The sequence below is a fragment of the Somniosus microcephalus genome, chromosome 11 (genome assembly GCF_052327205.1).
Source record: "Somniosus microcephalus isolate GS21.2 chromosome 11, FLI_Smic_1.0, whole genome shotgun sequence".
Lineage (NCBI taxonomy): Eukaryota > Metazoa > Chordata > Chondrichthyes > Squaliformes > Somniosidae > Somniosus > Somniosus microcephalus.
The window spans coordinates 214,795,155-215,371,870 of NC_140997.1; the positions used below are offsets into that span (position 1 = coordinate 214,795,155).

Here is a 576,716-nt window from a genome sequence, read left to right on the forward strand (position 1 = left end):
GAAACAGGCAGGCGCTTTGGACACCCGGCGGCAGGCCCCTTTCAAAAATGGAGCCAGCCGCATCGCCAATACTAACGGGGCGATAAGACTACTGACCCCATAATGAGGCTGTCACCGCCCCATTAACACCAGGCGAGGGAAATCAAAATCAACCCCACCAAGGTTTCTAATGTCACTTTTGACTGAGATTGGAAGCACCTGCCCAAAATGGGTGGATGTATTTAACTGAGATGGCCATGACACAATGACATTATGCATCCCATTTTCTGTCATTATCACCGGATATTAATTATGCTCCTATGAAACAAGTGTCCAGCGCTGACGAAAGGCAGGAATTCATTTAAATGGGTACTTTTAAAATAAAAAGGGCATAGAATATTCTTATTAGTAAAATAAGCTCACTGCTCCTTCAACAGATTAGTTTCTGTTCCTTCTGCCTGTATATCATTAACAGTGATACGGTATCTGTGAGACACAACCTTAACCACACACACAGGTAATGAGAAACTGCAGAGCCTGGGCACTGATTCCCATTATATCCAGTAGGTGGCACCAAGACTCTGCAGAGGTTCCTGTCCCTCATCTAAATGCAAAGAAAAAGATGAGCACACGAGGGAGAGAGAGAGCAAGACTACAAGCAAGATATAAAAGGAAGTGCAGACTTTAATCCAGCACAAGCCAAGAAAGAGTAAGTACACTTTACTGAAGCGCCCACAGCTAGAGAAACTAAGTGCCCAAGAGCAGAAACTAAGAGACTGAGGCCTCGATTGGTATTATTTATGCAAGAATGGATATTGGTAAGTTTTAGAGATTGAGAATGGGGGTGAGTTGCTTGCAGTCAAATTTCAACGGTTAGCTCATTAGTAAAGTTGCAAGTGAAAATCTGGGTAGGTCTCAGGAACACACTAGTGGTGGAAGCAGAGAATTGTGTGTAAGCCAGATTTAAAGGGTCAGGGGCCATTAAAGAGGAGAATCACAACAAGGGGATAAACATTCTGAAAGACTTTGGAGAGCCTCAAAGGGTATCTGAACCCATTAGCAGTCATTGCCAAAGCTGAAGAAGAAGCTGACTAAGAAGTGACAGGCCAAAAGGAAAGGAAAGGAAACCCACGGTGTAGTCATGTGTCTGCAGGCATTCCTCGCATTGGGTCAGCACTGCAGCATGACTGCAAGAAGGTGCGGCCAAGTCTTCAGGCCGCAGCTGACCGTTACTATCCCAGGTATGTCAGCCCTTTGCTGCATGGTCTGTGCAGGTGTCCTTCCGGCGGATATCGCTGCACTGCATCTGCCTGTCTGCTGATCCCAGATCCTGAGAGGACAATTTGCTGCCACGTAAGAGTGCCAGGGAACTGTAGAAATAGTTGGTGGCTTCTTGGCGGTTCATCAAATCAGACAATGCTGGCTCTAGATCAACCCTGGCAGGCCTTCTTTCACACAGTGCCACTGAACATTCTGTAATTGGGGTGCTTCCAAGCAAGCATCTGACATTTCACTTTGCCAGGGATTCTCATATTGTAGAGGTGCCATCAGGAGTCTGCTGTCCCAGCTTCCCTTTGGAAGAGGAACCTCCACCATCCTGAATCGTCTGCCAAAGTAAGGTCATTTCACCTTGTTTTGCAGTTGCGAATGTGTGGGTACCGGCAGATGGGCACAATGCATTTTCTTCGTCAGCACCTCTCAAACCCGCGACCTCTTCCACCTAGAAGGACAAGGGCAGCAGGCGCATGGGAACACCACCACCTCCAAGATCCCCTCCTCACACACCATCCTGACTTGGAAATATATCGGCCGTTCCTTCGTCGTTGCTGGGTCAAATTCCTGGAACTGCCTCCCTAACAGCACTGTGGGAGTACCTTCAACACACGGACTGCAGCGGTTCAAGAAGGTGGCTCACCACCGCCTTCTCGAGGGCAACTAGGGATGGGCAATAAATGCTGACCTTACCAGCGACGCCCACATCCCAGGAACAAATAGTCGAAGGGTGTTTTTGTGACTGGAAAGCTGTTTCCAGTGGGGTTCCACAGGGCTCAGTACTGGGTCCTTTGCTTTTTGTGGTATATATCAATGATTTGGACTTGAATGTAGGAAGTATGATTAAAAGTTTGCAGATGATACAAAAATTGGCCGTGTAGTGGTTGATAATGAAGAAGAAAGCTGCAGACTGCAGGAAGATATCAATGGACTGGTCAGGTGGGCAGAACAGTGGCAAATGGAATTCAATCCAGAGAAGTGTGAGGTAATGCATTTGGGGAGGGCTAACAGGCAAGGGAATGCACAATAAATGGTAGGACACTGAGAGGTGCAGAGGATCAGAGGGAAATTGGAGGGCATGTCCACAGATCCCTGAAGGTAGCTGGACAGGTAGATAAGGTGGTTAAGAATGCATAAGGAATACTTGCCTTTATTAGCCACGGCATAGAATGTAAGAGCAGGGAGGTTATGCTTGAACTGTATAAAACACTAGTTAGGCCGCAGCTAGAATACTGCGTGCAGTTCTGGTCACCACATTACAGGACGGGTGTGATTGCACTAGAGAGGGTACAGAGGAGATTTACAAGGATGTTGCCTGTGCTGGGGAATTTTAGCTGTGAGAAAAGATTGGATAGGCTGGGGTTGTTTTCTTGGGAACAGAGGAGGTTGAGGAGAGACCTAATTGAGGTGTATGAAATTATGAGGGGCCTGGATAGAGTGGATAGGAAGGACCTATTTCCCTTAGCAGAGGGGTTGATAACCAGGGGGCTTAGATTTAAAGTAATTGGTAGAAGGATTAGAGGGGATTTGAGGAGAACTATTTTCACCCAGAGGGTGGTGGGGGTCTGGAGCTCACTGCCTGAAAGGGTGGTAGAGGCAGGAACCCTCATCACATTTAAAAAGTACTTGGATATGCACTTGAAGTGCCGTAACCTACAAGACTACGGACCAAGTGCTGGAAAGTGGGATTAGGCTGGATAGCTTTTTGTCGGCCGGCACGGAGAAGATGGGCCGAATGGCCTCCTTCTGTGCTGTAAATTTCTATGATTCTATGAAATTTAAAAAAAGTCTTGTGCAGCCTAACCTGCCTCCTTTCCTTCCAAACATCTCAGATAAGGGATTCCCATCGGGAAACCCACTGATGGCAGTAATGGTATGGGGAGGAGGGTGGGGAAATCGAAATAATTTACTGCAATTGCCACAAAGGCTTAAGCTCCAACAAGGAAAAACAAAAAAATTGCATACAAACAGTTAAGATACATGCGTCCTTCATCTTATTGTGTCCTTTGCACAACCTCCAAGATACTTAGAAAATAACAACAGAAAATGCTGGAAACACTCAGCAGCTCAGGCAGCATGACCCTTCGTCAGAACTGGCAGGATTCTTATTGTTGCCTAGCAACCCTGGATGTCCATTTAAAATGGACGTTCTTTATATTAGGCATCCTGCATGCCAAAACAGTTGGAAATGGCCGACAATGCAACCACCCTCCAATTAACATCAAAATGAAGTGCCCACCCTTTTAAAGTGGGCCTTTCCACACAGCCGGTCCTGTCCACTGGAAATTGCGTTGGGTGCAAAATTGGTGCCTTTCCAATGGGGCGGGACCTCCGCCCATTTTCCAATATCACCTACCCAATTGGCGGGTGATCGCCATGTCAAAATCCAAGCTTTGAGTGAGAAACAGGCAGATATTGAGTAACAGAAGGTGAGGTAAGCAAAAAACAAAGAGAGACAGACTATGACACTGAGTTCAGTAGCAACCTCGCAGCTGAGCAGTGACTAACGCCCTAATCCCCAGTGACTCGCTCTTCCCGGTACAGATATATCTGTTCAGTGACCACGGCAGATGTTTTGTTATATTTTTTTGTTTCACAAACAGTGACACCCACCTCTCTGCCCCCTATGGAACTCTTGCAGGTAAATTAGCAGGAAATGTCTGAGACTGGACTACCTCCGGCATTTAGCTCCTGGTGCAGCTGCACCATCAGTATCAACAACAAAAGGTTGAGGTTAGTAACAAAATCAACACAAATGGCTATTAAGCCACTCGTAGTGTTACAGACGAGCAAATACACTTTAATTATTCAACAGTCTCTCGATTGCATAATTTATTTGGATGCCGGAACCGGGACTAGTTACTGAGCCCTCACAGTTCTAGAACAGCTTCACTTTATTAATAGAAAATTCAAACTTCTATCGTTCTGCTTGTTAGATATTGTAAACAGAAATACTATATCTTTAAAAATGGTCAAGCCCAAGGACAGCTGAGACAGGGAGGGAGCGTGTCTCTAACTGATGGTTCATAGAAGATAGGAGCAGGAGTAGGCCATTCGGCCCCTCGAGCCTGCGCCGCCATTCAATGAGATCATGGCTGATCATCCAAATTCAGTACCCTGTCCCTGCCTTCTCCCCATATCCCTTGATCCCTTTAGCCTTAAGAAATATATCTAACTCCTTCTTGAATATATTTAATGAATTGGCCTCAACTGCCTTCTGTGGTAGAGAATTCCACAGGTTCACCACTCTCTGGGTGAAGAAATTCCTCCTCACCCCTTATCCTTAGACTGTGATCCCTGGTTCTGGACTCCCCCGCCATCGGGAACATCCTTCCTGCATCTGGTCTGTCTAGTCCTGTTAGAATTTTATAAGTTTCAATGAGATCCCCTCTCATTCTTCTAAACTCCAGCGAGTACAAGCTCAATCGACCCAATCTCTCCTCATACGTCATTCCTGCCATCCCAGGTATCAGTCTGGTGAATCTTCGCTGCACTCCCTCCATGTCAAGAACATCCTTCCTCAGATAAGGCGACCAAAACTGCACACAATACTCAAGGTGTGGTCTCACCAAGGTCCTGTACAACTGCAGCAAGACATCCTTGTTCCTGTACTCGAATCCTCTCGCTACGAAGGCCAACATACCATTTGCCTTCTTAACCGTGCCAAGGCTGCGTTCCATCAATGATAACATTTACTTATATTTTTGTTAAGCATCGAGTACCAAATATATTTTTTAATGTATTTATCTGTTTATTTGTTTTGGTCCTGTTTTTCTCTCTTCCTCTTGCACCTCAGACTCAACTGTGAGCCTGGGTTTTTCTGAGTTATTTTCGTCCTTTTGCCCTTTCTTAAGTCACCTAGTGCCAGGCACCATCCTTGACCATAAAGCCCTGGCCTGTACCGAAACTGATTGCAAGGAGATATGTATGAAAGGACTGAGATTTATCTCTTCCCCAGTGAGGTTATTCACTGTAGTAGGAAGAATAGAAAAACAGAATATTTTTTAAATGATGAGAAACTATTAAATGTTGGTGTTCAGAGAGATTTAGGTGTCCTCGTCCAGGAAACACGGAAAGTTAGCATGCAGGTACAGCAAGCAATTAGGAATGCAAATGACGTGTTGGCCTTTATTGCTACAGGGTTGGAGTACTAGAGTAAGGAAGTCTTACTACAATTGTACAAGGCTTTGGTGAGACCATACTTGGAGTTCTGTGTATAGTTTTGGTCTCCTTGTCTGAGAAAGGACATATATGCCTTAGAGGTGGTGCAACAAAGGTTCCCGAGATTGATCCCTGGGATGAGAGGGTTGTCCTATGAGGAGAGATTGAGCCTGTACTCTCCAGAGTTTAGAAGAATGAGAGGTGATCTCATTGAAGCATATAAGATTCTGAGGGGGATTGACAGGGTAGATGCTGAGAGGTTGTTTCCCCTGGGTGGAGTGTCTAGAACTAGGGGGCAAAGTCTCAGGATAAGGGGTCGGCCATTTAAGACTGAGATGAGGAGAAATTTCATCACTTAGAGAGTTGTGAATCTTTGGAATTCTCTATCCAAAAGGAAGCTGTGGAAGCTCAGTCGATGAGTATATTCAAGGATGAGGTAGTTAGATTTTTGGACTCTAGGGGAATCAAGGGATATGGGCGGGAAAGTGGAGTTGTTGTCGAAGATCAGCCATGATCTTATTGAATGGCGAAGCAGGCTCGAAGGACCATATGGCCTACTCCTGCTCCTAATTCTTATGCTCTTATGTGTCTCCTCAGTAGCCACCCCACTCCACTTTATTGCCAAACTGCTTTGTTCCAACATTGCGTTCTCTGCCTCTATCTCTCCCCGCCCACCACCACATTTTCATCACCTCAAGGCTTAACTTTTATAACACCCTCCGAGCTGGGCCTCCTGGCATTAATCCTCCACGAGCTTCAACTTAACCAAAACACCACAGTGTTTCCCGTTGATAGTCTCCCTTTAGATTTCCTGTCCTGAAGGCACTGACTCATGCTGCGGTACAGTTTTAGGGGCACCCCTGACCTGCCAATACTTTGCCGAAGTAGCCGCTTTTCCTATCTGAGCCTGGAGGTGGTGTTGCTGTGCTATTAAACCATGTGGGCATCACAGCTAAGCCCAACCTTACCCTCGCCCACCTGCTCCCATTAGGGGGGACCCTGGATAGTGATCTGGAGAATCCAGGCTTTCTTTTCCCTTTCCTAGCACTGGGCAGCCGAGGGCAATGGTAGGGACCATCGCCACTGCCCTGGCTGAGATTGGGGACAAACCAAGAATCAAACGGGGACTTTCCAGGTCTGCACTCAGTACTACACCATGTGGTACATTTATCCACTGAGACATTGGGTAAACTAACTGGCCATCATTTCTTCCTTGCTAATGGGATTTTGAAGCTGTTGGAAGGGACTGAAAGGAACTGTACATAAAGGATGTATTATAGCCTGAGTGCCAGTCCTTCACATGGTTAACCTGTTCCTTCACGGTTAACAGCCTCAGCTGATGCAAATTTCAACTCCCGCTGAAGTGCACCTCCTGTTAAAAGGTCAGGGTAATCCTTTACCAGCCCAGGTTGCTGTCAGCTGACACTCTGGCACTAAACAAAGTTACATAATTCATCTTTGATGCTTAATTTCCATGGTAACCATCTTATGCAACGTCTACTGGCAAGACAGATGGTGCTTTTTTTCCCCCTCCCCCTCCCCCCCCCACCTTGTCTGGTGAGAGGCCGCGAACACATCACAAGGCTGGAATTTGTGCCCCGGAATCTTTACAGCGTTGGTAGGCAGCGCAACCTTTCCTTCAACTCGCAACCTGTCTCAGACCAAGCCGCGACGCATTCATACTTTTAAAAAAAACACCAGGCCCCGTTACCATGGTAATAGGCTAACAGCCACTGGTAAAGCGCAGTAGAAGGCTTAAGTTCCAGCTTCAGACTGCTGCTGTTGTGTTGGGATTGCAGGCTCGTAAGGTGCTTTTGTAAGACAGAGAACTGCACCATCAGCTGGATTTGTTGGCCACCAATTTTAAGTCGAAACAAATACATTTTTGATTGGAATCCTAGCAGATCATGGTGCAACACACACAGCATCTGGTGCAGTATGTTGACTTCCTACCGAGTTGCATGGAGTTTTTAAGAGAGGGCTGCTACTGACTACCACGGTAACGATAAGCCTACAACTTTCCAGACCTTAGCAAGAACTACTAGTAAGGTGCAAGTGGAAAGAAGAGAGGGCATTGGGCATCATAATCCCTTAGCACACTGGTTTTGCAGCTCTGGCATATGGGTTTGAATTAAAATTTCCTCCCGGGATAACCCATTGAGTCAGTGAGTAAATATACCACCTGCTGTGCTGTTGAACCATACAGCCAAGGAAGGCCCTAGGTCTGTACTAAGTTAACTGATCTCAACTGGGGCAGTTGTGAGGGTACCACAGTAGGCTTCAGTACCTCCTGTGCTAAACAGAGGGGAGAAAATCAGCCAGGGTTTCTGCTCCAGACCACTGTCCAGGAACTCCTGCTAGAAAGTGCGCATGTCGTAATGTTAGGTGAGGACAGGATTGGGTTTGACTGTGGTGCCCGCCCACCTAATTGTCAGAATTGCTTGTTGATAATCATTACCTTGGCTCACTCAGTTGGCTGAGGTACTAGAAAGTGACCAGTGATTGCAGAACTGTAGCCCAGTATACTCAAAAATAAAAAAAAAGACTTGCATTTATATAGCGCCTATCGCAACCTCAGGTCACGTACAGCGGGGATTAGGTTTTTGATCTCAAAGCGCTTTACAGCCAATGAAGTACTTTTTGAAGTGTAGTCACTGTTGTAATGTAGGAAACACAGCAGCCAATTTGCGCACAGCAAGCTCCCACAAGCAGTAATGTGATAAAGACCAGATAATCTGTTTTAGTGATGTTGATTGAGGGATAAATATTGGCCAGGACACCAGGGATAACTCCCCTGCTCTTCTTCAAAATAGTGCCATGGGATCTTTTACATCCACTTGACAGGGCAGATGGGGCCTCGATTTAATGTCTCATCTGAAAAACCACACCTCCGGATGTCGTGTATTGATTGCGAGTTTGACACCAGTCAATACGGTAATGTAATGTGTGAGTTTAACACCAGTTAATACGGTAATGTAATGTGCATTGCATTATGGGAATTACCCAGGCAAGCAGCAGTCAGCCATTTTAGAGAATAAAGAGAACATCGTAGTTAGAAGCCTGTCTGCCTGATTCGATGCTTGAATGCGTTCATACAACATTGGCGATGAGGATATCGAATGGAATCATTTTAAATAGGTAGTTGCCCAAGTTTAGTTAGCTAGGATGGAGAAGACTGGCATTCAAAATTTTGCATGCTTCGCCGAGCCAGCCACGTTGGGTCCAAGATGGACGAGGTGGTTAACGTCTTTTGAGCTTTATGCTGACGGCAAAGGACTCATTATCGACGATACCTCTACAGCTGCCACAAAGCAGAGGAGAAGAGCTCTACTTCTACACCTAGCAGGACCAGATGTCCAGGATATCTTTTCGACTCTACCGGACACAGGAAAGCCAGCAGACTACATGGCAGCAGTTAGTGCTTTGAATCACTACTTCGTGCCCCAGGTCAATGCAGCATTTGCTAGACAGACTTTTCATAAGTTGTCCCAAAAGACAGGTGAGACTGTGCAACAATTTGCTACTCGCTTGCGGCAGGCTGCTAAAGACTGTGCTTTTGGGGGGGATGCGGATAATCAAATAAGAGACGCTATCCTGAGTAGGTGCACATCAGCTTATGTGCGGAGGAAATTGCTAGAGGAAGGGCATGGTCTAACGCTCGCCCACACGTTACAATTGGCCTCACAATGTGAAAACGTTGAGGAGCAGATGTCAGCCATGTCATGTACAGAGAAGGCAGAGACAGATACTGTTCGTCGTGTTATACAGAAAAGAGGGTATTATGCGAAAAGCTCGACAGAGAAACTAAAGGGAAATGGCGATAGGAACGAAAGGAAATGTTACAGATGTGGACACACAGGCCACATGGGCAGAGATCCGAAATGCCCAGCACGCAGACAAACATGTCATAAGTGCAAGGGAAAGGATCATTTCTCCAAAGTATGCCACACAAAGGGTACAAAGAAACACAGTGTGAACAATGTAGAGGAACAAAATGACTTCGCATTTGCTGTTACTGGAAATAATGGGACAGAGAGACTTACCTTTTGTGTGGGGGGAGTAAACCTGAGAATGTTAATTGATTCGGGTGCAACTAATAATGTGATAGATGAGAATACATGGGAAGGATTAAAGTCAGAACACATTAAGTGTCAGTCACATGTCCCTAAGACAGAGAGAAAGTTATTCTCTTATGCTTCTAGCCGACCACTGCCAGTTAAAGGTGTATTCACATGTGGGATTACAATAGGTAAGAGAACTGAGCAGGCGGAGTTCATTGTGGTTAAAGGCCATGGAGAGCCGTTGCTAGGAAGGGAGACAGCCATGAAACTGGGAGTTTTAAAAATAGGCGCAGATGTCTCAGCTGTGCTAGATGTAAGACAGCCACTAGAACAGCGGTATCCAAAGGTGTTCCAGGGAGTAGGAAGGTTGAACACAAAACAGATCAGTTTGTATATTGACCCACAAGTGAAGCCTGTGGCCCAGCCACTCAGGCGTATACCATTCAACTTAAGGGGGGCAGTAGAGGCCAAAATAAAACAATTGAGGGACGTGGACATTATCGAACCTGTAACTGGTCCCACCCCATGGGTAAATCCTGTGGTTATTGTACCAAAAGTGGATAAGGATGTAAGGTTATGCCTAGACATGAGACGAGCAAACCAGGCAATAGTGAGGGAAAGATATCCAATCCCCACCGTTGATGAGATACTCCAAGGTATGAATGGCTCGACGGTGTTTAGTAAGCTAGACCTGAAATGGGGTTATCACCAGCTAGAACTGACCCCTGAGTCACGAGAAATCACAACGTTTGCAGTGCATAACGGAGTATACAGGTACAAGAGGCTGATATTCGGTGTATCTTCAGCTAGTGAGCAATATCAGCACGAGATAGCTAATGCCTTAGCTGGAATAGAGGGTGTTGAAAACATCTCAGACGACATTATAGTGCATGCACATGATGAGGAAACGCACGACAGACGCCTGCACGCTGTCATGACCAGACTAATGGAAAGTGGACTGACACTAAACTCAGAGAAGTGCCAATTCAACATGGACCGATTGATTTTCATGGGAATCCTGTTGTCTGAAAAGGGCATCGGACCAACAGCAGAGTGCAAGCGGTGGCAGAAGCTCGGGAACCAGAGAATGCTACAGAGGTGAGGAGTTTCTTGGGACTCGTTGGGTACAGTAGCAGATTCATCCTGCAGTTTGCAACGCTATCAGAGCCACTGCGACGCCTGACGAGAAAAGACACACCATTTAAATTTGGATCACAACAGAGACAGTCATTCAGTGCACTCAAGGAAGAGTTGGCCAGAGCCGGCACTTTAGCATATTTTGATAAGGACGCACCAACCAAGGTGATAGCAGATGCCAGTCCTGTAGGTTTAGGCGCAGTACTAGTTCAGGACCAACAGGGACAAGAGGTGCCAATATGCTATGTAAGTCGTAGTTTAACAGACTGTGCAGCACTCCCTCAGCACTGCACTAGAGTGTCAGCCTAGAATTTTGTGCTCAAGTCCCTGGAGTGGGACTTGAACCCACAACCTTTTAACTCAGAGGCAAGAATGCTGTCCACTGAGCCACCGCTGACACTTCTCCACCATATTAATTTAAGGAAATCTCTTGTGAGGAAAACATTTATTATGAGTCTTGCGCTGCACCTCTAGATTTTTGTGCTCAAGTCTCTGGAGTGGACTTAGAACCCACAACCTTCTGACTCAGAGGCATGAGTGCTGCCAACTGAGCCACAGCTGACACTCAGGAAAGGAAGAGAGAAAAAGGAGAAGGAAACCCTCTCTGTGCCAGGTACAAGTGTCATCATGAATTGAGTTTCGGCAGTCTCAGCTCAGTTTCTAGCAGATGAAAATATGTAGTACAAAATGATCATAATTTGGTGCAGATGACAATAAATTGCCAGTCCTGTTCAGCAAGGTTACAAAGGTGACTGGTATGGAAAATGAATATCAGTACTCTGGTACAGTAGGAGTGTGCATCCAGGGTTAAGACATTGTTGTGGCAGATTGGAGGAGCTTTAACTAAATCTAATCCCCGCTGTACGTGACCTGGGAGTGTTTTCCCACTGATTCTCTCCTTTTAAGTCTCTTCAAGAAGGTGACTAGTTACAGTCTCATGTGTGACTGTAGTTCTCTCGAACTTTGTCCGAGTGACCATTTCTTAGGTGTGTCCCGAGATAGTGAATGTCATTTCATCGCAGCCAACCTTAACTTGTTTCCATTTTGAGTCCACAATCACACAAATCCATAAGGGGGTCACTGGATCAGAGATAAAAAGAAAGACTTGCAATTATATAGCACCTTTCCCGACCGGACGTCCCAAAGCGCTTTACAGCCAATGAAGTAATTTTGAAGTGCAGTCACTGTTGTGATGTAGGAAACGCAGCAGCCAATTTGCGCTCATAGAAACACGGAAGATAGGAGCAGGAGTAGGCCATTCGGCCCTTCGAGCCTGCTCCGTCATTCAATGAGATCATGGCTGATCATCCAAATTCAGTACCCTGTCCCTGCCTTTTCCCCATATCCCTTGATCCCTTTAGCCTCAAGAAATATATCCAACTCTTTCTTGAATATATTTAATGAACTAGCCTCCACCGCCCTCTGTGGCAGAGAATTCCACAGGTTCACCACTCTCTGGGTGAAGAAATTCCTCCTCATTTCAGTCCTAAATAGCTTACCCCTTATCCTTAGACTATGACCCCTGGTTCTGGACTCCCCGGCCATCAGAAACATCCTTCCTGCATCTAGTCTGTCCAGACCTGACAGAATTTTATAGGTTTCGATGAGATCCCCTCTCAATCTTCTAAACTCCAGTGAGTATAAGCCCAATCGACACAATCTTTCCTCATCGACACAATCTCCTCCTCAGCAAGCTCCCACAAACATCAATGTGATAATGACCAGATAATCTGTTTTTGTTATGTTAATTGAGGGATAAATATTGGCCAGGACACCGGGGATAACCCCCCTGCTCGTTTTCGAAATAGTGCCGGGGGATCTTTTATGTCCACCTGAGAGAGCAGACAGGGCCTTGGTTTAACGTCTCATCCGAAAGACGGCACCTCCAACAGTGCAGCACTCCATCAGTACTGGAGTGTCAGCTCAGATTTTTGTGTTCAAGTCTCTGGAGTGGGACTTGAACCCACAACCTTCTGACTCAGAGGCGAGAAACATAGAAAAATAGGAGGAGTAGGCCATTCGGCCCTTCGAGCCTGCTCCGCCATTCAACACGATCATGGCTGATCCTCTATCTCAATACCATATTCTTGCTCTCTCCCCATACCCCTTGATGCCTTTTGTGTCTAGAAATCTATCCAACTCCTTCTTAAATATATTTAGTGACTTAGCCTCCACAGCCTTCTGTGGTAGAGAATTCCACAGGTTCACCACTCTCTGAGTGAAGAAATTTCTCCTAATCTCAGTCCTAAATGTCCTACCCCGTATCCTGAGACTGTGACCCCTCATTCTAAACCCCCCAGCCAGGGGAAACATCCTCCCTGCATCCAGTCTGACTAGCCCTGTCAGAATTTTATACGTTTCAATGAGATCCCCTCTCATTCTTCTAAACTCTAGTGAATACAGACCTAGTCGACCCAATCTCTCCTCATACGACAGTCCTGCCATCCCAGGAATCAGTCTGGTGAACCTTCGCTGCACTCCCTCTATGGCAAGTATATCCTTTCTTAGGTAAGGAGACCAAAACTGCACACAGTACTCCAGGTGTGGTCTCACCAAGGCCCTATATGACTGGTGTACAAGGACACCCAGGTCCCTTTGTACATCAACATTTCCCAATCTATCACCCTTTAAATAATACTCTACCTTTCTGTTTTTCCTACCAAAGTGGATAACTTCACATTTATCCACGTTATACTGCATCTGCCATGTATTTGCCCACTCACTCAACTTGTCTAATTCGCCTAGAAGTCTCTTTGCATCCTCCTCACAACTTACAATCCCACCTAGTTTCGTGTCGTCAGCAAATTTGGAAATATTACATATGGTTCCCTCATTCAAATCATTGATATATATTGTGAATAGCTGGGGCCCAAGCACTGATCCCTGCGGTACCCCACTAGTCACCGCCTGCCACCCCAAAAAAGACCCATTTATTCCTACTCTCTCTTTCCTGTCTGTTAACCAATTTTCAATCCATGCCAGTATATTACCCCCAATCCCATGTGCTTTAATTTTGCACACTAACCTCTTATGTGGGACTTTATCAAAGGCCTTCTGAAAATCCAAATACACCACATCCACTGGTTCTCCCTTTTCTATTCTACCAGTTACATCCTCAAAAAACTCCAGTCGGTTTGTCAAACTGAGACTACCAACTGAGCCACTGGCTGACTGAAGAATCCTAGATGATTATTTTTCCTTCTCTCACAGGATTGTTGAGGACAAGAAGAGTCTTCAGCCATCATACCTTGGCAATCTGGAATTCTCTTCCTAAACCCCTCCATCCCTCCTTCATCTCTCCCCACCTTCAAAAACCTTCTCAAATCCCACCTCTTCGGCCAAGACTGCGATCACCTCCCCTGACTCTGCTTCTTAGTCTTTGCTCGGGGTCTGTTACCTTCCCCTTCCTCGTGAGGAACATTGGGATATTTTACTACATTGAAGGCACGACATAAGCGCAATAGAGGAAACAAACCTGGCACCTGCACAGCTCAGTGACAAATCTGAGTCTCCAGGGGAGTTGAAGATACGCTTAGCCCAGAGACTGCATCAGTTTAATGATCCCTTAATTCATGTGACTGTTTGATTAATCATTCTTGGTCATCAATTTAATGTCCAATTACAGGAATAATTGTCCCAGCGAGTGTGATTTACTGCTGGCACACGAGGATCAGTGTCATGGGTCAGCACAAGGAAAGGCCAATCAACATATGGGGCACATCTGTCTTGATGTTTATATCTTGATTAAAATGAGATCTTCGTGACATTTTAACACTGGACGGCTGTCGAGAGAGAGAAGCCGCTGCAATACTCCAGGGATTAACTGCAGTCACATGATCCCTGTACAAACCATAGTGTATTGATGGAGATTACTGCATTATAATAATCAGGCCTAGTTTTAGTGGTAATATGGGCCAACTAGGTTTATAACTTCTCCTGTCTTCAAAAAAGCTCCTTCCCCCCAGAGTATAGGAGGAAAGTGAGATAGTTAGTAGGGGTTTAGGATGATAAACAATGGGATATAGAAGATCCACACTGTGGGCAGTGGGATAAAGAAGAACCAGACTGTGGGACACTGTTATAGAGAGGATTCGCACTGTGGGACAATGTTATAGAGAGGATTCGCACTGTGGGACAATGTTATCGAGAGGATTCGCACTGTGGGACACTGTTTTAGAGAGGATTCACACTGTGGGACACTGTTATAGAGAGGATTCACACTGTGGGACACTGTTTTAGAGAGGAGGATTCGCACTGTGGGACAATCACAGAATCACAGAAACCCCACGGTGCAGATAGAGGCCATTTCGGCCCATCGAGCCTGCACCGACACATATCCCACCCGATCCCCGTAACCCCTACACATATCCCACCCTATCCCCGTAACCCCATGTATTTAATCCCCCTAACACTAAGGGTGTCATAGCCAATCAACCTAACCCGCACATCTTTAGACTGTGGGAGGAAACCGGAGCACCCGGAGGAAACCCACGCAAACACGGGGAGAATGTGCAAACTCCACACAGACAGTTACCCGAGGCTGGATTTGAACCCGGGTCCCTGGCGCTGTGAGGCAACAGTGCTAACCACTATGCCACCGTGCCACAATGTTATAGAGAGGATTCACACAGTGGGACACTGTTATAGGGACGATTCACACTGTGGGACAATGTAATAGGGATGATTCACACTGTGGGACAATGTTATAGGGATGATTCACACTGTGGGACAATGTTATAGAGAGGATTCACACTGTGGGACAATGTTATAGAGAGGATTCGCACTGTGGGACAATGTTATAGAGAGGATTCACACTGTGGGACACTGTTTTAGAGAGGATTCACACTGTGGGACACTGGTGTAGAGAGGGTCAATTTTAACTTGGGGGCAGGAATCTGCGTGCACCACTGACCTGCAGCTGGCACTGGCCTACCAACCTCACCATTGCTGACAGTCTTCCCCAGAGTGCTTTCCCAGTAGCTCTTTGTCTGATCTTCATATTGGGTGAGGTCCTTTATGCCCTTCCCAGACATTGTGCATCAGATTTTCCTGGAATGAGATTAACAGCATTCATTGAAAGTAAGCATTTGAAGCATATCTGCCAGGTTCCAGCAGACAGCTGATGCAACAGAGAGGATGTGCTAGAAGCTCCCTTTTTTTTTTATTCGTTCCTGGGATGTGGGCATCGCTGGCAAGGCCAGCATTTATTGCCCATCCCTAATTGCCCATGAGAAGGTGGTGGTGAGCCGTCTTCTTGAACCGCTGCAGTCCGTGTGGTGAAGGTACTCCCATAGTGGTGTAAGGGAGGGAGTTCCAGGATTTTGACCCAGTGACTATGAAGGAATGGAGATATATTTCCAAGTCACGATGATGTGTATCTTGGAGGGGAACTTGGAGATGATGATGTTCCCATGCACCTGCTGCTCTTGTCCTTCTAGGTGTTCGAGGTCGTGGGTTTGGGAGGTGCTGCCGAAGAAGCCTTGGCGAGTTGCTGCAGTACATCTTGTAGATGGTACACATTGCAGACAAAGTGCGCTGGTGGTGGAGGGAGTGAATGTTTAAGGTGGTGGATGGAGTGCCAATCAAGTGGGCTGCTTTGTCCTGGATGGTGTCGAGCTTCTTGAGTGTTGTTGGAGCTGCACTCTTCCAGGCAAGTGGAGAGTAGTCCATCACACTCCTTACTTGTGCCTTGTAGATGTTGGAAAGGCTTTGGGGAGTCAGGAGGTGAGACGCACACCACAGAATACCTAGCCTCTGACCTGCTTTTGTTGCCACAGTATTTATATGGTTGGTCCAGTTAAGTTTCTGGTCAATGGTGACCCCCAGGATGTTGATGGTGGGGGATTCGGTGATGGTAATGCCGTTGAATGTTAAGGGGCGGTGGTTAGACACTGTCTTGTTGGAGATAGTCATTGCCTGGTAATTGTGTGGCGCGAATGTTACTAGCCACTTATCAGCCCAAGCCTGAATGTCGTCCACGTCTTGCTGCATGTAGGCATAGACTGCTTCATTATCTGAGGAGTTGTTAATGGAACTGAACACTGTTCAATCATCAGCAAACGTCCCCACTTCTGACTTTATGATGGAGGAAAGGTCATTGACGAAGCAGCTGAAGATGGTTGGGCCTAGGACACTGCCCTGAGGAACTCCTGCAGCGATGTCCTGGGGCTGAGATGATTGGCCTCCAACAAGCACAACACAACTTTGTGCTAGGTATGACTCCAGCTAGTGGAGAGTTTTTCCCCTGATTCACATTGACTTCAATTTTACCCGGACTCCTTGATCCCACATTCAGTCAAATGCTGCCTTGATGACAATGGCAGTTACTCTCACCTCACCTCTGGAATTCAGCTCTATTGTCCATGTTTGGACCAAGGCTGTAATGAGGTCTGGCACCAAGCCATCCTGTCACATGAGTTGTAAGGGGCAGCAGGCAAGACAGGCTAGTGAGGAATGTTCCCAACACAGGTTCCAGGTGGAAGAATTAGAGAGCCATTGAACCACAGTGCACTGTGCATGATGACTTCTTGTTCCATTTAGGATGTTAGGATGATCAGTCGGGGGTGGGGGGAGGGTGGTCCAATGGTGCCAAAGTCAAAAGGGGGAAATGGCAGTGCTCTTACCTTGGCTGTCTTCGTCAGGTCATTGGATTTTTTTTCCAGCGCTGCTCTGCTGTTCTAAAGGTGAGTTAGGTGCCACTCAGCGCCACTGCCACCTTCCGCCATGTGACTCGGGCTAATCTGTTCAGTGGTTTTTCCCCACGCGAGTCCAGCAACTTAACTGCGCCTCATCCTCATTTGTTCCATGAGCACCTTCAGGTCCGATGTGGAAAAAAATTTCTGCTCTATGTTTCAGTCTTCTTGGTTGCAGGGAATTAACTGGAGCTGCTTGTGATGAAATATTTCCATTCATCACTGCCTGTGACTGAGATCGGTTTCAGTGTCATTTCCCTTCCCCCAGACCTATTGTGTACTGGAATGTGCTGTATTGTATACTGGAATGTGCTGGAATGTGCTGTGTGTAGGGCTCCGCCCATACCTGGCCCCGTTTGTAAGCTAGCTCAGTCTGGCCTCAGTCTGGCCTCAGTCTCCAGAAGGAAGACATCTCTCTCTCTTACGTGTTACTTTCTAAGTTAATAAAAGCCTTATTTTGTTCTGCTAACTTCGAGTCTCGGAATTATTGAGGCACATCAATTTTATTAACTTATTTTTCAACACTATGGATCAACTCCTGAAACCCGAACGTTTGGATTTGGATCAACATGCTCCGGACGCATCAGCACGCTTCGGACACTGGTTTGAGTGTATGGAATTCTTCCTGGACAATTCCGCAGCCGTCAAAGACGCTACGGACGCTGCGAGGATGAGACTCGGAATTCTGCGGAATTGGGTAAGCCACCGGGTTTACCCCCTCATCCAAGACGCCGAGACGTACCTGGCCGCCTGCGACATCTTAAAGGCGCATTACCAGCAGCCTACGAATGAGGTGTATGCTAGGCACCTGCTCGCTACCCGCGCACAGCGACCTGGGGAATCGGTGGAGGAGTTCCTAAGCACCCTGAAAATGCTTGGCAAAGACTGCAAGTGCCGAGATGTCAAAGCCGCAGTGTACACTGACGAGCTTGTTCGCGATGCCTTCATCACAGGCCTCAGCTCCACTTACATCCGGCAAAGACTGCTGGAAAAAACGGGGTTGGACCTGAAACAGGCTGCGGACACCGCGCGATCCCTGGATGTGGCCCAGAGAAACTCGGACGCCTACTCTTCAGCCCGCGCCGTCCACGCCGCCACGTGTGCACCGAGGGCGCCGCCATCTTGGAAGGCATCTTCCCCGCCCGACAGCCCGACACCGGCTGGGCCCCGCTCTCCCCCCAGAAGCCCTACGACAGCCGCGACGCGTCAGGGACCCAACTGCTACTTCTGCGGGCAGCCAAAGCACACCAGAAACCTGTGCCCGGCGAAAGGCACCACCTGCTTTAAGTGCAGTAAGAAGGGGCACTTCGGGAAGGTGTGCAGAGGGAACCCCGCCGGAAAACCAACCGCCGGAAAACCCGCCACCGCCGCGTGTGCGCCGTGGAAGCGGCCATCTTGGACGCCATCTTGCCCGACCTCGTGGGGTCCGCCATCTTGTGAGCAGACAGCGTGGACGCCATCTTGTATCGATCAGGGCCCTACAGTGGCATCGGTCACAGTGGACCAGACCAGGCCGCACCCGCTATCCAGATCAATGGTGGACATCGAGGTAAACGGGTGCCGGGTTAAATGCTTAATTGACAGTGGAAGCACGGAGAGCTTTATCCACCCAGAACTGGCACAACAACTCTCCCTAAAGGTGGTCCCTACTCAGGGTACCACCTCTATGGCTGACAAAACCCAGACATCGACCATTCTGGGTTACTGCACGGTACAATTGTGCGTTAACGGAACTGTATATGATAATTTTAAAGTATTAATCATGAAGAACATATGTGCGAGCGTGATCTTGGGCCTGGATTTCCAGTGCAACCACCAAAGCATCACGCTCAAGTACGGTGGGTCCCAGCCGCCCCTCACAGTGTGTGGTCTGGCTACCCTGAAGGTAAAGCCGCCTTCGCTATTCGCGAACCTTACCCCTAACTGCCGGCCAATAGCGACCAAAAGCAGGAGGTACAGCTGGGAGGACAGGCGGTTTATCGCGACCGAGGTAGACAGGCTTCTGAAAGAGCGCATTATTGAACGCAGCAACAGCCCGTGGCGCGCCCAAGTGGTAGTGGTAAGGGGTAGCGAGAAGAAACGGATGGTGATCGACTATAGTCAAATGATCAACAGGTACACCCAACTAGACGCCTACCCGCTACCCCGCATATCAGAAATGGTGAACCAAATCGCCCAATACTGGGTGTTCTCCACCATCGACCTCAAGTCAGCGTACCACCAGCTCCCTATCAGACCAGAGGACCGCCCGTACACCGCCTTCGAGGCGAACGGACGCCTCTACCAATTCCTCAGAGTCCCCTTTGGGGTGACGAATGGGGTCTCGGTCTCCCAGAGGGAGATGGACCGCATGGTCGATGACCACCACTTGCAGGCAACCTTCCCCTACCTCGACAACGTCACCATCTGCGGTCACAACCAGCAGGATCACGACTCGAACCTCGAGAGGTTCCTGAAAACCGCACAAAAACTCAACCTCACCTACAACGAGGACAAGTGCGTTTACAACACCACGCGCCTCTGCATACTAGGCAGCGTGGTGGAGAATGGGGAAATCGGACCAGACCCCGACCGATTGCGCCCCCTACGGGAGCTGCCCCTGCCCAACACCCCCAAAGCCCTGAAAAGGTGCCTGGGGTTATTTTCTTATTATTCCCAATGGGTCCCCAACTACTCCGACAAAGCCCGCCCCCTCTTGAAAGCATCCTCTTTCCCGCTCTCTGCTGAAGCCCACGCCGCCTTCAAAAGCATTAAGCAGGATATTGAGTGGGCCACGCTACAGGCAGTGGACGAGAACACTCCATTTCAAGTGGAAAGTGATGCGTCTGACTTCGCCTTGGCGGCCACCCTCAACCAGGCGGGGCGGCCCGTAGCTTTCTTCTCGAGGACCCTCCAAGGGCCCGAGATCAGACACTCCTCCGTGGAAAAGGAGGCCCAAGCCATCGTGGAGGCAGTGCGCCACTGGCGCCACTACCTAGCCGGCAAACGCTTCACCCTACTTACCGACCAGCGGTCGGTAGCGTTTATGTTCAATAATAAACAGAGGGGGAAGATTAAAAATGATAAGATTCTTAGGTGGCGGATCGAGCTCTCCACCTTCGAGTACGACATCATTTACCGGCCAGGGGCCCTTAACGAATCCCCTGACGCCCTCTCACGAGGGATGTGTGCCAGTGCCACCGGGGATCGGCTACAGACCCTCCACAACGACCTCTGCCACCCAGGGGTCACGCGGCTGTTCCACTTCATAAAGTCCCGCAACTTACCCTACTTGATTGAGGAAGTTCGGTCCCTGACCAGGAACTGCCGCACTTGCGCTGAGTGCAAGCCTCGGTTCTACCGCCCAGATAGAGCCCACTTAATCAAAGCTACACGGCCCTTTGAGCGGCTCAGCTTAGACTTCAAGGGCCCCCTCCCGTCCGTCGACCGCAATGTTTACTTCCTGAACATTGTGGACGAATACTCCCGGTCCCCATTCGCCTTCCCCTGCCCAGACATGACCAGCGCCACGGTCATTAAATGCCTCAACAGCCTGTTCTGCCTGTTCGGTATGCCGAGCTACATCCATACGGATAGGGGGGCGTCCTTCATGAGTGAAGAGCTACGCCAGTACATGCTGTCCAGGGGGATCGCCACGAGCCACACCACCAGCTACAACCCCCGGGGTAACGGCCAAGTGGAGCGAGAGAACGGGACAGTATGGAAAGCAGTCACTCTAGCTCTAAGGACCAAGGGCCTCCCTATCTCCCGCTGGCAGGAAGTCCTCTCGGATGTGCTCCATTCGATACAATCGCTATTGTGTACGGCCACTAATACCACGCCTCATGAACGAATTTTTGTCTTTCCCCGGAAATCCACCTCAGGCGTATCCATGCCGTCATGGCTCTCCACCCCAGGTCCGGTACTCATGCGAAGGCATGTGAGGGGCCACAAGACGGACCCTCTCGTGGAGCCAGTACACCTACTCCACGCCAACCCCCAATACGCATATGTCCGGCACGCCGACGGAAGGGAGGACACCGTGTCCATAAAAGACGTCGCCCCAGCCGGCATCGACAACAACCACGGCAATAGCGGCAACGACGATCACAGCAACTCTTACCCACCCATTACTCTTTCATCACCCCCGGAAGAACACCAACCAACGGCACCCCCACCAACTACCCCTTCAACAACCCTGGCGGCACCCCCGGCAGAGACCCAGGAGGCTACCGGGGACACCCAGCCGACACCCGCGGCACCGCAACAGCCACGTCGGTCGCAGAGGACTATCAAACCCCCGAACAGACTAAATCTATAGAAGGGGTGAATGTGATGAAATATTTCCATTCATCACTGCCTGTGACTGAGATCGGTTTCAGTGTCATTTCCCTTCCCCCAGACCTCATTGTATTGTGTACTGGAATGTGCTGTATTGTATACTGGAATGTGCTGTGTGTAGGGCTCCGCCCATACCTGGCCCCGTTTGTAAGCTAGCTCAGTCTGGCCTCAGTCTCCAGAAGGAAGACATCTCTCTCTCTTACGTGTTACGTTCTAAGTTAATAAAAGCCTTGTTTTGTTCTGCTAACTTCGAGTCTCGGAATTATTGAGGCACATCACTGCTGTGCCACGAATGGATGTGGGTGCCAAAACTCTTATGCCTGGCCCGGCAGTAATTTTGAAAACAACACAGGTACAACCGTGGTACAAATTCAACGGAGCTTAACATGCTGACTGACTGACCTCGCCGTCATTTGTGGGATCAGTTCATTTAGATAATGTGTGGAGGCTCAGGACCGCAGATCCCATATTAAATAGGAGCGAAGCACCCGGGGTGGGGTGGCTGAGCAGTTGGTATGGGGGCGGGGGGAAGGGAAGGATTTAAAAGCCTGCAGCAACTTAAGGTGGCAGCAGCTTCCTGGCGGACCACCAGGTGAAGTGTTTTCTCCTCCAGTTTTTGTCAGCATGTTAAGCTCCGTTGAATTTGTACCAAGGTATTTCTGTGTTGTTTTCAAAATTACTGCCGGGCCAGGCATGAGAGTTTTCAAGCCCAGAATTTGGCACCCACATCCATTGGTGGCACAGCAGCTCTAGTTAATTCCCTACACCCAAGAAGACTGAAACATAGAGCGGCAATTTTTCTCCAAGTCGGACCTGGAGGTGCTCGTAGAATAAATGCGGATGAGGCGAAGATAAGTTGCTGGACTCGCGTGGGGAAAAGCCACTGAACACAAATCCCGACTGGCCAGTATATCTACATCCTAAAAGGCTCCAAGGATTTTTTGGGGCTGTGTCTGGGGAAAAGTCTGACCATGATCTGGGAACGCTTGAAAAATGAGAGTGCCAATTGCAGAGAGTTGCAGCATCTCCATGCTGTGTTATTCACAAGAGTGCATTCATCTCATTTGTGTAGTGGTTGCTGCAGGGTTACCAGGGAGCGTCTTGTGGGGTAGATTAGAAGGAAAATTATAGACTGCTAATCCCATTGAAGTTGCAGAATGTAATCCCCGAATCATATGGATAAATAAATAACTAGAATTCCTACATTATCACTGCTATTGAAAAGACTGAACAATATGGATATTACTCAGCGTCTGGTAAGTTTGGGAATGATCGTTCTCCTGGATTTCAGTCTGGAATGTGCTCCCAAAGCTGCTGTTTGTCAGTGAGCCACAGTTGGAGGTGGAACAAAGCAGTGGAGTGTTAGGAGCGCAGTGCACGAAATTTAAAAACACAAGATCAGTACACTGTGCTCTGCAAGATGAAAACATCACCCCTGTGCACGGCCACCTACATTGCCTGCTGGTCCTCGGCGACCTCCATCGGTTCCTGGTCCAGCAACACCATGATTTTAAAATTCTCATCCTAGTTTTCTAATTCTTCCATGGCCTCGCCCCTCCCTATCTCTGTAATCACCTCCAGCCCAACAACACGACGATATCTCGGCGCTCCTCTAATTTTGGCCTCTTGCACATCCCCGGTTTTAATCACACCACCATTGGCGGCCGACCCTTCGATATCTGGAAATCACTCCCGAAGCCTCTTTGCCACACTATCTCTCTCTCCTCCATTAACACACCCCTTAAAATCTACCTCTTCACCTGTCCTAATAGCTCTTTATGTGGCTGGTGTCAGATTTTGTTTGATAATGCTCCCGTGAAGCACCTTGGGATGTTTTATTACATTAAAGCCGCATTTCAAATGCAAGCTGATGTTGTTAAGATCAGTGTAATATGCTCTGTAACACGATGAGACTGGGACACTGTGCTCTGTAACACGATGAGACTGGGACACTGTGCTCTGTAACACGATGAGACTGGGACACTGTGCTCTGTAACACGATGAGACTGGGACACTGTGCTCTGTAACACGATGAGACTGGGACTCTGTGCTCTGTAACACGATGAGACTGGGACACTGTGCTCTGTAACATGATGAGACTGGGACACTGTGCTCTGTAACATGATGAGACTGGGACACTGTGCTCTGTAACACGATGAGACTGGGACACTGTGCTCTGTAACATGATGAGACTGGGACACTGTGCTCTGTAACACGATGAGACTGGGACACTGTGCTCTGTAACACGATGAGACTGGGGCACTGTGCTCTGTAACACGATGAGACTGGGACACTGTGCTCTGTAACACGATGAGACTGGGACTCTGTGCTCTGTAACACGATGAGACTGGGACACTGTGCTCTGTAACATGATGAGACTGGGACACTGTGCTCTGTAACATGATGAGACTGGGACACTGTGCTCTGTAACACGATGAGACTGGGACACTGTGCTCTGTAACATGATGAGACTGGGAAACTGTGCTCTGTAACATGGTGAGACTGGGACACTGTGCTCTGTAACATGATCAGACTGGGACACTGTGCTCTGTAACACGATGAGACTGGGACACTGTGCTCTGTAACATGATGAGACTGGGACACTGTGCTCTGTAACACGATGAGACTGGGACACTGTGCTCTGTAACATGATGAGACGGGGACACTGTGCTCTGTAACATGATGAGACTGGGACACTGTGCTCTGTAACATGATGAGACTGGGACACTGTGCTCTGTCACATGATCAGACTGGGACACTGTGCTCTGTAACATGATCAGACTGGGACACTGTGCTCTGTAACATGATGAGACTGGGACACTGTGCTCTGTAACATGATGAGACTGGGACTCTGCTCTGTAACATGATCAGACTGGAGCACTGTGCTCTGTAACACGATGAGACTGGGACACTGCTCTGTAACATGATGAGACTGGGACACTGTGCTCTGTAACACGATGAAACTGGGACACTGTGCTCTGTAACACGATGAGACGGGGACACTGTGCTCTGTAACATGATGAGACTGGGACACTGTGCTCTGTCACATGATCAGACTGGGACACTGTGCTCTGTAACATGATCAGACTGGGACACTGTGCTCTGTAACATGATGAGACTGGGACACTGCTCTGTAACATGATGAGACTGGGGCACTGTGCTCTGTAACATGATGAGACTGGGACACTGTGCTCTGTCACATGATCAGACTGGGACACTGCTCTGTAACATGATGAGACTGGGACACTGTGCTCTGTAACATGATGAGACTGGGACACTGTGCTCTGTAACATGATCAGACTGGGACACTGTGCTCTGTAACAGGATGAGACTGGGACACTGTGCTCTGTAACATGATGAGACTGGGGCACTGTGCTCTGTAACATGATGAGACTAGGACACTGTGCTCTGTAACATGATGAGACTGGGACACTGTGCTCTGTAACACGATGAGACTGGGACACTGCTCTTTAACACGATGAGACTGGGACACTGTGCCCTGTAACATGATCAGACTGGCACACTGTGCTCTGTAACACGATGAGGCTGGGACACTGTGCTCTGTAACACGATGAGACTGGGACACTGTGCTCTGTAACATGATGAGACTGGGGCACTGTGCTCTGTAACACGATGAGACTGGGACACTGTGCTCTGTAACATGATGAGACTGGGGCACTGTGCTCTGTAACACGATGAGACTGGGACACTGTGCTCTGCAACATGATGAGATCGGGACACTGTGCTCTGTAACATGATGAGACTGGGACACTGTGCTCTGTAACACGATGAGACTGGGACACTGTGCTCTGTAACATGATCAGACTGGGACACTGTGCTCTGTAACACGATGAGACTGGGACACTGTGCTCTGTAACATGATCAGACTGGGACACTGTGCTCTGTAACATGATGGGACTGCGACACTGTGCTCTGTAACACGATGAGACTGGGACACTGTGCTCTGTAACATGATGAGACTGGGACACTGTGCTCTGTAACATGATGAGACTGGGACACTGTGCTCTGTAACATGATGAGACTGGGACACTGTGCTCTGTAACATGATGGGACTGGGACACTGTGCTCTGTAACATGATGAGACTGGGACACTGTGCTCTGTAACATGATGAGACTGGGACACTGTGCTCTGTAACATGATGAGACTGGGACACTGTGCTCTGTAACACGATGAGACTGGGACACTGTGCTCTGTAACATGATCAGACTGGGACACTGTGCTCTGTAACATGATGGGATCGGGACACTGCTCTGTAACATGATGAGACTGGGACACTGTGCTCTGTAACATGATGGGACTCGGACACTGTGCTCTGTAACATGATGGGATCGGGACACTGTGCTCTGTAACATGATGAGACTGGGACACTGTGCTCTGTAACATGATGAGACTGGGACACTGTGCTCTGTAACATGATGGGACTGGGACACTGTGCTCTGTAACATGATGAGACTGGGACACTGTGCTCTGTAACATGATGAGACTGGGACACTGTGCTCTGTAACATGATGAGACTGGGACACTGTGCTCTGTAACACGATGAGACTGGGACACTGTGCTCTGTAACATGATGAGACTGGGACACTGTTCTCTGTAACATGATCAGACTGGGACACTGTGCTCTGTAACATGATGGGATCGGGACACTGCTCTGTAACACGATGAGACTGGGACACTGTGCTCTGTAACACGATGAGACTGGGACACTGTGCTCCGTAACACGATGAGACTGGGGCACTGTGCTCTGTAACATGATGAGACTGGGGCACTGTGCTCTGTAACATGATGAGACTGGGGCACTGTGCTCTGTAACACGATGAGCCTGCGACACTGTGCTCTGTAACATGATGAGACTGGGGCACTGTGCTCTGTAACACGATGAGACTGGGACACTGTGCTCTGTAACACGATGAGACTGGGACACTGTGCTCTGTAACATGATGAGATTGGGACACTGTGCTCTGTAACATGATGAGACTGGGGCACTGTGCTCTGTAACATGATGAGACTGGGGCACTGTGCTCTGTAACATGATGAGACTGGGGCACTGTGCTCTGTAACATGATGAGACTGGGGCACTGTGCTCTGTAACACGATGAGCCTGCGACACTGTGCTCTGTAACATGATGAGACTGGGGCACTGTGCTCTGTAACACGATGAGACTGGGACACTGTGCTCTGTAACACGATGAGACTGGGACACTGTGCTCTGTAACATGATGAGATTGGGACACTGTGCTCTGTAACATGATGAGATCGGGACACTGTGCTCTGTAACATGATGAGACTGGGACACTGTGCTCTGTAACATGATCAGACTGGGACACTGTGCTCTGTAACATGATGAGACTGGGACACTGCTCTGTAACATGATGAGACTGGGTCACTGTGCTCTGTAACATGATGAGACTGGGACACTGTGCTCTGTATCATGATGAGACTGGGACACTGTGCTCTGTAACACGATGAGACTGGGACACTGTGCTCTGTAACACGATGAGACTGGGACACTGTGCTCTGTAACATGATGAGACTGGGACACTGTGCTCTGTAACATGATGAGACTGGGACACTGTGCTCTGTAACACGATGAGACTGGGACACTGTGCTCTGTAACATGATGAGACTGGGACACTGTGCTCTGTAACATGATGAGACTGGGACACTGTGCTCTGTAACATGATGAGACTGGGACACTGTGCTCTGTAACATGATGAGACTGGGACACTGTGCTCTGTAACATGATGAGACTGGGACACTGTGCTCTGTAACATGATGAGACTGGGACACTGTGCTCTGTAACATGATCAGACTGGGACACTGTGCTCTGTAACATGATGAGACTGGGACACTGCTCTGTAACATGATGAGACTGGGTCACTGTGCTCTGTAACATGATGAGACTGGGGCACTGTGCTCTGTAACATGATGAGACTGGGACACTGTGCTCTGTAACATGATGAGACTGGGATACTGTGCTCTGTAACATGATGAGACTGGGACACTGTGCTCTGTAACATGATGAGACTGGGACACTGTGCTCTGTAACTTGATGAGACTGGGACACTGTGCTCTGTAACATGATGAGACTGGGACACTGTGCTCTGTAACATAATGAGACTGGGACACTGTGCTCTGTAACATGATGAGACTGGGACACTGTGCTCTGTAACATGATGAGACTGGGACACTGTGCTCTGTAACACGATGAGACTGGGACACTGTGCTCTGTAACACGATGAGACTGGGACACTGTGCTCTGTAATATGATGAGACTGGGGCACTGTGCTCTGTAATATGATGAGACTGGGGCACTGTGCTCTGTAACATGATGAGACTGGGACACTGTGCTCTGCAACATGATGAGACTGGGACACTGCTCTGTAACATGATGAGACTGGGGCACTGTGCTCTGTAACATGATGAGACTGGGACACTGTGCTCTGTAAAACGATGAGACTGGGACACTGTGCTCTGTAACACGATCAGACTGGGACACTGTGCTCTGTAACATGATGAGACTGGGACCCTGTGCTCTGTAACATGATGAGACTGGGACACTGTGCTCTGTAACACGATGAGACTGGGACACTGTGCTCTGTAACACGATGAGACTGGGACACTGTGCTCTGTAACATGATCAGACTGGGACACTGTGCTCTGTAACATGATGAGACTGGGACACTGTGCTCTGTAACACGATGAGACTGGGACACTGTGCTCTGTAACATGATGAGACTGGGACACTGTGCTCTGTAACATGATCAGACTGGGACACTGTGCTCTGTAACACGATGAGACTGGGACACTGTGCTCTGTAACATGATCAGACTGGGACACTGCTCTGTAACATGATGAGACTGGGACACTGTGCTCTGTAACATGATCAGACTGGGGCACTGTGCTCTGTAACATGTTGAGACTGGGACACTGTGCTCTGTAACATGATCAGACTGGGACACTGTGCTCTGTAACATGATCAGACTGGGACACTGTGCTCTGTAACACGATGAGACTGGGACACTGTGCTCTGTAACATGATCAGACTGGGGCACTGTGCTCTGTAACATGATCAGACTGGGACACTGTGCTCTGTAACATGATCAGACTGGGGCACTGTGCTCTGTAACATGTTGAGACTGGGACACTGTGCTCTGTAACATGTTGAGACTGGGACACTGTGCTCTGTAACATGATCAGACTGGGACACTGTGCTCTGTAACATGTTGAGACTGGGGCACTGTGCTCTGTAACATGTTGAGACTGGGGCACTGTGCTCTGTAACATGTTGAGACTGGGGCACTGTGCTCTGTAACATGATCAGACTGGGACTCTGTGCTCTGTAACATGATGAGACTGGGGCACTGTGCTCTGTAACATGATCAGACTGGGACACTGTGCTCTGTAACATGATCAGACTGGGACACTGTGCTCTGTAACATGATCAGACTGGGGCACTGTGCTCTGTAACATGATCAGACTGGGACACTGTGCTCTGTAACACGATGAGACTGGGACACTGTGCTCTGTAACATGATGAGACTGGGACACTGTGCTCTGTAACATGTTGAGACTGGGACACTGTGCTCTGTAACATGATCAGACTGGGACACTGTGCTCTGTAACATGATCAGACTGGGACACTGTGCTCTGTAACACGATCAGACTGGGACACTGTGTCCTGTATGATGATCAGACTGGGACACTGTGCTCTGTAACATGATCAGACTGGGACACTGTGCTCTGTAACACGATCAGACTGGGGCACTGTGTCCTGTATGATGATGAGATTGGGGCACTGTGCTCTGTAACACAATCAGACTGGGACACTGTGTCCTGTATGATGATCAGACTGGGACACTGTGCTCTGTAACATGATCAGACTGGGACACTGTGCTCTGTAACACGATCAGACTGGGGCACTGTGTCCTGTATGATGATGAGATTGGGGCACTGTGCTCTGTAACACGATCAGACTGGGACACTGTGTCCTGTATGATGATCAGACTGGGACACTGTGCTCTGTAACATGATCAGACTGGGACACTGTGCTCTGTAACATGATCAGACTGGGACACTGTGCTCTGTAACACGATGAGACTGGGACACTGTGCTCTGTAACATGATCAGACTGGGGCACTGTGCTCTGTAACATGATCAGACTGGGACACTGTGCTCTGTAACATGATCAGACTGGGGCACTGTGCTCTGTAACATGATCAGACTGGGGCACTGTGCTCTGTATGATGATCAGACTGGGGCACTGTGTCCTGTATGATGATGAGATTGGGACACTGTGCTCTGTAACATGATCAGACTGGGGCACTGTGTCCTGTATGATGATCAGACTGGGACACTGTGTCCTGTATGATGATCAGACTGGGGCACTGTGTCCTGTATGATGATCAGACTGGGGCACTGTGTCCTGTATGATGATCAGACTGGGGCACTGTGTCCTGTATGATGATCAGACTGGGACACTGTGTCCTGTATGATGATCAGACTGGGGCACTGTGTCCTGTATGATGATCAGACTGGGGCACTGTGTCCTGTATGATGATCAGACTGGGGCACTGTGTCCTGTATGATGATCAGACTGGGGCACTGTGTCCTGTATGATGATCAGACTGGGGCACTGTGTCCTGTATGATGATCAGACTGGGGCACTGTGTCCTGTATGATGATGAGATTGGGGCAGGCATTAGGCTGAGCCTGCCCAAACTCATTTTGTGCAGGACCCTGAAAACAGATGACAGAAGAAACTGTCATCCCATCAACCTGAGCTAGACTTGAACACAGGCCCCAGGGGTGAAAGACTTATCCGCTCTATCACCTAACACATATCGTAGATATTGTAGAGGGTGGATTTGGCATGAATAGCCCTTCCTCATTGATTCCAGTGATGGGCTTGGATTTGGACTTTAGTGCGTCCAGGAGTAAAAGAGAGTTCTTTTGTCTGAGGCCTGATAAACAGGGCTACATTTCATCACCCGATTATTATAAACAGGGACTGAACTTTTTGATGAAGTGCCAGGTCTGTGCCTGGAAGAGCAGCCAAAGAGATTCCATTTGCCCCACAGAAAGCCATTATGTCAGATTGAGGCAGGGCCAGTGTGGGCCTTGTGGCAGGGGAGGTATTGGGGGGCAGCTTCCAGCTCCCGAGTGCCTGTGATCTAGACACCAGAAAGATACCCGATCTCATCCTCATGCCAGATTGTTGGGGCAGCGTAGAAGTTTACCGTGCATCTAACCATGCTATACGTGATCTGAATACTTGATGCTGACACTAGGTGTCTGAAATGTGTGATGCTGCAGCCTGCCAGTTCTCAACTAGATCATGACCAGAGCAGGACCTCAAGAGTTTCTAGCACTTGAACAAGACTGCTGTGTTACTGCTGGGAGCACAAGAGCTGCTGTCATTTCAAAAAGACCTGCATCGAATATCAGCAGCAAAGCTTCGCATACCACTTGTGCTGCCTCCCGAACAGTGTTGTTTCCTGAAACGCTGTCTATTGTCTTCAAAAGTTCAAATGCAGAGCGATCCATCACTTGTTCAATCAGGATTGCTGAGCATTCATTAGGCTTCAGGAAGTCTGTCATCTGTCCTGTACAACCCAGTACAGTTTCTCAATTATTTTCGGTGCTCTTAGCAACCACCCGGGTTGGTTTTGTGAGACATCAATCAATCAATCAAATCAAATCAAATCAAATCAACTTTTATTGTCATTGTTACTGCACAAGTGCAGTACAACGAAATGTAGGCTTGCGGCTCCCGAGAGTGTACAATTTGGATTAGGACACTTAAACATTTCAACATACATTTGTACATATATATTAGCATAAATATGACCATAATAAAGTGCATCGGCAGATGTGCAGGCTTTAGTGTTTATTTGTGGAGTTCAGTAGGATGACAGCCCTGGGAAAGAAGCTGTTCCTAAATCTGGTCGTATGGGTGCGAATGCATCTGTAGCGTCTCCCAGATGGCAGGAGGGCGAACAGACTGTGGCTGGGTGGGTAGGGTCTTTGATGATGGTCCGTGCCCTCCGTAGGCAGCGTTTCTGATATATATGTTCTATGGTCGGTAGCCGGGTGCCGGTAATGCGTTGGGCAGTTTTGACTACCCGCTGCAGGGCTTTCCGGTCATGGGAGCTACAGCCGCCGTACCATACTGTGATACAGTTTGTCAGGATGCTCTCTATAGTGCAGCGGTAGAAGTTAGAGAGGATCGGGGGTGACAGATTACATCCCTTCAGCCTCCTCAAGAAATATCGGCGCTGCTTCATTGCAGGAGTCCCAGTTGGACGGCAAGGCTAGGAGACTGTGGGGATGATTTTCCACAGGGGGGCCTTTCCCGCTTGTCCCCTGTAACTTTGGCGGTTTTCATCGTTTTTCCAAGGTTCCTGCGATGCTTCCGCTGAAGTTGTAAAGGAGCGCTGTAAAATTGTAAGTCGTAAGCAGGGCAAAAGTTGGCGAAATGTGAGTCTGGGTTAGGCTTTCGTGGTCAGCCGTGGCTCAGTTAGTCGCACTCTCTCCTCTGAGTTGGAAGGTTGTTTGGCTCATGTCCCACTCCAGAAACTTGAGCACATACTCCAGGCTGACACTTCAGTACAGTACTGAGGGATTGCAGCACTGTCGGAGGTGCTGTCTTTCGGATGGAAACATTGAATTTAGGTCCCTTGTGCCCTCTCGGGTGGACATAAAAGATCCCATGGCACTATTTCGAAAAAGAGCAGTGTCCTGACCAATATTTCTCCCTCAACCAACATCACTAAAGCAGATTATTTGATCATTGTCATCGTGCTGTTTGTGGGAGCTTGCTGTGCAGTAATTGGTTGCCGCGTTTCCTACATTACAACAGTGAATACAATCAAAAAATGCTTCAATGGCTGTAAAGCGCTTTGGGACATCCTGAGGTTGTTAAAGGCGCTATTTAAATGCAAGTACTTCTTTTGTTTCTTTCTCTGAATCCCTTGTGTTCAGACCTGTAAATACACTCCTAGTCATCTTTGATCCTGTGTATATTACTGACTTGGACAGGTAGGCAGGTCATCACTGCAAGACACTGCATTGCATTCCTCTGTGCTTCGTGCCCTGAATATTGAACTGTTGCTTCATTTGGAAGGTGCACAGGCAGGTGACCTGACATTGCTCCTTTAATCCCCCTGTGTATTTGTATCTTTTGGCCACTTCTGCTTTCATTTTACTAACTCCGTGTCAGGCCATAACCAAGATGCCCCACCTCAGCACATTTTTCTGTTAAGATGGTTAGGAACAGGGTAAGGATTGATGTTTGTAAGTCGGCGGGGGTGGTGGGGGATGGGGGGCGGTGGTTTTGAAGTACCGAGCCTCTGTGATTTAGTGCAGCCAGTTTTTCTTGACTGTTTGTAAAGCTCTCCCATCTCCCTGTGCCGCCCCTGACCCTGAGCTTCACCTAGCACTATCTGCACATTGCACTCCACCCATCATTTTTCGCCAGTTTAATAGCTTATCTACTCCAACACAGAAATATTCAGCGTAAGTGTAATGATTTACAATGGTAATACTTTACAGCTATTCTCCCCCTCCGCCCCAGTTTTCTTCCCTTCCTTCTTGAAGGCAGTGACTTATGCTGAGATACAGTGCCACAGATGCTGCCAGTGCATTGGTACCATTCTAAGGTGACCTTTCTTCATGTGTGACCCGAGACTGTGAGTGTTGGCAGGCCCTTCAATTGTTGGGGGGGGCATCACAGCTATCTACTGATGTCCATCGATATATTACTGAGCATTCAGGTGGGCGACGGGGGGTGGGGGGGGGGTGGGATTTGCCTGAAATGCCTTAGCAAATACAAAAAAATTAAGAAAATAGTCTGGTGACTGAGTGTTACTGAGTCATACAGACCTAAAAGCTACATGAAGAAAAACATCTGTAAATGTTGCAAATCTGAAATAAATGCAAGAAAGATATAACATGTCCACCAGCATATGTAAAGTGAAAAGAAGGTCACTATTTCATGAAGATCTCCCTTCATTAGAATCATTCTGACAAAGGGCCTCTACCTAACATGTTAAGCTAGATTTTCTCTTAGATGCTGATGGAACTGTTGTGGCACTCTTGGGTGTCAAGCCATGGCTCTCTCAGTGGGCAGCACTCTCGCCTCTGAGTCAGAAGGTTATATGGTTCTAAATCCCACTCCAGAGACTTGAGCACAAAATCTAGGCTGACACTCCCAGGGCAGTACTGAGGGAGTGCTGCACTGTCAAAGATGTTGGATGAGATGTTAAACTGAGGCCCCATCTGCCCTCTCAGGTGCATGTAGAAGAGTTCTCCCCAGTGTCCTGGCCTATATTTATCCCTCAACTAACATCACTTAAAAAAAAAACAGATTATCTGGCCATTATCTCATTGCTGTTAGTGGGAGCTTGCTGTGCGCAAATTGGCTGCTGTGTTTCCTACATTATAACAGTGACTACACTTCAAAAGTACTTTATTGGCTGCAAAGTGCTTTGGAACATCTTGAGGTGGGAAAAAGGGGCTATATAAATGCAAGTTTTTTCTTTCTTTGGTCCCAAGTTTGATCCCTAATCTGAGTAAACTGACAGCAGTAGGGGCAACTATAACCGGGAGAGGAAAAAGTGTGGTAGGGTTCCCAGTCCTGATTGCTATCCAGCACCCCCTTCTGGAGGTGCACTTTTGACTATAGCTCTGGCTCATTCGTGAGAGTCCCAATGGTTCATTAGCTGTTATAAGTGAGCACTGGGGGCTAATACTCAAAGAATAACACTCCTGGTGAAACAGTGACACAGTAGGAATTCCCACCTTTAAGAGGGAAGAAAATAAAAACTTACAAAATAAACCTACTGCTATCTGTTGCCTGGAATGCCACATTGGTGCGTTATCCTCCTGTGCTTAGGTGCCACCATTGTACCATTAGCTCATTAGTGCCACATTACTCATGTATTTGTTTTGTGTTTTCCCCATTTTCCAATAATGCAGGGCACTCAGCACCATCCATCCATCTCCAGTAAGGAAAGAGGTACAATTATGGATGAAGACTTTTTGAGCAATCACACTCAGGGATTTAACAGTAGGAAGTGCAATTTGTACAGGGTCAGTGTCTCCTTACATTTAGTGCTCCATCTGAGAACTGACAAAATGCATCCATTTCAAAGAGTGATGGACAGCCCTCAGATTTGAACCCTGCTCAGCAGGCGAGCTTTCTTAATACATTTTCTCCGTTCTGTCCATCTGTGGGTAAAGCCACAGAATAACATGTTGATAATTCACAGGAATTGCTTCTATCTGGGTTAAAGGGCTCGAGCGTTTTCGGTGTGCAGTCTCCTTTAAATAGGACTGTTGGGATGCAGACTCCCAAGTTCAGTTCTTGCATGAATGAGTTAGTGTTCAGTAATGAATGTGGCGTGCCATGAATGACAGACTCAGAGCCCTGGCTATTCACAGAGAGGCAGCTTTGTACTGCTGGAGCATAAAACACACACACACACAAACACACACAGCCGATTGGAGACTGCAGCCATTTAGCCTTTTATTCTCCTTTTAGAAAACAACCTGATTTCACTAATAACGCAGCCAGGGAACAGGCTATTGTGTGAGAGGCTGCAAGTACAGCCTGGCAAAGGGGACTTGTTGAAATAGCTGAGTGAATATGGAACTGCTTAGGAATTCGACATAAAACTAACAATGCGAAGGACTCAGAAGCTCTGTGGAATAATTTACAGAGTGTCAAACAAACCCTGTGAAGGAAAGCAAATGGCTGTGCTCTCAGATACTGTAATATGCATCTTCTGGAAGATCCTTATTCTATTTTATTGAGCTTATGAGTTAATTGGATGTTTCTAATCCAATAACTACCTCTGCTCATTCTTCTTCGCTCCTTTTTCAATTCCGCTTTATTTGTTCCGTTTCCAGGTCTCCATTCGCCTCCCCCCACATCGCACATCATTCCCTGTCCAAAAGAGCAGCCAAGTGACCTGTTCCCAGGCCTCCACCAATGCTGCAGTGCCACCGACTGCCAGGAGGTGCGTGAGACTTAACCTCCTAGGTAGACTCACTCATCCGATTTCCCTCCTTTTCTGTAGGGAAGAACCTTGAAACTGCACAATAACCCAGCTCAGATTGAGAGTCTGTTGTTTGAGTAAACGTAGCTTAGGTCACCCCTCACTGCTTTAAAAAAATAAATAATAGTATTTTATTTATTTTCTTCCTTTGCCCTCTCCTAGTCTTTTCAAACCATATTCGATCCCTTACTGAGAGGGCTCACAATCTCCTACAAGGTCTTTGCTGCAGTACAACAGTGACTACTCTTCAAAAGTGCTTCATTGGCTGAAAAGCGCTTTGGGATATCCTGAGGTCCTGAAAGGCATGATATAAAAATGCAAGCGCTTTCTTTCTTTCCCACCCCATCTCCTCTCAGGCACATAGAAACATAGAAGATAGGAGCAGGAGTAGGCCACTCGGCCCTGCTCCGCCATTCAACGAGATCATGGCTGATCATCCAAACCCTAGCACCCAGTCCCTACACCGACAGCCATCCCACCCAAGCCCTATCCCCGTAACCCTGTAATCCCACGTATTTAATCCCCCCTAACACTACGGGCCAATTTTTTTATCATAGCCAATCAACCTAACCCGCACATCTTTGGACTGTGGGAGGAAACCGGTGCACCCAGAGGAAACCCACGCAAACACGGGGAGAATGTGCAAACTCCACACAGACAGTCACCCGAGGCCAGATTTGAACCCGGGTCCCTGGCGCTGTGAGGCAACAGTGCTAACCACTATGCCACCGTGCTGCCCACATGTCCTCATTCATGCTCTCCTTCTCTTCTCGGGGCCTACTCCTCTTAGGCCCCTTTTCCTCCTCCTTTCAAGCCCTCGTCCTGCCCTAACGGCCTCCTCTTTCTAGGCTTGTGCCAATGGTGCGGTATAATGAGGTACACAAGAGCAAATGACTCACCTCCTAATTTTCCCTCTTTTCTTCTGCAACCTGGCCTTATCACGGCACCTTTCCACAATAACCCAGCTGAGACAGGCCACACCTTCGCTTGCACTTTTTGCTGTTTCTTTGTTTCTATCGCTTTATCTTTTCTCTGTCTCCTCTGTCTTTCCTTCCCTTCTTTTGCATTTGAACAGACCTCCTTTCCAAACTTTGTTTTTCGTCAGATGCGGGTGAACTAATTGGAATATCTTGATATATCTGGTGCTGGGAATATCCTGAAAAGGACCTTTTGAACTTTTCATTCACCAAAAGTTTAAAAATTATGTTTAATGCTCGGACATGCTAGATCAGCTTGCAATACTGAACACAAGATATTCGCATTGCAACATTCAATTGCAATTAAAACGGAAACCACAGATATCCAGGCAACAATGAGCCGCAATATAAATTGAGACCATGGATGTTTACGCTGCATTGAATCAACACAACTTGCATTTATGTAGCGCCTTTAATGTAGAAAATGAACTCCAAACCAAAGAAGGGGATATTAGGAGGGGTTGGCCAAAATCTTGGACAGAGAAAGAAAGACTTGCATTTATATGGCGCTTTTCATGACCACTGGACGTCTCAAAGTGCTTTACAGCCAATTAAGTATTTTTTGAAGTGGAATCACTGTTGTAATGTGGGAAATGCGACAGCCAAGCTCCCACAAACTGCAATGTGATAATAGAAACATAGAAACATAGAAGATAGGAGCAGGAGTAGGCCATTTGGCCCCTCGAGCCTGCTCCGCCATTCAATGAGATCATGGCTGATCATCCAAATTCAGTACCCTGTTCCTGCCTACTCTCCATATCCCTTGATCCCTTTAGCCTTAAGAAATATATCCAACTCCTTCTTGAATATATTTAATGAATTGGCCTCTACTGTCTTCTTTGGTAGAGAATTCCACAGGTTCACCACTCTCTGGGTGAAGTAATTCCTCCCCATCTCTGTCCTAAATGGCTTACCCCTTATCCTTAGACTGTGACCCCTGGTTCTGGACTCCCCGACCGTCGGGAACATCCTTCCAGCACCTAGTCTGTCTAGTCCTGTTAGAATTTTATAAGTTTCGATGAGATCCCCTCTCATTCTTCTAAACTCCAGCGAGTACAAGCCCAATCGACCCAATCTCTCCTCGTACGTCATTCCTGCCATCCCAGGTATCAGCCTGGTGAATCTTCGCTGCACTCCTTCCATGGCAAGAACATCCTTCCTCAGGTAAGGCGACCAAAACTGCACACACAATAATGACCAGATAATCTGTTTTTGTTATGTTGGTTGAGGGATAAATATTCGCCAGGACACTGGGGATAACTCCCCTGCTCTTCTTTGAAATAGTGCCATGGGATCTTTTACATCCACCTGAGAGAGCAGACGGGGCCTCGGTTTAACGTCTCATCCGAAAGACGGCAACTCTGACAGTGCAGCACTCCCTCAGCACTGCACTGGAGTGTCAGCCTAGCTTTATGTGCTCAAGTCCCTGGAATGGGACTATGAACCCACGACCTTCTGACTCAGAGGCGAGTGTGCTGCCAACTGAGCCACAGCTGACACAGGTGTGTTTTAAAGAAGGAAGCGAGGGAGATGGAGAGGTGGAGGGGTTCAGAAAGGGAATTCTAGAGCGCAGAACCAAAGCGGCTGAAGGCGTAGCCACCAATGGTAGGGCAAAGGGAGGGAATCGGAATATGAATGGCGATCACGGATATTCATGCTGCATTCAAATGCAACCTAAACAGAGACCATGGATGTTCACACTGCATTGAACTGCAACATAAACTAAGACCACGGATATTTACATTACCAAATCGTGCATCATACTGCAACATGAAACCAAAAAGTCATGGATGTTTACAATGGCAAGCTATACCAAACCTCAATATTAAACCAATGCGACATAAATTTTTCTTTTAAATACGTAAAAGAAGGTAAACCAGAGAGAAAGAGAGAGTGCAAGATATAGAAAATAGTAGACACTAGTTTGTGAGGCACTAACAGAGATAGAATAACAGGGCTGACAAAGAGGGAACTGCAGCAGAGAAAGAATACTGCAGTAGGAGGGAGCTACCCATCTCTGTAAAATTTGAGGTTGAGGTCCAATATAAACATAGAACATTTAATTTTAAAATATCTTTGTCAATGAATCTGAATCTAGCCTCACTCCATGCTGCGTCTGAATCTTGTAGGTCGTGCTGCTTGGCTACTAGGAGCAGACGGCAAGAGCACAGGAATGTGGAGGCACAATGTTGGCAGTTAGTGGTTTTCCAAGATGGTGGGTCTGGTTAAGACTCAAGCAACTGTAACATTTTAAGCAGTTTCTGATAAGTGATGGGTATCTATTATAAAGTCATGAATTTACAGTTTAACATTGCTTACTTTTAAATTGCAGTATTAATGATTTTACTGGCAATGTAGAAGAATGAGAGGGGATCTCATTGAAACTTATAAAATTCTAACAGGACTGGACAGACTAGATGCAGGAAGGATGTTCCCGATGGCGGGGAGTCCAGAACCAGGGGTCACAGTCTAAGGATAAGGGGTAAGCCATTTAGGTCAGAGGTGAGGAGGAATTACTTCACCCAGAGGGTGGTGAACCTGTGGAATTCTCTACCACAGAAGGCAGTGGAGGCCAATTCATTAAATATATTCAAGAAGGAGTTAGATATATTTCTTAAGGCTAAAGGGATCAAGGGATATGGGGAGAAGGCAGGGACAGGGTACTGAATTTGGATGATCAGCCATGATCTCATTGAATGGCAGAGCAGGCTCGAGGGGCCGAATGGCCTACTCCTGCTCCTATCTTCTATGTTTCTATGTAATGTAATTCCTTCCCTAAACCCCTCCGCAGCATAATGAAGTGCACAGCCTCTTTAAGTGCCAGTGCTCCTGAGTGATAACAGACCCTTAATAGCGACAATGGCAAGAACTTGCAGAATTTCTGTTACAAATAGTTATTTATACCCAGTTAAGTGGTGGTCAATCTAATTTTGCCAGTTAGAGGAAGGAACCTTCACTTCAAAGCACTTTATACAGCACAAGGCAATAGCCAAGGTTGTGGCATATGACGACACAGGTTTAATGTTGGTAGGGGACAAAGTTTATTCAAGTAGAAAACAAAATGAAGCGCTTTCACCAGTGTGATGGCCTGTTATACTGACAGATCCACACTATAGCTTTGGCAAGTAGCATAGACTTCCCAGGATGGTGCATCATTTGAAAAGTCATGCCAAACTTTCCCACCCCTTGCCACGCCTCTGTGAAGCACCCTGGGCAGTTTCTGGATGTTAAAGGTACTATATAAATGCAAGTTGCTGTTGTTGTTGAATCAAATCTTAAGATGCAATACTTTGCTGGGTATCTATATTTCCTTGTTATGTTTTAACGACACTGATGCACATTCTCCCTTCTTCAGGTCTCCCAACACTGTGCACATTCCACTCCCAAAAGGACGAGCAAGAGAATGCCCCTAGCTCTCAGTAACCAGCTATGAGAAAAACGGTGCTGATTCACCTTCCCTGCTTTCCCTCTTTGGCAGGAGGTGAGCAGCCTCTATCGCTTGCCTCTTCCTGATGCCCTGACTGACATTGAGAAAGCTTGGCTATGAAACCACGACCTATGGCTTTGTAGTCCATTGTACAAGAACATTTTGATAGGGTCCAGTAGGCTAATACAGGAAATTCTCATTTAAACGGCATCTAAATACCCAGAATTCCATAATAACCGGCAAAATTCTCACTCCGAAAACTACAGTACTGTATACAGTCGTTTATAAGTTTTGTTTTATCACAATCACAGAAATCACAGAAACCTCACAGTACAGATAGAGGCCATTTCAGCCCATCGAGCCTGCACCGACACATATCCCACCCGATCCCCGTAACCCCTACACATATCCCACCCTATCCCCGTAACCCCACGTATTTAATCCCCCTAACACTAAGGGTCAATTTTTATCATAGCCAATCAACCTAACCCCGCACATCTTTGGACTGTGGGAGGAAACCGGAGCACCCGGAGAAAACCCACGCAAACACGGGGAGAATGTGCAAACTCCACACAGACAGTCACCCGAGGCCGGATTCGAACCCGGGTCCCTGGCGCTGTGAGGCAACAGTGCTAACCACTATGCCACCGTGCTGCCCTGTTAAGTAATTAAAGAGTTATGGATTACCCTCAACTGGCATTACTGTACTTAATCAAGCATCTTCCACCATCCATTTAACACAACATTCTGTAGGTGAGTACCCAATTATACTGCACACTTCTTGATTTTTTTATTTTTGTTTGTTAAAAATAGCCTCGGTAGATATACCTCTCCGTTATCCGGAATTTTAAATCAACCGGCACCATCCCGGTCCCGTCGGTGCCGGATACGAAAGAGTTTCCTGTAGAGAGTCCAATGCCTTACAGCACTGCCGCTGGAGACAGGAATCACCACCTCACAAGAAGGTTTGGCCTCTTGCCTCCAGAGACAAAATGTTGCCAGTGGTTGCGCTCTCGGCTTACCCATACCCATTGGTGTCGCTGCCCTGCGTGGACCTTCCTTGTCAACACATGTACGGTTCTGGTGTGTGCTCCCAATATAAACAGGACAACTGCAAGAGGGTCACGTGGCCAAACTACTTTCAACTGAATTGGGGTACCAGAGATTTTGGAGGTCAACAACCGTTCTATGTTACTGTATGCTGGCAGCATCAGTTAAAGAGTTCCGAAACACAGAGGCTCCAAAATTCCTTGTACTTACCAGCAGAATCAGGCTGCACTAAGGGTGGGCAGCGAGTTTCATCGGCAGATATTGTGGTCGGGGGGTGGCTGGGGAAAGCCACTTACACCAGAGATCTCGGCCCCATTGGAAATTGCCCTGGATTTTTCTGTGGGAGCTGGCGGCTGTTGCATACATCCCCTTTGCAGCAAGATACAGGCCATTTGTGCAACAGGAGTGATGCCCACCAGTGCTCCAGGCCAGGTCCACGGCCTGGAATGCTCTGGAGAAGATCTTTTCAATGAGGTCAGCAGGCTTTCCTGAAAAGGGGTCGATTTCTTCCATTTATTTACTTCTTCAGTCAGGACTGTTGACTTTGTCAATAGCGGCTGCCCAGTGCTGCATCTCATTGGAGCGCCTCTCCCCCATCTATCAGTGCCTATACTGGCACAGGCACCCGTCAAGATTATTCAATCTGCCTGGCGCTGGAAATTCGGATGGGTTTGGGCATTTGGCTCAGAACTCCCACTCTGCTACAGTTGTGGCGACGCAGCAGGACATCGGATTTTCAGACCAAGGGTGCTGAGTGTAGTGATGGAAATGGCCCGTGACATTTCCTCAGTTTGTGTAAGTTAAGGAGAACGTGCTATTCAGGAATGACGTATGAGGAGAGATTGTGTCGATTGGGCTTATACTCACTGGAGTTTAGAAGATTGAGAGGGGATCTCATCGAAACCTATAAAATTCTGTCAGGCCTGGACAGACTAGATGCTGGAAGGATATTCCCGATGGTCGGGGAGTCCAGAACCAGGGGTCATAGTCTAAGGATAAGGGGTAGGACATTTAGGACTGAAATGAGGAGGAATTTCTTCACCCAAAGAGTGGTGAACCTGTGGAATTCTCTGCCACAGAGGGCGGTGGAGGCCAGTTCATTAAATATATTCAAGAAAGAGTTAGATATATTTCTTAAGGCTAAAGGGATCAAGGGATATGGGGAGAAGGCAGGGACCCGGTACTGAATTTGAATGATCAGCCATGATCTCATTGAATGGCGGAGCAGGCTCGAAGGGCCGAATGGCCGACTCCTGCTCCTATCTTCTATGTTTCTAAATGGAGGTCTGATAGTAACCTCTGCAAAGGTTTGTGTTTATATAGTGCCTTACACACCTTCAGGACACCCTAAAGTACTTCACCGTATTTTCTTTGAAGTGCGTTTCTAAGTTGGGAAATGCAGCAGCCAATTTTTACACAGCAAGGAGCCACAAATGAGCTGATAATCTGTTTTAGTGGTGTCGTTTGAAGGATGAATGGTGTCCAGCAGGCCTGGATTGGACCCAGGCCCATCTATTATGCAGCACTAGTATCAGGTTCTCAAGAGTAATCACATTCAGTGTACTCCATCAGTCAGACCCCGCGACCATGAACCTGCCCTGTTAAAGACTCTCTGCTAGTTCGTAAAGTCAAGCTGCCAGCATTCATAATTCTGTTCAGAGTTTATTGATTTTGCTCCATTGTTTTAATGTGTATGATTACGGGAATAAAGGGGAAAGATAAAGTGAGAGAGAGACACACACAGTTTTTTCGCCCCCTTCCCTTTAATCCCACTATGTAGCACACATTAAAACAATATTGCAAAAATCAATAAATTGTTAAGTTAATTTGGCGAGCTGTTGCCATGGTAAAGCGCTTTCAGTGAGGCTTGAAAGTCTTTCTGCATTGAGTATGTGCTGTTTAATGTTGTGATCATTGATAAAATGAATGTTGATAGCAACTGACTCCACGGATATAATGGCATGGATTTGCAGTAACAATAACTATCGACGCTCACCGTTATTAAAGAGTAAATCGGGCAGCAACTTCCGGCAACTGCAGAGGTGCAGTTAACCGCGGAAATCAGGAAGTTGCTGCCTGGGTTGCCTTGCTCGTCCAGAAGCTGCGCTATAACCGGTATCTCGCTGAGAGACTCAGCACTGAAACACATGGAAGGGCGTGAGGTTGCTGTACTTACATGATAGATACCCACTAAAAATGCCAGAAAAGGCCATTGCAGTGTAAGTAATTTTTTAATGGTGTGAAACGTCTTAATTACTGCCAAACAACCTCTCTGGCACTTAAAATTAACTTTTACAATTGTGGAAAAAGAACATAAGAACATAAAAAATAGAAGCAGGAATAGGCCACTTGGCCCCTCGAGCCTGCTCCGCCATTCAATAAGATCATGGCTGATCTTGGGCTCAAAGCCTGCTCCCCATAACCCTTCACTCCCTTATCTTGCAAAAACCTGTCTATCTCCACCTTAAATGTATTTAATGACCCAGCCTCCACAGCTCTCTGGGGCAGAGAATTCCACAAATTTACGACCCTCTGAGAGAAGAAATTCCTCTTCATCTCGGTTCTAAAAGGGCGACCCTTTATTCTGAGACTGTGCCCCCGAGTTCTAGATTTCCCCACGAGGGGAAACATCCTCTCTGCATCTACCTTGTCGAGCCCCCTCAGTATCTTATATGTTTCAATAAGATCCCCTCTCACTCTTCTAAATTCCAATGAGTATAGGCCCAACCTACTCAACCTTTCCTCATAAGTCAAACCCCTCATCTCAGGAATCAACCGTGTGAATCGTCTCTGAACTGCCTCCAATCCAAGTATATCCTTCCTTAAATAAGGAGACCAAAACTGTATGCAGTACTCAAGGTGTGGCCTTACCAATACCCTGTACAATTGTAGCAGGACTTCCATGCTTTTATACTCCAACCCCCTTGCAATAAAGGCCAACATTCAAAATCTCATTCCTTCAGATTTTAATTATTGTTGGAGATTTTTTTTTAAAAGCAAATAATTTTTTAAACTTTTTGTTTCTGTCTCTTTTATCTCTCTCCCTTAATCCCATCGTTCTTTCCCTCTCTTTATTTTGTTTTCTGTGCATGATTTGGTGTTGAATTACCAACTCTTACACTTCCTGGTTCAGACTCTGCGTGCCTCATTAAGAATTCTTCAATCTGATTGGTTAAGGAGATACACAGTTGCTTGCCCTGTGCACACAGGTCCAAGATACCCTATAGAGGGCGCCGCGCTGAAATTGATTTCTAATCACAGCAAGTTCCAGAGCAAAAGCCCATAGAAAGTTTGTGAGCAAGTGTAAGTGTAATCAAAGTACTGTCAAAACTCCATACCTACTAGGGGAAGAGAGAAATTGTGTAACACTAGCGGCACACTATGTTACAGCTTGCCATAAACAGAGGGACAACCACTAAATATAAGAAAAGAGTATATATAAATTATATGAAAGTATATTTATACACTCAGGGATATATCTGTTTATACACTGTATGGATAGATCTGTATTTTTGTGAACAAACATGAATGTTTTTCGATGCTTTGGCAACACAAGATGTAACTTGTCATGCCAATAAAGCGATTTGAATTGAATTGAATTGAATTGAATTGACTGCAAGATCCATGCCATTATTTTAAATCTTTGGGGAGTACTTTAACTGGGAGCAGGTTGTGGACATGGAAATAAGGCCCTATGATGTCATTAAGAGATAATGGGCTGGATTTTCATTCAGGAGTCGGGTTGGAGCCGGGACTACAACTTTCGGGGTTGTAGTCCCGCCTCCATCGAGATGCGGCCAATCCACACGATTTTCACTTGATTGACCTTGTTGAGCCCGCCCAGCGGGCTCAGCAGGCCAATGAAGGGCCACCCGGCAACAGGTGATGTCACAGACTGAAATTTCATCTGTCAAGATGTGTTGACAGATGAAATATCAGCGCTTCACAGCTGTTTGAAGCTGTCAAACACTGATAGTCTTACTTCTAACCTGAGTCCTTCTACACAGACTCAGTTAGAAATCTCGCCGGCACTGAAAGCTGAAGGCTGTCACTTTTGACAGATTGCAGCCATTCTGCTTTCTGTGCCGGCTGAATGATGGACTCCCGAAGCCTAGAGGAAGGAAGGCTGTAAAGGTAAGTACAGGTAATTTAAACTTCTTTACACACTTTAGACACACCAAACACACTTACCTTTGCACTCATGCACCCATCACTCACCTGAACACCGATATCTTGACCCCTCCAAGTCCTTCAACCCGACGGCCCGACTCCTCTAACCTGGTGTGGTTTGGAGCCGTTGGGAATCCCACATGACAACCTTCAAAATAGGGATTAGGCTAAAAACTGCCTCCTTTGAAACTTACATGGAGGCGGGTTTTGGGCGGGATGGTGTCGGGACCCCCGAATTCGGGATTTTAGCCCCCCGCATGCTTAAAAGCCCGCCTCACGGCACACTGAAAATCGACCCCTATGCCTTATGTTGCCTCTGGTGTGGTGCTCTGAAGGGGAAGGTCAGAAGCCTGGCATGAGCTGCTAGCCTGAGGTATGGCAGCCTAAGGCAAGTCTTTTCCAGCCATGGCCATTCCACTGGGCCCTGGACCTGTGTTCCTATTGATCAGCGGGCTGGCTGGTGTAATGGCAGCTATCAGATCCTGAAAGCTCTGAAAAACAGTGCCCTGAACCGTGGCCACCAGCGTTGGGAGCCGGTATGCAGGGTGCTGTCTATTCTGTCCCTACCAGAGCTGCAGTCTGCGCTTCTGTGGAGGAGGAAGCGACTGGTCCCTGGCCATCTTTTAGGTGGAGTCTGCCACAGATTCCAGTTAACCTGCCACAGTTATGTCTGCAATGAAGAAAAGGCTTCCCTGATTTTGCTACAAATGATGATGGTAGATTCCAGAGTCACAGCTGTCAGTTGCTGCACATTCTTGGAGACTGACTTCAGTTCCTGCACATAGATGCAAAGTTCCTCAAATATTTTTCTATTCAGCTAAGTCCCCATGAGTTCTGTGTGCCACAACTCTGCAGCCATGGGTAGCCCTCTCCTCAGCCTCCACTGGGAAGTTGGCACATCCTTATTCCCTACCCCTCGGTTCCCCTGTCTTCTGCGAATCACTCAACATCACATCCTCATTAGCATCAAAGTTCCCTCAAGTGAGGGTATCTGAGCTGGTTCATGGGAGCGAGAAAGCAAATGACAGAAAGGGTAAGATCAAAGGGTTTGTGGCTGAGGAACGTGGGGTAGGATGATGGTCCAGGGACTCATGGACAAGCTTGAGCATGACTTCCTCTCCCTTTCCATCATCATGCTCCTCACCTTTGTCATCCACATAGTCTCTTTTCCTCCTCCTCCTCATCATCATCTTCCTCCTTTTCCTCATGCTCTGCCTCTTACAGCTGTGGTGGATAATAATAATAATTCAACTTTATTGTCATTGTACAATGCACAAGTACATGAACAACGAAATGTGATCTTGCAAGCTCCCATGAGTCCAGTACAAATAACATTAACATTAAACGTAAATAGCACCGTCCTGGGAGAAGCAAAGCCGCTGCGTCTGTGCGCGCCGCCATTCCATTTTCCACCATTCCTCCTGTCCGACAATCTTCAGCCCAACGCCCGGGCCTGCTCACCAGCCGCCCCTCCCGGGGCTCCTTCCGTGACCTTCTCACCAACCGCCCCTCCTCGGGGCTCCTTCCGTGACCTTCTGCACCTGGTCTTCCCCGATGCAGGGAAGGTGGATATAAACTAAGAATGGGTGAGCATAACCCTCTTGGGATTAAGGAGGCAGAGAACGATGTGAAAGGTTGTGGCTATGTGCTTCTTCACAGGGATACTGTGTCGGTGTGCAGCCACTAACCTGGCACTGGCACTGTGTCCCTGACCTGAGAGTGCCTCCCGATCAGCTCCATGGCTTGCCCCTTCTAGGGGGTGAGCTCCTTGATGTCAGGGATGCCCCATCTGGTAGCCTGCCTCTTGTGGGCATTCTGCTCAAGTTTCCCATGAAACAAGGTTGAGTGAATTAGATGAAGCGTAACAATTGAAGACCGTCTCCCAGGTGGTATTGGACAGCTGATGTAAGAGATCTGGAGGTATCGCCTTGTTAAAGTGGCGGAAGGGGTTTTAAGGTTGTGCATGCAAGAAAGTACTGTTAGGGGAGATGGTGGCTCATACTGTAAGATACCAAGTTAGTGTCCCCTTTAAACCAGAGTGCAGCATCAAGGATTACTTGTGTAGCTCTTCATTTTAGAGGGTCTTCTTCTTATCGTGTCTACACACTGTTCCCTTTGGGGAACAGTATGAAGTAGTGGAAGGATTTCTGGCCACGTTAAACGCTCCTTCCGTGACCGTAACCATCTTCATACCAGCCATTAGGGTGGTTAGTCCTATGGCGGGAGGGTTTTACGGGCTCCCACAACCCATACGAGGGGGGGTGCCACCCACACCCACGGACGCAAGTATCCCGCTGGATGTCAACCCAGAATTTAGAGCCGGAGCTCCGACTCTACTTGCTGGGACTGTCTGGAGCGGGGTTCGAAACCCGACACCTTCTGGCCCAGCGGCGGGGATGCTTACCGCTACGCCAAAGGCCCACTCCATTTTAGAGGGTGAAGAGTGTGTTGTGCCTAGGGTGCCCAAATAAGAAAGTGGCCGATGTGTTGCCTTGTCTGCCCTGGTCAGGTCATTGAACTTCTTGCGGCAGTGGTGAAAGAGTTGGCGCTCAGTGACACTGCCACCTTCCTTCACATGGCAGGAGAGGCATTTTCTGAAGCTTTCCTCTCATGCAAACCCAGTAGTCGGTTATTTCCTGTGTTCAGGCTCCTCGAATTGTGAAATTGTGAGCTCTTTTGTTATTCCTTGCAATGCCCTTGTCCCTTCTTTGGCTGAATAAGATGCTGCAGTGAAAGACATTCTGAAAAGTGGGACAAAATGACACAAACGTGTACCTAACAGTGAACTCAGTGATCCAAACACTTTCCTATCTACCTGCTAATGATCCCCCTGCCTACTGCTGCAATTTTCAGCCGGATTCAGCCTTTTTAAAGGCTGCACTCTCATTTTCAAGCACCACCCAGCGCATTATTTCTGTTTTACGTGGGATTTGTGCTGGAGATCCTCCAGTGGATATGCAAATGAGCTGAGCCATGAAATTCTGCCAAATCCAACTCTATAGAGAATCGACGGGGGCAATTCCTGACTCGGTGCAAATCCAGTGCACTTTACCACGTGGAATTTGGGGGCCTGTATCTAAAGCATGACTGACTGTACAATTACCAACTGTATGTATAACAAGACAGACTGTACTATTACTGACTCTCTATAACAGGACTGACTATACCATTTCTGACTATGTATAACAAGAAAGACTGTGCTGTGACAGACTATATCTATAAAGCGCTGGTTAGGCCACAACTGGAGTATTGCGTCCGGTTCTGGTCACCACACTTTAGGAAGGATGTGAATGCCCTTGAGAGGGTGCAGAGGAGATTTACCAGAATGGTTCCGGGGAGGGGGGATCTTAGCTACAAGGACAGGTTCCTCTTTTGGTAACTACAAGGACAGGTTGGAGAAGCTGGATTTGTTTTCATTAGAGCAAAGGAGGTTGAGGGGTGATTTGATAGAGGTGTACAAGATTATGACAGGTTTGGATAGGCTAGACGGGGAAAGGCTGTTCCCACTAGTTGATGGTACAAGGACTAGGGGACACAGATTTAAGATTTGGGGCAAGAGATACGGGGGGGATGTGAGGAAAATCTTTTTTACGCAGCGAGTGGTGAGGACCTGGAACTCGCTGCCGACGGAAGTGGTGGAAGCGGAGACACTCAATGTTTCCAAGGGGAGACTGGATAGGCACTTGAGGGAAATAAACTTGCAGGGCTACGGGGATAGAGCGGGGGAATGGGACTGACTGGATTGTTATACAGAGAGCCGGTAAGGACTCGATGGGCCGAATGGCCTCCTTCTCTGCCATATGACTGTACCATTACTGACCCTGTTCGTATCAGCACTGACTGTCATAGTACCGATTGTGTCTGTATCATGATTCATTGATTAACTCTATAACGGGATTCATTGCCTATCTGTAACAGAACAAATTGAATCATTACGTGCCGGTATCATTTTTAACAGCTGGTATCTATTGGAAGTTTCACAACGCGCTGTGTGCTTGTGACTTGTTTGAATAAGATCAGTGAGCAAGAACTGGGGACACACAAGGTTGTATCAGTTGATCGTTGCCCTTTTAAGTCTCTGCCCAATAGACGGCAGGGTGTGTGTGTGTTGCAAGAGTGATGTCATCTGTTGGGCAGGTCTTATTCTTTTCCGAACCTGGGTGTGTTTAGAGCAGAGTACATGTGATCTCCCAGTGCGCTGATTACTATGTAAAAGAGATTCGTGAAGTGCTTGTGAACTGGGAGCGAAGAGTCTGCAACCAGCGAGGGTTTGCTCGCAGCCGCACAGGAGAGCTTTCTTCTGATATACCGAGCCTACCAACTGAACAGAGGGAAAGGAAACAAATAAATAAACTTCATCCGACGAAGCAGGGTCCTTTTTTTTCCACAGTGCAGAAAGTCCTGGGAATTACAACTTGCTGATATGCCAAGCAGAATCCTGAGCGGTGGGAGAGTGGATTAAGTGCTGATCAGCTCTGGAACTGCTGTTAAACCCGTGTGAAAAACAGAAGCAAAGCCTGAGGTTTTTTTTTAAAAAAGGAAACTTTTCAAGGTAAGGAGACAAACAGATTACTGTTAGTTTATCAGGGGAGTGATAGTAATTGTGCATTTTTAATCTCATTCTTCCTCCTCCTGTGGAACTTTTTTTTTCTGGAGGGGGAGCGGGGGCAGCATGTTCTGCTGAATACTTTTAAACAGAAAAAAAGTTCAGTCCCTTTTGTCCTTATTGTTTTATTTGAGGTGAATGAATAGTTGCAGAAAGGGGGAGGGGGTGGATGGGGCAGACGAGGGGGGGAGACAATTCATTGCTGTCATTCACCGGCAGCTGTTCTTTTCTTTCTCGTTGTGGGTCTTCTCCTTTGGGTCACTGGAGAGCTCACATATTCAAAAGGGGGCAAAACTTTTTTTGGGGCGGGTGGGTGGGATTTAACCACAGCTCTCGGGAGAATGGACCTGAAATCTTGGTGAACAAACTGTTAGTTCTGTGAGAGAGGTTGTATGTTGGAAGTGACAGTAAGGTGAGGTGCTTCACACAGGAGCTGCATTCTTCTCTGGGGTCTCCTCAGCAATTGTGGAAGAACTGCCTGAAATTCCAACAAACTCCAAACATTGTTTTATTTTTTCGAAACGTTGACTCTATTTTCTCTCCACGGATGTTGCCTGGCCTGCTGAGTTTTTCCAGCATTTTCTGTTGTTATATTGGTTTTTTTTTTTGTTGGAATTACAAAGCAAGTAAAGGTAGGACATTTTCCTGGGCAACGTTGTTGATTCATCCACCAACATTTATAGACTCCTGGCTCTGGTGTAATGGGGGCGATGCACAGAATTGAGGCCCACGATATGACAGTAGACAGGGATTGTATGGCACTGTACCTGTTTTAAACGGCTTCTTACAGCTGCAATGCATCTTGTCTTTCTCGGGCAGTAGGTGGTGTAGCCACTCTTTAAACAAAACTTTTCATTTAAATGTTCACTTTTCCTGGCTGTGGTGCTGTACTGAGGGGTGGGGAGATGTGCTATTATAATGATTCACTGATGGTGCAGTCACTCCCTGCCCCCCCAGGTATTGTTAGTTCAGAGCTTCCCCCTTGGAACATTGCTAGCTTTGGATTTATTTTAAATGATATGGGCCCACCTTGTTTTCGTAACAACAGATTGGAAGACATAGTTGGCCCATCTGTACCCTATGCTACTCTCTCATTGATTTGTGTTCACTGCCAAACATCTATCCTGTTCTCTTTTTTTTTGAATTTGCCAACATTGTTCTCCACTGCCTCCCTGAACATCTGTTCTATTTATTCACCACCCTCTGTGTGAAGTAGTTAGATCTAAGCTATGTGGGTTCCCTCTTCTGGTCTCAAGTTTGTGTTTTTTTTTTGTAGATGTGAACTGTTTATTGTGGTGGAGCCGTATGTCTATTGCTGCGGTTCAGATACTGAGTTTTTTTTTAAAGTATACTGTAGCCATGATTTTATTGATCAGCCATGATCTTATTGAATGGTGGAGCAGGCTTGAAGGGCCGTATGGCCTACTCCTGCTCTTATTTCTTATGTTCTATACCACAGGAGCAACTTTTTCCTCATTTTCTCTTCTCCCAGCTTTTCCCTGAACAACATGGTTTCTGTGGCCAGGGGGTGGGGTGGGGGGGGGATTGGTCCCCTCCTCCCAGGCCACTACGATTACAGCTCCCATTAATTCAACAACAACTTCAGATCCCCCATCTCCTCACTCCAGTCTCCCTATATCCATTTTGGATCCCTGTTTAAATTTTTCTCCCCTTTTTCCCATGCTTGACCTATCCCCAGGCAGATTAGGAACTCGGCGGATTGGGAGATTGAACTGGGAAATGTGCCATTTTCACTCAACACCACTCCCAAATTATCCAACTGAGATTGCAACTGACTGCACGGATAATTTGGAAAAGGGGGAGTAGAAGAGAAAGGGGATGAATCCATGTTGGGTTGTACTTTTTCCATCCAATTTTCTTCCTCCCCCCCCTCCCCACCTGATGGCATGGATTTCCTTTTTGGGGTATGGTTCCATGGGTGGCGATCACTCTCTCCGGTATCGCACCTAAATGGCTATTATTCATGTCACCCTTGTTTGAGAGTTTTGGCAGGCTACCCAACTATATGTAGGACAACACAGCCAAGCCAAATCCTGTCCACATTTGACATCCAGAAGCAGGCACTTCTAGTAGGGGACTGTTGCTGTAAAATGATCAACCGTAGGAACCCTAGCAGGTTCCTCCTCCATCTAGGGGGTCCGTGACCAACTGGAGTGCCCGTATTGCTGCTCCAGTTGTGATCAGCTAACCGCGCAGGAATTGAGCTCGGTCTCTACGGCCCAGGGGTGGTGACTTTAACTGTGAGCCATTAGGGGAGCCCAGGTCATACTTTCTACACCACCTACTTTGAAGAATCCATCCTTGCTGTGGGACAGTAAAAATATCTAGTGTGCAGCGTATACATGTATATACAATAATAATAACTGGTGGTGGTTGATAGCTGTGAGGAGTTTTAATACTTTTATGCACCCATCCTTCTCGGCATTCCCAGGTTAAATGCCCACGTTTGATTATCTGCCATTCGATCACTCCTTTGATTAGCTTGCCATGGTGTTGTCTTGATCATGTGCACAGGCAGGGTTCGTGGCTGCTAGTAGTAGAATATTATTACCTTTTTTATATCAAAAATGAAACCGGATCTCGGCCATGGTGAAAGTAAGGGGGCGCTACATTTAGGGACGGGAAGATCAGCAAGGGTTCCCACCCTTCCTTATAAAGTGACCCTGGCTGGAAGTACACATTGTGGGTGGGATGTCGGACGACGACAGGTTCCTGCTCGGGTGTGGCATCCGCCAGGGTTGGATAGACACTGTCGAGGCTTACACCAAGAATGGCCTCTTGGGTGAGGAGCCCGTGGAACTGTACCCTAATGAGAGAGTCAGATTCCTCCTCGATGGTGTGCGCTGGCGACTTATTTCTTCTGCCAGCTGCACGGCCTCAACTACGACACGCAGCTCCTGTTTGTGGAATTGGGCCGTACATCATGCCTGCCTGCGGGAGCTGCCTGTCTTCTACCAGGAACTGCAACGGGTCTGGAACAGCGTCGCCTCCAGCCGGAGTACTCCCCCGTCGGGAATGGCGACTGTCCTTCGGGAGCCGCTGTTCAGGAATCCGCACCTCCGTGACCACTGGTCCGGGCGCCTGATGGAGGGGAGGGCTGTGCGTGGTAGGGTGACTAGAATCGGGGACCTGCTCGATGGCAGAGGAGTGGGTTGGATGGCGCCAGAGGAGCTGGCGCAGCGCCTGTGCTGGCCCAACGTCTGGTTTGCGACCAAAACCATCGAGGCACTGAAAGTGGCACAGGGCCTTCATTCCACTAGGTGTATCGAGGAGGCTCAAGCACGTGGGGCGATCCCGTCCGAACTGACCCCCGTTCGGACGGAATTCCTCATCGGCGCGCAGCCCTGAATCCCCTCTCGGGAACCGGTGCCTCACAACTTGAGCCGTCTCGGGGAAATAGCCCCCATGCCTTTTAGCTCTGCACGGAGGGGTTTCCTGTACGGGCTGCTCCTGCACACTTTCCACTTTGCCATCTTCGTCTGCCGTCCGGACACGCCTTGGCATGCCATCTTGCCGTCAGGCGGAGGTCCCCAATGGAGGGCTCTCTTTATCTATTGGGGACTTGGCCCGGAGGGTGTTGCACGGAGCAGTCCCGTGCAATAAGATTTTAAGCAGGTTCACGGACTCCCAGACCGCTTGCCATTTCTGCGGCCTAGAGGAGTCCGTGTTCCACATTTACACTGAATGTGAGAGGTTGCAGGCCCTCTTTTCAATATTTGAAGGGGCTGCTCCTTGATTTTTGGTTGCACGTCAGTCCCACACTCCTGATCTTTGGTCACCCGGTGCGGAGGGGAGCGGGCAGATCGGATGACCTCCTCGTGGGATTGGGCCTGGCGAAGACGGCCATAAACGGGTCCAGGCAGCGGGCGGTCGAGGGGGTCGTTCGGCCCGATTGCCTGCCTCTCTTCCGCGGCTATGTTCGCGCCCGGGTGGCCCTGGAGATGGAACACGTGGTGTCTGCCAGCACACTTGAGGCCTTCTGCGACTGGTGGGGACTGGAGTGCGTCATCACCCCGAGCAATATGATCTTAATTTGAATTGTTAAGTTTTATTTGAAGTTTTGCTAAGTTGCAGTTAAATTGTTTCAACCAAATTGAGCAATGAGTGAGTCAGTGCCCTAAGGAGAGGAAGACGGGAGAAAACTTGAATTAAACAAAGCTGAATCTGATCACCCTGCAAGTTTTTGATGTTTATCTCAGTTTGAGAGTGATAAATACTGCAGGCCTCTTAAAAATGCCTTGCGGCTGCTCTGTAATAAGCAGGAGTTATGCCACATTTGGACTGAATCTATGGGGAAAATAGTATTGTGACTTGCTAGATCTTAACTTGACTGTCTAACTGCTAAACAGTCAGTGTTCTATGATTGCTGTGATGTAAGATAATTCAAGTTATCAGATGCAGATTTTGAGATGAGGTTTATATTTTAGTCTGTGGTTGACTGCTGGTTGTAGTTCTGTTACTGCCTTTTAAGTAGCATAAGTAAGCTGTCCCTACCTGTTAATTCATTTCCCTGATCTCCAAGATTGTGTCATTGGAGTCTGCTTGTTTTTACTAACGCATAGTTTTTTTTTCAAATCTAGAAGTTGTAAATTTGTTGTCATTTAAAGATATTTCAGATTATTGTGGAGTGATCTCATTTAAGTGCAGGATGCAAGCGCTGTGATTGTGAGCAGGTGTGCGATGTAACCGGAGAATCACAGGCTTTTCAATGACATACTGGGTAATTCGCTAAAGTACCTTGCGTTTTAAGGTGGTTTTAATCGGTTAAGATTGTGCAGCTGTGTCACAGGGTCCAGAGCTGGACTGCAGTGATGATGAATTTCCACAGTAATCAGTCCTGGCTCCATGTTGGTTATTAATACCCTTGGCATAATGTTGTGGTTTGCCGATGAAGCTCGACTAACATTGGCAAGTACAATGTCCCTGCCCTTGCACATCAAAGCTCCTCGTAAAGAAGAGTTATAAATGCTGTTTAATATCAATAAATGTAAGGCAGTCCGCCTAGGAGCTCAAATAGGGAAACAGGAAAGAAAACTCTGGTCAGTTGTATCATCTGCCTCTTCCTTCTCTTTTTCCCTTCCATGAAAATGTGTTTTGTAATGTGAGATGGAGATTGGCATGATGTACAACCAGCTGTACAGAGAATAAGGGCAACCAATTAATATTAAAACACCTAAGAGCCCGACTGAAACCATAATGTGAGGATTGTAATAGGGTTGGTCACTATATGGGCTAAAGGATGCCAAGAATACTAAGAAAGGCAACTGGAATGCTTGCGATCTCAATCTTTTGAGCTACATCATTGACTCGGAAGGTCTGTTTTTCTTCCGTTTGCCATGTGCCCGAGAAATGGCTGCAATGCAGAGAAAAAAGAGGCACTTGTAGGAATGGCTAGATTCCTAACTAAAGGACTGAGGTCGAGTCAGTCTATCAAACAAACGATGTTTAATACTAATCATCAGAGTTTAAAACGAAAAGAGAGGAGAACTACATTACAGGTTTGTACTCTTTGCTGGCTCCACGAGGACTGGCTAGGGCGGCTCCCCAGCATGACGTCATGACGTTTTCCTGCCGCTGGAGGATCACGTGATCAATGTGATGACATCATCGCGTTTGGTCTCATTCTTAAAGGGACCGCGCTATGTACATGCAATGATATGAACAAAGATACAGATTCATTCTGTAGCTAATAATTTGTTAAAGATAATTATGTACATTAGATCAGAGTCCCCCTGGTGGCTCTGCCACACACTAATCCTTTGCTCCCATTTAGCTCCTGAATAGCACTGTACCCAAAATCTTTCTTGTGGCTTTTCTGCTGTCTGCACCTGAAGAGGGCACAATAATGCAAATGAAAGTCAGTGGGCTTTGCATCCAGATTAGTGCTGGGTATAGTTCATGGCCAAACTGCCCCCACACAGACTTGGCACGACTGGAAAATAATGTCCAAAAACAAGCCAACTGAACATATACACAGGTGAACATTTGTTAATTCTTCAAAGTTTCAATTGGCTTCCTGCTCTCCAGTGCGTGGATTGAACTTGGCAGCCTGTTTCATTTTGTGAGACTTGACGAAGTTTGAGCACTGCGGTTGTGCAGTGCACTTCTGATGTGATGTGCTCACATTCCTCTTGGCACTGAGAGGAAGATTAGCCTTGGGGAGGTCAACCTGTGCTTGCTGCACTGAGTAGGATATCATTTTTGTATGTGTAAATTTTGAGGGGTCCATCCCATGTCACTGTCATACGTGCAAACTTAAGTGTTACGCTTGAGCATTTTAAAGAGAACAAAATGCTGAGAAACTTTTCCCTTGGCAGAAAATACCTTCTAATTGACTTGAGGGGTCAGACCTTAAATAAAGCCAGTCTGACCTCTAATTGACCTGGCCATCTTCCTCAGAACAATTAGCCTTTACTTGACCCAGGAAGGTACAGCGATTACACCTTGGGTTTTAAGTGGACCCACTAAATTGTACACCGATGCCCTTCAGCAGCAGAATAATACACGGCGTGCATCGTGTGATATAATGTTCCCGTGGTTATAACCCAGCAGATCAACCTGACGTACTGTGAGCAGGGCCATGGGAGATCCATTAGTATTTTCAAGCAACGAAAGGAATAGTCAAGGTGGAAGTTGAGAAGTGCTTTGTGTGGCTCAGGACCAAAGACGTAGGGATCACAATTATAAAGGGAGGGGGGGGGAAAAAAGTGCATAAAATGCAAGGTGGCCGGCACTTACTTTGTCATGAATTGAATTGTGAGGATATGTGGCTTCGAAACGATCGATTATTTTTTTGAGGGTCCAACTTTATGAGCAGTTCATTAACTATGAAGAAAAACAGACATTTTCACACTTGTCGTTAATAGATCATTTCATCCTCTTAAAGTGGTTGGGCTTTTCTCGTTCGTGTTCTGTTCCAAGTTGTAAAGATTCTTCTAATGCTCGAGGCATTCTGCTCAACCCATACTTCCAGTAAACGGGGAAACTTTTTCCTTTTTGAAACTTGTTTTTGCTGTGCAGATGGAATGATTAAACCATGAATTAGTGCTGGGAATTAGACACTGGAGGAGTGTTGTGTATACAGAGAGATTGTTTGGAGCCCTGGAATTTCCATTTAATTCTGGTGCACTTGGCCTGACTCCGGAGTGGGGGGATCATGATTAATTGCAAGCACTCCAGAGCTACAAGGACACTGGTACTGTACAGAATGCCTCGGGCGTCCCCTTTCGAAGTGGCACAAGACCTAACAAAGGGTTACAGAGTTCTTAAATAAACAGACACGATGCATTTTTATACAAATTCTCAAGGAAGGTGAAGACTGGAGACACTTTGTGCTCTCTAGAATACCTTCAACGGCTGCTATGTGGATCACAGAAATTTATGGCACAGAAGGAGGCCATTCGGCCCATCGTGTCTGTGCCGGCCAAAAAAGAGCTCTCCAGCCTAATCCCACTTTCCAACTCTTGGTCCGTAGCCCTGTAGGTTACGGCACTTCAAGTGCATATCCAAGTACTTTTTAAATGTGATGAGGGTTTCTGCCTCGACCAGCCTTTCAGGCAGTGAGTTCCAGACCCCCCACCACCCTCTGGGTGGAAAAATTTGTCCTCCACTCCTTCTACCAATTACTTTAAAGCTATGCCCCCTGGTTATCGATCCCTCTGCTAAGGGATATAAGTCTGGGGCGGGGGGGGGGGGGAGGGAGACTGGGGCGGGGGGGGGGGGAGGGAGACTGGGGCGGGGGGGGGGAGGGAGACTGGGGCGGGGGGGGGAGGGAGACTGGGGCGGGGGGGGGGAGGGAGACTGGGGCGGGGGGGGGGAGGGAGACTGGGGCGGGGGGGGGGAGGGAGACTGGGGCGGGGGGGGGGAGGGAGACTGGGGCGGGGGGGGGAGGGAGGCGGGGGGGGAGGGAGACTGGGGGGGAGGGAGACTGGGGCGGGGGGGGGGAGGGAGACTGGGGCGGGGGGGGGGAGGGAGACTGGGGCGGGGGGGGGGAGGGAGACTGGGGCGGGGGGGGGAGGGAGGCGGGGGGGGAGGGAGACTGGGGGGGAGGGAGACTGGGGCGGGGGGGGAGGGAGGGAGACTGGGGCGGGGGGGGAGGGAGGGAGACTGGGGCGGGGGGGGCGGGAGGGAGACTGGGGGGGGAGGGAGAGAGAGGGGGACGGGAGGGAGACTGGGGCGGGGGCGGGGGGGGAGGGAGAGAGAGGGAGACTGGGGGGACGAGGGAGACACGGGGGGGCGGGGGCGGGAGGGAGACTGGGGCGGGGGGGGAGAGAGAGGGAGACTGGGGGGACGGGGGCGGGGGGGAGGGAGAGAGGGAGACGGGGGGGGGACGGGAGGGAGACTGGGGCGGGGGGGGAGGGAGGGAGACGTGGAGAGAGGGAGAAGGGGGGTGGGGGTGGAGAGAGGGAGACTGGGGCTCTGGCTGGGGTGACTGTGGAATGGGGGCTCGGGGAGGGAGGGAGACTGGGGCGGGGGGGGGGCGGGAGGGAGACTGGGGGGGGAGGGAGAGAGAGGGGGACGGGAGGGAGACTGGGGCGGGGGCGGGGGGGGAGGGAGAGAGAGGGAGACTGGGGGGACGAGGGAGACGACGGGGGCGGGGGGGAGGGGGGGCGGGGGCGGGAGGGAGACTGGGGCGGGGGGGGAGAGAGGGAGACTGGGGGGACGGGGGCGGGGGGGAGGGAGAGAGGGAGACGGGGGGGGGACGGGAGGGAGACTGGGGCGGGGGGGGGAGGGAGGGAGACGTGGAGAGAGGGAGAAGGGGGGTGGGGGTGGAGAGAGGGAGACTGGGGCTCTGGCTGGGGTGACTGTGGAATGGGGGCTCGGGTGGGGTGGAGGGAGGCTGGGGGTTTGGGAGGTGGGGATGAGAGGTTGACTGGAGCTTGGGGAGGTGGCGAGGGAGACAGGATCGGGGGAGACTGGGGAATGGGGGCTCGGGGTGGGTGAGAGGGGAAGACTGGGGGAAAAGGGGGGGAGAGGGAGAATGGGGTGGGTGTGGGCCCCAGCTTTTCCCACAGTCTGGAGCAGTCGCTGCAAGGTGGTGAGTGAGAGTGACACTTAAATTGGAGCAGCCAGTGAAGGGGTGAGTGAAAACTGGGAACCTTACTGTGGGTAAATGGGGAAAGATTATTTCCACTGGTGGGATCCCAGGGATTCTAACTGGAAGAAATAAGGGGGAAGGGAAGTGAAAGGTTCTTGAATTGAGCGACTATTAGACCGTGGGCTCCTTTACCACGTGGCTATTAAGTTAGATACTAAAACTTCACTTTAAAGGGAATGTGATAAATATTTGATTCTGTTTAGATGTCACGTGGTCAGGCATCACCGCGTCAGATGTCATGTGATCAGAATGTCAGGAGTGCCTTCAACCAGAGTTGACAACTGTGTGTGTGGACCTTGCACTGGCAACAACATGTGCAAATATACACAAGACATTTGCATTTTCATGATGCGTCATCTAATAACCTTGTCTGGCCTGCTAAGGGCATTGTGACTGTTTAATGCATCAACATGTTGGAGTTGTGTTGCGAAATGGCGGCATGGTTATGAGCACGCTGATGCACAGAAGCGGCTCAGTATCGTCCTCTGGCCCACCCATTGCCTCACCGATGAAAGTTTCCCAGGCCTGTTACCTGGGCCAGGCTTTCATTGATACTGAAGCTAAATGATGCTATAAATGAGTGACATGTAGAGGTTGCTTGGGTGTCGCTCACTTTATACTTTATACTCACTTTACTATGTAACGGATCTACGGCCAACCGCAGTTTGGGCTTTGGTATCGGCACTGTGATGTGAACACGGTAGTGCTGGTGTGTGGGTCAGCTTCCCCTCTGACTTCTGAGCGGTTCGAATCGCTCCCATTCCCTTGATTCTAGACCTTGGGCTTATTTGGGGGTTGTGACAAAAGTGCAGCAGACAACTGGTTTTGGTGCAAGAAACTTTGATCTTTATTCAAGAAAGAAAATATAACACAGCAATCTTCTACTCTAATAAAAATGGGGAACACTTCGATACATACGAGGAAAAATACCTCGCCCCTCCCAATCTCACTTCCTAGCTAAGTTGGACTCTAGAGGACCAGGGATAATGCTCACCAAAACGAATCCTTGACAGTTGAGCTGGTTCACGGTTTCGGGGTTCGCTGGATGTGTTGGTCTGCCGTACCCCGTACGCGGTAGAGGACTTCGACTATCTGCTGGTCAGTCTTTGCGAGTCCGCTGATGCGGTAGGGTGCGTTTTGGATCTATGGGGTGAGTACCCACTTTTCGCCAGTAGAGATAGGGTTTAGAGTTCCTTTTTAAGTAAAAAATCTTACCCGGGGTAAGTCAGGAATAGATTGTGGAGTGGAAACTTTCGAATCTTCAGTTTTTCTCTGGAGTTGTTTTTCTTTGGTCGCGGTGGCTCAATATTACCGAATTGGTTGGTGGTAATATTTTGTTGGTAGTTTCGTAAGGCTCTTGTTGCCATGGGGTGTCCGATGGTGTCCTGGGTCACTGAAGCTGTTGAACTTGGGTGTACAGTAGAAAGCTGTCTCGTTTCGATGCTTCGGTTTCTCTTGTGTGTTGCTTCTGGGGCGAGCTTTCTGAGCGAGAACTTCTTGAGTTGTCTCGAACTTCTGGAGAGTTTACCTTCTTTAGAAAACAGGCCTTTAATTATACTAATTGGGGCCTCCTAATCTGCACGCCAAATCAGTCCCGGTTTATTGTTTGATTTGGGCGGGCTCGTTAAGGTAAGTTGATTAAGAAAATGTGAAAAATGGTTTCGGGATGTTGTACTGTTTAGTCAATGAGTTGTTGATCGCCTAGTTCATTGTCATAGTTATATTGAGGTTTCGAGTATCCTGTCTGAGCCTGAGATTTCTATGTAGGGTGGCGAGGTGATTTGCATTATGCATGTTTTGGATGGGTCCTGTGTTTTGGGTGGGGACTGATCCTTCGTGGATCGATTGTTAGGATGAATTGAGGTTACACAGTTCCCCAGACAATTTGATTTACGCCAATATCCAAACTGTCTTTACAGAGGTTGATCCTGTTTCCTGTTGCAGCCTTTTCTCCCTGTACAGGTCCAAACATGCCTCTTATTTTATCATCCTGAAACTTGTTTAGAAAGAGTCCAAAGTCATTTTCCTTAGGGTTTTCTTCTAGCTTTGGGGGATCTGTGAATTTTGAGAATCTTACAGGTGCCTCCAGAGGCACAAAATATCCTCTGCAGGCCAACTTACCTGGCTGCGGGTGGCGTCTTTGAAATGAGGTGGTCACAGAGCACCAGATTAGGGGCAGTTTTGGGCTGTGGCCTCACGCCCACTAACAGATCAGTGTCAGTCGTGGCTCAGTTGGTAGCACCCTCCGGTTACTCCAGAGCTGCAGCGCAAGACTCCTAATAAGAGATTTCCTTAAATTAATACGGTGGAGAAGTGTCAGCCGTGGCTCAGTGGATAGCATTCTCAACACTGAGTCAGAAGGTTGTGGGTTCAAGTCCCACTCCAGGGACTTGAGCACAAAATTCTAGGCTGACACTCCCAGTGCAGTGCTGAGGGAGTGCTGCACTGTCGCAGGTGCCGTCTTTTGGATGAGACATTAAACCGAGGCCCCGTCTGCTCAGGTGGATGTAAAAGATCCCATGGCCACTATTTTGAAGAAGAGCAGGGGAGTTATCCCAGGTGTCCTGGCCAATATTTATCCCTCACTCAACATAACAAAAACAGATGATCTGGTCAGTATCACATTGCTGTTTGTGGGAGCTTGCTGTGCGCAAATTGACTGCCGCATTTCCTACGTTACAACAGTGACTACACTCCAAAAAAATAGTACTTCATTGGCTGTAAAATGTTTTGGGATGTCCGGTGGTCATGAAAGGTACTATATAAATGCAAGTCTGTCTTTCTTTCTGTCCAAACTCAAGTTGCAGTCAATAGATGGGAAGAGACTTTCATCACAGTAGTCTAGGCTGTCCTTGAATCCTTATTCCAGAGGTGAAAGGCCAGTATCCAATGCACTGTACCACCCAGTCCCCAGTTTTTAGTTCTCGCAGGTAACAGTGAGGACATCTGTAACATTAAGCAGCAATTGCGGGCAGCAATGCACACGGATGATCATTATTGGTTCACTTTTGTGCACAGACATTGTTTGTGTGTGTCTGTTCCCCATGCGCACCCACACCAATAACATGAGTGTGCATTGACATCAGAACAGGCTTACACGCTGACTTTGAGACTACTGTCAACTTTTATAATAAAGTTTGGAGGAAGAGCAATTTTTTAAAAAAAGGCATGTGTTTATTATTAGATTTCACTGGTGGGTCACAATCCAATTTACCGTTCCAAGTGTTCTAGGTATCGGGGATGGTGCGATGGGCAAGCTGATTGCCTGAGTCAATACTCCACAGAATGGTAGGATGTAGGCTCTACGCCACGATTCCCTGCATAGTGAATTTCCAATCCCAGCTGGCCCTGTAAGCGGAGGCCTAGAGCACTGCCCTACAGCGAGGGAAAATCCAAGAGTGGGTTCCCCTGGGGGGCTCCCTCCTCCCAGCAGTTACCTCGAGTGACATTGACTGAGTTCTCTGGACCAGTTTCTCTTTTGTAGTAAGATGTATGGTGAGGAGTGACCCAAAGAGAGGCAAAAAAATCAACATGGGAAATGGTGACAGATATTCAAGTGTGCTGTATTGACATTTATTTTAAGATTCTGTGCAAATCCTTCGAGAGAAGGATCCACGCTTAGAAATGATAAATATTACAGATGCAAACCTGTCTCTGGCTGAATTTTTAATTCATTGAAGGTCTCGCACTCACACTAACAGGCTCTATACCCGGGGGGGTGGGGGGGTGAATCTCCAGATAGTCCTTGTGAAAGGGTAGTGGTCCCCATGGTGCAGACCTTGTGCACAGACACTGTGAAGTAATAAAAAATCTCCCAGGCGAAAGAAAGAGCTCATTGGTGACCGGTGACTTCATCACGAAGGATCTTATCTATTGTGTAATGTGACATTTAATCTGTACTGATTCATGCACCCATGGTATTTCTGGACCAGGATAAGATGCACTGACTTCGTGAAGCCATGACCTATTTGTACCAGGATAAAATGTACGGAGTAAAGCAGCTGGCTGTATAATCGGAGAGCGGTACGGTTGATGGAATCTACCCATTTTTTTTGTTTCCAGTTTTTTTTTTTTTTTTTTTTTTTTTCCCCCCCCATCTTTTTTGAAGGCATCACCTCCTTGCTGAGATCATGGAATGATACAGCATAAAAGGCGACCATTCGGCCCATCATGCCTGTGCCAGATAGTGTCCTATGAATGCCAGCTGAAACATAGAAGATAGGAGCAGGAGTAGGCCATTCGGCCCCTCGAGCCTGCTCCGCCATTCAATGCAATCATGGCTGATCATCCAAACTCAGTACCCTGTCCCTACCTTCTCCCCATATCCCTTGATCCCTTTAGCCTTAAGAAATATATCCAACTCTTTCTTGAATATGTTCTCCGATACTTCTCCCAAGTGGCCATCCTTCATATGGGAGCATCAGGAGATTAATCAACCGCCTAGAGCATCACGGCCAAGCCCAATCCACATGAGCATCAGTGATGTGGAGCAACAACCATGACTGATTTTCCCCCTCCCTCACTCCATCTAACGCATCTCTTTTTGACGTAGGTTGCAGAGTACCTATAGTAGATATTGGCCACTTTAACTTGGACTAGGAGTGGAACCCAGGACCTTCTGGTCTGCACGAATGCAGCATTGTTGCTATTTATGATGCACACTCAATCCCGATGATGTGTGGAAGTTTTATTTTAAACGCCCGCGGCTCAGGATGAACAAACAATGGGCAGTTGTCCTCCTCATCTTCAATTCAGGTTAATGCCACGACTGTCTGAGAAATGAGCGGATTTACTTATTGGGAAAGGCTGAACAGGCTGAGGCTCTCTTCTCTCAAAGAGAAGGCTGAGGGGTGACGACATAATTGTAGAGAAGATGTTTCCACTTGTGGGCGAGACCAGAACGAGGGGCCACCAATATAAGATAGTCACCAATAAATCCAATAGGGAATTCGGGAGAAATTTCTTTACCCAGAGAGTGGTAAGACTGTGGAACTCGCTACCACAGGGAGTGGTTGAAGCGACTCTCGTAGATGTCTTTAAGGGGAAGCTAGATAAACATGTGAGGGAGAAAAGAATATAAGGATATGTAGATAGGTTTAGATGAAGTAGGGTGGGATGAGGCTCGTGTGGAGCATAAACACTGGCACAGAGCAGTTGAGCCGAATGGCCTGTTTCTGTGCTGTAGCCTCTATCAATGTTCCCTTTAAGCTGTGTGGCCGCGCAGTGTTCTGCAGTTTCCGTGCAGCCGGCTCAAATAGGAAAAACCGCGCATGAGCGGCATTTTTAACGGGCCGCGCACCCCCCAAAAAAAAAAAAAAATTCAAGAGAACATTGGACTCTATGGAATTCTATTGTACCGAAATTGTAAACACCGCTTCCCACACGTACATTTTCTGCAAGAATGGCAAGTATGCAAATACTTGTGCGCATCGCAAGTGTTGACAATGCTGTGCGAGCCGCACGTGGAGGCAGAGCTAATGCACTTGCTCCCTGGGCAATGGGCTGGCCTCTGGGAATTCAGCCATCCTCTCGAAGGCGAGTGACATCAGCCTTGGTGATGTACGGTGAGCTTAACTAAACAGTTAAGAGTATTTAGTTAAGCTCCCCGTACATGAGATAATGCCTCGCCTACCCACAACAGCAAAGCCAAGATTGGGAATTTTCTCTCCTAGGGGGGATGGTAAAACTTGAGTATAGTTGGTAAAGGATTCACCTCCATGTAAGATGCTTGGGTATGTTGTGCTACTAGACTTTAGCCTATCCTCTATCAGCAATGCCATGCGAGATCTACTAGTATTCATGTATTTTTTTTCTATTGGCCCTTCCTTGTCTGAAGGCACTGATGCATGCTGGGATGTGGTTAATGGGTGCCTGCAGCCCTTTAGTAACTCGTCCAAATGCCAATTTTTCAGGCGAGTCTGGACATTTGAACATTTGAGTTTCTATGTGACTGTAGAGGGTAACTTGCCCAAGTCTCATCCCATCCTCACTCAATCTCCACACTCAGCCACTATCCAGCACAAGTCACCAGTCTTCCCTCTGATTTTTTTTTTTGCGCGCGGTCACTTTAGATTGGCTGCAGTGGCCTGCGCGGGACCTCTGGATTGATGCATTGCTGCGCGCCCGCCCCCCTCGGGAAACGTTACAGGTCACTGGCTAGTGAGTTTTAAAAAAAAAGACTTGCATTTATATAGTGCCTTTCATAACCTCAAAGGATGTCTCAAAGCACTTCACAGCCAATCAAGTACTTTTGAAGTGTAGTCACTGTTGTAATGTGGAGAAACGGCAGCCAATTAGCCCACAGCAAGAAAGAGAAGGAAACTGGGCTGATTTCTCACTCCTTTCCCTCCCGCACTGCCCCACCCACATCCCTTCTTGCCCAGGATGGCTGAGAGCAGCTAACTCCGCACAGATCAGAGACATTTCTGTCAGTGAAATGTTTTCTGGATCAATTAATTGCCCTGAAGTGATTAAATTGCCCCAGCGGGCATAATTTAAAATCCCTGCAAGAGACTGAGCACTGAAAGGGTTAAGGTCGAGCTGTGTGAATCGCTGAGGGCAATCACTTTGTTGGATGATTTTAGATGCAGCAAGCCTTGCCGGGGGGGGTGGAAATGTTGTACTTTACAGCTTTTCTCTGCGGTAAGCTGTACCAAGAGCTTGGAATATTCGGAATGCTTTGTTGAAAAATGAGCACAAACGTTCCATGTCAGGAACAGGTGCAGCCTGCTAATTATTTTGAACATTTTTGACCGTGTGAGTGCTTCGGGAGTTTGCCACCGCACTCGCAAGAACAGGGGGGATGCTGCTGTCTAGCCGGGGGTGAGGGGGGCACTGCCATTAGTTGGGGGGCGGAGGGGGGGGTGGCGCCGCGGTCTAGTCGGGGGGGGGGTGGGGTGACGCCGCGGTCTAGTCGGGGGGTGGGGTGACGCCGCGGTCTAGTCGGGGGGTGGGGTGACGCCGCGGTCTAGTCGGGGGGTGGGGTGACGCCGCGGTCTAGTCGGGGGGTGGGGTGACGCCGCGGTCTAGTCGGGGGGTGGGGTGACGCCGCGGTCTAGTCGGGGGGTGGGGTGACGCCGCGGTCTAGTCGGGGGGTGGGGTGACGCCGCGGTCTAGTCGGGGGGTGGGGTGACGCCGCGGTCTAGTCGGGGGGTGGGGTGACGCCGCGGTCTAGTCGGGGGGTGGGGTGACGCCGCGGTCTAGTCGGGGGGTGGGGTGACGCCGCTGAAAAACCGAGTGGATTTCTTTTCAAGGCTTCCATTATTTTAACTGGGCGAAGGTCCCAGTATTTGTGTGTGAGGATGATCTGTAGTTCTCTGTACTGATTGGATTCGGGGGTGGTAATAATTATTGCTATTTGCAGATTTCCTCCCCATCATGGATAGCCCTCAATAAATCTGCTGCCCTTTGTTTCTGGGCCAGCAGCCACGGTCTATCGCACTCTGGGATGGTGCAGAGGTTGGGATATATCGTAGAATCTTGCAGCACAGAAGGAGGCCGTTCGGCCCATCGTACCTGTGCCGGCTCTTTGAAAGCGCGATCCAATTAGTCCCACTCCCCCGTTCTCTTCCCATAACTTTGCAAAATGTTTCTTTTTGTATAAAGTAGAGAGATTGGAATTGGTTTTTCGCAAGAGGCTCGATGCAAGTGGTCATACTCTGAGCAAATCCCCTCTGCTGAATAGGCTGGGGCAGGGACGATGTGTCTGTGTGCATGATTGGACTGGAGGATAGATACGAGCAGTACATGTGTGTGTGCGTTGCTGGACTCCCATTGACGTGCGCGTGAGTATGTGGTTGTTATCAGTAGCGCCTCTGCACTGCATTGCTGGTCTCCATGCATCTGCTGCCTATGTTACATTTCAAATGTGTAAAAGTTGCAAATTGGACCTTTATCACAAAGCAGTTTCTAAGTAGCTTGCTGGCAAGCTCCTGTCACCGGTCCAGAATGTGAAATATGAGAGTCCTGGACATTCGTGTGACATTACATCTGCTTTGATCATTAGCAGCCATGTGGGATTGCTAATGGTTTCTCACTGTTCTGCTCTTTGTGCCATTGAATGTGGTGAAAGGGAACTTTTCAATTTTCTCACTACTTAAAGGTGCTGACTCATGCTGGGCTATTATTTTTCCGGTATTGGGCATCCTCCAGTACTTTACCGAACTGATCATTCTTCTTGTGTTGAGCCTAGGACAGTGAATGTTGGCTAGCCATTCAACTACTGGGGGGATATCCTGTCTTCAGGAAATGTCCACACACACACATGGACCTTCCACCATTGGTCAATGACTAATGATCAGGAGTGTGAACTTTGGCTGATTTTTCCATCATCTGCCCTCCCCACCCGCTTCTCCCTGCCAGTGTCTTTACCCACTGAAGTGATTGTTGAATGTTAACACACGTGAAGAATGGATTGATGCATTCCCAAGCTGCATGGTGCCTGTTAAAGAGCCAGCACCGTCTGGGAACTTTACTGGCAAGACACTTCATCAGTGTCTTGCAAATAGAGGAAAGCAGAAAAAAGATTTGCATTTATATTGCATTTTATTTATGCTATTTTTTAAATGTAGGCAAACGCAGCAGTCTGCAGCAAGATCCCACAAGTTCGGGAACAGTGGTATAGTGGTTATATTACTGGACTAGTAATCCAGAGGCCTGGACTAATGATCCAGAGACGTGAGTTCAAATCCCACCATGTTAGCTGTGGAATTTAAATTCAGTTAATTAAATAAATCTGGAATAAAAAGCTAGTATCAATAATGGTGACCATGGTTGTCATAAAAACCCATCTGATTCACTAATGTCCTTTTAGGGAAGGAAATCTGCCGTCCTCACCTGGTCTGGCCGATATGTGACTCCAGACCCACCGCAATGTGGTTGACTTTTAACTGCCCTCTGAAATGGCTTAACAAGCCACTCAAAGGCAATAAATGCTGGCCTAGCCAGCGATGCCCACATCCCGTGAACGAATAAAGTATAAAATTTTTTTTTTTTAAAAGTACTGAAGTGAATGACCAGTGAATTTGTTTTTGATGGTATTTGTTGCGGGAGGAGTGTTAGTCAGGAGACCCCCCTCTTTTCCCCCTTTCCCCCCCCCCCCGGCTCTCCTTCCTAAAATGGTGTGGGATTTTTAATATTCACTTGAACCAGCAGCACAAGCTGACAGGATCTCAGTTCGGTATCCGGTGGGAAGGAAGGCACCTCCACCAACGTAGCACTCCCTCGGTGCTACGCTGGAGGGCCAGATTAGGTGTGAACTCAAATTCTGGTGTGGGCCTCGGATCTATAATCATTGGGCCAAGAGGTGGGGAATGCCACCAACTGAGGCAAGGTGACAGTATAGGGCGACTACATGTTGGAGTGTAAAGTGGCCAGTGTGGCGGCACTGAAGCAAAACTTTTAATCCCTAGTGTCAGAGAACCGAGTTATAAAGGAAGGGCTAGACAAACGTGGTCTCTTCAGCTTTGAGGGGAAATCTTATTGAGGAACGAAAGGTACTAGGTGGAATGGAAGGGATTAGTCCCGAGTACTATTTCAAGTTAACTCATGACTGCAAGACATGGGTATAAAACAAGTTTAGGACTGATATCAGGAAACACTTCTTCACACAAGTGATTAATACCTGGAGTGACCTTCCTAATGGGGAGTAGAGGCAAAAGCTCTGTGGAGTCATTCAAGAGGTAGCTAGATGCTGCGATTGGGTGGGGAAGGAGGGAGTGGAGTTGTTGCTTTTTATGGAAGGATGGGCCTTTTGCTCCTGGTAATGCAATCGCTGTCTAATTATTAACTGTTATTGTTTACAATACTTTTGTTCAAATAAGCTTTGTAAAGTTGTGCTTACTTTACGCATAGGTCACAGATAAAGGTGGTGGTAGCTTTCTAATCAAATAGGAATGCGCGAGGGGTGGAACAAAGTGTTTGGAAGCTAATTGAAAGAACAAAGATCTCCCTGTGGCTCAGCAGTGAAGACGCTGGCCAATGTGGATCTGAGCTATGCAGACCGTGGTTTAACGTCTCATCCGAAGACGGCACCTCCGACAGTGCAGCACTCCCTCCGCCTTGCATTGGAGTGGCGTGGGATTTGAACCACAACCTTCTGACTCAGAGGCGAGGGTGCTACCCACTGAGACACAGCTGACACTTCCCCACCGTATTAATTTAAAGAAATCTCTTGTGAGGAAAAACATTTATTATGAGTCTTGCGCCGCTGCAGCTCTGGAGTGAGCTGAGGGAAGATTTTCAGTGGCAGTGATAATCGAACGGTTTCTCTAGAGGGCAGCCGAGCCAGTGTAGGCCCAGGTGGCAAGTTGAAAATCTTTTGTCGGTCAGAGGCTCAGATTCCTGCTCCGTTGCCTTCCGTGAGGATCTGAGCAAGTGACTGATCCGGAGGGGAGGTGGGTGGGGTGGAGATTGCGACAGGAGTGTTAGCCAGGAAACCACCCGGCCTCGCTCTTCTTCATATAATGATGTGGGTTTTTTTTAACATCCACTTGAAGCAGCAGCACAAACATCAAGATAAAACTCCGAGCCTGTAGAGCTATTTCGCAACACCTTTTTTTCTACAAGATTATGTGAAGGAGTTTAGCCAGCAGCAGTCTGAGGCATTCACTTGCGTGTGTGAGCGCATATTGAGCAGCGTTTGGTTATCTGCCTATGCTGTCCACTTGCCCCAGGCACACAGGTTGTGGTTAATGTGCAGTGTAAATAAAGAGATCAAATCAAAACTGCTTTGGATTCCTCCATGGAAACTAGGTGAGAGTTATCACTGCTGTCCAATTTATGTCGTTGTTACAATGATTATGCGCATGCATTGCCGTTGTGCTTGTACATGTTCTGTGCATCATGCACACCAGTCTAATTCTTTAAGATGTCTAATTCTGATGGGTATAACTGGTCCTGGGCCACTGTTAGAAATTTCTGATCTGTACTAGATGTTCTTGGGCTAAGCGTCAAAGTCTGTCCTGTAGCTGAACACTGTCCCTTACTATCAGGTGTGTGCCTTTACTGTCCAGTATCTAGTCAAACGATAGCGTGATCCATGGGGGTTGGGGGGGCGTCATAATAATGAAACTTGTGTGGACTGGATACTGTAATTCCCATGTGCGTCTCCTACCTTTCAAAAGGAGGTCTCATGAACACTTTGAGAGGAGGCCAATTGTAACTCAACAGGCTGATTTATTTTCAAAATAATATGAGACCAAACACATTAACGTTTTCAGTCAATTTTAATCTGTTCTGTAACCCTTCTCGTAACATAGAAAATAATAAAGTATGCCACCGAACAGCCCTGTTAGCACTTTTCCAACTTACCATTTCTCTGAAACTAGACAGCACTAAACTTGCTCTGTGTCTGCCTTCCTTTCTAGATTCCTGCAGAATGTCTAACCTTTCTCAGATGACGGGTAACCAAAGGCTTAAACTTCAACTTGGCTTGCTCGCGGCTCCGAGTCCAGGGATTGGCCAGTTGCGTTGCCGATCAAACTGACCACCACCACCACCTTTGGTGAGGGCTTCCCTCGCAGCAACACCGCCACCACACCCCCCCCCCCCCCCCCCCCCCCAAACCCCTTGAACTCGGGTGCATGAAGCCACTCAAACCTTACACATGAGCATTTGCTAGAACACCTTAACAAGCTTTCATTTTCTCCATCTGATGTGGTTTGGAGGAAGCCCCACTGCCCATACTGTGCATTGCCAGAAACTTTGTGTTGTGGATTAAACTTTTGTGAGCTGCAGTTATCTTAACAGCATCATCCGAATATGAATTGATCTCGAAATCCCTTTCAGGCCAAATAGTCTAAAATCCTGACTTGTGAGTCACCAATATCCCATGTAACCTTCGGTAAAGCAGTGTTCCACATTAGAAAAAAATTCAGATTTCAACCAAAACTGACTTCAGGGAGGCTCAAAGTATAATTTGTTATTAGGTAACACTAACTAGAGTGCATTTCCCCACACAATATGGTCATGGTTGAAGGTCCCATGATGCACTGCTGTAAACTAGCTGATTATTTTGTTCCTTGCACCTCAGAATTTCTACCATGTTAATTTTCTCCCTTTTCCTATCCTGAAGGTGTTGCCTCTTGTTTGGGTACTGTTCCATGAGCGATAGTGCTGCCTATAACATTATCTAAGGGTCCATTCTTCATGTCTGAGCTTAGATGATGAGGGGCAACAGGCTATTTGACTACCACCAAGCCTGATTCTGTCCTTTCCCCCAACTTCTACTCTGCCGTCGATAGAAATCGTTGGCTCGTGATCAGAAATGGAAATCCTGCTTTTACTCCCCACCCCCCCTCACTTTACCTCAAGAGCTGAGGCCAATTGTATTGGTCCTATTTCCGCCCTGGCTGAGATCTGTTAGCTCGGGGTAGACTGGGGAGACAGCCCGAGACCATCTGGACTCTGTTCCGCGCTGGACAATGCACTTGCTAACTAGGGCCAGCGGGGAAAGCTTCATTTCTGCCATTTTTGGCAAAGGTCTTCACGCATTCTTCTACCATAACAAATCGCACTTTGAGCCTCCCTGAAGTCAGATTTGGCTGAAATCTGGATGGAATGAATGGGTGGGCAGGTGGCTGAATGAACTTGTGAGCCTCTCCAAACACTACTGTGTGCTGGGCGGACAGGCGGTGTGAAGATTGATTTGGAGGGTGGTGGGAGTGGGGGCCTGGTGTTTGTTGACAGCAGTGGGACAATAAACGTCCAGAGCAGATGGTGCACTGTGGCCTGTGTGCATCTCGCTTACAGTTTGTTTGAAGGATGCCATGCTCCTTTAGCATGCTTGGTATTTTTTTCTCTCCATAGTGCAGTTCTATTTTAAGTTAAGGTTATTTTTATCTGCTATCCACTTGTTCCTTTTTAGCCCCAGACTAGCTCCCTTTTCTTTTTTAGCTAGTTCATTCTGCACACCGAGTGCACACTTCTGTGCGTGGTCCCAAGGGGCTATGTCCTGACACAGAGATTGCGACTGTGTATGTATGCAATATTGCCAAGCCGCACACCTTGAGTTTGCAGCCCTCGTCAATGGCTGAGGCGTTGATAATGCGAGGGCACAGATTGAAGGTGACTTGAGGAAAAACTTTTTTTTTATGCAACGAGTGGTTAGGATTTGGAACGCACTGCCTGATAGGGTGGTGGATACAAATTCAATAGTAGCCTTCGAAAGGGAATTGGATTAAGACTTGAAGCAGAAAAAATTGCAGAGATATGGGGAAAGAGTGGGGCGGGGGACTAACTGGATTGCTCTTCGAAAAAGCCGGCGCAGACTCGATGGGCCAAATGGCCTCCTGTGCTGTACTATTCGATGATTCATTTACAATCATGCTCTGTCTTGGCAGTGATCAGTGCTAGGTTCATTCCTTGCAAAGTCAGTACATCCTCTAGTTGACCAGTGTTTCTGCATGTAAACCAATAATGAAACAAGGTTAAATCCATTCCGAGAATACTTTACATTGAGTTACTTCCCTTTTCTTTAAGTGGACGTAAAAGATTCCATGGCACTATTTCGGAGAAGAGCAGGGGAGTTATCCCCGGTGCCCTGGCCAATAGTTATCCCTCGATCAACATAACAAAAACAGATTATCTGGTCATTATCACATTGCTGATTGTGGGAGCTTGCTGTGCGCAAATTGGTTGCCGCGTTTCCTACATTACAACAGTGACTGCACTTCAAAAGGTCTTCATTGGCTGTAAAGTGCTTTGGGACGGCCAGTGGTCGTGAAAGGCGCTATATAAATGCAAGTCTTTTCCTTCCTTCCTTTTCTTTCCTTCTCTCACCATCGCAATGCTTTTGACAGTATGGCAGTATAGTGGTTGTGTTACTGGACTAGAAATTCAGAGGCCTGGACTAATGATCCGCAGACATGAATTCAAATCCCGCGGCGGCTGGGGAATTGAAATTCAATTGAATAAATCTGGAATAAAAAGCTAGTATCAGTAATGGTGACCATGAAACTACCGGATTGTCGCAAAAACCCATCTGGTTCACTAATGTCCTTCAGGGAAGGAAATCTACCGTCCTTACCTGGTCTGGCCTATGTGACTCCAAACTCAGCGATGTGACTCTGAAATGGCCTAGCTAGCCCCACTTGGTTGTATTCAAGAGGCGGCTCACCGCCACCTTCTCTAGGATAATTAGGGATGGGGCAATAAATGCTGGCCTTGCCGGCAACGTCCACATCGCATGAATGAATATTTAAAAAAAAGTCTGCAGGCGTCGAATACCCCGGTAATAAAGTGTTTATAATGGCAGTAAACTGATCCACCCGTCATCTTGATTTGTGGAGTTGGGCGCCTTCCGATGTTTCCCAGGGGTTGCAGTGTCCAGGCTCGATGAGTAATGGTTTTCCCTATTACTTTGTATTACCGCCACCTGGGGCTACACTGACAGCCAGTAACACAATATCACTCGTGACCTGGAAGCGGATGGGGGTCACAGAAAACCATGTTTCTCTTTCGTCGGCTGAAGTTGGAAAACCATCGACCTCGTGCTCCTTTTGGGATTTCCAGACAGTTCAGATATTACTGGCCAGTTACCTCAGGGGAGTTAATATATTAACTCTTAAATTCATTGCAACACTGAGTAGGAACATTTTTCTTGTCATCACATTCTCTGAATGGATCATTGTTTTTGTGTTTTTAATATTCCCCTTTCCTCCTTCAAGATAATTTTGAGTGACTGGCCTTGGCTATGTCTATCTCATTTACACAAGACCCCAGGAGGGACCAGGGTGATGGGAGGCTTCTCCGGGAGGATGATTGTCCAGGAGATTGAGGTTACTGCTTATTCCTTACAATTGGTGCTTGTGGGATCTTTATTATCTGAACAATGAACAGATGGGCCTCAGTTGATATCTCATTTGATGGATGGAATCTGACAGCACAGGCCTGTCCGTGTTGTCACTGGACTTATTTAGAGCATTGGTACCACCGTGCTGTAGAAAAATTATGCTTAGTGCAATACACTTTTGTGTATGATAGCTTGCCCTTCAGCACCTTAGATAGCTCTCCGCCCCTGCCCCCCACCACCCTGACGCCCACCATGAGGGGCATGTAACAACTAGCCTCACTCCAGGACTTGAGCCAATGCCTGTTCAAGTGGTTCCGGTGGCCGTTAAAGATCCCATGGCACTAGCAGAAGAGCTGAGAGTTCTGCTCCTACCCTGGCTAATATTCATCCTCCAACCATCACCAGCAAAGATAGATGAACTGGCCGTTCATCTCGTTACTCTTTGTGGAATGTTGCCGTGCACAAAATGGCTTCAGTACACTACATAAGAGTGACTGCAATTCCTTGTATGTGAAGCACTTTGGGATGAGCCAAGAGACATTGTACGGCACTGTATGAAGACGGTGGGTGAAATTCAACTCTGGAGGAGTCATATAACGGGCAGCAGTGGTTTGGCTGCTTGTAACACACCCGCCTGATTGTCCTTCCCATTGAAGTTAATACAAAGTAAAATCAGTGGGTGTGTATAACGGGCGACCGAACCACTACTGCCCGTTTAGTACCCAACCTACATTGAATTTCACCCCTACATTCATTCTCTCGCTCTCTCTTTCGCCCTAGTATTATACAACTCAAAACGCCCTCTATTATGGAAAGGACAACACCTATCACTTGAGCTGCTTGGAGTTTTTCAAATTCAAATGGATGCAGTTCAAAAATTTCACACGCCCACTATTATGGTTCAATGTAAGTGTCTGCAGGAAAATTTCCACTGTTATACTTTCACTGAATCCTAGTGACTGCAGCAGAGCAGCCCTGTAACTCCATGCTGGGGGTGACCTCAACTAGAGGGGTAGTACTGGACCGATATTGGCAGAGGCCTTGGGGCCTGGTTACCAGGGTGTCCCACTCCCAGGATATTGTGTGCGACACAGAGGCGAAAATGGAGGGTGGGGGAATCGTCTGTGCGTGAATTATTCAGCGGCTGGACCACTGCTGTGGAATTAAAAGGTTCTTTGAGATTCCAGGTATTATTTCAGTACAATAAACCGAATGCAGGGCTGCGACCACTGCTATCCCTTGGGGGAGTTAGTCGTGCTGTGGGGGCGGAGTTTAAAGTAATGTGGTCGGAGGAGAGAAAGATTTAGAGGCAATGAGGCAAGCAAAAGGGGCAAAGGTTGTTGTAGAAGTAAGAGATCAGGAGGAAGAGGAATTAAAAAGGAATTGCCAAACAGACACTTGAATTGTACATAAATGCACAAATTATTGAGTAAAATTGATGATCAAGAACCACCAATTGGTATCGGGATATGATCTAACCTCAACAGAGATGTGGCTTAGGTATGGGACACGAGTGAGAGAGCTAAATATTCCTGGTGACAAAATATTCAGGAAGGAGTGTCGAATTATAGAATGATTACAGCACGGAAGAAGGCCATTTGGCCCGTCACGCCTATGCCGACTCTCTGCAAGAGCATTTAAGCTAGTTCCACTCCCCTGCCCTTTCCCCGTAGCCCTGCAAATATTTTTCCTTCAGGTACTTATTCAACTCCCTTTTGGAAGCCACGATTGAGTCTGCCTCCACCACCCTCGGGCAGTGCATTCCAGATCCTAACCACTCGCTGAGGAAAAAAGCTTTTCCTTGTGTCGCCTTTGGTTCTTCTGCCAATCACCTTAAATCTGTGTCCTCTGGTTCTCGACCCTTCTGCCAATGGGGACAGTTTCTCGCTATCTACTCTGTCCCGACCCCTCATGATTTTGAACACCTCTATCAAATCTCATCTCTTCTCAATCTTCTCTGCTCTAAGGAGAACAACCCCAGCCTTTTCAGTCTATCCACGTAACTGAAGTCCCTCATCCCTGGAATCATTCTCATAAATCTTTTCTGCAGTAGCGGGGAGAAAAGGAGTACCAGTATCACTGAAATATTCCATTACAGTGCTGCAGCATAAAGAAGATACAGTTGATGGTGCAAAAGCTGAATTTATTTGGTTAAAGAATAGGAAAGGAACAGTTGCTCCATTGGGAGTTTATTAGAGGTTATCCAACAGTGAAAATGAGATGGAGGAAGAGCTGTGTAGACTAATTGGAGAAATATGCAGAAATAATAGGCTTCCTTTAATTATTCAGTGATAGACTGGAGTAAATGTAATGTAAATAGCAAAGAAAGGGGTGGATTTCTACAATGTCTTAAGACTGTTTTCTAAATCCGTGTGTTTTGGAGTCCCAGCAAGGAAGGAGGCAATGGTGAAATCTAGTTTCTAATGAAAAGAGCAGGTAATGTAAAGGGAGAGGAAGACCTAGGAAGCAGTGACTGATGTAAAAAGACTACTAAACACTTGGTTTGAGTATAAAACAAGGCTTTAATCAACTGTTTCACAACCATGAGATTCTAGTTCCATCACTAGTTCCTGGTTACAAAAATGTCCTGAGCAAGCTGGGCCCACGCCCGAGTATTTATACTCCTTGGACGTCGCCACCAGCTGGCCGCCCAGTGTTACTTCATGAGTCATTTTTTCATGAATGATACGATTCATGACACTGACCATAGCTTAAAGAAGTCCAATATAAAATTCCAAAAGAGGTACTTTGACTGGGGGCAGGGGGTGGGGAAAGCACATTTCAGTTAGGGTACCAGCCCCAAAATAAAATGGAAAGAACAACTGGCGGTTTTGATAGTGGACAAACAATGGGAAATTTTCAAACAAGAGATGATTAGGATACAAACCAGACATATTTCCACAAATGGTAAGCTGTGCAGCAAAAAGCTGCTGTTCCTTGGATGAGTAGAGATATTAAAAGAGAGGCATATAGCAAATCAAAGGCTAATAATACAAAGGAAAATGAAACCAGTATAAAGTATAGTGAGGAAACGCGAAAGATTAGAAAGGCTAAGAGGGCACGATACAACTGGGAGGTGACATGATTGGAAATAGTATGAACACTAAGGGCAAAAACACAGTGACTGAATAGGTAGGGTTGGTTAGACACAAAAAAGGAACTCTTCTTGTGGATTATGAAGGAATGGCAGAGATATTGGCCCGTATTTTCTGATCCCTACAGTTGTGTACGAGGTGTGTAACACAATTTTTCACTCACTTTAAAAAAAAAAAAAGTATTTTTAAATTATAAATAAGATTTTTAGCCCTGTAAGTAAAACCATAATTTTTTCAAAAAATTAAATTTTTGTTTAAAATATTTAATTTAATGTAATTTTAACTCCTTTTTAAATATGTGATGGTTTAAAAAAAAATTATTTAATGTTTTGATGTGTTTTTGGGGTGATTTCCATTCATACTTTTGACTGGTCTATCTGTCAAAAGTATGAAGGGAGATTCCCTTCTTTGATTGGTTCCCCATGGCCCACGTGATCCCAGGGACACTTGCGAACCACATGCACCCCTGGGATACTTGGGCCCTGCGCATTTCATTGTGGAGAGGCCCAGGATTGGAAATGGCTGGACCTCGGGAACCCTCAAGTAAGGGCGTAGATTTTTTCCCGATAGGAGGCCTCCGCACGCAGGAAGCCTCCGATCAGAAATTACAGGCCTTCGAATGAAAGAGGGAAAAAAAGACTTGCATTTATACAGCACCTTTCACTACCACTGGGTGTCCCAAAGCACTTTACTGCCAATGAAGCACTTCTGAAGTGGAGTCACTGCTATAATGTAATGTTGTGAATACTTCGCTTTGGTTTTCACCCAAGACTGTAATGGTGGGAATGAAGGAGCAGATAAATATAATAACTATAGGTAAAATGTAGTAGTGGAAAAAGTTGATGGAAAGGTCAAACTGGGAAAGTCTCCAGGTCATGATGGCATGTATCCTGGTGTACTGAGGGAAGCCGGAGCAGGAATAGCAGAGGCTCTGAGCACAGTCGTGCAAACATCCTTCGAAATGGAAGTTTGTGCCAGAGGACTGGAGGATTGTGAGTGGAACACCTCTATTCAAGAAAGGAGAATAGTTAAACCCAGGTAATTGTAGACCAATTGGACCAACGTCAATAGTGGGTAAGCTTCTAGAAGTCATAATTCAAAATAAGATTAATACTTACTTAGGCAGATGCAAATTTGTAAGAGACAATTCACGTCTGCAAAATTAAACTGAGGTTTTTGATGAAATAACAATATTTATAAAAGGAAATGCAGTGGATGGTTGTAGTACAAATTTTCAAAAGGTGTTTTTGTAATACATAACATTGGAAGCTTACTGATAGAATTAAGACGTATGGTATTAGAGGGAACGTGGCAGCAGGGATAGATAATTGGCTACAAAAAAAATGGGGAATAATGGTTAATGGATAAAAATTAATATTTTTTCAACTGCAGGTATGTAAACAGTGGTGTCCTCCAGGGTCAGTTTTAGGACCATTCTTCTTCTCCGTACATACAAGTAATCTGGATTCGGTCAGAAAATATAAATTTGCAGACATCACAAAAATAGGGACCTTTTTAACTAAAGAGACTTACTTCAGATTAATAGAGTGGGCACATAGAAATCTAATATGCAGTTTTGGTCTCCTTACCCAAGAAAGGATATACTTGCCATAGAGGGAGTGCAGTGAAGGTTCACCAGACTGATTCCTGGGATGGCAGGACTGTCATATGAGGAGAGATTGGGTCGACTAGGCCTGTATTCACTAGAGTTTAGAAGAATGAGACGGGATCTCATTGAAACGTATAAAATTCTGACTGGGCTAGACAGACTGGATGCAGGGAGGATGTTTCCCCTGGCTGGGGGGGGGGGGGTCTAGAACGAGGGGTCACAGTCTCAGGATACGGCGTAGGACATTTAGGACTGAGATGAGGAGAAATTTCTTCACTCAGTGGGTGGTGAACCTGTGGAATTCTCTACCACAGAAGGCTGTGGAGGCCCAGTCACTGAGTATATTTAAGGATATAGATAGATTTCTAGACACAAGGCATCAAGGGGTATGGGGAGAGAGTGGGAATATGGTACAGGAAACTCTCGTTTAAACGGCACCTAAATATCTGGAATTCTCTATTAACTGGCAAAATTCATACTCCGAAAACAACACCTCAATAACTGGAAATGTTGCCGAGTCCGAGTCTCCCGCGGTGGCCGAGTTAGTCAGTGGGGGTAGTTCTCCAAACTGCCACTACTCGGCTTCTTAGCGCTGTCGAAAGTCCGAACACCTCAATAACAGGAGTCTGACTCTGTTTGTTAAAAATAGCCTCGGTAGATAACCCTCTCTGTCATCCGGAATTTTTAATCAGCCGGCACCATCCCGGTCCCGTCGGTGCTGGATACCAGAGTTTCCTGTATTGAGAGAGAGGATCAGCCATGATCATATTGAATGGCGGCGAAGGGCCTACTCCTGCTCCTAATTTTTCCATGTTTCTATGAGCTAATGCATTTTGGAGGAAGAATGATTACTGTCTTGGTCGCGCTGCTTCTCCCCTGTCCTGGCTGCACCAGGACACACAAGAGGGCGTATCTGTACGTCAAGAGGCATCTCTTTTTTTTAAGATCGGGCTTCCCCAATATTGGTAAACACCCTACGTGATGTGGTGCCGAGCCATTAATACCAGGGACGGTTCCAGAATGGTTCTGTGCTGAGCTTGCTGGAGCCAAACATTGCACACGTGGCTCTTGACAAAAAGTGAGCAGCCACAAAATGGTAATTCACTTGTGCAATTGGCAATCCACGACAGTAGTGAAGCAGATCGTGTAATTGTCTTCAGGAGGCCACTGCTGTGTTTCTGACAAGACTAAGGCCTGAGGGATGAAGTGAAATCTGTCTGTTTTTATATAAAAAAAATAAAAAATAAAAAAAAAATAAAAAAAAATTCTATGCTCACATGAAAACTGGCTTCTTGAGTGAGGTACTGAAGGAGTATGGAACCGTATCCTTTGGAAGAAAAAAATTGTAGAGAAAAATAAATAAAATCAGAGATACTTCGAATCTTGCACAAGAAAAATTTAGTTGCACCAGCCCATCCACCTGATCTAGACTTTGCAGACACAAATTCTGATTAAAAAAAATAATCCCTTGACCTGTAATGGAATGTGCCTTTACAAAGTATCCTGTGCGGAACGTATCTGGTAGACGAGAATGAGGACATGATAAGGGGATGGAACAGAATGTAATCCCTGACCATCCATGGTCTGTCGGAACTTGGCTTTGGAGAATGAGGCTAGCAGTTGGGAGCGCCGTGCCCGCTCCCCACGCCATGCCCGCCCCCCGCCTTTTATCAGCCTTGCACCAATTTCACACTACTTGGCAAATGACAATAAAACAGCCTAAATTGGTTTGTTGAGTGAATTCTCTGCCTAACACAAGGGGTTTCAGCTTCAGCTGTCACTGGGACGGTGGTGAGGGAGGTGGAGCGAAGGAGAGGGAATAGGGGAAGCACATAGAGCAGCTGTAGCAACAGACATTAGTATCGGAATCGGCACCTGGAGACTCGTTGGTAGCAGTGTGTGGAGCAGAGGGGAGGGGACAACTCTATTATCTATGCAGCTCCACTCCAGCAGAAAAAGCGCTCGAGGACAAGAGTACGGTAGCATTCCAATTTGAGTTGTGCAGGCCCATCGTCCTTCAGTTTGAGTTGTATGGACACTTGGATATACTGAGCCACAAGGGTAAAACATGCTTGAGAAGTAGTCGCTCAGCTGTACTATCCTATTTTATTTCCAGGTCAGTGTTGTATCTCTATATAGAAAAATTTTGAATTGAGTGCATGTTTTTTGCATTTCAAAGTGTTAAAAGCTATTGAGAGACGGACAGTCATTTCCTGCTGGTTTTTCTTGATCACCTCACTTTATCCCATAAAAATAACAAATAGGAAAGTGCCTGATCAGAGGTTTGTTCACATGGTCACAGGTTGAAGGCTTTGGTGAGCCAATTCATATATTAGACTCTTGGCCACCTCTCAATGTACTGAAACCTCTCTGTGTAGTGCCTTGTATTCTGAATTCCTTGACCTGTTGAGGTGCTTTTACATTTGATTTGGCTTCAGCTCTGGGTCTCGGGACGGTGACGCTCATGACATGGTTTTATGCTTGTGCACTGAACCAGGCCAGCCTGTTTTATTGACCTGACCAGAGAGCTCCAAGAACTGGTAGCAAACTGGGTATTCACTGTTACTGGTTTTACAGAAATGGTTGGGTTTATTTTAGATAATGCTGCAGATTGAGTGGGACCCACATGTCGGAACTCGATAGGATCACTGCACCTTTACTGCCCTTAGAACATGTCATAGTTATGCACGTATTATATCTGAGCTGCCATGCATTACTCCTTGTATGTACATAGATATAAGATTAAATATTAGGTTTACGATAGAGAGCAGGACAAACATTCTTAGTGCGATTCACATCCTCTCAACCCACTGTCGGAGTTTGCTATTGAGCAACAACAACAACTTGTATTTATATAGTACCTTTTAACGTAGTAAAACATCCCAAGGCGCATCAACGTTCTCGCTCAAGCCAACATCCCCAGCATCGAAGCTTTGACCATGCTCGATCAGCTCCAATGGACGGGTCACATCATCCGCATGCCCAAAACGAGACTCCCAAAACAAGCACTCTACTCTGAGCTCCAACACGGCAAGAGAGCCCCAGGTGGGCAGAGGAAACGCTTCAAGGACACCCTCAAAGCCTCCTTGAAAGTGCAACATCCCCACCGACACCTGGGAATCCCTGGCCCAAGACCGCACAAAGTGGAAGAGAAGCATCCAGGAAGGCGCCGAACACCTCGAGTCTCTTCGCCGGGAGCAATCGGAAGCCAAGCGGAAGGAGCGCACGTCAACCCAAGCACCCCGCCCCTTCAACCACCGTCTGCCCCACCTGTGACAGACTGTAGATCCCGCATTGGATCAGTCACCTGAGAACTCATTTTTAGTGTGGAAGCAAGTCATCCTCAGTTCCGAGGGACTGCCGAAGAAGAACAAAACGCCCCAAGGCGCTTCACTGGAGCGTTGTCAAACAAAATTTGACACTGAGCCACATAAGGGGATATTAGGGCAAATGAAAGAGGTCAGTTTTGAGGAATGTCTCCAAGGAGGAGCGAGCGGTAGAGAGGCAGAGCAGTTTAGGCAGGGAATTCCAGACCTTGGGCCTTGGCAGTTGAAGCCATGGCCACCAATTTTGGGGCGATTTTAAAATCGGGGATGTGCAAGAGGTCAGAATTTGAGGAGGGCAGAGATCTCGGAGGGTTGTCGGGCTGGAGGAGGTTACAGAGATGGGGAGGAGCGAAGCCATGGAGGGATTTGAAGACAAGGATGCAAATTTTTATCGTGAAACGTTGCTTAACCGGGAGCCAATGTAGGTCAGCGAGCACAGGGGTGATGGGGGAAACGGGACTTGGTGCAAGTTGGGATACGGGAAGCAGAGTTTTGGATGAGTTTGAGTTTATGGAGTAAAACCAGAAAATGCTGGAAACACTCAGCAGGTCAGGCAGCATCTGTGGAGAGAAAGAGTCAACGTTTCAGATCCTGAAATGTTAACTTTTTTTTTTCTCTCTCTTTCCTCTCTCCTTTCTGTCTGTCTGTCTTTCTGTCTGTCTTTCTGTCTCTAGATGCTGCTTGACCTGAGTGTTTCCAACATTTTCTGGCTTTTATTTCAGATTTCCAGCATCTGCAGTATTTTGCTTTTGCATTTGAGTTTATGGAGGGTGGAAGATGGGAGGCCATTGAAGCAGAAACCATGGCAACATACAAGAATAGGCTAGTTTGATGGTTGATGGACTGGAGCACAAAAATCTAGGCTGACACTCCTACTGAGGGAGTGCTGCACTGTCCCAGGTGCCGTCTTTCACATGAGACGTTAAACCGAGGCCCCGTCTGCGCTCTCGGGTGGATGTAAAAGATCCCATTGCCACTATTTTGAAGAAGAGTAGGGGAGTTATACCTGGTGCCCTGCCCAATATTCCCTCCACCAACATCACTTTTCAAAAAAAAACAGATGATCTGGTCATTATCACATTGCTGTTTGTGGGAGTTTGCTGTGCGCAATTTGGCTGCCGCGTTTCCCACATTACAACAGTGACTGCACTTTAGAAGTATTGGCTGTAAAGCGCTTTGGGACGGTCTGTGGTAGTGAAAGGTGCTATACAAATGCAAGGTTTTTTTTTCTTTTACATCATGGTGTAACTCGTGACAAAGCTGGCTGGCGGAGGAGACTGGCTCTGCAGGCGTGCATCAGTGTATTGACCGTGTGTCTGCACTTGGAACCTCGTGGCTCGGTGTGACCCACAGGTCAAAGCTCGTCATACTACAAGGCCCCTTTTTAAAGAGAGCAATGAATTTGTCATGTCACTATGAACAAACATTCTCTGGAACGCTCTGCGCTGTTTCACCTCCTATCTCCTACCCTGCTTATTCCTGCAAATCAGACAGTTATTGACCTGTCAGCTCTCTAATACGTGGTTGCAAAGATTTGTTAGTCTTTATATGTAAAGCCTGCAATAAACAGGATCTCTACGTTGAAGAGCGCAGGAACCGGTGCAATGAATTGAGTGCCCAGTTTAACAACTCTGGGGGTCATTTTGAACTCCTCATTGGTGTGTAAAATGGAATGGAAAATCAGGTGGTTTCTATAACAGGAGCCTGAACTGCAAACATCAGTTTCACGCTTCAGCAATGTTGAAAATTCCCCCCCCCCCCCCCCCCCCCCCGTCTACCATATGTTTCTCCCCAAGACCAGCTTGTGACCAACCACATTAGACACCTCAACGGCAGCATTGCCCCTTTCTCATTGCCATATGTTCTGAAAGCAGAAGCGAGATGGAGATCTCTGTGTGGAGGAGTCCACAGTAGGATGAGGTGTAATAATGAATACACTGCCAGATGTTGCAGCTGGGTCACTGCGCTGAGACACTAAACCAGGAGTGGCACTTCCATGGTTTGAACCAGAGACCCCCACTGTCTCTGGCTGAGGAGATGATTTCTCCTGAAAGGTGGTTGGGCTCGGGTCCCTGTTGTACCTGGGGCCGTGCTGGGCTCTAGACCCTGTTGTACCCTGGGCCGTGCTGGGCTCGGGACCCTGTTGTACTCGGGGCCGTGCTGGGCTCGGGACCCTGTTGTACTCGGGGTTGTGCTGAGCTCGGGACCCTGTTGTACCCGGGGCCTTGCTGGGCTCTGGACCCTGTTGTACTCGGGGCCGTGCTGGGCTCAGGTCCCTGTTGTACCCGGGGCCTTGCTGGGCTCGGGACCCTGTTGTACTCGGGGCCGTGCTGGGCTCGGGACCCTGTTGTACCCGGGGCCGTGCTGGGCTCGGGACCCTGTTGTACTCGGGGCCGTGCTGGGCTCGGGACCCTGTTGTACTCGGGGCCGTGCTGGGCTCGGGACCCTGTTGTACCCGGGGCCGTGCTGGGCTCGGGACCCTGTTGTACTCGGGGCCGTGCTGGGCTCGGGACCCTGTTGTACTCGGGGCCGTGCTGGGCTCGGGACCCTGTTGTACTCGGGGCCGTGCTGGGCTCTGTCCCTGTTTTACTCGGGACCGTGCTGGGCTCGGGTCCCTGTTGTACTCTGGGCTGGGCTCGGCTCCCTGTTGTACCCGGGGATGTGCTGGACTCGGGACCCTGTTGTAGTTTAGGCTGTGCTGGGCTCGGCTCCCTGTTGTACTCTGGGCTGGGCTCGGGACCCTGTTGTACCCGGGGCTGTGCTGGGCTCGGTCCCTGTTGTACTCGGGGCTGTGCTGGGCTCGGTCCCTGTTGTACTCGGGACCGTGCTGGGCTCGGATCCCTGTTGTACTCTGGGCTGGGCTCGGGTCCCTGTTGTACTCGGGGATGTGCTGGACTCGGGACCCTGTTGTAGTCTAGGCTGTGCTGGGCTCGGGTCCCTGTTGTACCCGGGGATGTGCTGGACTCGGGACCCTGTTGTAGTCTAGGCTGTGCTGGGCTCGGGTCCCTGTTGTACCCGGGGATGTGCTGGACTCGGGACCCTGTTGTAGTCTAGGCTGTGCTGGGCTCGGCTCCCTGTTGTACCCGGGGATGTGCTGGACTCGGGACCCTGTTGTAGTCTAGGCTGTGCTGGGCTCGGCTCCCTGTTGTACCCGGGGATGTGCTGGACTCGGGACCCTGTTGTAGTCTAGGCTGTGCTGGGCTCGGCTCCCTGTTGTACCCGGGGATGTGCTGGACTCGGGACCCTGTTGTAGTCTAGGCTGTGCTGGGCTCGGCTCCCTGTTGTACCCGGGGATGTGCTGGACTCGGGACCCTGTTGTAGTCTCGGCTGTGCTGGGCTCGGCTCCCTGTTGTACCCGGGGATGTGCTGGACTCGGGACCCTGTTGTAGTCTAGGCTGTGCTGGCTACAGAGCAGGATCTGAAAAGCAGTCCGTTTGTTGCCTTATGAGAGCGGTGTCTGACACAGAAATTAATACATTATTTGTTCCCTTGAGAAAAAAGGAATCCTCTTTGCAACAACAAGCAGTGGGTACCACGAGATTCCAGCAGCACCAATCTGAGGGTACACTGGGGAAAGTCCCAGGTACCATCCGTGTGACGAGTTAATCAATCTCTGTGGGTTCACCACTGTTTCCCTGTTTCTTCTCCTTAGTGCAGAAGATACAATCTCTACATTTGCTAGAAACAGCTTCTGTGTGGACATTGAGTGAGGACTGGATCAGACATGGCCTTGCTGCCCCTCACACGGTCGAATAGGCTGCCAACCTGCACTGTCCAGGTTCACGTTAAGAATACTTGTTTGGTTGAGGTACTGGAAGGACTGTGCCGAGCACAAGCTGGGAGAAAGGGGGAAGGCAGAAATGACACTGGCCACCCAGGGACTCGCTGTTCCACCCTGCACATTCACTGCAGTTAACTGATGCATGTCCTCTGAACACGGGTTTTTCTCTCTCTTGCCCCCCGCCCCCTGCCACACACACACACCCACTTTGTTTCTTTTCTTGCAGTTTGTCGATCAGTACGTTCTGCCCCCAGGGACACGCCTCCACGCACTGTGAATAATTTAGTGTGTGGTGTGAGGAGGCTTTGCATCTTTCCAGCCTGCAGCAGCTGCTGTGAGAGTAAGGTTTGTATTAGCAACTGAAGGGGCCACTGGGGGGGTGCTGAGCTTCAATGGGTCTGGAATGCCAGCTCCCACGCTGCCCGCATGCCTGTGGCTGCCAAATGCTGCTCCCTCTGATTGCATTGGAAGGCAAGGCAGCCTCTGTGAAGTTGGAACGAGGTGTCTGCACAGCTCATCAACTAAGCTCAGTTTGGATAACACTGCAGCTTCTGCCTCCTGTAGTTGGCTGAGATAGTTGTATGTATAGGAGGGTGAGGGGCCAGTACTGTGGCTTGTTTATTTCCCCTCTCTTATCAATATTCTCCATCAACCCCCCATCTAACTTGGAGGTTGAGTGAGCATCCGCTGATATCTCGCCCAATTGTCCATTATTCATGTGTGAACCTTTGTCAGTAAGTGTCGACGGGCTAGTCAACTGTGGTGACGTTACAGCTGAGTGCAATCCTGTCCTTGCACAGCAACCAGATGTGCCCCCACAGAGGTTGCTGAATAGTGGGATCCTGGCTGATTTCCCGACCGCCCCCGCCCCCCCCCCCCCCCCCCCACCGTATTCTTCCCCTGCTGCAGTGAGAGATCGGGCCTGAGTGTCAGCCGTGGCTCGGTGGGTAGCATTCTCGCATCCAAGTCCGAAAGTTCTGGGTTCAAGTTCCACTCCAGAGACTTGAGCACAAAAATCTAGGCTGACACTCCAGTGCAATGCTGAGGGAGTGCTGCACTGCCTGAGGTGCCATCATTCGGATGAGACATTAAACCGAGGCCCCGTCTGCCCTTTCAGGTAGATGGAAAAGATCCCGTGGCACTATTTCAAAGAAGAGTAGGGGCGTTATCCCCGGTGTCCTGGCCAATATTTTTCCCTCGATCAACATTATTAATAAAAAATTATCTAGTCGGGCCTGTAGCTGGTGGCTGTACACAAAGCTGCAGTGTGAGATCCGGCCTGTAGCTAGAGGCTGTACACAAAGCTGCAGTGTGAGATCGGGCCTGTAGCTGGTGGCTGTAGACAGAGCAGCAGTGAGAGATCGGGCCTACAGCTGGAGGCTTTACACAGTGCTGCAGTGTGAGATTGGGCCTGTAGCTGGTGGCTGTAGACAGAGCAGCAGTGAGAGATCGGGCCTATAGCTGGAGGCTTTACACAGTGCTGCAGTGTGAGATCGGGCCTGTAGCTGGTGGCTGTAGACAGAGCAGCAGTGAGAGATCGGGCCTGTAGCTGTAGGCTATGAATCGAACTTCAGTGAAGGACCAAGCGTCTCGATCACTTCTTCCTGAGCTAGAAACTGTATTGTAAATTGGAACAGAAACCAGCCAATTGTATTGATACATTCCATGTTGCATGAAACTGTTTTCCATTAATTGTGGACATCAGACCACAATCTCCTGCTCAAAGTACTGACTATGACCTTCTGATGACAATTGGTACCCATGTTGGAAAGTGGTTAGAGCTTTCTGAAAAATTATATTTTACTATGTTTATTCCTGTGTTCAATTTTTTTTTTAAAAATGGTCAAATTCACAAAGGCCTGGGGCTGAGGATCCTTGGGCCTTTGATCCCAGTGTAAATAGTTTCTCTGTATCTACCCTATCAAATCTTTTTGAAATGCTTCAATTAGATCACCCCTCAACCTTCTAAACTCAAGAATACAAACCAAGTTGATGCAACATGACCTCACAATTCAACCCTTTTAGTCCTGGCATCTTTCTGGTAGCACAAACTGGTTGGGCGAAATGGCCTGTTTCTGTGTTGTATATTCTCCGTAAATCTGCGCTGTACCCTCCAAGGCCAGTGTGTCTTTCCTGAGATGGAGTTCCCAGAACTGAACGCAGTACTCCAGACCACAGCTCTGTACAACTGAAGCATCACTTCCTCACCTTTTTTGTATTCCAACACCCTGGCGATAAAGACCAGCATTCCATTAGCCTTTTTGATTACTTTTTCTACCTTTGCACTAGCTTTTAGTGATTTGTACATCTGGGCACCCAAATAGCTTTCCTTTTCCACTTCCTAGTTTCTCGCCATCAGGAAAATATTCCTGTTTGTCTTTTTTGGATCCAAGATGGCTGACCTTAAACTTCCCCACATTGAACTCCATCTGCCACAGTTTTGCACACTCATTTAATCTATGTGTGTCTTTTTCCAACTTCCTGCTTCCATCTACGCAAATTACTGTGCCTCCTGTCGTAGTAACATCTGCAAACTCATTCCAAGTCATTGATATATATGGTGAAAAGCTGAGGCCCGAGTACAGATTCCTGGGGAACACCACTTGTCTCATTCTGCCAATCAGAGTACATTCCCTTTATCTGTCTCCTAAGGACGTGGTAACAGGGCAGTTAGAAAATAATAATAGGATTGGGCAGAGTCAGCACAGATTTATGAAAGGGAAATCATGTTTGATAAATCTGTTAGAATTTTTTGAGGTTGTAACTAGCAGAATAGATAAGGGGGAACAAGTGGATGTGGTGTATTTGGATTTTCAGAAGGCAATCGATAAGGTGCCACACAAGAGGTTATGAAACAAAATTAGGGCTCATGGGAAACAGAGAGTGGAAATAAATGGGTCATTTTTGGGTTGGCAGGCTGTAACTAGTGGTGTACTGCAAGGATCAGTGCTTGGGCCTCAGCTATTCACAATCTACATCAATGATTTGGATGAGGGGACCAAATGTAATGTATCCAAGTTTGCTGATGATATAAAGCAAAGTGGGAATGTAAGTTGTGAGGAGGATGCAAAGAGGCTTCAAGGGGATATAGGCAGGCTAAGTGAGTGGACAAGAACATGGCAAATGGAATATAATGTGGAGAAATGTGAAGTTATCCACTTCGATAGGAAAAATAGAAAAGCAGAGTATTTGTTTAAATTGTGAGAGATTGGGAAATGTTGGTGTTCAGAGGGACCTGGGTGTCCTTGTACATGAATCACTGAAAGCTAACATGCAGGTACAGCAAGCAATTAGAGAAGCAAATGGTATGTTGGCCTTTTATTACAAGAGGATTTGAGTATAAGAGTAAAGATGTCTTAATGCAATTATATAGGGCCCTGGTGAGACCACACCTGGAGTATTGTGTACAGTTTTGGTCTCCTTGCTGAAGGAAAGATATACTTGCCATAGAGGGAGTACAACAAAGGTTCACCATATGAGACGAGATTGAGTAGACTAGGCCTATATTCTTTAGAGTTTAGAAGAATGAGAGGTGATCTCATTGAAACATACAAAATTCTTACAGGGCTTGACAGGGTAGATGCAGGGAGGATGTTTCCCCTGGCTGGGGAGTCTAGAACCAGGGATCACAGTCTCAGAATAAGGGGTCGGCCATTTAGGACTGAGGTGAGGAGGAATTTCTTCACTCAGAGGGTGGTGAATCTTTGGAATTCTCTACCCCAGAGGGCTGTGGAGGCTCAGTCGTTGAGTATATTCAAGACAGAGATTGATAGCTTTTTGTATATTAAGGGAATCAAAGGATATGGGGATAGTGCAGGAAAGTGGAGTTGAGGTAGAAGATCAGCCATGATCTTATTGAATGGCAGTACAGGCTTGAGGGGCTGAATGGCCTACTCCTGCTCCTATTTCTTATTGGAGTGGGCGTGGAGGGTGGAGGGGAGAGCTGATCTGCAGGGGGAGAGGGGATTGAGAGGGAGAGGTGACCTGCAAGGGGAGGAGGGGTGGCAGGGAGAGCTGATCTGGGCTGGAGTTGTCTGACCTGTAATGGGGAGGGGCTGGGGAGGGGGGGATGTCTGACCTGTAATGGGGAGGGGCTGGGGGGGGGGGGGATGTCTGACCTGTAATGGGGAGGGGCTGGGGGGGATGTCTGACTTGTAATTGGGGTGGGGGGGGGTGGTGTCTGACCTGTAATGGGGGGGGCGGTGTCTGACCTGTAATGGGCGAGTGCTCCGAGTCATGTCCTGTGAAGAAGTTTAACTTTGTTTCGAAGGTAATTTCTCATGAGGCTCCACTCTAATTGCCAGTAATTGTGTTCACCCACTGCCAGCTCCCACAGCTTGTTTTGCATTCAATCAGTCCTGTAGTCAGACCACTTCCCCCCTGTAGTCAGACCACTTCCCCCGTGTGGTCTTTTCCCAGCTGGGAGCCATTCCATCATCTTCAGCGGGTGCTGACTTCCAGCCATATGGCACACATCCCCTGTCTATTGCAAACTTCCAGTGAATGTTCTGGTGCGTGGTTAAGATAAACCTTATTATCGAATCGTGCAGAGTCGGGGACGGTGAGAGGCACAGAGAGACATTGCCCCAGCACAGTGACCGTACTGGATCCTGAAACACGAGGATGTCTGCACCCCAGCCAAGCCTGACTCTGCTATATTGGGATTGTTCTTGTACATGATCTAATAGTCATGTATCCCAAGTAGGAAACAACAGGGACCGCTGTAGTGAGCTTTGCTGAAGCAAATCCAGTAATTAACCCAAGTTTTTTAAAAATAAAATACTAGTTTTTCTTAAGGAGAACAAGTTGCAGTAAATAGCAGTCCTTGTGTAAAAGAACATCACAGAACACCTCACAGGGCAGATGTGCAGGAAAATAATACATAGTCCATTAAAGAGCTCCCCAAGCACTTCATGCAATGTGTTACTTTTAGAAGTGAAGTGACTGCTATGTCGGTAAACGTGGCAGCCTTTCTGTGCACAGTAAGATCCCACAAACATTGTGACTGTAACCTTTCTTTTGGCCGTATTGGCTGAGGGAGAATGTTGGCTGAAACCTGTGGAGGGCCCTTTCTTTTGAATTTAACATCCGCTTGAGCCAACAGAACAGATTAGCCGGGCCTCTGTTTAATCCATTATCCGAAGGAAAAGACCTCTTAACAACGCTTTAAAAATCGACTTCCTTTTTCTCTCTGCTGCTTTTAGTGTGATTTTGCAACGCTAGCCTTTGTTTTTACTGACTCCTTGATGTCAGTAAAGTTAATTAATTGTGAAGGAAGCTGTGATGTGTCGAGGTAATGGTGGGTGTTGATTGGGTTATGCCGAACCCCATCTGCCCCACTGCTTTCATTACTGCACACAGAACGAAAGGGCCCTGCCCTGAGGATAGAGGAAGGATTCATTGCCTCCTGCTGCAACCAATTGGCTGAATAATTCCGTCTGGAAATCATGCTAATGGACTCTGATCACTTGCGTCCGAAATGGACTCGTTTAAAGGGGACTGTGTCGCCGTTCTGGGGGCCGGCTCAATCTCGAACAGTTGCTTCATGTCAGATTGGCTGCAGCTTAAACTTCTCCTGGGGTGTTTTTACGGAAAAAAATTTCAGTCATTTCAACATTCATTGTGCCTGAAGAGTGAAGACCTCATCGGGCCAGCTCCCATATTGACAATGGTCAGATGAATGGAGGTCACCACTCCCTATCCATGCGGCTTACAGGAGTGTTTGGACCTGCAGCTATTTAAAGGGGTGGTTACCTGTTGGTAGTCTGGGCCTCCTCTGGCATCGCGGCCATGTTTAAACCTATCGCCATCTGCACTCTCGGGAGACAGGGTGGGAGGATCACTGGAGCAGGAGGAGCCCTGGCTAGTTTTTGCCCTCTTTTTTTAGTCTAGGAGCACTGAGGCAGTTGTAACTCTCTAGCTATCATTCCAGCTGAAATCAGCTAACGGCATTGAACCTAGGGCCCTTCCTAGCTCAGTGCCATACCAGGCAGTATGTGCGCCCATTGGACCATCAAGGGTGAGCTCTACATTACAACAGCGACTACACTTCAAAAAGTACTTCTTTGGTTGTAAAGTATTTTGGGACGCCCGGTGATTGTGAAAGGCGCTATATAAATTCAAGTCTTTCTTTTTCTTTCTCTCTGACTAATTTTCAAGATATTGTTGATTGAGGGGCAGAAATGGCAGATGACCAGAGGAAAGATTGAGCAGTAGATTTAGTGTGAGGAAGTGGAACGAAAAAGTGGAACCCTGTACCCGGCTCAGTACTTCTGTTTAGTGTTTTGGGAATTTGCATGCCTTTCATTTGCTGTGCATCCACTAATTATGTAGGTGTGTACTGCAAGTATATTTATTATAGTAATCAAGCATGTGACTCTGAGCTAAGCATCAAGTTTGGGCAGGGTTTTTTTGATGGTTCCATCACATAATTTGTGAATCTGCTAACAGCTTGTTATGCTGATGGTACCAAATCTAATTCAGGTAAACGGTCGTTGCCAGGAACATTCAATTTCCCCTCTCGTCTCATTCAAGTCAGTACTAGTACGTGGAACTGTGTGCAGATTTATTTCCCCTCTTTCACTCTCGCGCTCTCTCTCAACCACTTCTTGCTCATGGAGAACTGACAATGTATTCCCATTCCACTGCCATTGTTGCCTGTTCTATGAGATACATGGCAGTAGATGTACATTGACTGGCATCCTGATTTATTTTTTTCCACTGCCCTCCACTTGATGGGGATAAAGTTGGTCTTCAGCTGTAGCTCAAAATGGGTGATACTGAATTGGGAACCCCACCGATTATCTTTTCCAATGGGGCAAAAAAGAAAGACTTGCATTTATATAGCGCCTTTCATGACCATGGGACGTCCCAAAAAGCTTTACAGCCAATGAAGTACTTTTTGAAGTGTAGTCACTGTTGTAATGTAGGAAATGCAGCAGCCAATTTGTGCACAGCAAGCTCCCACAAACAACAATGTGATAATGACCAAAAAATCTGTTTTAGTGATGTTGGTTGAGGGATAAATATTGGCCAGGACACCGAGGTGAACTCCCCTGCTACTCTTCGAAATAGTGCCATGGGATCTTTTGCGTCCACCTGAGAGCAGACTGGGCCTCGGTTTAACGTCTCATCCGAAAGACAGCACCTCCAACAGTGCAGCACTCCCTCAGTACCGCACTGGAGTACCAGCCTAGATTTTTGTGCTCAAGTCTCTGGAGTGGGACTGGAACCCACAACCTTCTGACTCCGAGGCGAGGGTGCTGCCCACTGAGCCACTGGCTGATGGCCTGATTGAGCTCAAGAACTCCAGCCCCATTTGTCCACGATACACCACTGCATCACCAGATAGCTTGGTGTATATATCATTGTCGTGTCCATTTTTATTTGCGATGCGCAGTGAATAGTGAGGACACAAACCTGTTTAATAACCAATTATGACAATCCCCTGGGTGATGAAGGGGATTTGCAGGATCCCTTTAGTGTCAAAGTGGCTACAAGGTTCACCCCTGGGGATGAAGTTTGGGATTAGATCAACCCTCTGTGGCAGACTCGACACCCGAGCCAGGCAGGTCCACAATACTCCACGGCACTGTTAATAATTGGCTCACTAATGGAGCCTGGAGGAGTAGGCCTTTCACCTGAGGACTGTGATTCTGCCAACTCCACTCCAGATAATCCTGAAAGTCAGTGCCCTAATGGGTAGCTGAACAAGCAGCAGGAAACTTGCCAGTGCTTTGTAGTGGCAAGCTGTGTGGCATTAGTAGGTTAAACTAGCACCACCCTGTGCACACTTGGGATCTTAACCTTGGATCTGCCAACCTGCACCCAAGCTCTCTGGACCTGGATAAGTGGGAAGTGTCCCTTTGTGCTCCATAATTGGGCAAACAGAAATTCTACTGATGTAGCTTTGTCGGTAGCATGGTTCACAGATTCTTAACCATGGTGACGGGTTTCTGTGCGTGCGATATATTACTGAAGGTCCCTTGTTTAGTCCCCCATCTGTGCTCTGTTAACTACCCATAGCGGGCTGCTCTAGATGCCCTCAGCACTCCAGACTACGGAGAGACAAATCAACCACTGGTTTCTACTGGAAAGTCCGTGTGTGGATTTTAAGTGAGGGCAGGATCGGGCTGGCTTGACGTCATCTCTCTCAAGCTGAATAGACATTCACTATCTAGATTCACGCATGACGTACGGCCATCTGGGTGAGTTGGAGGCCTGGCAGTGCCCATGAAACTGTACGTTAGCGAGAGTCATAACCTTCAGGAGAGAAGGGGATAACAACAACAACTGCTTGTATTTATATAGCGCCTTGAACATAATAAAACGTCCCAAGGTGCTTCACAGGAGTGTTATAAAACAAAGTTTGGCACCGAGCCACATAAGGAGATATTAGGGCAGATGAGAGGTAGGTTTTAAGGAGTGTCTTAAAGGAAGAAAGAGAGGTGGAGAGGTTTAGGGAGGGAGTTCCAGAGCTTGGGGCCCAGGCAGCTGACGGCACGGCCACCAATGGTGGAGCGATTAAAATCGGGGATGCTGAAGAGGCCTGAATTGGAGGAGCGCAGGGATCTCGGAGGGTTGAAGGGCTGGAAGAGATGACAGAGATGGGGAGGGGCGGGGCCATGGAGGGATTTGAAAACAAAGATGAGAGTTTTAAAATCAAGGCGTTGCTTAACTGGGAGTCAATGTAGGTCAACGAGCACAGGGGTGATAGGTGAAGGGAACTTGGTGCGAGTTAGGATACGGGCAGCAGAGTTTAGGATGACCAAGTTTACGGAGGGTAGAAAGTGGGAGGCCAGCCAGGAGTGCATTGGAACAGTCAAGTCTAGAGGTAACAAAGGCATGGATGAGGGTTTCAACAGCAGATGAGCTGAACCATGATTGTCACATCAGTGCTGTCATGGTTAATACTCACACATTATGTGGTAAATACAGCTGGTCCATGGCAATGGCTAATTCTACAGCCGCAAAGTGATTTGAGAGAGGGTTTGGGAAGCAAAGAATCGGCTATTCTCAGAATAATTAATTAAAAAAGAATTTCACATTTTGTTTTGAAGTCTATACTAAAGTTAAATTCTAGCTAAGAGCTGAGAGAAAGGAATGGATTGCACAGTGGCACAATCCGACCCTAGATACTAAGTAAATGGTGTGCACAATGGACATGTGCACTTGATTAGTTAGAAGCGATGCAAGAACACGGACTCCAACTGCGTGCAGCTACTGGGACATCCAGCAGCCACTTATCTCTGTCCAATTAACAGTTGCAAAGCCATCAGACAAATCAAATCAAATCAGCTTTTATTGTCATTGTTAGTGCACAAGTGCAGTACAACGAAATGTAGGCTTGCGGCTCCCGAGAGTGTACATTTAGATTAAGACATTTAAACATTCAACATACATTTGGCTTGTAATACATTAACATAAACATAACCATAATAAAGTGCATTGGCAGATGTGCAGGCTTTAGAGTTTATTTGTGGAGTTCAGTAGGATGACAGCCCTGGGAAAGAAGCTGTTCCTAAATCTGGTCGTACGGGTGCGAATGCATCTGTAGCGTCTCCCAGATGGCAGGAGGGCGAACTGACTGTGGCTGGGGTGGGTAGGGTCTTTGATGATGGACCGTGACCTCCGTAAACAGCGTTTCTGGTATATGTGCTCTATGGTCGGTAGCCGGGTGCCGGTAATGCGTTGGGCAGTGTTGACTACCCACTGCAGGGCTTTCCGGTCATAGTAGCTACAGCTGCCATACCATACTGTGATACAGTTCGTCAGGATGCTCTCTATTGTGCAGCGGTAAAAGTTAGAGAGGATCAGGGGTGACAGGTTACATCCCTTCAGCCTCCTTAGGAAATATAGGCGCTGCTGGGCCTTCTTCACCAGAGAGGAGGTATTGAGGGACCAGGAGAGGTCTTCCGTGATGTGGACTCCGAGGAACTTAAAGCTGTCCACCCTTTCCACCACAGCCCCATTGATGTGGATGGGGGTGTGACTTCCGCCTTTAGACTTCCTGAAGTCCACAATGATTTCTTTGGTTTTCTTGATGTTAAGGGCCAGGTTGTTACCGGCGCACCATTGTTGTTATTGGTGCTGTATTCCCGGAATGCTGCAATGTTGCACATTTAACTTATGCAGTATTGAGCATACATGAGTTGAGGTATTTTGTTTGTTTCTAGAGTTGGACTATTTTTTGAATTGATAATTTTTTGTGCTGTTGAGGTTCTTTTGCTTACAAAACCCGTGTCTACAAAAATCACCAAGTAGCAACGCAGGTTATTAAGGCCATAGAAAAAGTAAACCAAGTACGGGGGTTAATTTCTTGAGGGATAGAATTGAAAAACTGAGAAGTTATGTTAAACTTGTGCAGAACTTGTGCACAGTTGTGGTCTCCGTGTTATAAAAAGGGTATAGAGGCATTGGAGAAGGTGCAAAAAAGATATACCAGAACTGAGAGGTTATACCTATTGTGAAAGATTGAACAGGCTGGGGCTCTTTTTCTCCAAAAAAAGAGAAGGTTGAGTGGTGACCTGAAAGATGGATAAGATTATGTTTGATCGGGTAGACATAGAGAGGTTATAAATATGAAATAGTCACTAATAAATCCAATTGGGCATTCAGGAGAGACTTCTTTACCCAGAGAGTGGTTAGATTGTGAATCTCGCTACCACAAAGAGGCGACTAGCATAGATGCATTTAAGGGGAAGCTAGATAAGCACATGAGGGAGAAACGAATAGGATGTTATGCAGATACAGTTAGATGAAGCCGGGTGGGAAGAGGCTTGTGTAGAGCATAAACGCTGGCATGGACCAGTTGGGCCGAATGGCCTGTTTCTGTGCTGTTAATTCTATGTAGAACCAATGTTTGGCTACCAAATGCTGCCAGTATCGAGTCTGGGCTACCCTGTGTGAAGGAAGACCCTCCAAATACCGATTGAGAAGTGCTCATTGTGGAGTTGCATAAAAGGTGTCCTCGCCTTGCTTTTTTTTTGTTATTTGCAAACATGCACCGACTGACGTTTAAAACTTTCCACCCCAAAGCTATAGCCTGTGATATTTTATTGTGTTCTCTCAATTCAGTGACTGGCTGGGAGGAAAAAAGTCAGTTTGTTTGCATCAGCTGCTGTTTATACCAACTGATTCCTGATGCCCAGTGTAGTTGGTCGAACCCGTCCCTCTGAGTCACAAAGCTGTGGATTCTTGCCTTGCTGTGGGCTCGAGCACCTAATCAGGGCTGACACTTCAGTGCAGTACTGAGGGAGTGCTCGGGTGCACGGTTTGAGGCGCTGTCTCTCGGAAGAGGTGTTAAACCAAAGGTTCAACTGCCTGCTCAGCTGGCCGTAAAAGATCCCATGGTGTTCAGGGAAGAGCCGAGAGTTCTCCCGGTGTCCTGGCCAGCATTCCTCCCTCAGCCAGTCATTGGTTCATTTGTCGTGCATGGATTGGCTGCCCACGTAACAATAGTGATTTGTATTTTAAATGTAAATCCGGTTTTTAAGTGTTTTGGAACGTTTGAGGTGTCGGCGCTGGCTCAGTGGGAGCACTCCTATCCCCGAGTCAAGTGGTTGTGGGTTCAAGCCCCACTGTAGGACTTGAGCACATAATCTAGACTGACACTTCAGCGCAGTGCTGAGTGAAAATGTTCAACCGAAGCCCCGTCTGCCCCCAACAGGTCCATGCCGGCGTTTATGCTCTACACGAGCCTCTTCCCACCCTGCTTCATCTAACCTTATCAGCATAACATCCTATTCCTTTCTCCCTCATGTGCTTATCTAGCTTCCCCTTAAATGCATCTATGCTAGTCGCCTCTTTGTGGTAGCGAGATTCACAATCTAACCACTCTCTGGGTAAAGAAGTCTCTCCTGAATGCCCTATTGGATTTATTAGTGACGATTTCATATTTATAACCTCTCTGTCTACCCTGTCAAACATAATCTTAAAGATGTCTATCAGGTTTTGGAGAAAAAGAGCCCCAGCCTGTTCAATCTTTCTCAATAGGTATAACTTCTCAGTTCTGGTATCATCTTTTGTAAATCTTTTTTGCACCTTCTCCAGTGCCTCTATATCCTTTTTATAACACAGACTGTGTGCACAGGTTCTGCACAAGTTTAACATAACTTCTCGGCTTTTCAATTCTATCCCTCGAGAAATTAACCCCCGTACTTGGTTTGCTTTTTCTATGGCCTTAATAACCTGCGTCGCTACTTTTAGTGATTTTTGTAGACACGGGTTTTATAAGCAAAAGGACCTCAACATCCCATGGCACTATTCAAAGATGCAGGGAGTTCTCCTGGTGTCCTGGCCAATATTTATCTCGCAAATCATCACTAAAAACAGATTTTCTGGTCATTTATCTGATTGCTGTTTGTGGGACCTTGCTGTATGCAAATTAGCTGCCCCATTTCCTACATTGCAACACTGAACAGTGACTACTCTTCAAAAGCTAGCTGTGAAGTGCTTTGAGATGTCCTGAGGCTGTTCAAGGTGTTCTCAAGTTCGTTCTTGTATTTGCTTGATAGCCCATTATGATTCCTGGGTTTTAACATGCGTGCAATCAGTAACCGTATGCAGCAAGTCTCACATCTTGCCTGAAGAAAAACATTTAAATTCCTTGTAGCAAAATTCCCCAATAGTTCGGTGGGTATATTATGCACCAAGTGATGTGGTACTGAATGGTACAGTACCAGGATGGTCCCACTTTTTGAATTTCTGGTCTGTGCTAAACTGTCTCTCTCTTGGTGGTGACTTGTATACAGTGTAGTTCCAAGGGAGCTGTCAGCTATCTGATCTCTCGCTCACGTGAACAGCCAGTCTATATCGGTACTAACGACATAGGTAGAAAGAGGGATGAGGTCCTGCAGACAGATTTCAAGGAGTTAGGAAAGAGATTAAAAAGCAGGACCTCAAAGATAGTACTCCCGGTGCCACGAGCTAGTGAGTATAGAAATAGGAGGATAGAGCAGATGAATGTGTGGCTGGAGAGATGGTGCAGGAGGAAGGGCTTCAGATTCCTGGGACATGGGACTGGTTCTGGAGGGAAGTGGGACATGTACAGGCCGGACGGGTTGCACCTCAACAGGGCTGGAACCAATATCCTCGCGGGGAGGTTTGCTAGTGCTTTTGGGGAGAGTTTAATCTAATTTGGCAGGGGGATAGGCAGGATGTAACATTAGAAAGGGGAAATGAAGTGCTCAAAGGATTGGGAGAGGCAGAGAGCACTATAAAGTAAGAAATAGTAAGGTATTAGGTGGGGTCCAACTATGACAGAACACAGGATGGTCTAAGAAGGGTTTACAGTGTATGTGTGTGAACGCACGAAGCGTAGTAAACAAGGTAAGTGAGCTGCAGGCACAAATAGCCACATGGGAATATGATGTTGCGGCAATAACTGAGACCTGGCTCAAAAAAGGGCTGGATTGGGTAGTAAATAAATATTCCTGGTTATAAAGTGTTTAGGAATGATAGGGAAGGAAAGATCGGAGGTGGTGTGGCAGTATTGGTCAAGGAGAATGTTCGTGCTGGAGAAGGAGGATGTCCTGGAGGGGTCAAGGACAGAATCTATATGACTAGAGTTAAATAATAGAGGTGCCATTACACTACTAGGTGTATTCTACAGACCACCAAATAGTGGGAACGATGTGGAGGAGCAAATTTGCAGAGAACTTAGAGAGGTGCAAGAACGATAGAGTAGTAATAATGGGGGACTTCAGCTATCCTAATATAGACTGGGATCGTAATAGTGTAAAGGGCAGAGAAGGGGAAGAATTTCTGAAGTGTGTTCAGGAGAACTTTCTTGATCAGTATGTTTCTGGCCCGACGAGGGAGGAGGCATTGCTGGATCTGGTTCTGGGGAATGACGTAGGTCAAGTGCAGCAACTGTCAGGTGAACATTTAGGGAACAGTGATCATAGTATCATAAGGTTTAGATTAGCTATGGAAAAGGACAGGAGCAATCTAGAGTAAGAATGTTTAACTGGAGGAAGGCCAATTTCAGTGGGATGAGAACAGACCTGGCCCGGGTAAACTGGAATCAAAGATTGGCAGGCAAAACTGTAATGGAAAAATGGGCTGCCTTTAAAGAGGAAATAGTTCCGGTACAGTTGAGGTACATTCCCACGAGGGGTGGGGGGGAAAGACAGGGCAACTGAAGTCAGGGCTCCCTGGATGACGAGAGAGATAGAGAATATGAAGAAGCAGAAAAAGAGCATGTATGACAGATGTCAGGTCGAGAATACATCTGAGAATCAGGCTATATATAGAAAGTGAAAGAAAACAAGAGGGGTAAAGAGAGGGTATGAGAATGGAATGGCTGCCAACATAAAAGGTAATCCAAAAGTCTTCTATAGGCATATAAATAGTAAAAGGGTAGTAAGAGGAGGGGTGTGGCCGATTAGGGACCAAAAAGGAGACCTATGCATGGAGGCAGAGGGTATGGCTAAGGTACTAAATGAGTACTTTGCATCTGTCGTCTTCAAGGAAGAGGATGCTGCCATAGACATAGTAAAGGAGGAGGTAGTGGAGATACTTGATGGGATAAAACTTGATAGAGGAGGTATTAGAAAGGCTGGCTGTACTTAAAGTAGATAAATCACCAGGAGCAGATGGGATGCCTCCTAGGATGCTGAGGGAATTGAGGGCGGGAATTGCGGAGGTACTGGCCATAATATACCAATGCTCCTTAGATACGGGGGTGGTGCCAGAGGACTGGAGAATTGCAAATGTTACGCCATTGTTCAAAAAAGGGTGTAAAGATAAACCCAGCAACTACAGGCCAGTCAGTTTGACCTCGGTAGTGGGGAAGCTTTTAGAAACAGTAATGAGGGACAAAATTAACAGTCACTTGGACAAGTTTGGATTAATTAAGGAAAGCCAGCATGGATTTGTTAAAGGCAAATCGTGTTTAACTAACTTAATTGAGTTATTTGATGAGGTAACAGAGAGGGTTGATGAGGATAATGCAGTTGACATAGTGTACATGGATTTCCAAAAGGCATTCGATTTAAATGCCACATAATAGGCTAGCCAGCAAAGTTGAAGCCCATGGAATAAAAGGGACTGTGGCAGCATGGATACGGAATTGGCTAAGTGACAGGAAACAGAGTAGTGGTGAACCGTTGGTTTTTCGGACTGGAGGAAGGTATACAGTGGTGTTCTCCAGGGGTCGGTACTAGGACCACTGCTTTTCTTGATATATATTAATGACTTGGACGTGGGTGTACAGGGCACAATCTCAATTTGCAGATGACACAAAACTTGGAAGTATAGTGAACAGCGAGGAGAGTGATAGACTTCAGGAAGACATAGACAGCTGGTGAAATGGGTGGACACGTGGCAGATGAAATTTAGCGCAAGAAAGTGTGAAGTGATGCATTTTGATGGAAAGAATGAGGAGAGGACATATAAACTAAATGGTACAATTCTGAAGGGGGTGCATGAACAGAGACACCTGGGGGTATATGTGCACAAATCATTGAAGGTGGCAGGGCAGGTTGAGAAAGCAGTTGAAGCATACGGGATCCTGGGCTTCATAAATAGAGGTATAGAGTACGAAAATGTGGAAATTATGATGAACCCGTATAAAACATTGGTTCGGCCTCAACTTGAGTATTGTGTCCAATTCTGGGCCCCGCACTTTAGGAAGGATGTGAAGGCCTTCGAGACGGTGCAGAAAAGATTTACGAGAATGATTCCAGGAATGAGGGACTTCAGTTATGTGGATAGACTGGAGTAGCTGGGGTTGTTTTCCTTAGAGCAGAGAAGATTAGGATGAGATTTGATAGAGGTGCTCAAAATCATGAGGGGTCTGGACAGAGTAGATAGAGAGAAACTGTTCCCATTGGCAGAAGGGTCGAGAACCAGAGGACACAGATTTAAGGTGATTGGCAGAAGAACATAAGAAATAGGAGCAGGAGTAAGCTATTCAGTAAGATCATGGCTGATCTTCTACCTCGACTCCACTTCCTGCACTATCCCCATATCCCTTGATTCCCTTAATTTCCAAAAATCTATTGATCTCTATCTGGCATATACTCAACGACTGAGCCTCCACAGCCCTCTGGGGTAGAGAATTCCAAAGATTCACAACCCTTTGAGTGAAGAAATTGCTGCACATCTCAGTCCTAAATGGCCGACCCCTTATTCTGAGACTGTGACCCCTGGTTCTAGACTCCCCAGTCAGGGGAACCATCCTCCCTGCACCTACCCTGTCAAGCCCTGTAAGAATTTTGTATGTTTCAATGAGATCACCTCTCATTCTTCTAAACTACAGAGTTTATAGGCCCAGTCTACTCAATCTCTCCTCATAGGACAATCCCCCCATCCCAGGAATCAGTCTGGTGAACCTTTGTTGTACTCCCTCTATGGCAAGTATATCCTTCCTTGGGTAAGGAGACCAAAACTGTACACAATACTCCAGGTGTGGTCTCACCAGGGCCCTATATAATTGCAGTAAGATGTCTTTACTCTTATACTCAAATCCTTTTGTAATAAAGGCCAACATACCATTTGCTTTCCTAATTGCTTGCTGTACCTGCATGTTAACTTTCAGCGATTCGTGTACAAGGACACCCTGGTCCCTCTGAACACCAACATTTCCCAATCTCTCACCATTTAAAAAAATACTCTGCTTTTCTATTTTCCCCACCACAGTGGATAACTTCACATTTCTCCACATTATATTCCATTTGCCATGTTCTGGCCCACTGACTTAGCCTGTCTATATTCCCTTGAAGCCTCCTTGCATCCTCCTCACAACTTACATTCCCACCCAGCTTTGTATCAGCAGCAAACTTGGAGATATTACAATTGGTCATCATTGATATAGAGGAGACATGAGGAAAAACATTTTTACTCGGTGAGTGGTTATGACCTGGAATGCACTGCCTGAAAGGCTGGTTGAGGCAGACTCGATCACGCCTTTCAAAAAGTAATTGGGTAAGTACCTGAAGGAAAAAAAATTGCAGGGCCACGGGGAAAGGGTGGGAGAGTGGGACTAGCTGAAGTGTTCTTGCAGCAAGCCAGCACAGGCTCGATGGGCTGAATGGCTGCCTTCTGTGCTGTAACCATTCTATGATTCAGTGTCGAAGTGGCTTTTGCTACAAAAGCAAAATACTGCGGATGCTGGAAATCTGAAATAAAAACAGAAAATGCTGGAAACACTCAGCAGGCCAGGCAGCATCTGTGGAGAGAGAGAAACAAGAGTTAACATTTCAGGTCGATGACCCTTTGTCAGAACTGGAAAAAGTTGGCGATGTAACAGATTTTTAAGCAAGGAGGTGGGGAGGAAAGAACAAAAGGGAAGGTCTGTGATCAGATGGAAGGCAGGAGAGATTAAAAGATGAGCTGTGTCCAGCTGCACCCCAAAATGAAATCCTCTTGAGCACAAACATTGTGAGCAGTCTTTGCAAGCTTTGGTGGATATGTTTAGAGGCAAATTTGATTAAAGCAGCACTCTGTAGTGGAGCTGAAAGAGATTAACAGATGATGAATGGCCAAGAGAATGATAGTTGACTGGATACACTGTCTCGATAAGTTTATTTAATATAATTCATACCCATGTATTTTCTCAGGACGCGAGTCATTTCAGCCTATTTCCTGCTCAATTCATTAGATGAATGACATTCTTAAATTAATCACTTCCCTCTCGGCCCTCACCCTACACATTCCGGGGCAGTTGGGGTGCCGGTGGTCACATTAGGAAGGTAGCTGGGGAATTGACTGCACTTTATTCAAATATAGAACATCTTGCTGACAGCAGCCTGCTGGTGTGTTCAATCTCATTCCTTCGTTCAGCAGCAGCTCCACATATTGTTGCCCTGGGCTGAGCGCTCTTCCTTTAGCAGACACATTTCTGCAATATTCAAAATTCATATTTTCAATTCAGCAAAAGGAAGAATAGTCAACAGAAGTGCCTTGCAGTAGAAGCGGAGCATTTAAAAAGAGTGAAGCTGTTTAAGACTCTCAGAATTTGCAATATCGGACTAATTTCCACAGTCTGTATTTTCGGGGTGTTGAGGCGTTCCTGTTTGTTGTATTTGTTTGCTGCTCCTGTGTTTCTGTGGGTGGAGGAACTGCCTCCAAGCCCAAGAAAGTAAGTGATTAGAGCTCAATACTCATTGAAACCATATGGAACTGGGGAAACTTATTCAACCTGAGATTGTGCACTTGCTGTGTGGGGAATCATGAGCTTGATTTCATGGCCTGCGACTCTGGAACCGTATATTAATATCCCGCTGTTGAAAAATATACCTGGATGTAAGTGCTTTTGTACTTGCCCTGAGCATCACCATGGGCCTGACTCTGCTGCCCTGGGATGTCCTCTGGTCTTACCTGTGCTGCCCTGGGCCTGTCTCGGCTCTGCCAGTGCTGCTCCGGGCCCTGCCTGTACTGCTCTGGATGTCACTGGGCCCTGAGCATCACCATGGCCCTGGCTCCACTGCCCTGGGATGTCCTCCGGTCTTGCCTATGCTACCCTGGGCCTGTCTCGGCTCTGCCAGTGCTGCTCCGGGCCCTGCCTGCACTGCTCTGGATGTCACTGGGCCCTGAGCATCACCATGGCCCTGGCTCCACTGCCCTGGGATGTCCTCCGGTCTTGTCTATGCTGCCCTGGGCCTGTCTCGGCTCTGCCAGTGCTGCTCCGGGCCCTGCCTGTACTGCTCTGGACGTCACTGGGCCCTGGGCATCACCAGGGTGTCCCCGCAAGTCCTGTCTGTGCTATCCTGGGCATTGCCGAGCCCTGCCTGCACTGCCCTGGGGTTTGGGTGTCGCTAAACGTTGGCTATGCTGCCCTTTGGCATCATGTGGGGCTGTGGGTGTTGCTGTTTGTTCGGCATGTGCTGCTCTTGGGCACTGCCTCTGCTTTCCTTGGGCGTTTAAGGGCCCCATGGTCCCCCAACTGTGCTGCTGTGGTCATGGCTGTCAGCATGGCCTATGCTGCACCTCTAACTAGGCCCTGCCTGTGTTGCACTGGGTATCGCCAGACTTGGCCTGTGCTGCTTTGACCAAGCTTTTGGTCACCTGTCCTAGTGTCTCCTTCTTTGGTTCAGTGTCGATGTATGTCTGAATACGCTTCTGTGAAGCGCCTTGAGACGTTAAAGGTGCAATATGAATGCAACTTGTGGCTGTTGCTCTGGTCAAAACTGTGGCCCTACCTCTGCCAGTGAAGACACCACGGTGGGCTGCCCTGAACATCACCGAGTCTTGCCTGCACCATTCCCATTTATAGAAGATACCTATTGCTGCTGTCAAGTTGTTTCACACTGCGATTGACACAAGTTCTCGATTCGGCTTTATCACTGGTAAATTAATTTTTTTTCAAATGTCAAGTGGATCATCGACCAGTAGAAATGGCCTGTGCACGATTCAGAGCGAGTGTTCACAATGCTATCCTTTCACTTGTGCTGGGCGAGGAGGATCCGGAGTCTCTGCGATTGCTCTTTGCCTACAGAAATATGTTTTTGAAAAGGGAGGGAGCTGCAGCCGATTGCCAGAAGGGTTGCACCTAGTTTCTGCACGCAGTAAGTAAAAGGACCTCATTCAGATTAAACCACAGCATAAGCAAACAGGCCTGTCAGTGCAGACAGTCGCTCAGTGTGACCCAGTGCAGGGTGCACCCCCCTTTTCCTCGAGACGGGTTATTCTTGTTCTCCCTTTGACTGGGAGGGCTGTTTGTGCAACCGTGAAATGTTTTAAAAGAGAAATAAACCCACAGGAGCTTTGACGAACCTTATCCTTCCGCCAGGATATGTGGCTCTGTCCATCAAAAATGTTCAGCGCCCGAGCAACCTGCCGGTTACAATCTCCCGAGGATACTGAAGCTCACACCTGGGCTTTGTGGGTGGGAAGGGGTGCCAACTGTCGGAGGCTGCTATAGATGGGCTGATTATGTCTATCAAGTCACTGCTCTGCCTCTGCCTCTGCGTCCTCGTGGATTGGCAATCTATATCTGTGGAAGACTATCTCTTCCTTTTGGGGTAAACATAAGGATGGGTACAAGGGTAGGGGGAATTTATATATAAATAAACCTGACGATGAAGTATTATGAATGAGTGAAGATTTCAATTGGAACATGTATTAAAATGCTATTGATCTTCTGTGGCGTTGCCTATGGGGCGGGTCACGATCAACTATAATCTTCAGATGAAGGTGACATTTTGAAGTACTACATTCTGTCCTAATTTTTATGAAACTTTTTGTAGTAGTTATGTAGTTAAATAACATCATTTGGCTTTGAGTATATTCAAGGCTGAGATAGGTAGATTTATGGACTCTAGGGGAATCGAGGGATATGGAGATCGGGTGGGAAAGTGGTGTTGATCAGCCATGATCTTATTGAATGGCAGAGCAGGCTCGAGGGGCCGTATGGCCCACTCCTCTTATGTTCTTAAGAAAGCAGAGTATTAGAGTTGTTTGGAGCTTGGGAATTTCTCTGCAGTAGAGGCTGAGGAGCTGGTTGATGCAACACTTGAGGTGCTACAGCGCCAACAAGCTGGGAGGCTGGAATTACAGCGTGACAAGTTTACATAAGCAGTTTCCTTTTTATAAAGGTGGACATAGTGAGTTAAAATGGAAACGTTAGCAGCAAGTGTACACAGACATATGATTTTTCTAATGCCCATCTTTCTAGCCATCTTTATCTTCTATCCGCCTTTTGGATGAGACATTAAACCGAGGCCCTGTCTGCTCTTTCAGGTGGACGTGAAAGATCCCATGACACTATTTTGAAGTAGAGCAGGGGAGTTATCCCTGGTGTCCTGGCCAATATTTCTCGCTCTCGCTCTCGCTTTCTCTTTCCTTTTTTCTCTCTCTCTCGCGCGATTTCTCGCTCTTTCTCTCTTGCTCGCTCACTCTTGCCCTCGCTTGCTTTCGCGTTCGCACGCTCTCATTCACGCTTGCTCTTGCTTTTGCTCTCGCTTGCTCTTTCTTTCTATTTTTTCGTTCGTATTGACAGAAATTATAAAGTTGAGTGTGAGCATATTCTACAAAAAGACTAAACTGATTCAAGACAACAAATTTAGGCGACAGTAACCAATTCATGCAAGTGGTGTTGGTGTGTGGGTGGCTGAGCTGTTCACTAACAGGAGCGGGCTGTTTGTGGTAATAATGAGGCAGATTCCCAAAAGGAAAATAGCAGCCACTTGGATCCAGGGAGCCTATCAAGTCTCCTTATTTAAATGCTAATGTTGTAATGTAATTAAATTAAATTACAAACAGACAAACAGTAACACAACATCCTTTCTCTTGCTGCTCAGTTTGTGTTCATCTCTTTGGGAGATGCCAACAAATCTTCGTAATTAATATTTGGGTCTAACCCCCCACCCCTCCCTCCCCTGTATTCGGCTTCATCAGAAGCAACATCTGGTTTTCATTTAACATCTGCAAACAAAAATTAATATTTGTGTCTAATGTGGAATATTCAAAAGCAGAATTCTTCTTGGGCAGTCCCTCGGAACCGAGGATGACTTGCTTCCACATTAAAAATGAGTTCTCAGGTGACTGATGAGTCCAATGCGGGACCTACAGTCTCTGTCACAGGTGGGGCAGACGGTGGTTGAAGGGGCAGGTGGGTGGGGTGCTTGGGTTGACGTGCGCTCCTTGCGCTGCCTGCGCTTGGCTTCCGCTTGCTCCCGGCGAAGAGACTCGGTGTTCGGCGCCTTCCTGGATGCTTCTCCTTCACTTTGTGCAGTCTTGGGCCAGGGATTCCCAGGTGTCGGTGGAGATGTTACACTTTTTCAAGGAGGCTTTGAGGGTGTCCTTGAAGCATTTCATCTGCCCACCTGGGGCTCTCTCGCCGTGTCGGAGTTCAGAGTCGAGCGCTTGTTTTGGGAGTCTCGTATCGGGCACGCGGACAATGTGACCCATCCATCGGAGCTGATTTGAGCGTGGTCAAAGCTTTGATGCTGGGGATGTTGGCCTGAGCAAGAACACTGACGTCGGTGCGCCTATCCTGCCAATGGATTTGCAGGATCTTGCGGAGGCAGCGTTGGTGGTACCTCTCCAGTACTTTAAGGTGCCTGCTGTACATGGTCCATGCCTCTGAGGCATACAGCAGGGCGGGTATCACTGCTGCTCTATAGACCATGAGCTTAGTGCCGGGTTTGAGGTCCTGGTCTTCAAACATTCTCTTTTTCAGGCGACCGAAGACTGCACTGGCACACTGAAGACGGTGTTGGACTTCGTCGTCGACGTCTGCCCTTGTTGACAGTAGGCTCCTGAGGTATGGAAAGTGGTCCATGTTGTCCAAGGCCTTGTTGTGGATTTTGATAATGGGTGGGGGGGGCGGCAGTACTGTGTGGTGGGAGCAGGTTGGTAGAGGACCTTTGTCTTAGGGATGTTTAGTGTAAGGCCCATGCGCTCATACGCTTCGGTGAAGGTGTTGACGATGGTTTGGCGTTCGACCTCCGAGTGAGCGCAGACACAAGCGTCGTCTGCATACTGTAATTTGACGACAGAGGATGGGACGACCTTGGATCTGGACTGGAGGCGACGGAGGTTGAACAGTTTCCCGTTTGTTCTGTAAATTACCTCCACTCCAGCGGGGAGCTTACTGAGGGCAAGATGGAGCATTGCAGCAAGCAAGATCGAGAAGAGCGTTGGTGCGATGACACAGCCTTGCTTGACCCCGGTTCATATGTAAATTGGGTCTGTGGTGGAACCGTTGGTCAGGATCACGGCTTGCATGTCCTCGTGAAGCAGGCGGAGGATGGTGACAAAATTTTGAGGGCAGCCGAATTTGAGGAGGACACTCCATAATCCCTCATGGTTGACAGTGTCGAAGGCCTTTGTGAGATCAAAGAAGGCCATGTACAGTGGTTGGTGCTGTTCCCTGCATTTCTCTTGTCATTGACGTGCGGTGAAGACCATGTCCATTGTGCCCCTTAGTGGGCGGAATCCACATTGCGATTCTGGGAGGAGCTCTTCGGCCACTGGGAGAAGGCGATTGAGGAGGATTCTTGCAATGACTTTCCCTGTGGCAGACAGCAGGGAACCTCCTCTGTAATTACCGCAATCGGACTTTTCACTTTTCTTGAAGATGGTCACAATTACGGCGTCTCTGAGATCCCCTGGGATGTTCTCCTCCTTCTAGATAAGAGAAATGAGTTCATGAATTCATGCCAGTAATGCTTCTCCACCATGCTTTAGTACCTCGGCAGGGATTCCATCTGCTCCTGAGGCCTTGTTGTTCTTCAGTTGTCGGATGGCCTTTTCAACCTCGTGCTGGGCTGGGGTTGTGCTGAGATGCTGGTGGGTAGCATGCTGTGGGATGGAGTTGAGGACACTTGTGTCGAAAACAGAGTCGTGGTTAAGGAGATCTTCGAAGTGCTCCTTCCAGCGGGCACTGACTGCCTCTCTGTCCTTGATGAGTACCTCTCCGTTCTTGGCCCGCAGTGGGGTAGGGCCTTGGGTGCTTGGGCCATAAATGGTCTTGACTGCGCTAAAGAATCCACGCACGTCGTGGTTGTCGGCTAGCTACTGGATCTCCTGCGCTTTCTCCACGCACCATCTGTTCTTTAGGTCGCGAGTTTTTTGTTGGACCTCGGCCTTCAGGCTTCTGTAGAGCTGCTTTCTTGCTCTCGAGTTCTGTTGTCAGCCCACTAGGTGATGAGAATTAGGCAAATCCTGACAGCCCAGATCATGTTTGCCTCCCTCCGGCAGTCACTGAAATAACTTTCAAATGTTTTAAACTTGTATTTTAAAAAAAAATCATTGTAAAGTCTGACTACAAATCATTTTTGGTTCTTAAGAATTAAGTGGTCAAATAAGGCACATCTAGAAAAAAGAACACCAATCTTTCCTGGGCAAGATTTTTAATTTTATATTTTTTTCCAATTTACTCCCCTGAAGGCACTAACTTTTGTTCTACATGTGCCAGAGTGGGAACCCTAGCTGATTTCCCACCACCACTTCTCTGACTGAGGGATCTGTGTAGCTACCCAGATTGGGGATGGGACCAAGGACCTTCCTGGTCTGTTGGACTCGGTACCGCACCATGTTGTACATGCATTCATTAAGCCATCCGAGGGGATCTCGAGTGAAAGACTTATTTATTTTTGCTCTCGCTGTGAAGTTTCCAAACATAGTCAGCCCACTAGGTGATGAGGAAAAACTCCAAGTGAAGATGAGTTGCACCTCCAGCGGGAGTTTTTTTTTAATTGAGAAATGCAAGAGAGCATTCACTGGGTTTCATGCAGTGGCTGTACGGAGGGCTGGGATCAACAACAACTTGGATTTATATAGCGACTTTAATGCAGCAAAACGTCCCAAGGCAGTTCGCGAGAACGTTATCAGACGAAAAATTGGACACCGAGCAGGTGAAAGTGTTGGCCATCTTTTGATTGGGGAATGGTGCAAAAAGAAAGATAAGGTGTGAGAAAATAATTACAAGTGGAGGGAAAATGGGAATTGTTTGGTTCTGTAATGTGAAGCGTCATGAATGAAATCTTTACATGCTTTTTTGAACAACTTATTCTGAAAGGTTGCGAAATGGTCTTTGGTACTGAAAGGGTTATTGAGGTCGATGGTGGGGGGGCGGGGTGATGTTGCCTGTTCTGCTCAATGTGAGTGAGTTAATTGGGTCGGTTTTCTTTCCGTGCTCTGATCTGTTGCTGAAGCCCAGCAGAGGAGCAGCCTGATTAGGAATGTTGTCTCCCGGACAACAATCTTATTATCGCTCTAGAGCTGACTTTGGGAGATTCAGCAACTTGCCCTTAAGAGTGGGGGGAGCTGGCAAGCAGTGAGCTGATTTACAGCGGTGTTTGTCATACAGAGAGAAAGAGGAGGGAAAAAGAAAATCTAATTTTAGTTTGGAAATTCCCCCATGGCTTGCAACCCAAATGTTACGACTGTTATAAAAATATTTTATTAACCTGAATGCCCTGTTTTATATCTTTTGAGGGGGCCCTAGAGGCCAGCAACAGAGGTTACAAAGTATTCAAACGAGCAGGTCACTCAGCTTTATATGGCTGAACAATTCCCCCTAATGAAACCAGATGGCTGTTATGGATAGACAAAGGCTGGTTCCTAAAACAATAAAGACATTCTGACTGGATCCTCTGCACCACTGCTACAGTTACATACCAAGCCAGTCAAAATTGAGCTGCTGAATTTTTCCCTTGAATCAGCATCAGAGGTCGGTGGATGGCAGCAGTGGTGTATTCCGTGTTTGGGGTGTCGTCCGGTGCTCAGAGGTCAGCTGTGCTGCTTACAAGTGTCTTAACATTTGAACATTAGCACCTCTAATAAGAACTTAAGGGAGCAGGAGTAGGCCATACGGCTCTTCGAGCCTGCTCTGCTATTCAATAAGATCAAGGCTGATCATCCACCTCAACTCCACTTTCCTGCCCTATCCCCATATCACTTGATTTCCCTAGTTCCCCAAAATCTATTGATCTCAGTCTTGAATATACTCCATGAATGAGCATCCACAGCCCTCCAAAGATTCACAACCCTCTGAGTGAAGAAATTCCTCCTCATCTCAGTTCTAAATGGCCAACCCTTTATCCTGAGACTATGCACCCTAGTTCTAGACACTCCAGCCAGGGGAAACAACCTCTCGGCATCTATCCTCTCAATTCCTCTAAGAATTTTATACGTTTCAATGCGATCACCTCTCATTCTTCTAAACTGCAGAGAATATAGGCCCATTCTACTCGATCTAAAATTCTACTCACTAAAATTCACATGACTGATTGCATTTTTGAACTTAAAAAAAAAAATCACATTGAGGCATGAGTGGTGCAGTTGGTTAGAGGAGAGGCCGTTCACCTCTGAACCAGGTTTAAATTCAACTCTTGACAAATGAGGTGGAAGTTTTCTTGCTCTGCCTACTGTAATGGTCCCAGGGGAAGTCATTTTGATTAGTGTCAACCCAGATCTAATGGGCAGAAGATTACTTCTAATTCATAAAAAATTGTCAATCTCGCTAAGTTTCATGGAATTTACAGCACAGTAGCAAGCCATGCAAGCCACCTGGTCCATGCCGGTGTTTATGCTCCACATGACCTTTTCCCACCCTCCTTCATCTCACCCTATCAGCATGCCCTTCTATTCCTTTCGCCATCATGTGTTTATCTAGCTTCCCCTTAAATGTAACCACAGGAGACTTTGGTTTATGTGGAGGTTGTATGTCCAGAAACCTCGATCTACCGGCAGAAATCCGGAGCCGTTTTTAGGTTTTTTTCTTCTCGTGGCTTTTTTTTCAACAGTCAGGCTCTGGAAAGTCTCTCTGAAGCTGTTGCTAAGCTACAGAGATGCTTCCAAGGTACAGGCCGACTGTTTGAAGCTGTTGCTAAGCAACAGTGTTTGTTGTCAGATACGGAGATGAAAACCTCCGTATGCTTCAACATTAACACTGGTATGTCCGGCAGTTTTGATAGATCGGCAACAACTCGGTCCCGTCGGTGCCGGATATCACAAAGTTTCCTGTATGCTAGTCACCTCAACCACTCCCTGTGGAAGCGGGTTCCACATTCTAACCGCTCTCTGGGTAAAGACGTTTCTCCTGAATTCCCTATTGGATTTATTAGTGACTAACTTGCATTTAAAACTCTAGTTCTGGACACCCCCACAAGTGGAAACATCTTCTCTGCAACTACCCTATCAAACCCCTTCATAATTTTAAAGACCTCTATTAAGTCAGTCCCCAGCCTTCTCTTTCCTAGAGAAAAGAGACCCAGCCTGTTCAGTCTTTCCTGATGGTAAGTAAAGGAAATACAGCACTGGTTCTGTGGTGGGTGTATCTTCAGAGTTTGGGTTAAGCTGCATTTATTGAGCAGAGTAGGGAGAGCTTTACTCCTAATCTGACTTGACCTAGGAGTGCTTGATGGACCAGAGCAGAAAACGAGTTCCTCTACCTGCCAAAGCATTCTATTCCTGACCTAGAAATATCTAGGGAGAGAGAAAACCGGGAACTGCAGGCCAGTTCGCCTGACGTCAGTCGTCGGGAAAATGCTGGAATCCATTATTAAGGCAGTGGTAACAGGGCACTTAGAAAAACATCATATGAGTAGGCAGAGTCATCATGGTTTTATAAAAGGGAAGTCGTGGTTAACAAATTTATTTGTTTTTTGAGGATGTAACTAGCAGGATAGATAAAGGGGAACCAGTCGATGTAGTATATGAGGATGTAGTATACTTGGATTTCCAAAAGGCATTTGATAAGGTGCCACATAAAAGGTTACGATGCAAGATAAGGGCTCATGGGGTTGGAGGTAATATATTAACTTGGATAGAGGATTGGTTAATGGACAGAAAACAGAGTGTAGGGATAAACTGGTCATTTTCCAGTTGGCAGGCTGTAACTAGTGGGGTGCCCCAAGGATCAGTGCTTGGGCCTCAGCTATTTACAGTCGATATTAATAACTTGGGTACATTGCACTCGGTCCCTGCTGATGATACAAAGTTAGGTGGGAAAGTAAGCTGTGAGGAGGACACAAAAAGTCTGCAAAGGGATATAAACAGGTTACGGGAGTGGGCAAAAAGGTGGCAGATGGAGTATAATGTGAGTAAATGTGAGGCTATTCACTTTGGTAGGAAGAATAGAAAAACAGAATATTTTTTCAATGGTGCGAAACTATTAAATGTTGGTGTTCAGAGAGATGTCGGTGTCCTCTTACAGAAAACACAGAAAGCTAGCATGCAGGTACAGCAAGCAATTAGGAAGGCAAATTGCATGTTGGCCTTTATTGCAAGGGGGTTGGAGTACTAGAGTAAGGAAGTCTTACTACAATTGTACATAGCTTTGGTGAGACCACACCTGGAGTACTGTGCACAATTTTGGTCTCCTTGTCTGAGAAAGGACATACAAGCCTTAGGGGCAGTGCAACAAAGATTCACTGGATTGATCCCTGGGATGCGAGGGTTGTCCTATGAGGAGAGGTTGAGTAGATTGAGCCTATGCTCTCTGGAGTTTAGAAGAATGAGAGGTGATCTCGTTGAAACATAAGCTTCTGAGGGGGATTGACGGGGTAAATGCTGAGAGGTTGTTTCCCCTGGGTGGAGTGTCTAGAACTAGGGGTCATAGTCTCAGGATAAGGGGTCATCCATTTAAGACCGAGATGAGGAGGAATTTCTTCAGAGGGTTGTCGATCTTTGGAATTCTCTACCCCAGAGGGCTGTGGATGCTGAGTCTTTGAGGATATTCAAGGCTGAGATTGATAGATTTTTGGAATCGAGGGATATGGGGATCGGGCGGGAAAGTGGTGGTGTCGAAGATCAGCCATGATCTTATTGAATGGCGGAGCAGACTCGAGGGGCTGTACGGCCTACTCCTGCTAACTCTTATGTTCTTCTCTGGGTGGTGCAGAGCAGAGGGAGCTTTCCTCTTCATTAAGCTGTGCCTGGCCTGGAAGTACTGGCAGCTGAAACTTGCTGGTAACGTGAGAAAGCGTTCCATTCTGCAGCACTGGTGTCTTTCACCTCACCGAGCACAAAAATTCAACCAAATAATGAGCAATGGCTAAAGAGGAAGAAAACCGACGCCCGTAAAATGCTGAATAAATGATGGCACTGCTGCCATCTCCCTCGGGCAGTTCATGTTGGAGGTGATGTGTAAGCTGCCTCTTACTACTACAACAACAACTTATATTTATATAACGTAGTAAAATGTCCCAAGGTGCATTGGGTGCGTTATAAAACAAGATTTGACACCGAGCTACACAAGGAGATATTAGGGCATCTGACCAAAAGCTTGGTCAAAGAGGTAGTTCTTCTTCACCATTTGCTTTACTTGTTATGTGGTGTTATTCAGCAATTTCGAACCAGTGCTGAGCCCCAGGCTGTAGCTATGTAGACCTTGCTCTGTAAACTTGTTTTGCAAAGCAAAGGGGAAAATAATTTTTTTATTATGAACATATTTTTCCAGATTGCTACCAATAAAACTGGAAATGTACCACAGTTAATCATAGCCTGTGCCTCGGGGGCTTTCAAAAGCCATTAAATCCACTCCCAAAGGTGTAACAGTTCAGCATTCGCTTATGCACAGCATGTCCACTGGCTTAAAAGGCCTTTTGTTTTCCAGTTTCTCACCCCTTCTCTTCTGAAGGTGCTGAATTATACTGGGGTACAGTCCCATGGGTCATGACTGCCCTCTGGTACCTCAACAGAATGGCCATTCTTCATGTGTGAGCCCAGATAGTGAGCGCCAAGGGGTTATTTGCGTATCAATAATTGGCCTGCTTCCCTCTCCTGATGTCCATGCACCTGCACTGTCCAGCAATGGTGATTGGATGGTGAGCAGGAATGACAACCATGATCCTGAAGCTGTCTTTAAAAAAGCAACTGGTTCACTGCTGTCCTTCAGGGAAAGAAACCTGCTGTCCTTACCCAGTCTGGCCTATACATGACTCCAGTCCCACATCAACGGGCTTGACCGTTAGCTGCCCTCTGAATTGGCCTAACAAACCGTTCAGTTGTATCGAACCGCTACAGAATTGTTGGAGTGCCTTTTACTATATGGACTGCAGTGGCTCAAGGAGGTGGCCCACCACCACCATCTCGGGGGCAACTAGGGAGGGACAATAAATGCCAGCCTAACCAGCGGCGCCCACAATCCCGCAAGTGAATTCAAAATAATCCCTCCCTTAGCCCAGGGGAGCTGAGGCTAATTGCACCACGCCTGACCCATTTCAGCGACTGGCCCCTCTGCCAGCGTATTGTTTTATCGGCCCTCTGTAGACGAGGATGACCAACTGGTGACCTCAGTGTACTCGTGCTGATTGGGGAAAAATAGGATTGTCAGCAAACCGCGAAAACCTGATCAAACCGTCAGCATGGCCTGGCCTTTCCAACAGCTTTCTGCCCCTCCTCCACTGCTTCAAGGTGAACTGGATTAAAGAACAATTGTCAACTCGGATACAAATAACCTGTTGCAGATTCCAACCTTATCTGGTTCTAATAAGAAAAGATTAGAATAATATATTTAAAAAAAACATTAATCAGGATAAAATACCTTTTAACCCGCCCAGTGATATCACCTGCCATACTCTGTATAGTGACATTCCCCACACCCCCTAGTGCCGTGTAACATACCCCACTGTCACATCTGACATGCCCCACACACCCCCACTGTCATATCTGACATGCCTCTCTCCTCTTAGGCAGTCCCTCGGAACTGAGGATGACTTGCTTCCACATTAAAAATGAGTTCTCGGGTGACTGATGAGTCCATTGCGGGACCTACAGTCTCTGTCACAGGTGGGGCAGACGGTGGTTGAAGGGGCGGGTGGGTGGGGTGCTTGGGTTGATGTGCGCTCCTTCCGCTTGCTCCCGGCGAAGAGACTCTGTGTTCGGCGCCTTCCCGGATGCTTCTCCTCCACTTTGTGCGGTCCTGGGCCAGGGATTCCCAGGTGTCGGTGGGGATGTTACACTTTTTCAAGGAGGCTTTGAGGGTCTCCTTGAAGCGTTTCCTCTGCCCACCTGGGGCTCTCTCTTGCCATGCCGGAGCTCCGAGTAGAGCGCTTGTTTTGGGAGTTTCGTATCGGGCATGCGGACAATGTGACCCGTCCAACGGAGCTGATTGAGCGTGGTCAAAGCGTCGATGCTGGGGATGTTGGCCTGAGCGAGAACACTGACATTGGTGCGCCTACCCTGCCAATGGATTTGCAGGATCTTGCGGAGGCAGCGTTGGTGGTACCTCTCCAGTACTTTAAGGTGCCTGCTGTACATGGTCCATGCCTCTGAGGCATACAGCAGGGCGGGTATCACTGCTACTCTGTAGACCATGAGCTTAGTGCCGGGTTTGCGTTCCTGGTCTTCAAACACACTCTTCCTCAGGCAACCGAAGGCTGCACTGGTACACTGTAGGCGGTGTTGGACTTCGTCGTCGACGTCTGCCCTTGTTGACAGTAGGCTCCTGAGGTATGGAAAGTGGTTCACGTTGTCCAAGGCCTTGTCGTGGATTTTGATAATTGGGGGGCAGTACTGTGTGGTGGGGGCAGGTTGGTAGAGGACCTTTGTCTTACGGGTGATTAGTGTAAGGCCCATGCTCTTGTACGCTTCAGTGAAGGTGTTGACGATGGTTTGGAGTTCGACCTCCGAGTGAGCATAGACGCAAGCATCGTCTGCATACTGTAATTCGACGACAGAGGATGGGACGACCTTGGATCTGGACTGGAGACGACGGAGGTTGAACAGTTTCCCGTTTGTTCTGTAAATTACCTCCACTCCAGCAGGGAGCTTACTGAGGGCGAGATGGAGCATTGCAGCAAGGAAGATGGAGAAGAGCGTTGGTGCGATGACACAGCCTTGCTTGACCCCGGTTCGTAGGTGAATTGGGTCTGTGGTGGAACCGTTGGTCAGGATCACGGCTTGCATGTCATCGTGAAGCAGGCAGAGGATGGTGACAAACGTTTGAGAGCAGCCGAATTTGAGGAGGACACTCCATAATCCCTCACGGTTGATAGTGTCGAAGTCCTCTCTCACGTACTCTCTGTCACCCTCTCTTACATAATGTGCAATTGTTTCTGACTCTTGGTTAAGGAGAAATACTGTAATCCATTCTTGTTTACTGCCCAAAGACTCAATTATACTGAGGCTCTGATATAATCAAATAAAAATAGAAAGCCACAGTCCTTCGTTGTTAACCCTTTGAATGCAGGCTTGTGTTGCATGTTCACAGTTGCACAGGAATGAAGCGGAGAAGTGTTCAGTGTTTAAGTGCATTTGCTTAGTTCTCAAGGTTTACGGTTCAAACTTCAGTAATGAGCTCATTCTGAAACCACGAGGTTTATGGGCACATGGCACAAAATGGGCCTCCCTAATTGGTACTCTGAGACGTCACAGGCCAGCTAGTTTAGGGAATGGACAAGTATCTCACTGATGCCGTAAATGTTAAATCTGGATATCTTTAGGTAGTGTGTCCTTCAAATAATCGACAGAGGCTGCAGAGAACAATCAACAGGTGTTATGATAGCAAAATACTGCGGATGTTGGAAATCCGAAATAACCACAGAAAATGCTGGAAAAACTCAGCAGGTCAGGCAACATCTGTGGACAGAAATTTGAGTTGACGTTTCGGGTCGAACCCTTCTTCAAAACCGGTGTTTACTGGATGAGGGTTGCTCTAAAACTAAAGCAGTACAGATCCCTACTCGGGGTTATATACAGGTGTGGTCACTGCCGGTACTACAGTATACAGGAGCTGTAATAAGTAGTTCCCCCCTTAAAGGTACATACACTACAGTAAAGAGGGCTTTTCTGAGGTTGGAGCCGAGCAAAGGGAGCTTCACTCCATGTCCAACCTGTGCTGGGCCCGAGCTGGGACGACTTTCAGCTGATTTGGGATGCCCGAAGTGAAAACTGCCCCCATTTCCCAGCACTAACCTTCCTCCTCATGTTGAGCACAGAATTCACCTTCGAAACCTAATTGTTGCTGTGCGGTAGAGTGGTAGGACGCAGGCTTACAACTGTGTTTCCTCATAAAACGAGTTCCCTATCTCAGCCTGTCATGGCTGAGGCCTCAAGTAAAGGCCCTACTCTTTCCTACAGGGTGGAACGGGCAATTGCAGACAAATTGGCTTAGACACTCTCCGTAGTGACTATTTACAAAGTGGCATTGGTCTAGAAATGGCATGTGCATGGAGGGATTGGGGGGAATGGCGTCGCGGGGCGGGGGACAAAAGGGGGAGGAAAAAGCTAACTGGCAGAAGAACCAGGGGCGACGGGAGGAAAAAATCTTTTAGGCGGCGAGTTGTTGTGATCTGGAATGCACTGCCTGAAAAGGTGATGGAAGCAGATTCAATAGTTACATTCAAAAGAGAATTGGATAAATATGTGAAAAGGAAAAATTTACAGGGCTATGGTGAAAGAGCAGGGGAGTGGGAGTAATTGGATAGTTCTACCAAAGAGCCGGCACAGGCATGAAGGGCTGAACGGCCTCCTGTGCTGTATGATTTTAATGGTAGCCAATATGAAAATGCAATCTTGTTTCAAATCCTGCAAGAAATCCACCAGTAAGATTCTTTTGATGGCTCAGCGCAGGTATCCAGCAAGAAGCGGAGTAATCCAGATCAGATGGGCCCGGGGTTTGAGCCCCATTCTGTGCTGAGTTGGTGGACTTCAGCCAGGGGTGTATTACGGCTGCTACAGTTTTCTCGTTGCCTGTGGGTTCAGGAGGAGGCCAGAATATCCCCTCCTGATCACCATCCAGCCATCCTACTGGGAGTGCGTAATGTGTGGAGAGAGCAGGATCACGCTCAGCTGTGATGCTTCTGCTGGTGGAAAAGCTTGCCAGTGCTTACCATCAAGGCACGCGCGAATAACGACCCCTTGCAACCACACCCCAATAAAGAGGCCGTGCTCCCAACAACAGCAATAACAACTTGCATTTATATAGTGCCTTTTTAATGTAGTAAAACCTCCCAAGGTGCTTGGGGATCTCCACAACACAGCAACAATGAAGTGGTTTTTTTTTTAACGTGTATTCTGTGCTCATCCAGAGGCGGAATGTTCGTGCTGGGGAATGGACAGTTTTCACTTCAGACCCAGCACAGGTTAGACACTTTGAGTAAAGCTCCCTTTGCTCTGCTCCAACCTCCCGGGAAAGGTGGGTCAAACACCGCCAAGGAAAAAGAGGGAATCGGCCCATAAATGTGGGCTGGAGGTTTACAGCAGTGTTAGCCCCCCTCGCCCCTTTTGTTGTGTGATAGTCGTGTAATGAGCTGCAGGCTGTTGGTGCAGTGTTGGATGTGTGCTGTAAAGTGAAGGGAGCTTAAGCACCTGAACAAACACACCGCTGACTGGTTAATAGCAAACACAGACACTTGCTGCACCCACGGGCAAAGCTGTCTCGTTGGCTTTAATCGGAGAAACTGCCAAACTCAATTGCATTGGGGGCGGGGGCGTAGGAATATTTTAGGAACAGGAAACAGCCATTAGGTCCGAACACAAGCCCAGTGCCTTACATGGAAATGTCTGCTGCTTTGAAAGCTGCGTGGCCCGGCTACTGCTCTGTGGAGATCAGTGAGGTTACTGTAACAATGTACTACACAGCTGTCTGGGCATTCATTGCTGGGAATGGTTCAACACAGGTGCTTTGGTGCTGGGACTTTCTGCTCTGGGTATTGACCTGGGATTAGCTGCCACCAGTGCTGATTTTCGGAATGGCTGGTGTGCAGGCAGTGGAGCTGGCTGGCTGGGGCCAGGATGATCAAACCGCCTTTACATTATGGGGTACGGCAGTATCATGGTTATGTTACTGGACTAATGATCCGGACACACAAGTTCAAATCCCACCACGGCAGCTGGGGAATTTACATTCAAATAAGTTTTAAAAACTGGAATTAAAAAGCTGGCATCAGTAATGGTGACGATGAAACTGCTGGTTTATGGTAAAAACCCATCTGGTTCACTAATGTCTTTTTTAGGGAAGGAAATCTGCTGTCCTTGCCTGGTCTGGCCGATATGTGACAGCAATGTGGTTAACTCTTAACTGCCCTCTGAAATGGCCAAACAAGCCACGCCGTTGTATTCAAGAAGGTGGCTCACCACCACCTTCTCGAGGACAAAATTAGGGATGGGCAATAAATGCTGGCCTGGCTGGCGACGCCCACGTGAATAAATCCAGTTCGTCGGGTGTGACTGTCGGGGATCCCTTGGTTGGTAGATGCACTACTGTATTGTACTGCTGAGGCTTATCGACCAGGGGAATTCCAAGGTCCGGGCTGAGTTAGCTGCACATCGGTGCCGCTGGGCTCGTGAGCAGTACAAAAATCAAGTAGCATGTTCCTGTCATTGACTGCGTCATAGGAATGTAGGAACAGAAGTATGCTGTTCAGCCACTCGAGCCTGTTCCTGTACTCATTGAGATCACGGCTGATCACCATGTCCTGTCCCGGGCTGTGATGGCACCATGAGCCTCTGCTCTAATAACCTTAGTACCTTCACAGTCAAATAGCCTGCCCACGTTCACGCGGCCACTCGGATGAGGTAGGGTAAGGCCTGCCAGCCTTTGGAACCATAGTCAAACGTGAGCCAGTGCTTTCAGAAGAGGAGATAATGGGAGGAAACTGTCTTCCTTTAAAACTACAGCATTCTGGTTTGTTTATTTATTCATTGATGGGATGTGGGCGTCGCTGGCTGGCTAGGCCTGCATTTAGTGCCCATCCCTAATTGCCCTTGAGAAGATGGTGGTGAGCCGCCTTCTTGAACCGCTGCAGTCCATATGGTGTAGGTATACCCACAATGCTGTTGGGAAGGGAGTTCCAGGATTTTGGCCCAGCGACAGTGAAGGAACGGCGATACAGGTCCAAGTCAGGATGGTGTGTGGTTTGGAGGGGAACTTGTAGGTGGTGATGTTCCCATGCGTCTGCTGCCCTTGTCCTTCTAAGTGGTAGAGGTCGCGGGTTTGGAAGGTGCTGTTGAAGGAGCTTTGGCGAGTTGCTGCAGTGCATCTTGTAGATGGTACACACTGCAGCCACAGTGCGCCTGACACACTGAGCAGTGGAGTCACGTGAGAATGGAGTCACGTAGTAAATGGACTCCCCTTCTCCCTCCCCCGTACCCACAAAATGGCTGGATTTCATTTAAATGTCATAGGCTGGTTATGTTGTCAGAAAGAAATTTCTGTATATACTTGTGGATAACACATGAAATTTCAGTCACTGATTAGGGGTTTGAGAGTTTGGCGTGGCCATCTTGTACACAAGTCAGTGGAGAACTCGATGTGGGGGCAGCATATGCACCTGCCACTGCCCTGCTGGCTCCCGGCCTACTCCTGCCCTGCACCTCGCCCCTTGGGGGGCTCCTGGCCTACTCCTGCCCTGCACCCCATTCCTCGGGGGCTCCCGGACTACCCCTGCCCTGCACCCCATTCCTCGGGGGGGCTCCTGGCCTACTCCTGCCCTGCACCCCATTCCTCGGGGGGGGCTCCTGGCCTACTCCTGCCCTGCACCCCATTCCTCGGGGGGGGGGGCTCCTGGCCTACTCCTGCCCTGCACCCCATTCCTCGGGGGGGGCTCCTGGCCTACTCCTGCCCTGCACCTCACTCCTTGGGGGGGGGGGCCTGCCCTGCATCCCCACTCAAGGTCTCCTGGCCTACTGCCACCCTATCGCAGAGTGTCTCCATTTGTCTCTGGCTCCCAAGCTTGGCTCAATAGTCTGTTGGCTGTAAAGCGCTTTGGGAAGTCCTGAGCTTTCTTTAATGGTCGCCCTCTCACTTCTCAGTCAGTCGGTTGGTTGTGGGTCCAAGCCCCACTCCAGGACTTGAGCACGTAATCTCGACTGATACTTCAGTATGCCGCAGGAGTTGGTGCTGCATTGCCATGGGTAAGTTCTTTCCGGTCGGTAACCAGAGGGGACAGATTTAAACTAATTGGCAGAAGAACCAGAGGCGACGTGAGGAAACGTTTTTTTTACTCAGCGAGTTGTTGTGATCTGGAATGCGCTGCCTGAAAGGCTGGTGGAAGCAGATTCAGCGGTAACTTTCAAGAGAATTGAATAAATACTTGAAATGGAAAAAAATGACAGGGCTATGGAGAAAGAGCAGGGCGAGTCAGATTCATTGGTTAACTCTACCAAGGGGCCGGTACAGGCACGATGGGCCGAATGCCTCCTTTTGTGCTGTGTCATGCTGTGATTCCTTAAATTGAGGCCTTGTCTGCCCAGTCAGGTAGATATAAAAGCTCCCATGGTCCTATTTGAAGAGGAGCAGAGAGTTCTCCCAGTGTCTCTTTGCTTCAGCTTCCATTATTTTCCTTAAGCCTCTACGAAGGGGCTTGGAATTTTTTTTTTTTTTTTTAAACGTTAAAGGGCACGGTATAAACGCAAGTTGCTGTCGTTGTCCCAGCCAGCATTCCCTTTTCAACCGACACCAGAGAACAACAGATTCACTGGCCATTCATTTTATTTGCTGTTGGTGAGTCCTTGCTGTGGGCAAATTGGCTGCAGCATTTGCTGCGATAACTACAGTGACCACACTTCAAAAGTAATTCTTTGGCTGTGAAGGGCTTTGAGCTATCCTGTAGTTGTGTAAAGCGCTTCATAAAAGCAAGTTCTTTCTCCTTCTCTCCCACCTCCCTCCCTTCGGCTTCGAGTCTCCCATTGATTCTGTCAGCATGTACGTAAAAATCAAATTTCCCATGCCCCAGGGAGCCAAGGTGACTCCACAGAGCAGGAGATTTGATTTTATTGCCTGCGCTGATTGTTCCATGTGCTTTGCACCAACACAATGGAGTAGGGGACTGATAATCAGAGAGAAAAGGGAACTTAATACTGCAGTGAAGCTTCTTAAGAATCATAACTGAAACATGATCCGCTTCTATTATTTGCTGTCTGAAGGATTTTTTCTTCTGCAAAGAAAGGGGAATGTTGGTTGGCAGGGTGGGGGTGGGGGCTGGTGGGGAGATCTGGAATTTCAAGGGCTGTGACTCTGACATTGTGTCAGGATTGCGCCCAGCACTGACCCCTGCTGGAGTTTGAGAGGTCAGTGGGAGGGTATCACGTATACCATTGGCCGGTGGGTGAAGGTGTGACTTGGGACGCTTCTTTGGCACCTATTTGCTCCACACACCAGGAAATTGGACAGCTACCCACCCATGGGGTGAGGGTAACATTGCCCAGGCCTACTAGACCCTGACTAGGGCTCAAATTGGATCCCGAGCAAGGAGGCCGGTCCAGGAAGTAATGTCCTCTTTGAGGAAGGTTTAGGCCGCTTGCCATGCCTGGACTCTTATCAGTGGCATCCAAAATGTGCTCTTGTGGACACTTGCACAACAACAACAACTTGCATTTATATAGCACCTTTAACATAGTAAAATATCCCAAGGTGCTTCACAGGAATGTAATCGGACAAAAATTAACATGGAGCCAATGACTGACCAAGCTTTTGGTCACCTGTTCTAATAATCTCAGAGGTAGGTTTTAAGGAGGGTCTTAAAGGAGGAGAGAGAGGCAGATAGGTTTAGGGAGGGAATTCCAGAGCTTAAAAGAAAGACTTGCATTTATACAGCGCCTTTCACGACCACTGGATGTCTCAAAGTGCTTTACAGCCAATGAAGAACTTTTGAAGTGGAGTCGCTGTTGGAATTGTAGGGGCTAAACAGCTGACTGCGCAGCCACCAATGGTGGTGTGAAGGAATGAGGGGGGTTGGGGGGGATGTACAAGAGGCCAGAGATGGAGGAATGCAGAATTCTCTGAGGGTTGTAGGGCTGGAGGAGGCTACAGAGATAGGGAGGGGTGAAGCCATAGAGGGAACTGAACATGAGGATGCGAGTTTTCGAGGATATCTCCTCTCTCTCTCTCTCTCTCTCTCTCAATATACCAGCTGCTACTGAAACGCCGGGTCCATACTGAGTCTCCGAAGCGGGAGCTCTAGCTTGGGGAATCCCCAGCCACACACCCACCCTTGTAAAGGGTGGATAGAATTTTCACCCTGTGATGAAATAACTGTGTTCTGATATTTGTACTTGCACTTGTAATGTCTGGAATGTTCCACCAGGGGGAACCACTAATGCTCCTCCCTGGCCCCGCCCCTCTTCTGGTATGTTCTACCAAGGGCTCGGTCGATGATGGACTCTGTTAACTCTGCCATGATTCTTATTTAATAGGCTTCAGTCTTAAGCTTTAACTTCGGATTCGGGCAGTTATTTGGCACATCACACCCCTTACCAGGCAACGCAGAAATGGCAGTGACCCAACGTAACTGGCTCTCTCCCGCTTCCTTGGGTGTTCCACTGGAATTCTGCCGACATAAACAGTGGTATCTGGCAGAACCTCCGTGGAATTCCAGGGCCACGTTGTCCTATAGCTGAGTATATACAAGAACACAATCAAACCTCCTTGTGTCCCAAAGTGAAAAAAGGATACAATCCACAGCTTCAGCTAATTTATTCCTGTGCGAGGGACCAAAAATAATAATAGTCCTCGGGACCGAGCTCTGGAGGCCGAAGTTTGATCCGAACACCAGCATGATGTTCAAAGATGCACTATTATTTTAGTCTGCGTTCACTCTAAGGAACTGGAGAGTCCCTGAGGTGCACTGGCCAGTGATTTTTACGTGAGCAGAGTGTAAACTTCGACCTATTGTGTGATCAAGTGTGGCTGCTTTTTTTGTTTCTTCATTCCTTTACGTTAGAAGTAGCAATCGCTTGGACAGACCCGATTTCTGCCAAGGCCTCAAAACGCCAATTTCAGGTTGCATTCATGTTATGCAAATACAGCATTGGACCAGAAAAAAAAATCCTTTTTCTGTAAGCAGGGAATGGGACTTAAAATGGGAAAGCAAATGCACGCCTGGCAGGACAGGGGTTAGCAGCATAAACATAAAATGAATTTTGAGCCCCGAAGGTCTGGGGTAGAAGTGATCTGGAGACATGTCCGCAAACACCTTGTGACCGTGAATGAGCAAAAAAAAAAAAGCACAAAATACCGCAGATGCTTGAAAAAATGAAATAAATGCAGCTGGAGACACTCTGGGTCAGGCAGAACCTGTCGAGAGAGCGCTAATCAGTTGGCGCTTCAGGTACAAACCCTTCCTCAGAACTGAAAGATATTACAGATCAATAGCACGGTGTGGTGGTTGTTGTGTTTTCCCCCCCTCCCCCTCTCGTTCCCTATTTCCCTTGTGTTCCTTTTTAAAACGCTGTTCATCTCTTCACAATGCAGCCTTCACTCAGCACTGCACTGGGGTTGTCGGGCTAGATTATGTGCTCAAGTCCTTCCTACTCTGAAGCGAGGACGCTGCTGGTGGAGACGAGTTTACTCTCGAGTCCGTGACCGAACGACAAGATGTGTGTCTGGGTCGGGGGGGGGCGGTGGGAAATGATGGCCCAGAAATTCGGGTGGGGGCTTCCCGCGGGTGCAAGCCCCCGACCTGCACTTACCTTGCGCGCCGGCCGTTGAGCTGTAGGACCCCGTGGAATTCCAATCCGGGGCCTGGTCCAGCTGCCGGCGCGCAGTGCTTGCGTATCCCAGGGGCGCAGTTCGTTCGATGTGTCCTCTGGGATCAAGTGGGCCACAGGGAGCCAATCGGAGCAGGGAATGCTTCATTCATAAGTGTGACAGGAAGAGCTGTCAAGACTTATAAATATATGGCCCCAAAATAGCACTAAATCTTCAAATAAATTTTAAAAAAACATCACATTTTTTAAATAAACTATAAATTAAATAAAATAACTATTTTAAACAATTTAAATTTTTGAAAAAAATAATTTTATTTTCTAACGGGGCTAAAAATAAACTTACCTTGCTTTAAAGTATTTAAAAATAATCAACCTGTGGAAAAAATGTTTTAATTTTAATTAATTCACCACTTACCTTGTAAAAAGCAGGCCTTACGCCTGCTTTTTATATTTCTAAATTCTGCAGGCTTACCCTCGTGGGAAAACCTGTTTTTAAAAAAAAACGTAAGTTTGATGCGCACGCGCAGCCTCCTCCACGCACACGTTTGACCTCTGAACCCCTGCTTTCAGGGGAACGGAAGTGCCGGTTTCCCGTGCATGCGCAGTGCATGCAGGAAACCGGCACTTCCATCGGGCCTATGGGTGAGTACCCCATGCGTACTCACCCGTGGAGACCCGAATTTCTGGGCCGATGTTTTCACAGAATCACAGAAACCCCACAGTGCAGATAGAGGCCATTTCGGCCCATCGAGCCTGCACCGACACATATCCCACCCGATCCCCGTAACCCCTACACCAACACATATCCCACCCGATCCCTGTAACCCCACGTATTTAATCCCCCTAACACTATTTTTCTCAGTAAGGAATTGTTTTTCCAAAGTTTATTAAAATTTAAGTGGCAGATCATGCAGCGGTTAGCCTCAACCAACCAGAAAAGTACTTTTTAATGAATATTTTGCAAAAGACTTCACTTTGTTTATAAGCTGAGAATCCGTGAATTGTCCAGTGATGCGAAAATAGTAAACGGGCATAGAAAAACGGGTCGACTGCGACTTGTGACTAGGCACATTTCAACTTGCTCCTGTGAAACACCTTGGGACCTTTTACTACTTTTAAAGGCGCTATATAAATCCAAGTTGTTGTTGCTCGCGTGTGTTCTTTCTGATCGACGGCCCTTTTGTCACCTTTTTCTGCATCAAAGTTTACAATTTTCTTTTTCTCTTCCTGTGGTGCCTTTGCAGTGGTCAGTAATGGCTTGTGTGTCACATTTGACGCGGTTCTGCCTCCCAGTGATGGTGTGACGACAAGTCGGAATCTGGTGTCGGCCTCATCTGGCGTGGGAAGAATGCAAATCCCTGGAGGAGGGCCTTCACGCTCAATTTACACTCCCAAGTTTAGCGTGGGTGCAAGGTGGCTTTCGCTTAGCGTTCACTCAAAGGGTGGGCCTATATCGGGTGCATTCTAATCTCAACACATTGTTGCCACAGGCTTTTCCCAGTACTTTAAAGGGGAGGTTCATTGATACTGCAGCACCTCATTCTCGGCATTGCTGGCTGTGCAGCTGCCTCAGCAAGGGGAAACACACCAAGGAGGAGTCGTCGAAGGACTGAAGCAGGTGTGCCCAGGGCAGATCCACCTCAGTCAGGTGGTCAGGGTGAGTGAAGGCTTCAACAAATGCTACATACCACCATCTGTACCACAAGCTTCACACACTGCCCAAAGCACCACACCCCCAGCACTCTCCCACCAACAATCTCTCTCAACACGCACACCCACATCTCATGCCTTGCACACAATGACAGCAATTCAACTATGGCAGGCACAAGAGTTATTAGTTATTAGAATGAATGTGATATGTTTATGCATAAATTTATTAATGGGAAAAAAACACTGAATTTTTGCAGTGTCTGTGCGCCGTTGGAAGTGGGGGGGGGGGGGGTTGGAAATGCACATGCTTTTGAATGGGCCGCATAGCCTGGGAGAAAATTACTGGGAACATTGCATCGCAACTGTGTGGGACAGACTGGCTGAACCAGTAGGTCTGTCATTTTTGTACGTTTAAAAACGCCAAATGGCAGCAATGCACACAGCATTGATCAGCAGCTGAAGTTGAGAGTAAGGTTAATGATTCAGGTATGGCCTGTCATCAAAACTCATGAACCTGAAACATTAACCTGTCTTTCTCTCAAGTGCTGGCCACCTGTGTTTCGCCAGCGTTTGCAGTTTAGCTTTCATCTGGAGATTTGTTTTACTGACTTGGGTGGGAAACCTTGAGGCTGCAAGAAACGACAGTAAATTTTCCCTGATCTAGTGCCTCCTCGCAGAGAAGAACAGGAGAGGGGAAGGATTTGGAGCAGTGGGGAGAAACGGGAATGAATGGCTTTTTGAACGAAGGGTTGAGGGTAGGCGAGCGGAATTGGTTTCTGGGACATAGCCAACTGCTATCAATGGTGGATCAGAGAGACGGCGGGGTGAGCAGTTATCCAGAGTTGATGGAGTGTAGAATGCCTGCTGAACATATAGTTGGAGAATTGCTCAAATATAATGGGGTGATGTATAATATCGCCTCACTTCATTTGAGTAAACCTCTAACTATATGCCCCAGCCCACAGCCTCCAATCCTCCCAACTCTCTCGCACTCTTTCTATTACATAGGATATACAGCACAGAAACAGGCCATTCGGCCCAACCAGTCCATGCTGATGTTTATGCTCCACTCACGCCTCCTCCAGTCTTTCCTCATTTAACTTTATCAGCATAACCCTCTATTCCCTTCTCCCTCATATGCTTCTCTAACCGCCCCTTAAACACACCTATACTATTTGCTTCAACCACTCCCTGTGGTAGCGAGTTCCACATTCTCGCCACTCTCTGGGTAAAGAGGTTTCTTCTGAATTCCCTATTGGATTTCTTGGTGACTACCTTATATTGATGGCCTCTAGTTTTGCTCTTCCCCACAAGTGGAAACATTCTCTCTGTATCCACTCGATCAAAACCATTCATAATTTTAAAGACCTCTATTAGGTCACCCCTCAGCCTTTGCTTTTCAAGAGAAAAGAGACCCAGCCTGTTAATCATCCTGTCCTTATATGCATACCCTCACATTTCTGGTATCATCCATGTAAATCTTCTCTGCACCCTCTCCAGTGCCTCTATATCCTTTTCATAATATGGCGACCAGAATTGCACACAGTACTCCAAGTGTGGGCTAACAAAGGTTCGATACAGGTTTAGCATAACTTCCCTACTTTTCAATTCTATCCCTCTAGAAATAAACCCTAGTGCTTGGTTTGCTTTTTTTATGGCCTTGTTAGCCTGTGTCGCTACTTTTAGTGATTTGTGTATTTGAACTCCGAGATCCCTTTGTTCTTCTACCCTATTTGGATTCTTATTTTTCAAGCAATATGTGACCTCCTTATTTTTCTTACCAAAATGTAATACCTCATGTTTATCTGTGTTGAATTTCATTTGCCAATTATATGCCCATTCTGCAAGTTTATTAATGTCATCTTGTAATTTGTTGCAGTCCTCCTCAGTATTGACTATTCCCCCCACCCCCCAATTTGGTGTCATCCGCAAATTTAGAAATTGTGTTTTTGATTCCGAAGTCTAAATCGTTAATATAAATTGTGAACAACAGTGGTCCCAGCACTGATCTTTGTGGAACACCACTTCCCACCTTCTGCCACTCTCAATAGCTACCCTTTACCCCACTCTGCTTTCTGTCTTGAAGCCAGCTAGCTACCCATTCTGATGCTTGTCCCCTGACTCCACATTCCCTGACTGTATTCATTAGACTATTATATGGTACCTTATCGAAGGCCTTTTGAAAATCTAGATAAATTACATCATCTGCATTACCCTTATCTACTCTCTCTGTTACCTCTTCAAAAAATTCAATTAGGTTAGTCAAGCAAGACTTTCCTTTTTGAAATCCATGCTGACTATTTATATCTGAAGCAAAGTAATTATTTAATATCTCTGCCATCTCTCTATCGCTGCCTGTGGTATTCATCTCTTAGTGGCCCTATTCCCATTCCGACCTTTTTATTTACGTGCCTTTAAAATATTTTACTATTTTGTTTTATGTTCCTTGATAATTTAATTTCATAGTTCCTCTTTGCTTTCCTAATTGTTTCTTTGACTTCTCTCCTAATCTCTTCGTATTCTCCCTTCTCATGCTCTTCCCCTGTTGTCCATTTTTAAAAATTTGTTTATGGGATGTGGGCATTGCTGGCAAGGCCAGCATTTATTGCCCATCCCAATTGCCCTTGAGAAGGTGGTGGTGAGCCACCTTCTTGAACCGCTGCAGTCTGCGTGGTGAAGGTACTCCCACAGTGCTGTTAGGAAGGGAGTTCCAGGATTTTGACCCAGCGACGATGAAGGATTAGCGATATATTTCCAAGTCCGGATGGTGTGTGACTTGGGAGGGGAACTTGGAGGTGGTGGTGTTCCCATGCGCCTGCTGCCCTTGTCCTTCTAGGTGGAAGAGGTCGCGGGTTTGGGAGGTGCTGCCGAAGAAGCCTTGGTGAGTTGCTGCAGTGCATCTTGTAGATGATACACACTGCAGCCACGGAGTGCCGGTGGTGGAGGGAGTGAATGTTTAAGGTGGTGGATGTGGTGCCAATCAAGCGGGCTGCTTTGTCGAGCTTCTTGAGTGTTGTTGGAGCTGCACTCATCCAGGCTAGTGGAGAGTATTCCATCACACTCCTTACTTGTGCCTTGTAGATGCTGGAAAGGCTTTGGGGAGTTAGGAGGTGAGACACTCACTGCAGAATACCCAGCCTCTGACCTGCTGTTGTTGCCACAGTATTTATGTGGCTGGTCCAGTTAAGTTTCTGGTCAATGGTGACCCCCAGGATATTGATGGTGGGGGATTCGGCAATGGTAATACCATTGAATGTCAAGGAGATGGTTAGACGCTCACTTGTTGGAGATAATCATTGCCTGGCACTTGTGTGGCGCGAGTGTTACCTGCTACTTATCAGCCCAAGCCTGAATGTCATCCAGGTCTTGTTGCATGCAGGCATGGACTGCTTCATTATCTGAGGAGTTGTGAATGGCGCTGAACACTGTGCAATCATCAGCGAACATCTCCATTCCTGACCTTATGTTGGAGGGAAGGTCATTGATGAAGCAGCTGAAGATGGTTTGGCCTAGGACACTGCCCTGAGGAACTCCTGCAGCGATGTCCTGGGGCTGTGATGATTGACCTTCAACCACCACAACCATCTTCCTTTGTGCTAGGTATGACTCCAGCCAGTGGAGTGTTTTCCCCCCGATTCCCATTGACTTCAGTTTTACTAGGGCTCCTTGATGCCACACTCGGTCAAATGCTGCTTTGAAGTCCGGGGCATTTACTCTCGCCTCACCTCTGGAATTCAGCTCCTTTGTCCATGTTTGGACCAAGCCTGTAATGAGATCGCGAGCGGAGTGGTCTTGGTAGAACCCAAACTGAGCATCCATGAGCAGGTTATTGGTGAGTAAGTGCCGCTTGATAGCACTGTCGATGACACCTTCCCTCACTTTGCTGATGTACTTAATGTATGCCTCTTTTTGTACCCTCAATTTTTCCCTTATGGCTTTATTCATCCATGGTGTCTAATTAGTGTTTAGCTTGTTCTTGTGTTTTTTAGCAGATTTTTTTTTTCCTTTGCTCTTTTGAACACTGTTTTAAATGTTTCCCAGTGCTGTTCCATGTCACTGTTTGCCAATATTGTTGTCCATTTTATTTTCCCAAGTTCTATTCTCGGCCGCTCAAAATCAGCTTTTCTCCAATCTATTACCCTGGTCTTTGTCATGTTTGTCTGTCTTAATTATTATCTTAAAGCGTATTATATTATGATCACTATTTCCTAGATGTTCCCCTACTTTTACTTCTCTTATCTGCTCTGGTTCATTTCCCATTACTAGATCCAATAGCGAATCCTCCCTTGTTGGGCTTTTTACATATTGGGTTAGAAAGGAGTCCTGTACATATTACAGGAACTCCATTCCCTTATCCCTTTTACCTACTTCTTCTGTCTAATTAATATCAGGGTAGCTGAAATCTCCCTTGATTATGATTCTATGATTTTACTAATTTCCCTAATTTGTCTGCATATTTCTTCCTCCACCTCCCTTCCACTATTAGGTGGTCTGTAGACTACCCCTATTAGTGTGTTAGATCCTTTGTTATCTTTATCTCTATCCACATGGATTCTACTTCTGTTTTGCTGATAGCTGCATCACTTTTTCTACTGCCATTGTTATCCCTAATAAGTACAGCTACTCCACCTCCCTTTTGTCCCTCTATCTTTTCTAAATATGTTATACCCTGCAAAGTTTAATTCCCAGTCCTGATTTTTGTATAGCCATGTCTCAGTAGTCCCTACTACGTCTGGTTCCTCACAATGCATGATTGCCTCCAGCTCCCCTGTTTTATTACGGACACTGCTGTACAGACAGATTAACTCTTTTTAATAGCAGTTCCTCTCACTTTATTTTTAACAATCTTTTTAAACGCCTGTTCTATAACTCTATTTATTCTTCTATCTATTCTTGCTGTAATATTTATGCTAAAAACTTACGTCAGTGTACATTTCCTGTCAACTTTTTCTTCTATAAATTCCTATGCCCACATCTATAATGGGAACTGCCTATGTAAACTTGTCATGCTGTAATTACACCCTCCCACCAGTGGAAGCTCTGCAGCACCTCTACTGGTTGGAAGGTGTAATTATTATAACATGACAAGTTTACATGAGCAGTTTTGTGACTGCAAGATGGTGACTGAATTGTATCAGCATGACCCGCTCTAATTTTTTCCCATCGTCTAACCCTGCTTCACCGAACAACGACTTGGTCTCGACTCCCCTTGAGCATGGGAGATTGACTACTTGTGTGTGTTTGTGTGCAATATATCTTTCCAAGGGGGTAATTTTCTGTCCTTGTGCTCCAGACAAGGAGTCTCATCCACCAAAGTCAGAAAATTACCCCGTAATATAAATGAATTGAAAAACATTTGTGGTCCAACATCTGCCACAATGAGATCAAACCGTAACCAGTAAAGTAATTGAAGTAGGCGACTCCGGGGATTGAACCTGCCCCTTTCATCCTTAAGTGCAGCGTTATCACTGGGATTGGCTTCCATTTACTTTCGGTTCCCTGTCATGGCCGCACGCATTGTACCAGCTGAGCTGTGCTGCTCTGTAATCGGATGTTAAGACCGCTTTACTTTTGATTTAAGACTAATAAAACTCCCTCCCCATAGAGAAGTGCTTCCAGTTTTAGTCACTGCTTCCCTGAGAGTTGCTGCCTTTTGCCGAATTCCAAATCCGAACAGGGGGCGGGGTGGGGGAATTGGATCTTGTTTGGTGTTGGCTTTGCTGATTCATTGAAAATCTTAACAACTGATCTCTCCAAACAGTAGAGATAAGAAGTGGGAAAACAAATTTATTTCAACAAAGAATTTTGACATCCGGTTTAGATTTCAGAAATTTCTGGACAATCCACTCTCAAACTGGACGACCTGGTCCAGTGCTGGATGGTTGGCACCCCTAATGCTCTGCCCCGCCCCCTGCTGCCGAGTCTCGAGTATCTTCAGAGAAGGTGCTGAGCACTAAGCGAGTACAGACTGCAAATATGCACTGCAATGTAAATTGTGTGTTTTTGTACATTCCTGTTTAACAACCTGTTCCCAAAACCCGTTGTTAACTTCAGGTTGATAAACTAAATGGACCCTGCGTGCAGGCAGCCATCTTGTGTTTGTTTTTGTTACTTTGCTTGTTTCTTTTTGTGTGTAATTCCTTGTTATTCACAGGCACACAATGTACTTACTGAACTGGGAATGTTAATGAGGGAGGAGGGAGCTCGTGGTATACAGCCTGGCACTGTCGGTTCTCAGTCACTTACAGCAGTGGGCTGTAGCTGAAGCACCTCTGGGAGCAGTGGGCAGTGACTGACTCTCCATGCTGACAGTCTGGGTCAGTGTCTATTTCTGCTTCAAACAACTGTGACATTCTGTGGCAATCATGACTGAAAATGAATTATAGTCTTCGGGTGTGATTTTTACTTTGTCATACACCTAAAATGTTTAAAAAAAATTATTAGACATGTCCGTCCATGAGAGGTGGTGATTGGTATAAAACTATCTATAAATTTCCCAACGTGCTTGCTGTATCTATCCCATTATAGGGTTCCCCATACCCAGTGCTTATTCATAGTAGAGAGGGTAGCTTGGTCACTTGGTGCCAGGTTTCTGCCAATGTCAACCATCATTCACATACTTCCCATCATCGGATCCTCCACAAAATGTGATCATCTGGTGACGCTTCTGCCTCCACCTCCACTCGCCAATAATGCAGGGTAGTCATTACAACAGTCTTCCTGTTTATATGACCCTGCGTGAGATCAGGTTACATGCTGACAAGCTGAGCTTACAGTTGGCAAAGAATATACAGAATATTAATAAATGGAAATCAATCATTTTCACTAGCATGCAACTGCTCTTTAATGAAGCACTCTTGGACATCACTCTCTACACGAGGAGAGCTGAACAACTTATGTAAGTTCTGTTTTATATCTGTCTCTGATGGAACCCACATGGCCTATTACACCCGTCTCTGATAGGACCCACTCGGTATATCTAATACCTGTCTCTGATAGGACCCACTCGGTATATCTAATACCTGTCTCTGATAGGACCCACTCGGTATATCTAATACCCGTCTCTGATAGGACCCACTCGGTATATCTAATACCTGTCTCTGATAGGACCCACTCGGTATATCTAATATCTGTCTCTGATAGGACCCACTCGGTATATCTAATACCTGTCTCTGATAGGACCCACTCGGTATATCTAATATCTGTCTCTGATAGGACCCACTCGGTATATCTAATACCCGTCTCTGATAGGACCCACTCGGTATATCTAATACCTGTCTCTGATAGGACCCACTTGGTATATCTAATATCTGTCTCTGATAGGACCCACTCGGTATATCTAATACCTGTCTCTGATAGGACCCACTCGGTATATCTAATACCTGTCTCTGATAGGACCCACTTGGTATATCTAATATCTGTCTCTGATAGGACCCACTCGGTATATCTAATACCTGTCTCTGATAGGACCCACTCGGTATATCTAATACCTGTCTCTGATAGGACCCACTCGGTATATCTAATACCCGTCTCTGATAGGACCCACTCGGTATATCTAATACCTGTCTCTGATAGGACCCACTCGGTATATCTAATACCCGTCTCTGATAGGACCCACTCGGTATATCTAATACCCGTCTCTGATAGGACCCACTCGGTATATCTAATACCTGTCTCTGATAGGACCCACTTGGTATATCTAATATCTGTCTCTGATCGGACCCACTCGGTATATCTAATACCTGTCTCTGATAGGACCCACTCGGTATATCTAATACCTGTCTCTGATAGGACCCACTCGGTATATCTAATACCCGTCTCTGATAGGACCCACTCGGTATATCTAATACCTGTCTCTGATAGGACCCACTCGGTATATCTAATATCTGTCTCTGATAGGACCCACTCGGTATATCTAATACCTGTCTCTGATAGGACCCACTCGGTATATCTAATATCTGTCTCTGATAGGACCCACTCGGTATATCTAATACCTGTCTCTGATAGGACCCACTCGGTATATCTAATACCCGTCTCTGATCGGACCCACTCGGTATATCTAATATCTGTCTCTGATAGGACCCACTTGGTATATCTAATATCTGTCTCTGATCGGACCCACTCGGTATATCTAATACCTGTCTCTGATAGGACCCACTCGGTATATCTAATATCTGTCTCTGATCGGACCCACTCGGTATATCTAATATCTGTCTCTGATAGGACCCACTTGGTATATCTAATATCTGTCTCTGATCGGACCCACTCGGTATATCTAATACCTGTCTCTGATAGGACCCACTCGGTATATCTAATATCTGTCTCTGATAGGACCCACTCGGTATATCTAATACCCGTCTCTGATAGGACCCACTCGGTATATCTAATACCCGTCTCTGATAGGACCCACTCGGTATATCTAATACCTGTCTCTGATAGGACCCACTCGGTATATCTAATACCTGTCTCTGATAGGACCCACTCAGTATATCTAATACCTGTCTCTGATAGGACCCACTCGGTATATCTAATATCTGTCTCTGATAGGACCCACTCGGTATATCTAATACCCGTCTCTGATAGGACCCACTCAGTATATCTAATACTTGTCTCTGACAGAGGTCACTCAGTGGCCCCGATTTTTAACTCCAGTTGGATTGCCCGCTCAGGCCTGAGTTAAAATTACACTCGGGTCTCAATGATGTCATCGGGCCGCAACATGCATATGTAGCGAAGGACCCTGTTGGTTCCGGGCACATGTCCTTGCCGCCTGTTCTGGAGAACAGGTTAAAATTGCAGATGTTGCGACCGTGGCGGCTTTCGGACAGGTAAGAGCCCGGGCGAATTTAACTGCTCTCCTGCCAGGTTTCTGCTGAGCGAGAAGGGTTAAAATCGGCCCCCAGTATATCTAATAACTGTCGCTGTCAGATCCTACATGCTGCAATGTATATTTGTCTCTGATTAGGGCTCACGTTTTCTCTGATGGCTATCTCAGATGGAGTTCTTGCAATTCATTATCTTTATTCACCTGGAGGTGGCTGCAGAATTTGATCACATTCATGAATGTGGTCTTAAAACCAGCAAACGGTGGTCGACCAGCACCTGATGGAGGAAGAAACCTGACCATTTTGGCCTGGGACTCCGACCGTTCTCTGGGTAACCTCTCTTTTCCCTTCAGAAGGTGCTTGACCGGCTGTGTGTTTCCAGCATTTTCTGCTCTTCGTTCGGATTTTTTTTAACATTTACAAATCTTTCATTTTTTATCTCTACTTCATGGTTCTTCAAAAGTTGGTGTGGGTGTGTGTGTTGGGGGTACAGGTGAGGTTGGGGAATCTGAGCATTACCAGTTCTTCACACCGCTTGTGTCGACTGTGTTAATTCTTTGGATAAATAACGTTGCAGTTTCGAAGCTTTAGGTACAAGTGGGTTGTGTTCTTTTATAACAACAGAAAATGCTGGAAGCACTCAGCAGGATTTCCAGCATCCGTGGACGGATGCTGCCTGGCTTGCTGAGTACTTCCAGCATTTTCTGTTGTTACTGCAGATTTCCAGCATCTGCAGTATTTTGCAATTGTGTTGTATTCTTTTAAACTGACACATGGTTTGGTTTCTTTGAACAGTTTGAGGGACTTGTTTGACGCAGAACTTGTGTATCCTTTGAAAACGTGGGGGGGGGGGGAAGGGAAACGACTTGTTGCTAGATAATGAGGAGCACTGTTTAGCAACACACTGTCCCTTTTGAAATGTATCCACACACAGCAGACCTATGCATCGCATCAATCCCTCTTGCATTAGCAGGCCCACTCTGCACTCCCTCTGTCAATCCAGCGCTGGCTAACCATACGAAGCTTGCCCAGAGTAGAACAAAGGCTTTGAACGCTGTATATAGCTCCATTTAAAGAACAGGGCTCTGCCTCTGTGCTGAGCATTATAAGCCTACATGGTAATGCTCTCCGTCTGCAAGTGACACACAGGGCTGGTTCCCGATTCCCACAAGTAGTGGTGGGGGGCTGCCTTGAACACTGACCGTGCGAGCCAGTGTGCCAGCATGAGTTGGGGTCGGTTTTTAAAGGTTAGCGAGTTGCCTGGACCGTGGCTGTGCGACACAGGGCGTTGGAAATACTTGAAAGGGAGCAGCCCCCAGCTCACTGCAAACGCCGACTAGCCAGTCTCTTCTATTTAGAGAAGGGGGGAAATGATGCACACAGTATTGGGCATGGTCTGCAGAAGCTGGCAGTGAAAGTTCCCCTTTTTTAGCGGGGCCGTGAAGCAGCTGTGGGCGAGTGAGTGACGGTCAATCTATTTACAGTCGAGGATTACACGGTTGTGAAAATGCAACACATCTGTTGTTCGAGCTGCCTCAGTTGGCAGCAAAGGAAGTCGGTGGCAGGCTGAGAAAACGTCAGTGGGTGGACCATGCCACGAGGTGCGATAAGGATTAATGGGTCTCGTTATTCCTGGTCCCTTTTATAATGAGCTCGCCATTGCCACCGCGCAGTCAGAAGCTTTGTGTTTCAAAGTTTGTTTTGAGTGCCTCAGCTTGGCTTGCTCCATCCCCCCCCTCTTTTTTTTGTTGAGAAATAATAACGCAAAGGTTTGGGTCAGTCGACGCTGAGAGAGATCCGAGGCAAACCGTGACAAAAACGATGCCCAGGGTCCCTTGTCCAGCTCTCTCCACCCGCGAGTGAAGACCACACGTTGTAAGCCAGGAATCTTGCTGTTCATTGTCCAATTTCATTGATTTTTAAAAAATATATTTGGAGAAAAAAATATATTGTGGAGGTTGAGATTATTGATTTCAGAAGCTGTCAGCAGGGCAGCCCTTCTGGCTTCTGTTTTCCTTTTTATCTCCGGCTTGTGGAAGATACTGAGTCACGCTCACTTTTTTCTAAATCTCTCACAAGCAAACTGCTCCACTCCTACCCAGCCGGCCCACTTACAAATTAGCTGGGAAGGAGGCAGTTCCAAAGCAGTAACGGATTGACAGGTTCCAGTTTACATTGAAAGTGAAAGCAAACGTTGCCAAGTTCCTATGGAGTGCAAGTGCTGGGATTGATGTGGCCTTGAACAGTTTCCTCCCCGACTCCTCGCATTGATGTTGCCTTCCAACTCCAGCGCACCTACACTATCAGTTTTCAGATGCTTCATATTGTTGTGGTCCTGACTCCTGCTGGTAGATGTTGCTGGTGCATGCAAGCACAGCAGTGGAGGACTGTAGTTACATCCCCAGCATATTGTAATGATGACACAGCTGTTTCAAATCAAATCAAAATCAACTTTTATTGTCATTGTTAGTGCACAAGTGCAGTACAACGAAATGTAGGCTTGCGACTCCCAAGAGTGTACATTTAGATGAAGACATTTAAACATTCAACATACATTTGGCTTGTAATACATTAACATAAACATAACCATAATAAAGTGCATTGGCAGATGTGCAGGCTTTAGTTTATTTGTGGAGTTCAGTAGGATGACAGCCCTGGGAAAGAAGCTGTTCCTAAATCTGGTCGTACGGGTGCGAATGCATCTGTAGCGTCTCCCAGATGGCAGGAGGGCGAACAGACTGTGGCTGGGGTGGGTAGGGTCTTTGATGATGGACCGTGACCTCCGTAGACAGCGTTTCTGGTATATGCTCTATGGTCGGGTGCCGGTAATGCGTTGGGCAGTTTTGACTACCTGCTGCAGGGCTTTCCGGTCATAGTAGCTACAGCTGCCATACCATACTGTGATACAGTTTGTCAAGATGCTCTCTATTGTGCAGCGGTAAAAGTTAGAGAGGATCAGGGGTGACAGGTTACATCCCTTCAGCCTCCTTAGGAAATATAGGCGCTGCTGGGCCTTCTTCACCAGAGAGGAGGTATTGAGGGACCAGGAGAGGTCTTCTGTGATGTGGACTCCGAGGAACTTAAAGCTGTCCACCCTTTCCACCACAGCCCCATTGATGTGGATGGGGGTGTGACTTCTGCCTTTAGACTTTCTGAAGTCCACAATGATTTCTTTGGTTTTCTTGATGTTAAGGGCCAGGTTGTTATCGGCGCACCACTTCACGAGATGCTGGACCTCCTCCCTGTAGGCTGACTCATCATTGTTGGTGATTTGGCCTACTACCGTGGTATCATCCGCAAACTTGATGATGGCGTTGGAACCATGAACAGCCACACAGTCGTGGGTGAAGAGGGAGTAGAGGAGGGGGCTCAGCACACATCCTTGTGGGGCCCCAGTGTTCAGGGTCGGGGGGGGGGCGGCGGAGGTGTGGTTACCTAATTTGACAGACTGGGGTCTGTTTGTAAGGAAGTCCAGGGTCCAGTTGCAGAGGGAAGTGTTCAGGCCAAGAGTTTGGAGTTTGGTGGCCAGCTTGTTGGGGACAATAGTGTTGAATGCTGAGCTGTAGTTTATGAACAGCATTCTGATGTAGGTCTCCTTACCATCTAAGTGATTCAGTGCCGAGTGTAGAGCAGTTGTGATTGCATCCTCCGTTGAGCTGTTTGCACGATAGGCAAACTGGTGTTGGTCAAGAGAGGCGGGAACACTGGCTTTGATGGGAGCCAGGACCAGTCTCTCTCAACACTTCATTATGATGGGTGTGAGTGCGACAGGTCGATAGTCGTTCCGGCACGTCACAGCCGTTTGTTTTGGCACAGGAATAATGGTAGCGGTCTTGAAGCATGTAGGGACTACTGCCTGGGCCAATGACAGATTGAAGATGGCGGTGAAGACATCAGCCAGCTAATCACATTCCTTGAGTACCCGTCCAGGGATGCTATCCGGTCCAGCAGCCTTTCGTGTGTTCACTCCGCGTAGAACACCCCTTACGTCGGAGGTCAACAGAGTGAGCACCTGGTCTTCCGGGGGTGGCAAGGCTTTGATAGCCGGCTCCCTGTTGTCCCTGTTTGAGGCCAGCTGCAAACCCATCAACAGATCAGTTACTTTATGAAACAACCTTTTTCCTCTTTAATTTATTCTCTCTTTTGGGGTATGTTTCCACGAGCACCAGTTGTCATCTGCTACTTCTCCCGGGTGAGGATCCTCCATGTGTTAGCCAAGACAGTGCGTGCTTGCAGGCTATTTGATCGGAGGGGAGGGGGGTGGCGCAGGGAGGTCACGGCCAATCCAGTTGTGTTGACATCTAATTGGATGCCCACATTTGTATCCGCCGAGGCTCAGTGGGTAGCACCCTTGCCTGAGTCAGAAGGTTGTGGGTTCAAGTTCCACTCCAGAGACTTGAGCACAAAAATCTAGGCTGACACTCCAGTGCAGTGCTGAGGGAGTGCTGCACTGTCGGAGGTGCCGTCTTTCAGATGAGACCTCTCGGGTGGCCGTGAAAGATCCAATGGCACTATTTCGTAGAAGATCAGGGGAGTTGACCCCGGTGTCCTGGCCAATATTTATCCCTCAAACAATGTAACAAAAACAGATTATCTGGTCATTATCACAATGCTGCTTGTGGGAGCTTGCTGTGCACAGATTTTGGCTGCCGCGTTTCCTACATTACAACAGCGACTCCGTCTCAAAAGTACTTTATTGGCTGTAAAGCGCTTTGGGACATCCTGAGGTTGTGAAAAGCGCTATATAAATGCAAGTCTTTTTAACGTGTTCACTCACTCACTCAACTTTCACCCGTTTTTTCCCCCCCCCCCCCCTAAATCCTGGGTTGCGGTGGCTCATTTTTTTCCTCTATCCCTGCCCTAACTCAGGTTATCTAACTCGATGCAGACAAGAGATTGAACCGGGGATCTGCTAGTTTGTATATGGCTCATAAATGATGTTGGCCGTCAGCTGCAGTGAGGTGGAGACAAGTTTGATTTAAAAAAACTTTTTTTCCTTGCTTAAATAAAGGGAATTCCCTTACAAATAGATTTGGTTCACAGGCTACAACCTGACACAACTTGATCCAAGTAGCCAGACCCTGTTAGATCCTTGGACCCTACCTTTCCACCCAACTTTTACATAGAAACATAGGAGATAGGAGCAGGAGTAGGCCATTCGGCCCCTCGAGCCTGTTCTGCCATTCAATGAAATCATGGCTGATCATCCAAACTCAGTACCCTGTCCCTGCTTTCTCCCCATATCCCTTGATCCCCTTAGCCTTAAGAAATATATCCAACTCCTTCTGGAATATATTTAATGAATTGGCCTCAACTGCCTTCTGTGGTAGAGAATTCCACAGGTTCACCACTCTCTGGGTGAAGAAATTCTTCCTCATCTCAGTCCTAAATGGCTTACCCCTTATCCTTAGACTGTGACCCCTGGTTCTGGACTCCCCTGCCATCGGGAACAGCCTTCCTGCATCTAGTCTGTCTAGTCCTGTTAGAATTTTATAAGTTTCAATGAGATCCCCTCTCATTCTTCTAAATTCTAGCGAATATAAGCCTAATCGACCCAATCTCTCTTCATAAGTCATTCCTGCCATCCCAGGTATCAGTCTGGTGAATCTTCGCTGCACTCCCTCCATGGCAAGAACATCCTTCCTCAGATAAGGTGAACAAAACTGCACACAATACTCAAGGTGTGGTCTCACCAAGGCCCTGTACAACTGCAGCAAGACATCCTTGTTCCTGTACTCGAATCCTCTCGCTATGAAGGCCAGCATACCATTTGCCTTCTTAGCCGCCTGCTGCACCTGCATGCTTACCTTCAGCGACTGGTGCACAAGGACACCCAGGTCTCGTTGCACTTCCTCTTTTCCCAATCTATTGCCGTTCAGATAATCTGCCTTCCTGTTTTTGCCACCGAAGTGGATAACCTCGCATTTATCCACATATGGCAGATGCAGTATAATCGCCCAACCTGTCCAAATCGTACTGGAGTTTCTCTGCATCCTCCTCACAGCACACACACCCACCTAGCTTTTCCACCTCTAATACTGAGATTTTTAACATGTTCCATGCTGCTTCTTCTGCCACTTGCCAGTTTCTGGGTGTTCTTCATAGGGGGGGCTGCTGAAAATCAACAGCTTCCTTCACAGTTGATCAGCACAACCAGGTAAACCCCCCTATGCTGAGCATAGTTTGGATTGGGATCAGCAGGGTTAGACTTACTTGCCACGTATCTGTATCGCTCCTTATTTATTCAGCAGGGTAAGGTTTACTAACTATAATTATTTTAAAAAATCTCTGTTAGTCGAGCAATGATTTACAACTAAGGGTAGAAACCTCCCTGTTTATTTAGCAAGTTAAGGATTACCAAACACGTAAGTAGGAACTCCCTCCTATGGATTACTAACCTGTAACGGTAGGAACTCCTTGTTAATTTAGCTGGGTAAGGGTTGCTCAGTCTGTAATGATGTGGAGTTCTTGTTTATTCAGCAGGGACGAGATAAAATCTGTCTACTGTATTTATAATCACTATCATTATGAGCTGTAAACCATACGCTGCACGGGGTGCTGCGATGCTAAAAACTGCTGTTGCAATCTGCTCAAAAAAAAAAGTGACTTTTCATCTGAGCACTGACTGTATTCTCTTTTTTTATGTTTGAACATTTTTTTAATAATTTAAAGTGACTCTCCACTCGAAACAGACTGTTGTTGGATTATATTGGTGAACGTTGGGCACTTTTGGCTATTTTTAAAGATGTATTGTTGCCTGCGGACTTGCCTGGTTGCTTTCCTTGCCAGTTCAATTTTTAGAAATAATTGTTTCAGTTTTTTAAAAAAACATCGAAGAGGAGCATATCTCAAAACCTTGCAGCGTAATGGGCAAGAGGACCTGTTGTGGTGCAGACTTTTACCCCAGGGCTGATGTTGGGCATTTGTTGTATGTGCCCTTCCCCAGTTGCTCCAGTAACTGAATCTGACTGAAGCGTCCTCATTCAGTGATGCTGGCCCTTTCAAGTCTGAGCGTTGGGCTCTGAAGAGGGGGGAAAACATTAAACACAATCAATTTTGCGCCAAGGTGACGTAATGTTTCAGGTCAGAGGTGCAGAACACAGGATGTCAAGTTAATTTACTGCCCTCCTTGTCACTGTGTGACAGATTAATTGGCAGCCATCTTGAGACTTTCAATGAATCCTCTTAAACCCAATTAAAGTAATGACAGAGGGTGTTTATTACCCCAGCAAGATTTCCCTTATGATCATATCCAAGATACATAAAAATGATTTAGTCCCCTAATTTCACATGGGTTTATATCAAATCAATCTAGGTTCATCTTTTGTGATTTTTTTTTAAAATCACATATTGAGCGACTGCAGGTGAGGTTGCCCCGGAGAGACGGTAAAGGGCATCAAACGGAATACACTGACCTTGTAAACAATAGACTGACCTACGACCTGTGCTACTTCATGTGACGCTACACTAGGAAATGTCACCTGAATTGAGAAAACATTTGCTGCGGAATCTTGAATGCAAAGATTACCCTTGATTGCTGCAATAACGCCCTGTAGAATTGTTGCTGAGTACCATTTCTGTGACTGCGGCACTAATTTCTAATGATAAAGACTTCAGGCAGCCTCCGAAAAATGTTTTCGACTGTTTTCTGTTATTCCAATGAGATGGACTCCAATTGATTTTACAGAACTGACAGCGAATTTGGGAAGAAGTGAGTCCAACAATCAATATTACTGAGGATTTCGGCCCACTTAAAGAGGCAGCTTCGCCATCGGAAACTCTGCTTAAAAATTTAGGATTAGGATTAACTTGTTTTTTGACAGAAATACAGAGTATTAAACCGGTGAGCTTTAACTGGATGGGTGCAGTACAAAGTTCTCACAACAATTGGCGTTAGTGATTGCTGTACCCTGTAGATTATTGACACTATCTCTACCGATGATGATTCGAACACCTCCTGCTCGGCGTTCCCCACCCCCGTGATTCACAATATATATTAATGATCTGGACAAGGGAACTAGATGTAATATCTCCAAATTTACAGACGAGACAAAGCTGGGTGGGTGTGTGTGCTGTGAGGGGGATGCCGAGAAACTCCAGGATGATTTGGACAGGTTGGGTGATTGGGGAAAAGCATAGCAGATGCAATATAATGTGGATAAATGTGAGGTTATCCACTTTGGTGGCAAAAACAGGAAGGCAGATTATTATCTGAATGACAATAGATTGGGAGAAGGGGAAGTGCAACGAGACCTGGGTGTCCTTGTGCACCAGTCGCTGAAGGTAAGCATGCAGGTGCAGCAGGCGGTTAAGAAGGGAAATGGTATGTTGGCCTTCGTAGCGAGAGGGTTTGAGTACAGGAACAAGGATGTCTTGCTGCAGTTGTACAGGGCCTTGGTGAGACCACATCTTGAGTATTGTGTGCAGTTTTGGTCGCCTTATCTGAGGAAGGATGTTCTTGCCATGGAAGGAGTTCAGCGAAGGTTCATCAGGCTGATACCGAGGATGGCAGGAATGACGTATGAGGAGAGATTGGGTCGATTGGGCTTGTACTCGTTGAAGTTTAGAAGAATGAGAGGGGATCTCATTGAAACTTAAAATTCTGACAGGACTGGACAGACTAGATGCAGGAAGGATGTTCCCGATGGTCGGGGAGTCCAGAACCAGGGGTCACAGTCTAAGGATAAGGGGTAGGCCATTTAGGACAGAGATGAGGAGGAATTTCTTCACCCAGAGAGTGGTGAACCTGTGGAACTCTCTACCACAGAAGGCGGTGGAGGCCAGTTCATTAAATATATTCGAGAAGGAGTTGGATATATTTCTTAAGGCTAAAGGGATCAAGGGGTATGGGGAGAAAGCAGGGACCGGGTACTGAATTTGGATGATCAGCCATGATCTCATTGAATGGCGGAGCAGGCTCGAGGGGCCGAATGGCCTACTCCTGCTCCTATCTTCTATGTTTCTATGTGATGTCACTGGCACGCTCGGTATAAACAAAAATACTCGCCAAGTTCAAAAGAAAATAAACAGGCGGATCGCTCTTTGTATCTATTTAATTCTAAAGCAGACCGTCAACAGATTCAGTTAGCTGTACCTTTAGTGTTGATGTAAGCCCCCAAAGTGCGGACCAAGTGATATACATGGTCGACGACACCGGCTTGTTGTAAGAAAGACAGACCCAATAATTGAAGTCAAAACGGTTTATTCAGGCCTGGGGCGATAATGCTCTTGCGTCCCCACACAAGGCTCCAACTCCACCGAACCTCTTGAGGTTCACAGTTATACACATTTTCCGAGACCTCCTACTCCAGCGGTCCAATCGATTTAAAAGTCTATACATTAATCACTAACTAGGTGTGTCTAACTTATACAAGGTAGCCTATAACATAAGTTTCACTTTTCACTGCAGGGGCCTGTGGACCCCCTGATTTCTTGGAAATGAGTCATCAGGACATGTGATTTCTGAGAAATTAGTCATTCGCTCTTTTGACCACGACTAAGTTTCGTTTTTCCAGAAAAGGGTTAGGTCAGTGTCTCTTTTTGTAAGTTTCATCTTTCTAAACTGGTATGGTCATTTCTGCAATTAAACAGAATAATTAGTACATTTCATCTTTACACATTTTGCTGCCGCAATTGCGTTCTACTAAACGTGCCCTGTTACGCTCATTTTTAAATCTTACTTCAGTGTGGTCAGCCGTTTCAAAGAGTGGGGATCTGATGCATCAGCTGCAAAGGATTGGCTGAAGTGGGGAGCAGAGGAGGAGTGGAGATGAAGCACTGAGACGGAGAGAAATAGACAGGTGTTTCTTGTAAAACCAGCGAGAGGCTATAAAAACAGAAAATGCTGGTAATACTCAGCAGGTCAGGCAGCATCTGTGGAGGGAGAACAAAGTTAATGTTTCAGGTCGATGACCTTTTGTCAGAACTGGAACAAGTTAGAGATCAAGACAGTTTTTAAGCAGGTACAGAGGCAGAGAAAGGTGGGAGGGGAGGAAAGTACAAAAGGGAAGGTCTGTGGAAAGCAGGAGAGATTAAGTGACAAAAGGGATGAGGGTGCAAGGAAAAGGGGATGGTAATGGGACAAGTAAAGAAACAAAAGATGGGTCTAGAGGAGGTGTAAATGGGAAGAGCAGAATCATAGAAACATAGGAGCAGGAGTAGGCCATTCGGCCCTTCGAGCCTGCTCCGCCATTTGTTGGAATTTAAAAAAAAGCATGTCTTTCTATAATTGCTGAGTAAACAGCTTTGGAAGTTAGTGTAAACAAAAGTCATTGTCCTGTGGTCAAACTGAAACCGCAGTCTCAAGTGGTTAATCCTTTGTGTAAACATAGTAGCAGTTTCTGTCGATTGTCTCTGCAGGGAGGGGAACTCTCTGTAGTGCCTTTGATTGGCAGTTTAGTCAGCCATCTTTGATCTTCCCTTTTCATATGTCCACCGTCTGTGTCCTGACACGAGGTCGGGCAGCCATCTTTGATTACCCCTTTTTCACAGACACACAAGCTGCCTTTTCAATGTCTTTTGTCTTCTGCCACGAGGTCTGACGGCCATTTTGATCCCTGGATTTTAAAGGTATATTACCCAGGTATTCTTTAATCAAAATTCAATCTTCGGAACTGTAGGAAATTTTTAAATTATTGCGAAATCCTTACACATTCAATATGATCATGGCTGATCCCGCTCTCTCCCCATACCCCTTGATGCCTTCATTACCAACAGCTGCTGTCTGGAAAAAATGGGGGCAGAGGTTATGATCTGAAACAGTTGAGCTCAATGCTGAAGGCTGTAAAGTGTCAAATCAAAAGGTGAGGTGCTGTTCCTCGAGCTTGCGCTGAGCTTCATTGGAACAGTGCAGGAGGCCAAGGGCGGAGTGGGAGTGGGGCAGAGAATTAAAATGACAGGCGAGCGGAAGCTCGTGGGTCATGCCTGCAGACTGAACGGAGGTGTTCTGCAAAGCGCAATCCCAAGCTTTCGGGTCGCCTGTCATTTTAATTCTCCGCGAATTACAGGAGGGTGCCCAGCGTCTGTGAAGCTGTACCTCGGCGAGGATTAGAGCCTTCGAGAGAGACGAGGAGAAAACTTGGCGGTGGGGTGGGGGGGGGCAGGTTTTTGAACTTTGGGAATAAAGCTCCCAGAATAAACTGTGGTGAAAATGAATTATGGGCAGGATTTCCTGTTTCGGCGCTCACAAAGCCCACGGTTTGCAACCATTTCATTTTAACAGGGCAGAAAAGTCATGATCTGGCAAGCGAACGAAGTGGAAAATCCCGATCTATGTATGTGCACAAAATCTATAAGTAGAAAAATGAGTGCAACTCGCTGTCTCTAATTTGAGATTCCGGAGCGGGCCTTTGGTTTAGCGGTAGCATGCCCACCTCTGTGTTGGAAGGTTCAGGGTTGCACCCCGCTCCAGACAGTCCCAGCAAGTGACTCCGGCTCAGAATCTTGGTTTGACATCCAGCAGGATACCCGTGTCCGATGGGTGTGGGTGCCCCCCCCCCCCCCTAATATGGCATGGTTCCCTATAATTTTTGGGGGGCCGCGTGGCCCCTTCACAATTCCACGCATCCGCGTTTTAAAAAAATTTAAAATCTGCCTCACCGGCTGCGCGGGACCCCTGAAGTGCCGCGCGGCTTAACGTGAACATTGATGGGTTGTGGAAGCCTATTTAAACCCTCCCGTCGCATATAACTAGCCACTCTTATCGGCTGGCGTAAAGATGGTTACAGTCGTGGAAGGCGTGTTCACGTCACGGCCTGTCGGGCGATTTATCTGCCTGCGAAACCTTCCACCACTATAGGTTATTCACCGAGGGAAGATTTAAGAAGATACGAAAACAACATTTGAGTTTCTATTGCTGCCATTGAGGCGACTTAATCTTCGAACTGCTTGCTGCATAAAAATGTTCATGCCATTCTCCTGATTTGTATAATCTCTTAACACTTGTTCCAGAAAATTCCATTCGTGTTAGTAGCTGGAATTCCCTCTTGTTTGGTGTAGAATGTGACCTTGGGTTTATATTGCGAGCAGTTGATAGTCTTTGAAACGCCTGTAACAGTGTGGGAACAGCTACATGTTTATTTTCAGCCTGTTTTTTTCTCTCTCCTCGGCGGAGGGATAACTGCTATAATTAACGTCGCAAATTGCAGATGAGCTTGAACCATGAGGAGCAGTATTCTCCATGATTGCAGTCCCGGCTGTGTAATTGTAGGACTTTGCTTGGTTTGGATCGGGAGATCGGTCGGAATCATTTGCGGAGGTGATTATTCTTGCAAGTTAACCTCCCCCAGCTCCTTGGGCTTCACTGCTGGTGGAGCTGGCAGTGCCAGCCCTATTGCATCACCCCAGATGGCATGGGAGCAGCAGGCTCTGATTGTAATTGCGAGCCATAAGCTGCTGTCTCGTATAACAGAAGGTTTAGGTACCAAGGGCTATAAATCGATGGGGAAACGCAGGCCGGGCATTTGGACAACGTGAGCTTATGTTGTAAAAATAAAGTCAGACGGGCAAAATAAATGGTTTCAGAACTGTTCAAATTGTCGCATTTTTGGAGGTCATGCGTAGGTCCCTGGTGTTCTTAATTACAGTAAGATCAAGCAAGCCTCATCTATGGGAGAACACTGAGGTATCTATGTTAGTGGAACGGTAGCATAGTGGTTATGTTACTGGACTAGTAATTCTGAGGCTTGGACTCATGATCTGGCAACATGAGTTCAAATCCCACCATGACAGGGAATTTAAATTCAATTAATTAAATTAATCTGGAATAAAAAGCTAGTATCCGTAATGGTGACCATGATTATCATAAAAACTTCCCAATTGCCATAATGGTTCACTAATGTTCTTTAGGGAAGGAAATCTGCTGTCCTTACCCGGTCTGGCCTATATGTGACTCCAGACTCCACCAGCAATGTGGTTGACTCTTAACTGCCCTCTGAAATGGCCGAGCAAGCCATTCAGTTGTACCAAACCCTGACTAAGAACAGCGTTTCGAGAAGGCGGCTCACCACCACCTTCTCGAGGGCAACTAGGGACGGGCAATAAATACTGGCCTTGCTGGCGACGCCCACATCCCAGGAACGAATAAAAAAAATCAGTTCCCCCATTCTCCCGAAACCCCACCATTCAACCCCTCCAAGCTGCAGGATCTTACCCCATCATTCTATAACATCCATCTTTAGGCAGGGGGGAAAAAAATCTGCATTTCTTGTATGGGCCTGACTTGCAATTTACAAAATAACAAATTGAATGAATTATTTTCTGATGCCAGCTATTTATTCTGCACGCGCAAAGTAATGTAAGTGCATTACTGAGTATTATAAGGATTTTCGAGGAGGCCGAAGTGAATGTTTCAAACCAGAAGAAAAGGATTTTTGTACTGGTATAGCACCACCTCATGTTCTCTGGGTGTTCCAATGTGCTTTACAACCAACAGAATACTTTTTGGAAGTGTAGTCACTGTAATGTTGTTAGCTTACAACAACAACTTGCATTTATATAGTACCTTTTAACGTAGTCAAACGTCCCAAGGCACTTCACAGGAGTATTGGCAAACAAAATTTGACACCGAGCCATATAAAAAAAAAAGGACCTGTATTTATATAGCGCCTTTCATGACCTCAGGACATCCCAAAGCGCTTTACAGCCAATGAAGTACGCTTCAAGTGCAGTCACCGTTGTAATGTGGGAAACACGGCTGCCAATTTACGCACAGCAAGCTGCCACAAACAGCAATGTGATAATGGCCAGATAATTTGTTTCTGTGATGTTGATTGAGGGATAAATATTGGCCAGGTTACCGGGGATGACTCCCCTGTTCTTCTTCAAAATAGTGCCGTGGGATATTTTACGTCCACCTGAGAGCAGACGGGGCCTCAGTTTAACATTTCATTTGAAAGATGGCACCTCTGACAGTGCAGCACTCCCTCAGCACTGCACTGGAGTGTCAGCCGAGACTTTTGTGCTCAAGTCTCTGCAATGTGACTTGAACCCACAACCTATTAGGGCAGATGGCCAAAAGCTTGGTCAAAGAGGTAGATTTTAAGGAGCATCTTAAAGGAGGAAAGGGAGAGGGTTAGGGAGGGAATTCCAGAGCTTGGGGCCTATGCAGCTGAAGGCACGGTTGCCAACGGTGGAGCGATTAAAATTGGGGCTGTGCAAGAGGCCAGAATTGGAGGAGCGCAGAGATCTCGGAGGGTTGTGGAGCTGGAAGAGGTTGCAGAGATTGGGAGGGGCGAGGCCATGGAGGGATTTAAAAAGAAGGATGAGAATTTTAAAATGTAGCCTACAACCTATTCGCACACAGCAAAGCCCCACTAACGGCAAATGATTGAATGACCAGAAAATCTGTGTTTGGTGGTCTTGTAGACCAAGGACAGTAGTGACATTATTTTTCTTTGATCATTTTCTCCCAAGGCCAGGTTACATTGTTCCATAGCCATGAGCACAGGCAGGCAACCTGCTCCTGGGAATACCACTCTTCAGCTGTCCCACTCTCGGATGTTTGAGAGCAGGCTGGGGGAGGGGAGGTGGGGGGTAATGAGGGAGCTTGCTGCTATTCTCCATCTTTGAGCAGCTTCTCCCTCCTGGCTGTGCTGGGATTGGGATTTTGTTGTATGGGGGCTTACGGGTGTGAATGTGCTTCCTGCTGCTCTGTGGTTCTTTTCCCCCTGTTCAGTCAGGGATCTTGGTAGACATTTTATGGCACCAGAATGTGTCTTTTTAAAGTTTTTTTTTTAGTTTCTCTACATTAAAGGCTGGAGTTCTATTCCGGGAACTTGCCCAGGATTACAGTCCACTGGTAAAGGCATTCAATGGGATTGATTTGCAAATCCTTTCATTTTTTAATCCCAGTGAGGGACGGTGCTTGTGCGACACGTGTTTTTCCCCCCCCCCCCCCCTTTCCGTGCTGTGCAATACTGATGCAAATTCATCCTCTCCACAATTAAAAGGGTCTTGCCATTTTAAAAATCTGTCCGTACGCAAACTCTGAAGGTAATGGGTCAATCAAGCTACGCTGTAATCCATGCCTTTGTTACCTCGAGACCAATGCTTTCCCGGCCGGCTTTCCATCTTCCGCCCTCCATAAATTTGAACTCATCCAAAACTCTGCTGCCCGACTCCGAACTCGCACCCGGTCCCGTTCACCCATCACCCACCCCTGTGCTCGCTGACCTACATTGGCTACTGGTCCGGCAACGCCTCCATTTTAAAATTCTATTCCTTGTTTTCAAATCCCTCCACGATCTCGCCCCCTCCCTATCTCTGTAACCTCCTCCAGCTCCACAACGCCCCTGAGATATCTGCGCTCCTCCAATTCTGGCTTCTTGCGCATCCCCTTTTTAAATCACACCATCATTGGTGGTCCTGCTATCAGCTGCCTAGGCCCTAAACTCTGGAATTCCCCCAGCCAAACCTCTTTGCCTCTATATCGCTCTCGCCTCCTTTAAAACACTCCTTAAAATGTACCTCTTTGAGCAAACTTTTGGTCACCTGCCCTAATATCTCCTCATGTGGCTCGGTGTCAAATTTTGTTTGATAACGCTCCAGTGAAGTGCCTTGGGACATTTTACTAAAGGCGCTATATAAATACAAGTTGCTATAATCTTATACGTTCGCAGTTTGTGTCTTTGACCGTTCTAAACATCTAAAACTTGCATCGGGTTTAGAATCTTTCAATGCATGTGGGCTGGTATGCCAAAAATTCATGACTCCATTTTAAGAACTTCTTGGTTGTATCAGGGTCGTAGTAAACGTTGTTTGGAGAGTTCACTGAATTTTTTACAGTATCGGGGTAAGCAGGTTGATGGCAAAGCTGGGTTTTTCCACTTGCCAGCCTGTGATTTTCCTGCTCATTAAAATGAACGGTGGTGGGGGGGTGGGTAGGGGCGGGGGTGATGGGAGGTATCATGGGCGAGTGAGTTCACAAGAAAGAATGTGCGTGCATTTATTTAGTGTCTTTCATGACCTCCATGTCCCAAACCACTTACTTTTGAAGTGTAGTCACTGTTGTAATGTAGCAAAACCGGCAGCCAATTTGTGCACAGCAAGCTCCCACAAACAGCAATGAGCTAAATGGCCAGATTTATTGGATGGAATATTAATAAAATAGATGCAAAACCTTCACTATATAGCGAGTTTCTGTAGTGATTTGAGAATTTTCATAGCAACATAAAAATAGAACAAGATTAAAGTTTCATTTTGCTATTAGAGATTTAATAAAATATTGAATTGTTTTGCATTTTTCTCTATCTTACATAAATGCTACTGAAATACTGTACAGGGAATCATTGTAGAGGTTACATACAATTTAAGTTTTTGTAGTTTAATACTCCATGTTGGCAAAGGAGTTGATGAGTGAAGGAGTAATCTCCTCCAGACACACTCTGTCTCTTGTTATTTGCTTTTTTTTTAAGCAAACCAGTTGCAAAATGGATATTAATGTAAAAGTAGCATATGTTCAGTACCTACTGCTGAGTTTTCATATTGCCAATTTTAGTCAAGTTTGGCTGCTGTCTGCCTTATTTTTACAGTTTTTTTAATCCTTTATTTTAATATGCAATTAAATGCATTTCAGGAATGCACTGCCTGAAAAGGGTTGTGGAAGGAGATTCAGCAGTAACTTTCAAAAGGGAATTGGATAAATATTTGAAAAGAAAAAATTGGCAGGGTTATGGGAAAAGAACAGGGGAGTGGAACTAATTGGATAGCTCCTGTCAAAGAGCCGGCACAAGCATGATGGGCTGAATGGCCTCCTTCGGTGCTGTAAGAGTCTGTGATTCTATAATCTGTTTTTGGTGATGATGGTTGGTTGGCCAGGACACTTGGAGAACTCTCCTGCTCTTCGAATAGTGCCATGGGATCTGTTATGCCCACCTGAGAGGGCAGATGGAACCTCTGGTTAAAGTCCCATCCAAAAGGCGGCACTTCTGACTGTGCAGCACTCCTTCAGTACTGCACTGAAACATCAGCCTGGATTGGAAGTCTCCGTGGAGTGGGCGTCAAACCCACGACCTTCTGACTGAGTGCTACCACTGAGCCAAGGCTGACATCTGTGAAGCAGAAAACCTTCTAATGCGAGTTGTGACATGAATCAGTCATTCATGAAAGAAAGACTTATGAAATAATACTGAGCGGCCTACGGGTGGCGCTGTCCAGGGAAGAGTATAAATACTTGGGCACGGGCCCAGCTTGCGCAGGACATTCTTAACCGGAACTAGTGAAGGACACAACTAGACCTCTATGTTGTAAAACAGTTGGTTAAAGCTTTGTTTAACGCTTAGACCAAGTGCCTAGTAGTTTTCTTACGTCCAGTTGGTATACCAACAATCTCACCGTGGATTAGTAGCACGAAGGTTCGTTCATTCTCAGGACAAAGGGTGCACTGCTAGTTCTGGTTTCGGGTGGGTGGGGGGTGGGGGTGGGGTGGGGGCGCGACGGACATGTGCCAATTGGAGCTCCGGTGCTTGGGGAGATAACCGCCCTGGACTGCTGCCAGTCGATTACCCGCCTGTTAATGTACAGCTTTGGGGGAGGTTGTGTCACAGTTAGGGAATGATATATGATGCAGGGACATGCCTAAGCAAGACAAGCAGAGGGTGAGTAATAATTGCATTTGCATATATTAGGAAAAAAATGGAGGCTGCCCAATTTAATTCCCCGAACACTGCGATGCGGTAAAATCCCTAAATGGACTTTCTTAATCTAGGATTAAAATACTGTATTTCAATCTTTGCTTGAAATGTAAAATGTAATTCTTATCAATGCACCCAGCATTATAAGCAAATCAGTGCTTGGTTTCTGTCGAGCAACAGATTTGGGATGTGTACCGTCTCATGTTTCGTTAACGCTTCCCCAAGGGCCTCTGAAAACACACTTCAAAAAGTTTGAGGGGTTTACCTGCATTAAACATTCTTAAGAAATATATATTAATTATTGCTGTAGCCTCGGCAATGCAAGAACTGCACTGAACTTAAAATAAATGACCAAGAAATAGAAAAAAATACAAAAATAGAGAGTTATTTTTGTGAGAGGAAACAGCTACTTAAAACTGTGTAAAAAAAAAAGCAGCTATCTGGATGTTTGCGATGAGCGTGTTCAATGCTCAAGATAACGTACGGGCAAGAATTAAACACTAAATATTTCCCGACAGTGCTCTTAAAATTAAAAATATGCTGCTGAGAAAAAGCTGCATACGCAAGGAGTTCAGGAAGTAATGGATATATGGATGGATTATTTTAAGGATAACTTTGAAGAAGTTCAAACGAAGGGCTGATGAATCCTCTTGAGCCCTGGTGATGCGGTTTGACTGTATTCATTGGATATCGTCGAGGAGAAACGCATTGGCCGATTTATGGTGGAAACTGTTTTTCAATGACCCGTAATGTCTTTGTGCTTCAATGTTGGAGTGGAAACGGGGCAAATACGTGGTCTTCCTGCAGTCGGCCACATTTGTAAATATTGGGCCCAAATGCCCACGATCGCACTCTGCCGCCGTAGCGGACCGGGAATCACGGTGTGCCGACGGACTGAGTGCCTGATCCCCGCTGGAGCTTCTGGGGTCAGGCCGGGGTCAATGTGAAGAAAACGGGTGGGTCTCCACACCGGCATTGATGCATCTTGGGTGCCCAGTAAGGGAGAGCGGAAGAGTTAAATGCAACTCTGGAAAACCAGATCAGAGCACCAATTTTAAGTGTCCGAGGCTCCATCATCCTGGCCTGGAACACTCGACTTCTGCCATTCCACCGTAATGGATGCCAGTTTCTTGCTGATGCCCAGTACGATTGAGAGTCAGCAGGTGGGAGCAGTGGGAAACCTTTTAAAACAAAGGACAAAATACTGCTGATGCTGGAAATCTGAAATAAAAGCTGAAAATGCCAGTAACAGTCAGCAGATCGGGCAGTGTCGTTCGGATGAGACGTTAAACCGAGGCCCCATCTGCCCTCAGGTGGGCATAAGATCCCATGGCACTATTTTGAAGAAGAGCAGGGGAGTTACCCCCGGTGTCCTGGCCAGTATTTATCCCTCAATCAACATCACTAAAACAGATTATCTGGCCATTATCACGAGTTGACAGAGTCCAGCTCGACTGCATATGTTGACTCAATTGAGACAAGACCAGCATTTGTGGAGTGATGGAGGTAGGGTTAACATTTCTGGTCAATGATCCTCGAAAGACCTGAAATATTAACCCTACCATCCTCTCTCCACAGATGCTGCCTGACCTGCAGCTGGTGACCTGGTAGGTGATGCCATCCTGTTAGCTCCATCTTCTGATTGCCAGGCCTCCAAGGGGCACACCGCCCCTGCCCCACAGGAAACTTGTGCTGCGTGCTCTTTGGGCAGAGGCCCGGTCTTACTGGGTCCTGCTTCTGCCTTGTCCAGACCACAGGACTCCTGCCTCCTGCCTCAGTTGTGGTGCTGGCCTTCAGAAAATCTGGGTTCTGCTGTCAGTTTCAGACCCAGCTGAGTCTTGTGAACTCCCACCGGAGTCGCTGGCTGGGCCTCTGCTTCACCAAATATTCAAAATAGTTCAGTGCGCCCGACAGCAAGACAGCCACGGTGCCAAAGCAACCCAATATGTTACTCCGATTGAATGGGGAACCCATCATTGCACTGAACATACGTGAAGGGAACAGTTCTCCCTGGTGCCAATCCCCATCCGATGGAGAGTGGCACCAGGTGAGATCAAATAAACGGGCAAGAGGAGTGCTCGGAGATTCTCGGAAATCTGCCTTTTTCTGTTAGCAATGTAAAAGTGCCTGTAGTAAAGGGTAGTGCGAAGCACCCTCGTCTCTGAGTCAGAATGTTGTGGGTTCCAGTCCCACTCCAGAGACTTGAGCACAAAAATCTAGGCTGGTACTCCAGTGCAGTGCTGAGGGAGTGCTGCACTGTCTGAGGTGCCGCCTTTCGGATGAGACGTTAAACCGAGGCCCCATCTGCTCTCTCAGGTGGACGTAAAAGATCCCGTAGCACTATTTCGAAGAAGAGCAGGGGAGTTCTGGCCAATGTTTATCCCTCAATCAACATCACTGAAACAGATTATCTGGTCATATCACATTGCTGTTTGTGGGAGCTTGCTGTGCGCAAATTGGCTGCTGTGTTTCCCACATTACAACAGTGACTGCACTTCAAAAGTACTTCATTGGTTGTAAAGCTTTGGGACATTCTGAGGTCGTGAAAGGCGCAATAGAAATGCAAGTCTTTTTTATTACTCTTGGACTAGAGTGGGAGGAGCAGGGGGAGATGTAAACCTTATGTATCACCCCCAAAGCCTCTCATTAAAGGTATCGGAGCTCAGTGAGAGCTGCCATGATCGGAAATGAAACTCTGCTACAGCGCTTTCCCTCATTGATCTCTGCTGATGTTTCTGTTCAGCTTGGATTAGTTTGAGGGAGCCTTGCAATGTTTGATCGCCCTCAGTTTAATGACTGGGGTTAATGCCTACCTTCTGATCACGAGCAGTGTTATTTGAGAAGGTTCATGTGACTGCTTTAATTCTCACCAGGGCTTGGCCCAGGCAGAACACGGGGGAGGAAGAATGACCTTCCCCCGAGGCTAATGCTGCCCATTGAAAATTCTAGAAGTAGAAAATCCATTCTGTAGCTCATCTGAAGTGAGTAATTATTCCCTTACACATTCTCCAAATCCTGGCTGTTTTAAGATTGAGACTGCAGTTAACACAGCACGGATGCCAGTGTGACTTTGACACACTTGCCCTGGTATCGTGTGATCTCCGAGAGGAAATCGAGAGGTGTTGGCTGGCATTTTTACAGGGTGTCAACACCGGAGCGACTCCATCGACCTGCTATGCCAAGCGCAGTGCCTAACCGCAGCATTTAATCAAAGCATACTATCTGAACCATGTTTTGTATCTAGGTAAATGGAGGCGTTGCCAGCATTTAAAGGGTTAACGCTAACCTGTCACACAGACTGAAGTATTTCATACACTTGATATTTTCATACAGCGTGACAGTACACATAACCGCGTTTTTGAAAGGATAAATGACATTTTTGTCAATAATCCACAGAATATCCTTTTCATATCCAGAGACTGTCAGCAATGGGAATGTGGACCCAGGGGAATGAAGCTTTAATCTGAGCCCTGTGGAAAATGAAAGGAGATCCTCTTGCGTTTTAGTGTGGTTTACACATTCCGGATATCCTGCCCTGGCCCTCTGACTGGTGATACAGCTGTGCATCACAGCCTGAGTACATGAAGTGTGCCTGTTAATCGATGAATTCATTTTAGATTGCTGTGATTGACAGGGCAGTTGAACTCTCTAATGTGTCCTGGTCGTCACTAAATTTCTATTACACACAGCTGAGACCACATTTTTTATTAATCGTTTGCATCCTTGTATTTCACTCATTAGGTGTCTGTACATCTGATGTCTTAAATGCAACTTATATCTTAGAGGTAACTGAGGTAGTTCTTTTTAGCCTAATATATTAACATCCTACCAGTTAAATGACTACTTGAACTTTAACTGGAGGAAATTAATCAGAAAAGGAGAATAAAATGGACCTTGAGCTGTGGAGGAGCTTGTCAGAGATAGATGGGAACCCCAGGTTATAAAGAATCAGATGAAACAGGATTGGAGGTGAGGGAATCAACATCACACACAGGTATATCTGCATATTAAGGGTTTCTTGGTACACAGGATGAATCGGGTTTTATCTTCTTCCTAAATTCAGTGTTGTGTGTTAATTCTTCCAGAAAATTTCAACACTCTGCACTCAGTTTCACTCATCAGTTAAACTATGTGGGGTTTCAGGTAGCTATCTATCTAAAGGTTTCCCACTACACGCCAGCATTGGAGATTGATGAAGTGTTCATTCTGATTGTTGTACATGTACTGTAGGTACTGATGTTGGCTACTGGTAATGGGAATTAATTTTCTCAAGTTCTCTGAGGGTATCAATGTCTGTGCCGCCTGGATCTGTACTTGCCAACGGGTTGGCTGCTGATTGTTCTTTTGTACAGGACCTCTTCACACTTCTATTAGTAGCTGTCACCCTATTGTTGCCATTCGTTTTCTCAGACTTTCATCTGATTCCAACTCTCCACTGACTGGAGTCATACCTAGCACAAAGGAAGATGGTTGTGGTTGTTGGTCAATCATAGAAACATAGAAGATAGGAGCAGGAGTAGGCCATTCGGCCCTTCGAGCCTGCTCCGCCATTCAACGAGATCATGGCTGATCATCAAACCCTAGCACCTGGTCCCTACACCGACAGCCATCCCACACAAGCCCTATCCCCGTAACCCCACGTATTTAATCCCCCCCCCCCTAACACTAAGGGCCAATTTTTGTTATGGCCAATCAACCTAACCCGCACATCTTTGGACCCCCAGGACATCGCTGCAGGAATTCCTCAGAGCAGTGTCCTAGGCCCAACCATCTTCAGCTGCTTCATCAATGACATCCCTCCATCAGAGGTAGGGATGTTTGCTGATGACTGCACGGTGTTCAGTTCCATTCGCAACTACTCAGATAGTGAAGCAGTCCATGCCTGCATGCAACAAGACCTGGATGACGTTCAGGCTTGGGCTGATGAGTGGCAGGTAACATTCGCTCTACACAAGTGCCAGGCAATGACCATCTCCAACAGGCAAGAGTCCAACCACCGCCCCTTGACATTCACGGTATTCCCATTGCCGAATCCCCATCATCAATATCCTGGGGTCATCACTGACCAGAAACTTACCTGGACTGTCCTGAGGCCAATTAGGGATGGGCAATAAATGCTGGCCTTGCCAATGATGCCCACATCCCATGAAAGAATTTTTTAAAAATCTCCAACAAGCGAGAGTCTAACCACCTCCCCTTAATATTCAACGGCATTACCATTGCTGAATCCTCCACCATCAACATCCTGGGGGTCACTATTGACCAGAAACTTAACTGGACCAGCCACATAAATACTGTGGCAACAAGAGCAGGTCAGAGGCTGGGTATTCTGTGGCGAGTGTCTCACCTCCTGACTCCCCAAAGCCTTTCCACCATCTACAAGGCACAAGTAAGGAGTGTGATGGAATACTCTCCACTTGCCTGGATGAGTGCAGCTCCAACAACACTCAAGAAGCTCGACACCATCCAGGACAAAGCAGCCCACGTGATTGGCACCCCATCCACCACCTTAAACATTCACTCCCTCCACCACTGGCGTACCGTGGCTGCAGTGTGTACCATCTACAAGATGCACTGCAGCAACTCACCAAGGCTTCTTCGGCAGCACCTCCCAAACCCACGACCTCTACCACCTAGAAGGGCAAGGGCAGCAGGCGCATGGGAACACCACCACCTGCAAATTCCCCTCCAAGTCACACACCATCCTGACTTGGAAATATATCGCCGATCCTTCATTGTCCCTGGGTCAAAATCCTGGAACTCCCTCCCCAACAGCACTGTAGGAGTACCTTCACCACAGACTGCAGTGGTTCAAGAAGGCGGCTCACTACCACCTTCTCGAGGTCAATTAGGGATGGGCAATAAATGCTGGCCTTGCCAGTGACGCCCACATCCCGGAACGAATATTAAAAAAGTAAAAAATATTCGCTACCATTTAATCCAGAGGCACCAGTCCTGATAGTCAATATAAAACCCCCCACACACATACACAGATGCACTCTCATGCAGCCATATACGCTCACCCCAAGGTATACGTGCAGTCTTGCAATGAGATACGATCATACTCTCTTTGTATTTGATGTATTGTTTTTGTGTATTTTGTGTCTGTAGCCTTTAATTATTAAAATTTACATGCACCACACACACACACACCAATTTTGAAAGTTGTCAAACCTTATATATGCAATCAGTTTCCAAGAACATTCGGTATTCCTGATCAGTTGATTCAATGTTAATGCTGCCCTAATCAGTTACTCTCCCAGTCCAGCTTCCAAGAACCATAAGGTCAGGGCAGTTCCCACGTTGCTGCCAAAACTCAATCAAGAAAAAAAAACCTCTCCCTTGCCTGGCATTAATAAACTGTCTCAAAGCTTTGGGTTAGCAGGATGTTGAAGGCGAGGTGCTGTGTTACTGGTTCTGAAATTGGTGGAGGGAAAAGGTGCTTGTAGCTTCTGGCCACACAACTTGAAATAATCGTGATGACTTTCTGAGAGCCTCGTGGGTGTGTACAATTGCTCCTTTAGCTGCCTAGGCCCCAAGCACTGGAATTCCTTCCCTAAACCTCTCTGCGTCTCCTCCTTTAAGACGCTCTTTAAAGTCTTCCTCTTTGACCAAGCCCATCCTAATGTCTCCTTATGTGGCTCGGTCTCAAATTTTGTTTCATAGCGCACCTGTGAAGCGCCTTAGGACGTTTTACTGCATTAAAGGCGCTATATAAATGCAAGTTGGTGTGTGTCTTGGGCATAAGCAAATTCATACTGTGTTTTTCCCCCAATTGCTCCCCATTCCTTCTCAAGACATTGATTCATTCTGGGGTGTGGTTCTGCTGCTGATTCAAGGGGACCATTCTTTATTTGTGAGCCCAGACATTGAGCATCGACCGGCAATTTCAATATGGGGAGTGTGTCAGTCGATTCTGATCCTCTCCTCACCCAATGCCCGTGTGTCTACACTTCCCAGTAGAGAGTACTGGATAGCAGTCGAGGGTGGGAAACTTGGATGATTTATTTCCCCCCCCCCCCCCCCCCTTTCCGTGCCCAAGGATGCCGAGACTAATTGTCTAGCTCCCAGTGCGACTCTGGCTGAGATCTTCTAGCTGAGGTCAAGGATTAAACCTGAGATCCTCCTGGTTTGTATGGTTTTGTACACAATTTTCAGAACATTTGCCCACTGAAACAAAGGTTAAGTTTGCCATATTAGCATGTACAGTTGCAATCAACCTGGTTTAAAATGCTGCATCTGCTGAATAACTGTTTCTTGGTTGGTGTTGCTGATTTGCATTAAAACCAAGTTGTTTAGGTAATTGTAACCCATCCTAAATTAAAGGATTCAATTTTTTTTAATTCATTTATGGGATGCAGGCCAGCATTTATTGCCCATCCCAAATTGCCCTTGGGAAGGTGGTGGTGAGCCGCCACCTTGAACTGCTACAGTCCGTGAGGTGAAAACACTCCCACAGTGCTGTTAGGGCTTATTGTTTTTCCTGGCGGTTTGATACAACTGAGTGGCTTGCTCAGCCATTTCAGAGGGGCTCGTTGCTGTGTGCCTGGAGTCACATATAGGCCAGGCCGGATTAGGGCGGCAGATTTCCTTCCTGTAAGGACATTAGTGAACCAGATGGATTTTTACGATGATCCGATAGTTTCATGGTGACGACTACTGACACTAGCTTTTTCTTTTAAATTCCAGATTTTTATTTAATTAACTGAATTTAAATTCCACATAATATCTCAATCAGTGGTCCATGATAGTATGATACAGTGGTCATCACAATGAGCTAGAGTGGAGGCACAAGCCCCAGAATTATTTAAGAGGTAGTTGAATGCTATGGTGGGGGGACTGTAGGCTCTTTCTGGATGGATGAACTAAGGTAGATCCTTGTCTGTGCCTATCTTGTAGTAGGTAAGTATGAGTGCACAAAGGTGCGCAGTCGTGCATGTAAATACAGGCAGCTCTGTGGAACATGGGAGTATGAGTAGGCCATTCAGGCCCTCGAGCCTCTTCCATCATTCAATTAGATCATGGCTCATCTGTATCTTAACTCCATTTACCCATCTTGGTTCCATATCCTTTAACCTTGCCTAACAAAATCTATCAATCTCCGTTTTGAAATTTTCAATTGACCCCCAGCCTCAACAGCTTTTTACGGGGGAGAGAGTTCTAGATTTCCATTACCCTTTGTGTGAAGAAGTGCTTCCTGACAGCACCCCTGAATGGCCTAGCTCTCATTTTAAGGTTATACTCCCTTGTTCTGGATTCCTCCAACAGAAGAAATAGTTTCTCTATATCTACCCTATCAACTCCTTTGATCATAAAAACCACAATTAGATCACCCCTTCATCTTTCTTCAAGGGAATTGCTCTTTTCCTGATGCCACTGTAATGTTAATGTGGAAGGGGTAGAGAGAGTTTGGGATTTCCCACCATTTGAACTTGGTCACTGCAGCTGGACATGTCATCAGGCAGGTCACTATGTGCAACTGCACAGTAGCAGAGAGGGGAGGAAAGCAACCTGACTACATGTGTCTGGGGGAGAACCTGACCAGGACCATCTCTCCCGTACTATATTTCCGAATATCCAGTCCCAAAGTGATGGCAGTGATTTGTCTGGAGAATCTCACACTCAGCCTGCCTGAACGGAGGGTGTGTGATTGATGGTTAAGAGTGTATAAAGTGAGCAAAACATGTTTAATTTCTAAAGCTTCTCCCAATCTGTTCAGATGACAAAGTGATCAATTGTAGGTGATCCCTGAGTGAGAGGCAACATGAAAGTGGTGAAGACAAGTCATCCCTCCCACATGAACATTTCATGTGGAACTGGCCTGCATTACAGCAACATTTGGGCAGATTGTCCAAAGTGTTCCTTAAGTTTAACTCGCACAATTGATTCATTGATGGAATTATGTTTTAGAAATAGTTCACGATGTTCCATAGTGCTAAAGTAAACAGAAACTGGAACATTAATCCTGCCAGAGATTTCTGTATAAGAGAGTCTATTGAAACTTTCTTTTTTACAGTTCATACACAGTAAGACTTTAGACCTACAGTCCTCCCTATAGAATGGATTAATACACAGTGTGGTATGGGCCTGCAGCCACCGTCCTCATAAGGTTCATTCATATTTTGTTTGCTCACAATGTTTTCTCCACCTGTTATGTCCCGAAGCTCTCGATTTCTTGTGGGTCTAAGCTTCCATGGATGCCAATTGCCTTCTGGTACCTCGCCCAAGTTACCAAGGTTTATGTGGGAGCCTCAGCAGTGAGCTGTTTGACCGCAATGTGCAGCCAGGCCCAGTCGCCCACAAGAGTCACTGGCTAGCGATCAGAATGAGGACCCTTGGCTGTTTGGTATTATTATCCCCTTCCCTAACTCGGGCGCTGAGGCCAGTTACAGCAGCCTGCTGCTGCCTTGGCTGAGATCAGTTACTTGGCACATACTGGGGTTAGAACCTGGGATCTTCATGGTCTCTTTCACTCAGCTGCTTACTGGGTAAACTCACTGAGCCATGAGAAAACCCAGGAGATCATTTACATCGGGCGTATAGTGCGGGCCTACAATCATTTCCTTGTAGGATTTATACATAATTTAGTGCAGGCCTGATGAAGATCCACTTTGGTTAAGATGTAATACTTTTTTTCTTACACACATGTTCTGAAGGGCACCATTCCTTTATGCATTTACACATACTTTTATTTTTGTTCTTCCCCCACTGGCCTGTACATTAGGGTTGGCAACTTTTGTTGGATCTCTTTTGTGGTTGAACCATTTAACTGTAACTTAAAGGAACTTTAAGTAAAACTTATCAAACGAAATTACATTGGCCAGGGTGATGATGCACTCCAGTCCCCGCGGCGCCCACCGGTCTCGGAAGGCCTCAAGCGTGGCCGGCGGACACCGCGTGCTCCCATCTCCAGGGCCACCCGGGCACGAACATAGCTGCAGAAGAGGCAGGCAATCGGGCCGGACGACCCCCTCGACCGCCCGCTGCTTGGACCTGTTAATGGCCACTTTGGCCAGGCCCAGGAGCAGTCCTACGAGGAGGCCCTCCGCACCGGGTGACTGTGGATCAGGAGCGTGGGACTGAAGTGCAACCAAAAATCGAGGAGCAGCCCCTTTAGGTAGTGGAACAGGGGCTGCAACCTCTCACGCTCCATATAAACATGGAACACGAACTCCTCAAGGCCGCAGAAAAGGCAGGCGGCCCGGGAGTCCGTAAACCTACTTAAAAACTTATTGCACGGGACAGCTCCATACAACACCCACCAGGTCAAGTCCCCAATAGAAAAGGGGAGGACTCCCGCATGGAGAGCCCTCCATTGGGGTCCTCTGCCTCTGCCGGACGGCAAAATGGCATGCCAAGGCGTGTCCGGACGGTAGGCGAAGATGGCAAAGTGGAGAGTGTGCAGGAGCAGCCCGTGCAACTTTTGTTGGAGGCATTCCTGGAGGTTTGATCACATGACCACCTGACCTCTGACCATGTGATGCCTTATTGCGTGTCAGCTGATCACATGACTTCTACAAATGTTAATTGCATTAACTGTATAAAGGTTGGGTACCCTGTAGTTGAGTATTTTTGCTCGTGGCTTCGGCCATTCCCTTTGAAATTATGATTTAGTCTCCAGCTCCGTAGCCACATGTGGTGAAGTATCCCATGGTCTAATCACCCTTAATTTAAGATCCTTCCCCCTTGGTTCTTCCAGTCAGAATCCTTGACCTCAGTTCCCTTGTTCTCCATTCGGCCCACCAGTGGAAATAATCTTTCACTATTTACCCACAGTAAGGTCCCCAGTTTACAGTCACCCCTTTCCTGACTACTCCCCTCTCGGTGCCGCTCCCACTCACCACGTGCTGCTGCTCTGACTCTTAAGGAAATGCTGTTCTCCACTCTATTTCCACCGCCCCCCCCCCCAACCTGCTTGAGCCCCAATCCCCTGAACCCTGTCCTGTTCTGTCCCCCCCGCCCCATTCCCCAGACCCTCTCTCCCTGACGCCACCCTCCGCCACTTCCTGATTCCCCATCCTCAGCCTCTCTCTTTCTCTCCAACCCCACCCCCCCCCCCAGGATTGCAGATGCTCCCCCGATTCCCAACTCTCCAGCCCTCTCCCGACTACAATCCACATGGTCCCGGTTTTCTGCCGGTGACAGAAGAGTCTCCGGCAGCCGGGGACGTTGCGGAGTGTTCTGGGAGGAACCCCTGATTCCAGGCCGCTCCTGGTCATTCTGGGAAGGTTGGGAACCCGAATGTACATGTATGTCTGACACATGTGCCTGTTTTTTCACTGTTGTCAGGTGAGTGCTATGCTCTAGAGCTGGAGATACAACAATGGCCTTTTTTTTAAAAATTGGATATTTAGTTATTTGCTGGGGGAGGAAATGGGGCACCTTGACAGTAGCAATAATTATTCTTCCTAGTAGTACGATTGGGGGAGGTGGTTGAGCAGCCAATGGAGTTACACACGTGGACAGGACTGGAAGGTTGGGATTTTGCTTGGCAGGTACCTGAATTCTCATTGGCCACTAAGGGATGACTGGGAAGAACCTGAGTGGTTGTCCCTTATGTATTGTTTTCTACGTGGGTTCAATGACGACACATTGATAAAAGAGTATGTCTTTTAATCTAAAGTGTGTTCAAGTAAGTTAACTGCTTTACAGGAGACACCATCTTAGAGATCCATCCAAAACGAAACTACTCTGCCTCTCTCACATGCCCTCTGCTGGTAAGGCATAAATAATCAAACAGGCAAATACCATCACTATTTGCTGATATCATTACACCTTACAGTGTGAATGTCCATAGACCAATGGCAAGAAGATGATGACTGACGGATATCAGCAAATGAAAAGATTTGAAATTGTCCCGTCAAAGCCCAATAGGCCTCCATTGAAAAGCATTGAGCCTTGAAAATGGGGGTAGCGGAGTAAGAGCCCCTACTTGACTTTGTGGGCTGCACTGTGTGAAATAGCAGTCACCTCTGCCAATCCGCCCCCAGGGCCTTAGCAGAATCTCTAGTGAGCTCCCCCTCCACTTCATTGGCACAACGACAGAGCCTCCCAGGAGGTTTTCCTTTTTATATTGTGAGCGGCAGGAGGAAAATTCCCACGTGTTAATACTTGCCTTGTTCACCGTGATAGATATCGCACTAAATCGTAGAACAGATTGTAAACCGCCACATGCGCGGGTTTGTTCGGGACTTTTGAACTTTCCATTCTGCCTTTTTCATGTGAACAGTTCGCACACAGAAGGTAGGATAGTCGGTATTTTTTAATTGAGTTTAGTCGTGTAGAACTGAGTTTCGTGCTAATCGGTCAGTGGGATAGAGGTGCTACCGTCTGGAACAGCGTTGAATTGCTTTCCAATCCAACTCCAGTTCTGTCTACAGCTGCTGCTGTAGCTGGTTTGAATGGTTGGGATGTTGGACAGATGTTGACCGACACTCGGAGGATCAAAGGCGTGTGAGTAGCAGGGAGACTTTCTGACCATATTGTGATCGCAGCTAAAAGGGCGACAGATCAACCTGTCTACCTCAGGGACTAATAAAACAAATATTCCCTGATGCTTTCTAGAGGAATAAAGGTAGCAAAAAGTAAAGGAGCTGCAGGACCAGAGCTTGGCAATGCATAGCCCCACACTGCTCCTAGTGCATTATCAATGAGGACAAATTGCACCCATTATCTGGAGAACTAAGAGTCCCTCCTTTTTAAAGCGGAGGATTCAGACAGAAGCATTTATCCATCACCAGGAAGTCTGGGGCACAGTTGGAACAGAATGATTTTAATGGCGAGTGTGACCCCTGCATGAAACATCTGTCAGAGAGTCGATGCCTTCGGGAAAAGGCACAGAAATTTCCAACGATCATAGAAACATAGAAGATAGGGGAGTAGGCCATCGGCCCTTTGAGCCTGCTCCGCCATTCAACGAGATCATGGCTGATCATCCAAACCCTAGCACCCGGTCCCTACACCGACAGCCATCCCACCCAAGCCCTATCCCAGTAACCCCGCGTATTTAATCCCCCCTAACACTAAGGGCCAATTTTTTATCATGGCCAATCAACCTAACCCACACATCTTTGGACTGTGGGAGGAAACCGGAGCAAACCCACGCAAACACTGGGAGAATGTGCAAACTCCACACAGACAGTCACCCGAGGCCGGATTTGAACCCGGGTCCCTGGCGCTGTGAGGCAACAGTGCTAACCACTATGCCACCGATCAGCTTGCCATCAGGACACCATTAATAAATTACATTGGTGAAAATTATGGTTTAACTTAAACATTGCTTGCTCGCGGAGAGAAGGACAGACTTGCATTTCTATAGCACCTTTCACGACCGCCGGATGCTCCCAAAGCGCTTTACAGCCAATGAAGTACTTTTTGAAGTGTAGTCACTGTTGTAATGTAGGAAACACAGCAGTCAATTTGCATACGGCAAGCTCCCACAAACAGCAATGTGCTAATGATCAGATAATCTGCTTTAGCGATGTTGATTTAGGGATAAATATTGGCCACGACACCGGGGATAACTCCCCTGCTCCTCTTCGAAATAGTGCCATGGGATCTGTTACACCCACCTGAGAGAGCAGACGGGGCCTTGATTTAACGTCTCATCCGAAAGACGGCACTTGGGACAGTGCAGCACTCCCTCAGCACTGCACTGGAGTGGCAGCCTAGATTTTTGTGCTCAAGTCTCTGGAGTGGGACTTGAACCCACAACCTTCTGACTCAGAGGCGAGGGTGCTACCCACTGAGCTACTGGCTGACACGAATCCTATAAAGTTCCTGAATATTTATTTGGTTTCAAACAGTGGGTACTGACGGAAACATCTGGGAACTGTTGGGAGTAGTTCCGAGTCCATTACGTTAAAGGCGCTATATAAATGCAAGTTGTTTTTGTTGTCCGTCACCTGAGAGGGGTTGAACCCCAGTCATTAGACCTAGAGTGCTTCATTGATCCTCTTGTTTTAACTGTGTAGCTCTGTATCGCTCTCGTGCTCAGTTAGCACTCCACGCTGCCTCTCGGCTGATGTCACCAGCACTCAATGATTAATCCAAAATCTCAGCAGAATTGGAGAAAACAGAAAGGATCGAGACCGTCCAGGGACAGGCTCCTTGACTGTGCCACATGCATGTTGCAGATGCTGTATTACTACAGCAATTATACAATGGTCTCTTTTATCTCCAATTTAAAGTTTGGTGGCAGTACATGCCCTGAGCATCATTGGGAGAGCTGCAGTTTATAAATGAGAGAAAATCTATTTTTTCAGTCTCTTGTGTATTCCCCACGGAGTGGAAAATTCCAGTTCTGCCAGAAAGTGATTCTTGGAGCCAGTTTTCACCCTGTACTTATTTGGCCATTAAAGGTTTTCTGTGCAGGGGTAAAATGGCCAGTTTAGGGTTGTAGTTTCCTCTTTCCCCGAGTAAAGGTTTATTGCCCTCTTAATGACCTTAAATCAGGTGGGTGCCATTCCCTGGCACTTGGGTCTCAGTGTTGGGCCTCATCACAGAATATGAATGCAACATGATCTGAAGAAACATGGAATTTAAAAAGCTACTTGCACTTAAATAAGGAAATAAATGAGCTCATGGTACCTTGGCATGCAGTTAGTGCCATCTGGTTTTTTTTTGTTTCATGATGTGTTTAGCGAGTGCTGTCACATTTCCTAATTTCAAACTTTGTTCAACTTCCTCTGTCAACTCAAGTCTGTCTTCAGGCCCCAGCACGTACAAGTGCTCTCTAAACGAGGCTGATTGTACGAGGGCTGGAAGCATTTCTTGAATACAATACCTGAAAAATTTCAAGAAAGGTGTGGTTATTAACTGAAACTGGCATATATGTAAATGTTTCTAAAAGAATTTCCCAGCATTGCACCATGGGGCTAGAGTCGGTTTGAATGGGAGATGTGAGAACAAAACGGAGGGGGCGGTAACTGATGTAAACTCACATGCAAGCAGCGATACTATTTGAAAATTGTACATCATGTTATCTTATTAAATCAATTTTGTATCTGTGTTGCTAATAATGTGATGAAAACATCATTATTGCATTCACAATGCTGCAGAGAAACTCGAACACTGTCTTGCCTTCAGATAACTTACTCACACAGCTAATTGGGTGTCGTTGGCTTATTTCAAAAGGGAATTGGATCTCTAATTAAAAAGGAAAAATTTGTAGGGCTCTGGGGAAGAGGGGTATGGGATTAATTGGTATTTCTTTCAGAGAGCCGGCACAGGCAGGATGGGCTGAATGGCCTCCTTCTGTGCTGTATGATTCTGTGAATTTTTTTTTTTGCTTCCATCTCACCAAGAATAATTCTGTATATAAGCTGTAAATGTTCCATATCTCTCTCTTTGGGGGGGGAAAGGGCTAATTTTCACTTTTGAGTGGGGGAGTAACAGGCAGCGTTCTTTTGCCATCAGCTTCAGCTGCTTCATCAGTGACTTCCCTCCATCATAAGGTCAGGAGTGGGGCTGCATTCAGAACTCCTATGATAATCTGGCAGCACGTGCCAGCCTACAGAAGGACTTGGATAACATCCAGGCCTTGGGCTGATAAGTGGCAGGTAACATTCACACCATGTAAGTGGCAAGCAGTGACCATCTCCAACAAGAAAAGGCGCAACTACCTCCGCTCCCCCCCGCCCCCAAGCTACATCACTACTGCCCAGAAGTTTAACGACACCAGCAACATCAACACCTTGGCTTCTAAGGGCAGTACTGAGGCTGGAAACTCTGACTCAGCTCCTGACCCCGCACCATCACTCCACCACCTACAAGGCTAAGGTCAAGAGTGTGATGACATACTCACCACTCACCTGGATGGGTTCAGTTGCAACAATACTCAAGCAGCTCAACACCATCCAAGACACAACAATCCACCTGATCAGCATCCCTGCCACTGGATATCCACCCCATCCGCACCCAGTGCACTGTACTATGTGCAGGATGCACCTCAGCAACTCACCAAGCTTACGTTGACAGCACCTTCCATTCCCAGAAACTCTACCATTGAGAAGGACAAGAGCAGCACAATCATGGCAACACTAGCACCTTCAAGTTCCCCTCCAAGATACACAGCATATCCCTTTGTCATAGCTAGGTCAAAATTGTGGAGTTTCCTACCTAACTCTGTTGCTGGAGTAACATCAGCACAAGGACTGCAGCAATTCAGGAAGGCAGCCCACTACCACCTTTTTCAGAGCAAGTAGGGATGGGCAATAAATGTGACCTTGCCAGCATTACCCATATTCCATGAAGAAATATATATTTTAAAATATCCACTGTAACTGCAGGCTTCTGCTAGGTGTGGAATTAAGGCTGAATTATATCGGGTTTACAAATCATCTGGAAAGTTTCAATCTCCTTTTCTTCCTATGTTGTAATATAATTTTTGAGTCGAGTAGCTGCAGCCCGCCCTCCTTTCTCTGGAGGAATACCAGAAGCAATGGGTCCAACTGTAGACCGGGGGTGAATCAGAAGAAATCCTGGTAAAAGGATAAATTATCTTGGAGTTTCAGAGGAGCATTTTGTGAAGGGGTTTAGTATAGTTTAACAAGAAGGTCTGATCTCTGAGATGTGCAATTTAACTGGTGAAGGTTTTAGATTGGGTTTCAGTGAATCCTACAGCGGTTCCCATGGTTCTGGAAGTTACAGTAGCCATATTTTTTTAACCATTGGGTCCTCTCAAACTTCTGAGGCATGTTATAAAGGCATTTCATGGAACACAATGTTTAAATTATATACAACAGATTTTTGAAGTAAAAATTGTGCGTTCTTCATGCTTCACAATTTTTTTTCATAAGCAACTGAATAAACAATTGTCAAGGCAGCAGGAATTGTACACCTAGCTGGATTTTCGAAAGTGTCTCGGTCGGGTGCACACCCTGAAATGCAGCATCTCTCTGCCCCGAAATGGCAATGCTTGTACAATAATCAGAAGGGATAATTCAAGTAATTTATTTTGCATAGGACATTATGATGCTGATTCTGGTTAAATTTCCTCATTCCGCATACAGTTCATAGAGTCATAGAGTTATACAGCACAGAAAGAGGCCCTTCGGCCCATTGTGTCCACGCCGACCATCAAGCCCTGTCTATTCTAATCCCATTTTCCAGCACTTGGTCCGTAGCCTTGTATGCTATGCCGTTTCAAGTGCTCATCTAAATGCTTCTTGAATGTTGTGAGGGTTCCTGCCTCTACCACCCTTTCAGGCAGTGAGTTCCAGATTCCAACCACCGTCTGGGTGAAAAAGTTTTTCCTCAAATCGCCTCTAAACCTCCTGCCCCTTACCTTGAAACTATGCCCCCTGGTTATTGACCCCTCTACTAAGGGGGAAAAGTTCCTTTCTATCTACCCTATCTATGCCCCTCATAATTTTGTACACCTCAATCAGGCCCCCCCTCAGCCTTCTCTGCTCTAAGGAAAACAACCCCAGCCTGTCCAACCCCAGCGCTCCAGCCCAGGTAACATCCTGGTGAATCTCCTCTGCACCCTCTCCAATGCAATCACATCCCTCCGATAGTGTGGCGACCAGAACTGCACACAGTATTTCAGCTGTAGCCTAACTAATGTGTTGTACAGCTCCATCACAACCTCCCTGCTCTTGCCTTCTTTAGCCGAGGCATAGAATATATGTATCCCATATGCCTTTTTAACTACGTTATCTACCTGTCCTGCTGCCTTCAGGGATCTATTTACATGCACACCAAGGTCCCTCTGATCCTCTGTCCTTCCTAGGATCTTACCATTCATTGTGTATTCCCTTGCCTTGTTAGTCCTCCCAAAATGCATCACCGCACACTTTTCAGGGTTAAATTCCATTTGCCACTGTTCTGTCCATCTAATCATCCTGTCTATATCGTCCTGTAGCCTGAGACTTCCCTCCTCACTATTTACCACTCCACCAATTTTCGTGTCCTTTGCAAACTTATTGATCATGCCTCCTACATTCATATCTAAATCATTAATGTACACTACAAACAGCAAAGGACCCAGCACCGATCCCTGCAGTACACCACCGGACACAGGCTTCCAGTCACAAATACAATCTTCGACCATCACCCTCTGCCTCCTGCCACTAAGCCAATTTTGGATCCAATGTGCCGAATTGCCCTGGATTCCATGGGCTCTTGCCTTCTTGACCAGTCTCCCATGTGGGACTTTGTCAAAAGCCTACTGAAGTCCATGTAGACTACATCAACTGCACTACCCTCATCCACACACCTAGTCACCCCCTCAAAATTCAATCAAATTGGACAGACATGATCTCCCCCTGATAAAGCCATGCTGACTATCCCTGATTAATCCCTGCCTTGAAGGGATAATTACTAGTCCTAGCCATTTTCGGGCTACCCCGGATCAGGCGTATTCCCCAGACGTTCACCTGCAACTAAAGTTAGAGATAGCCAAATTCTATTAGATGCTTAATTGGGTCTAAAGGAAAGGAACAACTTGAAGATGTGACCATCCTCCAGATAGCACTTTTAATAAGTTTAACTAGACTGTAACCTTCCGGATATTATGAGGATCCGGAACACTCCCCCAGAATTCTGCAACTCCTCACCAAAGAGTGTACAGAGATTGAGTTCACGAGTTTGATACAGAAGTACTATGTGAGACAATTCTAAAAATATATAGATTTATTAAAGAACCGACATGCAGTTAACAGCTGGTGATTCAATCGCAACATTAACAGTTCAAAATAAAAATAGCTTACAATTCTTACTCTCAGAGATCCTTATTCTCAAATCTTAACTTCATTACATTTTTACATTTCTTACTGATTTCTAATCCAGGATATCCACCAAAATCAAAAAAGTACCTTATTGATCCCTGAGTCTCAGAGTTAAAAACTTAGAGCCTGCCTCTGAAGAGTGAGAATTGCTTTGCCCTTTTAGCAACTTCTGACTTCCTATTTGAAAGTTCCATATTTTATACCCTTTTTTCAGTGGTATATCCTTTGAAGTTTTCTGCTGATGTAAGCTAATTATCTCTAGTCATCTTTCTGTTGACATCTTTCTATTCTTACTGTCAATTCAGCTGTTTAGCTTGCAGAATTCTGTCTGCTGTGTAGGTGTTCAAAACTTATCATAAAAAGTGGTTATAACAGATGTATCTATTTGATGCCATTTTTACGAAGGACTTCAATTCAATTCTTAAATCACCTTAGCTGGTTGTAAGCAGACTTCGCGTCTCCTATGTGTTCCAAGTTCAATACAAAAACCATGTGATTGCTTGGTGCATCTATTGATATATTTAGAACATAACATAAGAAGTAGGCCATATGGCCCCTTGGGCCTGCTCCGCCATTCAATAGGATCATGGCTGATCCGAACTTAGACTCACGTCCACTTCCCTGCCCTCTCCCCGTAATCCCTTATCGGCTAGGAAACTATCTATCTCCGTTTTAAATTTATTTAATGTCGCAGCTTCCACAACTCTGAGGTAGTAAATTCCGTAGATTTACTGCCCTCTGAGTGAAGAAGTTTCTCCTCATCTCAGTTTTGAAAGGGCAGCCCCTTATTCTAAGATTATGCCCCCTAGTTCTAGTCTCGCCCATCAGTGGAAACATCCTCACCGCATCCACCCACCCTCACAATCTTATATGTTTCGATAACATAGAAACATAGAGCAGGCGTAGGCCATTCGGCCCTTCGAGCCTGCTCCGCCATTCAACGAGATCATGGCTGATCATCCAAACCCTAGCGCCCAGTCCTTACACTGACAGCCATCCCACCCAAGCCCTATCCCCATAACCCCACATATTTAATCCCCCCTAACACTAAGGGCCAATTTTTATCATGGCCAATCAACCTAACCCGCACATCTTTGGACTGTGGGAGGAAACCGGAGCGCCCGGAGGAAACCCACGCAAACACGGGGAGAATGTGCAAACTCCACACACAGTCACCTGAGGCCGGATTTGAACCCGGGTCTCTGGCGCTGTGAGGCAACAGTGCTAACCACTATGCCACCGTGCTCATTCTTCTGAATTCCAATGAGTAGAGGCCCAACCTACTCAACCTTTCCTCATAAGTCAACCCCCTCATCTCCGGAATCAACCGAGTGAACCTTCTCTGAACTGCCTCGAGAGCAAGTATATCTTTTCTTAAATATGGAAACCAAAACTGTACGCAGTATTCCAGGTGTGGCCTCACCAGTACCCTGTATAACTGCAGCAAGACTTCCCTGCTTTTATACTCCATCCCCCTTGCAATAAAAACCAAGATTCCATTGGCCTTCCTGATCACCTGCTGTACCTGCATACTAACCTGTGTTTCATGCACCAGAACCCCCAGATCCCTTTGTACTGTAACACTTTGCAATTTCTCTCCATTTAGATAATAACTTGCTCTTTGATTTTTTCTGCCAAAGTGCATAACCTCACACTTTCCAACATTATATTCCATCTGCCAAATTTCTGCCCACTCACTTAGCCTGTCTATGTCCTTTTGCAGGTTTTTTATGTCGTCCTCACTCACTGCTTTCCCTCCTATCTTTGTATCGTCGGCAAACTTGGATACGTTGCACTCGGTCCCTTCCTCCAAATCGTTAATATAGATTGTAAAGAGTTGGGGTCCCAGCACTGACCCCTGCGGAACACCACTAGTTACTGATTGCCAACCAGAGAATGAACCATTTATCCCAACTCTGTTTTCTGTTAGATAGCCAATCTTCCACCCATGCCAGTATATTGCCCCCAATCCTGTGATTTTTGATCTTGTGCAGTAATCTTTTGTGTGGCACCTTGTCAAATGCCTTTTGGAAGTCCAAATACACCACATCCACTGGTTCCCCTTTATCCACCCTGTTTGTTACGTCCTCAAAGAATTCGAGCAAATTTGTCAAACACGACTTCCCTTTCGTAAAACCATGCTGACTCTGTCCGATTAAATTATGCTTATCCAAATGTCCTGTTACTGCTTCCTTAATAATGGACTCCAACATTTTACCAACCCCAGATGTTAGGCTAACTGGTCTATAGTTTCCAGCCTTTTGTCTGCCTCCCTTTTTTAAATAAGGGCATTACATTAGCAGTTTTCCAATCTGCTGGGACCTTTCCTGAAACCAGGGAGTTTTGGAAAATTACCACCAATGCATCCACAATCCCTACCGCTACTTCTCTCAAGACCCTAGGATGTAAGCCATTGGGTCCAGGGCATTTATCTGCCTTCAGTCCCATTATCTTTCCGAGTACCACCTCCTTAGTGATTTTAATCGTGTTTAGCTCCTCCCCCCCCCCATAGGCCCCTGTTTGTCCAGTGTTGGGATATTTTTAGTGTCCTCTACTGTAAAGACTGATACAAAATATTTGTTCAGCGTTTCTGCCATCTCCATGTTCCCCACCACCCGGTCTCGTCCTCTAAGGGACCAACATTCACTTTAGCCACCCTCTTTCTTTTTATATAACTGTAGAAACTCTTGCTATCTGTTTTTATATTTTTTGCTAGTTTACTTTCATAATCTATCTTCCCTTTCTTAATTAATCTTTTAGTTATTCTTTGCTGGCTTGTAAATGCTTCCCAACCTTCTATCCTCCCACTAGATTTGGCTACTTTATATGCCCTTGTTTTCAGTCGGATACTATCTTTTATTACTTTACTTAGCCACGGATGGCTGTCTTTTCTTTTACGCCCCTTTTTCCTCACTGGAATATATTTTTCTTGAAAGGTGTGAAATATCTCCTTGAATATACACCCCTGCTCATGTACCATCTTACACTTTAATCTATTTTCCCAGTCCACTTTAGTCAACTCTGCTCTCATACCTTCATAGTCTCCTTTATTTAAGCTTAGTACGTTGGTTTGAGATCCAACTCTCTCACCCTCCAACGGAATTTGGAATTCAACCATGTTATGGTCACTCATTCCAAGGGGATCCTTTACTAGGACATTTTTTATTAATCCTGTCTCATTACACAGGACCAGATCTAAGATTGCCTGCCCCCCTGGTTGGTTCAGTTACATACTGCTCAAGGAACCCATCCCTAATGCACTCTATGAACTCTTCCTCAAGGCTGTCCTACCCAATTTGATTTGTCCAGTCAATATGAAAGTTAAAATCCCCTATGATTATAGCGCTTCCCTTATTACAAGCCCCAACTATTTCCTGATTTATACTCCGACCAACAGAGTTGCAACTGTTAGGAGGCCTATAGACTACACCCACTAGTGACTTTATCCCCTTATTACTTCTTATCTCCACCCAAACTGTTTCACTATCCTGATCCTTTGACCCAATATCATTTCTCACTATTGCAGTCATCGTCGTACGTGTCTTCATACTGTTCCCTTTGGGGAACTGTATGAAGTGGTGGAAGGATTTCTGGCCGCGATTAACGCTCCTTCCGTGATCGTAACCATCTTCGTACCAGCCATTAGGGTGGTTAGTCCTATGGCGGGAGGGTTTTACGGGCTCCCACAACCCATACGAGGAGGGGGGGGCACCCACACCCACACCCACGGACGCAAGTATCCCGCTGGATGTCAACCCAGAATTTAGAGCCGGAGCTCTGACTCCACTTGCTGGGGCTGTCTGGAGCGGGGTTCGAAACCCTACGCCTTCTGGCCCAGCGGCGGGGATGCTACCGCTACGCCAAAGGCCCACTCCCACTATTGCAGTGATTCCATCCTTTATTAACATAGCCACCCCACCTCCCTTTCCTTCCTGTCTGTCCTTCCTAATTGTCAAATACCCCTGGATGTTTAGTTCCCAGTCATGGTCACCTTGCAGCCATGTTTCTGTAATGGCCACCAGATCATACTCGTGTAGTTATTTGTACCGTCAACTCGTCTATTTTGTTACGAATGCTGCGTGCATTCAGATAAAGAACTTTTAAATATGTTTTGTGACAATTTATTCCTGCTTTTACCCCCTTTACTACTCTACCTTTTATCTTTATACATTCTGTCCCTTCCTGACACGCTCTGGTTTTTAATTCCCCCACTGCTTCCTTGCTCTATTGCCTTCTCCGCTGACATTTTTACTTTTCGCTCTCTTGAAACCTCCCCCCCCACTAAATAGTTTAAAGCCCTCTCTACAGCCCTAGTTATTCAATTCGCCAGGATTCTAGTCCCAGCACTGGCCAAGTGAAGTCCGTCCCAACAGAACAGCTCTCTCCCGTCCCAGTACTGGTGCCAGTGTCCCAAGAAGCAAAACCCATTTTTCCCACACCAGTCTTTGAGCCACGCATTTAACTCTCTGATTTTATTTACCCTAGCCAAATTTGCTCGTGGCTCAGGTAGTAATCCAGAAATTATTACCCTTGTGGTTCTGCTTTTTAATTTGGCCCCTAGCTGCTCATACTCCCTTAGCAGAACCTCTTTCCTTGTCCTATCTATGTCGTTGGTACCAACATGGACCACGACAACTGGATCCTCCCCCTCCCACTCCAAGTTTCTCTCCAGCCCAGAGGAGATGTCCTTAACCCTGGCACTGGGCAGGCAACACAGCCTTCGGGACTCTCGCTCTCGGCTGCAAAGAACCCTATCTATCCCCCTAATGATACTATCCCCTACCACTACAACATTTCTTTTTACTCCCCCCCACTTGAATGGCCCCTCGTTCCACGGTGCTGTGGCCAGGTTGCTCATCCTCCCTGCAGTCCCTGTCCCCGTCCTCACGGAGTAAGAGCCTCGAACCTGTTGGATAAGAGCAAGGGCTGCGGCTCCTCCAACACTACCTCCTGGATCCCCGTACCTGCCTCACTCATAGTCACACCCTCCTGTCCTTGACCACGGACTACATCTGAATTAGTTAATCTAATTGGTGTGACTACTTCCTGGAACACAGAGTCCAGGTAACTCTCCCCCTCCCTGATGTGTCGCAGTGTTTGAAGCTCGGACTCCAGCTCATCAACACAGAGCCGGAGTTCCTCGAGCAGCCAACACTTACTGCAAATGTGATCACTGTGAACATCAATGGTGTCCACCAGCTCCCACATATTGCAGCAGTAACACATCACCTGCTCTCCCATTCTATGTAATTAAATTTATTATTATTTTTAAATACCCTCTGCCCCGTCTTCTGTTTGTATCTTTTACAACATGTAAATTAAAAACACTTCAACCGAGTACTTGATTGTCGTCCTAGCTACCTCAATTGGTTGTATTACAGACTTATGTCTCTTGTTTTTCATTTGATGTCATATTTATGAAGGCATATGGTTCTTTAATGTTCTGTGTTTCTGTTTCCCTGAGTGTTGGTTTATGACACCTTAACATTATACCATTGTGCTCTTTCATGTGCCTGTTTACCAAGTGTTGGTTTAAAACAATTTAACTGGGTTATGGTATTAGTTCTTCCCAAAGCTCAGACTTTCTGGAAGCTCCAACCCTTTGCTTCAATAGGGCCATTGTTTCAGTGTCAACAACCAATTCCCATTTCAAAAGCCTGTATTCTGTTTACAACTTTGTGTTAACAACTCATCTTATCTCAGAAGTCTGTATTTACAGCTTTGTGTCATTGAGGCTTTTAGATTTTTAAACCCAGTTAGTCATGTTTTAATAAAGTCAGAATTCTGTTCATAGGATGGTGTACTTTTCTGAATAAGTATGGCTCATTCCTTTACAGCCTCCAAGTGGAGACTAATTCTGTGCCTCAGAAATTTTTCCAATAATTTCCCTACCACTGATGTTAGGCTCACTGGCCTGTAATTAATTCCCTGGTTTATCCCTACTACCTTTCTTGAACAATGGTACTACATTAGCTGTTTTCCAGTCCTCTGGCACCTCCCCTGTGGCCAGAGAGGTTCTGAAAATTTGTGTTAGAGCCCCTGCAATTTCCTCCCTTGCCTCACACAGCAGCCTGGGATACATCCCGTCAGGGCCTGGGGATTTATCCACTTTTAAGCCCGCTAAAACCGCTAGTACCTCCTCTCACTCAATCCCCCTGCCTGATTTCTATGCCTACATCACCCTTCTCCATAGTGAACACAGATGCAAAATATTCATTTAAAACCTCACCTACATCTTTCGGCTCTACACACAGATTGCCACTTTAATGGGTCTTACTCTTTCCCTGGTTATCCTCTTGCCCTTAATATACTTATAAAACACCTTGGGATTTTCCTTTATTTTGCCCGCCAGTGTTTTTCATGCCCCCTCTTCACTCTCCTAATTTCTCTTTTAAGTACCCCCCTGCACTTTCTATACTCCTCTAGGGCTTCCACTGTTTTTAGTCCTTTGTATCTGCCAAAAGCCTCCCTTTTTTTCCTAATCCATTCTTGTTATATCCTTCGACATCCAGGGTTCTCTGGGCTTGTTGGTCCCATCCTTGACCTTTACGGGAACATGTTGGTGTTGTACTCTCTCTATTTCCTTTCTGAAAGACTCCCATTGCTCTGATGTGGATTTTCCTACAAGTAGCTGATCCCAGTCCACTTTGGCCAGATCCTGTCTTATCATGTTAAAATTGGCCTTCCCCCAATTTAGAACCTTTATTTCCAGTCCATTTTTGTCCTTTTCCATGACTACCTTAAATCTCACCGAATTATGGTCACTGTCACCAAAATGCTCTCCTACTGACACTTCTACCACTTGCCCGGCTACATTCCCTAGAATTAGGTCCAGTACTGCCCTCTCTCTTGTAGGGCTTTCTACATGCTGGCTCAAAAAGCTCTCCTGGATGCACTTTAAGAATTCCGCACCCTCTAAGCCTTTCACACTCTGACTATCCCAGTTAATATTGGGGAAGTTGAAATTCCCCACTATTATTACCCCATTATTTCTACACTTCTGAGATTTGCCTACATATCTGTTCCTCGATCTCCCCCTGACAGTGTTCTTTCACTCTTAATAATTCAATGAGTCAACTTTCTGATTGCTGGGAAATTGATGGGAATAGCCTGATTGCTAGGGAGATGGCTTATTGTACAATACAATGTTAGCTGGTTCTGCAGTTTGCTGTATAATTTTTGCATATATGGGGAACTGAAACTATGTGTGCTGTAGAGACGGAGCAGCTGACATTACTAGGAGTTGGGCAACCAACACATTGAAAACCATTGTCAGATCAACGCTCTTTTTATACGTCATGCACTGTTGCTTGGTATTGCACTCCTATATAAACATGATGATCACAATGTCCAATTAGCCAGTGCTTCCCCTTATAACCCTATAACTTCTCAATAATTATGCTCTAATGCAGGATTGAGTCCCTGACTCAACGCCTGTCAAATAGCACCAGTGTGGAAGGAGATGCAACAGGTGGATGTTCATTTTGTGGGCTGTGGATAACTCATCTGTGCATCAGGACAAGGGATGAATGGAGCCACCTGCATGGATAGTGCGATGTTGCCTTTGTGCGCCTCTCTGGATCAAATGCGATAACTATCCTTCACCAGAGACAATTCTTTGGATTAAGCTCGGGGATGTGAATGGTTCCTATTGAAATTCTTTTATTGTTCATCAGCTGTTCCTACCGCTGCTGTTCACTGGTAAAGGCAAGTACCTGGATGGCTGGTCAGAGATCAGGATTACCTGCTGCGGTAATGACCCACGACTCCGTTTCATTTCCCTCATACAATGAGGCTTATGGTGCCATGCAGTTAGTGATCGAGCAGACCATAGGCATTGTAAAGGTACACTGCAGGTGCCTTGACAGACCCAGGAGAGCTGTGCAGGGATGTCCAGCCACGCTATGTCGATTTAATTGTAGTTTGTTGCACGTTCTGCAGTTTCGCTCTTCAAGAACCCCTGAGGCATGCCCAGGCAGAGGAAGGCAAAGAGGACAGCAGGACAGGCAGACAGACGAGGCCCCCCTTCGGGAAGAGGTTGTACAGGAGAGCCCTTGCCAGCTGCCACAAGTAAGGAAAAGGCTCATAAGGCACACCTTCACTTGAGTAAGGCTTGGGCCTGCTGCAGAATCAGTCCTTCCATCATGGTCCTCCCCCTTTGGCAACTACATCAACTCATTCATTTGCTGCCGTGTTGCTGTCCTCCATTAGAGATGGATTGAGCTGCTTGTATTGATAACATGATGATGTTTACTTCACATACCTCTTCGATATAGTGCCTGAACTAGTATTCAAATCTTTGGTTATGAGCTCTATTGACCTGCCTCTGATGTTGTGTCGTGGCTTCCACGTGATCAAGAAGCCATCAACTGACTCCAATGACCCCGAGCCTGTCATTTTAATTCACCACCCCATTCCCACTCAGACCTCACTGTACTCGGGCTCTTGCATTGTTCCATGGAAGCTCAGCGTAAGCTCGAGGAACATCACTTCATCTTCCGATTAGGCACTTTACAGCCTTCCGGACTCGATATCGAGTTCAACAATTTCAGATCATAACCTCGGCCCCTATTACATTTTTACTTTTTTATCGACACCTTTGTTTTGGCCCTTCCCCACCCCCCATTTTTTTTCTGTCCCACGTGGCAGCTGTCTCCCATTCTGCCAGCGCATTTCACACCTAATCTAGAGCCGTCTTTTGTCTCACCATCCTATCACCATCTCGTCTCGTTTTGAATACCTCTTAATGTCTCTACTTCTCTTTTGTTCTCTCCCTGCCTGGCCTTTTAATCTATTTCATTTCCTGTGCTTTTTCAGTCTTGACAAAGGGTTTGACCCGAAACGTTGACTCTATTTCTCTCTCCACGGATGTTGCCTGGCCTGCTGAGTTTTTCCAGCATTTTCTGTTGTTATTTTGAATACCATTCTTAATCTCTGACCAACCTTTCCTTGTTGATGATTGCTATCCTGCACTGCTGTCAATGAGCCCTTCCCTCACACCCGATTCCATGCCTCACATGGGAGCCACTATGGTCCATGATTTATCCCCCATTGGGAATTGCAGTGCAGGCATTCTGGAGTTATCACCACATGCAGATTAAAGAGGGACGCTTCGTGGTCCTCCCTCTCTTCGATCCCTGGGATGTTTGAAGTGTTCCCCTGCCTGGTGAATAGCCACCATGCACGAATACTCTTGGCCTTGAAGGCTGCTGGGCAACACCTGTATCCTGTGCTTCCTGCTGTGCTGCCCGTAACCTGTTCGATTTGCCGCCTTCAGCAGGTCCTCTGTCGGTCACATGCTTGCGCTGAGGAGGCTGAACCAGTGTTTGCTCAGAAGGTGAAATAGCCTTGGTGCTTGTGATTCTGTTCCTGAAGTAGATGGTGCTGGTACATGCACTTTTTGACCATGCTTTTGGTCACCTATCCTAATGTCTCTTTCTTTGGCTTGGTGTCAGTTTCTGGCTGATTACACTCCGGTGATGCGCCTTGGGATGTTTTGCTATGTTAAAGGCGCTATATAAATGCAAGTTGTGGTAATGCAAGAAAGTCTTGGTGATCTGCGGAGAGAAGAAAATAATGAAATTACAACGCTATCACTTCACCATGGCAACCATATAGATAAATACTGTTGTACATCAGTAAACAATAGCTCTCACTTTATCGATAGCAAAATACTGCGGATGCTGGAAATCCGAAATAACAACGTTAACTCTGTTTCTCTCTCCACCGATGCTGCCTGGCCTGCTGAGTTTTTCCAGCGTTTTCTGTTGTTAGCTCTCACTTTATATTATGTGACATAGCTTTTGTATGCTGCATTAATTCTGTTCTGCAGTATCATTACACATTTCAAAAATAATGAAAATCTTACTGGTGCCTATGGGAACATTCCTGAGCTGAACATGCCCTCCGCTTTGTGCTTTAATCTCTTCCAGTTCCATTTGATTGAATTTTTTGGGCAATTATTTTGCTAACCACTTTAGATCACTAAAGTGTTTGTAGGTGTTCTGCCTTGCTTCTTTTGAGGTAGATGTAGCATTTAAATTGCTTTGTTATTGTATCCCATGCCTCAGTGGGTAGCACACTCGCCTCTGAGTCAGAAGGTTGTGGGTTCAAGTCCCACTCCAGAGACTTGAACACAAAAATCTAGGCTGACACTCCAGTGGAGTGCTGCACTGTCACAGGTGCTGTCTTTCGGGTGAGACGTTAAACCGAGGCCCCGTCTGCTCTCTCAGGTGGACGTAAAAGATCGCATGGCACTATTTCGAAGAAGAGCAGGGGAGTTCGCCCCAGTGTCCTGGCCAATATTTATTCCTCAATCAACATCACTGAAACAGATGATCTGGTCATTATCACATTGTTGTTGGTGGGAGCTTGCTGAGCACAAATTGGCTGCCACGTTTCCTACATTACAACAGTGACTACACTTCAAAAAGTACTTCATTGGCTGTAAAGCGCTTTGGGATGCCCGGTGGTCGTGAAAGGTGCTATAGAAATGCAAGTCTTTCTTTCCCTTTTGCGTGAGAAATCCCAGCGGTGGGGTTTTACTTTCTCATTTATTTTGTTGTTTGGGGTTGCAGATTTATTCTCTCCTTTGCCGCACGCTACCTTCAATTGAGCGGGTCAGTCGGCAGCCTGCTGCCTGGCCTCTGCCTCTGCATTACTGTCCGGGTTCCCGTCGGTCACTCTTTGTGAACCCTCCCTCCCTCCCTCCCTGAACGCCACACAATGAGGTTGATAACTGCTGTGTTTAGAAATGCAGGAGCAAACCCTAATAGGGTTGCATGTTGTGCCATTGCCCTGCTGTACCTCAACATTGTTGCAAAGATGAGTGTTTTGTGTGCTTTTCTATATTGGATGGACAAACTGTCCACGGAAGCATTCAGACAGTCTCTTTGGTCTACTTATAGAGCTAAGTCCGCAGTATTATTAAAAATGTAAAACCTCAATATAGGGCAGCCTTTTAAACCAAACTCAGTGATTTTTTAAAATTCATTCATGGGATGTGGGTGTCGCTGACAAGGCCAACATTTATTGCCCATCCCTAATTGCCCTTGAGAAGGTGGTGGTGAGCCACCGCCTTGAACCACAGAGGGCAGTTAAGAGCCAACCACATTGCTGTGGGTCTGGAGTCACATGTAGCCCATATCGATGGCCGATTTCCTCCCTTGAAGGACATTAGTGAACCAGATGGGTTTTTAATTCCAGATTTATTTAATTCATTGAATTTAAATTCCCCAGCTGCCGTGGTGGGATTTTCACTCATGTCTCCGGATCACTAGTCCAGTAACAGCCATACGCTACGTTGTGGCACCTAATGAATGGTATGATTGATTGTATGTTGCAGGTCTGTGCAAATCCGGTCCATGCTCGGGGCTTAGGATAAGAACATAGGAACAGGAGGAGGCCATTCAGCTCCTCGAGCCTGTGCCGCCATTCAGTTAGATCATGGCTGATCTGTATCTTAACTCCATTAACATCACTAAAACAGATTATCCCATTGCTGTTTGTGGGAGCTTGCTGTGCGCAGATTGGCTGCCGCATTGCCTACATTACAACAGTGACTACACTTTAAAAGTACTTCATTGGTTGTAAAGCGCTTTGGGATGTCCCGAGGTCGTGAAAGGTGCTATATAAATGCAAGTCTTTTTTCTTTTTTTTATATCTACCCGCCTTGGTTCCATATCCCTCAATAATAGCCTTGCCTAACAAAAATCTATCAATCACAGTTTCGAAGTTTTCAATTGACCCCCAGCCTCAACAGCTTTTTGAGGGAAGTGAGTTCCAGATTTCCACTACCCTTTGTGTGAAGCAGTGCTTCCTGACATCAGCCCTAACGGCCGAGCTCTAATCTTAAAGTTATGCCCCTTCTGGCACCCCACCAGGGGAAGTAGTTTCTCTCTCTCTGCCCTATCCACTCCTTTAATCATCTTAAACACCTCAATTTCATCACCCCGTAATCTTCTATGCTCAAGGGAATACTAGCCTAGTCTATACAACCTGCACTTATAACTTAACCCTTTTAAGCCCGGTATCATGACTTAAATGCAGGAGAAGATGGCTTAGTTTTGACTTATGTAAAGGGTTAAATGAAATGTAGCCCAGTGGTGACCTAGCCCATCGGATGTTCCAGCCTCGAGAGGCTGCAGAGCTCCTGTTGGAAGTACAAAGCCAGTATTTTGTAGAAAGCTTTTGGTAGTCCCGCCCAGAAGATGAATGCAGCTCTGTTCCAGGACTCTACAAAATAGCACACGCTGCTCTTGCCGCGAATGAATGTACAAGAAGTCCGGTGTGTGAATGAAAACCAGCTTTGGGCCGAGCCGTGCCAAGTCTGGTGGGCGGCTGTGAAGCCCAGGGTTTTGACAAATATTTGGTCAGCTGCATGCATTACTCGCTGACTTTTAGATGCAGGCGATTGGGCTGCTATTTATTTTTGCTCTTCAATTGAATGACTGTCTGTTGAGTGATCAGTAAGGAGCCTCTTGTTTGCTTAATGCTATAAAGTCCAGGTAAGTCAGGGATTTTTTTGTATAGTTTAGTCACACGGGCGAATCGCTAAAACCCAATTTGTATTTTTTTTTGGTTTGAAGTGGCACAAATACCTTCTTTCAGTCAGTGGTTAACGTCATAGCTTTAATTTTGCAAAAAAAGTTATTTATGGAACCATTTTTCCTCATGCCAGTGATGGCTCTCATCTCTTCTCCCTATAGTGGAAACTTGTGAATTTGTTCTCTCCCATGTTTAAAGTTAAAGCTGGCTCCCTTCCTCCCCTTCCGCCTGAGGCTGTTTTTAATAAGGCCTTGTTGCTCAAGTAACATCTCGAGACTGCTTTAAAGGTACAGAAGGGACAGGTACCCGCTCACAGCCACAGTGGTGCCAACACTTCGACAATCAATGTTGCTGCTAGATATGGAGGCTCACACATCTCCGGCCAAATGGCTCTCCATTTGTGTGGAAGGCTGCGATGTCTCATGCACCACTGATAGCAGGCTGGTTGGTCACGTGCGTCGCTGAGGTTGGTGCTTGGTCCATTGAGGCCAAACCAAGGAAGTAATGGACGGGTGCAACAGCCTCACCTAAAAAGATTAAAAACACTACATAAATGCAGACTGCTGACTCCTCAGCACCTTTTGAGCTGCCTGGGACAAATGTTGCATGAGATCGGTTGCACATGTGTGACCAAGATTAGTTGATAGCTCGAAAATATTTAACTCATTCACTCCCACAGCCATCACTTCCTCCTACAATCTACAGCTCCTTAAAACCTAAGCTTGGTACCCCCTACATTATTTCTTGACTTACCTCATTTCTGCTTTTTTCAGCCTTGCTGGTGTCCTGTGCTATGGACCTTCAACTATTTTTTGAGAAATCAGTGAGAGCTCTATTCTTTAAATGGTTTAGTAAGTTTATCAGTGCAGGCCAGGTGGATTCAGGTTTGATCCCTTGTGTCTGCTGAGTTAGGCAATCGCCACTGGCATGGTGATAATAGAATAGTCCTTGGTGCCCCTGGGTTAGGAGTGGGGAACTCTTGATTGCTGTCCAGTGCTCTTTCTGAAAATGTGAGTGCATGAATATCGGGTGAGGGCAAGGATTTCCTTGGCTGCACTTCAAGATTGAATGAACTCTTGACACTCGCTGTCAAAGCCCACCTGGACATGGTACCAGAGAGAACCTGCATAGCCCAGCAAGAAGTTAAGGAGAGGAGAAAAATAAAATGGAAATTTAAATATGGGGAACACTGGATTGAGGCACCAAGTATATCGAGGTCATTCTACCATAGATTCAAGTCCTCAAAAGTAATTCCTGTTGCCCCTTGCAAAGGTTTTCGCCTTTGCCTGCCACTCCCCACTCTTTTGTTTGGTGGGTGGGACAATAAAGTCACCCTTGCTGTTGATCAGTTCACCAGGACAGTCTGAGCGTGAAGCAAGACGATTACGATAACCGGTCAATTCCCCGAATTTTAATTAAGATCTACAAAACTGATGCCAACTGAAGCCCCTATCTAAATAACTGGTTATGGACATTTACAACAATTTTTGGGAGAAAATGGAACAATATATTTCTTGGATAAATAAATAAAAACAAAGCTAGAAAGGATTTGATTTCCCCCATCTTTTTCTTTCAGCCAGCTGACCCATTTCAGGGAAGCATCAGCGTAGAAAAGAATGGAGACTGAGATTGAATCTCCTTACTGAGTTGCACAGTTGCCTGTGACATTGGGACATTTCATTAGTTACAAAAAAAAATAGATGGACTTGTTTGAGTTGACGTTACAGTGGAAAGGCTTAATATTGCTGGTTTGAAGTTATACATTGGGTTCACTATGTTTGTTGTCCTCTTATCTGCCATCGCCCCTGTTGAACGTTTTCTATAAAAGTCTGCGCTGTCCAATCAGGGCCGAGTGGTTAATTATTGTAAATCAAACAAAATGCTGAAAATCCATAGTGGGTCAACCAGCAACTGAAGGAGAAATATAGATTCATGTTTCAGGTGTGAGGTTCCACCAGAACTCCGTATCAGTGTCCTTATTTTTGTTTACAGATCTGTGTGTGTGAGGACAGCACTAATGACGGAGCCGGCAGTGCAGGGGTGATGCACCTGTACGGAAATCTGGAAGAGACAAATGGTAAGAAAGCTTTCCTTTCTTGGGGTGGTGGGGGACGGGAGGGATTACTTAACGTTTCGGCATTACTGACGTTCAGTCCATAAGAGAAAGTGTAGTCCGTAGCTTGCAGTGATCTTCCACCTTTCATTTCACTCAGAGGGTAGTAAATCTATGGAATTTGCTACCCCAGAGAGCTGTGGAAGCTGCAACATTAAATACATTTAAAATGGAGATAGACAGTTTCCTAGCAGATAAGGGAATTAGGGGTTACGGGGAAAGGGCAGGGAAGTGGACGTGAGTCTAGATTCAGATCAGCCATGATCCTATTGAATGGTGGAGCAGGCCCGAGGGGCCATATGGCCTACTCCTGCTCCTACTTCTTATGTTCTTCTGTTAACGCAGTCATCAAAGAAACTGGACAGAGTTGTCACAATGGGCAAACAGCGCAACGCATGAATGCAACAGCGAGGTCTCCGTGGCGATCTGTACTGGTTTTGGGATGTGCGCTCAGGGCAGTTCAGTTGGGTCCATATCGGGTTAATTTGTGACTAACTAATGTTTGCTGATTTTTGATTACTGGATTTTCCTGCTGATTTTTCCTTTGTGTGGAGAACTTCCCGATATCAGTCCTAAACTTGCTGATTTTGAACCTGTTCCCTCGTGTCCTTGGGATGCCTTGGGACATTTTACTACGTTAAAGGCGCTATATAAATGCAAGTTGTTGTCCTAGTCTCATGGTTTAGTTTGAAGTAATTTTCTGAATCAGCGAACCATGAGTGGTAATTTGAGGGGCTGCTGCGCGAATCCTTATTTCTATGTGACCAAAAAATAGAAACGCAGCAGAAACGGCCTTTGCCACCTCTACACTCCACTATTCCAATGCTTGTCTGGCTGGCCTCCTATCCTCTACACTCTGTAAACTCCAACTTGTCGAAAACTCTGCTGCCTGCATCCTGCTCACTACATTAGCTCCTGGTTCCCCCAACGCCTCCAATTTAAAATTCTCATCCTTGTATTTTAAATCTCTTCAGGTCCTCGCCTCAACCTCCTCCAGTCTTACCAAACCCCACCCTGAACTCTCTGTTTCTCCGAGTTTGGCCTCGTATATCGCCTCCCTTCTGTTGTCCATGCCTTGAAACCTGTCCGCCTCCCTCTCCTCCTTTCAGACCATCCTTAGAACCCACTGCTCTGACCAAGCTCCTCATCTCCTCCTTCTTTTGGGTCAGTGTCCATATTTCTGGTTACACCTCTGTGAAGTACCTTTCGGATGTTTGTCTACATTAAAGGTGCTATAGAGATGGTAACAGTAGCAGCTTTAGAAGTGGTGAGACCTGCTTGAAGCCCTCTGCAGTGACAACTGGGACTCCATTTATGTAACAGTGCACACTGCACACTGCAACACTCCTCGTTGGTACAGATGGCACCCCAAAGTCACAGCGGATGACATCCAAGACTCCTCCAAGCATCCTATGCAGCAAGATCCAGCATGCTGCCACTGGGGCCTCTTCATGATGACCCTGCCAGACCTCAACATGGGCAGCTCCTGCTTAGATATCAGTGCATCTCTCCTGGGATGGCAGCAGAATGACCCCAACACACAGTCAGTGTGAAGTGAGACACTCTGGAAGTCTATCCCCTATTGCTTCAATGTGAATTTTTTTTTTTTACCAATTCCTACAGCAGCCACCTTCTGGGTTTTCTGAGGGAGACTGCAAATAGTGCTGACTTGTGGGCAATTGAGAGCTTTTGGTTCTTCTCCAGCAGAAACAGGACTGCACCTGCCCAAACTCATTCCCCACAAACCTCAAATGAGAGAAATAGTCAGTGACATTGTTTTTGGTGGTGTTGATTTGAGGGGTAAATGTTGCTTAGGCCACTGGGAGCAATCTCCTGTGCTTACCCCAAAGGGCTGAGTCTTTTGAGTATATTCAAGGCCGAGATCGATAGATTTTTGGACTCTAGGGGAATCGAGGGATATGGGGATCGGGCGGGAAAGTGGAGTTGCGGTCGAAGATCAGCCATGATCTTATTGAATGGCGGAGCAGGCTCGAGGGGCCTCATGGCCTATTCCTGCTCCTAATTCTTATGTTCTTTGACTAGTGCCAAGGGCTCTTATATCCACCTAAAAGGGCACACGGGGCAAAATTCAGGGTGCCAGGGCAGACACGTATCAGGCCGTGTGGACTGAGACTATTGAATATGTAAGATTCCACTGCATAGCGCTCAGAGGCCTTCCTGGATGCTGGCATTAGTGAATCCGAATGGTTTGCATTCAGGTTAGTGCCATCTGTCTGATACCTGCACTTCAGGAACCAGAGATGCAAATAACCCATTGACATTTAAATGAAAGCATTTCCTGTTTCTCACTGTGATCCATGACCTATTTTGGTGGGAAGACTGGTACAGCCCAGCAACATAAAAATACCATTGCTGGCTTCCTGTGGCCAGAAGAAAATGGCAGTGGAGGAAGTGGTCATTTATGTTCGGCCGTCACTGATGCTCTTCCTCCAGCGAGAAAGCACATGTTGAGGTAAGTCTCTGTGATATCTGCGCTCCTCTAATTCTGCCTCTTGAGCATCCCTGATTATAATCGTTCAACCACTGGTGGCCGTGCCTTCTGTTGCCTGGGCCCTAAGCTCTGGAATTCCCTCCCTAAACCTCTCTGCCTCGCTACCTCTCCTTTAAGACGCTCCTTAAAACCTACCTCTTCGACCAAGCTTTTGGTCACCTGCCCTAATTTATCCTTATGTGGATCGGTGTCACATTTCTTGTCTTAAAATACTCCTGTGCAGCACCTTGGGACGTTTTACTACATTAATAAAGGCGCTATATAAATACAAGTTGTTGTTGCATTTCTCGAGCGCTTCTCACATGCAGAGAGACATAAAGAAAGACTTGCATTTATATAGCGCCTTTCATTACCACCAAAGCGCTTTACAGCCAATGAAGGGCAGCACGGTGGCATAGTGGTTAGCACTGTAGCCTCACAGCGCCAGGGACCCGGGTTCGAATCCGGCCTCGGGTGACTGTCTGTGTGGAGTTTGCACATTCTCCCCGTGTTTGCGTGGGTTTTCTCCGGGTGCTCCGGTTTCCTCCCACAGTCCAAAGATGTGCAGGTTAGGTTGATTGGCTATGATAAATTGACCCTTAGTGTTAGGGGGATTAAATACGTGGGGATAGGGTGGGATATGTGTTGGTGTAGGGGTTAAGGGGATCGGGTGGGATATGTGTCGGTGCAGGCTCGATGGGCCGAAATGGCCTCTATCTGCATTGTGGGGTTTCTGTGAATCTGTGAAAAGTACTTGTTATTGTTGCCACTGGCGCTGTTTCGTTAAAGCTGCTGTTGTATTGCATTTGGTGCCACGCCAGTGCCGCCGGCACCTGATGCATACACCAAAGTCAAGTTTTTCTCAGGAAGATCCGTTTTTTTTAAAAAAAAAAGGGTCTTCACGGCCACCGACCCTTAGTAAATCTGGCAAGTTTAGGTTGGTGCTACTGCTGGATGTGCGAGACCTGCGCATTGCGAGCTGAAAGCACTAAACATAATATTAAAAACAACTTTATGTTACAGCACATTGTAAGGATTGGGTTTTCCATAAAATGAATATGGAGAGGTTCCAAACAGACAATCGGAACAGGAAATGGTATCAATGGCCTCTGTGGCTGGCCTTCACTAAGTATGAATCTGATTAATTGAACCTTGTTTTGAGAAATGAGCTCAAAGAGATGGATATTAAAAAGGGAGCTGACCTCATTTTTGAAACCTTGCACAAAAATTACTGAATGAATTCTTCTACAGGGTATTGGTACTTAAGGGAGGGACTGGCTTAAGATAAGAAGTGTGTGCCTTTTGGAGAGTGCAAAGGTGAAGTTTTTACAGCAGCCTCTTTCTGGCACTGAGCCTTCCCAAAGTGTACCGGAAATATTGATGATTTATTGGAATTTTTACCTCGAGGTCCTCATTTAAGACTCAATGTCCTAATCGTAGGTTGTTGGGCTTTAAAACATATCAGTAAGGGCCCCATGTTTAGCCAGGCTCAACCCTGTTTCTACTGGAGAAGTACCAGAAGCACTCCATTGCCCATTAAGTCAACGTTATTTGCAGTCTCACGCGGAGAAGCCCAGGATGGCAGCTGTGGGAATTGGAAAGAAACATTCACACTGAGGCAATAGGAGATATACTTCTGAGGTTGCCACTGAGATTCAAGGGGTGATTTTAACCCTGCCCGCCCAGCGGAAATCGGGTGAGTGGGCAGTTAAAATTGCCTGGAAGACTTGCCCGCTGGCGCCCCACTGCCTTCCTGCTGCGGTCTTCCATTTTAACCTGCTCTTCTGAGCAGGCGGGAACTGGCCAGTCCTCCTTTAAGTATGCAGATCAGGTGTCGATGATGTCATTGGGGTCCGACTCCAACTTAAACCGTGGCCTGAGCGGGGAAGCTGTTGTGGTGTTCCCGCCAGGTGAATCTAGCGGGTGGAGGAGTCGGGACTAGAAGAGGCCCAAACAGGTACAATTTTATTTATTTTTTCCTTTATGGGGCCAGGAGGAGCAGGAATATTCTTCTGGACCCCACAAGGAAAGTTTAGATTTCCTGGGCCCCCTCCCCCCCAGCCCAATGGGAGACCTTCCCTAAACCCCGTGCCCACGACTTATCTGGCCAGTGTCCGTACCGTACCTGGGGCATCTCATCATGCTGTACTTTGTCAGGGAGTAACTGATTCTGACCATCGGGTGTCTGAAATGGAAAATGTTCTATTGCACCACATTAATATCCCTTGCCTTGACGAGTGCTGCATTCATACAACTATGTACAATTCGTCCAGCCACACAAAGTTTGTCTCGACTATCCCTGCAAGTATTCATGGCCTAATCTAATGAAAGACGTGGCACACTGTGAGTGACCCCTGTCTTTGTCACACAGGCTGCTGCAGCAGTGGAGGTTGGGCTGTAGCCGGGCGGAACAGTCTAAAGCAGTGAACTTGGCACCGAAAGACAGAGAGAAGAACTCTCTCTCGCTTCTGATGCTTCTGTTGCAGTTGCTGACATGTTTGGGCATGATGTTTCCTCTTTCAAAAGCTCAGATGCCAACAGTAAAGACGGTCTTTTATCTTTGCTGCTGCTGTCTTTTTAATGGCGCCAATCACCTTGGTAACCACTTGAGTAGTCGCCACTACCTCCCTGGCTACCAGGTTAGTGCAAACTTTAATAAGACTGAAAATGGTTTGAACTTGGAGGGTGGATGAAGAACAAGACTGTGGTTTTCATGCACCATCAAGGAGCCCATTCATCAATGAAACCTTTTCAGCAGAAAAATAAGCGTGTTTGACAACTGGCTGACGGTGAGGTTTCATTGGATTACCACAAAGCAGGTGTGGTATAAACACAGGGTGTCAGGTGACACTTGCCTACTGCAACTGTTCAAACTTGTATTATTGCTTTGTTTGAGGGACTCCAAAGTAAAACCTCAAGGCAAATGGATTTTGGAAAGAAGTTATCCTCTGTTAGCGAGCCAGCTCTTTACAGTCAGTGACAGGTGGAGTAAGAAAGGAACAAAGCAGATTTATTGGGTTACATCAGGTTCATACAAATCAGGCCGGGGGGAAAAAAATGGATCAAACACTGAAATGTGATTTTTCGTTGTTAGCGTATTTATATTGCAGTAACGCTTCAATAAGTAGTTTTTGCAGTGTTCCCCCAGGGTCATCCCGCTGTAGAGCTCGCCCTGTTACAATACAGGACAGACTACACGGTGCCAGAACTACTACTACTTTCGTATGATGGGGAGAAGCTTATAATGGGATCTCTAGTTTGGCTATCCAGTCGATGGCCTCCTGAGATGCCGAATGGAGAAATGAGGTGCCTCCCACGACTGATCTTAGTGGACAGGTTGATGCGATGCGTTCCATGGTCTGGGTCTCATGGCCACACTTTGGATTGTCCCCCATCTTCCACTGCGCTTCTAACAAACTCACCCGCAAGACGTTCGCCAGTTGAGGTTTTGCAACTTTTGTTTGCCGTCACCAGCTCTTTAGCTGGTGGTTTGGGGAAAGCACAAATGTCTGAATCATTGAACTGTGCAGGCAGGGGGGGGGGAGACATTCTACAACAACTTGCATTTATATAGCGCCTTTAACGCAGTAAAACGTCCCAAGGCACTGCACAGGAACGTTAGCTCGACACCATCCAGGACAAAGCAGCTCGCTTGATCGGCACCCCATCCACCACCTTAACCATTCACTCCCTCCACCACCGGCGTACCATGGCTGCAGTGTGTACCATCTACAAGATGCACTGCAGCAACTCGCCAAGGCTTCTTCGGCAGCACCTCCCAAACCCGCGACCGCTTCCACCTAGAAGGACAAGGGCAGCAGGCACACGGGAACACCTCCACGTTCCCCTCCAAGTCACACACCATCCTGACTTGGAAGTATATCGCCGATCCTTCATCGTCGCTGGGTCAAAATCCTGGAACTCCCTCCCTAACAGCACTGTGGGAGTACCTTCACCACACGGACTGCAGCGGTTCAAGAAGGCGGCTTACCACCACCTTCTCAAGGGCAATAAATGCTGGCCTTGCCAGCGACGCCCACATCCCATGAACGAATATTTAAAAAAAAAAAAAAAAAAAAATTTGACACCAAGCTACATGAGATATCAGGATAGGTGATCAAAAGTTTGGTCAAAGAGGTAGGTTTTAAGGAGCGTCTTAAAGGAGGAGAGAGAGGTGGAGAGGGGGGCCTGCACCTCTAGTAGTGCTAACGTTCATATTGCCACTAGAGGTGCCTTTGCCTCCCAAGAGATCTCTGAACATGTTGCCTCCTTTGGTGAGTCTGACAGCCTTTGAATAGCAGCATTTACTTTGCCACATTGCTGTTTGAAGTTGGGATTTCCTGTCAGTGGCAGCACTGCCCCCATGCAAGACTCCCGTCCAATGCAGTGGTTTGGTAGGTCAGGAGGAAAGATCATTCAGCCTATCCATCAGGGGTGAAAGGTGAGTGGTGGAACACATTGTGCCAGCCCGGTGCTCTCGTCCAACCTTAAATTCAAGCCGAGTAACTCCTACGAATTGTACTTTAATCAGCTCGGGATCCTGTATTCCAGCATAGACCCTGGCTGAGACTTCTATGATCTTTGTACTCGGCCATTGTTTCATGCTTTGATCGACTGTCTGCTCCCAATTCCACCACCGGCCCTGTGCATTCATAAAGCGAGGCAAAGTTATACAACACGCTTTAGCTGCATGCATATTGTTGCTGAGACCCCCCTTTCTCGTGGCTCTGGCTGGCTGGGAAGGCCGCAACACGTCCCCGTAAGTTTACTTTCAGGTTCTAGCCAGCTGTGCATCGGGAGTTGGTGCCACGAGCACAGATCCTACTGCAATATGAGCACAGCTTTTGGGAACTGGAACTAGTGTGAAATGGCCACCCAGTGAAGGTGTCGCGCCTCAAGGATTTAAGGCACTCTGTAATCTTGCGGATTAGACTGTCAGTTTTACATTGCACACCGAAAACCATTTGCGTCAATGTAAAACCGATTGCATAAGTTGAGAGACAACATTCTGAACTTTTATTATAAGCGGATTTTTGTTTTGCACGCCCTTTTACTCGCTTTGGGCTTGTGCTTTGAATGAGTCCTATGCTACTTCCTCTGTCAGCAATTTGTAGAGATTTTCTTTGATGAGAACTGCTTGCTTTTGCGGTTCAGGAACCTGCTTTCCTTATTGTGCGGGATCAAGTTAGTCACATTGTGAATGAGTGAGTCATTCACAGCTGTCGGCCTTTGACCCTGCTAATCACCCGTAACCTAGCAACCTGCACAGTGTGGTGGGCAGATTTACCGACTCAGTTGCAACTTAAAGTCATCCTGGTGTTGGAGCTGATGGAGGCTGAGGTGAGCAGATGTGTTCATCACTGATGATCAGCGCTATTTCTGCTTGGGGTATATCACCATCCTGTTTCTGCCATGTATCAGTTTGGCTTGGTTGCAAAAAAGATGTTTTGAACAAAATTATTTCTACTTCAGCCTGATCATGTTTTGTGTGGTATTACAAGCACCGCTCAGCGCTTTAATGAAGGGATTGAGCCCTGCAATACCCAGGTGTCACTCAGCCCGAGACATGCTGTTACCTGCTGCATTGGGAGCTAAGTTTCGCGCAGTTCATCGCTTTACAGCTGCTGCCAACTGAGCATTGCTGAAACAAACTCTTACTGCAGCTCGCCGGCCTTCACTTTGGCGGGCGACAGCTTTTAAAAGGCTCAGATGCTTTTGTCCCTGTTTGTCCACAGGATCGCCGCGAAAGGGATTAGCTTCAGAGAAACAGATTTTTCCGTCGAGTCCCACTGCTGAACAAAGGAATTAAAATGCAGAGTTTTTGTGGTAGCCTCACTACCCAAATATGTGTCATAGGTTGGAGGCTTGGCTGCTTTAAAAAAAAAAAAAAAAAAAAAAAAAAAAAAAAAATATTTTAAAAATATATTCTTTCTTGGGATGTGGAGGTCGCTGGCAAAGCCGGCCTTTATTGCCCGTCCCTAGTTACCCTTAACCGAGTGGCTTGTTAGGCCACTTCAGAAAGCAGTTAAGAAGCAGCCACGTTGGTGTGGGATTGGAGTTACATATAGGCCAGACCGGGTAAGGACATTAGTGAACCAGTTGGGGACAGCTTCAGGGTCACTTTTTTAAAAAATTTCCAGATTTGTTTTGAAACTGAATTCAGATTCTCAAACTGCCAGGATTTGACCTCTCGATCTCTGAATTATTAGTCCAGGGCTCTGGACTACTGGACCATTAACACAACTACTCTGCTATCGTGCCCGTATGGTGCTGCCGTGCCTTTTTTATACAGTGTGGAGATAACGTCACCGTGACGGCGGGCATCTGATTACAATCTCTGCCGGGTCGCCCTGTGCTGCCATCAGTCCTGTTACCTTAATAGATGAGGAAAGCTCGACTTTGAATTTGCTCACCTGGGGTAGTCTCTTAGTTTGACGTGCAAACCATTGATGTGTGAATCATTTTTTGGATGAGATGTTAAACCCTCTCAGAACGACTCAAAAGATCCCGTGACGCTATTTTTGCAGAAGAGCTGGGAGTCCTGGCCAATATTTATGCCTCAACCAGCAGCACTAAAACAGATTGTCTGTCTGGTTATTATCACATTGCTGTTTGTGGGATCTTTCTTTGCGCAAATTGGCTACTGCGCTTCCCTACATTACAACAGTACTTCAGAAGCACTTAATTGGCTGTAAAGAACTTTGGGATGTGCTGAGGTCGTGACATGCGCGATATAAATGCAAGTCCTGATATAAATGCAGGTGTTTTTATATTCTAGGCGCAGGGCTGGCAGAGGCCGGGTGGGCCTCCATCTGTAGACTGCTCTCCATTAGTACAAGCACCCTGATGTTCAGGGAACCAGCAGCCAAATGCAGGTTTACAATTGCGCTGCCTGGTTAAGGGAGCTGGTTTTGGTATTCCCGGCCTGCCTCCTTCCCCCAGTTTACTGTTTTAGTGCCATGCTCTGGTCGGGACCAATACCGGCAAATCTGGCCGCAGTACTTAACACTCATGGGAAAAAGTGGGTCTCCAAAAAGTGGGTCTCCCGTGACCTTGTCGTTGACGATGCTGGCTGGACATGTTTCTGGAGGTTTCGTCCCATGGCCTCGAATCTCCAACCGCCTTGCCTAGTCAAACAGCCTCTTTCCCATCTCCAGTACTTTCATAACGAAAGTGTTCAAAGCAAATGGAAAAAAAATCACACCATTCTTTTCATGACAATGGGCCAGATTTTGCTGTAGAAATAACATAGATACATAGAAGATAGGAGCAGAAGTAGGCCATTCGGCCCCTCGAGCCTGTTCCGCCATTTACTGAGATCATGGCTGATCATCCAAATTCAGTACCCTGTTCCTGCTTTCTCCCCATATCCCTTGATCCCTTTAGCCTTAAGAAATATATCCAACTCCTTCTTGAATATATTTAATGAATTGGCCTCAACTGCCTTCTATGGTAGAGAATTCCACAGGTTCATCACTCTCTGGGTGAAGAAATTCCTCCTCATCTCTGTCCTAAATGGCTTACCCCTCTGGCCTCTGGTTCTGGACTCCCCCGCCATCGGGAACATCCTTCCTATAGGCTAACAGCGCTCCCTGTTATTAAAGTGTGAATCGGACAGCAACTTCAGGCGACCACACGTGCGCAGTTCAACGCAGAAATCAGGAAATTGCTGTCTGAGATGTCCCTGCTCCTCCAGAAGCTTCGCTTATAACATTATTTTGCGAGAGACCCGGCATTCGAAAATACGGTGTGAAGTTGCTGCACTTGCGTCATGGGCAGCCTCTAAACTCAGCAGAAAAAGTTCGGGCTTATTCAGTCCAGTGTAAGAAAACTTTTAACGATATGATGAGTCTTATTTTACTGCCAAGCAACCTCTCTGGCACTGAAAATCAACTTGCAAATGCTTGCCCTGTTTACACAGGTCCCAGATTCTCTGTTGAGGGTGCTGCGCCGAAATGGCTCACTAATCACAGCAAGTTCCAGTGCAAAAATCCCGTAGAAAGTCAATGGGCAAGTGTAAGTGTCATGAACGGCTGGCGCTGTTCGTCCACTGCCGAGAGCACAATCCGGCCCCTTATGATTTTTCTCCTGGGTTTGCTCGCCGCAGTGTCCAGGAGATTAATCTTTAATCCCGAAGACTCCGGGACAATCCTGGAGGGTGTGCAAACCTGCGTTGCCGGGATCAGGTTAAGTCTCCACTTTTATGTCTGCAAGTGCCACTGATGGCAGGAGAATTGCAAGTTTGCCATTGGCTGCAGTCCTCTAACGTTAAAAACCCCGTAGAGAGCTTGTTAAATACCGGAGACCGACCTCTGCTGCATTGATCTGGGCCTGGTATCTTGGCAAATGCAGCATTAATTATGTAGCGAGACAACGGAGTGATGTAGCAGCTTGTTTCAATCCCGAGTTTGGCTGGCTCGTGTTTGTGCTTTGTCCATCTCCTCTGGGACCTGAGCTCAATTCTAACCCAGAGCAATGAGCTTGAAGTTTCTTTCTGCTGTCTGGAAGGATTTCACGACAAAATTAGTTTTTGGGGCGTGAGTCTGGAGCATAAAACTCCATCTACATCAACACTGTTGCCACTCGCACAGGCCTCCAAATTGTTTGTGTGGCAACTAGAAATGAAAGCATCATTGTGGTATAGGTTGTTTTCAGTTTTCCAGGTTAAAGGTGTATTTGTTAGGTCAGTGGAGAGGAAACCTTGCGTTCTGTGCAACCTGCTTTACCTAGCTTGGGAATGATTGGGACGCCGGAGGAATTTCAGCAAAGGTAAATCCAGAACACCACTTCAACAACAACAACAACTTGCATTTATATCGAGTCTTTAATGTAAAAAAAACCAGGGGCGACTCTCTACACTCTTGGAGAAAAGGTGGGTTTTGAAGTCTTTTATAGGTAGAGAGGTGGAGGGAATTGGGGAATGGGTTCCGGAGAGAGAGAGTGACTGAGGCAGTTGAAGGCTCTGCACCGATGGTGGGAGAGGAGGTGAGCGGATGCTGTGATGGATGAACTAATAGGTTTTTCTGAATAAATGATTGGCTAAATTGGGCTGAGTGGACCTCCTCATCTGTGAAAATATGGAGACATAGTACATTCCCCACCAGTGGTGTAACTTACCTTAATGAGCACACAATTTCACCCTCTGCCCCCGGGAACATAGTAGGCCAGGAATAGGCCATTCAGCCCCTCGAGCCTGTTCCACCATTCAATTAGATCATGACTGATCTGTATCTCAACTCCATTTACCTGCCTTGTTTCTATAACCCTTAATACCTTTCCAGATTTCCACTACACTTTCAATGACTCAATGTTTCCTCTTCTATTGCAGCACGTTGACAATGCTGTCTGGGACCATCCTCTTTGCCATCGTTTTCCCAAGTGTGTGCCTCTGCCGTGGAGACCAGTACAAGTCCTTCAGCAGATCCGATACAAAGTTTGAGCACCTGACTGTCGACCCGGAGACTGGAAAAGTCTACGTAGGAGCCGTGAACTTCCTCTTCCAGCTGACCTCTGAACTGAGCGACCCGGTCGTCCAGCCAACCGGACCGAAGGATGACAGCAAGGATTGCCTCCCGCCCGTCACCCGCAGCGACTGTCCACAAGCTCGGATGACAGACAACCACAACAAGCTACTGCTGATTAATCCCTACGGGAACGAGCTGATCACCTGCGGGAGTTTGTTTCAAGGAATCTGTGAGAAAAGGAGTTTGAGCAATATTAGCCGGATTTTGTTCCGACCAGAACGCCCGGTCGATACGCAATACGTCGCTGCCAACGACCCGAATGTCACGACGGTAGGATTGGTCGGCCTGTCTAAAGGTGAGACGGCCGTGCTGTTTGTGGGCCGTGGTTATACCAGCAAAGGGGCTGGTGGGATTCCCCCGATCACAACCCGGAATTTGGAATTACAAAATTTGCAAAGTCTGGAATCTCATCCCATTTTCTCCTATGAGGATACAGCTAAGTTGGCGGTAGCTGGAAGACTTTCAGAGTACAACCACCACTTTGTCAAATCTTTTATTTATCAGTCATCTGTGTATTTTCTATTTTACCGGAGGGACCTCAAGTCCCCCTCCAGGGAATATAAAACCTATGTGTCGCGGATCTGCTTGGGCGACATGCATTATTACTCGTATGTGGAGGTGCCGCTTGTCTGTCAGACGACTGAGAAGAACTACAATTTGCTTCAGGCAGCCTACGTTAGCCGACCTGGGAAGGGCCTGGCCCGTGGGGTTCTCCAAACCAATGGGGAGGTCCTGTTTGCCACGTTCGCTATTGGTCAGACGTCCACTGCAAAGCCAATGGAAGAGTCGGCACTTTGCATTTACACAATGAGCCAGATTGATCACATGATCAACCAGACACGGGACCTGTGTTACACCAATTATGGGAAGACACCAGATGGGAACGAGGCGGCTTACATCGAGTATGAAGTCAAATCCAGCTGCAGTGGATTAACTTCAGTGAGTGCTTTCATAATTATATCTTTTCACCTTTAAGTTTTAATAATAGTAAAAATTGAGTCCTCCCAATAGTTCCATCTGTTTGATGCATTGTGTAACTGAGAGCCCCACAGACCAGGACATTTTAGATTGGCCTGTTCCTTTAAAAAGGCAACAAATGTGTAAACAGATATAATCCCTCCCCCATCACTTCAGGAACTTAGTCCAGGAAGGTTCATAACATTATCATTCCAATCACTGAAATTGTACTGTACATTTTGCCCCTTACCTCAGTTCATCTGCTGCTGGAACCCTCATCCATGCCTTTGTTACCTCTAGACTTGACTATTCCAACGCACTCCTGGCCGGCCTCCCACGTTCTACCCGTGTCCTAACTCGCACCAAGTCCCATTCAACCATCACCCCTGTGCTCACTGACTTACATTGGTTCCCGGTTAAGCAACGCCTCGATTTTAGAATTCTCATTATTGTTTTCAAATCCCTCCATGGCCTCGCCCCTCCCTATCTCTGTAATCTCCTCCAGCCCTTCAACCCTCCGAGATCTCTGCGCTCCTCCAATTCTGGCCTCTTGAGCATCCCCGATTTTAATTGCTCCACCATTGGTGCCCGTGCCTTCTGTTGCCTAGGCCCTATGCTCTGGAACTCCCTGCCTAAACCTCTCCACCTCTCTACCTCTCTCTCCTCCTTTAAGACGCTCCTTAAAACCTACCTCTACAACCAAACTTTTGGTCATCTGCCCTCATATCTCCTTATGTGGCTTGGTGTCAAATTTTGTTTTATAACTCTCCTGTGCAGCACCTTGGGACGTTTTATTACATTAAAGGTGCTATATAAATACAAGTTGTTGTTGTTGTTGTGTACTTCTACAAAGTAAATCTACTTTGCAGTTAAGCTCTAACTGACACGTGGTTAAAAGCCATATTTAAATGTGCGCAGCTGTACATTGTTTAATATACCAAGTGCGATGCGCAAAGATCTAAAATTTTCAAGATAGGATTTAAAAGTATTTTTAAAGGATTGTGACATTTTTACGATTTGATGACACTTTGAAACTTGTGTATGCATATAGTGTTTGGAATGAAAGTTTAAACTTACTTGCTATAGCACTTCCTCATAGCCTGTATAAGGAGAATAAAGGTTAAAAATGTAAAATACTCCAAGCATGCAAAACCTGCTTTGGATCGAGTTGGATATACAGTGGCAATTCTACATAAACATGCTGCAGTTTCCTTACTGAGCGGGTCTGATATAGTAACTTAGTTCTGCGCACCTTATTTCACATGCCCAAATAAGAACATAAGATAAGGACATAAGAATTAGGAGCAGGAGTAGGCCATATGGTCCCTCATGCCTGCTCCTCCATTCAATAAGATCATGGCTGATCTTCGACCTCCCCTCCACTTCCATATCCCTCGATTCCCCTAGAGTCCAAAAATCTATCTATCGCAGACTTGACTGAGCATCCACAGCTCTTTGGGGTGGAGAATTCCAAAGATTCACAGCCCTCTGAGTGAAGAAATTCCTCCTCATCTCAGTCTCAAATGGCCGACCCCTTATTCTGAGACAATGTCCCCTAGTTCTAGACTCTCCAGCCAGGGGAAATAGTTGCCTTAAACTTTATCTTTACCATGAGAAACTTCTTTTACCATATTTTCTGAGGACCTGTGTAAACGGATGCACTTTGTGTTCTTTGTCAAAGGAAAGAGAGAATGGTTCTCAACCAGCCAACTATGGTGTTTGGAATTGTCTTCATGCCTTTGAGCTGTTAGCAGATCCACAGAATTATCACCTCTGCCAAATCAAATCAGCCAAATGTCTGACCCAGCTGTCAATTATTGTCGCCGAACATGTCCCCATTGGTTAGCCACCTTGGCCGCATGAGACCAAATATGGAGGCGAGTGAAGAAAGAAGGAGGAACTTGCATTTATATAGCGCCATTCCTGACCCCGGGACATCCTAAAGCGCTTCACAGCCAATGAAGTCCTTCTGACGTGTAGTCACTGTTTTGGCTCCGAGGCAAGAGTGTGACCACTGAACAAAGGCTGGCACCAAAGAAAGCAATGACTTATGCAATCAGTGTTGGTTGTTGGGGCAGTTGGGTTTAAACCAGCTTATATGTCGGTCTGCTGACCAAATTCACTTTTTTAATGCAATTGCTAATGTAAAATTTCTATCTCTTTCCCAAAAGCATTGGACCAACCCCCCTGCTCCCCCCCACCCCCCCCCTGCAACCGCAACATTGTCCAAATCCTACCATAGGTGACAGAGGTGTTACTTCGGTTCTCAATGTAGTTTCATTCTCTCCCTTCCAGGAAATCTCTGTCTGCGTGGAGATCAGTGCTCAGTCCCGTGCAGTCTCTAAACCCATATATGTAGTTGGTGTTATGGTCAACAAGGCAGCGAGTCTCCCAAAGTCTGTACGCACAGAGCTTCCTGGGGTGCACAGTGACCACAGGTGTTGCGGAGTTTCCCGTCACAGTTAGTATTGGATTGAGTGGCGTTCACTTTCCAATCCAACGTCTGGTCCCTGTTGGCTTCGAGAATTATTGTTCAGTTTTGTGATTGTTTCTCTGCGCTGGCAGAAGACGGCAGCTTTACAGGATACCGCCTCCTGTAGCTATTTTGCATCATTATGATGACCACTTGGCTTCTGTACGGAGACTGGCTGAAGAGATAAAAATTGAATGGTTGTTTGTGTGCGTGATCACATTGAGAACCTACATCGCTGGGCTGGCAGCGATCCAGTTTGAGAGAGTATTTGAGACCTGAAAAGATGGGCTTATCTGTAAACTGATGCTAGTCCAGCTTAAGAGAGAATAGGAGACTAAATGAGGCCGGCAGAGATGGTTTTGTCAGCGCTTTTCACCTCGTTAAAGATAGCAAATCAGACCCACAGAGATGGGCGGCACTACGAACTGGCACAATTTGAGCTTGTTGTAATGAATGGGGCCTGCAGAGATGGCTGCTGTGTGGGCTAGTTCAGATTGCTAGAGGAATAGAGAGCAAAATGGGGCTTGCAGAGTCGAGCTTCTCTATGGCACTGGTGCTGACCCAGCTTAAGAGAAAAAGGAAGTGTGAATGGAGCCTGAAGAGATTGGTTTGGCTATAGACAGGCATTAGTCCAGCTTATTTGAGACAGTAAATTGGACATCATGACCGGCATCACTATGAATTGAGCCAGTTTCTTTGAATAAATGGGCCGTTCTGTACAGTAGTGTTGCTTCACTTTCCCTCCCTTTTATCTAATCCAGATCTTTTGGCATATTTTCTCCTTTATTTATGCTTGTCTGAGTTGCCTACCAGGTTCACTAATAAATTGGTTAATGGAGCAGGAGAGTCTTTCTGCTTTGACTTGTCATGCACAACAGGGGCGGGAGATTCATCAAATTACCTGGTTCGTGACAACATTCAATCCCTGATCCACTATCTGAGAAAGAAGCAGGATTTGGCAGCTAAGTGCTTTGGTGACCCGTCTCTCACCTGGGATCATTTTCTTGGCGCGCACGTCAGCAATGGGAGAGGAATGCTTCTCTGCAGCATTAAGCAGCCCATTAGCGCCAGGGGTAAGCAAATATTAAAAGTATAAAGAAAAAAGGAATATGCCAGAAGACTTGGAATTGGATCAAAGGAGCAGATGGAAAAAGGACTGGAGTGGGGGTTTTTTTAGATAGAAGGAGAAATGTAACAAAAAGAGGCTTTATGTTAGAAATTTAAAAATACTGCGCAGTTGTATGTTTGATTAAACCGATGCCCATGTATTTATTTATAAGTACAGTCCCCACCCCATATATGTGGGCATGTTGGTGCTAACGCGATTTGCCCTCTATACACGGTGGATGGTAAAACCATCTGATTGCAGCAGCCTCAAGTATCCACTTTCCGACTGCCTCCTGTAATTGTTAACTGTGCAAACAACTGATTGACTCTCCGTGAAGACCCGACTTGGCCTGAAATCGGTAAGCACGGAACTGCACGAGAGAGCCAGTGCGCTTAATATGCGTTGAGCAGCACCTTTGTAATCGACGCCTATGGTGATGACAAGGTTAGTGCCATTTGCCCGATGTAGGCGGCTGTCCGTGATGAGCGCAGACGGTGCAAGAGGTGGGGACTGTATTTCGTATTTTTATTTTCCCAAAATGTTGAACTCAGATGCTGTGGAAATTGTGCAATGAAGCAACATGCAGCATCGTGCGCCTGTAACCTCATTCTATCCAGAATCCATTGCAGCAAGGGAATGGAATGGGCGCATTGTTACAACCTTCACAAGCCAGCAGCACGCGCTCAAAAAAAAAAACACTGGGCAAGGGATTGCGTTTATCTTTTAAACCCTTCCCTTTTTAATTATGGTTCAATGTTCGCCCTTTAAACAATCTGACTGATCGTATTTTTTCTCCCCTCTCTCGCCATAGGACACTCTTAACGCTTACCCATGTGGGTACGACCACACGCCCAGCCCAATGGCCAGTCGAATTCCCATTGAGGCAGCTCTGGTGCTGAAGGTTGCTCAGTGGCGGCTGCTTGCTGTGGCAGTGACTGTGGAAATGGAGCACACCATCGCCTTCGTGGGAGACGACAGAGGGCACCTGCACAAGGTAAGAGTAGGCGCAGGACAAAGCCTGGGGTACGGGACATCATCTCTGAGACCAGAGCAATCTGCCTGCAGGAAGGAGAGAATGACTTAATCATCATTTATCGTGAACTACAGGAAACTCTTTTTTATCCGGCACCGACGGGCCCGGCATGGTGCCGGTTTATCAAAAAGTCCGGATTACAGAGAGGTATAGTAAAAGGTATGAAAGCTCCGTACACAGCAACAGATCCAGGCTTCCCTGTTGCTTAGCAACAGGTGCAGGAACCCCAGTTACACAGCCACAGATCCAGGAACGGCCACTAATATGAAGTAAAACTTACCTGAACCTACTCCTGAATTTTGCCGGTTAACAGAGATTTCCGGTTATTTAGGTGCCGGTAAATCGAGAGTTTCCTGCATCGCTAAACACTCCAGCTATGTTTCTGAGAATTGTAATGCAGCGATCAGTTGAAAGTGGCATGTTCTTGCTCTCCTTGTATGAAAGAAAAGAGCTTGTTTTTCGACAGTACTTTTCACGTCCTCTGGACATCCCAGAGTTCTTCACAGCTGGTGAGAATTACTTTGAAGTTTGGTTGCTGTTATATAGGCAAATGCGTCCCCTGACGACCCAACCCCTCCCCCCCCCCCCCCCCCCCCACCCCATCCCATTCCTGCTGGTCAGGGGTGGGAGGGGGTTAAAACCGGCCCACAGCAGGCTATTTAACTATGGAGGGCATTGCAGCCACATTCAATCCTGTCCTTGCCTAACTTTCACAGGGGTCACTGAACACGGACTGATTTTTTTTTCTCCCTTCTTTAGGTGAAAGACATTAAAACTGCCTTTCTGCCTTGGGCTGAGAGTAGCTCGCTCATCACAGACCAGGGATGTGGTGGTAAAGTTCAATTCCACATCAAACGGTGCAGTTACCCTGTGAACCATTAGGAGAGCTCAGACTCCTGATCCCAAAACTTTGTTAAACTTACCTTAAACAGAATGTTAATTTTTTTTTGTGTGGGTACAATTGAAGGATGATGATGATGTTTTTGGCGAGTTGAGGGATCAATGTGGGGCCAGCTTGTTCCTCTTGTAGTTTGTGCAAACTTCAAGCCTTCTGTAGCCAATTCTGCAGGACCACGGGGAGCACAGCCTGGGGCTGATTCTTAAAAAAACGAGGCCCAGTGCTGAGGTCAATCGGCACTAAAATACTGAAGGATTTGGACAAATTGCTCAAATTTTTGACAAACCGCAATGGAAGCTGAGCCCACAAGCAAAAAGAAAACCGAATTGTTTGAGAGTTCAGTTCCAGAGGAGAAACCTTCATGTTAGATCATGCAGTCATTACGCTTTTGTTGTGTTCACGACCATGAGCTGTTCGTGAGATCAGGATATGCTGTGATTAATGACAGCATAAGCAGAGCAGAATCCACGCCAACTCTGTGACCAGTGCCATCTGAGTTTATCACGAACTAACTTAGTTACAATGAGAAAAGAAAAAGAAAGACTTACATTTCTATAGCGCCTTTCACGACCACCGGCTGTCCCAAAGCGCTTTACAGCCAACGAACTAGTTTTGAAGTGTGGTCACTGTTGTAATGTGGGAAACACAGCAGCCAATTTGTGCACAGCAAGCTCCCACAAACAGCAAAGTGATCATGACCGGATAATCTTTTTTTAGTGATGTTTATTGAGGAATAAATATTGGCCAGGACACCGGGGATAACTCCCCTGCTCATCTTCGAAATAGTGCCATGGGATCTTTTACGCCCACTTGACAGAGCAGACGGGGCCTCGGTTTAACGTCTCATCCGAAAGACGGCGCCTCCAACAGTGCAGCACTGCACTGGTGTGTCTGCCGAGATGTTTGTGCTCAAGTCCCTGGAGTGGGACTGGAACCCACAACCCTCTGACTCCGAGGCGAGGGTGCTAACAACTGAGCCACAGCTGACACACAAATGGCACCTTATACATTGTGTACAAATGGAGAAAATTCATATGGCAGTCCGGACAATGTGCAAATCACTGTCCTGTTACTGTCCGATGGGGGGCAGTATTAATATTGATTACTGTAAGGGTTGTATGGAAACCGTGAGCAGAGAGTGGTATGGGTTTGTGGAATGTTTATGGTTTTCCTGGGAATCTGTGGCACTCCCTCCTGATTACCAATGGTTGGCTTACCAGAATTATTTGGCTGTTAGACGAGAAGCAATTGAATCTGCAGTAACAGTGGCCATTTCATACTGCAGATTCCGTTAGCTTGTTGCTGGTGTGTGTGTGTGTGTGTGTGAACCAGAGTGCAGTGTCTTCTTGGACAGATTAAATAGTTTACTGGGAATGACCGCATTATCTCTACCCAAGACTCATAATGTGTATATGATGACTATCCTGAACAGATGTACGGCCTGGACCCACTCGGTGGATTTGGACTATTTAGACCTTCTCCATGGTCCTGACTAGCTGTGTCTCTTGGAATAGGTTTGGTCTCTCTAACTCTGCCATTTCAGCAGAAAGAGGATCTATGAACACAAAGAGGGAACGTTTTTGAAGGTGGAGGGAGGAAACAGCGTGGAATTAAATGGCTCACTTTACGATCCATCTTATGCCTCCATTTATCAGGATACTCACTCAAAATAACACTTGAATAAATAGCTCCGCCAGTGGCTTGGATGGTAAAGGCAGGTTATAACTAAGCCACACGGACCAGAAAGCCATAGATCAGTTCCCCGTTATGCTGATGTAGCTTAATCTCTGCCTTGATGGCAGTAGGAACGCTGCGATTGGTTTCAGCACACCCTGGGCTACAGAGGGGGCTATCAATCTGGGTTCTTGCTACTGATCATTATCTCTCGATTCAGAAAGTGATCCTTTATATTGGAAAATTGTGCATGCCACTCCGCTATTTAAAAATGGTGAGAGAGGGAAGCCAGGGAATTATAGACCAGTTAGCCTAACATCTGTTGTCAGGAAACTTCTAGAATCCATAATTAAGGATAGGGTGACTGAACACCCCCCAAATTTTCAGTTGATCAGAGAGCGCCAGCATTGATTTGTGAAAGGTAGGTCATGCCTGAGTGAATATTTTGAGGAGGTGACTAAAGTAGTGGACAGGGGAATGTCTATGGATGTTATTTATAAGGACTTCCAGAAGGCATATTGATAAAGACCCGCTTAAGAGACTGTTAACTAAGGTAGAAGCCCATGGAATTGAGGGCAAATTATTGACCTGGTTAGGAAATTGGCTGAGTGGCAGGAGACAGGCAGTATGGATAATGGGCAGGTACTCAAATTGGCAGAATGTGACTAGTGGTGTCCTGCAGGGATCTGTGTTGGGGCCTCAACTATTCACAGTATTTATTAACGACTTAGATGATGGCATAGAAAGCCATATATCCAAATTTGCTGATGACACAAAGATAGGCAGCATTGTAGGCAGTGGAGATGAAAGCATAAAATTACAAAGGGATATTGACAGATTAAGTGAATGGACAAAACTGTGGCAAATGGATTTCAATGTAGGCAAATGTGAGGTCATCCACTTTGGACCTAAAAAGGATAGAACAGGGTACTTTCTAAATGGTGAAAGGCTAAAAACAGTGGAGGATCATTAAAATGTCATGAAAAGGTATAGAAAATAATCAAAAAGGCTAATGGAATGCTGGCCTTTATATCTAGAGGACTAGAATACAAGGGGGTAGAAGTTATGCTACAGCTATACAAAACCCTGGTTAGACCACACCTGGAGCACTGTGAGCAGTTCTGGGCACCACACCTGAGGAAGGATATATTGGCTTCGCGGGAGTGCAGCGTAGGTTTACCAGAATGATACCCGGACTTCAAGGGTTAAGTTACGAGGGGAGATTACATGAATTAGGGGTGTATTCCTTAGAATTTAGAAGGTTAAGGGGTGATCTGACTGAAGTTTTCAAGATATTAAGGGGAACTGATATAGTAGATAGAGAAACTATTTCCACTGGTTGGGGATTCTAGGTCTAGGGGGCTTAGTCTAAAAATTAGAGCCAGACCTTTCAGGAGTGAAATTAGGAAACACTTCTACACACAAAAGGTGGTAGAAGTTTGGAACCATCTTCCGCAAATGACAATTGATGCTCGATCAATTGTTAATTTTAAATCTGAGATTGATAGCTTTCTGTTAACCAACGGTATTAAGGGGTATGGGCCATATGGAGTTAGGTCGCAGATCAGCCATGATCTCATTGAATGGTGGAGCAGGCTCGAGGGGCTGAATGGCCTGCTCCTGTTCCTGTTCCTATGTTCCATTGACTGCTGCTGGAGAGTTTGTGTATGTGTGGATGTCAGGAGATGACGGAGTTGAGCTTGTGTGAAGCCCCCTTTGATGGAACAGACTGCTACCACTAACTGTGAAAGTTCACACAGGAAAAATGGTCGCTTGGGGCAGAGGCTGCTGGCACCTGTGGATCTGTTCCCCGTTGGGAGTGGATGCCTTCAAAAGCGGAGAAAATAGGCTTTAAAAAAAATGGAATAACAATCCAGTCATAGAAACAAAATTCTCTTCACTTGCACAATTAAGTCCAGTCACATGAAGAAAATACAATTTCCATTCATTCTCTCAACTCTCCTGGACTGAATGAGCCTCACTCAAGCTCCCAAGTAATGACCACAGGGGCCCAGAAGCTAATTAGTGGTGAAAGCCTAACTGCTGAAAGAAAGATTTGCATTTATATAGCACCTTTCACGACCACCGGACATCCCAAAGCGCTTTACAGCCAATGAAGTACATTTTGAAGTGTAGTCACCGTTGTAATGTAGGTAATGCGGCAGCCAGTTTGCGCACAGCAAGCTCCCACAAACAGCAATGTGATAATGACCAGATAACCTGTTTCTTTTGTAATCTTGATTGAGGGATAAATATTGGCCAGGACATCAGGGATAACTCCCCTGCTCATCTTCACCTGAGAGCAGACGAGGCCTCGGTTTAACGTTTCATCCGAAAGGCAGCACCTCCGACAGTGCAGCGCTCCCTCAGCACTGCACTGCAGTCTCAGCCTAGATTTTTGTGCTCAAGTCCCTGGAGTGGGACTTGAACCCACAGCCTTCTGACTCGGAGGCGAGGGTGCTACCCACTGAGCCACAGCTGACACAGCCTTTTGCGCTTGAAGATGGAAGTGTTGTTGCTTGTCTTTTGTGCTGAGACACGTTTTCGTAGACGAAACAACTTGTTTTCTTCCACTGCCGTAGGTTTTTGTGAAGCCATCCGGAGAGGCGGAGCAATACTCGACTCTAACAATCCAGCCCAACGCAGCCGTCAACGGCGACCTGGTGTTTGACCACGAGCAGAAGCACCTTTACATCACCACTCAGTTGAAAGTACGTCCTATGAAGTGAACCCTGGTGCAAGTCTCGAAGTTTCAAAGCAGAGTCCGTGTTCTTATTGGGAAGGGAGGTTGCCCACAATATTTTAACTGTAACCAAAGGAAATGATGATTTTTTTTTTTTTTTTTTAAATGTACCCTTTGATAAAGTTGAGGAGCTGGACAGTGCATTGGGGATCATTCCAGGCCAGGTTGGGTCATGTACAGAAAACCAGCAGAGAAAGACTTCAATGTAGGAGGCATGATTAAGAAGTTTGCAGATGATACAAAAATTGGCCGTGTGGTTTGATAGTGAGGAAGAAAGCTTTAGACTGCAGGAAGATATCAATGGACTGGCCAGGTGGGCAGAAAAGTGGCAAATGGAATTTAATCCGGAGAAGTGTGAGGTAATGCATTTGGGGAGGGCTAACTAAGCAAGGGAATACACAATAAATGGTAGGTCACCGATAAATGTAGAGGAACAGAGGGACTTTGGAGTGCATGTCCACAAATCCCTGAAGGTAGCTGGACAGGTAGATAAGGTAGTTAAGAAGGTAGACGGGATATTTACCTCTATTAGCCAAGGCATAGAATATAAGAGCAGGGAGGTTATGCTTGAACTGTATAGAACACTAGTTAGGCCACAGCTAGAATACTGCGTGCAGTTCTGGTCACCACATTACAGGACGGATGTGATTGCACTGGAGAGGGTACAGAGGAGATTTACGAGGGTGTTGCCAGGACTGGAGAATTTTAGCTCTAAGGAAAGATTGGATAGGCTGGGGTTGTTTTCTTTGGAACAGAGGAGGCTGAGGGGAGACTTAATTGAGTATAAAATTATGAGGGGCCTAGATAGAGTGGATAGGAAGGATATATTTCCCTTAGCAGAAGGGCCAATAACCAGGGGACAGAGATTTAAAGTAATTGGTAAAAGGATTAGAGGGGAGTTGAGGAGAAATTCTTTCACCCAGAGGGCGGTGGGAGTCTGGAACTCACTGCCTGAAAGGCTGGCAGAGGCAGAAACCCTCATCACATTTAAAAAGCACTTGGATGTGCATTTGCAGAGCCGTAACCTACAAGGCTACGGACCAAGAGCTTGAAAGTGGGATTAGGCTGGATAGCCCTTTTTCGACCGACGCAGACATGATGGGCCGAATGGCCTCCTTCTGTGCCGTAAATTTCTATGAAAGGACCGATGGCGAGTAGAAGATGGAGGGTTAAACACTCTGATATTCCCAATCAGATGAGGCGGAACAGAGGTGGAACGACGCCTGAAGTTAACATCCTCCCAAGTGTACCTGTGCACATCTGACACAATAGGCCAGTGTAGAAATGTAGAAGCAATATTTTGGCTTCTGAAAAATGAAGTGAAAACCACACACCGTGGCAGGCAAGCTTCCACTTGTGGAGTAGATAGTGTTTCAGAGGAGACAGAAAGTTCAGTGTTCTGCGCGAGCTTAGTTACAGCGCTGGCAGCACTGCATGGGGCACGGTTTTCTGTCGAACAAATTAACTGTTCTCTTTGATCTCATTTATGAGTCTGGATCTTTTGATGTTTTACGCAATGTACTTGATTTGATTCAGTTTGCGCAGCGGCGGATTGCAGGGTTGGAGGAAGAGAACCACACAGTGGCTGCCCTGCCAGGACTGGGAGGGCAATACACTGGTTACCATAGCACAGCAGAAGGTGTCATTCAGCGATGGCTACATTGCTGGGGCAGGGAATGGGGTGGAGGGATGAGAAGAGGCTCGGTGACTTGAGTCTCGGAGAGAAGTATCCCCAGTGGCTGTCGTGTTGCAGTTAAGGAGGGAGGCTACATGGTACAGTGGCTCGCACTAAAGCTAGGAGCGCCAACAAATTCTGACTTGGGCTTCCCTAATTACTGTCAGGGTCTGGGGTAAGGGGGGTAGCCAGTGACCGCCCCCCTAGTAACAGATCAAATCCAGAAGATGCATCAATGCATTTCTGTCCATGGGAGCCACTGCCCTTCTTTTCCCTCCCAAAGAGGGAGATTAAACTGAGGAAAAGATCTCCACAGTTGCCGTGAGGAAAACCGCTTTATGTAACGATGTTGCTCTGCTTTCGTTGAAGGTGCTGAAGCTTCCGGTGAGCGAGTGCTCCGAGTACACTGACTGCCAGTCCTGTCTAGTAGCGAGAGACCCGTACTGTGGCTGGTGCATACTGCAGGGCAGGTGAGTTACCGAGGAGGAGGCCCCATGGTCCCACCCCTCCGATTTTGTCTCGGATTTACGCGGTGGCCCTGAATTTGCAAAGTTGCTAGATTCAAACCCGTGCCTTGCCTGTCAGACGGGCAGACACCTACCAACGAAGTGAGGGAGCCTCACCGGAAAATGTGAGGCTAGCCCCTCCCACCAATTGCAGTAGCTTCCCTGCGCCTGGAAAACTGGCGCTGGGAGCTCAGCCGAGGATAGGTTGATGAAGACTCATCGAATCATGGAATGGTTACAGCACAGAAGGAGGCCATTCAGCCCGTTGAGCCCATGCCGGTTCTCTGCAAGAGCAATTCAGCTAGTCCCACTCCCCTGCCCTTTCCCCGTAGCCCTGCAATTTTTTTTCCTTCAGGTACTTATCCAATTCCCTTTTCAAAGCCATGATTGAATCTGCCTCCACCACCCTTTCAGGCAGTGCAATCCAGATCATAACCACTCGCTGCATTAAAAAGTTTTTCCTCATGTCACCTTTGGTTCTTTTGCCAATCACCTTAAATCTGTGTCCTACGGTTCTCAACCCTTCCGCCAATGGGAACAGTTTCCGTCTAACTACTCTGTCTTGACCCCTCGTGATTTTGAGCACCTCAAACAAATCTCCCCTCAACCTTTTCTGTTCGAAGGAGAACAACCCCAGCTTCTCCAGTCTATCCACGTAACTGAAGTCCCTCAAGAAACTAAGGAAATATGCAAAAAATGCAGCCTCAAAATCACCAAATACGGGAGCAAAAGGCAACGAAATATCTCTGCTTCATCCAAAACAAACTTAATGGGAACAGTAGCTTTAAGAATCCAATTACTACAGGCCAAACCACTAACCGTTTGCCCAGGGAGGTTATTCTTTGTTCTCAGGATGTGAGTAACATTGGCAAGGCCCCATTTATTGTCCATCCCTAATCTGTGCAGTTTGCTCGGCCACTTCAGAGGGTATTTAACAGTACTGCGTGATGTGCCTCAATAAATCCGAGACTCGATGTTAGCGAAACAAAACAAGGCTTTTATTGACTTAGAAGGTAACACACAGAGGAGAATGTATCTTCCATCCAGAGGTCTGCTGTACTGGATGTGGTGCAGGCGCTGGGCCAGCTTACATAGGAGCCGGGTATGGGCGGAGCCCTACACACAGTACAATACAATGGAAATGAAACTGAAACCAACCACAGTCACAGGCAGAGAAATACTGATGAGTGATGAATGGACTATTTCATCACACTGCGGACTGCGGTTGCCTGTAAACCAGATCAGGTAGGGAATGGCCCGTTTTCTTCCCTAAAAGACGTTCGTGAACCCGTTAGGCTTTTAATTAAACCTAGCAGCTTTCATGGTCATTTATGGTGCCAGCCTGCAAAGGATGAGAGTTATTGAATTCATTTTCACACATGCCATGTGGGATTTGACTTCTGGGTTGCTAGTCTAGTACTGTGCTCACTACGCTATCTTATCCTATGACTTCATAGGTGCAGAGAGTGCTAAAAATGGAACTCCCCCAAATAATGTCAACGTCCACATAGGGCTTAATTTAACATAATTTCGCAAGGATGCTGACACCAGCTGGCAACGCAGCCTCACCTTGCCCCACTTCTTATCCTGCTACGAATTGCAGTGCACAGCAACTCTGGTGCATGCCCAAAATTCCAGCCCGTGCCATCAATGAAGCATTGTAGTTTTGGGCTTTACCTTCACTCTGATTTGAATTTCTTGTTTCCGCTGTTCCCACTAGTCAATAAACAATATGGGGAGGGATGCTTCATGCAATATTTCACAATTTGCTGATGTCGCCAAGCTGTGTGGCCAAGTGAGGAGTACGAGGAACATCAGTAATAGTGACCATGAAACTATCGGATTGTCGTAAAAACCCATCTGGTTCACTAATGTCCGTTGGGGAAGGAAATCTGCCTTCCTTACCCGGTCTGGCCTGTATGTGACTCAGATCCACAGCAATGTGGTTGACTCTCAACTGCCCCTCTGAAATGGCCGAGCAAGCCACTCCGTTGTATTTAAGAAGGTGGCTCACCATCACCACCTCGAGGGCAAATAGGAATGGGCAATAAATGCTGGCCTTGCCAGCGACATCCACACCCTGTGAATTAATTTAAAAAATCATCAATAGAATTCAGTGATTTAACCAATTAACCAATTTAACCAATGGGTAAGGAGTGGCAGATGGATTTTAATGAAGATTTAAAAAAAAAGAAAATCTGAAGCACAGGAACACATGACTAAGTATCTATTAGTGAAGGTGGGAAAGGATTTTGACGTGATTATTAAACATCAACTGAAAGTTTCCAATCAATACAAGTCTCTTATCAGCAAGTATTGGGCTGCAGCTTGGGGGCGTTTGGCTTAGAGTCATAGAGTCATAGAGTTATACAGCACGGATAGAGGCCCTTCGGCCCATCGTGTCCACGCCGGCCATCAAGCCCTGTCTAATCTAATCCCATATTCCAGCATTTGGTCCGTAGCCTTGTATGCTATGGCATTTCAAGTGCTCATCCAAATGCTTCTTAAATGTTGTGAGGGTTTCTGCCTCCACAACCCTTTCAGGCAGTGAGTTCCAGACTCAAACCACCCTCTGGGTGAAAAAGTTCTTTCTCAAATCCCCTCTAAACCTCCCGCCCTTTACCTTGAATCTGTGCCCCCTAGTTATTGACCCTTCTACTAAGGGAAAAAGCTCCTCAGCATCCATCCTATCTATGCCCCTCATAATTTTGTACACCTCAATCATGTCCCCCCTCAGCCTCCTCTGCTCCAAGGAAAACAAACCCAATCTGCCCAGTCTCTCTTCATAGCTGAAGCGCTCCAGCCCTGGTAACATCCTGGTGAACCTCCTCTGCACCCTCTCCAACGCGATCACATCCTTCCTGTAGTGTGGCGACCAGAACTGCACACAGTATTCCAGCTGTGGCCTAACCAGTGTTTTATACAGCTCCATCATAACCTCCTTGCTCTTATATTCAATGCCTCGGCTAATGAAGGCAAGTATCCCATATGCCTTTTTTACCACCTTATCCACCTGTTCCGCCGCCTTCAGGGATCTGTGTACTTGCACACCCAGATCCCTCTGACCCTCCGTCTTGCCTAGGGTCTTACCATTCATTGTGTATTCCCTTGCCTTGTTAGTCCCCCCAAAGTGCATCACCTCGCACTTTTCCAGGTTAAATTCCATTTGCCACTGTTCCGCCCATCTGACCAACCCATCTATATCGTCCTGCAGACTGAGGCTACCCTCCTCGCTATTTACCACCCTACCAATTTTTGTATCATCCGCGAACTTACTGATCATACCTTTTACATTCATATCCAAGTCATTAATGTAGACCACAAACAGCAAGGGACCCAGCACCGATCCCTGTGGTACCCCACTGGCCACAGGCTTCCAGTCACAAAAACAACCTTCGACCATTACCCTCTGCCTTCTGCCACTAAGCCAGTTTTGTATCCAATGTGCCAAGGCACCCTGGATTCCATGGGCTCTTACCTTCTTGACCAGTCTCCTGTGCGGGACTTTATCGAAGGCCTTACTGAAATCCATGTATACCACATCCACTGCGTTACCCTCATCCACACACCTAGTCACCCCCTCAAAAAATTCAATCAAATTAGTCAGACATGATCTTCCCTTGACAAAGCCATGTTGACTATCCCTGATTAATCCTTGCCTCTCCAAGTGGAGACAAATTTTGTCCCTCAGAATTTTTTCCAATAATTTTCCTACCACTGATGTTAGGCTCACTGGCCTGTAGTTCCCCGGTTTTTCCCTACTTCCCTTCTTGAATAATGGTACTACATTAGCGGTTCTCCAGTCCTCTGGCACATCCCCTGTGGCCAGAGAGGTCCTGAATATATGTGTTAGAGCCCCCGCAATCTCTTCCTTTGCCTCACACAGCAGCCTGGGATACATTTCGTCCGGGCCTGGGGATTTATCCATTTTTAGGCCAGCTAAAACCGCCAATACCTCCTCCCTCTCGATGTTAATATGTTCGAGCATATCACAGTCCCCCCGCCCTATTTCTATGTCTACATCGTCCTTCTCCATAGTGAAAACAGATGCAAAAAGTTCATTTAGAACCCCTCCTACATCTTCCGGCTCCACACACACATTGCCACTTTTGTCCCTAATGGGCCCTATTTTTTCCCTAGTTATCCTCTTACCCTTAATATACTTATAAAACATCTTAGGATTTTCCTTTTATTTTGCTCGCCAGTGTTATTTCATGGCCCCTCCTTGATCTCCTAATTTCTTTTTTAAGTATCCCCCTGCACTTTTTGTACTCCTCTAGGGCTTCCTCCGTCTTTAGCCTTTTGTATCTGCCAAAAGCTCTCCTTTTTTTCCTAATCCATTCTCGTATATCCCCTGACATCCAAGGTTCCCTGTGGTTTTTGGAACCACCCTTGACCTTTACGGGAACATGTTGCCATTGTATGATCTCAATCTCCCTTCTGAAAGCCTCCCATTGCTCCGATGTGGATTTTCCTACAAGTAGCTGATCCCAGTCCATTTTGGCCAGATCCTGCCTTATCCTATTAAAATCGGCCTTCCCCCAATTTAGAACCTTTATTTCCGGCCCATCCCTGTCCTTTTCCATGACCACCTTAAATCTCACCATATTATGGTCACTGTCACCAAAGTGCTCACCTACTAGCACTTCTTCCACTTGGCCGGCCACAATCCCTAGAATTAGGTCCAGTACCGCCCCCTCTCTTGTAGGACTTTCTACATGCTGGCTCAAAAAGCTCTCCTGGATGCACTTTAAGAATTCTACACCCTCTGAGCCTTTCACACTGACTATCCCAGTTAATATTGGGGAAGTTGAAATCCCCCATTATTATTACCCTATTATTTGCACATTTCTCTGAGATTTGCCTACATATCTGTTCCTCTATCTCCCCCTGACTGTTTGGAGGCCTATAGTACACCCCCAGCAAAGTGCTTGCCCCCTTTTTGTTTTTAAGCTCCACCCATATGGCCTCATTAGAGGAACCTGCTAATATATCATCCCTCCTTACTGCAGTAATTGACTCCTTAATTAATATTGCGACACCCCCTCTTATACCTCCCCCTCTGTCTCGCCTGAAGATTCTGTACCTCAGAATATTGAGCTGCCAGTCTTGCCCCTCCCTCAACCATGTCTCCGTGATAGCAACAATATCATACTCCCATGTGTTTATCAACACCTTCAGTTCATCCACCTTATTTGCAAGACTCCTTGCATTAAAATAGATGCTTGTAGAACTTGCTTTCGTTTATAGTCAGTCATGGAACAGTGATGAGACCATGTTTGGAATAATGTGTACAGTTTTTGACACTTTACCGCTTGAAGGACTCTGGTGCATGGGAAAGGGTTCAGACTTGAGGCTGCAAGCTACGAACAGCCACTTTCAGAACTCGGCTTGTTTTCATTGGAGAAAGCAATATTGAGCGGAATGTGATCCAGGTCTTCAAAATGCTGAGAGGAATAAATTAAGACCTGAGCAGTTTATTTGAATTGGACTGTGAACAAAAAGCATGAATAAACCTCAAGTGAGATTAGAGAGCAGAATGATTTCTACCCCCTGTGGAGTAATGAGTGAGAAGGCTAACCTCTCGGCAAAAGAAGGTTGATAAATATGGGAAGATTATAGGATAGCTGCAGAGAGAGATCATCCAATACTTTGTGAAATATGGTGGTTCCTGCAATGGTAGAAACGCCATGCCAAAGAAAGCAACTGGATCAAGGATAGATAGACAGACGATGCAAGACGAGATATGCAAGGGGATATTTTATAAATTCCAGGCATGGCGCTGCACCCACCGGGAATACATGTAGGAAATTTCAGGTCCACACCCCCATGATTTGCAGTCCATTTGGGCAGCAAGTCATGGGGGTGGGGGGTGGGGCGGGGTATGCACCCAAATTCCCGATAAGTGCTGCCAGTTGTCGAAGCGTGGGTTTCTGAAATTACCCCTATGGTGTGGAGTTTCATTTACCTGGGAGAGAGGGCAAGCGCACTTTTTTTTCTTCCACAGGCTACTGAATGAGTTCAGTGGAGTCCATGAAGTAGTAAAGTCTGGAATGTGCCCAGTGGGTCAAATACGTGACCTTTAGCTTCCTGTGCTAAAGTCCCTGCTGGATTAGCCGCAGAGTGCATTTTCTTGTCAGAGTAACTTCAATTACTGCCTTGTACTGCAAGGTCAGTGTTCTGCCAGGTGGGCTTTTGAAATAGGAATGACCTTTCGAGATCAGGTGACAGGCAATAAGCACTAGCATCTACAGGCAGCATGAAATTCCCCTGTGGAGCTCTTGAGTATATGTAGTCTTGTTTGGGTCAGCAGGTGGAAGATTCAGTAATAATTCACCGCGCATTGTTGGAGCATGCCCGATTATTTCACAAGCTTTTATAAATTTGTTCATTTCAGCAGAACTTGGCATTCCTTTCACTGTTTGCTGAATGTTCAAGCAGCTAGAATACTACAGTGCACGGGGAACGTACCGCGCAGCTTTGACCCTGGTGATGATGCAGCCTTCCTTTCTACCTACAGGTGCAGTAGGAGGTCAGAGTGTACAAGGGCTGAGGAAGGCATCCAGTGGCTCTGGAGCTACGAGGAAGGCCAGCAGTGTCTGAGAGTACAGACTTTGACCCCGGCTAATATCAGCAGAGAGGAGCAAGAACAGGTGAGAGCGTTGGTACATGGGAATGTCAGGATACAGCCCGCAGCAGCTGTTCTTGAGCATCCATCTGGGGGAATACCTAGTGGGAAATATTCGGGGGAACATAGAAATCGGAGCAGGAGTAGGCCAAACAGCCCATCGAGCCTGCTCCGAATCCCCTCGGACATCAATCTGTCACTGCTACAGATGAAATTTGGACCGTGTAACTTATGTGGAAATCATTTGTTTAGTGATCTGCGATTGAACAGAATTGTCCCTTGGGTGGCCAGTGAACTCTGCCTCTGATTCCCCTCCTAGATTTTGCTTTTGGTCCATGTAATTAAATTTCATTGTATTTGCAAGACATGCAGAGAAGAGGCACTTCAGTAGGGATCTTGGCAAAGTTATTGAATAACTTCAGTCAAACCAAGATAAATAAACACTTGACCCTTTACCCATTCACTCCCATTGAAAATTTTTAAGGACCAGACTCTTTCCAGTTTAGTCTAGAGCAGGGGTTCTCAACCTTTTTGCTTCTGAGACCCTCCCCCCCTCCCTTCCCGTGTTATAAAAACTCCGCGGGCCCCCATAACACAACACAAGTATTTTTTCTGTATAAAAATTAGTTACTAGTTATTATTGGCCCAGAAATTCGGGTCGGGGGCTTCCCGCGGGGCGCAAGCCTCCGACCTGCACTTACCTAGCGCGCCGGCCGTTAAGCTGTGGGCCCGTGTGGGATTCCGATCCTGGGCCTCCTCCAACTGCTGGCGCGCAGTGCTTGCGTATCCCAGGGGCGCAGTTAGTTCGATGCATCCCCTGGGATCACGTGGGCCATGGAGAGCCAATGGTAGCAGGGAATGCTTCATTCATAAGTTTGACAGGAAGAGCTGTCAAACTTATAAATACGATAAGCCCCAAAACATCACAAACTTCAAATAATTTTTTTTTTAAATCACATTTTAAAAATAACTATAAATGACATGAAATAACTATTTTGAACAATAATTTAAATTTTTGAAAAAATTCATTGCATTTTATAACGGGGCTAAAAATAAACTTACCTTTCTTTAAAGTATTTAAAAATAATAAACCTGTGGAAAAAAGTTTTAATTTTAATTAATTCACCACTTACCTTGTTAAAAGCAGGCCTTGTGCCTGCTTTTTAAAAGTGTAACTGCTGGAGACTTACCCCCCCGGAGAAACCTGCAAAAATAACGTAAGTTCAATGCACACGTGCTGCCTCTCCAGCGCACACGTTCCACCTCTTAACCCCTTTCAGGGGAATGGAAGTGCCGGTTTCCCACGCATGCGCAGTGCATGCACGAAACCGGCACTTTCGTTGGGCCTACGGGTGAGTACCCCGTGCGTACTCACGCGTTGGGACCCGAATTTCTGGGCCAATAGCTCTTGCACCTTTATGTAAAAACGAATTTAAGAAGTCCTAAATTTACATAAGCAAAATACTGCGGATACTGGAAATCCGAAATAAAAGCAGAAAATGCTGGCAATACTCAGCAGGTCAGGCAGCATCTGTGGAGAGAGAAACAGAGTTAACGTTTCAGTTCTGATGAAAGGTCATCGACCTGAAACCTTAACTCTGTTTCTCTCTCCACAGATTCTGCCTGACCTGCTGTGTCTTTCCAGTATTTTCTGTTTTTATCCTAAATTTACATTGTGCACCCATTTGCTGCCCAAGGTTTGCTCCACCCCATCAAGCATTTGCTTAACAGGAAATGAACCAATGGCAACAAGCTCCATGCCCACTACAGGCTCACTTTGTGCACACTTGGTCGGACTGGACTAAAGTTCCAGGACCACGACCTCCATTTCGGGAAACACAACTTCCCTCTTATTTCAATACCAAACCCCAACATGGCGGTGAAAGCCGGCGACTTGAATTAACAGCACCAGCAATGGCGGAGGCGGATGGCACATGAGAGAAATGGAGAAAGTAGCAGGGCCCTGAGCGACTTTACCCACCCGGCCTCGTCACCATAAATCCTTGAGTGACAGGCACACCCACTCTTTACACCTCCCCAACCCATTCACAAATAGCCAGCAGTATCTCAAAGGTGATGAGCACCCAGGCTCGGCCTATCCATCTGTCAGAGAAGCACATGGCCATGAATATAAAGCTCCGACTCTGAGGTAATTTTCTCTCTTTTACTCACCTGTTTGCTTCACCTCCCTTTTGTGTGCATCATCCCCGTGCCTCACTCAACTTCACAATTCTTTTTGTTCTTTTGCCTTTTTATTGCCTCATTCAAGCAAACCACGGTTTTGGTGGTCAATGTAACTGCTCCTCTGCGACAGGCTGACTTGTCTTCCGCCCTGCTGTTTGGTTGTGTTCTGTCCTATGAAGTGTGTCATAAATCTCATCCGCGTAAAGAAACTACTCATGAAATAACGCTGGATGGCCAGCTGGTGGCGCCGTCCAAGGAGTATAAATACTCGGGCGTGGGCCCAGCTTGCCAGGGACATTTTGTAAGACAGGAACTAGTGAAGTACAACTAGACTTCCATGTTCTGAAACAAGTTGATTAAAGCCTTGCTTTATACTCAAACCAAGTGCGTAGTGAGTTTTATTACGTCAAAGTGGTTTATCCATCTTCGCATTCTGATGACGGTTCAACAGCCGAAGTATTGACCTGGCTATTTTTCTGTTCACGAGGGATGGGTGTATTTCATGCGCCATCTGTTTTTATTTCTTTGACTCTTACCCGTTGAACTTCCCCTCCCCTCTGCACTTGGTTCAGTCGAAGAAGCTGCTTTTATATTGGTTTCTTGCCATTTTAGTTGATACCGGCTCCTGATATGTGGGTCTTGTGCAGCCAGCGGTAAATGTGTTGGATCCGCCAAGGCCAGTAGCTGGGATATCCCTTTTTAAAAATAAAATTAAACTGGGTCTCCCCAATCGTTAACCTTAGTGTCTTGGTGGCTGGCCTTACGTGTACCTGGCAAGCTAACTTGAGGGTTGCCAGCAGCTGCCGGAGAACCATATGTCAGGAGCCAGCAAGAAAGCAACATAAAAGCAGCGAGAGAAGGAAAATTTTTGTTTATTTGTGCATGTCGCTGGCAGGGCCAGCATTTATTGCCCATCCCTAATTGCCCTTGAGAAGGTGGTGGTGAGCCGCCTTCTTGAACCTAGTCCATGCTTCTTTGTAGCGGTTTGATATAACTGAGTGGCTTTGCTGGGCCATTTCAGAGGGCAGTTAAGAGTCAACCACATTGCTGTGGGTCTGGAGTCACATATAGGCCAGACTGGGTAAGGACGGCAGATTTCCTTCCCTAAAGGACATTAGTGAACCAGGTGGGTTTTTACGACAATCCAGTCATTTCATGGTCACCATTACTGATACTAGCTTTATTTAATTAACTGAATTTAAATTCCCCGGCTGCCATGGTGGGATTTGATCTCACGTCTCCGAATCATTAGTCTAGGCCTCTGGATTACTAGTCCAGTAACATAACCACTCTCCTACCGTCCCCCTAACTTGTTTATTTGCCGATAACTAAATGGAAGGATCCAAGTTGAAACATTAGGCAATCTTGTTGCGTTCCAAATGCCGACGGCCCTGTCGTGTATAACCAACAACCATCGTTTTAATAATTTCCACCATTTGCAGTTTTCTTCCCCCAGTCAGCAGATTTCCCTCTGTGCTAGTGGTGGTTAATTACAGGGTGTGTGCCGAAGTGGCTTCATTACAGCGGGGTTGAAAGGAAGGCTCGCGTTATCTCAGCCCACGCAAAGGGACTTGTCTCATCGTACAAATAGTGTCCAACAGTAAGAACCTGAATTGACAATGCATGCACAGTCTTTGTATCGCTGAGACTACTCCACTTGGCTCAATATACAGGGGAGACTACTACTGATGCCTATGGCATAAACATCAGTCTCCCCTGTATATTGATGGGACTAACCAACTGGCGGACTCCCTGAAATCCCATGGGGGCCACAGACCCCTGGTTAAGAACCCCTGGTCTAAAGGACATACAGCAGAAGGAGTCAAGACCATTTAGATCAATCAGCTTGCTCTATCATGTTTTGGGGCCTGACGAGGTGGCCCATACCCCTCTACTTGTACAAAAGCAAAATACTGCGGATGCTGGAAATCTGACATAAAAACAGAAAATGTTGGAAATACTCAGCAGGTCCGGCAGCATCTGTGGAGCGAGAAACGGAGTTAACGTTTCAGGTCCGTGACTCTTCTGACGAACGGTCATCAACCTGAAACGTCGACTCTGTTTCTCTCTCCACAGGTGCGGCTTGACCCGCTGAGTATTTCCAGCACTTTCTGTTTTTATTCCCTCTACTTGTGTTTGAATGAGGAATTGATCCAATTCCCAGTCGGCTACTTCAGCTGAGGTCAGTGCTGTCTGTATCAGGCCACCGGCTGTTCCACAAGTAACCACCTCTCAGTCGTGGTGAAACTCTTTTTTCAGGTAAGTTTAGTCTTTGTATTCTTTGACTAGTAATCCCCGTCCTCTTGTTCTCATATTTTGTTGATGTGTTACTAAAATATTTATTTAAAAACTTGGGATTGTATGCTTCCCCCTCCTCCCCCTTTAACTTTGCGTTAATCTTTTTTTCTTTGGTTCTACATGCAGTTTGTTTCCAATGGTCTGAACCACTTTCTCCTTCTTTTCCCTTGTATTCAATTGCAAAAGGCCCAGCTCTTTCCCATTGAGTTTAGTTGTGTAGAATTCCTGATCCAAGCATAAAATTTGAACCAATAATCTTGATTTATGCATAAAATATTACGTGATTATCAATTTTTCTTCAGTGTGAGAATGTGTGCCCGTCTTTGCCAATTGCTACAGATTAATGAACTGTGGTTGTGTATGAAGGGTGGGACTCGGCTACACTTTATATTGAAAGTACTACAATTGTATTGTCTGAGGCACAAGCATTAGAAGATCTTTGAATCTGGTCTACTGACGGCCACGAGTGTATGCATCGACAGTACCCTTATCCAGATCGTGCAGCAAATATCTGGTGTACATTTCCACCACCCGCGCCCCCCCCCCCCCCCATCCCATTCCTGGATAGGAAATTCCCACCCGCTCAGGTGGCACAACTGAAACCCAGCCACCGATTCAGTGGGCAAGCATGGCGGTACACACTAATGTTGCTCCCCATCCCTAAAATCAGTTCCCAGAGTCTTCTACAGTCCAAGCCACTCAGTAAAACTCTCGCTCTCTGCGTTGTATATTATGCTGTGTACTATAAATGTAACAGATGTCAGCATATTGTAAGCGAGCAGTGATTGCAATGCACAAAGCACTTTCTTGACCTCCCAGGTGACGTTCTCCTTTATTCAAGTGACTCTTCTGCCTTGTTCCCAGGTATTTGTGAATGTTGCTGACTTGCCAATTCTTGCTGAGGACGAGTCTTACACCTGTGTGTTTGAAGATTATTCCAGTCCTGCTGTCATTACTGAGAGTGGTGTTGTTTGCTGGTCCCCAAAAGTCCAGCAACTTCCATCTACAAAACCAGGAACAGGTACGTGTCGGGAGTTAGAAATATTGGGATCAGTGGGTCCAGGGGACAGAAATCTGAAAATTAATCGTAGCACTTTTACATTCTCATTGCCTATCAACAAACTACAGTGGTACAGTGTGCCGAAATTCTATGTTTGAGTGTTCATGCGATGTCCCGCAAGTATGGATTGTTGAACAAGTTGGTAGAGTGATTGGCATACAGTGATTGATGGATATGAGTGTGTAGAATGTCATAAGGGGCTGTTGTACACACAGTTAAAACTGAGGTAGGTGATATTTTGAGGGAATTCACATGTGCCCATCACAGGCACAGTAGGTGATTACAAAATGCTACAGTTCAGAGGGACCTGGGGGTCCTTGTGCATGAAACACAAAAAGTTAGCATGCAGGTACAGCAAGTAATCAAAAAGGCAAATGGAATGTTGGTTTTTTATTTCAAAGGGGGGTTGGAGTATAAAAGCAGGGAAGTCCTGCTACAACTGTACAGGGTATTGGTGAGACCACACCTTGAGTACTGCGTACAGTTTTGGTCGCTTTATTTAAGGAAGGATATACTTGCATTGGAGGCAGTTCAGAGACGATTCACTAGGTTAATTCCAGAGATGAGGGGGTTGACTTCTGAGGAAAGGTTGAGCCTATACTCATTGGAATTTAGAAGAATGAGAGGTGATCTTATCGAAACATATAAGATACTGAGGGGGCTCGACAAGGTAGATGCAGAGAGGATGTTTCCCCTCGTGGGGAAATCTAGAACTCGGGAGCACAGTCTCAGAATAAAGGGTCGCCCTTTTAGAACTGAGATAGGGGGAACTTCTTCTCTCAGAGGGTTGTAAATCTGTGGAATTCTCTGCCCCAGAGAGCTGTGGAGGCTGGGTCATTAAATACATTTAAAGTGGAGAGAGACAAATGTTTGCAAGATGAGGGAGTGAAGGGTTAATGGGGAGCGGGCTGGGAAGTGGCTTTGAGCCCAAGATCAGCCGTAATCTTATTGAATGGCGGAGCAGGCTCGAGGGGCCAAGTGGCCTATTCCTGCTCCTACTTCTTATGTTCATATGTAGGTAAGTTATTAGGACTGTTAATTGATACCTGTGATGCACCCATATGCAGACAATAGCATTAAGGCAGATGAGAGATTGTGGGTGTTACTGGTGTCTGCTGTCGATACTCCTACAGGCAGGCGGCTTTCAGGAAGGTGCAGTATTAGGGCTGGAATCAGCGACTTATGCAGACACATCCAGAGACAGCAGCACTATAATAGTAAAATGTTGTGAGCAGCTCCAGAAAATGAGCTAATACTGGGGTTTACGGAAAGGGCATTAATTCCATTAGATTTCCTGATCTTTGACAAACTCTTTGTCTGATGGTTCAATGATTATCACTCGCTGCAGGAAAGAAAGAACTTGCATTTATATAGCGCCTTTCATGACCTCAAGATGTCCCAAAGCGCTTTCCAGCCAATGAAGTGTAGTCACTGTTGTAATGTAGGAAACGCAGCAGCCAATTTGCACACAGCAAGCTCCTACAAACAGCAATTTGATAATGATCACATCATCATGTTGGTTGAGGGATAAATATTGGCCAGGACACTGGGGAGAACTCCCCTGCTCTTCTTCGAAATAGTGCCATGGGATTTTTTTACATCCACCTGAGATGGCAGATGGGGCCTCGGTTTGACTTCTCATCCGAAAGATGGCACCTCCAACAGTGCAGCACTCCCTCAGAACTGCACTGGAGTGTCAGTGTAGATTTTGTGCTCAAGTCTCTGGAGTGGGACTTGAACCCACAACCTTCTGACTCAGAGGCGAGAGTGCTGCCCACTGAGCCACAGCTGACACCAGGAGCTGCCTCTGCTAGGCACAGAATTGGGTGGTGTCTCTCATATCAGACTCCAGGGTATAAAATGCTGCCTTTGAGGTGGACGAACTTGCACTTTCCTTGGTGCTGGCCTCCCGTGGGTGGCATTGAGTTTCTTGCCTCTTCCCCTGGTTTCCAATGAATGTGCCCAGTGTGAGGAAAGCTCTGATCTATGCTTCTGATCTCCCTTGCAGATCATGTGACCGTCAGATTGCAACTGATGTTCTTTAACGTCACACTGACAACAGCCGACTTCACGTTCTATGACTGCAGTGCCGTGAAGCAGCTCTCCAGGAATTTTCCGTAAGTGTTTGTATCCTCTTTAAACAAAAAAATTAATTAAAAACAAGAGGACAAAAGAAAATCCAATATTGATTACACAGTCAATGCTGCAAGTTTGAATCACAGGCTCTGTTGCCATGGCACCAATGTAAGAAGTGCCAACTTTGACTTTTCTCATTGCGTTTTTGTTGATATTACTAGGCCACTGTTAACATCCGTGGTACAGCAATGGGACTGATCTACAGTGACCCAGTCCAAAGTCGGCCCCCATTTCATTCACATTAATTGTTTAGAGCCGTGTGCATCAATTCTAATAAAAAATGAATGGCATTTCCTGTGCAGTTTTCAGATACAGGTACACTATCCCTTATCCGAAAGCCTTGGGACCAGCTGAGTTTCGGTTTTCGGAATTTTTCGGATTTCAGAAGGTATTTTATAAGACTGGGAAATTTGTCGGGGGTGGGGGTCGGGGGTGGGGGTCGGCCGGGGGGGTCGGGGGTGGGGGTCGGGGGTGGGGGTCGGCGGGGGGTCGGGGGTGGGGGTCGGTCGGGGGGGAGAAAAGAATATCGGACGGGCCGCTGTATTGTTGGGTTCACTCTCCCGGTACCTCCTTCACACTGCCCGGCTCTGCCTGCAATCTCCTACCCAGGAGGGAACTCTGTGACCCTCTGCCCTGCTCAGCGTAAGTCATGCGCCACTCTGGTCATGTCGTGCGCACGACTTATGCTGAACGAAAAAACTTTCGGTTTTTAGAGGTTTTCGGTTTTCGGAAGTTCGGATAAAGGATAGTCTACCTGTACTGATAATAAAATTGCCAAACTTTGCTGCATACAGACCTCCCACTTTACAGCCCTTCGGACTCAATATCGAGTTCAACAACTTTGGATCATAACCTCGGCCCCTATTATATTTTTATATTTTTTATCCACACTTTTGGTTTGTGCCTTTTCCTTTTCTCTCTCTCTCTCTCCCACATGGCAACTGTCTCTCACTCTGCCAGCGCATTTCACACTTCATCTAGAGCCATTGTTTGTTTCTTTACCTGTCCTATTACCATCTCGTCTCACCTTGACTATCTCTTAATGTCTCTTCTTTCATCCCCTCCCCCATTTCCCAGCCTCCAAACTGCCTTTTGTTTCATTTCCTGCCTTTCCTCTCAGTTCTGAAGAAGGGTTTCGACCTGAAACGTTGACTCTCTCCACAGATGTTGCCTGGCCTGCTGAGTTTTTGCAGCATTTTCTGTTATTATTTCAGATCCCCCACTTGTTCATTTAGCCACTCATCCTCGCTGGCTCCGGCAGTAAAGGCGTCGTCCTCTCAATCAATAATTCTTCATCCCAAGCGTGTTAATCCTGTGTCAGAACTTGCAGGATGCAGTGCCCAATACACAACTGTCTGGTTTACAAACCCAGTTTGAATAAGAACATAAGAAATAGGAGCAGGAGTAGGCCATACGGCCCCTCGGGCCTGCTCCGCCATTCAATAGGATCATGGCTGATCTGAATCTAGACTCACGTCCACTTCCCTGCCCTCTCCCCGTAACCCCTAATTCCCTTATCTGCTAGGAAACTGTCTATCTCCATTTTAAATTTATTTAATGTCGCAGCTTCCACAGCTCTCTGGGGTAGCAAATTCCATAGATTTACTACCCTCTGAGTGAAGAAGTTTCTCCTCCTCTCAGTTTTGAAAGGGCAGCCCCTTATTCTAAGATTATGCCCCCTAGTTCTAGTCTCACCCATCAGTGGAAACATCCTCACCGCATCCACCCGATCAAGCCCCCTCACAATCTTATATGTTTCGATAAGATCGCCTCTCATTCTTCTGAACTCCAATGAGTAGAGGCCCAACCTACTCAACCTTTCCTCATACGTCAACCCCCATGTTGCCAGTAACTGGGCCACTCTATTGACAGCTGAGTGAGAAGTTCTTGATCTTGATTTCAGTTATGCTGTTGAGGGGGTCAGGGGAGGAGCAGATGGAGATGAAACACTTCCCTCCACCGCCCCCCCCCCCCCCCCCACAAGGTGGAAGGGAGTGAAAGTCACCTCGAACCCCCTTAGTGGTCAGCTCAACAACACCGGCAGATCCTAGGAGCAGGCATCTCGGAAAGATGTCGGTCATTTGAAAGCTGTCTTAATTCTCTCTCGCACCCCCCTCATATCCCACAGTTTCTATAAGTAGATGAAGTTCTTGGGAAGAGATAAATAGAACATAGAATCATAGAATTTTACAGTACAGAGGAGGCCATGCCCGAGAACGTCCATTTAATCCCATTCCCTTGCCCGTGCCCCGTACCCTTTCAAGTTTATCTTTTATAGAAATTCTGGAAATCTGAAATCAGAACATCAATGCACACCAAGTCTGTCAGCATCTGAAAGAGAAAGATGGGTTTTAATGCGTCGAATGCAGACTGTTTGTCCGAACCAGTCTGATGAACAGTCACGGCCAAACCTTTAGCCTATCTTTCTCTTTCAAACACTGACTGAATTGCCGTGCAGTTCCAGCATTTTCCATTTTATAAACCTAGGAGGAGAGCTCGGTGAGCAAAGGAAGGTAGCTGCCAATAAATTCTGTCATGGTGGCTCAATCACCAAAGGATGTTGAGAATTTGCTATTGATTCCAAGCAATCATAAATGTTTTAAATGTTAAAATTCTTTATCCACTTCAGCTATTCACAATATATATTAATGATCTAGACAAGGGAACTAGATGTAATATCTCCAAGTTTGCAGACGACACAAAGCTGGGTGGGCATGTGTGCTGTGAGGAGGATGCCGAGAAACTCCAGGATGATTTGGACAGGTTGGGTGATTGGGTAGAAGCATGGCAGATGCAATATAATGTGGATAAATGTGAGGTTATCCACTTTGGTGGCAAAAACAGGAAGGCAGATTATTATCTGAATGGCAATAGATTGGGAGAAGGGGAAGTGCAACGAGACCTGGGTGTCCTTGTGCACCAGTCGCTGAAGGTAAGCGTGCAGGTGCAGCAGGCGGTTAAGAAGGCAAACGGTATGTTGGCCTTCGTAGCGAGAGGGTTCGAGTACAGGAACAAGGATGTCTTGCTGCAGTTGTACAGGGCCTTGGTGAGACCGCACCTTGAGTATTGTGTGCAGTTTTGGTCGCCTTATCTGAGGAAGGATGTTCTTGCTGTGGAGGGAGTGCAGTGAAGAATCACCAGACTGATACCTGGGATGGCAGGAATGACATATGAAGAGAGATTGGGTCAATTAGGCTTATATTTGCTAGAGTTTAGAAGAATGAGAGGGGATCTCATTGAAACTTATAAAATTCTAACAGGACTAGACAGACTAGATGCAGGAAGGCTGTTCCTGATGGCGGGGGAGTCCAGAACCAGGGGTCACAATCTAATGATGAGGGGTAAGCCATTTAGAACTGAGATGAGGAGGAATTTCTTCACCCAGAGAGTGGTGAACCTGTGGAATTCTCTACCACAGAAGGCAGTTGAGGCCAATTCATTAAATATATTCAAGAAGGAGTTGGATATATTTCTTAAGACTAAAGGGATCAAGGGATATGGGGAGAAGGCAGGGACAGGGTACTGAGTTTGGATGATCAGCCATGATCGCATTGAATGGCTGAGCAGGCTCGAGGGGCCGAATGGCCTACTCCTGCTCCTATCTTCTATGTTTCTATGTTCCACACAAATGATTGCAGGCCTGTGATCCCACCCAGGCTGAGGTTTCTGCGAGGCTCACTGTATCACCACTGACTGTGCTTGTGTTTCTCTCACTGCTGCCTCTGTAGGTGTCGTGGATGTGTGAGCAGTCGATGGGGTTGTAACTGGTGTGTGCTTCAGCACCACTGTACCCACAACACCACCTGTGAGGATGAGATGATCATTTTTAACGAGAATGTAAGTGCTGAGATTGGACGGACTGCGTAGTGTTTTGGGCAGGGGGTCATCTGAGTGAGATTTACCTGGAGAACCAGCTGCAAAGGTTGTTCTCTTTGGAGCAAAGAAGGCTAAGAGGAGATTTGATAGAGGTGTTTAAAATCACAAAGGCTTTAGATAAATAAAGAGAAACTGTTTCCAATCTAATTGGGGTGTTTAAGATGATTAAAGAATTTGACAGGGTAGAGAGAGAGAGAAACTATTTCCTCTGATGAGGGAGTCCAAAGCAAGGGGGCCTAACCTTAAAATTAGAGCTGGGCCAGTCAGGGTGATGTCAGGAAGCACCACTTCACATAAAGGGTAATCTCAAAGTGCTTTATAGCCAATGAAGTACTTTTGGAGTGCAGTCACTGTTGTGATGTGGGAAACGTGGCAGCCAATTTGTGCACAGCAAGCTCCCACAAACAGCAATGTGATAATGACCAGGTAAACTGCTTTTGTTATGTTGATTGAGGGATAAATATTGGCCAGGACACCGGGGAGAACTCCCCTGCTCTTCTTCGAAATAGTGCCATGGGATTGTTTACGGCCACCTGAGAGGGCAGACGTGGCCTCGGTTTAACGTCTCATCCGAAAGAATGAAATAACTGTGAAGCAAGAAGGTGATATTAAGTATTAAATGGGGATTAACTTGTCCCTCAGAAGATAACGGGGAACTGGTATACAGGCACTAAATTTACAGAGGGCAAGATTGAAGCATTCTTAAAGAATGATGGTGTGGCAAAGGGTAAATAGCTGAAGGTATAGAGGAGACTGTGAAGGGCAGGAAGAACTGAGAATAAGGCAACTCGTGGGGAAAAAAACGTAATACTTCTGATACCATTGCCAGAGAAAGAACGAGTTATCAGTGAAAATCTTGTGGTGTTTTAACACCGTCGGTATAAAGTTTCCTCCAAGTTATTTTGCAGCTTGGTGTAAGAGTGCACACAGCAACTCCATACGCAATTCTCTTCTGCAACGCTGTATTCACTGTCCCCCCACGCCCCCCCCCCCCCCCCCCCAAAAAAAAAAATCCCTCACTTTCTTGGGTGAACTGCTCTAGTGTTAAATGTGTCTGGTCTCGAGTTTGTGAGCTTTTCTCTGTATTAAAGGAGCTGTATGCCGTAACTAAAACCACTGAAACTTCAGTTCGTTGATGTCCAAACCCTCTCCGAATAGTGTCCATTAAAAATTAATTTTGTTTTTCGAAATCCTGAAGAAAGGAACCTCTGATCTCTCCCCAGCGTTGCTAGGAAACAGTCAAGACTCCGTGCTCAGCTATCCCTGCAAATATAGTGTAGCACCACAGTCACAAATAGAAATTAAATTAAATATACCTTTTTACATTGTAATTTATAAAGTTGCTGGAAGAAATGGCTGATTCGGCTGGAAAATGTTGGTGGTAAACATTTCAGTGACTCCTACAGTTCAGAAAGCCTTAATTAGGCCTAAATTAAAGCCTACAGCTCCTTTAATGAGGGATTGCTTAGAACAGCTTTGCTGCAGGAATTCAATGTGATTTTTTTTTAATACGATTCTGTTTTAAAATTGATTCCAAAATCAAAAATAATGATTAATTTTCTGTCTCTGTCTCTTGCTGTCCCTCCTCCCTTTGTCTGTTTGTCCCCCTCCATTCCTTTTCCATCCTTTTCTGTCTTTCCTGATTGATTTAACTGGCAATCATTCCCTGGCAGTTTGTTCTACCCTATGTGGCTCCTCCGACACTTCCGACAAAACCGCTCCGTGCCGACACCACTGTGCTCCCGACCACCCTCCGCCCCACCACCGCTGCCCTTACAACCAGAGCTACGACCATTCCTACCACCCTGTCTACCACAGCTGCCACCCCAACTACCAGAGTCACGGCGCCTACTACAATGCCAACCACCATGGCTACCACTGCAGTGGCTTCAACCACCGTCGCAGCCACTCCAACTGGCCCGCCCACCACCGTGCCCACCACGTCCGCTCCAACAACGGTGCCCACCACCGTGGAAATCACAGCCGCGCCAACCACGCAATTAACTACGGCCGATCCAACCGTGGCGCCAACTACCGCGGCTGTGACCACCACCACCGCTGCCGGAACCACCACTGAATATGCAGCACAGACAACCAGCCTGTCCGGGAAGGTCTTGACTACAGTTGCTTCGACATCACCACCCACTACGTTTACGGCTCCGCCATATACGAGCCCGCGCACTGTGGTTGTCCCTCCCACCTCTCAGACCATCGACGCCGCCATTACGACCACATCGGCCTCTCCTTTGAACGGTACGGACCGAGACACACTTCCTATTGCCACAACTGTTCCCCCGACAGATCCCACGGAGCCCCCTTCCACTCGGTTGGCGGTGCCAACTGATCCCAGACCCGATTACCCGACCACCTGGGTTCCCCCTGTCCTGCCCACTGATTGGCCTGTGAAGGAAGTTGGCGACTGGAAGGAGCCAGATTCTTGGGTAGAGCCTGTGCAGGTTGAGAACGACACGGCAGTGTTTTCGGCTGCTGCTGTGCTGCTATCAGGTGACGGAGATGTTGAGAACCCTTCTCCTGCCTTTCTCCACCTGCTTGACTCTGAGGTCGACTACCACTTTGATCCTGGCTCTCCGTCCTTCTCTATACAGGTAAGTTAAGTTTGTTTCTTAGTGGCCAACCTTTGAATTGGCTTGCAGCAGGCTAGGAGTGTCTGTATTCGGCTGTCCGTCGTAGCAGAGCCTTATTGCGACCTAAAGATGGATAAAATGTTGCTCTTTTTCCTCCGCTCTAAATCCTCAGAGTAATATTTTCTCCATGGTGTCACAATAACATCATAACTAGAACCTTGTGACGTCATGAATAGCTGTAACTGCCTTCAATGTAAATGTTTCTATACTAAGAAACTTTATAATAAAACGTTGCTGCATTGAAAAGATTGTGACGTGTTGCATTCAGGGAAGCGCCAACAACAATGTGGATGACAGAGTTTGTTCTGATGCCTGTTTCGTTTGCCAAAGTGCATTGATCAATTCATCATCGACAGAACTAAAAAACTGAAATGGCACCCCTTTAGGATCAAACGGCTAAACCCTGTAAAGAATTTCCAGAACGTTGGCAAATTCCCTCCACTGCCATTAATTATTTGCAATAATAATTAAAATAAATGTTACATTTATTGGAATTTAAATGAACAACTGAACATTCTTTTGTTTAGTACTATGGGGGGGAAAATTGGCTCGCGCGCCCCCTTTGGGGCGATAACTCCGCGTAGCGCCCTGAAAAAATTAGCGCCCCCCCCCCCCACGCCCGAAATTCAATGCTAGTGCCCCTAAGCATGTGGCGGGGCACTACTGGAAGCGCTCCCCCTCTCTTGGGGAGCTCCCGTTGAATATCATGGCACTACGTGCAGCAGCGCCACACGCGTCCTCACAGAGCAACGCAGTACTGCAGGGACAGCCTAGCGCTGCGCGCACCAGGACCCTGCTGGACCACCGGGGAGCAGGGTGCCGGCAAAACGGCGCTAACAGGGGGCGTAAAGCAACTGAATTTTTCTCCCTATGTTTCTTATGCCTACTGTAGGGAAACCTTGATGTGTAATATTATTAAATGGAAATGTGGTTCTACAGGGGCAGTTGATCTTTTTCCAACACTAGGCTGAATTTCAGGGGATCAGCGGGTTAATTTTCGAGGGGTTGGTGCCGCAACACTGGGGCAGATGGAGAGAATGTCGTATTTCTGCAGGTTTCCTCATGTTTGCTTCTGTCCCGTGAACCTCTGTGTATGGTCTTTGTACAGAGCTACGAAGGGGTGAATAAGGGTCCCGTGGCCTGTCCCTGTGTCGATGACGTTCAAGGCTCGTCCCTTCTGCCCGTCAACGTGAAGCAAAAAATAACACTGGCAGGACAAAACCTCCATTTCTTTCAGGTCAGTATGTCTGAGATTTACACTCGGTAAAGTGAAATAAGAGCAGGAAATGCCCAGCTGGTCTGTCGGTCGCTGAAAGGAGGAAACATGGGTTAACATTTTGGGCGGAGATCCTTTGTCAGAATTGGAAAGGAAAGTAGGTGAACTCTATTATAGGACTGATCAAAACAAAGAGGTAAAGGTCATGGGTCAGATTATGCTAAACACTGATGCACAGAGGAGCTGCTAATGAATTTTAATATCCCATTGTCTAAAAATGCATTCCCAGGCTATTAAACGTTTTACCTATTATTCTCCCTTCCCTTTGTTTTAGGTACAGTTATAAAGGGGGTTTACCTACCCTCAGTTTTGATAAAAGGTCTCTACTCAAAATCATAGCCGATCTTTTCTTTTGTCAGATTCTGTGCAAGTCCAGCATTTTCTGTGAATTATATTCTTTTTATCTCTACTGTTACAGTAAAATGTGATCAAAGACGAGGTGACGCCTGACATGGCACATGTTGCGAGATGGCTGAGCAATTGCAAAGGTTTTGGCCATCTGTCTGAGAACAAGCTGAAAGTGATATTCCAATGGTGGCACAGTGACATGCCATAGGGGCACTACTGATTGGCACAGTGATGGACTGAACCCAACACTGGTGGAGTGTGAGACTTCCATTCTATCAGTCTGATGGCAGCTTTACATTATATAAGGTGGTCTGAGGGAACGGCACTTAAACAGAGATTCACAACCTCTGTGTACCGCTCTCCCCAATTTGCTCTTCTCCCTGTTGCCACTCCAAATCTAGGCCAGAGAGCCAGGATTCGCCCAGCTTAATGGGCGTGAATCCAACTCCAAGTCTGTAGCTTTAGCTAGAGCCCTGATGGCATATTCCTTGTGGAGACCCACAAACATGAGTCTCCGATGCCATTGGATTCATTGAGGCCAGCTAATTTTTTTACCAAAGAGTGCCATTGACGGTGAGAATATTGCGTCTGTCATCAACAAGGTGTAAAGCCACCTTGAGTTTACATGAATTCAGGTGCAAGAGAAGAAAGGACAAAGTTCCAGCACATTATGCAGCACGGTCGCTTGTGTTTACAGTCTGTTCTCTGTCAACTGCCGTGTAGATCTACGTTGTAGCCTCAATCGCACATTAGCACTGGACCCAGCTCCTGGGTTCAAATCAAATCGCCTCAGATAGAATGATGCAAGACTAAGTTGTGCAGTGGTTTCGAATACTGTCTTTTCATCTTTGAGACTTAGGTTTCAATCCAGTCCAGGCTGGGTGGGGCTGAAGGTTTCCTCTCCTTTGATCGAGGACTGGGTGGTGCAGTTTATTGGAATACTGGCCTGTAAGTTTAATTCCTTTTTTTTTTTTTAATTCTGCCTTGTGAAATTGTTTCATCCGGTGTAACAAACAACGTAGCAATGTATGCAATCTGCGTAGAGCAGTGCCGTAACCTACAGACCTCCGGATCAAGAGATCGAAAGTGGGATTCGGCCGGCACAGACACGATGGGCCGAATAGCCTCCTCCTGTGCTGTAAATTTCTCTGATTCTATTTCTATGATTGTAAGAGAAGTGACCAGAACAAAAATTGGCACCGGTTGGTATTTCCCAGGAGTTTCTATCAGAATGTTACAAGCATTAGGAGAAACAAAAGGCGGTTTTGTATCATGCTGCTCCTTTTTATTGGTGGTTGGACGGGGTGGGGGGGGGGAGGGGAAGTAAGTGAGAGTTAGTGGGAATAAAACTGAGAGACATTGTTCGTCTGATACAGGTGGGACATGAAGCCACCCATAGCAAAACCCGCATAGACATGGAGCACTGAGACTTTGGGAGTGTGTGTATTCCTCTTTTTAGGGAGCCCAAAGTGCTCTCGTGTATGTGTGTATATGGATCCATTTCTTGATGTACAGAGTAACTAAAATTTCTTCTGTTCTTATAGAGAGTTCTGGGCCTTTTATGTTGGTCGTCTTTTGATTCTGATTCCTGGGAGCCTCGCATCCAGTTGCCAGCTCCTGCCGTTTATGCAGTTAAATCCTTTTATCCCAGATAAAACGTGGGTCATTGAATCTGCCACCAGAACATACAAATGGATTTAAAAGCTTAAACACCAGGACCCGGCTCCCGGATACCAGGCTTCTGGAATCCAAATTGAAAGGACCCGTATGAAAGTGTCTTTAGTTTATTCAAGGGAACGCTTTGATGGCTGAAGAGCCTTTATGCATCCTTGTGTAACCCTCCACTTTAAACTAGGAACACAGCGGGGGGGAGGATTTCCTCGTTGTGCCATGTGCAGCGAAAATCGTAAGCTCGAGATAAATTTCAAGTTCCTCTACATATACCACACAAAAAGGAACTCTTGCTCCAGAATTTCTCCAACCATTTCGTGCTCTTGTCTGGTGTGAAAGGAGTGCACAGACTTCTGATTAAGCTGGGCAGTGTCTCCATAACCTCCTGTATTTCTGTTGCCTGGCAGGACCCGGAAGGGGATTATGAATGTGTGTTTGTTATTGAGGGTCGGATGGTGGTGGTGGAGGCGTTTGCTGAAGTGGACGACGACAATCCCACATTTTACTTCATCACTTGTCAGGTGCACCAGGTAAGGAGCGAAAGGTGATAGAGCCCTGTGAAATGGTCATGCGACAGTAGATCGGCCAATTTATATTGTCTGAACCCATCACCATGTTTAAGGATGTCCAGCCCAAACCAGTGAGAAGTTCACGTAAGTAGGTTCCATTTATCTGATGTGAAGTAAACTTTCTGCTTGTGAAAAAAAAACTCAACTCATTTACCTCAGGACTTGACAGGGTAGATGCAGGGAGGATGTTTCCCCTGACTGGGGAGTCTAGAACCAGGGGTCACAGTCTCAGAATAAGGGGTCGGCCATTTAGGACTGAGATGAGGAGAAATTTCTTCACTCAGAGGGTGTTGAATCTTTGGAATGCTCTACCCCAGAGGGCTGTGGAGGCTCAGTCGTTGAGTATATTCAAGACAGAGATCGATAGATTTTTGAATATTAAGGGAATCAAGGGATATGGGGATAGTGCAGGAAGGTGGAGATGAGGTAGAAGATCAGCCATGATTTTATTGAATGGCGGAGCAGGCTCGAAGGACCAAATGGCCGACTCCTGCTCCTATTTCTTCTGTTCTGTTCTAATCCTAGAATGTTCAGGTTGAAAAGAGCTAATGCTTAAGGACCACCAAGAGAGCAATGGGGGACTGCTGGAGTTAAACCAGCTAAACCTTCGCAGCCCGTCAGCACAGGGTCTTAGTAACACTGTTAAGCTTCCCGCAGCCTGCCCAGGTAGGACCACCCGGCAAGGCAAGGCATTGGCTTGCATGGTTATCTGGAGCCAAGAGGAACCTTCAATACCTTTAAGCATTATTCTGGGTTCACCCATTAGTGTTATCAACTCAGGAAGCATCGGGCACCAAAGGCAGAAGGTGCAGACGCTGTTGAACCATCGAAAGAAAATTGGATTGATTTCTGATTTCAGCAGTGAATAAAGGGATATATGGTCAACACCAATAATTTGCATTTATATAGCACCTTTAACATAGAAAAATGCCCCAAGGCACTTCAGAGTTGTCCTGGAGAAGGTGCTGGTGGGCCTTCACTGAACTCTTTCCACACTGACATACCTTTCTGTATTTTGACCATGACCAATTCTATATAGTGTGTTTGTTGTTATCACATCCTAAGGTTTATGACAGAAAATGCTGGAAATTGACTGCAGATCTGTCAGCATCTGCAGAGGCAAAAACTAGGCTAATGTTTCAGGAAGAGACCCTACAGCAGAATTGTTCTGACAAAGTGAAGGGTCTGCACCCAAAACATGAACTTGCCTTTTCCCTTTTCAGCGGTTGGTGGGACCCACTGTGTGTGTCCGGCAATTTCTGTTTTTATTTCAGATTTCCGCCACTTGCCGTTTTTCTACTTTTTATCTCTTTTGTGCTCGAAGGGAATGCGCGCCAGAGGAAGGGTGACGGCATTGTAGCCTCGGTTCTCCAGCCTGCGTTCTCCCTGTAGGCTTAGGCTGTCTGCCAGGAGCACCCTTATGTTGTTTGGGTCTACCAACACTTGGGGTAAAAAAAAAACACACACATGGTTTTTCATTTTCCAGCACCTGGGGAGCACAAAAATAAATTGCACATGTCCACACGATTGCATTTGACTTTTAGGTTTGATTCAGCTCTCGGATATTTACTATATTTCCTTAGTCTGTCATCTTCCTATCTCTGCCATTACAGTATACCTACTCCACTCTCCAACAAGAGTACAACGCAACAGTGTATGTCCAGCGGCGGCCCAATTATAGAGTGGACAGCACACACGATTTGCACAGTAAGTACTTCCAGCCTTGCCTGAATAAGTTGTAAAAGGAAGTGGGAATGTTTCCTCAGCTTGTCCTGCTTCAGTGCCAAAGTCTTTACATATACTGCATTGTCCGGTGTATAAGTTTCCGACATTTCTCGTGCTGCCGCTGTATGAATAGTACAGCTGACTGGTACTGATGTGGTACATTGGCAGTTCTTGTGCGGGGGCTGTGGATGTGGTAAAACCAGAGTACGAGTCACAAGGTGTGTTGCAAGGTTTACGCAAATTACTTGCCATATTTACTGCAATAATTAGCTTTAATAAAATCCATGAGTATAATGACGTTGTAATGTTCACATCAAAATTTTGCAACACGTCTTCTGACCCCTGACGTGAATCAGTCGTTCATGAAAGAAAGACTTATGAAATAATACTGAGCGGCCTGCGGGTGGCGCTGTCCAGGGAGAGTATAAATACTCGGGCACTGGCCCAGCTTGCGCAGGACATTCTTAACGGGAACTAGTGAAGGACACAACTAGACCTCCATGTTGTAAAACAGTTGATTAAAGCTTTGTTTAACGCTTAGACCAAGTGCCTAGTAGTTTCCTTACGTCAACCCCAAAACGGCTAATTTCACCCGAGCAAAAAAGCACGAGAACTGCAGAAGTGAAGATCCTTTGGTGTCTTCTCCCCTCACCCTGAGTTTAACTTCTACAGAGAACACCTTAATGAGAAAGGAGGATTGGTTTGTGATAACCTGTCAGTGTGTTTAGTGTAACGTGTGTATGCACATGAGTTCTCGTTAGGAACACATTCTGTTTTCAGATAGAAATCTGGATTTTTTTTTGCTTTATTCCTTTATTCCAAACGTGGGAAATATGATGGCGCCATCTTCTGGGACATTTATTCTTATTTTGTTTAGATTCTTCTATGTGTATTAGTGCTCATCTAATCTATTTACTTTCTGCTTTTTCAAAGGTTACGTTTTCAACAAAACTATTAGAGCGATTTTTTTTTTTTTTTTTTTTTTTCTTAATTTGAACTCTGCGCACCACCACACACTGCTGCCTCCGTGTGAGGCAAAATAAGCGCACTTGTTAGAATATGGTTCATCTCTAATTGTGGTTACGGTTGGTTAGATAGCAATAACTATGCTTGTTAGAATATGGTTCATCTGTGATTTGTGGTTAAGTTTGGTTAGGTTACAACAACCATGATAAATGGAGTGTAATTCTCTCATTTTAGTTCTCCAGATCTATTGGGTTAATGGGACAATCTGTTCACAAAGTCATTCAAACTACATATTTTATATTTTATTTTTCATGTGAAAAGAAAGAACGAACTTGCATTTAAATAGCGTCTTTCATGGCCTCCGGACGGCCCAAAGCTCTTTATAGTGTATTTTTGAAGGGTAGTCACTGTTGTAAACGTCGGATCTGAAAACGGCGGTTATCTCCAAGACTGGGGAATGAACTCTCTGATTCTTAGGAGCAATTGTGTGAAAACGGCTAATGGTCTCTTGCCGCCTCTGTACAGTTACCCTGTATAACTGCTCCGTGGGTCGAACAGACTGCAGCCGCTGTCAGACTGCGGACACCAAGTACGCGTGTGTGTGGTGTGGGGGAGGAGAGCCCAGCTGTGTGTACAAAGAGTCGTGTGTGGACGGAGTGGAGCTGACCTGCCCAGCGCCCGTAATTCACTCGGTGAGTTACCACCCAGAGATACTAGACAAATGCATGATTGAGTCACCTGAGCGGGTACATATAAGAACAAATGAGAGATGAGGCTCTCGCAGCAAGAAATGCAGCGGGCATTCCTGTTGGAAAGAAAGATATTTAATCTTATTTTTGCTACGTAATATGATTGGAGACGGCAGGCGAAGATGGCATCGTGTGGGTTGCCATTGAACTCTGTTTCCACATCAGTGCAGGGTCATTGTTGGGATTATCCACTACCCCCATGCAAATTATTGGTTTTAGGATCCCCTTCCCTAGGTCCCACTAAAGTCTCAGAGTCATAACGGCACAGAAGGAGGCCATTCGGCCCATCGAGTCCATGCCAGCTCTCTGCAGAGCAATCCAGTCAGTCCCATTCCCCCGCTCTATCCCCGTAGCCCTGCAAGTTTATTTCCCTCAAGTGCCTATCCAGTCTCCCCTTGAAAACATTGAGTGTCTCCGCTTCCACCACTTCCGTCGGCAGCGAGTTCCAGGTCATCACCACTCGCTGCGTAAAAAAGTTTTCCCTCACATCCCCCCCCCCTGTATCTCTTGTTCAAAACCTAAAATCTGTGTCCCCTAGTCCTTGTACCGTCAACTAGTGGGAACAGCCTTTCCCCTTCTAGCCTATCCAAACCCGTCATAATCTTGTACACCTCATGTCTGTGCGGTGAATCGTGCCCAAAAACCAGCATCAGTAAATCTGCAGCTTGACGGAAGGGTTCGCAGCCTGTGTCCGTGGGACTGCAGGCTCCAATGTCGACACCATGCAGGTATGAAATGCATTTGCAGGGAGGAGATGTGAAGGGCGCTGTTGGCACCTCCTCCTGAGAACTGCGCTTCCGTAAGATGTCCTCTTAGCAGTCTCACAGGCACGCAGCTCGCTGACGTGTAATTGTGTGACACGCTGGAAGCTGCTTCTAGGGAAAGAAGGTTAAGAGGAGATTTAATAGAGGTGTTCAAAATTCTGAGGGGTTTTGATGGAGTAAATAAGGAGAAACTGTTTCCAGTGGCAGTAGAATGGGTCACCTGTGGTACATGCACCTGTAGGGCTGTCCGGTGTGGACAGGATTGGCTCAGTGGTGATGGCTGTAAACAGTTGCATGTCCTGGTGACGCTCGCTGTCTAGGATCAACTGAATAATGGTCATTTGGGTGAATTAGCAGAGATTTTTCCAAGCTCGTGAAACCATAACCCGGCAAGAAATGGTGCCTTAGGGAGAAGGAAAAAGCGCAGGAAAAATGAAACAAACACTGATCATTCCTACATCACTTTCTTCCCATTTCTTTTCGTTTTATTTGAATTCTCAGGAAAAAGTACATCTCGCATGTATACTTTATGAAAATGTATCTTCATTTCTTCCCCATTTCAACGATTATTCATCATTCCTACCAGTTCCCTCCAATTGACCGTACAGTACGCTCGCAGTTGTTGACACGGATTATTCCCTTTCCCAGATCGACCCGATGTCTGGCCTGCAGGAAGGTGGGACCATGGTCACCATCACTGGTTCAAACCTGGGCCAGCGATTCGAGGACATCCAGAACATGGTAACAGTGGCTGGGATCCCGTGCCGTGCTGATCCGCTGAAGTACGAGGTGTCCACCAGGTCAGTCACTCGATGATCTTCAACTACCAGAGCCTTTCGGGAACCCGTGTATGTGTGGGTGAGCAGTGAGGCCCAGCACAATTGCACAGATTTCTTGATCCTTTTAAGAGTTTCTTTTAAGCTTTGAAGCACACTTTTCATAATTAAGACTGGCTGTGCTTCCCCCATGGGTAGAAGACGATTTATCCCTTGCACACGCGCACACCAGGCACGCTCTGGAGGCTGCAACTCATCCAAAACCGCTGTGTACAATTTCATAATTTCCACCCTGCTACAGTGGACTAAAAACTTTCTCCACAAACCCGGCCTTGCCCCGGGATGTGTTACTGCTTTGAAGCTCCAGGACCAATGTCGGACCTGAAACTGCGGTTGAAGGCTTCCCGCAGGCGAATGCCTCCGATCCGCAAGAAAAGTACCCACCTACCTGGTGCCTCCGTCTCTTCGGACTCTTGCAGTCCTGGGCCTGCAAGCGCGGGCCTGCGTAGAGACCCACATATCCCAGAGGCGCAGGTGGTTCCTCTTTTGATGAACCAATTAATTGTAAATTAATAAAACTTTAAATAAAACTTAACAAATTAAATTGAAATTTGGTTTGCCAGGGCGATGAAGCACTCCAGTCCCCGCGGCGCCCACCGGTCACGGAAGGCCTCAAGTGTGCCGGCGGATACTGCGTGCTCCATCTCCAGGGCCACCCGGGCGCAGGTGGTTCTCCAGCGTCCCTGGGGTCATGTGGGCTGGCCCAACCAATCAAAAAGGGGGATTCCCATTTTGCTTCTGAGAATCCTTATTAGCTTAATAGGAATCACCTAAAAAACACACTTTCACTGCACTTAAATACAAATACATCATCACATGTTTAAAATTAATTAAACATTTAAAACAAAATTTTAATTTGTTGAAAAATAAATGTAAACATTTTTAAAGGGGCCAAAAATAACAAACTAATTTTAATGTTTTTTTAAGTTTAAATGATTTTTAAAAAAAATGTATTTTAATATTTCTTTAAACTCTTACGCTGGTAAAAGAAGGCCCTACGCCTGCTTTTACCAGGCGTAAGAGTTTCGTGGGCATTCGCTGGGCAAATAGTCCAACTCCGCACCAGCGAATGTCCAATGCCTTTGGATTCGTACAATTTCGGAAACCCGGATCTTGCGGGGCACTTATGAGCGTACACGGTCATAGGCCCCGTAAGTGCCGGGCTGTTACGATTTTAGCACTCCAGGCTCAGGGAAACGCGTGTCAGGGATTTGGGCAGGGAGATTAGTGCGCCCAATTCACAGCCCGCACAGCTTTCCATCCAAGGCCACTGTTCTGTGGTTTTCCAGGAAGGATGGTCAGCAGAATTCAGTCCTCAAAATACTGGTCAAAATCCCTCAAAGCACTGCTGGTATTGCTCTCCTTCGAGCAGAGAAGGCGAAGAGGAGATTGATGAAGGTGTTTAAAATCATGAAGGGTTTAGATGGAGTAAATAAAGAGAAACTGTTTCCAGTGGCTGAAGGGTCGATGAACAAAGTGCAGAGATTCAAGGTGATTGGAAAAAGAACCAGAGGCGACATGAGGAAAAGCTTTTTTACGCAACGAGTGGTTAGGATTTGGGAACGCACTGCCTGATAGGGCGGTGGAAACAGATTCAATAGTAGCTTTCAAAAGGGAATTGGATAAATACTTGAGGGAGAAAAAATTGCAGGGAAAGAGTGGGGGAGTGGGACTAACTGGATTGCTCTTCAAATGAGCCGGCGCAGACTCGATGGGCCGAATGGCCTCCTCCTACGCTGTACGCATTCTGTGATTCTAGGAAAGGTGGAACGTGGCTTATTTAGTGACTGTAAACTAGTGACACTGCTTACCATACAGATAAAATGAAGAACTTTGGCAGCTAAGATGTTAGCCATGGCACAGTGGTAACACTCGCCGCTGAGTCAGAAGGTTGTGGGTTCAAGTCCCACTCCAGAGACTTGAGCACGTAATCTAGGCTGACACTCCAGTGCAGTACCGAGGGAGCACTGCACTGTCGGAGGTGCCGTCTTTCAGATGAGATGATAAAGCGTGGCCCAGTCTGCCCTCTCGGGTGGACGTAAAAGATCCCATTCGAAGAAGAGCAGGGGAGTTCTCCCCTTTATCCTGGCCAATATTTATTTTGTTATTTTGTTTGGTAAGGGTATCAAGAGATATGGAGCTAAGTGGGGTAAATGGAGATGAGGTACAGATCAGCCATGATCTAATAGAACGGCGGAGCAGGTGCGAAGGGCTGAATGGCCGCCTCCTAGTTCTGTGTTCATATGGGGGGTAGTGCAGTGGTGCAAAGTGTCGGAGTATTAACACACTGTACCTTAGTTTGGAACGGATGGCTGTTTGGCTCGCATTACTCAGTCGCAGGATAACATCTGCCATTACTTCTCGGTCTAGTTGCTGAAAATGTGATGGTGACAGTTTAATAAGGTATATCTGTGACATGGTAAAAATACTTGTGTGGTATGTTTGGGCTACATTGTTGGTCCTTAGTGTTGTGACATGTCCCCCTGGGTACTGTAATCCAGTACACTCACAATGACCGCCCACAGTGCAGCTAACCGTGCTGAGCTTCCTCCTGTAGGATTGTGTGTTACACAGCGGCCAGTAATGAGGAGGTATCGGGCCATGTCACGGTTGAAGTAGCAAATGGCGGCAGCAGCAGCTCTACACAGCCCTTTACATATCAGGTTGGTATGAAATTCATTGAATTATGTTTTTATTTTAAATATTTTTTTAATGTTTGAATGCTGGGGTTTCCTGTGGTTTCTGAAGCATTTGGGATGGAATCAGCGGGATATTATAATGCACTGCTGCAGATCTGTGGCTCAAATCCAGCAGGTGCAGCACCAGCCCTGGGTAGAGCCATGGCTACAGGCCCAGCAGATACAGCACCAACCCTGGGAAGACCCATGGCTACAGGCCCAGCAGATACAGCACCAACCCTGGGAAGACCCATGGCTACAGGCCCAGCAGATACAGCACCAACCCTGGGAAGACCCATGGCTACAGGCCCAGCAGATACAGCACCAACCCTGGGAAGACCCATGGCTACAGGCCCAGCAGATACAGCACCAACCCTGGGAAGACCCATGGCTACAGGCCCAGCAGATACAGCACCAACCCTGGGAAGACCCATGGCTACAGGTCCAGCAGATACAGCACCAGCCCTGGGTAGAGCCATGGCTACAGGCCCAGCAGATACAGCACCAACCCTGGGAAGACCCATGGCTACAGGCCCAGCAGATACAGCACCAACCCTGGGAAGACCCATGGCTACAGGTCCAGCAGATACAGCACCAGCCCTGGGTAGAGCCATGGCTACAGGCCCAGCAGATACAGCACCAACCCTGGGAAGACCCATGCTACAGGCCCAGCAGATACAGCACCAGCCCTGGGTAGAGCCATGGCTACAGGCCCAGCAGATACAGCACCAGCCCTGGGTAGAGCCATGGCTACAGGCCCAGCAGATACAGCACCAACCGCTACAGGCCCAGCAGATACAGCACCAACCCTGGGAAGACCCATGGCTACAGGCCCAGCAGATACAGCACCAACCCTGGGAAGACCCATGGCTACAGGTCCAGCAGATACAGCACCAGCCCTGGGTAGAGCCATGGCTACAGGCCCAGCAGATACAGCACCAACCCTGGGAAGACCCATGGCTACAGGCCCAGCAGATACAGCACCAACCCTGGGAAGACCCATGGCTACAGGCCCAGCAGATACAGCACCAACCCTGGGAAGACCCATGGCTACAGGTCCAGCAGATACAGCACCAGCCCTGGGTAGAGCCATGGCTACAGGCCCAGCAGATACAGCACCAACCCTGGGAAGACCCATGCTACAGGCCCAGCAGATACAGCACCAGCCCTGGGTAGAGCCATGGCTACAGGCCCAGCAGATACAGCACCAGCCCTGGGTAGAGCCATGGCTACAGGCCCAGCAGATACAGCACCAACCGCTACAGGCCCAGCAGATACAGCACCAACCCTGGGAAGACCCATGGCTACAGGCCCAGCAGATACAGCACCAGCCCTGGGTAGAGCCATGGCTACAGGCCCAGCAGATACAACACCAACCCTGGGAAGACCCATGGCTACAGATTCAGCCTTTGGTAGAGATGAGGCAGTTAACACAAATCTACTGAGCACATTCAATTTTAAACTAATAGGGATCAGAATTAGAATCAGAATCTATGGCTTCTACAATTTCACCTGGAGCCAATATGAATTCTATATTTGGTCACCTGCATTAAAGTGAAATTATTGGGAGTTGTGCATTTCAGAATTTTTAACTGAGGAATGCTTGCTGATTATTGTAGAGTTTCACCTATGTCTGGATCTATTTAGTAAGCCAGTAAGCAGCCTGTGTGTCGATTTCCCCCTCCAGAACCCAGTGCTGGACTCCATCTCTCCATCGCATGGCCCCAAAGCCGGAGGAACATCTCTCGCCCTCAATGGTGTCAAGTTGCTGACGGGCAGACCAAATGACGTCACGGTGTTTGTCGGTGACCTCCCCTGTCTCATGTAAGTATATTTATCCGAGGTGAGCTGTGAATCCTTTCAGAACTTTAGTTCAAGGACAATGACATGGTGGCCCAATGTGCTCTGCCGCAGAGTGAGAGGATGTGGGCTTGTACCTGCAACTCCTCCCATGGTGCGCTCCTGATCTTGGCCATGCTGTCGAGGAGATGTACCGAGTAAAAGCCAAACGCTTCTCTCATTGTGAGCAAGGGCGGATTAGAGGGAGACTCTCACTTCAGACCCGAAACTGCCATACATACGGGAACAAGTCCACCATTCTGACCCCTCAGCTAGGGTTGGTTTACAGTGTAAGGGAGACTAATAGAGGGGAAAGGGTTATCGGTTTAAAAGAGAAAAGAACGTACAATACTGAAATGTTGGTTTATTTTAAGAATGCAGATAATCAGCCAACAGGGATATTAGTTACCTATCAGGATGTTAGTGAGAGAACTCTCCTTCCTTCCTCTCCTGTTCTGTCGATGATCATTGCTCATCATTACCACATTGAAGTAGCCGTGTTTGATTTGCCGGTCTTGGCAGGTTATTGTACCGCAGGAGGCAGCACGGCTGATCCAGATCCCATTTTCACCTGACATCCATGTCTGCACTTTCCAGCAAAGGTCACTGAATAGTGATCAGGAGCAGGAACCCAGTGGTTACCCTGTCCCTAACCCAGGGTCACTGTGGGCATTTTACGACGCCCCTAACAGCTGCTCCTGGCTCCTCAACCCAGCTTGGGACATTCTTGGTCGGTATGACTCAGCCACTCACTGGATAAACCCCCAGGTCATTGGGGGAGCTAGGTCTGTGATTCTGAAAGCTTTTCTTAATTCTGCTTTAGGTGTAAAAAGTTGCAAAGGAAGCTGCTGGCTTTCCTGTGTGGTCCTGTAAAATGGATCTGTAGAGATAAATAACTGGTTTTGTTCTTCCTGGCGCTGTGTAGACATGGACACCGTTGGTTAAAATTGTTGATTGACTTTCCCCTGGGCAGCTCTGCTGATATAGAGGATCACCTCGTCCAGTGTCGCACTGCCTCCAGCAACCAGACAGGCGAACTGCCCATCACAGCCATGTATGGTGATATTCCAAAGAGACTGAATAATGTCTTCTACAGCTACACAGAGGATCCAAACATCACCATCGTGTGCCCAGACAAGAGCTTCCTAGGGTGAGATGGCTTTTAAGTTATAAGAAAGAAAAAAATCTAACCAGTTATAAATATTTCCTGAAAGGAGGACGATGTAATGCAGTGGGTTTAGAACGCTGTTCCTTCACCCCAGGAACATGAGTTCTGATCCAGTCCAGTTTTTGGACTGACACAAATCTTGGAAGTATAGTGAACAGTGAGGAGGATAGTGATTGACTTCAAGAGGACATAGACAGGCTGCAGAAATGGGCGGACACGTGGCAGATAAAAATTTAACGCAGAAAAGTGCAAAGTGATACATTTTGGTAGGTAGAATGAGGAGAGGCAATACAAACTAATGGGTACAATTCTAAAGGGGGTGCAGGAACAGAGAGACCTGGGGGTATATTTTCACATATTGTTGAAGGTGGCAGGACAGGTTGATACAGCGGTTAAAAAAGCATACGGGATCCCGGGCTTCATAAATAGAGGCTTAGGGGGCTATATTTGATTGATTTGCGCTTCCCATTAGCGCCCTAAGAGGGCGCTAACGGGGCGCAAATCAACTAGCGCCTGGGCGTGGCACCGCTTACGCCTCCCGCAATATTCAGCGGGAGGTTAGCGGCGGCGCTGCGCCATCGGCGATGATGTCATTGCCGTGCGCAGCGCCCTGCTCGCGTTTCGGCTGTAACATTGGGTGGCGCCCCCCCCCCCCCCCCGACTTACCGCTGGATGTTATGTCCATCAGGGTCAGGGGGCCCTACCTGCGGCCGTAGCAGACGGCCATTTTTGTTGCTGGCCGCCTGCCAGCACCTGCCCCGTTACTGTCCCTGGCCCCCGTGAAGCCCCCCCGTGGGGTGCCGGCTGCTCTCTGTGAGCCCGGCACTCCTCTTGAGTGCCGAGGCTCATTTGCCGGCACTCCCGATCCCTGGTGGCCCAGCTGGGCACCGGGGCACGTTGCGCCAGGCCCCTCCCCTTTAATAAGGGGTGGAAGGCCTGCCGTACCACGGCGCGAGGTGCCGCAGCGCTTCCAGTAGCGCCCCTCTTCCCTCTCGGGGCGCTACCTCGGAAAATCGGCCACGGGGGCACTAACTTTTTCGGGTTTGGCCCCAGTGAAGGTAGTGTCCCAAAGGGGGCGCTACCCAAGTTTTACCCCTTAGAGTACAAAAACAAGGAAGTTATGATGAACCTTTATAAAACACTGGTCTGACCTTAACTGGAGTATCCTGTCCAATTCTGGGCACCGCACTTTAGGAAGGATGTGAACGCCTTAGCGAGGGTGCAGAAAAGATTTATAAGAATGGTCCCAGGGATGAGGGACTTCAGTTACGAGGATAGACTGGAGAAGCTGGGGTTGTTCTCCTTAGAACAGAGAAGGTTGAGAGGAGATTTGTTAGAGGTGTTCAAAATCGTGAGCGGTCTGGACAGAGTAGATAGAGAGAAACTTCCCATTGGCGGAAGGGTCGAGAACCAGAGGACACAGATTTAAGGTGATTGGCAGAAGATCCAAAGGCGACATGAGGAAAAACCTTTTTACACAGCGAGTGGTTAGGATCTGGAATGCACTGCCCAAGAGGGTGGTGAAGGCAGACTCCATCATGGCTTTCAAAAGGGAGTTGGATAAGTACCTGAAGGAAAACATTTGCAGGGCTATGGGGAAAGGGCAGGGGATTGGAACTAGCTGAAGTGCTCTCGCAGAGAGCCGACACGGGCTCGACGGACCGAATGGTTACAGCACAGAAGGAGGCCATTCTATGATTCTATCCAGCCGAGACTGAGACTGGCAAAGTCTCCTTCGTCAGTTAGCGGCGAGGCTCCTAAGTCAAATACGTTTGGACAGTCCCAAACCAGTCCCTAGTGGACATGGATCCTCAGCCCAAAACTGCACATTGCTCGAGAATGGCTGGGAAAGTTTTCTTGGTGCACATGGAGGAAAGGTTGCGGTGAAGCAGCATTGTGAACCCTGCGATTCTCAATAATGTCCCAATGCAGCATCCAAGCAGCAGTCTTGAGGTAGCATCAAGTCAGGGCGGGCGGAGAGTCAGCCGGGGCGGGCGGAGAGTCAGCCAGGGCGGGCGGAGAGTCAACCAGAGCGGGCGGAGAGCCAGAGCTGATTTGTTTGTCTCCTCTCTGGTGCATGCTGGAGACTTCAGCTTGGATGGAGCTTTAGAACAGCCTTTTGTCTAATGTTAGAGTTCCTGGTGAAGGCACATCGTTGGCATTTACCTGGGAGGGACAGCTCGAGACTAACGTTGCGTGCTTCGGGTGGAACAGTGTTTGATTCCTCGGTGCTGTCATCCCTCAACTCAATGGGCCCAAAATAAATAAATCATTTTTCTTTTTTGGACCACCCACAATACTGAGTCCAGGAGCTGCTGTCTCCTTTACCACCCACAATACTGAGTGCACGAGCTGCTGTCTCCTTTACCACCCACAATACTGAGTCCACGAGCTGCTGTCTCCTTTACCACCCACAATACTGAGTCCACGAGCTGCTGTCTCCTTTACCATCCCCAGTACTGAGTCCACGAGCTGCTGTTTCCTTTACCACCCACAATACTGAGTCCACGAGCTGCTGTCTCCTTTACCACCCACAATACTGAGTCTACGAGCTGCTGTCTCCTTTACCACCCACAGTACTGAGTCCACGAGCTGCTGGCTCCTTTACCACCCACAATACTGAGTCCACGAGCTGCTGTCTCCTTTACCATCCCCAGTACTGTGTCCACGAGCTGCTGTCTCCTTTACCACCCACAATACTGAGTCCACGAGCTGCTGTCTCCTTTACCACCCACAATACTGAGTCCACGAGCTGCTGTCTCCTTTACCATCCCCAGTACTGTGTCCACGAGCTGCTGTCTCCTTTACCACCCACAATACTGAGTCCACGAGCTGCTGTCTCCTTTACCACCCACAATACTGAGTCCACGAGCTGCTGTCTCCTTTACCACCCACAATACTGAGTCCACGAGCTGCTGTCTCCTTTACCACCCACAATACTGAGTCCACGAGCTGCTGTCTCCTTTACCATCCACAATACTGAGTCCACGAGCTGCTGTCTCCTTTACCACCCACAATACTGAGTCCACGAGCTGCTGTCTCCTTTACCACCCACAATACTGAGTCCACGAGCTGCTGTCTCCTTTACCACCCACAGTACTGAGTCCACGAGCTGCTGTCTCCTTTACCATCCACAGTACTGAGTCCACGAGCTGCTGTCTCCTTTACCACCCACAATACTGAGTCCACGAGCTGCTGTCTCCTTTACCACCCACAGTACTGAGTCCACGAGCTGCTGTCTCCTTTACCATCCCCAGTACTGAGTCCAGGAGCTGCTGTCTCCTTTACCATCCCCAGTACTGAGTCCACGAGCTGCTGTCTCCTTTACCACCCACAGTACTGAGTCCACGAGCTGCTGTCTCCTTTACCATCCACAGTACTGAGTCCACGAGCTGCTGTCTCCTTTACCACCCACAATACTGTGTCCACGAGCTGCTGTCTCCTTTACCACCCACAATACTGTGTCCACGAGCTGCTGTCTCCTTTACCACCCACAATACTGAGTCCACGAGCTGCTGTCTCCTTTACCACCCACAGTACTGTGTCCACGAGCTGCTGTCTCCTTTACCATCCACAATACTGTGTCCACGAGCTGCTGTCTCCTTTACCACCCACAGTACTGTGTCCACGAGCTGCTGTCTCCTTTACCACCCACAGTACTGAGTCCACGAGCTGCTGTCTCCTTTACCATCCACAGTACTGTGTCCACGAGCTGCTGTCTCCTTTACCATCCACAATACTGTGTCCACGAGCTGCTGTCTCCTTTACCATCCACAGTACTGAGTCCACGAGCTGCTGTCTCCTTTACCACCCACAGTACTGAGTCCACGAGCTGCTGTCTCCTTTACCATCCCCAGTACTGAGTCCATGAGCTGCTGTCTCCTTTACCATCCCCAGTACTGAGTCCATGAGCTGCTGTCTCCTTTACCATCCCCAGTACTGAGTCCATGAGCTGCTGTCTCCTTTACCACCCACAGTACTGAGCCCACGAGCTGCTGTCTCCTTTACCACCCACAATACTGAGCCCACGAGCTGCTGTCTCCTTTACCACCCCCAGTACTGTGTCCACGAGCTGCTGTCTCCTTTACCATCCACAATACTGAGTCCACGAGCTGCTGTCTCCTTTACCATCCACAATACTGAGTCCACGAGCTGCTGTCTCCTTTACCATCCACAGTACTGAGTCCACGAGCTGCTGTCTCCTTTACCACCCACAATACTGAGTCCACGAGCTGCTGTCTCCTCTACCACCCACAGTACTGAGTACACGAGCTGCTGTCTCCTTTACCACCCACAGTACTGAGTCCACGAGCTGCTGTCTCCTTTACCATCCACAGTACTGTGTCCACGAGCTGCTGTCTCCTTTACCATCCCCAGTACTGAGTCCATGAGCTGCTGTCTCCTTTACCATCCACAGTACTGAGTCCACGAGCTGCTGTCTCCTTTACCATCCCCAGTACTGAGTCCACGAGCTGCTGTCTCCTTTACCACCCACAGTACTGAGTCCACGAGCTGCTGTCTCCTTTACCATCCCCAGTACTGAGTCCAGGAGCTGCTGTCTCCTTTACCACCCACAGTACTGAGTCCACGAGCTGCTGTCTCCTTTACCATCCACAGTACTGAGTCCACGAGCTGCTGTCTCCTTTACCACCCACAATACTGTGTCCACGAGCTGCTGTCTCCTTTACCACCCACAATACTGTGTCCACGAGCTGCTGTCTCCTTTACCACCCACAATACTGAGTCCACGAGCTGCTGTCTCCTTTACCACCCACAGTACTGTGTCCACGAGCTGCTGTCTCCTTTACCATCCACAATACTGTGTCCACGAGCTGCTGTCTCCTTTACCATCCACAGTACTGAGTCCACGAGCTGCTGTCTCCTTTACCATCCACAGTACTGAGTCCATGAGCTGCTGTCTCCTTTACCACCCACAGTACTGAGCCCACGAGCTGCTGTCTCCTTTACCACCCACAATACTGAGCCCACGAGCTGCTGTCTCCTTTACCACCCACAGTACTGAGTCCACGAGCTGCTGTCTCCTTTACCACCCACAATACTGAGTCCACGAGCTGCTGTCTCCTTTACCACCCCCAGTACTGAGTCCGCGAGCTGCTGTCTCCTTTACCATCCACAGTACTGAGTCCACGAGCTGCTGTCTCCTTTACCACCCACAGTACTGAGTCCACGAGCTGCTGTCTCCTTTACCACCCACAGTACTGAGTCCATGAGCTGCTGTCTCCTTTACCACCCCCAGTACTGAGTCCGCGAGCTGCTGTCTCCTTTACCATCCACAGTACTGAGTCCACGAGCTGCTGTCTCCTTTACCACCCACAGTACTGAGTCCACGAGCTGCTGTCTCCTTTACCACCCACAGTACTGAGTCCATGAGCTGCTGTCTCCTTTACCATCCCCAGTACTGAGTCCATGAGCTGCTGTCTCCTTTACCATCCCCAGTACTGAGTCCACGAGCTGCTGTCTCCTTTACCACCCACAATACTGAGTCCACGAGCTGCTGTCTCCTTAACCACCCACAATACTGAGTCCACGAGCTGCTGTCTCCTTTACCACCCACAGTACTGTGTCCACGAGCTGCTGTCTCCTTTACCACCCACAATACTGAGTCCACGAGCTGCTGTCTCCTTTACCACCCACAATACTGAGTCCACGAGCTGCTGTCTCCTTTACCACCCACAATACTGAGTCCACGAGCTGCTGTCTCCTTTACCACCCACAGTACTGAGTCCACGAGCTGCTGTCTCCTTTACCACCCACAATACTGAGTCCACGAGCTGCTGTCTCCTTTACCATCCACAGTACTGAGTCCAGGAGCTGCTGTCTCCTTTACCACCCACAGTACTGAGTCCACGAGCTGCTGTCTCCTTTACCACCCACAATACTGAGTCCACGAGCTGCTGTCTCCTTTACCATCCACAGTACTGAGTCCACGAGCTGCTGTCTCCTTTACCACCCACAGTACTGAGTCCAGGAGCTGCTGTCTCCTTTACCACCCACAGTACTGAGTCCACGAGCTGCTGTCTCCTTTACCACCCACAATACTGAGTCCACGAGCTGCTGTCTCCTTTACCACCCACAATACTGAGTCCACGAGCTGCTGTCTCCTTTACCACCCACAATACTGAGTCCACGAGCTGCTGTCTCCTTTACCATCCACAGTACTGAGTCCACGAGCTGCTGTCTCCTTTACCACCCACAATACTGAGTCCACGAGCTGCTGTCTCCTTTACCACCCACAATACTGAGTCCACGAGCTGCTGTCTCCTTTACCACCCACAATACTGAGTCCACGAGCTGCTGTCTCCTTTATAACTCTCCGTACTCTTCATTAAAGTGCTTTGTGTTTCACTCTCTGGTTCAAAACTCTGTAAACACTTGAAGTTCACAGATTTTCAGCCCCCTTGAGGTGCCACCAGTCTTGAAAGAGGGAGTCTTTGTAATCTGGAGAAATAGAGTGGTGACCTTACATGTGAAAATATGCAGTTTATGATGAACCGGCGATCGTAAAAGTGGACAAGAAAAATCTAAATATAACACCCTCTCCTCAATTCTAACACATTGCAGTTTCCATGGAGATGGGGTTATCCACTCGGTTTTGGCCCCCTCATGGGCTCTATCTGGGTGAAAGCTCACGCGCACTCACCTGCTTTCTCAAATCAGCTGGTATCCGTGCAGGAAAGTTAGTGAGGAATGTACTGAAGGAAAAACGGTAAATCAGTTAACAAGGAAAAGAACCCAAATTGATGGGCACAGTCATTAGCGAGAAACACTTAACGAGACTTTCTGTGTGGCTGAGGCTGTTAACCCATTCTGTGATCTGTTTCAGTGGAGGGAGAGTGATCAGTGTATATGGGCAGAACTTGGATGCAGTGCAAACACCTCAGATGATGGTCCAGTTAATCCCAAAGGAACGGCGGCGGAGATCGTTATCCAAGTCAGGAAGCTGGGCGAGAGAGCGGGAACGCAGGACGACAAAGGAAAGCCGCTGCACTGAAAGGAGTCAACGCAAGGTGAGAGGATCGGGTTTCATTGACTCTGTAAGATGGTGCAGTAAAGGGCAATGTTTACAACCAAGATCTTCAATTCAACTGGGAGATCTGGATTAAGGCAGGCACTCAACCTGGAGTAAGGCAGGCACTCTCGACAGGGAATCCTGGAGTAAGGCGATCACTCTTGACAGGGAATCCTGGAGTAAGGCAGGAACTCTCGACAGGGAATCCTGGAGTAAGGCGATCACTCTCGACAGGGAATCCTGGAGTAAGGCAGGCACTCTCGACAGGGAATCCTGGAGTAAGGCAGGCACTCTCAATAGGGAATCCTGGATAAGTGGTAGGGTCAGACTCCAGAGGCAAGTCTTGATGCCCAGCCGGCCCATACTCTCCCTTGGGAACTGCATTGCCTTTCAGCTAGTCACAAGATGGCGTAGCGTCTGTGGACTAACAGCCCACTATCCCACCAAAAGTGGAAGCTTAGCTACAGGGGTGAGAGGTGTCGGGGGATGGGTAACACACAGCTGCACGGATTAGAAAAGATCAAAACGAAGAAGGCATTGCTATTCATTATTTTTTTAAACGTGAGTTGTGCAATTTGAATATGAAAGTTTCACAATTGAAATTGTTGTTTTTCTTTATTGTGACTGAATCAGCCAGCTGCAGCCTTTGATACTCAAGGTGAGGTTAAATCATTCAGACAGCTTGAAACTATGACCTATTTACCAGTAATTTTACCAGCTTATCTCCTGTTGTATTCATTGGCTGGGGATCAAACGAGAGACTTAATTCTGATACTGTGTGATCTTTCCTGGTGTAATCATTATCTAGTTTTGCCTGTTAGCTGACTGTCTGATCCCTAATCAGCAGCACCAGAGTCACATGTTGATGTTGTTAACAACATGTCACCTGAATATTCCATAACATCACCCCACCCACTCCCAGCTCCTTGATATTTTTGGTCAACTAAGGATAAATTACTTTCACAAGATGCCAGGTTCAGAAAGGTCTCTTTGAGGGAGGGTTAACATTGGCTGCATGAATCGTTACCTGTGATCCTAAACACTTCTAAGTAACTTGAGGACTTGGTACTCTCCCTCGGGCCTCCCACCCCCTGCCCATCCAACTCTTTCCCTGCTAACGCTCCTGTGAAGTGCCTTGGGATGGTTTACTATGTTAAAGACACTACAGTATATAAATGCAAGTTGTGTGTAATGCTGAATTCCTGTCTGACTGAGATATAGCGGCATTATTCTCCTCTGTGTTCTTTTCAGTTCTTTGAGTTCTGTCAGGTGAACTCCTCCTCCTTCATGACTTGTAAAACGCCATCAATCGAAGCCCCCGTCAGCGATGCGGTGATCACCGTGCACTTCATCATGGATAACCTGTGCTTCGATTTCAATGAGATCAGTCCAACCAAGTTCACATACAAGCCTGACCCTATCCTGAAGCCACTAAATGCGGATGACCCTTCAAAGCCGTACAGGCACAAACCAGGAAGTGTCCTTTCTGTTGAGGTATGGAGACTTTCTAAAGTGATTTTTTTTCAGTAGTTGGTGTGTAACAGAGAAGGAATTATCTTGACAGCAAATGTACTAAATGCAGGAAACTCTCGTTTAAACGGCGCCTAAATATCCGGAATTCTCTATTAACCGGCAAAATTCTCACTCTGAAAACAACACCTCACTAACCGGCAATGTTGCCAAGTCCGAGTCTCCCGCGGTGGCCGAGTTAGTCAGTGGGGGTAGTTCTCCAAACTGCCACTACTCGGCGGCTTGGCGCTGTCGGAAGTCGGAACACCTCAATACCCCTGTAACAGGAGTCTGACTCTCCCGCGCTGCTGGTAGTCTCTTCTGATCCCCCATTTTACAGGGGTACTGTGTGTCTCCCACGCTGCTGGTAGTCATTGCATTGCATTACCCTCAACTGGCAGTACTGTACTTAATCAAGCATCTTCCACCATCCATTTAACACAACATTCTGTAGATGAGTACCCAATTACTGTATACTGCACATTTCTTGATTTTTTCATTTTTCTTTGTTAAAAATAGCCTCGGTAGATAACCCTCTCCGTCATCCAGAATTTTTGATCAACCGGCAACACGCCAGTCCCATCAGTGCCGGATAGCAAAGAGTTTCCTGTAGCTGATATTTCTTGGATTCTGCATTTGTATTTTTGAGGGACTGGTGGCAAAAGATATATTTGAAGTAATCTTCAATTTGACCTACTTGACCTCGTCCTCACCAATCTACCTGTCGCAGATGCATTTGTCCATGACAGTATTGGTAGCAGTGACCACCGCACAGTCATTGTGGAGACAAAGTCCCGTCTTCACACTGAAGACACCCTCCATCGTGTTGTGTGGCACTACCACCGTGCTAAGTGGGACAGATTCAGAACAGATCTAGCAGCTCAAAACTGGGCATACATGAGGTGCTGTGGGCCATCAGTAGCAGCAGAATTGTATTCCACCACAATCTGCAACCTCATGGCCCAGCATATCCCTCACTCTACCATTACCATCAAGCCAGGGGACCAATCCTGGTTCAATAAGGAGTGTAAAAGAGCATGCCAGGAGCAGCACCAGGTGTACCTTAAAATGAGGTGCCAACCTGGGGAAGCTGCAACACAGGACTACATGCATGCTAAGCAGTGGAAGCAGCATGCTATAGACAGGGCTAAGTGATCCCACAATCAACAGATCAGATCAAAGCTCTGCAGTCCTGCCACATCCAGTCGTGAATGGTGGTGGGCCATTAAACAACTAACGGGAGGAGGAGGCTCCATGAATATCCCCATCCTCAATGATAGTGGAACCCAGCGCATGAATGCAAAAGACAAGGCTGAAGTGTTTGCAACCATCTTCAGCCAGAAGTGCCGAGTGGATGATCCATATCGGCCTACTCCCGAGGTCCCCACCATCACAGAAGCCAGTCTTCAGCCAATTCGATTCACTCCACGTGATATCAAGAAACAGCTGAGCGCACTGGATACAGCAAAGGCTATGGGCCCTGACAACACCCCAGCTATCGTGCTGAAGACTTGTGCTCCAGAACTAGCCGTGCCTCTAGCCAAGCTGTTCCAGTACAGCGACAACACTGGCATCTATCTGACAATGTGGAAAACTGCCTAGGTATGTCCTGTCCACAAAAAGCAGGATAAATCCAATCCGGCGAATTACCGCCCCATCAGTCTACTCTCAATCAACAGTAAAGTGATGGAAGGTGTCATCAACAGTGCTATCAAGCGGCACTTACTCACCAATAACCTGCTCACAGATGCCAAGTTTGGGTTCTGCCAAGACCACTCAGCTCCCGACCTCATTACAGCCTTGGTCCAAACATGGACAAAGGAGCTGAATTCCAGAGGTGAGGTGAGAGTGACTGCCCTTGACATCAAGGCAGCATTTGACCGAGTGTGGCATCAAGGAGCCCTAGTAAAACTGAAGTCAATGGGAATCGGGGGGGAAAACGCTCCACTGGCTGGAGTCATACCTAGCACAAAGGAAGATGGTTGTGGTGGTTGAAGGTCAATCATCACAGCCCCAGGACATCACTGCAGGAGTTCCTCAGGGCAGTGTCCTAGGCCCAACCATCTTCAGCTGCTTCATCAATGACCTTCTCTCCAACATAAGGTCAGAAATGGGGATGTTCGCTGATGACTGCACAGTGTTCAGCGCCATTCACAATTCCTCAGATAATGAAGCAGTCCATGCCCACATGCAGCAAGACCTGGACGATGTTCAGGCTTGGGCTGATAAGTGGCAGGTAACATTCGCACCACAGAAGTGCCAGGCAATGACTATCTCCAACAAGCGAGAGTCTAACCACCTCCACTTGACATTCAACGGTATTACCATCGCCAACTCCCCCACCATCAACATCCTGGGGGTCACTGTTGACCAGAAACTTAACTGGACCAGCCACATAAATACTGTGGCAACAAGAGCAGGTCAGCGGCTAGGTATTCTGCGGTGAGTGTCTCACCTCCTGACTCCCCAAAGCCTTTCCACCATCTACAAGTGTGATGGAATACTCTCCACTTGCTTGGATGAGTGCAGCTCCAAAAACACTCGAAGCTCGACACCATCCAGGACAAAGCAGCCCGCTTGATTGGCACCCCATCCACCACCTTAAACATTCACTCCCTCCACCACCGGCGTACCGTGGCTGCAGTGTGTACCATCTACAAGATGCACTGCAGCAACTCACCAAGGCTTCTTCAGCGGCACCTCCCAAACCCGTGACCTCTTCCATCTAGAAGGACAAGGGCAGCAGGCGCATGGGAACACCACCACCTCCAAGTTCCCCTCCAAGTCACACACCATCCTGACTTAGTATATCGCCGATCCTTCATCGTCACTGGGTCAAAATCCTGGAACTCCCTCCCTAACAGGACTGTGGGAGTACCTTCACCACACGGACTTCAGCGGTTCAAGAAGGCGGCTCACCACCACTTTCTCAAGGACAATTAATGCTGGCCTTGCCAGCGACGCCCACATCCCATATACGAATAAAAAATTTTTTTTTACATCCCCTCATCTTCCCCCCCCCCCCCCCCCCTTTTTTTTAATCACACACCGCTATTGTTTAGGCATCTCTAGTCAGGTGATCACAATAATCCATCAATACTCTATCATATTCTTCAAAAATTATATTTCACGTGTAAGTACGTTTGCCCCACTTAAAAGTTTAGATTGCGTTTTGAGGGAGGTCCCTGCTGTTTGAGACAATAGGCTTAAGATTCCTCCCCACTCTACTTCATAGATGAAAGAGGTGTTGATACCCATGCATTCCAATAACTTCCCTCAAATACCCCAACTGGATCAGAATACATCCCCCCTCACTGAGGTGTGATCGTGTTCCCCTCTCTGATACTACTACAACCCGCCACAAGGTCTGACCATATTTCCCTCTCAAGCAGTTGACCTCCTGGCAAGGTCGGACAATATTTCATTCTCTGCAGCACCCCTCTGGGTTTGGCACCCCACCCCACAAGTCTGACTGTATTCTTCTTCACATAAAGCTAGGCTGACACTCCAGTGCAGTGCTGAGGGAGTGCTGCACTGACGGAGGTGCCGTCTTTCAGATGAGACGTTAAACTGAGGTCCCGTCTGCTCTAATAATAACAACAGAAAATGCTGGAAAAACTCAGCAGGCCAGGCAACATCCGTGGAGAGAAATTAGAGTCGACGTTTCGGGTCGAAACCCTTTTTCAAAACTGGAAAGGAAGTGAAATAGATCGAAGGCAGGGCTGCGATAGAACAAAAGAAGTAAAGAGGCATTAAGAGGTATCCAAAACCAGACGAGATGGTAATAGGGCAGTGGAGACAAAAGACGGCTCAGATTAGGTGTGAAGTGTACTGGCAGGATGAGAGACAGCTGCCATGTGGGAGAGAGAAAAAAAAGGGAAAGTGGGGGGGGGGAAAACCCAAAACAAAGGGGTGGAAAAAAAATAAAAGTAAAAATGTAATAGGGGCCGAGGTTTTGACCTGAAATTGTTGAACTCGATATTGAGTCCGGAAGGCTGCAAAGTGCCTAATCGGAAGATGAGGTGCTGTTCCTCGAGTTTACGTTGAGCTTCCGTGGAACAATGCAAGAGGCCAAGGACAGTGAGGTCCGAGTGGGAATGGAGCGGTGAATTAAAATGACAGGCGACCGGAAGCTCGGGGTCACCCTTACGGACTGAACGGAGGTGTTCCGCAAAGCGGTCACCCAATCTGCATTTGGTCTCCCCAATGTAGAGGAGACCGCATTGTGAGCAGCGAATACAGTATACTAGATTGCAAGAAGTACAAGTAAATCGCTGTTTCACCTGGAAGGGGTGTTTGGGACCCTGGACAGTGGAAGGGCAAAGGTAATGGGGCAGGTGTTACATCCCCTGCGCTTGCATGGGAAGGTGCCAGGCGAAGGGGAAGGGCTGCTGGGGGTGATAGAGGGGTGGACTACGGTGTCTCGGAGGGAGCGGTCCTAACGGAATGCTGAAAGGGGAGGGGAAGATACGTTTGGTGGTGGGATCACTTTGGAGGTAGCGGAAATGGTGGAGGATGATCTGTTGAATGTGGAGGCTGGTGGGGTGAAAGGTGAGGACAAGGGGAACCCTATCGTGGTTCCGGGAGGGAGGGGCAGGGGTGAGGGCAGAAGTGCGGGAGATAGAACGGACACGGTCGAGGGCCGTCTGCTCTCTCAGGCAGACATTAAAGATCCCACGGCACTATTTTGAAGACGAGCAGGGGAGTTATCCCCGGTGTCCTGGGCCAATATTTCTCCCTCAACCAACATAACAAAAACAGATTATCTGGTCATTTTCACATTGCTGTTTGTGGGAGCTTGCTGTGGGCAGATTGGCTGCTGTGTTTCCTACATTACAACAGTGTCTACACTCCAAAAGTACTTCATTTGCTGTAAAGCGCTTTGAGACGTCTGGTGGTCGTGAAAGGCGCTATACAAATGCAAGTCTTCCTTTTCTTTTCAATACCCCACTATTGTCTTATTTTATTTCACTCTCTCTTATCCACTGTGAATGAAACCCATTTCCTACCCTTTAAGATCTTCTGTGCCTAACCTACTTTTGACTTCTTTTCCTCCCCTGTTTTTTTTGTCTTCAGGGAGAAAACCTGGACCTCGCAATTACGAAGGAAGAGGTGGTTGCCATGGTGGGTGAGGGGATTTGCGTTGTGAGAACTCTGACTGGAAACCACCTGTACTGCGAGCCGCCCCTGGAGCAGCCTGTGCCACGAAGGAGGCGAAAGCGTGAAAGCACGGACACGCTGCCAGAATTTATTGTACGCTACATGTTCCTCCCTCTTGTACATGGCCTAGGTTACAGCCGATGGGGAATGTTACTGGGCAGTCGTTAAGCCAAAATAAAAACCCACAGTTATCAGTTAACATTGAAATCTCTCTCATACACATTTTGCTGCAATATTTTTTTCCCTCTTTCTGTCTTGCGTTCCTTCATTCTCTTGTTCTTGTCTCGCAGGTGCAAATGGGAAAGCTGAATTTCACGCTGGGGAAGATCCAATATGATGCAGAGAGTCCATCTAATTTCCCACTGGAGGCCCAGATTGGACTCGGAGTGGGAGCATCCATCGTCGCACTGATTGTCCTGATCATTGTCCTTATCTACAGGTAGGGAATGGTGAACAATGTCCTCACTAAGGCTTAGAGGTTCAAACAGATTAGTTAAACCTCCCAACCATCTTCCCATCTACAGGAAACTTTCTGATATCCGGCACTGACGGGACCGAGCTGGTGCCGTACCATCAAAAGTGCCGGACATACCAGCATAATGTTGAAACATACGGAACTGAAAAGCTCCGTGTGAATCAACAAACCCTGTTGCTTAGCAACAGCTTCAAAACAGTCAGCTGCAGCTGCAAGCGTCTCCAGCTGAAGCTGTTGCTATAGCTACAGACCTTGCAGTGCCTGACTGGGGAAAAAAAAAAGCAACGAGAACTAAAAAAAAACTTATAGAAAACGGCTCCTAATTTTTGCCGTTAGATCGAGTATTCCGGACATATAAACTCCGGATAAACCAAAGTTTCCTGTAGTAGAAATATTAATGGCCATTCAAGAGCCGCAAAGGATGGTCTAATTTGTGGTTAATGGTATTTGATGCTAGCACTACTAATTGTCTCCTGTCCCTGCAGCGCTTAAGGATTCAATGTGAAATGAGTTGGGAAATTGGTGGGGATTCATTAATTTCTCTCCCACAAGCCATTCATTATTATCCACTCGTCTACAAGGTGGCGAGCCAATGAAAGTTATCCCAACTAACAGATGGAGTAACATGGAAGCCCACAGCCCCAAATGTGTTGCATTCATTATAACTGCCAGGCACCAGCTTTACCTTTGTAGCACCTTTCTCCTTTATTCATTCCCAGGATGTGGGCGTCGCTGGCAAGGCCAGCATTTATTGCCCTCCCTAATTGTCCTTGAGAAGATAGTGGTGAGCCGCCGCCTTGAACCGCTGCAGTCCACGTGGTGAGGGTACTCCCACAGTGCGGTTAGGAAAGGAGCTGGTGTGCCTTTGTCATGTCCGAATCCGGTGCTGAGGTCGATGCCGGGTGGTCCGTCCGGTTTTATTCTTATTATTGTTTTTCATCGTGGTTTGATACAACTGAGTGGCTTGCTGGGCCATTTCAGAGGGTAGTTAAGAGCCAACCACATTGCTGTGGGTCTGGAGCCACAAATAGGCCAGACTGGGTAAGGACGGCAGATTTCCTTCCCTAAAGGACATTAGTGAACCAGATGGGTTTTTACGACATTCGGGTAGTTTCATGGTCACCATTACTGATACTAGCTTCTTAATCCAGATTTATTTAATTAATTAATTAACTGAATTTAAATTCCCCAGCTCCCAGTCCTCTTCTGGATTTTCTGCTGGGAAAGATCTTTTAGATTAGAAGGGAGCAATTTATATTGAGTGTGACAGGTCTGGTATCCCTGGTCCTGGCAGTGTTGCCATTACAAGTTCAGATGCACTTTTATATATGGCAGCCTCAACAGTGCTTCCCTCTTGTGTCAATGTGCCTGGTGGTCGTCTCCTGTCCCTCACAAAGTCAGAAATGTTAGCCTCATAAGGACAGTGGTTCTAAGCCATAACTTTGTATAAATTCCACTAACCCACCCTGTTCTGCGAATGATGTGCTCCTCGTTCTCTACCTGACAGGCGGAAAAGTAAACAGGCCCTAAGAGACTACAAGAAAGTACAGATCCAGCTGGAAAATCTGGAGACGAGTGTCCGTGATCGATGCAAGAAGGAGTTCACAGGTAATCCAGCTGTGTGTGTGCGCGTGTTTATAAAAAAAAAAAAAAAACAATACAAGTGATGTAGCAAGACGTCCCTACTTTTATACTCCATCTCCCTTTATTGCAAGGGGGATGGAGTATAAAAGTAGGGAAGTCTTGCTACAACTGTACTTCTTCTTAGGCAGTCCCTCAGAACCGAGGATAACTTGCTTCCACACTAAAAATGAGTTCTCAGGTGACTGATGAGTCCAATGCGGGACCTACAGTCTCTGTCACAGGTGGGGCAGACGGTGGTTGAACGGGTGGGTGGGGTGCTTGGGTTGACGTGCGCTCCTTTCGCTGTTTGCGCTTGGCTTCCGCTTGCTCCCGGCGAAGAGACTCGAGGTATTCGGCGCCTTCCCGGATGCTTCTCCTCCACTTTTTGTGCGGTCTTGGGCCAGGGATTCAAAGGTGTCGGTGGGGATGTTGCACTTTTTCAAGGAGGCTTTGAGGGTGTTCTTGAAGCGTTTCCTCTGCCCACCTGGGGCTCTCTTGCCGTGTCGGAGCTCTGAGTAGAGCGCTTGTTTTGGGAGTCTCGTATCGGGCATGCGGAAGACCCGTGACCCGTCCATCGGAGCTGATCTAGCATGGTCAAAGCTTCGATGCTGGGGATGTTGGCCTGAGCGAGAACACTGACGTTGGTGCGCCTATCCTGCCAATGGATTTGCAGGATCTTGCGGAGGCAGCATTGGTGGTACCTCTCCAGTGCTTTGAGGTGCCTGCTGTACATGGCCCATGTCTCTGAGGCATACAGGAGGGCGGGTATTACTACTGCTCTGTAGACCATGAGCTTGGTGCCGGGTTTGAGGTCCTGGTCTTCAAACGCTCTCCCTCAGGCGACCGAAGGCTGCACTGGCACACTGAAGGTGGTGTTGGACTTCGTCATCGACGTCTGCCCTTGTTGACAGTAGGCTCCCAAGATATGGAAAGTGGTCCACGTTGTCCAAGGCCTTGTCATGGATTTTGATAATCGGGGGGCAGCACTGTGTGGCGGGGGCAGGTTGGTAGAGGACCTTTGTCTTACGGCTGTTTAGTGTAAGGCCCATGCTCTCGTACGCTTCGGTGAAGGTGTTAACGATGGTTTGGAGTTCGACCTCCGAGTGTGCGCAGACGCAAGCATCGTCTGCATACTGTAATTCGATGACCGAGGACGGGATGACCTTGGATCTGGACTGGAGGTGACGGAGGTTGAACAGTTTCCCGTTTGTTCTGTAAATTAGCTCCACTCCAGTGGGGAGCTTACTGAGGGTGAGATGGAGCATTGCAGCAAGGAAGATGGAGAAGAGCTTTGGTGCGATGACCCAGCCTTGCTTGACCCTGGTCCGTACATGAATTGGGTCTGTGGTGGAACCGTTTGGTCAGGATCACGGCTTGCATGTCGTCGTGAAGCAGGCGGAGGATGGTGACAAACTTTTGAGGGCAGCCGAATTTAAGGAGGACACTCCATAATCCCTCATGGTTGACAGTGTCAAAGGCCTTTGTGAGGTCAAAGAAGGCCATGTACAGCGGTTGGCGCTGTTCCCTGCATTTCTCTTGTAATTGGCGCGCGGTGACGATCATGTCCATTGTGCCCCTTAGTGGGCGAAATCCGCATTGCGACTCTGGGAGGAGCTCTTCAGCCACTGGGAGAAGGTGATTGAGGAGGATTCTTGCGATGACTTTCCCTGTGGCAGACAGCAGGGAAACTCCTCTGTAATTACCGCAATCAGACTTGTCACCTTTCGTGAAGATGGTCACAATTACGGTGTCTCGGATCCCCTGGCATACTCTCCTCCTTCCAGATAAGAGAAATGAGTTAATGAATTAACGCCAGTAGTGCTTCTCCACCATGGTTTAGCACCTCGGCAGAGATTCCATCTGCTCCTGAGGCCTTGTTGTTCTTCAGTTGTCGGATGGCCTTTTCAACCTCATGCCGGGCTGGGGTTGTGCTGAGATGGTGGCGGGTAGCATGCTGCGGGATGGAGTTGAGGACACTCGCGTCGAAGACAGAGTCTCGGTTAAGGAGATCTTCGAAGTGCTCCTTCCAGCGGGCACTGACTGTCTCCCTGCCCTTGATGAGTACCTCTCCATTCTTGGCCCGCAGTGGGGTAGGACCTTGGGTGCTTGCGCCGTAGGTGGTCTTGACTGCGCTAAAGAATCCACGCACACCGTGGTTGTCGGCTAGCTGCTGGATCTCCTGCACTTTCTCCACCCACCGCCTGTTCTTTAGGTCGCGAGTTTTTTGTTGGACCTTGGCCTTCAGGCGTCTGTAGAGCTGCTTTCTTGTTCTCGCGTTGTGTTGCTGTTTCCAGATCAGGAATGCCTTGCGCTTGCGGCTGTACAGGGCGCTGGTGAGGCCACACCCGGAGTACTGCGTGCAGTTTTGGTCTCCTTATTTAAGGAGGGATATACTTGCATTGGAGGCAGTTCAGAGAAGGTTCACTAGGTTGATTCCTGGGATGAAGGGGTTGTCTTATGGGGAAAGGTTGAGCCTGTACTCATTGGAGTTTAGAAGAATGAGAGGTGATCTTATTGAAACATATAAGATTCTGAGGGGCCTCGACAGGGTAGATGCAGGGAGGATGTTTCCCCTAGTGGGGGAATATAGAACTAGGGGGCATAGTTTCAGACTAAGGGGTCGCCCATTTAAAACAGAGATGAGGAGGAATTTCTTCTCTGAGGGTTGTGAATCTTTGGAATTCTCTGCCCCAGAGAGCTGTGGAGACGGAGTCATTGAATATATTCAAGATGGAGATAGAAATGTATTTGAGCTACAGGGGAGTCGAGGGTTATGGGAGTGGGCAGGGAAGTGGAGTTGAGGTCAAGATCAGATCAGCCATGATCTTATTGAATGGCGGAGCAGGCTCGAGGGGCCAAATGACCTACTCCTGCTCCTATTTCTTATGTTCTTATGAAATAACTTCAACGTGCCAGTACTGCATTTTATTTGTTATTAAACAAGTTTTACTTATTTCTCTGAATGTCTCTTCAATCTGTTTCTAAATTGCTAATACAATGTTCTTTTCTTGCAATTTGTAATAAACTTTTAAAAGATCTCATGACTGAAATGATGGACCTATCCAGTGATCTGGTTGGAACAGGAATTCCTTTTCTGGATTACAAGACCTATGCCGAGCGAATCTTTTTCCCAGGACACAGAGAGTCACCCCTGCAGCGGGATCTGGATGTTCCCGAATCTCGGCGCCAGACAGTGGAACAGGGGCTTGTCCAGCTTTCGAATTTATTGAATAGCAAGCTTTTCCTCACCAAGGTAAAAGAAAGTACTTTGGCTCAGAATGCGTGTGTGTGTTTGTATAACAGTGTCCACACATTGTGTTTATATGTACATGTAACAGGGAGGCAACAAGACAGTAGTCTCAATGGGCAAAACCAGTTGTAAATTATTCTGTTCTTAGTCACAAGAAGATATTGTATGACCTGGAGAAGGCAATGAGTGGCATTCCTAACAAATTTGAAGGTGTGCTGGTGTTTCACTATTGATGCCATCTTGTACATCAATGTGGGGGAAAGGGAACTTATTGTTCTTGTCATGTTCAGGGATTTTTTTGACCAGTTTTCCACAAAGGATTTGGAAAGCTGAGAAAACACCTCCGACCCATTGAATTGGAACGGCTTTGATTCCTTTTCTGGCTGAGAATATTAAGAGATAAAGAGACAGAAGCAGGCGGGCAGAGAGAGATTTACTGAAACCGGTTGCTGCACGGGCATTCACGTTTTTTTAAAGAGAAAGCATCAAATGATTTCACCAAGACTAAGTGGCCCGAAACACTACAGGAACAATTAGCTGTGGGGAAGCGTGGCGTATTCTTTATTTTGTGTCATGATATGAAGACAAGTTGCATTTGAATTAAGTGAGTCCGATCATAACTGCAGTTCCGTTTGTTCACCTTACTGCGGAGTAGAGCAGTTTTATTCACTTATATTGAGCCTTGTCTCCCCAAGTTCTTGCTCGGTCCACCTTCGAAGGGATGGAAGAAGCAATCCTGTGAAGGATAGAAACATAGAAACATAGAAGATAGGAGCAGGAGCAGGCCATTCGGCCCTTCGAGCCTGCTCCGCCATTCAACGAGAACATGGCTGATCATCCAAACCCTAGCAACCGGTCCCTACACCGACAGCCATCCCACCCAAGCCCTATCCCCGTAACCCCACGTATTTAATCCCCCCTAACACTAAGGGTCAATTTTAATCATGGCCAATCAACCTAACCCGCACATCTTTGGACTGTGGGAGGAAACCGGAGCACCCGGAGAAAACCCACGCAAACACGGGGAGAATGTGCAAACTCCACACAGACAGTCACCCGAGGCCGGATTTGAACCCGGGTCCCTGGCGCTGTGAGGCAACAGTGCTAACCACCATGCCACCGTGCAGCCAGTGGGATGGGAATATATAGTCCAGATCACACAGGAAATGCTATTGTTCAATCCCTGGGTTATGCTGTTGTGCAAGTAGATACAGAACAGTGAGTCAACTGCCCTAAACGTAAGGATGCGCCAACTGCTTATGGGAGAGACTGTCGCCACTGAACCCGAGAAGATATCTGCAGCCACTTTCACTCGAACCAGCATCTTTTGTCCACTTCAAAACTCGGGGGGCGGGGGGGTTGCATTTTTTTAAAAACATGTGCGATAGGACCTTTTTCCACAGCTGCACACAGCCTTTTTAAAGCATTCTTTTGTCCAATTTTCATTTTCCAAAATTACCGGGTAGCCACCCTGACACTGGATGGTAATCACTGTATCTTTGGCACACACCAGATGCATCTCCTGTCAGGTGACCATCCATTTGTTTATATATAGTCCTGGAGACTGAGCTGCCTTTCCAATTGAAAGGGAACTCTGGAATGGAATGTGACAAATCCTTGGGTGAAGGGGAAAAGACTTGATGGGTAGTAAATCGACTTATTTTTTTCTCAACTTGTTTAAGGATCTGTAATGTCTCTCTCTATTAGTTCATTCACACACTGGAGAGCCAGCGGACATTTTCACCACGCGATCGTGCTTATGTGGCCTCGCTGTTGACCGTCTCGTTGCACGGGAAGCTGGAGTATTATACGGACATCTTGAAAACGCTGCTGAATGACCTTGTGGAGCAGAATGTTGCCAAGAACCCTAAACTCATGCTGCGCAGGTAAGGGACAATTGAGCCTGGCCTTGGGTTTCTGACCAGGCATCCCTTAAAGAGTTAAATGCCCAGTATTGCTCCTCCAGTGCCTTACTTGTAAGTGCCACATCCATTTTGGAATTGGGCCACACAGACCTGGAAGGTTTCAAATGTGATCCCAAGTCTGTGCTGATCTCAATGGGGGTCATGATAGGTTAAGACCCATTATCCTCAGAAGGAGAACATTTCTGACTTTGCGAGTTACAAACTGGCAGAGGGCAGAGACAATGGGCCTGAAATTCTGTCTGTTCCGCCCAAGCGGAATTCCAGCCTTGATGCCCCTAAAAGTCCTCAGCAGGGAATTGGCGTGAGTCCCGCTGAAGCCTTGGAAAGGCCCCAGACCTTGCCAGCTGCACCCTTCCAGGCATTGCCCATTGCCCCAACTGTGCTCATTGACCTCATCCAGCATTTTGGGACTGGGTCAGTGTCCCTTTGATCTGGGCAGCTGTGGGCCCATTGGAATTTCGACCACCATGTATTTTCATCACATGAGGGAAATGGTGCTATTGGCTTCAGCAACTCTGGGTAAGGGAGGTGAAAAATTAGCCTGGGTTCCAGAAAGTGCATGTGTGTGAGGAGAGGATTGGGCCCAGATGTACTAACTCTCTCTGTTGACTAGCATGCTAACGTTGAAAAAAGATGAATCTCTGCTTTCAAGAGAGGAGGAGCAAAGATAACAGATGAAAGAAGTATTCGAGTAAATCCTTCAATAAGGATTTAAAGTGTTAACTCCTCTGTCATGCAGAGCTTTCTATAACGTATGTGTAAATAGTGTAATCAATAGAATAAATAGAAAAGTGATGGGATGTGGAGGTATGAAAAATATTGAATCTTTTTTTTTTATTTGTTCCTGGGATGTGGCAAGGCCAGCATTTATTGTCTATCCCTAATTGCTCTTGAGATGGTGGTCGTGAGCCGCCACCTTGAACTACTGCAGTTCATGTGGTGAAGGTACTCCCACAGTGCTGTTAGGGAGGGAGTTCCAGAATTTTGACCCAACGACGATGAAGGCACAGCGATACATTTCCAAGCCAGGGTGGTGTGTGACTTGGAGGGGAACTTCGAGGTGGTGGTGTTCCTATGTGCCTGCTGCCCTTGTCCTAGGTGGTAGAGGTCATGGGTTTGGGAGGTGCTGTCGAAGAAGCCTTGGCGAGTTTCTGCAGTGCATCTTGTAGATGATACACACTGCAGCCACGGTATGCCGGTGGTGGAGGGAGTGAATGTTTAAGGTGGTGGATGTGGTGCCAATCAAGCGAGCTGCTTTGTCCTGGATGGTGTTGAGCTTCTTGAGTGTTGTTGGAGCTGCACTCATCCAGGCATGTGGAGAGTATTCCATCACACTCCTTACTTGTGCCTTGTAGATGGTGGAAAGGCTTTGCTGAGTCAGGAGGTGAGACACTCGCTGCAGAATACCCAGCCTCTGACCTGCTCTTGTAGCCACAGTATTTATGTGGCTGGTCCAGTTAAATTTATGGTCAATGGTGACTCCCTGGATGTTGATGGTGGGGGATTTGGTGATGGTAATGCCTTTGAATGTCAAGGGGCGGTGGTTAGATTCTCGCTTGTTGGAGGTGGTCATTGCCTGGCACTAATGTGGCACAAATGTTACTTGCCACTTATCAGCCCAAGCCTGAATGTCGTCCAGGTCTTGCTGCATGCGAGCATGGCCTGCTTCATTATCCGAGGATTTGTGAATGGCACTGAACATTGTGCAGTTATCAACGAACATCCTCATTTCTGAGCTTATGTTGGCGGGAAAGTCATTGATGAAGCAGCTGAAGATGGTTGTGCCTAGGACACTGCCCTGAGGAACTCCTGCACTGATGTCCTGGAGCTGTGATTATTGGCCTCAAACAACCACAACCATCTTCCTTTGTGCGAGGTATGACTCCAGCTAGTGGAGAGTTTTCCCCTGATTCCCATTGACTTTAATTTTACTAGGACTCCTTGATGCCACACTCGGTCAAATGCTGCCTTGATGTCAAGGGCAGTCACTCTCACCTCACCTCTGGAGTTCAGCTCCTTTGTCCATGTTTGGACCAAGGCTGTAATGAGGTCTGGAGCCAAGTAGTCCTGGCAGAACCGAAACTGAGCATCAGTGAGCAGGTTATTGGTGAGCAAGTGCTGCTTGATAGCACTGTCGACAACACCTTCCATCACTTTGCTGATGATTGAGAGTAGACTGATGGGGCAGTAATTGGCTGGATTGGATTTGTCCTGCTTTTTGTGGACAGGACATACCTGGGCATTGACATGACCATCCAGTGTGCATGGAAAAGGTTGAATTATGTATGGAATAGTTTAATATTCCATGCATCTGCAGGATCTATTCTACTGATGCCATGGTCGAGAAAGTGCTACCAAGTATGGAGGAAGTTGCATTTCAGTATTGTTGAGATTCAAGTGGCTGCAAGACTCACTGAAGAAAATTAATGGTATAAATTATCACTCACTAACACTTAATGCCTGTGAGCACATTGGTATTTGTAAAGTATCAATATAATTGTTCTACTTCAGTTTGTTCCTGCTGTACACTTTAATTTTCCCTACACTACCCCAGAGGGAGTAGGCAGGCAAACTGCTTTGAAGGCTTAGGACATGCGGAAGAGTTGTACAGAGTGTCCAGCTCTCTGGTTTTTCTCTCTCTCTGGGGAAGTGTGTGAATTCCACTTGCTATGTGTGTAATCATGGGTACCAAATCAAGTGCTACCTTACTGGGCTATACCACGTTCGTACTCTCAATGCATGCCTGGTAGATTGCTTTCGAACAGTCACCCTCTCCAATTTTGACAGCGTCTCAAAACATGAAATGCGCATTTGATAAAAAGCAATATTGAAATGAAATCTGAAGTTATTTGACTGTGTTTCAGGACAGAAACGGTGGTGGAGAAGCTGCTGACAAATTGGATGTCAATCTGTCTGTACGCGTTCCTCAGGGTAGGTATCCAGTTCAGAGGGTGATCAATCTGTCGGAGTAAGTGTGCAGTATGAACAATGTACTGTGTCGGAATGCTGAGTGGATATCCTCTTGTTTCTTTTTCTCCATAATAATACTACAGTACAGTAGGCCTGGAAAGTAATCTGCTGAAAGAGATGTTGTTCCAATAAACTGCAGCCATAACACTTATTTTGGCTCTTCAAATGGAGAACTGTTCATACAGACCCGTGCCCTACCTTCCAATGGTATATTATCTTGCCTGTCTGCACTGCGCAAGTTCCAATAGATTGGTTAAAGTTACAAACAGATGCAGTTCCAGTCTTATTACGTTAAAAATCCCAATAAAACAACTTGCAAAGCAAAAATTCCTCAGTGGCTCGATGTGCTCGGGCTGCAAGATTCCAGACTATTGCATCAAGCACTGAAATGGTAGCCAAATGGAAATGGGAAGTGTGGAAGACCAGGAATAACCTGCCAAAATGCTGTAGTGAGCAACCTTCTTGAAGTTGGCGTTACCTGGGAAGCTGTTAGCCAAAAATAAGGTGGAGCGGAAGAGGCTGGTACTGGCTGGTGAGCCTAGGCACTACAGGACCCACAGACAAATCACCAATAACAGTTGTAAAACTGGGAAATAGAATGAGAGTTAAAGCCTGGGAACTTGCAGTGGGACCTGTACTTGGATCGTATTACTAGGAATAGTAGTGTGAGTGTTAAGAGTATCTTGACCTTGTGTGCTTTGTCACTGTGGGACATGTAATTATAATAGTGGCAGGAGAGATTGTTGCTGGGTGACCACTGTCTTGGTGTTGGTCCAGTTCCAAATCTGTTATTATCTACTTGGCTCAGTGGTAGTACTCTTGCCTCTGAGTCAGAAGGTTGTGAATTCAAGCCCCACGTGAGCATATTCAGTGCAGAACTGAGGGAATGCTACATAGCTGGAGAGTCATCTTTTGGATGAGATGTTAAATTGAGACCCTCCCTACCAATTCAAGTGGACATAAAAGATCTCATTGCACATTTTTGAGGAAGAGTAGGATGTCCTGGCCAACATTCAACTAATTTCTGTTTGTGGGACCCTGTTGTTTTCCCACACAACAGCAATGAGAGGCACTATATAATTTCAAGTTCATTCTTATCATCTGTTTGTGTTAATCGAATTCAGGGTTTGATGCTGATTAAGTTAACAAAGTAAAGATTTTACTGTCTAATATCATCTCTGCATCTTTGATATTGGTCAGGTTTTCCAGTTATGTGTTGATTTGACACGGGTTTGTTTAGAACTAGCTGTTTAACTAATTTCCCAACTCAAAACTCCAGCAAAGATTTGTGCGCTACCCTAGTAGGAGGACTGGTCACTGTCTGAAAAATGTACTGAGCGTTCTTGGCGGTCCAGCCAGTTAGAGCAGTGCTACCAAAAACAACTTTGCTACTGGGGTGAAAATGCCCCCAAAGTCTTGACGGTGTTGGCCTAATTGTGTTCTGAAACTAGTCAGTAACAGCCCTGAGGCACTTGGTACTTAAAGGCCAATGACCCAAGGCATTATCCAAAGTTAAAATAAAATATCTTGGATATAAATACCTTAGCTACATGATGATTTTTGTTGCTCCACATGTCCCTAGGACTCAGCAGGGGAAGCACTCTACATGCTGTTCCGAGCTATCAAACACCAAGTGGATAAAGGGCCTGTAGATGCTGTGTCAGGGAAGGCCAAGTATACGCTCAATGACAACAGACTGCTCCGAGAGGACGTGGAGTATCGCACACTGGTAAATCTCCCAAAGCACAATAAAGTTTTTTTTTTTAAATTCACTTATGGAATCTGGGCGGCGCTGGCAAGGCCAGCATTTATTGCCCATCCCTTTGTTCGCTCAAAGTAAAATGGAGCCTTCAGCTGTTCCAGTCGCGACACTGCATTTGGCTCCCCAGTGAGATGCTCGAGTTTGATCATCATTTTGACATTTGAGTTCCGGCATCGCAAAGAGGCAGGTTTGCCAGCCTCTGCCATGGGAAGGAAGAAAAATATCAGGCAGGGAATTACTTCTCAAGCACGGCCCCTAGTGGAGAGGCAGCACTGATAGTATCCGCAAAGATGCTGAACTGGGCTGTTTCATTCGACCTCTTTCCAGAAGTTTGAATGTAAATGCAGCACTGGCAGTGGGTATTCAAGACTCGGGATCTGTTGCTGAGTGTTTACAGTTTACTAATCTCATTCTTAGTTACATTAGATACATCGAATGTACAGCACAGAAGCAGGCCGTTCGGCCCACCTGGTCCATGCCGGTGTTTATGTTCCACACGAGCCTCCTCCCACCCTTCCTCCTCTAACCCTATCAGCAAACCCTTCTATTCCTTTCTCCCTCATGTGCGTCCCCTTTAAATGCATCTGTGCTAGTCGCCTCAACCACTCCCTGTGGTCGCGCGTTCCACATTCTAACCACTCTCTGGGTAAAGAAGGTTTTCCTGAATTCCCTATTCGATTTATTAGTGACTATTTTATATTTATGGCCCTTTTGGTGTCCCCCACAAGTGGACACATCTTCTCTACGCCTACCCTATCAAACACCTTCATAATCTTAAAGACCTCTCGGCCTAGTGGTTAGCACTGTTGCCTCACAGCGCCAGGGACCCGGGTTCAAATCCGGCCTCGGGTGACTGTCTGTGTGGAGTTTGCACATTCTCCCCGTGTTTGCGTGGGTTTCCTCCGGGTGCTCCGGTTTCCTCCCACAGTCCAAAGATGTGCAGGTTAGGTTGATTGGCCATGACAAAAATTGGCCCTTAGTGTTAGGGGGGGATTAAATACGTGGGGTTACGGGGATAGGACTTGTGTGGGATGGCTGTCGGTGTAGGGACCGGGTGCTAGGGTTTGGATGATCAGCCATGATCTCGTTGAATGGCGGAGCAGGCTCGAAGGGCCGAATGGCCTACTCCTGCTCCTATCTTCTATGTTTCTGGAGAAGAGAGCCAAGCCTGTTCAGTCTTTCCTGATAGTTATAACCTCTCGGTTCCAGTACTGCCCTTGTAAATCTTGTTTGCACCTTCTCTGGTGCAGCTATTTCCTTTTTATAATATGGAGACCAGAACTGTCCACTCCAAGTGTGGTCTAGCAAAGATTCTGGCAAGGTTCTCTGTACAATTCAATTTTTGTGTCTCATGAAGCAGCACATTGTCTATGTGCAGTGGGAGCGAGATTCAAACTAGACCTTTAATTAATCAGCCTTCATTGAAATAGCACCGAATGAGCCATTGTTGTTGATCCTTATTCTTTGCTAGTCTTGAACACTTACTAAGGTGGCATTAACTGCAGGCATCAGAGAAAGCTGCAACATGATGTGAGGGGACGTTTTAAAACTTCTAGTTAAGAAGAGTTTGAATCTGAAATGTAACCTCCTATTTTCTTGTTGCTCACTAAATTTTTCTTTGTGATTTCCTCCATCCTCTGCACAGACGCTCAACGTCTTGGTGCAAGGAGGGGAAGATGGGCAGCCTTCGCCTGTGAAAGTGTTGGACTGTGACACTATCACCCAAGTCAAAGAGAAAATCATTGACCAGATCTACAAAGGAGTGACCTCCTCACTTCGACCGCACGTGGAAACACTTGACCTTGGTAAGAAAAGAGGAGTCAGATATTTCGTACAATGGCCCACTCTAATTTCACGTGGCTTAAAAAATTGATAGAAGAGGATAATGTGCCATCTGAACAAAAAAAATTGGCACACACAATGCTCCTGATGGCTGGAAGGGAGCAACAAACAATGCGTGGTCCATAGGAGAACACAATAAGTGTGTTTTCCTCAAAATGCCAATGTGAGTGAAAAAAATTCATCTGTTTTCTACTCCTCCTGGCTTTTATGCTCACATTAGCAACTGGAAAATATATACCCGAGTGTGTCAGAGTGTTGCAATGAGAGCATGGGGTGTGTTGAAGAGTGCTGTAGTGAAGGTATGATTGTTTCTAATGGGAGTTTCTTAATAAGAAACACAGGTTGTAGTGAGGGCAATGTGTGTCAGAGGTAGGGTTGTAATGAGGAGCACAGAAAGTGTCAAAGAGCAGGTTGTAATGGAGTACTTACAGATGTCGGGGTGTTCTTAGTGAAAGAGTTAGGATGGATCTCTGTAAAGCTGAAGAGATGGACCATCTCAGTTTTGTCTGCTCTAATGGCAAGGTGCTTTGCTTCTGTGATGAACAGATACTATAAGCTAGGTCAAGACTGCGTAAATCTCCACAACATCTACAGCTTTCACATTCACATGTCTGGCAGCCTTGGGATTCAGTTCTGATCCCATAAGTATATGAACAAGTGTTTTCATTGGACTTGGGACCAAAAGTGAATTTGTCCCTTGTTAAAATTGTATTTGCAAATAGGAAAATGGTTACCACTCTCTCCAGTTGAAGTGGAGTAGAAAATGACATGGAGTACTTGTAGTTGGACTTCCAAATGGAAGAACCATTCCTTACAGTTGGGTTTGAGGCTGGGGAGGTGCCACTCTTTCATTGATCAGGGATTAAGATTGTAACATTTGCTGGGGGTTGAGTTTGTGAAGGTGCTACACGTTTTGCGTTGGACTGGAATCCAGATTGAAATGGCACTCTTCTCTTGGATTAAGGATGATGCCACATTCTCGAATTGGGTGGAGAAGATGTCAGCCTGTCTGCTGGCGCTTGGAATTTGGAAACGACAGCTGTTTTGGAGATTGAGGAGGCAGCACGCTTTCTAATTGGGGTAGAGTTTGATGTAGCTCTTTCGAGATAGGGTTAAGCATGCCTCTGCATGATTGTAATTGGGATTGAGAAGGTGCGGCTCTTTCTGGTTGTGGTTGCGATTTGGTAAAGTGTTTTCTGCTCAGGAAACAAACACTACTGCTGATACATCTGGGAATGCTAAAGTCAGGCTTGTTTGTGTATAGTCTGATGAAGCTTTCCTTATTTTTATTCATTGTGCTGTGTTAAATTAGAGTGGAGATCAGGATTGGCTGGACATCTCATCCTTTCGGATGAAGACTTGACCTCAGTTCTCCAGGGAAACTGGAAACGTCTCAACACCTTGCAGCATTATAAGGTAGGCTTCGAGTTTCATTGGAAAATTATTGAAATGGTTTGCTCCTCTTTTAAATATACTATATTTTTAAATATACTATAACCCTACCAACTTGGTAGCACCCTCGCCTCTGAGTCAGGAGATTGTGGGTTCAAGTCCCACTCCAGAGACTTGAGCACAAAAATCTAGGCTGACACTCCAGTGCGGTACGGATGGAGTGCTGCACTGTCGGAGGTGCTATCTTTCAGATGAGACGTTAAACCGAGGCCCTGTCTGCTCTCTCAGGTGGACGTTGAAGATCCCATGGTACTATTTTGAAGAAGAGCAAGGGGAGTTATCCCCAGTGTCCTGGCCAATATTTATCCCTCAAACAACATAACAAAAACAGATTATCTGGTCATTATCACATTGCTGTTTGTGGGAGCTTACTGAGTGCAAATTGGCTGCCGCGGTTCTTACATTACAATGGTGATTACACTTCAAAAAAAAAAGTACTTCATTGGCTGTAAAGCGTTTTGGGATGTCTGGTGGTCATGAAAGGCGCTATAGAAATGCAAGTCTTATTTTATTATTTTAGCAGAGCAAAGGGTTTGGGGAATGGAAGGGGCAGGAAACTTGCTGGCTTACTCTTCCTTCTGATGTGGCAAGCCAGCCAAAGCCCTCGCTGACATGACCTCCCAACAAAGCCCAGGAAGTCTTGCCCTGCTGGAGATGTGCCCCAATCAAATGTGAAAAGGTGTAGAAAGCCAATGCCAGATCTCTAGGTCCATTCATCCCACCTAGCTTCCTCCTATATTATCCAGATATCTGGATCTAATGTAGTAACTAATAATTTCTAACATGTCCTTCAGGTGCATTTGAAATGTTACTATTTCATCTAGCTGCAGGCTTGTGAAAGAGTTTGAAGTTGTGTTCTATGCAAGTGTTAATCTTAATTGTTTTGTCGTCATGTTTTTAATTCCTTTAGGTTACCGATGGGGCCACGGTCGCTCTTGTCCCACGTCTCAGCAAACACATCCACCATGAAAATCATGATTACATCGCAGGAGAGAGTGAGTGAAAAGCTGCATCTTTGTCATCTGTTAATGTCTTACCGCTAAACACGAGTGTTTTGATCGGGGTGAGGTGAAAAGTGCTGAAGCTAAGTAATGCTAACCTTTGGAAACCAACAGTTCCAATCCCAGTATTTTCCACAGGAATTGTCTGATGAGATTCGAATTTAAGGACCCTTAATAACTCAGAAGCCTTGAATACTGTATCAGTATCTTCACCATAGTGACATATTCACATCACAGTGTGAGCTAATCCTGATTAATAACAGGAAAGCAACCTCGTAGACACTGCAGATGGCTGTAAGATTTGAATAATTCTGCTTAAATATATATAAAAGTTTCACATTCAACAAAAGCTTGCCAGTTTACTTTTAACTCTTGAAAGTATCTTGTCTGAAATATATTTAATCTTGCTCTTTTTTTTCTATCCTCCTCCTTCTCCTCCACACCCCCCACCCCAGAGACACCAATGTTGGAAGATGCAGATGAAGGAGGGATCAAAGTCTGGCACCTGGTCAAAGCTAACGAAGAACCTGAGCTCCCCAAACACCGAAGGGGCAGCCTGCGGGAGCGGGAGCGGGCCAAGGCCATCCCTGAGATCTACCTAACACGACTGCTCTCCATGAAGGTAGGAGCCAGAGTTTTAAAAAAAAACCCAGGATAATGTTTGTAAACAATGTTGCCATGTCAGGACCATGTCTCCGATTGAAGCAGCAGAACATGGCTGGGATATCTCTGCTGTTTAGGTCTCTGGCTTTACCCAGTGCAGTCATTTTCCATTTGTCAAGGCAGTTATGGGTGACTGTGATTGGCACATGTATTATTGTAACGGAGACCATTTTGACCCTCGTGTCTTGCTGTACCTTTCAGGGCACTCTGCAGAAGTTTGTAGATGACCTCTTTCAGGTGATTCTCAGCACTAGTCGGCCTGTTCCGCTTGCCGTCAAATACTTTTTTGATCTCCTGGATGAGCAAGCAGTGCACCATGGGATTACTGACACAGAAACTATTCACATCTGGAAAACAAACAGGTAATTGACAGCTAGTCAGACAGTTTAATAACCTGCTGTATGTGTTTGTGTATGTCTGTGTGCACTTTCCTTGGTGGCTGTTCCAACTTGCCTTTTTATATAGCATCTTTTAAAGTATGTAAAACGCCCCAAAGCATTTCACAGGAGCATAATCAGACAAAAATTGACGACGAGCCAAATGCTTGATCAAAGAAGTAGGTTTTAAGCAGCGTCTTAAAGGAGGTGAGACAGAGAGATTTGGGGGAAGGAATTCCTGAGCGTAGGGCTGAGTCGGCTGAAGGCACGCCTGCCAATGGTGGGGTGATGGGAATTGTGGGTGCACAATAGGCCAGAATTGGAGCAACACAGAGTACTCGGGGGCGGGGGGGGCGGCGGGTGGGATGAATGGACCTAGAGATCTGGCATTGGCTTTCTACACCTTCCTTTCACACTTGATTGGGGCACATCTCCAGCAGGGCAAGACTTCCTGGGCTTTGTTGGGAGGTCATGTCAGATGAGGAGGGGGCGAGACCGTGGAGAGATTTGAAAACAAGGATGGGAATTTTAAAATTGAGGCGTTGGTGGTTTGGGAGCCAATGTAGGCGAGTGAGAATTTTGGATGAGCTGAAGTTTATGGAGGGTCGAAGATGGGAGGCCAGCCTGGAGAGGATTGGAATACTTGAGTCTGGAGGTAACAGAAGCACGGATAACATGCTGCGAAATCTTAGTATCCCTTGTATTAACTGTTTATTACATCATCCAGTTGAATGGTTAGTTTTGAAGAGTGAAGCAGTATAATTTTGGTAATAATAATGGAGATGTAGACTTCCCTGTCTAAGCCCCTGTGTTACTATTGGAAGCACAAAGTAGTCTTTATTTCTTGGCTCAATGAATGCCATCCCTTAGTCAATGTAGCAAGAAGTCGGGAGGAAGGCTCCTTTCAATTTATTTTATTTTCTCTCTCGCTCTTTGGTCTTCCTGAGCCACGGGTGCAGACAGTCAACTTCCTCTTGGCCCATTGCAAGCCCAGCTTGACATTACCCAAGCTCTTGCTCGACAAAGAAATACCCCATCTTGTGCTTCCCAACCTGCTGGGGTGGCTGAGGAGATCCCACACAGCCCATGTAAAGCAATTGCGATTTGAGCATCCGCAACGTATGAAAACGTAGCCATCGCTTTCACGGACTTTAATTGAGCAGCTCCCCTGCCACGACGGGGTGCTTTACGTGTGACGTCGCTCACATGGCCTTCTCCCGGGCTTGCATGCCTGTGCGCTGGTGAGCATTTGATGTTTCTTCATTGGGTTGAAGTCACTGCATTTCTGCTTGTGTGCTGAATTTGGTTGACAAAATTATGAATGAAACAGAAAATCAAGGAAGGGCTTGATTTTAAAATATTGGTTAGTCTCCCATGGCGTTGCTCACATAAGTTGGCTGACGTGGCCGGGGATTGAATTGTGTAATGCACAATGTATTATTCCTGCTTCTGAGGTGCGCCTATGTTTGACTTGGCCTGTTCTTTTAAGGCCATGAAGTTTAATAACTATGTATCTGCATTATCTATATTTAAAGTTAACTGCAATTGGTGAGGGACGTTTAAAGGTTAGCAGGTACTTGTAAAGTCCCATCCCAAGTTAGAAGAAACCAACATGAAATGACTGCCTTTCTTTCTCTTTTTTTCTTATATGTTTTACATTCTTAATTGTGACATCTGAAGTGGGATGGATGCAACATCTAAAATGGCTGGTATTCATCATCAGTGCCCATTGGGGGACACAGTGCAGTACTTCACAGAAACGGCAGACTATGAATCATTTCAGCATCTTTCCGCAGCATGGGGAACATTGCTTTAGCAAACTGCAAATCGCACTGTATAGCTGGTTGGCCAAAATCCTATTTTAATGCAGGCCTGGTCAAACCAGGTCCTTCGCACCAACTCCCTTCAGACAAGAGACCTAATCTGACAGCGTCTTTCGTGGAACCACCTCCCAGATAGGCGGGCTGGACAGTCAGGAATGTCCCTCTGCTCCTCTTCCACACACTGTGTCTGGCTGTACCATGCCTTGCATACTCTTTTTCTCATCCAGACGAGAGCAGAGTAGATGACCCCCCATATGGACTCCTCTAATCTGGAAGGCAGGTTGCATGGGGCTGCAGACTTCTCCGTGAAGCCTGTTTCCAACCCAATGTAAGATTTAATGAATGCAACACAATTTCTGTTGGAGCCATGCAACATCCTGATCAAAAATAAATTAAACTTGTGGTCTGAGTGTCTGCTCATTTAGTGTAGTGGCTATAGCACTGGAACAGCAATCCAGAGATTGGGGGTTTTGCTATACCAAATTGTGAAATTGGTCATTTGTGGCTAACACGAAGAAAAAATGACCCAACCCAATTGATTTGTTAATGTCGTTCAGAGAGGGGAATAGCCACCCCCTACTCAGTCTGGTCTACATGTGACTCTAGCCCACACTGTGTCATTGACATTTAACCCACACTGTATGACTGACTCTAGCCCACACGCTCTGTGATTGACTCTAGCCCACACACTGTGTGACTGACTCTAGCCCACACACTGTGTGACTGACTCTAGCCCACAATGTGTGACTGATTCTAGCCCAGACTGTGTGACTGACTCTAGCCCACGCTGTGTGATTGACTCTAGCCCCCGCACTGTGTGATTGACTCTAGCCCCCACACTGTGTGATTGACTCTAGCCCCCGCACTGTGTGATTGACTCTAGCCCACGCGCCGTGTGATTGACTCTAGCCCACACAGTGTGACTGACTCTAGCCCACACATTGTGTGACTGACTCTAGCCCACACACTGTGACTGACTCTAGCCCACAATGTGTGACTGATTCTAGCCCAGACTGTGATTGCCTCTAGCCCACACTGTGTGATTGACTCTAGCCCACACACTGTGTGATTGACTCTAGCCCACACACTGTGTGATTGACTCTAGCCCACGCGCCGTGTGATTGACTCTAGCCCACACGCTGTGTGATTGACTCTAGCCCACGCTGTGTGATTGACTCTAGCCCCCGCACTGTGTGATTGACTCTAGCCCCCGCACTGTGATTGACTCTAGCCCCCGCACTGTGTGATTGACTCTAGCCCACGCGCCGTGTGATTGACTCTAGCCCACACAGTGTGACTGACTCTAGCCCACACTGTGATTGACTCTAGCCCACACTGTGTGATTGACTCTAGCCCACACGCTGTGTGATTGACTCTAGCCCACGCGCTGTGTGATTGACTCTAGCCCACGCGCTGTGTGATTGACTCTAGCCCACGCGCCGTGTGATTGACTCTAGCCCACACGCTGTGTGATTGACTCTAGCCCACGCTGTGTGATTGACTCTAGCCCCCGCACTGTGTGATTGACTCTAGCCCACGCGCCGTGTGATTGACTCTAGCCCACACAGTGTGACTGACTCTAGCCCACACACTGTGTGACTGACTAGCCCACACGCTGTGTGATTGACTCTAGCCCACGCGCTGTGTGATTGACTCTAGCCCACGCGCTGTGTGATTGACTCTAGCCCACGCGCTGTGATTGACTCTAGCCCACGCGCTGTGTGATTGACTCTAGCCCACGCGCTGTGTGATTGACTCTAGCCCACGCGCTGTGTGATTGACTCTAGCCCACGCGCTGTGATTGACTCTAGCCCACGCGCTGTGATTGACTCTAGCCCACGCGCTGTGATTGACTCTAGCCCACGCGCTGTGTGATTGACTCTAGCCCACGCGCTGTGTGATTGACTCTGGCCCACACTGTGTGATTGACTCTAGCCCACGCGCTGTGTGATTGACTCTAGCCCACGCGCTGTGTGATTGACTCTAGCCCACGCGCTGTGATTGACTCTAGCCCACGCGCTGTGTGATTGACTCTAGCCCACGCGCTGTGTGATTGACTCTAGCCCACGCGCTGTGTGATTGACTCTAGCCCACGCGCTGTGATTGACTCTAGCCCACGCGCTGTGATTGACTCTAGCCCACGCGCTGTGTGATTGACTCTGGCCCACACTGTGTGATTGACTCTAGCCCACGCGCTGTGTGATTGACTCTAGCCCACACGCTGTGTGACTGACTCTGGCCCACGCGCCGTGTGATTGACTCTAGCCCACGCGCCGTGTGACTGACTCTAGCCCACGCGCCGTGTGATTGACTCTAGCCCACGCGCCGTGTGATTGACTCTAAATGTCCTTTTGAAGAGGCTGAGCAAGCTACTAAGTTGTTTTCAGGGCAGCTATAGATGGGCAAGGAATGTGGTCATGCCAATGCCACGAGCTCCTGAGAATATATTTTTTTAATTGGCAGTCCTGCAGCCCTTGAGCTCAGACCCAGAATCATGGGGCTGGATTTTCATTCAGAAGTCGGGAAGGAGGCGGGACTACAACTTTCGGGTTGTAGTCCCGCCTCCATCGCGATGCGGCCAATCCACGCGATTTTCACTTGATTGACCTTGTTGAACCCGCCCAGCGGGCTCAGCAGGCCAATTAAGGGCCACCTGGCAACAGGTGAAGTCACAGACTGAAATTTAATCTGTCAAGATGTGTTGACAGATGAAATATCAGCATTTCACAGCTGTTTGAAGCTGTCAAACACTGACAGTCTTACTTCTAACCTGAGTCCTTCTACGCAGACTGAGTTAGAAATCTCGCCGGCACTGAAAGCTGCAGGCTGTCACTTTTGACAGCTCGCGGCCATTCTGCTTTCTGTGCCGGCTGAATGATGGACTCCCGAAGCCTAGAGGAAGGAAGGCTGTAAAGGTAAGTACAGGTAATTTAAACTTCTTTACACACTTTAGACACACCTAACACACTTACCTTTGCACTCATGCACCCATCACTCACCTGAACACCGACATCTCGACCCCTCCAAGTCCTTCAACCTGACGGCCCGCCTCCTCTAACCTGGCGTGGTTTAGCGCCGTCGGGAATCCCACACTTCAACCTTAAAAATAGGGATTAGGCTAAAAACTGCCTGTTAACTACCTGTTACCAGGCAGTTAATTGGCACTAATCCCTTCCCGTCTCGGATCGGCGGGTCCCAGGGCGGGGCGGGTACCCGCCTCCTTTGAAACTTACATGGAGGCGGGTTTTGGGCGGGATGGTGTCGGGACCCCCGAATTCGGGAATTTAACCCCCCGCACGCCTAAAAGCCTGCCTCACGGCACACTGAAAATTAACCCCTGTGTGATTGACTCTAGCCCACACACTGTGTGGTTGACTGTAAATGTCCTTCTGAAGAGGCGGAGCAAGCTACTAAGTTGTTTTCAGGGCAGCTATAGATGGGCAAGGAGTGTTATCATGCCAATGCCATGAGCTCCTGAGAATATATTTTTTTAATTGGCACTCCTGCAGCCCTTGAGCTCAGACCCAGAATCATGGTGTGCGCTGTGTGGCAGCCATTTTACTTTCCGGATATTGTCTTAACATTTCAATTTTTCTCGAGCTGTTACTCGTTTACTGATGTTTGAAGGCTATTTCCAATCTGTCCTCCTCTCTCTGTTTTAAGCAAGCATGAACTGGATCAAACTATTTAAGGCAGGTTTTACTATGTTCTGTCTTCTGTTCTTAATTCATAAAAAACTGGAATGTTCCTCATCTATGAACCAGTGGCATGATGGCTTTAAATTTCTTTATTGCTTTAATTTCCAATAAATGAAAAAATCTGACAGGAGACTGGGTGGAATAGTGTTTTAAAACACTGACCTCGTAACCCTGGGTTTGAACTCCCTCCCGAATGAGAAGATGAAGTCTGTGCTTTGTGACTAAACGGCGAGTCTGGACAACCTCAATCCAGCTCCCAGTGTATGTAAATCCACAACGTGAAAATGTTTCTATCATGGTTATATGTTGTTAACCCTTACTCTGCTAAATAGACAGGAACTCATTAGTTGCAAATGAGGCGACTAGCACTGATAAGGGATGTTCCACTGTGATTTCTTCCCCTGCACCTAACCTGCATCTCTAGCCTTGGTCCATATGCTTTGCCTTTATCACTGTTCTACTTTGCTACATCTCTCTTATTCTGTTTGTCTTCACTTTTAATCCTAATAAATGGACTATATCTTTTGTATGTGTCTGTATATGCACATGGATGTCAAGTGCTTACGTGTAAGTGTGCATTTTATGCGTGGAGTATGTACATATGCTTGCATGTGTAGTGTGGTATTTTTATGTTTCTGGCATAGATTTACCCAGTGCTGTAATGTATGATAGTGATCGGACCTGTGTTGTGCTACTAGAAAGCCACTAGATACTGCTATATGGCAAACAGGTCATGCATAGTTCTCGATTCATTCTACACAACCACTAGTAATGCTGAGCAGCCTGCTTAATTCCATTAGATATGGAGGTCATTGTGTCTCTGCCTTTCCTGTCACATCTTACTATTGAAGGGAGATTCAGGGAGCGAGGTGCAAAGTCTTGGGCAGAGGAAGGATAATGGGAATAACATCCAGATCGAGAATTCAACAAAAAGTGTCAAATACATTTCACAATGTACTGCGACAAATAAGACTCCATGTGCTGGTGCATTCCATGGCAACTTAACACTTGTAAGTCGAAGATGTCTCTCAATAGTTTCAACATCATGATGCCAGGGATGGAAACTGTAATTATGAGGAGAGATTTGCGACACTGGCATTATTTCCAATGATGCAGAGAAAAAAAAGGAGGATTGATCGAAGATGGATAGCATTCATGAGATACGGGCGAAGTAGATGGGTAGAAAGAAAGAACGTATGTTTATATAGCACTGAATCACATCTTCAAGATACCCCAAAGTGCTTCACAACCAATGAACTGCTTTTTGAAGTGTAATCACTGCTTTATAGACACATGCAACATCCAAACAGCACAAGAGATGAATGACCAGTTAAACTGTTTGTGAGGGTGTTGGTTGAGGTGGGAACATTGGACAAGACGGGCAGTAATAATAGCAAATTTAACTTATTGTACGGTAAAATTAATATAAGGTTGTGCGCTTTGTTGCATGGAGAATTCAATTATTTGGTGGCTATTGGCAAAGATGAAAAACTAAAAAGATTAAGCACTGATTTTGACCATTCACTAAAAGTATCCCATAAATGCAAAGCAGTTATCAACAGGCTGATTATGTTGCAACGTTTTGGGGATCCTTAACAATAAATTTAATGTTTTTAATTTAATCTTTCATATGTAATTGTTAGACATATTTGGAATATTGTATGCAATTATGGGCTCCCAGCCTTCAAAGGGCAATTGGTAGCTTCAGAGAGAATTATAAAACAGGGCAATAAGGAGGATGTAAAAATCAAAGTTATGACGTTGCTTATTTGGAAAAAGCTGATTGAAAGAAGGCCGTGATTCAGGTCATTAAATTCTGAGGGGTGCAGAATATGTAGATGTAAGAAGGTTATTTGGGTTTATGAAATTGTGTGATTTTTGCTTTTTTTTTTCCAGTCTGCCTCTTCGTTTCTGGATCAACATTATCAAAAATCCGCACTTCACCTTTGACGTTCAGGTGTCGGATAATGTGGATGCCATGCTATCAGTCATTGCACAGACCTTCATGGATTCCTGTACTATTGCAGAACACAAGCTGGGCCGGGTGAGTGGGCCCAATAGATAATGGGGAAAAAAGGCGAGTCAGAGAGCGAGAGATGCTCCTGAAAATACCCTGGCAACTACTTAGGCTCACAAAAGTAAAAAAATATTAAAAAGAAAGACTTTCATTTATATAACGCCTTTCACAACCTCCGCATGTCCCAAAGCGCTTTACAGCCAATTAGGTACTTTTTTTTTTAAAGAGTGGTCACTGTTGTAATGTAGGAATTGCAGCATACAATTTCTGCACAGCAAGCTCCCACAAACAGCAATGTGATGATGACCAGAGAATCTGTTTCAGTGATGCTGGTCGAGGGATAAATATTGGCCAGGACACCGGGGAGAACTCCCCTGCTTGTCTTCGAAATAGTGCCATGGGATCTTTTGCATTCATGTGAAAGTTCAGACGGGGCCTCGGTTTAACGTCTCATTCGAAAGAGGGCACTTCCGACAGTGCAACACTCCCTCGGTGCTGCACTGGAGTGTCGGCCTAGATTTTTGTGCTCAAGTCTCTGGAGTGGGATTTGAACCCACAACCTTCTGACTCCGGCGAGAGTGCTACCAACTGAGCCACTGGCTGGTGGTGTTCGGGACTCTGCGATATTTGGACCATGGGGCACATTTGTAATTCAGTCCACATTTTAAAGTCGTACATTCGGTCACTTTTTATATCTCCATTGGAAATTCATACCTCCACATTTATCACGGAAACTACCTGTATAAACTTGTCACGTTGCAATTTTGTGCTGCCAGCGGAAGGTTGTGGGTTCAAGTCCCACTTCAGAACCTTGAGCACAAAATCTAGGCTGACACTCCAGTGCAGTGCTGAGGGAGTGCCGCACTGTCGGAAGTGCTCTCTTTCGAATGAGACGCTAAACTGAGGTCCCGTCTGAACTTTCACAATCAACGAAAAAGATCCCATGGCACTATTTTGAAGACGAGCAGGGGTGTTGCATAACAAATTTACATAAGTAGTTTCCGTCATAAATGTGGACATAGAAGTTTATAATGTAAAAAGGAAAAAAATGTTTTTAATTAGTTTTCATGGGATGTGGGCATCGCTGGCAAGGCCAGCATTTATTGCCCATCCCTAATTGCCCTTGAGAAGATGGTGGTGAGCCACCTTCTTGAACCGCTGCAGTCCATGCAGTGAAGGTATTCCCACAGTGCTGTTAGGTAGGGAGTTCTAGGATTTTGACCCGAGATTTTTAATATAGAAATACATTTTCTCCTTCTTCTTTATTTTTTTGGAGCTCTGCGTCGCATGCAACGCCCTCTTCAAATGGGGGATGAAGCATTTGCGTGTTCCCTGGGTTTTGCCAGTGTTGCAGTGAAGGATACTGCAACCAAATGGCCCAGGATGGCTCCTTCTCCAATTGTTCCTGGTGGGAAGTCTGTGTTTGACCACTCTGCTATATCCTCCAACCACAGCGTATCTGAGTGGAGTTGAATAGGGCTCCATTACCACAATATTCGTTGTTCTTTGAGTGAACAAGTAGAAGTTTCAGTCTTGAATTTTATAGACTCCATTTCTAATGAAATAAAACAAAGATTTTGGTCCGTCAGCATGAGAAGAGAGAGGTTTACGTTCATCTGAGCCAATGCCCTAGCTTTCTATTAAAAGGCAATAGTGGCTCATGTTTTGCCTTAATACTGTTGGGAAACTACAATCATACTGCCATCAATACCAATGGGATGTTCTCGTACTTCTCTTCGTGGCTGCTTACAGAGCAGCAATGGCAGAAGTCAGGAGCAGGTTATCTTGGAACATAAGAATTAGGAGCAGGAGTAGGCCATACATCCCCTCATGCCTGCTCCGCCATTCAATAAGATCGTGGCTGATCATCGACCTCAACTCCACTTTCCCGCCCGATCTCCATATCCCTTGATTCCTGTGGAGTCCAAAAATCTATCTCGGCCTTGAATATACTCCAAGACTCAGCATCCACAGCCCTCTGAGGCAGAGAATTCCAAAGAATCACAACCCTCTGAGTGAAGAAATTCCTCCTCATCTCAGTCTTAACTGACCTACCCCTTATCCTGCGACTATGACCTCTAGTTTGCGACACTCCAGCCAGGGGAAACAACCTCTCCGCACCTACCTTGTCAATCCCCTTCAGAATCATCTTGGCTGCTGGCCTGGGAAATGGTATGTAATGCAGGGAGCCCTAACAAAAGATGATAATTAAAAATAAAAGGTGATTATAACATTCAAAAAATGACTTAAGAGATAATAAATAAATAATAAATGAAGTCCATTGCCCATAATAAATTCCCTGCAGAAATCCTCATGCATTTAATCTTGATCCTATGGTGTTCACTCTCGGACAAGATTTCTCAGCAGTTTGTTCATTTATACCTGATTTAACATTCTAGTGTAATTCTGAAAATCTGATATAACACCTGGCACATCCATTATAGACCATCCAAGGTGAATTGCTCCGAAACATCATTTGTGATGTTAATGTGCAATATGACTATCTGTTGGTAAGAAATTGACATCTTATCTGAGGACCCCTGCTGCATAGCGTTCAGTGCCTTTCCCCCTTGCTGCATCACTATCGCACTGTTGATTGTCATAACAGCATTGAAAATGTGGACACACAGGTCTGTTCAATGAAGTAACGATGCTGCATCGCAGATCCCTATCTTGCATGTTAAAATGTTTCATACAGACCTAGCCCAGGTTTGATTCCTCTATAATGGAGCCCATTCTAATAATCTGATTCTTAATCTTAATAACTATGGGCACTATAAACTGGGCTGCTGTAATTAACAGGGTGGAGACTGTGGGATCTTGTCTGTAAAATCAGATGAAGACCTGAGGCAGAAGGTTTCCCACATTGGTTCTCAGTGTGTGCCACGTGAGCTGATTTAAGTCAGGGTGCAACAACTGGCCTCGTTACTCCAGGGTTAGGGAGAGGAAAGTCAGCAAGAGTTCTCTCTCCTACTGGCTATCCAGTCAGCCATGCTGGAAAGTGCGTCTGTGTGTAGATGTCGGGTGAGGACAAGATCCGGCTCACCTGTGATGCCCCCACAGTTGAGTAGCCTGTCAACAATCACTGGCTAGGTTTATAGATGAAGAATGGCCACTTGGGTGATTCACCAGCGAAGGCATGGAATGAAGCCTTCAGAAGAGTGTGGAGGGAGAGATCCCCATGTTTCCCTATTTTAGCCTGGCTGTGGGCTGGCTTGGCTAGTTCCTCCAAAGCAGTTGATGAGCCCTGATGCTATCACGTTGTTGGATTGACTCAGCGCAGAGCTTTGAAAGCTTCAACTTGTTTAACACATGTATTTTGCACTGGGATCTCAAACCCAGCCTTTCACTTCTGAAGCGTGTGCTGAGAATTTACCAGAACAGAATTTGTTGGCATGATGTCTACTGTAGCTCCGGGTGTACCTGATGTGACCCTGTTGAATTTTCTATTATAGGATTCTCCAATTAATAAACTGCTGTATGCCAGAGACATCCCTCGATACAAACAGATGGTAGAGAGGTAAGAATCCTGAAACGTGCATTTTGCTCCCACTCTGCTAAGGGGTCACATTACTGATACCCAGGGAAAGGCAAGAAAATAAAACTTCCAATTGTTGGACCTCGGACTTTTGGGGAGAAACTGACTTTCTTTGAAAATTTTGCTGCTTAAACATTCAGGCTTTAAAGCCATTTTGCGCTCTTATGTGGTTTCCTTTGACCTCCCCCAACCTTGATATAAAGGTAGCTAATGAGCCTTGCTGGTTACACTGATGAGAAACTCCAGGATGATTTGGACATGTTGGGTGATTGGGCAGAAACATGGCAGATGCAATATAACGTGGATAAATGTGAGGTTGTCCACTTTGGTGGCAAAAACAGGAAGGCAGATTATTATCTAAATGGCAATAGATTGGGAGAAGGGGAAGTGCAACGAGACCTGGGTGTCCTTGTGCACCAGTCGCTGAAGGTAAGCATGCAGGTGCAGCAGGCGGTTAAGAAGGCAAATGGTATGTTGGCCTTCGTAGCGAGAGGGTTTGAGTACAGGAACAAGGATGTCTTTCTGCAGTTGTACAGGGCCTTGGTGAGACCACATATCGAGTATTGTGTGCAGTTTTGGTCGCCTTATCTGAGGAAGGATGTTCTTGCCATGGAAGGAGTTCAGCAAAGATTCACCAGACTGATACCTGGGATGGCAGGAATGACGTATGAGGAGAGATTGGGTCGATTGGGCTTGTACTAGCTGGAGTTTAGAAGAATGAGAGGGGACCTCACTGAAACTTATAAAATTCTGACAGGACTGGACAGACTAGATGCAGGAAGGATGTTCCCGATGGTCGGGGAGTCCAGAACCAGGGGACACAGTCTGAGGATAAAGGGTAGGCCATTTAGGACAGAAATGAGGAGGAATTTCTTCACCCAGAGAGTAGTGAACCTGTGGAAAACTCTACCACAGAAGACGGTGGAGGCCAGTTCATTAAATATATTCAAGAAGGAGTTGGATATACTTCTTAAGGCTAAAGGGATATGGGGAGAAAGCAGGGACCAGGTACTGAATTTGGATGATCAGCCATGATCGCATTGAATGGCGGAGCAGGCTCTAGGGGCCGAATGGCCTACTCCTGCTCCTATCTTCTATGTTTCTATGTATCCTGAATACGTCAATTTTGGCGAGAAATCATTCAATAATTCACAAACTAGCTATTTATAGTTTGCAAGAGCTCAGTTGTCATCTTTTAGAGTGAGAATGGGGAAGAGGTGGGGGGAGGGGGTTTGGTCCTCAAAATTAATTTCTGAAAATAAAGGAAAAACCAGAAATCTGAAATAAAAATGCAAATGCTGGAAATATACAGCAAGCCTATCGGCACCTGTAAAGAGGAGAAAAAAATGGGTTCATGTTTTGGGTGCAGAGCCAGCGTCAGAAAGGATTCTGACGGAGAGCCTTCCTGAAGTGTGAAGCTGTTGTTCATATGTTGATGTACTTGCTGTTCATTTCTGGAACTTGTTTCTTCGGGAAGGTGTATGTTATCACCGGCTGTAACTGACCGGACTCTGCTGTGTCTGACAGGTACTACGCAGACATTCGACAGACTATCTCGGCCAGTGACCAGGAAATGAACTCTGCTTTAGCTGAGCTGTCCAGGGTAAGTACTTGGGAACAAAACGTGTGTCTCAAAGGATTCAGGGCGTTTGGAAGCAAATGCAATAATGATGCATTCTTTAGCTCAAGAAGATTGTCCAGAGTAAAGACTGACTGAGGTGCAGCATCTTGTATGCTGTGATGATTCAGGGAGTAGCTGTTTTTTTTTTAGAGAAAGTAGCCCCCGGTGATGATTCCCTTTACAGCCAGTGTTCTCTTTTACAGAATTATTCCAGTGACATGAACTCCCTCGTGGCTCTCCACGAACTTTACAAATACATCAACAAGTACTACGACCAGGTATGGAGGCATATAGCAATAAACGGGTCATTTTCGGGTTGGCAGGCTGTAACTAGTGGGGTAGCTCAAGCATCAGTGCTTGGGCCTCAGCTTTTCACAATCTACATCAATGATTTGGATGAGGGGACCAAATGTAATATATCCAAGTTTGCTGATGATACAAAGCTGGGTGGGAATGTAAGTTGTGAGGAGGATGCAAGGAGGCTTCAAGGGGATATAGACAGGCTAAGTGAGTGGGCAAGAACATGGCACATTAAATATAACGCAGAGAAATGTGAAGTTATCCACTTTGGTAGGAAAAATAGAAAAGCAGAGTATTTTTGAAATGTTGGTGTTCAGAGGGATCTGGGTGTCCTTGTACACGAATCGCTGAAAGTTAACATGCAGGTATAGCAAGCAATTAGGAAAGCAAATGGCATTTTGGCCTTTATTACAAGAGGATTTGAGTATAAGAGTAAAGACGACTTACTGCAATTATATAGGGCCCTGGTGAGACCACACCTGGAGTATTGTATACAGTTTTGGTCTCCTTACCTTAGGAAGGATATACTTGCCTTAGAGGGAGTGCAACGAAGGTTCACCAGACTGATTCCTGGGATGGGGGGATTGTCCTATGAGATGAGATTGAGTAGACTAGGCCTGTATTCTCTAGAGTTTAGAAGAATGAGAGGTGATCTCATTGAAACATACAAAATTCTTACAGGGCTTGACAGGGTAGATGCAGAGAGGATGATTCCCCTGGCTGGGGAGTCTAGCACCAGGGGTCACAGTCTCCGAATAAGGGGTCAGCCATTTAGGACTGAGATGAGGAGAAATTTCTTCACTCAGAGGGTGATGAATCTTTGGAATTCTCTACCCCAGAGGGCTGTGGAGGCTCAGTCGTTGAGTATATTCAAGACAAAGATCAATAGATTTTTGAATATTAAGGGAATCGAGGGATATGGGGATAGTGCAGTAAAGTGGAGATGGGAAAGATGATCAGCCATGATCTTATTGAATGGCGGAGCAGGCTCAAAGGGCCAAATGGCCTACTCCTGCTCCTATTTCTTATGTAGGTACAGGCAAGATTCTGTGTGGAGACTAGGATCAGGAACATTTGCTTTCAGAGTGTTCCAATTTCTATGGCTCTCCAAAGATTGAATTTCAGTCAGTTTCCTTTGTGATTACTTCTTTGTGGTCACAGTTCCATTTAAGCTACAAAACCTGTGTTCAAAAACTTCAAGCTGTTTATATCAGGTCATATTCCATTTCTGAATTGATCAAACTGAGGCAGATTCAGTCTTTGAAGTTCTGTTGAATCCCTGATGAAGTTTATCTAACTGACCAGAGGATCTGATGGGAGAATCTAATCATTAAACATCAACATAGGATTAATCAGGCATACTTGGAAAAGCAACCAACATACTTAGGATTTAAAAGACGTCCATTACATCTATAATGCTGTTCGACATGCCATATTCTAATTTGAGGAGCGAAAGCAAGCAGCAGTATCATGACAATCTGAGATAGGGTGGTCTTGGGTGGTCTGAGAGAGTCTGCATATGTAAAGCAGAGACTGACTGGAGATGGTTGGCATGTCCCTTGTCTGACTTTTTGTGATTTGCAAGGACCATCTGAGCTGAGGTCTGGCGATCCTGTGTGCACAGCCTTAGTTCAGTCTGCCAGAGGGTCAGGATGTGTGCAGTCAGGGAAGGTCAGTGTCTGTCCAACTTGAAAAAATGCTTGGGTGTAGTCTGAAGGGACATGTGTGTGTTGTCTGAGAGATGGTGTATAAAGGGTCAATATCTGCAGAGTCTGTGAGGAAATTTTGATGCCTTTGTGTTCCAAGGCAGAGCCTGCCGATTGGTTGTGGTCTTTGGGGGCTTAACAGGATCTGTGTCTACGTAGGCTAAGCAGGTCTTCAAAGCAGGATAACCATATTGGGGAATGACTAGTGGGAGAAGGGCACTGTTTCTCCTGCCTAATGCTGAACAACATTGGACTACCTGAGTTTCTGTAAAACTGACAGCTGAATAACTAGTTTCACTTCTTGCCTTCCTTTAGATCATTACAGCACTAGAAGAGGATCCAACCGCGCAGAAGATGCAGCTTGGCTACCGGTTACAACAGATTGCTGCATCTGTGGAAAACAAGGTCACGGACTTGTGACAGGAGAGACTACTGAGGAATGATGGGAAGGAGGAGTTGAGGCATCTTTGCATTGACGCGAAGGAGGCACAATGAGACACTATGGCCAGTGAACAGAGCTTGCTGAATACAGGAGTGCCTTATGGGAACATGCTTCCTCTGTTACTTCAGCCGTGGGAATGAAGGGAAGCAGACTCCCACGATGCATCAGGTCTTGCATAACAATGAAGAGAGTCTCTTTCCCCACTCCCAGGCCATTTCAGCCTCCACCGGACTGTCTATTGACAGTGTTTATATTGTAGACTATTAAACGACTTAGCAAACAACACAAAACATAAAAAATCTAAAGAGTCAGTGCATCAATGGACAAATGATGTTAATATTTTTTTTTCCGTAAAAGAGATTTTAAATTTTTTTTAAACTAATCCTAAAAATTTTTTATTACTGTCATATGTTGGAATCTGCAAGATGAAATTGGGAAATAGCACAGATATTAAGGCAATGACATTGAAGAGGCTGTATGCTAATGGTGTTGGGCCAAGTTAATTCACAATGATTGGTTTCAATAAATACAGGATGGGTAGCAGTAAGCACTCTATAAAGGAAATTATCTGACAAAGATCCAGTCAAGCACCCAATTCCTGACCAGAAGGTCTTAGCAGGCCCTGTTACTTGGTAAGTTTGAGGAGCTTGGAGAAGTAGAGTTGTCATCTCAGTGAGTTTGAAGAACCTCGGGAGGGAGTTAAACCATTGGTAGGTGGGCTTATGGAATTGTTTAGCCCCATAAGCACACTAGTTTCATGCTCCGTAACCAATTTGGATGTTTCATGTCTGTCAGATATAGAAACCTCTCTCAACCAAACCATCCTGCCTCCTCAAACTCTTGGAATGACCCTCGTATATATCTGTTGATATCATCTTGCCTGTTGGGCACCCAGTGATGGTGGTGAGCTCCTTGAAAGGGAAGGAAATAATTATTTTTATCTGATATCTCATTTTATAAACCATGGCCCTGCTGATTGTCCTACCCAGAAAAGTTGATTTAATTTTTTTGGGCTGTTGTCCTCTGTGTATCAGCCTTTGATGGATAGCTATCCAAACCCTCTGTAAGAAAGCCACGTGATTCAAATAAGTAAGACTGATGAATGTCCACCCAGTGAGAGCTTAGGAGATCCCAGTAACAAATAGCCTCGGGATGGTTGAGCAGCATTTAATGCTGGCACTCATTTCTTTTTGGCTGATAGTTAAGTGCTTGGAATTCTTTTACTTTTAAAGGGCCAAGCAATATCAGAAACCTTTTTTATTAAGTAATTCCTTGAGATGCCCTGATGTGCAAAATTTAATCGCGGCAAATTCCCGATCCAGAACAATCTTTCCCAAATGTCAGTTTATTCAGAGTTTCCCAAGTAGCTGCTGTTACATTTTTTGGTTGTATGCAACTTTATATTGTCCGTCCTGACCTATTGTGTATATACCAAGGTACGGTTGTATTTGTTGGAGCGAGTAACTTTAATATCCATCATTTCAAGTGACTGATTACACCTGAACCACATGACCATCAGAAGTCCGATCCTGCTGTTCATTGAACAACTTGTTTTTAAAAAAAAAAAAAAAAAAAAAAATATTTTAATCTTTATTTTAATTAAAAGGTGTGATACCTTTTTTGGGTCCAAACATGCCACAGGCAGGTTACCAGTATTTGATAGGAAGTGCTGAGGATTTACTGATCTTATGCGGGGGTGGGGGGGGAGCGATGGGATGAAGTTTTAAATATTGGTTGATTCTCCGTAACAATGGAAATCGGATTTTGTTACTTTGTTTCGAAGTAGGTTTGATTATATTTTTTATTTATTATAATGTCAGAAATAGTATGCCTTGCACATCCAGTATTCTAACAGCAGTGTTAACCCTCTAGAGGGAAACAAAGACTTCCAGAGGGAGGTCTTCTAGTGTGTGAAGACCATAAAACTCAAAACCATGTTTGTGTTGAGTAGCAGATGTTTTCAAATGTGTTGTTCCCTTGAAGTGAAGGACCCGCAATCGTTCCTCCATATTGGGGTGTGTGCAGTAACATTCTTTTACGGTACAGTCTGTGAGACAGGACTTCGTTTCAGATCTTGAAATTCAGAATTGTATTTAAATTTAATTTTTTTTTATATATATATCATCTCAATTCACATAAATATAGAGGATGTTTGGTACAAATGTCTGATCCACAATAAAACTTTATACAGATTTTTGTCACAACTACTTAGAAATGTCTCTTATGTTGTTGGGCCTACACTATTAAGATGCAGCTGCACCCCTCAATATGGCCGCAATGGTGCTTATTTGCCTGAAAGATCTGCCTTAATTGGGAAATTTCGCTGGTACGTAATAGCTGATTACACAGCTTGATTTATTTCCCCCCACCACCCCCCATCATGTGAGTCCTAAAACTCACCATCAGCAAAGTCACTTGTAACGGACGGTGAAGCAGCAACTCCGCTCTGTTTAAAACATTTCAAAAGCTTCAATAGTTTACGCACAAGCAAGCTGGGATAAGGCATTCCGTCTCAGAATTTTGAGATGTAAAAATAATTGGCTTTGTTGACGGGCCAAACAACCTTTTGAGAGTTTTACCGTGTAGCAGAGCACAAGCTAACTACAATTTAGGTCATCCTTTCCCAGAATACATTGCTTGAATAAGTCGCAGTGGTGACACCAGATGGTTTTCTGGGTGGTTTTTTTTCACCCACAGCATTATGATGATTGTATTTGTGACTAAACCACTGAAATAGATTTTTTTTTTAAAAATGAGTTCACTTTTCAAAATGGTGATAAAATTTATTTTGTTTTTAAACGATAGTGTGTATTTATTTATTTAGAGGACATAGCCTGGTTAGATGTGGACACCGGTACCTTTGTATCTTGTTGTGTTCTGTGAAATGCTTGATTATATCGTGATGGTGAACAAGCACTTATGTGCCCTCCACAGCACAACAATCACACGTGTGAACATATCGAGGGATCCATGACATCGACAAACCCAACTTGAACAGCAACAAATGTCGTTGAGCCACAGTGTGGAGCTCAATCGACAACTTGGGAATCGTTGCCAGTGAGCTAAAATGGTGTTTGAAATTGTAGTTCATACCTGTGGCCCTTTGGGTGAGAGTGATCTATACCTTATAACACCCTAACCTTGCAGTGGAGAAGACAAACTCCCTTTTAAATTCAAAAAAATCAAATGAAATGAATATTTTTGCTTTCTATATTGGGTATTTATTAAAAAATTGTCCAATCAGGAGATTTGATTTTCACATTCTTGCTGCCAGGTTAATTATTACTGGGTTTACTTGTCAAGTTACTGGGTCAAGAAAGTAACACTCATCTTTCAAGGTTGTTTAGCGATTAGAGCACTTCATCTTTGTGGCGTAGCCTTTCTGAGAACATTAATTTCATGGTTAACATAGAAACATAGAAGATAGGAGCAGGAGTAGGCCATTCGGCCCCTCAAGCCTGCTCCGCCATTCAATGCGATCATGACTCATCATCCAAATTCAGTACCCTGTCCCTGCTTTCTCCCCATACCCCTTGATCCCTTTAGCCTTAAGAAATATATCCAACTCCTTCTTGAATATATTTAATGAATTGGCCTCTACTGCCTTCTGTGGTAGAGAATTCCACAGGCTCACCACTCTCTGGGTGAAGAAATTCCTTCTCATTTCTGTCCTAAATGGTTGTTGACATACAGAGCAGAAAGCATCGGTACAGATGCTGGGGTATCTTTACACCACAGAGGTGGGCAGAAAATGCATTGATTGGGCCTTACCCAAGTCTTGTGCCTCCAGATGCCCTTCACTTGCTGCAGGTATCTTTTAAGAATTATGGAAACTGGGCCTCTTGATTGTACTGGTGAGGAGAACTGGTTCCAAGTGTATTGTAATGGCTTGGGGGGGGGGGTGGGTGGGTGGGGAGCAGGAAGAGGAAGGTTATGACTGAGAAGGAAGCTAGTCGGGGAACATCAAAATCAATAACTATGTTTGAAAATAAGGTACGCTTGGGGGGGTCTAAACTTCCAAGCCACAACATCTCTGCCGTTTTTTAAATTTTAATTCAGGAAGGTTCTTAATATGCTGTTGAGCATTCTAGAATTGTGTACCCTGGATTATGATGTGATGAATTAACTAAGTTTTGGTTCTCACTAAAGGGTTAATCACAGCCATATGCTGCCTAAGTGTATGGAATTCTGGCTTATTCAACAGAGTAGGGCTGACAGTGGATTCTCGTGTCTGAAGTGTCATTTGTATGACCAGGTTTTTACACACTTACATGCTAGGTAAAGGTTTATTAGCACATTCATTGTAGTAACACTGCCGAAGATGCGTGTTAATGAGAGCTATGATTATTTTTAAACAAACTTTAAGAAAAAATGATAATTATGAATAATATTGCCCTAATTTTTTTTGTTTTTTTTTGTTGGAGATCCAAAATTACTATTTTAAGAGATTTACCCTTAAAGATCAGTTGCTGTTTTAATGCATGATTCTCATCATTTCATACATTACACATTAATCACTTCACCATCACCAACATTCCCAAGCCAAGGCTGGTTGGCAAGAACTCCATTATCCAAGCATTTTCTACTCTTGAGCTAGGTCTAGGAATTAGAAAAGCAAATCTCACTGATTTTCGCTTTACCTTTTTATTCTGTTCTCCTTCTCCCCCTCTCTTCCTCAGATGCTCCAACTGATGGGAAACTTGCCGTGTAAGGAAAAATAAGAACAAACTCATGTTCTACTGCTTCATGAGGGAGCATTTTAGTGCACTAATACCTTGTATCACTTTGTTTTATTGATACAGCAAGGTTGATTATGCCCCCTCCGCTGCCATATATACACTAACCCAGTGAGCAATATTTTTATTGTGAACTGGTGCCATTTTTGTTCAAATTAAACTATCCCCTAAGCTTCATTAACTCTTACTGACCTTCAAATTAGAATTTATAAACTTTTCGCTTTTCAGTTTGGGTTCTGTTGGTGAGGATGCAATGCCTTTAATTTTCATGGTTCTGTTTGGTAAACTGAATTCTAGTTACGAAGTAAGAGAACAATATGATAACACTTCATATGATTAAGCACAAGTTCCTTGAAAATATGCAGTAACAGATTACTGTGATGGAGTTGAGAGTATCAGTAAGTTTAGATAACATCCCAAGTTCCTCATTTTCCACTTAATTTCAGTTCCCCCCCCCCAAACAATATCTGTTCAGTCACTCTAAAACTTTTTAAAGTTACTTTGTAATTTGTGTCATAAATGTTTGATACGACCAGGGACAGTTTATTTTTGCTTACTGAATAAAGGTTCTCGGGGCTGTGTCTTCAGGTGAGATAGAGGGTTATTTAGTGTATGCATCCGTTTAAGAAGAAAACCTACAAAAAAACACTTGCTATGGGAGCAGAGAAAGAGAGAGGTGCTTTGCATCTCTTACTGTTTTGAAATAGCCAATCAAAACCATTTTGGATCTTCTTGGGGCTTTCAATTGTATTATTCTTTTGTTCCTGTATGATTTGATGGCGAAAATTGGTTGCAACAGAGATTTGTCAATCACAGAAACTGATATAAAAGAACTTCCTAGAAACAACTGTGAGTAAGTTTTTTAAAAAAAAGACTATGTCCTTGCAGTTTCTGACTCGGTACTTTGTAACACCTTAACGGAATAGTAAGAGTGTGAAAAATATCTCTTTCCTTTAGTCTGAGCCAAAACAAATCCAAAAATCTGATTTGAGCGCAGAAGTTCAAATACTTACTAATAAGGTTCCATATTGTGAGGCTAACCAGTTGCAAAGAGGTTGAGAGTAAAGTTAAAAATTCCCTTTGCTAAACTGTTATTAGTAAAATAAATTGTCTTTAACTTCACATACCAAGAAAAATATATTCCATAGTGCAATGGCTTTGACCGGTTTGGGACATCTAGAATGCTTTGTAACCCTGTTTGCTCTTTTAAATTATTTTATTCACAGTGAGATTGTCCTGAACATGGACACTCTTTAGGCTCAATTATTGTACTGCAACAAATAGAATGAGATTGTAAAGACCAGTGCAGGATAACCATTTTTTTTGCGTGTAAAAATATCCTTGGCATTTCTCTGGAGAATAGATATTTCTAGTTATTAGCAAGCCATTCAGTTAACTCAAAGTCTCTTCTAAAGCTATTTGTACTTGCTGCAGTAATGCCAATGGAAAGGCATGAAACCTCCTTTGCCCTGTACATGGGTAAGTATGAATAAAAATGTTTAGCGGATGACCGACTTTCAAAGCAGCATTACTAATGAGGCTGAGTGACTGGTCAATAACAGTAGATGTATGATGAGAAAGTACTTGCATTTGTATAGTGCCTTTCATGTCAGAAGGCCGTCCAAAGCACTTCACAGCCAATAAAGTACTTTTGACGTGCAGTCACTGTTGTAATGTAGGCAAAATGTGTTGGTATAGTCCCATTCAGGATACCTTTTGTATTCAGTACTCATTCAGTTTTGAACCAGTAAACTCTACAATTGTTACATGGGAAATAGGGTGGGGAACAGAGGCTCTCAATCAGGGTGAGCAGCAGTCTTAATATGGAACTTGTCTATCAGACAGCACAGTGGAATGGAACCTCTTGTGCAGGCTGTAATGGCCAACAATGAGGGTCTGCATTTGTGATCACTATGTGTAGGAATTGGGGCTTTTGGGTCAGAGCTCTGGAGGACTTGCAGCATGATCTGTTCTTGTGATAATAGTATGGGAGTTGGAGCCTGTAGATCACGACTGCCTGGGTACCTCAGTAGAACCTGTATTTATGAAGACTCTGTGGGAGTTGGAGCCTTTAGACCAGGGTTGTGGGGTTGTGCATTGCTAATTCAACCCTCCCCTCCCCGCCCCTGCCATCCCACTACCAAAAAAAAAACCTCTGCCCATTTTGTCTGGTCTCCTTACTAGTGCAGTATCTGCACTAATATTTTTCTGGTATTTGCATCTGTCTATCACCACTTGATCGCTGCTGGAAATCTTGGTTGCTGTATCGCACTGACTTGCAGTTGTATATAGTAACAGTAATGTATTTATATACTGAAGGAGATTAAAATGAAATGTTTTACTGTCTAGTGTAAGATAATGTGTAGAGCTGGCTCTGCAATGAGCGTAGAAAGATTGTTAATTTTTAGCAAATAATCATCAATGTAATATCTGTAAATAACCAAATCGACTAGCTTCTTACCTTAATCTGTTTATTAAAGAAAAGTGGACAAATTGCGCATACAAATTGCAGGTAATAAAATATTCAAAAAATGTAGAAAAGTGTCATCTTTCTATTCTTCTCGATCATTCTTTCATTTCCCCCACACACCGAGCAACACTCCTAGATAAAGCTCCACATGCAAATCTTACAGCAAATTAATTTGTTGAAACAAGATAAATATTTTGTACATTATTAGAATGGGCTAGTTCAAGCATAGGAAATGTTGTTATTTTCTATGAGGCAGCATTCACCAGAGTGGTCTGTCCTCCATTTTGAAAGTACAAAAAGTAGAACTTGAATTCAGGAATTGGGTGTCTATGTTGTTCTCTCTCGGTCCCAAACCCACAGCACTGCAAATATTTCTAGAGCTAGTTTCAGTTTTAGATCTATGGCTCACTGAGGGTGTAAATGAACTTTAGGGACAAGTGACCATAATATGATTGAATTTTACATTAAGTTTGAGAGTGATGGGGCTGGATTTTCCTTAAGCTGTCGGGAAGGAGGCGGGACGACAACTTTCGGGTTTTAGTCCCGCCTCCATCGACGTCCGGCCACTCGATGCGATTTTCCCTTAATTGACCTTGTTGAGCCCACCCAGCGGGCTCAGCAGGCCAATTAAGGGCTACCCGGCAACAGGTGATGTCACAGACTGAAATTTCATCTGTCAAGAGTTTTTGACAGATGAAATATCAGTGTTTCACAGCTGTTTGAAGCTGTCAAACACTGACAGTCTGACTTCTAACCTGAGTCCTTCTACGCAGACTCAGTTAGAACTGTCACCGGCGCTGAAGGCTGTCACTTTTGACAGATCGCAGTCGTTCAGCTTTCAGTTCCGGCTGAGTGATGGACTCCCGATGCCTAGAGGAAGAAAGGCTGTTAAGGTAAGTACAGGTAAGTAAAACTTCTTTACACACTTTAGACACACCAAACACACTTACCTTCGCACTCATGCACCCATCACTCACCTGAACACCGACATCACGACCCCTCCAAGTCCTTCAACCCGACGGCCCGCCTGCTCTAACCTGGCGTGGTTTGGAGCCATCGGGAATCCCACAGACACCCCTCAAAATAGGGATTAGGCTAAAAACTACCTGTTAACAGGCAGTTAATTGGCACTAATCCCTTCCCGCCTCGGGTCGGCGGGTCCCAGTGCGGGGCAGGTATCCGCCTCCCTTGAAACTTAAGTGGAGGCGGGTTTTGGGTGGGATGGTGTCGGGACCCCCAAATTCAGGATTTTTGCCCCCCGCACGCCTGAAAGCCCATCTCGTGGTACACTGAAAATCTGGCCCATGATGTCCAATCTGAAAGTAAGGTCTTCAATCTAAACAGAGGAAACTACAAGGGTATGAGGGACAAGCTGGCCATGGTAGATTGGGAGACTACACTAAAAGGTATGAAGGTGGACATACAATGGCTAACATTCAAGAAAATAATGCATAATTTGTAACAAACATATATTCCTCTAGGGCATAAAAATCCAAAAGGAAAAGTGATCTAACCATGGCTAGCAAAAGAAATTAAAGCTAGTATTAAGTCAAAGGAGGTAGCTTATAAAGTTGCCAGAAAAGGCGGTCAGCCTGAGGATTGGAATCTTTCTAGAAATCAGCAAAGGGGACCGAGAAATTGATAAAGAAAGGGAAAATGGAATATGAGCACAAACTAGCGAAAAATATAAAAACGGATTGTAGAAGCTTCTATAGGTATGTGAAAAGGAAAAGACTGGCGAAGGTAAATGTAGGTCCTTTACAGTCAGAGACGGGAGAATATATAATGGGGAATGAGGAAATGGCAGAGAAATTAAATAAATACTTTGTTTCTGTCTTCACGGAGGAAGACACAAAAAACCTCCCAGAACACTAAGAAAACCAATAGTGTGACGGAAATGAGGAACTTAAAGAAATTATTATTAGTAAAAAAACAGTACTAGCAAAATTAATGGGACTAAAAGTCGATAAATCCCAAGGACCGGATGACCTACATCCTAGCGTTTTGAAAGAGGTGGCCATTGGAATAGTGGACGCATTGGTTGTTATCTTCCAAAATTCTATAGATTCTGGAACGGGTCCTGCAGATTGGAGGATAGCAAATGTAACCCTGCTATTTAAGAAAGGAGGGAGAGAGAAAACGGGGAACACATCAGTAGTTGGGAAAATGCTGGAATCTATTATAAAGGATGCAATAACTGGGCACTTAGAAACTAATAGTAAGACTGGGCAGACATGGATTTATGAAAGTGAAACCTATTGGAGTTCTTTGAGGATGTAACTAGTGGAGTAGACAAAGGGGAACTGGTAGATGTGTATCTGGATTTTCAGAAGGCCTTCGATAAGGTCCCACATAAGAGGTTGGTGAACAAAATTAGGGCACGTGGAATTGGGGGTAATATACTAGCATGGATTGAGAATTGGTTAACAGAAAACAAAGAGTGGGGATAAATGGGTCTTTTTCAGGATGGCAGGCTGTGACTAGTGGGGTACTTCAGTACCACAAGGATTGGTGCTTGGGCCCTAGCTATTCACAATCTATATCAATGATTTGGATGAGGGGACTAAATGTAACATTTCCAAATTTGCTGATGGTACAAAGCTAGGTGGCAGTGTCAGTTGCGAAGAGGATGTGAAGAGGTTTCAAGGGAATCTTGACAAGCTCAGTGAGTGGATGAGAACATGGCAGATGGAATATAATGTGGATAAATGTGAAGTTATCAACTTTGGTAGAAAAAACAGAGGCAGAGTATTTCCTAAATGGTGAAAGATTGGGGAATGCAGATGTTCAAAGGGACCTGGGTGTCCTTGTACATGAGTCACTGACAGTGAATGTGCAGGTGCAGCAAGCCATTAGGAAGGCAAATGGTATGCTGGCCTTCATTACAAGAGGATTTGAGTACAAGAGTAAAGAAGTCTTACTCCAATTATATAGGGCCTTAGTGAGACCACACCTGGAGTACTGTGTACAATTTTGGTCTCCTTACCTAAGGAAGGATATACTTGCCATAGAGGGAGTGCAACGAAGGTTCACGAGATTGATTCCTGATATGGCGGGACTGTCGTAGGAGAAGAGATTGAGTAAATTAGGCCTGTATTCTCTTGAATTCAGAAGAATGAGGGGATCTCATTGAAGTATACAAAATTATTACAGGGCTTGTTAGGATGGATGCTGGGAGAATGTTTCCCTTAGCTGGGGAGTCTAGAACCAGGGGCCAAAGCCTCAAGATAAAGGGTAGGCCATTCAGGACTGAGATGAGAAGAAATTTCTTCACACAGAGGGTGGTGAATCTTTGGAATTCTCTACCCCAGAGGGCTGTGGAGGCTCAGTCATTGGGTATATTCAAAACAGAAGTCGATAGATTTCTGACTAGCGAGGGCATCAAGGGATATGGTGATAGGGCCAGTGAATGGAGTTGAGGCAGAAGATCAGCCATGATGTTATTGAATGGCAGAGCAGGCTCGAAGGGCCGAATGGCCTACTCCTCCTATTTCTTATGTTCTTATAAACAATTAAAACACCTATCACAATGGGAACTGACAAATGGGTCTGACCACATAATGCACAACAATCAAAGCTGCAAGTTTTTATTATATCTAGCTGAATCTTAGTATAAAACTTTCTATTTGATGTTGGTGTTTCCTGTGCTTTCTGTTGTATCATCACTCAATTACTGTCCAAACTTTCAGATTTAGAGTTTTATGATGTTTCCAATTGCAATGAGTTACAAACCTAAGGTTTTGTTTCCAATTTTCTCCTTCTAAAGCCACTGACTCCCTGAGGTCATGTTTTTACAGGTGCCCCTGGTCTGCCAGTATCTTGCGTCTGCCCATTGGGATGAGTGTAGGTTGACCACACAAGTCAACTCCACCCTTAGCCTCACTCGAAAGTTCACAAATGCAAACTTTCCAGCACAGAGCATTAGACACCACCCAGACGAGGGAACTTTCACTGAATTCCTTTGCTCCCTTCCTACATCAGGACTGTTGCCAATTGTAACCTCCCTAGGCCCACCCTGAGATAGTTAAGGAATCATAAGTCAGGACAAGTGGGAGATTGTTGTTTAAGAAGCGAAACAAAAGTTTTATTTGTACAATGAGGCTTTGCCACCTTAAAGGGACGAGACAATTGTTTAAAAAACGAAACAAAAGGAGTTTTATTGTAAGATGAGACTTTGCCACATTTAGGGAGATGGGGCTGAAGGGTTGGCTCTCGGGGGGGGCGCGCACGCTCTTCGGGTGGCTTTGCGTGCTAGGTCGGGGCCGCGCACGCACGTACGGGAGGGGGGTGGAGGAGGAGGAGGAGGAGGACGACGGCGTTCAGCACCGCGGAGAGCGGCGATTGACAGAGCGTCGTCACCCGGGTAACCGGCAGGAAACGGAGGGCTTGGGAGCGGCGGTCTGGGCCCGATGAATTTGTAACCGTGGTGTCTGAGCTATGAGGCCGAGGTAACGGCGTCTGCATGCCGGATCTATTCGCTGCCGGTGTAAGGGGAGGAACCCGGGCCCACTGTACAATGCAGCAATTCCTCCTGTGTTCAATGTGCCGAATATTGCCAGCCCCGAGGGCTCGTCTGAAGCCCGAGAGGTTCTGGCCTTTCTCCACTTCTCTCAGGGTCTATTTAAAGATTCAGCTGCTTTTTTTATTCTGTTGTTAATGGAGCCTGATGACTGGTATTGCTGGGGGGAAAAACCCCCAACTGATTCGCTGAATGCGATCCCCAAAATAAAACAAACCCAGAATCCCATGTCATAAAAACAGAATTTGGCTTATTTAGTGACCCTGGTCCTGATGTAACCCAACTCCTGTGTGGCAGGAGGGAGGGGGTACAATTGAAACCTGCCCCCTTGGTGCAGATGTACCCCCCTGGCAGGTCACTGAAGATGGGAAGCCCAGGCCGCACATACTGATCACCAAACTCCTTACAGATTAGATGTAAACTCATAGTTAACCTGCTGATCAACCCAGATAAATTCCATATTTTTTTGTATTCGTTTTTTATGGGATGTGGGCGTCGCTGGCAGGGCCAGCATTTATTGCCCATCCCTAATTGCCCTTGAGAAGGTGGTGGTGAGTCGCCTTCCTGAACCGCTGCGGTCCGTGTGGTGAGGGTACTCCCATAGTGCTGTTAGGGAGGGAGATCCAGGATTTTGACCCAGCAACGATGAAGGATCGGCGATATACTTCTAAATCAGGATGGTGTGTCACTTGGAGGGGAACTTGGAGGTGGTGGTGTTCCCATGCGCCTGCTACTCTTGACCTTCTAGGTGGAATAGGTTGCGGGTTTGGGAGGTGCTGCTGAAGAAGCCTTAGCGAGTTGCTACAGTACATCTTGTAGATGGTACACACTGCATCCACGGAGTGCCGGTGATGGAGGGAGTGAATGTTTAAGGTGCTGGATGGGGTGTCAATCAAGCGGGCTGCTTTGTCCTGGATGGTGTCGAGCTTCTTGAGTGTTGTTGGAGCTGCACTCATCCAAGCAAGTGGAGAGTATTCCATCACACTCCTTACTTGTACCTTGCAGATGGTGGAAAGGCTTTAGGGGGTCAGGAGGTGAGACACTCACCACAGAATACCTAGCCTTCGACCTGCTCTTGTTGCCACAGTATTTATGTGGCTGGTCCAGTTAAGTTTCTGGTCAACAGTGACCCCCAGGATGTTGATGGTGGGGGATTCAGCAATGAATGTTGTAGTGTATGTGCTTTGCAGAAGGAACTATATTCTGCAGCCCCTGTATACTGCAGTACCAGTAGTGACCACCCCTGTATATAAGCCTGTGTAGTAACTTTGCATAGTTAGTTTCAGTTTGTCTCCACTCAGTAAAGACCTGTTATAACCAACTCCTGCAGTCCGTGTCTCAATTACACACGGACATAATACTGGCGACGAGCAGATCCGAACTTACCTACAGTCTGCACCACCTCATGGGGATCCATCCCTGAAGCGAAGTTGTCAGAGGTCGAGGCCAGAAGGAAGAAAGAAAAAAAATAATAAAGCAAACAGAAGAAACGGGCGTCGACCGTGGGCAACCACCTCTGATTCATCGGAGTTGAAGATTTGCAGGAGAGGCTGTCAAGAGCGGGGCTTGGTTATCCTGCCGATGGTGTTCCAGCTAAGCGGGCTGGTGGCAGGTAGTACACTGATCCTTCCTGGGCTGCGGCGGGCTAGAGCTCGATCGGGTGGCTTTTCAATGGGGCCGAGCAGCGTTGTCGGGAAGAGAGGAGAGAGAGAGATGGTGGACCACCTTTATTGGGACGTGAATGGATCAGAAAGATAAGTTTAGACTGGCACTCCATTCAGGCACTGACGGTGGCTGGTAAAAAGGATGACGACATCACACCTGGACGATTGTCAAAAATCTTAGCTAATGCCAAAGAGGTATTTCAACAAGAACTGGGAACTCTTAAAGGCGTAACCACCTCGATAAAAATAGAAGAGAATGCAATTCCCAAGTTTTTCAAAGCAAGATCGGTACCATATGCAATTCGCCCAGCCGTCGAGGCAGAGCTGGAGAATCTGGAGAATGCAGGCGTGTTATCTAAGGTAGACTGGAGCGAGTGGGCGACACCCATCGTTCCTGTCATGAAGAAAACGTTAAACAATAAGTCTGAGGAGCCAAGGAAGGTTCGCATCTGTGGGGACTTCAAGGTGACGGTGAACCCAGTCCTTCACACAGTACAATATCCTCTCCTGAGGATAGAAGATATTTTCGCCTCACTATCGGGAGGGAAGCGTTTTACAAAAATTGACCTAGCACAAGCATATTTGCAGATGGAGGTTGAAGAATCCTCTCGGAAGTATCTCACGATAAGCACTCACAAAGGTCTTTACCAGTATAATCAACTGGTATTCGGAGTAGCATGGAAATGGAGCGATGAATGTAAGCAGGCCTTTCAGAAGAGTAAAGACCTAATCACTTCAAGAGCAGTATTGGCTCACTACAACCCATCACTACCGATAAGACTGGCGTGTGATGCGTCTCCCTACGGCATTGGAGCGGTACTGTCACATAAATTCCTTGATGGTTCAGAGAGGCCGATAGCTTTTGCGTCACGCTCGTTAACTTCAGCCGAGCGTAACTACGCCCAGATTGACAGAGAGGCCCTCAGCCTGGTGTGGGGGGTGAAGAAGTTCAATCACTACCTGCACGGTCAGAAATTTACTCTACTAACTGATCATCAACCTCTTGTCTCCATTTTCAACCCTCAGAAGGGCGTCCCGATAATGACAGCACAACAGCTACAGAGGTGGTCCCTTTTCCTAGGGGCACACCAATATGACATCGAGTACAAAGGAACTAAACAGCATGGGAATGCTGATGGATTGTCGCGCCTACCGTTGCCGACGGTGGAAGAAGCAGCTGCAGCGGATCCAGTGGAGATATTCCACTCGACCATAGTCGAATGTCTACCTGTGACGAATGCAAACATAGAAAAGGAAACACGAAATGACCCGACACTCTCCTGGGTCTATGATTTAACGGTGAAGGAATGGCCAGCAAATGGCGAACCACTGTTGCCAGCATTCTTGCTGAGAAGAGAACAGCTGTCAGTGTGCAGAGGAACCTTGATGTGTGGATCCAGAGTAGTAATTCCACCCAAATTGAAGGATAGAGTGCTCAATGAGCTTCATGAGGGTCATCTGGGAGGGGTAAAAATGAAGAACTTAGCCAGAGCGTTTGTGTGGTGGCCGGGAATCGATAGACAAATCGAAGAGATGACCAAGAGCTGTACCGGATGCCAGAAGGTCCAAAACGCCCCACCACAAGCCCCTCTACATCCATGGGAGTGGCCCTCATCTCCATGGCAAAGGGTGCACATTGATTTTGCTGGTCCATTTATGGACTCGATGTTTTTAATTGCGGTGGATGCACATTCAAAGTGGCCAGAGGTAATAAAAATGTCCTCAACCACCACAGAAAAAACTATCACAGTCTTACGAACCATATTCGCCAGAAATGGGCTGCCTGAACAGATTTGCTCCGACAGTGGACCACAGTTTGTGTCTGAAGAGTTCCGGAGGTTCTTAAAGAACAATGGTGTTAAGCATTACACATCCGTCCCATATCATCCAGCCACCAATGGATTGGCTGAGAGGTTCGTTCAAACATTCAAGAAGGCTATCAAGGCAATGTGTAATGAAGACATACCTCTACAACACAAGGTGGATAACTTCTTGTTTGCCTACTGGAATGCGACACATGCGGTTACCAACCAAACTCCAGCCATGATGTTCTTCAATCGAAGACTACGATGCCGCTTGGATTTGGTTAAGCCAAACATCAGAAGAGATGTGGAGAACAGGCAGTTTCAGAATATGAATGAAAGGCCGACCAGGAGTTTTAAGATAGGTCAACCAGTTTTGGCCCGGGACTACCGCACAGAGAACTGGCAGCCAGGAACGATCTGTACACGGCAAGGACCTCTAATGTATACCGTGGACGTTGGAGAGAGCATTGTAAGACGCCATGCTGACCAGATTCTAGAGTCACTGGAAAACGTCAATTCCACACCACGATCCGATACACCTGGTGATGAAACCGAAGTACCAATTGCATCTACCTCAGAATCAGGAATATTGGAAGCAGACGAACCCAACAACGACGTTGATTACGAATCAACTCTGCCAGAAGAACCTGATACCCCAAAGAGGCGTTATCCAGACAGAATCAGGAAGCCTCCTCAAAGACTGAACTTGTAATTGCTTAACTTCAGCTAATGTATATAGCAACTGTAATTGTAAATATGTTATTTAATTATTAATCGAATGTTATGTACTGTTTAGCTAAAAGGGGAGGAATTGTAGTGTATGTACTTTGCAGAAGGAACTATATTCTGCAGCCCCTGTATACTGCAGTACCAGTAGTGACCACCCCTGTAGATAAGCCTGTGTAGTAACTTTGCATAGTTAGTTCCAGTTTGTCTCTACTCAGTAAAGACCTGTTATAACCAACTCCTGCAGTCCGTGTCTCAATTACACACGGACATAATAAATGTTACCTGCCACTTATCAGCCCAAGCCTGAAGGTCATCCAGATCTTGTTGCATGTGGGCATGGACTGCTTCATTATCTGAGGAGTTGCAAATGGCACTGAACAGTGTGCAATCATCAGCGAACATCCCCATTTCTGACCTTATGTTGGAGGGAAGGTCATTGATGAAGCAGCTGAAGATGGTTGGGCCTAGGACACTGCCCTGAGGAACTCCTGCAGCGATGTCCTGGGGCTGTGATGATTGACCTTCAATCACTACAACCATCTTCCTTTGTGCTAGGTATGACTCCAGTCAGTGAAGAGTTTTCCCCCCTGATTCCCATTGACTTCAGTTTTACTAGGGCTCCTTGATGTCAAGGGCAGTCACTCTCACCCCACCTCTGGAATTCAGCTCCTTTGTCCATGTTTGGACCAAGGCTGTAATGAGGTTGGGAGCCGAGTGGTCTTGGCGGAACCCAAACTGGGCATCAGTGAGCAGGTTATTGTTGAGTAAGTGCCGCTTGATAGCACTGTCAATGACACCTTCCATCACTTTGCTGATAATTGAGAGTAGACTGATGGGGTGGTAATTGGCCGGATTGGATTTGTGGACAGGACATACCTGGGCAGTTTTCCACATTGTCGGATAGATGCCAGTGTTGTAGCTGTACTGGAACAGCTTGGCTAGAGGTGCAGCTAGTTCTGGAGCACGTCTTCAGCATGATAGCCGGAATGTTGTCTGGGCCCATAGCCTTTGCTGTATCCAGTGCACTCAGCCGTTTCTTGATATCACGTGGAGTGAATCGAATTGGCTGAAGAATGGCTTCTGTGATGGTGGGGGCCTCAGCAGTAGGCCGATATGGATCATCCACTCGACACCTCTGACTGAAGATGGTTGCAAACGCTTCAGCCTTGTCTTTTGCACTCATGTGCTGGGCTCCACCGTCATTGAGGATGGGGATATTCATGGAGCCTCCTCCTCCTGTTAGCTGTTTAATGGTCTACCACCATTCACGACTGGATGTGGCAGGACTGCAGAGCTTTGATCTGATCTGTTGATTGTGGGATTGCTTTGCACTGTCTATAGCATGCTGTGTCTGCATTTTAGCATGCATGTGTTGCAGCTTCCCCAGGTTGGCACCTCATTTTTAGGTATACCTGGCGCTGCTCCTGGCATGCTCTTCTACACTCCTTATTGAACCAGGGTTGGTCCCCTGGCTTGATGGTAATGGTAGAGTGAGGGATATGCCGGGCCATGAGATTACAGATTGTGGTGGAATACAATTCTGCTGCTGCTGATGATGGCCCACAGTGCCTCATGTATGCCCAGTTTTGAGCTGCTATATTTGTTCTGAATCTATCCCATTTAGCACAGTTGTAGTGCCACACAACACGATGGAGGGTGTCCTCAGTGTGAAGATGGGACTTCGACTCCACAATGACGGTGCGGTGTTCACTGCTACCAATACTGCCATGGACAGATGCATCTGCGACTGGTAGTTTGGTGAGGACGAGGTCAAGTAGGTTTTTCCCTTGTGTTGGTTCTCTCACCACCTGTCGCAAGCCCAGACTGGTAACTATGTCCTTCAGGACTCGGCCAGCTCGGTCAGTAATGGTGCTACCGAGCCACTCTTGGTGATGGACATTGAAGTCCCCTACCCAGAGTACATTCTGTGTCCTTGCTACTCTCAGTGCTTCTTCCAAGTGGTGTTCAACATGGAGGAGTACTGATTCATAAGCTGAGGGAGGGCGGTAGGTGGTAATCAGCAGGAGGTTTCCTTGCCCATGCTTGACCTGAAGCTATGAGATGTAATGGGATCCGGAGTCAATGTTGAAGACTCCCAGGGCCACTCCTTCCCGACTGTATACCACTGTGTTGCCACCCCTGGTGGGTCTGTCCTGCCGGTGGGACAGGACATACCCAGGGATGGTGATGGAGGAGTTTGGGACATTGGCTGAAAGGTATGATTCTGTGAGTATGACTATGTCAGGCTGTTGCTTGACTAGTCTGTGGGACAGTTCTCCCAATTTTGGCACAAGTCCCCAGATGTTGGTGAGGAGGACTTTGCAGGGTCGACTGGGCTGGGTGTGTCATTGCTGTGTCCGTAGCTAGTGCCGATATCGATGCCGGGTGGTCCGTCCGATTTCATTCTTATTATTGTTTTTCGTAGCGGTTTGTTACAACTGAGTGACTTGCTGGGCCATTTCAGAGGGCAGTTAAGAGTCAACCACATTGCTGTGGGTCTGGAGTCACATATAGACCAGACCAGGTAAGGACGGCAGATTTCCTTCCCTAAAGGACGTTAGTGAATCAGATGGGTTTTACGACAATCCGATAGTTTCATGGTCACCATTACTGATACTTTTTATTCCAGATTAATTTAATTAACTGAATTTAAATTCCCCAGCTGCCGTGGTGGGATTTGAACTCACGTTTCTGGATCATTAGTCCAGGCCTCTGGATTACTAGCCCAGTGACATTACCACTACGCATGAAATTATTTTTACTTTATAAAATCAAATGTTTTACACCGCTCTGCCACTGCCCTCCATGGCTTAGCTGGCAATGATCAGCTGAGCTGTTTAGACCAGGATGGCTCTGGGTTTCATTCCCAGTCTGTGCTGGTCGATATCAGCCAGTGTGGCAGTAAGAGCCCTTCGGTAAGCTTCAGGCTTTCTGGATTTGAGAGGGGATCATCATCGTTCCTGCTCCTGCTGGTTATCTAGTAATCCCTGGTAAGGTGTAGCTGTCATAATCAGGACATGATTGGGCTTGGCTGTGATACCCCAACAATTAAATACCCTACTCTCACTCGCTGCCTAGGCTCACATATGAATAATAGTCACTTGGGTAAGGTATCTCATAGTGACCAGCACACACAAAACTGTAGCTTGGCAAAGAGTCAGCATCTTCAGAAGAGGTGGGAAGAGGAAAAAATGACTGGAAAAAATGGGGAGAAAAAAAAGTTTTCCATTATATTGTCATCTTGTGAACGGAAACATTTCAATATTCAAATCTTCAATATCCGAGGATTTGTGTTCCAACTGTATTATTTCTCTTTGGCTGTCACAGGTGTTTAGTGACTGGCCATTCAACTGGTACAGTAAATGTTCTTAAGAACTTTACTTTCAGCCTTTTAATTAAATTTGCTGCATTATATATCTGTAATCTTCCACAGAGGATTGGACACTGGGCCATTATAAGATATTCAATTGCTCACGATTGCTCGAGGTACCAACAATATAGGTAAAAACCGGGATGAGGTCCTAAAAGCTGAATATAGGGAGTTAGGAGGTAAATTAAAAAATAGGACCTCAAAGGTAGTAATCTCAGGATTGCTACCAGTGCCACGTGCTAGTCAGAGTAGAAATAGAAGGATATTTCAGATGAATACGTGGCTAGAGGAATGGTGCAAGGGGGGGGGATTCAAATTCCTGGGACATTGGAACTGGTTCTGGGGAAGGTGGGACCAGTACAAACTGGACGGTTTGCACCTGGGCAGGACCGGGACCGATGTCCTAGGGGGAGTGTTTGCTAGTGCTGTGGGGGAGGGTTTAAACTAAAATGGCAGGGGGTTGGGAACCTGTGCAGGGAGACAGAGGAAAGGGAAACAAGGATAGAAGCAAAAGACAGGAAGGAGAAAAGCAAAAGTGGCAGGCAGAGAAATCAAGGGTTTAAATCAAACATGGCCACAGTAAATAATAATTCTAAAAGGTCTAAGAGTGTTAAAAAAACAAGCCTGAAGGCTTTGTGTCTTAATGCGAGGAGCATTCGTAATAAGGTGGATGAATTAGCTGTGCAAATAGATGTAAACGGATATGATATGATTGGGATTACGGAAACATGGCTCCAGGGTGACCAAGGCTGGGAACTCAACATCCAGGGGTATTCAATATTCAGGAAAGACAAGCAAAAAGCAAAAGGAGGTGGGGTAGCATTGCTGGTTAAAGAGGAGATTAACACAATTGTATGGAAGGATATTACAGGAAACTCTCATTTAAATGGCACCTAAATATCTGGAATTTTCTATTAACCGGCAAAATTATCATTCCGAAAACAACACTTCAATAACCGGCAGTGTTGCCGAGTCCAAGTCTCCAGCGGTGGCCGAGTTAGTCAGTGGAGGTAGTTCTCCAAACTGCCACTACTCAGCTTCTTGGCGCTGTCGGAAGTCGGAACACCTCAATACCCCTGTAACAGGAGTCTGACTCTCCCGCGCTGCTGGTAGTCTCTTCTGATCCACCATTTTACAGGGGTACTGTGTGTCTCCCATGCTGCTGTTAGTCATTGCATTGCATTACCCTCAACTGGCAGTACTGTACTTAATCAAGCATCTTCCACCATCCATTTAACACAACATTCTGTAGGTGAGTACCCAATTACTGTACACTGAATATTTCTTGATTTTTAAAAAATTTTCTTTGTTAAAAATAGCCTCGGTAGATAACCCTCTCCGTCATCCGGAATTTTTGATCAACCGGCAACACGCCGGTCCTGTCAGTGCCGGATACCAAAGAGTTTCCTGTAGCTCTGATGATGTGGAATCTGTATGGGTAGAGCTGAGAAATACCAAGGGGCAGAAAACGTTAGTGGGAGTTGTATACAGACCCCCAAACAGTAATGCGGAGGTTGGGGATGGCATTAAATGGGAAATTGGAGACGCGTGCAACAAGAGCATAGCAGTTATCATGGGCGACTTTAATCTACATATAGATTGGGCTAACCAAATAAGTAACAATACTGTGGAGGAGGAATTCCTGGACCAATATGTTGAGGAACCAACTAGAAATCAGGCCATCTTAGACTGGGTATTATGTAATGAGAAAAGAATAATTAGCAATCTTCTTGTGCGAGGCCCCTTGGAGCGGAGCAATCATAATATGATAGAATTCTTCATTAAGATGGAGAATGAAGTAGTTCACTCAGAAACTAGGGTCCTGAATTTAAATAAAGGAAACTACGATGGTATGAGGCGCAAGTTGGGTAGGATTGATTGGGGAATGTTACTCAAAGGGTTGACGGTGGATAGGCAATGGCAAACATTTAAAGATCGCATGGATGAACTACAGAATTTGTTCATCCCTGTTTGGCATAAAAATAAAACAAAAAAGGTGACTCAACCGTGGATAACAAGGAAAATTAGGGATAGGGTAAGATCCAAGGAGAGGACATATAAATTGGCCAGAAAAAGCAGTAAACCTGAGGATTGGGAGTAGTTTAGGATTCAGCAAAGGAGGACAAAGGGGTTAATTAAGAGGGGGGAAATAGAGTATGAGAGTAAGCTTGCAGGGAACATAAAAACTGACTGTAAAAGCTTTTATTGATATGTGAAGAGAAAAAGATTGGTGAAGTCAAGCATAGGTCCCTTGCAGTCAGAATCAGGGGAATTTATAATGGGGAACAAAGAAATGGCAGACCAATTAAATACTTACTTTGGTTCTGTCTTCACAAAGGAGGACACAAATAACCTCCCAGAGATGTCGGTGAACATAGGGTCTAATGAGAGGGAGGAACTGAATGAAATCAGCATTTGTAGGGAAATGGTGTTAGGGAAATTGACAGGATTGAAGGCCGATAAATCCCCAGGGCCTGATAATCTACATCCTAGGGTACTTAAGGAAGTGGCCCTAGAAATAGTAGATGCATTGCTGGTCATCTTCCAAAATTCTATAGATTCTGGAACAGTTCCCATGGATTGGAGGGTAGCTAATGTTACCCCACTATTCAAAAAAGGTGGTAGAGAGAAAACGGGGAATTACAGACCGGTAAGCCTGACATCGGTAGTGGGGAAAATGCTAGAGTCCATTATAAAAGATGTAGTAGCAGAGCACTTGGAAAACAGTGACAGGATCGGACAAAGTCAACATGGATTTACAAAAGGTAAATCGTGCTTGACTAATCTACTGGAATTTTTTGAGGATGTAACTGGTAGAATAGATAAGGGAGAACCAGTGGATGTGGTGTATTTGGACTTTCAGAAGGCTTTCAATAAGGCCCCGCATAAGAGATTAGCATGTAAAGTTAAGGCACATGGGATTGGGGGCAAGGTACTGACTTGGATAGAGAACTCGTTGGCAGACGGGAAGCAAAGAGTTGGAATAAACGGGTCTTTTTCCGAGTGGCAGGCAGTGACTAGGGGGGTACCGCAGGGATCGGTCCTAGGACCCCAGTTATTCACAATATATATTAATGATCTAGACGAGGGAACTAGATTCAATATCTCCAAGTTTGCAGACGACACAAAGCTGGGTGGGCATGTGCGCTGTGAGGAGGATGCCGAGAAACTCCAGTATGATTTGGACAGGTTGGGTGATTGGGCAGATGCATGGCAGATGCAGTATAATGTGTATAAATGCGAGGTTATCCACTTTGGTGGCAAAAACAGGAAGGCAGATTATTATCTGAACGGCAATAGATTGGGAGAAGGGGAAGTGCAACGAGACCTGGGTGTCCTTGTGCACCAGTCGCTAAAGGTAAGCATGCAGGTGCAGCAGGCGGTTAAGAAGGCAAATGGTATGTTGGCCTTTGTAGCGAGAGGGTTCGAGTACAGGAACAAGGATGTCTTGCTGCAGTTGTACAGGGCCTTGGTGGGACCACACCTTGAGTATTGTGTGCAGTTTTGGTCGCCTTATCTGAGGAAGGATGTTCTTGCCATGGAGGGAGTGCGGCGAAGATTCACCAGACTGATACCTGGGATGGCAGGAATGACATATGAGGAGAGATTGGGTCGATTGGGCTTATACTCGCTGGAGTTTAGAAGAATGAGAGGGGATCTCATTGAAACTTATAAAATTCTAACAGGACTAGACAGACTAGATGACCAGATGCAGGGAGGATGTTCCCGATGGCGGGGGAGTCCAGAACCGGGGGTCACAGCCTAAGGATAAGGGGTAAGCCATTTAGGACAGGGATGAGGAGGAATTTCTTCACCCAGAGAGTGGTGAACCTGTGGAATTCTTTACCACAGAAGGCGGTTGAGGCCAATTCATTAGATATATTCAAGAAGGAGTTAGATATATTTCTTAAGGCTAAAGGGATCAAGGGATATGGGGAGAAGGCAGGGACAGGGTACTGAATTTGGATGGTCAGCCATGATCTCATTGAATGGCGGAGCAGGCTCGAGGGGCCGAATGGCCTACTCCTGCTCCTATCTTCTATGTTTCTATGTTTCAGGGAGCTGAACCAATATCCCACTGCAGGACAAAAGTGTGATCGTACCTCCATGACCAATAGCATCACCGTGGAAAGGCACTGCTCTGAGAGAGGGAAATGAACGACTACTGGTAAGTCTTTTTCAATCATTGCATACATGGCAGTTATTGATCAATACCAATTTCCTAATGGTTGAGAGAGTGGTGGAATTAGGTTCAGTGTCCAGAGCTCGTTGTATGCCACATTTCAGATCTAAGTCAGTGGAACAGTGGCCATTTCACCCAGAGAAAGACTGCCGGCCACTGAGCCACTCATTCAGGTTTACTCACATATTTTATAGAAACTTGATGCATTCAAAACTAATGAACCTGGTGAGTGACATTACCTTTGTCCCACCAAATCAAAGCCTTCTTGAAATTACCTGAACTGTGCCGTTATGCCAAGGTGCTTTCTCGTAGAGAAGGAAGGTGTGTCGACCCTACTTTTATGTGCCTCTCCTAGTGGCTGGCTGCAGATTAATAGTCACAGAAGTCAAAGAACAATGGTCACTTGTCCACTTTGTCAGTCAGAATATGGTACTTTCCACATTAAAAAAAAACCTAAAGGGAGAATGAAAACAACTTCAAAAATGGGTGACAATCCTCGAGCTTTCTGGTGCACTCCCACCATGAATCGGGGAGGCAAAAGCCTGCAAATTAATTTGGAACCCTGATATGCTGGGTTTCAGCCTGCGCTTCTAATTTTGGTGGGGCCGTGTCTTGGGTGGAACCTCTGTTTGTCCTAAATATGGTCCCCTGCATCAGAGGGCTGTCGACATGGAGAATGAGCATCCCAGGCCAGGTGTTTCATTGGCTCCAGCTTGGGGTCTACTGGGCAGGCATATGTCAACTTTCCATTATATTGTCATCTTGTGAATGGAAACATTTCAATATTCAAATCTCCAATAGCCAAGGATTTGTGTTCCAACTGTATTATTTCTCTTGGCTGTCACAGGTGTTTAGTGACTGGCCATTCAGCTGGTACAGTAAATGTTTTTAAGAACATTTACGTTAAGCCTTTTAAATAAATTTACTGCATTATATATCTGTAATCTTCTACGTATGCCAGGTGAAACTGAGGCAAATTATAGCACTCCAGTACCAATACCAAACTCAACATAGACTGAGACCTTCTGGTTAGAAGAAATATTTTTACGCAGAGGGTTGTTAAGACATGGAATGCCATACCAGAAACAGCCTTGGAAGCAGAAGCCACAGTAGCTATTAAGAGGGAAATGGATAGATAATGGGCCGTATATTCCGATCCCTACGGGTGTGTACGCGCTGTCCACTTTCTGCAGAACCTCTGCCTACAGAAAACCCTTAGAAATCTTATGCATAAGAGTTGAAAAAAGTTTTTTTTTTAATGTTTTCACTCATTTATCATTTAAAAATGCTTAAAAGGTAAGTTTATTTTTAGCCCCGTAAAAAACTTTAATAATTTTTTTCAAAAAAATAAATTTTTGTTTAAAATATTAAATTTATTGTAATTTCAACTCATTTTAAAAATATGATTAAAAAAAAAAAATATTTAATGTTTTACTGTGTTTTTGGGGTGATCTCCATTCATATATTTGACAGGTCTATCTGTCAAGTGTATGAAGGGAGATTCCCTCCTTCTATTGGCTCCCCATGGCCCACGTGATCCCAGGGACACTGCGAACTGCCTGCGCCTCTGGGATACGTGGGCCCTGCCCATTTCAAGTTTGGAGAGGCCCAGGAGCGGAAGTGTACACACCTCGGGAGCCCTCAGCTAAGTCCGTAGATTTTTTCCAGATCGGAGGCCTCCGCACACAGGAAGCCTCCGATCGGAAAATACGGGTCATTATTCAAAAGAAAAATTTTAAAGGGTATGGGTAAAAAGCAAGGGAATGGGATTAAATACAGGAAACTCTCGTTTAAACGGCACATAAATATCCGGAATTCTCCATTAACCGGCAAAATTCATACTCCGAAAACAACACCTCAATAACCGGAAATGTTGCCGAGTCCGAGTCCGAGTCTCCCGCAGTGGCCGAGTTAGTCAATGGGGGTAGTTCTCCAAACTGCCACTACTCGGCTTCTTGGCGCTGTCGGAAGTCCGAACACCTCAATAACAGGAGTCTGACTCTTTGTTAAAAATAGCCTCAGTAGATAACCCTCTCCGTCATCTGGAATTTTTAATCAACCGGCACCATCCCGGTCCCGTCGATGCCGGATACCAAAGAGTTTCCTGTAGATAGCCCTTCCAAAAATGCAGCACAGGTGTGATGGGTCAAATGGCCTCACCCTGCCTTTCAAAATTCTATGATTCCGGCTAATGTACTACAACATTAGGTTGTGCCTTTACTCACTAGGCTATTGATGGAACCCTGTGTGTCTTGTTTTTTAAATTGTGGAAATGGTTTGTATTTTGGTAGAAGCACGAGTGGTACTGCAGAGTGCCTTTATAATGTTCACATTATATAGTGCTTAGTTTCTTTCTCCCTTACAGAAGCACCACAATGGGATTTTATATCAGCTCCATGTCTGGGACTGAACTGAAAAACACCAGATTCCAGACAGGGGCACAACAGGAGAGACAATACCATTCGGCACCCAACTACAACTACAATTGGACTGACCTGCACTGTGAGGCAAGCCGAGGGAACTTTGAAAGACTGCGGACATTGCTCCACATTGCAGGTACAATAGGCCAGCCCCTTAAGTACCACGTGTCCCATTAGAGGCTATCTGTGGCAGCGGTGCTGCATTTACATAGCATCTTTGATTAAATGAGCATCCCGAGGTGCTTCACGGAGAAGAAAAGATCAAGCAGTAGAAGAAGGAATTAAAGAGGGGTGACTAAAGACATGGTCAGATAGATGAGGCTTTTAGAGGTGAGGAGAGGTGGCAAGGCTTTCGGGAGGGAGCTCCAGAGAGCAGGGCTGAGGTCTCTGCCAATGATAGCAGAGTGGGTGGAGGAGGAAGGAAGATGCTCAGGAGGCAATCATTGGAAGAATGGGGGTAGTTCTCCAAACTGCCACTACTCGGCTTCTTGGCGCTGTGGGCTGGGTCCTGGAGCTGGAGAAGATTGCAGAGGTAGGGTGAGCCAAGGCCATGGAGGAATTTGTAAATGAGGACTAGGATTTCTAATCCCAGGGTGGCCAATAGAAGTCGAACACAACAGGGAAAATGGGCGAGTGGAACTTGGTGTGGCACAGATCTGGGGGCGCCGAGTTTTGGAAAAGTTGGAACTTGGGAGGGTGTCGAGGAGAGCATTGGAGAAGTCAAGTCCGGAGTATCACAAAAGTATATGTAAGGGTTTCAGCAGCAGTGGAGTGAAGGGCAGAGGTGTCTGTGATGCACAGGAATATGGGCTTTGAAACTCAACTCAGAGTTGAATATGACATTGAGGTTGTGCACCGTTGACTTCAGCCTAAGTGGGGAGCTGGGGAGGGGAGTAGAGTTCGGGGAAAGGCTATGGAACTTTGGCAGGGGCCAAACAGGATAGCATTGGTCTTGCCAGTGTTAAACTGGAGACAGTTCTGGTTCAGCCACAACGTTTAGTTCAGAGAGAAAAGATGAAGGTCTCCTCTGTCTGGCAGAGATTGTATGATATAGCGCAGCGAAAATCTGTTCTTTCACCCTTGGAATCTGACCCTGATTCTTTTAGTTGTAGTAATTACTATACAGTAAAGTTTTCAGTACACAATTGGGCATTGAACGAATGCAGAGAACTTCCAATGCAAATGTTGGAGTTAAACAACAAAAAAAGGAGGATATTACACCTTCAGTTTTAGTGCTGAACCCATATACAGGTACCGAGTCGAGGGTATGTTATTCCTTACAGTACTGACCCCGTGTATTGGTACAGAGTAAGAAGCTTCTAATAATGTGATGCATGTATGTAATAATGAGGAATGACTGTGAAGCATAATTAAACACATCTGATGTGTTGTAATATCACTACAAGACTGGGAGCTAGTTTTTGATCTTGTGCCATTTCAGGTGAGGATCAGATCAATAAGAAGGATTACTATGGCAAGAGCCCCCTCTACTGGGCTGCATACAAAGGGCAGCGAGCTTGCATCGAGTTACTGCTGGAACATGGTGCAGACGCTAACAGCCAGTGTAAACATGGAGCAACTCCACTCCATGCTGTAATTGGGCTGTTTCCTGACTGTGCCCTGCTGCTCATACAGGTTAGTGCTGTGGCATGGCACTGAACGCAAGGTCTTTGTTGTTCCAGAACCATATGGAATAACCATAAATTACCAGTAGCATCACAAACTAAGGCTAGAACTTTGGGGTACCAGAACACAGTGTGAGAAAGTAATTCTGCCTGTGTTGCAATTCCATGAATTTTTTTTTTTTTTAAATGCTGCATCCACACATTTGGCCTGAATTTTTCATGGGACCAAAACATGCTTGCTCTTAGCCCTGGCACAGAGCAGATCCGTTTCCAGTGATAGTGCAAAATCTCTGTTGTAGCAATAAGTTTATTCCTCTCTTTCCCCCCACACACAAGCATCAGTACTTCAGTATTTTAAAAACTGCAGCTGAGGAGGAGACTTGCTTGTCAACAGAGGAGCAGAACATAGGCACCCTAGACTATTGGCCATCTGATTTTTCCAATCTTGCAACCACTGTAAGAGCTAGCAGTGCTAAATCCAGTAAAAAGCTTTCAAACAATATTTTTTGAAAACTATTAACAGAACAGAAGGCAGGGAACAGACTGTGTCCAATCTACTCACATAAAGTGTCAACCTGCAGAACATTATTAAATCCACATGGAATACCAAATCAAGGATCGCTCTATCAGAAATAATTGTGAAAAAAGTTAGGTATTTTTGTCTAGTTTAGGCTTGGTGCCTGTTCCTTTCAATTCAGTCTTAATACATAAGCAGTTTTTAAAATTTAAATAATTGCAGTCAAGATCCCTATTCTGCGTTTATCTTGAGAGAATGGGGGTGATTTTAACCCACCCCGCCTGGTGGGAATAGGACAGCTGCCGCAGTTAAAATCGCCTCTGAAAACTTACCGCCCCATTCCTGCTTCATTCCCGCCCAGCACGACCTTAATTGGGCCATTTTTTTCAGGAAGCCGAAGCGCCTGCCTGACTCAGACAGGAGCCTCATTAATGCCTGCAAATTGGGGTCCTATGACATTAGAAGGACCCCAGTAGCGTTTTAACCGCCGACTGAGTGGGATTTCCATCGCAGCCGTCACACTCAGTGAAAGCTGGTCTGTGGGGAAGTAAGTGTTAAACTTTCTTTAGTAGGTTCCGGGGGGGAGCAGAAGGATTCATCTTTTCTGCTATAAATACAACCGTGTGGTGAGGAATGCTCAGGAGTGAGTGGCACTCCTTGGAAAGGAGAGCATTTGAAGAGTGGAGAGGTGACTGTATTCTTGAGCAGTACAATGAGGCAACCCAATTCAGCAAATAAAGGTAGTTCTGACCAGGAAAAAAGGGCAACTTCAGACAGAGATTTGGAGGAGGTGGGGAGCTGCGGCAAGCCACAACGAACCAAAATAGGAAAATGCATTATAGAAAGGTGTTTATTTGCGTCACTGTCTATTGCAGCTAGAAGGTAATTCAGCTCCTTGTGAAATGCTGAGTAGAAGTTCCCAGCTCTCACTACATGCGAATGTAGGAAAAAAAGTACCAGCTAATCCTGGGGAGACGGGCTGAAGCATCTCTGACAGGGCCCAGATCCCACCTAATGTGATTCTGCATTGTACCTCAGACACTGAATTCAGCAGCAGTGTGAGCCGCCTTATCCACAGGTTGACACCTACATACTTGACAACGAGAATAAGTAGAATTTCATTAGCCATGTATTCTCTTACAGAAAATCCATGTTCGTATAGAACTGAGTGGTAGGACATGAGCTTGTGCCTGTAATGCTCCACGAGGTGAGTTTCCCTTGCCACTAATGCTATTTTTGGAACAGCAGATATGCACTTCCCTATGAGAAAGGAAATCAGAATGGGAATAGCCACAAGCTATTCTCCCACACCTCCTTGCAGCTGGTGACAGAGTAGCATTGCCGGAGGTTTGTGAACATGATGCCTGTCCAGATTTTCAGTCGGGGTTGGTGTGTTGTCCAGAAACATCAAAGAAAAGGAGAAAATAATAAAATATTTCACCAAACAGAAAATAAGCAAGTCCATTGTGGAAGAAACTCCCTCCTTTCCACTAAACGCGCTCTAATCTTTCATATAAAAGCCAAATACTGCGGATGCTGGAAATCTGAAATAAAGACAGAAAATGCTGGAGATACTCAGCAGGCCAGGCAGCATCTGTGGAGAGAGAAACAGAGTTAACTTTTCAGGTCGATTACTTCGTCAGAACTGGAAAAAGTTAGAGATGTAACAGGTTTTAAGCAAGTGTAGGGGCAGGGAAAGGGAGGAGGGGAGGAAAGAACAAAAAGGAAGGTCTGTGATAGGGTAGAGGGCAGGAGAGATTAAACGACAAAAGGGATGATGGTGCAAGGCAAAACATAGAAGATAGGAGCAGGAGTAGGCCATTCGGCCCCTCGAGTCTGCTCCGTCATTCAATGAGATCATGGCTGATCATCCAAATTCAGTACCCTGTCCCTGCTTTCTCCCCATATCATAGAAACATAGAAACATAGAGATAGGAACAGGAGTAGGCCATTCGGCCCTTCGAGCCTGCTCCGCCATTCAATGAGATCATGGCTGATCTTACCAGTTCAGTACCCCGTCCCCGCCTTTTCTCCGTAACCCTTAATCCCCTTAGCCTTCAGAAATATATCCAATTCTCTCTTGAAAATATTTATTGAATTAGCCTTCGCAGCCCTCTGTGGCAGGGAATTCCACAGGCTCACCACTCTTTGAGTGAAGAAATTCTTCCTCATCTCTGTTTTAAATGATTTGCCCGCTATTTTTAGACTGTGGCCCCTGGTTCTGTGCTCCCCGGCCATTGGAAACATTCTCTCTGAATTCAGCCTGTCCAGGCCTGCCATAATTTTATATGTTTCGATGAGATCCCCTCTCAATCTTCTAAACTCCAGTGAGTACAAGCCCAAACTATTTAATCTCTCTTCGTAGGTCAAATATCCCTTGATCCCTTTAGCCTTAAGAAATATATCCAACTCCTTCTTGAATATATTTAATGAATTGGCCTCTACTGCCTTCTGTGGTAGAGAATTCCACAGGTTCACCACTCTCTGGGTGAAAAAATTCCTCCTCATCTCTGTCCTAAATGGCTTACCCCTTATCCTTAGACTGTGACTCCTGGTTCTGGACTCCCCGACCATCGAGAACATCCTTCCAGCATCTAGTCTGTCTAGTCCTGTTAGAATTTTATAAGTTTCAATGAGACCCCCTCTCATTCTTCTAAACTCCAGCGAGTACAAGCCCAATCGACCCAATCTCTCCTCATACGTCATTCCTGCCATCCCAGGTATCAGCCTGGTGAATCTTTGCTGCGCTCCTTCCATGGCAAGAACATGCTTCCTCAGATAAGGCGACCAAAACTACACACAATACTCAATGTGGTCTCACCAAGGCCCTGTACAACTGCAGCAAGACATCCTTGTTCCTGTACTCAAACCCTCTCGCTACGAAGGCCAACATACCATTTGCCTTCTTAACCACCTACTGCACCTGCATGCTTACCTTCAGCAACTGGTGCACAAGGATGCCCAGGTCTCGTTGCACTTCCCCTTCTCCCAATCTATTGCCATTCAAATAATAATCTGCCTTGCTGTTTTGGACACCAAAGTGGATAACCTTGCATTTATCCACATTATATTGCATCTGCCATGCTTCTGCCCAATCACCCAACCTGTCCAAATCATACTGGAGTTTCTCGGTATCCTCCTCACAGCACACACGCCCACCCAGCTTTGTGTCGTTTGCAAACTTGGAGATATTACATCTAGTTCCCTCGTCCAGATCATTAATATATATTGTGAATAGCTGAGGTCCAAGGACCGATCCCTGCAGTACCCCACTAGTCACTGCCTGCCACTTGGAAAAAGAGCCGTTTATTCCAACTCTTTGCTTTCTGTCTGCCAACCAGTTCTCTATCCAAGTCAATACCTTGCCTCCAATCCCATAACTTTACACACTAATCTCTTATGCGGGACCTTATCGAAAGCCTTTTGAAAGTCCAAATACACCACATCCACTGGTTCTCCCTTATCTATTTTACCAGTTACATCCTCAAAAAATTCCAGTAGATTAGTCAAGCACGATTTACCTTTTGTAAATCCATGTTGACTTTGTCCGATCCGGTCACTTTTTTCCAAGTGCTCTGCTATTACATCCTTTATAATGGACTCTAGCATTTTCCCCACTACCGATGTCAGGCTTACCGGTCTGTAATTCCCCGTTTTCTCTCTACCACCTTTTTTGAACAGCAGGGTAACATTAGCTACCCTCCAATCCATGGGTACTGTTCCAGAGTCTATCGACTTTTGGAAGATGACCAGCAATGCATCTACTATTTCTAGGGCCACTTCCTTAAGTACCCTAGGATGTAGATTATCAGGCCCTGGGGATTTATCGGCCTTCAATCCCATCAATTTCCCTAACACCATTTCCCTACAAATACTGATTTCTATCAGTTCCTCCCTTTCATTAGACCCTATGTTCCCTGACATCTTTGGGAGGTGTGGTAAACCACTGTTATACCTGTCTGTGTCTGTATGTGTATTCCACTAGGTACAGGTCTGGACATGCCTCGGCTGACTCCTCCCACTATTCCAGGTATATAAGTGACTACCTCCCAGTCCCTTAGTATTCTGGACGGGTCGACCACTCGAGACAAGACCTTCATTCTTTAGTTAATAAAAGCCTGATTGTTACTCGCTCAACCTCAGTCTTTTGAGTAATTGATGGCGCATCAATTTTATTAACTAAATTTTTTATAATGGAGAAGATCCTCACACCAGCATGCCTGGACCTGGACAGTCGGGAAGCGGACGCTTCCACCAAGTTTGCTCACTGGCTCACGTGCTTCGAGACATTCCTGACTGCCTCCACTGCGGTTGAAACGGATGCGGACAAACTGTCTGTCCTGATCTCCAAGGTGAACCACCGAGTGTACTCAGTCATCCGGGACGCGACCTCGTACACAGCCGCCCTCCAGCTCCTCAAGACCCAGTACACGCGCCCTGTGAACGAAGTATACGCTAGGCACCTTCTGGGGAGTCGCAAGCAACAACCTGGGGAATCGACTGAGGAATACCTCCAAGCACTGTCCGTGCTTGGCCGGGCCTGTGGGTGTAAGGCGGTAACGCCCACTAAGTACACGGAGGAACTGATCCGGGATGCCTTCGTAGCGGGCTACAGGTCCAACTATGCCCGACAGCGACTGCTGGAGCAGCGTGACCTCACCCTCAACAAAGCCTCCGACATCGCACTAACGCTGGACGCAGCCTTCCGGGGCATGGATGCCTACTCCTCTGCACCGTGGATGCCGCGGGGAACGACAACCTGGGACACGGTAGGACAGCCCCATAGCACCGTGCCACCCCAGCCACAGCCCAACAACGGCCCAACTACCGCAGCAGTGTCCCAAAGCCAGACAACAGTATCCCAAGGCCAGAAATGCTACTTCTGTGGCCAGGCCAAACACCCCAGAGCACGCTGCCCGGCAAAGAATGCGACCTGCTCGGGCTGCGGGAAAAAGGGACACTACGCCAGCGTCTGCAAGGCCAAAGCCACCCCGAACGCCAGCAGCGCCGCGTGTGGGCCGTGCGAGCCGCCATCTTGGGCCCCCAACAGCGCCGCGTGTGGGCCGTGCGGGCCGCCATCTTGGGCCTCCCCAGCCATGTGCCAACCACCGCAGCAGCAGCCATCTTGGACGACTCCAGCCACATGGGAATCATGGACGCCGCCATCTTGGACACCAGCCGGGACGCAGCAGACCGCACTTTTATAGACCAGACAGAGCCCACCTGATAAAAGCCACTCGCCCTTTCGAACGCCTGAGCGTCGATTTCAAAGGGCCTCTCCCCTCCTCCGACCGCAATGTGTACTTCCTCAACATCATTGACGAGTACTCCCGGTTCCCGTTCGCTATCCCCTGCCCGGACATGACCAGTGCCACGGTCATTAAATCTCTGAACAGCCTCTTCACCCTGTTCGGTTTCCCCAGCTATATCCATAGCGACCGGGGCTCATCGTTTATGAGCGACGAACTCCGCCAGTACCTGCTCGCTAGGGGTATAGCCACAAGCAGGACCACCAGTTACAACCCCCGGGGGAACGGACAGGTGGAAAGAGAGAATGCAACAGTTTGGAAGGCCGCCCTACTAGCCTTAAAGTCTAGGGGCCTTCCGACCTCCCGCTGGCAGGAGGTGCTCCCCGATGCGCTCCACTCGATTCGGTCACTGCTCTGCACTGCCACCAATGCCACCCCTCACGAGAAAATGTTTGTCTTCCCAAGGAAGTCCACATCGGGGACATCGTTACCGCCATGGCTGACGTCCCCAGGGCCGGTACTACTGAGAAGACATGTGAGGGCCAATAAAACGGACCCCCTGGTCGAGAGGGTCGACCTCCTCCACGCCAACCCCCAGTACGCTTACATTGCGTACCCGGACGGGCAGGAGGACACAGTCTCCATACGAGACCTCGCACCCTCGGGGACCGCTGTAACCCACTACGACACAGTCTCCATACGAGACCTCGCACCCTCGGGGACCGCTGTAACCCACTACCCATTACCACCCCCCCCCACGACCCGACATCCAACCCCAGCAGCCGGCTCGCCTTGGACCGTCACCCACGAGGACTACACTCCAGGGCCCCAGCCTACACGGGACGTGACGCCGGAAGCTCCACCACCCCTGCCGTCGCCACGTCGATCACAGCGGCAGACAAGACCTCCGGAGAGACTCCAATACACGAACTTTTAAATACACTTCACCCCGCCGGACTCATTTTTAAACAAGGGGTGAATGTGGTAAACCACTGTTATACCTGTCTGTGTCTGTATGTGTATTCCACTAGGTACAGGTCTGGACATGCCTCGGCTGACTCCTACCACTATTCCAGGTATATAAGTGACTACCTCCCAGTCCCTTAGTATTCTGGACGGGTCGACCACTCGAGACAAGACCTTCATTCTGTAGTCTAGGGCCACTTCCTTAAGTACCCTAGGATGTAGATTATCAGGCCCTGGGGATTTATCGGCCTTCAATCCCATCAATTTCTCTAACACCATTTCCCTACAAATACTGATTTCTATCAGTTCCTCCCTTTCATTAGACCCTATGTTCCCTGACATCTTTGGGAGGTTATTTGTGTCCTCCGTGGTGAAGACAGAACCGAAGTATGTATTTAATTGGTCTGCCATTTCTTTGTTCCCCATTATAAATGCCCCTGATTCTGACTGCAAGGGACCTACGCTTGACTTCACCAATCTTTTTCTCTTCACATATCTATAAAAGCTTTTACAGTCAGTTTTTATGTTCCTTGCAAGCTTACTCTCATACTCTATTTTCCCCCTCCTAATTAATCCCTTTGTCCTCCTTTGTTGAAACCTAAACTGCTCTCAATCCTCAGGTTTACTGCTTTTCCTGGCCAATTTAGATGTCCTCTCCTTGGATCTTATGCTATCCCTAATTTCCCTTGTTAGGCACGGTTGAGTCACCTTTTTTGTTTTATTTTTATGCCAAACTGGGATGAACAAATTCTGTAGTTCATCCATGCGATCTTTGAATGTTTGCCATTGCCTATCCACCGTCAACCCTTTCAGTGACATTCCCCAATCAATCCTACCCAACTCGCGCCTCATACCATTGTAGTCTCCTTTATTTAAATTCAGGACCCTAGTTTCTGAGTCAACTACTTCACTCTCCATCTTAATGAAGAATTCTATCATATTATGATCGCTCCGACCCAAGGGGCCTCGCACAACAAGATTGCTAATTAATCCTTTCTCATTACATAACACCCAGTCTAAGATGGCCTGATCTCTAGTTGGTTCCTCGTCATATTGGTCCAGGCAACCATCCTGTATACACTCCAGGAATTCCTCCTCCACAGTATTGTTACTAATTTGGTTAGCCCAATCTATATGTAGATTAAAGTCACCCATGATAACTGCTGTGCCCTTATTGCACGCTTCTCTAATTTCCCGTTTAATGCGATCCCCGACCTCCGCATTACTGTTTGGAGGTCTATATACCACTCCCACTAACGTTTTCTGCCCCTTGGTATTTCTCAGTTCTACCCATACAGATTCCATGTCATCAGAGCTAATATCCTTCCTTACAATTGTGTTAATCCCCTCTTTAACCACCTCCTTTTCCTTTTTGCCTATCTTTCCTGAATATTGAATACCCCTGGATGTTGAGTTCCCAGCCTTGGCCACCCTGGAGCCATGTTTCCGTAATCCCAATCATATCATATTCGTTTACCTCTATTTGCGCAGCTAATTCATCCACCTTATTACGAATGCTCCTCGCATTAAGACACAAAGCCTTCAGGCTTGTTTTTTTAATGTTCTTAGATCTTTTAGAATTATTATTTACTGTGGCCATGTTTGATTTAAACCCTTGATTTCTCTGCCTGCCACTTTTGTTTTTCTCCTTCCTGTCTTTTGCTTCTATCCTTGTTTCCCTTTCCTCTGTCTCCCCGCTCAGGTTCCCAAATCCCTGCCATTTTAGTTTAAACCCTCCCCCACAGCACTAGCAAACACTCCCCCTAGGACATCGGTCCCGGCCCTGCCCAGGTGCAAACCGTCCGTTTTGTACTGGTCCCATCTCCCCCAGAACCGGTTCCAATGTCCCAGGAATTTGAATCCCTCCCCCTTGCACCATTCCTCTAGCCACGTATTCATCTGAAATATCTCTCTATTTCTACTTCTGACTGGCACGTGGCACTGGTAGCAATCCTGAGATTACTACCTTTGAGGTCCTATTTTTTAATTTACCTCCTAACTCCCTATATTCAGCTTTTAGGACCTCATCCCGGTTTTTACCTGTATCGTTGGTACCTATATGCACCATGACAACTGGCTGTTCACTCTCCCCCTCCAGAATGCTCTGCAGCCGCTCTGAGACATCCTTGACCCTTGTACCAGGGCGGCAACACACCATCCTGGAATCTCGTTTGCGGCCGCAGAAACGCCTATCTATTCCCCTTACAATAGAATCCCCTATTACTATAGCTCTACCCCTCTTTTTCCTCCCGTCCTGTGCAGCAGAACCACCCCTGGTGCCAGGAAGTTGGCTGCTGCTGCCTTCCCCTGGTAAGTCATCCCCCCCATCAGTATCCAAAGTGGTATATCTGTTTGAGAGGGGGGACGGCCACAGGGGACCCCTGCACTACCTGCCTGTGCCTACTACTCTGCCTGTTGGTCACCCGTTCCCTTTCTGCCTGTGCAACCTTTACCTGTGGTGTGACCAACTAATTAAACGTGCTATTCATGACGTCCTCAGCATCACGGATGGTCCAGTATGTATCCAATCGCAGCTCCAGCACCGCAATGTGGTCTGTCAGTAGCTGCAGCTGGATACACTTCCTGCACACATGGTTGTCAGGGACACAGGAAGTGTCCCTGAGTTCCCACATAGCGCAGGAGGAGCATACCACGGGGCCGAGCTGTCCTGCCATGACTTACCCTTTAATTAATTCAAATTAAATTAAATCAAATCAATCCCACCAATTACACTATAGTTAAATGATATACTCAAGGGCCCTTGTTTAACAGCAGTCCCCGCTACACAACCGAGAGCCGAGAAACTATAAACCACAAAATTTAAGTTTGGGAAAAACGAGAAAGAGAGAAATACTCACCAACCAATCACTTACCTGCTTTCTGGTGATGTCACACTTCGATTACTTTTTACTTCTCTCTCCGAGCTCTGAGATTGGTAAACCTACCTGCGCCTCGGGCTCTCCTTTTATCACCGCCGCCGCCTCGCCGCTCCTCCCAGGTCCGCACTGCCGCTGCTGCTGCTGTGGGGCCTACCTGCGTCTCGGTCTCGCCTTTTATTGCCGCCGCTGCCTCGCCGCTCCTCCCAGGTCCGCACTGCCGCCGCCGCTGCTGCTGCTGTGGGGCCTACCTGCGCCTGGGGCTCTCCTTTTATCGCCGTTGCCGCCTCGCCGCTCCTCCCAGGTCCGCACTGCCGCCGCCGCTGCTGCTGCTGTGGGGCCTACCTGCGTCTCGGTCTCGCCTTTTATTGCCGCCGCTGCCTCGCCGCTCCTCCCAGGTCCGCACTGCTGCCGCCGCTGCTGCTGTGGGGCGTACCTGCGCCTGGGGCTCTCCTTTTATCGCTGCTGCCGCCTCGCCGCTCCTCCCAGGTCCGCACTACCGCCACCGCCTCGCCACTCCTCCCAGGTCCGCACTGCCGCTGCCGCTGCTGCTGCTGCTGTGGGGCCTACCTGCGCCTCAGGCTCTCCTTTTATCACCGCCGCCGCCTCGCCGCTCCTCCCAGGTCCGCACTGCCGCCGCCGCCGCTGCTGCTGGAAATCTTTTATCATGTAACTAACTGCCAGGAATTTGTGAAAGGACATAAGGAATACCAATAGTATTTATAGGTTTAGAATCAAGCTTTTGTTTTCCCTCTCTTTTCCATTTCAGAATGGAGCAGATGTAGATCTCCCGGACAACTGGGGTGTGACTCCCATGTACCTGGCTGCCTGCAGCGGACAACTTGACTGTTTGCGACTGCTTGTCCTGTCTGGAGCAAAAATAACTTACAAAAATAAGGTATGGAAGAAAATGGAAGCATTGGTGCACCAGCAACATCAGACACAGTGGGGTAGATCTTGACTTGGTGCGATAGTGTAAAACGGGCGAGTCAGCAGCCCGCTTTACATCTCTCCCGATCTTTATTTCCAATGACTTCAAAGCTAATTCCACATCATATAAACAATTTCACACATATGGAATAATATTCATTATATGGAATTAGTTAGTCATATGGCTCACCTAATAAGTGACACAAAGCACATCTAGAATAATAAATTAGCTCTAATTTTCTTAAATACAGTATTCCAAGAAACTAGTGAATGGTTGAGTTGTTTGCCTTTCCCTTCTTGGCAGTACTGTGACCTGGACTCTTAGGGGAGAACAGGCAGCCTTGGTGTCTGTGCAAGCTGTGGCAAGGTGGCTCTGTGCAGGATGGGTGGGGAAGGCAGAGATGGAATTCCCTTTCCTCCTTTTCCCATTCTGTCATCTAGTTGTCATGGTTTCAGCTCAGTGCCGTGCCTGAATGATGTTGGAAAGAAAGAAAGAGCTTGCATTTCTACAGAGCCTTTCACAACCTCAGGACGTCCCAAAGCACTTTACAGCCAATGAAGGACTTTTTTGAAGTATAGTCGCTGTTGTAAATGTAGGAAACGCGGTAGCCAATTTGCACACAGCAAGCTCCCACAAACAGCAATGTGATAATGACCAGATCATCTGTTTTAGTGATGTTGGTTATCAGTTAGAAAGCCCAAGTATGAACGTTTGCTGCAATTGCTTTGAATAAGGAGTCTGACAAATGACTGTAAAGATACAATAGCAAAATACTGCGGATGCTGGAAATCTGAAATAACAACAGAAAATGCTGGAAACACTCAGCAGGCCAGGCAGCATCTGTGGAGAGAGAAACAGAGTTAACGTTTCAGGTCTGTGACCCTTCGTCAGAACTGGAAAAAGTTGGAGATGTAACAGGTTTTAAGCAGGTGCTGAGTCTGTGCTAGGATTGAAGGCAGGAGAGATTAAATGTTGCAAATGGGGATGGCAGAATCATCAACAGCTGCTGCCTGAAAAAATGGAGGGGTTATAGTCTGAAATTGTTGAACTCAATTTGAGTTCCTGAATTCAACCATGGTATGGAGAGGGACCGGGTATCTCTCTGCCAAGGCAGAGAGAACCCTACCTGTCAGCCTAGGAGCTGGCAACTTGCCCCACCTTCTCCGCCACAGAGACACATGGTGCATTTTAATAACCTTTAGTTGTTGGCCAGAACTTACTGCTTCAGATAATTTTAAAAATTTATACATCAAACAATTTCTCAGTTGTTTCAAACAATAAAATGGGTGCTAGCCACTATTTTGTCCTTCTTGGACACGATGCCCGCTTCAATCAGCCTGCAACAGAAGGAGACAATAACAACAACAACTTGTATTTATATAGTTCTTTTAACGTAGTAAAACGTCGCAAGGCGCTTCACAGGAGGGATATCAAATAAAATTGGACACCAAGGAGATATTACATATATCATAAGGAGATATTAGGGCAGATGACCAAAAGCTTGGTCGAAGAGGTAGGTTTTAAGGAGCGTCTTAAAGGGAAAAAAAATACGTTTAGGGAGGGACTTCCAGAGCTTAGAGCCTAGACAGCTGAAGGCATGGCTGCCAATGGTGGAGTGATTAAAATCGGGGATGCTCAAGAGGTCAGAATTAGAGGAGCGCAGATAGCTCGGAGGTTTGTGGGGCTGGAGGAGATTAGAGATAGGCAGGGGTGAGGCCATGGAGGGATTTGAAAACAAGGATGAGAATTTTATAATTGAGGCGTTGCTTAACAATTGAACTCAAAATGACTGTTGTCGCAGTAAACAGAGGTGAGACTGAAAACATGGTGAGGTGCCTCCTAGTTAAGATGAGGTCTGTTTGCTTGAAAAAAGGGTATGTGCCTTCAATTAGAGGATAACCTATCTGCAAATAAAAGTGATGTGCAGGTAATTGAGGTATATGTTTTTTAAGAAAAACCTTCTTTTGCTTCAATCAGAAATTAGCCATTTAAACAAATTAAGACAAAATGGAAGTAAAAATTGGGAAATTTTACACTTAAATATTTTGTCATTGCAGCTTCAAAATTAAATTTCTGGTGATAATGGCCCAGAAATTAGGCTCGGGGGCTTGCCGTGCGTGCAAGCCCCCGATGTGCACTTACCCGGCGCGCCTGCCGTTCTGCTCCCGGGACGCTTGCAATTCCTGTTTTCAGTTGATTACTCCCGGGCAGCGTCTGACGTCACGCCGCCCAGGAGTGCAGCCAGCGCGAAGCCTCGAACGCGGAGTCTAAGTTAAACACGCCCCTTGAGGTCTCCTTAACACAGGCCACACCCCCAATTTTTAACACAAGCTGCAAAGCAATTTAACATGCAGAGCAGCATTTTAAATAATTTTTTTGTATTTTTATTAATCTTTAGGTAACTTTTATAAAGTTTTAAATACTTTTACATTATTTTGAAGAATGAAAAGTAGTTTTAAACAGAATTAAAGCGTAGTTATTTTGATGAGCCGGCTGGGATCACGTGAGCCACGGGCAACCAATGGGAGGTTGCAAAAGTTCATTCATGAGTTTGATAGTAAGAACTGTCAAACTCATGAAAACTCAGGGCGCCCAAAACAGCACTTAAACTACAAATAAAAGTTTAAAAAAAATCCCACTAAATAAATGAACTATGAATAACTGTAAAAAAAACTATTTTAAACAATTCATCAAATTTAAAAAAAATTTTTTTTTTTAACAAATAGGGTCTAAAACTACACTTACCTTACTGTAAATTCTTTAAAAATAATAAACCTGTGGAAAAAAAATTCTAAATTGTATTAATAGACCACTTACCTGTAAAACTAAATACTTACGTCTGGTATTTTCAAGCGTAAAAACCGGAGGCCTTTACGCACGGGCAACTCTTTACAAAAAAAGGAAATTCAACGCACACGCGCTGCCTGATACGTCGTACGCGTTCCGCCTCTTAACCCCTTGGTTCAGAGGACAGGAAATGCCGGTTTTCAGCGCATGCGCTGTGCATCCTGAAAACCGGCACTTCCATCGGGCCCACGCATGAGTACCCCTTCCGTACTCACACGTTGGGACCCGAATTACTGGGCCAATAAATTGTCCCCTTTGTTTTAGATTGCAGACCCATCAGTGCACAGTTTTAAGTTGTGAAAATTTGCATCCACTGAGCTACGGCTTGAGACCAGTGTGTTATTATTTCAGATCACTGGAGAGGCCCCTAAACAGCTGGCTTCCAAGACCACCTTCCTGTCCTGGATAGATGGGTATCAGAAGAGCCCACTGTCATTGAAGCAAACCTGTCGGCTGAAAATCCGTGAGTTTGTCGGGTATCGAAGGCTGCATGCCATCAGGGCGATTGACATCCCACAGTCACTGAAAAATTACCTTATGTTTGAGGACCTGGCGTTGTACGATTCTGCATCAGGAGTTGGTTCGGTGTAACCGTGTAGACCCCCTTTCAACATCCAAAGTTGCTTTTCAGTTATATCAGTACCAGATTCCATGACATTTAAAGTGCCTGTTATACTGTCTCTGGAGTTCTGAGCTTGTCTAAGTTCCGTGTTCAAATGCTGCTGAGAAGGATGGTATTTCTATTGATTTTTCTTTTTTTTTAAAGTGTTTATACATTAAACAATTTCTTAGCTGTTTCAAGCAGTTAAAATAGACTCCAAGCACAACTTAGTCTTTTTCGGACTTAATGAGCACTTTGGGCAGCCTGTAACAGAAGTAAACTTTGGAACTCAGAACGACAGTCATCGCAGAATTTCAGTAAATGGAAGTGAGGCTGAGCACAATAAGGTACTTCCTGTCAGTAATGGTGAGGCTGTTTGCTGATTGATCCATTCATACTGTAGCTTCAGTTGGGATAATGTCAGTATTCCCTTTCACAATAGCTCCCCCATGAATGCATTATGACGGCTACCTTGAATTACAAATTTGGGGGAACACCATGTTTTACATTTACTAAAAGTTGGAATGAATGAGAACATTATTTATTCCAACTTTAGAAGCAGGCGTTCTGCTTTAATCCTGCTTTATTGTTACTGTTTTAACAATGAATATTGCTGACAATGTGGGCAGATGGAGCTACTGAATACAACAGTGTGAGGGAACTGAATTGATCTTGGTGGAAGTGAAGGCCTAAATTTTCCTTGGGTACTGTTACCTTTTGGATTTACTTGGTCTCCGCCTCCTAAAGCCATGTTACACTATGTTTTGCATTGGAGGTAATGTCTAGTATGTTACTTGAGGTGGGGCAATAGTTATACTGCTTGCTGTTAATAATGCTCATTAAAAGCAGCCCTTTTCACTGTGCTGTTGGTATTATTTTAATTTTTCTCCAACTCAGTTACAGCCTTGCCTTGATTGAGGCACTTTCTCCACCCAGCAGTTGGGGAGCGGGAGAGCGTTTTGTTGCTGGGCCAGTTACACTTCCTCCCCTAATGATGGCAGCAAATGACTTTAGACACATTGAAACATAGAAAAATAGGAGCAGGAATAGGCCATTCGGCCCTTCGAGCCTGCTTCGCCATTCAACATGATCATGGCTGATCCTCTATCTCAATACCATATTCCCGCTCCTCTCCCCATACCCCTTGATGCCTTTTGTGTCTAGACTTTCTCAGGAAATGAAATACCTGACTTCTGATGGTATGGTTTCATGGACACTGGTAGTCGTTCTGTAACTCGCTCAAGTGCCCATACTCAATGCGTTGAGTTTCAGCAGGCTATTTGACTGGGAAATGCATAGCCAAACCCAATTGGTTTCAAGCTTGTGGGGGTGAAATTGTTCTTCGGTGACAGCGTAATACGAGCGATAGCGAATCGGTAGCCCATTTTACACCCCGCCCAATTTTATTTTCCATCGTGGACAAGAAAATCAGGCAGTTTATAAAACAGGCTGCCAGTTCGCTACCGCCTGTTCCACACTGTCGGCGAAGACCAATTTCGCCCTCTTGACGTCCGCACAAGCATTTCCTAGCCTGGGTCACTTGATAGGGATCTCTTTCCACCCCCCCCCCTCCTCCATAGCCCAGGGGCTCTGAGGCAATTGCAGTGTCGCGACTGCTGTATCTGTGATTGGCTACTCAGCACAGAGTGGCAATTGAACCTGCGATCTTCTGGTCTGGATGGCTTAGGACCATACCCACCATGCTATTGAGAGCCTGATTGTGTAATTTTAACTGTATGTGTTACATTGTGGTTCCCTCCCACTTTCAGTCTGCTAAATCCTCAAAGCCAGTATCTTCAGGAAAATATTGCTAAATCATTTAAGAAAAGTACTTTTAAAATGAACAGAAATATACTGCAAAATGTCAGAAGGATGTTAAAAGCTAAATTTTTTGGGATTGTTTTATTTCAGAATGTGGCTCTGAGGATTATGGGAATAATGAGCTGAGATTTTGATTTGTTTCTAAGGATTTTATTTGCATGTCACTCCGAAGCTGATCTGACCTGATTCCTGGAATAAAAAGGTAGGTGCCTGCAACCGCACCCCCCCCCCCCGTTACAAAAGGAGCGCTTCAAATTTTAAAAATAAACTGTACTGGCCAAGATCTTTGGGGGAACCAGGTCTCAATTCAGGTGTGAAATCCCAGGATGGGTCCCACAACCGCAAGAGGTGAGGTACTCGGTCTCGTCTCACCAGGTGTAGCTGTGCCAACCATAGATTAGGTCCCAAAGAAGGCCCAGGGTGCACCAGTTCCAATATTCAGAGTCACCCCCCCACCCCCCCCAATCCCTTTAGGTCGACGTCTTTGTAAGGGGAAGTTAGAAGCTCCACCTCCTCAAGGCCATCCTGCAAACTTTGATGCTAGGCCAGGACCCAGCATAACCGGGTCTTGGCCTAGTGTCTCGCTGTTCCAAAGTTATGAGGGAAGTCCACCAGAAAAGTTGCAAACTTTCAGGGCCAGCTTATTTCACGTGTCCAAACCTGCAAATAAAATGTAAATGGAGAACTGGTATTGAAGAGAAAAGGACATTGGAAAAAGAACTGATAAAAAGAAGCATATAAAATCTTTGGTTAGACAAAGAAGCATATACAATCTCACATCAAATTAAAATCTCTCAGACTTTAAAATGTTTATACATAAAGCTGTTGTTAATCTTACTACATTATGTAATGAATTAAAATACATAAAAAAATAAGAAAAATAAATAACATGGAGAATTTTTTTTCCCTGTTCATTATTTGTAGTGAAGTCAACAACAGCTGGTGCCTCTAATGTAGAAAATCATTCCAAGGTCTTATAAATCATAGCCATGTTCTTGATGCTTCAATTAATGATCTTGCTATGAATAATGGAAGGAGGAAACCTTACCCCATGGTATTAACAACGTTTAGAATTGAGCAGTAGTTCAGTTTGCTACTTTTAAAATATGTACAAAATCAACATCATGAGTAAGTTTGGGAATTTTCCCTGTTGGAAACTGCGGACACAAACTTCCCACTGGGTGGAATGGTATTAACAAGCTGTGTCGCCATATTGTCTAATAGATGTAAATCAAGATGAACTGAGGAAACAAGCTAAGAGGAGAGTGAAATAAAGGGAACATAAGAGGAACTTAAACGAGGAACAGCAATACTTATGTGGCTGTTGTATGCATAAAGATTTTTTAAAAATCATTATCCTACAGATATACAATCTATTACACAAAAAACCTGCCCTGAAGCCTGGAAAAGTTGTTATATCTAAATTGGTAATTTAGATGTACGGTAGTATAGTAGTTATATTACTGGACTCGTAATCCAGAGGCCTGGACTAATGATAAGCAGATTAGCACCTGCCAGAAAGGCGGGGAATTTCTTGAGTTTGTCCGGGAGAGTTTTCTACAACAATATGTCCTAGAGCCAACAAGGGGGCAGGCCATATTAAATTAAATTTAGTAATGAGTAATGAACCAGATTTAGTTAACAGCCTAACTGTGTGTGAACATTTATCCAATAGCGATCATAACATGATCGAGTTCAACTTCGTGTTTGAAGGTAAGATTCTAGATTTAGGAAAGGCTGACTTCAATGGGATGAGGCAGAGACTGTCCACAGTAAACTGGGCAAATCTGTTAATGGGTAAAACGGCAGAAGATCAGTGGGAAATGTTCAAAACAGAATTTAACGTGATACAGAACCAGTTTATACCCCTGAGAGGCAAGAGCTCTCCTTGCCAAAAAAAAACAGCCATGGACGACTAAAGAGGTAAGGGACAGCATAAAACTAAACCAAAAAGCATACAAAAATACCAAAAAAAAGCACAGATCCTGGTGAATGGGAAAGATACAAAGAACAGCAAAGGGTGACAAAACAGATAGTAAGAGCTACAAAAAGGGAATATGAAAAGAAACTTGCAAGAGATATCAAAATCAATACAAAGAATTTTTACAATTACATTAGGAAAAATAGAGTAGTCAGGAGCAATGTTGGCCCATTAAAAACTGAAAGCAGTGATATTGTCAATGATAATAAGGAAATGGCGGACATGTTGAATAATTACCTTGCGTCCGTATTTACAGTAGAGGAAGAGGATAGCATGCCAGAAATCCCAAGGAAACTAATATTGAATCAGGGAACAGGGACTCAATAAAATTAACGTAACTAAAATAACAGTAATGAAGAAAATAATGCCACTAAAGAGTGACAAATCCCCAGGACCAGATGGTTTCCATCCTAGGGTTTTAAAGGAAGTAGGTGAGCACATTGCAGATGCCCTAACTATAATCTTCCAAAGTTCTCTCTATTCCTTTAGATTGGAAAATTGCGCATGTCACTCCGCTATTTAAGAAAGGTGAGAGAGGGAAACCAAGGAATTATAGACCAGTTAGCCTAACATCTGTTGTCAGGAAATTGCTAGAGTCTATAATTAAAGATAAGGTGACTGGACACCTCTCAAATTTTCAGTTGATCAGAGAGAGCCAGCACAGATTTGTGAAAGGTCGGTCATGCCTGACAAACCTGATTGAATTTTTTGAGGAGTTGACTAAAGTAGTGGACAGTAGAATGTCGATGGATGTTATTTATATGGACTTCCAGAAGGCATTTGATAAAGTCCCGCATAAGAGACTGTTAACTAAGGTAGAAGCCCACGGAATTGAGGGCAAATTATTGACCTGGTTAGGAAATTGGCTGAGCGGCAGGAGACAGGCAGTAGTGATAATGGGCAGGTACTCTAATTGGCAGGAGGTGACTAGTGGTGTCCCGCAGGGATCTGTGTTGGGGCCTCAACTATTCACCATTTTTATTAATGACTTAGATGATGGCATAGAAAGTTATATATCCAAATTTGCTGATGACACAAAGATAGGTGGAATTGTAGGCAGTGGAGATGAAAGCATAAAATTACAAAGGGATATCGATAGATTAAGTGAATGGACAAAACTGTAGCAAATGGATTTCAATGTAGGCAAATGTGAGGTCATCCACTTTGGACCTAAAAAGGATAGAACAGGGTACATTCTAAATGGTGAAAGGCTAAAAACAGTGGATGTCCAAAGAGACTTGGGGGTCCAGGTACATAGATCAATAAAATGCCATGAATAGGTACAGAAAATAATCAAAAAGGCTAATGGAATGCTGGCCTTTATATCTAGAGGACTAGAATATAAGGGGGTAGAAGTTATGCTACAGCTATACAAAGCCCTGGTTAGACCACACCTGGAGCACTGTGAGCAGTTCTGGGCACCACACCTTAGGAAGGATATATTGGCCTTGGAGGGAGTGCAGCGTAGGTTTACCAGAATGATACCTGGACTTCAGGGGCTAAATTACGAGGAGAGATTACACGAATCAGGGTTGTATTCTCTAGAATTTAGAAGATTAAGGGGTGATCTGATCGAAGTTTTCAAGATACTAAGTGGAAAAAATATAGTAGATAGAGAGAAATGATTTCTGTTAGTTGGGGATTCTAGGACTAGGGGGGCACAGTTTAAAAATTAGAGCCAGACCTTCAGGAGTGAAATTAGGAAACACTTCTACACACAAAGGGTGGTAGAAGTTTGGAACTCTCTTCCGCAAACGGTAATTGCTGCTAGATCAATTGTTAATTTTAAATCTGAGATTGGTAGCTTTTTGTTAACCCAAGGTATTAAGGGATATGGGCCAAAGGTGGGTATATGGAGTTAGGTTGCAGATCAGCCATGATCCCATTGAATGGCGGAACAGGCTCGAGGGGCTGAATGGCCTACCCCTGTTCCTATGTTCCTATGATCCAGAGACATGAGTTCAAATCCGACCATGTCAGCTGGGCAATTTAAATTGAATTTTAAAAATCTGGAATAAAAAGCTAGTATCAGTAATGGTGACCATGAAACTACAGGCGTGTTGTAAAACCCTATCTGGTTCACTAATGTCCTTCGGGGAAGCAAATCTGCCTTCCTTACACGGCCTGGCCTATATGTGACTCCAGATCCACAGCAATGTGGTTGACTCTTAACTTCCCTCTGAAATGGCCTATCAAGCCATTCAGTTGTATTCAAGAAGGCGGCTCACCACCACCTTCTCAAGGGCAATTAGGGATGGGCAATAAATGCTGGCCTTGCCAGCGACACCCACATCCCGTAAATGAATTTTAAAAAATGGACCTGTAGTAAGAGAGCCTGTGGTTAGTATTCAGTAACAGGTGAAATATAGGTTGTCAATTCCTAATGTACAGCATGCACTGAATATTTCCCTAACTGCAACTCGTGGCAAGCTTCAGTGACCACCTTCTTGGTGACTGGTTTAGGAGCAGCAATGATGGAGCAGTGAATCAGATCAACGTTGGAGTGACAAACAGCTCAGAAGAAATTAAAGAGGTGAGAAGGATTATGGCTCAGTGGTACAATCGAGGGCTCGTCTGAGTAAATTCCATGCCTGTGGCGTCAATATTTTTGAGAGTATAAATCCTTCTGTGTTGTCCTTGGGGTCTCCCTGGCCTCTCTCAGACACCTACTATCTGCAGCTAAGAATGTTGACAGCTCCAAGAGTCTGTCGATGCCTGTATATGTGTGCAAGAGCAGTTCTGGAACGGTTCCCCCTCTGACTTTCTCTGCTTCCGTGTTGGAAAGCACTTGGCTTTCACTCAGGGTTTCCCTGTCATGAAGTGACTGAGATCAATATCTCTGTAGTGTGAATATGAGTGCACTCCTGTATTTCCATCTCCCCCCCCCCACCCCCCCCCCCCCAATTCCCTGGCATCACACACTGGGGCTCCAACATTTCTGAAGATTCTTTAAATGTACAGAAAGAGTAAGAAACAGTCACAACCTGGCGTCAACCTGCTCTCTCCCAGGAGAGGAGCCAAGCAGCTGCCAAATTAAAGACATTTCCAGAAGCAACAATAGTTAGCATCTATTTGACTTTAGTATGTGCTAATTTAGACCACCTCCCCTATAGGGAGTACCTGAGCAGGGACCTTAAGGGGACCGGTTAGGTTAGTCGCTGAATATTACAGCCATGATCCAGCGCTCACACTGCATATAAGCAATGCCATGGGAGATCAGCTAATATGTCAAAAATAAAGGTCATGGATATATCACAAATTGGTAGTGTAAGGTCACATTTATCCACGGTAATTTTTTTCAGTGGAGCAGATGCAAGGCCATAAGATTTAGAGATTGATATACAATAGCATGTCTTCCCTGCAGTCAGAGTTTAAGGAGCTAGTGAGGAAGTTAAAAAGCAGGACCTCAAAGGTAGTAGTCTCTAGCTTACTCCTCTTGCCATGTGCTAGTGAGAGTAGAAATAGGAGGATATGGCAGGTTAATACTTAGCTAGAGGCATGGTGCAGGAGGGAGGGCTTCAGATTCCTGGGATGTCAGGACCAGTCCTGTGGCGGGGGGGGCCTGTTTAAGATGGACGGGTTATACCTGAACAGAGCCGAGACCAATATCCTTGCAGGTTAGTGCTATGGGGGAGGATTTAAACGAATTCGGCAGGGAGTTGTGCACTATGATGTAGTGCTCCGGTTTCCTCCCACAGCCCAAAGATGTGCGGGTTAGGTTGATTGGCTATGATAAATTGACCCTTAGTGTTAGGGGGATTAAATACGTGGGGTTACGGGGATAGGGTGGGATATGTGTTGGTGTAGGGGTTACAGGGATCGGGTGGGATATGTGTCGGTGCAGGCTCGATGGGCCGAAATGGCCTCTATCTGCACTGTGGGGTTTCTGTGATTCTGTGACTGGAAGAGACAGTTAGGGTTAGAAATAATACAGCATTAGGTGGGATCATAAAAAATACAAAGAGGTGTAAGTTAGGTTTGGAGCGCTTGTATGTAAATGCATGAAGAGTAGTTAATAAGGTATGTGAGCTAAGGCGCAAATAGCCACATGGTAATATGATGTAGCGGTGATAACTGAGACCTGGCTCAAAAAAGGGGAGGTTTGGATGCTTAATATTCCTGGGTACAAGGTATTCAGGAAAGATAGGGATGAAAAAAGAGGAGGGGTAGGAGTTTTGATTAGGAAATTATTACAGTACTAGAAAGAGAATGTCCTTGAGGGGTCAAAGATAGAATTTATTTGGTTGGAGTTGAGAAACAATAAAGGAGCTATTACGCTACTTGGTGTACTTTATTGGCCACCAAATAGCGGGAAGGAGATAGAGGAGCAGATTTGCAAAGAAATTATTAAGAGGTGCAAGAACTATAGAGTAGTGATAATGGGAGACTTTAACTACTCCAATATTGAATGGGGCAGTGATTGTGTTAAGGGCAGAAAAGGGGAGGAATTTCTGAAGTGTGTTCAGGAGAACTTTCTTGATCATTATGTTTCCTGCCCAACGAGGAAGGAGGCATTGCTGGATCTAGTCCTGGGGAATGAAGTGGGTCAAGTGGAGAATGTCATAGTTGGGGAGCACCTCGGGAATAGTGATCATAGTATCGTAAGGTTTGGATTTGTTATGGAGAAGGGCAAGAAGCAATCTAGAATAAAAATACTTAACTGGAGGAAGGCTAATTTCAGCGAATTGAGGAGGGATCTGGCCCGGGTAAATTGGAGTTAAAGACTGGCAGGCAGATATGTAATGGAGCAATGGGCGGCCTTTAAAGAGGAGATGGTTTGGGTACATTCGAGGTACATTCCCACAAGGGGGAAAGGGAGGGCAACTAGAGCCAGAGCTCCCTGTATGATGAAGGAGTTGAAGAGTAGGATGAAACAGAAAAAGGGGACATATGACAGATGTCAGCTTGATAATACAAGGGAGAATAAGGCTGAATATAAAAAGTACAGAGGAGAGGTGAAGAAGGAAGAGGGGCAAAGAGACAGTATGAAAATAGATTGGCGGCTAACATAAAAGGGAATCCAAAGGTCTTCTATAGGCATATTAACAATAAAAGAGTTGTCAGAGGAGCGGTGGGGCCTATTAGGGACCAAAATAGAGATCTATTGGTGATGGCAGAAGACATAACTGAGGCATTAAATGAGTACTTTGCATCGGTGTTTACCAAGGAAGAGGACTTTGCCAGAGCGAGGATAAATGAGGAGGCTGCCGGGATACTGGATGAAATAAAAATAGATACAGAGGAGGTACTAAGAAGGCTGGCAGTACTTAAAGTAGATAAGTCACGCAGTCCAGATGGGATCCATCCTCGGTTGCTCAGGGAAGTAAGGGTAGGAATTGTGGAGGTGCTGGCTACAAATTTCCAATCCTCCTCAGATACAGGGGTGGTGCCAAATGTCTGGAGAATTGCAAGTGTTACACCTGTGTTCAGAAAAGGGGAGAAGGATAAACCCAGCAATTACAGGCCAGTCAGTTTAACGTCAGTGGTGGGGAATCTTTTAGAAACAATAATCCAGAACAAAATAAACAGCCACTTGGACAAGCATGGACTAATAAAGGAGAGCCTGCATGGATTTGTTAAGGGCAAATCGTGTTTGACTAACTTGGTTGAGTTTTTTCATGAGGTAGCAGAGAGGGTGAACAAGGGCAGTGCAGTTGATGTTGTGCATACGGACTTCCAAAAGGCATTTGATAAAGTACCACATATTAGGCTTGTTAGCAAAATTGAAGCCCATGGTATAAAAGGGGCAGTAGCAGCATGGATACAAAATTGACTAAGGAATAGAAAACAGAGAGTTCTGGCGAATGGCTGTTTTTCGGACTGGAGGGAGGTATACAGTGGCATTCCCCAAGGTTCAGTACTAGGACCACTGCTGTTTTTGATATACATTAATGTCTTGGGCTTGGGGGTACAGGGCACAGTTTTGAAATTTGGAGATGACACGAAGCTTGGAAATGTAGTAAACACTGAGGAAGATAGTCATAGACTTCAGGAGGACATAGGTAGGCTGTTGGAATGGGCGGACACATGGCAGATGAAATTCAATGCGGAAAAGTGTGAGGTGATACATTTTGGTAGGAAGAACGAGGAGAGAAAATACATGCTAAATGGTACAATTTTACATAGAAACATAGAAGATAGGAGCAGGAGTAGGCCATTCGGCCCCTCGAGCCTGCTCCACCATTCAATGCGATCATGGCTGATCATCCAAATTCAGTACCCATTTTAAAGGGGGGTGCAAGAACAGAGATGCCTGGGGCTGTTTGTGCACAAATCTTTGAAGGTGGCAGGACAGGTTAACAAAGCAGTTAATATAGCATATGGGATCCTGGAATTGAGAAAGGCACAGAGTACAAAAGCCAGGAAGTTATGCTAAGCCTATATAAAACATTAGTTCGGCACCAGCTGGAGTATTGTGTCCAATTCTGGGCACCACACTTTAGGAAGCAAGTGAAGGCTTTGGAGATGGCAGAGAAGATATTTACTAGAATGGTTCCAGGGATGAGGAATTACAGTTACGTGGATAGACTGGAAAAGCTGGGGTTGTTCTCCTTACAGCAGAGAAGACTAAGGCGATTTGATAGAGGCGTTTAAAATCATGAAGGGTTTAGATAGAGTAAATAAAGAGAAACTGTTTCCAATGGCTGAAGGGTCAATAACCAGAGGGCACAGATTCAAGGTGATTGGCAAAAGAATCAGAGGCGACATGAGGGGAAACTTGTTTACGCAACGAGTGGTTAGGATTTGGAATGCACTGCCTGATAGGGTGGTGGATACAGATTCACTAGCGGCCTTCAAAAGGGAATTGGATAAATACTTGGAGAAAAAATTGCAGGGATATGGGGAAAGAGCGGGGGAGTGGGACTAACAGGATTGCCCTTCGAAAGAGCTGGCGCAGACTTGATGGGCCGAGTGGCCTCCTACGCTGTACCATTCTATGATTCCCTGTTTTCAATCCCCAAGCAGCCTTACTATGGTCAAGTTCATGATAAATCTTTTGGGACCACATCAAATTATGATAGGAAGTCATCACACACAAAGACAAATGTTTCTGTAAAGTTCCTATAACTTTTGCTGACCGTCCTGTGGCCTGGTGGAATTCTACGATCATCCAGTGTCGTGTCCAAGGAAATGCTGGTGATTTTTGCAAGTTTACGTATTTGTATTCCTGCCCACATATCGAATTGGTGGTAAGGATACTGTTTCCTGTGTGATTTACTTCATTAAAGGAGCACTGGATTGCGATTGGATATTCCCACCCACTTGTAAACTAATCACATTCCCCAAGCAGTGGATGATCTGTCTCTCCAACTATTCAGGAAGGAGATGGGACCAGCAGCCCCAGGTGGGGTTGGCAGATCATTTATTTTTTTTAATTGTGCCTCACAGCGAAACAATAGTACATTTTATTCTCATAGCAAATAAAAACTTTTTAGAAAGACAAATCATTTATTTCTCCTTTTACCATATTAATAAATCCCATAGTGGAGGAAACTCAGCATAAAACAATGCAAGTGTTTTTTTTAAGAGATCAGATTTGCAGAAGTAAATCAATGTAAAACTTAATTGCAGCAGCAATTATGACAGAGTTGGAACACCAAAGTCCAAAAAACATGTATTCTGAAACTATCACCTTGAATATCCAGGTCTTTGAATATTAACATATGAACATTTAATATATTTGCATGAAATTCCTTTCTCTGCTATTTTAACAGGGGGTATACTCATTTAAAATAAACAGTTTCAAGTAGCAAATGAAGAAATATTTTTCAAATACGTTAATCATTCACATATTAATATCCAAAGGGCCAAATTTCAAGGGATATCTGTCCATTATTCCTGCATTCTATGCTACAAAGGATACAGGTTCAACCTAGGACTTCCTCATTTGGGGAATGGTGCCATTGTCAGGAAGTGCCAAGCAGACATGAAGTATTTTCCAATGGTGTGGAGATGCCGGAGTTGGACTGGGGTGGACAAATGTAAGAAATCACACAACACCAGGTTATAGTCCAACAGCTTTATTTGAAATCACAAGCTTTCGGAGCGCTGCTCCTTCTTCAGGTGAAGTGGAGAAATGCATAAAGACACAGCTTATATAGTCAGAGAATCATGTCAGATGTTTACAGGTAACCTTTCCAACTGCCATTTGTCACAGCTCGGCAGAGAGATAATCACAGCAGTCAAAGGTGTGAATGGTGTCCAAACAGGTCAGTCAGGGAAACATTACATCAAAGAACAATGAGGTGGGGTCACAAGGGGTCAAATATTGCAGATGCTGGGGTCTGTATGAAAAACAAAAAAACAGACAAAAAACATTTTTTTTGGCTGGAAATCACAGCAGGTCCGGCTATGTACAAGCCCTGCGAATACACAGGATCTGCTCAGACGAGGAGGAACGCGATGGACACCTACAGACACTGAAAGACGCCCTTGTAAGAACGGGATATGATGCTCGACTCGTCGATCGACAGTTCCGACGGGCCACAGCGAAAAATCGCATAGACCTCCTCAGAAGACAAACATGGGACACAACCAACAGAGTACCCTTCGTCGTCCAGTACTTCCCCGGAGCGGAGAAACTACGCCATGTTCTTCGCAGCCTTCAACATGTCATCGATGATGACAAACACCTCGCTAAGGCCATCCCCACGCCTCCACTACTCGCTTTCAAACAGCCGCCTAACCTCAAACAGACCATCGTTCGCAGCAAATTACCCAGCTTCCAGGAGAACAGCGACCACGACACCACACAACCCTGCCACAGCAACCTCTGCAAGACATGCCAGATCATCAACACAGATACCATCATCACACGTGAGGACACCACCCACCAGGTACATGGTACATACTCATGTGACTCGGCCAACGTTGTCTACCTCATACGTTGCAGGAAAGGATGCCCCGGAGCATGGTACATCGGCGAGACCATGCAGACACTGCGACAACGGATGAACGGACACCGCGCAACAATCACCAGGCAGGAGTGTTCCCTCCCAGTCGGGGAACACTTCAGCAGTCAAGGACATTCAGCCTCCGATCTTCGGGTAAGCATTCTCCAAGGTGGCCTTCGAGACACACGACAACGCAAAATCGTCGAGCAGAAACTGATAGCCAAGTTCCGCACCCATGAGGACAGCCTTAACCGAGATCTTGGGTTCATGTCACGCTACATGTAACCCCACCTGACGCAGGGTCATCCAGACTCGAGTCGACATTGGCTTGTTCTCTCTACACAGATGCGGCCGGACCTGCTGTGATTTCCAGCCAAAAAAAATGTTTTTTGTCTGTTTTTTTGTTTTTCATACAGACCCCAGCATCTGCAATATTTGACCCCTTGTGACCCCACCTCATTGTTCTTTGATGTAATGTTTCCCTGACTGACCTGTTTGGACACCATTCACACCTTTGACTGCTGTGATTATCTCTCTGCCGAGCTGTGACAAATGGCAGTTGGAAAGGTTACCTGTAAACATCTGACATGATTCTCTGACTATATAAGCTGTGTCTTTATGCATTTCTCCACTTCACCTGAAGAAGGAGCAGCGCTCCGAAAGCTTGTGATTTCAAATAAAGCTGTTGGACTATAACCTGGTGTTGTGTGATTTCTTATATTTTCCAATGGGGAGAGGAGAAGAGAGAAAAATTGTGGAGCAGTCATCCATGAATTATTTTTGTACACTTTGTAGAGATGTTGTTTACAGAAGGATTGGCGAATGTGTGGAAACATGATGGACTGAATTTTATCAGCCATGATCTCATTAAATGGTGAAGCGGGCTCGAGGGGGCCGAATGGCCTACTCCTGCTCCTATCTTCAATGTTTCTATGTTAACAGCCAAAAACAGGTGGGTTGGGGTCGGGAGATGTTAAAATTTTTAAAATCTCAAACCCGCGTCCAACCTGCGCACTTCTGGGTTTAACGGAGACAGAAAAGGGCGGGCAGCCAACCCGCTCCCAGGCGGCGGGTTGTCAATTTCAATATTTTAATGTGGCGGGCAGTCTCTGATTTAACCTGCTTTGCAGGTTTTACTGTGGCCAGCTGGGTTTCCCAGGCCTTGTGAAACCCGGCCTCTGAAGGGAGGCAAGGACAGCTTCAGGGAGAAGGCCTTTACAGCACTGCTTGTGGACCAGGAAAGTTTCCCCCCGGCCTCCCAAGTTCCCCCTCATTTGAACCCCCCCCCCCATACAAAGACCCCCAAGGTCGGGATCGGGCCTACCTGGTACTGTGGCCTGCTCCGGAGTCCTCCCCGCCTGACTGGAAGCCAAGCCTGTCAATCAGACTGACTTCCAGGTGTGGAACCTGTCAAAAGAAAGACTTACATTTACATAGCACCTTTCACGACCACCAGACGTCCCAAAGCGCTTTACAACCAACGAAGTACTTTTTTGGAGTGTAGTCACCGTTGTAATGTGGGAAACGCGGCAGCCAATTTGCGCACAGCAAGCTCCCACAAACAGCAATGTGATAATGACCAGATAATCTGTTTTTGTTATGTTGATTGAGGGATAAATATTGGGCCAGGACACCAGGGATAACTCCCCTGCTCTTCTTCGAAATAGTGCCACGGGATCTTTTACGTCCACCTGAGAGAGCAGATGGGGCCTCAGTTTGATGTCTCATCTGAAAGACAGCACCTCTGACAATGCAGCGCTCCCTCAGTACGGCACTGGGAGCGTCAGCCTAGATTTTTGTGCTCAAGTCCCTGGAGTGGGACTTGAACCCACAACCTTCTGACTCAGAGGCGAGGGTGCTACCAACTGAGCCACAGCTGACACAGTCAAGTACAAAAGACGCACGCTGTGGAGTTTTCCGAAACCCCGCCCCCCGCCTCCGTAACCCTTCCCTGTTAATATCCAGACCTTGTTTTCAGCCTCTCCTTTAGATTGGAAAAGCTGAGTAATAAAAGGAAACTTTGAGAGATGGGAAGAAATAGATTTAACTTAACATGAATATGGATTAAATATCATAATCCAGTTATTGTCTTCAATGCACAGCACTGCACCACACTAGAGGATTCAAGTTAATATTCTGATCCACTTTACCATCATTAAGATTAAGGAGCACATAATTTACGTGTAAGATGACAGTCTACAAAGATGTGGTGAATTAATTTATATAAGCAATGTCAATTAATGTTTTTAAGAGGATTGGATGTGAGGGAATGTGTCACAGAATATTATAGTCAGTCCTGGCTGGAATCAGCTGATTTTTCTCGCTCTGCAATTCTAACAGCTCAAATTAATTCCTCTTCAGATTTGAGTAATCTCTTCTATTTTTACCCATTTAAGGTGATAAATTTCCCTTGTTACAGCCTGTGTTGTCCTGCCCATGAGAGATACCATCTGTTCAACCTCACCAACAGATAAAAATATCACAGGGGAGTGTTTTTATCTCTGACTGTATTCACTTTATAACAGGAGAGTTCTGAGATCCCCTGTGCCCGCCATGCAGCCAGCTGGCTGCTATCTGTGGGCTGGTCTATTAGTGTACCAGTTTGCAGAGAATGTGGAAGGAATGTAATCATTCAGCCAACTGCCTGCTGTCAGTGGGCTGGTCTATTAGTGTTACAGTTGACCGGAATATGTAGAAAGAACGCTGTAACCCAGCAGGTAGAAAACATGCCTGCTTCTGAAACTACTACCACATGAAAATCAATTTTCATTAAAAATGCTTTCCATATTGAAACTGCGCAATAATTTAACTGTTAATACACTAAAGGTAGCCTTATGTTTCACAGGACTTCAAAGAGCCACACTAACAGTGTGTCACACTGCATCAGATGAGGTACAGGTCATCTCAACAGAAATAAATACTCCCTCTTTGATTTATTTTAATGATGGTGTTATTTATTCTTCACACAATGAGAGTGGAGGCAGGAGCAGGTCTGATATGAACTGATTCTGTACCTGCATAAATAAGGACCGAATTCAGTTGAGGTGATTGAGTGAACAGGTCCACTGTGTCACGACTGTAACCACTTAAACATTTTGTAAAACCAATCTCTACTGTTTGAGGTTGTCTAATTTTTGGAGAATCCTGGTAAGGAAGGAAGAACTTGTATTACTATAGCAGCTTTCACAACCTCAGGATGTTCCAAAGCAATTCACAGCCAATGCAGTACTTTTGAAGTGTAGTCACAGTTGTAATGTAGGGAAATACAGCAGCCAATTTGCATATAGCAAGGTCCCACAAACAACAATGAGATGAATGATTTTTTTCCCCCAGTGCTCCCTTCGCTCCTACACTGAAGGGCTGGATTTTGTCAATCAGGGCGCGTTGGGGGCGGGTCTGCTGGGTTTTGGGTTTTAGTCCTGCCCCCAACGACGTCCAGCCGGCCAACCCACGCTATTTTCCCTTGATTGACCTTGTTAGGCCTGCCCTGTGGGCTTAGCCGGCTAACTCAGGGAAAGTCGGTGACAGAGGTCATCAGCGTATGACGTTTCATCTGTCAAAAGTTTTTGACAGCTGAATTGTCAACGTTTGACAACTTAGAGAAGCTGTCAAACACGGACAATCTCTGTTCTAATGTGAGTCCTTGTACTGAAGACTCACCAAACCTCTTTTCTCACCAGAAATCAGATGGCTGCTGCATCTGAGAATGCTGCAGCGACTCTGTCATCTCTGCCGTTGAGATAAGGCACCTCCGGATCCCCAAGGGTTGAAGCCTGCAGAAATAAACAAAAGTAAGTAAACTTTTTCAACACTTTACACTCACCTCTCATACTTACCTCTCCACACTTGCACCCATCACTCACCTCCACAGCGCACTTTTCGATCCCTCTCACCCCCGCAGACCCACTGCTCGCCTCACTGACCCTGGTGAGGTTCGCAGCCATTGGGAAGCCTGCACTTGCAGGGGTAAAATGGGGAAAAGCCCATGGCTGTAATCCCCTTCCCGCCTCGAGGAGACGGGTCCCTGCGCGAGTCGTGGACCCACCTCCTGGGAAGATGGCACAGAGGCGGGTTGGGAGCAGGTTCGGTACCCGCTTCCAGTTTCTGACATTTTCCTGGCAGTCCCGCCTCCATACCCGCCTCCCCAGGGCTGGCAAAATTCCACCCCCCCCCCCCCACCCTGTTGTGTCAACCTAGATTATGTGCTCAAGTTTCTGGAGTGGGGCTCTGAACCCACAACCTTCTGAGGAAAGGTAAGAGTGCCACCATTGAGCCAAGGCTGACAACACACAGCCAGCCTCACGGCTGATACCTGAGTATAATTGTAAATGTAATTTCAAACTCAACCTTCTTTTAAAATAAAACTAAGCTCAACTCTTCTCTCTCCTCGTCCAGTCTCCCACTCCTTCTCTGCCACCTCCATCTTTCTATGTATAGTTACCTAACAGAATGATGTGTAACACTGCAACAGGTGGACTGCCTGCTAGTGTCTTATGATCTTATGTGCATGCGACACTGATGTGATTTAAATTACCCGGCACAGGAGTATGCAGAGAGGAGCCTGCAAGGGCAGGCCTGATGAACTATTGTTGAGTGTGGTTCTGCTATGACATGCAGGACTAACTGCCAACCTGTTGTAGTCTTTTTTTGTTTTGTCAGCACTGCATCTGAACTTGGTAACAGAACAGGGATTAAGACTGTGTAGGGTCATGGTAACCTCCATTACATTACTGTTCCGCTCTGCTCTCCATATGTATTGCCTTATACCATCTCTGGTTACTGTGACATGTTTCAATTGGAACTCATATTTTCTACACGGGTAGTAAATGCCTGTTTGGTCATTACAACTCGTGCTCCCAATGTGTGCCTTAAGGTGAGATTTTGGACCTACGTTGAGCTATTCTATACTCATTTTCTGTTATTATTTTGAGACATTTTGGGCAGGATTTTCATTCAGGAGTCGGGTTGGAGGCAGGACTACAACATTCGGGGTTGTAGTCCCGCTGGCTCAGCAGGCCAATTAAGGGCCACCCGGCAACAGGTGACGTCACAGACTGAAATATCATCTGTCAAGAGCTTTTGACAGATGAAATATCAGCGTTTCACAGCTGTTTGAAGCTGTCAAACACTGACAGTCTTACTTCTAACATGAGTCCTTCTCCACAGACTCAGTTAGAAATCTCTCCTGCACAGAAAGCTGCAGGCTATCACTTTTGACAGTTCGCGGCCATTGTGCTTTCTGTGCCAGTGAGATGAGGGACTCCCGAGGCCTAAAGGAAGGAAGGCTGAAAAGGTAAAAAAAGGTATGTAAAACTTATTTAATCAACTTAGACACATCAAACACACTTACCTTTGCACTCATGCACCCATCACTCACCTGAACACCGACATCTCAACCCCTCCAAGTCCTTCAACCCGATGGCCTGCCTCCTCTAACTTGACGTGGTTTGGAGCCATCGGGAATCCCACACTTCAACCGTAACAACATAGAAACATAGAAGATAGGAGCAGGAGTAGGCCATTCGGCCCCTTGAGCCTGCTCCGCCATTCAATGAGATCATGGCTGATCATCCAAATTCAGTACCCTGTGTGGTAAACCACTGTTTGTATTCCACTGTGTACATGCCTGGACATGCCTCGGCTGACTCCTCCCACAAGTCCTAGTATAAAGGTGACTGCTCCCCAGCCCTTTGTATTTCTGGACCGGTCGACCACTCGAGGCAGACCTTCATTCTTTTGTTAATAAAAGCCTTTAGTTACTCTCTTAACTCTCAGTCTTTTATGAGTAATTGATAGCGCATCAATTTTATTAACAACATTTTTATAATGGAGAAGATCCTCACACCAGCATGCCTGGACTTAGATCATCGGGAGGCGGACTCATCCACCAAGTTTACTCACTGGCTTAAGTGTTTCGAAAAATTCCTGACCGCCTCCGCAGCAATCAAATCGGACGAGGACAAACTGGATGTCCTGACCTCCAAAGTGAACCACCAAGTGTACTCGGTCATCCAAGACGCGACCTCGTACGCGGACGCTATCAAGCTCCTCAAGGACCAGTACACGCGCCCAGTGAATGAAGTGTACGCCAGGCACCTTCTGGGGAGTCGTAAACAACAACCTGGGGAATCGACCGTGGAATACCTTCAGGCACTGTCTGTGCTTGGCCGGGCCTGTGGCTGTAAGGATGTAAAGGCCGCCGTGTACACAGAGGAACTTATCCGGGACGCTTTTGTAGCGGGCCACAGATCCAATTACACCCGACAGCGACTGTTGGAGCAGAGTGATCTCGACCTCAACAAGGCCTCTCAACTCGCACTATCATTGGATGCAGCCTACCGGGGCATGGATGCCTACTCCTCTGCACCGTGGACGCCGCGGGGAATGACAGCCTGGGACACGGTAGGACCGCCTCATAGCGCCGTGCCACCCCAGCCACACCCCAGCAACGGCCCAACTACCGCAGCAGTGTCCCAAGGCCAGACAGCAGTGCCCCAAGGCCAGAAATGCTACTTCTGTGGCCAGGCAAAACACCCCAGAGCGCGCTGCCCGGCGAAAAACGCGATCTGCTCGGGCTGCGGGAAGAAGGGACACTACACTAACGTCTGCAGGGCCAAAGCCACCCCGAACCTCAGCAGCGCCGCGTGTGGGCCATGCGGGCCGCCATCTTGGGCCTCCCCGGCCATGTGCGAACTACCGGTACAGCAGCCATTTTGGACGCCTCCAGCCACATGGGGATCATGGACGCCGCCATCTCGGACGACAGCCGGAACGCAGCAGGCCCCCAACACCGCCTCATCTGATACCCGCAGCGACACACCGACCCCTACGCTGGCATCCGTTACACTGGACCAAGCGAGACCGCACCAGCTGGCCAGTTCCACAATGGACATTAAGGTAAATGGCCACGATACAATCTGCCTTTTTGACTCTGGGAGCACGGAGAGCTTCATCCACCCCGACACGGTGCGGCGTTGCTCTCTCCCAGTCCTGCCTGCGCACCAGCGGATTTCTATGGCCTCCGAGTCCCAGTCGGCGGACATCGGCGGCTACTGCGTAATGACACTCGTAGTAGACGGGACCGTGTACGATCATTTTAAACTTCTGGTCCTGCCCGACCTCTGCGCTGCCGTCCTGCTGGGGTTAGATTTTCAGTGCCACCTTAAAAGTGTTACGATGGCGTACGGTGGACCCCTACCCCCACTCACAGTCCGCAGCCAGCAGCTCCCAAATTGCCCGCCGCGCACCAGGTGCAACCTCTCCACACTCAGAGTCACCTCCACTGTTTGCTAACCTCACCCCCGACTGTAAGCCCATCGCCACAAAGAGCAGGCGATACAGTGCCGGGGACAGGGTTTTCATTAAAACCGAAGTGGAGCGGCTCCTGAAGGAAGGGATTATTGAGGGCAGCACCAGCCCCTGGCGAGCCCAGGTTGTGGTCGTTAAGACCGGCGAGAAGCAGCGCCTGGTCATCGACTACAGCCAGACAATAAATCGCTACACCCTGCTGGACGCCTACCCACTCCCCCGCATAGCTGATATGGTCAACCAGATCGCGCAGTACCGCGTCTTCTCGACCATTGACCTGAAATCAGCATACCACCAGCTCCCTATCCGCCCTGAGGACCGCCAGTATACTGCCTTTGAGGCAAACGGCCGCCTCTACCACTTCCTTAGGGTTCCCTTTGGCGTCACCAACGGGGTCTCCGTCTTCCAAAGGGAGCTGGACCGGATGGTAGATCAAAATGCGTTGCAGGCCACTTTCCCATATCTGGACAATGTGACCATCTGCGGCCGTGACTTGCAGGACCATGACGCAAACCTCGAAAAATTCCTCCGCACCGCCCAACTCCTGAACCTGACATATAACAAGGAGAAGTGCATATTCCGCACAAACCGCCTCGCCATCCTTGGCTGTGTTGTGGAACACGGAGTCATCGGCCCCGACCCCGACCGGATGCGTCCCCTTATGGAACTCCCACTGCCCCACTGCCTCAAGGCCCTGAAGAGGTGCCTCGGGTTTTTCTCCTATTATGCCCAGTGGGTCCCCTACTATGCGGACAAGGCCCATCCGCTGATCAAGTCCACCTCTTTTCCCTTGACGGCAGAGGCCCGCTTAGCCTTCCACCGTATCAAGGAAGACATTGCCAAAGCCACCATGCACGCAGTGGACGAATCCATCCCCTTCCAGGTGGAAAGCGACGCGTCCGACTTGCCCTGGCCGCTACCCTCAATCAGGCGGGGAGACCCGTGGCCTTCTTTTCACGAACCCTCCAAGGCCCGGAGACCAGACACTCCGCTGTTGAGAAGGAGGCCCAGGCGATTGTGGAGGCTGTGCGTCATTGGAGGCACTACCTGGCCGGAAAACGATTTACCCTGCTCACTGACCAACGTTCAGTTGCTTTCATGTTTAACAACAAGCAGAGGGGCAAAATCAAAAATGACAAGATCTTGAGGTGGAGAATCGAACTTTCCACCTACAATTACGAGATCTTGTACCGGCCCGGGAAGCTCAATGAACCCCCGGATGCGCTATCGCGTGGCACCTGCGCCAGCGCGCAGATCGATAGACTGCGGGCCCTCCACAATGACCTCTGCCACCCGGGGGTCACCAGGTTCTTCCACTTCATCAAGGCCCGCAACCTGCCTTACTCTATTGAGGAGGTCAGGACCATGACCAGGAACTGCCAAGTCTGCGCTGAGTGCAAACCGCACTTTTATAGACCAGACAGGGCCCACCTGATAAAAGCCACTCGCCCCTTCGAGCGCCTGAGCGTTGATTTTAAAGGGCCTCTCCCCTCCTCCGACCGCAATGTGTACTTCCTCAATATTATTGATGAGTACTCCCGTTTCCCGTTCGCCATCCCCTGCCCGGACATGACCAGTGCCACGGTCATTAAATGTCTGAACGACCTCTTCACCCTGTTCGGTTTCCCCAGCTATATCCATAGCGACCGGGGCTCATCGTTTATGAGCGACGAACTCCGTCAGTACCTGCTAACTAGGGGTATTGCCACAAGCAGGACCACCAGTTACAACCCCCGGGGGAACGGACAGGTGGAAAGAGAAAATGCGACAGTTTGGAAGGCCGCCCTGCTAGCCTTAAAGTCTAGGGGCCTTCCAACCTCCCGCTGGCAGGATGTGCTCCCCGATGCGCTCCACTCTATTCGGTCACTGCTCTGCACTGCCACTAACGCCACCCCTCATGAGAAAATGTTTGTCTTCCCAAGGAAGTCCACATCGGGGACATCGCTACTGCCATGGCTGACGTCCCCAGGGCCGGTCCTACTGAGAAGGCACGTGAGGACCCATAAAACGGACCCCCTGGTCGAGAGGGTCGACCTCCTCCACGCCAACCCCCAGTATGCTTACATTGCATACCCGGACGGGCGGGAGGACACAGTCTCCATAAGAGACCTTGCACCCTCGGGGGCCGCAGTAACCCACTACTCACTACCACCGCCCCCCCCCCATGATCCGATATCCAGCCCCAGCAGACGGCAGGCCTGGGCCCCGCGACCCACTCGACATCTACGAGGACGACACGCCTGTGCCACAGCCCACGCAGGACTCGACGCCGGAAGCTCCACTACCCCTGCCGTCGCCACGCCGATCACAGCGCCAGACAAGACCTCCGGAGAGACTCCAATACACTAACTTTTAATACACTTCACCCCGCCGGACTCAATTTTAAACAAGGGGTGAATGTGGTAAACCACTGTTTGTATTCCACTGTGTACATGCCTGGACATGCCTCGGCTGACTCCTCCCACAAGTCCTAGTATAAAGGTGACTGCTCCCCAGCCCTTTGTATTTCTGGACCGGTCGACCACTCGAGGCAGACCTTCATTCTTTTGTTAATAAAAGCCTTTAGTTACTCTCTTAACTCTCAGTCTTTTATGAGTAATTGATAGCGCATCACCCTGTCCCTGCCTTCTCCCCATATCCCTTGATCCCTTTAGCCTTAAGAAATATATCTAACTCCTTCTTGAATATATTTAATGAATTGGCCTCAACTGCCTTCTGTGGTAGAGAATTCCACAGGTTCACCACTCTTTGGGTGAAGAAATTCCTTCTCATCTCTGTCCTAAATGGCTTACCCCTTATCCTTAGACTGTGACCCCTGGTTCTGGACTCCCCGGCCATCGGGAACATCCATCCTGCATCAAGTCTGTCTAGTCCTGTTAGAATTTTATAAGTTTCAATGAGATCTCCTCTCATTCTTCTAAACTCCAGTGAGTATAAGCCCAATCGACCCAATCTCTCCTCATACATCATTCCTGCCATCCCAGGTATCAGTCCGGTGAATCTTCGCTGCACTCCCTCCATGGCAAGAACATCTTTCCTCAGATAAGGTGACCAAAACTGCACACAATACTCAAGATGTGGTCTCACCAAGGCCCTGTACAACTGCAGCAAGACATCCTTGTTCCTGTACTCAAACCCTCTCGCTACGAAGGCCAACAAACCATTTGCCTTCTTAACCACTTGCTGCACCTGCATGCTTAACTTCAGCGAATGGTGCACAAGGACACCCAGGTCTCGTTGCACTTCCCCTTCTTCCAATCTATTGCCGTTCAGATAATAATCTGCCTTCCTGTTTTTGCCACTAAAGTGGATAACCTCGCATTTATCCACATTATACTGCATCTGCCATGCATCTGCCCAATCACCCATACTGGAGTTTCTCGGCATCCTCCTCACAGCACACACGCCCACCCAGCTTTGTGTCGTCTGCAAACTTGGAGATATTACATCTAGTTCCCTCGTCTAGATCATTAATATATATTGTGAATAGCTGGGGTCCTAGGACCGATCCCTGCGGTACCCCACTAGTCACTGCCCGCCACTCGGAAAAGTACCCATTTATTCCAACTCTTTGCTTTCTGTCTGCCAACCAGTTCTCTATCCAAGTCAGTACCTTGCCCCCAATCCCATGTGCCTTAACTTTACATGCTAATCTCTTATGCGGGACCTTATTGAAAGCCTTCTGAAAGTCCAAATACACCACATCCACTGGTTCTCCCTTATCTATTTTACCAGTTACATCCTCAAAAAATTCCAGTAGATTAGTCAAGCATGATTTACCTTTTGTAAATCCATGTTGACTTTGTCCGATCCTGTCACTGTTTTCCAAGTGCTCTGCTACTACATCTTTTATAATGGACTCTAGCATTTTCCCCACTACCGATGTCAGGCTTACCGGTCTATAATTCCCCATTTTCTCTCTACCACCTTTTTTGAATAGTGGGGTAACATTAGCTACCCTCCAATCCATGGGAACTGTTCCAGAGTCTATAGAACTTTGGAAGATGACCAGCAATGCGTCTACTATTTCTAGGGCCACTTCCTTAAGTACCCTGATTTATCGGCCTTCAATCCCGTCAATTTCCCTAACACCATTTCTCTACAAATACAGGAAACTCTTTTTTATCCAGCACCAACGGGACCGGCGTGGTGCCGGTCTATCAAAAAGTCCGGATTACAGAGAGGTATAGTAAAAGGCATGAGAGCTCCGTACACAGCAACAAATCCAGGCTTCCCTGTTGCTCAGCAACAGGTGCAGGAACTCTGGCCAGAAGATCCAAGCGTCCCTGTTGCTTAGCAACAGGTGCAGGAACCTGGCCACAAGATCCAAGCGTCCCTGTTGCTTAGCAACAGGTGCAGGAACCCGGCCACAAGATCCAGGAACAGCCACTAATATGAATTAAAACTTACCTGAACCTACTCCTAAATTTTGCCGGTTAACAGAGATTTCCGGTTATTTCGGTGCCGGTAAATCGAGAGTTTCCTGTACTGATTTCTTTCAATTTGTCCCTCTCATTAGACCCTATGTTCCCCGACATCTCTGGAAGGTTATTTGTGTCCTCCTTTGTGAAGACAGAACCAAAGTATGTATTTAATTGGTCTGCCATTTCTGTGTTCCCCATTATAAATTCCCCTGATCCAGACTGCAAGGGACCTACGCTTGACTTCACCAATCTTTTTCTCTTTACATATCTATAGAAGCTTTTACAGTCAGTTTTTATGTTCTCTGCAAGCTTACTCTCATACTCTATTTTCCCCCTCTTAATTAATCCCTTTGTCCTCCTTTGTTGAATCCTAAACTGCTCCCAATCCTCAGGTTTGCTGCTTTTTCTGGCCAATTTATATGTCCTCTCCTTGGATCTTATGCTATCCCTAATTTCCCTCGTTAGCCACGGTTGATTCACCTTTTTTGTTTTATTTTTATGCCAAACAGGGATGAGCAAATTCTGTAGTTCATCCATGCGATCTTTAAATGTTTGCCATTGCCCATCCACCGTCAACCCTTTGAGTAACGTTCCCCAATCAATCCTACCCAACTCGCACCTCATACCATCGTAGTTTCCTTTATTTAAATTCAGGACCCTAGCCTCTGAGTCAAATACTTCACTCTCCATCTTAATGAAGAATTCTATCATAGTATGATTGCTCCGCCCCAAGGGGCCTCGCACAACAAGATTGCTAATTATTCCTTTCTCATTACATAAGATGGCCTGATCTCTAGTTGGTTCCTCGACATATTGGTCCAGGAAACCATCCCGTATACACTCCAGGAATTCCTCCTCCACAGTATTGTTACTAATTTGGTTAGCCCAATCTATATGTAGATTAAAGTCACCCATGATAACTGCTGTGCCTTTATTGCACAGTCTCTAATTTCCCATTTAATGCCATCCCCAACCTCAGCATTACTGTTTGGGGGTCTATATACCACTCCCACTAATGTTTTCTGTCTCTTGGTATTTCTCAGCTCTACCCATACAGATTCCACATCATCAGAGCTAATATCTTTCCTTAGAATTGTGTTAATCTCCTCTTTAACCAGCAATGCTACCCCACCTCCTTTTCCTTTTTGCCTGTCTTTCCTGAATATTGAATACCCCTGGATGTTGAGTTCCCAGCCCTGGTCACCCTGGAGCCATGTTTCCGTAATCCCAATCATATCATATACGTTTACATGTATTTGCGCAGCTAATTCATCCACCTTATTAAGAATGCTCCTCGCATTAAGACACAAAGCCTTCAGGCTTGTTTTTTTTAACAGTCTTAGACCATTTAGAATTATTATTTACTGTGGCCATGTTTGATTTAAACCCTTGATTACTCTGACTGCCACTTCTGCTTTTCTCCTTTCTGTCTTTTGCTTCTATCCTTGTTTTCCTTTCCTCTGTTTCCCTGCACAGGGTCCCAACCCCCTGCCATTTTAGTTTAAACTCTCCCCCACAGCACTAGCAAACATTCCCCCTAGGACCTCGGTCCCAGTCCTGCCATCTGTTTTGTACTGGTCCCACCGCCCCCAGAACCGGTTCCAATGTCCCAGGAATTTGAATCCCTCCCCCTCGCACCATTCCTCTAGCCACGTATTCATCTGAAATATCCTTCTATTTCTACTCTGACTAGCACGTGGCACTGGTAGCAATCCTGAGATTACTACCTTTGAAGTCCTATTTTTTAATTTACCTCCTAACTCCCTATACTCAGCTTTTAGGACCTCATCCTGTTTTTTACCTATATTGTTGGTACCTGTATGCACCACGACAACTGGCTGTTCACCCTCCCCTTCCAGAATGCTCTGTAGCCACTCCGAGATATCCTTGACCCTTGCACCAGGGAGGCAACATACCATCCTGGAGTCTCATTTGCGGCCGCAGCAACGCCTATCTATTCCCCTTACAATAGAATCCGCTATCGCTATAGCTCCCCCACTCACTTTCCTCCCGTCCTGTGTAGCAGAACCACCCACGGTGCCAGGAAGTTGGCTGCTGCTGCCTTCCTCTGATAAGCCATCTCCCTCACCAATATCCAAAGCAGTATATCTGTTTGAGAGGGGGATGGCCACAGGGGACCCCTGCACTACCTGCCTGCACCTACTACTCTGCCTGGTGGTCACCCATTCTCTTCCTGCCTGTGCATCCTTTACCTGCGGTGTGACCAACTCCCTAAATGTGCTATCCACGACGTCCTCAGCATCGCGAATGCTCCAGTATGCATCCATTCGCAGCTCCAGCGCTGCAATGCGGTCTGCCAGTAGCTGCAGCTGGATACACTTCCCACACACATGGTCATCAGGGACACAGGAAGTGTCCCTGATTTCCCACATAGTGCAGGAGGAGCATACCACAGCACCAAGCTGTCCTGCCATGACTTACCCTTTAATTAATTCAAATTAAATTAAATCAAATCAATCCCACCAATTACACTACAATTAAATGATATACTCAAGGGCCCTTGTTTAACAGCAGTCCCCGCTATACAACAGAGACCCTAGAAACTATAAACCACAAAATTTAAGTTTGGAAAAAACGTGAAAGAGAGAAATATTCACCAACCAATCACTTACCTGCTTTCTGGTAACGTCACACTTCGATTACTTTTTACTTCTTTCACGCTCTCGGAGCTCTGAGATTGGTAAACCTACCTGTGCCTTGGGCTCTCCTTTTATTGCCGCCGCCGCCTCACCGCTCCTCCCAGGTCCGCACTGCCACCGCTGCTGCTATGGGGCCTACCTGTGCCTTGGGCTCTCCTTTTATTGCTGCCGCCGCCTCACCGCTCCTCCCCGGTCCGCACTGCTGCTGCTGCTGCTGCTGTGGGGCCTACCTGCGCCTCAAGCTCGCCTTTTATTGCCGCCGCTGCCTCGCCGCTCCTCCCAGGTCCGCACTGCCCAAAATAGGGATTAGGCTAAAAACTGCCTGTTAAATACCTGTTAACAGGCAGTTAATTGGCACTAATCCCTTCCCGCCTCGGGTAGGCGGGTCCCAGTGCGGGGCGGGTACCTGCCTCCTTTGAAACTGGCATGGAGGCGGGTTTGGGTGCGGGATGGGGTCGGGACCCCTGATTTCTGGATTTTAACCCCCCACACGCCTCCAATCCCGACTCCACGGCCCAATGAAAATCCTGCTCTTTATATTGTTCAAGCATGGTTGATGGAGCCGGCCAGCTGCTCCACAAGTGGAAGATGAGGCACAACCCACTGTGCGACTGTGGCCATGAGTCCCAGACCATGGAACACATCACATCAACCTGCCCACTAAGATCTGTTGCAGGAGGCACCTCATTTCTCCACTCGGTATCTCAGGAGGCCATTGAATGGATAGCCCGACTAAACATCCCATTATAAGCTTATCCCGCCGTACGAAACAACAAGATAGTGTAATTTCTGTGGATCTCACCAGGCAAAATATAGGATTGTGCTATTGGTGTGAGACCCTGGGGAAGAAATTGGATGAGTAGCGCCACCTGTTAGCGCCTAAAGAGGCAGTCAGTAGCTGTAGCGCCACTGGCTGCGCCTCCCGCGATATTCAGCAGGGGCGCTAATGGTGGCGTTAGCCTTTTGCGCTGCGCCGCCACCGATGATGTCATCGGTGTGCGCAGCGCCCCATTCGCGCCCCGATCGCAATATTTGGTAGCGAACGCCGCTGTAGCGCCGTTCGCTACCCGCGCCCGGTTCACGGGGCCTTGCTGCGCCGGCAGAGGCGCAAGTTAAGGTGGAGGTGCGGGGCGGCCGCACTTTTGGCAGCCGCCTGCCAGCACCTCCGTCCCCGGCCTCCTGGTCCCCTCCCCGCGGCATTGCCAGCTGTTTCCCGAGAGCCCGGCACTTCTCCTTGGTGCCGGGCTCTTTTGCCGGCACTCGCGATCGGGGCTCGCGCTGCTGCAGGCCCCTCCCCCTTAACAGCGGGAGGAAGGCCTGCAGTACCGCAGCGTGCACACGCGGCACGTAGCGCTGCGAAATTCACTTTCAGCACCCTAAGAGGGGTGCGGAGTGCCTCGAGCTGCGCCCCGTCTCCCTCTAGGGGCACTTCAACTGAATTTGCGGCGATCGCTAATGCGGCGATCACGGCGCAAATTCCAGTGCCCAGGCGAACTTTGCGCTGCTTGGGCGCCTCAGGCCAATTTCTAGGCCCCTGTGTTTTATAGAACTGTGCTGTTATAGTATCTCAGACCCTTTGTATGGGTCTGAGATACTATAATCTCCCCACTCCTATATTATATAGAACAGCATTGTTACAGAGTCTCAGGACCTCTTCCCTAGTATTACATTGACCTATGATGGTGCAGTGTCTCAAGTTCCCTGAGTAAGCTGTATGCCTATGATCGCAGAAAAGCTGTTATCTGAGAGAAGGACAAGCTGTAGTGATGATGGAGGGGCCACAGTAACTCATCTGAGGCAGGCACTGCTGTCATATAAATGGGACTTGCCAGTTGCACACGCAGCTCATATTTCTCGCAAAGTCCATGTTTTCTATATGTGTCAATGAGTACCTATTGAGATTTAATTCAGACTTATTGATGTCTTTCTTCCACCAAAACAACAATTCATAGCAAACCTTCTCGCCGGAATCTTTACTTTGGACAAAAAGAAAATACTGCGGATGCTGGAAATCTGAAATAAAAAACAGAAAATGCTGGAGACACTCAGCAGGTCAGGCAGCATCTGTGGAGAGAGAAACAGAGTTAACGTTTCAGGTCGATGACCTTTCGTCAGAACTGGAAAAAAGCAGGAAATGGAATCGATTTTAAAGCAAGTTTAGGGGCTGGGAAATGGGGGAGGGGATGAAAGAACAAAAGGGAAGGTCTGTGATGGGATAGAAGGCAGGAGAAGTAAAGAGGTATTAAGAGATATTCAAGGCAAGAGGAGATGGTAATGGGACAGGTTAAGAAACAAAGGATGGTTCTAGATGGAGTGTGAATTGCGCTGGCAGAATGAAAGACAGCTGCCATGTGGGAGGGAAGAAAAAAAGGCACAAACAAAAAGTGTGGATAAAAAATATATATATGATAGGGGCCGAGGTTATGATCTGAAATTGTTGAACTCTGTTGAGTCCGGAAGGCTGTAAAGTGCCTAATCGAAAGATGAGGTGCTGTTCCTCGAGCTTACGCTGAGCTTCCGTGGAACAATGCAAGAGGCCGAGGACGGTGAGGTCTGAGTGGGAGTGGAGCGGAGAATTAAAGTGACAGGTCACCGGGAGCTCGGGGTCACCCTTACGGACTGAACGGAGGTGTTCCGCAAAGCGGTCACCCAATCTGCGTTTGGTCTCCCCAATGTAGAGGAGACCGCATCGTGAGCAGCGAATATAGTATACTGTAGGAGTCTACGTACTCCTAGCAAAAAATACTGAACTCAGAGAGGTTCAACAGAAAAGGTTTAATTGTTGAGACTGCATGTTGAACACAAAAATGGCGTCAGAGACTACACCAAGTCCGACTGCCTTTCATCAGTCCACAGCTTCGACTGCTCCTCCCCCGCTCTGGGCTTAACTATGTTGCAGATCAAGTTTCTTAAAGGTGTGATCCTTCTTAAAGGCATGACGCCTGATTTATAGTCTACGGACCGAAAAGCGGATTGTGTCCTTTCTGTGATCGGTACGCCACAATACTAAATTGCAAGAAGTACAAGTAAATCGCTGTTTCACCTGGAAGGAGTGTTTGGGGCCCTGGACAGTGGGAAGGGAGGCGGTATAAGGGCATGTGTTGCATCTCCTGCGCTTGCACGGGAAGGTGCCGGGCAAACGGGAAGGGGTGCTGGGGGTGATAGAGGAGTGGAGAAGGGTGTCTCAGAGGGAGCGGTCCCTACGGAATGCTGAAAGGGGAGGTGAGGGGAAGATGCGTTTGGTGGTGGGATCATGCTGAAGGTGGCGGAAATGGCAGAGGATGATCCATTGAATGTGGAGGCTGGTGGGGTGAAAGGTGAGGACAAGGGGAACCCTATCGTGGTTCCGGGAGGGAGGGGCAGGGGTGAGGGCAGAAGTGCAGGAGATAGAACGGACACGGTCGAGGGCCGTGTCAACCACTGTAGAGGGGAATCCCCGGTTGAGGAAAAAGGAAGACATGTCGGAAGCACTGGTATGGAAGGTGGCATCGTCAGAGCAGATGCGGCGGAGACGGAGAAACTGGGAGAATGGAATAGAGTCCTTACAGGAGGCGGGGTGGGAGGAAGTGTAGTCCAGGTAGCTGTGGGAGTCAGTGGGCTTGTAGTGAATGTTTGTCAATAACCTTGGAGTCAGGCTGCGTGCGTGTGGGCCACCCAAAGACACAAAAAGGGCATTGCTGGAGATGGCAGAGGAGGTCAGCAGCAGGGATGTGGTCAGAAGGATGTGGATCCAGTGCCAGAAAAGATTCAATGATCTGATGAGGTCAGGAAAGGTGAATGCAATGCTACACTCACCTTCATCCTGAAGTGTCTGTCACCACAACCTCACCATTCAGCCTCCCAAGCCTACTCCTACCCATCATTCCTCAAACCAACCTACCTTGCAGGTTCACCCATCCCTCTCTGTCTAAGTGCCTACTCACATCCCCATCTGACTAACCACCACTGACACTCAACCTCATCCTAATGCAATCATAGCAAGTAACACCACAGAAGGAGGCCATTTGGCAATGTCACGCCATTCCCTCATAGTCACCCTCTACAGGTGTAGCCCATCCATTCCTTACACTCATTCCATCACTCTCACTCAAAGTTCTCTTCTTTCCTTCCTTGCAGGGGAAGAGAGCCCACAACAATAGGGAGAGGCAGAGAACCGGAGGTGGCCCTCCAGTCTTCAGTCAATTGACTCCAGCAGAGGAGGAGGTCCTGGAGATCTCTGAGTTGCAGAGCTGCTGGTGGTTGGAGACAGAGAGCGGGGGACATCCCAGCAACCTGGTGATAGAATTACATCTCATACAGCCACATGGCATACAGCAGTCACTCATATGGTGACTGATGTGAGCAGCCAGTGAAATGTCATCATGTGCATAATGCTAACGTTACCCATTCTTATTATAGCACTTCTAATTCATCTCTTTACCCTCCTACAGGCCCATCAAGACCCCCCACCCCGCCAACTGTCCAGCCAGAGAGCATAAGAACATAAGAAATAGGAGCAGGAGTAGGCCAATCGGCCCCTCGAGCCTGCTTCCCCATTCAATAGATCATGGCTGATCTGATCCTAACCTCAAATTTTCTATCACTCTCCATCCACCCGAACCCATGTGATCTCCCGGGAGAGGTGAAAAACCAGATAAAAAACCCAATGGCCAATTAGGGAGAAAAAATCTGGGAAATTCCTCTCCGACCCATCTAGGCGATCGAAACTCGTCCAGGAGATCACTCTGTCCCTATATTTTCTACAGTACTTACCTTCTGTAAAGGCGACCTCCACCCCAGCCAGGAACAGGAAAAAAACCATCTCCTGAAATCTAACACAGAATTAGAACACAAGAAGTAGGAGCAGAACCAGGCTACATGGCCCCTGGGCCCACTCCACTACCCACAGGGCCATGACCATTCCGAACCTAGACTCATGTCCAATTTCCTGCCCGCTCCCCGTAACCCTTAATTCCCTTTACTTCTAGGAAACTATCTATTTCTGTTTTAAATTTATGTAATGATGTAGCTTCCACAGCTTTCTGGGGCAGCAAATTCCACAAACCTACCACCCTCTGAGTGAAGAAGTTTCTCCTCATCTCAGTTTTGAAAGAGCAGCCCCTTATTCTAAGATTATGCCCCCTAGTTCTAGTTTCACCCATCATTGGGAACATCCTCACCACATCCACCCGATCAAGCCCCTTCACAATCTTATATGTTTCAATAAGATCGCCTCTCATTCTTCTGAACTCCAATGAGTAGAGTCCCAATCTACTCAACCTCTCCTCATATGACCACCCCCTCATCCCCGGGATTAACCGAGTGAACCTTCTTTGTGCTGACTCGAGAGCAAGTATGTCTTTTCTTAAGTATGGACACCAAAACTGTATGCAGTATTCCAGGTGCGGTCTCACCAATACCTTATACAACTGCAGCAATACCTCCCTGTTTTTATATTCTATCCCCCTAGCAATAAAAGCCAACATTCTATTGGCCTTCTTGATCACTTGCTGCACCTGCATACTAACTTTCTGAGTTTCGTGCACCAGGACCCCCAGATCCCTTTGTACTGCAGTACTTTCCAGTTTCTTGCCATTAAGATAATAACTTGCTCTATGATTTTTCCTGCCAAAGTGCATAACCTCACACTTTCCAGTATTGTATTCCATCTGCCAAATCTCTGCCCACTTACTTAGCCTGTCTATGTCCCCTTGCAGGTTTTTTATGTCCTCCTACTTTCCCTCCCATCTTTGTATCATCTGCAAACTTTGATATGTTACACTCGGTCCCCTCCTCCAAATCGTTAATATAGATTGTAAAGAGTTGGGGACCCAGCACTGACCCCTGCGGAACACCACTAGTTACTGATTGCCAGTCTGAGAACGAACCATTTATCCCAACTCTCTGCTTTCTGTTAGAGAGCCAATCCTCCACCCACGCCAGAATATTACCCCCAATCCTGTGATTTTTTATCTTGAGCAATAATCTTTTGTGTGGCACCTTGTCAAATGCCTTTTGGAAGTCTAAATACACTACGTCCACTGGTTCCCCTTTATCCACCCTGTATGTTACTTCCTCAAAGAACTCAAGCAAATTTGTCAAACATGACTTCCCCTTCATGAAACCATGCTGAGTTTGTCCTATTAAATTATGTTTATCCAAATGTCCCGTTACTGTCTCCTTAATAATGGACTCTAACATTTTACCAACCACAGATGTTAGGCTAACAGGTCTATAGTTTCCAGCCTTCTGCCTACTACCCTTTTTAAATAAGGGTGTTACATTAGCAGTTTTCCAATCTGCCGGGACCTTTGCTGAGTCCAGGAAGTTTTAGAAAATTATTACCAATGCATCCACAATCCCTAACGCCACTTCCCTCAAGACCCTAGGATGTAAGCCATCAGGTCCAGGTGATTTATCCGCCTTGAGTCCCATTATTTTCCAAGTACCACTTCCTTAGTGATTTTAATCGTATTGAGCTCCTCCCCCCCTATAGCCCCCTGTTTGTCCAGTGTTGGGATATTCTTAGTGTCCTCTACCGTAAAGACTGATACAAAATATTTGTTCAGCGTTTTTGCCATCTCCATGTTTCCCACCATTAATTTCCTGGTCTCCTCCTCTAAGGGACCAACATTTACTTTAGCCACCCTTTTTCTTTTTATATAACTATAGAAACTTTTGCTATCTGTTTTTATATTTTTTGCTAATTTACTTTCATAATCTATCTTCCCTTTCTTAATCAATCTTTTAGTTATTTTTTGCTGTCTTTTAAAGACTTCTCAATCTTCTATCCTCCCACTAGATTTTGGCTACCTTATATGCCCTTGTTTTTAGTCGGATACTATCCTTAATTACTTTACTTAGCCACGGATGGCTATCTTTTCTTTTACACCCTTTTTTCCTCAGTGGAATATATATTTTTTGGAAGTTGTAAAATAACTCCTTAAATGTACACCACTGATCATGTACTGTCTTACCCTTTAATCTATTTTCCCAGTCCACTCTAATCAATTCCGCTCTCATACCTTCATAGTCTCCTTTATTCAAGCTCAGCACGCTTGTTTGAGATCCAACCTTCTCACCCTCTAATTGAATATGGAATTCAACCATGTTATGGTCACTCATTCCAAGGGGATCCTTTACTAGGACATTTTTAATTAATCCTGTCTCATTACACAGGACCAAATCTAAGGTTGCTTGCCCCCTGGTCGGTTCAGTTACATACTGCTCAAGAAACCCATCCCTAATACACTCAATGAACTCATCCTCAAGGCTACTCTGCCCAATTTGATTTGTCCAGTTAATATGATAGTTAAAATCCCCCATAATTATAGCTGTTCCCTTATTACAAGCCTCAACTATTTCCTGATTGATACTCCGTCCAACAGAGTTGCAACTGTTCAGAGGCCTATAGACTACCCCCACTAGTGTTTTTATCCCCTTATTATTCCTTATCTCCACCCAAACTGTTTCACTATCCTGCTCTTTTGACCCAATATCATTTCTCTGTATTATAGTGATTCCTTCCTTTATTAACATAACCACCCCACCTCCCCTCCCTTCCTGCCTGTCCTTCCTGATTGTTAAATAACCTGGTATGTTTAATTCCCAGTCATGGTCACCCTGCAGCCATGTTTCTGTAATGGCCACAAGATCATACCCATATGTAGTTATTTGTGCCGTTAACTCATTCATTTTGTTACGAATGCTACGTGCATTCAGATAAAGAACTTTCAAGTATGATTTGTGACACTTAGTTCCTGTTTTTTCCCCTTTTAGTACTTTACCTTTTACTCCATACCTTCTGTCCCTTCCTGACACATTCTGTTTTTTAATTCCCCCACTGCTACCTAAGTCTATGACCTTCTCCATTGTCATTTCTATTATTTGCTCTCTAGAAACCTCCCCCCCCCACTAATTAGTTTAAAGCCCTCTCTACAGCCCTAGTTATATGATTCGCCAGGACTCTAGTCCCAGCACTGGCCAAGTGGAGTCCGTCCCAACGGAACAGCTCCCTCCTGTCCCAGTACTGGTGCCAGTGTCCCAAGAAGCAAAACCCATTTCTCCCACACCAGTCTTTGAGCCATGCATTTAACTCTTTAATTTTATTTATCCTAGCCAAATTCGCTCGTGGCTCAGGTAATAACCCAGAGATTATTACCCTTGAGGTTCTGTTTTTTAATTTGACCCCTAGCTGCTCATACTCCTTTAACAGAACCGTCTTCCTTGTCCTATCTACGTCGTTTGTACCAACATGGACCATGACAACTGGATCCTCCCCCTCCCACTCCAAGTTTCTTTCCAGCCCAGAAGAGATGCCCTTAACCCTGGCACCGGGCAGGCAACACAGCCTTCGGGACTCCCGCTCTTGACTGCAGAGAACCCTATCTAGCCCCCTAATGATACCATCCCCTACCACTACAACATTTCTTTTTACTCTCTCCACTTGAATGGCCCCCTGTACCACGGTGCTGTGGCCAGGTTGCTCATCCTCCCTGCAGTCCCCGCTCCCGCCCTCACAGGGAGTAAGAACCTCGATCCTGCTTGACAAGAGCAAGGGCTGCGGCTCCTTCAACACTACCTCCTGGATCCCTATACCTGCCTCACTCGTACTCACACCGTCCTGTCCCTGACCACGGACTACATTTGCATTAATTAATTTCATAGGTGTGACCACCTCCTGAAACATAGAGCCCAGGAACTTCTCCCCCTCCCTGATGTGTCGCAGTGTCTGAAGCTCGGTCTCAAGCTCTTTAACATGGAGCTTGAGTTCCTCTAGCAGCAAACACTTATCGCAAATGTAATCACCGTGAGCCTCAATGGGGTCCACCAGCTCCCACATTTCGCAACAGTGACACATCACCTGTTCACCCATATCTATGTAATTAATTAAATTTCTTATTATTAGTTATGAAGACCCTCTGCCCCGATATAGATGATAATATTACACCACTATTCAATAGGGCTTACCAACTTAAAGGTATAAAAGAGAAGGAAGAAAACCAACCAACCAGCTGATCACCAACCTCCTCCTTGAATACTGTCTGTGGGGCCTGTTTGGTTGACTTGTCTCACTGCTCCGCTTCCGCAGTGCTGTCTAAGCCTGGGAGTGGGGAACAAAACAGAGCAAAAAACACACCCTCACCTCCCACTTGCCCGAACTCTCCCACTTACCAAACTCTCGCAGCACTCAATGCCACAGCACTCTGTGCAACAGCATTAGTCCCGCCCTTTTTATACCCGGATTCTACTTCCGGTTTAAACTCCCCAGCAGTTTAATATACACTTAAAAAATTTAACTCACTTCAAATAATTAACTTTTTAACACACTAAAATTCACAAAATACACTTAAATGACTTTTCTCCCACTTACCAAACTCTAGCAGCACTCAATGCCACAGCACAGGAGGAAGACAACTCCTCAGAGGAAGCTCCAGCCTCTGAGGGTGCACCGTCAGCAGACTGAAGCACAGCCAGCACCAGTGCAGATACACACACTGGCATGAATCTTGTCATTCATGTGGAAATGACTTATGAAATGATACTGGGCGGACTGCTGGTGGCGCTGTCCAGGGAGAGTATCAATACTCGGGCATGGGCCCAGCTTGCTCAGGACATTCTTTAACAGGAACTAGTGAAGGACACAACTAGATCTCCATGTTGAAAAACAGTTGATTAAAGCCTTGTTTAATACTCAGACCAAGTGCCGAGTAGTTTTCTTATGTCACACACCTTGGTGGGACCTATGAGAGATAGAGTAGTGTTGTCACTTGGTATCTGTCACATCACAAGTGAGCAAGAGCAGATGGTGTTGACGGGGACAGCAGTGGAGACTCCTCGCCGGAGGGTGCAGGACGCTCCAAGCTCTGCTGAGCTGCATGCAGATGCTGAACCTCAGGGGCCACCGAGAAAGAGGGTGTTCTTGGAGGGGCAGCAACAATTGCATGAGGCTCTGGCAACGTTCGCAGCCACGATGTCTGCAAATGTGCAGCGAATGGAAGAGTCCATCTCCAGTATGAGTACCACCATCTCGCAGGCGATGGCGATGATGTGCTGTTCCATGGAAAGGATGGCCACCTGCATGGAGCAGCAAATGCGCAAGTCACAGGAGAACATGCTTGCTGTGGCAGACGCTCATAGACCTCATCTCGAGGAGGGATACCAATGTATGCTTGAGCATTCATCGCCCCACTGATGTGCAGCAAGGTGCTCTCCAGCTCCTTGCTAGCAGGGAAGTGCGGGTGGCCCATGAGAAGGATGATGGTGAGAGGGGACATGGAAGTGGGGGTTCTTCTCAAAGTGCTCACACTTCTCTGGTGCCTCCCCCTCAGTCAGAGCCCCACATGCTTCCTTGGGTCCCAATGGGCGAGTCTGCCCCTGCACAGTCGCAGGAGCAGCAGTCTTTGGCAGGGCCCTTACAGGCTCCAAAACCTAGAAGACGTCTGCCAAAAGTGTATAAGGAGTCGCAGCAGGGAAGTGAGCAGCCTGCCTCTACCTCTGCTGAAGCCACAGGGGTTGCACCTCGTAGAAGCACTCGGAAAAGAAAAAAGACACAATCCTAGATGTATGAACAAATGTTAGTGATGTGTTTCAGTTATATTTATGACACAGATACATTTATTTCTTTGCACCACTTTCCAGTCTTGTCCATTTTTGCCTGCTACCTGGGAAGTGGCTTTGTCACTTGGCGTGAATAGTGAGACATTACTTAACCTCGAGCTATGTGGGTTTGGGTGACAGGAATGGCTTGGACATTGTAGGGGCTGCTTTATGGTGTTGTTGGGGGTGGGGGGAACTTAGTGCAGCATGTGGCAGCCATATGGGTGCATTGGAGCAAGTTAAGTAAATCGTGCCATTATGAGGCCATTCCTGGCAATGTGCGCTGCTGCTGGTGCCATCTCCACCTCAGGTTCCTCCTCCTCCTCCTCGCCTTCCACCTGTTCCTCCTCCTCCTCTTTGCACTCTGTGCTTTGCTCCTCCTGCAGCTCCAATCCTTGCTGCTGCGTTATGTTGTGCAGCGCGCAGCAAACGACGATGATTCTGGAGACCCTGCCTGGTGCATACTGAAGGGCTCCTCCAGATCTGTCAAGGCATCTGAAGCACATCTTCAGCATGCCGATTGCTTGCTCTATGACACATCTGGTGGATATGTGGCTCTCATTATAATGCTCCTGAGCCTCAGTACTTGGCCTCCTCAAGGGTATCGGCCACGTCTTCAGCGGATAGCCCTTGTCTCCAAGCAGCCAGCCAGTAAGTCTGTTTGTCGGTGCGAAGAGCTGTGGGAGGGTGGACTGGTGCAGCACGAAAGAATCAGGACAGCTGCCAGGGAATCTGGCGCACACATGCATGATGATCATTTTATGGTTGCAGACGAGCTGCACATTGAGGGAATGGAAGCCCTTGCAGTTCACAAACATTCTTGGGTGATATGGGGGTGCCTTGATGGTCACATGTGTACAGTCAATGGCACCCTGCACCTGTGGGAAACCAGCCAGAGCTGCAAAGCCGAGCACTTGCTCAGTAACACTGGCTTCATCAGTGGCAAAGTTAACATAATTGGCTGACTTGTCAAACATGGCATCGGTCACCTGGGTGATGCATCTGTGGGCGGCCGACTGCGAGATCCAGCAAATGTCTGCTGCAGATCCCGGGAAGGAGCCTAAGGCAAAGAAGTTGAGGGCGGTGGTGACATTGACAGCCACTGGTAAGGCGTGTCTACCAGGTCCTCTGGGCAGCCGGTCTTCTTCCAGCAAATGTCTGCCACAACCTGGCGCAATAACCTGAGCCTCCTTTGGCACTGCTGCTCAGTCATGTCCAGAAAGCTCATCCTCTGCCTGTATACCCTGTATTGGGGGTATCGCCTCCGGCGCGGTGCAGCCCTGTGGTGACGCCCTCTCTCCTGTGAAGCATCAGGTCATTGAGGAGAAGGCTGGTGTTGTGATAGCTGCTGCTGCTGGTGTTGTGGCTGCTGCTGCTGGCGTGGATGGTGCTGTTGGTGCTGGGGTTCAGCTTGGTCCGATTCTAAGGTCCAAGGTGAGACAGCATAAGCGGCACCCATGCTGATCTAATAGATGGCAGGTAAAGTGGAGATCAGAGGCCCAATCCCTCAGTGTTGTGATTGTCACTGGCAATGTGGTGAGAGTGGCTTCCGAGGTTGGAGAAATGACCTGCACACTCCTGACAGCTAAATCTTTGCACAAGTTAGAGTCAGCAAGAGCCTTTCCATTAGCCAAGTAATCAGGTTTGATGTGGGATTATTTATGTGTTTTTCCCAGGTCTCGCACAGTGGCCACTGAGCTTCCGCCTCGAGCTTCCGCCTCCCCTTCACAGGCGAGGTTCCCGTGGTGTGTGAATCCCGTGCTCCAAAAGTTAAAGCCAAAAGCTGCTGTTAAAAAGCCTCCTGTTAAAAAGCCTCTTAAGTGTCTCTCAACAAGCATTTAAGTACTTCAATGAAGTTGCCCGCCTCTCCCGAGCGGGTGCGTGGCGTGCTGGGAAATGCACCCAAGTTAAATGCAGAAGTCGGCGGGATGGTGGCGGGTTCCCGACGCGCTGCCAATTTCGACGATTTTTACTGCTGACCCGCCCCCCAAACCCGCAAGCTCGGCAATGGGAAAATTCCGGCCTCTGAGAACAGCCTCTTCAGCTTAAACCTATTCTGACTTTGTGTTGTGTTTTGAATCTCACTTTGGAAGGCAGTGGCCAATCAGAAAGCCTGCCTTCCCTCTCCCTCTCCCCACTGACACGATCTAGCCAGTTGTCATGTACAATATCTATAGAAGGGTCTTGGTGCTGTAACTGTTGCCATACTGAGTTAGTGACAGACTCCTCCCACTCTCGGCTATTTATCCTCTCCGTCTCCTTGCTCTGCAGCTGGTTATAGACAGCTGCTTCTACGAGTAAGTAACATAAGGAATTAAAAAAATAAATTTAGACTTGCTTTAAAATGAGGCTCTCTGATGAGGTTTTTTTTTTCTTTGCAATGTGATCTGTAAAACCAGCGTATGGGGTCATATGAGGATATGCTGCTCTAACTGGTCATACGGTGACTTGAAGCCTGAGGTTAAAGCAGTGGAGTCCTTTGAGTCCCAGGACCCAACTGAAACATCCACACTGTCAGCAGCTTTCCAGAGGGGATGTTGCCGAATGGAGCAGATCTGCCAATCCACGTACCTGAAAAACCGTGAGTATAACGGGACCAGAATAGGTTGAAATTCTGATGCAACTGGTTGTGTTTGACCCTGTGGTGCCCTTTTATATACTTAGTTTGTCAAACGAGTTTATGACCTTCAACAGGCTACGACTCTACAAGGCATATCTTGTTTTATTAGGCATTGTTCTACATTCACCTTGTTTCCCCTTGTCAGGCCCCATTGGCAGCTAAGTACAAGCAGGTGACCTCGTCCTATACCTGTGCTTATGCCATTCTGTGACTGGCTACTCGGAGGCAAGTAAGCTGGCCCGGGGTGGCTCTTGTCAGGATTTTCCCTACCTCTCTGTGGGTAAGTACGTGCCCTTTTTCTCCAAACCTCTCTAATGTGGCATGGCCCAAACTAGGAACTCATCCACTGAGGAATTCTGATCATGAGAATCCTACCACTCCATTGCTCCTTACTCATGTTTTTTTTAACCAGCAGGCTGGGAGCACAGAGTGTTGTAGTTGCCTTATTTATAATTAGATTTGAATATGGCTTCTGATGTAGTAATTTCAGCAAATCTTTTGCTTCTCAGACTCCGTTCAGTATTGGGGTGATGTAGCCATCTGCTGTACTATTGATTCATCTCCTCTCTTCTTGCATGCCACCCTAACCAACAAGAATTTAGAAGAATGAGAGGTGATCTTATTGAAACATATAAGATACTGAGGGGCACGACAAGGTAGATGCAGAGAGGATGTTTCCCCTCATGGGGAAATCTAGAACTCGGGGGCATAGTTTCAGAATAAAGGGTCGCCCTTTTAGAACTGAGATGAGGAGGAATTTCTTCTCTCAGAGGGTCGTAAATCTGTGGAATTCTCTGCCCCAGAGAGCCATGGAGGCTGGGTCATTAAATACATTTAAGGTGGAGATGAACAGATTTTTGTAAGCTAAGGGAGTGAAGGGTTATGGGGAGCGGGTAGGGAAGTGGCTTTGAGCCCAAGATCAGCCATGATCTTATTGAATGGCGGAGCAGGCTCGAGGGGTCAAGTGGCCTATTCCTGCTCCTATTTCTTATGTTCTTAACACGAACATGAATGTTTCACATAGATGAACATCTCAAGCATTTTACAAGACAAGGAGAACATTGAGCTGATGGGAAGTATAAGTGAGGGCAACAGAATATAGTTTGTTTGGAGGATTTTAAAGAAAGACAGGTAGCAAGGTAAAGTGGTTTTGGGAGAGAGTTCCAAGAAACGGGGTGCAGTGGATGACGGAGCAGAGGGAACTGGGGAGCTTGTCTCTCGGTGGATTGTATTTTTTCAAAAAAACAAGGTTTTGTTCTCATTGATGTAATTCTATTACTGCACTACTGAACCCAAAGCTTAATTTGCACCATCACGGAGGGGAACAAAATGTCCTCTATGTCTCCTCTCTCTCCACCGCCCTCCACCGCCCGCCACCACCACCACCACCACCCCACATTTTGTTTGTTTGGAAGCTTCTGTGTTAAGCAGTCAGACTAATTATTGGCCTCAATAGTAACCCCCTACATGATGGATGGGGCAGGGATGGTTCAAGACATAAATATGGAGAACGCGTTCCCTACACGGGGCAATCACGATCGCCACCTTTTTTACGGCGGCATATATCGTGCCGTCCAAGTGTCCCACCGTGGAGAGGCGGAACACGTCATTAACATATTTAAATCGGGCTCCCACAGTGCAATTCACTGCTGCTGAGCAGGTTTTCCCAGGGGTCGGGAAACCCGGCAGTGAAAGGGAGGTGGGAGCTGCCGGCTCCACAAGGTAAATGCCTTTCCCAGCATTCCTTGTGGACCCTCCCCCCGGTCACTCAAAGAAGCCTTCGGCCTCCTCCCTGCTGATTATGGCCTCTCTCTTCCCCCTGCCATGCTTGCCGACCTTGACCCGCCCCCCCCCCCCCCCACACCCAGCCCCTTCCCCAACCCCTCCTCAGATTGCTAGGGACGGTCCCCATGAGTCCCCGCCGGTGGCCTCCTGCTGCTGGTCTTCCCTCCCGGCCAGGCTGTCAATCTGGCCAGCTGCCAAGTGAGAAACGGAACACAAAAAATAATATGGTCCTGACGTCACATTCGGCAGGACCTCCGCGCTCCCGGCCTTGCCAGGTTTTTCGGCCATTTTCAGCCTCCCCCAAACCCTCCCCGTAAATATCAGGGCCATTGTATAAATGTGCTGTCATTAAGACATACAGAATATCGTCTGTACATCTCCTTTTGCATGTGTTAATGTGCATATAAAATAAATTCTTGAAGATCGGTTTTACACAGAGGCTTGAAGTATATCTTGAAAGTTAAGGCAGAAATTGAGTCCTCAGGGTGTTGGAGATATCCAGAGTGATACCATGATATCGGATTTATCATAGCTTGCAGACTGCTAATGTCGTCCAGGTGCTGTGCTCTCATTACACTCAGAGAGTGAGAGGACAACTGGTACGAGTATGCTGACTTATTCCTGTCCAGCTTGCAGCAGTATAAAAAGCAGAATCCATTAAAAGGAAAGAAGAGTTGCAGAGTAAGCTGTTCCATAATCCCTTGTTGATCCCTGAGTATTCAGGCAGAGCACAACTCGATGCCAAATGTATCCGTCGCTGGCCTTCAGTCTCTTTCCGCCTTTGTCATCGAGATGACCACTGGGCTCAGCACAGTCTGGAACATCAGCCACTTGACGCAAGATCTGACATCATGTTCTCTCAAGGGTTTGATTAACATTGCATTTCACACCGTGACTAAGAGCTGGACAGGATACATTCGTAACATTTGGCTGGATTTTTCCGTACATTTCTTGCCCATTTTTGAGCAAATTCAGAGCAGCTAGAAGAGGAAAATAGGTTGTGGGGTGTAGCGCTGTATTCCCAGCTATTAAATAGCCTCATCGGCCTGGGATGTGACCGCTTGCAGCACCCACTGAAGAACTGCCTGTCGCCTGCTAATCATATTTAAATCTGCCTACATTGTATTTTCCTTCCTCAGTGTCTGTTTCCTGCCTCTTGAAATGGTTTCCAGTATAAAAGAGGCACTCAGGGTTGCTAAAGGCTGGCCACAGGCAGAAGGGGAGTTGAAGGCTACCTTAAAACGAAATCTCTCCGCCTCTCCACCTCTCTCCCCTCCTTTAAGACGCTTCTTAAAACCTATCTCTTTGACCAAGCTTTTGGTCACTTGCCCTAATTTCTCCTTATGTGGCTCAGTGTCAAATTTTGTTTTGATAACGCTCCTATGAAGCGGGACGTTTTACTACGTTAAAGGCACTCCATAAATACAAGTTGTTGTTTATGGTTTGCTGCTGAAGACTAGTTTTGTTTTTTGCTTCAGTTTCTGCCATTTCCCCTTTGCTGATTGCTTCAGTGCTTCTGTTATTCTTTCCTGTTTGTGACATTTGCACCTCAAGAAACTATGCTATTTCACTTCAACATCCCCCTTTCCGCTGCAATGAAGAGGATCAGGAGGAACAATGCAGAGAAATCAGACTGATTATACACCATAGGCATCATCTGTCCCCTACCCACAAGTACCCATACCTCTGAGTAGAAAACCGAGACGGTCCTATGTGAATATCACAACCCACAAAGTTTGAGAAAGCTGTGCTTCTCTCACAAGACAATGGCCCAGTAATTCCGGGCACAACACGTGAGGACGGACGGGGTACTCACGCGTGTGCCCGGAGGAATTGCCGGTTTTCAGCATGCACAGCGCATGCGCTGAAAACCGGCATTTCCTGTCCTCTGACCCAAGGGGTTAAGAGGCAGAACGCGTGCGACTGCACAGGCAGCGTGTGCGCAGTGAAATTCCTTTTTTTTTCCAGAGTTGCCCGAGTGTAAAGGCCTCCAGTTTTTACGCGTGGAAAAACCAGACGTAAGTACTTAGTTTTACAGGTAAGTGGGCTTTTAGTACAATGTAGAAATTTTTTTTCCACAGGTTTGTTATTTTTAAAGAATTTACAGTAAGGTAAGTTTAGTTTTAGACCCTATTTTTTTAATTTATTTTTTTCAAAAAATTGATTAATTGTTTAAAACATTTTTTAAAACTTATTTATAGTTAATATAATCAGTGGGATGTTTTTTTAAATTTTATTTAAAGTTAAAGTAGTGTTTTGGCAGCCCATACTTTTCATGAGTTTGACAGCTCTTACTGTCAAACTCATGTAAGAAGTCACACAACACCAGGTTATAGTCCAACAGCTTTATTTGAAATCACAAGCTTTCGGAGCACTGCTCCTTCTTCAGGTGAAGTGGAGAAATGCATAAAGACACAGCTTATATAGTCAGAGAATCATGTCAGATGTTTACAGGTAACCTTTCCAACTGCCATTTATCACACCTCGGCAGAGAGATAATCACAGCAGTCAAAGGTGTAACATGTAACCCCACCTGACGCAGGGTCATCCAGACTCGAGTCGACATTGGCTTGTTCTCTCTACACAGATGCGGCCGGACCTGCTGTGATTTCCAGCCACAAAAAATGTTTTTTGTCTTTTTTTGTTTTTCATACAGACCCCAGCATCTGCAATATTTGACCCCTTGTGACCCCACCTCATTGTTCTTTGATGTAATGTTTCCCTGACTGACCTGTTTGGACACCATTCACACCTTTGACTGCTGTGATTATCTCTCTGCCGAGGTGTGATAAATGGCAGTTGGAAAGGTTACCTGTAAACATCTGACATGATTCTCTGACTATATAAGCTGTGTCTTTATGCATTTCTCCACTTCACCTGAAGAAGGAGCAGTGCTCCGAAAGCTTGTGATTTCAAATAAAGCTGTTGGACTATAACCTGGTGTTGTGTGACTTCTTACATTTGTCCACCCCAGTCCAACTCCGGCATCTCCACACCATGTCAAACTCATGAATGAGTTTCCCCTCCCCTGATTGGTTGCACAGTGCTCACCTGATCCCAGCCGGCACATCGCACTAACTACGCCGCTGGATCAGGTAAGCACAGTGCGCCGACATCTGAACCGGGCCTGTGACAGGAAATGCAAGCAGGCCCGGGCTTCAGATGTCGGCGCGCAGGGTGAGTGCAGATCGGGGGCTTACACGCGCGGCAAGCTCCCGATCCTAATTTCAGGGCCAATAACTGAATTGTGTCACCTGCTTGCCATGAACCTGGAGCCCACCGCTACGAGAGACTGGACCCCACCTCTACGAGAGACTGGACCCCACCTCCGCTACAGGTTAGACCCCACCTCTATGAGTGACTGGACCTCACCTCTGCTACAGGTTAGACCCCACCTCTATGAGTGACTGGACCTCACCTCTGCTACAGGTTAGACCCCACCTCTATGAGTGACTGGACCTCAACTCTATGAGAGAATGGACCTCACCTCTATTAGAGGCACTGCATTGCCAGTGACAGTAAAAGTTACTGTGACACTGAACTTCAATGCCACTGGTTTGTTTCAGGCAACATCGGGGGACTTTTGCAATATTAGCCAATGGCTGTCCACCCCTGGATAAAGCAAGCCACTTCGAACCACTCAGGGCAGTTACCTGGTCTGAGACATGGATGGATAATTTCATAAAAAGAATACTGCTACATCAGTTTACGATGCTACATTTTCATGTCTAGAACCTGGTCCTAGAGTTGAAAGAACAATATGTTAAATCATTGGGATGCAGACTAAAAGGATGATAGTCGCCTTTCTTTCTGTCAGGTGTGAAAACCCCATGTTAAATTAATTTGGATAGTCTTAACCTAATTTCTTGTAGGCGTTGACTCACAGCACAAAACTGCCTCTAATTCTCCACAAGATGGCAATCTCACTCAGAGGCCACTGGGATGATGTTTTCTGTTTTCAACTGAGGAATGAATATGACTAAATTTCATATAGAAAATGACTGAAGGGATTGAATGAGTTTCAATTTTCAGCTGTTTGCATTAAGATGGTGGTAAAAACAACTTGAGCTAAGACGTCAAACTACAACCTCAATTTTGACCAAAGCCCTTGATTTGTAACTACCTTGTAACTACACTTGCGGTTATTTATCATATTCTGTGTCACATTCATTACAATGACCGAAAGTACAACGGTTCAAAGAACTCTGCTTTATTTGCTGCCAAATAGCAATGGCTGTTCTTCAAAGACTTCATTGAGTAACTCCTGGCTTTAAAAGCTTCGCCATCACTTAGGAAGGGAGGGTTACCATAGAGACTGATTCCTGATGGCTTGCCTAGTCACCAAGATAAAAATAGTTTCTGTAGCAACAAATTGCTCATGGGAAAACTATAATATTGGTACACCGATTAATGATAAAATGTATTTTTTAGTTGCTACAAAACTGTCAAGGTTTTTACTTTATTTCAACTTGCTTTTTTATTTTGTTTTCTTTTTGAAAGAGCCTCTTTCCTTTGTGCATTCTCCTTCTGCTTGAAGAACTGGACCAGCATCAGTGCATATTCTTTTCTACTCAGGTAGCCATGGCTATCTAGGACAGGGGAAAAAATTGGGTTGCTTTGCACCTCTCATTAGCGCCCTAAGAGGGCGCTAACGGGGCGCAAAGCAACGAGCGCCCGGGTGCGGCACCTCCCACGAAATTCAGCGGGAGGTTAGCGGCGGCGATAGCCGGTAGCGCCCCGCGGCGCTGGGCCGCCGGCGATGACATCATCACCGTGCGCAGCACGCCGTCCTCGATCTTCGGGAGCGCCCCCTGACTTACCGGTGGGCGCTATGTCCGACGGGGTCAGGGGGGGCCTACCTGCGGCCGGGGAGGCGCTATTTAAAGGCGAGGTGCGGGGCGGAAATTTTTGTTGCTGGCCACCTGCCAGCACCTGCCTGCGCTCCCGTCCCCGGCCTCCTGACCCGCCCCTCCCCCCCTCCCGCGGAGTGCCAGCTGCGCTCCATGAGCCCGGCACTTCTCTTGAGTGCCGGGCTCTTTTGCCGGCACTCCGATCCCCGGTGGCCCAGCTGGGCCCCGGGTCGCGCTGCACAAGGCCCCGCCCCTTTAAGAAGGGGAGGAAGGCCTGCAATACCGCGGCACGTAGCGCCGCGATATTGACTCGCAGCGCCCCAAGAGGGATGCGGGACACTTCCAGTAGCACCCCGCTTCCCTCTTGGGGTGCAACCACTCAATTGCTGGCATGGGGGCGCTAATTTTTCTGGGGCACCTAAAGTAACGCCCCGGCGAAGTTAGCACCCCAAATGGGGCACTACTCAATTTTTAGCCCTCTGTGCCATACATCATCCTTCAGGAAGGACAGCAGGACAGGCTGGGACACTCAACACTGCATGTCTTCTGCAGGACAGGAGAGTGATACATTCAGTACCATGCCATCCTCCAGAGAAGAGGGCAGGATAGGCTTGGTGATCCGTAGTTATGGCAAAAGACCAGAGAAACTTGAGATTTTCAACCTGGAAAGAAGTCAACAAAGAGGAGATGTCACAGAAGTATATAGTGTATAGAAAAGGCAAATCCAGAACAGTTAAACCATGACAACAGGACAAGGGGCATAGGTTCAAGTTGGTGAAATGCAAATTTAAGATTGATGTCAGGAATTTGTTTACACAAATAGTTATTAATTTGTGGAATGACTTCCGAACATAGTAAAGGCACAAACTAGGATATTTTAAGAAGCAGGTTGGGGTGGGTTTTGGGGGGGTGGGTGGTGCAGGCTTGTTCTTAATGGTGAGCTGAGCTTGGTTGATTGCCTTCCTCATCTGTATCCATCTTGTGATCTTGCAATAGTTGGCATTGCATGACATCCTCCAGACAGGAATGGAACATCTTACGATATCTGACCATCTTATAGCTTATCACCTCAAGTTTTTATCTAAATGAGAGGGTGTAATGTTCCAGCATTACATGCCAGCCTGTGTTTATGAGTATAGGATCTTCTGGACGCTTGACATTGCAAATGTATCTTCCAGCTAGGAGGGCGGAATGCTCTGAATCGGTCACCGCCATACAAGCTCTTTCAGCCAAGACAGCAGATTGCAATGGGACATAGCACCACAAATGCTCCTTCAGACAGGAGAGTAACATGGCCTGGAATGTTCAGCATTATGCACCTCTCCACAGACAGCTCAGACTTATGTGAAATATGAGACATACACAAGTTACTGATTTTTGATTGTGTGTTTTGTGTATTACTTTTTTTTTTATTGCACAGCACTTTGGTGCATTGATGATCTATGGTAAAGGTAGTAAGTTGTATACCAATCCTGCTGACTTCACATTGTACAGTGCAGTGTAAGACTTCACACCCACAAAATTGTATTATAATTTTTTCATTCGTGGGATGTGGGCATCGCTGGCCAGGCCAGCATGTATTGCCCATCCCTAATCTGCCCTTGAGAAGGTGGCGGTGAGCCGCCGCCTTGAACTGCTGCAGTCCGTGTGTTGAAGGTCCTCCCACAGTGCAGACTTTGTCTTAGCGGGTTTGGTACAACCGAGTGGTTTGCTCAGCCATTTCAGAGGGCAGTTAAGGATCAACCACATCGCTGTGGGTCTGAAGTCACATATAGGCCAGACCGGGTAAGGACGGCAGATTTCCTTCCCTAAAAGACATGAGTGAACCAGATGAGTTTTTAACGACAATCCGATAGTTTCATGGTCACCATTACTGATGCTAGCTTTTTATTCCCAATTTATTTATATTTAATTAACTGAATTTAAATTCCCCAGCTGCCGTGGTGGGATTTGAACTCACGTCTCATGATTATTAGACCAGGCCTCGGGATTACTAGTCCAGTAACATAACCACTATGCTGTCGTACCCCTATTCTACCTAGCTAGAGACTAAAGTAAGAATTTAATTCCCTACTTGCTATGCTTCCAGCATCCCATCATCTGGAATCTTGCACTGACATCACCTCCAGAATCCTGCACTAATTTCCTCCAAGCCACCACTTTTGTAGCTCCTGATGAGATCGTCGAAGCATTATCTTTTATTGTTATTTCAGGTCTCAGTATAAAGAGCAGGAGATCGTTGGACAAGAACTCACCAGCCAAGTTCTCAATATGTCAAGGCAGCTGTTAGATGAGGGGCAGGAGGACCCAGCAGAATACCGCACTGGTGAGTCCCTTGAGTGTCATGGGTTTCCAGTTTCCAGTCTCAGGTAATAATCACATGTATTCTTTTTCAAGGAGCACTTGCCTTAATGCAGCATTGGGGCTAGATTTGCAAATATTTAATCCTTCAACTAACAGTCTGTTAAATGTGAAGCCAGCAGGATTGACAACATATTACATGGTATTTTATACTCTTTTTCTCTCCTCCCTCTATGCTTTGGGGGGCGATTTTGCCAGCCCTGGGGAGGCAGGTATGGAGGCAGGACTGCCGGGAAAATGGCAGAATTTGGGGTCGGGTGCCCAACCCGCCCCCATGCCATCTTCCCAGGAGGCGGGTAGCCGTCCCGCGCCGGGTCCCATCTCCTTGGAGGCGGGAAGGGATTAAAGCCTGTTAACTGCCTGTTAACAGGTAGTTAACAGGCAGAAAATAGGATTATCCCTTTTTTGCCCTCACAAGTGCGGGCTTCCCGAAGGCTCCAAAACCCACCTGGTCAGCGAGGCGAGTACTGGGTCTGCGGGGGTCGGGGGGGGGTGCAAAAGTAAGTAAGGTAAGGTAAGTGATGGGTGCAAGAGTGTAGAGGTGAGTATCTGAGGTAAGTGCAAAGTGTTTTTAAAAGTGTACTTACCTGTGTTTCTTCCTGCAGGCTTCAGTCGGTTTGTATGCGGAGACTCTCGGACCTCCGTGTTGCAGATGAGAGATGGCCATTGCATTCTCAGATGCAACAACCATCTCATTTCTGTAAAAGAAAGAAGGCTGATGGGGTCTTGTATGCAAGTCCTCATCAAACTACAGAGAATGTCAGTGTTTGACAGCTTCACAGAGCTGTCAAACGATGACAATTCATCTGTCAAAAATTTTTGACAGATGAAACGTCATACGTTGACGTGCTCTGCAACCGGCTTTCCCTTAATTGGCCTGCTAAGCCCGCTGGGCGAGCTTAACAAGGTCAGTCAAGGGAAAACAGCGTGGGTTGGCCACAAATCGATGGAGGCGGGACATCGACCCGACAAGCAGCAGTCCCGCCTCCAACGCGCCCCCAGTCACAAAATCGCCCCCATGTTTCAAACCCCCTCCTACACTGGCAGTTGGGCAGCATGGATTGGAAGAGAAAACTTGTACTTACAATATCCCTGAGGAGGGCATCCACTCAAAGCTCACCACATTAATGTTGGTTTAAGTTAGGCCCCTATTTCTAGTGAAAGCATTGCCTGTTGGGAGCCAAATGCATGGTCCTGCAGCACTTTCAGCTGTTTGTCCCCCTAGTTGTGCTGCACCATGTGTGACATAGCGAGGATGGGTAGACTCACCCTGAGCTTTGACCCTGTCCTGAAGCCTCTGTATAGATCTATGGATCCCAGTCCTCAGAAGAATGAGAGGGGATCTTATTGAAACATATAAGATTCTGAAGGGGCTTGACAGGGTAGATGCAGAGAGGATGTTTCCCAGCCGGGGGGCATAATTTCAGAATAAGGGGACACCCTTTTAAATTGGAAATGAGGAGGAATTTCTTCTCTGAGGGTCGTGAATCTTTGGAATTCTTTTCCCCAGAGAGCTATGGAGGCTGGGTCATTGAATATATTTAAGGTGGAGATAGACAGGTTTTTGAACAGTAAGGGAGTCGAGGGTTATGGGGAGCAGGCAGGGAAGTGGAGTTGAGGCCAAGATCAGATCAGCCATGATCTTATTGAATGGTGGAGCAGGCTCGAGGGGCCGAATGGCCGACTCCTGCTTTTACGTCTTATGTTCTTATGTCTTCACATTTTCCAACTATTGATGTACAGGAGGAGCCAGGCTTACAGACGGAAAGTTCTACAGTACTATCTATGAATGGTCAGTCTTTCTGTCAATCATAAAACATTTTTGGGGTTGTAGGCACAGATGCATATCGTGTATTGCAACCTGCTACCTTGCTGTGTCGCTTTAACTAACGTTGATTGCTCCGGGAAACTCCATGAACTCAATCCACTGGCACAGTCCCCTGACGGAATATGTTGTTAAGAGTATTTCAAACACAGAACCATAGAAATTTACAGCACAGGAGGAGGCCATTCGGTCCATAGTGTCCATGCCGGCCGAAAAAGAGCGATCCAGCCTAATCCCACTTTCCAGCTCTTGGTCCGTAGCCCTGTAGGTTACAGCACTTCAAGTACTTTTTAAATGTGATGAGGGTCTCTGCCTCGACCACCCTTTCAGGCAGTGAGTTCCAGACCCCCACCACCCTCGGGGTGAAAGAAGTTCTCCTCCACTCCCCTCTAATCCTTCTATTTTAAATCTATGCCCACTGGTATTGACATTTCTGCTCGGGGAAATAGGTCCTTCCTATCCACTCTATCTAGGCCCCTCATAATTTTCTACACCAAAAGATGCTATTATATAGGTAAGTTTAATCATTTTCTGTAAACTTTGTAACATTTTTTATATCTTTATATTGTTGTTTCCAGTAGTAAATCCTCAATGTCGTGGAGAAAGCGATACGGCAGCTGACCAGATTTGCAAATAAATATTTGGCGTGACATCATCATTCCCTTCTGCTCTTTGATATTTTTATCTGTTTGCTAACTGTTGATATTTGATTGGAAGTTGATTGCAATTGTTGATTGGTAGTTTTTATTCATGCTTGCTACATGCTAGTTGGTCCAGTCTATACCTGTTTAGTTGTAATTTGCCACTTTTTAATGGCAACAAAATTTCAGCCAATGAAGTGCAAGCTTGCAACAATAACTTTCATGACTGATGCTGAAGTGTTACCCAGGAAGTTTGATGGACAAGATATTCAATAGAGAAACCATTTTTGCTGTGTGGGGACTTGCAACCCACATTTAGCTCCATTGTAATATTTCTGCTCCCTTTGCTGCAGTAGAGGATTAAACCTTAATAACTAATGCGCTAAAACTGCTCCTATCATGTCTTGAATCTCAATATCAGGGTATGAAACCAGAATTGATGTATATGCATGTGTGTGAGAGAGAGATATACACATGCAGGTTACTTTAATATTATTCCTTGATAAGTATTGATCTAAAGCTGAAGACTGACAAAATTTGTCTTTACAGGAGGCTACCATCCAGTGAAATTAGGGGACATTTTTAATGGAAGATACCAAGTGGTGAGAAAATTGGGGTGGGGCTATTACTCAACAGTGTGGCTTTGCTGGGATCTTTTGTAAGTAACCAATCTTGTTCATGTTGGCTTTAATAAAGTGATTGCTGAGGCCTACATTTTATTACAAATTGAGAAAACAAGATGAATGGTCAAGGCCTATAGTACAGGATACCACAAAGGGTGAAAATAGTAAAAGAGATGCGGTCAATCAGAAAATAGTGATTAGGTTATGTCATGGGGTTTGAAAGTCTGTAGGTTTGAAGAGGAAGGAATGACTGAAGCAGGCAAGGGGGTAGATCTTGACTTTATGTGATAATGTAAAACAGGTGATAGCGAGTCGGCAGCACGTTTTATATCTCTCCCGATTGTCCTTTCCATTGAAGTCAATATGGGCATCGCTGGAAAGGCCTGCATTTATTGCCCATTCCTAGTTGCCCTTGAGAAGGTGGTGATAGGTCATCTTCTCAAACCACTGCAGTCTGTATGGTGAAGGTACTCCCACAATGCTGTTCCAGGGTTTTGACATAGTGACGATGAAGGAATGGCGATATATGTCCAAGTCAGGAGAGTGTGAGTTGGAAAGGAACTTGTAGGTGATGGTGCTCCCATGCGCCTGCTGCCCTTGTCCTTCTAGGTGGTGGAGGTTACGGGTTTGGGAGGTGCTGCCAAAGAAGCCATGGCGAGTTGCTGCAGTGCATCCTGTGGGTAGTACACACTGCAGCCACGGTGCGCCAGTGGTGGATGCTTTAGCTGGTTGATCGGGTGCTGATCAAGTGGACTCCTTTGTCCTGGATGGCGTCAAGCTTCTTGAGTGTTGTTGCAACTGCACCCACCCATCCAGACAAGTCACCCTCCTGACTATTGACTTAAAGGTGATAGAGAATCACAGAAACCCAGAATCACAGAAACCCCACAGTGCAGATAGAGGTCATTTCGGCCCATCGAGCCTGCACCGACACATATCCCACCCGATCCCCGTAACCCCTACACCAACACACATCCCACCCTATCCCTGTAACCCCACGTATTTAATCCCCCTAACACTAAGGGTCAATTTATCATAGCCAATCAACCTAACCCGCACATCTTTGGACTGTGGGAGGAAACCGGAGCACCCGGAGGAAACCCACGCAAACACGGGGAGAATGTGCAAACTCCACACAGACAGTCACCCGAGGCCGGATTCGAACCCGGGTCTCTGGCGCTGTGAGGCAACAGTGCTAACCACTATGCCACCGTGCTTTGGGGTGTCAGGAGATAAGCCACTCGCCGCAGAATACCCAGACTCTGACTGGCTCTGGTACCCACGGCATTTGTGTGGCTTGTCCAGTTGAGTTTCTGGTCAATGGTGACCCCCCAGGATGTTGACGGTGGTAGATTCGCCGATGGTAATGCCATTCAGTGTCAAGGGGAGGTGGTTAGGCTCACTCTTGTTGGAGATGGTCATTTCCTGACACTTGTGTAGCTTGAATGTTACTTACTGCTTATCAGCCCAAGCCCGGAGGTTGTCATGGCCTTGCTGCATGCGGGCATGAACTGCTTCATTATCTGAGGAATAGACTAAACCTTTGTGAAGTGCCTTGGGACTATTTTTTACATTAAAGATGCTGTACAAATGCAAGTTGTTTTGTAAGAAAGCTTAATGCAGATATGTTTTATTTAACAGAAAAAATAAATTTGTGGCAGTAAAGGTGGCGAAGAGTGCAAGGGAGTTTACAGAGGCAGCCCAGGATGAGATCAGGCTTCTCAGATGTGTGAGTAATCTCCTACAGAAGTGCTAAACAAACTTAAAGATGGACATAGGTTCAGGTCCCACTCCAGAGACTTGAGCACAAAATCTAGTCTGACACTCCAGTGCTGCACTGTTGGCATGCCATCTTTTGGATGAGACGTTAAACTGTCTGCCCTCGCAGGTGGACGTAAAAGATCCCCTGGCACTATTTGAAGAAGAGCAGGGGATTTTGTTCCCAGTGACCTGGCCAATATTTATATCTCAGCCAACATTACTAAAACATATTATATGGTCATTATGTCATTGCTCTTTGTGGGATCTTGCTGTGTGCAAATTGGCCGCTGCATTTCTTATATTACAACAGTGACTACACTTCAAAAGTACTTCATTGACTGTAACGTGCTTTGGGCTGTCCTGAGGTCGTGAAAGGTGGTATTTAAATGCAAGATCTTTCTCTTTTTAAATGAAAGGACCTGGCAAATGGATGCATAGAAACATAGAAGATAGGAGCAGGAGTAGGCCATTCGGCCCCTCGAGCCTGCTCCGCCATTCAATGAGATCATGGCTGATCATCCAAATTCAGTACCCTGTCCCTGCTTTCTCCCCATATCCCTTGATCCCTTTAGCCTTAAGAAATATATCTAACTCCTTCTTGAATATATTTAATGAATTGGCCTCAACGGCCTTCTGTGGTAGAGAATTCCACAGGTTCACCACTCTCTGGGTGAAGAAATTCCTCCTCATCTCTGTCCTAAATGGCTTACCCCTTATCCTTAGACAATGACCTCTGGTTCTGGACTCCCCCACCATCGGGAACATCCTTCCTGCATCAAGTCTGTCTAGTCCTGTTAGAATTTTATAAGTTTCAGTGAGATCCCCTCTCATTCTTCTAAACTCCAGCGAGTATAAGCCCAATCGACCCAATCTCTCCTCATACGTCATTCCTGCCATCCCAGGTATCAGTCTGGTGAATCTTCGCTGAACACCTTCCATGGCAAGAACATCCTTCCTCAGATAAGGCGACCAAAACTGCACACAATACTCAAGATGTGGTCTCACCAAGGGTTCGCTGGGTGGAAAATCGGTCATCTCCCTTGCTGAGCTGTCCGGCAGGTCGGGTCTGGGCAGAGGGCGGTAATCCAAGAGGGGAGGCCTCGCACAGGCCGGAAGTGAGTTGGAGTTTTTTTTGCAAACCCAGGAGGAGCATTCCTTCTCCTCCTCACCCCAGAAATTTTTTTTTTACATTTCCTGTGCCATGTTTTTGAGCAACCTCCAGCGGCCCCTTTAAAATGCTGGTTAGGTCGCTCAGTGCCTGGTAATAATGGGAAGAGCATGCGTGTTCACATTCCGCCCATTTCTACCCAAAAATTGCAATCGAGGTCCTACATCCTACGTAAAACCCTGATTTACATATTTAAGCAGCCTGCCGCTGGAAATAGGCAGGCGGGCTACTCACCCATTTACAGGCCCGCCTGAAAAGTGCATCAGGTGGGCCCTAGGTGTCAATGGAGTGAGCGAGATGGACCCCTCCCAGCCTTCAGCTGACGGATTTTCAGGCGAGAAACATGCAGCTGAAAATCACACCCCCACTGTCGAAGCTCACGCATGACCACCTGGGCAAGGCACTGGAGGGTGACTGGCACCCAGGGACGCATACCTGAGCAAACAGCCAACACATTCATGAAAAGGGCAGAGACAGTTGGCAAGAGCGAAGAAAAAACAGTAAAGAATACTTTCAAAGCCCCCATAAACACAGTAACACTGTTAAAATCTAATTTCTCCCATTTGAGAAAGGAAATTCTAACTTTTTGCAGCCAGAAAGCTGCCATATCTGATCACCTGGCCACAAAAGGACTGTTTCGATGATATGTATCTGATGTGCCAATCACAGCAGTCCAATGCATGCAAAAAGTTTAGTACAGCCTGGCACAATGTGTTTTTTTAAAAGGAACACTGATCTTGAGGCTCCCTTTCTTAGAGATGTCAGGACATTGCATTACAATCCCTGTAACAATCGCCTTTTTAAAGAAAAAGGTGCATTCATCTGAGTGCCCATGGTCCCTTTATATTTGTACAGTTATTGTTGTGTCTCAGTCCTCCCTTTGTTTCAGTGTGTAATTCTTTAGATCTACAGTTTGGAGGCAGCCTGCAAGTATGTGAATATGTGAATTTCCTTCTCCAGTGATAACACAAGATTCATTCCAACAACATCATGAATTGAGTAGAGTCCATGGGTGATTGTCCTTGAGATGTCCCTTCAGCCTTATTGGGGAGGGTGGCGGGGTGAAATTTTACATTGAATGGACCATTACTTCCACAGAGATGGAACAGAAGTTGACATATTCCAATTTGTGATATAACATTACTGTATGTTACATCACTCCATTTCATGCATGATCTCCCTTCAGAAGTGCGCCGGCTGCCAAATGTGGAGGGTGCCCGGCTGTAACAGGTGTTGGGTGCTTTGTAAATACAAATAGGGGTCCTAATGCTGGTTGTTGCCTCCAATTGAAATTCAAATATAAAAATTTGCGGCGTGCATGCTCCGCCCAGTTGTTCCGGGTCTTGTGTGGCCTAACCAGCGTTCAAAAAACAGCCAGAAAACAGTTTAGCTTTTTAATAGTTACATTTCTGAGGAGCCAGGAGGAACCGGCCTGTGCTCGTCTGCTCCGCTTCAGCTCCTCCCTACCCCCACCCCCATCCCCCCCCCCACTCCATCCCCATAACTTACATTCCGGCTAGCTTGGCGTTGGTGACAGCCAGAATTACACAAAATATACAGCACAGAAACAGGCCATTCGACCCAACTAGTCTGTGCTAGTGTTTATACTTCCATTCCGTTGGTCAGGTTCTGAGTGGCAAGCTGCATCGGGACGCCCGAGTGGCATCTGCCGCTCACCTGTTTAATGCAAAAGAGGCCCGAAACCAAATATTGATCAGGCCTCAGGCTGCCAGGGACCAGCATGCATCGCACTCATTACACTGACTTGCCTCCTGTTTTGGGCGCAAGTCCAATCAGACGAGCAGGAGGTTCCAAACAGCTAGTTCTCTCCTATTTAAAGTACGATTGGTCTTCGGAGATACGCAATGGACTGGGCAGGATGCTGTAACAAAAGCAAAATACTGCGGATGCTGGAAATCAGAAATAAAAACAGAAAATGCTGGAAACACTCAGCAGGTCAGGCAGCATCTGTGGAGAGAGAAACAGAGTTAACATTTCAGGTCGATGACCTTTGGTCAGAACTGGAAGAAGTTAGAGATGTAACAGGTTTTAAGCAAGTGCAGAGGCAGGGAAAAGGGGGAGGGAAGAACAAAATGGAAGGTCTGTAATAGGGTGAAAGGCAGGAGAGATTAAGGTGGAGAAATTCGATATCGCCCCGTTTGGGGTGCAATTATCGTCTGTGCGCAAAGTTTAGCGCCTGGCGCTAATTATCGCCTCCGACTGCAAACTTGGCTTCTATCGCCCCTGGAGGTGATTGGAGCGCTAAATCAGGCGCTACACACCTCTCTTAAGGCGCTAACGCCGAGGAGCGAGGCTCATGTGATGTCAGTCAGCAATGGAACACAGACATACTGGCGCCGGCCAGTTCTTAAAGGGGAGGGTCGATCTTGCTCTCCATCCACACCCTGCTCATTGCAGTCTTGAATCTCGGCCTGGAGAGACCTGTACATCAAATCTGCTGGAAAGAACAATGGAGAGACCCAGGGAAAGAGCTCAGAGTGCACTCTTCTAAATCGATGCAAGGTCAAATCAAAATGAACCTGCAAAGTGCTGCCCAGTACCCAAAACTCCTTCACACAGCGTTGAATCTCTCCAGAAGTCTCTCTCTCTCTCTCAGAATGCGTGGTGCAAAAATGTCGCCAACAAAAAAAAGCAGGAAGCGGTCACCTTTAAATAGCGCTTCCCCAGTCCCTTCCCGACTGCAAAATGTTCTCCTCAACCTGTCGTTGCTAGCGGCAGGTGGAAAGGCAGGGGGCGCCACTCAATATGCGGTCCGGGGCGCTACCGGGGCGTTGCACGCTCGACTGACGTCACGATCTGCGGGCACAGGAGATCGTGGTGGTAGTGTTTAGCGCTGCCGCAAAATGTCGTCAATTTCGCGAGCGGTGCAAACATCGCCGTGCCCGCGCGCTAGTTGCTTTGCGCCCCATTAGCGTCCTCTTGGGGCGCTAACGGGAGGCGCAAAGCAACCGAATTTTCCCCCCTAAATGACAAAAGAGATGATGGTGCAAGGCAAAAGCGGGTGGTAATGGGACAAGTAAAGAAACAAAAGATGGGTCTAGAGAAGCTGTAACTGTTGTAATCCTTTCTCTAGTATTACAGAAATACCATGGAATCATGTAATCCCTCATTTTAAGACCTTGCAGGGATTATTAAACCAGGACGTTATATCGCATTACATATAACAAATATAACAATCCACTTTTGTCCCAATTGCTTCCAAAAGGATGTCTTGCTTCTTTCCCTCCTCCCATCCCCATCAAAGAATTTACAGAAATTAAACAACGATGTTCTAACACCCTCCCAGCACGGGGGTGCCAGGATCTCAAACAGTAAAATGATCGTAAGAATAAATTGGTTATCAGCAAATGATTTATAGACTTCCCATCACTTTCTTCTAAAAAAAAAAATGATTTATTTTCTCAGGTGAGGTGGAAAAGCTCAAAGGACCCGGACGAAGAGCGAGTTGTCCAGCTCTTGGATGATTTTATAATAGTTGGTTTGAATGGTGTTCATATCCTTTCAATCTACATCTGGATGACACTGATTTATTTTAAATATGACATGCTAAAATATGGTTTTAATTAGTATATATTTAATGACTGCTGCAAAGAGTTTTCTGCCAGAATAGGGATTATCCATACAGTGAGCTCCTGATCTCAGTTATGTCACAAGCTGCCAAGCACAGCCCAGATATTGCTTCAACGGGAGGGAAATATGAGGACGGCTTAATCCAGGCAGCTGTTGTGCCCTTCTTTGCAAACATTTATTGAGCGGCTGAGGTAGAATTCCGGAAGCAGTCACCTGCTTATCTCCGGTTGAAAGGAGATATCCAGAGTTTTATGAATGAGCTGAGGAGACTATTTTGAGCATGATTACCTTAATGAGTGAGCTGAGAATGATATTATTTGAGATCATAGAGCTTTATGAATGAGCTGAGTGTCAAAGGCATTTGAGAATGTAGATTTTTTTATGAATGGGCTTGGGGATGAAGCTTTTTGAGTATATTGATGTTTATCTGTTGTGTGAGTGCAGATTTGAAAGTGTCAGTTTCAGGCCTATCTCAATGATTTAGTAATCTCTAGTTTTGGCAGTGCCCTATTGGTTCAGCTAGTAGCATTCTTGCCTCTAGGTTTTAAATTTATGAGTTCTAGTCCCATATCAGGAGTTTGAATTCATAAACTAAACTGATACTTGCAATACAGTACTGAAGGAGTGTCACATTCTTGTAGGTATCATCTTTCAGGTGAGATGTTAAACTGAGGTCCTGTCTATTCAGATGGGTGTTAATGGAAAGCACTATTTGGAGAGGAGCATAGATTACTCTGTGTTTGGCTTATATTCCTCTCTTGACCATTGTCAGTAAATACAGATTAATTGATTGTTCATCTCATTGCGGTTTATAGAATCTTCCTGTGTGCAAAATGTCTGCTGTGTTTAGCTACATAATAACAATCACTGCACTTCAGAGTAGTTCATTGTATGTGAAATGCTTTGAGATGTTTCTGAGGCATGTGATAAGACACTATATAAACACAAGTCTTTTTTATTTCTGCATAACAGCACTCCTAATTGGTCAGGAGTGACTAAGCGTTTTGTAACAACCCTTAACTCTTCCCCCAGATGTATGCTTGGTTATTGAACTGCTCGGTGACCATCTTCATCGATGGATTGTCAGGTCAAAGTGGCAGGGACTGCCCACGACTTGTGTCAAAAAGATTATCCAACAGGTGAGATTGCGGGCTGGTCCAGGGGCATAAAGACTTCCTTTAAGCCTGTTTTCCGTCCTGAAATGGGCGCTGCTCATTGAGCACATTCCCCAACTGGGAGACCTGAATCTTGCCTGAAACTTGGCCTCGGGCCTCATTAATATTTTTTGGGGTGAGCTGCCGGCGCCTGTCGTGCCTCCACAGGCAGCTCGGCCATTGTAAGAAGCTGAATATCAAGCCGCTTGCCTTGTCGGCAGCAGCCCTGAGGTTAAGTCCCGGGAGTAGGGAGGGGTCGGCGATGTTGAGTGGCAACTGGGGGATGGGCACAATCGGGAGTCTCTTCTCTTAGGCAGTCCCTCGGAACCGAGGATGACTTGAATCCACATTAAAAATGAGTTTGCAGGTGACTGATGAGTCCAATGCGAGACCTACAGACTCTGTAGTAGTATGGCGTTCCGGTCTGTCACTGTTGGGGTTGTCCATGAGGGTCCTGATGTTCCAGGTCCCGAACTTCATTTTAAAGGGTGGAAGATGCCTGTGCGTGAATTCTTTTAACGTGGGGTGGCCGTTGCACACCAGCTACCACACGGGCTTGACAGAGCAAGGTCTTGGCCCAATGGCAAGGGGATCCAAGACAATTGGAGACCAGGCTCTGCTACAAATGTCTAGTACACACACACAAACATACTGCTACTGTCCTCCTCCCTCCTCCCCGCAGGTCCTCTCAGCCTGGGTTTAACTTAAACAGCAGAAGAGAGGAGACTGGGGGGGAAAAGAGCAAAGGATGGCAACGGATGGTCAAGGATGGCAAAGGAGCCCCCTAGGGAGCTGCCAGCCCAGGAGCCATCTTGAAACTACTGTGGGGTCGGAGAGCACTCCTGCTTCTCCTGGCTCCACAGGAATGATTTTTGAAAAAATGTACTTTTTGTTGGAGAGGCCGCTGCTAAGATCGCAGCGGCCGCTGAAGGATCCTGAGCGGAGCAGGCCCGACTCCTGCACCACTCGTTGCTATCCACTGAGGTGTCAGCCTAGATTGTGAGCCCAAGTCCTGGAATGGGCTTGAACCCATGACTTCTGACTAACTAGCACCTGAGTTTATCTTTAATTTGCTGTCAGGATGTGAACAATGCCACATTTCTCGTCCATCCGCAGTTGCCCCTGTTTGTCCTGAGAGAGGACATTAGTGAACCAGTTAGGTTTTTTTTTTAACAATCTGGCATCTTTCATGATCATTTTTTTTCTGGTGCCACAAGATTATCAGATTAATTGAATTCAATTTCACTTGCCATGGTGTGAGTTGAACTCTCGACGTTTGGGTTGCTAGTCCAGCCCCATAGCCATTACACTACTGTGCCCCCAACAGACTAGCAATATGTTTTATATCCCGTGATAATATTTGAAGCAGAGCAAGGTATTTTCCCAGTATCCTGGCCAACCTTCCTCCCTCAAAAACAGATTAGCTAGTCATTCATCTCATTTGCCATTTGTGGGATCTTGCTGTGTGCAAATATTCTGCAGCATTTTCCTGTAAAACAACAGTGACTACACTTCAAAAGTAATTCATTGGTGGTGAAGTGCTTTGGGACAGTCTGAGGATTTGATAAGGCGCTATATGAATGCAAGTCCTTTTTTCCTAACAGAGAGTTAGTGAGCTGGGAGCATGATAGCTGCCTCCTTCTCTTAACCAGAGAACTGTGTGTGACAGAGGGAGCCTAAAGTAAGGTGGTTGTGGGGGGGGGGGTGGAAATCAATGCTATCAAATATTGACAACTCTTCTCTTTAGAAAGAATGCCTCACAGCTAATAATGGGAGCATTTTATTGGCTGATCATCCAGTTCTGATTTGTGATGCAAGTTTTGGCTGATTGGCCGCTCTCTGTTTGCATGTGACAGGTTCTTCAAGGCCTCAACTATCTACACACCAAATGCAAAATCCTGCACACAGACATCAAACCAGAGAATATCCTTCTGTGTGTCAACCAACAGTACCTCAATCGATTGGCAGCTTCTGTGCAACAGGGAGCGGGCGAAGCAGCTCTGGGACCATCAGGTAGTGAAAGGCGTGGAGGAGGCTTCCAACATTCCAAAAAAACACACCTTGTCCAGGTTTCCCGAAAACACAACTCATTCAGGGTTCAAAGTACCGGATTAATTTGCTCCTAAAGTTGTTCAATGGACAGTTTGGCAGAAAACAAAGCTACATTATACAGCCTGGCGTTCTACAGATAATTTGCAGCTTTCCTCCTCCAATTGTGTATTCATCAAAATACAGCCATCCATAGACCTGCATTAGCCAAACTCACCTCACTATCTCCTTCCCCAGGGACATGACAATAATGTTAAGAAATGTGTCAAATCTGAACAGAGATTTCAAATCTCCTTTGAGCTGACTTGGAATGTTGTCATTCTTCTCAGAGGTAATCCAAGTGGAACAATCACTTCTGAACCCTTTGGATCCGAAACATGCTGAAGAAATAAGCATAAAAATTGTGGACCTGGGCAGCGGCTGCTGGGCGGTGAGTTCCATCCAGCCACGGAATGCTGGGATGCAGCATTATTGAGATGGTTTTTAGACGGATTGCTCAAATACTGGGTTTTGTAGCTGGAGGGTACGAGTCTCAGCAAAGAAATTCCTCTCTTAGAGCTGAGTCTAGTGCTGGATCAAAATTTCACCCCTCTCCCTCGCATCCCATCTCCCTAATGAGCCACGCTAATCACTTTTTCTGTCCCCTTATTTCTAAAATAAAACACATTTTCTTGTAGGAGCGCAGCCCATGCCTGGACAGAGTGGCTGAGAGGTGCTCTGCATCGGCACAAAAGATCCAAAGTCAGTTAGCATCTCTTGAATAGCTGCAAGGGCTCAATGTGAAGTGAGTTTGGGGAAGTTTCCTCGTGGCATATTTGAGAGCAGTGGAGTAGTAGCTTTATTTGACATAATATCCAAGCAATATCTTCCCTGGGTTTGCGTCAAGGAACACTGCACAGAGAGAGAGAGAGCTTCACTATACATCTTACTCAGACTCTACTTGACCTATGAGTGTGTGATAATAAAGTATAATCAGATTCAAATATCTGTTCTTCTATAAACCATCTGAACTGCTCACAAAATGCTAAAATCACTCTAAGGTACAGCATTCATCATTCTGCACTGAGCAGTGGGAATGATTTACAACCTTTTCGAAAACCTTGTTTAGTGCCAAATAAACAAGGTTTTCTATAAGGTTGTAAATCATTCCTCTCTTGCCTTTGTTCCAGTTTAAGCATGTTTCAGAAGAGATTCAGACCAGACAGTACCGTGCACTGGAGACCATCCTCGGAGCTGGCTATGGGCCTCCTGCTGACATATGGAGCACAGCTTGTACGGTAAGAAATATAGCAATGCTTCCAATTTTACAGTGTCACATGCCATTTGATGCTGCGCGTTACTCTGCAACATAGGTGAGGTTGCTGCAGTATAAATCATATGGGCTGGTAATCTAATGGCCACACCTGTTGCCTGAGGCTTACTCTGCGCCTGATGCACTCCGTGAACCACAGTCTAGCCAGCCAGCAGGTAGCATGCTGGCAGCCTGTGCACAAAATGTGTGCAGTACTCACCGATGCCTCATAATTGTTTTAAATTAGGGTCCTCCCCATAAGGCAACTGGAGTGTTTGAGTCCCAGACAGTATGGTCTGGATATTTACTGGGCCAGGTTGTGTAGGCGGAGTTTCAGACGGGAAACCCGCAAGTCTGGGGACCTATCCCGAAACCTGGGGAGGTTCAATCCCCGATCCCAAGGGGGGTCTGATCTCCGACCCAGGGGCGGGGTCCGATCCCAAGGGAGGTCCAAACCCCGATCCCGGGGCGAGGGGGGGTTTCCGATCGCTGGCCCTGGTGGGGGGGCATGGTCTGATGGTGGGGGAACTTGGGGGGCCGGGAGGAAGCACTCCTGCTCCTCCTGGCCCACAAGGAGTGCTCCCCGTGGCTGTCCTCGCCTCGCTGCAGCTGGCAGGGTTCGCGACCCGGCCCGCCAAAGTAATACCCGCAAAGCAGGTTAAATCTGAGGCTTCCAGCCTCGTTAACATATTTAAAATGCCAACCTGCCTCCTGGGTGCGAGTTGGCTGCCCGTCCCTTGTCCCGCCTCAGTAAAACCCGTAAGTCCACCAATTTAACCCAACACTCGCACCTACTCCCACTCACTCACCCATGTTAAAATCCTCCCCACCCCCTCCATATCCCATTAGGAACATGCACAGTGTATTTACACACCAACCCTAGGACATGTGTTTGTGCATTCAATTCCTGGTCTCAGGTGTGCCCTGAAGGAGAGGTGCTAAGTGGAGGCAAAGCACTTCCTCACGACAAGGGAATTAGGGTAGAGTCTCGGGTAAAGGTGGATTTAAGCTGGCTGCTTTCGCTGCCCTCCTAGTGACAAGCTCAGAGTAGCATCAACAGAGTAGTGGGAGAAGGTTTCTCCTCAGATTTTTGTGTGGAGAGGGATGCAAGGTGTGGAGAGGGATGCAAGGTGTGCCGAGATCTAATGAGAAGGGAAAAGGAATAAAGAAAACCAGGGAAAGGGAAATAACATTTAAAAATGAGCATTACTTTTTAGATTTAATTTTCAATTATTTAGGGTAATACATGTGAAATTGAACCAATCCATTACGTTTCTACAGAGCCAGCTACAGTGAGCAATGTGGTAGTAAGCCTAATGCCACATGGTGCCATGGAAACAAAGCCAGGACTGGCAGTAAACTTGGACCCCTCTCGTACCAAGCACAATTCTCTGACTGAGGAAAGTGCAGCTGATCTGGTCTCTGCCTCTGTTGCTTTCGAAGTGGACGACAGAGGTACGAAAGACAGAATTGTGAGGTAAACTCACCCTCTCCACCTTTGCCTCCTCTCTCTGCAGATACTCCTCTAGACAAGCCCAGCTTAGGTAAGAAAATTGCAGGCAGACGCACTCCATGGTGGAGCAAGTCCATGAAGCAGCATCCTCTAAATTTCAGGAAACAACAGAGAATTCCATAAGTTACTTACATTGATCCTTCAGGCACCGTGCCACTAATATTTGTCCAGATCTCCCCTCAGGGCTCTATTACCTTCACTGTTTTATAATCTACTAGCTGGAGTGCCCGGCGGTGCCGAGGCTTTTTCGAGGGCATGTTGTTGGAAGAGAGAGAGAGAGAGCGACTGGTGGGGGGGGGGGAGGGAAGAGAGAGAGCGACTGGGGGGGAAGAGAGAGAGCGACTGGGGGGGAAGAGAGAGAGCGACTGGGGGGGAAGAGAGAGAGCGACTGGGGGGGGAAGAGAGAGAGCGACTGGGGGGAAAAGAGAGAGAGCGACTGGGGGGAAAAGAGAGAGCGACTGGGGGGAAGAGAGAGCGACTGGGGGGAAGAGAGAGAGCGACTGGGGGGAAGAGAGAGAGCGACTGGGGGGAAGAGAGAGCAACTGGGGGGAAGAGAGAGCAACTGGGGGAAGAGAGAGAGAGCGACTGGGGGAAGAGAGAGAGGGCAACTGGGGGAAGAGAGAGAGCGACTGGGGGGAAGAGAGAGAGCGACTGGGGGGAAGAGAGAGAGCGACTGGGGGGAAGAGGGGAGGAAGAAGAGGGGGGAAGAGGGGGGAAGGGGAGTGGAGGGGAGGAGGGGGAGGAGAGGAGAGGAGAGGAGGGGAGGGGGAGGGAGGGGGAGGGAGGGAGGAGGGGAGGGGGAGGAGGGGGGAGGGGAGGCGGGGGGGAGGGGGAGAGGAGGCGGGGGGAGAGGAGGGGAGAGGGAGCGGGGGGGGAGGGGAGAAGGGAGCAGTGGGGAGGGGGAAGGGGAGGGGAAGGGGGGGAGCCCCGCCCCCCCCCGATCTCCCCGAGCCCCCTGAGCCCTGAGCCCGCCCCCCCGATCTCCCGAGCCCCGCCCCCCCCGAGCCCCGCCCCCCCGATCTATCGAGCCCCGCGCCCACCCCCCCCCCCGGATCTCCCGAGGCTCGGCCCCCACCCTCCCCGAGGCTCGCCCCCCCCCCCGATCTCCCGAGGCTCACCCCCGCTCCGATCTCCGAGGGCTCGCCTCCCCCCCCCACCCCGATCTCCCGAGGCTCGCCCCCCCCCCGAGGCTCGCCCCCCCCGCCCCCCCCCCCCCGAGGCTCGCCCCCCCCGCCCCCCCCCGAGGCTCGCCCCCGCGATCTCCCGAGGCTCGCCCCCCCTCCCCCCCCGCAATCTCCCGAGGCTCGCCCCCCCCCTCCGCGATCTCCCGAGGCTCGCCCCCCCCTCCCCCCCCGCGATCTCCAGAGGCTCGCCACCCCCCCCCTCTCCCCTCCGCGATCTCCCGAGGCTCGCCCCCCCCTCCCTCCCCCCCCCGCGATCTCCCGAGGCTCGCCCCCCCCCCGCGATCTCCCGAGGCTCGCCCCCCCCTCCGCGATCTCCCGAGGCTCTCCCCCGCCGCGATCGCCCGAGGCTCGCCCCCCCCTCCCCCCCCCGCGATCGCCCGAGGCTCGCCCCCCCCCCACCCCCCCGCATCGGTCTCCGAGGCTCGCCCCCCCCCCCCCGCGATCTCCCGAGGCTCGCCCCCCCCTCCCCCCCCCCCCGTGGTCTCCCGAGGCTCGCCCCCCCTCCCCCCCCCCCGCGATCTCCCGAGGCTTGCCCCCCGCGATCTCCCGAGGCTCGCCCTCCCCCCCTCCCGCGATCTCCCGGAGGCCCGATCTCTGGAGCCCCACCCCCCCGCCCGAGCCCCGGTTGCCTTGGTAACCCTCCTCCCCTCTCCGCCTCACGATCTCTGGGCCTGAGCGGCCGATTGCGTGAACAAAGACCCTCCTCACCTGTCACGGAGTTGAAGTCTCCGAAAGCGGCCACGGTGCCCCGGGCCTCTTCCCCCGCGCATTCAGGAGGCGCGGGGAAGAGAGAGAGAGACAGACTGGGGGCGGGAAGAGTTAGACGCCGCCGCGCTCCTGCTCTGCGGAGCTCCGTGCCGCCACCGCCGCACCAGCCTTTACTAAGATGGCGGCGGGTAGCGGCGCTCGGCTGAGGCCCGCCCCTCCAGCCTTCACAAAGATGGCGGCGATCGGGGGCCGCTTGTTGACTGGGGCCGGGTGGTGCCTAGCTCGGGCGTGGGTGCGGAGGAGAGGCCGAGGCTTCGAGGCCTACCTGGAAAAACGGGGAAAGGTTGGAAAATTAATGAGATTAGATAAAAGATTTAGAAAGTAATTAACTTTTTTTAAAAACAATATGTGTTTAAAAGCAACGTTTTTTTTAAAGACGCAGAAAGCGGGAAAAAGAAAGGAAAAGTTTGGAATCAAGATGGCGGCGACTCACCTCGGTTCAGAACGATAAGGCCCGCCCACACACGCACCCGATTGGTCGACCGTCAGGTCACCAAAGCGTAGGATTGGTCAATCGGTCCCGTCACTCGACCGTAGGAGGGCTCGGCCGCACGCGCCAGCAACCCGGTGTTCGATTGGTCGACCTCGAGGTCACTCTGTTGCTAATGAGCGGATAATGATGATGCTAATGAGCGGAATGTTGAAGGTTTTTCGGATACCGTGGGCGCAATTTTTGTCCGGCCGAAACGTAAATACGCTTACCATCGTTTTGGAACGGTGAGCTTTCTTTCGACGTAACGGCACGCGTAGGTACGCTCTGTAACTTTCGAGCGCATAGCCGGACAGACGCACACCCGAGGACAGACAGAAGGACAGACAGATAGACTGACAGATCGACTCGTTTATATATATAGATAACTTACTGAATGTGACATTTTTATTGGATTTCATGCCATTAGTAACGCAAACAAGAAGTGGCGTCTATCTCTTTTTACGTCTACAGGCCTTCGAGCTAGCGACGGGTGAGTACCTGTTTGACCCTCGTCCTGGAAAGGCCTTCTCCCAAGGTGAGGGTAAGGGACCATCTTTTAACTCACCGATGCAACTGACAAACTGCAATTTCACTTGTGTAAAATTGGAAGTGATGGTCACCAGTGCAAACCATGCAATTCGAGACCAGATCACAGGCTTCATGTTCTGCTGCTTAGCAACTCATAGAGACTATTTCACTATTAATGTGTTAACAATGGCAACTTCCCCAACCCTCCTCTTCATTCTTTTTTCCTAAATGCTGGTAAGGGGTGGGGTGTGGATGGGGTTACTGTATACTTTTTGGAAGGACGAAGGAGATAAAGATGACCTTTTTCGGAGCCATAGAAGTTTGTAGCACAGAAGAGGCCAATCAGGCCATTGTGTATAGATTTTGCCAGAGCAATCCTAAACTCATCTCACTGCCATGCTCTCTCTCCATAGCCCTGTATCTTCTCTCCTCTTTTGTGAAGGTCGTTTCTCCCCATCATCTGTGGTGTTCCAACATATACACACACACACAGACACGCACACACAGACACACACACACACACACACACACACACACACAGACACACACACACAGACACACACACACACACAGACACACACACACAGACACACACACACACAGACACACACACACACAGACACACACACAGACATACACACCATCCCTGGGCGAGGGAACCGGCATGGAGTGGCTCTTGGCCATCTGCTGATGCCATTCCAAAACAGAACATTGAAATCCTCATGTCCTGGCCAACATTTCAGCCAAAAAAACAGATGAACTAGTCATCTATTTGATTGTTGTTTGTTTGATAGTGTTGATACAGAATGGCTGCTGCATTTGCCTGCATAATAACAGACACTGAACTTCAAATGTAATTAAGTCTTTGACATGATAAGGCACTATATAAATGCACCTATCTATATCTATAATAACATATTAAAAATCATGGCCCTGAAAATTTGCAGGCCTTCTAGTACAGTCCTGTCATAAGTCAAGAGGGAATATAGCAGAAGATCCCGGCTCTCTCTATATTTTTGCACTAAATTGGAAATGTAACTCGGAGAGTTAACAAGAATGGCTAGCATGGGAAATTAAAATGTCATCAAAGAGGCAGGCTGGGACAATGTTGAAGAGTGTAGAAGGACCCTGCTTCTAAACTGTTTTAACATGAGCTGGGAGTGATTGATAGTGCATTGTAAAGAGAGGAGTACCTTTTCAACACCTGAGTTGTTAAGGCTTTATTTAGCCGTTGGTTGAAAAGATACGGAAAATGTTAAATTCGCAAGACAGGCCATCACTTGCACAAAATTTCACAAAAGTGAGATACCTGTCACTAACCCACATTGAACTGAATTCACCAATAGTAGGTTTTATACCACAGATGGGAACATTGACCCAGTTACATATATTCTATAATGTATTCAGTTCCTCTGGGTCCAGCAGCATAAAGTGTGTCCGACTCTGCCAGTGCGACACTTATTTAACCAGTAACAGGATAGATTTGTTTGCTACGAGGGTTGATCCAGCCCATTGAGCCATGTAGTGACAGAATGCAGGTTTAACTCCAAGATTTTCTGAGGTAATGTTCCCAGTCTCAGCGGTGCTTTTGCATGGAGATAATTCCTAACAGCAAGAGAGAAAACGTCAGAGAGAGAATTGGCTTGCCCACTTTGAGGAACCCTTTAGCTGTCAGTAACACAGCAGCACTGGCAGGAATCTGAGATTAGGTGGCAACCTTGTCTAAGGAGAAGTGCATTGTATGGAAAGAGGGAAAGAAAGAAGTTAAAAATGTGACAATAAAAGCACAAAAATAGTTTGTGATGTATATAGAATGTGGTATGCAAGCAATGTTGAATATTGTTTTAATAATTCATTGTGTGGGCCAACTGCCCAATTTCTTTGTGACTCTTCCCCATCCCAATATTCTCTGTCGTTGCAAAGTGCTATTAACATTACGGGAAGTAATTTTGTGTGCTCCCGCCATAGATCCCCTCAGTAGCAGTGAGTGTGGTAATGTAGCTAGAGCTATAACATCATACTCCGACCCTTTACCATTTGTGCTTGCTAGTGTGGTCCTGCACCAGGAGTGGAGACTCACAGAATCAACCTTCCAAATGTTTTATTTTTATAAGAAATAGCACATCTGTGGGCTTGAATGTCAACCTTTTGGTGAGACTCGAGCACCTGGCTTAGTGTAAAATGAGTAACTTTCACCGTGTAATACTGTGATCAGGTTGACTCGATTGCAGTTCAAGCTTGCTGTCAAAGGGCTTTTATTCCCTCTCCGTCCTCTGTCTTATTATCTATCTGTCTTGGTTCAAGTCCCCCTTAATCTTTCTGTCTTGTTTTCTGCCTATCCTTTTTCTGACTCTGCCGAGTTGCACCTATCTCTCTCTATTGCTCACTCTTTTCTGTTGCTCTCTACTCCATTCTGTGTCTCTCTGGACATTTGTTGTTTTTTTGTCTGTTTCCCTCTCTGCTCATTTTCCCTGTCAGTCTGATTGCCACAGCATTTCTTCATTTCTCTATCTTTACCTGTGAGTTATTTTTTCTGGCCTGAAATTCCAGGGTACTGGGAGGGTGGTGCAGTATCTGTCGTGGGTGGGGGGGGGGGGGGATTGGGTCTGTGGGAGGTGGGGGAGGAATTTGGGTCGGAACCTGGATCCAGCAGGGCTCCACTCCTTTGTTGGAAATCCCGGCACGTATTTAGGCGGGGGGTCATAAGACACCTATTCACATATTTCCCTCATTCACACTGGGCACCAGGGTCACCTGTCAGCAGAGTGAGCTATTGTATTGCGAAAATTAGCAGAAGGCGGCACGAGGGAATGTTTTTAATTTTTAAGCCATGGTGTGGAGATGCCGGTGTTGGACTGGGGTGGACAAATGTAAGAAGTCACACACCAGGTTATAGTCCAACAGTTTTATTTGAAATCACAAGCTTTCGGAGCTTGTGATTTCAAATAAAACTGTTGGACCATAACCTGGTGTTGTGTGACTTCCTACATTTAATTTTTAAGGCAGCCCAACAGAGCCCTGCGGGCCTGCTGATACTGTAGAAAGGTGCCTCAGCGAAATTACTTCCCCTCAACAAGCGGGCGCCCCCAGATGTGCTGGAAATGATGAACATCAGTCCCCAAGACATTCAAAGTAACCTGAGCACAGGATTTCATAGAGTCAGGGGCACAGGCAGTGGGCGGGCAAAGGTTCCGCACCATCCCAGATCCACACATCCCTCCCAAGGCCTACCCAGGAATTCTGGGCCCTTGTCTTTAGTGTCTGTTTTACAAGCACTCTCTCTCTTTCTCTCTCAGTCTCCCTCTTGTTCTTTCTCCCACTCTCACACCATACGCACTCCCTCACACACGCACCTACTCCATTGCACTCACTCACTGGCACAGACTGATACACATTGATTTGAGCAAAGTGTACCCTAGCTACTGTTACTCTGTAAATGGATTTTAATGCACTTTTGTAAAGTATCGCCCCAGATTACTCACCATGCTTGTACGACACAGAGAGGTTAACATTTAAATGGGTTTAAGATTTGCTACATCAAAGCACTTACTCTCTTGTGTAAATAGAGAACACTGTTTTCCTTTGTCTTTCTTTACTTATCGCCCATTCCTTCCCCATTGCTCTTTTCCATAACAGACCATGTTGCACATATTATTGAGCTGCTTGGGAGAATCCCATTGAAGTGTGCGCTATCTGGAAAGTACTCCCAAGATTTTTTCGACCTGAAAGGTACAGTGACAATTCATATAAATCCTGGGCTGTATTAAATGCAAATTATTATCTGTAGGGTCTGCACTGCAAGCCTTCAACATTGTACCTAAAAGCTTCCTTGATAGATCAGTGCACTGTTTGCTTCGACTACAGCTGAGCCCAAGCCTGTCTTCGCCCAGCTCGTGCACACACACTTTCAGCAGAGGCCACTAGGTCATAGTCAATTGCAGGAACCCTGGCCAATTTTCCCCCTCTTTGTGACACTGAGATCAATTCTAGTGCCTCAACTGCTGCATCAAGTGCAATTGGCTATCTGACCACAGACCAGGGATCAAATCTGGGATCTTCCTAGACTGTGTGGCTCAATACCACGCCATACCATGTATTTGCTTTTTAATGGGCTGTATATGTCCAAGCATCCAATGGATGGTCTGTTATGAATCTTATGATCCATGAAGAAAGAATCATGAAATAACGCTGGACGGCCAGCTGGTGGCGCCGTCCAAGGAGTATAAATACTCGGGCGTGGGCCCAGCTTGCCCAGGACATTTTGTAAACAAGAACTAGTGAAAGATAACTAGACCTCCATGTTTTGAAACAAGTTGATTAAAGCCTTGCTTTATACTCAAACCAAGTGCGTAGTGAGTTTTATTACACCATGGTTCACACTTGATTACTTCCCACAAGGAGTCTTGAAACTCTCCAGCTGTCAAAGTCTCAGGTGGGTGACTTTCCTCACTTCCAATTCCAGGGATACCTGTCACTGTTTCTCTCAGTTTAATGATTTTTCTTCAGTTATAGCCCTGGGACACTTGCCACTGGGACTCATTTGACTTTGCCAACTGCCCTTTACTGCAATGATGGCTGTAAACAATCCAAAATGAATAGTGCCATTCGATCTTTGGTGTCCACTTGAATCGACAGGTGGGACCTTGGATTAACATTTCATCCGAAGGATGGCACCTCTGACAATGCTGCACTTCCTCAGGTCTACAATGGAGAGTCAGCCTAGGTTCATGTCCTTAAGTCCTGGTGTTGGATTTGGACCCACAACTCAGAGGCAAGAGTACGACAAACTGAGCCAAGTTGACGCTTGTATGTGGAAAATGTGTCAGTCATTTTTCACCAGCAACATCTCTGTTACGAATTGGGACCTTGCAAAAGATATTCTCTCAGATACAGTGGTACTGGTTACTCATGTAAGCAGTCTGAGCATCTTAAGTTTGGAGTGTGCTCATGCTGTCCAGTAACTCACTATAAAATAGCTTAACCTGGGATGTAACAATAGGGTCTTCTTCTGATCTTCTTGGTGGATTTGCCTCCAGTTAGCCCTCCCTCCCTGCCTCCCTTTGGGGAAGCATGTCGTGACACATCATCATGGACCTGCTGGAGATTGGGAATGCACCATGGGCGCGATCTTGCCAGCCCTGGGGAGGCGGGTATGGAGGCGGGACTGCTGGGAAAATGGCAGAATTTGGGGGCGGGTGCCCAACCCGCCTCCATGCCATCTTGCCAGGAGGTGGGTAGCCGTCCCGCGCCGGGTCCCGTCTCCTTGGAGGCGGGAAGAGATTAAAGCCAATTAACTGCCTATTAACAGGTAGTTAACAGGCAGAAAATAGGATTATCACCATTTTGCCCACACAAGTGCGGGCTTCCGAACCAGGGTCACCGAGGCGAGTAGTGGGTCTGTGGGGGTCGGGGGGTGCAAAAGTGTGCTGTGAAGGTAAGTGATGGGTGCAAGTGTGGAGAGGTGAGTATCTGAGGTAAGTGAAAAGTGTTAGAAAAAGTGTACTTACCTTTGTTTCTTCCTGCAGGCTTCAAACGTTGGGGATGCGGAGAGTCTCACACCTCCACGGTAGAGATAACAGATGGCTGTTGCATTCTCCAATGCAACAATCATCTCATTTCTGCAAAAGAAAGAGGTTTGGTGAGGTCTTGAATTCAAGAACTCATCAAACTACAGAGCATGTCAGTGTTTGACAGCTTCACAGAGCTGTCAAATGATGACAAGATGAAAAATCATACGTTTCTTTGCAACCGGCTTTCCCTTAATTGGCCTGCTGAGCCGGCTGGGCGGGCTTAACAAGGTCAATCAAGGGAAAATAGCGTGGGTTGGCCAGAAGTTGATGGAGGCGGGACTGAAACCCGACAAGTGGGAGTCCCGCCTCCAAAAGCTCCCCATTGAGAAAATCACCCCCCATGTGATGAAAGTCAAATCATGTGAATCTGCGCGCCAAGCTTTATCAAAACTTTTTCAAATAATATTGAGCAGGGAAGGACAGACGGCTACTGCATACTCGCTCACACCCACATACACGGAGAGACAACCCTATGCAAACCATATTAACTGTGTTTCTATTTCTGTCCTCAGGTGAGCTACGTCATATCAAGACAATAAGACCCTGGGGATTGTACGATGTACTTGTAGAGAAATACAAGTTCCCATTGGCAGATGCAGCTATATTTTCAGACTTTCTTCATCAAATGCTCAAATTTATACCAGAGAATCGGGCAACTGCAGCAGAATGCCTCCAACACCCATGGCTGAACATTTAGGTCCCCAAAGACGCTTTCACATAGACTTCCATTATCCACTATAATGGAAGTATATCCTCCCAGTGGCTAATGGAAATTGCTGGAAAATTGGAGAATTTGGCCTGATGTGTTCTGTACAGCAATATCCTAGACACTGGAATGAAGTCAAGTAAATACAATTTCAAGATGAAATGTAAATAATGAAAGAAACTTTTGCAGGATGTGCATTGAGGGTATGTTTTGCTCAAGGCTTTGTCCTGCGAACATTCTGCTGGATAATTGGATTGCAGATAATAGAGGTTCCCCTGCACATTTAACAACACCCAGCTGTAGATAGGCATGAGATAGAAAAAAAGAGACTTGCATTTATATAGCGCCTTTCACCACCACCAGATGTCCCAAAGCACTTTACAGCCAATGAAGTATTTTTGAAGTGTAGTCACTGTTGTAATGTAGGAAACGTGGCAGCCAATTTGTGCACAGCAAGCTCCCACAAACAGCAATGTGGTAATGACCAGATAATCTGCTTTTGTTATTTTGATTGGGGGATAAATATTGGGCAGGACACCGGGGGATAACTCCCCTGCTCTTCTTCAAAATAGTGCCATGGGACCTTTTGCGTCCACCTGAGAGGGCAGCCGGGGCCTCGGTTTAATGTCTCATCCGAAAGACGGCACCTCCAACAGTGCAGCACTCCCTCAGCACTGCACTGGAGTGTCAGCCTAGATTTTTGTGCTCAAGTCTCTGAAGTGGGACTTGAACCCACAACCTTCTGACTCAGAGGCGAGGCTGCTACCCACTGAGCCACAGCGGACACTGAAGAGCGAGACCTGAAAGGGTGCTCAACAGGGAAGCCTGCATGGTTAAGAGGGATCTGAAGAGCAGCTTGGAGTCAGAAATGCTAATTTTGTTTTTATGAGACTGATTTAACGATGGCCTCTTCGGAATTTGTATTCAGCTTGATTTGCCTGATTACAATTTCTGACAGACTGGATGTGATCATTTTGATTCTTTCGTTCTAGACACTGCAGGTTGCTTCTGCTTTCAAGCATCACTCTGATCTGGTGTTTTTTCATGTTGATATGCAGTGTAGGTATGACTCATGCTGTTTGCGCACACTCGAAGAACTACGTCCTTATAAATGCATAATTAACTTGCCAAGACTTTTTCGATTGAATCCAGACTTTTATTCTGTAAGGATCTCCACATGCTGCAGCTGATTGGCAAATCATCCTGCCACAGACCATTTAATAATTGATTCAAGAACAGAAAGACTGAATAAACATGTATATCATAGAAGAACATTTAGGCTTCTGCCTTGCAAAGTGAGTGCTGGTGTCTGACAGCGATGAGTGGAAGTAAAGGGAAGGAGAGAGGGCGAAGGAGTGAATTACACAGAATTACATAGCGTCTACAGCACAGAAACAGGCCATTTAGCCCAACTGGTCTATGCCAATGTTTATGCTCCACACGAGCCTCCTTTCACCCCTCTTCATCTAATCCTATCAACATATCCTTCTATTCCTTTCTTCCCTTATGTGCTTATGTAGCTTCTCCTTAAATGCATTAATATTATTCGCCTCAACAACTCCCTGTGGTAGCGAGTTACGCATTCTTACCACTCTTTGGGTAAAGAAGTATCTCCTGAATTCCCTATTGGATTTATTAGTGACTATTGTAGGAATGTCTAGTTCCTATCCAAAGACTGAGGTCCACTCAGGCGCTCAAACAAAACGAAGTTTAATGGAAACTAACAGGTTTAAACAAGTAACTGCAGGAGAACATCGAGTGTAGGTCTATTCAGTTCGGAGGCTCCACGAGGACTGCTGGCTGGTCCCGTGGTTGACGTCATGACATCATCACGTTCTTCCCGCCAGTGGGGGATCACGTGATGTACGGCGTGACATCATCGCGTTTACCCGCGCTGTTAAAGTAATCACGCTCTATACAAGTAAACAGTATAAATAAAGATACAGACTCAGGCTGTGGCTAACATGTTGTTAAAGGGAATTATATACAAACGATCTGAGTCCTTTAGTGGCTCCGCCACACTATCTTATATTTATGGCCCCTAGTTTTTGTCTCCCCCACAAGTAGAAACATCTTCTCTACGACTATCTTATCAAACCCCTTCATAATTTTAAAGACCTCTATTAGGGTCACCCCTCAGCCTTCTCTTTTCTAGAGACTCAGCCTTTCCTGATAAGTAAATCCTCTCAATTCTCAGATAGTAGTAGCATTAACCTGAATTACATACCCGCTCACAACCACATTGCTCTCAGTTTATTACCCTTGTGGGTGGGGGATGCTATGCCTTTCCCATGAAGAAGGATTAGAAGGCAATTGTATGGCTCCCTATGTGGAGACAATGTCCACATCGTGTCACGGCAGTGTCCTGGGCCCAACCATCTTCAGCTGCTTCATCAATGACCTTGCCTCCATCATAAGGTCAGAAGTGGAAATGTTTGCTGTTACTTGCACAGTGTTCAGTTCCATTCACAACTCCTCAGATAATGAAGCAGTCCATGCCCACATGCAGCAAGACCTGGACGACATTCAGGTTGGGCTGATAAGTGGAAAGTAACATTCGCGCCACACAAGTGCCAGGCAATGACTATCTCCAACAAGCGAGAGTCTAACCACCGCCCCTTGATATTCAATGGCATTACCATCGCCGAATCTCCCACCATCAACATCCTGGGGGGGTCACCATTGTTCAGAAACTTAACTGGACCAGCAACATAAATACTGTGGCTACAGGAGCAGGTCAGAGGCTGGGTATTCGGTGGCGAGTGTGTCACCTCCTGACTCCCCAAAGCCTTTCCACCATCTACAAAGCACAAGTCAGGAGTGTGATGGAATACTCTCCACTTGCCTGGATGTGTGCAACTCCAACAACACTCAAGAAGCTTGACACCATCCAGAACCAAGCAGCCCACTTGATTGGCACCCCATCCACCACCTTAAACATTCACTCACTCCACCACCGACGTACCGTGGCTGCAGTGTATACCATCTACAATGCACTGCAGCAACTCGCCAAGGCTTCTTCGATAGCACCTCCCAAACCCGCGACCTCTACCATCTAGAAGGACAAGGGCAGCAGGCGCATGGGAACAACGTCACCTCCAAGTTCCCCTCCAAGTCACACACCATCCTGACTTGGAAATATATCGTCGATCCTTCATCGTTGCTGGGTCAAAATCCTGGAACTACCTAACAGCACTGTGGACGTACCTTCACGACACGGACTGCAGCGGTTCAAGAAGGCAGCTCACCATCACCTTCTCATGGGCAATTAGGGATGGGCAATAAATGCTGGCCTTGCCAGCAATGCCCACATCCCATGAACGAATAAAAAAAAATACTTGTATTAAAAGTGCTTCCCTCTACCCTTACCTTCTCCTTTAGTCTGTGTTATGAAAGGCAGCTCTATTTATTTCTATGCAATTGCAAACTCTTAGTGCAATAAACACAGCTCCATTCATCTCAATGGGATTGCAGCCTCTCACTTAATAAACACAACTTTATTCCTTTCAGTGGGTTTAAAAATAATTCACTCTGATGGGTTTTCACTGACTGTAGTAGACACAGTGCTATTCATTCCAATTGGTTTGCCATCTGCCTTACTCTTCTGTCCATAAAATATCACTGTTGGCAATGGCCTGATCTGGTATGTGTCAGCCCCTCGGCATGTTCTCAACTCTCCATATTGGTACTACTCAAAGTTAATGGACAATTGATGGCAGCTGAATAACTGAAAGAGAAGTAGAGCCTTTGAGTCAGAGCCCTTAGAAAAGGGCGAAGGTTGGCACAACTGCATGGAAAGGAATAAAAACAGAAAATGCTGCAAACACTCAGCAGGTCAGGCTGAATCTGTGGAGAATGGAAAAAGGCTAATGTTTCAGGTGTTATGACCCCTTGTCAAAACCGGAAGATATTATAGATGAACAGCTTATAAGGAGGAATAGAACAAGCAAAAAAAGGGGGAAAATGACAACATACACAAGAAAAGAAAATGAATGTTTTGTAAAGTGATTAGGTGGAGAACAGGAGATGATTAAGTGCTAAAGTGCGAAAGACAAAAGGAACATAGGAACAGGAGGAGGCCATTTAGTCCCTTGAGCCTGTTCTGCCATTCAATGAGATCATGGCTGATCTGCGACCTAACTCCATATACCCACCTTTGGCCCATATCCCTTAATATCTTTGGTTAACAAAAAGCTATCAATCTCAGATTGAAAATTAACAATTGATCTAGCATCAAGTGCCGTTTGTGGAAGAGAGTTCCAATCTTCTACCACCCTTTGTGTGTAGAAGTGTTTCCTAAATTCACTCCTGAAAGGTCTGGCTCTAATTTTTAGACTATGCCCCTAGTCCTAGAATCCCCAACCAGCGGAAATAGTTTCTCTCTATTTACCCTATCTGTTCCCTTTAATATCTTGAAAACTTCTAAATTCCAGGGAATACAATCCTAGTTTGTGCAGTCTCTCTGTGTAACTTAACCCATGGAGTCCGGGAATCATTCTGGTAAACCAACGCTGCACTCCCTCCAAGGCCAATATATCCTTCCTAAGGTGTGGTGTCCAGAACTGCTCTCAGTGCTCCAGGTGTGGTCTAACCAGGGCTTTGTACAGCTGCAGCATAACTTCTACCCCCTTGTATTCTAGTCCCCTAGATATAAAGGCCAGCATTCCATTAGCCTTTTTGATTATTTTCTGTACCTGTCCATGACATTTTATTGATCTGTGTACTTGGACCTCCCAAGTCTCTTTGGACCTCCACTGTTTTTAGCCTTACCATTTAGAAAGTACCCTGTTCTATCCTTTTTAGGTCCAAAGTGGATGACCTCACATTTGACTACACTGAAATCCATTTGCCACAGTTTTGCCTGTTCACTTAATCTATCAATATCCCTTTGTAATTTTAAGCTTTCATCTACACTGCCTACAATGCTGACTATCTTTGTGTCATCGGCAAATTTGGATATATGGCTTTCAATCCCATCATCTAAGTCGTTAATAAATACAGTGACTAGTTGAGGCCCCAAAACAGATCTCTGCGGGACACCACTAGTCACTTCCTGCCAATTAGACTACCTACCCATTATCCCTACTGCCTGTCTCCTGCCGCTCAGCAAATGTCCTAGCCAGGTCAATAATTTACATAAGAACATAAGAAATAGGAGCAGGAGTAGGCCAATCGGCCCCTCGAGCCTGCTCCGCCATTCAATAAGATCATGGCTGATCTGATCCTAACCGCCAATCCACTATCACAGAACCATCTCCTGAATCTAACAGAATTAGACACACGAAATAGGAGCAGGATCAGGCTACACGGCCCCTGGGCCCGCTCTGCTACCCACAGGGCCATGACCGATCCGAACCTAGACTCATGTCCAAATTCCTGTCCGCTCCCCGTAACCCTTAATTCCCTTTACTTCTAGGAAACTGTCTATTTCTGTTTTAAATTTATGTAATGATGTAGCTTCTACAGCTTTTGGGGGCAGCATATTCCATGGACCTACCACCCTCTGAGTGAAGTAGTTCCTCATCTCAGTTTTGAAAGAGCAGCCCCTTATTCTAAGACTATGCCCCCTAGTTCTAGTTTCACCCATCATCGGGAACATCCTCCCCGCATCCACCCGATCCAACCCTTTCACAATCTTATATGTTTCAATAAGATCGCCTCTCATTCTTCTGAACTCCAATGAGTAGAGTCCCAATCTACTCAACCTCTCCTCATATGTCCATCCCCTCATCCCCGGGATTAACCGAGTGAACCTTCTTTGTACTGACTCGAGAGCAAGTATGTCTTCTTAAGTATGGACACCAAAACTGTATGCAGTATTCCAGGTGCGGTCTCACCAATACCTTGTACAACTGAAGCAATACCTCCCTATTTTTATATTCTATCCCCATAGCAATGAAAGCCAACATTCCATTGGCCTTCTTAATTACTTGCTGCACCTGCATACTAACCTTTTGAGTTTCGTGCACCAGGACCCCCAGATCCCTTTGTACTTCAGTACTTTCCAGCTTCTTGCCATTAAGATAATAACTTGCTCTACGATTTTTCCTGCCAAAGTGCATAACCTCACACTTTCCAGTATTGTATTCCATCTGCCAAATCTCTGCCCACTTACTTAGCCTGTCTATGTCCCCTTGCAGGTTTTTTATGTCCTCCTCACTCACTACTTTCCCTCCCATCTTAGTATCATCTGCAAACTTTGATATGTTACACTCGGTCCCCTCCTCCAAATCGTTAATATAGATTGTAAAGAGTTGGGGACCCAGCACTGACCCCTGCGGAACACCACTAGTTACTGATTGCCAGTCTGAGAATGAACCATTTATCCCAACTCTCTGCCTTCTGTTAGATAGCCAATCCTCTATCCATGCCAGAATATTACCCCCAATCCCGTGATTTTTTATCTTAAGCAATAATCTTTTGTGTGGCACCTTGTCAAATGCCTTTTGGAAGTCTAAATACACTACGTCCACTGGTTCCCCTTTATCCACCCTATATGTTACTTCCTCAAAGAACTCCAGTAAATTTGTCAAACATGACTTCCCCTTCATAAAACCATGCTGACTTTGTCCTATTAAATTATGATTATCCAAATGTCCTGTTACTGTCTCCTTAATAATGGACTCCAATATTTTACCTACCACAGATGTTAGGCTAACCGGTCTATACTTTCCAACCTTCTGTCTACTGCCCTTTTTAAATAAGGGCGTTACATTAGCAGTTTTCCAGTCTGCCGGGACCTTTGCTGAGTCCAGGGAGTTTTGGAAAATTATTACCAGTGCATCCACAATCCCTACCGCCACTTCCCTCAAGACCCTAGGATGTAAGCCATCAGGTCCAGGTGATTTATCCGCCTTGAGTCCCATTATTTTACCGAGTACCACTTCCTTAGTGATTTTGATCGTGTTTAGCTCCTCCCCCCCATAGCCCCCTGTTTGTCCAGTGTTGGGATATTCTTAGTGTCTTCTACTGTAAAGACTGATACAAAATATTCATTCAGTGTTTTTGCCATCTCCATATTTCCCACCATTAATTTCCCGGTCTCATCCTCTAAGGGACCAACATTTACTTTAGCCACCCTTTTTCTTTTTATATAACTATAAAAACTCTTACTATCTGTTTTTATATTTTTTGCTAATTTACTTTCATAATCTATCTTCCCTTTCTTAATCAATCTTTGTTATTTTTTGCTGTCTTTTAAAGTTTTCCCAATCCTCTATCCTCCCACTAGATTTGGCTACCTTATATGCCCTTGTTTTTAGTCAAATACTATCCTTAATTTCTTTACTTAGCCACGGATGGCTGTCTTTTCTTTTACACCCTTTTCTTCTCAGTGAAATATATATTTTTTGGAAGTTGTAAAATAACTCCTTAAATGTACACCACTGATCATGTATCGTCTTACCCTTTAATCTATTTTCCCAATCCACTCTACTCAATTCCGCTCTCATACCTTCATAGTCTCCTTTATTCAAGCTTAGCACGCTTGTTTGAGATCCAACCTTCTCACCCTCTAATTGAATATGGAATTCAACCATGTTATGGTCACTCATTCCAAGGGGATCCTTTACTAGGACATTGTAAATTAATCCTGTCTTGTTACACAGGACCAGATCTAAGGTTGCTTGCCCCCTGGTCGGTTCAGTTACATACTGCTCAAGAAACCCATCCCTAATACACTCAATGAACTCATCCTCAAGGCAGCCCTGCCCAATTTGATTTGTCCAATTAATATGATAGTTAAAATCCCCCATAATTATAGATGCTCCCTTATTACAAGCCTCAACTATTTCCTGATTGATACTCCGTCCAACAGAGTTGCAACTGTTCGGAGGCCTATAGACTACGCCCACTAGTGTTTTTTTCCCCTTATTATTCCTTACCTCCACCCAAACTGTTTCATTATCCTGATCTTTTGACCCAATATCATTTCTCTGTATTACAGTGATTCCTTCCTTTATTAACATAGCCACCCCACCTCCCCTTCCTTCCTGCCTGTCCTTCCTGATCGTTAAATAACCTGGTATGTTTAATTCCCAGGCATTGTCACCCTGCAGCCATGTTTCTGTAATGGCCACAAGATCATACCCATATGAAGTTATTTGTGCCATTAACTCATCTATTTTGTTACGAATGCTATGTGCATTCAGATAGAGAACTTTCAAAGATGTTTTGTGACACTTAGTTCCTGCTTTTGCCCTTTTTATTACTTTACCTTTTACTCCATACCTTCTGCCCCTTCCGGACACGCTCTGGTTTTTAATTTCCCCACTGCTACCTAAGTCTATGACCTTCTCTGTTGTCATTTTTATTATTTGCTCTCTAGGAACCTCCCCCCCACTAGTTAGTTTAAAGCCCTCTCTACAGCCCTAGTTATATGATCCGCCAGGACTCTAGTCCCAGCACTGGCCAAGTGAAGCCCGTCCCAACGGAACAGCTCCCTCCTGCCCCAGTACTGGTGCCAGTGTCCCAGGAAGCAAAACCCATTTCTCCCACACCAGTCTTTGAGCCACGCATTTAACTCTCTAATTTTATTTGTCCTAGCCAAATTCACTTGTGGCTCAGGTAATAAGAGATTATTACCCTTGAGGTTCTGTTTTTTAATTTGACCCCTAGCTGCTCATATTCCTTTAACAGAACCGGCTTCCTAGTCCTATCTACGTCGTTTGTACCAACATAGACCACGACAACTGGATCCACCCCCTCCCACTCCAAGTTTCTTTCCAGCCCAGAGGAGATGTCCTTAACCCTGGCACCGGGTAGGCAACACAGCCTTTGGGACTCTCGCTCTTGGCTGCAGAGAACTCTATCTATCCCCCTAATAATACTATCCCCTACCACTACAACATTTCTATTTACTCCCCCCTCTTGAATGGCCCCCCGATCCACGGTGCTGTGGCTAGGTTGCTCATCCTCCCTGCAGTCCCTGCTCCCGTCCCCACAGGGAGTAAGAACCTCGAACCTGTTGGTCAAGAGCAAGGGCTATGGCTCCTCCAGCTCTACCTCCTGGATCCCCGTACCTGCCTCACTCGTAGTCACACCGTCCTGTCCCTGACCATGGGCTACATCTGAATTACTTAACTTCATAGGTGTGACCACCTTCTGATACACAGAGTCCAGGTACTTCTCCCCCTCCCTGATGTGTCGCAGTGTCTGAAGCTCAGACTCCAGCTCATCAACACGGAGCTGGAGTTCCTGTAGCAGCAGACACTTGTCACAGACGTAATCACCGTGAGCCTCAATGGCGTTCACCGGCTCCCACATCTTGCAACAGTAACACATCACCTGCTCCATTCTATGTAATTAATTAAATTTTTTATTGTTAGTTATGGACACCCTCTGCCCGATTTTAGATGCTAGTATCCCCTTTAATTAATTGGATTTAAATTAAATCAATCCCTCTAGTTACACCAGTTAAATGGCTTACCAACAGTCACTCTGCACCAGAAAGGCCTTATTAACTACAACCCACAGAGTTAAAGTTTGAAAAGAGCACCTAACACCCCACTTACCCTAACTCACAGCACTCTTTGATGACTCGCACTAGGACTGGTCTTTTTATACTGTTTGTTTGTTTACAGCCAAATGCGTCACCCCTGCTGATTGGTTAGAAAACTGGTTTCCACTGCCTGCTGTGCCAATTTACTCCTACTGCAGTGTAACCTTGTTTTACTCTTCTTAAACCAACAGAATCCCAAATATTTAACTTTTCCCCTTTACTTAAACTGCTTAAAGTAATCTTATCAAGAATGATTTAAAGAGAAATAACAATTAAAGAACTCTCACTCTTACCCAAACTCACAGCACTCTTTGATGACTCGCACTTACCCTTTAACTAATTAATTAAAATTAAATGAATCCCACCAATTTCACTACAGTTAAATGATATATTTAAGGGCCCTGGTTTACAAACTGTCCCTGGTACACCACAGCAACCTTAAAAACTATAAACCACAGACTTAAAGTTTTAAAACGAGAGAAATACTCCAACCAATCACCTACCTGTTTTGTGGTGACGTCACACCTTGAATACTTTTTACCTCTCTCCTTGCCTGAGATTGGTGAGGCCTACCTGAGCCTCTGGGGCCTTTTGTAGTTGCTCTGCCACGCTGCTCCGCCTCCCGCCGCTGCCGATGCCGCACTGAGGCCTACCGGAGCCTCTGGGGCCTTTTGTAGTTGCTCTGCTGCGCTGCTCCGCCTCCACCCGCTGCCAATGCCGCACTGAGGCCTACCTGAGCCTCTGGGGCCTTTTGTAGTCGCTCTGCCGCGCTGCTCCGCCTCCACCCACTGCCGATGCCTTGAATTCCATGGGCTTCTACCTTGGCTACTCCTGCCTCTATTTCTTATGTTCTTATTCTAAGTGAGACTGTGATGTACTTGTACTTTTCCAACTTGGTATACTGTATTTGCTGCTCACGATGTGGTCTCCTCTACATCGGGGAGACCAAACACAGACTGGATAATCGCTTTGCTGAACACTTAGGGGTAGATTTTCCTGGAGCCGTCAGGCGGGGTTTCAGGCGTGTGGTGGGGGGGGGGGGGAAATCCCGATTTCGGGGGTCCCGACACCATCCCGCTCAAAACCCGCCTCCATGTAAGTTTCAGGGGAGGCGGGTGATGTAAGAAAAAGGAGACTTACCATCAAGTAACTTTAAAGTAAGCTTTAAGTAACTTATAAACACACTATATACAAGAGAGGTCTTTACCATGCCTCTGGTAGAAGCCTCTTACAATACTGAACAGACCAGTATTTATACCAGTCCAACAGGAAGTGACATTTACAGGAAGTGAGGTATGTACACAGTTCATAGTTCATAGTTCACAGGAAGTGATGACATAACTTCCCGGATGTTATCATTTTTATCACATTCTTCCCTCCTGCAGGATTAGGAGGCTGTGGTCTACCTTTTGGTCCGCAGCCGCCGAACAAGGAAGAGTCGCACCCGTTTGGATTCCCGTCGTAGAGGGTCGCTGGTCCGCTTACATGCGGTTGGCCATTGGTCAGAGTCTGTGTGGCCTGGATTGCCCTGTGAAGGGTCGGGGAGATCATGGCTTCGAGTACGAGCCCCAATAGGTTCAAAGTCGGACTGCCTCTGTTCAGAGGGAGGTGCAGAGCTGGTCTGTGGCGGATCAGTACTTTCATGCGCGGTACTGGGAGGGTCGCAACCTTGAGCACGGGGTTCTACCGGCACCAAGCTAGTTGGTGTCCGATCAGGATCCTGGAGAGGGGTACCCGATAGGTCCCAAGAGTTTCCTGGTGAAATGCCATCACCCGATGTCCCACTAGGTCCTGGTGGGCAGGGAGCCAGATCCCGTAATGATACGGTAGATTCTCGGCCGTCGGAATATCGTATGTTTGCATAGGTGGGGTTGGCATCGGTTAGTTCGACCTCATCTACAAGAGGGTCATTTTTAGACGTCCGAACGTATCTTCGGAGTAATACAGGTCCAGGAGTAGTTAGCCATGACGGGAGTGATGTCCCATGAGATGAGCGACGCTGGAATCCAAAGAACCGCTCATGAGGTGTAGTATTTGTGGCTGTAGAAAGCAGGGACCGTATAGAGTGCAATGCATCCGGAAGCACTGTTTCCCATTGCTGGTCTGGTATTAAGTGATGACTGGGCCATCGCAATTGCCTGGTCCGATGGGAAGACATGTAGTTTCAATTTCGCAACAATCTGTTCCTTAATGAAACTATCAGTACTTCCTGAGTCAATTAAGGCATCTAAGGTATGCCCTTTAATTGAAATTTTTGTGGCTGCCTGAGACAGGTTCTGTGGGCAAGCAGCTGTAATTGGTGTCGTTGCACAGAGAGTGGCTAAAACTCTCGGTGTGCTTCTTCGGGAGAGAGCTCGAGAGGAAGCTTGATAGGTCCTAGCTGGAGCATCTTGATAGGCCCTAATTGGGGCAGTTCGGTAGGCCTTAGCTGGATTGGCCCTCGTAGAGGCCCTTGATAGGCAAACTTTAGCAAAGTGTCCTTTTTTCCCGCAATAACTGCAGATTGCATTGCGAGCAGGGCAGGTTTTCCTAGGGTGAAAAGCATCTCCACAAAAGAAGCATTCCTTCCTAGATTGCCAAGAGGCTGCTAAAGTGGGGTCGTCCTCCTCTTCTTCATCAGAATTATCAGAATTAGATTCCCCCATGATAGGGTTCACCTGAGACCGCTTGAATTGTCTGGTTGCAGCTACAGCAGCAGATCGAGATCTGGGCAGCTGATAGAGGTCTGCATTTCTCTTTGCCAAATCCAGTGAACAAGCTAGGTCAAAAGCTTTTTGTAGCTCAAGTGTTTTACTTTCTAGTAGACGCTGGCGTATAAATGGAGAGGCAATCCCGCAGATGAAAGCATCACGAATCATTTCTTGGCGGTACAGTTCAGCTGAGGCTGCCTGAAAGTTACAATCTACGCTGAGCCTGCGAAGTTCTTGCAGGAATTCGTCAATTGATTCCCCTGGCCCTTGTCGGGCTGTGGCCAGTAGATGTCTAGCATAGACCTCATTTGGGGTCTTCGCATACAGTTTCTTAAGTGCCCGAATCACCTCTTCGTAACTATCCCAGTCATCAACATATTCAAACACTTTTGGGGTCACATAATTGACAAGTATCTTCAATTTAGCAGGAGCATCCACTTTACATTCATCCAGAAAATTCTCAAAAGTACGATACCAATGCTTCCATACCCTGCCAGCTGCTGGTGTATTCGGGTCCAAGTCCAGACGAATAGGTCTAAGGATTTTCTCCATGATGGGTGGTTCCCTGGATCCTTAACTTCCGAGTTTGTCTGAAGGTCTAGTATTTGTCAGTGTAAATACTAAGTTACTTAAATTGATGTAAGAAAAAGGAGACTTACCATCAAGTAACTTTAAAGTAAGCTTTAAGTAACTTATAAACACACTATATACAAGAGAGGTCTTTACCATGCCTCTGGTAGAAGCCTCTTACAATACTGAACAGACCAGTATTTATACCAGTCCAACAGGAAGTGACATTTACAGGAAGTGAGGTATGTACACAGTTCATAGTTCATAGTTCATAGTTCACAGGAAGTGATGACATAACTTCCCGGATGTTATCATTTTTATCACAGCGGGTATCCGCCCCGCACTGGGACCCGCCGACCCGAGGCGGGAAGGGATTAGTGCCAATTAACTGCCTGCCTGTTAACAGTTAGTTAACAGGCAGTTTTTAGCCTAATCCCTATTTTGAGGGGTGTCGTGTGGGATTCCCGACGGCTCCAAACCCACGCCAGGTTAGAGCAGGCGGGCCGTCGGGTTGAAGGACTTGGAGGGGTCGCGATGTCAGTGTTCAGGTGAGTGATGGGTGCATGAGTGCAAAGGTAAGTGTGTTTGGTGTGTCTAAAGTATGTAAAGAAGTTTTACTTACCTGTACTTACCTTAACAGCCTTTCTTCCTCTAGGCTGCGGGAGTCCATCACTCAGCCGGAACTGAAAGCAAAATGGCTGCGAGCTGTCAAAAGTGACAGCCTTCAGCTTTCAGTGCCGGTGACAGTTCTAACTGAGTCTGTGTAGAAGGACTCAGGTTAGAAGTCAGACTGTCAGTGTTTGACAGCTTCAGATAGCTGTGAAACGCAGATATTTCATCTGCCAACACATCTTGACAGATGAAATTTCAGTCTGTGACGTTACCTGTTGCCGGGTGGCCCTTAATTGGCCTGCTGAGCCCGCTGGGCAGGCTTAACAAGGTCAATCAAGGGAAAATTGCGTGGATTGGCCGGACGTCGATGTAGGCGGGACTAAAACCCAAACGTTGTAGCCCCGCCTCCTTCCCGACAGCTTTCGGAAAATCTACCCCTTACATTCTGCTCGTGAGCGTGACCTGGTGCTTCCGGTCGTTTGTCCCACTCCCACTCTGACCTCTCTGTCATTGGTCTTCTACACTGTTCGAATAAAGCTCAACACAAATTAGAGGGACTGCACCTCATCTTTCTACTCGGCACTTCGCAGCCCTCTGGCAGTAACACTGATTTTGACAACTTCAGACCTTAACCACAGCTCTGCTTTTCTCTCTAATCGCAGATGCTGGTGACATAGGATGAGCCTAGCAGTGCCTCCACAGAGATTGTAGTTTGGTGCATGGGGTGGATGTCCCGTATCGGTACCTGGCCTATGGGGTGGGATATATCCCTTATATATCTTTTATTTCTCTCATTATGTCTCCTTTTGTCTTACGCCATTATCACTTCTATCACTTAATCATATCTTGTTCTCCACCTAATCACTTTACAGATAATTCTTTTTCTTTTCTTGTGTATGTACTAATATTTTCCCACCCCCTTTTTACTTGCTATATTCCTCTTTATAAGATGTTCAATTCTATGTAACATCTTCCAGTTCTGACCAAGGCTCATAAGCCCTGACAGATTAAGCTAACCTTTTGCCTTTCTGCACAGATGCTGGCTGACCTGCTGACTGTTTACAGTGTTTTCTGGAGGGGGAGGGGGGGTTTCAGATTCCCAGCATCTGTTTTGCTTTAAAGATTTTTGCAATCCCTGGTTTTATAATACCGAGTAACTATTATATGACTCTCTACTTGTAGTTATCAGTAAGTACCTAAATCCACTTTATCATGTATTAATGCCAAAAGATTAAAACATTTCAAATAATTAATGGAATGGTTGTTTAAATAATTATATTGCCAATTTCTAAACATTTTCCCGTTGTTAATAGTTTTGACGATGTAAGCGAGTAACCTTGCTATTTATATTACTATTTAGTAAATTAATTATTTACGGGATGGAAGCCCTCTCAAGCGGTGAGGAGCAGAGGATGGAACCAGCTGGCGGAGCTGGTGGTTACACCGCCGGACGGATTAAAGGGTCGGGCAGGAAACGGACTTTCCCGCTGTGGCACGTCTTGATTTTTAATCCATCTGTGATCAGAGATTTATTTTTCCGGCGCAGGGTCTCAGGTATTGATATTAATCGGTTCCTAGAGCCGGGGGGTGGGGGGTCCGTAAATAGAACCGATGTAATTATTATTAATGATGAAACGGCGTCTATCGCCTCTGGAGGGAGGCGGAGGCGAGTCAGGACAATGACAGGTGGATTAACACACTGAGTTGGACAGTCCTTGGGTTTGAATGAAGGAGCCGGTGAGCAGCTCTGCACCGGCCTCCTCCTATGTCTGCCTGTCTGGGCTTAGCCCTTTTGTAAATCAGCTTTGCTTCCCCAAACCTGCTCTGAAACCTCAACCTTTAAAACAAATTAATTCACAGGAATGGCCAGCATTTATTGCCCATTCCTAATTGCCCTCGAGAAGGTGCTGGTGAGCTGTCTTCTTGAATGGCTTGCTGGGCCATTAAGAGTCAACCACATTGCTGTGGGTCTGGAATCACACATAGACCAGACCAGGTAAGGACTGCTGATTTCCTTCCCTAAAGGACATTAGTGAACTCGTCGTTTTTTCATGACAATCCAGTAGTTACATGGTCACCATTACTTATAGTAGCTTTCCTTATTCCAGATTTAGTAATTAACTGATTTTAAATTCCCCAGCTGCCGTGGTGGGATTATGAACTCACATCTACTGGATCATTAGTCCAGGCCTCTGGATTACTAGTCCAGTAACATTACCACTATGCTACCATACCCCTGAGCAACAGTGCTAGACTTCCCTGTGACTTGCTTCCTTCCCAACTTGATCTGCCACCTACTCGGCCTGTGAATAACGTGACAGAAGAACTGCTGGTTAATTTGAAGTATGTTAATTTGAAGTGAAGTACTGCAGTTTGTGAGCCGGGGAGGCAGTGGGAGCCGGCAGCAACCTGAATTTTGGAGGAAATTGTTTGATCAGTATTGTTATGCAGTATATTTCATATGGTGTTTTTTTTTCTCTCCTGAAGTTGCAGGATCTGAGATGGCTGAGACAGAGGAAGTAAATTCAGTGTTTCTGCAGCAACTGATGGAGTTGGGTATATCTGAAGAAAAAGCCAAGGAGGTGGGTGAAATGATTCATAGAATTTACAGCACAGGAAAAGGCCATTCATCCTATTTTCCCTGTGCTGCTGCTAGCTCTTCAATTAGACCAGTCTACTCTAATCCCTTTCCCCATCCCTTTTATTTATCCTTATATTTTCTTCCTTTTCAAATACTTATTCAATTCACTTTTAAATAATGTTATAGTCTTTGCCTCAACACTGCTTGTGGTAATGCATTGTGTGAAAAAATTTCTTCCAACTTACCCCTTTGTTCATATTGTGACAATCTGAGTCTCTGCTCCTTGTTCCTGACTTGCCAACCAGGGGAAACTATTTTTCACTATTTATCCTGACAAATCTCTTTTAGATCCCTCGTAGACTTCACTATGTCAGTGAAAAGTTTCCCATTTTAAAGCCTTCCATCATAACTATAAACATTTCATTCTAGTCAGCATTCTTTCACTCTTTTTCAGCGTTCTAATGTTCATCCTATCCTGAGGTGCCAATCCTAACCAATGCCTTGTACAAATTCATGATCACTTACTTAACATAAGAACATAAGAAATAGGAGCAAAGTAGGCCATTCAGGCCTGCTCCGCCATTCAATAAGATGATATCGGATATACGGCACAGAAACAGGCCATTTGGCCCAACCAGTCCATGCCGGTGTTTAAGCTCCACACAAGCCTCCTCCAGTCTTTCCTCATCTAAATCTATCAGCATAACCCTCGATTCCCTTCTCCCTCATATGCTTCTCTAGCCTCCCCTTAAATGCATCTATACTATTTGCTTCAACCACTCCCTGTGGTAGCGAGTTCCACATTCTCACCATTCTTTGGGTAAAGAAGTTTCTTCTGAATTCCCTATTGGATTTCTTGGTGACTATCTTATATTGATGGCCTCTAGTTTTGCTCTTCCCCACAAGTGGAAACATTCCCTCTCTCAATTTTAAAGACCTCTATTAGGTCACCCCTCAGCCACCTTTTTTCAAAGAGAAAAGAGACCCAGCCTGTTCATCCTTTCCTGATATATATACCCTTGCATTTCTGGTATATCCATGTAAATCTTCTCTGCACCCTCTCCAGTGCCTCTATATCCTTTTTATAATATGGCGACTAAGTGCGGTCTAACCAAGGTTTGATTCAGGTTTAGCATAACTTTCCTAGTTTTCAATTCTATCCCCCTAGACGTAATCCCTAGTGCTTGGTTTGCTTTTTTTATGGCCTTGCTAACCTGTGTCACAACTTTTAGTGATTTGTGTATTTGTACTCCGAGATCCCTTTGTTCCTCTACCCAACCTAGACTTGCACACTCCAAGTGATAAGTGACCTCCCTATTCTTCCTACCTAAATGTAATAACTCACATTTATCTGTGTTGAACTTAATTTGCCAATTATTTGCCCATTCTGTAAGTTTTATTAATGACATAGAAACATAGAAGATAGGAACAGGAGTAGGCCATTCGGCCCTTCGAGCCTGCTCCGCCATTCAATGAGATCATGGCTGATCATTCAAATTCAGTACCCTGTCCCTGCCTTCTCCCCATATCCCTTGGTCCCTTTAGCCTTAAGAAATATATCCAACTCTTTCTTGAATATATTTAATGAACTGGCCTCCACCGCCCTCTGTGGCAGAGAATTCCACAGGTTCACCACTCTTTGGGCGAAGAAATTCCTCCTCATTTCAGTCCTAAATGTCCTACCCCTTATCCTTAGACTATGACCCCTGGTTCTGGACTCCCCGACCATCGGGAACATCCTTCCAGCATCTAGTCTGTCCAGGCCTGACAGAATTTTAAAGGTTTCGATGAGATCCCCTCTCAATCTTCTAAACTCCAGTGAGTATAAGCCCAATCGACACAATCTCTCCTCATACGTCATTCCTGCCATCCCAGGTATCAGCCTGGTGAATCTTCGCTGCACTCCTTCCATGGCAAGAACATCCTTCCTCAGATAAGGCGACCAAAACTGCACACAATACTCAAGGTGCGGTCTCACCAAGGCCCTGTACAACTGTAGCAAGACATCCTTGTTCCTGTACTCGAACCCTCTTGCTACGAAGGCCAACATACCATTTGCCTTCTTAACCGCCTGCTGCACCTGCATGCTTACCTTCAGCGACTGGTGCACAAGAACACCCAGGTCTCTTTGCACTTCCCCTTCTCCCAATCTATTGCCATTCAAATAATAATCTGCCTTCCTGTTTTTGCCACCAAAGTGGATAACCTCACATTTATCCACATTATAGTGCATTTGCCATGTTTCTGCCCAATCACCTAACCTGTCCAAATCGTACTGGAGTTTCATGACATCCTCCTCACAGCATACCCTCCCACCCAGCTTTGCGTCGTCTGCAAATTTGGAGATATTACATCCAATTCCCTCGTCCAGATCATTAATACATATTGTGAACAGCTGGGGTCCTAGGACCGATCCTTGCGGTACCCCACTAGTCACTGCCTGCCACTCGGAAAATGACCCGTTTATTCCAACTCTTTGCTTTCTGTCCGCCAACCAGTTCTCTATCCAAGTCAATACCTTGCCCCCAATCCCATGTGCCTTAATTTTGCACGCTAATCTCTTATGCGGGACCTTATCGAAAGCCTTCTGAAAGTCCAAATACACCACATCCACTGGTTCTCCCTTATCTATTTTACCAGTTACATCTTCAAAAAATTCCAGTAGATTAGTCAAGCATGATTTACCTTTTGTAAATCCATGTTGACTTTGTCCGATCCTGTTACTGCTTTCCAAGTGCTCTGCTATTACATCTTTTATAATGGACTCTAGCATTTTCCCCACTACCGATGTCAGGCTTACCGGTCTATAATTCCCCGCTTTTTCTCTGCCACCTTTTTTGAATAGTGTGGTAACATTAGCTACCCTCCAATCCATGGGTACTGTTCCAGAGTCTATCGAGTTCTGGAAGATGACCAGCAATGCATCTACTATTTCTAGGGCCACTTCCTTAAGTACCCTGGGATGTAGATTATCAGGCCCTGGGGATTTATCAGCCTTCAGTCCCATCAATTTTCCTAACACCATTTCCCTACAAATACTGATTTCTTTCAGTTCCACCCTTTCATCAGACCCTATGTTCCCTGGTATTTCTGGGAGGTTATTTGTGTCCTCCTTTGTGAAGACAGAACCAAAATATGTATTTAGTTGGTCTGCCATTTCTTTGTTCCCCATTATAAATTCCCCCGATTCTGACTGCAAGGGACCTACGCTTGACTTCACCAATCTTTTTCTCTTCACAAATCTATAAAAGCTTTTACAGTCAGTTTTTATGTTCCTTGCAAGCTTACTCTCATATTCTATTTTCCCTTTCTTAATTAATCCCTTTGTCCTCCTTTGTTGAATCCTGAACTGCTCCCAATCCTCAGGATTATTGCTTTTTCTGGCCAATTTGTATGTCCTCTCCTTGGATCTTATGCTATCCCTAATTGCCCTTGTTAGCCACGGTTGAGTCACCTTTTTTGTTTTATTTTTATGCCAAACTGGGATGAACAACTTCTGTAGTTCATCCATTCGGTCTTTGAATGTTTGCCATTGCCTATCCACCGTCAACCCTTTGAGTGCCATTCCCCAATCAATCCTACCCAACTCGCTCCTCAGACCATCGTAGTTTCCTTTATTTAAATTGAGGACCCTAGTTTCTGAGTCAACTACTTCATTCTCCATCTTCATGAAGAATTCGATCATATTATGATCGCTCCGACCCAAGGGGCCTCGTACAACAAGATTGCTAATTAATCCTTTCTCGTTACATAATACCCAGTCTAAGATGGCCTGATCTCTGGTTGGTTCCTCGACATACTGGTCCGGGAAACCATCCCGTAAACACTCCAGGAATTCCTCCTCCACAGTATTGTTACTAATTTGGTTAGCCCAATCTATATGTAGATTAAAGTCACCCATGATGACTGCTGTGCCCTTATTGCATGCTTCTTTAACTTCCCTTTTAGTGCCATCCCCAACCTCCGCCTTACTGTTTGGAGGTCTATATACCACTCCCACTAATGTTTTTTTCCCCTTAGTATTTCTCAATTCTACCCATACAGATTCCACAGCATCAGAGCTAATATCCTTCATTACAATTGTGTTAATCCCTTCTTTAACCAGTAATGCTACCCCTCCTCCCTTTCCTTTTTGCCTATCTTTCCTGAATATCGAATACCCCTGGATGTTGAGTTCCCAGTCTTGGCCATCCTTGAGCCACGTTTCCGTAATCCCAACCAAATCATATTCGTTTACCTCTATTTGCGCAGCCAATTCATCCACCTTATTACAAATGCTCCTCGCATTAAGACACAAAGCCTTCAGGCTTGTTTTTTTAACGCTCTTAGACCTATTAGAGTTATTATTTACTGTGGCCACGTTTGATTTAAACCGTTGATTTTTCTGACTGCCACTTTTGTTTTTCTCCTTCCTATCTTTTGCTTTTATCCTTGTTTCCCTTTCCTCTGTCTCCCTGCTCAGGTTCCCAACCCCCTTCCATTTTAGTTTAAACCCTACCCCACAGCACTAGCAAACAAACCCCCTAGGACATCGGTTCCAGCCCTGCCCAGGTGCAGACTGTCTGGTTTGAACTGGTCCCACCTCCCCCAGAACCGGTTCCAATGTCCCAGGAACTTGAATCCCTCCCCCTGGCACCATTCCTCTAGCCACGTATTCATCTGAAGTATCCTTCTATTTCTACTCTGACTCGCACGTGGCACTGGTAGCAATCCTGAGATCACTACCTTTGAGGTCCTGTTTTTTAATTTACCTCCTAACTCCCTATATTCCGCTTTTAGGACCTCATCCCGCTTTTTACCTACATCGTTGGTGCCTATATGCACCACGACAACTGGCTGTTCACCCTCCCCTTCCAAGATGTTCTGCAGCCGCTCGGAGACATCCTTGACCCTTGCACCAGGGAGGCAACACACCATCCTGGAGTCTCGTTTGCGGCCACAGAAACGCCTATCTATTCCCCTTACAATTGAATCCCCTATTACTATAGCTCTACCACTCTTTTTCCTCCCATTCTGTGCAGCAGAGCCACCCCTGGTGCCAGGAAGTTGGCTTCTGCTGCCTTCCTCTGATAAGCCATCCCCCCCAACAGTACTCAAAGTGGTGTATCTGTTGGAGAGGGGGATGGCCACAGGGGACCCCTGCACTACCTGCCTGCACCTAGTACTCTGCCTGTTGGTCACCCGTTCCCTTTCTTCCTGTCCAACCTCTACCTGCGGTGTGTCCAACTCCCTAAACGTGCTATTCACGATGTCCCGAGCATCGTGAATGCTCTAGTATGCATTCAATCGCAGCTCCAGCGCCGCAATGCGGTCTGTCAGTAGCTGCAGCTGGGTGCACTTCCTACACACGTAGTTGTCAGGGACACCGGAAGTGTCCCTGAGTTCCCACATATTGCAGGAGGAGCATATCACGTGCCCGGGCTGTCCTGCCATGATTTACCCTTTAATTAATTGAATTTAAATTAAATCAATCAATCCCACTAATTACACTACAGTTAAATAGTTTACCAACAGTCCCTGCTACACCAGAGAGACCTTTAGAAACTATAAACCAGAGTTAAAGTTTAAAAAAGAGAGAAATACTCACCAACCAATCACTTACCTGCTTCCTGCTGACGTCACACTTTGATTACTTTTTACCTCTCTCCCCTGCTGCTGAGTTGGTCGGGCCTCGTTCACTGCCGCCGCTTTTAAGCTCCGCCTCGCGCTGCAATCCTCACCCAGGTCCGATGCTGTGGTCGGGCCTCGCTCATTGCCGGTTTTAAGCTCTGCCTAGCGCTGCAATCCTCACCCAGGTCCGATGCTCTGGTCGGGCCTCGCTCACTGCCGGTTTTAAGCTCCGCCTCACGCTGCAATCCTCACCCAGGTCCGATGCTCTCCATGTCCTCCTGTAATTTGTTGCAGTCCTCCTCAGTATTGACTGTCCCCCCCCCCCCCCCCAAATTTGGTATAATCTGCAAATTTAGAAATTGTGTTTTTGATTCTAAAGTCTAAATCGTTAATGTAAATTGTGAACAGCAGTGAACCCAGCACTGATCCTTGTGGGACACCACTACCCAACTTCTGCCAATGTGAATAGCTACCCTTTACTTCCACTCTCTGCTTTCTGTCTTGAAGCCAGCTAGCAATTCATTCTGCTACTTGTCCCCTGACTCCACATTCTCTGACCTTATTCATAAGGGGCACCTTATTGAAGGCCTTTTGAAAATCTAGATAAATTACATCTACTGCATTACCCTTGTCTACTCTCTTTGTTACCTCTTCAAAAAAATTCAATAAGGTTGGTCAAGCAAGATTTTCCCTTTTGAAATCCATTATACTGTTCGTTTCTAAATGTTCTTCAATTCTCTCCTTTAGTAGGATTCCATTATTATTCCTACCACCGATGTTAAGCTGACTAGTCTATAATTCCCTGGACATGTTCTATCCCCCTTCTTAGATATAGGTATTATTAAATGGCTGATCTTCTACCTCAACTCCACCTTCCAGCACTATCCTCATATCCCTTGATTGCCTTAAATCCAAAAAAGAAAAAGAAATGCTTTCATATTCAGGGCCCTGATGTAAAAAGCCTACATTACTCTGTCCCCTGTCTTCTTTCATTTGCAATTTTCAGTTTGTGTTACAGATTTGGGATGGTCTTGTTTTCATTTTTTGAGTTTGGCGACCGCATTCATCATCATGGTGGCCAGCATGGCTGTTGATACCTGAAGTAACCGTACCGGTTTAACATTTTGGTTGTCCCTTCTATATAACATGATCAGTAAGGTTTTGTACTTGGTGGTCTGGATTTGGTGTCCTGCAGTTGGGTGAGTTTTTCATCTGTTCTCACCTGGGTTGTTTGACAAAAAGGAAGAGAGAGATTATACCCTGGGGTGAGTGAAAATGCTCACCTTGCATTAATCTCGGCTCTTGTTAGAGCTAGCCAATCAAAAAGTTATACTAACAGCATCTGTGAAGTCTTAACACCCAGAATGAGGTGGCTGGAGAACGACACAGGAGAAGGATGGCGAAGAAACACTTGGCTGGAGGAGCAGAATGATGGTGTGAAGTCATCGTTTTTCTGATAGTTGAAAGGGATGAGATCTGTTTTCTTGGTTATTTCTGGTCTGGACATGTCTATAAGAGGGTTTATAAGTTTCAGCTTGGTTCAGTTTTACACACTTGCCTTTTGAGTTAGAAATGTTTGAGTTCAAGTGCACTCGCTGATTTCAGCACATTATCTAGACTGACATTCCAATGCAGTACTGAGGGAGTTCTGCATTGTTGGGAGTGCCATCTCACATTGCAACATTAAATCGAGGCCCCGCCTGTCAGATCAGGTGGGTGTAAAAGATTGCATGGCTGTATTCAAAGAACAACAGGGGAGTTTTCCCAGTGTCCTGGCCAACATTCCTTCCTCAACCAACACCACAGATCAACTGGTCATTCATCTCATTTGTGGAACTATACTGTGCAATTAGGCTGGTCTGTTAACAACATTAACTGCACTTTAACAATAATTCATTGGCTGTGAAGCACTTTGGGTTGTCCTGAGGATGTGCTGTATAAATGACAGTTCTTTCTTTCAATAAAACTGTTTGTTTGAATTGATTTTCTTCCCTCCCGGTCAGAAGTGGCGTGCCTTTGTTTAGTGTCTTGCTAGACTGCCTGACTGGGAATTTGGTTTGATAGTCGTGGAGGTGTTTCCTTCACGGAGACAGTTCCTTGTATTTCTACAGCATTTAAATATTTACTGTTGATCAAAGTGATTCTTTATCTGATCTTATCCCATCATGAAACTGCTTGGGTGCTCATTGTGTCTGTGGTGCTGAGACTTCACTTTGCTGCATAATAGCTAATCAGTGTGTCCTCTCTCTTTCTGCTCACAGGCTCTGATTAAAACTGGGAATCAATCCAGCGATTCTGCTGCTCTGTTTTACTTCAGTGAGCTTGAAGTAAGGACCATATTTATGATGTTTCTCACAAAAAGCAGCGACTGGAGATATGTCTGTACAGCAACACATTAGAGCTATGAATGTGACCCGTTTAAAAACAAAACACAAATTCATGTTGTTTTAAAACAAACCCTAAACTTTCTTTTCTTTCCATCTGAGGCGCTGTTTGATGAGCTTTGGCATATTTTATTAACTTCAGCCATTCTTCGCATGAAAGAGGTATTTTTCAGCCCACTACCGATCCTGTGTCCAATTTTACAATCATGGGTTTCTTAAAAGAATGTGCTGTAGCCTCAGCCCTGTCTGCTGGTGGGGGAACTAAAGCAAGGGCCAGCTATCACACCAGCTTTCAGTGTGAAACACTATTAGTGCCATTAAGTTGCAGGTAAATCCTGAGACTATGAAGGTTTTTTAAAAAAATAGTGGGAAATGAAGCGGGCATATTCATGCAACAAGTACCGATCCTAAAAGCGCCTAGAAGGTGATGATCTGGCTTGAAAGGAGGATGTTTGGTTTTAAATACGTCAGTGGACAGGAAGTTTAATACGACCAAATTTGTGCTTAAATTGCTAAATTGGGAGCCATTGTCATAGTGTAATTGTCCTTATGGGGATCATATGGAGCAGTTAGGGTCCAGGGAACAGAAAACAGTAGGGACAAGGATCCCAATTAAAAGCTGCTTATTTTTAGCAACTTTAATGAAACCTTTTCTAATTTAAACAACAGTGAACCATTGAAAATCAAAGGGGCCTCTGATGCAACTTTTTGTTCTAAAGCCTGAGATCCTATTAAAAAGGTGAATTGTACTTGGCTCCATTTATACTCTGGTTTAATAGGCATGATTTTTTTGTCATTCTACATTATTATTCTTTTCTTCATGTCATGCCAAAATATTAACTGTTGTGGTTTCTCGTTTGGTATCACTGAAGCATTCTGACCAGTGGGAGGCTCCGCGAACATCCATCCTGCCTGTGTAAATGTAGGATCTGGAGCGTGTTCAGCAGCTACAGATTTTACATTATAGCTCTGACTGAGACCCTTTACCTTTGCAGTTTCTACTATACTGTGTTTTTTGGATTTTGTTTTGTGTGTGCCATAGCTTTATTCTGGGATTTTGCCTGACTTCAACTAGCATTTTCTGATTCTTTCACTCCCCCTTCCACCACTTGAAGTCTCTAACTGGTGATTTGTTGGAGATATTTTTTTTGAGTCGGAAACACTGATTTTTTTTCCTGTTTACAGCCTTTTTTGACCTCCGTGTTGTTGCTGCTTCCTGTCCCACCCCAATTGCAACATACAATACAGAGTCTTCAAGACAGAAAATGTTTGACTTGCTGTTACAAATTTGTGTCTGTGCTCTAGATATTCTGTCAGATTCAGTGACATAGGTCTCTCCCATAAGCGAACCTCGTGCCTCTTACACCCAGGAGCTCTCCTGTATTGCCCCATATCACTTCTATGATAGTGTGATCCGAGGGCATAACAATAAGACTCCTTTGTTCTAGAAACTGGATAGTGTGAACCCTGCATGTTCCCTCACGTGTACTTTGCAGTCTTCTGAAAAACGGACTGATTTAATGCTTTAGTGAGATGAGGCCCGATACGAATCATTAAGCTGCTTTCTTTTACAGTCAGCAAGTGAATGTACAGAGTAACCACTACAGCAAATGTCACCTTTCTTTAATTTAATTTCAGTTCCTCCTGGTAACAAAGAAAATAATAAAACATGCCACACTGTCCTAGTTAGTAAGCTAAGTAGCACTTCCTTTTGGCCAACCCTTTCACTGACTTGGACCAAAGCTTGTTATTGACTCTCTGAGCCCTTGCCTTTCTCTCTCAGTAGATTTTATCAACTGACCTAGAACATCTATTTTTTTTTTGTCCTTTCCCTCCCTGTCTGGACAAGAAGTGAACTCTTCTCCCATTCACGCGCTCTGGGTCTTGGGACTAGCCAGCGAGCTGTCAATCATTGGCTTCCTGGATGTGAGAGCTAGCTAGACCACCAGGCTGTGAAATCCCTCTCAGCATCTTGTGTGTAAATGTCTACCAGAAATGTGGTAATAAGTCAACTATTGCCCCACATTGTTAAGGATAACAGCTTCAATAACTGGCTCATTTTTATTTCAGACAGCCAATCCCCTATTCAAACAGCTCCAGCCTATCCCTCTGTTAAAATAACAAGGTGTTGCTGTACCTTTGTCAATGAATGCTTAAAACCCTAAATATGACTTCATATTAAAAGCGTTTGTAGTTTAAACCAAAGAATCCCTTCTAGTTCAAATTGTCAATAATCTTTAATTGTGATCCTCGTATTGCTGCATGTGGAAATTGAAAAGTCAAGGTTAGCAATTCATCTCTTTTTTTCACATTTTAATTTTCAGATGTTTTCTGGATTTGAGGTTGGTGAATCTTTGACCTTTGCATATAAGATGGTGTTCGTGGTGAACATGGAATTGACCATGGGAATCGGAAAGGTACAGTGTTCTTGACACTCTCATCCCAAAGGAAAGGCATGGACCACACTAAAATAAACCCTTGATTAATGTTCTATAATTGGAAATCTTAAAGCTGTAGATATTAAAATAAAAATTTGTATGTAAATTTAAAATGCTGTTGTTCCTCCAGAGGGCATCTTGGGAATCGATACTAGATTCTGCTCACCTGGGAGTCAAAGTGACAGCTGTGATGCTGAATCCATTAATGGGCCCAGAAATTCGGGTCGGGGGCTTCCCGCGGGTGCGAGTCTCCGACCTGCACTTACCTTGCGCGCCAGCCGTTGAGCTGTGGGCCCCCGTGGGATTCCGATCCGGGGCCTGCTCCAACTGCCGGCGCGCAGTGCTTGCGTATCCCAGGGGCGCAGTTAGTTTGATGCGTCCCCTGGGATCACGTGGGCCATGGAGAGCCAATTGTAGCAGGGAAATGCTCCATTCATAAAATTGACAGGAAGAGCTGTCAAAACCATAAATACTATAAGCCCCAAAACATCACTAAAACCTCAAATAATTTTTTTTTTAAATCACTTTTTAAATAAACTATAAATTACATGAAATAACTATTTTAAACAATAATTTAAATTTTTGAAAAAAATAATTTTATTTTCTAACGGGGCTAAAAATAAACTTACCTTTTAAAGTATTTAAAAATAATAAACCTGTGGAAAAAATGTTTTCATTTTCATTAATTCACCACTTACCTTGTAAAAAGCAGGCCTTGCGACTGCATTTTATATGTGTAACTTCTGGAGACTTACCCTCCCGGGAAAACCTGGAAAAAAAACCGTAAGTTCGATGCGCACGCGCAGCCTCTCCTGCGCACTCGACCTCTGAACCCCTGCTTTCAGGGGAACGGAAGTGCCGGTTTCCCGCGTATGCGCAGTGCATGCACGAAACTGGCACTTCCATTGGGCTTACGAGTGAGTACCCCGTGCGTACTCACCCGTGGAGACCCGAATTTCTGGGCCAGTGTGTCTGCCTCACGTGTTGCCTGGGGAATGGGGGTCTCCTCAGCCACCCATAAAATGCTGGCCATTACGGGTTAGCAGAATTATACTCTGGTTGAAATAATAGATTTTGTTTAATTTTATTTACTAGATGATTATTATAGACAGAATCATAATACCTGCCCTTTTTGTACTGTGTGAATTTGCAACTGTGATACTGAATTTCTGATCCTGGATCTCCATGTGAATATAGAATCATGAAAGTAGACTTTTTTTCCCCCATTGAAAGATGAAGCAACCCATTGGAAAGCTTAAAACTTAAATGGATTGCTTTTTCTTTCTCCTGCCATTTCTTTATTTTGTTTTCTTCATTTTCTTCACCCACCAGGGCACTATCAAAGGTGAAAAGAAAAAAACACTCCCAATTCTGAAATACAGAAGCGTCTAAAAAGAGATGATACGTTAATGTATTGGTTGAGACTCTGTCACAATTTGTACATAGGAACAGGAAGAGGCCATTCGGCCCCTCGAGCCTCTTCCGCCATTCGCTGAGATCATGGCTGATCTGCGACCTAACTCCATATACCCGCCTTTGGCCCATATCCCTTAATACCTTTGATTAACAAAAATCTATCAATCTATTAATTGAAAATTAACAATTGATCGAGCATCAATTGCCATTTGCGGAAGAGAGTTCCGAACTTCTACCACCCTTTGTGTGTAGAAGTGTTTCCTAATTTCACTCCTGAAAGTACTGGCTCTAATTTTTAGACTATGCCCCCGAGTCCTAGAATCCCCAACCAGCGGAAATAGTTTCTCTCTATCTACCCTATCTGTTCCCCTTAATATCTTGAAAACTTCGATCAAATCACTCCTTAACCTTCTAAATTCCAGGGAGTACAACCCTAATTTGTGTAATCACTCCTTGTAATTTAACCCTTAGAGTCCGGGTAAAATTCTGGTAAACCTACGCTGCACTCCCTCCAAGGCCAATATATCCTTCCTCAGGTGTGGTGCCCAGAACTGCTCACAGTGCTCCCGGTGTGGCCCACCTATCTCATTGAAACTTATAAAATAATCTCATTGAAACTTATAAAATTCTAACAGGACTAGACAGACTAGATGCAGGAAGGATGTTTCTGATGGCAGGGGAGTCCAGAACCAGGGGTCACAGTCTAAGGATAAGGGGTAGGCCATTCAGAACAGAGATGAGGAGGAATTTCTTCACCCAGAGAGTGGTGAACCTGTGGAATTCTCTACCACAGAAGGCAGTTCATTAAATATATTCAAGAAGGAGTTGGATATATTTCTTAAGGCTAAAGGGATATGGGGAGAAGGCAGGGACAGGGTACTGAGTTTGGATGATCAGCCATGATCTCATTGAATGGCGGAGCAGGCTCGAGGGGCCGAATGGCCTGCTCCTGCTCCTATCTTCTATGTTTCTATGTTAACCAGGGTTTTGTATAGCTGCAGCATAACTTCTACCCCCTTATATTCTAGTCCTCTAGATATAAAGGTATTCCAGTTCTCTAGTTATTGTACCCCTTTGTCAGGTTGGGAAGGTGACCTGCTTTTCCACTCAAACTGGCCAATGCACACGACAGACTTCCTCCCTGCGTCACCACCCCCCCCAAGACACCCAGCTTGGTCTTTTTAGAGTTTTGTGCCACCACACTGTTTTTACGCCATTTTAACTAAAAAAAGAGGGTGTAGCTGCAATATCGTGCAGTGCTGCAAGGTGTGTTCCCCAGACATAGTTCGTCTGTGTTCAAAGTGACATATGTGATCCATCCATTTAATAAAATGTTGCTTTAATTTCTAAACACATTTAAATTCTATTTAAAAAAAAAAAAAACTCTAGGCTCTCGGGGTGAATATAATTGAGGTTTAGATGGATGAAGCTGACGTCAGATGTCTCAGTTTTTAAAATCACTTCGTTTTATGCTCTTTTTGAAAGAAACGTTGATTTCTTCAGCTTGAAGTTGTGGGGAATGTATCATTTGCCTATTTTTGACGGATTGTCTGAACAATGGGATGGAAATAAACGGCTGAAAATTCCATAGCTAAACCATAAACACAGATTTCAAAATATATGGTATTGGGTTTGGATTTGAATAAGGATGACTGTTGCAAGTAACCATGTTAAATACTGTACAGAAATAAGGCAAAACCCATCCCTCCAACAATGCAGCAGTTCAGAACCAGTAACAGTAACTGTTAGATGAATGCTGTAACTCCAGTGACACTGCTAGCTTTGTGTTCAAAGTGAATGAATTATGGGGCTTTGTGAAATGGCCTATTCAGGCCACAATGTCTGGGGAATTCCTTGACCAAAGTCCATCTTCTGACCACATTGCTGAGATCAGGAACTCGCTTCATGAGAAAATGTGCTTTACACACAGTAATGGTTTGTGTTAAATAACGACTGGAAAAACTCAGCAGGCCAGGCAGCATCCGTGGAGAGAGAAACAGAGTTAACGTTTCAGGTCAAAGACCTTTCGTTTGTGTTGAGTGTTTAAGGTCATGTGATCGTGTTTTGGACTTCAGAAACCATTTTTCAAACTCCTCAGATGACTTCGACTGTCCGTTCTGCTGATAAGCAATATAGATCAAGAACATCTCCACTCTGAGGTTAGCTAGCAGTGGATTTATTTTTATTTGTTCTCTGGATGTAGGCAATGCTGCATTTATTGCCCATCCCTAGTTACCCTGAATCGCCACAGTCCTTGTGGTGATGGTAGTCCCACAATGATGTTGGATAGGATACATTTAGCCTTAGCAATCATAAGGAGGGAGGAAATCGGTTAGGGTTCCTGCTCCTAATTGCTATCTAGGGAGCCGTGTTGGAACTGCATCTTTGTGGACATCAGGTGAAGGTGAGATCGAACTTCGTTGCAATGTTCTTCATGGTCTGCTTACACTATGCAGGCTCATACATGAACAATTGAACATTTATTGCCGTTCCTTCATTGTCGCTGTGTCAAAATCCTGGAACTCCCTACCTAACGCCATTGTGGGAGTACCTTCACCACATGGATTGTAGTGGTTAAAGAACACCCACCACCACCACCACCTCAAGGGCAACTAGGGATGGGCAATAAATGCCGGCCATGCCAACGACGCCCACATGCTGAAGACTGATTTAAAACATTAACTTCTGAAGGACGGCTGGTGTCTGGGACCATCCCCCAACAGGGCTCTGAGAAAATGGGTGTCGGTGGGGAAGAGTAGTTTAAAAACCTGATCTAAATGACTTACATAATGTTGAAAGGTAATTCATTTATTTGTTAGAATCCTAAGCTTGCTTTCAATCTAGGCCAGGGGGTCCCATTGAAGCTGTTCCCTAAAGGTGTGTACAATTCTGCAGGTTGCAGCACAGGTGGCTCATGCTGCTGTGGGCTTGTATCAGATGATGATGGAGGAGCCAGACAGTTGGCAACAGATGTTGAGAACATGGGACAATGATGGGTGAGTAGTGCTGGCAACTAATACAGGCCTGTGTCATAGAAGGATATTATTTGAACATGTGTGTGGAAATTACTCATTGTGCATAATTTAGGGAAGAGAAAGCTCTGAAGGATTGTTAACGTTGATGAATGGCTAATGAGAATTGTGCTATCCAGTTGCTAGAAGGTGGGAATCAGAATACAAAGAACAAAATCTGTTTGTAAAATGAAATGTAAGCTGGCAGTTTGGGATGCACAAAACATTATTTAGGTTATATTGCCTGATTTACAGTAAATCCAAATGGAGAGCTCCTCCATTATCAACGTAATCTTTCTTCTTGTCACTAGAGGGCGCTCTGAAATAATTGCGACCAAATTTTGCAGTACCAAGGAAGGGCAGGGCTAATGGCATGCGTCAGCCTCAAATGCTGATGGGAACCTGACTGAACTCAGTCAGATCTCCATGCCATGTTGTGTACACATTCTTAAGTTCATATTATAGCGTTAGCCTGTTTTTGTGGTCTTTTATGAGATGTTCACTAAATTCTGCACCTTTTTATGATTGATTTCCAGGGACTATGAGCTAACAACTGTGCAGTATGCGCCGTAACACTACAGCTGCTCTGTTACTTGCAAGTCCGGAGAGAAGTAGTAGTTCTTCCCCTTCCCAACTTGTTATTTCGAGCACGATCCCAACTATATTTCAGTGACCTATTACTGTCTCAAACTGAAGGGATGTTATTGATTGTCGTCATTTTCTTTGCTTGCAAGGAAGGAAATGTGATTTATTAACGCTGCAACATGTTGACATCACATCATCGTCCACGTGAATATAGCTTGCTTTCTAGCAATGCGAGTGATGCTTAAAGGACATGAGGGAGGGGGAATCCCTCAACGAAAAGCAGGATCCCTGCTTTTCTCCATAATTGGAGACTTGCTAATGAAATTGCATTCCCTAAAATTATACACGTCAAAGCCATGTGTTCCTGAAATTTCGCTAGTGGGTTGTTAATATATAGAGAATTGGCAGCCTTCTGTTTTTCATTTAAAAGAGGAATGGTTACTGTTGGATTGCTCCAGTAATGAAGTAAATGCTGCATTTGGCTGACAAGATAATGCAGAACCCTCACATTTTGAGAGATGTCCTGGATCTGAAGAAAATAAAAGTAAGATTGACCTAGCACAAGTTCTACACCTGCTGGGCTGGATTATATCCTAATTGCTCAATTTAATATTGAGAGTACAATGTTAAACATTGCACATTACAGCATTCTGGGGACCTGGACAAAACTGGACCTTTTATTCTCTACCTGGTACACCTCTACTCTCAAGTGATGTTTACTCTTCCCATGGATGGCTATATAAACCAGAATATGATTTTTTTGCTGCAGTAAATGTATAAAATGAACAGAACAGGGTGAAATGACAGCAAATGAGGTGCTTCCTTTTGTATTACTTTTCCACTGAAAATAGTAGGAACGAAAGTGTGGATGTGACTATATTGCATCTGGGCAATATTTATTCTTCCTGCCCTGTTAAGTGACTCTTAACCTTTCAGCTCCTGTTTTAGTTCGCTGAATTTCTGTTTTTCAGAAGTAAGAAGATTGTATTGAAGGGGCTGAGCACTGGGCATGTCCTAGAGTTACAAGAACAGGCTTGCCGACTGAAGCTGCCAAACTACCTGGTACAGGATGCAGGAAGGACCCAGGTAAACAGTATTGTTTCCTTCAGTGGATTATAAACTTAACTTTTTCTCTCAATTGTGAGCTATGAATAATGGCCCGAAATTTGCGGTCAGCGGTGAAGCTAAGGCGCTGGCCGCTGGCCTCGAGGAAAAGCTGTCCACGGAGATCTCGCAATCTCTTGCGGCGAGAAGTTTACCTTTCTCGACATGCAATTGATTGTAGCGCTGTGTAATGGGAATCCCCAGCAAAGAGCTGCGGTGACATCAACAAGCTGTCTAAGCAGCCAATCACCTTGAAGAATTCTCACAGACAGCAAACCAGGAAATTAAAAGCATTGAATTATCTGCACTTTATTTTGCTCTCTGTAACATTTTTTTTTAAAGATTGGGACAAATACTAGGGTTAAGTAGAAGCTGAAATATCGTGAACAAACTTTTAAAAAGTTATATTTTATTTTAATTTTTATTATATTGGAGAAATTTGACACTCCACAAATATAAAAATTATTTTTTCAGGGCCAGAATGTTTGTTTAGCAGTCAATATGCTGTTAAAACCCCAGTTACACCTATTCTAACAAGGCTTAACATTTAATGGGGTATTTAACAGCGATATTAGCGCAGAAAAGCTCAAGTTTTTGTCAGTTCAACTGATTTCACGGATTGCTGGCGGTGGGTGGATGGTGTTCACAGCACAGCCTGTGTTGGTGCAGTGAATGACTGACCGCAACTTCAGGATTTCCGCTTTTAGATGCGCCTGCGCTACATCCTGATGTTACGGTCCGTTTCAGAGAGGTAGTGACAGCGACGCTGACAGTTCGCCATCATTACCCACTGCAAAAGGGTCGTGCACATATGAGTTTCTTAGTGTACAGTTGTTCTGAAGGTGCTATTTCATACTGCGGGATGGTTCCGCACGTGCTTGTGGTTCTCCATGTCACCCAAGTGGCTATTCTAGACGTATGAGCTTCGACAGCTGACTTAACCATAGGATGCATGACAGCCCAGCACCTGCCTAAATATACAGCACCCAGCGGTCGTCATTGAACAGCAATCAGGTGGGATGTCTGGCTTTTTAGCCCCTCCAAAACTCAAGACACTGGAGGTTAACTATAGTGCTAGCTCAGGTCAACTATTTCAGTATAAACCAGGGATTGCACCTGGGACTTTTTTGATCAGTATAACTCAGTACTGCACCACATATTGCATTTATCCACTGACTGATCTCTAAAAAGTAAAGATAGGCTCCCATTGTGGCTCAGTAACTTAGTGAGCCATACAGACACAATTATGTTCCAAGTTCGATTGCCAGTTTTATACTGAGGAAACTAATCTCCGCTAGGGTGGTGGCATATATAGAAACATAGAAGATAGGAGCAGGAGTAGGTCATTCGGCCCCTCGAGCCTGCTCCGCCATTTAATGAGATCATGGCTGATCATCCAAATTCAGTACCCTGTCCCTGCCTTCTCCCCATATCCCTTGATCCCTTTAGCCTTAAGAAATATATTTAACTCCTTCTTGAATATATTTAATGAATTGGCCTCTACTGCCTTCTGTGGTAGAGAATTCCACAGGTTCACCACTCTCTGGGTGAAGAAATTCCTCCTCATCTCTGTCCTAAATGGCTTACCCCTTATCCTTAGACTGTGACCCCTGGTTCTGGACTCCCCGGCATTCTATGAGTGCCACTGTGTTAAGGAGGGGAATTCAGCCAGGGTTCCTTTTGGCTATCCCACAACTCTTACTAAAGTTTGCTTGTGTAGTTGTCACAGGAAGTCCTGGGTTAGGCTTAGCTGCGACACGCTTTTCTCCCCTCCCCTCCCCCCCCCCCCCCCAGTAGAAAAGCCTGCTGATATTTACTGCCTGGGCACACGTGAATAATGGCCACTCTGGTGACGTAGCAGAGAGTGATTAGGGACAGTGGAATCTTATCCCAATTGTGTATTTGGGAAGGGAGAAAATTAAGAAGGAATGTATTTTTCACACCATTGGTATGTATCTGTGTCTATGACGACTAACTTCTTGTTTTCTCAATCAGATTGTAGCTGGATCTCGCACAGTCCTGGCAATCATAGGTGAGGAGAAGCTGGTCAATCAGGTTACTGGGAGTCTCCAGCTCTTATGACATAAAAAGCCAATATTGGCTTCTACAGAGGGGTTGACTGTTGGAGGCAGTAATGAACTAAAATAAGACACTATGATATGCACTGGATGCCTGCTTGCTAAATGGATAAACCAAATTCATGCTGCCATACAATTTTTTTTTTTGATTCTTAATTTTTAAGTTTTTATTACTGTTGTGTTTGCTTCAAAGTTCAAAGGTTAAAATGCTCCCTTCCCAACAACATTGTAACTACTTTTAGTTCAATGAGGATCCCTGTCTCTGGGTATGCCATCAGTCCTTGATCAGATGTCTAGACTGAATGCCACATGGGACCAAGGCATCTCCTTCATAAGTGAGGGAAAAGCAACTGACATTTGACAAGTGACTGGAATTGTCTTTCATCAACGCGGTCAATAACGGCAGATTAACGACTAAGCTATCCAGTCGTTCTGGAAACATGGTGATCAGTAGTCCTGATCCCTTCAGGTTGGAGCTGGATCCATTATGGTTAGTGGCCTAAGGGGGTGGGAAGAGATGAATAGCAAAAGAACAATGACCCAAATGGATGGTGGGAAGACAGCGGTGGGTGGTGGGGAAATTGGCCTTTCTGTTTCTCCCAAAATATGGGCACTGACTGAACCCAAATTCTGCTTCTCTGGGAGAGTAAGCAAGCAAGGAATGCAATGTTTATTGTCTAATGGCTACGCACTCTTGGTCCAGTTGTACCAGATTAGCTGGTACCTGTGCCATTCTGGTCAGGTGCATCTTATAAATTGCACAGATTCTGCCATGAGATCTCCTCTTGTCTAGTGAGGTTGGCCAAGAACTGAGCAATCTCTGCATCAGAAACCATATTAGTGTTTGAGTCCAGCAGTCAATACTTAAGGTTCAGTAATAGGACTTTGTATTTATATTCTTTGAAACTGTACATATTTAAAGAACTATTGTTACAAATTAAAGCCTGTTTCTCAGTAGTGTTGCCTCATTAACCTGTACTTTGCTTTTGCTCTGATGTCTGCCATGCTATCTGTTGATTGCCTTTATTATAGTTTTCCCCCCCTCCAAACACCCCCCCCCCCCCAAATATTTTTACTTTCTCTCGAAGGAGCTGATTCATACTGGTTCCATTGGTGCTGGTACCCCTGAGGCACCTTGACCAAGTATCCATTCTTGTGTGAGCTGACAGGATGAGGAGATTCTGTTATGAGAGTAATGCCATATTCTGTCCTGTCTACACACGTGTGCGTATTCCAGCAGGGGATCACTGGCCAGCTGTCAAGATTTGGAATCCCCGGTTGATTTTTTTCTTTGCTTGCTGTTCCCCACCCCCAAAAGTCAGTCTCTTTACAAGCCATTGAGGCAGAACTTGGATCATTCTGTGCCAGTTCCTGACATTTTAGGCAAACTTCCCAACTGCACTGCTCCACACGGCAATGCTGCAGTGCAGTCGGTTTAGATTGCAACTTTGGGAGCCGTTACAGGTCATCCAGGTTTCTCCCGATAACTTTGAGACTTGTGTAATAATTTAAGTACTTTGTGACCATTCAGAATCCCAACTGCCACTCGGATCAAATAACAGATATGGGATCTTCTTGGCTCTGTATGGCTGAGTTCGACAGTGGGCAATGCATTTGATTGCAACTGCCTGTAATGCACAAGTGGCAGAAAAGAAAGTGAGTACAGTCATAATGTGATTTACAATGGCTGCTACGTATGATTCTTTCCTGGAAAGTTTGGCAGAGGCCTACTTTTTAGCCAATGCGAAAATAAATTAAACTTGCACTTGTATAGCACCAGTCACATCCTCCAGATGACCAAAAAGCTTCACAGTCACTCAAAATAGTCACTTGTAGGCAAACGCAACAGTCACAAACAGCAATGAGATAAATGACCAGATATTTTTTTGATGTTGGTTGAGGGATAAATGGTGGCCAGGAAACCATTAGTCTCCATCTCCTCTTGAAATAGTGCCATGCAAACCTTTATTCCCACCTGACAGGGCAAAGGTTTAACATCTCATCCAAAGCACTCCCTCAGTACCGCACTGAATTGTTAGCCTTGATTATGTGCTGAAGTCTCTGTAGTGAGGTTTGAACCAACAACCTTCTAACACAGAGATGAGAGTGCTACCGCTGAGCCAAGGACGACACTGGCATCAACAGCTAAACCAAACAGATTAGTTTCAGTTGGTAACAGTTTTTACAACTTATTTCCAATCTGTTGCCACTGAAATCAATCGGCTTGGTTAACTTGCTCAGTGTAGCAAGCGACTGGTCAGCTTGATTATATACTGAATTAAAGGGGGATTTCATGGGACCCGAGTGATGCTCTGTTTTTGGAGCTTGACTGCAGTTTCTCACACAGCCAGATCCCAGCTATATTTCTGTAGCCAAGGTACATAGAAACATAGAAGATAGGAGCAGGAGTAGGCCATATGGCCCTTCGAGCCTGCTCCGCCATTTAATGAGATCATGGCCGATCATCCAAATTCAGTACCCGGTCCCTGCTTTCTCCCCATATCCCTTGATCCCTTTAGCCTTAAGAAATATATCCAACTCCTTCTTGAATATATTTAATGACTTGGCCTCAACTGCCTTCTGTGGTAGAGAATTCCACAGGTTCACCACTCTCTGGGTGACAAAATTCCTCCTTATCTCTGTCCTAAATGGCTTACCCCTTATCCTTAGACGTGACCCCTGGTTCTGGACTCCCCGACCATCGGGAACATCCTTCCTGCATCTAGTCTGTCTAGTCCTGTTAGAATTTTATAAGTTTCAATGAGATCCCCTCTCATTCTTCTAAACTCCAGCGAGTATAAGCCCAATCGACCCAATCTCTCCTCATACGCCATTCCTGCCATTCCAGGTATCAGCCTGGTGAATCTTCGCTGCACTCCCTCCATGGCAAGAACATCCTTCCTCAAATAGGGTGACCAAAACTGCACACAATAAATTAGTTCATCCCACTTTTAAGTGAGTAAAGTGATGAGTTATTGCTTCTCCCAGCGAAAGGAATAAAAATTGTTGAATAATCGGCCTAAGCTACACTGCTAGTAGTGTGTTAATGATATCGGCTATGGCTGATGACCTGTGTGGGAGCATCGGACCTGTGTGGGAGCAGCGGCAGCTTAAAACCGGCGGCAGTGAACGAGGCCCGACCAGAGCACCGGACCTGTGTGGGAGCAGCGGCAGCTTAAAACCGGCGGCAGTGAACGAGGCCCGACCAGAGCACCGGACCTGTGTGGGAGCAGCGGCAGCTTAAAACCGGCAGCAGTGAACGAGGCCCGACCAGAGCACCGGACCTGTGTGGGAGCAGCGGCAGCTTAAAACCGGCGGCAGTGAACGAGGCCCGACCAGAGCATCGGACCTGTGTGGGAGCAGCGGCAGCTTAAAACCGGCGGCAGTGAACGAGGCCCGACCAATTCAACAGCGGGGAGAGAGGTAAAAAGTAATCAAAGTGTGACGTCACCAGGAAGCAGGTAAGTGATTGGTTGGTGAGTATTTCTCTCTTTTTTAAACTTTAACTCTGGTTTATAGTTACTAAGGTCTCTCTGGTGTAGCGGGGACTGTTGGTAAACCAGTTAACTGTAGTGTAATTAGTGGGATTGATTGATTTAATTTAAATTAAATTAATTAAAGGGTAAGTCATGGCAGGAGAGCCCGGCCCCGTTGTGTGCTCCTCCTGCAGTATGTGGGAACTCGGGGACACTTCCTGTGTCCCTGACAACTACATGTGCAGGAAGTGCATCCAGCTGCAGCTACTGACAGACCGTATTGCGGCACTGGAGCTGCGATTGGATGCATACTGGAGCGTTCACGATGCTCAGGACATCGTGAATATCACATTTACGGAGTTGGACACACCGCAGGTAGAGGTTGGACAGGAAGAAAGGGAACGGGTGACCAACAGGCAGAGTACTAGGTGCAGGCAGGTAGTGCAGGGGTCCCCTGTGGCCATCCCCCCTCCCCAACAGATACACCACTTTGAGTACTGTTGGGGGGGATGGCTTATCAGAGGAAGGCAGCAGCAGCCAACTTCCTGGCACCAGGGGTGGCTCTGCTGCACAGAATGGGAGGAAAAAGAGGGGTAGAGCTATAGTAATAGGGGATTCAATTCTAAGGGGAATAGATTGGTGTTTCTGCGGCCGCAAACGAGACTCCAGGATGGTGTGTTGCCTCCCTGGTGCAAGGGTCAAGGATGTCTCCGAGCGGCTGCAGAACATCTTGGAAGGGGAGGGTGAACAGCCAGTTGTCGTGGTGCATATAGGCACCAACGATATAGGTAAAAAGCGGGATGAGGTCCTAAAAGCGGAATATAGGGAGTTAGGAGATAAATTAAAAAACAGGACCTCAAAGGTAGTAATCTCAGGATTGCTACCAGTGCCACGTGCTAGTCAGAGTAGAAATAGAAGGATACTTCAGATGAATATGTGGCTAGAGGAATGGTGCCAGGGGGAGGGATTCAAGTTCCTGGGACATTGGAACAGGTTCTGGGGGAGGTGGGACCAGTTCAAACCGAACGGTTTGCACCTGGGCAGGGCTGGAACCGATGTCCGAGGGGGAGTGTTTGCTAGTGCTGTGGGGGAGGGTTTAAACTAAAATGGCAGGGGGTTGGGAACCTGAGCAGGGAGCCAGAGGAAAGGGAAACCAGGATAAAAGCAAAAGATAGGAAGGAGAAAAACAAAAGTGGCAGTCAGGGAAATCAACGGTTTAAATCAAACACGGCCACATTAAATAATAACTCTAATAGGTCTAAGAGCGTTAAAAAAACAAGCCTGAAGGCTTTGTGTCTTAATGCGAGGAGCATTTGTAATAAGGTGGATGAATTGGCTGCGCAAATAGAGGTAAACAAATATGATTTGGTTGGGATTACTGAAACGTGGCTCAAGGATGGCCAAGACTGGGAACTCAACATTCAGGGGTATTCGATATTCAGGAAAGATAGGCAAAAAGGAAAGGGAGGTGGGGTAGCATTACTGGTTAAAGAAGGGATTAACACGATTGTAATGAAGGATATTAGCTCTGATGATGTGGAATCTGTATGGGTAGAATTGAGGAATACCAAGGGGAAAAAAACGTTAGTGGGAGTGGTATATAGACCTCCAAACAGTAAGGCGGAGGTTGGGGATGACATTAAAAGGGAAATTAAAGAAGCGTGCAATAAGGGCACAGCAGTCATCATGGGTGACTTTAATCTACATACAGATTGGGCCATCCCAAATTAGTAACAATACTGTGGAGGAGGAATTCCTGGAGTGTTTACGGGATGGTTTCCTGGACCAATATGTCGAGGAACCAACCAGAGATCAGGCCATCTTAGACTGGCTATTATGTAACGAGAAAGGATTAATTAGCAATCTTGTTGTACGAGGCCCCTTGGGTTGGAGCGATCATAATATGATAGAATTCTTCATTAAGATGGAGAATGAAGTAGTTGAATCAGAGACTAGGGTCCTCAATTTAAATAAAGGAAACTACGATGGTCTGCGGAGCGAGTTGGGTAGGATTGATTGGGGAATGGCACTCAAAGGGTTGACGGTGGATAGGCAATGGCAAACATTCAAAGACCGAATGGATGAGCTACAGAATTTGTTCATCCCAGTTTGGCATAAAAATAAAACAAAAAGGTGACTCAACCGTGGCTAACAAGGGAAATTAGGGATAGCATAAGATCCAAAGAGAGGACATATAAATTGGCCAGAAAAAGCAATAATCCTGAGGATTGGGAGCAGTTTAGGATTCAACAAAGGAGGATAAAGGGATTAATTAAGAAGGGGAAAATAGAATATGAGAGTAAGCTGGCAGGGAACATAAAAACTGACACTAAAAGCTTTTATAGATATGTGAAGAGAAAAAGATTGGTGAAGTCAAGCGTAGGTCCCTTGCAGTCAGAATCAGGGGAATTTATAATGGGGAACAAAGAAATGGCAGACCAACTAAATACATATTTTGGTTCTGTCTTCACAAAGGAGGACACAAATAACCTCCCAGAGATGCCGGGGAACATAGGGTCTGATGAAAGGGTGGAACTGAAAGAAATCAGTATTTGTAGGGAAATGGTGTTAGGAAAATTGATGGGACTGAAGGCTGATAAATCCCCAGGGCCTGATAATCTACATCCCAGGGTACTTAAGGAAGTGGCCCTAGAAATAGTAGATGCATTGCTGGTCATCTTCCAGAACTCGATAGACTCTGGAACAGTACCCATGGATTGGAGGGTAGCTAATGTTACCCCACTATTCAAAAAAGGTGGTAGAGAAAAAGCAGGGAATTATAGACCGGTAAGCCTGACATCGGTAGTGGGGAAAATGCTGGAGTCCACTATAAAAGATGTAATAGCAGAGCACTTGGAAAGCAGTGACAGGATCGGACAAAGTCAACATGGATTTACAAAAGGTAAATCATGCTTGACTAATCTACTGGAATTTTTTGAGGATGTAACTGGTAAAATAGATAAGGGAGAACCAGTGGATGTGGTGTATTTGGACTTTCAGAAGGCTTTCGATAAGGTCCCACATAAGAGATTAGTGTGCAAAATTAAGGCACATGGGATTGGGGGCAAGGTATTGACTTGGATAGAGAACTGGTTGGCAGACAGAAAGCAAAGAGTTGGAATAAACGGGTTGTTTTCCGAGTGGCAGGGAGTGACTAGTGGGGTACCGCAAGGATCGGTCCTAGGACCCCAGCTGTTCACAATATATATTAATGATCTGGACGAGGGAATTGGATGTAATATCTCCAAATTTGCAGACGACACAAAGCTGGGTGGGAGGGTATGCTGTGAGGAGGATGTCGTGAAACTCCAGTACGATTTGGACAGGTTGGGTGATTGGGCAGAAACATGGCAAATGCACTATAATGTGGATAAATGTGAGGTTATCCACTTTGGTGGCAAAAACAGGAAGGCAGATTATTATTTGAATGGCAATAGATTGGGAGACGGGAAGTGCAAAGAGACCTGGGTGTTCATGTGCACCAGTCGCTGAAGGTAAGCATACAGGTGCAGCAGGCGGTTAAGAAGGCAAATGTTATGTTGGCCTTCGTAGCAAGAGGGTTTGAGTACAGGAACAAGGATGTCTTGCTACAGTTGTACAGGGCCTTGGTGAGACTGCACCTTGAGTATTGTGTGCAGTTTTGGTCGCCTTACCTGAGGAAGGACGTTCTTGCCATGGAAGGAGTGCAGCGAAGATTCACCAGGCTGATACCTGGGATGGCAGGAATGACGTATGAGGAGAGATTGTGTCGATTGGGCTTATACTCACTGGAGTTTATAAGATTGAGAGGGGATCTCATCGAAACCTATAAAATTCTGTCAGGCCTGGACAGACTAAATGCAGGAAGGATGTTTCTGATGGCTGGGGAGTCCAGAACCAGGCGTCATAGTCTAAGGATAAGGGGTAAGCCATTTAGGACTGAAATGAGGAGGAATTTCTTCACCCAGAGAGTGGTGAACCTGTGGAATTCTCTGCCGCAGAGGGCGGTGGAGGCCAGTTCATTAAATATATTCAAGAGTTGGATATATTTCTTAAGGCTAAAGGGATATGGGGAGAAGGCAGGGACAGGGTACTGAGTTTGGATGATCAGCCATGATCTCATTGAATGGCGGAGCAGGCTCGAGGGGCCGAATGGCCTACTCCTGCTCCTATCTTCTATGTAAATCATCTACTTAACTCTTGGTCAGAAAATTGTGTGTGGTGTCACCTGGGTGAGGGAAAAGGATAACCAGGAGGAAGAAAATGAAGTGAAGAGAGAGGTTGTGGTAGTCTTTATTATCTGTGTTCCTTTAATTCTGGTCTCTTGAGCATCCCTGATTTTAATCACTCAACCCTTGGTGGCCGTGCCTTCAGCTGCAAAGTCCTAAGCTCTGAAGTTCCCTCCCTAAATCTCTCCGTCCTTTTAAGATGCTCTGTAAAACCTACCTCTTTGACCAAGCTATTGGTCATTGCCCTAATTTCTCCTTATGTGGCTCGGTGACAAATATTGTTTTATAATGCTCATGTAAAGTTCCTTGGGATGTTTTATTACATTAAAGGCGCTATATAAATGCAAGTTGTCATTTTACTAAGTTTGCAACAGGAACTTACTTCATTATCCAATCAGGAGCTTAGTCAGAAGCTTTATTACATAATGATGAAAAGCCAGTTCTCCGTACCCACAGCAGCTTCCACTTTCTATGCAGTATGTGCCTATTGAGTGCTGATAAGGAACATGTACTGGCAAGAATTTAAACCCAGGGCTAGCTGGTATAAACTAGTCTTGCACCTGGAACTGCATAAACTCTCGAGTGTGTTTACTGCAATAGCAGTCGTGTGCTGTACATTTTACTCCTGGGTGATTTATCTTGCCTGGCTGTTGTACATTATCAAGGGTAATGAATGCTTTTACAGCAAATAATGTTTGTAATGGAAATAATGTCAGTGGAAGGATTTGCCTGCCATCCCTGTTCATGTTTGGGCAGTTTTCTGTGACTCACCCACAACACTGAAGCCTAGTTGCCATGGCAGTATTGTGGAGTTCAGTCTCCCAGCCATTGTGTTCCAATGTCATGCAAAGCTAGACAACCTGAAGCTGGCAAAACTGGTAGCACTGTGTCCTGCAGCCATAGCACGTAATACATCTTTGTACCCAGTGTTTTTACAATTGCAATCATGTTAGGAGAGGTTGAGTAGAGAACCATTTTTCTGCAGATAGGATGGGGTGGGGGTGGGAGGAATCGGATAGCTGCACAGAAGTCCAGGCAACAAATTGCATTTCGAGAGTACCGAGAGTAGATTATCTTCCTATTTCTTGCAGTATGAGACAATCTTAGCATTTAAGTTTTACAGATTATAATGGAAATTACTTCAGTTACTGTAAAATAAGCCAATTTCCCAACTGGCTCTGTACTTTAACTGGAGAAGATTGTATTTGTATGGTGTCTTCCAGCTTTTCATTTTAAGTGTGCAAAACCCAATTTCTCAGTGAAATTCAAGAATGAGTAAAACGGTGCCTGGAGAGGTTCCAAGTATATAGTAGCATTGTTTGTGAAGCACTAACAGAGGAAAATGTGTCCCAGAAGAAAAAAGAACTGAAGTAGAGAGGATAGAATGGTTAACTATTACTACAGATTCAATTTTCACACATAGCATACTCCTATCTATATCTGTACCTTAGTCCACCTGCTAGATTTACTCCGTGCTATATAATAAATAAATTATACACCCAGGAAACTGCAAAACACATTGTATCATCAGGGAGTGGTAAGAAGGTAATTTTCCCCATTCTTAGCCTTATTGTAGAAGGTATTGGTTAGGACATTAACCATCAACCAAGATTTCAAGCTCCCAATACCCAAACCATTACAAGTTTCACGGTGCTGTATCAGAAACAGCTATGCCACAATGAGGAAGTAAGTGCTAACTGAATTACTTGCCTTCCTCAATCTGTTGCTGTGCAAGGGTGTGGCTGCAGCTGTTGCTAAGCTACAGAGACGCTTGGAACTTGTGGCCATTGTTCTGAACCTGTTGCTAAGCAACAGGGTTTGTGCTTTATATGGAGCTCTCGGCTCCATATCTTTTACTATAGCTTTCGGTTATCCGGAATTTTTGATGAACTGGCACCACGTCGGTCCCGGATAAAAAAGGTTTCCTGTAGTTGTAGATGGGATGGGCAAGGATCAGCTTTTCAAAAACAATGTGAACATTTAGTATTGGCTAGATTCTATAAATGGCTTTATTTAAAATATTTTGCCTTTATAAACACATTTTTCTTCATCCATAATTTTCATGATTTACTCAGGTCTGGCTTTTCTCTATTCTGCCTGAGCTTTGACCAGCATTACTCTATCTGTAATACGGCAGTGAATTTAGGATATTTTGCCAAGAGAATTTTGTAAGGCTTGTATTAGTCATTGGGTCAGATGAATTATAAGATGTGTGGGGTGAGAGAATGTCTTGGTGTGTTTTTAATGCCAGCTTGTTGTAGCATTGTGGGGCCTGTAACTACTTTTACAACTTGGAACAGTATTATCTGTTATGTTTCTCCAGTAGCCACTTAGAAATCTACTGGAAATGGAATGACACACCTATCCATCGGGATCATCAATTTGCAGGGGACATCACTGAGTTGATCGCAACAGCAAGTTCCCCCTCAGAGTCTGCTCCCACTGCCCAGAAAAGAGACAATAGTTTTATGCCATTCTAGTGAAGTAAATGGGACTACATATTCCCTCATCTTAAAATAAACAAATCTATTTCTTGTAAACACTGGACCTACAGCTCATTTAAAGGGTTGAACCATTAAGCTTTCAACTAAGTGTTTCCCTTCCCTCTCCAAGAGCCCACAATCAATTAAATTGCAGTTTGGACAATATATTTACAGCTAGAGTTGAGGAAACTGAATTGTTCTAGTCAGGCATGCAGTGCACATAAACAAATATTTAATGTAGAATATTATGAAGGGTTAACCTATTTCCTCATAATATTGTTGTAACTACCATAAAATGCACTGTTCTTCACAACCAGTTAGGGGATCAAAGGTTATCTAGACCAGGGGTTCTCAATTAGGAGTTCGAACTCTGAGCAATACTTTTCCCAGTTGAGTCAAATCTGAGTGATTTATAATTAGTAACACTCAGATGAGATGCAGTCGGAAACGAGAATGGTTCACGAGTAAAGTTTGGATTGAACTTTGAAAGGATAGGATAAGCGTAAAGTTTGTGAATACGAATGATTCGAGGTATTGTGGACGAAATGATCTCAACCTCTTCTCAAATTGGGATCTTCTGGATGGCTGAGACTGCTGACTTTTTCTGGATGGAGTTGTAGCGCATCGATTCCATGAGTTGTCCAAAAACAGAGGGAAGAGATGGAGAATCGGTTGGGAGCGAGGTACGGACAAAGCACTGACATCAAGTGAAGCTTATGCACATCTTCTTAGGCAGTCCCTCGGAACCGAAGATCACTTGCTTCCACATTAAAAATGAGTTCTCGGGTGACTGATGAGTCCAATGCGGGACCTGCAGTCTGTCACAGGTGGGGCAGACGGTGGTTGAAGGGGTGGGTGGGTGCTTGGGTTGATGTGCGCTCCTTCCGCTTGCTCTCGTCGAAGAGACTCGAGGTATTCAGCGTCTTCCCGGATGCTTCTCTTCCACTTTGTATGGCCTTGGGCCAGGGATTCCCAGGTGTCGGTGGGGATGTTGTACTTTTTCAAGGAGGCTTTGAGGGTGTCCTTGAAGCATTTCCTCTGCTCACCCCCCTGGGGCTCTCTTGCCGTGTCGGAGCTCCGAGTAGAGCGCTTGTTTTGGGAGTCTTATTGGGCATGCAGACAATGTGACCCGTCCATCGGAGCTGATCGAGCACGGTCAAAGCTTCGATGCTGGGGATGTTGGCTTGAGTGAAAACACCAACGTTGGTGTGCCTATCCTGCCAATGGATTTGCAGGATCTTGCGGAGGCAACGTTGGTGGTACCTCTCCAGTGCTTTGAGGTGACAACAGAAAATGCTGGAAATACTCCGCAGGCCAGGCAGCATCCGTGGAGAGAGAAACAGATACAGTCCAAACTCAACAAGACCTCTGGTTGGTTGAGTTTGAATGAAATTAATGAGAACTTTAACTGGTATGTCACAGCTGCTGGCAGTTTTTATTTTGCTGTTGTGGGCCGAAATGGGCGACAGAAGAGCCTGATTTGCTACCCGCCCCTCTGCTGCGCAGGGGTGACAATGCAGTCCAGGTTATGGGGGTTGGCATATTGATTCTGCATATTAATCATGCTCAAGACTTGGTGTGAACGTAAAATAATGTAGCCAGTATGTGGCGACAATACAATCCTTGACATCTGAAAGGAAAAATTTTGAAGTGTTGGATGAAATGGAACTGTGAACCAGAACAGTTTGTGATAAGAGTGCATTTGTGCTGCTGAAGAGAAGTTGAGTGTTCATGTAGCCAGCCTGATCTGGTAACTCATACGCTTAAGAGTAACTTTGCATTTTTTCCTCATTTTAAATATAAAAATATTTTTGATGAATTTTATGCATGTTAAGCAGAGGGCTTTTAGGACTGGGGAAACAAACTATTGGACACTCCCAAGTCAAGTATAGTATAGCAATAAGCCATTTACACCTCATCTATAGTCATCTTTTGTTTGTTAACTTGTACCATTACCATCTCCTAAAATAACAGAAAATGCTGGAAAAACTCAGCAGAGGCAACATCTGTGGAGAGAAAAGAGTCAATGTTTCGGGTGAAAACCCTTTGTCAAGAGTCTTGACAAAGGGGTTTTCACCCAAAACGTTGACTATTTTCTCTCCACAGATGTTGCCTGGCCTGCTGAGTTTCCAGCATTTTCTGTTATTTCGGATTTCTAGCATCTGCCGTATTTTGCTACCATCTCCTTCTGCCTTGCACCATCATCCCTTTTGTTTTTTAATCTCTCAAGAGAAAACTCCCCACTCAGTAATACTTAAAAGGTGGTAGTTGGCTAGTGAGAATATTGATGCTAAACTACCACCCACTGTCCAATCACAAAATAAAAAACATAAATATGTTGAATTTTATAACAGTATACAGAAAAAATACTTGTTACAGGAGGACCGCAGAATGTTTTACATAGGAAGGGGATCTCATCCAGATGAGACAGTAAACCGAGGCCCCGCCTGCTCTCAGGTGGACGTGAAAAATTCAATGGCACTATTACGAAGAGGAGCAGGGGAGTTATCCCTGGTGTCCTAACCAATATTTTCCCCTCAATCAACATCACAAACAGATTGTGTGGTCATATTTGTGGGAGCTTGCTGTGAAAATTGGCAGCCCCACTTCCTATATTACAACAGCGAATACACTTTGCAAAAAGTACATTGGCTGGAAAGCATTTTGCAATGTCCAGTTGTCATGAAAGGCACTATAAGTCTTTCTTTCAGAAGCAGTTGAAAACCCCTGATCTAGACAATAATTTGGTAACCAAGATTGTTCTATGCCTAGAATGCAAAAGTTGCCAGTTATTTCTTGGTGGTGCTAGTTTTCTAAAATAACTTGGTTTCTAACTATTGGACTGCAACCTCCAAGATTTAAAACTTGTAGCTCAATCTCTACAATCATCCGTCCCTTACATGCCAATTTCATTAAAAAAAAACAAGTGAGTGGTATAGTAGCTTAATCCTGAAATTGTCTGCTCTCTTCTCTACCAAGGATGAGGTTGGGCAACTCACCCAGCCAAGTTAGCAGGAGGTAATGTTAAGTCATTACTCCTCCTGTAGGAAAACCCTCATCCCAAACAACATTGAAAAATCTTGGGAGGTGTGAGACTTGCATTTATATATTAAATGTACTGCGAGTCTTAAATCTTATCACTTCAATCCAATATTCTCCTGTGGAGGTAGTCTACATCTAATTATCTGTTCCTAATTTCCTTTAGAAATTATTATACATGATCATCCTATCCTAAATTTAACATTACTACAAGGGATGCTAAAAATATTGTATGGCAGATACAGAACACCAGATCGAAGGGTGCTAAAGTCAATGGATTTTCAGTAAGAAAAAAAATCCCGAAAACGCGTACTGAATTTAGATCAAGAGGCAGTTGTTGGGAGCCTGGGCTGGGAAATTGCTCAGCGATTAGATCATTCGGTGAATGAACTGGGTGGCCATCATTACAAGCGGACGTGACCATTCTGCAACAGAAAATGCTGAAAACACTCAGCTGGATCCTTCACTCACTCACTCTGTTGCACTTCTCTCCCACCCACCCCCCTTCAAAAAAAAATATCCCCACCCGTATCCGACTCTTAAAAAAGTAGGGTCGTGGACTGAAAGAATCCACCGCGCCGCACGGAGAAACAAACTTACATACCAGACAAAAACAACGGCGAGCGGGACCCGGGCTCCCTCCCGAGGTGGGGCTCCCGCCGGCGCCATTTTGTCCAGTGAAACACAAATTACATTTCGCCTCGCACATTAAAACAGATTTCTCGATACAGTAAGACATATTTAAAAAAGTATAAATACGCATAGATTTTAAAAAAAATATACAGAAAGCCATGATATCTGCGGTCCGCGCTACCACATCAAAGCCACACCGATCAGGTTTTTGTATTTTATTTAAATAAAACAAAATATTGTTTTGTCTTTTTATAATCCACAAGTCAAACGGACGGCACTCAACAATCGGTTAGTGGCTGACAAAAAAAAAAGGCAGGCTTTTTTGTCTCGCTTTTGTTTTGGTAAGGAAAATCCACCGAATAGACGTGTCTTTAACCATGTCCTTCCCGCACACTCACTTGCCGTCTCTGCCGCCCGCTTACGCTTGCACACTGAGCCAGCCACCCTCCCTCACAGAGAGGGGAAAAGAGGCGTGGCCCTGATTGACGTGCGACGCCCGTTGACCGACACCCAACCCGCACCAATGGGAATCCGAGTAGGGCGGCGTGACCCCCGCCCTCCCTCCAGCGTCACCGGCTGGGTGGGTTGAGTTTCAAACTCTCCAATCGGGGAGCGAGGAAGGCGGGCTCGGTCAGAGCTCCGCCCCCCTCCCCGCGCGGCACGGTGGGTGGAGGAGATGATGGACAGGTGGCGCAGTCCCCGCCCACCCGGGCCAGCCCCTGCGCGCAGTCACGGTGGGCCCCGTGTCTTTTGTCAGGGCGGCCCGCCATTTCCCGAGCAAATGCTTGGGTTGTGTGTGTGTATGTGTGGGGGGAGGGGCCGGGACAGGCCGCCCGCCAGCGGCAGCAGCGGAGGCGCTCCAGACTGAGGCCAGCGCTGGCGAGCAGAAGTCGGCCCCCGGCTGCAAACCAGAGACAGAGGGAGGGAATTTGTCACCGTTATAATGAATGTTCACCTGAGGGGGGAAAAGTCCAAAAATAACCATAAAAACCTTTATTATTGCGCCCATCGGATCAAGCTTTTCTTTTTTGTTTGTTAAAAAAAACCCTATTTGGTAAATCGTGAGCCTTATCAACAATCTTCAAACCAACCCCCCTCCTCCTTTCCCCAGCACCTCCTTCTTTTCCCCACCCCTGAAACGTCAGTCTGAAACAGTAAAGACTCGGCTGGTGTGCTCAGGAAAGTCCGAGGCTCTGTTTTAGGCCTGGCTGGATGAATCCTGAGTATTTTTACAAAAAAAACCAACACCAAAAAATAAACACACAAGGACAGAGAGAGGGAGAGAGAGAGAGAGAAAAAAGGATCACTAGAAGAGGGGAGAAGGCAGCCCTATTCAGAAACGATTATTGAGAGAAAAACCGGTGAGTTTTCCTGTTTATAATCGGGTTGCCAAGGAGTTTTGATGGTTTTATTGGTGTTGGTGGTGATGGTGTTTACATGATGAACACTGCGCACTTTTTAAAAAAAAACCTCATCATTATAAACCGATTTTCAAATATCCTTTTCCATTTGAACCTTTGGTAATTGCATTTAAAGAGATAAATAAGTAAGTAAATATGTGGGTTTTCTGTAGATTTGTTCCACTTCATGTAAGAACTTCATCCCTGGCATTTTCTTCATTAGAATAACATAACAAGGAAAGCCAGAGAGATTGGGCCCCATGGTAGCACTGCAGCTGAGAGGCATTATCCAATCCTGGGGTCCCTGCTCAGGTATTTCTTTCCCTAAAAAAATCATCTGCAGTCAACCTACTTAATTATAATGTTAAAAAGCTTAAGTACTATATTATCCAAGTATTATGATGCAAATGTAGATACAGAATTAATTAAGCATTTTTCAACACATTGGATCATGAAAACTCCTTTCTAAGTCATGGTGTGTTACAGTAATTAGAAAATATAAGGTGGACTGTTTTGGACTTTGGTATTCTGTAATGGCCAAATCAGATTATGGGATCCAGTTTTTGGTCCCCTACTTACAGAATCAGTGATGCCCCAACAAGTAAAATGGAGAGAATGGCAATTATGAGGATTTTTAATCCTCGATTTTTTTGTGTTAGAGAATTATACGAATACTGTTCGATGATTACTATTTGTAATGAAGGAAACAAGCAAAACACAATTTCTGTCTTTTTATTAGGAAAAATGTAGCACAAGAGGACATGGCCTCTTTGAACCACATGGTCCAGGGAGGAATCGTGTTCTAGATGATGATGGTGTTTGCTTTAGTTTAGCCTGCCTCAGTTGCGTTTTATTGCAGAGTTTCGAGATAAGTTAGTTTTCGCCTGGAGTCAGCATAGAATGTACGAAGTCGAATTGGGATGAGGAGGAGGAGATGTATAGTTAAGTTGAAAATGTTTTTGTTTAGCAACTGAAGATGCTTTGGTTTTCTAAGTGGGAAGATGAGATCTGCGTCATAATTCCACAGCCTACGTTATAATGGAATTGAAATGCATTAATATTTCACATCAGAACATTTTATCTTTATTAATCCAGTTTCTAAAACTTAAGACGCTAAAGTCGCAGTTAAATGCTCTTTATCTTCTCTCTCCATGCGAGTCTGAGGATAATTAACCCTTTAAAACTAAAAAAAAACTTCGGCTGCAAATCATAGTAACAAACTATACAGTTTGTTATAAAGTGTAGGTTATGATGCGATGGGCCCTATGCCTTCCTTTATAACTATGTTTCTATGAGACCGAACAATAAATCGCTGTGAATTCAACGCGTCACCAGGAAGCCAAATCTTGTGTCTTAAAAAAAACCGATCTCCAGACCAAGAATCCTGATTGCTAGACCTAACTTTGTATCTAAAATATTGCTTTGAACGCAGGTCTTGTCTTCAATAGTAAACTGCATAATAACTAAATTTTCTTGTCGTGTAAAATGATCCTGATAATCCATAACCCTAAACTCTGACCCAGTTATTTACCCTTAAATCTGCACAGAGGTAACTTGTGCCGTGGGTGTGTGTGTGAGCGAGAGAAGGGGGTGGGGGGAAGGGTTGGTGTAGTCTGCTCTTACTGTGTGTTGGTTTTGTCTGAAGGTTTTTTAAGGTTGGTCTTCGAATGGTTATTTGAAAGTTATTTGGTTTTAATATCGATTCCTTGGAAATTGTTTCAGTAATGATCGAAGGTAAGAATGTGCATTAACACAAGAGATTTAACGTGAAACCGTGCTTATTTTTTCAGAGCAAATATTATCAAGATCTACGAAAGATTTAGATTAATTGTATATATGATTTTTTTTCTTGCATTAACTTCCAAAGCTAGATCTGATTTACTGTTTTATTTAAAGTAATTTAATCCATATTAGCGTTCGAGAAAGCATAAAATCGATTATTAGGACCCTGCGTTGTAATCACAGAATTCAAAAAGAGAAAAAAAACCAGGTTAGTGTTGTGATCTTTTAGTAGAACTAGTTATTGGTTAGATAAAACCCTGCTCTTTACTGGAACAAGCTTGCTAAATTCGGCGTTAGCGGAAATTGAGTCTGAGGCTTTGAAGTTGGGGCAAGGCCCGGTATGTCTGGGAAGCCAGGATTGCACTTCAGGGGCCTCCGTCAAATGTTTGGCGCTGAACAGTCGATGCCACACTTGTACTGGTCTTCTGTTTCCTCGGATAAGGATGGTAAAAGTGGTTTTGTTACGTTTATTTTACTATATGGAGGTCAGTGGTGAATTCTCCCATATTGTATTTTTAATGAGAAAGGGGGAGGGGTAGAGCAACCACGTACTACACACTGAAATAGAAATGCTCTGTATATTTAAAAAAAAAAATCATATGTTGCCTGATTCTGGTGCATTTTAACAATCTTACAATCATATTGTGAAGTTTTAAGATTACTATTCTGAAACTAGCGATTCATTTTCATAAGGACGACTCCGAGAATTCCTGTACAAGAACCAGGAGTGGGGGGAGGGGACTGATTTTAAATCTAGCTTCATCAGTCCCAGTACTTCGATAGATCCAGGGCTCAAAATATTGGTGTTATCAACAAATATTTTTATTTGCTTACTGGAGAGTTTGAGTGAGGGGAAATGTAAAAAAACCCATCAATGATTCATATTTTGGGAGTTAAACCATCTTTTTGCACAGCACTTCTGTGGGTTGTACTCTTGCAGCTTTTCAAACCTGGGTTTTTTAAGCAGAAGCTTGCAATCCGAGCAAGAATATGCGATTTAGCAAGAAGATTCGTATTTGATACTAACAAAAGTACAGATTGTTCAGGAGTCCATATTGGGTAATATACTTAAGATTTGTCACTTTTTGTTCCCCATCTATGATTTGGGCAAATGTTTTGCGTTTTAAAATTATTACACACCGTCTTGTTTCATTCACTTCTTGATCTATTGCTTGACAGTGTTGTGCAATTAGAGGAATTTTGGCCGCTTTAGCCGTTATGACCCAAGGATAAAAAATTAAAATCGAAATTAGATTGGGTCTGAATGACTCACACACATCCTCTAAACTGTGCGTGTTCTAAAACGATAGATTACAAATGTTAACAATTAGCAAACTAGTGATTCTTCATTTATGAGTGATTTATTCCATTTATGGGTGACGAGAAAGTGCAAAAGATACCCAAGTTGAATGGCTTTGTGGCTACGGGACAATCCCTGCCTGTAGTTACTTAAAGATTGTGTGTTGCAGTTTAGGATGTGGGGGAGGGGAAGGCGCGCCTGTGTAGAATGCCACTTCATTGATGTGCTGAACGTTGCGATGCATTTCTTCAAGTCATGGGTTGACATTGCTCCCGGGACTAAAATATTTTTGGCAGATTTGCATAGTTTAGGCAGTATTTTATGGTGTTAGGAAATCAATTTGAATGTGTAACTAATCAGTATCAGTGAAATATTTCTGAATATGTTTCTCTTCACGTTCCTTGTGTGGGTTGTTAACGCTTCCAGTGACCCTGTGACGTGTCATATATATATACACGAAATAACATTTAATATATTTTAATAATAAAGTAACAAAAGTAAATAGCTGTGTGGAAGAAGCTGGCTACTGCCTTCAGTGAAATTTGATCTTGCATGAAGTTCCCAAGAATATTAATGAATAGGCAGATGGTCGTGCTGTGTTGGTCTGAGTGAAGACTTTGTTTGAATTTTGGGCACGCGAATAAAAAAAATGGTGCTTCTCTCGCACATGAAACCCCCAAAGATAAATACATTCTGCAAGCTTGTGTATGATCGCCGTTTCAAACATTACTGTTTCTGTTTGAGCTTTAGTGAGCAGACTGACGCATTGGACCTTAGGAAATGGCTTCATGCATTGTAGAGGATGCGTGTAGATTCGCAGATGGATAGTAAGAAAGGCAAATTGCATAGATGCTGCAGCTTGAACAACAGAAATAATTTCATCTGTATGCAAATAGGGGATTTTAAAATGATAGGCTGCCACATATATATGCTTTTGTAGGGCAATGATTCCTTATCGGTAGCGGCCCACATCAAGCCTCGGGCTGGAGTGCTTGATTGCCCAGCTTGGGGTACACGGATCTTGAAGCTTTTACAATTCGTGCTCATTTTTTCATTAAGAAAATGGTTCCTAGTGTTTTTTTAAAAATCAGTACGATATATAAAGTGATTATAGTGTAGGATCTTGCTTTTAAAAATGATTGATTATATTAAAGTTTGTTCTGTTAAGGTTTAATCAGAGGCTAAATATTTCGGGGCAAGAGAGCTGGATATTACGAAATCGTACTGTAATAAGCCCGAGTAGGCCTTCTGTGAAAATGGCTGCTGTTGCCTGTGAGCTGGCTGCATAGGTGGTTTCCCTGTCCTGTAGCTGCCCTTTATTTACTATGTAAAGAACGCTGCGAAGAACCGATTGTGTGGTTTTCAGCAATAGCTACCTAATTAAGTTGTATGGTATTGATGCATTTTTAAAGTAAAATAAGGATATATTTGCGAGGAAAGCTTGCTTATTGTAAAACTAGTTATTTTATTAAGTTCGTATTCCTCAAGAAACCCAATATTCCTACGTCAAGCCTCAGTCATTGTATTTTATTGGAAATGTAATAGGAGGTGAGGAACTCCGCGTTGCCGGTGCTAAACCTTTCATTCACCTAGATGCGAATATTATGTACAAATCCAAAGCAGTAGCTGTTTCCGAGTTTTATTTCGAAAGCCTTTTGTCTCCATAGCTTTTATCTACTGCACAGCGTTTGATAAAGAAGGAAGTGGGGAGGGGAAAAACACAAATGGAAGTGGATTTTTCTGAAATTGTACTGCATTGATGTCCCCCCCACAGCTGGCTCTTAATTGCTTTTACATGTAGTAGTAACGAATTGAAGCAAAAGGATAATTAGCATTGTGGACTTTTTTTCCCCTTGTGCGTGTAGCATTTCCGATTGACTGCTAATTTAATGGTTAAAGTCTGGGACGAGAGACATGGCCGCAGTTTCAAAGACTCCAGCAGGGTTTGCTAAGAGGCAGGGCCAGCACCTCCACTGCTAATGTAACCTAAACACAAGGCAGCCATTTTCCTAATTTCAACCCACAAAAGATCTTAACTGTAAGACTACATTTTTTGCGGCAATTGTGAGGCAAGGATTATAAAAATCTTGCATACAATTTGTAAGGTTTAGCTTTAAAAAAACGAACAAAGTAACTGTGAGACGGTATTGCTAATAAGTTTATTTCATAACTATCGTGCTGAATAAAGATGGTACTAACGGAAATGTTTCTAATGGGAAATAATTTGACTTTCTAGGCAGTAAACGTTTAGAAATTACTTTGTAATGGGCTGGAAGACATTCCGTATGAGTTTAGACTTTTGGGTCATGGCGTGCTGACAGACTGCAGTCGTTGTAACATTAGTTAATTGGTTCAAGTTGCATTTCCCTTATCCTCTATAAGGATTTATGGCGAGATATGCAAACGAAGCCCTTTGGCTCCATTTTTTTTTAGGGGTTGGAGTGATTCCAACACGAATTCCCTCTTTACCAAGCGATTGACGGCTTGGATTTTGATTGGCTGATTACATTTATAAAACGCACGGAATAAAAATTACGAGAGGAGAAAGCAATCCATTTAAAATGGACACCGTACACGGAGAAATCACACAGCTACGACATGTTTTTGTGATTAGGGGATTCTGGCAGATAATTTTCAATAAAGTGATGTCTAGTTAAACATGGGTTCGACTGATAGAAACACACCGGAAATCGTTGTTTGAAATATTGGTTTACTCCACGTACATTCAAATAAGATCAGCAAACCTCCTTTTTTGGTAACTGTACACCCAAATATCTACTTAGATGTTGGCTTCGATTCGACGCTTCGCGACCCATGTGTTGCAAAGTGTAAAACAAGAGTATTTTTTAAATTGCAATCTTTAATAGTCGTTCTCTGACTGCCCTGCTGCAGTCAGGTAGATGTCATATTGCAAGGTTTGTGGTTGTCAGAGCTGTTACCAATGGCGGGTTGCCCACCATTCCTGCCTGCAACACTCTGCTCATCCAATATATTTGATAGAAATACCTTACCAGAAGTAACTGAGGCACTTTAAAGAGAAACGATCTGGCACCGACAGAGCAAAAAAACCCACCGCTGCCATTTCGAAGGCCATCTAAATTAAATCGTGATTTCTCGAGTATCAGTGGCTCCAGTTCTGCTCTAATATATCTAATTAGCTAAGAGAAATTAAAAGGACAGAGGGGAGCTCTGGGCAGCCTTGAATTCGGGACGCCATTTTTGACAGGGATGTGTGCACGTACACAAAACGCAAAGCCGCTCTGACACTGGTTTTATACAAAAATGGATGGATGTTGGAGGGGGAAAGCGCAGCTCACGCTTTGGATTTGCCGGTGCGATTGCAAGTGCAGTGTGACATTGCAACCGAGGAGAGGAATGCAGGGCGTGCGATTGCTGAAACAGCCTGTGCCTGGAGGTGGATTAATTTGTTCCAAGAGATTGCATCATCCCCGCTCCCACTGGGCCTTTAAAACCTCCTCCAGCTGTAAAGTAGCCAAAAATAAACCAATAATGAAACAGCACACACACAGGCTGCTGATTTCTATTGTAAGCGTTCTTGGAGCAGGTAAAAATGTATAGAGGAATTGCAGTGAATAATATCCCCCCCTCCTTCGTTTTAAACCCATCGCAGCTAGCGGATTAGTTTTATTTTTTTCTGCTTTTAAAAATCATCACTTAATGGTTTTTAGATTTAACTATATAAAATAATTGCAAGGAACATATTACAGATATACCATCCTAGTATTTGTAAATCGCCCTGATGCAATTAGTCTGACGGCGCATTCACACGCTACCCATCCAGGTCGAAGGGAATCGCTCCAGTTTGCTTTGAGTTTGGAGGGACAAATCATCCTTGCACTTCCCAAACACCAGCTGAGTTGGTAGAGAATCGTTAACATTGTGACAGCATGATGTTTGCGTGGTGACGTTACGGCCCATGCGCACAAAACAGCAGCTAATTTTGTAGCCATTAAAAAATATTTCTAAAATCCTCCCTGGGAGGGACAACCAATTGTGGGAGACCATTTTAGACTTGATTTTTTTTTTGTCTCCCTGAACTGTAGAAGACCGCATTTATACAGTATGGCTTGACATCTGCATTTCCTGTCTGAAACCACCCAAGTGCTGGGGGTTCCATAGTCGAGTGTGGAGATTTATTCGGTCATTGACCCTGTTTACAGCCTCTTTAGCATCGCTGGAAGTGGGAACCGCTAAAAGATGGCGTACATTAAATCCTAACCCGTGCCAAAGAAAATGAGTTTCTAAAAAAAAATGTTCCCTTCCACACCTCTGCCATTGTACTCCATTCCCAGACGGAAAAGGAGTGGCACTTGAGGTGATCTCATCCTCTATCAGTGTTGCTATGCAAATGACTATTGCGAGATGTGCAAGAGCAGTCCAAGTTGACTCGCCCTGTATTAAAAAAAATCTCCCCTCCCCCTTCCGTGTGGAAGTGTATGACCCTCTTTTGGTTCAGTGTTTTCAGCAATTTCCACTGTTGTGCACTTGACCGGAAGAACTGTGTAATTGTGCCTACAGCAACGTCACTTTTTTTAAACATTGAGAAACCTTACAAGACATCACGAAGGTTGGAAAAAAAGGATAAGAAAAGATAAATCAAGTAGTAGGGATTTTGCCAACACTAAGCTTGTATTTTAAAAGCCTGTAAGTTGTAGTTGTAAGGGAAGACTGACCAAGGCAAGAAGGTTCATTGTTTTCAGGACCTGGGAAAGAATGAATTTGAGGTGATGGTGGATGAGTCTTGATTTCAATATGTGATGATGCAGGGAAGGAAAGAGAACATAATGGTATATTTGAAGCTTCGAAGGAACGAGAGCGAGGGAATTTCAAAGGGGAGCTGGCCATAGGAGAATTAAAACAATTGGAAGATTGTGACAGGGAGAAAGAGGTTGGAGGCGAGAAGTGAGAGAAGGATCACCTGTCGGACAACTCGTTTTTACTTGTTTCCTTTCCATAAGCATGAGATGGCTATTGGAATAGCTTCCCCCAGATGTGGGAGTAATATTCAGAGGTTGTTCTGTGGTACGCAGATTGCATTAGAAGCTAATATCTTTTGGAATTTTTGTATTCAGAGTCTTATTTTCAGAATAAAAATACTCTTAACACTGGTTAATGGTATTTCAATGCACTTCTGTATGTTCTTTCAAAAAATTGTGTGCACTCATGACATTCCTGGCAACGTGTGTATTAATGTATGGCCATTGAAGTAGCCTTGAGAAAATGTGTTACTACATTAAATGGGCAAAGACTCTTGGAGCTCCGTAGCTCAATTATTCATCATTGAAGTTTTGTTTGTTAGGTGGCCAAAATAATAATTGGGCTGAACCCCGTTGAAGCCAGCAAGTTTCATCAGCTGTGTAGTGGTATGTGTGGAGTTAAAGTTAATCTCTGATCTCAAAACATACTTTTTATAGTCTGCATTTGGGGGAGAACAATCTTAAATGCAGCTGTTAAAATTCTGCTGGACCCCTCTGTTCATATAAATTATTCCATTGGATGCTGTCCGGCTAACCATGGGGAGCACAGCTGAAACTCTTTTATACACAGGTCTTGTGCAGCCTGAAGGGAAATCTGATTGATTCGCTAAGGCTAGCCACTTGGAGGAGACTGCAAAAGTGGGTCCTTGAGGGTGCTGCCTGTACTTAATCCCAGTAGGGTTAGCTTCAGGTTGCGTGAGACATTTCTGGCATCAGTGGTGCTACCACAGCTCTCTCACATAGTATAAAAGCAGCTTGAAGTTTTGGTCCACAGCCTTACTGAGAAGACCTGGTTTTACTAAAAAAAAAAGTGGATTTTCCTGGTTGCCAGATTTAGTGCATTCAGCAAATTTGCATTGTAGTTGCTGTTGCATGGGTGAGGCTTGCAAGTCAGGCACTGGCTGCGTAAACACCTTTCTACAGTCAATATAAATGCAGCTATTAGTTTTTCTATGATAGGTGTGTAATAGTGTGGCGCTAGAGGCAACTGTGGATGTTCTGTGAGTTTGACCTCAGTAGTTGCTGAGAACAAAGAATTGGAGAAATTATACTGTGGGGATAATGGGCAAATCAAGGATTTTCCTGATCCACTGTGTGATGGTTAACCCTGGATTTGAACATACGCAGATAGGGAACAAGAGTTCTGGACAATAATACTATTTAAAATAATTTGACGGGCAGAAACCATTAACCAATGGTATTCTTTGCTCACATGTTCAACTAATAAAGATTGTTGAAGTGTAGCAACGGAAGGTTTTGTATTTCTGGCATTAATGGAACATTTGGCTACTGTCGTCCACTCTTCTGGTGGTGTGGTCAAATCTTGAGGAGGAGCACTGGCTTGGTCACATCTATGATTATTATAGATGATAGACTTGCCACTGCAGGCTATCTTCACTTGCCTGGTTAGCTTTGTACTGAGTTTAGGAGGGCAATATATATTTTTTCAGCTTGTCTAACACATTCCATCAGTGGTTGTAGGCATTGTGGAACACTGAAGTTACAAAGAGTGATAAATCGGTTCAGACTCTGTTGTTTGCTTTTTCAGCCATGTTTGCCATTGTTTGCCGATTGTTTACCAAGTTAAGGAGCTGGAAGTTTGTATCTGAAGATATCTTGTGACCATTGTTAAGAGCAGAGAGGGTGACACACTGAAAAGTGTTAGATTAATTTGACAAAACTGAAGGTGTACAGAATTTTAAGCATTCTAATCTTAGTAAGTGATCCATTATTTTCCAAATTTTTAAAGAGTTTGCAATTATTTATATTTAACACTTTACAGTTTCTACAATCCAGGCCTGCCGTGTTAAGTTCTAGTTGCTATATTACCTCAGATTATTGAATTTATTAATTAGATTTTTTTTGATCTTGGGTAGTATTCAATCAGTTTCATTCACAAAATGTCACATAGTTGTGTATACAAAAAGCAAAGGGAGCGCAAATAGAAATCTTACCCAGCGTTATCCTGACTAGAATTTTTCAAATTTGTGTTGGTGAAACGATTAATGGCCATGCGAAACCTATCTTGTAACATTCAAATGAGAAAAGACCCAGTGTTCTGTTGGCACTGGGTCAGTAAACTGCCTGCTTGTTTCAGAGTAAGTCATTCTGCACACTTCAGATGAACAGTAAGTGTGCAAGGACTTTTGACCATCTTAATATATAGTGTTAAATAAAGCAATTGAAACCAAATCAAGATATCCGATTGGATGTTTATTACTTTTCTCCTTCCCCCAGTTAATATACTGCAGAGTACGTATTAGAAAGAGTTTAGAGAAATTTCTGGTGGTGCTATAAATCTTTTCAGTGTTTTACATGTAAGATAATTTCCAAATTGGAGGCCCATCCCAGTGATATGTTCTCCCTTGTAAGGAGTATGTTTGTGAGCATTTACTAGGAATACTTAGCTGAATTTCACCAGGATTTACTTTGCCAAACTCTGTCATTAGACCAGCTGCTGAATTGCTGCAGCAATCATAATTTCTAAAAAAAAAGATAGGGTCATATACATGAGAGAGAATGCTTTGGGTTTCATTTTATTTTGCTAGTAAATGGAAACATTATTTCGTGGAAGGAAGTCCCCAAAGTAAAATGTGGACTGATTGTGCACTATATATTCTTTAGCAGTAGTCTTAAAATTATCTTATATTTCTTTAGATAGTGAAATCATTTACAGTAGTATGTTTTAAAATCTGACATGTACTCAATTTTTGAAAAGGTAGAAAATGCTGCTAGGGTCACAGCTCCAAAAGTTCGTCAGAGTGTAAACTCTGAGGACTATTTTACTTTCCGGGGAATACTTGCACCTTCTTTTCCTCCTTGCCCCATCGCAGCCCCAGTATCTTTTCTTGCATGTGTCCTTTCCCTGAACTAACCCTCTCTGCAGCTAAGGGGGTGGGCTAGAAGGTTGTGACAACAGCATGGTGAGTACTTTCTTTGATTCTTACATTTCCATCTTTGATTTTGCACCCCCGGCCCCCTCTGCACGAATACACTCTGTGACATCATAAGTAGTGTCAGGTTGCAAACTCAAGAACATTATTTTGGGGCCATCATTTTTATGCTCCATGTGCTTCACATTGATGATTAAGTGTATAGTGCCACTACACTAAAGTAGAAAAGTCTGTATCTATAGTTAGTTCCAAGGGATGTTGATGGGATCCACAGCATATTTTTTGATCTAGAATACTGCTAGTTGTCAGTTCAGTAGGACATTTTTCTTCAAATTTTAGATATGATTCCCCCCTCCCACTTTAAAATACATTACCCTCCCCACATCAACATCACTACAATAGGGTGTGTGGCAAACAAAATAGTGTGTGCAATCTTCTGTGCCTCTGGAGTGTTGCTTTCAGCTATCTGCTAGGAGATGCATGAGAGCGGGAGGTTTCTTTGGTGGCGAGTGGGGAATAGGTGTAGTGGTGGCATGGCATTTTGCTTATGGAACACGGCTTAGCCTCAGGTTAATGCCTTGATCTGGTATTCAAATACATCTAACAAAAATTAACTTTGAGCATTAATTTTCAGTGCATAATATTGCTATGAATATGGAATACACAAAGTGATCTCTAGCTACCTGTAGCATGTGTGGTATCTGTATTAATATGAATGAACTTCATTCATCGTTAAGACGGGTCATTGTGAGCAGGTGGTTCACATACATCCAATGCATATTTAAGTTTTTCAATGAAGTAGTAGTGCAGATCAATTGTGCTTTTACTCCTGCGCTAAATATACACACTTTGCAAACTGTTGGCAAAAGGTTTTTTTAAATGAAACTGTTCCAGTTGGTCACTTAGTGAAACTGTTTCCGTGTTGACAGTTTTTTCTTACGGCTTGTTAGTTTCCATTTCAGTCAACTACCCACTCAAAAGAATTGACCAATTTCAGATATAATTTATTGGATTGGTGTGCACACATAATGCAACTGTAGAGAAATTTCTAATTGCTTTGAGAAATATTCAGTAAAAATAGAGTTTAATAGAGTAGCAAAAGTAAGCCTGTGACTTATAAAAGCTAAACCTTTTTTCTAGTTCTAGCGAGTCACTTTCAGGAGCTTCCATTTACAAAACATCAGCAGTGGTGCCATTTCATATTAAGCTTAAAATCCTGAATACGGTATAGGGGAGGATGTCTTTGAAGCTAGAGAAGTTGAACAGCTTTCAGTATTTCAGATGCAGGTGTAGCCAATAAAGACTGAAACCCCCCCCCCCCAAAAATTGGTTTAGACCATATACAGATGGTGCACATCAGTTAATTTGTTCTATTGATGGGGTGGTGGGGCAGGGGAAGGGGGGAGATGGAAAGATATGTTATAGTAAACTGAGCTCAGCTCTCACTGAGGAACCTGTATATGGTTAGCAATACAATACAGACATTAATTTCGTGCACGTCAAGATACATACCGATGGTATGCACTTGGGTGCAATTATTATTATTTAGCGTATGCAGACTTAGCTTATAATTCCAGTCATCTCGGAGGATAGTCATCAGCAGCATGCAAAGTGCATAGGCCACCTTGGGCGAAGATTTGAAATGGACTGTCCCTATCTGCTTCAAAAGCGGTTCAGAAGTGTGCAACTACACGTGGCCAGTTGAATCCTGGTTGACGGTCTGTAGAGTCTGAGAAGATGTGGTGATTTATATGAGCATCTGCTGTTCACGCCAGCGAATTGGTAAGGAAAAGTGAAAGGAATCAGGAAATGTTGACCATACTGGGCGTCTCTAGGAGAGACGCACTGTTGAATAGAACAAATCAGAGTGAATTGGCAACAAGATTTCATCGCTAAGTCTATTCACCAATTTTGCCACTGCATTTGAACGACAAAAATGTGGAGGCATTATGTTGCAGAGGACTGGTAACCATGGGAGGGGTGAAGAATGCAATGTGCCTGACACACGATGCATAACAGCATGCAGTTGCATATCCTCCAGTTTAGAGTGTGGTGAGCAAGTCCAAAAGAGTGTGCAATTTCTACAATTGGATGCAATGAGTGACCCTGAATGAATAAAACAAATTATGAAGTTGTAGTATATAATGTTGTCTGGCCCACAAGTTGTATAAGTATATTAATTGGTCCATGGACATCATTGGACAGATTCCAGGACTTACAAAATGAAGAAAATTTGACTCAAATCATTAATATATGTTGAGCGACTTGGTGGAAATTTAGGAATTTTGTATATGTGTCATGGGAGTTGTATGGAGTGTTAAGTTGTTTTAGGTCAGATAAGCCAGACAGTAAGGTGGTACTGGGTGCAGAAGCCTTTTTGAGATGGGATGGAAAAGATAGGAATGAAAGTTAAGATTCCATGGGGCTGTAGAAACTTTGAGGACAGACAAGGAAGGGAAATTCTGTGAAACTATAACTATAACCTGCATTTTAATTCATTCCATTGTGTTGTTTGTGGATATTAAATGTGCTGTGTTGGATAAACTCTAGTTGGAAATAATTTCTTCTATGTCTGAGGTAAATCTTTCCTCCAGGGAAGCAATTATTGAGCCAGCCTATTGTCCGTACATTCTGTGTGAGTTCAATGTGGGTTTGCTGAGGCAGTGTGCTGTGACGTCCCTTAGTTTACTGTAGGTACATCTGTCTAAGCTGATGGAATATTTACAAAATCAGAGCCCTGCTCTAGGACTTCATGCCATTCTTTCAGAACCAAATTCTATAATTAAATTCAGTAACAATTACATTTTAACTGTGATTGAAGTGAAAGTCGTGACTCTTATGGCCGCCGAGATGATTTCTTTGGGATAATGAGCAAACTACTCATCAACTCGTGCTAGTGAGTATATAGGAATAGGAGGATAGAGCAGATGAATGCGTGGCTAAAAAGTTAGTGCAGGAGGGAGGGCTTTAGTTTCCTGGATCACCGGGTCTGCTTCTGGGGAAGGTGGGACCTGTACAAGTCGGACGGGTTGCACCTGAACCGGAACGGGACCAACATCCTTGCGGGGAGGTTTGCTAGTACTGTTTGGGGGGTGGGGGGGGTTTAAACTAACTTGGCAGGAGGATGGAATACGGAGTGGTGTTATAGTAGGGGGTGATGCACAGCCAAACATAGAGGAAAAAATAAGTCAGCCTGGAAGGCAGAGCAAATATGTAACGGCACAAGGGAGTATGGCAAGGCTGGATGGCATTTATTTTAATGCAAGGAGTCTTGCGAGTAAGGCAGATGAATTTATGGTGTTGATGAACACATGGGAGTTGGAGATTGTTGCTATCACAGAGACATGGTTGAGGGAGGGGCAGGACTGGCAGCTCAATATTCCGGGATATAGAATCTTCAGGCGAGACAGAGGGGGGTGTAAAAGAGGAGGGGGTGTCGCAAAATTAATCAAGGAGTCAATTACTGCTGTAAGGAGGGATGCTATCTTAGCAGGTTCCTCTAATGAGGCCATATGGGTAGAACTTAAAAACAAAAAGGGGGCAAGCACTTTGCTGGGAGTGTCAGGAGGAGATAGAGGAACAGATATGTAGGCAAATCTCAGAAGTGTAGAAATAATAGGGTAATAATAGTAGGGGATTTCAACTTCCCCAATATTAACTGGGATAGTCAGAGTGTGAAAGGCTTAGAGGGTGCGGCATTCTTAAAGTGCATCCAGGAGAGCTTTTTGAGCCAGCATGTAGAAAGTCCGACGAGAGGGGGTGGTACTGGACCTAATTCTAGGGAATGTAGCCAGGCAAGTGGGAGATGTGTCACTAGGAGAGCATTTGGTGACGGTGACCATAATTCGGTGAGATTTAAGGTAGTCATGGAAAAGGACAAAGATGGACTGGAAATAAAGGTTCTAAATTGGGGAAAGGCTGATTTTAATATGATAAGGCAGGATCTGGCCAAAATGGACTGGGATCAGCTACTTGTAGGAAAATCCACATCAGAGCAATGGGAGTCTTTCAGAAAGGAAATAGAGAGAGTACAACGCCAGCATGTTCCCGTAAAGGTAAAGGGTGGGACCAACAAGCCCAGGGAACCCTGGATGTCGAGGGATATACAAGAATGGATTAGGAAAAAAAGGGAGGCTTTTGGCAGATACAAAGGACTAAAAACAGTGGAAGCCCTAGAAGAGTATAGAAAGTGCAGGGGGGTACTTAAAGAAATTAGGAGAGGGAAGAGGGGGCATGAAAAAACACTGGCGGGCAAAATAAAGGAAAATCCCAAGGTGTTATATAAGTATATTAAGGGCAAGAGGATAACCAGGGAAAGAGTAGGGCCCCTTAAGGACTAAAGTGGCAATCTGTGCGTAGAGCCAGAAGATGTAGGTGAGGTTTTAAATGAATATTTTGCATCTGTGTTCACTATGGAGAAGGACGATGTAGGCATAGAAATCAGGCAGGAGGATTGTGATACACTTAATAAATTAGTATTGAGAGGGAGGAGGTACTAGTGGTTTTAGTGGGATTAAAAGTGGATAAATCTCCAGGCCCTGAAGGGATGTATCCCAGGCTGCTGTGTGAGGCAAGGGAGGAGATTGCAGGGGCTCTGACACAAATTTTCAGAATCTCTCTGGCCACAGGGGATGTGCTAGAGGACTGGCGAACAGCTAACGTAGTACCATTGTTCAAGAAGGGTAGTAGGGATAAACCAGGGAATTACAGGCCAGTGAGCCTAACATCAGTGGTAGGGAAATTATTGGAAAAAATTCTGAGGGACAGAATTAGTCTCCACTTGGAGAGGCAGGGATTAATCAGGGATAGTCAGCATGGCTTTGTCAGGGGGAGATCATGTCTGACCAATTTGATTGAATTTTTCGAGGGGGTGACTAGGTGTGTGGATGAGGGTAGTGCAGTTGATGTCGTCTACATGGATTTCAGTAAGGCTTTTGACAAAGTTCTGCATGGGAGACTGGTCAAGAAGGTAAGAGCCCATGGGATCCAGGGCAATTTGGCACATTGGATCCAAAATTGGCTTGGTGGCAGGAGGCAGAGGGTGATGGTCGAAGGTTGTTTTTGTGACTGGAAGCCTGTGTCCAGTGGTGTACCGCAGGGATTGGTGCTGGGTCCTTTGTTGTTTGCAGTGTACATTAATGATTTAGATATGAATATAGGAGGTATGATCAGTAAGTTCGCAGATGACACAAAAATTCGTGGAGTGGTAAATAGCGAGGAGGGAAGCCTCAAGCTACAGGACGATATAGACGGGGTGGTTAGATGGGCAGAACAGTGGCCAGGACATAAAAGATACCATAGCACTTTTCAAAGTAGTGCAGGGAATTTTCACGGTGTTCTCGCCAACATTCATCCCACAACTAACAACGCTAAAACAGAATAATTGGTCATTCATCTCTTTGATGTGTGTGGGATCTTGCTGTGCTGAAATTGGCTGCCACATTTGCCTACATAACAGCGACAGCACTTCAAAAGTAATTCTATAGCTGTGGGATCACTTGAGAATGTGAATGGCACTATATAACTGCAAGTCTGTTTTACTTTTAGCTTGCCTACTTTGTAGTGCAGTCACTATTGTTATGTAGGTGAACACCTACATTTTATGCACGACAAGATCCCACGAACAGCAATGAGATGAATGTTCAGTTAATCCATTTTTGGTGGTGTTGGTTGAGGGAAGAATGTTGGCCATGATGGGGAGACTGCCTCATCTTTGAATCGTGCCATGGAATCTTTAACATCCAACTCAACTGACGGATGGACCCTAAGTCTAGTGTCTCATCCAGAGGATGACACCCCTGAATGCAGGACTCCCTCAAAACTGCACTAAAGTGTCAGCCTAGATAATGTGCTCAAATCCAGTGAGGGGAGAAATAAATAAATAAAATGTAGCACCCCCAACCCTTGCCCTGTGTGAGATCAAATAACTTAGCACAGTATAGGGATCAAACCTGTAACCTCTCTTGTCTGTATCATGGAGCTGCTCATTGTCTGAACCAGCAGATTCATGGGGAAGCCCCTGTTGATTTTAATAATTGTTTAAACAGTGTTGATGGATATTGAGGCAAACTCAGGGAGCTGAATTATTAAACATAATCAGGGATGATTCAGCATCAAGCATGTATTTTATTTTATTCAATGTTCTTGCACTGTTGGGCTAAGGGAAGTCTTCTAAGTGAGGATGTTTCCTGATGCTGAAACTTTTTATTAAGAAGCCTAGCAATGTGCACAGCCTAATCCAGAGAGCCTTTCGCTTTCAAAATACACTTAATCCTTTTCACAGAACAGCGTCAGACATAATAAAGGCTGTGATTACAAAAACAGACCATCCAAATAACTGATACATCTCTGCAAACAGAACCAACTGTACTTTTGAAATTGAAGTTTCATATTAAGTAGTATTCCTTGTGTGATTGTATTGCAGTGCATTATATTACTGATAGCCTGAAATAAGATTTTCTCAGGGAGAGGGGAGACTTGCTTATGGTCAAAGTTGCATTATTATTGCTTCAAAGTTTGTACACAGAGGGTAAATGGATTTTGTATTGCACAATTCTGCAGCCAATTTTCTTAATTCCAAAGTACTTCCTGTATTAATTTGAAAAACTCACATTCCAGTTTACTTTAATTTTGGATATCGTGATTTAAAATATGTTGTATTTGTTCATCCTTGGAGGGATCTATCATGTGCAGATGATGAGGATCACACGGCTATGTATTAGGACAGTCAGTTAAATGGGTGACTACGGTCCAGTCACAGGTAACTGCATTTAGAGTGATCAGTGACAGACATGTTGACTGCACCCGTTGTAGTACAAAAAATGTACAAAAATTGTCATACTATATATCAGTTATTTGCATCCGAGTAGAATAACATTAAAATGATCCACAATTCACTAGAGGAGGAGAGAACAATGGTAGTTGTCAATGGTACTTCAGTGACAGACCTTGTATTGTGGAAAATTGTGGGTGCTGAAGTATGTCACTGAAGCGAGAACACCAGTTTCTTTCCACCTTCTAGCAGCACACCACTGATACATTCTGAGATTTGCTGTGTAACCATGGGGGTAATGGGTGAGGCCTAGACAAAAGATAGTCTTAGGGAAATTAGTACTTGCAAGCAAAATAACCTTCTCTGAACAGGAATTTGCCTTAGCTAGCTTCAAGAAATGCATTGAATGCTGTTTGTATTTATTGCCTACTAAATTATAGAACTTGTACAATTTCATCACTTGTCTTAACCCATTGAAAAACCATTCTCTTGGCAAGAATATTCCAAATTAATTGATCTAGCAGAGGCTGACTTCTAAGTCGTAGTTTCTCAACAGGCACAACACAAGGAAAATAATTTGGTTCAGGTAAGCTCTTGGGAGCAGTCTAAAAATGGATCATTAGACAGTATTTTGCATTCGCTCACAGGCTGCGACGGCAACTGATTCCACTAGCTCCAGTTACAAAATTTAGTCAAAAAGCTACTCAATCTTGGGTTTCTGAATGTGGTCTGATAACCAACACTCTTAGCTTCAAGGTACCTACAGCATTAATGTTTTTGGACACTGCCATTGACCGATGAGAGCACACATTGTGGAATTCAGTCAGTTCAGGAGTGCTAATTGGTATTGGCTTCAGTACTTCAAGTCCCATTCCAGAGAACTGAGTACAAAAATCTAGGCTGATGCTCCAGTGCAGTGCTGAAGAAGTGCTACACTGTCGGAGGTGCCGTCTTTCGGATGAGACGTTAAATTGAGGCCCTGTCTATGCTCTTGGGTGGAGGTAAAAGATCCCATAGTACTATTTCAAAGAAGAGCAGGGGAGTGTTCTGGCCAATATTTATCCCTCAATCAACATCACTAAAAAGCAGATTATCTGGTCATTATCACCTTGCTGTTTGTGGGAGCTTGTGCACAAATTGGCTTGAGAGTTTCCTACATTACAACCGTAACTGCACTTCAAAACTACTTCATTGGCTGTAAAGTGCTTTGGGACGTCCTGAGGTTGTGAAAGACGCTATAGAAATACAAGTCTTTTTTTTACTTCTGGCAAAGCACCTGGTTTTCTAGTACTGCATAAGTAGCCCTGCACTGGTGGGGCCTTGTACAACACAGCTTCTTGGAACTATTTGATGAGTGAGATAGAAGGTGATAGGTGATAGGTGAAAGGTAGATTTTCAATTGCCAAGAACAGTACTGAAAAAGCAATAGTGGCCTTTAGCTTGGAAGAGTACAGAATACTACTTTGGATATGCTCTAAGAATTGGGTCCTGCTACACAAACAAACACCATGTCACATTAGCTCAGATAATTTATAAGATCTGAGCAGTGGAGAGCCTCATCTTAGTAACCCTTATTGGATGAGGAAAGCTTGATTTTGGGGCTTAGATTTCCAAGCGTTGGTTGGTTTCTCTGGTCTCTTCACAGATGGAGGATCAGATAGGATTGTGATGTACGTTTGAATGTTTGGCTCTTGAAAACACAGCTGAACCAAATGCAGCTTTCTCCCTTCAGGGGCAGAAACTCGCTGGCATATGGTAAGGTTTCGTCTCTCTAGATTTAACAATTCAATGTCTTGGTGTCAGGCCTAACAACTTTAACTCTTTTATAGTGTGAAATTTCATCAATTAATTCCTATTTAAGCAGAATCTGTAATCCAGGATTGTCGCTTTTTGTAGAGTTCGTGTGGCAAACATTTCAGCCTATAATCCACCTCTACTGAGGGATTTGATTGGACTGTATCTTCTAGTCTTTAGGTTGATGAAAGGTTAAACTGTTAATTTCTTGGCAAACTCCCATCTGGGATTTGAACCTTGTTCTGAGAATGGTAATGTTTAATTGATTTGACCTTATGTTTTCTTGCACTTAAAGACAATTGCCTTGTTAGCACTCATTTCTACACACAAAGTTAGTGAACTTCATGGTTACCTTATCTTGGTTGACCTGCACTTGGGTAGTCTGTAGTTTTGGAAATAATATCAGAGTTTAATTTATTCTTAAAGCTCACGTTAATGAAGTTTTAACCGTCACTACACAAGTTTTATGTTGAAAGGATGCATGCAGGACTTTAGCTTTCTTTGGACTGTCAAGCAGTTCTAAGCAATTATTTGCTTTCTAATCCAGCAGTAAGCAGAGGTTAGTGAGTTGGGTAGTAGGATGTCTCCTTATGTTCTTGCTAGCAACGAAGTAGTAGAAAAGTTAGAGGCCATTCTAGCAGCATGGCAACTTCATGGCTCAATATTCAGGTGGGGATTTCATGTAATGCTAGAAGTATTGCAGCCACCTGGAACAATGTTCATGGTATCTCAGAGCTTTACTGTCTTGATTTGACAACTCAGAGCGACGAGTAATTTAGTGTTACAAAACCGCAAGCAGGTCTGCACACATCTTCAGAATCCCAATCCAGATTCTGCATTACTTTGATGTCGGCCTGTTTCTGCAATCAAATGAGGAGAAATGTTAGATTATCTAATGTTGCTATGGTCTATAGAAACATAGAAACAAAGAAGATAGGAGCAGGAGAAGGCCATTCGGCCCCTCGAGCCTGCTCCGCCATTCAATGCAATCATGGCTGATCCTCCAAATTCAGTACCCGGTCCCTGCTTTCTCCCCATACCCCTTGATCCCTTTAGCCTTAAGAAATATATCCAACTCCTTCTTGAATATATTTAATGAATTGGCCTCTACATCCTTCTGTGGTACAGAATTCCACAGGTTCACCACTCTCTGGGTGAAGAAATTCATCCTCATTTCTGTCCTAAATGGCTTACCCCTTATCCTTAGACTGTGACCCCTGGTTCTGGACTCCCCCGCCATCAGGAACATCCTTCCTGCATCTAGTCTGTCCAGTCCTGTCAGAATATGATAAGTTTCAATGAGATCCCCTCTCATTCTTCTAAACTCCAGCGAGTAGAAGCCCAATCGACCCAATCTCTCTCCATACGTCATTCCTGTCATCCCAGGTATCAGCCTGGTGAATCTTCGCTGAACTCCTTCCATGGCAAGAACATCCTTCCTCAGATAAGGTGACCAAAACTGCACACAATACTCAAGGTGTGGTCTCACCAAGGCCCTGTACAACTGCAGCAAGACATCTTTGTTCCTGTACTCGAACCCTCTCGCTACGAAGGCCAACATACCATTTGCCTTCTTAACCGCCTGCTGCACCTGCATGCTTACCTTCAGCGACTGGTGCACAAGGACACCCAGGTCTCGTTGCACTTCCCCTTCTCCCAATCTATTGCCATTCAGATAATAATCTGCCTTCCTGTTTTTGCCACCAAAGTGGATAACCTCACATTTATCCACGTTATATTTGCATCTGCCATGCTTCTGCCCAATCACCCAAGCTGTCCAAATCATCCTGAAGTTTCTCGGCATCCTCCTCACAGCACACACGCCCACCCAGCTTTGTGTCATCTGCAAACTTGGAGATATTACATCTAGTTCCCTTGTCTAGATCATTAATATGTATTGTGAATAGCTGGGGTCCTAGCACCGATCCCTGCGGTACCCCACTCGTCACTGCCTGCCACTCGGAAAAAGACCCGTTTATTCCAATTCTTTGCTTTCTGTCTGCCAACCAGTTCTCTATCCAAGTCAATACCTTGCCCCCAATCCCATGTGCCTTAACTTTACACGCTAATCTCTTATGCGGGACCTTATCGAAAGCCTTCTGAAAGTCCAAATACACCACATCCACTGGTTCTCCCTTATCTATTTTCCCAGTTACATCCTCAAAAAATTCCAGTAGATTAGTCAAGCACGATTTACCTTTTGTAAATCCATGTTGACTTTGTCCGACCCTGTCACTGTTTTCCAAGTGCTCTGCTATTACATCTTTTATAATGGACTCTAGCATTTTCCCCACTACCGACGTCAGGCTTACTGGTCTGTAATTCCCCGTTTTCTCTCTACCACCTTTTTTGAATAGTGGGGTAACATTAGCTACCCTCCAATCCATGGGTACTGTTCCAGATTCCATCGAATGTTGGAAGATGATCAGCAATGCATCTACTATTTCTAGGGCCACTTCCTTAAGTACCCGAGGATGTAGATTATTAGGCCCTGGGGATTTATCGGCCTTCAATCCCATCAATTTCCCTAACACCATTTCCCTACAAATACTGATTTCTTTCAGTTCCTCCCTTTCATCAGACCCTTTGTTCCCCGATATCTCTGGTAGGTTATTTGTGTCCTCCTTTGTGAAGATAGAACCAAAATATGTATTTAATTGGTCTGCCATTTCTTTGTTCCCCATTATAAATTCCCCTGATTCTGACGGCAAGGGACCTATGCTTGACTTCACCAATCTTTTTCTCTTCACATATCTATAAAAGCTTTTACAGTCAGTTTTTATGTTCCCTGCCAACTTACTCTCATATTCTATTTTCCCCTTCTTAATGAATCCCTTTATCCTCCTTTGTTGAATCCTAAACTGCTCCCAATCCTCAGGTTTACTGCTTTTGCTGGCCAATTTATATGTCCTCTCCTTGGATCTTATGCTATCCCTAATTTCCCTTGTTAGCCACGGTTGAATCACTTTTTTTGTTTTATTTTTATGCCAAACTGGGATGAACAAATTCTGCAGTTCATCCATGCGATCTTTGAATGTTTGCCATTGCCTATCCACCGTCAACCCTTTGAGTGACATTCCCCAATCAATCCTACCCAACTCATGCCTCAGACCATCGTAGTTTCCTTTATTTAAATTCAGGACCCTAGTCTCTGAGTCAGCTACTTCATTCTCCATCTTAATGAAGAATTCTATCATATTATGATCGCTCTGACCCAAGGGGCCTCGTACAACAAGATTGCTAATTAATCCTTTCTCGTTACATAATACCCAGTCTAAGATGGCCTGATCTCTGGTTGGTTCCTCGACATATTGGTCCAGGAAACCATCCCGTAAACACTCCAGGAATTCCTCCTCCACAGTATTGTTACTAATTTGGTTAGCCCAATCTATATGTAGATTAAAGTCACCCATGATGACTGCTGTGCCCTTATTGCACGCTTCTCTAATTTCCGTTTTAATGCCATCTCCAACCTCCGCATTACTGTTTGGAGGTCTATATACCACTCCCACTAACATTTTCTGCCCCATGGTATTTCTCAGTTCTAGCCATACAGATTCCACATCATCAGAGCTAATATCCTTCCTTACAATTGTGTTAATCCCTTCTTTAACCAGCAATGCTACTCCACCTCCCTTTCCTTTTTGCCTATCTTTCCAGAATATTGAATACCCCTGGATGTTGAGTTCCCAGCCTTGGCCACCCTGGAGCCATGTTTCCGTAATCCCAATCAAATCATATTTGTTTACCTCTATTTGCGCAGCTAATTCATCCACGTTATTACGAATGCTCCTCGCATTAAGACACAAAGCCTTCAGGCTTGTTTTTTTAACTCTCTTAGACCTATTAGAATTATTCTTTACTGTGACCATGTTTGATTTAAACCGTTGATTTCTCTGACTGCCACTTTTATTTTTCTTCCAATCTTTTGCTTTTATCCTTGTTTCCCTTTCCTCTGTCCCCCTGCTCAGGTTCCCAACCCCCTGCCATTTTAGTTTAAACCCTCCCCCTAGGACATCGGTCCTGGCCCTGCCCAGGTGCAAACCGTCCGGTTTGAACTGGTCCCACCATCCCAGAACCGGTTCCAATGTCCCAGGAATTTGAATCCCTTCCCCTCGCACCATTACTCTAGCCACATATTCATCTGAAATAACCTTCTATTTCTACTCTGACTAGCACCTGACACTGGTAGTAATCCTGAGATTACTACCTTTGCGGTCCTATTTTTTAATTTACCTCCCACCTCCCTATATTCAGCTTTTAGGACCTCATCCTATTTTTTACCTATATCGTTGGTACCTATATGCACCACGACAACTGGCTGTTCACCCTCCCCTTCCAAAATGTTCTGCAGCCGCTCTGAGACATTCTTGACCCTTGCACCAGGGAGGCAACACACCATCCTGGAGTCTCGTTTGCGGCCGCAGAAACGCCTATCTATTCCTATTTTGAATGTAATTCAGCTCCACATATGAAACTTCTACTCTTTATACCCCTCAGTTCTTTTTTTAGACCATGTGCAATTTGGAACTATTGTTTATATGTGCAAGTCCTTGTTTGATAACGCCAGTCTCTCAGTTATAAACTGAAGATACACAAATAATACATAAAGATGAGTTTGGTGCACAGCCTGGGGTCCCAGGGCCTTGGGCAGTCTGTAAGGTTATCGGATTTCTATTCGTTTAAGATCAGGATTCTGGAATTGTTGACTTAATAGATGTTTTTGTTGCTGTATATAATTAAAAACCATTTTCTGCAATGATCGCATTGTTTCCTTTGATGAGTTGATGTCTTTTTAAGGAGATAGGACAGAGCTTCTCCAGGAGTGTGTCAATATTGACAGGATTCCCGGAAACACACAAGTTTTGAAATCATTCATCTAAAGACAACAGAACCATCTCTGTCTCTAATTTATATAACAGTAGTTGTTCCACTTGGTGTAGATGGGAGGAATGTTTGTGATGTACATTCACTGGTGAGGCTAAAATGATCACTTGTTAGTCATCTGGTCTGCTTCATTTGTGGATTTGTATTGCTATCTAGGCCATAGCCTCTCTTGCCATGGACCTATCCTCTGTGGTCACCTTTTGTAAACTATCGTCATGATAAAGATTCAACTCAGGGGTAATACATTTTATCTGTGGAGGGAGTTCCTTCTATTGATTGAGCACTTCCTGCTAATCTGGAGCAGTGATTGTGAAGTGTTAACTGATTAGTGCTGGTAAGATAGAAATGTACTTCACAGATCACAGAAACCCCACAGTGCAGATAGAGGCCATTTCAGCCCATCGAGCCTGCACCGACACATATCCCACCCGATCCCCGTAAACCCCTACACCAACACATATCCCACCCTATCCCCGTAACCCCACGTATTTAATCCCCCTACCACTAAGGGTCAATTTATCATAGCCAATCAACCTAACCCGCACATCTTTGGACTGTGGGAGGAAACCGGAGCACCCGGAGGAAACCCACGCAAACACGGGGAGAATGTGCAAACTCCACACAGACAGTCACCCGAGGCCGGATTCGAACCCGGGTCCCTGGCGCTGTGAGGCAACAGTGCTAACCACTATGCCACCGTGCTGCTTGGAGGGGTTTGTTTGTGGATTTCACCTGACTTGGACTTTCTCTCAAGTGGACTAGGCTGCACGTATATTTTTGTATGTGTGCTGCATATGCACTAGCCAAGTTACTTGATGTTTAAATATCTATCAGCCATAATGTTTTGAAGGCTGATATTCATGCTTCAGACTTGATTAATAATAGTGGAAAAGCTGTAGAGTTGACCTGCAGTGTGGGGTAGTTTTATTAATACAAAGCATTTAGATTGACCAAGGAACAGAATAGAATATTTGACTTCCAAGAAAAAATATTTGTGACAATTTACAGCGTTTCAGTTTCTTTAAATTGGATCTCTTGGGTAAAAACGGTATTTGTGTCTAAGTTATCCATCTCAATGTAGGTTAAGCTTGTGGAGTGTAAGACAGGCATCCAAACATGGTTCAGAATTCCTAGGCATGCAGTCGAACAGCTTCATTTGGCCCAGTTGTGTGATTCATAACCAAGCTATCAGTGGATTTGTGGTAGACAGAGGAAATGGTTATTAGGAGATGGGGCTCTGGGACCTACACTGCCCTGTCACTGAGGATACCTGAAGAATTAGTCTCACGGCAGGCACGTCTCTTTGCCACAGCGCCTTGCATGAGAACCCAGATAAAGCAGTTGGTAGTGAATAAACCTGGTGTGTGCCATTGGACATGATGTCTAGAACATCAAGGTGGCTGGCATGTCACAAGCTGACTTGTGTAAGTCCTTCCACCATGCTGAGGATAAATGGCTGTCATATAGCTGATGAGGAAACTCTGAGCCTTTGGACTACTGGAAGGCATTAGTTGGAGGCTGGGCATCAGAACACCAGCTTGTATATCCAGAGTTTGGCTCCTACCATGTTTGGGTTATGGAGAGACAACCAATGATGTTAGAGCTCCTTTAAATGTTGCAACCACTGTTTGATCTGTGGTCGGGAGGATGGTGGCAACACACTCATACATTTTGTGCCGTTCAACATGCTGCTTATGAGGAGCACCTGGTACCTGTGGAATGCCTAGCAAGGATTCAGATGCATGCTTGCCAGCTGTTTAATGTATGACTAGTGACCGTCCTCCTTGGGGGAGATTAACGGAGTTTCTTTGGGGTGATGCAGCGGCCCGAAATTGAAATCCTCTTGGTCGGTGAGCTGCCTGCAGACGCCCAGCAAGAGTCTGCAGCTTGCCGACCTTATGTATTGAGGCCTGAGGCTCTCTATTGGCTATGCCTTGGCCTATCTGTTCCGGCATAGGGATAATTCCCTGCGCCCAGTTTACCCCAGCAGGCTGGCGTACCAATTTCTAGGCCGTTATGTCTGTAGGAGAATGCTATCTGCTACCTAATCCAGGCAGATATGCAGTGCGCTAGGGAACTGTTGATTGTAGACTGACCAATTGGTTTGAATTATTAATGGGACCTGGAAGGTAGACTTGCCATGGAGAGCTGGGATTGTTCCCAGTTGCTACACCATTAACTTAATGAGTACAGTGATCCTGTCTGGACAAGCAAGGGAAGCTTACTCGTGCTATGTGCTGGTAAGATCCGTAGCCATAGCGGGTTAAACTCTGGCAGTACTCCTCTGCAAGTTTGGGAGTCTCTTAGCCTTATGCTGCCAACCTGTGCATAAGCTGCCTGAACTTTGGTGCATGAGGTATGTCTCTAAAGGCAGAGAATGTGACTGAACTCCATATCAGGCAAACAGGGACTGTACCTATGTGGATTTTTCAATAGCTTGGTTTGGAAATTACAGGATGGCCTGTGGCTTTCCATGTGTGTCAGACATGCAGCTGATCAAAAGAGGAGTATCTAAGCTGCAGAGGGTCCCATGTTAGTTGCTCACTTGTCAGAAGCAAGTGCATTTCTTTAGTGGCTTGTCTAGGTTCGGAATGGTCATGGCCCTGTGGGTAGTGGAGCGGGCCCAGGGGCCGTGTAGCCTGGTTCTGCTCCTACTTCTTGTGTTCTAATTCTGTGTTAGATTTCAGGAGATGGTTTTATTCCTGTTCCTGGCTGGGGTGGAGATCGCCTTTACAGAAGGTAAGTACTGTAGAAAATATAGGGACAGAGTGATCTCCTGGAAGAGTTTCGATCGCCTAGATGGGTCGGAGAGGAATTTCCCAGATTTTTTTCTCCCAAATTGGCCATTGGGTTTTTTATCTGGTTTTTCGCCTCTCCTGGGAGATCACATGGGTTCGGGTGGGATGGAGAGTGATAGAAGATTTGAGGTTAGGATCAGATCAGCCATGATCTTATTGAATGGTGGGGCAGGCTCGAGGGGCCGATTGGCCTACTCCTGCTCCTGTTTCTTATGTTAATGCAACTTGTTCAACTGGAAACGTTTACATGTTATTTACAGTGTGCATACACTGTTGTTTCTAGGAGTTTCTGTTAAAACTACATGTTGTCTACATGGATTTTAGGAAGGCGTTTGACAAAGTACCACATAGAAGGCTGGTTAACAAAATTGAGGCTCATGGAATAGGTGGGTCAGTGGCAGCTTGGATAAGGAATTGGCTTAAGGACAAAAAACAGCGAGTTGTGGTAAATGGCTGTTTTTCAGACTGGAGGATGGTAGACAGTGGTGTTCCTCAAGGGTCAGTGCTGGGGCCACTGCTTTTGTTGATGTACATTTATATATAAATGACCTGGATATTGGAATACAGAGTAGAATTTCTAAATTTGCTGATGACACCAAACTTGGGGGTGTGGCAAACTGTGATGATGATACCAATCGACTGCAACAGGACATAGAAAAGCTAGTAGAATGGGCAGACAAGTGACAGATGGAATTTAATACAGAGAAGTGTGAGGTGATGCATTTTGGCAGAAGGAACAGGGAGAGGCAACATACACTTAATAGCACAGTTGTAAAGAGTGTGCAGGGACAGAGGGACCTGGGAGTTAATGTGCACAGGTTCCTGAAGGTGGCGGGACATATTGAGAATGGTTAGCAAAGCATATGGGATCTTGGGCTTCATAAATAGAGGTATTGAGTACAAAAGTAGAGAAGTTATGCTGAACCTTTATAAAGCGCTGGTTAGGCCACAACTGGAGTATTGCGTCCAGTTCTGGTCACCGCACCTTTTAGGAAGGATGTGAAGGCACTTGAGAGGGTGCAGAGGAGATTTAAAAAAAGACTTGCATTTATATAGCGCCTTTCACGAGCACTGAACGTCTCAAAGCGCTTTACAGTCAATGAAGTACTTTTGAAGTGGGATCACTGTTGTAATGTGGGAAACGCGGCAGCCAATTTGTGCACAGCAACGCCCCACAAACAGCAATGTGATAATGACCAGATAATCTGTTTTTGTTATGTTGGTTGAGGGATAAATATTGGCCCAGGACACCGGGGATAACGCCCCTGCTCTTTGAAATAGTGCCATGGGATCTTTTACGTCCACCTGAGAGAGCAGACGGGACCTCGGTTTAACATCTCATCCGAAAGACGGCACCTCCGACAGTGCAGCCACTCCCTCAGCACTGCACTAGACTGTCAGCCTAACGTTATGTGCTCAAGTCCCTGGAGTGGGACTTGAACCCACAACCTTCTGACTCAGAGGTGAGTGTGCTACCCACTGAGCCACAGCTGACAAGTTAATTAAATACATAAACTTTAATTAACTAATTAATTAAAACAAGGTTATAAAATGACGGCAGTGCAGGTGGGAGTTTGTGGAGAGCATTGTGATCCCGGACGACCACGTCTGCAGTAAGTGTCTACAACTTGAACTTCAGCTCCGAGTTGTTGAGCTGGAGTCTGTGGTGCAGACATTGCAGGGCATCAGGGAGGGGGAGAGTCATCTGGACGCTTTGATCCAGGAGGCAGTCACACCCCTTAGGTTAGGTAGTAGTACAGGTCTGGGGTTAGTGGTCAGGGACAGGAGGGTGTTACTGCAAGGGGACCCCAGGTGCAGTGCTGGAGGAGCCTCTGCTTTTGCCCTTATCCAACAGGTATAAGGTTCTTGCTGCCTGTGTGGATGAGGGAAAAGCCTGCAGCATGGATGAGCAAACTGACCATGGCACCATGGTGCAGGAAGCCATTCAAGTGGGGGGAGTGAAAAGGAATGTTGTAGTGGCAGGGGACAGTATAGTAGGGGATAGATACTGTTCTCTGCAGCCACGATCAGGAGTTCTGAATGCTGTGTTGCCTTAACCGGGGCCAGGGTTAAGGATATCTCCTCGCGGCTGGAGAAGAATTTGGAGTGGGAGGGGGAGGATCCAATTGTTGTGGTCCACGTAGGAACCAATGACCTAGGTAGCACTAGGAATGAGGTTCTGCTGAGAGTTTGAGGAACATGGGTCCAAATTAAAAAGCAGAACTTCAAAGGTAATAATCTCTGGATTGTTACTTGAGCCACGTGCAAATTGGCATAGGGACAAGCAGAGTTAAATGCGTGGCTCAGAGAGTGGTGTGGGAGGAAGGGGTTTTGATTCATGGGGCACTGGCACCAGTATGGGGAAAGAGGGAGCTGTTCCATTGGGACGGTCTTCACTTAGACCAGTGTCCTGGCGAATCGAATAACTAGTGCTGTAGATCGGGCTTTAAATTAAAAAGGAGGCAGGGGGAGGCATCAGCTGAGGGGAAATTTAAAGAGAAATGTCAAGGCAATGGAGCATTGTAGCGATTTGGGTAAAGATAAGCAGAAAGGGACAGAGAGTTTAAAGGTAATCGTGCATCAACTAATAAGATGAAAGCAGGGAATAATGGTAAAAGGTTAAAACTAAAGGCTCTTTACCTGAATGCACGATGCATTTGTAACATGGCAGACTAATTAGTGGCACAAATAGTGATAAATTGGTATTATCTAATAGCCATTACAGAGACATGGTTGCAAGTTGACCAGGATTGGGAACTAAATATTCCAAGGTACTTGACTTATCGAAAAGACAGGCAGACTGGAGCGGCGGGGTGGCGGGTGGCGCTGTAGCCCTGATAATTAAGGATGACATGAGGACACTAGTGAGAAAGGATCTTGGCTCAGAAGATCAGGAAGTAGAATCAGTATGGGTGGAGATAAGAAATAACAAGGGGCAGAAAACAGTGGTGGGAGTAGTTTCTGCCCCCCTAACAGTAGCTATACCATTGGACAGAGTATTAATCAAGAAATAATAGGAGCTTGTAACAAAGGTAATACAATAATCGCGGGGGACTTTAATCTTCATACAGATTGGGCAAATCAAATTGGCACGGGTAGTTTGGAGGACGAGTTCATGGAATGTATTCGAGACAGTTTCCTAGAACAATCCATCATGGAACCAATCGGGGAACAGGCTATTTTAGATCTTTTGTGTATTGCGACGGTTAATATGTAAACTTGCAGTAAAGGATCCCCCAGGAAAGAGTGATCATAGTATGATAGAATTTCACATTGAGTTTGAAAGTGACATTCTAAAGTCCGACACTAGAGTCTTAAACTTAAACAAAGCCAATTACATAGGTATGAGGGGTGAGCTGGCTAAGGTAGATTGGGAAATTGGATTAAAAGGTATGACAGTTTATAAGCAGTGGCAATCATTTAAAGAAATATTCCAAAATTCTCAACAAATATACATTCCATTGAGAAATAAAACTCCACGGGGAAAGTGATCCATCCATGGCTAACTAAAGAAGTTAAGGATAGTATTAGATTAAAAGAGGCGTATAATGTTGCAAAGAATAGTAGTAAGGCTGAGGATTGGGAGAGCTTTAGAAACCAGCAAAGGATGACCAAAAAATTGATGATAAGGGAGAAAATAGAATTTGAGAGTAAATTAGCAAGAAATATAAAAATAGATTGCAAGAGTTTCTACAAGTATGTAAAAAGGAAGAGAGTAGCAAAAGTAAGCGTTAGTCCCTTAGAGGCTGAGACAGGAGAAATTATATTGGGGAACAAGGAAATGGCAGAGGCTTTAAACAAATATTTTGTATCTGTCTTCACAGTAGAAGACAAAACTTATACCAAAAATAGTGAGGAACCAAGGGGCTAATGGGGGGGCGAGGAACTTCAAGTAATTAATATCAGTAGAGAAAAAGCACTTGAGAAGCTAATAGGATCCACTGGACCTGCTGGCCTACATCCTAGGGTTCGAAAAGAGGTGGCTGCGGAGTTGGTGGATGCATTGGTCGTGATCTTCCAAAATTCCCTAGATTCAGGAAAGGTCCCAGCGGATTGGAAGGTAGCAAATGTAACCCCACTATTCAAGAAAGAAGGGAGAGAGCAATCTGGGAATGTTAGGCCAGTTAGCATGACATCAGTCATCGGGGAAAATGCTGGAATCCGTTATTAAGGAAGTGATAACAGAACACTTAGAAAATCACTATGAGTAGGCAGAGTCAACATGGTTTTATGAAGGGTAAATCGTGTTTGACAAATTTATTAGAGTTTTTTGTGGATGTAACTAGCAGGTAGATATAGGAGAACCAACAGATGTAGTATATTTGGATTTCCAAAAGGTATTCAATAAGGTGCCACATAAAAGGTTGTTAAGCAAGATAATGACACTTGAGGTTGGGGGTAAAGGATTGGTTAACATACAGAAAACAGAGAGTAGGGATAAACTGGTCATTTTCTGATTGGCAGGCTGTAACTAGTGGGGTGCCCAAGGATCAGTGCTTGGGCCTCAGCTATTTACAATCTATATTAATGACTTAGATGAAGGGACTGAGTGCAATATATCCAAGTTTGCTGATGATTCAAAGCTAGGTGGAAAAGTAAGATGTGAGGAGGACGCAAGGAGCCTGCAAAGGAATATAGACAGATTAAGTGAGTGGGCAATAAGATGGCAAATGGAGTATAATGTGGGGAAATGTGAGGTTATTCACTTTGGTAGGAAGAATAGAAAAACAGAATATTTATTAAATGTCGGTGTTCAGAGAGATTTGGGTGTCCTAGTACAAGAAACACAGGGAGTTAGCATGCAGGTACAGCAAGCAATTAGGAAGGCAAATGGCATGTTGGCCTTTATTGCTAGAGGGTTGGGGTATAAGAGTAAGGAAGTCTTGCTACAATTGTACAGGGCTCTGGTAAGACCACACCTGGAGTACTGTGCACAGTTTTGGTCTCCTTATCTAAGGAAGGATATACTTGCCTTGGAGGCGGGGCAGCGAAGGTCCACTAGATTGATTCCTGGGGTGAGAGGGCTGTCCTATGATGCGAGATTGTGTAGAATGGGCCTATACTCTCTGGAGTTTAGAAGAATGAGAGGTGATCTCATTGAAACATACAAGATTCTGAGGGGGATTGACAGGGTAGATGCTGAGGTTGTTTCCCCTGGCTGGAGAGTCTAGAACTTTTTGCTAGAATACTCAATGAGTACTTTGTATCAGTGTTTACTAAGGAAGTGGATGCTGACAAAATATTGGTAGAAGTGGAAAAGGTAGAAACAATGGAAGGGGTGAAAATTGATAGTCAGAATGTACTAGAAAGGCTGGGTATGCTTAGAGTGGACAAGGCTTGCATCCCAGGTTGCTAAGGGAATTGGGGGAGGAGATAGCGGAAGGGCTTGCCATAATTTTCCAATCTTCCCTAGATGCGGGGGAGGTGCCTGAGGATTGGAATGTGGCAAATGTGACACCATTGTTCCAGAAAGGGTGTAAGGACAATCCTAGTAACTACAGGCCGGTCAATTTAACATCAGTGGTGGGTAAAGTTTTAGAAACAATAATCAAGGAAAAAATTAACGGGCACTTGGAGAGGTTTAAGCTAATCAAGGAGAGCCAACACAGATTTGTAAAAGGCAGATCGTGTTTGACTAAACTAATTGAATTTTTTGATGAAGTAACAGGGAGGATTGATGAAGGGAATGCAATGGATGTTGTCGACATGGATTTTCAGAAGGCGTTTGACAAAGTACCACATAGAAGGCTGGTTAACAAAATTGAGGCTCATGGAATAGTTGGGTCAGTGGCAGCTTGGATAAGGAATTGGCTTAAGGGCAGAAAACAGCGAGCTGTAGTAAATGGCTGTTTTTCAGACTGGAGGATGGTAGACACTGGTGTTCCACAAGGTCAGTGCTGGGGCCACTGCTTTTTTGATATATATACATGACCTGGATATATTGGAATACAGTAGAGTTTCTAAATTTGTCGATGACACCAAACTTGGGGGTGTGGCAAACAGTGAGGATGATGCCAATTGACTGCAACAGGATATATAAAGGCTAGCAGAATGGGCAGACAAGTGGTAGATGGAATTTAATGCAGAGAAGTGTGAGGTGATGCATTTTGGCAGAAGGAACAGGGAGAGGCAATATACACTTCATGGCACAGTTTTCAGTTGTGTGCAGGGACAGAGGGACCTGGGATTTAAAGTGCCTAGGTCCCTGAAGGTGGCAGGACATATTGAGAGAGTGGTTAACAAAGCATATGGGATCTTGGGCTTCATAAATACAGGTATTGAGTACAAAAGTAGAGAAGTTATGCTGAACCTTTGTAAAGTGCTGGTTAGGCCACAACTGGAGTATTGAGTCCAGTTCTGGTCACCACACTATAGGAAGGATGTGAAGGCCCCTGAGAGGGTGCAGAGGAGATTCACCTGAATGGTTCCGGGGATGGGGGATCTTGGCTACAAGGACAGGTTGGAGAAGCTGGATTTGTTTGCATTAGAGCAAAGGAGGTTGAGTGGTGATTTGATAGTGGTGTACAAGATTATGACAGGTTTGGATAGGCTAGACAGGGAAAGGCTGTTCCCACTAGTTGATGGTACAAGGACTAGGGGACACAGATTTAAGGTTTTGGGCAAGAGATGCAGGGGGGACGTGAGGGAAAACTTTTTTACGCAGCGAGTGGTGAGGACCTGGAACTCGCTGCCGACGGAAGTGGTGGAAGCGGAGACACTCAATGTTTTCAAGGGGAGACTGGATAGACACTTGAGGGAAATAAACTTGCAGGGCTACGGGGATAGAGCGGGGGAATGGGACTGACTGGATTGCTCTACAGAGAGCCGGCATAGACTTGATGGGCTGAATGGCCTCCTTCTGCGCCGTTCAGTAGAAAAGGGAATTAAGGGTTACGGGGAGCGGGCAGGAATTTGGACATGAGTCTAGGTTCGGATAGGTCATGGCCCTGTGGGTAGCGGAGCGGGCCCAGGGGCCGTGTAGCCTGCTCCTGTTTTCGTGTGTCTAATGCTGTTAGATTCAGGAGATAGTCCTGTCATAGTGGATTGGCGGTTGGGATCAGATCAGCCATGATCTTATTGAATGGCGGAGCAGGCTTGAGGGGCCAATTGGCCTACTCCTGCTCCTATTTCTTATGTTCTTATGTTATGACACTGACTTTTTGTGGTATATATCAATGATTTGGACTTGAATGTAGGAAGTATGATTAAGAAGTTTGCAGATGATACAAAAATTGGCCGTGTGGCTGATAATGAAGAAGAAAGCTGCAGACTGCAGGAAGATATCAATAGACTGGTCAGGTGGGCAGAACAGTGGCAAATGGAACTCAATCTGGAGAAGTGTGAGGTAATGCATTTGGAGAGGGCTAACAAGGGAAGGGAACACACAATAAATGGTAGGACACTGAGAAGTGCAGAAGATCAGAGGGAGCTTCGAGTGCATGTCCACAGATCCCTGAAGGTAGCAGGACAGGTAGATAAGGTAGTTAAGAAGACATACGGAATACTTACATTCTTTGCCTCGGCTAATAAAGGCAAGAGCAGGGAGGTTATGCTTGAACTGTATAAAACACTAGTTAGGCCGCAGCTAGAATACTGCGTGCAGTTCTGGTCACCACATTACAGGAAGGGTGTGATTGCACTAGAGAGGGTACAGAGGAGATTTACGAGGATGTTGCCTGGGCTGGGGAATTTTAGCTATGAGGAAAGATTGGATAGGCTGGGGTTGTTTTCTTAGGAACAGAGGAGGCTGAGGGGAGACCTAACTGAGGTGTATAAAATTATGAGGGGCCTGGATAGAGTAGATAGGAAGGACCTATTTCCCTTAGCAGAAAGGTCAATAACCAGGGGGCTTAGATTTAAAGTCGTTGGTCGGAGGTTTAGAGGGGATTTGAGGAGAACTTTTTTCACCCCGAGGGCGGTGGGGGTCTGGAACTCACTGCCTGAAAGGGTGGTAGAGGCAGAAACCCTCATCACATTTAAAAAGTACTTGGATATGCACTTGAAGTGCCGTAACCTACAAGGCTACGGACCAAGTGCTGGAAAGTGGGATTAGGGTGGATAGCTCTGTGTCAGCCAGCATGGACAAGATGGGCCAAATGGCCGCCTGTGGTGTAAATTTCTATGAACTAGGGGGCATAGTTTCAGGACAAAGGGGCTGGCCTTTTAAGACTGAGATGAGATGGAATTTCTTCACTCGGACGGTTGTGAATCTTTGGAATTCTCTGCCCCAGAGGGCTGTGGATGCTCAGTCGTTGAGTATATTCAAGGCTGAGATAGGTAGATTTTTGGACTCCAGCGGAATCAAGGGATATGGGGATAGGGCAGGAAAGTGGAGTTGAGGTCGAAGATCAGCCATGATCGTATTGAATGGCGGAGCAGGCTCGAGGGGCCGTATGGCCTACTGCTGCTCCTAATTCTTATTGCCCCCTACTCCAAATAATCTTGTTTCATAAATGTGTGCAGGATCACTCTCTATTGAATTCACTTACTGTAAAGTCAATTTTTCTAGTTACCTTTTTTAATGAAGTGAAACAGTTCAGCCTTCTCTCCTATTTGGAGGATATCAAACAGATGGGACTTTTACTGTGGATTAGGAAATGCGATTAACTTTGTGAAGTCAGATTTAAGCCTCTGCTGAGTTTCTGTTCTTTACCTGTGCTGCAGTGGGGGTCAGGCACCACCTCATAACCGGGGGGAAGGGAAATTAAGGAGAGTTTCCACTGTTGGCTGCACCCTCTTGGTGGCTAGTTCATGATTGGCATTGATGGAGCAGGTTGCCTGTAATTCTAACCACAACAGATATGTAGCTTGCTGTGGAGAAGGAAAGTGGATAAAGTAATGGGATTTTTTACTCGAGGGACAAAAATTCTGTACGAACAGGGATCTAATTTACTGTTGTGTAAAGAAAAAAACCTGCATTTATATAGTGCATTGCACAACCTCGGGACGACCCAAAGCACTTTACAGCCAGTAGGCAAAATAGTGTGGAATAGTTATGATTAAAATTAAAATATTCCATGTCCTAAGCCATTGTGTTGGGTGGAAGGTGAAAGAAAGAAATAACAACAAAATGCTGGAAAAACTCAGCAGGTCAGGCAACATCCGTGGAGAGAAATTAGAGTTGACGTTTCGGGTCGAAACCCTTCTTCAAAACTGGAAATAAAATAAAATAGATCGAAGGCAAGACTGCGATCGAACAAAAGAAGCAAAAGAGACAATAAAAGGTATTCGAAGCCAGACGAGATGGTAATAGGCCCGTGGAGACAAAAGGCAGCTGAGATTAGGTGTGAAGTGTACTGGCAGGTATAGTGCCTTATCAAGCATCAAGGCTCTGAAATAACCAAAACATTTTCTATACCATGAATCACTGCAGTTATGCAGGTGAATATGGCAGCCATTTTGTGAGGAAGAATGAGGAGAGGCGCTGTAAACTAAATGGTACAATTTTAAAGGGGGTGCAGGAACAGAGACATGGAGTTCGTGTACACAATTCTTTGGAGGTGGTTGAATAAGTTGCTAAAGTTGTTTTAAAAAAAGCATACGGGATCCTTGGCTTTATAAATAGAGGCACAGAGTACAAAAGGAAGTTATACTAAACCTATATAAATCACTGGTTAGGCCTCAACTGGAGTATTGTGTATTTTCAGACGTCCTTGGAGTGGGTGCAGAGGAGATTTACATAACCTCGGCTCCTATCATATATATATATTTTATTATCCACACTTTTGGTTTGTGCCTTCTGTTCTTCTCTCCCACGTGGCAGCTGTCTTTCATTCTGCCAGCGCAATTTACACTTCATCTAGAGCCATCCTTTGTTTCTTAACCTGTCCCATTACCACCTCCTCTTGCCTTGAATATCTCTTAATGTCTTTCATCCCCTCCCCCATTTCCCAGCCCCTAAACTTGCTTAAAAATCTGTTCCATTTCCTGCTTTTTTCCAGTTCTGACGAAAGGTCATCGACCTGAAACGTTAACTCTGTTTTTCTCTTCACAGATACTGCCTGACCTGCTGAGTATCTCCAGCATTTTCTGTTTTTATTTCAGATTTCCAGCACCCGCAGTATTTTCTTTTTGTTTTTACTAGAATGGCACCAGGGACGAGGGACTTCAGTTGTATGGAGAGACGAGAGAAGCTGGGATTGTTATCCATGGAGCAGAGAAGGTTAAGGGGAGATTTAATAGAGGTGTTCAAAATGATGAGGGGGTTTTGATAGAGTAAATAAAGGAGAAACTGTTTCCAGTGGCAGGTGGGTGGTTAACCAGAGATTTAAAATAATTGGCTAAAGAGCCAGAGGAGAGATGAGAATTTTTGTGCAGCGAGTTGCTGTGATCTGGAATGCACGACCTGAAAGTGCGGTGGAAGCAGATTTAGTAGTAACTTTCAAAAGGGAATTTGATATATACTTGAAAATGAAATATTTGCAGGATTATGGGAAGAGTGGGGGAGTGGGACTAATTGGATAGCTCTTTCAAAGAGCCGGCACAGACATGATGAGCTGAATAGCTTCGTTCTGTGCTGTAAGAATCTATGATTTTGCACATAATAAAATTCTCAGAATTTATATAGCGCTTTTAGAAAGAAAGAAAAGAAATGTAGTAAAATGGCTCAATGTGCTACACAGGAGCGTTATCAAACAACATTTGACAAATAGCACTGAGGTGAATACCTAATCTTTGGTAGTGGTAGTTGAAGGAAGAATGTTGGTCAGGAGCCCGATAACTCTCTGCTCTTAGAAAAGTGCCATCGGATAATTAATATCTGCTTGAACCAAACTGTTTCCTTCAAAGGATGGCGCCTCGAGTAATTTAGTCATACCTTGATATTATGCTGGAGGATTAGACTAGGATATGTACTCAAATCCCAAAGTGGGGTTTGAGGCCAGAACCTTCTGACTCAGTTGCAAGTGTTACCAATGCAGTCAGGCTGACTGGTGTTTGTAGTTGTTAATCAAGGCTCAATACTTTACTTTAACGCCTCCAACTTTACAATTGCAATGTATAATCATCATCCAATTCAAACAATGATTTGATTGAAACCAGTGATTGCAACCTCTGATTGTCACCAGGTGTTTTTCTGTTGGTTTATTCACCACTCAGTACTGTTACTCACTTTGCGATGCATAGCATACACCGATGGCAAGGGTGTCTGATCACACAAACTTGCGTGCATCCATGGAATTTGTAGGATTGCAGAATAATCTCGCAATTAGCTGACTGTATAACTGCGCTCATCTCTGAACTGCTTTTCAAAACTACTGGCAGTACACTGGTACTGATGAGATAAGGACAGCAATGTAAACACACCTTGAAGTAGCTGTGCGTTGCATTGCTTTCACATGTTATTAGCCATTTGCACAACCTCTGGTTTGTATTTGCAGCTTCTTCAAATGCTTACATTGTGGAAAATGTTGGCTGTGAACCCACAAACTTCCATTACATGGCACAATGTTAATGTTCAACTCACTCTGCCTCCAAACTGCTTTGTGCAACAACTTTCTTTGTTTCCAAGGTGTTGGCCTTGGCCCAGTGGTAACACTCCTGCCTCGGAAAGTTGTGGGTTCAAGCCCCACTCCAGAGACGTGAGCACATAATCCAGGCTGGCACGTCCGTGCAGTACAGGTGGAATGTTCGTTCCACCATCGGAGTTGCTGTCTTTCAGGTAAGGTGTTAAACCGAGTTCCATGGGATGTAACAATCCCATGGTACTATTTGAAGAGGAGCAGGGGAATTCTCCTGCTGTCCTGGGCAATATTTATCCCTCAACTAACATCACTAAAACAGATTATCTGGCCATTATCTCATTGCTGTTTGTGGGACATTGCTGTGCGCAAATTGGCTGCCGTGTTTCCTGCTTTACAACAGTGACTACACTTTAAAAGTACCAAGCCCCTTGGGATGTCCTGAGGTCATGGAAGGTGCCATATAAATGAAAGTCCTTTCCTTTCCCCTTTCCTCCTCCACCCCCCCCCCCCCCCGCCCCCCTTCACTCATCCCACTATTTCTTCAATCATTCATAGGAACAGGAGTAGGCCATTGAGCCTCTCGGGCCTGTTCCGCCATTCAATGAGATCATGGCTGATCTGCGACCTAACTCCATATACCCGCCTTTGGCCCATATCCATTAATACCTTTGGTGAACAAAAAGCTATCAATCTCAGATTTAAAAATTAACAATTGATCTAGCATCAATTGCCGTTTGCGGAAAAGAGTTCCAAACTTCTACACCCTTTGTGTGTAGAAGTGTTTCCTAATTTCACTCCTGATTGTGATTGATCACCCAGCCTCTCAATGTGCTCCTAGGCTGCTGGACAATACTCTGTTATTAGGCGTTTGAAAGGCCCGAGAATAGTTTTTCTGTGTGGAGCTGCCTGTCCTTCTCCCAGTGCCTCCTTGCAGCTGAGAATACGAGATAAGTGAGGGCAGGGGTGTTAAATAGAGCTTGCGTACCACCAATCCTTGTGTTGCCAACTAACAACAACAGTCTGATTTTAGTTTGTAAAAACAGAGTTGTTACATCAAATACCAATTAAGGACATTGTTTTTGCTGGCAGAGTTGGATGATCTTGAGCTTTCCACTGTGTGTGTGAAGAAATGGAAGTGTCTGGAATCGCACGGCTTATCTTGAAATCCTTTGTTACGTGTATTGAAAAACAAAAATTCAAATTTTGAATCCTGGAGACTCTCTGAATCTTGTGTTAAATTGCTGCGCAACTTCCAACTGCTGCAGATTATTGACACCATACAGCTGTTCTTTTTATTCCTTTTTTGGGTCAAATTTTTGGTTCATTCCTCATCATTTAAAATGTTGCTCTAGTCATTTTGTTCACTTCAGCCAAGAAATAACTGCTCCTGTGCCAGGGAATTGCAGTAACGTGTGTGGGGGTTTGCTCCAGAGATCCAATGTTTTCTTAAGGTTAATGACAACATTTTATTGAGATTTGTTAGCTATTTAGACAAAGAATAAAAATCATGCTCCATTTTAGCATTTTCAAAGTACATTTGGGCTGTATGGTCACTGTAATTTGTTTTAAATATTAAGTCTCATTGATTCGATGGGAACTGAACTTGGTCCCCAGGATTTTCTCTGTTTTTACTTGTTAAAGCTGGCAGCAATGGAGCTAGTTTTTTAAACAGAAAATGTACCCTTTTTCAAGGTGTCATTGCCAGGATTAAGGGACTAACATGCTCATAATATACAGGAGCATTATCAGTAGGGGCAAAAGAGCAATGCATCATTGATGGAGTCCTTGGAATTTGGATATAGCGTATTCAGTACTCATTGCTTTTGATAGCAACACTGCAACACAATCAAATGTCAACAAAATGTTGTACACAATAGTCTAAAAATACTTGAATAGTTAACATAAACAAGCAGAAGGTAAATCAATCTGTAATCATGTACCTCAACACATAGGTTTTCCTGACTCATAACATAAGAACATAAGAAATAGGAGCAGGAGTAGGCCAATCGGCCCCTCGAGCCTGCTCCACCATTCAATAAGATCATGGCTGATCTGATCCTAACCTCAAATCTTCTATCACTGTGCATCCACCCGAACCCATGTGATCTCCCGGGAGAGGCGAAAAACCAGATAAAGACCCAATGGCCAATTTGGGAGAAAAAAATCTGGGAAATTCCTCTCCGACCCATCTAGGCGATCGAAATTCTTCCAGGAGATCACTCTGTCCCTATATTTTCTACAGTACTTACCTTCTGTAAAGGCGATCTCCACCCCAGCCAGGAACAGGAATAAAACCATCTCCTGAAATCTAACACAGAATTAGAACACAGTAGGAGCAGAACCAGGCTACACGGCCCCTGAGCCCACTCCACTACCCACAGGGCCATGACCATTCCGAACCTAGACTCATGTCCAATTTCCTGCCCGCTCCCCGTAACCCTTAATTCCCTTTACTTCTAGGAAACTATCTATTTCTGTTTTAAATTTATTTAATGATGTAGCTTCCACAGCTTTCTGGGGCAGCAAATTCCACAAGCCTACCACCCTCTGAGTGAAGAAGTTTCTCCTCATCTCAGTTTTGAAAGAGCAGCCCCTTATTTTAAGATTATGCCCCCTAGTTCTAGTTTCACCCATCATTGGGAACATCCTCACCGCATCCACCCGATCAAGCCCCTTCACAATCTTTTATGTTTCAATAAGATCGCCTCTCATTCTTCTGAACTCCAATGAGTGGAGTCCCAATCTACTCAACCTCTCCTCATATGACCACCCCCTCATCCCCGGGATTAACCGAGTGAACCTTCTTTGTACTGACTCGAGAGCAAGTATGTCTTTTCTTAAGTATGACTCAAATGATTGATTCTGTTCCAGGTTCTATCCTCCTCCCCAACCACTCGCTCAATATGAACCAGACTATATGAAACTGTGTTCGACCCATAGGTGAGCTTCAAACCCTTTATCACCAAAACCTCTGCAACATTGTCTGCCTCTTCTAATACCTCAGCCCTCCATGCCACGAAACCATTATCCATGCTTTGATCACCACTAGACTCAATTTCTCAAGTCCTCCTTTGTGGTCCCTCATGTTTCACCCTCTGTCTACCTCCATTTTGTTCAAAACTCAGTCAACTGTATCCTGTTCTACACTTCTTAAGTCCTGTTCGATCATGGCCCCCTGTCCCCGAACAACAAATTCAAAATCCTGATCTTCAGATCCATCCGTGGCCTTGTCCTATCCAATCTTGCAATCTCCCGCAGCAAATATGTTCCTCCCATGCTGCGGTCCTCCAACTCGGACCGTTTGTTCATTCCCCCCATCCCCATACCCCACCACTAGTGGCAAAACTTTTGGCCTCCTTGACTCTGTGGAACTCCCTCCACAAACCTCTCTGCCTATCCACTGCTCTTCCCACCTCGAAAAAATTTCTTAAAACCCATTTCTTCGAACAAGCTTACAGTCACCCATCCGAATCTCTCGCTCCACAGCTCAGCATCCTGTTCCTTGATCTTCGTAAAGTGCTTGGGATGCTTTTTATATTAAAGGCACGACATAAATGTTATCCATACACTTCCTAATATCACAGAAATGCTATTTGGTGTTGTTCAAAGGGATAAAAGGGACTGCAGAAAATCTATTCTTGTTTGTGGCATTTTGTAAGATTGGGCTTGGAACTAGAACTCTGTTTTCCTATTTTTTTTTCCTGCCTGTCCTGAAGCAGCTGATTTTTGCTGAAATGTTTTTTGGGACACCAGTCACCATTTTGGTACCTTGTCCAAGTGGCCATTTTTATATGTAAGCTGAGATGGTGATTGTTGGCAGACTATTTAGTTGTAGGGGCATAGCAACCGAGTACGATCCTGTCACTGCGTAATCTCCATGTACATATGAATTTTCCAATAGGAGTCACTGGATTATGATAAGGAGTACAAATCCTGGCTGATTCTCCCCTCTGTAGCCTACGGTGCTGATGCTAATTGTAGCGCCCTTAATGCAGCTCTCGTTGAAATTGCCTAACTTGGTGCAGATTGGTAACTGAACCTGAGACTTTGTAGTCGCATGGCCCAGTTATACCCTGGGGATTTCTTTGCTGGTTTCTAAAAAAGGGATTCTGGGCGCCATTACTTTTGATCTGAAAGCAGTGAGTTTTAAAGCTCAGTCACAGTTGCAAAGGGGCTACCTTAAAGAAGCTAAGGCTGCTGGTAACATTTATGAGCTGCTATATGTGATCAAGAAATGGTTGAGCGCACTGGATACAGCAAAGGCTATGGGCCCTGACAACATCCCGGCTGTCGTGCTGAAGACTTGTGCTCCAGAACTAGCCGCGCCTCTAGCCAAGTTGTTCCAGTACAGCAACAACACTGGCATCTATCCGACAATGTGGAAAACTGCCCAGGTATGTTCTGTCCACAAAAAGCAGGACCAATCCAATCCAGCCAATTACCACCCCATCAGTCTACTCTCAATCATCAGCAAAGTGATGGAAGGTGTCATTGACAGTGCTATCAAGTGGCACTTACTCACCAATAACCTGCTCACTGATGCCCAGTTTGGGTTCTGTTAAGTCTGTGTGTTATAGTGAGAATTACTACACAGACCACAAGAGTAAATTTTAACAGGTCTTTACTAGTCGAAGGTCCGGGCTGAACTGCCCAATAAATCATTACACAGCACTTATATACCGGTGTGGTCACCACCGGTATTACAGTATACAGCAGCCAAGATAAAGTACTGCAACTCTTAAAATAGTTCTCTTAAAGGTGGAACGGTTACATACACCACAATCCTCCCTTTTTAGCTTAACAGTATATATTCCCCATTAACATAACATAATAACATATATACACAACTTCATGTAAAAACAGTTCACAGATTCAGTCTCTCTGGAGGCTTCCTGACTCGGTCCGGATAACGCCTCGGTGGTGTAGTAGTTTTCGGTGGTGTAGTAGGTTCTTTTGGCAAGGTCGATTCGGCTTGAATGCCAGTGTCGGGTTCATCTGCTTCCAGTATCACCGGATCGGAGGTAGATACTATGGGTATCTCTGCTTCATCATTAGGCGTATAGAGTTGTGGAGTAGGTTGTCCCTTTTCGGATGACTCTATGATCTGGTCAGCATGGCGCCTTATTATGCTTTCACCAATGTCCACGGCATACATCAGCGGTCCTAGTCGTGTGCAAATAGTTCCAGGCTGCCATTTCTCGGTACGGTAGTCCCGGGCCAAAACTTGTTGGCCTATCTGGAAGGTTCTAGTTGGCCTTTCATTCATGCCTTGAAATTGCCGGTTCTCTACGTCCCTTCTGATGTTTGGCTTGATCAAATCCAGCCGGCATCTTAGTCTTCTATTGAAAAACATCATGGCGGGAGTTTGGTTTGTAACCGCATGTGTTGCATTCCTGTACGCCAACAAGAAGTTATCTACCTTATGTTGTAGATTTATGTCTTCATTACCCATGGCCTTTATGGCCTTCTTGAAGGTCTGGACAAACCTTTCGGCTAATCCATTGGTGGCGGGATGGTATGGGGCGGACGTGTAGTGCTTAACCCATTGTTTTTTAAGAACTTCCTGAATTCTTCGGACACAAATTGCGGTCCATTATCAGAACAGATCTGTTCCGGCAGCCCATTCCTGGCAAATATGGTCCTTAATACTGTGATGGTTTTTTCCGTGGTGGTGGAGGACATCTTTATTACCTCCGGCCACTTGGAGTGTGCATCCACCGCGATTAAGAACATTGAGTCCATAAATGGACCAGCAAAGTCGATATGTACCCTTTGCCATGGAGATGAGGGCCACTCCCATGGATGTAGAGGGGCTTGTGGTGGGGCGTTTTGGACCTTCTGGCATCCTAGACAGCTCTTGGTCATTTCTTCGATGTCTCCATCGATACCTGGCCACCACACAAACGCTCTGGCTAGGTTCTTCATTTTCACTCCACCCAGATGCCCCTCGTGAAGCTCCTTTAGCACTTTATGCTGGAGTTTGGGTGGAATCACCACTCTGGATCCACACATCAAAGTTCCTCGGCACACTGACAGCTGCTCTCTTCTTTGCGAGAATGCTGGCAACAGTGGTTCGCCATGTGCTGGCCATCCCTTCACCGTTAAATCGTAGACTCGTGAGAGAGTCGGGTCATTTCTCGTTTCCTTTTCGATGGTAGAATTTGTTACTGGTAGACACTCCACTATGGTTGAGTGGAACATCTCCACTGGGTCCACTGTAGGCGCCTCTTCTACCGTTGGCAACGGTAGGCGCGATAAACCGTCAGCATTCCCATGCTGTTTTGATCCTTTGTATTCTATGTCATATTGGTGTGCCCCTAGGAAAAGGGACCACCTCTGTAGCCTTTGCGCTGTCATAATGGAAACGCCCTTTTTAGGGTTGAATATGGATACCAATGGCTGGTGGTCTGTCAGCAGTGTAAACTTCTGGCCCTGCAGGTAATGATTAAACTTCTTTACTCCCCACACCAGGCTGAGAGCCTCCCTATCTATCTGAGCATAGTTGCGCTCAGCGGAGGTCAATGATCTGGATGCAAATGCGACTGGCCTTTCCAAGCCATTTGGCAACTTGTGTGAGAGTACTGCTCCAATACCATAAGGAGAAGCATCACAAGCTAAACGAATAGGTAGCGTTGGGTTGAAATGAGCCAACACTTCCTCTGAGGTGATCAATGCCTTGCTTTTGCGAAAGGCCTTCTTACAGTCCTCGCTCCACTTCCATGGTACTTCTTTCTGCAAAAGAGCATTCAGCGGGTGCAGCACCGTGGATAGATTTGGCAGAAACTTATGGTAATAGTTAATCAACCCTAGGAACGACCTCAACTGGGATACATTTTCTGGAGCGGGAGCCTTCACAACAGCTTCGATCTTGTCAGGCGACTTGTGCAGCCCCTCCTGGTCAATGACATGACCACAGTACGAGATCCGTTTCTGAAAGAACTCACATTTCTGGCGATTAACTCGAAGTCCAGATTCCTTCAATCTGGTGAGCACCAGTTTCAAATTTGCAAGGTGTTCCTCATCGTCATCTCCTGTAATCAGGATATCGTCCAAGTAACATTGAGTGTTTGGAATTCCCTGTAATACCTGCTCCATGGCCCTCTGCCAAATTGCTGGAGCCCGTATGTCTTCGCACCCATTGAGTTTAGTAAGGTTAGTGCTTTATCTTCATCTGATATTTTATTTGCCTTACAATATATCTCTATGCGTTCTACATACGTGGCCCAATCTTCAACATCGGGATCGAAATCGTTGATGTTACCACGCTTGGGCATCCTCGCAATCTTCTTGAGAAACAAAAAGAAATTTTTCTTTTTTTTCAAAATGGCGTTTTCCCGCGCTTGTCTTCTTCCCCCGCCTACGAAAATGGCGGCTTCCCGCGTTTGCCTTTCTCCCCCGCTGGCTGTAATGGCGATTGCCGTATCGCTGCGTTCGCCCTCCCCAGCGGTTTTCAAATCGTGCCTCCCAGCCTCTCTTGCAGTCCAGTCCTTTCCCCCGGTTGCGGCTGAGTTCTCCGCGTTTTAAAAAAAAATTTCTCCCGCGCCTTACACTGACCCGGTCGCTGCGCCTCGCGGCCTCGGTAGCTGCCCGGCCTTTTTCACCGGTCGCGGTCGAGCTCTCTCTCGACGCTGTTGCGTCTCCCAGCCCGCTTGCAGCCCGGTCTTTTACACCGGCTGCGTTTGCATTCACCGCGGCTCCCGTGCCTTACGCTGCCCCAGTCACAGCGCCTCTGGCCCCGACTTCTGTCCGGCTCTTTTCCCCGGCTGTGGTCGAGTTCTCCGCCCTTATATCCTCCGTTTTTCCCTCCCCTACTTCACAGCCAACGTGGCCGACTTGCTGCTCGTCGCTGATCGGCTTACCCACTACCGTGATAGAAGGGATGATCACTGCCTGTTGCTGATGGAAGGCTTCGTGTCAGAATTCTTCCTTTGGTCTTCAAACCCGCGTCTTTGCTCAGCAGGATGATGAGGGCGGATGCCTCCTCTCAACGCCCGTTAAACTGCCTTGGATGTATCTCTGCCGCAGGGTAAGATCGTACTCGTCGCCACTGTTAAGTCTGTGTGTTATAGTGAGAATTACTACACAGACCACAAGAGTAAATTTTAACAGGTCTTTACTAGTCGAAGGTCCGGGCTGAACTGCCCAATAAATCATTACACAGCACTTATATACCGGTGTGGTCACCACCGGTATTACAGTATACAGCAGCCAAGATAAAGTACTGCAACTCTTAAAATAGTTCTCTTAAAGGTGGAACGGTTACATACACCACAGGTTCCGCCAAGACCACTCAGCTCCCGACCTCATTACAGCCTTGGTCCAAACATGGACAAAGGAGCTGAAATCCAGAGGTACGGTGAGAGAGACTGCCTTTTGACATCAAGGCAGCATTTGACCGAGTGTGGCATCAAGGAGCCCTAGTAAAACTTAAGTCAATGGGAATCGGGGGGAAAACTCTCCACTGGCTGGAGTCATACCTAGCACAAAGGAAGATGGTTGTGGTGGTTGAAGGTCAATCATCACAGCCCCAGGACATCGCTGCAGGAGTTCCTCAGGGCGGTGTCCTAGGACCAACCATCTTCAGCTGCTTCATCAATGACCTTCCCTCCAACATAAGGTCAGAAATGGGGATGTTCGCTGATGACTGCCCAGTGTTCGGTGCAATTCACAACTCCTCAGATAATGAAACAGTCCATGCCTGCATGCAACAAGACCTGGACAATGTTCAGGCTTGGGCTGATAAGTGACAGGTAACATTCACGCCACAGAAGTGCCAGGCAATGACTATCTCCAACAAGCGAGAGTCTACCCCCCTCCCCATGACATTCAACGGTGTTACCATCGCCGAATCCCTCACCATCAGCATCCGGGGGGGTCACCATTGACCAGAAATTTAACTGGACCAGCCACATAAATACTGTAGCACCAAGAGCAGGTCAGAGGCTGGGTATTCTGCGGCGAGTGTCTCACCTCCTGACTCCCCAAAGCCTTTCTACCATCTACAAGGCACAAGTAAGGAGTGTGATGGAATACTCTCCATTTGCCTGGATGAGTGCTGCTCCAACAACACTCAAGAAGCTCGACAAAGCAGCCCGCTTGATTGGCACCCCATCCACCACCTTAACCATTCACTCCCTCCACCACCGGCGTACCGTGGCTGCAGTGTGTACCATCTACAAGATGCACTGCAGCTACTCACCAAGGTTTCTTCCGAAGCACCTCCCAAACCCGTGACCCCTTCCACCTAGAAGGACAAGGGCAGCAGGCGCATGGGAACACCACCACCTCCAAGTTCCCCTCCAAGTCACACACCATCCTGACTTAGAAGTATATCGCTGATCCTTCATTGTTGCCGGGTCAAAATCCTGGAACTCCCTCCTGAACAGCACTGTGGGAGTACCATCACCACACGGACTGCAGCGGTTCAAGAAGGCAGCTCACCAAAACCTTCTCAAGGGCAATTAGGGATGGGCAATAAATGCTGGGCTTGCCAGCGATGCCCACATCCCATAAACAAATATATAAAAAAAAAACTCATGATTTCACATGCAGTTTGAGGACAAGATCTTAACTCTAGCGGTGAAACTTTCACACACAGTAGATGTTTCCATTTGAAATGAACGACACTATAAGCCTTACTTTATGACCACAGATCTAGGACCGAGCTACTTGTATGGCAATCTTTATAACCATATTGGGCAAGTAAAGTTTGATAGTAACTTCTTTTGAGCATTGTCCCAGCTAAAAATAGCTCTAAGATCTTTGGTGATCACCTGTCAATAGCCAATTAAGGATGGTACATTGTTTATCTAACAAAGTAATTGCTGTAATCTGTTATGGTCCTGAACCAGACTGTTCGCAACCTTGGTGTCCTATTTGACCCTGAGCTGAGCTTCCGACCCCATATCCTCTCAATCGCCAAGACTGCCTGTTTCCACCTCCGTAACATCTCCTGACTCAGCTCATCTGCTGAAACCCTCATCTATGCCTTTGCTACCAACTATTCCAGTGCTTTCCTGGCCGGCCTCCATAAACTTGAACTCGTCCAAAACTCAGCTGCTCGTATCCTAACTCACACCAAGTCCCGTTCACCCATCACCCCTGTGTTGGCTCCCAGTCCGGCAACGCCTCGATTTAAAAATTCTCATACTTGCTTTCAAATCCTTCCATGCCTTCGCCCCTTCTATCTCTGTAACCTCCTCCAGCCCTGCAATCCTCCGAGATCTCGGTGTTCCTCCAATTCTGGCATCTTCCGCATCCCTGATTTTTATTGCTCTGCCATTAGTGGCCCTGTCTTCAGCTGCTTAAACACTAAGCTCTGGAATTCCCTCCCTAAACCTCTCCACCTCTACCTCCCTCCTCATTTAAGACGCTCCTTAAAACCTACCTCTTTAACCAAGCATTTGGTCACCTCTCCTAATATCTCCTTATGTGGCTCCGTGTCAAATTTTGTTTGCTAACGCTCCTATGAAGCACCTTGGGATGTTTTACTATGTTAAAGGCGCTATATAAATGCAAGTTGTTCTTGTTGACAGTGTGGTGGTGTGGGCAAAATGAACAAAGTGGTCCTGTTACGCTGGAGGAACACGGGGTTGATGAGTTTTCATGGTTATAATGAGCAAAATGCCAGTTTAACAATTGATTACTTATAAGGATAATGGAGTTCCCAGAGGATTTTGAGAACTATTTTTATTGCCATTCTGTGTGTGTTTACGTCAAATTTTGAATCTATGTCGCTTGGATAGTGCCATTCTTGCCTCCGTTCCATTCAATCTGTACTCTGTTACACTTTCATTCCAAATATTGCTCAATTTATTACATAATAGGCATTCTTTCTTCTTCCAATTCATCCATTAAACATCGAGATGCTTTTCCCAGCTGCCGCCATTCTGTTTTAACACCCTGACATTGCCCCACTATCACCATTGTCCATGCCACTGTCTTTTTAAAGCGTGTCTGAAAGGAAATTCTACTAAGTTCCTACTGGCCATTTATCTGTATCTCTGTCTGTGGCAGTGAGGCCTGAAAGAACTCTCTGCTAAGCTGCTCCTTTTGCCTGTGTGTTACTGCTTGTAACTGAAAAGACCTCACTGATGAGCTGTGCCTATTTTGTCTATATCAGTATGCCTGCAACAATTCCAAATTCTGGGTATTAAATAAGGAATTGGCTTGAAAACGTTACTCCTACGTATGTGATGCAGAGCAACATTTTGATATTGATTGTCGAGGTTTGTGCTTTTCACAATCAATGTATGAAGTACTGTAGTAGCAGCCGGACCAGGAGCAGCAGCTGTTGTATTGTCACAATAGTACGTGATGAGCATACGGTTTGTAGATTAGATTTGAAATTAAAAAGAGGCTGTGTAAGTGGGAGCCATAGAGATCGGCCTCGCCATAAACTAGTGCTAGTGCAGTGTGTGCGTGTGAGACAGTATTTAGATGTGTGTGCCCGTATTCAGAAAATTCTTAAAGTGGTGAGAAAACTGTAGGCGATACAATGTACAGGTTTATAATACAGGTTTCAGAATTTGAACAAGCTGAATCAATGCCTCTAGGTCCTCCTTCTTTCACAGTTTGAATGAGCCCATGGAGATTCCTCCGTCTACTCGCTCCGCTTTCAGACTGTCCATTACTTCCATAGCTGAAGTAGTGATCGTGAAGCATTTTTCTGGAGGGCTGTTTACTCTTGCTGGATTTCCGACAGTCTTTGATAAACTGTTCAGTGCGTCAGTTCAGTAGTGCCCCACCTGGTAACGTTTCCTGTTATGGTTTACTCTCCCTGTATCGTGTTTTGCCACCTGATTCTCAGTACTGATTGTTTTGTTTCATATATCAGAATTCTGTTACATTGGTTCTTTTATGGCTATAATAAATGCCAGTTTTCTATTAACGTGTTGAATTAAATTTATTAAGCATTTGCAGGGATTAAGCAAAAGGGTGTAAGGACTTAAAAGTTAAGATCGATATGTGCAAGAACTGAATTTTCTTCCTGTCTCTTTGGGCAAGAGCAGCTCAAATGACTCCCTCAGATTCTTTTCATTCCCCTTCTGTGGGGAAGTACGTAGCCTTTGGTGTCTTGCTTTTTTCACACATTTCATTCAATTATTGCTAAATAAGTGAAAGGGTTTTCAATTTCTTCCAACTCCTTCCTTGGCTGCTCATTCTACAAATCGCTCAGCATCTTTGAACCGCAGCTGCAAGGAGCAGGTTGTCCTTTTCTCCAAAATAATAGTTTTTCCCAGTAGACATTGCTTTTGTCATTCAGTAGCCCTCTTTGTAACCCAAGGACACCGATACAAACTCTTAAGCCTCTGCTGCTATCAGCTTGCTGAACACCAGTACTGAATACTGGTGAGGGCGATGGTTCCTCTGGGGAGTACAGCCAGAGCCAAGTCCACGGTACCACGGGTGGCTCAGCTGTACAGGGGGTGCGGGGGGTGGGGGGCGGTGTGGTCGGAGGAAGATCGGGAAAGCAATAGTGATAGGAGATTCGATAGTTAGGGGGCCAGACATGCGTTTCTACGGCTGCAGACGTGATTCCAAGATGGTATGTTGCCTCCCTGGTGCCAGGGTCAAGGATAGAGGTATTGAGTACAAAAGTAGAGAAGTTATGCTGAACCTTTATAAAGCGCTGGTTAGGCCACAACTGGAGTATTGCGTCCAGTTCTGGTCACCACACTTTAGGAAGGATGTGAAGGCCCTTGAGAGGGTGCAGAGGAGATTTACCAGAATGGTTCCGGGGATGGGGGATCTTAGCTACAAGGACAGGTTGGAGAAGCTGGATTTGTTTTCATTAGAGCAAAGGAGGTTGAGGGGTGATTTGATAGAGGTGTACAAGATTATGATGGGTTTGGATAGGCTAGACGGGGAAAGGCTGTTCCCACTAGTTGATGGTACAAGGACTAGGGGACACAGATTTAAGGTTTTGGGCAAGAGATACAGGGGGGACGTGAGGGAAAAACTTTAACGCAGCGAGTGGCGATGACCTGGAATTCGCTGCCGACGGAAGTGGTGGAAGCGGAGACACTCAATGTTTTCAAGGGGAGACTGGATAGGCACTTGAGGGAGATAAACTTGCATGGCTACGGGGATAGAGCGGGGGAATGGGACTGACTGGATTGCTCTACAGAGAGCCGGCACGGACTCGATGGGCCGAATGGCCTCCTTCTGTGGCATTATGACTCTGTCACTGAGTGACTGCAGAACATTCTGAGGGAAACGGGTGCACAGCCAGAGGTCGTGGTCCATATCTGTATCAAAGACATAGGTAGAAAGAGGGATGAGGTGCTGCAAGCAGATTTTGGGGAGCTAGGAAAGAGATTAAAAAGCAGGACCTCAAAAGGTAGTCATCTCTGGATTACTCCCGGTGCTACGAGCTAGTGAGTATAGAAATAGGAGGATAGAGCAGATGAATGCTTGGCTGGAGAGATGGTGCAGGAGGGAGGGCTTTAGATTTCTGGGACATGGCACTGGTTCTGGGGGAGGTGGGATGGCTGCACCTCAATAGAGCCGGGACCAGTGTCTTCATGGGAGGGTTTGCAAGTGCTGTTGAAGAAGGTTTAAACTAATTTGGCAGTGGGGTGGGCACCAGGATGTAGCATTAGAAAGGGGAAACAAGGTGCACTAATGATTGGGAGAGACAGATAGTACTAGAGTAAGAAATAGTATGGTATTAGATAGGGTCAGACTAAGAAAGAATACAAGAAGGTCTAAGATAGGTTTACAGTGCATTTGTGTGAATGCACAAAGAGTGGTAGTTAAGGTTGGTGAGCTGCAGGCGCAAATAGCCACAAGAGAATAGGATGTTGTGGCGATAACTGAGACCTGGCTCAAAAAAGGGCAGGATTGCGTACTAAATATTCCTGGATATAAGGTGTTTAAGAAAGATTGGGAAGGAAAGAAAGGAGGTGGCGTGTCAGTATTGATTAAGGGGAATATTACAGTATTGGAGAGAGAGGATGTCCTGGAGGGGTTAGGGACAGAATCTATTTGGTTAGAGTTGAGAAACTTTAGAAGTATGTTCTATAGGTCACCAACTAGTGGGAAGGATATAGAGGAGCAAATTTGCAGGGAAATTAGAGGTGCAAGAAATATAGAGTAGTGATAATGCGGGACTTCAACTATCCTAATATAGACTGGGATAGTAATAGTGTAACGGGCAGAGAGGGGGAAGAATTTCTGAAGTGTGTTCAGGAGAACTTTCTTGATCAGTATGTTTCCGGCCCAATGAGGAAGGAGGCATTGCTGGATCTGGTTCTGGGGAATGATTTAGGTCAAGTGGAGCAAGTATCAGTCGGGGAACATTTAGGAAACAGTGACCACAGTATCATAAGGTTTAGATTAGCTATGAAAAAGGACAGAGAACAATCCACACATAAAATATTTAATTGGCGGAATGCCAATTTCAGTGGGTTGAGAATGGATCTGGCCCGGGTAACTTGGAATCAAAGATTGGCAGACAAAACTGTAATTGAACAATGGGCTGCCTTTAAAGAGGAGATGGCTCTACAGTTGGGGTACATTCCCATAATGGGGAAAGGTAGGGCAACCAAAGCCAGAGATCCCTGGATGACGAAAGAGATAGAGAAAGGTGAAGCAGAAAAAAGGGGCATATGACAGATGTCAGGTTGAGAATACAAGTGAGAACCAGGCTGAATATAGAAAGTTCAGAGGGAAAGTGAAAAAGGAAATAAGAGGGGCAAAGAGAGAGTATGAGAATAGATTGGCAGCTAACATAAAAGGGAATCCAAAATTCTTCTGTAGGCATATAAATAGTAAACAGGTAGTAAGAGGAGGAGTGGGGCTGATTAGGGACCAAAATGGAGGCAGAGGGCATGGCTGAGGTACTAAATGAGTACTTTGCATCTGTCTTTACTAAGGAAGACGATGCTGCCAAAGTCAAAGTGAAAGAGGAGGTACTTGAGATACTGGATGGGATAAAAATTTATAAAGAGGAGGTACTAGAAAGGCTGGCTGTATTAAAGTAGATAAGCCACCAGAACCAGATGGGATGCATCCCAAGATGCTGAGGGGAAGTAAAGGTCAAAATTGCAGAGGTACTGGCCATAATCTTCCAATTCTCCTTGGATACGGGGTGGTGCCAGAGGACTGGAGAATTGCAAATGTTACACCCTTCTTCAAAAAAGGGTGTAAGGATAAACCCAGCAACTACAGGCCAGTCACTTTAACCTTGGTAGTGGGGAAGCTTTCAGAAACGATAATCCGCGACAAAATTAACAATCACTTGGACAAGTGTGGATTAATTAAGGAAAACCAGTATGGATTTGTTAAAGGCAAATCATGTTTAACTAACTTGATGGAGTTTTTTTGATGAGGTAACAGAGATGGTTGATGAGGGCAGTGCGGTTGACGTGGTGTACATGGATTTCCAAAAGATGTTTGATAAATTGCCACATAATAGGCTTGCCAGCAAAGTTGAAGCTCATGCAATAAAAGGGACAGTGACAGCATGGATACAAAATTGGCTAAGTGACAGGAAACAGAGAATAGTGGTGAATGGTTGTTTATCGGACTGGAGGAAGGTTTACAGTGGTGTTCCCCAGGGGTCGGTACTAGGACCACTGCTTTTCTTTGATATATATTAATGACTTGAACTTGGGTGCACAGGGCACAATTTCAAAATTTGCAGATGACGCAAAACTTGGACGTATAGTGAACAGCGAAGAGGATAGTGATAATCTCAGGATTGCTACCAGTGCCATGTGCTAGTCACAGTAGAAATAGAAGGATAGTTCAGATGAATACGTGGCTAGAGGAATGGTGCAAGGGGGAGGGATTCAAATTCCTGGGACATTGGAACCGGTTCTGGGGGAGGTGGGACCAGTACAAACCGAACGGTTTGCACCTGGGCAGGGCCGGGACCGATGTCCTAGGGGGAGTGTTTGCTAGTGCTCTGGGGGAGGGTTTAAACTAAAATGGCAGTGGGTTGGGAACTTGTGCAGGGAGACAGAGGAAAGGGAAACGAGGATAAAAGCAAAAGACAGGAAGGAGAAAAACAAAAGTGGCAGTCAGAGAAATCAATGGTTTAAATCAAACATGACCACAGTAAATAATAATTCTAAAAGATCTAAGAGCGTTAAAAAAACAAGCCTGAAGACTTTGTGTCTTAATGGGAGGAGCATTCGTAATAAGGTGGATGAATTAGCTGCGCAAATAGAGGTAAATGAATATGATTTGATTGGGATTACAGAAACATGGCTCCAGGGTGGCCAAGGCTGGGAACTCAACATCCAGGGGTATTCAATATTCAGGAAAGATAGGCAAAAAGGAGAAGGAGGTGGGGTAGCATTGCTGGTTAAAGAAGGGATTAACACAATTGTAAGGAAGGATATTAGCTCTGATGATGTGGAATCTGTATGGGTAGAACTGAGAAATACCATGGGGCAGAAAACGTTAGTGGGAGTGGTATATAGACCTCCAAACAGTAATGCGGAGGCCGGGGATGGCATTAAAAAGGAAATTAGAGAAGCGTGCAATAAGGGCACAGCAGTTATCATGGGTGACTTTAATCTACATATAGATTGGGCTAACCAAATTAGTAACAATACTATGGAGGAGGAATTCCTGGAGTGTATACGGGATGGTTTCCTGGACCAATATGTCGAGGAACCAACTAGAGATCAGGCCATCTTAGACTGGGTATTATGTAATGAGAAAGGATTAATTAGCAATCTTGTTGTGCGAGGTCCCTTGGGTTGGAGCAATCATAATGTGATAGAATTCTTCATTAAAATGGAGAGTGAAGTAGTTGACTCAGAGACTAGGGTCCTGAATTTAAATAAAGGAAACTACGATGGTATGAGGCGCGAGTTGGGTAGGATTGATTGGGGAATGTCACTCAAAGGGTTGGCGGTGGATAGGCAATGGCAAACATTCAAAGACTGCATTGTGTGCAGTTTTGGTCGCCTTATCTGAGGAAGGATGTTCTTGCCATGGAGGGAGTGCAGTGAAGATTTACCAGGCTGATACCTGGGATGGCAGGAATGACGTACGAGGAGAGATTGGGTCGATTGGGCTTATACTCGTTGGAGTTTGGAAGACTGAGAGGGGATCTCATTGAAACTTATAAAATTCTGACAGGACTGGACAGACTAGATGCAGGAAGGATGTTCCCGATGGTCAGGGAGTCCAGAACCAGGGGTCACAGTCTAAGGATAAGGGGTAAGCTATTTAGGACAGAGATGAGGAGAAATTTCTTCACCCAGAGAGTGGTGAACCTGTGGAATTCTGTACCACAGAAGGCAGTTGAGGCCAATTCATTAAATATATTCAAGAAGGAGTTGGATATATTTCTTAAGGCTAAAGGGATCAAGGGATATGGGGAGAAAGCAGGGACAGGGTACTGAATTTGGATGATCAGCCATGATCTCATTGAATGGCGGAGCAGGCTCGAGGGGCCTACTCCTGCTCCTATCTTCTATGTTTCTATGACTTCAAGAAGACATAGCCAGCTGGTGGAATGGGCAGACACGTGGCAGATGAAATTTAACGCAGAAAAGTGCAAAGTGATACATTTTGGTAGGAAGAACGAGGAGACACGAACTAAAGGGTACAATTCTAAGGGGGGTGCATGAACAGAGAGACCTGGGGGTATATGTGTACAAATCATTGAAGGTGGCAGGGCAGGTTGAGAAAGCAGTTAAAAAGCATACGGGGTCCTGTGCTTCATAAATAGAGGCATAGAGTACAAAAGCAAGGAACCTTTATAAAACACTGGTTTGGCCTCAACTGGAGTATCGTGTCTAATTCTGGGCACTGCATTTTAGGGAGGATGTGAAGGCCTCAGAGAGGGTGCAGAAAAGATTTACAAGAATGGTTCCAGGGATGAGGGACTTCAGTTACCTGGATAGACTAGTGAAGTTGGGGTTGTTCTACTTAGAGCAGAGAAAGTTGAGAGGAGATTTGATAGAGGTGTTCAAAATCATAAGTAGATAGAGAAAAACTGTTCCCATTGGCGGTAGGATCGAGAACCAGAGGAGACAGATTTAAGGTGATTGGAGGAAGAACCAAAGGCAACATGAGGAAAAACGTTTTTATGCAGCGAGTGGTTAGACCCTGGAATTCCCTACCTGAAAGGATGGTGGAGGCAGATTCAATCATGGCTTTCAAAAGGGAATTGGATAAGTACCTGAAGGAAAAAAATGTGCAGGGCTGAGGGGAAAGGGCAGGGAGTGGGACTAGCTGAAGTGCTCTTGCAGAGAGCCGGCACGGGCTCGACGGGCCGAATGGCCGCCTTCTGTGCTGTAACAAAAAAACCACAGACCAGGGATTGAAATTGGGATCTTCCTGATGTGTATGACTACCAAAGTAGATGATGAATTTACCCACTGAACTTCGTTGGATGATCAGATCACATGCTTCTTGCACCTGGAGTGATCCAAAATGCATTCTAGAGCCACATTTTGTCGTGGGTACAGAAAGTGCTGGTTTTAAGGTCTGACCACAGGTAGAACGTATAGGCTGTATGGTGCTCCAGAAGACTACCTAATTGTCATCCCATCATGATTCAGAACCAGCCAGCCCCATCCTTGCTAACCTGATAGCTGAAGAAAAATGTATTTTGGGTTTGGGAATGAGGAGAGCATTTAACTAGCTGCTTGTAGAACCCTATCCCATATTTGATTTCAATCTTACAGTTGTAATGCACTAAAGTCAAGGTATCACGTCCACTGCCTTCTGATGTCGGACAAAACCTTGGGCATTGGCTATATTTGTTCACAAGATGGCAGTTCATGCACATGCATCGTAAATAAAACTTTGTAGCTTTCTGGCCAGTGTATAATCTCTGGATTGTTTTAAAATATGCTTGACATACCAGCTTTTAATGAAGCAGGCAATAACAAGATTTTTCAGTGATTTCAGTTGCTGTCATGAGGATGACCTAGGATTGAAAAAGTATCACTATGGCAGTGCTCTTTTCAAAGTGGTGAGATTGTAAAATATTTTTCTCTGAGCCTGTCTCTGCTGGTTGTGGGTGTCCACTTGTATTGATATTTTTCAAATAAAAAAGCAAGGAACAAGAATTGGATATGAATTTCCCGGACTGAGGAGGTGCTGACCCAGTGCCTCCACCAGCGTTGCTCCATCACCGGCCACTATGCAGTGTGTGAGAGTAATGCAGTTTGCTTCACTTGGATACCCACCCTGACACTGAGAAATAGCTGTATAGGGAATTATGGATGTGAACCTGTGTTCTGCTACATGGCCATGCTTAATGCATCACCAGATCTGGAAAGATGAAAGCATGTGTTAAAGGAGTACAGAATACATTGCCAGTTTTAGTTGGAAGCTTTAGCTGGGTTTTTTTGGTAAGAATTCTAATGATCTAGAATCACATAGCACAGAATGAGGCCATTCGGTCCATTGTGGCTGTGCTGGCTCTTTGAAAGCGCTATCCAATTAGTCCCACTCCTATTTGATCAGTTGTATGGTCTTGAATGAGTAAAAAAAAAATTATATTTATATGTTTGTAAATGTTATTTTTAAACCCACTCCACTAAGCGATGTCTTGTGGATCAGGCTTTGTTAGGTTCCACATGGAAATTGGAGGGGGTTCCACCAATTTGCTGTGAAACAGATGGGGGGGAAACTTGTCTAAATCTTTTTAAATAAAAGTTGCAGTTCAGAGCTGGTATTGGAAATGTGTTTGAGAGCAGTAAAGATTTCTCTGTCAGTGTTTCTCACAAATAGAGCACTACTATCGGCTGCTTCCCCTGTTCGGTTTGCTGTTTCTGACTCGAGCGTGATGCTCTAACCAGTGAGCTGTTTGGATCCCAATAGCAAAGTGAAGACTCATTTTTCTTGACTTATTTGTGGAAGAGAAGCTGTGGATAATTAAATTTTCTGGGTAATTGAACAGAAACTGGATAATGAATGCCCCTGTGCATCCACGTAGGTGGGAAGCCTGATCAGCCTGCTCACTCATTTACAGGCCAGAAGAGAGACTGAAAATCGAGCTCCTCCAGATGTGACAAATGCGACAGCTTGCACTGTAAAATAAATGAAACAGCTGCTGTTTTGGTTTCTCTGCTCATACCAGCCTGGCAGATTTCACTTGCTATTGATTAAAAAGCGCCCGAGTTTGTGGTGCTCTTTACCGGAAATGGAAACTTTCTGTATGAAATGAAGCAACAAAAATATTTTCGATTAGTAGCTTTCACTGATTAAATAAAACATTTTATAGAAGTGTAGTGCCATTTTTAACTGCAGTTGAGAAAAACTGTACATTGTTGTTTTGATTGAATTACACTCATATCCTTCTAAAGGGGGGGGGGGGGTAAATTAATTTTGTTTACTTTGCTATTTGCAAGTGATTAGGCTAATGTCCTCTCTCAACTAGGCTGGTTTCGCTGGTCTCCATCCTCCCCAGGACAGATACAGTGACAGATGTGCTGGTGAGTTGGTTGTGTTGGTGTGTCATCATAGAGATGAGTTGGGTGGGTGGGGGGTACATGAGTAGAACCTGAAGGCTAAGCTACTATTTAACTGAGGCAAAATGGTGGATCTGGCCACCATCCAAGAGTGGCTCTAGCATGGAAGTTAGTTAAGGCATTATGCAAACTGTTGAGCTCCATCTTTTGCATTTTGGCTTGCTATTGTGTGTTACATAAATTATTTCATACTCTGCATATGATTAAATGCTGAAATTTTATGCAGGCTTTTTGCCATTTAATGGTGGCAGTGGTTTGTTCAAACTAAATTAATCCTTTAAATATTTAGAGTGTATTTCTGAACTAAAAACGGTGCTCCCTGTGATTTGGGAGGGTTTTTTCCCAGGGCTAGTTTAACCCGGATGCACCCACATTTACAGGGATTTAAAATCTTTACTTCCTCATTCCCCATCTTGGAGGGATCGCAGGTAACTATCCGTACAGTGTGGTAATCAGTTGCTCGAAGGTGTGTGAGAGAATTTAAGGTGGAGCCTCCTTTCCCCACCTCACCACACCTCACACTTGCCCCGTTACTGTTTTCTAATTACCTGAGATTAAGAACCTGTGGGAAGTCAGTCACAAACTCGAGTCCCCAAAATGTTTGGAGCATATTAGCCCTGGATCTTGTCACCAAACCCTTCAGCATTTTACAAAAGACTTGAATATTGCAGTACTATATTTCTAACCATCAGTAACTGATGATGTTGCAGCTTCCTCTAGTGGCAGAAATTTGTAACATCTTGTCTTATTTCAGTTTACTCCCCATGTCTCCTCATATTTACAAATAGTTTCTGCAGGTTCTTGCCCCCAAAGACCTTGGACCTGTGGAATTTCAAACTCTATTTTTCACAGTTATCTGCTAATATGCTTATTAAACACCTGCTTATTTCAATTATGTTTTCCAGCCAGTGTACTTTGCCTACAAAACAGCAGTGACAACATTTCAAAATAACTCATTGGTTGTGAAGCGCTTTGGGATGTTCAGAGGACATGAGAGGCACTATGTAAATGCAATTTTTTTCTATTTTTCCTTTGCCTAGCTAGTATGCATGACTACAACACCGTTAATGATCCTGCAATGGCTTCTCTTCCTGCTCCTCTGGAGTCCCCCAAGGATTTAACCTTCTCCCCCTCCTATTTCTCATCTACATTCTGCCCCTCAGCGACATTATCCAAAAACACGACGTCGGGTTCCATATGTACGTTGATGACACACCACTCTACTTCACCAACACACCTCTCGACCCCTCTGCTACCACTGCTGCTTGTCCGACATCCTGTACTGGATCAGCAGAAATTTCTTCCAATTAAACATTGGGAAGACCAATTGTCATCAACCCCTGCCACAAGCTCCATTCACTAACCACCAATTCCACCCTCCTCCCTGACCACTGTCTGAGGTGGCACCAGACTTTTCGCAACTTCAGCATCCTATTTGACCCTGAGCTGAGCTGAACTTCAGACCCTATACCTTTATCACTAAGACCACCCACTTAAACCTCCGTAATATCGTCCGTCTCTGACCCTGTCTCATCCCATCTGCTGCTGAAACACTCATCCATGCTTTTGTTAGCTCCAGAGTCGACTATTCCAATGCTCTCCTGGCTGGCCGCCAATCTTCCACCCTCATCGAAAAAACTGCTGCCCGTATCCTAACTCGTACCAAGTCCCGCTCACCCATCACCCCTGTGCTCACTGACCAACACTGGCTCCCAGTCCGTCAAAAGAAACTTGCAAGGGATATCAAAATCAATACAAAGAATTTTTACAATTACCTTAGGAAAAATAGGGTAGTCAGGAGCAATGTTGGCCCCATAAAAACTGAAAGCCGTGATATTGTCAATGATAATAAGGAAATGGCGGACATGTTGAATAAATACTTTGCGTCAGTATTTACAGTAGAATCGGATATCATGCCGGAAATCCCAAGGAAACTAATATTGATTCGGGGACAGGGGCTCAATAAAATTAACGTAAGTAAAATAAAAGTCATGAAGAAAATAATGGCACTAAAGAGTGACAAATACCCAGGACCAGATGGTTTCCATCCCAGGGGTTTTAAAGGAAGCGGGTGAACACACTGCAGATGCCCTAACTATAATCTTCCAAAGTTCTCTCGATTCAGGAATCGTTCCTTTAAATTGGAAAATTGTATATGCCACTCTGCTACTTAAGAATGGCGAGAGAGGGAAACCAAGGAATTATAGACTAGTTAGCCTAACATTTGTTGTCGGGAAATTGCTAGAGTTTATAATTAAGGATAGGGTGACTGAACTCCTTGAAAATTTTCAGCTGATCAGAGAGAGTCAGCATGGATTTGTGAAAGGGAGGTCAAGCCTGATAAACCTGATTGAATTTTTTGAAGAGGTGACTAAAGTAGTGGACAGGGAATGTCTATGGTTGTTATTTATACGGACTCCCAAAAGGCATTTGATAAAGTCCCACTTAAGAGGCTGTTAACTAAGGTAGAAGCCCATGGAATTGAAGGCAAATAATTGAGCTGGTTAGGAAATTGGCTGAGCGGCAGGAGACAGAGAGTAGGGATAATGGGCAGGTACTCTAATTGGCAGGATGTGGCTCGTGGTGTCCCGCAGGGATCTGTGTTGGGGCCTCAACTATTCACAGTATTTATTAATGACTTAGATGGTGGCATAGAAAGTTATATATCCAAATTTGCCGATGACACAAAGATAGGCGGCATTGTAGATGAAAGCATAAAATTACAAAGGGATATTGATATTATGTGAATGGGCAAAACTGTGGCAAATGGATTGCAATGAAAAATGATAGACCAGGGTACTTTCTAAATGGTGAAAGGCTAAAAACAGTGGAGGTCCAAAGAGACTTGGGAGGTCCAGGTACAGACATTAAAATGTCATGAACAGGTACAGAAAAAAATCAAAATGGAATACTGGCCTTTATATCTAGAGGACTAGAATACAAGGGGGTAGAAGTTATGCTGCAGCTGTTAAAAAAAACCCTGGTTAGACCACACCTGGAGTACTGTGAGCAGTTCTGGGCACCACTCCTTTGGAGGGAGTGTAGCGTAGGTTTACCAGAATGATACCCGGACTTCAAGGGTTAAGTTACGAGGAGAGATTACACAAAATAGGGTTGTATTCCCTCAGAATTTAGAAGGTTAAGGGGTGATCTGATCGAAGTTTTCATGATATTAAGAGGAACAGATAGGGTAGATAGAGAGAAACTATTTCTGCTGGTTGGTGATTCTAGGACTAGGGGGCTTAATCTAAAAATTAGAGCCAGACCTTTCAGGAGTGAAATTAGGAAACACTTCTACACACAAAGGGTGGTAGAAGTTCGGAACTCTCTTCCGCAAACGGCAATTGGTGCTCGATCAATTGTTAATTTTAAATCTGAGATTGATAGCTTTTTGTTAACCAAAGGTCTTAAACGATATGGGCCAAAGGTTGATATATGGAGTTAGGTCGCAGATCAGTCATGATCTCATTGAATGGCAGAACAGGCCCGAGGGACTGAATGGTCTACTCCTGTTCCTATGTCAACGCCTCGATTTTAAAATTCTCACCCTCTTGTTCAAATCTCTCCATGTCCCCGCCCCTCCCTATCTCTGTAACTTCTTCCAACCATACAACCCTCCAAGTACCCTGTGTTCCTCCAAATTCTGGCCTCTTGTGCATCCCTGACTTCTTTCATCCCACTATTGGTGGCCGTGCCTTCAGCTGCCTAGGGCCTAAGCTTTGGAATTCCCTCCCTAAACCGCTCTACCTCTCTCTCCTCCTTTAAGACGCTCCTTAAAACCTACCCCTTTGACCAAGCTTTTGGTCACCTGTCGTATTATTTCCTTACGTGGCTCGGTGTCAATTTTTTTTGTCTGAGTATGCTTCCGTGAAGCGACTTGGGACGTTTCACTAGGGTAAAGGTTGTTGTTGTTGAGGTCTGTTGTGTGATATGAATAAATTGTATAGTCTTTTCTGTACTGACTGAGTTGATCACTGTTTCTAATTTACATTAGTGACTTGGATTTGGAAACTCGATGCAAATTGGTCAAATTTTCAAATGATACCAAATTAGGGAGGCATTTGATTCTGAGGAGGAAGCTTAGGAACTACAAAATGCATTGGACAAAATATGTAGATGGGTGAAACAGTAGGGGAAATTTATTACAAGTGTAAAGTCCAACACATCAGGAGAAAAAAGGATGACCTAAATAAGAGAAAAATAAATAAATTGTATTTATATGGCGCATGATCACATCTTCAGGACATCTCGAAGCATTTCATATCTAATTATTTACTGTTGAAGTGTTGTGGCAGCTAATTTGTTCATGGCAAGCTCCCATAAATAGAAAAATGGATGAATAACCAGTTGATTAATTTTTTTAATGGTGTGCGTTGCAGAAAACGTGTTGGGCAGGACACTAGCATGCCCTGATTTTCTTTAAATAGTACCATAGGCTATTTTACATTGATTCAAACAGGGTACTCCATGAGTAGTATTGAAATAGCGGAGAATGAAGTTGAAAGATATCTGTGGTGTCTTCGTGGACTTGCTACTCAGCATGTCCAATCACTGCAGAGCAACAATCAAAAAACAAACTGCAATGCTGAACTATATAGTCAAAACATGAGTACAAATCGGAGGAAATCATGTTCAAACTATAAAGTGCTCTGATAAGACCATGCCTTGGATATTGCATTGAGTTCTGGTCATACGGGGAGACAGACCTTTAAGTCATGGCAATATTTTAGAGAAGATACGTGAGGCTGATCCCTAAAGTCAGAGAACTGAGGTATGAGGAGAGAGAAAAAAAGAACTAGGCTTTTTAGACTTGAAAGCAGGTGACTGAGGGGGGGGGGGGGGGTGGGGAGACCATATAGAAGGTAGTATATAGTATAGAAAAGGTAAATCTGGAAAATTACTTCAAACTAAATCATGAGAGTTGGACAGGGAGGTGCAAGTTCACACTAGTAAAAGGCAAATTTTGCATTGATGTCATGAACTCCTTCACACAAAGTGTGATCAACACATGGAATGACTATTTCCATGATAGAGCCATGGAAACAAAAATCTTTGAATCTTTTAAGAAACAATTGGATGTCAAGATAACAAGGAGTTGCACACTCTGGGTGGAATGTAGGTTAGAGTGGTTGAGTTTCTTAATTTAAATGAGGAAAAAATATGATGCAAAATCAAATTGCCATTTTCATTATGAGCATGTAAATCGAATCATTTGTGTGTGCATATACTTCACTTGTGTTCAGCAGAGAAATTGGAGAACTTCATGTTCCTTAAGCTGGTTTTTGCTCAGACTGTATTTGGTTACTACAGTTGCCCCAATTGCATTCTAGTACAATTATTGGAGCAGAACCATTCAATAGCCAAATCGTCCTGGTTTTAAAATGCTTCTCTCGTCTGGAAACAGCTTTAATATATTAGTAAATACCGTGTTTGACTAATTAAATAGTAGATAGGTAAACTTCAGAATATTGCAACACAATTTTCCTAAGAAATGGCCAGTGAGGCATTTAATTTGCTAAGCTTGCATCAAGGTGCTTCTTCGAGTTAAAGTGAAATATGTCTATAAATTGAGAGTCGTGACCCGAATACTGTAGGAACTTGCCACAACCATTTGGTTTGCTTCTAACATTTTATATAGCATAGTTCAGGGTCTTTTGTGAACAGAAAACTGTATATAAAACACTTTATAACCTGCTCTACACTATAGCCCAATTTGATATAATAAGCGATAGCAAAATACTGCAGATGTTGGAAATCCGAAATAACAACAGAAAATGCTGGAAAAACTCAGCAAGTCAGGCAACATCCGTGGAGAGAAATTTGAGTTGACGTTTCGGGTTTGACCCTTCTTCAATGATATAAGCATTGTTAATGGCTCTCTCTAATAGACAAACCATTGTAACCACTGTTGTGTTGCTCCCTTAGTTTTGTGTGCTCTGATAGTGTTTCTCTCAGTGCACAGCTTACAGTAGAGCACACACTGTATGGTGTTGTCAGTGGGAGAGAAACGGGACAAACTGTCCTTGCTCTAACATCTATACATGGCTCCTTAAGATGGGTGAGAATTTTCAAGAGGGTCTTTCTAATTTGGCTGTAAGATTTTCAGTTGCCTCCTAAAAATATAGACTTTTAGAAACCAGTATCTTAGAGAGTGTACTAAATGTGAGTGCTGAAATAAGTTGTGTTACAGGGTCATTGTATAAGCTTTTTGGAATTGATGTAATTCTGTCTTGTGGCATTAATGTTTTGCTCCCAAATGCTAGCTTGCACACCTTACTGCAATTCTTGAATAACATGGCTGAGAATTTGTTCTGTGCAAATCCCTTAATTCATACTGATTTTCCTCTGTTTTTCCATTTCCCCCTCTTTTGCAGTTTCCCTCATGTCCATGATCTGCACACGACACTGCGGCTGCTCGGCCTCGGTGTGGTCAGGCACTGTGCTTCGGACCCCGTGATAAACACAACTTGGTGTTGGACGTCATGAGCATAGTAATTCCACTGGGAGTTACTACACCAGATACTTCATACTCTGATATGGCTGCTGGATCAGAGTGAGTACTATACAGATACCGGGGAGATGGGGGGTGGGGGGGGGGGCAAAGATCATTTGTTTGGGTGGGGAGGGGGAAGGTAGATATTTTGTTTTGGTAATCTAGGGTAGGCCCTACAGTAGCTCTATATTTCACGCGTTGAAAAAGATATTGTAGGGTTTTAACCTGAAATATTGCTTGTCATGCAGATCAAAGGCTTTATGTAGCTGCCATATCCACATCATAGGTTAAAAATGATCAAATAATTTGTACTATCAAAAATCCCTTCCTTCCCCCCACCCCACCCTGCACCTAAAGAGTTTTCTCTGACTGATCTCAGTAGTTTATAAGTAGCATTTATCTGAATTTGCCAATTTAAAGGTATAGGCCAAGTTAGCAGCTGAACATCACAACCATGCTTCAGGCCCAAGACTACCCGTTAGCAACACCATGGTAGATCAGCCAGTATATGTAACGAATAATAATAGTAGTGCAAACATGCAATATATTGTAAGGAACTAACGCTGCTCCTCTCACCAGCCTTCACTCCTGGCCTCAGCTCCAGGAATACCTCCGCCTGCTTCAGACGCTGGACTTTGGCGCTCCTCGATGACAGGAACCTGTTCCATTCCTGCTTCAACCAGGGCCTTTTGTCCCACTCAACCTCACACCTCATCCAGGTGCTCCACTCCATTCCCTAGCTCTATTCCCTGCATTACTTGCATAAATCCTCTCCCCCCAAGCTCCATCCCTCACCCAACTACTTCACATGCTGGCCCATGTCCTGGACTTCTCTTAAGCAATGACACATGAGATCTACTAGTACAGGTAGACTATCCTTTATCCGAAAACCTCGGGACCAGCCGAGTTTCGGATAAAGGAGAATTTCGGATTTCGGAAGGTGGGTCGGCAGGGGGTCTTGCGCACGACTTACGCTGACGCTCAGCGTAAGTCAGTCGGGGCCGGCGGGGTCCGCGGAGGGGTCGGCGGCTGGCGGGGTCGGCGGTTGTCGGGGCCGGCGGGGTCCGCGGGGGGGGTCGGCGGGGGGGATCGGCGGTTGTCGGGGTCGGCGGTTGTCGGGGCTGGCGGGGTCGGCGGTTGTCGGGGCCGGCGGGGTCCGCGGGGGGGTCGGCGGTTGTCGGGGCCGGCGGGGTCCGCGGAGGGGGGGGGGGGGGGTCGTGCGCACGACTTACCCTTTATCCGAACTTCCGAAACCGGAACCCTCTAAAAACCGAAGGTTTTTTCGTTCGTACGCACGACTTACGCTGAACGAAAAAACCTTCGGTTTTTAGAGGGTTTCGGTTTTCGGAAGTCCGGATAAAGGGTAGTCTACCTGTATGAATTTCTTTAAAGCCAAATTGAATGTCGTTCTTTATTTATTATAAAGCTCGATTGGCAGTTGAATTCTGAAGTTGTAATGGGTGGTTATTGGTTTGAGGCTCATGTCTGTATTTGTGGATGCATCACTTAGTCTACTGTAAACTAATTTTTGACCACCCTGCTTATCAAATGCATGTTGAACTATTCCCTGCTGTATTGATGAATTTTTAAGGTTGGTATGCGTTTTCCTCACTGCCTCTTTTAGCTGAGGCTGCTCGGAGTGTTGCTTAACCCTCCGAGAGGAGAGCAGAAAACAAGAAACACCGAATAAATTTATCTCCCTTTTTTTTGTCGTTAAGATGCTGATCACTGCTTTGACCACTTTCAAGTAATATGACTGTTCAAAACTAGATGCTGTACTGGAGTCCCTGAAAAATCTGTTCACCTGAACCTTTCCCTCATCTTTCGTCTTTTGCACTTGGCTTTCATCTCAACAGGGTTTTGGAACACTTCCCCCCAAGGTTGTAGGTTGCATAGGGAATCAACATATTGCCCTCTTACCAATGCAACCTGAATCTGAACATAACCCTAACCGATGAGATTAAAGCCTCCTGCCTGTAAGGGTCCTATGTGAAATGAGTTTGACCGGTGGGGATGAAGCAATAATCACCAACAGCAAAAGATTATATTGTATTGTATGAAAGGTCAACGCCTCATCTCAAGAACGAGCCCTCCCACCAAGACCAAATCAAATAAAAAAATCCCACTTTCTTATCAACAATTTTGAACTTCCTCGAGGTAGAAAGTGAAAACTTAGCTGTTGATCAGCCTGTATTAAAATGAATCCGTATGCCTGTTTTAGGTGGAAGAGGATGTTACATGTTTACAATAGCTGAAGTCTGTGTTTCTTCCTAGTGCCGTTTCATTTTCCCCATTGATCCTGACTAAATCCAATCTAATAATCATAGTTCACACTCAAACATTGGTGTGTGTGGTAGGTACGTCCTGCTGTATTCACTGTGGTGCACCCTGTGCCTGAAGCAATGGTCACTTTATCCCCAGTTAATATTAGTCCAATTCAAATGTATTACCTTGCTGCTAACTCTGAATGAATGCTAAAGAAGGGAGTGGGTGTTTTATCTACAGATTAACCATGCCAGGATCTTGTTTCAACTGGAGGGAGTCACTATGAACTGGAATCAGTACTAAATTTAGATCAATTTACTGTAAACCAGGGGCTTGAACAAAATTGGTACCAAGTGTCTAATTACAGCATTCGGTAGTCAGTGTCAAGTGCATGTGTGTGTGTGAGAGATTGTGTATTTCTATAAAAAATGGGTCTTATGGCTACATTGTTCAATCGTCAGTATCAAATAAACATACATAATTAATGGGCCTTCAATGATTTGTATTTGGGGTATCGAGTGGAAATCCTTTGTTTGCTATTAGTCAATGAGTGTGTTTGTGTTTGTACCCTGCAATCAAGAGTTGCTTGGCCTGGCTTGTTACTCTTCCTTTGTGTGCAGAACCTTGGCAGAGCTCCCGAGTCTCATCTGGTGCCCTTTCATCTGGAGAGCAGAGTTTGAAAGCTGTCTGTTTTTGGCTTCATTCTTGAGTCTGCTGTTAGTCCAAAAAAATGCTTTCTGGAAACTTTTCAGTGAGTTTTGTGTTTGACTTTTTAGGTGGTGTGCAGCTTTTGCAGACAAATATCCCCTTTTACGTTTGAAAGGACAGGCCATTGACATGCTGTATTTTTGCTAGGTTCTGATAGAATTCAATTTGCACACATATTTTTCTTTTGCAATGTCTGGTCATTTATTTTGTATGAGTAGACTTTGGGATATTGTACATAAAATAACCAGATTTCGATGCTTCTGGCCGGAAAGCAAGTTTGAAACGTTTATTTGAACTGTTAATTATTTTTACCTTTTTATGGTGCTCCTCAGCCTGCTTTGTCACATATACTGTAGGTAGGTGAAGAGGGCCTGTTACCAAGCCTCAGTCTGTGCTACTGTGGAACAGTACATTGGGGTGTGTATGAGCATAGCGGGAGGTACCAGCACCCTTTTCTACTTTTGCCTGCCTGAGTCCTGAAATCACTGCGGGGGGGGGAATTGCATTTGTCGTCCTGCATCTCGGCACAGCCCATTGGTATAAAATATGTTTTCCCTGCTAATCATAACCTTTTTTCTCCTTAATGAGGGAATTTGTGGTTTCCAAGTCTGCTTAATACAAAATCAAAAGGCCATGTTTAGTTTTTAATGGATTCATTTTAGTTTATAGGTTACCTTTGGCTTTCAGTGAAAGCACAGGTTTTAGTTTGAATATTTATCTTCCAGCAAGTAATGTAACACCAGATGGCTGTAGGTGAGAGCAGCCTGTTTGTATTGATTTTCTGTCTACTAACCTCCCTTTATTATTTGTGCTCACTTCTTTAAAGCAAAACTCTTGAAGTTGCTGATCATTTTTAGATTACCTTTACTGAATTTGCCCTGACGTTGACCTTTGACCATATGGTATTTGCTACTCCGCGTGGGAGCAAGTTCCATATGTGGCTGTGATGCATTAGTCATAGGCAGTGGTTCAGCCATCATGCTGGCAATTGGGCGTGATGTCGGGGAGGCTGTGGAAGAGGATGGGCCTGAAACCTGGGACTAGATTTTTAATGTTCTTGTTCTGTTGCTGGAAGTTAATGAAAATAAGGAAAATGTAAGAATTTATTCTTGAATATAGAAACAGATTGATAACGTAAACTGTAAGTTAAGAAAATTGGTTTTAGAATGAAATTTAATTGTTAATGAAAAAATAGATTTTAAATTTTATATATGTTGTGCAGAAACAGAGTGCGGTATTCAGCATGTGGTACAATTGTGGGAGATGGTCAGACAGTATTATATAGTGCAGGCTGCTTCTAGTATTTTATCATATCGCTTGAGTTGGTTGCTAAACGGTTTTCCCCAGTGGCCTGGAGTGACATCTAATTTTAATCTTCTACCCCTGTGGAAGGACACATACCCTGCATTTCAGTCCCCCCCTTGAGTCACTGCTGAAGTTGGGAACTTGTGCAGGGAATTAGGAACATGTGAATGAAGGGTGAGAAAAGACCATTAGGCAAATCAAAACTACTACATCCAGACAATGGTGAAATCTGTACCATTCACCCATCCTCTAACTTTGGATAAGGCAGAAAAAATAGCGGTGTTCAGTTCAGGAAAAGCTCTTGGGAATTCCTCCCCCGACCCCTTGAAGCAATCAAGCAAGCTCCAGAAGATCATGGTAACCTATATCTCCTAATAATTCCAGCTATCAATTTACCCTCTATAACTTGTCAAGTTACAGTAGAGTTTACAGCACAGAAACAGGCCATTCGGCCCAACTGGTCTATGCTGGAGTTTATGCTCCACACGAGCCTCCTCCCACCTACTTCATCAGCATATCCTTCTATTCCTTTCTCCTTAATGTACTAATGCATCTATGCTATTTGCTACTCCATGTGGTAGCAAGTTCCATATTCTAACCACTCACCAGCTAAAGAAGTTTCTCCTGAATTCGTTATTGGATTTATCAGCGACTCTTATATTTGTGACCCCTAGTTTTGGATTCCTCCACAAGTGGAAATATTTTCTCTCGCTGTAACTTTCTATGATTCTATCTACCCTATCAAACCCCTTCATAATTTAAAAGACCTCTAATTGGTCACCCCTCAGCCATCTCATTTCTAGAGAGAAGAACCCCATCTCAACCGGTTCAGCCTTTCCTGATAGTTATATCCTCTCAATTCTGGTATCATCCTTATAAATCTTTTTTGCCCTTTATCCAGTGCCCTTATATATTTTTTGTAATATGGAGATCAGAACTGTGCACTGTACTCTAAGTGTGGTGTGACCAAGGTTTTATACAAGTTTAACATAGCTTCTCTGCTTTTTAATTATATCCTTCTGGAAATGAGCCCCAGTGCTTTGTTTGCTTTTATTTTCCAAGGAGTATGTGGCCTTATTCCTCCTACCAAAATTCACCACCTCACACTTACCTATATTGAAATTAATTTTCCATTTACATGCCCATTCTGGAAGTTTATTAACATCTTATAATTTGTCGCAGTCATCATCAGTATTAACTACAATTTGGTGTCATCTGCAAATTTTGCAATTGTACTTCCGATTCTTGAGTCCAAATCGTTCATGTAAATGGTAAGCAACAGTGGCCCTGGCCCCGATCCCTGTGGAACACCACTTCCCACCTTCAGCTGGTCTGATTAACTAGCTTTAATCCCTACTTTCTGTTTCCTGCTACTTATCCCCTGACTCCACATGCTCTGGCCGTAGTCATGAGTGTGCTATGTGGTACCTTTTGAAAATAAGTCTACTATGCAGGACCTTATTGAAGGCCTTTTGAAAATCTAAGTATATTACATTTACTGCATTACTGTCTACTCTTTGTTACTTCTTAGAATTCAGTAAGGTTGATCAAATTTGACCAATTTGATTGAATTTTTCGAGGGGGTGACAAGGTGTGTGGATGAGGGTAGTGCAGTGGATGTGGTTTACATGGATTTCAGTAAGGCTTTTGATAAAGTCCTGCATAGGAGACTGGTCAGGAAGGTAAGAGCCCATGGGATCCAGGGTGCCTTGGCACATTGGATCCAAAACTGGCTTAGTGGCAGAAGGCAGAGGGTGATGGTAGGTTGTTTTTGTGACTGGAAGCCTGTGTCCAGTGGGGTACCGCAGGGATCGGTGCTGGGTCCCTTGCTGTTTGTGGTCTACATTAATGATTTGGATGTGAATGTAAAAGGTATGATCAGTAAGTTCGCAGATGACATGAAAATTGGTGGGGTGGTAAATAGCGAGGCGGGAAGCCTCAGGCTACAGGACGATATAGATGGGTTGGTCAGATGGGCAGAACAGTGGCAAATGGAATTTAACCCTGAAAAGTGTGAGGTGATGCATTTTGGATGGACTAACAAGGCATGGGAATACACAATGAATGGTAAGACCCTAGGAAAGACAGAGGATCAGAGGGACCTTGGTGTGCATGTACATAGATCCCTGAAGGCAGCAGAACAGGTGGATAAGGTGGTTAAAAAGGCATATGGGATACTTGCCTTCATTAGCCGAGGCAGAGAATATAAGAGCAGGGAGGTTATGATGGAGCTGTACAAAACGCTGGTAAGGCCACAGCTGGAGTACTGTGTGCAGTTCTGGTCGCCACACTATAGGAAGGATGTGATTGCTTTGGAGAGGGCGCAGAGGAGATTTACCAGGATGTTACCTGGGCTGGAGCGCTTCAGCTATGAAGAAAGACTGGACAGGCTGGGGTTGTTTTCCTTGGAGCAGAGAAGGCTGAGGGGGGACCTGATTGAGGTATACAAAATTATGAGGGGCATAGATAGGGTGGATAGAAAGGAACTTTTCCCCTTAGTAGAGGGGTCAATAACAAGGGGGCATAGATTCAAGGTAAGGGGCAGGAGGTTTAGAGGGGATTTGAGGAAGAACTTTTTCACCCAGAGGGTGGTTGGAATCTGGAACTCACTGCCTGAAAGGGTGGTAGAGGCAGGAACCCTCACAACATTCAAGAAGCATTTGGATGAGCACTTGAAATGCCATAGCATACAAGGCTATGGACCAAATGCTGGAAAATGGGATTAGATTAGACAGGGCTTGATGGCCGGCGCGGACGCGATGGGCCGAAGGGCCTCTTTCTGTGCTGTATAACTCTATGACCTTCCCTTTTGAAATCTATGCTGACTTTTTTTATTATATCCTGTATTGTAATTTTAAAATTGATTGCTAAGGCAGCAATCATTATTGTCCAATAAAAGCCCTATACTTTGTAGGCTACTGATGGGTAGAGGGAGCTACGAATGTGTCTTCTTTCCAGCACAAAATCTGCAGAACCCCCATGAAGAACAAATAACAGCAAGAAACAAGAGATTTTCTCCCCAAGTTCAATTAGATTTGGGCTAAAATCTAATTTAAGAACACGCCTAGTAGAAAAATGAATCCTTTTCACTCCGCAATGCATTTATGCTGTCCTGCTGCCTATAGCAGCCAAGAGGTAACTTGTATTCAGTCTACTTACATCCAGCGAAAGGGGTAGAGGAGAGTATCATTACGACCTGAAAAGTTTACCAGTACAGATTTCTCCTCTCCTTCCTGAAGCCTTTTGTCCTGAAAATGTATTCCAAGTTTTTGCAGCAGAGAGGTTGCTTTGTGTAGGGTTGTTGTGGACCTTCCCTTTTGTAATCCGTGCTGACTATTCTTTATTATAGCCTGTATTGTAATTTTAAAATTGATTGCTAAGGCAGCAATTATTATTAGCCAATAAAAGCCCTATACTGATAGGTAGAGGGAATGCGTTGACTTTGTTATTCGTTCTGCAATAGTCGGGGTCTGATTGGAGGTCAAGGGTGTGAATTTTCCCTCGACTGGGAAAACAAATAACAAGGTGCGAAAAAGATTTTAAAAAAAATACGAAGTTTGTTTCCATCACAAAGATAAATTGTTGGATATTGTGGGTCCTTACAGCCCTCTTTTCCCCCCTCCCTCAATCTCACATTTTGTGGCTGAGGGGGTCGATGGGAGATCTGTCTCGGGTAAACGACAAGTTGCTATGCAAGAGGAAGAGGCCCATTTAGACCCTCTTTGCCCTTCCAACATCAGGAATTATAGGCACATCTTCACATCCCATTCTGCAGACACCAGCACACAAGCTTCAATCAGTTTCCTTCAACTAGAGCATTTGGGAGCCATTGTGGAAGGAATTTAAGTTGAACCAGAAAATCAAGCGCAGAACATTTGAAAGAACAGCAGGCTCTGTTGACACACGCAAGCGTTTTTCAAAAGTTCCTGATTAAAATGTTACTGTACTCTCATTAGCCTTGATAAATTAGTAAAAGTTGTGACACTATTTGCTGATTGTGATTCACTACCAATCTACAGATCAATTGAGTGAGAAATATGTACATTGATCATCCTCAAGAAACCGAGATAAATTTACAACTGTGCTTGGTAGTTATTTATACAAAGCTGAAATTTGCTTGGCAGAACTCATCCGGTGTAGCTGAAAATGAATCCAGATTTTGCTGTAATTTGTTTATATGGACTATATGCAGAGATTTGCTGGAGCAAACAACTTCAGTTTGCATTTGGTGAGGTGTGATACTGGAGTTTAGTTGTATTTGTACTGGTGACTGTCTGCTTCTATAACTAATGCTTCCCTCATGGCAAGTCGATTGTGCAGGCACCCTGGTTGTTGTTACAATATGAATTGCCCTGATAAGACCCAGAACTTCCTGTTTACACTATTTATACAATAAGTGTTTTGGTAAATCCAGTTAGATAAGATGCTATTATAGGGCTTGGCAATCTTGTGACAGTGGAACTACTTCCTTTCTGACCATTGCTGTAAATCAGCCGCATTTAACAGTTTGCGATGATGTTATTATGCTTGCAGCCTGTGGTACAGAACTAAATCAAAGACTGCAATTTTCTCTCCCTATAGTGCCTGCTAGTGACTCAGCATTTTACATTTCTGTGGGTTTTTTGTGCGTTTTTGGTCATAGAACCAGATTTTCACGAGAAATTGGTGATACTAACCTATGAATTTAATAAGAATTCATCAAATCGGCAAAGATTGCGAGGCAGCTTGAAGGGTGCAGCAGGGTGAACTAAGCCATGCACTGTTTGTAATCTGAAGAAAGTAAGAACTTGCATTTGTACAGCGCCTTTCATGACCTCTGGACATCCCAGTGCACTTCACAACCAACTAATCTAAGCATCGACACTGCTGTAATATATGGAAACGCGGCAGCTAATTTGCACACAGCAAGGTCTCAAACAGCAATGCGATAAGTGACCAATTCAATTGTTTTGGTGACATTGGTTGAGGGATAAGTATCAGCCAGGACACACACAACTCCCCTGCTTTTCTTCAATAGTGCTACTGGATCTTTTATGTCCACCTAAGAGGGCAGGCGGGATCTTAGTTTAACGTCTCATCTGAAATAGTGCACCTCCGACAGTGCATCACTCCTTCAGTACTGCAGTGGGGTATTAGCTCGGATTATAGGTTCAGGTCCTGGAATGGGGCTTGAACCCACAACCTTCGCACTCCGAGGCGAGAGTATAGCAGAAACACTGAATACATCATTTTATTTGGAGTAACATAATGCTTAGTTTATTCCACTTGAAATAAAACCTCGATAATCCCATGTCTTACTCATGATTTATTAGATTTCTTCACTTGCCAAGCTGCCCTGCCCTGTTCCAGTGCACCTGTTGACACGGGCTACCAAATTAGTTGCTGCCATCTGCTGGTGATTCATAATGAAGGGGGCAGTCATTCAATTAAATGACCTTCAATACTGTTGTTGTCAAACCTGGACACCTACAGAAACTAGACCCTGCTTAAATTGAAGACCAGTACTCTAATCTCCAGATTCATCTGGTGTTTCTGCCCAGTACTCATATACATGAGTCAGCTGGTTTGTGGGTAAGCGGCCTGGCTGGAAACCTAACTGGATGTGACCTGAATCTGACCAGCAGCACGAATGGACAGACAACAGCCGCCTGTTGAATGATCCATGTAGCCACTACTGGGAAGTTTCATTTTTAATGGGTCTTAAGTTATATATGTAACCTGTTAGGAAATGGACTTTCCTGACATTTTTCTAGTTATTTTAAATAGTGTTTAAAAAAAAAAAAAAAAAAAGTTATTGTGCCTAATTTTGGCCCTTCACTGACTCTGGGTGAAAGGGCATGATGATTGGGTCTCCAGATAGCCAGGAGGATAAATACCTAGGGGGAGAAATTTGTGTGTTTTGCGCCAAACGTTCGCGCCATGAGATGCCGGTTCCAGCACCGCACGCTATATCAGTATTGTCGGTAGCGCTGTCACTGAACGCGATCGCCGGGGACCTCGCCATCACTGAGATCGTGACGTCTTGAGTGTGCAACGCTCACTTGACACCCAATCTCCCAACTTCGTTACAGCCAATGAACTTACCGGCTGGCGAAAACGACGATCGCTTCAGGTGGCATACAGCAGCAGGAAGCCGGTTCCAACAATGTTATTTAAAGGAATCATCACCAATTACTCGCACCTGACAGGTTTTTGAAATTTGAGTGGCTGTATGCTACTTCCTGCTACTGCAAGAGTTTTCTTCAGTCATTTCTAGGTTCTTTGGTATCAGGGAGTGTTCTGGCAAGTACAAATCTCCATAATTATTTCTGAAAAGCCTCAACCTACAGTACTTGCTAAAAGTCATGGGGGCTGTACTGGCAGTTGCCCTCGCACTCCAGGATCTAAGGCGGAGGAAGTGGAGGCAGTGAGAGAGAATGGAACATGTGCACAGAGGGAGCAGGGGGGCCATAATGGCTTTGAACAGGAGGCCTTACCCACCTGGGGTCTTCTGACATCACTTCTCCTACCTTCAATTAAGCGAGGAGCAGTGTTTTAGAAGGCTCTGCTTCACCAAGGAGGTGGTCACAGAACTCTGCCACCTTCTGCAGCCAGACCTCCAGCCTCAGACCAGGGCAACCACGGCTCTCCCAGTGGCAGTCAAAAGTTCATCGTGGCACTCGATTTCTGCGCCAGCAGATCCTTCCAGTCTGCAGCAGGAGACATATCTAACATCTCACAGTTCGCTGTCCATCGCTGCATCCGGGAGGTCACTCAGGCTCTCTACAGCAGGAGAAGGGACTACATTGCCGCCCCGATCACCAGAGAGAAGCAGGACGAGTGTGCATGTGGCTTTGCCAGGATAGCGGGCTTCCCGATGGTGCAGGGCGCCTTTGACTGCACCCACGTGGTTTTGCGGGCACCGCATAACAATCCTGAGGTCTTCTGTAACCGCAAAGGCTACCACTCACTTAATGTGCAGTTGGTGTGCGACAACACACAGCAAATCCTCAACATCAGTGCTCGCTATCCTGGCAGCACCCACGATGCCTTCACCATGTGTCAGACTGGTGTGCCAACACTCTTCCAGCCACCACGTCAAGCTCACGGGTGGCTGCTCGGAGACAAGGTGCTGTCCGCTCTCCACCTGGCTCATGACTCCCCTCCGCAACCCCAGCACTCGTGCCCAACACTCATATAATGAGAGCCATGTTACCACCAGGAACATCATCGAGCAGACCATCGGCCTACTGAAGCAATGATTCCGCTTCCTTGACCACTCGGGAGGAGCCCTCCAGTACTCGCCGGAGCGGGAGTCCCATTTTGTGGTGGTCTGCTGCATGCTCCACGATTTGGCCATCATGAGGGTGCTGCCCTTGCCAGCAGGGCTTGCAGGACCACCTCGGGGCTGAGGAGGAGGAACGGGAGGGAGGGCGGGAGCTGCGAAACAAGCAGGCTTCCGGATGGGCTGTCTGTGACCGGCTCACCAGACTCCGATTCGCATGAATGAAACCCCAGGTCCCCATAGCTCACCACATCCCCACCATACAATCCCTGTCTCACGCCATATCACAGTGTCTCCTGGGCGCAAAGCTGAAATAAGAGAGACCACAAAATATTCTAAACACAATACATTTTTTCTATAAACATATCACCTATCATAAATTTTAATAACTAATAACCCTTGTGCCTGCTATAGTTGAATAGCTGTCATTGTGTGCAAGGTGTGAGACATGGGTGTGAGTGTTGCTAGGTAGAGATTGTTGGTGGGTGAGTGCTAGGGGTGTGGTGCATTGAGCAGTGTGTGAAGCTTGTGGTACAGATGGTGGTATGTAGCATTTGATGAAGCCTTCACTCACCCTGACCACCCGTGTGAGGTCGTTAAACCTCCTCCTGCACTGTGTAGGTGTCTTGGGGACCACAGTGCTGCCCATGATGTGGTGTGCCACCTCCCTCCATGTGGTTCGGCAGACATATGGCGAGGGCCTCCTGCCAGTTGCCGGGTACAGAACCGCCCGCCTTCTCTCCATTGCTAAAACCAATGTCTCCAAAGCTTTATCGGGAAAACCTCCGGGCTCACTCCCTGGGGCAGCGATCTGCCATCAGGATTTGTAATTAAGTGCTACTTCTCCTTGTCCTCCTTATGGCTGTTGAGGCAGCTGCACATCCAACAGTGCTGAGCATGAGGTGCTGCAGCATCAATGAACCTCCCCTTTAAGTAGTGAAAAAAGCCTGTGACGATCATTACTTGTGTTTCAACTGCCCCTGATATTGGCCCAGCCTTTCAGTGTAACACCAATGAACTTGAGTATTTAAACGAGAATCATGACGGCAATCATTTTAATGAGTGAGGATGAATTTTGCGTGCATCCTAGATGATTTTCAGGTGGCTCTACTTAACCAGTTTTAGTTTAAACACTACCCATTTATTGGCTAGAACAAATTTATAGCCCTTCTGGTTTAAGATAGATGAGCCAAGACCTGAGGTTTGTCTTGGTCGGTGCTGAGTTGTTAACTAGGAGACAGTGAGTTTATAAGCAATAAAAATATTTAAAGCTTTCTTCCCTATTTTGAAATGCTTCACCTGAGATTGGGAACTTGCCATGTAGGCAATCACAGACATATGGGCAAATAATTTACAGGGAGGGAGAAAAGGGCCAGCTTATACTGACACTGGATGTCGAACAAGTAGCCTGACATCAGATGCAGTGGAGGGATCGAGAGAGATGGTGACTGAGGTAGAGCTGGGTGTCATTAGCATACATGTGGAATCTGATGATGTGATTTCGGATGATGTCGCTGTGGGGCAGCATGTAGATGAAAAATAGTCTGAGGGGATGATGCCAATGTGTTCATCTAGGTGGTCCTAGATGGATAAATACTGGGAAGCCCTGTGCTGGTATGCTGCACAGTTTAAGCTTAAACTCCACCACTGTCCCTGCATGCACTAGCTGGAAGGAGGGGGAATTACTGAGCACTAGGTTTTGCCATACTTTGCCTAAACTCCTTGGACTTGGGCAAAGTGGGATGTGATCTTACTGGGGAGAGAGAGAGAGACTTCATTTCAGGCAAACACATTCTACCTGGATTGATTTAGAGCCCATTAAACTGAGCGAATTATTTCCACATATGTCAGACACGTAAAAATTCTAGCCTCTTGCTTAGTTTCATAGAAACATAGAAGATAGGAGCAGGAGTAGGCCATTCGGCCCCTCGCCTGTTCCGCCATTTAATGAGATCATGGCTGATCATCCAAATTCAGTACCCTGTCCCTGCTTTCTCCCCATATCCCTTGATCCCTTTAGCCTTAAGAAATATACCTAACTCCTTCTTGAATATATTTAATGAATTGGCCTCAACTGCCTTTTGTGGTAGAGAATTCCACAGGTTCACCACTCTCTGGGTGAAGAAATTCCTCCTCATCTCTGTCCTAAATGGCTTACCCCTTATCCTTAGACTGTGACCCCTGGTTCTGGACTCCCCTGCCATCAGGAACAGCCTTCCTGCATCTAGTCTGTCTAGTCCTGTAAGAATTTTATATTTCAATGAGATCCCCTCTCATTCTTCTAAACTCTAGTGAATATAAGCCCAATCGACACAATCTCTCCTCATACATCATTCCTGCCATCCCAGGTATCAGTCTGGTGAATCTTCGCTGCACTCCCTCCATGGCAAGAACATTCTTCCTCAGGTAAGGCGACCAAAACTGCACACAATACTCAAGGTGCGATTTCACCAAGGCCCTGTACAACTGCAGCAAGACATCTATGCTCCTGTACTCTAATCCTCTCGCTATGAAGGCCAACATACCATTTGCCTTCTTAACCGCCTGCTGTACCTGCATGCTTACCTTCAGCGACTGGTGCACAAGGACACCCAGGTCTCGTTGCACTTCCCCTTTTCCCAATCGATTGCCGTTCAGATAATAATCTGTCTTCCTGTTTTTGCCACTGAAGTGGATAACCTCGCATTTATCCACATTGGGCAGATGCATGGCAAATGCAGTATAATCACCCAACCTGTCCAAATCATACTGGAGTTTCTCTGCATCCTCCTCACTGCACACACGCCCACCCAGCTTTGTCGTCTGCAAACTTGGAGATATATCTAGTTCCCTCATGAATAGCTGGGGTCCTAGCATCGATCCCTGCGGTACCCCACTAGTCACTGCCTGCCACTCGGAAAAAGACCTGTTTATTCTAACTCTTTGCTTCCTGTCTGTCAACCAGTTCTCTATCCAAGACAGTACCTTACCCCCAATCCCATGTGCTTTAACTTTGTATGCTAATCTCTTATGCGGGACCTTATCGAAAGCCTTCTGATAGTCCAAATACACCACATCCACTGGTTCTCCCTTATCTATTCTACTAGTTACATCCTCAAAAAATTCCAGTAGATTAGTCAAGCATGATTTACCTTTTGTAAATCCATGTTGACTTTGTCCGATCCTGTCACTGTTTTCCAAGTGCTCTGCTATTACATCTTTTATAATGGACTCTAGCATTTTCCCCACTACCGATGTCAGGCTTATCGGCCTATAATCCCCGTTTTCTCTCTACCACCTTTTTTGAATAGTGGGGTTACATTAGTTATCCTCCAATCCATGGGAACTGTTCCAGAGCCTATAGAATTTTGGAAGATGACCAGCAATGCATCTACTATTTCTAGGGCCACTTCCTTAAGTACCCTAGGATGTAGATTATCAGGCCCTGGGGATTTATCGGCGTTCAATCCCGTCAATTTCCCTAACACCATTTCCCTACAAATACTGATTTCATTCAATTCCTCCCTCTCATTGGACTCTATGTTCCCCGACATCTCTAGGAGGTTATTTCTGTCCTCTTTTGTGAAGACAGAACCAAAGTATGTATTTAATTGGTTTGCCATTTCTTTGTTCCCCATTATAAATTCCCCTGATTCTGACTGCAAGGGACCAACGCTTGACTTCACCAATCTTTTTCTCTTCACCTATAGAAGCTTTTACAGTCAGTTTTTATATTCCCTGCAAGCTTACTCTCATACTCTATTTCCCCCCTCTTAATTAATCCTTTTGTCCTCCTTTGCTGAATCCTAAACTGCTCCCAATCCTCAGGTTTACTGCTTTTTCTGGCCAATTTATATGTCCTCTCCTTGGATCTTATGCTATCCCTAATTTCCCTTGTTAGCCACGGTTGAGTCACCTTTTTTGTTTTATTTTTATGCCAAATTGGGATGAACAAATTCTGTAGTTCATCCATGCGATTTTTAAATGTTTGCCATTGCCTATCCACCGTCAACCCTTTAAGTAACGTTCCCCAATCCATCCTAGCCAACTCGTGCCTCATACCATCGTAGTTTCCTTTATTTAAATTCAGGACCCTAGTCTCTGAGTCAACTACTTCACTCTCCATTTTAATGAAGAATTCTAACATATTATGATTGCTCCTCCCCAAGGGGCCTCGCACAACAAGATTGCTAATTAATCCTTTCTCATTACATAATACCCAGTCTACGATGGCCTGATCTCTAGTTGGTTCTTCGGCGTATTGGTCCAGGAAACCATCCTGTATACACTCTAGGAATTCCTCTTCCACAGTATTGTTACTAATTTGGTTAGCACAATCTATATGTAGATTAAAGTCACCCATGATAACTGCTGTGCCCTTATTGCACACACCTCTAATTTCCCGTTTAATGCCACCCCCAACCTCCGCATTACTGTTTGGGGGTCTGTATACAACTCCCACTAACGTTTTCTGCCCCTTGGTATTTCTCAGCTCTGCCCATACGGATTCCACATTATCAGAGCTAATATCCTTCCTTACTATTGTGTTAATCTCCTCTTTAACCAGCAATGCTACCCCACCTCCTTTTCCTTTTTTCTTGTCCTTCCTGAATATTGAATACCCCTGGATGTTGAATTCCCAACCTTGGTCACCCTGGAGCCATGTCTCCGTAATCCCAATTATATCATATCCGTTTACATCTATTTACGCAGCTAATTCATCTACCTTATTACGAATGCTCCTCGCATTAAGACACAAAGCCTTCAGGCTTGATTTTTTTAACACTCTTAGTCCTTTTAGAATTATTATTTACTGTGGCCCTGTTTGATTTACACCCTTGATTTCTCTGCCTTCCACTTTTGCTTTTCTCCTTCCTGTCTTTTGTTTCTATCCTTGCTTCCCTTTCCTCTGTCTCTCTGCACAGGTTCTCAACCCCCTGCCATTTTAGTTTTAAACCCTCCCCAACAGCACTAGCAAACACTCTGCCTACGACATCGGTTCCAGTCCCACCCAGGTGCAAACCGTCCAGTTTGTATTGGTCCCACCTCCCCCCCGAACCGGTTCCAATGTCCCAGTAATTTGAATGCCTGCCCCTTGCACCATTCCTCTAGCCACGTATTCATCTGAAATATCCTTCTATTTCTACTCTGACTAGCATGTGGCACTGGTAGCAATCCTGAGATTACTACCTTTTGAGGTCCTATTTTTTAATTTACCTCCTAACTCCCTATATTCAGCTTTTAGGACCTCATCCCATTTTTTACCTATATTGTTGGTACCTATATGCACCACGACAACTGGCTGTTCACCCTCCCCCCTCCAGAATGCCCTGCAGCCGTCCCGAGACATCCTTGACCCTTGCACCAGGGAGGCAACATACCATCCTGGCGCCTCGTTTGCGGCCGCAGAAACGCCCATCTATTCCCCTTACAATAGAATCCCCTATCAGTATAGCTCGCCCGCTCTTTTTCCTACCGTCCTGTGCAGCAGGACCACCCACGGTGCCAGGAAGTTGGCTGCTGCTGCCTTCCCCCGATAAGCCATCTCCCTCAACAATATCCAAAGTGGTATATCTGTTTGAAAGGGGGATGGCCACAGGGGACCCCTGCACTATCTGCCTGCGCCTACTACTCTGCCTGGTGGTCACCCATTCCCTTCCTGCCTCTGAAGCCTTTATCTGTGGTGTGACCAACTCCCTAAACGTGCTATCCACGATGTCCTCAGCATCGTGAATGCTCCAGTATGTATCCATTCACAGCTCCAGTGCCGCAATGCGGTCTGCCAGTAGCTGCAGCTGGATACATTTCCTGCACACATGGTCGTCAGGGACACAGGAAGTGTCCCTGATTTCCCATATAGTGCAGGAGGAGCATGCCACGGGGCTGAGCTGTGCTCCCATGACTTACCTTTTAATTAATTCAAATTAAATTAAATCAAATCAATACCACTAATTACAGTACAGTTAAATGATATACTCAAGGGCCCTTGTTTACTAGCATTCCCCGCTACACAACAGAGACCCTAGAAACTATAAACCACAAAAATTAAGTTTGGAAAAAAGCGAGAAATGCTCACCAACCAATCACTTACCTGCTTTCTGGTGACATCACACTTCGATTACTTTTTACTTCTCTCTGCTGCTGCCGGTGAGTCTGGGCCACTCTCTCTCACCGCTCCTTAAATCCTCAGTCTCCGCGCTCAGTCTCCACCCAGGGCTGCTCTTGCTGCTGCCGCCGGTGAGTCTGGGCCGTGCTCTCTCTCACCGCTCCTTTAATCCTCGGTCTCCGCGCTCAGTCTCCACCCAGGGCCGCTCTCGCTGCTGCTGCCGGTAAGTCTGGCCCGCTCTCTCTCTCTCTCTCGCCCCGCTCCTTAAATCCTCGGTCTCCGCGCTCAGTCTCCACCCAGGGCCGCTTCTCGCTGCTGCTGCCGGCCCTGGTCTGCAGAATTTGTGCTCCATTCTCTGGATTTATATTTTGATGTGGATAGGGAGGAAAGAGGTTTGTTTTCTGCATAAATTAGTTTGCTTTTAGTGGCATTTATTAATGGGTAGCATATTTAACATGCAGAAGCAGCACTTTTCACAATGTTTCTGTTTATTATAACCTGCGTTGTGGGGTGAGTGAGAATTAAAAGCAGGTGAAAAGATGCATTGAACCAGGACCTCGTGATCAGGGAGAAAAATGTCACATTTTTAATTTTGATGTTGGTGACCTCTGGTGGTGAGATATAGAATACGTCTTTCTCAGTATAAGGCATTGTGGAGGAGTATCCACGTTCCTGTCTTACTGTGTGCAGTAGGCAGGAGAGGGAAGTATTGAATCCCATTGTCCATCTTACAATAATTGACTGTCAGCCTCCTTCGCTCTCCACTCTTTATATATGTATTTATATAGTTCCCTTCACGACCTTGGGATGTCCCAAAGCACATTACAGCCATTAAAGTACTGTATGTTGAAGTGTAGTCACTGTTGTAGTGTAGGGAAACTATGGCAGCCAATTTGCACACAGTAAGTTCCCACAAACAGCAGTGAGATAAATTATCACGTCCCCTGCTTTTTTTGTGGTGTTGGTTGAGTAATAAACATTGGACAGGACACTGGGAGAATTCCCCTGCTTTTCCTGGAATAGTGCCTTTTTTTTTTTACATCCACCTAAACTAACATTTTTCCTTTTAACGTTCCACTTGAAAGAAGGCACTTTGGTAGTACAGCACTCCCTCAGTACTGCACTGAGGTGTCAGAGCAGATTATGTGCTCAAGTCTACAACCTTCTTACTCAAAGGCAACACGACTAATCCTGAGCCAAGACGAACTCTTTTATATATTGGTCCCACTTTACAGCTGCCATTTGCTGCTGTGCTTCCTTGGTTAGAGAGGAAGGGAGAGAAGGCATGATATGCTGAACTATGGCAGCAGGGCAAAAGGAGAAGTGAAAGCTCCATTTAATGTCTGAAGGATTAAGTACCAATGAGTAAAATGGAATTTCACAGCTACATCAGGAGACTTGCAAACAAATGATTTTTTTGAAATAACAACAGAAAATGCTGAGTTTTTCCAGCATTTCCTGTTGTTATTTCGGATTTCCAGCATCTGCAGTATTTTGCCATCTTACTAGTAAATGATTTTTTGACTTTGGTGTTCTTGTTTTAGCCCAGAGTCGGTGGAAGCTAGCCCCGCAGTTGCTGAGAAGAACAGCTACTCAAATCACAACTATGGGAGCGCACAACATCACGGGTACAGAGGTCTGCCGTACGCAGTAAGTATACAAGTCCTACTTCACCAGAAGCTATGCTATACATACATTCCTGTCTGGCTGTGCAGGCAATTTTTAGTTGGTTTAAAAGAAGGAAAAAAAACTACTTGCACACACATGAAAGAGCATCTGCCTCCCAAACAGCCAGGTGAACATTTGTGTAGTAGTATGAAGCAGTTGGCCCTAGATGAGACTATTTGACAAGATTAAGGGGTGTGAATTGAGGGTAGGTAGAATATGGGATTAAAAAGTACTTGGAACTTCGAGGAGTAGGAGTTAAGGGCAGTATCTCAGAGTGGTTGGTAGTGGGTAGCGGTGTTTTTTAAAATTACTCGTTCCTGGGATGTGAGCGTCGCTGGCAAGGCCAGCATTTATTGCCCATCCCTAATTGCCCTTGAGAAGGTGGTGGTGAGCCGCCTTCTCAACGCTGCAGTCCTTGCGGTGAAGGTACTCCCACAGTGCTGTTAGGGAGTGAGTTCCAGGATTTTGACAATGAAGGACCGGCGATATATTTCCAAGTCAGATGGTGTGTAACTTGGAGGGATACTTGCAGGTGGTGGTGCTCCCATGTGTCTGCTGCCCCTGTCCTTCTAGGTGGTAGAGGTCACGGGTTTGGGAGGTGCTGCCGAAGAAGCCTTGGCGAGTTGCTGCAGTGCATCTTGTAGATGGTACACGCTGCAGCCACGGTACGCCGGTGGTGGAGGGAGTGAATGTTTAAGGTGGTGGATGGGGTGCCAATCAAGCGGGCTGCTTTGTCCTGGATGGTGTCGAGCTTCTTGAGTGTTGTTGGAGCTGCACTCATCCAGGCAAGTGGAGAGTATTCCATCACACTCCTGACTTGTGTCTTGTAGATGGTGGAAAGGCTTTGGGGAGTCAGGGGGTGAGACACTCGCCGCAGAATACCCAGCCTCTGACCTGCTCTTGTAGCCACAGTATTTATATGGCTGGTCCAGTTAAGTTTCTGGTCAATGGTGACCCCCAGGATGTTGATGGTGGGGGATTCAGCGATGTTAATGCCATTGAATGTCATGGGGCAGTGATTAGACTCTTGCTTGTTGTCCCACAAGGTTCTGTTTTGGGGCTGCTTATGATGACTGCATACATCAATGACTTGGATAGAGACACAGAAGGGGTCATGTCCAAATTTGTAGATGCTTGTAAAATAGCAGGGATAGTAAATAATTATGTGGACCAAAGGACGTTGGAAGAGGATATTGATGAGCTGAAATGGGCAAAAATGTGGCGGCTAGAATTCAATGTTAGTAAATGTGAGATAGTACATTTTGGTAAAAGAAAAATAATAATTACACTTTTTGAATGGGGGGAAGCTGGATGATGTGGAACAGCAGAAGGATTGGGTGTTCAGGTTCACAAGACATTAAAAGCAACACCTCAGAATGGATAAGATAACAAGCCAATGGAATATTGTGTTTTTTGGCAAGAGGTCTGGAATGTGAAAGTTGAGATGTAACAGTGAATGAATCAATATAAAGCCTCAGTCAGACCACTGTTGGAGCACTGTGTGCGGTTTTGGGCTTCACACTATAGGAAGGATATAGAGAGGAACCAGCACAGATTCACTAGGAAACTGCCTCGTGCAAGAAAATACAAAGACAGATCGATAAACTGGGGCTGTTTTCATTAGAACAGTGGAGATTATAAGGTGATTTGATAGAGGTGCTTAAAACTATGAAGGAATGGGAGAGAGTAGATAGAAAGAGACTGTTTCCAGTGATTGCAGAGCCTGGAATGGGGGGACATAGATGCAAGATTAAATGTGAGAGACTTAGGATAGAGAGCAAGAAAACACTTTTTACACACAAGGTTTGTGAGGCTGTGGAATGCACTGCTGCAGTTAATGACTGAAGCATGTATTAAGAATAGGTTGGATAGGTGGTTGAAGGAAAAACAAACTAAGGGATATGAGAACAGAGTGGGTACATGTAATTAGGACCACTGCTCGTGTGAAAGATAAACACCAACACAGACGGATTGGGCTGAATGGCCTGTTTCCATGTAGCAGTTTCTATGTAATGCTTTGTGTCCCTATATAATTTCTTGTATAAATAATTGAAACAATCTATAGAGCCCAGTTGATAGTCATTTTCTGCAGTATGAAGACCAGAGGGTGCGCTCTGGTGATGTTCATGTCAGGGGAGGTAGAATTCCTGACAAACCATGTTTACCATCCAGGATTACTGTTCTGACCAATCTGGAACGCTCTCTCTTTTCTATTTTGCTATGTTGTTAGGTCTGTACTGAGGCATTCCACACACATGTTTCCTAGCACTACACATGTGAATCTGATACATAATTGCCAAAGCAAATCTTCAACAAACTCATGGCTTAACACCTGGGGAACAAATGCTGTAAAATTTCCATTATAAGTGTGCTTTAATCATGAAAATTATACATACAGCACGGTGGCATAGTGGTTAGCACTGTTGCCTCACAGCGCCAGAGACCCGGGTTCGAATCCGGCCTCGGGTGACTGTCTGTGTGGAGTTTGCACATTCTCCCCGTGTTTGCGTGGGTTTTCTCCGGGTGCTCCGGTTTCCTCCCACAGTCCAAAGATGTGCGGGTTAGGTTGATTGGCTATGATAAATTGACCCTTAGTGTTAGGGGGATTAAATACGTGGGGTTACAGGGATAGAGTGGGATATGTGTTGGTGTAGGGGTTATGGGGATCGGGTGGGATATGTGTCGGTGCAGGCTCGATGGGCCGAAATGGCCTCTATCTGCACTGTGGGGTTTCTGTGATTCTGTGATATTTTCTATTGACTTGGAGCATTCTCCTATTTGCTAAAAGGAAGAAAGGCCATGTTTAGTTTTCATGAGCTTACACATTTTACTCACATCTTAAGATCGCACTTGCATCTCAAGATCCCAAATTCTTGTATCTGACCCTGCAGTTTCAGTCTGCTCAAAGGAGGAGAGATATTTGTGGCTATTCATTTGCTCCAATTAATGAAAATTAACTTGGTTAAAATGCTATGTTTATGAAAAGGAAAACCTGTCTCAAGTTGAAGATCACTTGCATGTTGTATTCCAAAACACTTCACCTGTGCAGTTTGTTGGCTTTTGTAACTAGTCAGCTCTAATAGTAGTTGACCAATGTACTTGATAGTGGTGCCCCAGTATGTTGTGCCAGAGAATGTGGTATTACCTACATGGTGAGTTCCACTCTTGGCTGAGGTATTCAAGAAGGCTCTGAGTGGAGTTTAGATATTTCCACGTGCCTCTTAGCGCCCAATTACAGATGACCATTACACTCAGAATCACTGCTTACTCTCAGGAAATAATGAGGGGGGTAAGGGGGCTAAATGAGCAGTTCCTTTAAAATTGAGGGTGGGGGGGTGAATAGAAATCCCAAAGAAAAAGCATTTAAAAACTTGTGCTGTGCTGTAGCTAGAACTGGAGAAACACCTTGGGAATAAAGAGTAATTCAATCTAGTAAATCCTTTCAAAGTTTCATTTGCGCTGCCTCAGAGCATGCTGCTTGTTAAGCTGCGTATCGTGTAGATGCTACTTCCTTTCAAGGGATGGAGATTGATTATTTATCGTATATTGAAGATATCTCCCTGGCTAATTATTCAGCATACCAAGATAGCACATTCTAGACTTTACCATGTATATTCGAACCGCTGCATTCTTGCATTGAATTGAGGAAAGTTTCAAGCTGGTCTGTTTTTTAAGGTGATGTCCCTATGGATGGAGTTACATGGAGAGGATTCTCTTTCAGACCTCATTACGTTGGATTGTACTGTACTCTGGATGAGATAGCTGACTTTAGGAATGGTTTCTGTGGAAACCCCATGTATGATATTTGTTTCTGAAGCAAGGGAGAAAGTGTGAACCCTGATTTACTAGTAATAAGTGTTGATTGCCTTTGGAAAGCAAATTGGAAACGATTGTGTATCGACTATTATGTGTAAATAGGGAGTTGGTCAGTATTATTGTAATTAGGGATTTTTATCACTGGAATGAAAAGCCAGCTCTTCCTAACTAGTTTGGCTCAATGGTTCTTTATATTTTCTTGTTCTGTTATATTTCATGTCCTCAAGACCTTTTATTATTTTGTTCTAAGGATCACAACTATGGTGCTCCACCTCCTCCAACACCCCCCGCTTCACCACCTCCACAGACCATCATCGCCCGAGTAGAGTTGAATAGACTACGTTGCCAGCGATACGATGATAATTCTGAGGATAGCGACAGTTCGTCCGAGGATGAGAACATTCCCTGGTGTCATTGTAGCTTAACTCAGGATGGTTTTATTATCGCTTGTGAGAACTGCAGGTATGAAGTGACACTGGAAATTAAGGTTTTTTTGAGCAGGCGGGGGTAGATCGTTGGTTTGGCATAAGCTGTGCATCATGTTTGTTCACAGAAAGGGCGCCTCCCAATAAAGAACATCATCAGTAAAAAACCAGTTCGGCAGTAGTTTCAGTAAAGTATTTGCAATTAATTGATTTATGTTTACAAACAGTATTGAGCATGATCCATGAAGAATGTTCAGGATTATTTTTGGTTTAAAAACCATTAAGAAATAATTCCTCTGAATGGTAATATTTCTCAAATGAAAACTATTGCAATACTTAATGAACCCATTTTACATGTTTAATTTACTTTTTCTCGGTAATGTAGCATTAAATATCCGAACGGTTTATCCTAATCCTTTGAGAGAAGCTGAATTAATGCTGGTTTAGAATCCTTGGTCACAGCTTTGGTCCTCAGTAACTCATTGTGTTGTAATCTGTACTGATGTTCACAGGGGACTGGACAGGCGGAAGGTCATCAGACTCCAGCGCAGGAAGCAGGAGAATGTGTCTGGTAAGAAAAAAAATGCTTACTGTATTTAGACATTGCCTTCCGTTTTCATTTTATTATTTTGAAATTGGCTACCATGGAGTACAATTATGGTGATTTGCCATTAACGTTAATACATTTTTTTGTTTCTGCTGTATTTGAATTTTTATTTTAAGAGTGCCAGTGATCTCATCAAGATTCGCTAGGAGGTATTGCTGGGCACCATTGTGTGGAAAAAGTTGAATTTATGTAATGAATCTGAGGTGTTTCAGCAATAGTGTCATTTATACAGTGTTTACATAGAAACATAGAAGTAGGCCATTCGGCCCTTCGAGCCCGCTCTGCCATTCAATGAGATCATGGCTGATCATCCAAATTCAGTACCCTGTCCCTGCCTTCTCTCCATATCCCTTGATTCCTTTAGCCTTAAGAAATATATCCAACTCTTTTTTGAATATATTTAATGAACTGGCCTCCACCGCCCTCTGTGGCAGAGAATTCCACAGGTTCACCACTCTCTGGGTGAAGAAATTCCTCCTCATTTCAGTCCTAAATGGCTTACCCCTTATCCTTAGACTATGACCCCTGGTTCTGGACTCCCCGGCCATCATAAACATCCTTCCTGCATCTAGTTTGTCCAGGCCTGACAGAATTTTATAGGTTTCGATGAGATCCCCTCTCAATCTTCTAAACTCCAGTGAGTATAAGCCCAATCGACACAATCTCTCCTCATACATCATTCCTGCCATCCCAGGTATCAGCCTGGTGAATCTTCGCTGCACTCCTTCCATGGCAAGAACGTCCTTCCTCAGGTAAGGTGACCAAAACTGCACACAATACTCAAGGTGCGGTCTCACCAAGGCCCTGTACAACTGTAGCAAGACATCCTTGTTCCTGTACTCGAACCCTCTTGCTATGAAGGCCAACATACCATTTGCCTTCTTAACCGCCTGCTGCACCTGCATGCTTACCTTCAGCGACTGGTGCACAAGAACACCCAGGTCTCTCTGCACTTCCCCTTCTCCCAATCTATTGCCATTCAAATAATAATCTGCCTTCCTGTTTTTGCCACCAAAGTGGATAACCTCACATTTATCCACATTATAGTGCATTTGCCATGTTTCTGCCCAATCTGTCCAAATCGTACTGGAGTTTCATGACATCCTCCTCACAGCTTACCCTCCCACCCAGCTTTGTGTCGTCTGCAAATTTGGAGATATTACATCCAATTCCCTCGTCCAGATCATTAATATATATAGTGAACAGCTGGGGTCCTAGGACCGATCCTTGCGGTACCCCACTAGTCGCTGCCTGCCACTCGGAAAACGACCCGTTTATTCCAACTCTTTGCTTTCTGTCCGCCAACCAGTTCTCTATCCAAGTCAATACCTTGCCCCCAATCCCATGTGCCTTAATTTTGCACGCTAATCTCTTATGTGGGACCTTATCGAAAGCCTTCTGAAAGTCCAAATACACCACATCCACTGGTTCTCCCCCATCTACTTTACCAGTTACATCCTCAAAAAATTCCAGTAGATTAGTCAAGCATGATTTACCTTTTGTATTGTAAATCACTCCTTTGCACTGCTGAGGGTATTAACTTTTTCGCAATAACACTTGGAATTGTACCTTTTATTTAAAAAAAACCATAGTTCTCATTCCAAGCAATTTTACACAGTTCTGAAGCATACTGATGGCGTGTTTTTTCCATTACTGAACTGTTGATCACTTAAAAAGCTTGCAATGCTGTCCCAGTTGTTAATCATTCAGTTTGGATGCTGTCACACATGAACTATTACACAGTGCACTGATCCACCATGTACACTGGCATCTTTCACATGCCAAAAAAATAGTTAAGGCCTAGCGAGTAAAGGCTCTGCTCAGTGTGGTGCTACACATGCCAATAGATCCCAAGTTTGAGATCCTCTTTGTGCAAATTTAGCTGATCTAAGGCAGGACAACAGTTGGGGTGTTATAGTTGCCCTTGGTATCCCTGGGCTAGGAAAGGGTAGCAAATTTAACCAGTGTGTAGATGTGCATCAGCTTTAATGTTGGAGTCTGTAATGGACATCTGAAGTTGGAGGTGCAGAATTGCAGGATAATCTAAAATAAGGAGCATACCCCTCAACCTGCAAACTTGAGGGACATGGCCTTAAAAAAAAAAAAATTAAAAAAAAAAATCAGCAACAAATATCCAGAACGCAATGTATAGCACCAAAATATTTAAATATTGTAATGCTTACATTTTTGTACTGTTTAATGGTTTCCAAAAACCCAAATACAAAAAGGAATTTTTACTTGGAATACATTTAATAAGGTGGAAAAATAAATTAAGCACATGCAGTACCTTCTGTATGCCTCAGCTCCAGTAACTCCAAAAAGAAGTGTTGATGATTGAAGTTTGTCAGCCCCACTTCAACATCGGGAAAGGGTAGAAATGGACTTGTAAAATCAGGACGTCGGATTAAATTGAAACAGTTGAGCGGTATGATCAGGTGATTGTCATACGGGGTAATTTTCAGTGAATGCAGGCTGAAATCATTTGGCTTGTGACTTGTGCAAGTACACATGGAAGCCCCAGAGTGCTGGGCATGCTATCAATTTTGTTCCTTGCCTTCAGTTATTTTGTGTAATAGATCCATCGATACATATTCCTCTTTCTAGTTTAGGAAAGATATCTCCACTGCTATTAGGGTGAAGGTACAACAGGACAATGGGCATTTGATGTCAGAAGTGAAAATGGAAGGGAACTTTTTCACTTGGTTACATAAGATACTGCAGCTACAGGAAACTCTTTTTTATCCGGCACCGACGAGACCGGCGTGGTGCCGGTTTATCAAAAAGTCCGGATTACAGAGAGGTATAGTTAAAAGGTACGAGAGCTACGTACACAGCAACAAATCCAGGCTTCCCTGTTGCTTAGCAACAGCTGCAGGAACCCCGGCCACAGACCAAGCATCACTGTTGCTTAGCAACAAGTGCAGGAACCCCGATTACACAGCCACAAATCCAGGAACGGCCACTAATATGAAGTAAAACTTAGCTGAACCTACTCCTGAATTTTGCCGGTTAACAAGAGATTTCCGGTTATTTAGTTGCCGGTAAATCGAGAGTTTCCTGTAGTTGGTGTAACTTATGCATTGTGCTGTTGCTGCACTGAATTATTGAATATTTGCGGGTGAATTTCCTCCAGAACCCCTTCCTTTCCAGCACCATAACTTTGGCTGAAGTTAAGACGATGGGGTAGGCAAATCTCCAAGGAAATTCACTCCCTTTGTTTAACTCACAGTTCTGAATGGAATAACCTGATCACCTTTTCCCACAGGTGGAGATAGCAGTGCAACTGAGAGTGGGGATGAGGAGGTATCACCGTCAACAGTGTCGTACACCGCAACACAGCACACGCCCACCAGCATCACGCTTACAGTCAACCGAGTAAAGAGAACCAAGGCAAAGAAGAGAAAGAGAAGCACAGAAAAAGCAAGAAATGTCCCCAAAGCCAAAAAAATAAAGGTCGGTGTTTCAGAGAGAACGTTTGCACATTGAGTGCAAAATCAGAAGTTTGGCTGATTTTTAAAAAAAATTTCTACGGTTTCAAAATGGTTATTACTGCAACTTGAATGTTTGAAAATAGAAATCACATCTGTAGAGATGAACACAAAATATAATTATTATGCTTACTAACAGCATAGGTTTTCAAATTAGGGTCTATGGAGCCTAGAAGGTTTGCAAGGAGATTCCAGAGGGCCTGCAATACCGTTAGGTTTAGTTCATCTGGGGCCGGGCCTGCTGTGTGTCTCAATTCTGTGTTCTATATTTTGTCCTGTATTTGGTGACTTAGCATGTTATTTTTGTAGCTGTATGCCAACAAAAAAACAAGTCTGCGATGGTAGGATAGCTTTTCTTTCAATAGCTGATGGTGTTATTTTTTAGAAGTGGAGGCGAGGTCCTGGGAGTGTGTCTATATATGCAGATATCCCACATAGAAACGCTTGAAAATTAATCATTTACAAAGCAAATTTGAAACAACGAATTTAATAGGAAAGAACGCAAGATGTACTGTCAGCAGACTTGCCTTGTACCATGCAGTGGAGAGAAGTACCGACACCAGACTTGCCATAATATGCTGCATCTGCATACATTGGAGGGTAGGGATGGTATTTTCAGCAGACTTACCCTGTAAACTGCAGACATTGAAGCAAATGATTGTTCCAGCTCCTCTACCAGGTACTATGTATCGAATGCCTAAATCACTGGAGCATACCAGAAACAAAGCTTTGGAATATAGCTCTTTTATTAAGCCCCACCAAGAAGCTGTTTATGGGACCTTGCTTTGTGCAAATTCGCTACCACGTTTGCTTACATAACAGCATTGGCTATACTTAAAAGTAATTAATTGGCTGTGAAGGACCTTGGGACATCCTTAGGATATGAAAGTGCTATATAAATACAGCTATCTTTATATCTCCATGGAAAGCTTAGTTGGGAGAGGAGTTGAGGCCTAATATGGATGAACACCTCTTGAAACCAGGTTCTTGGTTGATTCCCACTGGTTTGCAGTGTTAAGGTTTGCTTGCTATTTGAAAAAAGTCCCTTGGTGTGAGAGGGTTAAATGGCAGTGGGTAATTAGTGAACACAGGCAGGATTGATTAACTGATTACATGATTCCACAATAACTTCTCTATCATTTTGTTATCCACAGGCCTTTCGAGAAGGGTCCAGGAGATCCATGAGGATGAAGGTATGGATAGACAGATTGATTTACAGTGTTAGATTTAGTCCATTTTGAAAATGGCTGATCTTGGCTGAGTAAAAGTTTATGCAGTAATTTCCAGATTTAGTTTGTGATTCACCGATAGAACTCTAATGGGCTGGACCACTTCCCATTCACTTATATTATACACCATTCTTTAATTGCTTGTTGATTTGTAAGTATCCATTTTACAATGTTTTTCTTTTGTATTGCTTCAGATGTAACATCTGAAGATGTAATTTAACAACTGACAACCCCCCTCTGCCCCAAGTCCATGACATTAAATTGAAGCAGTCATACAAATCTACAATGAAGTTCTATTTTATTTTGAAAAGCTTCTCTAAATGTGAGTTGATCTATAATTATTCTTTCTGCTTTTTTTTCTCCAAAATGTCAGTACCCCAGCAATAATTATCACACATCCTCTACTCCAGGGCTTCAAAACTGGAGCTCCGAATCTTCAGTCTTTGTTTCATTTCACAATCATCAAACTTTTAAAGCCGAACGCTAGGTGCATAATCATTACTTATTGATTTGACTCAATTTAATTTGTCCTTTAAACTCTCCGACCTTGGTGGTGTCCTGCACTATGGGTCCTTTACTTTGGTTTTTCATGAGCTTTTCAATCAATAATATCTAATGTTAGAATACCCAGAGAGTGGACAGGTCCTGTGCTGCCAGGCCTTTGCTAAGGCAGCTTTTGAGCCAACTACAGGAAACTTTCGATTAATCGGCACCTAAATAACCGGAAATGTCGGTTAACCGGCAAAATTCAGGAGTAGGTTCAGGTACCTTTTATTACTTGCCTTCCTCCATGTGTTGCTGTGCAAGGGTGTGGCTGCAGCTGTTGCTAAGCTACAGAGACGCTTGCGACTTGTGGCCATTGTTTTGAACCTGTTGCTAAGCAACAGGGTTTGTTGCTTTATACGGAGCTCTCAGCTATCCGGAATTTTTGATGAACCGGCACCACGTCGGTCCCGTCCGTGCCGGATAAAAAAAAGTTTCCTGTACAAGGAGGTGCATAAACATGACTTTGTCTGTCTGGTTTATTCCTGTCACTGGGGGCGGGAAGAGAATTGGACAGCTTGCCTGAGCTCAGTTGTGTCATTGACTTGCATGGGTGAGATCAGACCGTGGGAATCACAAGTTTGAGTTCTATTTCTTTCGTTTTCTTGCACAACTTATTATATGGCCACCTAGTTATTAATGCAATGTTTACTCGGGTTACAAATGTTTGGAGGCTCAAACATGAATGTGTAAATCAACCACATCTGGTAAGCATACAACGAGATCCAAAGTGGAACGATTGATATCGGGCAGGAAGATTTATAGATCCATTTGCAGGGCTTTAGCTGTTTTAAATATTTTTAAAATCATTTACACTTAACATATAAACCAGTTCAATCTGGTTGTATCTATAATCTTTTTAATCTTATCTCTCCAGATTGGAGGTACTGAAGCAGAAAAGGCTAAGAGGAGATTTGATAAAAAGGTTTTGATAGGGCGAATAGAGAAAAACTGTTTCCTCCTATTAAGGAGTCAGTGATGAAGGGTCCTCAATTTAAAATTGTCATTAAGTCAGTGAGAAGAGAGGTTAGGATAAATGTATTTATGTAGAGGATTGTTGAAGCATAGAAACATAGAAGATAGGAGCAGGAGTCGGCCATTCGGCCCCTCGAGCCTGCTCCGCCATTCAATGAGATCATGGCTGATCATCCAAATTCAGTACCCTGTTCCTGCCTTCTCCCCATATCCCTTGATCCCTTTAGCCTTAAGAAATATATCCAACTCCTTCTTGAATATATTTAATGAATTGGCCTCAACTGTCTTCTCTGGTAGAGAATTCCACAGGTTCACCACTCTCTGGGTGAAGAAATTCCTTCTCACCTCTGTCCTAAATGGCTTACCCCTTATCCTTAGACTGTGCCCCCTGGTTCTGGACTCCCCGACCATCGGGAACATCCTTCCTGCATCTAGTCTGTCCAGTCCTGTCAGAATTTTATAAGTTTCAATGAGATCCCCTCTCATTCTTCTAAACTCCAGCGAGTACAAGCCCAATCGACCCAATCTCTCCTCATACGTCATTCCTGCCATCCCAGTTATCAGCCTGGTGAATCTTCGCTGCACTCCTTCTTTGCTTTGCCACAGAGAGTCATTGAGGTCAAGACTATTGCATTTTTTAAGAGAAAAATGGATAAATGTTTAAAGCAGAGGAAGATGCAGGTCTATGGAGAGAGAACCGGGCAGTTACATAAGTTAAGGATTGCTCGAGCAAAGAGCTGGCCCAGACACAATGGGCCAAATGGTCTTCTCCTATGCTGTAAACTTCTATGGTTCGGTACCACACCATCAATCAGAAAAAAGATCAGTTGAGGCCGGTGGACCTTTCAATAATCAAACTGGTTTCCTTCAGGAAGTGGTTTTGTGTTGCACTGTTTAGCGGAAATGACTTTTATGAGGGGGAAATTTAACATAATAAATTTTCTGAGAAACTGCCACTTTAAATGGGGTAATATTCTGAAACCAAATGTAAAACTACTGGAAAAGTTAGGAGAATCTACATTTTTCTTGTCAACTGTCTTTTCAGTAGGTAAGCAAGCTTAGTTTGTTCAATCTTGCTGATTTTTACGTTTAGAACTCATTGTCGGAAGCTCATGCATTGGATGAAAATACGGCAGAAGGTTGGGAGAACCGGATCCGCCTCTGGACAGATCAGTATGAGGAATCGTTTGCAAATCAGTATAGTGCAGATGTACAGAACCTTCTAGAATTGCATCGGTTAACCATGAAAGACTCTGTGGGGAAAAACGTTGTGCTGGACACTATTAATAAAACTGAACTAGCCTGTAACAACACGATTCTCGGCTCTCAGATGCAGGTAAGAACGATTACGTAGGATATACAGCACAGAAACAGGCCATTCGGCCCAACCAGTCCATGCCAGCATTTATGCTCCACACGAGCCTCCTCTCTTTCCTCATCTAAATCTGTCAGCATAACCCTCTGTTCCCTTTTCCCTCATGCTTGTCTAGCCTCCCCTTAAATGCATCTACACTATTCACTTCAACCACTCCCTGTGGTAGCGAGTTCCACATTCTCACCACTCGTTGGGTAAAGAAGTTTCTTCTGAATTCCCTATTGAATTTCTTGGTGACTATCTTATATTGATGGCCTCTAGTTATGCTCTTCCCCACAAGTGGAAACATTCTCTCTGTATTCACTTTATCAAAACCTCTCTCAATTTTAAAGACCTCTATTAGGTCACCCCTCAGCCTTTTTTCAAGAGAAAAGAGACCCAGCCTGTTCATCCTCTCCTGATAGGTGTCCCCTCGCATTTCTGATATCATCCTTGTAAATCTCCTCTGCACCCTCTCCAGTGCCTCTATATCCTTTTTATAATATGGCGACCAGAACTGTACACAGTACTCTTAATTGTTCAATACAGGTTTAGCATAGCTTCCCTACTTTTCAATTCTATACCTCTAGAAATAAACCCGAGTGCTTGATTTGCTTTTTTTATGGCCTTGCTAACCTGTGGCGCAACTTTTAGTGATTTGTGTATTTGTATTCCGAGGTCCCTTTGTTCCTCCACCCCACCTAGACTCGCACCCTCCAAGTGATAAGTGACCTCCCTATTCTTCCTACCAAAATGTAATACCTCACATTTATCTGTGTTGAACTTAATTTGCCAATTATATGCCCATTCTGCAAGTTTATTAATGTCCTCCTGTAATTTGTTGCAGTCCTCCTCAGTATGGACTAACCCCCCCCCCCCCCCCCCAATTTGGTGTCATCCACAAATTTAGAAATTTTGTTTTTGATTCCAAAGTCTAAATCGTTAATGTAAATTGTGAACAGCAGTGGTCCCAGCACTGATCCTTGTGGAACATCACTACCCACCTTCTGCCATTGTGAATAGCTACCATTTTACTCCCACTCGCTGCTTTCTGTCTTGAAGCCAGCTAGCAATCCATTCTGCTACTTGTCCCCTGACTCCGCATTCTCTGCCCTTGTTCATCAGTCTATTATGGGGCACCTTATCGAAGGCCTTTTGAAAATCTAGATAAATTACATCTACTGCATTACCCTTGTCTACTCTCTCTGTTATCTCTTCAAAATATTCAATGAGGTTGGTCAAGCAAGACTTTCCCTTTTGAAATCCATGCTGACTATTCATTATTATTTTTTGGTTTCTAGATGTTCTTCTATTCTCTCCTTTTAGTAGGGATTCCGTTATTTTTCCTACCACCGATGTTAAGTTGACTGGTCTATAATTCCCTGGACATGTTCTATCCCCCTTCTTGGATATAGGTATTACGTTAGCTATCCACCAGTCCTCTGGCACTACACCTTTTTCTAACGAATTACTAAATATGTGTAGTAATGCCTCTGCTATCTCTTCCCTAGATTCTTTTAAAATGCGTGGATGTAATCCATCCGGACCAGGGGTTTTATCCTCTTTGAGTTCGATTAGTTTATTTAATATATCCCTTTTTAAATTTTAAATGCACTTATCTCATTACAATGGTCCGACTTAAAGGTCTACTGGCAATTCGGAAATGTTAGTCAAGAGTGAAACTACCAGATAGTCCCCACGTGCTTTGTAACTTGTAATACTGCCTTTTATTTTGTGCTCTTAATGTATTTATTTAGTCTATTTTAAGTATTTTTTTCATTTGCAAAATTGTGCCTTATATTGTAAAAGCCAATTAAGCCAGCAGGCCACTCCACATAGTAATTGTGTATTATTTTCCTCCTGTTAACAGCTGCAGCTTGGCAAAGTCACAAGAGTTCAGCGACATCGCAAAATTTTGCGAGCGGCCAGGGACCTAACTCCAGACATACTTATTATCGAATACCGTGGGAAGGTGATGCTAAGGCAGCAGTTTGAAGTCAATGGACATTTCTTTAAAAGGTAGGACAGTATTGAGTTTGAGTGTCTAGTTGCTACAGTAATGGTACCTGTGTGGGTTTGACCTTCCCAACATGGAGACAATTTGGAGGAATGTCACAGCAATTTAAGCTGAATATGAAGGTTTTTCTGAGATTAAGGCTGCGATTTTGTCGTTGGGAGCGGGTCAGCTGGGTTCTGGGTTCCAGTCCTGCCCCCAACTGCATCCGGCCCACGGACGTGATTTTACGTCGATTGGCCTTGTTAAGCCTGCCCTGCGGGCTTGCCGGCCAATTAAGAGGAAGCCGGTCAGACGACATCATTTGATGACGCGTCATCTGCCGGTTTTCTTAAAGGGACCACGCACAATTTTTTTATGACAGCTCATTTCTCAGTGTTTGACTGCATTGCGGTGCTGCAAACACTGACAATCACTGTACAAAGGTGAATTCTTGCACCCAGGCTCTCCAGTGACTCCCTCCTTAGGCTAGAACAGATGGCAGCTGCAGGTGAGGTTACAGAAGCGATCTGTCACTGGTGAGAGAGGTTCTCCCAATGAGGTGGCACTAGACATCCAATTTAAAACTTGTTACCTACAGAAAAGTGTAACTGCATTAAAAGTGATTTTCCCAACATTTTCTTACCTCTGAAACTCACCAGTGCACCATTGGATCCTTCACACCACTTCTGCAGCTGTCATCAATGTAGAAACATTACAGCAGACTCAACACGCCACACTTATCTGGCATGATGTCCGGACGTCGGGAAACCCGAGGCAGAAGCAGCAAAATTGAAAAAGAGCCTGTTAACAACTATCAAGTACCTGTTAACAGGCAGTTAAGTGGCTATAATCCTCCTCCCACCGCTAGGTGTTGGGTCCATGCGCAAATCGGGGACCCGACACTTAGGAAGATTGATTGACGGCGGGTTTCCTACCCGCTGTCAATCTTTGCAATTTTTGACAGTGGTCCCGCCTCCAAACCCGCACTCTGAGCGCCGGCAAAATTCCAACCTAAGTATTAGCCATGTCCCCACAGCTCGCCAGTCATGTTTATAGCATTACAGTGGTTTATGCACTGCCTGATGTGGTTTACTCTGTATTGAGTTAGCTTTGAAGATAAGCATTGACTCTGCATCTTAATCCTGATCTTTATGTAGCTGGACAGTGTGTATCTGTGGATACTGAATCAGACTTGGCTGTTTTTTTCTGAGGATTTGGAGCAGTTTAGGATTCAACAAAGGAGGACAAAGGGATTAATTAAGAAGGGGAAAATAGAATATGAGAGTAAGCTTGCAAGGAACATAAAAACTGACTGTAAAAGCTTTTATAGATATGTGAAGAGAAAAAGATTGGTGAAGTCAAGCGTAGGTCCCTTGCAGTCAGAATCAGGGGAATTTATAATGGGGAACAAAGAAATGGCACACCAATTAAATATATATTTTGGTTCTGTCTTCACAAAGGAGGACACAAATAACCTCCCAGAGATGCCGGGGAACATAGGGTCTGATGAAAGGGAGGAACTGAAAGAAATCAGTATTTGTAGGGAAATGGTGTTAAGGAAATTGATGGGATTGAAGGCCGATAAACCCCCAGGGCCTGATAATCTACATCCTAGGGTACTTAAGGAAGTGGCCCTAGAAACAGTAAATGCATTGCTGATCATCTTCTAACATTCGATGGAATCTGGAACAGTACCCATGGATTGGAGGGTAGCTAATGTTACCCCACTATTCAAAAAAGGTGGTAGAGAGAAAACGGGGAATTACAGACCGGTAAGCCTGACATCGGTAGTGGGGAAAATGCTAGAGTCCATTATAAAAGATGTAATAGCAGAGCACTTGGAAAACAGTGACAGGATCGGACAAAGTCAACATGGATTTACAAAAGGTAAATCGTGCTTGACGAATCTACTGGAATTTTTTGAGGATGTAACTGGTAAAATAGATAAGGGAGAACCAGTGGATGTGGTGTATTTGGACTTTCAGAAGGCTTTCGATAAGGTCCCACATAAGAGATTAGCATGTAAAGTTAAGGCACATGGGATTGGGGGCAAGGTACTGACTTGGATAGAGAACTAGTTGGCAGACAGAAAGCAAAGAGTTGGAATAAATGGGTCTTTTTCCGAGTGGCAGGCAGTGACTAGTGGGGTACCGCAGGGATCAGTCCTTGGACCCCAGCTATTCACAATATATATTAATGATCTAGACGAGGGAACTAGATGTAATATCTCCAAATTTGCAGACGACACAAAGCTGGGTGGGCGTGTGTGCTGTGAGGAGGATGCCGAGAAATTCCAGGATGATTTGGACAGGTTGGGTGATTGGGCAGAAGCATGGCAGATGCAATATAACGTGGATACGTGTGAGTTTATCCACTTTGTAGCAAAAACAGGAAGGCAGATTATTATCTGAATGGCAATAGATTGGGAGAAGGGGAAGTGCAACAAGACCTGGGTGTCCTTGTGCAACAAGACCTGGGTGTCCTTGTACACCAGTCGCTGAAGGTAAGCATGCAGGTGCAGCAGGCGGTTAAGAAGGCAAATGCTATGTTGGCCTTCGTAGCGAGAGGGTTTGAGTACAGGAACAAGGATGTCTTGCTGCAGTTGTACAGGGCCTTGGTGAGACCACACCTTGAGTATTGTGTGCAGTTTTGGTCGCCTTATCTGAGGAAGGATGTTCTTGCCATGGAAGGAGTTCAGCGAAGATTCACCAGGCTGATACCTGGGATGGCAGGAATGACGTATGAGGAGAGATTGGGTCGATTGGGCTTGTACGCGCTGGAGTTTAGAAGAATGAGCGGGGATCTCATCGAAACTTATAAAATTCTAACAGGACTAGACAGACTAGACGCAGGAAGGATGTTCCCGATGGTCGGGGAGTCCAGAACCAGGGGTCACAGTCTAAGGATAAGGGGTAGGCCATTTAGGACAGAAATGAGGAGGAATTTCTTCACCCAGAGAGTGGTGAACCTGTGGAATTCTCTACCACAGAAGGCAGTTGAGGCCAATTCATTAAAGATATTCAAGAAGGAGTTGGATATATTTCTTAAGGCTAACGGGATCAAGGGGTATGGGGAGAAAGCAGGGACAGGGTACTGAATTTGGATGACCAGCCATGATCGCATTGAATGGCGGAGCAGGCTCGAGGGGCCGAATGGCCTACTCCTGCTCCTATCTTCTATGTTTCGATGTTTCTCTCTCCCCCTATACCCTATGGTTGAATATCCTACCAACGTTCACTCTTTAGGCTCATGCATGAAGAAGGGTCTCTTGGGGAAAATAGGGTTCTAACCCAGAGAGTTACAAGAATCACGTTTGTTTCCTTCTTGCATTACAGACCCTACCCCTTTGTGCTCTTCTACTCAAAATTCAATGAAGTGGAGATGTGTGTTGATGCTCGAACATTTGGGAATGATGCTCGGTTCATTCGGAGGTCCTGTGCCCCCAATGCGGAGGTAAGTCTTTTCTAATTATCTGTACATTTCTATCACTAATTATATGTGCTATTATTATGACACTCATTGAGTTCAAATCATTAAAAAAAAAAGTCATTGCATCTGTCAACAAGAATTGGAGCCCCCATTTACATTGTCTTGAGAACCCCTTGGCACAAATCCTGCTGGCTAAAAAAAGACTGTGTGGAAACGTGATGACAGCAAGTAGGATAAATTGGGTTTGACCTATTTAAGAATCTTAAAAGAAAAAAAAATAGCTAGCTACAACTTGCATACTATGTCCCCCAGGTACGGCATATGATTGCAGATGGGATGATCCACCTTTGTATATACGCCATCACAAACATCCCAAAGGACAATGAGGTGACCATTGGCTTTGACTACGAATACAGCAGCTGGTAAGTGAAATCAGCTCTCCTCGAAGAGTTATCAAAATATATGGAGGTTTTATTAGATCGACTATTGTCGGGAAAAAAATGTTTTGTACTAATAGTCCCGCAGCCTAGTAGTTTCAGTATTGCCTTTTCAGCGAGACTAGTTAATGGTGGGTGGTGCAAATAGTCAAGACTGCATTATTTAAATCAAATAGAGTTAGAGGCCAAGGGAATGATTGGACTCTGTAGGCAAGGGGCAGGGGCAAGAGGGAGAGAGGAAGGAAAGGGCACCAGCCAGCAGAACCTTGAGTGCAGGGGCGGAGGGTTTGCCTGGCTGGAGAGGGGAGGGGGCAAGGAGGCATAGACCAGCAAAGTCTCTTGGGATGGGGGGGAAACTTTCTAAACTAGGGTGGGTGTTTTGGCAAATTTGATAGGAACGGCTCAACGGCCAGAAAACGCTCTTGGGGAGGGGGTCAGAAAGGTAATGAAGGTTCTTCATTGCTGCTTGATGGTCTTGAGTTACTAAAACTCCTCAGATCTACCTGACCATCTGAACTCCGCGAACCTTTCTGAGGCTAGGAAAACTCTGTGTCTGTCTGTTTCTTCTCTCTCTGGACTAGCAAATGCTCTCGGGCAGGTTGAATATTCACTTGAATATCTGCATACTCTGACTCATATGTACTTCATTGCCCAGGAGCAGTACATAACCGGTAAAGGGGAATGTTTTATGTAGCATTGTTATGCCTCTTGCAAGCCTCCTGTTTTTATATGGTGTAAACTGAGTATGTTGAATATCCCGAGCTGCAGAGCAGCTGGTATTTGAGAGCAGGATGAGTTGTGTTAGCAATCAAAATTGGTACTTATTTGGCATACAAAAGCAAAATACCGTGGATGCTGGAAAACGCAATAAAAACAGAACATGTTGGAAATACTCAGCAGGCCAGGCAGCATCTGTGGAGCGAGAAAGAGTTAACGTTTCAGGTTCTGATGAAAGGTCATCGACCTGAAACGTTAACTTTGTTTCTCTCTCCACAGATATGCTGTCTGACCTGCTGAGTATTTCCAGCATTTTCTGTATTTATTGCTTCTTTGACATCTCTGATTGACATAGGAGCTCTTGTACATCTTCCCATGCAAATGGGAGTTGTGTACGGTCCCTGTGCATTGCACATCTGTCAACCTTTATGTAATGTGCATGTAGGAAAAGTTGGTAGAATATATTTGCTAGTCAGGGATTTGCAAATCAAAATGAAACTGAAAAGGTTCATTTAATAAAGTTTACATTATTCACTTCATAATAGTAAATATAAGGTTGACTGTGCCTGCCACAAGGGGAACCAGAATTGCCCAGTACAGAAACATAACCAAGGATCGATGGAGCCCCCAGCAGGTGCAGAGACACGGCGGAGAAAAGCCAGGCGGAAAGAATGGGAGATGGAGTCGGAACTCAATCAGGCCTCTGATGAAAACAGCAACCAGCAGCAGGAGGAGCCAGTGGAATCCAAAGACCAACAGGCGTTAACTGTACAAAACCCAGCAAGCGACAGTGAGGTATGCATGTACATGCAGTACTGGAAGGTCACTGCCATACTCGAGTTTTGTTCAGATGCGTGTGAGCCACATATGATACGTTAATTTGTACCTTTGCCCACTTGCCATCTGCATCTAAATCGGTGGTAAACTTAGTCATGTTTTGCTTTTTGTTTACATAAATTGAAAGAACAAGGTGAGGGGCCAGGGTAGTATAAGGCACCATCAAGGTTGGAAAGAGTAAAAGAGAAGATAAGTTTACATAAAGACAAAATAATTTGAGAAAGAAAGAAATAATTTAAAAATATTAATGTAGAATAAATCTGATGTACAAAGCAGCCCACTAGTTTTTCTAATTGGTTCATGTGCTGAAACTAATGTTGGGCTCTATCAGTTTGGAGCAGAAATATGTGGTTTCTTTTGGTTGGCTGATGAGCCAGAATATTTCACTGCTGTCTTTTTTTTCCTCCTTTGTATATAATCATCCAGCACTACAGATTTTGGCAGGATTGCCATCAGAGGTTATTGGCTCAAAGCTCATGAACATAAATGGGTTATTACACAGCCACTAGCTCCCAACACCCTGCCCGCTCCATTTACATCACGTGCTGAAATGTAGTGCAAGTGGTGTGGTGCAAGGGAGGGGAGAAGAGAGAGGAAGATGCACGTATCAGAATTGCACTATTGCTGATTGTGGTAAACCACTGTTGTTGTTGTTGTTACACACTGTTGTACCTATGCATGCCTCAACATGTCTCGGCTGGCTCCACCCACACAGGCCCAGGTATAAAGGTGATTGACCTGCAGCCCCCTGCCTTCTTGGAACCCAGTCAACCACGAGAGGCATGCTCTGTTCTTTGCTAATAAAAGCCTTTAGTTACTCTCTTAACTCTCAGTCTTTTATGAGTAACTGATAGCGCATCACTGATGTTATAACTAGAGCTTTTGTGTTATGCTGCTGAGATAACACTGTTGTGATATGGTTGTCACAATTACATTTCATATATGAACATAACAGACCATGCTCACGATTGGAACTCGAGATTATTTTGAACTGGACCAGTGAAGTGGCACTGGGGTAACCCAATGCCACCAGGACAAAAACATCACAAGCGCTCCCCTCAGGAGGACGGCACTACTAATACATCACTAGTACCAATAGTCCACTCAAACTAAGATGTATACAGAATAAAAATAAAACTGAATCATAATTAATTCTTTTTATTAATGATACAGTTGACGTCCTGCAGTGTCCATCTCCCACGGAAGGCTTCAAGTGTATCTGTGGACACTGCATGATCCCTCTCCAGGGTCACTCGGGTGTGCACAAAGCTGCAGAAGAGAGGCAAGCAGTCGGAGCGACATTCCCTGCGAATCCTGCGCATCCTGGACCTGTGATTGCCGATTAGAGCTTGGCCCAGGAGCAGACCTACAAGGAGGTTCTCCAATCTGCTTGCCCCCTTATGTACCAGGATTGGACTAACTTTCAACCAAAAGTTGAAGAGCAGTCCTTTTAAATAGTGAAAGAGGGCCAGCAACTTCGGGCATTGCAAATAAATATAAGCAGTGTCCTCATCCAGGCCACAGAGTGGACAAGAGGCCTGGATATCTGTAAAGTGGGCAGCAAGATGCTTTGCCGAGGCATGTCCGGATGGAAAATGAGGGCAAGGAAGTAGAGAATGTGCAGCAACAATCTATTGGACATCCCGTCGTGCAGAATGGAATGGCACGGAGGAAATTTCCGAGAAGGCTCAAGTTGTGAGGCGGAGGTTCCCAAGGAACATTTTGGGACCTTACTCCGTCCAAATGGAATCACCCCAAGTGGCTGAGCCTCTGCAACACTCCTAACTGAGTCAGAGCCGAGTGTGATTTTTAGCGCCTGAATGATTTGGCTGGATATCCGAGCAGCTAACATCTCTGGTGACAGCCAGCCCACTCCACTGCCACCCAGTATACCCCTGACTCTTGATACCTTTGCAGCAAGGGTCCTCCGCTCCGACAGCCACGTGTCACTGAAGCCGATAATGTGCATATGGGGATTGTGGAGGAGCAGCTCAGACAGAATGGCTGCTACCTCAGAGCTCCTTCGGCAGGCAACCGAGTTCCAGACTCTTAGAAAGTCGTAGTAAAAGACAGGCACCTCTTGCAAGGATGAATGTACTCCTTGCAGTTTTATGATAAAGAGCTGTCTGTTATAATTCAGGCCGTTCATCTGGTGGAAGAAAAATGTTGTTCGCTCAGGTCGCTTTGGTGGAATTTCCATATACAGAAAACTTTGTGCTATCCGGCACCGACGGGACCGAGCTGTTGCCGTCCCATCAAAACTGCCGGACAAACCAGCGCTAATGTTAAAACATACAGAGCTTGAGCTCCGTATCTAGCAACAAACCCTGTTGCTACAGCTTCTAAACAGTCGGCCGTAGCTTGCAAGCATCTCTGTAGCTAAGCAACAGCTTTAGCTAGACCTTGCAGAGCCTGACTGGTGGAAAAAAAAGCAACGAAAAGAAAAAAAAACTTACTGAACCGACTCCTGAATTTTGCCGGTGGATGGAGCATTCCGGACAGTTAACCTCCGGATAAACCAAAGTTTCCTGTATAGGTATCTCTGAATGTGAAAAGTTGCAACCTAGGTGTGAATGCACACCAGCGCCTGACCATCCTCCTTAAATGGGAGACTCCGAACTCTAGCAGCGACCCAGTGCCTCCTTTCTTCCCAGAAGAAGTCAATGACCTTCCTCTGGATCTTGGCAATAGAGTCAGGGCGACCAGTGACCAACCTTTACGTAGTGGCTGGTAGTTTATGACCAGCAGCCCTGTTTGAACACGCTTGTCAGGACAACTCTTCTGTATTGTTGGATGAAAGAGGCAGTAAACCCTTCAATTTAGAGAAAAATAAGTAATGTGCTGTTGCATTAACTTTGTGTCACCTCAGTCATGTCCTCAGTTGTATCTTTGTGAATTTATCTGAATAACTGTTGCCCCTAAGATGCAGTGTTAGAATTTACTGCATAATTAGCTGCTGTATTACATACAGTGACCAACTTTCTCACACTGCACCAGTATACTGTTCCAATCTGATGCATCAATAGCAGCAGATCCCATTCCCCGTCAAGCAGAGATGGTAAGAAAACTGCTATCCTTTATCCTTCATTTTTCAAATCTACTTTGTTCAGTTAGTGAGTTTTTTTTTACATTTTTGGAGAAAGTGCTGTGATTTGTCGCACCAACTCAAAAATAAAGTTTACAACTGTTTTTATGATAAAATAAAAATGCTATGCTAGAGAAAGGGTCTGGATAGAGGCTTACCATGTGTGAAACCATATACCTGTATCAATGATTTAGATTTCAATGTAGAGGGCATGATTTAAGAAGTTTGCAGATGATACAAAAATTTGCCATCTGGTTGATAGTGAGGAAGAAAGCTGTAGACTGCAGGAAACATAGAAACATAGAAGATAGGAGCAGGAGTAGGCCATTCGGCCCCTCAAGCCTGCTCCGCCATTCAATGAGATCATGGCTGATCATCCAAATTCAGTACCCTGTCCCTGCCCTCTCTCCATATCCCTTTTAGTCTTAAGAAATATATCCAACTCTTTTCTTGAATATATTTAATGAACTGGCCTCCACCGCCCTCTGTGACAGAGAATTCCACAGGTTCACCACTCTCTGGGTGAAGAAATTCCTCCTCAGTTCAGTCCTAAATGACTTACCCCTTATCCTTAGACTATGACCCCTGGTTCTGGACTCCCCGGCCATCAGAAACATCCTTCCTGCATCTAGTCTGTCCAGACCTGACAGAATTTTATAGGTTTCGATGAGATCCCCTCTCAATCTTCTAAACTCCAGTGAGTATAAGCCCAATCGACACAATCTCTCCTCATACATCATTCCTGCCCTCCCAGGTATCAGCCTGGTGAATCTTCGCTGCACTCCTTCCATGGCAAGAACGTCCTTCCTCAAGTAAGGCGACCAAAACTGCACACAATACTCAAGGTGCGGTCTCACCAAGGCCCTGTACAACTGCAGCAAGACATCCTTGTTCCTGTACTGGAACCCTCTTGCTACGAAGGCCAACATACCATTTGCCTTCTTAACTGCCTGCTGCACCTGCATGCTTACCTTCAGCGACTGGTGCACAAGAACACCCAGGTCTCTTTGCACTTCCCCTTCTCCCAATCTATTGCCATTCAAATAATCTGCCTTCCTGTTTTTGCCACCAAAGTGGATAACCTCACATTTATCCACATTATAGTGCATTTGCCATGTTTCTGCCCAATCACCCAACCTGTCCAAATCGTACTGGAGTTTCACGACATCCTCCTCACAGCATACCCTCCCACCCAGCTTTGTGTCGTCTGCAAATTTGGAGATATTACATCCAATTCCCTTGTCCAGATCATTAATATATATTGTGAACAGCTGGGGTCCTAGGACCGATCCTTGCGGTACCCCACTAGTCACTGCCTGCCACTCGGAAAAAGACCCGTTTATTCCAACTCTTTGCTTTCTGTCCGCCAACCAGTTCTCTATCCAGGTCAATACCTTGCCCCCAATCCCATGTGCCTTAATTTTGCACGCTAACCTCTTATGCGGGACCTTATCGAAAGCCTTCTGAAAGTCCAAATACACCACATCCACTGGTTTTCCCTTATCTATTTTACCAGTTACATCCTCAAAAAATTCCAGTAGATTAGTCAAGCATGATTTACCTTTTGTAAATCCATGTTGACTTTGTCCGATCCTGTCACTGCTTTCCAAGTGCTCTGCTATTACATCTTTTATAATGGACTCTAGCATTTTCCCCACTACCGATGTCAGGCTTACCGGTCTATAATTCCCGGCTTTTTCTCTACCACCTTTTTTGAATAGTGGGGTAACATTAGCTACCCTCCAATCCATGGGTACTGTTCCAGAGTCTATCGAGTTCTGGAAGATGACCAGCAATGCATCTACTATTTCTAGGGCCACTTCCTTAAGCACCCTGGGATGTAGATTATCAGGCCCTGGGGATTTATCGGCCTTCAGTCCCATCAATTTTCCTAACACCATTTCCCTACAAATACTGATTTCTTTCAGTTCCACCCTTTCATCAGACCCTATGTTCCTCGGCATCTCTGGGAGGTTATTTGTGTCCTCCTTTGTGAAGACAGAACCAAAATATGTATTTCGTTGGTCTGCCATTTCTTTGCTCCCCATTATAAATTCCCCTGATTCTGACTGCAAGGGACCTACGCTTGACTTCACCAATCTTTTTCTCTTCACATATCTATAAAAGCTTTTACAGTCAGTTTTTATGTTCCCTGCAAGCTTACTCTCATATTCTATTTTCCCTTTCTTAATTAATCCCTTTGTCCTCCTTTGTTGAATCCTAAACTGCTCCCAATCCTCAGGATTATTGCCTTTTCTGGCCAATTTATATGTCCTTTCCTTGGATCTTATGCTTTCCCTAATTTCCCTTGTTAGCCACGGTAGAGTCACCTTTTTTTGTTTTATTTTTATGCCAAACTGGGATGAACAAATTCTGTAGCTCATCCATTCGGTCTTTGAATGTTTGCCATTGCCTATCCACCATCAACCCTTTGAGTGCCATTCCCCAATCAATCCTACCCAACTCGCTCCTCAGACCATCGTAGTTTCCTTTATTTAAATTGAGGACCCTAGTCCCTGAGTCAACTACTTGATTCTCCATCTTAACGAAGAATTCGATCATATTATGATCGCTCCGACCGAAGGGGCCTCGTGCAACAAGATTGCTAATTAATCCTTTCTCGTTACATAATACCCAGTCTAAGATGGCCTGATCTCTGGTTGGTTCCTCAACATATTGGTCCAGGAAACCATCCTGTAAACACTCCAGGAATTCCTCCTCCACAGTATTGTTACTAATTTGGTTGGCCCAATCTATATGTAGATTAAAGTCACCCATGATGACTGCTGTGCCCTTATTGCACGCTTCTTTAATTTCCCTTTTAATGCCATCCCCAACCTCCGCCTGAAGATATCAATGGACTAATCAGGTGGGCAGAAAAGTGGCAAATGGAATTCAATCTGGAGAAGTGTGAGGTAATGCATTTGGGGAGGGCTAACAAGGCAAAAGAATACACAATAAATGGTAGGATACTAAGAAATGTAGAGCAACAGAGGGACCTTGGAGTGCGTGTCCATAGATTCCTGAAGGTAGCAGGACAGGTAGATAAGATGGTTAAGAAGGCATACTGGATACTTTCCTCTATTAGCCAAGGCATAGAATATAAGAGCAGAGAGGTTATGCTAGAGCTGTATAAAACACTAGTTAGGCCACAGCTAGAGTACTGCATACAGTCCTGGTCACCACATTACAGGAAAGATGTGATTGCGCTAGAGAGGTTACAGAGGACATTTACGAGGGTGTTGCCAGGACTGGAGAATTTTAGCTCTAAGGAAAGATTGGATAGGCTGGGGTTGTTTTCTTTGGAACAGAGGAGGCTGAGGGGAGACTCAAGTGAGGCGTATAAAATTATGAAGGGCCTGGATAGAGTGGCTTGGAAGCACCCATTTTCCTTAGAGAGGTCAATAACCAGGGGACATAGATTTAAAGTAATTGATAGAAGAATTAGAGGGGAGTTGGGGGTCAGGAATGCACTGCCTGAAAGGCTGGTAGAGGCAGAAACCTTTATCACATTTAAAAAGTACTTGGATATGCACTTGAAGAGCCGTAACCTACAAGGCTACGGACCAAGAGCTGGAAAGTGGAATTCGGTTGGATAGCTCTTTTTTGACCGGCGCAGACACGATGGGCCGAATGGCCTCCTCCTGTGCTGTAAATGTCTATGATTCTAACATGATGTTGCTCAATGCTTGACTTAACGATTAACATTGAGAGCAAGTTTTTTTTTTTAAAAGTACATCTAATTATACCACATGTCGGAACAATATTGGGAACCCATTGGATACAACATTTATCCAGTGGTGGATACAGCATTTATCCAATGGTGGAATACAACATTACAAAACCCTTGTGATCTCATTTATTGTGCAGGAATTAGTCAGATCAATCTGAGAAATATATTATATCTAGTTGGCATATGTATCCTGTGCAGGAAAATAACTGGAGAAGCATGGTTTTATCTCCAGTGTTATAACACACAATGCAAAAATTTGCACCAGAAAACAATTTAGGCTAATTTTTCTGGGGTTTGAAATGGATGACCTCAACTCATAATCAATGCATTTGTGAGTTGATCCTCACTTGTCAAAGTGTGAGAATTTTAAACCTGCTATTTTGTTTATACAAGTAAGGAAGGAAAAAGTAAATAGTTGCTTCAAGCAAAAGCTTGCTACTGTAGGTGGTTGAATTGTTTTATGATGTCACAAGGAAGGGCTGTGACACAGGTGATGTCTTTGTGGGCAGTAAAATAATAGTTTATGCTTCGTGGGTGGCATTGAGCTGCACACATCAGTGCTGCCATTGTGGTGCTGTATTAGCAGTTTTTTTGCAATACTACTCACCTGTGTTTACCTCATTTTCTGTAAACAGGAAGGGCCCGGTGAAGAAGATCGAATAAAAGTAGAAGAAGAAAACGAGGAGTCGGAAATGGATGAACAGCTCCGTGCATTAGCACAAAATAAACTGGTAAGGGACATACAGAGTCATAATGTAGAGATGAGAAATTTCTCAACAGCTAGAAGTCATGCACACTCTTATTATGGACTTAGCAATGCAGTACAAGAGAGCGTGCTTTGGCCACAGTAAATATAGGTGTGGGAAGGAGAATGGTGCCCTTCTGTCATGAAGCTGTGTGTGAGGAAAGGGTTGGAAGGAATGGCGTGTTCCCAAATGTGATAGCCATTGGATATGAGGAAAGAAAGATTAGGGCACTTGTACAGAGAGCTGTATTTAGGAGAGAGAAAAGTGGGTTTGTACAATGGAGACAGTCAGGGGAAGGGGAAAGATAGGATGTATTTGCACAAGGGAAAACAATGTGTGAATAGGAGAAATAACAGTGATTTCAGTTGAGAGAACCATATGTGATGGGTCCTAACATAACTGGAAAGACTTTCTGTGAAGGCCTGTGTTTGAACAGGAGCAGCTGGTTGGGAGCGGGGTTTAACTGGCAGGTGTGTTTACTCAGCCGAAGCAACGTCTGGGAAGGGGACAGTGCACTTGCACAGGGCAGTGCTGTCTATGGGAGGGACGGAGCCATACATTTGAACAAGAATGCTGACATGGTTAGGGATGTTCCCCTCTTTATGTGTCAGTATAATGTTAGCAATCTGAGTGTTGGTATAATGTAGGTTTCTTTGTCAGACATCAGGCAGTATTGTATAGAGATTATTATGTCTCCATGTTAACTCTGATAATGAAATATGCATCTTGCTGTGGTAAACTGGCTAGATTGGTCATTTTTATCAATGGGACAATTTCAAAATCGATTTTGATACTGGTTGTTAGTCTATTGATCTCAGTTAAGCAAACATACGTGAAAAGGGCTACTATCATCCTTATTACCACTAATCAACCGAAATAGAAATGTATCTTTTCTGGCTTATACTTCCTTTGGGAAACCCAGAATCTTACAGCTGAGACACGTAGACGCAATCCTATAAGCCCATCTTTCTTTATTTGTTCTGGGGATGTGGGCATCACCGGTAAGGCTATATTAATTGCCCGTCCCTAGTTGCCCCGAGAAGGTGGTAGTGCTTGTTACACCACTTCAGAGGGCATTAAAGATCAACCATGTGTTGTTGGACTGGAGTCGCGTTCCTTTTCCTGAAGAATGTTATTGTGACAATGCATGAGCTTTCATGGTCTTTTGTTTCCCCCTGGTGCTAGGCCACAAATTGCCAGATTTATCGAATTCAATTTCACAACTTGCCATGGTGGGATTTGAACACTCAAACTCTGATCTGCTAGTCCAGGACCATAACCATCACACTGCCATACCCTGGCTGTATTCCGCAAGTTGTGTCTCCCTGCCTGCCTGCCCCTCTTCCCACATAATGGCAGCTTCAGATATGGTCAGAATCCCTCACTTGTATATTTAACATAATCCAGCCCTGCTGTTTTGTATGTGCGTTATGTCTGGCTTGAGTAATAAATCGGTCCATCCTGATCTTGCCAACAGAAACTTGAGCTGCTGTCAGCATGTGATGACACTTCCTTCTGCTGCATGAATAGATTGCTCATGTTGGAAACGTGATTGTCTGTTTCAGATGTAAATAAATCTTCTCCCTATATTGGTAATGCTATTTCATTGCAGCTGTCGTGCTGTTCTCTGCGATTATTAATCGCCCCAACAGGATCTCACTCTCCATTAGTTTTTAGCTGAATTGATCTGTCTAGTTCAAAGGCAAAATACTGCAGATAAAGGAAATCTGAAATATAAACAGAAAATGCTGAAATACTCAGCAGGTCAGGCAGCATCTGTGGGGAGAGAAACAAATTGGGAAATAGATCTGTCTAGTTGCTGATTTGCTTTCTAGAAAAGTCTTTTCCTCTTTAGGCCACAAACAAAATAAGTTATATGGGGTTTTGCTCGAGTAGCATGCGAGAAACTGTTTCCACAGGTAGGAGGGTCGGATACCAGAGGACACAGATTTAAGATCATTGGCAAAATATCCAAGAAGAAAATGAGAATTTTTTTTTCACGCAGCGCTTTATTACGATCTGGAATGCACTACCTGCAAGGGTGGTTGAAGCAGATTCAACAGTAACTTTTTCAAAAGGGAATTGGATATATACTTGAAAAGGAGAAATTTGCAGGGCTATGGGGAGAGAGCAGTGGAGTGGGACTAATTGATAGATCTTTCAAAGAGCCGGCACAGACATGATGGACCGAATGGCCGCCTTCTGTGTTGTATGATTCTATGAAATTATTTTCTATTCCTCTTGTAGATTTGCTCATGCTAGTCATTATTCCTTACTGTGAGAGTACAGCTAGCTAACCTATTCTTAAATCTCAACTGATTGCCTGTCCTGTCCACCCTCTGGGAAAACATCATCTTCTGATAGTGACTAAGATTGGCAACTCACCAATGGGGAATTGCCACTCCATGGTATATTCAACTTACTGTTCCCAAACTGGCAAAGATATTAAATAAGCTCAGTAATATCAAACAGGATCGGTGCAGATCATTAAAGCATCATTCGTCTCTTTGTAAACCTGTGAACTGTGTGTTGTGCCTAAACCTGAGGAAGATTAACAATCACATCTCAATCCTGGTTTGCACAGGGGTGATTTGCCTCTGGCAAGTTACGTCTGTTAGATATTGTATATATGCAGGTGTGTTACACTCTAACACAATGTATTATTACATTTTATATATTGGAGTGATATACCTTTAAAGCTTAATATAATATATGCTGGTATGCTGCGCCCAGTAACATAGAAAACAATGTATAACAGACTCTAAAACTGAGTGTTATTTCTCAGTAAAATACTCTTTTGTCATTTGACACCATGAAAACTTAGATCCAGTATCATGATTTAAAATCCCCCCTTGGTCACGCGACGCAATGCCTATAATATGGCACATAGCAGTGCCAACAGGAGATCCAAACTGCATGTCTTATTTAAATACAAGTTGGAAGTGTGTAACGCGCAGGGTTTGGGCAACTAATCTGTTGAGGTCTTAATCTCAGTTTTTGGCTTATTTGAAACCTTTGAATAGTGCAGCTTTATATTCGCTCCTCTTAACCAGTCTAATTAGGAATGCCTGTTTGAAGACCATTCGCCTTTGCATGGTCTTTCCATGCTCGACCCCACCTCCCTTAATAAAAACTGTTCTGATTGTACACTCTTGTGCTTGTAACCTTTACTCTACATGTCAAGTGGGAAACCTTTGATTTTTGATGATTTAGAACATGATAGATCCTAGAGAGTCCATCAAGACCTCGAGCGCATCTAGGTTGCAAAATCCAAGAGAGAGCCCAGGAGTGCCCGAATCCAATCTCCAGTACACTCTTGTGGGATCTTGTGTCTCTTTAAAATCTCTTGAAGTATTGAGAATTTGATCTGGATGGAAAATTTGCCACCTGAGAGTGCCAACATGGACAGAACACGTCGTGCTTGCCACCTGGGAGCGTCGGTGTGGATGGATATGGCGCATTAGCCTCTTGAGAGCCCTGCATGGACAGAAGAGGGAGCTTTTACTCCTTGGGGAGCTTGTCGTGTATCGAAATTGGCACAGTTCTACTGGTTGAAGTCTGAAATTTACAATCTTTTGGGCCAGCTGAGTGGAAAGTAAGTCCAGCAGTGCAGTGGGTGTACATGCTGTTTCAGGTTGGGTGGGGGGGGAGGAAATACTTTTATCTGCTTTGAGCGTATTTTGTTTTTGTTGCCGCCATGATGAGCTAGTATTGATCTAGAGAAATATAGTGGCACAGTGATAGAGAGTAACAACAAAAGGAAAGTAGACAGAATGCTAAGAATTGTAGCAGTAATCTAGAGTGCTTATGATTGTTCTATCAAGACTGGTGATCCAGAAAAACTGTTTGACCCCTAGGAACTGAACAGTATGTTTGCACACGGAGAGCTATGAGAGGAAGTAAGTTGTTGAGGGTAAGATTTTGATCCTGAGTGGTTTGTTTATGTTTTTTGTTTTCTCTGACGCTCATTGTTCACAGTCGCGGGAGCAGCGGAAGATGGACGCCATCATGCAGGTATTTGAGAACCTAGAGAAGAGAAAGAAAAGGCGCGAACAGGTGGTTGAGCGCAGCGCCAGTCACCCTGGTGCCGACGTCAACCCGGAGACTCCGACCACAGAGGTGGAGGAGGTGAAACTGGAGCCTGCAGCAGAAGAACCGCTGCCCAGTGGGGCAAGAACACCACAGCCTGTGCTTGCAGGGGTAAGCACACGGCGAACTTCACAGCTAGGGGTAAGCAGAGAATTAAAAATGGCAAGTGGGCCAAAGCAGCGTGAGAAAAGTTTAATTAGAGTTGCTATTACAACATTGTGGTGATTATGCTTGTTTTGTAAGAAGCATTGTAAGTGGTTGCCTGTTTCCTGCCTTGAGATATATGCTGTAAACTCATTGGTAGTTGATGTCATGTGATTTGTGGTGGCCATCTTAAATTCAGTTCTCTACAGCCTTGGTTGGGACTGGGTGTTGAAGATGTGCTGCTGGGTTTTTAAGGTTAATAAAGCCTAGATTTAGAAAGGCAAATCTACTCTTTATTTCAAACATTGAGCAGAGAAGATTAGGATTTTCTTGGTGCTAATTGTCTAGTAGTGTTCTGTGCTTCAGTGGGGGGGGGGGGGTATGGGTTTTGCTCAGACACTTGCAACTGTGGGAGTGAGCAAGCCAACTTTGCTTCATAATTTGTTGTTCGGGGTTTAGCCAGTTGAAAATGGAGATGGCTAGTGAGATGATCAGCAGTCCTTGCTCCTCATCTCTTTAGCAGAGGTCAGGCAGTAATTCCATCAATCTAATCCATACCGAGAGCGAGTGAAACTTGTTGCCAAGCTCTCGTGACATGACATGACATCTTTTTGCTACTCTTTGGCAAACAAAAAGCAAATAGGAATTGTGGGGAAATTGGTGAAAATTGCGAGGATGTTATTAGGCCCTTATGTTTTATGAATATAAGGGGAATGGTTGAGATATTTCACTTTTCCACTGGAATCATGTATTTCTTTATCTCACATCCTGTTACCACTGCTAGATTGAACTGGCACCTGGTAGAAAATGGCCCAATGTCATTTTACTTCAGCGTGTGAAGGACGATTGTTTGACAAGTAAAGATAAACCTGCAAGGCATGGTTATCTTTTGTGTATTTTAATTAAAACAAGCACATACAATTGGGTGGGAAGACAATACGGAGAAGCTTATTATCTGCTTCACATTCAGAGAAGCTATCTGATTATTGATTGACGTGCAGTTCCAAACACTTCACTGACATGTCAGAAGGG

At 45.8% G+C, this 576,716-nt stretch overlaps 5 protein-coding genes across 27 annotated transcripts in view; all 5 read left to right on the forward strand.

Moving 5' to 3' along the window:
• The first annotated feature begins 49,383 nt into the window (after positions 1-49,383).
• Positions 49,384-296,054, forward strand: LOC147111227 (plexin-B1-like). 2 transcript variants are annotated; one of them, XM_086001910.1, is made up of 38 exons: positions 49,387-49,880; positions 186,857-186,941; positions 198,797-199,931; positions 204,342-204,524; positions 209,718-209,846; positions 211,923-212,023; positions 218,580-218,712; positions 224,034-224,190; positions 226,238-226,346; positions 230,094-230,202; positions 231,915-232,847; positions 233,995-234,123; positions 236,589-236,711; positions 238,364-238,457; positions 239,967-240,133; positions 241,603-241,754; positions 244,348-244,453; positions 246,156-246,292; positions 247,281-247,457; positions 254,320-254,503; positions 255,757-255,999; positions 261,091-261,267; positions 261,465-261,613; positions 263,157-263,257; positions 266,308-266,525; positions 268,230-268,408; positions 271,312-271,378; positions 273,000-273,146; positions 274,825-274,984; positions 276,334-276,437; positions 277,384-277,468; positions 277,930-278,096; positions 278,339-278,499; positions 285,932-286,079; positions 289,508-289,572; positions 291,118-291,193; positions 291,415-291,489; positions 293,533-296,054. In XM_086001910.1, exons 3-38 carry the CDS (start codon positions 198,807-198,809, stop codon positions 293,635-293,637), a joined length of 6,675 nt encoding a protein of 2,224 aa, XP_085858036.1. In that variant the 5' UTR covers positions 49,387-49,880; positions 186,857-186,941; positions 198,797-198,806; the 3' UTR covers positions 293,638-296,054. The 2 variants fall into 2 exon arrangements, with proteins under 2 accessions (XP_085858037.1, XP_085858036.1); XM_086001911.1 differs by lacking the exons at positions 285,932-286,079; positions 289,508-289,572; positions 291,118-291,193; positions 291,415-291,489; positions 293,533-296,054 and adding an exon at positions 284,001-285,917 and having other exon boundaries at positions 49,384-49,880.
• Positions 296,055-305,148: 9,094 nt separating this feature from the next.
• LOC147111228 (ankyrin repeat and SOCS box protein 11-like) lies at positions 305,149-336,028 on the forward strand. Of its 2 annotated transcripts, none has more exons than XM_086001913.1 (6): positions 305,149-305,228; positions 317,011-317,120; positions 319,501-319,691; positions 320,997-321,190; positions 331,558-331,686; positions 334,918-336,028. In XM_086001913.1, exons 3-6 carry the CDS (start codon positions 319,511-319,513, stop codon positions 335,155-335,157), a joined length of 744 nt encoding a protein of 247 aa, XP_085858039.1. In that variant the 5' UTR covers positions 305,149-305,228; positions 317,011-317,120; positions 319,501-319,510; the 3' UTR covers positions 335,158-336,028. The 2 variants fall into 2 exon arrangements, with proteins under 2 accessions (XP_085858039.1, XP_085858038.1); XM_086001912.1 differs by having other exon boundaries at positions 305,170-305,313.
• A 38,993-nt stretch (positions 336,029-375,021) lies between these two features.
• Positions 375,022-410,426, forward strand: LOC147111229 (SRSF protein kinase 3). Of its 16 annotated transcripts, none has more exons than XM_086001921.1 (13): positions 375,027-375,414; positions 375,599-375,733; positions 384,302-384,414; positions 387,465-387,573; positions 389,180-389,267; positions 393,894-393,981; positions 395,091-395,197; positions 397,069-397,225; positions 397,591-397,691; positions 398,431-398,538; positions 402,961-403,030; positions 406,654-406,746; positions 409,100-410,426. In XM_086001921.1, exons 3-13 carry the CDS (start codon positions 384,360-384,362, stop codon positions 409,282-409,284), a joined length of 1,161 nt encoding a protein of 386 aa, XP_085858047.1. In that variant the 5' UTR covers positions 375,027-375,414; positions 375,599-375,733; positions 384,302-384,359; the 3' UTR covers positions 409,285-410,426. The 16 variants fall into 16 exon arrangements, 15 of the variants coding, with proteins under 15 accessions (XP_085858046.1, XP_085858050.1, XP_085858051.1 ...); XM_086001915.1 differs by lacking the exon at positions 375,599-375,733 and having other exon boundaries at positions 375,030-375,130; positions 375,233-375,414; XM_086001920.1 differs by lacking the exon at positions 375,599-375,733 and having other exon boundaries at positions 375,025-375,414; positions 384,302-384,457.
• An 11,977-nt stretch (positions 410,427-422,403) lies between these two features.
• Positions 422,404-524,711, forward strand: LOC147111230 (putative peptidyl-tRNA hydrolase 2). 3 transcript variants are annotated; one of them, XM_086001936.1, is made up of 9 exons: positions 422,404-423,852; positions 424,025-424,218; positions 425,152-425,246; positions 433,117-433,182; positions 435,564-435,656; positions 439,989-440,089; positions 441,661-441,775; positions 443,789-443,825; positions 445,403-445,494. In XM_086001936.1, exons 2-9 carry the CDS (start codon positions 424,044-424,046, stop codon positions 445,462-445,464), a joined length of 744 nt encoding a protein of 247 aa, XP_085858062.1. In that variant the 5' UTR covers positions 422,404-423,852; positions 424,025-424,043; the 3' UTR covers positions 445,465-445,494. The 3 variants fall into 3 exon arrangements, 2 of the variants coding, with proteins under 2 accessions (XP_085858062.1, XP_085858063.1); XR_015080067.1 differs by lacking the exon at positions 445,403-445,494 and adding exons at positions 519,152-519,250; positions 524,621-524,711 and having other exon boundaries at positions 422,406-424,218; XM_086001937.1 differs by lacking the exon at positions 445,403-445,494 and having other exon boundaries at positions 422,827-424,218; positions 443,789-444,828.
• The window catches only part of setd5 (SET domain containing 5), a 98,701-nt gene continuing 46,615 nt past the window's right edge, over positions 524,631-576,716 (forward strand). For 2 of the 4 annotated variants that reach the window (XM_086001933.1, XM_086001934.1), the window contains exons 1-13: positions 524,632-524,799; positions 543,911-544,016; positions 548,101-548,312; positions 548,788-548,846; positions 552,148-552,335; positions 553,525-553,563; positions 556,211-556,453; positions 558,342-558,490; positions 561,803-561,920; positions 562,209-562,318; positions 563,596-563,845; positions 571,341-571,436; positions 575,430-575,681. In XM_086001933.1, the coding sequence (XP_085858059.1) occupies positions 524,729-524,799; positions 543,911-544,016; positions 548,101-548,312; positions 548,788-548,846; positions 552,148-552,335; positions 553,525-553,563; positions 556,211-556,453; positions 558,342-558,490; positions 561,803-561,920; positions 562,209-562,318; positions 563,596-563,845; positions 571,341-571,436; positions 575,430-575,681 (1,893 nt within the window). In that variant the 5' untranslated portion in view covers positions 524,632-524,728. Of the gene's footprint in view, positions 524,800-543,910; positions 544,017-548,100; positions 548,313-548,787; positions 548,847-552,147; positions 552,336-553,524; positions 553,564-556,210; positions 556,454-558,341; positions 558,491-561,802; positions 561,921-562,208; positions 562,319-563,595; positions 563,846-571,340; positions 571,437-575,429; positions 575,682-576,716 lie in introns of all 4 variants that reach the window. The other 2 variants (XR_015080066.1, XM_086001935.1) reach the window with 2 other exon arrangements.

Bases quoted from the DNA above. Each gene is read 5' to 3' on its own strand.
- LOC147111228 (XM_086001913.1), top strand. From the start codon at position 319,511: ATGGGATTTTATATCAGCTCCATGTCTGGGACTGAACTGAAAAACACC. The intron at 319,692-320,996 runs GTACAATAGGCC...GTGCCATTTCAG, and splicing joins GACATTGCTCCACATTGCAG to GTGAGGATCAGATCAATAAG. The intron at 331,687-334,917 runs GTATGGAAGAAA...TTATTATTTCAG, and splicing joins AAATAACTTACAAAAATAAG to ATCACTGGAGAGGCCCCTAA.
- LOC147111227 (XM_086001910.1), top strand. From the start codon at position 198,807: ATGCTGTCTGGGACCATCCTCTTTGCCATCGTTTTCCCAAGTGTGTGC. The intron at 277,469-277,929 runs GTGAGTGAAAAG...CCCCCACCCCAG, and splicing joins TGATTACATCGCAGGAGAGA to AGACACCAATGTTGGAAGAT. The intron at 286,080-289,507 runs GTGAGTGGGCCC...TTTCTATTATAG, and splicing joins CAGAACACAAGCTGGGCCGG to GATTCTCCAATTAATAAACT.
- LOC147111230 (XM_086001936.1), top strand. From the start codon at position 424,044: ATGGAAGCCCTCTCAAGCGGTGAGGAGCAGAGGATGGAACCAGCTGGC. The intron at 424,219-425,151 runs GTATTGATATTA...TCTCTCCTGAAG, and splicing joins TTTCCGGCGCAGGGTCTCAG to TTGCAGGATCTGAGATGGCT. The intron at 441,776-443,788 runs GTAAACAGTATT...TTTCTCAATCAG, and splicing joins AGGATGCAGGAAGGACCCAG to ATTGTAGCTGGATCTCGCAC.
- LOC147111229 (XM_086001915.1), top strand. From the start codon at position 375,368: ATGTTGCCGAATGGAGCAGATCTGCCAATCCACGTACCTGAAAAACC. The intron at 393,982-395,090 runs ATATCCTTTCAA...CTCTTCCCCCAG, and splicing joins AGTTGGTTTGAATGGTGTTC to ATGTATGCTTGGTTATTGAA. The intron at 397,692-398,430 runs GTGAGTTCCATC...CCTTTGTTCCAG, and splicing joins TGGGCAGCGGCTGCTGGGCG to TTTAAGCATGTTTCAGAAGA.